This window comes from Danio rerio, chromosome 5 (assembly GCF_052040795.2).
Source record: "Danio rerio strain M-AB ecotype USA chromosome 5, GRCz13ab, whole genome shotgun sequence".
In the NCBI taxonomy this organism is placed as follows: Eukaryota; Metazoa; Chordata; class Actinopteri; order Cypriniformes; family Danionidae; genus Danio; species Danio rerio.
In genome coordinates, this window is record NC_141025.1 from 47,870,816 (window position 1) to 48,357,500 (window position 486,685).

A 486,685-nucleotide genomic window follows, 5' to 3' on the forward strand; every position below is an offset into this window, starting at 1 on the left:
TAATTTCATTTTATTTATTTATTTATTTATTTATTTATTTATTTATTTATTTATTTATTTGCATGTTTTTAGCTTTTACAATCAGTGCCAAACTCAGTCCTCTAAACAACACAGATCAACACTGTTTTGAGTGCTTTGTAGGAAAAATCAATTCAAAAGATTAGATAGATTAGATAGCACTATTGATTTGGCTTCCAGCTAACCAAAGTGGCTTAATGCTGTCTCAGTCTCGGCAAAGCTATGCAGTTTCTTGAAGGCGTTATTTATAAATGAGATTACAAATGTTCATTGCTGTACTGTCCTTCACCTAAGCCTGTCTTCATTTACAAAGTCTTTTTATTATTATTATTATCACTTTAGTGTTAACACTGTCGAAAACGAAGCGTGTATGCTTTTGAACAAGACATACTGTAAGTGTATATATCTGTGTATGTGTGCTTATCTGTGTATATTTTGATTTGTACAAGGGGTGAACAACTTACAAGTTGAAATCTGTGTGTACACATTTGTTAAAGTCTGCGATGAATGAAGCTTCAGTGTGTGTACATTGCTAAAACTGTTTACTGGTCATCTGTCATTGCAATATTGTTCCTAAAAGCCAGCCGTCCTGAAACATCACTCAACAAAACTGCATGTATTAAACTTTTTTAGGTCTGTGTGCTCAGCTCTCCAGAGAATGTCGCACTGTTGTGTGTTTTATGGCAGAAAAATACAGAAGAATAGCTGTCATCTTTTGTGAAGGTAATAAAGATGTGTTCAAAAGTGTCTGTGTGTCTGATATTCTGTGTCTTTTTTTAAATATGAAAATATACAGTATACTAGCTGGATTAATAGGTTTTGTTGTGTAATATAGTAAATTCACATCAATAGACCATAAGAAAACTGCGTGCATATATATATATATATATATATATATATATATATATATATATATATATATATATATATATATATATATATATATATATATATATATATATATATATATATATATATATATATATATATATATATATATATAACATTTTTGAATTTTTATTTAATTTTATATTTTTTCACAAGTGATGTTTAACAAACCAAGAAATTTTTCACAGTATGTTAATGTTTTTTCTTCTGGAGAAAGTCTTATTTGTTTAATTTCAGCTAGAATAAGAGTAGTTTTTAATTTTTTAATAATCATTTTAAGGTCAAAATTATTAGCCCCTTTAAGCTAATTTTTTCAATAGTCTATAGAACAAACCGATATACAATAACTAACGATATATAATAAGCCCAATTATCCTAGCCTGCCTAGTTGACCTAATTAACCTAGTTAAGCCTTTAAATGTTTGATAAATCAATACCATTGATAAAAAAGAACTATTTTTTCCTAGCGTTCTAGTTGGGGTGTTAACCAACTTTATGCGTTTCTGTCTTTAACACGCTTGCTTCTGTAATTTTGACATTGCGTTCCTCTCCGGCTTTTTAAACGTTGTACAGCACTGACATCTGCTGGAGACGCTTGTAAAATGGAACCGGACACAATTCTTAATGTATTTTTTAGTTGGAGTTACTCGAAACGTTTTTGGTCCCAAGTTTCCTTATTACTTTTTGAACTGTACAATAAATTTATCAGTATAACTAATAAGTTGTATTAATGGATTGCAACTCTTGATTATTGGAAATGGAAAGAATAACAAAAAATCTTTTTTTTTTAATTAAAAAATAAGACATTTGCCGTAGGGGAGTCAAATGTCTCAGCGGGGTTTGTTGTATGGTGTTGGTGTATTTATTACATCTAAACTTTTATAGCAATAACTTCTGCATTTAAAAAAAAAACGGTTAGTTAAACTTTAAATATGTCTCCTTTTGGTAAGCGGAATTTAGTTACCGGTCAACGTTTTCACGATGGTCAGTCCAAATGGCACTAAATGAATTTGTTTTGGATGTGAAAGAGTCTTTAATTCTGCCAGTATTTATAAAAATACACACACAAAGAGAAAGTTTACAAAGACTAGTTGTTTTTGGTTTAAAATAGAAAAGAAAAAAAAAACTATTGCTTGTGCGTGCGTGTGATAATTCAGCATTAACAAAAGAAAATTAATTTTAATATTATTGTATAATACAGAATAATATTTTTATTAAATTACATCGAACAGTATAGATTAAAGATTAGATAAAAATACAGAGTACAAATACTGTATAAAGGGTGTTATTATTTAATAACTTGACTAATTATCCTTACCATAGGCTACTGATGGTATGATAACTGCCATAACCATACTGCAACTGTAACCCCGGGGAGTGACACACACAACTGAGGTAAGATCCACAATGCAGGTTTATTCGTCGTCAGGCAAGCAATGGTCAATACAGGTACAAACGGGTATGTGAAGGCAGTCAAGAATCACAATAACAGGTGAAAGGTCAAAAGGCAGGCGGCAGATAAAAGATGCTAACAAGGCTAAGGTCGGTACACAGGATAACAAGACTGGGAAGCGAGTTGTAGTGTTACTTATAGTGAACAAGACTCGGCAAACTGAATGGGTGAGTGTGTGGCTTAAATAGTGTGTGCAATCAGTCTCTGACATTCCTCAGGTGGTGTGAATGTAATCAGTTTAGATGAGGAATGTGTGTCTGGGCGAAGTGCATGTATGAATATGTAGTCCATAAATGGCAGATTTGTAGTCCATGGTTATAGTTAGTGCAAAACAGCGTTCTTATGGGATATGATCGCTGGTAATCGTGACAGCAAGAACATAAATAGTTGAAGTCAGAATTATTAGCCCCCCATTTTTATCCCCCCCCCATTTCTGTTTATCGAAGGGAAGATTGTTTCAGCACATTTCTAAGCATAATAGTTTTAAAAACTTATTTCCATTAACTAATTTATTTTATCTTTGCCATGACGACAGTAAATATTTTACTTGATATTTTTTAAGACACTTCTATACAGCTTAAAGTGACATTAAAAGGCTTCACTAGGTTAATAAGGTGAACTAGGCAGGTTAGGGTAATTAGGCAAGTTATTGTATAACGATGGTTTGTTCTGAAGATTATCGGAAAAAAACAATTAGCTTAATGGGGCTAATAATTTTGTCCCAAAAATGGGTTTTAAAAAATTAAAAACTGCTTTTATTCTTGTCGAAATAAAACAAATAAGACTTTCTCCTGAAGAAAAAATATTATTAGACATACTGTGAACATTTCATTGCTCTGTTAAAAATCATTTGGGAAATAGAAAAAAAAATCAAAAGGGGGCTAATAATTCTGACTTCAACTGTATATATATATATATATATATATATATATATATATATATATATATATATATATATATATATATTAATTGCAGCACATGATTATTGCATGAGCGTGAGTTGAGATGGCATATTATAACTACCCCATTTTATTATTAAATACTGAACACTGACTTCATTTTTTAATTGACTACTTTTGACCCATTTGTTAACTGTTGTTCTGATCATTCATTGTGGTGTTATTATTTTACACTGTAGGAGTTTGCTAGTTAACTGTCTGAGTGTTATCCCAAAGTGGTAATTCAACAGTTTTATCATGTTTCCCCATATAAGCTCTCAGGGATAGTGTTTATTTTAACACTAGGTAGTTAAATCTTTACTGGTGTAGTATTTCAAAAGGTTCATATTTGTACCTGAAGGGTCCATAAAGATACTTTTTAGGTACATTTTGGTATTAATATGTACCTTTTAGGTACCATGTGGACTCTTTGGGCACAAATATGTATTGTTTAAAAAGGTACTGCCCCAGTGACAGCTCCCCGTACCTTTATTTCTAAGAGTGTGTCTAAAGACGATATTTTCAAGAAAGCTAAAAACCTGTAAACATTATCTTCCACAGAAGACAGAACAAATATGGTTTCTAGCTTACTTTAAAAGATCCTCTTTTGTGTTCAACAGAAGAACGATACTCAGATTTGGAGCAAGTGAATGGGTGAGGGAATTGTGACAGAATTTTTAAACTATTACTTTAACACACATGTGTAGACAAGAGTCTATTTTACTGGAGGAAAAGGTACAACTGAATAAATATTATTCAAACATTATTGAATAATTATTTCAAAGAGACTTTAAAGTTTAAGAATCGGCATATTCACATTGGTGCTAATCTTTAACATTGCTGCATCTCATCCTATCAGATGAACATTTTATGGTCCTTAGCTTTCAAAAGTAATTTTTAAAGCTATTTTCTAATAAAAACCAGAGATTACCATCTATCAGTATATTAAACTGGGTCCTGAATACTGATATTTATTTAAAACAGAAGCCATTAAAATGTCAACACTGCATTAAAATAGGCTGGATATCAAGCATTTCTTGCATATATAACATTACAGCACAAAAGGTACAAACAAATGCAAAATGTATTAAAATAATAATGTTATCATAATTCTAAAACATGATTACAAAGAACAACTTTGTCCAGACTTTATAATATCAATAGATATAATCAATAAATAGATAATATCAATAAAAATAAATGTAAAACATGAATAAATAAAAATATATTCATTAACCAAATATAATATGGCAATGAAAAAACAAAAACAAAATACATTATAATGGTTAAAATAATAATAATAATAATAATAATAATAATAATAATAATAATAATAATAATAATAATAATAATAATAATAATAATAATGATCATCATCATCACAACAATAATAATAATAATAATAATAATAATAATAATAATAATAATAATAATAATTATTATTATTATTATTATTATTATTATTATTATTATTATAGCAATAATAGTAACAATAGGCTAATAATAATAATAATAATAATAATAATAATAAATAATAATAATAATAATGATGATGATGATGATGATGATGATGATGATGATGATGATGATGATGATAAAAAAACAATGAATCGCTGACTAAAAAAGTAAGAATAGGCTATGTTTTCAAAATATAAATACAAAAATTGGATATGTTCCATAGTAGGTCTATTAAAAAAACTAAAAACCACTGAACACGAGTTTAAACAAACAACCGACCGACCAACCAAACAAACAAAGAAACAAGCAAACAGTTTTGTTTTGTAACAACACAGTTGTTTTGTAAACTGGTGAAAACGAAGCGAAAACAAATCTCTCAGGACTCGTAAATGTCCCTCAGCTGCTCTTCCGCAGGTCAGGTCCCTCATTGGGTTGAATTGAGGAGATTTGTCCCGCGCCAGCAGGTGGAGCCGCGTCCGAGTCATTTAGTGTCAGTTTCAGCTCGAGCTCACAGGGGGTTTCACCAGGTTTGACAGACGAATGAAGACACGCAGTTACCGACAGCGCTTCATTGTAAATGGGTTCGGCGCTTTACTGGGGGGCCAGTGCTATGACAGAAAGATCAACTTCTGATTTACTCTTTTGAGAAAGAATCTTGCAGCGAGAGTCAAAAAGTCCGCGCGCAGTTTATGGTGAAGCCTCAGCAGAGTTTCAGAGGAAGCAGGATGTACCATGAAGACGGAGCAAACTCTCTCAGACCGCGATATGGATGTAAGTACAGCTACTTCGCTTCATGGCAGATATTAAACGCCTATTATACTCACACATTTCGAAGCTGAATGAGGATTGATTCTGAATGAGAAGTAGTGGAATGACAGTCGAACAGAAAGAGAATGGCAAGAGTGTGCTAATCTAACGTAACTATGATCAATGAAGTGGGTACCCAAATATTTAATTCATAAACAAAAGGTGCAGTTGTTGTCTTAGGATCTCTTTTTGTCTAATCTGTTGTTTAAACGATGTGTCTAATCTGATGTTTATGTGTGTCTGTGTGTATAGTAACAGTTTTTCAAGGCTCTGCAAATTAAATATTTATTCAAGCTAATCACTGATAGGCAGATACATGATTATCATGTGCTAAGTTGAGTCATTTTTATAAACCATACATTAAAAGTGAGAAATAACTGAGGACATTGAATGATAAGAAAATAATGGACACCCAAAGTGGTGGTAGAGTACACCTCAGTGTGCATTATTTTGCATTAATTCATTGACTGTAGTCAGTTATTCCACTTAAATAGGCTACCATACAGTTACAAAATGTTGTGTCAAAGACATCAGTTTTTTGCTCAGCTCCTGTGTGTATATATATGTTTTTGACTGTTGGAACTGTCAAATATCTGAAATCATTCAGTGTATGGAGCTGAAATGTGGTCAAGACCTGCCTTAGAAGGTTCATCAGCCAATCAGAATCAGACATTCTTCTGACCCTGTTAGTAGTGTTACTGAAAGACTGAACTAATAGAGAAGTGTAAAAACTGAGGACAAAAAAAAAATGTGTATATGATTGTCAGTTTATCTCTATTTTAAACTCAGTTGCTTGTTATATTTCTTTCAAGCCAACTTCCCATTTTGCAAACTTCACATGCAAACTTCTGTGAAATTCTTAAATGACTTACAAACATGCTTAGCTATTTTCTTCTGTCATCAACCTGATCCTCAGTGTTTCTCTGACGCAGCCTGATATTTTGTTGCCTCAGAAAGGTGTTTGTGTATCCCTGGCATTAGATCTCATGCTGTGGCCTGAGCAAAGAGAAGCTCCATGTGAGTTTCTCCAGTTAAACATTACCTCTGGCCTTTGTAAAATCACCTGACAGTACAGTTTAGATATGTGAGGAATTCTGATTCAGGAGTTTATCTTTGTACGTTTTTCTAAACGCACACATTTCGCCACGCTTGTGAGACACCGTGTCTTATTGTGCACATCTAGAACAATAAAGAATGTTTAGGATGCTGTTTGCATAACACACATTTGATCTGTACTGCTAGTTGGTTGTGTGTCAGAACCTGGTAGTTTTAGATTAACTCCACCATATCAAATCTAGACTAAGATACCTTTCGGTTGACTCTTTAAACGAAGTTTGCTTAACTCATGTCAACACTCACTGGCACCAAGATCACATTCCTACTGCTGACAAGGCTGCTGGTTTCATTCTGCTGATTTAAATAGAATGTTTAGGGGTGTTGCGATACACCAATGCCTGGTAAAGCCTGATTGATACCGCTGTGTCAAGTCAACGCGGTACCACATTATGCATACTGCACCTTGCAAGTAGCCCACAGCATTGCAAGCATTTATATTTCTGCAATTTGTCTGGGCTGCTCTGGCAATAACACTTCTGAAATGGTAGTAGTCAGTTGGATTTATATGGTCAACTGACTTCAATTTGTTTGCTGTTGTTTTGCGCTTTTTAGAAATATTTGCTCCAGATAATACGTGGGATGCTAGTGTATAAGTAGCTCTTTAACAAACTAATTCATGGAAGAAAGAGACAGGAACCAACAAACGTCTTGTCCAACAACTTTAATCATAAAATAAACACAAACAAAATTATCCATATGGGGGTCCTCTGTGGGACTCAACACCCTCAGCTATATCTACTATTGGCCTCATTGTTTGAGAAAAATTATTTGAGAGATGCTTTTTTTGTGTCAGGCTATGGCAAAGGCTATGCTGGATCATCCTCATGCACTCATCGCATAAGTATGGATTGGCTTTTATGGTTTGATTTGTTTTCTGAGAAAGCAGGGCTTTTTTGCAACACCAAACATGTTTAAGAACATACACTGGATAATATGCAATCCAGGTTTATTCTGAAAACGTAGTCCTGTGAAAGTTTCTGGAGACTGCGAAATACGTCCAGGGAGTTACGTATTTTTTGCTGTTTTTGTTTTTCGCAAATCTGCGAAAGGCCACTGTGTGTGCTTTTTCGTATCTCAAATGTGTGTTCTTGCATAAACCCACCAGAAATTGCTGTCGACTGACTAAATGATTGACTGGGCGACCGGCCAATCAAATCACCCACCCTCCTTTTTCCCTAAACCCAAACAATTTTACCGATTGACCCGCCTGCCCACTTACTTCCCCTAAACCCAACTGATGGTTTACAAATGCCATCCATAAAAAGAAAAGCCCTCGCCTGATTTTTTCCATATTTTCAGATTTTACCACATTCTCACCCTGTTGTTCACTCGTTCATTTTATTTTTTGGATTCTGTTTTTGTCTTACCTGATTTCTGAAACCGCTCTTCCCCGAACTCGAACTCGATCGTCGTCATTATCTATCTGCATATTAAGTCCACCTACGTATAGGACGAGCTAACTGGACATACTAGTTGGGGCAGGAAAGCCCTCCTAACGGAGGTATGCGGTTAGCCAGTAAGCAGCAAAAGGAACGGCATCATACCGCCCCGTAGCGTTCGTTTAAAAAAATGAAATGCAGCCAGCCATACGTACCTCTGGCTACATAATTTGCAGTCTCCAGAAATGTCCATGGGTCTATGTTTTCAGAATGAGCCTGTGTTGGTAATATAAGTGTTGAACGCAAGGGCGTAGAATTGACATGGACGGAAGGGACGTGTCCTCACCAATATCCACCACTTGCTGAAATGTCCCTACCAATAATTTAATCAACTTCAAAATAAAATAATGCTCTATCAACCCTTAGTAATCTATTTGTGCACAAAGGGTTAAAGTCAAGTTTGCTATAGTACTATTAACCAAGTCTGTGCAATTAATGGAAATTCAGTTTCGATTTTGGTCTCCATGATTCTAAAAAAACAACAATCAGGATAAAACAGTTCAACTGTGTCACACAAATTTCTCTACATTCATACCTCCTCAAAGCCAGGTTGCAGTAAAATCATGTAAATTGACTTTTGCAGCATAGCACTTGATTCATCAATTGTTATTTGTATGTTTAAGTGTTTAATTTATATTAATAAGTACTTTATTCATGTTTTAAAGGCGCAAAACAATTTGTGCGATACATGTCCTATAGGGATTTATGTCCCCACCAATGTCAAGAGCGAATCTATGCTCTTGGTTGAACGTGTCACCATTTTTCTCGGAAAATATGTTTCCAAAAGTGCTGTTGAATTGAAATTCCCCCAGATGTTGGTAACAACTAATCTATAAATACAATTTACAATGTAAACTACGCTAGTTAGAAATTAAGATATGTGTAATAAAATGAACTATTGAACACATGAAGAAAGGGAGTTGTAAAAAGGCATGGAAAGCCCATACAGCAGCTAAAATCTCTCAGTATGTTAGAAAGCAACCCTGCCTCTCGTCATTGTAAACGAATATGTGACCCTGGATCACAAAACATGTCATATGCGTGTTAAATTGGCTATTGACTATCCTCAAAAATTTACGTGTGCAACATAAGATTTTTTTCACGATATAGAGTAATATTACATGACCTGAATTCAATAGTAAATAAAAATGAAAGAGCAGAGATCTTAAATCTGTCATCACCAAAAATAAAAAAGCCTTTTGTACAATTTATTAAATACATTTTCAGTAATTCAGTACTTTCTGCTTGTGTCATTCCTTTGTTATTACACATTGCACACATTATTATTATACATAACACATTTTTCAAATTTATTTTCATTCATTCATTTTTCTCCAGCTTAATCACTTTATTCATCAGGGGGTTGGCACAGCGAAAAACCCAGTACTGGGAAACACCCGTACACTTTCATTCACATTCACACACAGTGTTGGGAGTAATGTGTTACAAAAGTAATCTATTACAGTACATCTTGCTTTTTCCTGTATTGCAGTAGTGTAAGGCATTACTAATACATTTTCAGTAATATTTTAGTCAGTAACGCGTGCGTTAGAACACGTTTTTCGCCCACAACACATTAACAAATAAAAAATACAGAAGTTCTATTTCCTGTTCGTGGTTTGTAAAGATACGCGCGTGTTGTCATTAATCTCCCTCTGGCTATTGGACCTTTTAACTTTGAACGCGGAATGATTTCAGCCTCTGAGCTCGAGGTCCGAGGCTATTGGCTCAGCCCGATTCGCAGTAACGTTAAGCCCTAATACGCAGAGAAAAAAGCAGCAAATAGATGAAATTGGCAGAAGACAGTACATTCGTGAGATGGACGTACGTGCATATGGCGTTATTTCACTGACAAATGCCGTAAGCACAGTATTATAAGTTGAGAGCACATTCATGTAATACGAGCGAGCGAACACGCCAATTTCTTCTGTTTGTGGACAAAACTCCTTCCATGCACTCAAAACACTCCAAGTAAACACATGTGCGAATGATCTGCTCTCGCTTCGTCAGATGATGTAGACTTACAATTTGTGCCTTGTGTTTCCTCCTCTTTTCGTGCTTTTGCTCTCCAGAGATCCTTCTGTTCAATTGTTATCCCAGGAATGTTAATATTGTTATATTGCTACACTATTTACCTACAGGTTAAGGTAAATTCTCTTATAAATTCTAATTGTTTTGAGTGTTAGGTATACTGCCTATTTTTTAGGCTAGTATTATTTACAAGTTGTTAATGAATGCTTCAGCAAACTGTAGTATTAAGAATAGTGAACTGATAAAATGAAATAAAAAGTGTAGTTTTACTTCACTAAAGTGTGGTGAATTGTATGAATAATTAATAACAACCCTATATTGTAAAAAAAAAAAAAAAAAAAACTACAGCACTGAGTAATTAGTTTAAATTAAAACTATTGTATTTTCACAAAAGATTAATTGAAGTACTTTACTATGGTACTGTTCAAAACACTGTACATGCCAATATAAGTGTTCAGGAGCCCTTTGGAACAGCTTTTCCTCAAAATGAAGAGGATGACAGGGAAAATGTCCTCCAAAATCTCATCAACAATGTGGAAGACAACAGACACTAGTTCACATTATTGTAGTTGCCATGATAAAATGAGATTGATCGTGAGATTTATTTGAAGAGTGAATAGTACAGTAGGCTCTAATACTTTATCAAGTTTTTCTTTGTCTTTAGACTGTGGGGAAAACCGGAGCACCAGGAGGAAACCCACAGCTTTCTTTTTTTTGCTGCTCTGTTGGGTATAAGCAGTCCTATGCTGCATTTAAGTACTGTATTTACAGAATAAAAAATATAGGAAAATCTATTGACTGACATACTCATCTCTTATCCTAATCCGTGGCTCTCCTCTTATGCTCACACACTCGCTCAGCCTGGGAAGACGTGCACCACACCGAAGCTGTGTTTACTTTACTGCTTTTTTGTTTTACAACACATAATTTTGCTGCAGTTATTCGTGGCATCCAAATTACCCTGGACGATTCAACACTCGAAAACAAAGACTTATGAAAATATAGCAGAGCCTGTTATAGTTTGTAAACTCTGTGTTTATGACTTTAGAAAACGAGGGAATTTCTGCACACGTCCACACCCTGATTGGGTTTTTTGGGTCTGTGTAACCTTGACCAAGCCCCTCTCGTAAGAACATTACCAAATTTTTCTTTCAGTTTTGTCAAAAGACCAGCTACGTCCCACATGTAGATGTTGAGATGGTAAATGAGTAAGGCTGCGCAATGTATCCTGTCAGCATCGATATCACAATGTGCGAATCCGCAAGTTGATATTATAGTTGACCAGACATTAGTTAGAACATTGTGTAGTTATTACCAATTTTAACCTTTGAATGAAAGTTTATTTTGTGCATTTGTTTTGCAAATTTAAGCTATTTGAGCACACTAAATTAAATGTTTGAATTGTGGCTTAAAGATTTTTTATATATGATTATTAGTGATACTCCAATCGATCTTCCGATCGAGAACAGTATCGGCCGATAATCACATTTAATGATTGGTACTCGCTGATCTGGCAGATCTCATGAACCGATTGCAAATGTTTATGCATTTACAAGCAAGTTTTGACAATATTCTTCCAAATCCTGGTTGGAATTATTATTATTATTATTTTTATTTTTTATTATTATTATTTTTTGGGGGGTTTTCACCTTTATTTTTGATAGGACAGTATAGAGAATTGACAGGAAAGCATGGGGAGCAGAGAGAGGGGAAGGATCAGCATATGACCGTGAGGCGGAATCAAACCCGCAGGTCGCCACGAGCACCAGAGTGCATGTGTCGACAAACTAACCACTACACCACTGGCGCCGACACCTGGTTGGAATTATTAAATGAATTATTAAAAATTATATTTAACATAATATTTAATATTAAAACTTCTTGTAATTTACTTGTTGTATTAAACAGTAGTTTATAAGCCTATTTTCTTTTAAGAAGTAAGTTAAGGATTTATAGGTGTGCATTTTAACTTCTTATGCATCAAATATGCACTCGAAACTTTGTCTTCACTGAGACGCTGAATTCTTCTCTCATCATTTGCAGTGTTTCCATAATGCATTGTTAGTAATTGTTATTACTATTTACTTTTTATCTGTGTTATCTATTATGTCAAGCCCTGACCATGACATGTTCACACCTAAATGGTTAAAAGAGATTTATATGCAGCACCCTTTATTCATTCTCTTAGGTAAGGAGAGATGTCCACTTAGGTATCATACTTAGAAGGAAAATGTGCTGTATGCATTATAAAGCTTGAAGGATCCGAACCGGTACTTGGTATTGGCCGATCACCATGACAAGGTATCGGTACTTGGTATCGGCTGCAAAAATCCTGATCGGACCATCCCTAATAATTATTTACAAAATGAAAAGAATGTTAATTTACATTAGATTATTCAATGTATGTACCTTAATATGGTTAAACTCTGCAGAAAACCATAAAGCATTGTGTAATAAGGTTGGATGCCCCCCTAGCAATCGGAAAGGAGGCAGAGCACAGCGAAAAAGTATTTAATTATAAAATAAAACATAAGACACTGAATGCTGTTACTCCTCCTCGTACCTTCACAGAACTCTTATGCCACGGTCACACTAGAGTTTGAGCATGCTAAATTATGTTGTATGGTGCTGCGAAAAGGGGCAGGATTAAACAAGATGTTTAGACATTACAAAAAGCGAGCGATTGCTCCATATTTTAAATTTCTGTACTGAGAGGTCATGTTTTAATCTTCAGTTGGTCTCTTGCACATTATCACATGACACATCACATTATGCGATTTCAAAGGTTAGAGTTCACCAAGCTTGAACTTTCCAATGCAGCAAACTGCGTAACTTGTCGCACAAGCTTACGTTTCCAGTCTGTCACATTCAAATGCATATGAATGGAAGTCTATGGGGCAAAAAGTGCAGTGTGAACGCGGCTTCATGCTAAACTAGAGCAGATCTTTAGATATATGACTGTTCTGATGCTTATGAAACTGCATTAAAGTTCAAAAGCTACTACTGTAGACAATGTTGTTGATAAAAAAACAAATTCATTTTTCATATTGTTAACACCAAATTCTGACTCTATCGTCTGAATGTCACAGCAGAAAACAACATGCATTTAATGCAGGCAACTTCTTAATAGTGTTCCGTTGTCCTATTTTAGTGAGTCTGTGTGAACTGTAAATTTATTTTTCTTGTTTTTAGCTGTCAGGAGTCTCTCTGGTGTGCTGTTCTGCTGCTGTAGCTCATCTGCTTCAAGGTTTGACATGTTGTGACTCATAGATGCTGTCCTGCAGACCTCGGTTTTAGCTTATTTGAGTTATTCTTATCTTTTAAAACAGCTCAAAACATTCTGGTCATTCTCCTTTGACCTCTGACACCAACAAGCCGCTTTTATCTTCCCTTTTGTGCATCATTCTCTCTAAAATCTAAAGATGGTTGGGTTCCAGAACCACAGATAATTGGACCAAAACGATTGAGGGTTTCAATGCATTCATTTTATGGAATGAGTTTTAATAGTGATGCATAATATGATGTGCTTAAATTGCCCTCATTATCATATGAAGTAGCTGTGACCCATATTGATGCAAGAGATTGGGTGGCTGCAGTTTACTAACAGACTTCCCCTCACAACCACTATAAGTGTGCTGTGGTTTTTTGGCACAGCTTATACCAGCATTCAAAAGATCGAGTTGTTAAGATTGTTAAAAGTTTTTGGTCTAAATTCAGGTCTAATGAAAATGAAAACGAATAACTAACAGAGTCTGGAGTTTATTTTTATTTTGATATCAATTAAAAACAAATTCTCATGGTTACATAATTTCTTTGGTCTTCAGTGTTACACGATGCTTCAGAAATCACTGTAACATGTAAATTTGCTAGATTTCTTATTGTTATTAATGTTGAAAACCTTTCTATTTTTAAATATGTTTTGGGAAATAATAATGCATTGTTTCCCCAGGGATTATTAGTTGAATTAAAAAAAATCAGTTCATAGAAATTATTTGTAGCCTAATGTCCAAATGCTGTCCAAATGCTCGTTAATGCAAATTTGTAATCAGCCAATCACATGGCAGCAACTCAGTTCATTTAGGCATGTAGACATGGTCAAGACGATCTGCTGCAGTTCAACCTGAGCATCAGAATGGAAAATAAAGGTGACTTAAGTGACTTTGAATGTAGTATGGTTGTTGGTGCCAGATGGGCTGGTCTTAGTTTTTAGAAACTGCTAATCTACTGGGATTTTCAAGCACAACCATCTCTAAGGTTTACAGAGAATGGTCTGAAAAAGAGAAAATATCCAGTTCTGTGGTCACAAATTCCTTGTTGATGCCAGAGGTCAGAGGAGAATGGCTAGACTGGTTCAAGCTGATAGAAAGGCAACAGTAACCCAAATAACACAGAGACATGCAGAAGAGCATCTCTGAATGCACAACATGTCTAACCTTGAGGCAGATGGGCTACAGCAGCAGAAGATCAGACTGGGTACCACTCCTATCAGCTAAGTACAGGAAACTGAGGCTACAGTTCGCACAGGATAACGCACATGTCATAAAGCATGTTGAACATGACATTAAGTTCACTCTACTCATATGGCCTCCACAGTCACCGGATCTCAATCCAATAGAGCACCTTTGGGATGTGGTGGAATGGGAGATTTGCATCATGGATGTGCAGCCGACAAATCTGCAGCAACTATGTGATGCTATCATGTCCAAATGGACCAAAATCACCGGAATATTTCCAGTACCTTGTTGAATCTATGCCACAAAGAATTAAGCCAGTTCTGAAGGCGAAATGGGGTCCTAGTACCCGATACTAGTAAGGTGTGCCTAATAAAGTGGCCAGTGAGTGTATCTGTTACTATAATCTTGCAACATCAGATCTTACCTGTGATGTTTCCTCAAGTGTATTTTCACCTTTTAAATTGTTGTGTATATTGTCTTGTTTAAACATTTTAAACGCACAGCCTCTTTAATGAGAGAAAATATACAGCGTCTATTGTCAGTAGGACAGATTGAGATGATAAGGCTGACCTACGTAATGAAACCCCACAGAGGTTAACTGGCAAGCCCGAGCCTGTGCGTCAGGGTGAGAAATCTGCAGTGCTGTTTGCCATTACAGAATTGAATTGAACAAAGGCCAGCTTGGGATTGTGTGTCAGCAGGCTTAATTATTACTAGATGAGTGAGGGTTGTGAAAACACTTGGATGTTGGACGGTCTTGTGCTCTGTCTGATTTAATCGCATGCGAAAATGGGCTTCTCATTGCATTTCAGTTCATCAAAAGTTTTAGGTTTTTGCCTTCACTTGGTTTCTCTTCGCAGAATCTTACTGGTTAGTTTTAGTTGGATCAAACTTGAATACAGCTTTGCACTTTGCATACAACACTTTGACTTTTGTGATAGTTGTGATAGCTATTCGTAATTGGATTTTTCAAATAATCCTTCTCTTAAGTGCTTTTTGAAGATTTAATTTAATGTCTTCTTAAGTAAGACCAATTAGGTCAAAGAGAACTTTATTGCCAATTGGACCATGAAACAATAGCTAAAAAGAAAACTAAAATTGCATTTTTCCAATCACCGAATGGGAAAATCTAAATTTAACACACAACATGTAACAAATAGTGTGCACGGATCAACAACAAGCAAGTAAAACACAACATACATTTAACAGAAAAATGAAGACTATTTATAATAATCAATGTATAGTGCCGTGGTGGTCACCTCACAGCAAGAAGGTTACTGGCTCGAGCCTCGGCTGGATCAGTTGGCATTTCTGGAGTTTGCATGTTTTCTCCGCATTTGTGTGGGTTTCCTCCGGGTGCTCCAGTTTCCCCAACTAGTCCAAAGACATGTGGTACAGGTGAATTGGGTAAGCTAAAATTGTCCGTAGTGTGAGTGTGTGAATGAGAGTGTATGGGTGCTTTACAGTAATGGGTTGCAGCTGGAAGGGCATCCGCTGCGTAAGAAATTGCTGGATAAGTTGGCAGTTCAGCGACCCCAGATTAATAAAGGGACTAAGCTGAAAATAAAACGAATGAATGAATCGTGCCGTGGTAATGAAAATGCACAATACTGATATCTTGTGCACTTTAAATCAGTGATTTATTCAGTGATTCCTTTAGACTGCTTTTGAGGAATGTTCAGATTATTTTGTTAGAGGGTTTCTTTCATCACAGCACCAAATGATTCAAACTTGAACATTTTCACATGTTACTCTGGCCTTCTATCTTCTGAATTACCAAGTGAAAATAAGCATGGGATGATAACCGGTTTCTAAGTTTACCATGCTTTGGAGAAGTCAAGGTTTTAAAACCGCTTAAATTTTCAGTTTTACCAATTCTATAGTATATGTAATTTTTCTATTATATATTTGTATTTTATTTAGTTTTTTAGTGCAACATTATCTCTAGCAGAAAAAAAAACCCACATAAAAAGCTACTGATCAGCCCACGACTCAGCAAAAATCTGAAGAACAAACCACTTACTGTATAAACCAACAGTAACTTGTGTAAATCTGTGTTTTTAAAACTGATGAATAGAGCAAAAGTCAATGATTTATTTGCATTAATTTGCCTGACATGTTTATTATTCCAAAATATTTTAAATATAATATAATATAATATAATATAATATAAAATAATATAATATAATATAATATAATATAATATGATATAATATAATATAATATAATATAATATAATATAATATAATATAATATAATATAATATAATATAAAATAATATAATATAATATAATATAATATAATATAATATAATATAATATAAAATAATATAATATAATATAATAAGGCGACGCAATGGCACAGTAGGTAGTGGTGTCGCCTCACAGCAAGAAGGTCGCTGGTTCGAGCCTCAGCTGGGTCAATTGGCGTTTCTGTGTGGAGTTTGCATGTTCTCCCTGCGTTTGCATGGGTTTCCTCTGGGTGCTCCGGTTTCCCCCACAGTCCAAAGACATGTGGCACAGGTGAATTTGGTAGGCTAAATTGTCCGTATTGTATGAGGATGAATGAGTGTGTGTGGATGTTTCCCAGAGATGGGTTGCGGCTGGAAGGGCATCCGCTGCTTAAAAACGTGCTGGATAAGTTGGCGGTTCATTCCGTTGTGACGACCCTGGATTAATAAAGGGACTAAGCCGACAAGAAAATGAATGAATATTGTGTTTAATGAGGTACAAAAAGTTGTTACCCAGACATTTAAAAAACACATTTTAGAGCAGTAATCTTAATACCATGAAACCGTGATATTTTTATCTAAGGTTATCATACCGTCAGAATCTTATACGAGCAAATGTCTAATTGAAAATGTTATATAATATCATATTTTTATAGGCTTGTTGTTCGTTATCACTTCACAGTAAGACTCCATCTGTTAAAATCAGTTAATTTAACTAAATATTAAACTTTATTAATTTTGTGATGTTAAATTCTTAGTTAATGTCCAATGATGTATTAAAATCAAAAGTCATAATCACTGTTGATTTTATTCCATCAAGTAACATTTACTAAGAAGGCATTATTGTAAAGTGTTACATATTGTACTTTATAATTAATTCATAATAATTAAATGAGTTTGAATTATTTATTCACTTTGAACATGTATACACAATAAAGCAAAGTAACCTTTTTTGCAACTCAATATCAATATTGTCAATACCATAACAATACCGTACACTGTGAGAAAAGCTTCAGCAGTTAATCGCAAAACAAAAGTCTAATACAGTCATAAGCCTAATTAAAACAGATATTTTATTCATTTTTTTTACAGTGTAGGTGCCTTACAGCAAAAAATGCTGGCTTCCACACAATAAATTTGTGTTGTGAAAACATGATGAAATTAAATTAGATTATTAATCTTTACAAATTTAAGTGGATTGAAATTAAAACAATTAAGTTGTCACAAAAAACCCTCAAGAATTGTGTTGTTTCAGCTCATTTTAAATAAGTAGTTTGAACAAAGAGCAAATGTCATTTTTTTGAGTGCATATGCTTGCCTTTCTCTTTTGTTTGTGTCATAGTAAATCATAATAAGTGTCATATTTTACTATTTTATTGATGTTACAACTGGGCTGTGGAGGTACATTTGAGTCAAGGGATGGGCGATTGTATAACCAAATAACTTATTAAACCAAGTGAGGTGAGTGGCACTACATCTGCTAGTGGCCTTTCCTGTGAGTTTTGTGGTAAACAGCAGATTGTGAAAGAAATTGAGATGTGGTTGACAGTTGATCTGTGTGTTATGTTTATGTGTTAGGTTGAATGAGGGCACCGGCTCTTCTCACACAACAACACCTTTGCACAGTTTTCTTCACACTACATTTTTAGCAGTGTGTGTTGTAAATAGAATCAGTTTTTAAAATCCGGTCCTGATTTTACTTACTTGAACACAAGTGTCGGTTGCACCATGTGACTAGTGAATGAGTGTAAGAGCACTCCAAAAAGGGGAAAGTGCATAAGGCCTAGGCAATTCAGATGCCCTGCGACAGCAAGAGGAGGTGGCCGCACCACTACAACCCCCTCTACCCGCTATTCACTTTTGCCGATCAATATATATATATATATATATATATATATATATATATATATATATATATATATATATATATATATATATATATATATATATATATATTGCATCACCAGAAATGATTGAGGTCACTTGTGTTAAGTCGATAAGCCGATCTATTGATTATTGTGACAGACCTATTGTATGTAACCTTTGACTTTAATAGTAGGAACAATACGGAAGTCAATGGTTGCAGGTTTCCAGCTTCCTTCAAAATTTGTTCTACTGTGTTCAACAGAAGAAAGAAACTCAAAAATGTTTAAAATGACACAGAGGAGAGTAAATAGTGATTTATTTTTGCTTTTTGGATGAACTGTCCCTTTAAACATCCAGTTATGTTTTGGGATCACACGAGTTTGAAAAAAAGGTTCTTAAGATTTTTTGTTTTTGCTGATTACACTGAATAAGGACTGATTAGTCTCTATGTTTACTCTACTGAATCATGTTTACTGTAAATAGAGTGATGTCATCTCCACTTTACTAGAGATAAAGTGATTGCATTAAACTTGTTGTGAAGATGAAAGCGGTGGAGAAGGAATGTAGTAGCAATCATGTAAAGGAAAGCCACGGATGGTTTCATAATATTACAGTATTGACAGCCGGTAGACATGATGGTGTTACTCCTTGACACTTTTACTCACCGCATGCAGCGATGAAAGAGATGCTGATTATGTCTGCACACATGTGGATTGTGAACAATTACTCAAGCATTCATGCTTATTCAGTGTTTTGTCTGGCTGATCTTAAAGGGATTTAAGTGTGGTGTGTTTCTGATTTACTTCATTCCTTCATTTCAAATACTGTAGCTTGAGGACCTTTTCCTGTTTATTCTTCCACTGTGACTTTAAATCAGCAAATTGTCTGAAACACACAAAGCCTGAAATACATGTTGAATGTAGCTTGGCTAAGTGCCACTGTATTCATTCAATTCCTTTTGTCATAGTTTGTGACTGTATAGTAGTTGTTGTGTTGGCTGTGATACAGTTACCCTCAATGTTATTTCACAGTCAGAGGATGGGAAATAAACTCTACTCTGATGCCCGGCTTTGCATTGAGTTCTCCACTAACTGGTACTTTCCTTTGTTTATCCTACAGCCATTGTGGATGATGAGAGGCTATCGGCCGAAGAAATGGATGAGAGGAGGAGGCAGAATATTGCATATGAATACCTTTGTCATCTTGAGGAAGCCAAACAGTGAGTAGAAGTTTGTCTCTTTGCCATTCGCCAAGGAGTTGAAGGGTTTTTAACTAATGGCCCAAAATGCTACAAGGGGTTTGATTATAGTATGAGAGAATATTAGTGGAGCTTTGCGGAAAAAAGAAAAATATCTGACAAATAAAAGTAGAGTATTTGAACAAAACTTTAAAACCACATTTTAAAAAGCTAAGCTAAATATTCCCTTCTAAATTAAAATATAACTCACTTATGTGAGAGGCAAAGCTTGTGGGCAAGAATTGTAACATAAGGTTAGATTGCAATCTGAGTTCAAGTACCATTTTAAAGTTCTTTCCTGGTCAAATTTATCCCCTTACCCATTACTTTGCCCACGTCTTCCTTCCAATTATCCATAATAGATAGAGAGATAGATGGATGAATGGATTGATGGATGGATGGATGGATGGTTAGTTAGTTAGTTTTCCAAATGATGTTTAACAGATTCAGGAATTTTTCATGTACTTCCTATAAAAAATTTTCTCGTGGAGAAAGTCTGATTTGTTTTTATTTTGGATAGAATAAAAGCAGGTTTAAATATTTTGAAACCTATTTTAAGGTCAATATTATTAGCCCCCTTAAGCAATAAATATTTGATTGTCTGCAGAAGAAACTTTCCATTAAAAAGAAAAGGTCGCTAGTAATTCAGGAGGGTTAATAATTCTGACTTCAGCTGCATATATACAGTTATTTTCCTTCCTGCAATGGAAAATACAATAGAATAAAAATATGAAACAAACTGTGCTTTAAGCATCTTCACAGTAAGAAAAACACTTCAGCTACAAAAGTCCTTCAGTCAAGTGCAGTGAGGCTTTTTGTCCTTTTGTTGTTTGATTAATAATAAAAACAGTCACTGCAGGAATATTGCGCGCTGTCACTTTAATGGTTTCACAAATGAGGGTTAATATGAATAATCACTATGAATAATAATCACAAGCCATACGTACCTCCGGCTACAAAATTCGCAGTCTCCAGAAACGTCCATGGAACTATGTTTTCAGAATGAGCCTGGGTTAAATAGATAACACAACACAGCCACCACAAAACCACTGCCCTTATTTTTTACCACCCTTGTTTCCAGAATTAGTCACTGATTGTTGATTTTGAAAACAACATGTAGTCTGCAAATTGACAAATAAATTACGTAATCTGTCTAGTATCTATTATAAGAGAAAAAATAAGTGTAATCTGAACCCAGCAGTATGCTTTTAGCACTCCATATATTTGTTTTAAAACACTAAAGCAGATCTATATAATTACAATTTCTGTAATAACAACTGTTTTTTATTTTGTTATGGGTTATTTTATAATGTCAATTTTCCAACCCAGGTTCATTCTGAAAACCTACCCCTATGTACATTTTTGGAGAGTAAATACGTTCCAGGAGCTACGTTTTTTGCAGTTTTTGTTTTTTGCGAATACACCACAGGCTACTGTGTTTTTCAGATCTCAAATTTTGCCATTTATGTCTGTTGTTTCCAATGTAAATCCACCAGAGGCTGCTGTTAACTGACTGAATGACTGACCGAACGACTGACCCACCCTCCTCCTTCCCTAAACTCAACCAATAGTGTTTTCAGAAGCACCAATTGACCCAACCACCCACTTCCCTAAAAGAAAAAGAAAAAAAAGCAATCCAGAAAATTAAAAGCCCTCGCCTGATTTTTACCACGTTTTCAGTTTTTGCCTAACGTGCTTTCTGGAAATGTTCTTTGCCAGACTTGAACCTCTCTGTGTCTCAAGTCTGCTGATGTACATAGCGAGATAACTGGACAAACTGCTAACAGCGGGAAAGCCGTCCAAACAAGTGGTCAGCTTGTAAGCACGAAAAGGAACAGCATCATACCGCCCCGTAGCATTTGTTTTAAAGACAAAATTCAGTCATACATAGCTCTGGGTAAATAATTCACTATCAGAAATGTATATACTGCAAGGCTACGTATTTAGAATGAACCTACGTTGAAATGTTCAGTGTCACATTGTACAAACTGGTTTCATTGACAACCAGAAAGCTAAAAAAAACAAAGAAATAATCTGAAACATTTACTGTCACCTTTGCTACATTTACTGTTTCTTTGTTAAATACAGTGTTTATTTATATCCTATACTGACCCCCCCCCAGGCTTTTTGAACGGCAGTGTTTGATCAGGTTATATTGTGTGTATCTTTATAGACAGTTTTAAGGGCTGGGACTAATTTTGCTTTTAAGACGCAGAGAGCAGTTAAATGCATCAGCAGTCATTTGTATCACTGGGAACTTGACCCACATCTGATGAAAGCATGGAAGAATGTGAGGGAGTATTGCACTGTGCATTGTTCTGAGATGAGGACATTTCACTTTTCAACACAATAGCTCCAAAATCTGTGCAGTTCTTGTGATGACAGAATCATGAAATTGCAAAATCGAAGTAAAGTGCGGAAGTGAATGAATTAATGAATCGGTCTTCCACACATTTTGACTTTCCTGGCAGTGCGGTCTTAGCTCTATGACTTGATTGTAAAGCTTCTGTTCTGAGAATCCTGCCTTGTTGGATCAGGATTATAAGGCTGGTCACTAATCTGCTTGTTAGTGAGGGACTTGCTTGTCATCCCTCTGTTCCACTGAGACGTCAGGAGTGTACTAATTATCTCATGCCTGCTACACATGATCAATCATAAGTCAATTAGTGTTTTTGTAAGATGGGGTTATTTTGCAGGTTATATTAAAATCCGGTAAAAAGTCTTTTTAGCTAAATATCTTTATACACTTAATAAAGTGCAATTAGTGTCAGACTTCATTAAACCAGACAAGCTTTAAGTGTGCTTCTTCTTTTTTTAATAGCCATGTTTTATTTATCCATTTTATTTTCAGCTTAGTCCCTTTATTAATCAGGGGTCGCCACAGCGGAATGAACCGCCAACTTATATCCAGCATATGTTTTACGCAGCTGATGCCCTTCAAGCTGCAACCCATCCCTGGGAAACACATACACAAACATTCACAAACATACACTGCGGACAATTTAGTTTATTCAATCAATCTATACCGCTTGTCTTTGGACTCTGGGGGAAACCGGAGCACCCGGAGGAAACCCACATGAACATGGGAAAGAACATGCAAACTCCACACAGAAATGGTAACTTTTCCAGCCGAGGGGTGAACCAGTGACCTTCTTGATGTGAGGCGACAGTGGTACGCACTTTGCCACCACGCCCCCAACCATGTTTTATTTTGTGCATTCATTTTGGTGTAATAAACTGTAATAATCACATCTAAGTCATTTCTAATTCATTGGTGCTGAATATTTTATAATTTTATTTATTTAAATTTAATTCTACTAAAACTGAAAATATTGTTTTGTTAATGTTTTATTATTATTATTGTACATATAAATGTGTTTTATTTAAATATTCTCATTTTAAATATTGTTAAAAAAATAAATACAGATATGCAAAACTAATGTTACGTGATATTTTACATGAAACAAATTAAAAAAATTATATTAAAAATTGTATTTAAAAAAATAACCACAATAATAATAATAATAATAATAATAATAATAATAATAGTAATAAAAATAATAAAAAACAATAATAATGTAAATTTTAAAAAAAAATAAAAAAACAATAATAATATTAAAATAATACAAAAATTATAAGTAATAATAATAATATGAAAAGTTATGTTAAAATTATAAATAACAATAATAATATTATTAAAAATAATAAAAAAATATTTATAATATTTACAAAATATGTAAAAATTCTAAATAACAATAATAGTAATAATATTAAAAATCATATAAAATATAAATATCTACAACAATAATAATAAAAATATTATAAAAGTATAATAAATTCAGCCATTCATTTAATTTTCTTTTTGGCATAGTCCTTTTAGTAATCAGAGGTCGCCACAGCAGAATGAACCGCCAACTTATCCAGCATATGTTTTATGCAGCAGATGCCGTTCCAGCTGCTACCCAACACTGGGAAACACCTATACACTCTTACATTCTCACACTTACACTATGGCCAATGTTGTTTATTCAATTCACCTATAGCACATGTCTTTGGGTTGTTGTAGAGCACCCCGAGGAAACCCACGGCGACACAGGGAAAACATGCAAACTCCAGAACACAGAAATGCCAACTGACCCAGCCGGGGCTCGACCCAGCGACCTTCTTGCTGTGAGGCATATGTGCTGTCCATACTAAAAGTAATATTTTAAATAATATTAAAAATATAAATAATACAAAAAAAAAAAAAAAAAAAGAAACAATAATATATTTTTTATGAGCAGGAAATCAGAAAAATCTAAATAGACACCAGTTCTTTTCCATTTCATTAAATAACTGTGTTAATGTTCAAATAGATTACATGTACATGCGACCACTAAATAAGTGAAACCTAAAAAAAAAAAAACACAGGAGATCTTAAAAACATTAAGAATTATACTGTCCTACAACAATTCAGAGAAAAAAAGTATATTTTTACATCAGATTTTTTGTTGTTGTTTGTTTTGGTCTTGGACCAAACCGAAATCTTCTGCTATATTTTGTATAAATCTGTAAATTGTTATGCATGTTTTTTATTTGATTGTACTGTGTATTAAATGTGGATCTCTTGGCCTGTTGTTGAAGCTGGCAAACTAACCTTCTTACACAATCCCGCCCCCCTCTTTCTAGTGTGACTGGGAAACTTTGTACCCGCTGACTAAAGCAAACAGAGCATGTGTTACTTTAGATAGGAGGACCTGGTTGTGAAAGCTTTTCCATTTCTAATTTTGTCAGATTGTGTGATGCTCTAAACCTCATTAGTCACAGGAGTTTTGTGTGAGTAACACGTCTGCCATACATACAGTATAAGACTATTTGGGTTTAGATGTTAATTAGGCTTCCTGTAGTTTAGGCTTCATATACTGTAGCATTTTTAAAAGCAGCCTATATTTCTCATTCCCGGAGTCAAGATAAGAGATTTTTAAACTTACTTTTGTAAAAAAAAAAAAAAAAAAAAAAAAAATCCATTTACGTCTTTCCAGGTAGCACTGTCGCTACTTGTCTACTTCGTCTGCCAAGTCTGGAAAAAAGGAAACCATACATCTTTATATAAAACAAAGCAGATTAACTGTTAATGTTTTCATTTTATTCACAAGTCATTTTCTATTTGGAGTTGTTTAAATTCACTATATATGAAGTTACTGTACAGGATGTCCGTCCACTTAGCAGTGGTATTTATGCCTCCAGGCAGCTTTTTCCTGTGTTGCTAAAAGGCAAAATAACTAAATATATCTTATTAACATTAATGGAGAGAGAAGGAAAACTGTAAAACTTGTTTATCAAGGTTATAGTTCAATAATATAAACATATGATTAAAATGTTTTGGGTCCGATTTGAAAGCAAAGAACTTCAGCTAAGTCATCTCAATTGATCAAAAGTGCCAGTAAATAACTTTGTATCCTTCAGAGAATAAAAAAAAATGTTGCTTTACCAAATCAGAATATCTGAATTATTTTAAGAAAATGAAATTTCAGCTTTTCAGTGGAATGAATAAATAAATGATTAAAAAAATTATATACTGCTACTCTATAATGAAATAAGTGCTTCTTTTATCCTCACTTGTGAGTTGTTTAAGATAAAAGTGCTTGCTAAATTAATAAATGTTAATAATGTAGATGTAAATGGGGCCCTGGACCACAAAAGCAGTCGTTTGCTGCACGGATATATTTTTTGTGAAGTCAAAATTTTGTGATTTTACATTTATTCCAAAAGTCATTAGGCTGCTAAGTAAAGATTATGCTCTATGAAGACATTTTGAAAATAAAATACATCAAAACTGCATTTGGACAACTTTAAAGCCAAATTTCTGAGTTATGCTTTTTTTTTTAACCCTCAGATTTTCAAGTAGTTGTATCTCAACCAAATGTTGTTCTATCCTACCAAATAAAATAATATTGGGAATCTTGTTTATTCAGATTTAGGTGTTATAAAAATGTAAATAATAAAAAAGTGCAAAATCAAGGCTGTATTTAGTCCATGGTGACAAATTTCTTCTTTAAAGTATTATAGAAAATTCAGTGTGTACAATACATTCACCGGCCACTTTATAAGGTACACTAATAAACTGACTATGAATATAGCATTGTTGTTGGTGCCAGAAAGGCTGGTCTGAGTATTTCAGAAACTGCTGATCTACTGGGATTTTCAAACACATCTCTAGGGTTTACAGAGAATTCTCTGAAAAAAGAAAATATCTAGTGAGCGGCAGTTCTGTGGGCACAAATTCCTTGTTGATGTCAGAGGTCAGAGGAGAGAGGCCAGACTGGTTCCAGCTGATCGAAAGGCAGCAGTAACTCAAATAACCACTCGTTACAACTGAGGTATGCAGAAGAGCATCTCTGAACGCACTACACAATCAGCCTTGAGGCGGATGGGCTACAGCAGCAGAAGACCACACCGGGTGCCATTCCTGTCAGCTAAGAACAGGAAACTGATACTACAATTTGTACAGGCTCACAAACATTGAGGATGGGAAAAACGTTGCCTGGTTTGATGAGTCTCAATTTCTGCTGTGACATTTGGATGGGAGGGGCAGATTTTGGCATTAACTACATGAAAGCATGGATCTATCTTGCATTGTGTCAACAGTTCAGGCTGCTGGTGATGGTATTATGGTAAGAGAGATATTTTCTTGGCACACTTTGCACCCATTAGTACCAATCAAGCATTGTGTCAATGCCACAGCCTACCTGAGTATTGTTGCTGACCATGTCCAACCCCCTTATGACCACAGTGTACTCATCTTCTGATGGCTACTTTCAGCAGAAAACACGGCATGTCATAAAGCGTGAATTATCTCAGGCTGGTTTCCTAAACATGACAATAAGTTCACAGTACTCAAATAGCCTCCACAGTCAGCAGAGCTCAATCCAATTGAGCACCTTTGGGATGTGGTGGAACGGAACATTTGCATCACGATCAATAATCTATGCCACAAAGAATTAAGGCTATTTTGAAGACAAAGGGGGGTCCAACCTGGTACTAATAAGGTGTACCTAATAAAGTGGACGGTAAATGTATATATACAAACAGTGTCTGTAGAAAATCATCATACCCTGTGCAAATCTACACTTTTACCTAAGCACGCTCTGCAGGTTAGGAAAAGGCTGCAAAAACAATTTAAGGCTGGAAAAGTTATTTGGAATGTGATTTGATTTCAGGCTTAATGACAAATAATGTAATTATTTCAAAGGCGTATTTATATCATTTTATTATTCTTTTTTTTGTTGTTTACTGATGAGTATAGTGGGCGAAGCAGTGGCACAGTAGGTAGTGCTGTTGCCTCACAGCAAGAAGGTCGCTGGTTCGAATCTCGGCTCAGTTGGCGTTTCTGTGTGGAGTTTGCATGTTTTCCCTGCGTTCGCGACAGTTTCCCCCACAGTCCAAAGACCTGCGGTACAGATGATTTGGGTAGGCTAAATTGTTCGTAGTGTATGAGTGTGTGTGTGTGTGTGTGTGGATGTTTCCCAGAGATTGGTTGTGGCTGGAAGGGCATCCGCTGCTTAAAAACTTGCTGGATAAGTTGGCGGTTCATTCCGCTGTGGCAACCTCAGATTATTAAAGGGACTAAGCCCTTTAATAAGCCGACTAAGCCGACAAGAAAATGAATGAATGAATGAACTGATGAGACCCTAAACCTTTTATTGGCCTTGTATGTCAAATTTTTAACATAAAAAAAATGAGATGATTTAGCTGCTCAGTTGTTATATCCTGTAGCAGTGAATGCACATGCTGCAACTTTCAAGCATTTCATGGATTCATAATGAATATATTTTTAAAGTTAACACATACTGTACACACTGGTAATTCTAGGAAGTTATGTACACATTTAAAAATATGTAATTACTCTTCTTAATTATTGTTGTGTGTTCGGAACATCACTGTTGAAACCACTATAACTGACAGACGCCTTGTGTGTTTGGCCAGTTATTATTTTTTGACCAGTTTTACAATATCAAAACCTCATAAGACAGTGTTTGAAAAGCTGCTTCACAGAGAGCACTGCTTCTGTGTTCACATGTCTACTTATAAGCATCTTTGGGCTGGTGTAGCCTTGGTCTTTTTTTAGTTGTCAGATGCATTTTCTATGGATTTTTTTTATGGTGTTTTTTTTGTAGTTTAAGGTCTTGTTCTTTTTCGCTGGTTTTTGTAGTAAGATCTGGCAACATGAAAGAGTCGAAGCTTGTACTGTGATTCCTTTACTTAGTGCAGTTGGTTATAATTGAACACATGCAAATACGAGACACAACTCGACATTAAACAACTAACTGTGCAGTCAAAATCCATGCGCACTGTAGGGTTTGTGGTTATCTATAGGTTTCAGAGTTTCTGCAGTATCACACCACCAAAGATACCAATATTTTTGCAGTTTCTCTCATTCATATTTCAGAGAATGGCCTGATTTAATCACAGTCTCATAGTGGTTTGTAACTTTATTTTTTTTACTTTCTGAAAAATTTATATTTATCTCAATTGCACAATTGCAATTTAATTTGTAGATTTGTATACAGCTTACTCCCCATTGAAAGTTTATGAATGGACCCTCATGCTTTCTTAGCTTACTTTGTTTGATTAAATAGTATGTATTCATACAAAGTTGGTGACAAATAGCGTAAAATAGAAGAACGGCGTAAAGTAGTTTTGTATGGTAACAAATTTGTAATTTTGCACTAGGTCTGGGCGATATTGCAAAACAATGACCACAATATCTTGTTTTATATCATTGGATATAGAAAATTATTGAACATTTTTAACACATTTAGGAATAATAGGATTTTTAAAATGCACCTAACCATTATTAATATTTTTTTTTAATTGACCAACATTACTAAAGCAAATAACTTTAATAGTCAAAACTGAGCAATGGAAAGGCAGATCAACATCTGTAGGGTGTGAATCATAATGATACAGTAAAACCTCAAACTCTGTTAACAAAACAAATTATTATAATCAAATATGAGCTTCCAAGTAAAGGAATTAAGCATCATTATTCAAATACATATTGCAACATTACAAATTGTGAAATTGAATGACTATATTAACCCCTATGCTAAAACATAGCCCATTACCCAAAAATTACATTACCCCCTAGCTAGTGGCTAGGATGCACAAGAAAAGAAACAAAAAAGCCACTCTGGCGACATCTGTACATTCTTTTTTATTTACAATCTCCTTACTGCTGCTATATGGCACTCATTTTCATGTGTGTTGTTATTCTGACCTGAAGTGACAAGAGAGAGAGAGCGCATGGTTTCCTTCACCATTTCTCATATCTCTCATAACTAAGTGACCATGAACCATTTTCTTAGAGGATGACAAACAGATAACCCATTGCTGCAGCTCCAGTGCAAGTTCATGGAGAAAAGTAAAAGCATTGCAGTGTTTGTTTGTGCTGTGTTTGTCTGAGGTTATTAGTCTGCTGTTATTACTGAAATGTATGTTCCATACAATGTGTGAAGTAAATTGGTAAGTTCTACTTACATGAATCATGGTGCGCTAAGGGCCTTTTGAAAAGTTTAGATGATTTTCAACTAGGTATGCCTGGAAAACGCGACAACATGCGCGTTCCCAAGTTGTGGGCCTCCATTGCAAATGACAAGCTTATTGGCATTCCTTCCAAGGCGCATGCTCAGGTGCCATATTTGAGTAAAACTATTGACCTTGTTCTTCAGTGCGGAAGTGTGCCTGTAATTTGGGATTGTTTTAGAACTTTCAATTCAGTTGCTTATGGAGGAAATGACTAGAAATATTAAACGCCAGACGACTTGCTCTACCAAAAATGTTTGCATGACTATACAGACAAAGTAGAATAATATAATAAGAAAATATCAGTTTGCAACATCAAGCAGCGTAATGAGCTGTTTTTAAAGCCTAAAAATGAATGGAAGTGAATGAGAACGGAAGTCTTAAGCCAAAAAGATTCAAATGGCTTCACCTTCTCATACGCAAAGAATAAGGTGAATAGCCTTCATATCAAACTTTATACTGAACTTTTTTTATCGTTATTGAAAATCGTGTTCGGTCAATAAATATTTATACTGATTTAATCGCCAGCTCTATATTGTACATTTTAGGGAATTGGAAGTAAATTAATTTGAAGCACGTACATTTGTGCTATCATATTTGTATGTTTTGATACATACAGTGTTTGTGTCAAATCAGATTATATAAATTTCCACAAAATAGACACATTTTAAACTAGTTACTTTTTTGTGAGATCAAGTTGGTCTGTTTTCTTCATTTTATAACATATCTGACTTAAAAAAAAAAAAAAAAAAAAAAAAAAACATATGCCTTTAGGTGCCCTGTCTCCCCCTCAGTAGGCAGCACACAGACCCTGTTTACTACAGGTAATGGTTTCAAATTCTGTAGCTCGTCAGACAGATATAGTCCGTTAAATGGGTGAAAAGTCAGGAAAGAAAATATTAACCCCAGTGCCTCAGCCCTATTCATCGGAGAGTAAACGCCAGACCAAATAGATATTTTTGGTCCATTGCTTTGTTCCCTTCCCAGCTGAAGCAATAATATCCCACAGAGTTTTCTCAGTGCTGTTTCACTTGCAGAATCACTCAACTCCAGATCAGTAATGCGTTTTTTATGCACCGTATGAGAAACTGTTCAAGCCACTTATTAGTCAAAGCTGTTTATTCTGAGTCATGGTCAGTCAGGAGCAGAGCTTTCTTTCAGTTTGAGCCCTTGAAGCCCAACAATCACAGGAAAACGTGGCCATAGGGCTGTAAACAGTCAGCTTCATCCCAGACAGTGTAACAGACGGCTGTATTGTTGGAAGAGAGCAGCAGGGGCAGGGTGCACAGGATGCTACTCTCCTGATCAGGGCTGCCATATATCCTGATAAAGCAGCACTTGCTTTTATTATTAAAGGTGCACTGCTTATTTTTTATAAATAGCACAGTCCAATCCAAAAGTGCCTTTCCTTTGTTGGTATCCAAGTAGTTTTGTTTTCCACTGACATCCTTTATATCAGTGTTTCTCAACCTGCCGAACATGCAGAGGCTCGAACCAGAAACCTTCTTGCTGTGAGGAGACCTACTGTGCCACCACGCCGGCCGTCTTTAGTTAAGTTGAACAAAAGTCTTACCAGTTTGGAACCACATGAACCACACCTTATGCACATTTGGAAATAAGACTTTTATTGTAGCAAAAACTATTTGCTCACTTTTGATATGCTGTGTATTAGTCATTAAATTGAATGAATAAATGTTTCTAAGGGTGGCGTGGTGGAAGAGTGGGTAGCAATGTTGCCTCACAGCAGAAAGGTTTATAGTTTGAGTCATGGCTGGGTCAGTTGGCATTTCTGTGAGGACTTTGCATGTTCTCCCTGTGTTTGCGTGGGTTTTCTCCAGGTGTTCTAGTTTCCTGCAGTCATGGGTGGGTTTTATGGATTAGTTTATTCTGATGTGCAGCACTATCCAGGAGAAAAATCCAGTTAACTCCAGGCCAAAGACATTCGCTATAGGTGAATTGGGTAAGTTAAATTGTCCATAGTGTATTTGTGGGAATGAGTGTGTATGGGTGGTTCCCAGTGTTGAGATGCAGCTGGAAGGGCATCTGCAGTGTAAAACATATGCTGGATTAGTTGGCGGTTCATTCCGTGATAAATAAAGGGACAATGAATGAATGAATAAATGGTTCTGTTAAATTATAAGACTGTTAATTCTTTTTACATCCCATTAATCTTTTTGTTATAGTAGTAAAATACTTTCCTCTGGTTAAGGAGGAAGAATGCATGAATTTTGAGAGTCATCCTGTCATGCTGGTGACAGTGTACCACAGTTGGGGCTTGCATTATTAACATTAGCGATTAAGTGATTTTTAAATGAAATATTAATCATCGATCATGGGAATTTGTAGAAATGGATATCTTCTGTTTCACGATAGATCTGATGCTACTAAGCCAGGGTGTCCAAACTCGGTCCTGGAGGGCCGGTGTCCTGCGTAGTTTAGCTCCAACTTCCTTCAACACACTTCCCTGGAAGTTTCTAATATATACCTAGAAAGAGCTTTATAAGCTGGTTTTGGTGTGTTTATTGGGGTTGGAACTAAAATATGCAGGACATCGGCCCTCCAGAACTGATTTTTGACACCCCTGTATTAAGGGTTCATGATTTGGCTGGTTAGCATGGATCAGTTAAACTCTTCATGTAATATAAATGAACACATTCATGTTTCTGAATTTACCTTCATTAATGGCCATTTTGTCAGAAATATCCTCATTGTAGTTATTATTATCCAGTTTATATAGGGTCCCAACTGGAAAATAAGAATAATAAAATACCATATGAAACATTATTAGTCATTTTGGACATAAATATTGCTTACAGTATTGAGTCTCTTGATGAACTAAACCATTGGAGAAGTGCACTATGGCTGCTGTGCAGTAGATGTTTTACCGTTACCAGAAGGACTAAAGGTGTTTTAATAGCTTGAAATACACTAATATTTTTTTTCCTTATCAGCTGTCTTTTGCATTATAGCCCAATAATGAGCACATTAATCATGGGAGACAAAGTGAGCCTCATGCAGAGCATTTGTGCAATTATTTTGTTTTTCTTCTTTTGCATGATCCCTCATTAGTGATAATTATATAAAGTTAAAGACCTCTGTCGTATCAACAGTGAAATATAAACCTTATTTAGTTTAGTTAGTAATTTGTTTTCTGCTTTAAAAAGCACAATTTATAACAGCAATTTTCCTCCTTTATAGCAATGTGATCATGATGTTTTAGATGTATTCTTTCTGTTATTCTCTTGAGGGAGTCCTGATATATTGAAACTGAATGTTTTATATCAGTGATTGGATCTAATGTACTAGCTTGATGTAATTTGGAGGCAGATGGGCTGTGTTGAAACAGAGCAGGTTTTGTAGGAGGCTGGGGAATTGCTGACACATGTCTGGGCAGAATGTTTTCTTTGCCATTGTCATTTTATCTATGTTGTCTTTAATTAAATCAACCTAAAGAGCTGGATGGACATGCAAGGAATGCCATCTTTTGACCTATCTGAACAAAACCATCAGTTGACAAAAAGCTTTCTTTGATCAGGGATTTGATTTAATGCAAAATGCTCGAATCAAAACCTCCAGCATTCTGTGATTCAGCAGTTAAAGGACACCTATGGTAAAAAATCTACTTTTTAAGCTGTTTGGACAGACGTGTGTAGGTATAGTGTATATACTGTCCTATTAGGGTGATATGAACACACCCAGTCCTATTTTTTCAAGTAACAACATAAAAAAACGGGGGACCAATTGGAACAGTTTTGAGCCCGACCGCAACTTGACCTAGGAGTGTGGTCCCTCCGCCCACCGAATTGATTGACAGCTGCATATTGACATGGCTCCATAGTAACCCGTATAATCATATCAACAAGACAGGACATGCGCAAAGCAACTGAGAATAAAAGTTCCCCTTCGGGGGGAACTTCAGCACTATAAGTGGATTTGATTTGTAAAATCCACGCATTGGGAGGATTCGGATCAGAAGCCGCTTGTCTGGAGAGTATTGAACGGGCCAATGAATGAAATTAATTGGCAGCGTAAGCTTGCGCATGTGTGCGACATCTGCAATTATCTCAGCATATAAGCACACCTGAAGCCAGCAGACGCCATCCTTTTCGCTTCAGATCCTTTCTGAGTGAGTCGATGAGGGTTCCTCTTGCTGATCAGCACTTCAGAGCGAACGAGTGTGTCTCCCGGTCCAGAGTGGGTCTTCGCGGTGGCAGACGGTCGAGCTGGGTTACTCCCTTGCCTGCGGTTCTTTGGGTCCGGTCCTCCAGAGCGGTGCGTATAGTTGCAACTTTCCTAAAAGAGCAACACAGTCGTGCAGCACGTCCTTTTCAGGATGGCGCTCCGACTGTGCGTTTCTGGATGCGGGGGTTTCCTGGCTCCGGATGATGGACACGATCACTGCATTGCATGTTTGGGGGTCCAGCATGTTAATGCGGTGCTCGCGGGCGGTTCATGTCGTCATTGCGATGCCATGACCGTTGCACAGCTAAGATCGCGGCTAACTTTCGCAAGAGAGCGAGCCACTCCAGTTGCCTCCTGTTCTAAAAAAGCAGCGGGCGCTCGGGCAGATCTGAGGGTTTCAGCGGGAGATAATCCGCCGCCCACGGGCTCGCGGACCTCTCGCTCCTCACGGCGCTCCATCCAAGCTTCGGGTGGTGAGAGTGATCCGTCTAACCAGATGGTAGCTCTCACACTCGCTGACACCGGAGATCAGATGTCCTCCGCGGCATCGGAGGGTGGGCTTTCACTGTCCGACGAAGATCCGGACCCGCTCGCCCCCTCCGGGCAGGTGAGCGCTGTCAAATCGGATCCTGAAGCGGACATGTTAGCCGTGCTTTCCCGGGCTGCTTCGGCCGTGGGGTTGGAGATGGTTTATCCCCCAGCTCCACGGCCGGACCGACTAGATGGGTGCTACGTAGAGGACCAGAAGGCGAAGCCTTCGAAGCCTCTCGTCCCCTTCTTCCCGGAAGTGCACAGTAGCAGTCACGCAGTCTTGGAGGGCACCTTTCTCTGCCCGTGCTGCGTGTGCCTCCGCCCTCACCGCCCTTGACGGCGGAGCTGCCAGGGGGTATGAGGCGATCCCGTCAGTGGAGCGCGCTATCGCGGTCAATCTTTGTCCGCGCGGCGCCTCTACGTGGCGGGGTTTGCCCCGCCTCCCGTCCAAAGCCTGTAGGTTGTCTGCCTCCCTCGGAGCCAGAGCTTATAAGGCTGCGGGCCAGGCTGCTTCTGCTTTGCACGCGATGGCCACCTACCAGCGCTACCAAGCGCAGGCGCTGGCCGAGCTGCACGAGGGCGGGTCCAACCCAAGCTTATTACAGGAGCTGCGCACCGCGACCGACTATGCTCTTCGGACTACTAAGTCCGCCGCGTGTGCGCTGGGGAGGACGATGTCCACACTTGTGGTTCAGGAACGCCACCTCTGGCTAAACCTGGCCGATATGCGCGACGTTGACAAAGTTCGCTTTCTTGACTCGCCCATATCCCAGGCTGGCCTGTTCGGCGACACCGTCGGTGAATTCACCCAGGAATTCAAGGCGGTGAAAGAGCAGTCGGATGCGATGGGCAATGTCATCTATCGGCGTGGCCGTAAGCCCGCTCCGCCCGCCGAGCCATCCACCTCCGCTGTTCCTCGCCGAGGGCGCCCGCCAACGAGTGCTGCCCCGCCCCCGCCTGCGCCTCCGGCCAAGCGGGCGCGGCGTTCACCTCGAAAGCAGGCAGCCCCTCCTGCCCAGGGCGCCGTTAAGTCCGGTAAACGGACCGCGAAGCGTCCCTGAGACAGGCCATCCGGAGAAGAGGAAACTTGCTCTTTCCCCGCTGGAGGGCGGGGCCCCGATAACAACGGTACTTTTCAGTGCCACCAAAACATCAGTAAAAGAGCACTTTTTCCCTTCCCCGGATGTGACTGCACGAGTTCTGCCAGTCCGGGACGCGCTGCCTTCCGGCTCGCAGACTCTACGTGCTTCGCCAGTGGCTCACGAGCGCTGGGGGGACGGTCTCCCTTCCCTCAGCCCTCCAGCCCCCTCTCCGGAGTCAGGGTGCGGAGCCAGAGCGAATCGCTCTCCTCCAGCTCTTCCGCGGGACCCTCGTGCTTCCCGGATCAGCACACCCACTCCGCGCTGCCCCACCGCTGGTACGTCAGCGATTGTAGCGATGACTCCATTAGCGAGGGCTCTGCCTGCCTGGTTAGCGCGGGCCAGCCCCTCGCGGTGGCTCATACGCACAATCAGACTCGGTTACGCGATTCAGTTCGCGAAACGGCCCCCCAAGTTTACGGGCGTGTATTTCTCCAGGGTCAACCCCCTGTCCGCCCCTGTCTTGCGAGAGGAGATTGCTGCCCTCCTGGCGAAGGGTGCAATCGAGCCGGTTCCTCCAGCCGAGATGGAGAGTGGGTTTTACAGCCCATACTTCATCGTACCCAAAAAGAGCGGTGGGTCACGGCCAATCCTAGATCTGCGCGTTTTGAACCGCTGTCTGCACAGGCTGCCGTTCAGAATGCTCACGCAGAGGCGCATTCTCCAATGCGTTCGTCCTCGGGATTGGTTTGCAGCCATAGACCTGAAGGACGCGTATTTCCATGTCTCCATTCTTCCACGCCACCGCCAATTTCTGCGGTTTGCGTTCGAGGGTCGAGCGTGGCAGTACAAGGTCCTCCCCTTCGGGCTCTCTCTGTCTCCGCGGGTCTTCACCAAACTCGCGGAGGGTGCCCTAGCGCCCCTTCGGCTCGCGGGCATTCGCATACTCAATTATCTCGACGACTGGCTGATTTTAGCCCACTCGCGGGAGCAATTGATTATGCACAGGGACAAGGTGCTTCGGCATCTCCGCCTACTGGGGCTTCAGGTCAACCGAGAAAAGAGCAAACTCGCCCCCGTGCAGAGGATTTCTTTTCTCGGGATGGAGCTGGACTCGATCACCATGGTAGCGCACCTCTCCGAGGAACGCGCTCGCCTGTTGCTGAACTGTCTGAGGGAGCTCGACAGCAAACTAGTGGTCCCACTGAAGTTCTTTCAGAGGCTCCTGGGGCATATGGCATCCGCAGCCGCCGTCACGCCGCTCGGGTTGCTCCATATGAGACCACTTCAGCACTGGCTTCACGATCGGGTCCCCAGACGCGCATGGCACGCGGGCACACTCCGGGTCTCGGTTACTGCGTTGTGTCGCCGCGCCCTCAGCCCTTGGAACGACCCCTCGTTCCTACAGGCCGGTGTGCCTCTAGGACAGGCGTCCAGCCATGTTGTTGTTTCAACAGACGCTTCCAACACGGGTTGGGGGGCCGTGTGTCGCGGGCATACGGCTGCGGGCCTCTGGAAGGGTGCCCAGCTGCATTGGCATATCAATCGCCTAGAGCTGTTGGCAGTGTTCCTCGCTCTCCACCGCTTTTTACCAGTGCTGGAGCGGCAACACGTGCTGGTCAGGACGGACAGTATGGCGGCGGCGGCGTATATCAACCGCATGGGGGGTATGCGCTCTCGCCGCATGTCTCAGCTCGCCCGCCGTCTGCTCCTCTGGAGTCACCCGCGGCTGAAATCGCTGCGCGCCATTCACGTCCCAGGCACGCTCAATCGTGCAGCCGATGCGCTCTCACGACAGCTGTTACGTCCTGGAGAATGGAGACTCCACCCCGAGTCTGTTCAGCTGATATGGGCGCGATTCGGGGAGGCCCAGATCGATCTGTTTGCTTCCCCCGAGAACGCTCACTGCCAGTTGTTTTTTTCCCTGACCGAGGGCTCTCTCGGCACGGATGCACTGGCCCACAGCTGGCCTCGGGGCATGCGCAAGTATGCGTTTCCCCCAGTGAGCCTGCTCGCGCAGTTTCTGTGCAAGGTCAGGGAGGACGAGGAACAGGTTCTGCTAGTTGCGCCCCTTTGGCCCAACCGGACCTGGATATCAGAGCTCTCACTCCTCGCGACGGCCCTCCCCTGGCGGATCCCTTTGAGAGAGGACCTACTCTCTCAGGGACAGGGCACCATCTGGCACCCTCGCCCCGATCTTTGGAACCTCCACGTGTGGTTAAGACTTAGGTAACCTACCGACTGCGGTGGTTAATACCATCACTCAGGCTAGAGTCCCCTCCACGAGGCGCGCCTACGCCCTGAAGTGGAGTCTATTCACTGAATGGTGCGTCTCTCGCAGAGAAGACCCCCGAAATTGCCAGATTAGTGTTGTGCTCTCTTTCCTTCAAGAGAAGTTGGACAGCAGGCTGTCGCCCTCCACTCTCAAGGTTTACGTGGCCGCCATCTCCGCTTATCATAGCGCGGTAGCTGGCGGCACCGTGGGAAAGCATAACCTGGTCATCCAGTTCCTTAGGGGTGCTAGGCGAATTAATCCATCTCGCCCCCCTCTCATGCCCTCTTGGGATCTCGCCCTCGTTCTCACGAGTCTGCGATCCGATCCCTTTGAGCCACTCGAATCAGTATCTCTAAGATTTCTGTCCCTGAAGACAGCTCTGCTGGTTGCGTTGGCCTCCATCAAGAGGGTCGGGGACCTGGAGGCATTTTCGGTCAGTGACTCGTGCCTGGAATTCGGGCCGGATTACTCTCACGTCATCCTGAGACCCCGCCCCGGTTATGTGCCCAAGGTTCCTACCACCCCCTTTAGAGATCAGGTAGTGAGCCTGCAAGCGCTGCCCCCGGAGGAGGCAGACCCAGCCCTTTCTTTACTTTGTCCAGTTCGCGCTCTGCGCATTTATGTGGACCGTACTCAGAATTTTAGATCATCTGAGCAGCTCTTTGTCTGTTATGGCGGTCGGCAGCAGGGAAGTGCCGTATCAAAACAAAGATTATCCCACTGGATTGTGGATGCCATTTCACTCGCTTATTCGAGTCGAGGTCAGCCGTGTCCCCCGGGAGTTCGTGCACACTCCACTCGGAGCGTTGCATCCTCTTGGGCGCGTGCACGCGGCGCCTCTCTAACAGACATCTGTAGAGCTGCGGGCTGGGCGACACCCAACACATTTGCAAGGTTTTACAATCTGCGAGTGGAGCCGGTTTCCTCAAGGGTATTAGGTAACCCTTTGGTGATTGAGGAGACAACTCGGTAGGGTGTTGAAACACGCTTGCTGCGCCATTCTCCCTAACACGGAGGTATGTGCGCCTTTTTTATCTGTCAGTAAAGTTCCCCGTCAGGTGAGCCCTGCAGATTCCTCCGTGGCCCCCAGCACTGACTCAGCGGAGGAGTCACTTGCTGGCCCACTACGTTGTAGGTCAGCCCGCTGGTCAGCCCGCGTTTTGGGTATAGGTGCCTGCTATGCGTGATCCCCACTAGGCGATCCCATATGCTTATTCCGCCACGGTTAAGTCCCCCCCCTGGGCGGACCCGTGTCTTCCCTCTCCGCTAACCACTCTTTTGCTATGCGTACTCCCCCTTTTTAGGGCTAGTCCATATGTAAATTCTGCCATCTATCCCCCCCTTGGGTAACGGATGGCCTCCGCAGCGTCCTCCCTATCGGGATTGCACGCTTCCCAACGTACTGTCGTATTTCCTAGAATTATCTAGATGCTCACGACTTCCCAAAAAATATATCTAAATCCGTAAAACTTCTGTTGAAGTAGGATAAATTAGGGCCAGGGACACGTTGGAGGACCGCGCCCCCCATGATGTGGGTGCGTCACGCTTGCTTGACTATCTCCTCATCGGGGGTGTTGGTAAGGTGCAGTCATTATGGCGCTTTCAATGGGCTCCCAATGCGTGGATTTTACAAATCAAATCCACTTATAGTGCTGAAGTTCCCCCCGAAGGGGAACGTTCGAGGTTACTAAAGTAACCCTTCGTTCCCCGAGGAGGGGAACGGAAGCACTATACTCCGTCACCATAATGACTGTCCCTTAGCTGTTTGAAAGTCTCTTCAGCTTAAAAGGATGGCGTCTGCTGGCTTCAGGTGTGCTTATATGCTGAGATAATTGCAGATGTCGCACACCTGCGCAAGCTTACGCTGCCAATTAATTTCATGCATTGGCCCGTTCAATACTCTCCAGACAAGCGGCTTCTGATCCGAATCCTCCCAATGCGTGGATTTTACAAATCAAATCCACTTATAGTGCTTCCGTTCCCCTCCTCGGGGAACGAAGGGTTACTGTAGTAACCTCGAACGATCTGTTCAGTTTGCTAGGATCATCAATCATCATCAAATGTGATCAAGAATGAGTTTTACAAAGTTTTAAATGTTTTAAAACAGCTTATGTTTGTAATAAATTACAGTGATTTACTTTAGATTTACTTGGGTGGGCGGGGAGGACTAGCCTTAAAGGCTCAGTACTCAAAAACAGTAAGCTGTTTGGAGCTATAAAACACAAACTACTGAAAGCTATAATAAATAATCGGATGGGTGTTTTGAGCTGAAACTTTACAGACACATTCTGGGGACACATATTAAATCTGGAAAAAGGGGTAACAATCTTTAAATAATTTCATGCAAAATCAAGGGGATGCTGCAAAATTTAGAGAAGCCTACTTTTTTTTTTTTTAATCGGTGCAGATTTGTTGCCAAAAAGTTATATTTTGGCATAATTTACTCATCATCCACTTGTTTCAAATCATTTTAAGTTGCCTTTGTCTGTTGAATTTGTTTTTAAGAAAATTAGAAACTGGGAGCCATTGACTTCAGTAGTGTTTTTTCTTACCAGTTTACAGCATTTTCCAGTCTTCATTTTTGGCCAACAGATGAAGGAAATTCAATTTGCAATTTGGTCCACTTATATACTCATTTTATAACCACAAATGTACATACTTTTTAAAAGATTTAATATAAATGTATAAAAATAAACTAAATAAAAAATTTGGCCTTTAACAAAAAAATTTAATTCCCACAAAATCCCAACATAGGCTCATTCTGAAATAGCCCTATATACATTTCTGGAGATAGCAAATTATGTAGGCAGAGGTATGTCTGCATTTTATCTTTAAAATGAACGCTATGGGGTTGTATAACACCGTTCTGCCGTTTTTCGCTTACCTGCATGTGGATGGCTTTTCCGCTGTTACGTTTGTCCAGTAGCTCGATACGTAGGTTGGTGGACTTGAGATGCAGAGAGGAGTTGACTGCGATGATGATGGTGTTTGAGTCCGGTGAAGAATGGCTCCAGAAAGTGGATAAGACAAAAAAAAAGCTAAAAAATAAATTCAACAAGTAAATAACAGTGTGAGAATGTGGTAAAACTTGTCAATTGGTGCTTTTTAAAATACTACTGGTTGAGTTTAGGGAAGGCTGGGGGTATTGGTCGGGTGGTCTGTCAGTCAGTCAGTCGACATCGGCTTCTGGTGAATTTACATGAGAACAGCAGATACGGTAGGCAATCGCGAGATAAATTTGATGTACACAGCAGCCTCTGACGAATTCGCGAAAACGAAAGTAAAAAAAAAAAAAGCATAGTTCCTGGGACATATTTTGCTCTTTTCAGAAATGCATACAGGGGTACGTAGTCAGAATGAGCCGTAATCAGAAAATCCTGGAGGGACTGATAGATCATTTTTTTCCTGGATAGTGCTGCACCTCAGAATAAACTAATCCATAAAACCCACCCATGACCAAACTGATTAACGACTATGCTTTAATTTTTCTAAGAATGAAATAAGTTGAGCCACCCAACTTAGGAGAAGCTTAACAAATGATTAACCAAAGTTTTGCAAGAGCGACATAGTATTGACTGATACACCGAGCAGGTGATCTCGGCATTCTGTGATGTTTTTACAGTAAATGGAGCTGTTTGTCAGGTGAAGGCTGGACGTTAAGCTGTCATTTGGTTGGGCAGCTCTGCAGGACCAGCTCCAGTTTCTCTCTCTGGCACATGAAAAGATATGCTGGTGTAGTTGCCGTGAGCATGGCAAAGGTCAGTTTTGTCAGATGGTCAGTGACTAGCAACCACTTAGGAATGTGGTTTGTTTGTCCTGATGATCCAGGTGAATTTCTGTTACTCAGTGATCTGGAAAACTGGGTAAAAGTAACCACATGCCTTTTAAGACTGAAGGCCAGTGACCAAAGCTGACCAACTCAAAGTCAGAGAATTATGTACAGTACATAATGTGTAATTTGTCACATTACAACCATTTTTTCATTTTTTATTACATAAAAATAGTACTTAAAAAGTTACAGCAAACTGTTAATTGGATATTTTTGTAAAGTGCACACCTTTGCAGTATTTTGATGTAAAAAAAGTGTCAAAAATATTTAGAATTTACTATTAATTGAAAAGATCCCAAACATATTGCAAAACATATTGCAATATCTTACTCTGATATTAGCTGTTTATGCAAGACAAATCATTTGATTTAAATCCTCTGATGTCTATCATAATCAAAGATCATTTATATTTCACTTGACTGTATGAAGAAAGCACAAGATTTGCCTTTAGGTCAGAATTAGACTAGTTTGTATTGTCTAGTTCAGAGGTGGCCAAAGTTGGCCCATGGAAACCTTTGCTTTGGCCCACCATCACATCTGAAAAGAGAGGGTGAACGATGGGCAGTTGTTTGGGGTGAATGCCTTTCACAGAGATTGTCATTTCAAATTTAACGTTGCCTTTAGTTTTTTGTTTAATTGAGGAGCTACAAAATATGAATGTTTCAATTAAATGTTGTTAATGAATCAGACTTTTAAATGTAAATACTGTCACTTGACAGATAGAGGACAATGCACAAGACATCGGTGAGCAAATCAAGGCAAAGGCAGGAGCAGCTCGACTAGCGTATTCAGTATCCATCTCCATTGTGTTATAAATAGGATTGTTTATATTTTTATTATAATAAGCTCATTATTAAACTTTAAAAAATTATACTGCATTATTAATTAATATGTTTTAAAGCAACTTTTAATGTTCTTCAGTTATTTTGAAATATTAGAAAATAAATTTACCCATGGCAAATTGAATGTAATATGTTTTGGCATATTTAACATCAATTCACAGCCCTCAATTAAGTTTGCTTTTTGGGCCTTTATAAGAAAACGTTTGGACACCCCGGGTCTAGTTAGTGCCTGCTGGTAGTCACATGGAATTTGGAGCTCAGTTTATTGACCAAAAAAGTTCTTTGCAAACCTAAAATTGACTCCAGCACATTTGACATTGAGATTGAGGGCAGATCTTTGTTGGGTTTTGCAAATTATTCACACAAACAAGGTTTTCATCTGAAGTGATTATTTGTAAGAAAAGAAATTGCATTGTCAGAATCTGAAAAGCAGGGATAGTTTAAACTGTTAGGGAGGAAGATTTGTTCGATCTCAATCAGTCAAATCTGCATGAACTGGTAAACTGCAGTATGGTATTCATTTTTCATAAGCATGTCCCGGATATTTGCCTCATTGACGAGTTTAAAAATAACTTTAAGTTTTATGATGCTGAGCGAGACAGAATTTTTGATAATGGTGCTTTTAAACTATTTCGTACATGCTGAAAATAGTTTATTAATTGATTCTATGCCCAACTTTCATTTTATTAAGCTCTTCCTTGTCTATAATTCATTTAAAGGATAGGTAATATTACCCAAGCAACTGTTTCACTGACAAATACGCAAATCCAGAGTAGAACATTTGTACAGTGTCGTGCTTTTTTCATAAGCATGTCCTGCTTTTTTACTTCATGAATAAGTTTAAAATACTATTAACTAAAGTTTTATGATAACATTTATAAGCCTATAGGCAAAATGGTATTATCTGAAAAGAGTACATTAATTAAAAGCTAAATGTTCATTTTAACTTGCTCTTCTGTCTGTAATTGAAAGGTTTTAAATGCCATATGAGCTCACAAGCTTATAGTCACTTACAAAATAGATGTATGTTATCTCACAGAATACACCATTTCAGACCTGCACTAAAGAAATCAAAGTTTAGATATTACTTTCACAGTATTTTACATCACACATTGAACTAGGGTAAGTCCAATCAAAGCTACAGCATGTGCACTGAAAGAAGATGAGCCTTTTAGTAAGCTGTAGTGTTGTGTCACCATGATGTGGAAATGCTGTGTGTTGAGAGGTACAAAATAAAGCTTACCACTGTGAACTATGAAGTTGTACATGCAAATTTGGTTCCTTTCAGTCTGCTTGATGAGCGCTGTCAGAAACTGATTTGGGCTTTTGAGTATATTTTATTATTATTAACATTTATTGTTTACAATTGCTTAAAAACCTTGGAAACTGAAAGTCTTGATTATGTAATGGAATGTAATATCATGGAGGGGGTATTACACTTTTAAGTTTTCAGGCGGTCACATTGTACTTCATCAGCTGACCAATCTGGAAAATTCAGTTAGACTGGAAGTGCTAAAGGTTTTTAGAGTTTTGTTCCAATCCCCTGAGACGTTCATTCATCTTTGGAACACAAATTAAGATATTTTACATGAAACTCGAGAGTTGAGATATACTACCATGGAAAACACTGTCAAAACTATAATCATATTTTTTTGTAATCATCCAAGATCACTTTTGTTCAACCAAAAATAATGGAAAGACTTGGTTTGCCTATATCTTCTTTCCCCCATCATTTTGACCCCAGCAGGCACATGACGTCAACATGATATCAGATTGACGTTGTACCCCAATGTCGTGAGAGGTTGCATTTTGTTTGGAAGTGAAAATCGAGTTGACGTCAAAACCCAACGTCAATGTCCAATGTTGGACAGATGTTGGGTTTAGGTCACTTTCCAACACAACCTAAAAACAACAAAATATCAACGTCTAATGATGTTGCAGCTGGATGTTGTATGGACGTTAACCAATATGACGTCTATCAGACGTTAGATTTTAGTTGCCATACATGACGAATTAACATCATTATTGAAGGTCAATATATGACGTTGGTTTAAGAAATTGGCTTAATGTTGGGTTTTGGACACTTTCCAACACAACTTAAAATCAGCAAAATATCAACATCATTTGACGTCATTATTGAAATTCACAATAACATTGTCCTTAGACGCTGGCAACCTAAATCTAACCTAATATTAATGCCATATGACGTTGTGTGCCTGCTGGGAAATGGTGAGCATGAGCATTTACTACAAGCAGTACAACATATTGGCATTAATTAGCATCATATTGGCCATAGCAAATGCACAGCCTGATCACATATGGGAGACATTGTTGACATAAGTTGTGTTTAGAGTATTTTGGTGCTCAAAAGGTGTTCTTGGAGCTTTGTAGGATTACAGTTAAAGCACTGAAGTTACACTGAATATTTTACAATATTTTTGGTTCCTTGACTTTGAACCTTTCCGATTTAATCTAAAATATATACTTTTTGTTCTGAAGGTCTTAGGAGATTGAAACAACTAAGAGTGAGTTTTATTAACAGAATTATGTATTTTTTGAGTGAACTAACCCTTTAAAGCATGTTTCTATCAAGTTTTGATGTTATAAACTTGTGAAAAGTTGTAAAACCCAGAGTTTACTGTCAGAGTTTTACTGTAAGTTGTGCTTATGGTATTCGCTGAGACATTACCTCTTTTATTTCAGATGGATGGAGGCCTGTCTGGAGGAGCAGCTGCCTCCTACCACTGAACTGGAGAATGGCTTGAGGAATGGCGTCTACCTTGGCAAACTGGCCAAGTTCTTTGCCCCCCAGCTGGTGTCAGAGAAGAAGATATATGACAGGGAACAATCTCGGTATAAGGTACTGATTTACTGATGTTTTACTCTATATTTTTGGGCTGTCAAATAATTAACTGTGATTAATCACATCCAAATATATGCTGTTTTGTGTGTAATTACTGTATATACATTTGAAGCCAGAATTATTAGTATGGGAGATTCGGTTCAGAAGCTATTCGTCTGAAAGAGTATTGAACGGGCCAATTAAGAATGAATGGGCAGCGCAAGCCTGCGCAGGTGTGCGGCATATGCAATCAACTGAGTATATAAGCACACTTGGCGCCAGCAGACGCTATCCTTTTCGCTTCAGAGACTTTTCTGATCGAGCTTCATGAGGGATCCTCCTGCTGATCTACAGCCACTTCGAGCGAACGATTGCATCCCGGTCCAGAGCGAGTCCACGCAGCGGCAGATGGTCGAGCTGGGTATCTCCCTTGCCTGGCGTCCCTTTGGGTCCGGTCCTCCAAGAGCGGTGTGTATTGGTGCTAAGCATCCTAAAAGAGCAACACAGTCGTGCAGCACGTCCTTTTCAGGATGGCGCTCCGACTGTGCGTTTCTGGTTGCGGGGGTTTCCTGGCTCCGGATTATAGACACGATCACTGCATTACATGTTTGGGGGTCCAGCATGTTAATGTGGTGCTCGGGGGCGGTTCATGTCGTCACTGCGATGCCATGACCGTTGCGCAGTTGAGATTGCGGTTAGCTTTCGTAAGAGAGGGAGCCACCCCAGTCGCCTCCTGCTCTACAGCGGGCGCTCGGGCAGATCTGAGGGCTTCAGCGAGAGACAATCCGCCGCCCAAGGGCTCGCGGACCTCTCGCTCCTCCAAGCGCTCCATCCAAGCTTCGGGTACTGGGAGTGATCCGTCTAATCAGATGGTAGCTCTCACGCTCGCTGACACCGGAAATCAGATGTCCTCCGCGGCATCGGAGGGTGGGCTTTCATTGTCCGACGATGATCCGGACCCGCTCGCCCCCTCTGGACAAGCGAGCGCCGGCAAAACGGATCCTGAAGCAGACATGTTGGCCGTGCTTTCTCGGGCTGCTTCGGCCGTCGGGTTGGAGATGGTTCATCCCCCAGCCCCGCGGCCGGACCGACTAGATGGGTGTTACGTAGAGGATCAGAAGGCGAAGCCTTCGAAGCCTCTCGTCCCTTTCTTCCGGGAAGTGCACAGTAGGCTCACGCAGTCCTAGAGGGCACCTTTCTCTGCCCGCGCTGCGTCCGCCTCCGCCCTCACCACCCTGGATGGTGGAGCTGCCAGGGGGTATGAGGCGATCCCGCAGGTGGAGCGCACCATTGCGGTCAATCTTTGTCCGCGTGGCGCCCCCCCTTTGCGTGGTCCGCCCCGTCTCCTGTCCAAAGCCTGTAAGTTTTCTGCCTCCCTCAGAGCTAGAGCTTACAAGGCTGCGGGCCAGGCAGCTTCTGCCTTGCATGCGATGGCCACCTACCAGCGCTACCAAGCGCAGGCGCTGGCCGAGCTGCACGAGGGTGGGTCTAACCCAGGCTTGTTACACGAGCTGCGTACGGCGACCGACTATGCTCTACGGACCACTAAGTCCGCCGACTGCGCACTGGGGAGGACAATGTCCACACTTGTGGTCCAGGAACGCCACCTCTGGCTAAACCTGGCAGATATGCGCGATGTCGACAAAGGTCGCTTTCTTGACGCGCCCATATCCCAGGCTGGCCTGTTCGGCGACACCGTCAGTGAATTCACCCAGGAGTTCAAGGCGGTGAAGGAGCAGTCGGATGCGATGGGCAAAGTCATCTATCGGCGGGGCCGTAAGCCCGCTCCATCCTCGGCCGAGCCATCCACCTCCGCTGCTCCTCGCCGAGGGCGCCCGCCAACAGCCGAACGAGCACGCCGAAAGCCGGTAGCCCCTCCTGCCCAGGGCGCCGCTAAGTCCGGTAAACGGACCGCGAAGCGTCCGTGAGATAGGCCATCCGGAGAAGAGGAGACTTGCTCTTTCCCCGCTGGAGGACGGGGCCCAAATTCCAACGGTACTTTTCAGTGCCACCAAAGTTTCGATCAAAGAGCATTTTCTCCCTTCCCCGGATGTGACAGCTCAAGCCCCGCCAGTCTGGGACGCGCTGCCTCTCAGCTCGCAGGGTTTGCATGCTCCGCCAGCGGCTCTCGGGCGCTGGGGGGACGGTCTCCCTTCTCCCAGCCCCCAAGCCCCCTCTCAGGAGTCAGGGTGCGGAGCCAGAGCGAATCGCTCTCTTCCAGCTCTTCTGTGGGACCCTCGCGCTCCCCGGATCAGCACACCCGCTCCTCGCTGCCCCTCCGCGGGTACGTCAACGATTGCTGCGATGATGTCATTAGCGAGGGCTCTGCCTGCCTGGTTAGCGCGGGCCAGTCCCTCGCGGTGGCTCATACGCACGATCAGACTCGGCTACGAACTACAGTTCTCCAAACGGCCTCCCAGGTTCACGGGCGTGTATTTCACCAGGGTCAATCCCCTGTCCGCCCCTGTCTTGCGAGAGGAGATTGCTGCCCTCCTGGCGAAGGGTGCAATCGAGCCGGTACCTCCAGCCGAGATGGAGAGCGGGTTTTACAGCCCGTACTTCATCGTGGGCTGATTTTAGCCCACTCTCGGGAGCAATTGACTGCGCACAGAGACGAGGTGCTCCGGCATCTCCGCCTACTGGGGTTGCAGGTCAACTGGGAAAAGAGCAAACTCGCCCCGGTGCAGAGGATCTCTTTTTTCGGGATGGAGCTGGACTCGGTCACCATGGTAGCGCGCCTCTCCGGAGAGCGCGCTCGCCTGCTGCTGAACTGTATAAGGGAGCTCGACAGCAAATTAGTGGTCCCACTGAAATATTTTCAGAGGCTCCTGGGGCATATGGCTTCCGCTGCGGCTGTCACGCCGCTCGGATTGCTCCATATGAGACCACTTCAGCATTGGCTTCAAGATCGAGTTCCGAGACGTGCATGGCATGCGGGCACACACCGAGTCTCTGTTACTGCGCTGTGTCACCGCACCCTCAGCCCCTGGAACGACTGCTCGTTCCTGCAGGCCGGTGTGCCTCTGGGACAGGCGTCCAGTCATGTTGTTGTTTCGACAGATGCTTCCAGCACAGGCTGGGGAGCCGTGTGTCGCGGGCATGCAGCTGCGGGCCTGTGGGTAGGTGCCCAGCTGCATTGGCATATCAATCGCCTAGAGCTGTTGGCAGTGTTTCTTGCTCTCCGCCGTTTTTCTCCGAGCAAGTATGCGTTTCCCCCAGTGAGCCTGATCGCGCAGTTAATGTGCAAGGTCAGGGAGGACGAGGAACAGGTTCTGTTAGTTGCGCCCCTCTGGCCCAATCGGACCTGGATATTAGAGCTCTCCCTCCTCGCGACGGCCCTCCCTTGGCAGATCCCTTTGAGAGAGGACCTACTTTCTCAGGGACAAAGCACCGTCTGGCACCCTCGTCCCGATCTCTGGAACCTCCACGTGTGGTCCATAGACGAGAGGAAGACTTAGGTAACCTGCCGCCCGCGGTGGTTGATACCATCACTCAGGCTAGAGCCCCCTCTACGAGGCGCGCCTACGCCCTGAAGTGGAGTCTATTCACTGAGTGGTGTGTCTCTCGCAGAGAAGACCCCCGATCTTGCCAGATCAGTGTTGTGCTCTCTTTACTTCAAGAGAGGCTGGACAGTAGGCTGTCGCCCTCCACTCTCAAGGTTTACGTTGCTGCCATCTCCGCTCACCATGACGCGGTGGCTGGCGGCACCGTGGGAAAGCATAACCTCATCATCCGGTTCCTCAGAGGCGCTAGGCGAATTAATCCAACTCGCCCCCCTCTCATGCCCTCTTGGGATCTCGCCCTCGTTCTCACGAGCCTGCGATTTGATCCCTTCGAGCCACTCGATACAGTATCTTTAAGATTTCTGTCCCTGAAGACAGCTCTGCTGGTCGCGTTGGCCTCCATTAAGAGGGTCGGGGACCTGGAGGCATTTTCGGTCAGTGACTCGTGCCTGGAATTCGGGGCGGGAGTTTCTCACGTTATCCTGAGACCCCGCGGTTATGTGCCCAAAGTTCCTACCACTCCCTTTAGAGATCAGGTAGTAACCCTGCAAGCGCTGCCCCCGGAGGAGGCAGACCCAGCCCTGTCCTTACTTTGTCCAGTTCGCGCTCTGCGCATTTATGTGGACCGTACTCAGAACTTTAGATCTTCTGAGCAGCTCTTTGTCTGTTATGGCGGACGGCAGCAGGGAAGTGCCGTGTCTAAACAACGTTTATCCCACTGGATTGTGGAGGCCATTTCATGTGCTTATTTAAGCAGAGGTCAGCCGCGCCCCCCGGGAGTGCATGCGCACTCCACTCGGAGCGTTGCATCCTCTTGGGCGTGTGCGCGCGGCGCTTCTTTAACAGACATTTGTAGAGCTGCGGGCTGGGCGACACCCAACACATTTGCAAGATTTTATAATCTGCGAGTGGAGCCGGTTTCCTCAAGGGTGTTAGGTACCTTTGGTGATTGAGGAAACAACTCTGTAGGTGTTGTACACGCTTGCGGTGCCTTTTTTTCCTAACACGGAGAGATGTGCACCCTCCTGTCTATCAGTAAGTTCCCCATTCGGTGAGCCCTGCAGATTCCTCCGAGGCCCCCAGCACTGACTCAGCGGAGGAGTCACTTGCCGGCCCATTACGTTGTAGGTCTGCCCGCTGGTCAGCCCGCGTTTTGGGTATAGGTGCCTGCTATGGCCGATCCCCGGCGGACCCGTGCTTTCCCTATCTGCTAACCACCTTTTTATGCGCACTCCCTCTTTCAGGGTTAGTCCATATGTAATTCCATTTGTTTCCCCCTATTGGGTGCAGATGGTCTCCGCAGCGTCCTCCCTACTGGTCGTATATTCCTAGAATTATCTAGACGCTAGCGTCTCCCAAAAAATATACCTATTCCGTAAGACTTCTTTTGAAGTGGGATAAGTTAGGGCCAAGGGCACGTTGGAGGACCGCGCCTCTCATGATCTGGGTGCGTCACGCTTGCCTGACCGCTCTCTCATGGTGGGTGTTGGTAAGGTGCAGTCATTATGGCGCTTTCAATGGGCTCCCATACGTGGATTTAGAACATCAAATCCACTTATAGTGCTGGAGTTCCCCCCGAAGGGGAACGTTCGAGGTTACTAAAGTAAACCTTCGTTCCCCGAGGAGGGGAACGGAAGCACTATACTCCGTCGCCATAATGACTGTCCCTTAGCTGTTAAAAGTCTCTTCAGCTTAAAAAGGATAGCGTCTGCTGGCGCCAGGTGTGCTTATATACTCAGTTGATTGCATATGCCGCACACCTGCGCAGGCTTGCGCTGCCAATTCATTCTTAATTGGCCCGTTCAATACTCTTTCAGACGAGTAGCTTCTGAACCGAATCTCCCATACGTGGATTTAGAACATCAAATCCACTTATAGTGCTTCCGTTCCCCTCCTCGGGGAACGAAGGGTTACTTTAGTAACCTCGAACGTTATTCATTTTTTAAAAAAACATTTTAAGCTCAATATTATTAGCCCCTTTAAGCTATATATTTTTTGTCTACAGAACAAACCATCGTTATACAATAAGTTGCCTAATTACCCTAACCTGCCTAGTTATTGCTAGTTACTAATTAACCTAGTTAAGCCTTAAAATGTCACTTTAAGCTGTATAGAAGTGTCTTAAAAATATCTGGTAAAATATTATCTACTGTTATCATGGCAAAGATAAAATAAATCAGTTATCAGAAACGAGTTATTAAAACTATTATGTTTAGAAATGTGTTGAAAAAAATCTTCTCTCCGTTAAACAGAAAAGGGAAAAATAAACAGAGAGGCTAACAATTCAGGGGGGGCTAATAATTCTGACTTCAACTATATATATATATATATATATATATATATATATATATATATATATATATATATATATATATATATATATATATATATATATATATATATATATATATATATATATACAATCAGAATAAAATCATCTTTTTCCTATCAGAAATTAAGAAAAATGATTTGATCTTGGCAGGTTTTAAAATTTAAAAAAATAAATAAATAAATAAATAAAGTCTTTAGATAAACAACAAGATATAAAATTAAAAACAATGAGTCAGTTCTGCCAATCATATACCTTAATTAAACATCAGCAATAGTTTTAGCATTTGCTTTTTTTTTTTAACACAACACCTAATCGACAGCTTATGTTTAGCCAAAATTGTGTCATGCAACAAGACAATGATCCCAAGCACTTCAGCAAATCTACAACACAATTGAATCTAAACATGAAAAATTAAAAATAAATAAAGATGTTGCAATAGTTCAGTCAAAGTCTAGAGCTCATCCTGAGAAAAAATCCCTCCAGAACTGCTTTAAAATGATCTAAAGGTTGATAAAGTCATATAGAATTATAATTACTTTAAATAATCACTGCTAAAAATAGATTTACAGGCATCTGAATCATTTTGAGTTTGTCAAATTGCCTTTATTTTTGTTAAATAAATATTGTGAGAAAACTATGTGAGATGTCAAGTAATGTGATCATTTGAGGTTTTAATATTGTAAATGTAAAACTTAAGACCTGCCAAGGACTATATAGTTTTTATTGTGTCGCACGGAAAACCATGAAATTAAATCGGATGTCCTAACTTTTTTAACATGACTGTATATTTAAATACATACTTACTTCCAGGGCTGTTTATATGGAAGTTGATATTTTAGCCAATTCACCTATAGCGCATGTCTTTGGACTGTGGGGGAAACCGGAGCACCCGGAGGAAAGCCACTCTAACACGGGGTGAACGTGCAAACTCCACACAGAAAAGGCCGAACTAGCGACCTTCTTGCTTAGAGGCAACAGTGCTACCCACTGCACCACCATGCCACGCTTGGATACATATACGCCTGTATATATTTAAGAATATATTAATGTATATTTATATGCAAAATATTGGTAGATAATACAAATTCTACATCAATGTACTACACATATATGTAAATATTTTGAAAATATGTAGTTTTATGTGTGTGTATTTACTGTATACATAATAGTCCACAGTCATGCAGTTTATATTATGTAAATACCACCTTTTATTTTGGATGGGATTAATTGTGATCAATCATTTGTCAGAGCTAATTTTTAGTGGGTTTAAGCAACTCTTCAGCTCAGCAAACATCTTACCTTTATTCCTAAAAAGTACACACCTGTTTAGTAAATAACAGAAGTCAGTCTGAAAACACTGACTGTGAGTGTGCTAATGTTGCCACTGTGTCACAGCTCTCTGTGAGGATGTGTCTTTTACTTAATGCAACGCAGACATCCTCACATCCTGAGTGTCTCATTCCCATAGGAGGAAAGCAAGGGTTAAGACTGAATTGTGCCACACTGATAGTGCTGTTTATTTACACATGCTATCTGCATTGTTTCAGTGCCCGATTCATTAAATGGTTTTGCAAATCAGGCAACTATGCAAACATTTTGTGCTAAGCAATTTGCACAGCACAGCATAATAAAAAGTTTTAGTTGTTGTTATTGTTCAGAAGTACTGCTTTTACTCGATTTGTGCTTGAATAACTATTTTACGTTTCTGAAGTTTGGTGCAGGTTAGATTTTGTACACATCTCTTATGATCATCACTGTTGCATTTTTTTAAATTCAGAAATGCAGTAAAACATTGAAAGATTGAAAAAGATTGTGCAATAACATAAAATAAAATAAAGTAAAATAACAGTTTTCTATTGTAATATATTTTTAAAAAGTAATTTATTTATATGATGGCTAAGCTGGATTTACTTCAGTATCATGTGATCCTTCTGAAATCTTTTAAAAATGAAACATTCTCAAGAAAACATTTCTTATTAATATCATCAATGCTGAAAACAGTAATGCTCCTTAATATTTAATTCAAATACAAATGTTTTATAACAGTTTTGATATACTTCTATTTTACATAGCAACTTTTTTCTAACATTGATAATATCAATAAAAAAGTTTTAATTCTTTACTAATAACAAACTCCTTGCAAACAAAATCGGCATATTTTTGGGTTGTTCAGGCCAATGCGCATGCGCACTCAAAAGGTAACAGATCACGACACCAACCTCATTTGTGGCCATTCTACACATTATAATCCTCTGGATAATGATTGTCTGATCGAGTATTCAAGTATTCGCTGAGATTCCAGTGTGTTTGTAAACCACATAAACTGTCCTAAAAAACACACGTCTGGTTTGAGTTTCTCCTCTGGAGAATCATCAGTCAAAGGAAATCGATGATTGTCTCCTGTACTAGAAGGCGGGCTTTATTCGCCATATTGACCATTACAATGTTCCCCATTCAACACTATACGAGTATCATGTCTTGTGTGTTCTATAGTCATTCGTTCATTCGTTTTCTTGTCGGCATAATCCCTTTATTAATCCAGGGTTGCCACAGCTGAATGAAGCACCAACATATCCAGCACGTTTTTACGCAGCGAATGCCCTTCCAGCCGCAACCCATCTCCGGGAAAGTGTTCTATAGTGTTTGCTAATAATAAAAAGAAGGAAAAAAATTAAATACTGAAATACCTCAAAATAAATAATAAAAAAATACTTTAAATAGTATTGTGCTTTTCTAATTCCTTCCAATTGCTTATTTACCTCGCATATTTCTGTTGCATACATAACAGACTAAACACAGAGCATTTTCATAGCAGCTTTACATATAATTCTGTTTTAATTAAAATTGTGCAGTCATGTTTTATTTATTCGTATTTATTTGTTTTGTTTTTCACTTTCTCCAGCTCTCAGGACTTCATTTCAGACACACTGATAACACCGTGCAGTGGCTCAGAGCCATGGAGTCCATTGGTTTGCCCAAGGTGAGGCCCACACATACACACACACAGACACACACACCTCTTTGAAGATAATACTATGTTTATTGCACTTACACTCAAAGAAATCAAACCGTGGTTCAGAATTATGTCCTGTTTGCTTTATGTGCCCATTTGTTGGTTTGGAAAGGAGTGTGAATAATTAATTTACAACTGTCATAAGAAGAATGCATAAGCCTATTACTGAACATTTACTCTTGGTATAAGTTATCAATCATTTGGTTTACGTTTCTTACCCTTTCGCTCAAGAGCAGAAAAAACAAAGAAAGGCATCCTCCAGGTATACAGCGGAAACCTAGTGCTGCGTACAGCGCATTACACAAAGCCACAGAATCAAAATGTCGCTATGTTTACATATATGGTAAAATTTGGCAAAACTTAATATGACACCAAATTATACACTGCCTGACAAAAGTCTTGTTGTCAATCTCAGTTTTAAGAGAAGAAAATAAGAACTTGACTTCTATTTGATCATTTGGAAAAGTGTCAGAAGATAGATTTTTCAGATGAATCATCCGTCAAACTGCATTCCAGTCATCATGAAGACTACAGAAGACCTATTGGAACCCGCATGGACCCAAAATTCTCAAAGAAATCAGTCAAGTTTGGTCAAGGAAAAATCATAGTTTGAGGTTACATTCAGTATGGGGATGCACAAGAGTTCTGCAGAGGGGAAGGCAACATCAACAGCCTAAGGCACAGGTGTCAATCTCAGTTCCAAAAGGGCCGCAGCTCTGCACAGTTTAGTTCCAACCCTAATTAAACACACCTGATCAAACTAATTGAGTCCTTCAGGCTTGTTTGAAACCTACAGGTAAGTGTGTTGGAGCAGGGTTGGAACTAAACTGTGCAGGGCTTCGGCCCTCCAGGAATTGAGTTCGACACCCCTGGCCTAAGGGAACAAGACATTTGTGCTGCCCATTACATTACAAACTACAGAAGAGGGCAAATTCTTCAGCAGGATAGCGCTCCTTATACTTCAGCCTACACATCAATGTTCCTGAAAGCAAAGAAGGTCAAGGTGCTTCAGGATTGGCCAGCCCAGTCACCAGACATGAACATTATTAAACATGTCAGGGGTAAGATTAGGGAGGAGGCACTGAAGCTAAAGAATCTTGATGAACTCTGGGAGTCCTGCAGAAATGCTTTTTTTGCCATTCCAGATGACTTCTATAATAAGGGATTTGAGCCATTGCAGAGATGTACGGATGCAGTCCTCCGAGCTCATGGGAGTCATACACAATATTAACTTTTTTTTTTCACTGCACTATGACAGTATATTCTATACTGTACGTTATTTCTGTCAAGTGACAAGACTTTTGACTAAGCAAAGTCAGACCTTACTGTCGTAACTAAATAATTAAAAATCAAGGCATGATTATATTTTATTCTGGTCAAATAAGCATAATCTAGAGGCCTTTGCATTTCATATAAGCCACTTCTGATAATGATCAACTAGAAGTTAAGTTATTATTTGTTGTTCCTAATACTTGGATAGGCAACAAGACTTTTGTCAGATAGTGTATGCTTGTTGAATGTAAAATCTTAAAATAATAAGAGGCTGCAATAAAACCAATCTTGCAAAGTACTGAACATGCTATTATGATATGACTATCAGTGACAGCGAGGTCATTAACATCCCAAAGGTGTTCTGTGGATTCAGGTCTAGATATTCCACAGGTCACACTCTGATGTATGTTTGCTGTTTTGCATAGAAGCACTAACATGTTGAGACAAAAAAGGCCCTTCCCAAACTGTTGCTGTAAAGTTGGCAGTTTTTTAGCATGTCATTGTTTTTGTGTGCTGTAGCATTACAGTTTGTCTTCATTGGAAGAAAGAAACAGTTAACCAAAAAGAGCTAACATTCTGTCATCATTTACTCTCCCTCATGGTGATCCAAACCTGCATGACTTCAAACATGTCCCACAGAAGAAAGTCAAAAATACAGGTTTGGAATAACATGAGGGTGAGTGAAGGATGATAGAATTTTCATTTTAATATATCACAGAGTCGCGTCTGAAGAAATGCATTTTACTCAAATCATGGAATGATATGGTTTACAATGCTTGTATCTAGGGTTGTAACAATATACCGGTATGACGGTTTACCACGATTTGAACGTGCACGATTATCATACCATGAACAATTGCATATCAACGGTTTTAACCCTTAAAGACCGAGACAGCCGCCCGCGGCTAAAAATAAGTATTGCTCTTAAATGTTTAATAACTTTTGATCCGCTGATCCGATTCATACAATTCAAAGATTGGCATAAAGAAGAGAGTCTCAGCTTTCCAGTGCTGTATCACAAAACATTCGCGGACTTTCAGAGGCTCCGGAATCAGTGCGGTTACGTCATCAACATTTGACAACGCTGATTTGACAAAGAAACGCTCGTCACTGTGTCTCCGGACAAATCAGACATGATACATTGATGCATTGTCCCTCCTCCATGCCCAGATTGGTTCAAACTCGCTATATCACAACCAATAAGCATAGGTTTCACTTTTGTTTGTGGACCAAGCTTTTTGAACAACACGGAATGAGAGAAAGGCATACGTTTATGCGCGGCTAAATAAAACGCAAAAAAAAAAGTTTTGCATGAAATAATTCTCATACTAAGTACTTTTGCATGCACAGCAGCACAGAAACATGCCAAAACAGTGACACAGCAAAGACGAACTGCAGCTCTTGCTGTTTTCAAAAGACGCAAATGAAGATGCAGCTGTTTGTCTGCATTGCATACAACCACATCCAAATCCATGCTGGCACATAGAACCTAAGGATGTTCCATATTGAATCTAGTTTCGTTATGTAACTATTTATAGTATAGTAAATATTTATATCTATTTTTTACTGAGGATTTGCACCATGTTTATTTGGACTTTATTTGGACTTTGACACATTATTTATTATTTTCTTATTTTTATTTGTTCATTGTAAGTGGTGTTGTTTATAGTAACTAAAAATATATTATATGGAAAAAGTCAAATTTGCTTCACTGTTCTATTATTTTGTAACATTTGTAACATACCGTATACCGCGAAACCGTCAAACCGTGGTATTGTTTTAGACGATTATCATACCGTGAAAAATTCATACCGTTACAACCCTACTTGTATCACAATACTATTTTCTTGATTTTTTTTTAGAAAAAATGCTGGATATTACTTAGTGACACAAAGAACTTCTTACATGTAAACTGTATTTCTTAAACTCTGGTTTGCTGGAGTTTTCTCCAAACCTAACCAAATCCAACTAATCAAGGAGTTCAAAACTACTATAGACTATTAAGCAGGTGTGAGTTGATGGTGTTTGGAGCTAAACTATGCAGAGCTGTGGCCCTCCATGAATTGAGTTTGGGACCATTGATGTAAAATAACTTTAAAAACAAATCTCAATTAAAATAAACAAGTAAAAGTCTTCACATTTCCAAAATAAGGCTTTGTCTGTGCTCTTTCAGACCGATTTTTAAGAAATATCAACCTTTCCACATTTTCCAGCAGGAGTCCCTCTGCAGTAGATGTTCAGCAGTGAGACTGGAAATATGCTTAAATTTTTAATTCTGCTTTGCTTTATACAGAACAAGTTTGATTTTACTGATAGTGTGAAGGAGAAATGAATGACAAAACCATGATCTGATTGGCTTCAGATAGACATTGGCTTCAGATAGACTATTACTAAATGCAGTAAAGAGATCATGTGTGAACAGGCCCTTTAAAAAAAAAAACGGAAAAATTAGTTCCTGACAATTTAAAGGTTTAGAATGTGATGATGTAATGTCTACTTTGAGCCAATCAGGACATTCTGATGCAGAGGATGTATTTACTATGTGCTGTTCACAGAAATAAAAGCCTTTGAGTCCAACATTTAGTTGATGCTTGTTATTCAGGCAATCCTTCTACATTCTTTAGTGCCAACTGTGGAAAAACCATCAGTTTTTTCAAAAAAATGTTTACGATAAACTGCTGTGAGTGCGATTCACCAAGCAGGGAGTTCGATTTCGGTAAATCACTGAAATATCGGTAAATCTCTGCAGTACTACAAACCTTCTCAAACTTCCTCATTCTGTTCTTTCATCCTTTCATAAAAAGTTTTTTTTTTCTAGGTAATGGTCAAATAATTTACTGGTATTCTTATGATTTTAATAGCAATTTTACAATATTACTGTGTGAAAGGGGCTATTGACATATATAATTGCATAAAAAGTGCACTCAGAACAGCCTATACACAGAGTGTACATGACTGTGACATATATAAACAATAGCACAAGTAAAATATGAGGAAACAGGAAAACATACTGCAGTAGGACAAACTGAGCATGGTGTACATATTATTTGCTATGTGCTATGGTGTATATGAGCCTAAGCAGGTAATCTGAATTATCATCATAATCATAGATCTGTATTGCTGGAAATAAGATGCTGAAAGTTTATCTTTGCATATATATTTTTAAAAATGTTATAATCGAAAATATTTAAGATTCAGCTGAAAAAGTTTTTAACAACTTGAATAAATATTTAGTACATTTTCTTTTTAGGGTGAACTATCCCTTTAAGGTTAACATATTTACAATAACAGATAAAAAGAGGTACATGATTTCATGTAGACTTTTTTGTGATTATACCAGCCTGATCTCACGAGAAAACGTAAGTATTTTACGTTTTGCCAGTTTAGTGGCTAATTTGTACGAATTCGTATTGAGTTCAGTTGTACAAAATTGTATGATTTTAGAAAAGAGGCGTGGCACCTAACTCCACCCCTAAATCCAACCGTCACTGGGGGATGAGCAAATCGTAGTAAATTATATGAATTAGATTGTATGAATTCATACAATTTAGCCACTAAATCAAAAAGTTATGAATTGCTGTGAGATTTTGTTGGATTATACAGTGGTCAGAGAATACATTTCAGCACCTTCTGCTGTTTAAAATGTGTATGGTGATTAGTTTAGCATCTTTAACTGTTGCATATTTTCATTGATTTTTATGATGTATATCTAATGAGGACAGATTGAAGTAATGTAAAATGACAACAGGCTCATTTACTATCTCGCCAGATTTATTTATCAAATAAACACTTTTATGTTGAGGTGAAATTTGATTTACGGTTTTTACAGTTGTCTACAATGGTAATAAATTCCAAATGTTGCAAATAAATTCTATTCCTCTTACAGATATTCTACCCTGAGACCACCGATGTGTATGATCGCAAGAATATGCCCAAGGTGATCTACTGCATTCATGCACTGAGGTATTGCTTAAATCTTCTTAATCTTCTCCAGTCTTCATCCTGTTCTTTCAACCTTTCACATTCAACACTTTTTTTAAAAATATGCTCATTTAACATGTTACCTAGAGTTAAACAGTTGAATTTTACCATTGGCGGCATGGTGGCTCAGTGGTTAGCATTGTCGCCTCACAGCAACAAGGTCGCTGGGTCGAATCCTGTCTGGGCCAGTTGGCATTGGTTTCCCCCATAGTCCAAAGACATGCACTGTAAGTGAATTGGGTGAACTAAATTAGCCGTAGTGTATGAGTGTGTGTGTAAATTCTAGAATGGGTGGGTGTTTCCCTGTACTTGGTTGCAGCTGGAAAGGCATCCACTACATAAAATATTTGCAGGAAATGAATGAATACATTTTAGCAGTTTTGCATTTATTTAGATTTTGGTCTGGCAGTTCTGATCTATCTTAGCTTAGCATAAATCATTGAATCGAATTAGACTATTAGCATCTTGCTTAAAAATGATTTTTTAAATTAATTTAAAGCTTGACTCTTCTGCAATGCAATGATATTATGCTGCGCTGTTACTTAGTTACCTAGGTGGGGTCTATTTTTAGTGGCTGTGTAATATCATTATGCCAGCTGCAACCATAGTACAGCAGTAACTACAGTGTACTTCCTAGCCAGAACCTTGAAAATAGCAGATTTACATGTTCCGTCAGTCTTAGTACATGATGTAGATGCAGAAGAGTCAAGCTGTAAATAGGAATATTATCAAAACTGCATAACTGCAAAACTTTATTTTTTTGAGCAAGATGCGAATGGCCTAATCTGATCCAATGATTTGTGCTAAGCTTCGCTAAACATGCTCTCACCAGATCTGAAAAATTGGCTGAATGGATTCACAAATGGTAAAACTCAACTGTATTACTCTATAGGTGACCTGTAACATTTTTTTTAAAGCTAAGTGTTCCTTTAATTGTGTCCGTGAACTGCAGACTGACACAGTTTGCTGCTTCATCAGGTTTCATTACCTGAAATGATAAAAATGGCGGTTTCTTTGTGGTCATGGTTTGGTGATTTCTCAGTTATGACAGCAGGTTTGTAGAGCGTGAACATTCGTGACTACTGCTTCCTCCTGGCTGCCATTTTAATGGCAATCACACCACCGAGAAAAGCAGACGTTTTTTGGGGGTTGACAATGTGACTGTGGGGAGCACATGGCGGATTTAACCATCAGTCCTGCTGGTCGACTTCCTGCCTGTCTTAGGTCATTTCCTGTCAATGTTTCCTGACAATCCTGTCACTATTTTCCAATGACAAAAAACCTGCAGAGCATATTGGACTTCCTGAATAAACACGTGCGTCTGGTTGATGTTTGATGTTTTTATTTGCTTCATGGATGATCTCCATTCAGCTTTTATGATCGAACGATGCTCTGAATGATGAACTCTGAGGTGTGAACCTGAACTGCTCTAATATCAGACTGCAGGAAGTGACTATTCAGAGATTAGCAGAGGTTTCTGTTTCCTGTCGTAGTTTGATGCCAGTGGAAACCTGCTGCGTACAGTCTGAAAAAAGCATTGTGTCTGCCCTGCTGTTAATGTGTGCCTTTGTAATGTTGCAATACTGATCGTTAATTCACACTTCAGGGCATGTTATGGGGATTTTATAAAACAAACACAAAAAACCTTGTCAGGCCATTTGTTCCACACTGTTTGTGCTGTATGTGTTATTGTTGAGGAGAAGTGTGCTTTCACTTTCACCTTTTCAACGTTTGTGGACAGTGTGTGTGTGTGTGTGTGTTTGAATAAGTTAATTGTTTATTTTATTCATCAGGAAATTACTGTCAATAACTGTAATAATAGGGCGATATGATGGCTCAGTGGTTAGCACTGTCACCTCACAGCAAGAAGGTCGCTGGTTCGAGTCCCAGCTGGGTCAGATGGCATTTCTGTGTAGAGTTTGCATGTTCTCCCTGTGTTCGTGTGGGTTTCCTCCAGGTGCTCTGGTTTCCCCCACCGATCAAAGATATGCGGTACAGGTGAATTGAATAGGCTAAATTAGCCGTATGTGTGTGAATGGGTTGCAGCTGGAAGGGCGTTTGCTGTTTTAAACATATGCTTTATAAATTGGCGGTTTGTTCTGCTGTGGTGATCCCTGATTAATAAAGGGACTAAGCCAAAAAGACAATGAATGAATGAATGAATGAATTAACCATAATAATTAATAGTATAATTATAATATAATACTTCAAATAACAATAATGTATTTTGTTAATATAAATAAAAAAAAACATTATACACCATAATTTAAACGTTTAGCTTTTCTAGTAATGAACATATATATTGAAAATAATATTTTATTCATCAAGAGTGTATTTAACTGATCATAAATAACAGTAAAGATTTTATTTCACATTGTTACAAAGGTTTTAGTTTTAAATAACTGCTGTTTCTGAACTTTTTTAAATCAAATTTTCATTTAAAAAATTGTATTTTGTTTTAATAAGGTTTTTAAAAATATTATGTACCTGTTTTCAGCTTTGAAAAGACTAGAAAATGTTTTTGATCGACAAACAACATCACTTTAGAATGATGTGTGAACTTTGTAACAACATTGTGTGTGACCCATTGTCGCAGAAAGGCTTGAATTAACTCCACAACAAATACATCAAATAATCATTTGGAAAGTTCTTACTATAGTATTTCTCACAAACGTTACGTGAGATCTGCTTCGTTTATGTCTGTCACTGTGCTGTTTATCTGACTTAGCTGGAGATTGAGGCACTCTGACAGTAGGCATGGGCTGGTATAAGATTCTGATGGTATGATTACCTTGGGCGAATATATCACGGTTTCACTGTATTGTTATTACTGCTCTAAAATGTGTTCTTTTTTAATGTTTGCGAAAAAAAACATTTTTTCTCTGTGAATTTTTTGTTTTGTTTTACACCCTGAAAAATAGTTCACAAAGTTAATTTTTCCACATTGAACTCTATATATATTTTTAAAGAAACATTTAAAATGTCTCTAACATGTGACGCTGAATAGTTAAATAAATCATTGTTGACTTCTGCTTTCTTCATTAGATTCTGCTGTCTTCATTCGTTTTCTTCTGGAGATGATTTTTCCCTAATAAACTAAATTATATAGTCTTAACACGCATAAAAATCAAATTTACATATATCGTAGGAACAATTTAACAGAACATTTTTGCAGTTTTAAAACCTTTACTTTTCTAAACCACTGTAAAACTTGAAACCGGTTATCGCCCCATCTGACAGGCACGTGGGAACGGTGGGCGGAAAGAACTAGCTCATTTGCATTAAAGGCACAGGCAACAAAAACAGCTACATTGTGTTCAAAGCAGTAGATTTCAATGTTCTGAAAGGTATGATAAATAATCTAATAGGTGTTTGGAACTGAAAATTTACAGACACATTCTGAAGACACAAAAGACTTATCTTAAATCTTGAAAAAGGGGTCAAATAGGTGCCCTTTAAATAATATAAATGACATTTGAAATTATTATTATATTTTGAACTGTACTATACTAATATCATCAAAGTATTTTAGTTTTCACTGTCTTTTGATCAATAAATATACTAATTATAAAAAAATAAATCATACTTGCTCAAACTGTGACAACTTATTGCACATTGACATTCAAGCTGTACATTATATTAACAATATATCACAGAGATTTAAGGATGAGCTCTTCTGACAAACCACAACTCAGAGCCTGGTAACCACAAAGCAATACCCTGATGAACCAGTGAGACGCTGAGCACAGATAAGTGTTCATGAGTCAGTTTTAAATAGAAAACCAGGTAATCATTGGTACCTTAATGTATGCAAATTGTAACATTTAGTCACTGGCAGTAGGTCTGCAGCAGAGAATGTGTCTAATGAATGACCATGTGAAGGCTTCTTTTACGGTAAATCATTTATAGTGCTTTCCTGCTTTCTCTCTCTTGTCGAGCGTGTGTGTGTGTGTGTGTGTGTGTGTGTGTGTGTGTGTGTGTGTGTGTGTGTGTGTGTGTGGGTTGCTTGGCTTCCTCCCTCTGCCTTGCACATGCTCTTCCTTCCTGACCCTGCAGTTCACCCACTCAATAAGACTAGACAACACCAACACTGTGCTCAGAGAAAATCCTGTATCACTCAAACACCATTAAATCACCAACAGCATATGCTCTGTGTTAGCTTTTACCTGTATATGATGCAATAGATTTTTTAAATATGATTATATTAAGTAATATTTATGTTTCAAACCAATAAGATTTTTACTCATTTAGATTTTTATTAAAAAAAAAAAATTTGCCAATGAGATTTTATTATATTTTTTATAATTCATGTATTAATTTAGTCATTTATTTATTTACTCATTTATATATTTATTTGTTTTTTTAGTCATTCATTCATTTATTTATATATTTTCATTAAGTAAGTAACTAATTCATTCATTCATTTATTTGTATGTATTATATATTCATATATACATTTTATTCATTCATTTATTAATTTATTTACTCATTTATTTATTTATTTACTCATTCATTTATTATCATTTATTTATTTATTTATTAATTTATTCGTTCACTCATGTTGTATTTACTTTGTATAAACATCTCACTCTTGTATTTTTATTTATTTATTTATTTATTTATTTTGTTTTGTTACTTTTTTGTGATGGATTTGGCTGTGCTCATGAATACTCATAAATTTGCATTGTATTTCTATTGAAAAGGTACAATTTTGCCTTCATTTCTTTTCATAAATTTTTTTTTCCACTGGGTGCAAAAAAGTTATACTCAGGACAAAAAATCCCATATTTCATCCCCGTGTCAATGGGGTAAAAGTTATACACTATTTGTTATAAGGTTTCAATATTGTTGGGAAGGCTTTCAAATTTTAATTATTAAAATAAAGAGTAAAAAGTGTCATATTTTGGATTTATTTTTCAGGTTTGACCTTTATAACAAATAAACTATTTCTACTTATGAGCCGAGCACCACAGCCTAAATGAATTAAAATTATGTTTTATAATTATGGGGTTTGGCTGGTTTGAATATCTGCGTTTGTTTTGTATGAAACTGAACAATTAAATATAAGATGGTTGTATGTTTTTCTGTGGGCTTTTTTTTTCAATAGATCCATAAGGGAAGGGTTAAAGAAATGATTATCAGTTTGGCTCTGAACAATGTAATCAAGCCTGTAGCTGATGAGGAATAGTGACCCACATCTCTTACAACAGTTAATCCACTTAACCTTTGGCCCTACAGGCACTACAAAGGATACGTTCACAACAGACTGTGTCTTTTTCTCTAGCTAGTGATGTTAAGGTCAAAGGTAAAAGAAGCCTTGTTTAGTTTAGCTGTCGCGTATAAACATTCACACTAAACTCTTCAATAATTAATTACTCCTTCATTTGTCCTCAATCAGTGGACAAATAAAAGTTTAATGCAGTTTCCAGCATGTGTCACACAGTAACTGCAGGCTATTTTCCTGCTTTACAACTACAATAAGGCTAATCCTAAATTGCATACTGCCATCTAGTGGAAGCGCATTATAACTACATGAAATATTTACTGTGTTCAGTATTGTTAAGAAACCGAGAAAAACAGAATGCTTCTCAGCTGGTTCTTTGGCTTCACAGTATCAAACTGAAAATACATTTTAAAAATAAGATTTCATCCAGGATAAAAGAGCTTCTGATGATCTTTACAATATTAAGAAGGAGATGGTGTGTTTGTGTTTGCAAGATCTTAAATGGCTTCACAAAAATTTACACCAAGGGGCTGTAAAAAGGTTTTATCTCATTATCCTATAACCAAATAGTTGAATGGAAACATACATTTATGCATATGATTTGATTAACCCTACATTGTTTGAGTCAATTAGCTTAAATGTATAATCTAGATGTCGCCAATGTCAAATATTACATAAAATTGAAATGGCCAGGTGATTAAATATACCCATGGACATTATTTCAATGATATTTTTTGGTATTGAGCTGAACAGGACATTGAATCCTATATAGAGGTTTGGTATGGTATCAGGAAAACAGCCCAAAATACAGCTAGCTTAATTAGTAAAGACTTTCAACGTTCAGTTTGTTTAACAATTTTTTTGAATTAAATGTTATGGCTGAAACAGTGCAGTCCTCAATTTCCCTGAAATTGTGTTGTATTTTATATTTCATATTAGTAACTACTCATTATTTTATTTTACCATAATTGTTTTTATTATTATTACTGTGTAAGAATTTTATTTTTGGGTTTTATATTACATTTATTTTAGTTAATAGATTTTAGATATTAATAGATTTTATATTAGATTTCTTATATTAAAACTATTAATGAAAAAAAAACAAATATAGGTTTGCTTTGCATATATGTGTTTATTTATAAAAATTAATTAATACTTTTTCTTTTTTAGGTGCATGTATATTTATTGATTGTGTGGGATTTAGTTACATGCCCTTGCATTCTCTTGAATTAAACATTGAAATGTGCTAAAAGGTTATGCTTGAAGAAATTGTATTTTCATTATGCTAAATATTTTTTTAATTCACTTATAAAAACTTTTTTTAATTCTTTCATTCATTGTCCTTTAGCGTAGTCCCTGATTTATCAGGGGTTAACTGATCATTACTTTTTGTCATTAACTTTTTTATTAGCAAAATAAATCTTCTCTGATGATCTCTCATTTACTATGATATTGTGCATTGATTTATATTGTTTATGTTTCTGTTTGCAGCTTATACCTCTACAAATTGGGAATTGCCCCTCAGATCCAGGACCTGTTGGGGAAAGTAGATTTCACAGGTACGTCATGTTCGTTCTCAAAATCAATGCTGTTTTACAGTATGCCAGAAAATATCAATGAAGCTTTGTTTACATTTGGAATTCTGTTTCAAAATACCATATATTTAAACATATTTTGACAGGATTGTGCACCCTCAAAAAAAATATTTAATTACCATTTTTTCACACTCAAGTGATTATAACACACATTTTTGATATTATTTGAACACAAAACCAGATTTTGTGAAGAATATTTGAAAAAAAGCCATTGACATCCATAGTACACTACCTGACAAAAGTCTTGCTGTCTTGTCCCAGTTGTATAAGCAACAAATAATAACTTGACTTCTGATTGATCGTTTGTCAGAAGGTAGATTTGTCTGATGATGTTCTGTTGAACTGCATTACAAATACTGCAGAAGACCTATTGAAACCCGCACGGACCCTTTTCTCATAGAAATCAGTCAAGTTTGGTGAAGGAATAATCATGGTTTGGGGTTACATTCAGTATGGGGATGCACAAGAGATCTGCAGAGTGGATGGCAACAGCAACAGCCTGAGGTACCAAGACCTTTGTGCTAACCATTGCATTGCAAACCACAGTTGAGGGCAAATCATTTCGGATCCCTCATACTTCAGCCTCCACATCTAAGTTCCTGAAAGCAAAAAAGGTCAAGGTGCTCTAGAATTGGCCTGACCAGCCACCAGAGATGAACATTATTGAGCATGTCAGAGGTAATATGAAGGAGGAAGCATTGAAGACGAATCCACAGAATCTTAATGAACTCTGTGAGTCCTGCAAAAACGCTTTCTTTGCCATTCCAGATGACTTTATTAAGAAGTGATTTGAGTCATTGCAAAGGTGAATGGATGCAGTCCTCCAAGCTCATGGGAGTCATACACAATATTAACTTTTTTTCTCTGCACCATAACTTCATATTCTAGACTGTAAATTATTTATTTGACAAAAATTTAGTCTAAGCAAAGTCAAAGTTTACTGTCCTATTTAAAAAAAATCAAAATCAAGGCATGATCATGTTTTATTTTGGTCAAATAAGCGTAATCTAGAGGCCTTTGCCTTTCATATAAATCACTTCTGATACCAGACGATCAACTAGAAGTCAAGTTATTATTTGTTGTTCCTAATACTTGGAGAGGCGACAAGACTATTGTCAGGCAAGTGTTGAACAATTAGTTTTAATTTTGAGGTAAAGAATCTTTTCAAGCAGATATAGCTTTTCAGGGGCTAATCCGTAATGTATTTCGTTAATAGCAAATATCTGCAATCTTTCATTTGAGATGTGAAACAAATATAGTGCAAATTTAAAAGCCCAGCAGCATTATTATTCCTCTAACTGAAGTGTAGATCCAGCTCTGTCACCTCAATTTATAAGAGAAAGCAGAAAAAGAGGCTCTGGTTTGAATGGTATTGGAAGCTGTGGAGAAAGCTGGCTGTGTTGATTAATGACGGCAGTGTAATGACTGGTAATTACTGCTTTAACTCATTCTCATCAGGGAAATTGAATTCAAGTCATGACGATGCAGTTCATAATGAATAAATGATAGAGGTGAAAATATTTAAGATTATAGCAAACTGATTATGCAGGAATGAATTGCTGTACTGGTTTGATGTTGACATATTGTAAAGGAGTGCTGTGGGATAATTTGAAGCAATATGGTGTTTGATTTGTTTGACATGATTTTCTGAATATTATTTTGCTCACTGGCTATTACAGTATTGAAGGATTGAATTTGTTGTTGTTGAATGAGCAACTGGTCTTTTGATCAGCATTTACATTGTTACCATATATCAGTTATTCATAGTAAACACTAAAAGATATATGCAAAATGGATTTTGTGATTTTGCTATCATAGTATTGAACGCAAAATTAAGTGAATTCCGCAAAATTTGTTAAATTTAGAGAAAGAATGCAGTGATACAATATGTTAAATTGTTCTCTGATATCTAAATAGAAAGTACACTCACCGGCCACTTTATTAGGTACACCTCACCTCACCATTATTAGGTTGAACCCCCCTTTTCCTTCAGAACTGCTTTAATCCTTCATGCCATAGATTTAATAAGGGACTTAAAATATTCCTCAGAGATTTTGGTCGAGGTTGACATGATAGCATCACACAGTTGCTGCAGATTTGTCGGCTGCACATCCATGATGTGAATCTCCCGTTCCACCACACCCCAAAGGTGCTCTATTGGATTGAGATCTGGTAACTGTGGAGGCCATTTGAGTACAATGAACTCATTGTCATGTTCAAGAAACCAGTCTGAGATGATTCATACTTTATGACATGTTATCCTGCTGGAAGTAGCCTTCAGAAGATGGGTACACCGTGGTCATGAAGGGATGGACATGATTAGCAACAGTACTCAGGTAGGCTGTGGCATGACACGATGCTCAATTGGCACTAATGGGCCAAGAAAATATGCCCCACACCAATACACCACCACTACCAGCCTGAACTGTTGCTTTCATGTTGTTGATGCCAAATTCTGACCCTACCATCCAAATGTCGCAGCAAAATGGAGACTCATCAGACCAGGCAACTTTTTTCCAGTTGTCTATTGTCCAATTTTGCTGAGCCTGTGCGAATTGTAGCTTCAGTTTCCTGTCTTTAGTTGACAGGACTGGCACCCGGTGTGGTCTTCTGCTGCTGTGTAGCCCATCCGCCTCAAGGTTGGACATGTTGTGCATGCTAAGATGCTCTTCTGCATACCTCAGTTGTAACAAATGATTATTTGAGTTTGTTGCCTTTCTATCAGCTCAAACCAGTCTGGCCATTCTCTTCTGACCTCTGGCATCAACAAGGCATTTGTACCCACAGAACTGCTGCTTACTGGATATTTTCTCTTTTTTGGACAATTCTCTTTAAACCCTAGAGATGGTTGTGCATGAAACTCCCAGTAGATCAGCAGTTTCTAAAATACTCAGACCAGACTGCTGGCATCAGCAACCATGCCACGTTTAAAGTCACTTAATTCACCTTTCTTACTCATTCTGATGCTCGGTTTGAACTGCAGCAGATCGTCTTGACCATGTCTATATGCCTAAAGCATTGAGTTTCTGCCATTTGATTGGCTGATTAGAAATTTGCGTTAACAAGCAGTTGGACACTTGTACCTGATAAAGTAGCCGCTGAGTGTATGTGGCATAGATTATCAAACAAATTATTCAGGAATGGTTTTACAGTTCGATTTTTAAGCACATGAATTGGCCCTAATACATGGTTGGTTTTGAACAAATTTGGATAAGTTGTGAATATTAATGAGCTCTACTCACAAACTCTAATGCACATGTTCAGAATAATCATAAATCAGTTGTCAAAAACTTACTTTTACAAATTAAGAAGATTCCTTGTTAAATTAAGACGGAGGTGGTAGATGATTATTTTCGCTACAAGGAGTAAGTGAGATATTTTTATGCCACCAGAGGAGGCTCCTGTTTTGTGTTATAGTTGAAATATTAGCTAAATTATAATTATAATCAACAAAAGGGAATGACAGAAATGTATTTAGAGTTGTGTTTTGTGTTTTAATGTATATGAAAACACATGTAGGAATTCATATGAACAACTGCACACACAGATGAGTTTTATAAAGTGCATTGGCAACATTCCACTCTAGATAAAACACATAAGAGCTGAGTGAAATGACACGATGCATAAATGTGTATCAAACTCTTATATTCAGCAGTTTACATGTGTCTCATTACAACATACACATGTCTATTGCTTCATTACAAACATGTGTGCCAAATATTCCAATATGCATGTTAAACTCACAAGATATACTCTTAAACAAGCCTTGTGCCTTTTCAGGGTGGCATTGAAAAAATATATAATCTATATATCCTGTATTTTGCATTCTAATACAGTGTGAACAGATACGATCATGCATGGCTGCCTGCTTCACCGAACTGCACCTATAGTCCTCCTTAAAGCCTGCCCTTTTTTCAAAATAAAAGTCCCACATACATATTAAGTATAATATAAGCCTAGATAAACTTTAAACTATAGAGAAAAATATCATTGTCGTAACCTCACTACAAAATATTGTGTCCAATTAAACATGCCAGAGGGTGTGCATATTAATAATCCCATGTGCAGTGTAACAGTCTGTGTTTTGCACTGGAATTAATCTAGGGTCGCCACAGCGGAAAGAACCACCAACTTATCCAGCATATGTTTTAGGCAGCGGATGCCCTTCCAGCTGCAACCCATCACTGGGAAACACATACACACTCATTCACACACACACACACACTCATACACTACGGTCAATTTTAGCATACCCAATTCACCTGTACCACATGTCTTTGGACTTGTGGGGGATACCGGAGAAACCAGGGGAAACCCACACAAACACGGTGAGAACATGCAAACTCCACACAGAAATGCCAACTGAACCAGCCGTGGCTCGAACCAGCAACTTTTTTGCTGTGGGGCAAACAAGCTATCCACTGCACCAGGACGTTGCCAATTAGTATTTCCTTTATATAAACTACAGAGTTCAATTCTAGATACAAAAAAAATAATAATAATAATAAGTTTGAGAAAAGCTGCCCAAAATCATAGGCTGCAAAAGTGTTTTAATTATGTTAGGTTGAGAAAGTGAGTAAAAATCCTGAAAAGACAGAAATGTGATCAAAATGATGATACTTCTTTTTAAATTTCATGTTTTCCACAGAGGAAGAGATCAGCAACATGAGGAAAGAGCTGGAGAAGTATGGAATCCAGATGCCCGCTTTCAGCAAAATTGGAGGCATCCTGGCCAATGAGCTTTCAGTAGATGAAGCCGCATGTAAGGTTTATATTTACATGTAGGAGTTCAATTGTATTAATTTTACCCTCTCATCATCACATTTGGTGTATTTTTTGGTTCATATTCACAGTACATGCTGCTGTCTTTGCCATTAATGAGGCCATAGACAAAGGTCATGCAGAAAACACAATGACAGCTCTAAGGAACCCTAACGCTTTACTGAGAAACACAGAGAAAGCACTGGCTCAGGTCTACCAGGACACACTGAGCAAAGCCAAGAGGAAGAAGGAGGATCAGGCCTCAGGACGGGTAAGCTTGATCTTTAGTTTAAACTTTTAGTTGAATTACAAATGTTTGTGGTTTATAATATTTGTCCATTTTAGTGGTGGGCGTTATCGGCGTTAACGTGCTGCTCTTTTCGGGCGATAAAAAAAAAAATATTGCCTATAATCTATTCTCAAAGTTGGGTTAGCACTGTCACCTCACAGCAGGAGTCAGTTGGCATTTCTGTGTGGAGTTTGCATGTTCTCCCTTGCATGTCTCCAAAGACATGTGGTATAGGTAAATTTAGTAAACTAAATTGGCCTATGATGATTGGTGTGTGTGTCTGTGTGTGTGTGTGTGTATGGATGAGTGTGTATGGGTGTTTTCCAGTTGTGGGTTGCAGCTAGAAAGGCATCCACTGTGTAAAACGTATTCTGGATAAGTTAGCAGTTTATTCCACTGTGGTGACACCTTGGTAATAATGGGACTAAGCCGAAGGAAAATGAATGAATGTTGCATGCAAAGCAATTTTGTTTATGGTTTATTTTAAAAACCTCCTTTCAAACAGGCTCCAGCATTCCTCTACTTGTGAAATCAGCAGGAATTTGATTAAAAACTAACAGGGAATGAGTCTGGCCTGTTAAAGGCTGACGTCCTTTAACACTCCTTTCACAGTCTGCTGACTCCAGTATCACCTGATCCGCTCATGTTGACTCAAGTGGATAGTCATTTAGTTGTGTGTGTACTCATCTAAAGCTGTGTGAACACTGCTCAGCAATTCAGTTGTTAAGTTAAAAAGCAGCCCACTACTTATTTTGGTTAAAAATTATCCAAAATCCATTTTTGAGTACATAATCAGCCAAAATATCACCATACCAAAGCATTTAATAATTATGTTTTCTAATTATAGTGAAATCAGTACATTTTAATTGCAAATAAAAACTTGCTGCCATTCATCTTTGTGTCATTCAGCCAGTTATATCCACCCCAGTGTAATTTAATCTTTTTAAAGATTGCAAAAAAAAAAAAAAAAATCCATTAAGTTTCCATCACAATTTTAGAGAGGCTGAGCTGTAGGATTGGTAACCTAATAACCAACAGTAATGAGTTTACTCTGCAATAGTAATAATAATGATAGCAAAAATAAGTAGAATACCAATTGTAACAATAATAAGTTTTTTTGCACAAGTTAAGTGAACCTAAAAACATTTTTAGCTTTTTATTTGTCAAAATTTTGCATTTCCATCATTCATTTCTCATGTGATACATAAAAAAAACATGTCTGTGCATCATGAATATTTTGCATTGTGTCTGGATATATACAGGTGGACAACTTGTTGAGGTTGTTGTGCTCTAGGAAACGGGACACAGGAGCTTTTAAGCACTGACTAGTTTAATGTGAGTGAGCGAGGATTGCCTGTGTCTCACCGTGCGCCTGATCATCCTTCTCTCATTTAGTATTCGCCTTCTTTCTTTTGCTGGCACGAACAGTTATCAATCGTGCTGCTTCTTGATTCTAAGATCATATTTACACGCATATTGACAAACGGACTTAAACCAAAATTCTAATCTTTAGTTTAAAAGCAGCACTGGCAATTTAAAAATTATCTTCAAACAGCCAAAGTGGCTTGTGGTGGGTTCTGTCTAACCTGCCACAGCTGAAATCTACCCACATTTGGCAGGTTGGATGATGTTAATTTCAAGCCCCGATTGATGCTAAATGAAATATACAATTGTTTGATTTAGTCCCAATAGAATAAAAGATGTATTACAATGACTCATTGGTTTCAGTTGGTCACAACAAAAATGGCAGACATGTTGATTTCTTGTTCAGCTTACATTTTCCAGTGAGTAGTTATTTGCGTCAAAATTCCAAGTGACTGTTAAATACTTATGTTATGCCTTGTGCAGGAATTATATCAATCATTGACATATTTTTCTTTGTTTGTTTGTGTTTAAATTAACCCTGGTTGTGATATGGTAAATGTTTTTAGCGGTCATCTGTTGCAACTGAGGAGAGAGATGTGTATGAAGAACTACTGACCCAGCAGGAGATTCAGAGCAATGTTGACCTCGTCAACAGTAAGTGTGAGACATTCATCTGTGCACTGAGATGGTTGGGCTGAGACCACTTATAAAACTATGTTTTCAATCAATCAATCAATCAATCAATCAATCAATCAATCAATCAATCAATCAATCAATCAATCAATCAATCAATCAATCAATCAATCAATCAATCAATCAATATTTGTTCTCATTTTATTTAATGGAAAAAAGTTTTATGATTTGCCCTGCAATGCGATCTTATAAAATGCCATGCAATTATGGCGTAGTAGGCTGTAGTTATTTTAGATTTACTTCGAATTAATAATCGTTTAAATTAATAATCATGTATTTCTCTTTAGCATCATCTGCTGTTCAGCGGCTCCACCAGGCTCTGGATGCTGAGGATCAGAAGGCTCTGCTGGCCAGTCTTAAGTTGCCTGCTCTCGGTCTTGTGGGAGTCACTGATGAAAACGCCTGCTTCTACCTGGAGCACTTCACATCCTACAGGCAGCACAAAGTAAATGCTTTCCATTCCAGCTGAAGCATCTGTGCAGTGTTGGTCAAATAAGTGTTATGAGCATGTTTATGTTGTGTGCATGTAGGATGCAGGATCGGGCGCTCAGCTGGGGAAAGACGAGATCCAGAGGGTCATCACCTCCTGTAATGAGTTTGCAGAGGCTGAGAAACGAAGTATGTCAAATCTATGCATTTAACCTCAACCTGGTTCATAATGTGTTCATGTCTTCTGTGGATAATGATGATATATCTGTCCCCATGGCCATTTTAGATGTTTATTTATCCAGACTAAGAAATTCAATGAAAAGTATTATTTTCTTATTAGATGTCTATGTATCTGCAATTCTGTCATTTTGAGTACATATTGTTATGATTATTATAGTTATAATTATAATAATAATTATTATTATTATTTTAATAATAATAATTATTATTATTATTATTATTATTTATTTATTTTTTGTTCTGTGTGTAACCACTAATAAAATTATTATAATTTTTAAAATTATGTTTAAAAAGCCTGAATGCCCTTAAAATGTAGCCTAGTTGACAGCAAGCATCAGTAATTATTGAGATTAAAATAAGATTTTTTTTTTTTTTAATTGCAGATCAAACGATTTTCATTATTGGCAACAAAAGTCACTTAGTCAGATTTTGCAATTTTGTCTTGATAAAATCTTGACTTATCTGACTTGTACAAGTTGCTTCTTGATCAGTCTTCCCGTGACGTCTACAACGAGTTTCTGTTGCCAAGAGGCTCCAGCAATTCAACTGCACCAACAGGCTACATTATTTCACCAAAGCAGTCACAAGTGTTGCCATAACAGTATTTCTTATCTCAATTGCAATGAAAATATTATTTTAACCTCAATAAACATGCTTGCTGTCAACTAGGCATTTCAAGAGTTCACACTTAGCTGATGATTTATAAAAGCTTGTTTGGCATGCTGTCCCGGGAGAGAGCCCCGAGCTCAAGGGCTCCTCGAGCCCGGGGCTTCCTCTCGTTGGCAGAGCAAGAGGGGAGCCTGAGCTCGGTGGATCCCAGAACTCCCCTCCTGCGGTAGCTAAGGGAACACAAGGGATTAGACAAAGCTTGGTTGTTTTGTATGTTGAATGTCTTTGGATGATGGGAGGAAACCGGAGAACCCGGGGAAAACCCACGTGGACACGGGGAGAACATACAAACTCCTCACAGAAACACCCACCGGTCCTGTGGAACCAGGGCTGGCAGTGTTCTTGCTGTGGGGCTCACAGTGCTAACCACTGGGCCGCCGTGCCGCCCAATCAGAGGTAAAGGAGGAGAATAGGGGAGGAGGGGGGTATCTTCCAAACGAAGTTAAAGTGAACTGAAAATTGTGGCTATTTATAGTAGCTTAGGGCTCATATGATTGGAAGATAGTTATTAGCAAACGCGAGACCGGCCGTGATAAATCATAAGCACGTGATCCTCTCGAAATTAATTTATGAATAAACTTCACTTGTTACAAGATGGATAGGATTTGTTGTGAAAGTTATGTTTTTTAATTAAGATTATAGGTTGGCATAGATTCATTTTTTGATCTAGATAAATCTCACTGTAATCTTGGAATTAAGATTAATCTAGATTGTTCTAGATTAATATTTTCTGACAAGATCCATATTTCCTGACAAGAACCACACACGTGGGTTACAGTAAAGGACCGCACAGACACAAACACACACACACGTGTGCACAAAATGCAGACGTTTTTTCTTTCCATTTGGCATCCGTTATTAAATTCCATAACACTCTCACCAGTCCTTACTCCTTATTTGTGGCTAATAACCCCGTTTGTCACGGGAGCATGAATGAAATGTTCATGAGTTAAAGTGAAACTGCCAAACTGCTGTCAAAGTAATCAAAATGACAGAAAACTCTTACATGAAAGCACTTCCCGTAAACACCTTAATTATATTATTGTATATTAAGGCAAATAACTAGATTACAGATGTCCATGTAAGCATAGTCAGTAGTGTCTTCGAAGTTAGGGAAAGATCCAGAATGGCATCCTGCTAATTTGATTTAGAAGGGCACTTTTTTGTCAAGCGGCTAAAATATCAAGATAAAAGTCACCCTAGCTTGCGTAGAATAGACCTAGTTCCCAATGCAACTTTGAGAATAGATTAACGCCGATATTTTTTTATAGTGCGATAAGAGTCTCGCGTTAATGTGTCATGTTAACGCCGATAACACCCCACCACTAATTAAGATATATATATATATTTTAAATCTAAACGTATATTTTCCAGCCATGGGTTGCTTATTTAACACTCCCTCGCCTGAACTTGCCGCAATTAAGATGGAGAAAATAAAGCACATAAAGACAGAGGATAAATCAGAATCTCAAGACATAATCTTTAATATAATTAATTACATATCAAAAATGTAGCAAATATATGACAGAGGTTTACAGTTAACATTAGTTAAATCTTTATTTCCACAGAGCGAAACAAATCATCTATCCACACAGTTGTTTGGATGGGCACAAACAAAAATACCATTCATATGTTTTTCTTGGAAAATTATGTTTTTGAAACAAATTTCGTTTGGTATAATTTGTATCTCAATTTTAATGTATTTTTGCTGGTCACTTATCTACTAGATAAACAAGAATAACAAATAACATCTGTGGTGAAGTGCTTCGAAACAAGTCCACTATGCTTCAGTGGCAAAACACGAACTGGTTTGTTAAATAAAAGAATAATCTAGCCTAAATAAATAAAATGAAAGTGAAATATTTTCACTTTTAATGACAAAATCATCCATTGCTGGTAACTTTCAATTTAATTATAAGCAGGACAGGGTTCACAATTTGTTTGCAGCTCTGAACGTGTTCCCAGAACAAATATTTCTCTAATATTTTAGAGAAAGTAGTTGAAGTTGGAATAACCAATGATCTTATCCACCCGTGACCCACTCATAAGTAAATATGAAGCCTGTTTTTTGATTACCTGCCCCACGGGTTAACAGCATCTGGATATAACTGATGAATTATGTGCTCCTATTGCCCAGTGTCACCAACATGACAGAACTCGTCGTGAAGAACAGAAAAAAACTAAACATGCTAGACATTCTGCAAGGGTGTCATGAGACATTGCAGACATGGTATTAGTTGTCATGAACTATGACACATTTCATGAAGAGAAATGATGTAATCTTGTGTCACAACACCCATTAGTCGTTAAGAAAATTTTACCAAAATCGTGACAAAATCGTATAATCGGACTGAAGCTTAACATAATCTTACTGATAAAAAATAAATATGATCATTGAGCATGCACAATTTAATATACCATATCGTTGAATGAATGCAGTGTCCAATGATACTGATGAAATAATAAAAATAAACAGTTGTAACCAGTATACATTTAGTTTTTTCTTCAGCATAAATATTTATGACTTTTTCCTGACACTGATAGCTATTGTGCTCTTGATGTCCACAGAGCAGGAGGCAGTTGTTGCGATCAATTCTGCTATTCGGCGAGGGGTCCCAGAAGAGACAGTGGAGGAGCTGCTGAATCCAGAGGCCCAGATGCCTATCGTCTACCACACTGCTGCCAGTCTGTACCAGGCAGAGCTTTTTAGCCTGCAGCTCGGCTCTAAGGTCAGCTGAGGAACCCTCAAATTTCATGTTTCACTTCTTCATATCTTGACTTACAAATTCAAATTTAAATTTTCATCCCGTCTCAGAACAAGGCCGGTCTTTCACATGAGGAGCTGTGTGTGGCTGTGGAGATGCTGTCTGCTGTATCGGTGTTAAATGAGGTGCTGGACACTAAAGACTCAGTGGCCGTAATCGAGCAGCTCAGTGACTCTCCGCTGGGATTCAGTGGTATGGATGCCGACAACTTACAGAGGTACTGAGAAACTACTGGACACTTAACACAACTTAGGCACTCTTTAACCCAATGAAAATTCAAAACCCCCTCGAAAGGAATTAAAAGTAGCCCAGTTTTGTTTCCTTGTTCCTTGTCTTTGTTATTTTGTGATACACATACTAGTAGATAGACTATAAGGGCCCTATCATACACCTGGCTCAATAAGGTGCAAGACTTGTTTAGCATATGTTTACATTTATTATAAAATAAACACTGCTTCCATGCCTTCTTCATGTCGGGGGGCTTTTTTCAGTTTATTTATAACAATTTTCATTTTTATTATAATATTATTAGCAGTATTATTTATTCTATGCATATTTATATTTGTTTTAATAAAAAGTTTAGATTTGTCCACCTGTCGGGTTTTGGAGACTTATGGATTACCATATGGGGCATAAGAATGGGACGTGTGTTTGGATATAACTTTTGAGCACATTTCACTATTATTGATCATTTATTCATTTGCTGGAGATTAGAACTGAATTTAGTAATAGTTTTGAAACAAATCTTTGCGCTTAACAAACTAAATTAAATCTGTAGGCTAATGGTTGTCTTCAGTGGAGTGTGTACAACACTGTTTCCTTGTCCAGGAAAATAAAAGAGTAAAGTAAAGAGTAAAAGTAAAGTAAAGAGAAAGTAAAGAGGCCGAATTGAGTTGGCTCATTCTTTATCCTCGGACTGCAGATGATCTGTTAAACTGTTTTTCTCACTTGTGAAGCGTGCAGTTTTTCCACTTACAAAGTCCGCCATGTAACTAGCAAATGTGCCATGGCAACACACAACTGACTTTTAAGGAGGAATGTGAGATGAGACTTTTTGGTTTAATGCATGTTTTGCACTTTGCACCTAGATCATTAAAATAGAGCCATGAGTGTTTAGGTACTAACTGGCTTTTTACTAGGGATGTAACGATACACCAAAGGCACGGTTAGGTTCACAGTTTTGGAGCAACAGTTCGGTTCGGTTCGGTTCAGTTTCTGTTTGCTGTGCGGTTAGGTTTGATGTCATCTTAACAGGAATGCTAAGGAACAATAGATTCACTTAATAACAAGAACATCTAAACTTTTTCTTTATTAACTTTGACATCAAATTTTTAGTACAGTCAGAATACCTGAGTAAACAACAACAATTAAATAAATACCTCCAATATAGACTAGACAGAAAAAAAACTATTCTCTTTAGTGCAGCCATCTTAACTAAGTAAACTAAAATTAAATAAATAACTGCAGTGTAGACTAGTGAAAGATCTTCAAAAACACCGTAATGTCCACATTCTCAGGTGAGAGGCTTGATCTCTGCGCAGACACAGACATAGTGATGCTCATTTTTGAATATCTAGGTTTCATTTTGATAGATAGGTTTCTGTTTAAATTAATGAAAAAATATACATATAATGTGTTTGTAAAGTGTTTTTACGTGACATATTCACCAGTAAAATACTTTGCAGTTTTGTCTGAAGCTAATGTTATGGTTATAGCCAGCTGTATTTTTGCCTCCCGTTCTCGCTCTCTTCCGCTCCCTCCATGCCGTTCACTTCTGTATGTCCGCCTTCACAACAGCTGATTGTTCAGGATACTGATCTATCATCATTTGGCGACGTAGCGCAGGGTTATAAACAGCATGTCAGAAGAGCGGGAAAGAGCGCTTTTTCCTTTGATCTGGTTTTTGGTGTATTTTGCTGACATGATTATGATTTTCGTTGTTTTTGTTTAACTTACGTTTGGGCAAAATTATTTTGCATCACTTTTGCCCACTTTGATAATTTTTTTGAGTTTTGTAAATGTTTATTTCAATTGATTTGTTAGTTATTTTTTGGCTCCGCTCCTTCCCGACAATATTGAGCTTTACCTCCTCAAGTTCTTTCTTTACTCAGAGTATGGTGGAAGATGCCGTACAACTTCCATTTTGCAAACACGTAGTAAATGTATTGTTAAATACATCAGGTAAGAGGTGAACATCATCTTTGTATTTATTTTATTCTACAGTTCAGTATAGGGAAGAATGCGGCGCACTGCGCTGAAGACCTTTTTTCTCTTCATCAGTTTCTAGCGACGTAAGAGGGGTTATTTATGAGATAGAATTGTTTTGTTATATTTCTTTCTTTTGGTTGGCTTCACTATCGTCCCCTTACTCTTAAGTTGAAATAATTTTTGTTTGATACTTTGTTTGAATTTGCTACTTTATTATATTTTTATAATTGTAAATATTTTTGTATATATTTGGGCATTATTCTGGTTCCACTCTTGTACATTAAATCACCTTTTGGTAGTTTTTCAGTTCTGTTGTCAGTGTCGTTTGCTTACACCTTCACATTGTGAAATTACCACACTTTTTGAATGTTATAAGTAAGTTTCGTGAAACAGTTACGACAGATAGGCGTGTACTTTGTCAAGACGCGAATTCCATTCCTGTACTCCACTGGAAAACCAAAATGTTCCCACACAGGCAACTTAAATGTGTCTGGAGACCTGCAATCTCAAATATATGTGAAGCAGCCATCCTGCGTACAGTAGTAACGAGTGTAGTAGTAGCGAGTGTGATCGCTTGCTCAAGTCACATAACATGACATGCACTTGGAAAATACTAACTTTAGAATATAATATTTAGAACATATACATCATTACTAATACAATTTAACCAAATGTGATAAAATAAAGATGTATAAATTGGTTTAATTAGTTAGAGACAAGTGACGTCAACCTCAACAATGGGCAGCAGGGGGCGTGAGAGTACCGCCGTACGCCACGAGAGTTTCGCGATACGCATCGTGGTTGGTGTATCGTGATATTTCGGTTCGGTTTGTAGTATCGTTACACCCCTACTTTTTACATATCAAACAACACTTCTAAGTACCTTTCTATTTGTTGGTTTTTCTTGCTCACTTTCTGCGGTCTTTGGGTTACCAGCAGGGCTTAACATTAACTTTTTTTACCACCAGCCACTGTAGCTAGTAGTTTTCCAACATTACTAGCCACTCGCCATTTTCTATAGCCACAATTTTATTGTTGGGAAAATATATTTTATACACATACATATGACTTTGACATGCTAAAATGACTTGATTTAGAGTTTGCATTATCTCTACATGCCTCATTCATTTCATTTTTTGTGTGTCGTGTATGAGCTTGCTCAATAATCATGAGCATCTGGGTCAGGGTTTCATTTATTACAATTAGTTTTCATAATATTCAGAGCCCAAAATGAAGGATTTACCCAATTTATATCTGACCACACCATAAATAAACAGTTAATTATTTCTTAGCCACACATTTTAAATGTGTGAATACATGCTAAAAATAGCTGAATACTATACTTTTTATTTAACAAAACATATGCACAGTCATATGTCCTGGCTAAAGGTCCCAGATCACCAGTTAACTACACATAAATGGGGAGTTATTATCCCATTAAAGTAATGTTATTGTAAAAAAAAGCATAATTAAACCATATCAATGCAAAAGAAAGCAGGTAAAAAACATACTGTGTGATAATGAAAGTATTATCACACACGCATGGTTAATGATAGACCCATAAATTATCTTTTCAAAGTATGGTAAACCGAAAGCAACTGGCGATGCTTACTATAAGTCAACTCTGGAACTCTTGAAGGCTCTGGAACTCTGGAACTCTTGAAGGCAGCAAGACTGTAGGTGCATGTTCCTCCCTTTTTGTTCAGTCTATTTGAAAGAGAATCGATCGCATCAGTTGTGTTTCTAGACACAGTTGCTTCACAAAAGGAAACGGGAGCGCACACGCGTTATAAACAGTCACGCGCATCACCTCAGCTGTTATCGCAAGTGATTATCCTCTCATTCGGAATTCACCTGCTTTGCTCGTGCGAAGTTGCGAACGCAATTATTTTTGTCAGTCGTGTTGCTTCTCGATCGCCTGTGCATGCATATTGGACCATCCTTATTGTCGAACCCTGCTTTTAAGAATTATTATCTGGGAAAATTATTTTCAACCAGCCTAAGTGGCTAGTGGGAGTGTCTGTATTACTGCCGAAATCTACCCGCATTTGGCGGGTTGGCGGGTGTTAATGTAAAGCCCTGGTTGCCAGGTACATAATTCTGGGATTAATGTCTTAAGAAACAATTAAGTTTTCATTTTGTGTTCACAATAAAAGAAACCATTTGGTTAACTAAGAATGTTTTAATAGCTAACAAAAATAAATGTAACCCACACTTCATATTTTTTCACACAACTGCATTTTCAAAAGTTGTGTTTGGTAGAAAAGTGTGACCCTGGTAACACTGGATGCACTGATGTTGTTTTTTCATGGCCAAACTTCTAACTTACTCTGCCTGAAGGAGGTGCTTATAAAATAGCACAAATAATGGTGTTTTCTTGGTTAGTGCTGCATGATATGTACATCATATGGAGATGATCTATAAAAAACCTAAAAACAACTTTTAAAAAAATTGATTGCTCTTTTAGATTTTTTATTAAACCCTCCATCCCCAATTGAGCATTTTCTTGTAATATTTCTAGCTTAAGGAAAAATTAACTTCCACCGGTGAACTTTTCAAATACAACCATAATCTACATACAATAAAATCAACAGATGCGCAAGTTTATTAAATTAAACCCAATAATAAATAAGAGCATTAGAGATTCCCATGGATGAAATAAACATATATTAAAAAGTTTTTTTTTTCCTACTTAAAGATTAAAAACTCTAAAGCGACTTCCAAAACATAAGCTATACTGAAAACTCTCTAAGAGAATATTTATTATGTTTTCCCATGGGTGCCGCTCACCTATTCCTCTGTGGTGCCTGTTTTGCCAGTCAAGCACAGTATGGCTGTTGATACATTTGATCTCCATCTCTGTTAAAAATTTGTCTACACATGTTATAGTGTAAAATCAAAACAGTGCTGTTAGTATGCAGGTCAAGAACAGAAATTAGCCGAATCAAAAACAAACAAAGGAAAGATTCGGATTTCTTGTCGGTTGATTGCTGCATCTCTGCAGGTCACACAGACATTGCTGAAGAACTGACTTTATTATGTGGTTGTTTATCTTTGTTAGATATACAGACACACTGATTCATCTCAGAGAAGAGTCCCTCGCTCGTGGTCAAGAGTTCCTCACATGGAATGATGTTCAGAAGTGCATTGACACTGTCAATGTCCAGGTGCACGAGGAACATGAGAGTAAGCAAACTTTGAAAATATTCTAAAAAAAGAGGTTGTTGTTTATGTTTTGGTCAGTATGATTTTTGGTTTGGAGGTATCATTTGTTAATATTAATGAGCAACATAAGATTACAATACATATACTTCCAAAGTATGTGTGTTTATTTATATATATATATATATATATATATATTATATATTTATATATTATATATTTATATTTTTTTAAATATTTCCCAAAATATGTTTAACAGAGCAAGGACTTTTTCACACTATTTCCTATAATATTTTTTCTTCTTCTGAATGTCTTTTTTTTGTTTTGTTTTTTTACTAGAATAAAAGCAGTTTTAATTTTTTTTTAAATTAATTTTAAGGTCAATATTATTAGCCCCTTTAAGCAATATGTTTTTTTTTTTTTTTGATCGTCTACAGAACAAACCATCATTATACAAAGACTTGCCTAATTACCTTAACTTAAGCTAATTAACCTAGTCAAGCCTTAATGTCTAAATGCATTATATGTGACTAATGGCCCATTTCCAATGAGTGGTACAGTACAGTACAGGTCAGTACGGCTCACCTTTATCATGCTTGCATTTCCACTGCCAAAAGGGTACCAATGGAAAGTTTTAGTCGATGTCATTCTCGCTGGAGGTAATGTCAAAGTAAAGCTGCATGGGTCGCTCATATATCATATGAGAAGCACTTCCAACAAAACAGAGGCTTTGTACAGACAAATACTTGTGTATAAATGCTCAAGACTAACCTTTCTATCAACATAATTTGATTATAACTGTAGATCAATGATAAAAATAGTCTACTGTAACGTCTGAAATTAATCACATCTATATTTTTAATCTTCACCAGCACATGTAACCTCATGTTAGAAAGTAATTCCATCATTCCAGGTTCATAATAGTCCAAAAGGCAATGATAATAATTGAACATGGCAGTTTGCTCATGTTTTAGGTTACTGAAAAAATTATTTGCTCCGGCTTCTCATTTGTTTTTTTTCACTCTTTACTCCCGCGTTTATCGGCTTCAGAAAGGATCAGATGTCAGAAGCACTTTAATAATCAAACACACATTATTGTCATCAGCTCAAGAAGTTTGTTATTTCAAATATAGACACGTGGCGGCCGCATGTGAGCTCTCTGGAGAAAGTGAATCCGATTGTTCTTCTTGGCTTTGTGGCTGTTCAAGACGACCAATAGGTTTGTTTGAACTCGGGTCGATCATGGCTTGTTATTATATGTATACAGTGATACGATGTAATGTCTCGGCTGTGTTTTAAAAAATGGCAGTTTCTTTGTTTTTGTTTTCCTGCTTGTGTGTGCTCGTGACGTATTTCTGTAAACCAATAGCATTCAGCTGCACGTCTAGCTCCGCCTTTTAATACCCTTTTGTTGTGCTAGATACCCTTTCAAAAGGGATATCAAAAAGTAGTACGGTACGGTATGGTTCGCTTTTTGGTACCTTTTGACAGTGGAAACGGCCATAAAAGCCTACCCAACCGAACCGTAAAGTACCATATCATACCCCTCAGTGGAAACAGGCCATAATATCTTAAAATGTTTATCAGAGTACCCGCAGGGTCATAAAAGCATTGAAAAAGTCCTAAATTTGATAATCTCAAATTAAGGCCTTAATGGCCTTGAAATTGGTATACAAAGTCTTGAATTTGGTTACAAAGGTCTTAATTTTATTTATTTATTTTTTGCTTTTCCTAGGATTAAGTTCATACCATAACAAAATTAACTGTTTCTAATGTAAGTTAATTAAAAATTCATGCAGCGGAACGTTGAGCGCATCACACGCTCCACGCCATAGCAGAAAGTGTGAAAGCGTGCGCACCCGTTACTATGGTTACTTGAGGTTAGGTAAAGAGCAAGATAGTCGCTAGCCTAGTTTGTCGGCTAAAATGGGAAAGTGTCACTGTGGCCAAGGAATCCGAATTGCGTTTGGGTCAAGCCTGTGCCAGGAAATGACCGCGACGCATACTGCTATTGATGCCGGAAAGCATTCTTAAAACAATCTCTGAGCACCACTCTTTCACATCGATTGAGAACATTACAGAGGTTTTTAAAACCATGTTTCCTGACTCTGAGGTAGCAGTTACATTCTTGTGTGGAAGCAACAAAACTGCATATATTACTTAATTCAGATCCTTTTATAACTAAAGAATTGACTGACCAGGTCAATAAGACCAACGGGTTTGTGGTCATGTTTAACCTTCAGTTGGACCTTCATATACACTACTGCGTAGATGACCACACTGTTGCATATGTATTAAATATAACTGAAAATTGAAATAAAATGCTTTATTTAATTTAAGTAGCCCACTTGTACATAATTATTTTCTAGGGTTCAAACTTTATACAGATTTGACATTTTTCCCTCATACTTCTGACGGAATGGGTACGAAGTTGGCATTAAATTTCATTTGAAATAATATTGAAAAGGTCTTTAAAAGCCTTGAACTTTATTTGGAGGATCCTGGGGGTAGCCTGATTTATATATATTTATATATATTTATATATTAATTGTGGAGCCGAACCCGAATACGGTATTCGGAAAGGCACGAATAGCGTGTTTTTACGAATACTTGATTCGAACAAATACTTGAAAAATTATTTGTATTCGGGAGCAAGAAAAACACTATATCAAAAAGCAGCGTTTCCTCATGAGACCACAGTGCATGCCCGCGTGAGAGAGAGAGTGAGTGAGAGAGAGAGAGAGAGAGAGAGAGAGGCAAAACGCGCCAAAGCCCGAAACTGAAAGCGAGACGTGACTTTTAAGGGGTTGTTTCATATGGATTTATTAATCATTCTTACTGTTCAGTGATCGCAAACTGCCGTAATTTATTAAAGACGCAAACTCCTCACTGCATGACAGCTGCGCGCCTTCAGCAGACCTCCTCATTCCTGCAGCACGAGAGCTTTATGATTGTTTATGCGCGCCAAAAGTAGCGGATCTGTCCGGTAAAATATCTGACTGCGTGTCACTGCATCCCTAAGGACTGTTTGGCGAAATATTTGACTGCATGTCAATGCATAACAAACGACTAAAAGGATATAACTAGAGAACTCTCCACTGTGCTACTGGATGAGAGCGTATGGCAAGCCGTTTTAGCATTTAAACCTTGTTCAGACTATCCATAAATATATTTAGAGATATCTCTAATTATATTTTGACTTGTCATAATTATAATTCGACTAGTCAGATTGGAAATATCTGCAAATATATTATGATAGACTAGTCATATTCCTCCATTGACTTCCATTGAAAAATATTTGCAGATATCTCTAAATAAGTTGACTAGTCACAATTGTAATTAGAGATATCTCCAAATGAATTTTGACTAGTCAAAAATCCAATTTAAGATATCTACAACTGTAATTAGACTTTTAGTAAATTAATTAGAGATATCTTCAAATATATTTGTAAATATCTCTAAATATGATGAATTAAAGATATCTCCAAATGTATTATGACTAGTAAAAACTCAGAGATATCAATTACAATTGTTACTAGTCAAAATTCATCTGATTTCGTACTAGTACAATTGTAATTGCAGATATGTCTAATTGTCATTCTGAGTAGTGGAATTATAATTATGACTAGTCAAAATGTAATTAGAGATATCTCTAATATATTTATGGAGCCAGAACAAAGATTTAAATGCTAAAAAGGCTTGCCATAGAGAGCGCTTCTCACTGAACAGAGCCGCAGCGCAACCTTCTATGTAATGTATTATCACATGCACTAAAAGCATCCTAAAAGCATCAACACAGCCACATTCTGCCCCAGCAAGTCAGTTTCAAACATAAAAATAACAAACAAACAAACTTTGTGACTTTTTTTGTGGCTGGCAGATGATAATAGCAGGGCTGTATCTTTTAGTATTATATAGAATACTTTTGTTCTGCCAGATCTCCCAGGCAGGGTTTTATTTAGATTTATTTAGTTAATATTAGTTTTTGGAATTCTGTCCATTGGAAAGAAGTTCTTTCAGAAGAAGAACAGTTTTTTGAAGTATTATTTGTTTTTATTCTGTCTATTCAGTGTCCTTCGACAAGAACGGTGGTGGTGGGGTTCATAATATTCACAATGGTATTTTATTAGTTGTTGGTTTAACCATAGATGAGATAATGGCTTCTATGTTATTTTCTTTTTAATGACATTTCTTATTATATGTTCAAAAACAACAGCCAATATTGCATATCTATAATTTATATAATGGGTATAATTAAACAATACTTTCACTATAACGTAACTTAGAAGTGTAATAGAAAAAATATATATTTTTGCGCCATTTTGAATTTTACTCGAATACAAATACAAATACAAATACTTTTCCCCCCTCAACAAATACAAATACAAATACCGGCTGCTCCGCACATCCCTAATATATATATATATATATATATATATATATATATATATATATATATATATATATATATATATATATATATATATAGTTTACAGAAACCTAATGTGTGTGTGTGTGTGTGTGTGTGTGTGTGTGTATGTATGAATTAAACATCATTGCATTGATCCATTCTGTAGTAAAGTTTTATTGAGCATTTATTAAACTCTCTGCATAATCATTCCAACAGCCCTAATCATTATATGAAATATAAGAATATCAATTATATATAAATATTTACAACATTAAATCAAACTATCTATTGTATAAACAACAACATAAACAGCATTTCCAAACATATTTTTCATACATTTCAATGACAGCATTGCATTCTAGCATAAATAAATTGTAGCATAAATTGCTGCATTATAAATGGAGTACATCATATGCCCATGTTTAGGAGTAATTGCTATCGCTGAGATCAACGAAGCCTTACACTCCGGGGACCCAGAAAAGACACTCGCCGCCCTCCTGCTCTCTACAGCTAAACTACAGGGAGTCAAAGCAGCCAATGCCAAACACTATCACGATTTACTGCTGACCACCAAAGACCACATCTGCAAGGTGAGACCCAAAGTCAGCACTTAACCAGTCTTTTGTTTATGAATTACATCTTATTCAGCTCTTTATTCCTCTGCTCCATATTCAGCTTGACTTGAGTGTACACTTCTTCTACTATTTTCAAAGTGGGCCATCCAACCCACAATACATCCTCTTCCTATTCTAGATAAGAAAGCCCCCCTCTTAGAGTTCGCTAGAAAAACATCCTGCTATTTAGAAGGAGTCAAATTGTGGACAAAGCCTTCAAAGGTATAGAGCTGAACGATCTAAACTTGACTTGGGAAGTGGAAGTCTTTGTGAGTAGATAAGAGAGAAAAGGGTCCAGACAGCTGTGGAAAGAACACAGACATACAGCCACTCGATAGTAAGCATACAATTCGTACTGTCGCTGAGTGTACAGCTTTACATAGTGCGCGAAAAGAAGCAAATTGCATGGAGCAAAACACACCAGAAAGATCACAAACACCAGTGTGCTGGCCTTAATGTAGTGTTTCCAGTCTTGGCTGGAGCGATTGAGATGGTAAATGATAGATCCGTAAATAAATGCGATGACCAGGGAGGGAAAAACAAAGCCTATGCAGATCAGACTCAATCTGTATGGAATCAAAGCTTGATATGATGCTTCTTCGTAAGGTTGGATATCATGGCATGTCACTAACTCTTGGCCAGAAACATGGAAGCTTTGCTGAACCACAAATTCAGGTGCCATTGCAATCGAGAAAATGACCCAAATGGTTAAACTCATCCAGATGGCGCAGAATCTCTTCCGCATTGTCCTGTAGAGGAATGGGTGAACCACTGCAAAATAGCGCATCACGCTAATACACATATGGGCATGAATGGAGCAGTAGATGTTTCCATAAAAGCAGGCCGTCACCAGCTTGCAAGCTAGTTCACCAAAAATCCAGTCGCTGTTATTGAGATGATAATGGACTCTGAAGGTGAGGGAAAACAGCAGGAGAAGGTCTGAAAGGGCTAAGCTAAAATATAGGATACCACTTGACAGAACCTTTTTTCCGCTGAGGCAAGCCAGTACAAAGACATTTGAGGGAATCCCGATGAGGATGGCTAGGATGTACGCAAAGGGAATGATCCTGGTGCTGATTATTCCAGCGGTGTGATTGATGACATTTGCACTGACGTTTATCACGGGCTGTGTTTGGGATGAGTTGGACAGCTGTGAAGCATTGGACTCTATTGTTCCAGTAAAAGTTTTTGGATTAAGTGGATAGTTTGATGTATTGATTCTGGAATATTTTGATGCTGGAAAAAAAAAAGAGATGTTGGAAAACACAATGTTAAAGTGGGTTCTTACAGAATATTGTTTTGTTTTACACAGCTTAATTTTGAAGTGTATAATAACCTGTATATATACCAGAAATTGAAAAAATACTCAGTTTTGTTTGTTTTACCAGGTTTAGAGTGTTTGAATAAAATTTAAAAAGGTCTGATCTTATTTTTTTTATTATTGCAATTTAGAGCATTTTAGCAATTTAAAGCTTAAATTGAGAGTTGTTCAAAATGCTTTCATTTTTGTTTAGGTAAAAAAAAAAAAGGTTTTTACACCTAATATTGCTTTTTAAATTAAAAATTGAATCACATTGAAATATACTTGTGTTGTTTGCTGGATTGAAACACACCATTTACCCAAATCACTTAAATAGTTAACTACGAGTATATGCGACAAATAAAACACATTTTGAATAATATTTGTATTTATTATACACTGTTATACACTGTTTCTTTCCAATAGGTTAAAGTAAAAAAAAAAAAGACATCCACAATTTGGCCCAATCCCAATTCTATTTTTGTACCCTTAGCCCTATCCCCTTCCCCTTGGCCCTTACAAACCGAGGTTTAAAATATAACCCCTAAGAATTGGGACAGCACTAGAGCATCTGCACACGTCATCTTATGCCATCATGAGCTCTTGCTTCATATGAGATCAGACGATGGTGACTGCTGTAGTTAAACCAGTTATACCTGTTATTTTTTGTTTTTTTATCTTTAGGAAATCACTGAAGGCATATATTAGGTTATCATAATGATCTTGTGTGGCGATAAGATTGTAACTGTACTGTGCATTTCCAGAGTGGCCTTAATTATCAATGTAAACACACCAAAAACAACTTTAACATTATAGCAGACACTGTAAAAAGATCATTCCCAGCCACTAGACTCTTCTGGCAGGGTATTCCATTGTCATCGGTTGTCAGAATGTTGTGGGACTGCTATACATGAGTTATGATTAGGGATTTTAGATCGCGAAATTTAGCAGTTTTTATTTTGGTGTTTTTTTCTTTAAAGCATGACGGTAAAACACTAACATGGTTATGAATATATTAAAACATGTGTTTGTTTGTTGTAAAAATAATGACAAAAAACTAATTTGTGGATCTCCTTACTTCCGGGTGCAGCTGTGGCTGGTGTGTTCTGGGAAATTTTCTTACTCCTTGGTTTCGAGTGTGGTCCTAAAAAAATTTTCATTTGAAGGGTTGTATACCCCTTGCCCTTTATTATTAGTTATTTATTATTTATGTCGCTCTCGCTAGCAGTCAGCTGCAAAGCCAAGCAAAAGTAAGCTTAAATAAAAACGTAATGCAAAAACGCATACAAGCTTTATAAAGTTTAAACAAAAGTTAATTCCCGGACATTTTCAGTGGGTCTGCAAAGCACTTAAGGCTGCCTGTGGCAGTGTTGAGAGGTCTTGTGCACACACAACAAAATGGTTAAAGGATTTTCCACTACTTAATCTCTCGCGCATGTTTGTTTATATTGGACCAATACGAAAAAGTGTAAAAGGATGATAGTAATAGTTAAAAAAAGTGTCACCAAATATACTTGGGCGATTGATAATATACCTAAAGTCTATGTGTGGGAAGCACTGATATATATATATATATATATATATATATATATATATATATATATATATATATATATATATATATATATATATATATATATATATATATCATATATATCATATATATATATATATATATATATATATATATATATTATATCATATATATATATATAGGTGGGCCGTTGTCAGATTTAACGTGATGCGCTAATGCGAGACTCTAATCAGGTGACAAAAAAATATCACTGTTAATCTACTCTCAAAGTTGGGAGCTGGGTCTATTCTTCGCAAGCTATGATGATGTTCACCTATTTTCGTGCAGGTATAAACCTGGCCGATATGCACTGAATCTGTGTGTATTCCTTCTGTGAAACTACCACATCAAACGTGAGTTCAGTTCAAATCAGTTTACTAGAGTGAATCTGATCAATGTTAGCTCCACATCTAACTATCAGGCACCTGCAGATTTTATGTGTTCAAGTAAAACATACAAATAAAATGCACCTGGTGCTTTTTAAAATGATTGACGGTGAATGAAAGTTAAACCGCCTGACAAAAATGTGCCCTTCTGAATCAAATCAGCAGGATGCCGTTCTGGATCTTTCACTTCCTTCGAAGACACTAAAGACTAGGTTTACATGGACATCTGTAGTGTAGTTATTTGCCTTAATAGACAGTAATAAAATTTAAGGGTTTACATGAAGTGCTTTCATGTAAGAGTTATCTGTCATTTTGGGTGACTTTAACTGCAGTTCGGCAGTTTCATCTTCACTCACGAGCATTTTATTCATACCCCTGTGAAAAACTGGGGTTTTAGATGCAAATAAGGAGTAAGGACTGGTGAGAGTGTTATGGAATTTAATAACGCTCGCCAAATGGAAAGAAAAAAAATTCAGCATTTCACCATGTGTGTGTGTGTGTGTGTGTGTGTGTGCAGTCCTTTACTGACAGCCGTGTGTGTGGATCTTGTTGGAAAATTTGGTGAAAAGTCCTACATGACAGTAATAGCTCTTTTGCTGTGTTTACTTCAATAATGCCACTAATATCTGCATACTCTACGTCTTAATTCCATTTTTGTTTAGTTCAGTTATGACTTTAGTCGGTTTAAGGTACTCAAAAATCACAGTTTTGAGTTTATTTAGGCCTACGGTTAAAAAGTTTTAACTGAATAAACAGTCAGTAAACACACGTACATCTTACTGAACATTATTTATTTTTATCACCAATTATCATAGTAGTACAGATTAAAAAAAAATCTATGCCCACTTATAATATATATATATATATATATATATATATATATATATATATATATATATATATATATATATATATATATATATATAAGGAATATATATATATAGAAGGAATATCAAATATCATCAGAAATCATCATTAATATCATCATTGTTCAGTTTGCTGAACAAAACAAAATTTACTTTTTACTCAAAACTAAAATTGAAATCCAAAAAAAAAATTCAAGTAGATATTAGCTGGAAAAATGTATAAACTTGTGGAAATCATACACGACTAAGAATTTTAAAAGTTTTTTTTTTTAATGGGTAGATGAATGGAAACTTCTCTCATTTAAAAGACAAATGAAATTAAACATGGGATCTACTCTGACTGAGACTGATGTGGTTTTCTTTCAGTTTCAATATTATAGGCACAGATAGTTTAGATAATCACATATGGCAAACATTAACAATAAGATTTTTTTTTTTTATAAAATCATAACAAAAAAAGTTTAATAATAAATAAAACTAACTTAAATGTGATTAAACTGATTCATTATTAAAATATGATGTATTGTATTTGTATTTGTTTCAGTTTGTTTTAATTTGTTGTGTTTATTGTGCTCTATATCTGACTCTTTTACACGTTCTGTTTGTAGTGTACAACCTAGTTATTATACAAGAATATTATATTATAAAAAACATTATATACCATTATTATACACCATTATTGTTATGTATTTGTTTAAATTGTGTTTGGCAAATAATTAGTTTTAGATGATTGAAAAATCACTAGATCTACTAACCTATTCACTGTCATTAAAGGCAACTACAGTAACTAAAACTAAATAGTCAAGTCATTCTGACCGTCAAAGTAAACTTTTCCCCCCACAAGATATTCAGTCTATGTCCACATTTGAACTGTATAACAATACATTTTTAATCTTGAACTTATTTTAATTATTAAAGAGGAAAAGAGAAAAGTGTTCTTACCTGGATCTTGAAGTGAGTCCTCAAAGAATAACATTAATAGCAGCGGCACAAATACTCTCCGCATGTTTGAAAGATTTTGTCCAGCTAATTTTTAGCTGTATCACTCAGTGAATATGAACTTCAAGAGCGTCCTCTGAGGATCAATCATACATCTAGACTAATAACTGTCTAGTAAGGAGTTATCGTTGTAGGGCGTGACGAGTGGCTGGTTTCCTGTCAGGGGCTCAGGGAGTCTGGATTCAGAACTACTCAATGCTCATGTTTCAGGCATGTCAGGAAACTCTACGTGACGTGAAACTTCCTCCCAAAGCTTCCAAATTTACAGCGCAAACTATTTACAAACGTGTGTCTGCCAGTGGCTCCTAACTACCACACAGGAATGTTTTGATGGTGTTCAGGAACTGCCCACTTTTTAACTCCAGTCTGACACATTATGTTATTGGAAACAGCTTTCTTTTTTTTCTTTCTTTCTTTCTTTCTTTCTTTCTTTCTTTCTTTCTTTCTTCAGACCTTGTCCCTTGATGTTTACAAAAAGGTATTTATTTTTGTCTGTCAGGATATCAGAGTAAATGATGTTGTAGGTTCTAGTTAGAAGTTATTTTTTCATAGGGTTTTGTAGAGCTTGTAATCTGACTGATTTATTGGATTACACTTGGACTCTAATTTCATGTTCATCTTCCAGAATGTTTTTATTTCCGCGGTACAATGGGATTTTTTTTGAAGCAGTAAAACAAAATAGACTTTATTAATACTTTTTACTTTTACCTTAAACACTACTGTATTTACAGTATTACAGTGATTCAGTATTTCTTGGCTAATTCTTAAATTGACGATATGCATGCCAGTGGTCATATTTCATGGGTTATTATTCAATGCTTTTTTATTTTTATTTTTTTTTTAAACATTTTCTTAACATTCTGAATGGTGTTCAGAAAGCTGTGAAAATAACTGCTGGTGCTGCTTCGTACGGATCACACAGATCTGTGGATTAATAAATTTTTTTACTGATAGATTAAACCTAAATTTGTAATGATCACAGAGAGATCACCTCTTACGTCATTCAAATCACAAATATGAAAGCATTTAGGCTTTCCTGTAAAATATAATGATGACGGACGAAGTTGTGGTGGGTTATTCGGGATGTGATGGGTTTCTTAGGCTATTAAAGATATTTTCTGTCACTACTTTTTATACTTGGTGTTTTCTGTCACTACATTTTATTTTTGATAAAATTACAGGTTCTATTTTCTGTTTGTTGAAACCAAAAGTTTCTTGCTGTACTGCTTGTGTAATAACTGGAAAGCATATAACATTTATCTCCACTCCTTTTTGGCTGATCTGAAAAATAAAAAAATCTGATCTCTGACTAAAAAACAATATTGTTGTAACGACGGGGTGGAGTGACAGATACAACTGGAGGTAAGATCCAATATGCAGGTTTATTCAGCGTCAAGCAAGCAATGGTCAAATCAGGTGTTAACAGGTATATGTAGGCAAATCCAGAGTCGTAATCAATATTCAGGCAATAGGTCATAAGGCAGGCGGCTAAACTAGAGAACAGGGAATACAGGGCTAAGGTCTAACACGGAGAAAACAAGACAGGGAAACGCGTTGTAATGTCACAATAAAGCAAACAAGACTCGGCAAACTGGATGGGTGCAAGAGTGGCTTATGAATGGTGTGTATTCAGTTTCTGACAGGGTTCAGCTGGTGAGTGTAATCAGGCTAGATGAATGAACAGGCGTGCATGTCTGGAAGAAGTGCATTTATGAAAATGTAGTCCTGGGATATGCGGAAGTGTAGTCCTGGTATAGTGGAAACCAGCGATGTCCAGAGAACTGTCCGCTGGTTCTCGTAACAATTGTAATCAAAATCATGAGATTTGCGATCCGTTACACCACTTCTTACTGCTGTTTAAAATAGGACATCTCCAAAAGTGCTACTTCCTGATTGACTTGTTGGAGTAGATAGTTGTTTTTGCTGTGTAACGGTGTGTTTGTACTGAGTGTGTTTTGACGTTACCAGAGCTCTGGAGATGAATCTGCTGTGCTGTGGCTGGACCAGATCCAGGAAGCCATTCACACTGCTAACCAGAACCAGGAGGATGCGCTCAGATGTAAGTGTCAAACCAAATATAAGCTATATATTTCTTGTACATTTCCCTATAAAAGGCTGTATTAAAGTGTCAATTCACTGATATGTAGAAATTATTATTAAAAAACTTGGTAACAGTTTAGTTAGGTCAAAATTCATGCTATTAACTACAGACTTATTACCTGCCTATTATTAAGATATTAACTATTCATTAGTAGTTATAAGGTATGATCTTATTCTGCATTCCTAATCCTTCTCAAAACATAAACCCCACTTCTATCTTACTAACTATTGATAAACAGCTAATTAATAGTTTATTAAGCTAGTAGATAACATCTACAGCATTACATAATGATGTATTGATACTGTAAATAGTGACCTAATCTAAAGTGTTACCAAAATATGAATTATATTTTAGCATTTGCAAAAAAAAATATTCTGAAGAATCTTGGGATTTTTTTTTGGTGAACTATTTTTTTTATACAGATAATCAAACATATGATCTTGAGTTTGACATTTAAACTATTTTACAATACCTACAGACTACAGTAAATCACAGAAAACTGTGTAACTGTATATTATATACTGGGAGTGTGACAAGATCTTGGGCTAAGAGACTAGATCGCCATGAGATTTCTTGTGGATGTGAAAAGTTGTCTCGTGATTTGTAATGTTGTGATGGAGCATGAGGGTGAATTAAGCACTAAGGATTGGAGGCAGGATTGGATTTGAACTGCAAATCAAGTGCTTTGTACACACCTGGCAACCTGAGCTGCCTCTGTGTTGCGCATCACTCGTTTGCTTAGGCGGGTGTGACGTAACCATTTTTTAAAATAAAGTTTAAAGGTTTCCTTGTCCAAAAGCAAAAGCTACTACAACTGCCACCATAAAATTAACCATGCGATGGATTATGCTTAAAGTCATAATCGCCGTAAAGACAGTTCATATTAAGACGTGAAATATTCCTATTTTAGTCACATTGTTAAAGTGCAGTACAGTAAACTCATCAAACTATTACCGTCATGTAGGACTTTTAGATGCATTTTGTGACAGGATAAGCCATACACAAGACTGACACTATTCTCTGCACCTACCGAGTCAGTAAAAGCACCACAGACACACACATCTCCTCCGAGTGTGCGCACACACAGTAAACTCTTGAAGACACACACACCCGTCATCATCGTCATAATTTATGCCATCCATAAAAAAGAAGTTTTCTTTTTATTCGGCGTGAGGTATCTATTTCCATTAAAACAACTCTCTTCTATCAGTTCATACTCGCATCCAGTAGCTCACAGTTTGCCCTATCAGTAAAGTTTATAGCAAAATATTTTGCAGTGTTTGCATGTCCTTTATGGCATTCATTAAAATAGAAGTAAAGTAACATGCATTACAAGTTTTTTTTTATTATTCTTTTGCATTTTGTGATTTTTTTTTTTTTTGTTCAGTTGAATAAAAATCTATTTTACATTTAAATATTAGCAAATCATTTTATGTGTTTGCATGCCCTTTACAGCATAAAATTCAATCATTCATTCGTTCATTCATTCATTTTCTTGTCAGCTTAGTTTGTTTATTAATCCGGGGTCACCACAGCGAATGAACCGCCAACTTATCCAGCACATTTTTACTCAGCGGATGCCCTTCCAGCCGAAACCCATCTCTGGGAAACTTCCACACACACATTCACACACACACTCATACAATAAGGACAATTTAGCCTACCCAATTCACCTGTACCGCATGTCTTTGGACTGTGGGGGAAACCAAAGCACTCGGAGGAAACCCACGCAAATGCAGGGAGAACATGCAAACTCCATACAGAAATGCCAACTGAGCTGAGGATCAAACCAGCGACCTTCTTGCTGTGAGGCGACAGCACTACCTACTGCGCCACTGCGTCGCCGAATTCAATCAAATAGAAGTAAAATAACATTCATTGAATTTGATTTCAAAAAAAGCACCTAAAAAGTTTAGAAGTATTTTTTTCAGGTAAGTAAAAGACTATTATCCATTCATATATCTCACCGTTAAGGATTCCAATAAATAATTTAAAAATCTCATCTCTTTCTCGTGAACCCAATCTGTCTTGAGGAGTCTCGTGGAGTCTTCTCACACCCTATTATATACATGTCAATCCTGATTATATCAAAGTCCGTATAATATTGTGACTAATGAAATATAATTTATACTTTTACTGCATGAAGAACTTGGAAATATGAAAAAATACTCTGGAAAAAATAACTTTGTAACCGTTGGAACAGTTTATTAAAATTTTAGACAAAATAACAAAATGTGTACATGTGTATTTCATTGAAATACAATGATACTTAAGTGTTAACCAAACAAACCTTTCTTTATTGTCTGATGTATCATATATGATATGATATGATGTATAACAACAATAAAAAAACAACTCAAAAAACAAAGATGAACTATGACCTGAAGCATGTCATATTTCATCTAAAAAACAAGGCGACAACAAAGGTTTGTAGCCATTTGTATACAACAGGCTTTTTAGTAATGTTTTTATAATAATGATTATTTAGCGTATTAAGACATGATGAACATGATTCAATGGGGTTTTCATAGTTAAATGATTGTTCTGTTTGATGTTCATGTTGTTTCAGTGGCAGCGGCAGTGGCAGACATTAACAGGGCAGTATGTGAAGAAGATGCGAAAGCCACAATGTCTGCTCTACAGTGTCCTGATGCTGGCCTTCGAGCAGTAATGCCTGAATGTGCTCAAATCTACCAGAGCCAACTCCACCAGTTACAGAGCACTCAGACACAACAAGGTAACTCTGTCAGCCATCTGCAAGGTCTGGCATTCATCGCTTTACCTTTGTTTTGTTTTTCATTATTCATGAAATAAGTATTTAAATATAGTTTATTATATAATTAGCAGCATACAAAAAAAGCAGGGTTCCACACAATTCATTCATGTTGTCCTAACACAAATTGGTTAAGTTAACTTAACACATAATACAAATCTATGTGGATTAAACATAAAAAAAACATTTTTCATTTAGTCCCAATGAAATCTGAAGAATTGTGTTGTTTCAGCTTATTTTAAATAAGTAGTTTGAACAAGCAAAAAAAAAAAATTATATTATTATTATATTAATATATTATTATATTAAATTATTATTATATATTATATATATATAAATTCTGCATTTACACACATTGAGTATTGAAAAGTACCATTGCAAAAGACAAAGATATTTTATAGTCATTTTATAAGGTCAGATTAGTTTTTTAAATAAACAATAGAAAAAATAGATAGGATTGTTAGTGTTAGAAGTAATTTTCAGCATCATTTCAAGCAATTTTTAACAATTATATTTAAGATGAACAAAATTAAAAATAGATAAGAGTGTGATAAATGTGACGACAAAAACAAATGTAAAAAATGCTCAAATCTCAGACAATAGAAATCCACTCAAAATCAATAAAAGAGCAACAATATACGGACAGTGAGTGACAGAGATGTGACTAGACCCAATTAGTCATTACAAGGGTTTTACAGTAAGTGTCTGTCAGTTAAGTGTTGATGATTTAAAAGAAAAATAAAGGTTCTTGAAAATGGCTAAAGGCTAAGCCAAAGAGTTTAGAATTACCAAGAGGTGACACTCTATATAGAACATTCCATTGCAACAGCAGAGCCCAGATATTCCGCCATTCTGGAGTGAAAGTGATCAGCCCTCCATTGGATCTCATTGCTGTCGCAATGGCAAGCAGCTCCTTTGTTTTTTATTTAAGCTGAAATACAACCTAAAAGACGATGATAAAACACTTACAATCATGGACTGGTGATTATTAGCACTTTTAATAGTTTATTTTACAGACGTTGGGCTCTATTTTGACGGCCCATGCGCAGAGCGCAAAACGCAGGGCGTGTCAGAACGCATTTTTGCTAATTTAAGGATGGGAAAATCCGCTTTGCGCCGTGGCGCATGGTCTAAAAGGGTTGAGTTTATTTTCTTAATAAGTTATAGGTGTATTTTGAGAATAAACCAATTAGAGCCTCTACTCCCATTCTCTTTAAGAGCCAGCTGCGTTGCGCCATAAGTGCATTCACTATTTACAGGACGCAAAGTAAGTCCAAGTGGAAAACTGAGCATTTCACAAGCAAACAGTTCACAGTTTTTTAACAGAAAACTGTTAAACAGAGCATCTACTGCGTGAGAATGAGAGATAATGGAACTACTTTCACTGTCTCTCTTGGATAGGGAAACCTTTACGCAAAGACATCAATTAGTCTATAAATAAATAATTTTGTTTGTTAAGCACAAATATTCATTTCAAAACTATTTCTAAATTCAGTTCTAAATTCCAGCAAACGAATAAATGAACAATAATAACAAAATGTGCTCAAAAACCTGAGTTATATCCTAAAACACATGCTGTGTCCCATATGGTCTAAAACCTGACAGGTGGGCAAATCTAAGCTTGTTTTTAATAAAACAAATATAAATATGGATATAATAAATACTAGTACTAATAATAATAACATTATACAAAAGCAAATTGTTATGAATGAACTGAAAAAGCCTCCCGAGATGAAGAAGACATAAAAGCAGTGTTTTTTCATATTTATGTAGGCTAGAAAATAATATTTTTTGTAATATTTTAATCCTTTGTATTTATGTCCTATATCTATTCTTATTATATCCTATATATATCCTTAATATTTACATTTTTTCATATGTAAAGATATTTGCCTATTGCTCTCTTGTGCGTATTAAGCAGTGCGTAAGCGAGGTGCAACTCTGCGCCGGAGTTTAGACCAGGTTAGTTTTGGTCTAATGAAAAATCTATTATAGTTTCTCAAAATAGCAACACGCCAGCGGTCTGCCTCAGAACGCCTTCCTTTTTAGAGCAGAACGCCTATGGGCGCACAAATGAGCGCTAATGCATTTGCTATTCAAACAGCGCAACGCCTAAAAACGACTCTTGCGCCAAGCTGAAACTAGCAAAAGACTATTGCGCCTCGCCTTGCGCCACATTGCGCCGGGTGTATAATAGGGCGCTTAATGTTTAATATATTAACCATACTTGTTTTTTTTTAAACTGTCACTTTTAGCTAAAATTACTTTAATTTAATAGTTTACACACTGGCATAATACATATTAATACTGACATGTTGAATTAAATTAACATGACATTCAAAATGGGATGTTAATTACAGATTAACAGTACTTTTTGTTAAAGTATTATATTATAATAGTACATAGTATTTTTTCCAGTGTTGTCTATTAAAAAAAGACTAATAACGTTTTTATTTTAAAAAAAGCAACTTTCTGCAAATTTATTCATTTTTTCTTTATAGTTTTATTGAGGATTTTGAATGTTGTCTTTAAAAAATCATGGAGGCCATACAAACTACCAGATAATGTAGTTTTTGTTGTGTATACTCATTTTTGCTTCCCCCTAATTTGAGTTAAAAAATAAAATAATAATTAAGTTATTTTGTTAACCTTATGTTATATGTGAAAGAGATATTTTAGATATCAGATGTATTAAACTTAGTCTTGTCAACATTTTGGAAATTGTCTGTTTTTATTGGGATATTGTTTTAAAATGTTTTATAATGTAGGATGTACTCATTTTAACTCAAATTTAACTCAATATTTTAATTCATTCTGTTGTTCTATTGGAATTTTCATTCCAAAATGGTCACCGCGTGACACTAGCGGCATCTAGCGGCTGTTTTCCAAATAGCAACAGAGTGTCGCCTCTTGGTGATTCTATGCTCTTTAGCTAAGCTGATCAGGTCATATCAGAAGGCCCATTCATATTAGTCATTATCACATGCACGTGCACACATAGGGCTCAACCTGTGCAATGCACATGCCCTTTTTAGTCTTGGATATAAAGTGCCCTTCCAAAATGATCAAAAGTGCCCCCGCGACGCGACACACCCTCCGTCCCGCCCTTCAGTAGGCGCGCGACAACACCGCTCTTGAGTGCACACCCTTTGGACGGTCTCTGCACGGGCCTGCATTATCATATTAGTTGAAAATAATCCTTTCAAACTTCATCTAAAACCTTTACTGATCATTTTATTTTAGACTGAACCAAATGTTTATATTTTCATACTTATATTATGCTTCTGTTTTCCGTAGGCACCAGTGGCAGTTCATGGGTGCAACACAAGATCAAGGATAAATATGATTACTTCTACAACATTGAAAGCAAAGAAGGCACGTGGGTTGAGCCTGAACATTTTGTCCATGACAGTTCACAGCTCAGCAGAGAGGATATCCAGGTATGACTTTAGCACAGACATTGTGTTGAGTTGTGTTGACTTGAATGAAATGAGCTGTATTTCAGTTGATGCTTTTTTTTTATAAATAGAATGTTTTGAGCAGTGTAACAGCGGAGTATAATAGAGAGCAGCTGTGGTTGGCCAATGAGCCGTTTATCATCCAGCTGCAGGCTCTGATTCGTGGATACCTGGTAAGGCAGGCACATCAGGACAGACTGGAGTACCTGCGAAAACAAGAGCCAAGTGTCATCAAACTACAGGTGCTTAAATGTTTTATATTAGAGTTGATTCATAGCCTTTTGATTTACCTTGTGATTTGTTTACATTTTACTGTTTACATTTTTATGTTATTACCAATTACACAACAAAAATTACAATAATTTGTCATTGTAAATTATTCAGAACGTTTTCTAAGAGCGCAAAATTACCCTTTATGCTTTGCGTGTATGCATTAGAAAGATGGTTCCAGCTTCCGCTTTATGCATATAAAGATTCACATTTGGACAGATTTGAAAAAAAATCTGTTTTAATGTATTTTACCTGAGGGGTCTGGATGCAGACCTAGTGCAGCAGATGCAATCTAAGCTGCATGCAATGCTTTTGAATGGGCTCACCTAACCCCACCCCTAACCCTACCCATTTTAGTGACTTCACTAGCTTCATTGAGTGCATTGTGTCTGACTTTGCATCTCTGAGCAATGCAATTTCATGCTTGCATCATAAAGGCTGCATCCAGATACTATTGATTTTACTCACGTTTAAGATCTTTGAATTCATACTGCTGTTGATCAGCGCCAACTCCTGGACTGATGATTTTAAAAATGCGATCTAATGGGAATGGAAACAAGCGTCACTTTACCCTTATCATCAGATGGCATCTATTTGGCCATTTAAATAGATCCTCGTCTTCACTGAAGTCAACATTTTCTCAAATATAACCAATCCAAACAAATGTAATTCACCATATTGTTTTACATACATATGGTCCCACTATTACTGTACATTGATTGAATGAGTGGCACATAGTGAAAATAAAATGGCATTTTGAAATGACAGAAAACACATACCATGGTAAATACTACACAATACAAACTAACTGAATGAAACATAAACTGCTCCCGATTAGACTCAACATGCAAATCAGCCAGCAAAGTATCCAATAATGTACTTTTATTGGTCATTTTTAGAAATTGCACGGCTTACATACCTGTTAAGTGTCATGCCAGTAATATGGTTTGCTCTTTAATGCAGTGATGTATGGCATGTGAAGTGTGTGTGCATTTAAGAGCCCGCTGAGTACAGTATAACAGCTGACAGATCGTGAACACTAACACACATCTTTTAAAATGGAGTTGTGCATCTATCTATCTATCTATCTATCTATCTATCTATCTATCTATCTATCTATCTATCTATCTATCTATCTATCTATCTATCTATCTATCTATCTATCTATCTATCTATATCCATCCAATTATAAATGATTATATGAAAATGCATCGAGTGATTATGTCTAGTAATATCGACTACTTGCTGTCAATATTCTGTACTACCAGTGTACTATGAATACTGTAGTATGACACTTCTAACTTTTGCTATTATACTTCTAAAATAAAGTAAACATAGAATCTATTACCAGTATACTACTAATACAAAACCAATAAACTTGTAACTCCTGCAAATTAAAATCTGTTTTATATTACTATGCTACCAGTACATTTCTGAGGCTGACTTATATCACCACAGCCATATCACCCTGCAACCCAAGACAGGTTTCTCACTAAAGTTAAACAGGGCTGAGCCTGGTCAGTACCTGGATGGGCGATCATATAAAAACACATTGGAAGTGTTGTTAATCCTAATGCCCCAGTAATGTGAAGGGGACACTATACTTTCAGTGAGCACCATCTTTCGGACATTAAACAGAGGTCTTGACTATCTGTGGTCATTAGATATCCCATGGCACTTCTCATAAATGTAACCACAGTGTCCGGGCTAAATTACCTTTATTGGCCCTTACCCATCATGGCCTTCCAATCATTCTCATCCACTGAATTAGATGCATCACTGTCTCTCCACTCCCCCTATAGCTGATGTGTAGAGAGCACACTGGTGCTGTTGTCCTGTCAACTTATATATACTACCAATAAAGCCTATATTCTAACAAAATACTCTCTAGGGTTAAATATCTGATCTGTTGTTTGTCACATTGGGTTTATTTCATAATTATAGGCATCCTGGAAGGGCTACAAACAGAGAAGCGTCTATAAGGAAAGACTAAGGACCTTCCAGGACAGCGCGAGCACTGTGGTTAAGGTATTGGAATACATGTAACATCTTTTTTCTTGCTGTTTTGAGATAATATTTAATTAGGCTCAGTATGAGAACATGTTTCCTCTACAACCTAGTTGCAGTCACTGGTGAAGATGTGGAGAGCTAAACGAAGCTACACAAAGAGACTGCAGTATTTTAGAGATCATGTAAGTCAGCACACAAACACAGGTGAACGAGCAATATCTTTATCATTCGCACTCGAACCGTTAAAATTTTGTGTGTGTGTGTGTGTGTGTGTGTGTGTTTTGTGTTCAGGAGAAAGAAATAGTGAAGATTCAAGCTTTCCTCAAGGCTAACAAAGCAAGAGTTGACTACACAACATTAAGTAAGTAAACCACGTCATTGTAATCAATGGATTTATGAATTTGCCTGTACAAAATGAGTTTATTTTACTGTTTGTTTGATTTCTTTTCCAAACAGCCGGTTCTCAGCATCCTCCTCTCTCGGTTGTGCGCAAATTTGTACATTTGCTGGAACAAAGTAGCCTCGATTTACAGGAGGAACAGGATGTGACGCGGCTCAGAGAGGAAGTGGTCACCAAGATTCGTGCTAATCAGCAAATGGAAAAAGATCTGAATTTGATGGACATTAAGATCGGCCTGTTAGTGAAGAACAGGATCACACTACAGGTAATGTTAAAGCTGAGCTCATACTGTGAGATACAATTTTAGCTTGTCAGACTTTATAAACTTGGGCTTCACCATTCATTCATTCATTCATTCATTCATTCATTCATTTTTTATTAATCTCGGGTCGCCACAGCGGAATGAACTGCCAACTTATTCAGCGTATGTTTTATGCAGCAGATGCCCTTCCAGCTGCAACCCATCACTGGGAAACATCCTTACACACTCATTCACTATGGACAATTTAGCTTACCCAATTCACATAAACTATACCGCATGTCTTTGGACTTGTGAGGGAAACTGGAGCAACCGGAGGAAACTCACGCAAACATGCAAACTCCACACCGAAACACCAACTGACCCATCCGGAGCTCAAATCAGTGACCTACTTGTTGTGCGGTGTGCTACCCACTGCGCCACCATAATAGTATATGCAATATAATTATCAAAGACGTGTGAAAAATTACATTTATTTTACACATTGTTTTTTTTTTACTAAATTTGACCAATCAGAGGTGGCCTTACTATCCTTATCCCCACTTATCCTGTAGTTGCTGCTCTGCTATTGGCTGGAGCGGCCCAAAAGTGAACCTAGAGCTGAAAATACTAATGGCAGGAGTCAGTACAAGAGAGGAAACTGGTAACAGTCAGTCAAAGTCAAAATATTTGCTGAGGTTTCACACCTTATAGTGTTTTAAAGAATAAATGTTTGCTCCTTGACATACTATTAGAATGAATTAGATCTATAAAATATCCTTTACCTGTTTAATTTAATATCATTACATAAATAACTGATTTAAAAACATACATAAAAAACAAGTATTGTTTCTAGGGAAATGGTATAGCGAAAGAAATATAGTTATTACAATATTCAATAACATTGCATATTGCATGCTTTGCCAATATCGTGCACCCTGCAAGATCGCAATGTCACATTGTAAGATCTACAGTAAAGGTTATTGCACACTAAATCAAAAAATTTTGTTCGTAATTTTCGCACGCCAAAAAATTTATTTGACGTCACATGAATGTGAATCGTATTTACACACTGAAGCTTTCGTCTGTCATGAAAAAATTTGAACCGGGTTTTTCACATCTGGAAAATCGCTTTGAGAGGTGTTTTGACAGTTCAGAGCCACCGTACAAGCGAACGGCAAAATACATAATGTTGTCACTTGAGCTAAAGATAACTTTCACAAACACAGTGCATAATATAAGGCAGAATGTGGCGGACAGTTGATTCAAACCCATGATGGATTCTGTGACTGCCACACCTCTCCCGTTCTGCTGTTTGGAGTGTGTTTGTGTTTGTGTGTGTGTGTGTGTGTGTGTGTGTGTGTCCATACATTTGACTGTGAGTTGTCATAATATCAGACTGAATGACAAGCATTAATGTATTCAAACATTCATCTATTCAGTAATTGGTGTACTGAAATGATACCTCACAGCAAACAAAAAACAATCTGTAACATTACATTTACACATAACATGCCATGATAATAATAATAACATTACATGTCTTATTAATAATAATAATTTCATCACAACAACTGTCAGAGAACATGTCAAACCAATGATCAAAGACCACATATTTTAGCCTAGGATTATAGGACTCTTTAGGAAATGCCAAAGTTGGTCTCAGACTTTCAAATTGTAACCACAAACACACATCATTGAGAGAATTTATAAAAATAGTGGTAACATTATCCACTTTAAAAATTCAGCATGTTTTTTCACATGTCAGCAGTGGAAAGGGAGCGAGAACTCTTTTTGGCTAACAAACATCCTGACAGTGTTTGTCTAACCATGTCTAGCATTCTGGGCCAAGAATGGTTTGTAAAAGAATGTGCCATTTCAGATTCGCATGGAAACACAGCTAAAACTGTACCTGACTATTTTAGAATGGTTCGGCACAAAAAGTGGCCACTGAATTGCTACCCATCCTGATTTTGTAGTCTGTTTTTCAATGTTGTCTCTTTTGGCAGGATGTGGTGTCACACAGCAAAAAGATGAAGAGCAAAAAGAACAAAATGAGTAAAGAAGATCTGGCCATGGGGGAAAAGCAGGGCATCAAAGGCCTGAGCAAGGAGAAAAGGAAAAAACTGGAAGCCTATCAGCATCTCTTCTATCTTTTACAAGTGAGATTATGACATTTAAATGCTTTCTTAAATATATTTAAAAATACAGCTAAGGAAAATGTTAAGAAGCCACTTGAAAAGTCTGTTTCATTGGAATTATGGAATTTACTAGGTGTGGATCTGAATAAAATGTTAATATTTATTTTAATCTAGGAAGCATTATGATAGCATTTTTGCAAATTTTAATATTGTAATTTAGGGAGGCCGATGATTAAACTATCTATTTTTCTTTTGTTGTGATTAAAAAAAGTACTCTTATGGAGTTTGTATCCCAATATTGATTTTGTACCCCAACGCACCCCAACGTCGTGGGGACGTTGGATTTTGTTTGGAAATGAAAATCAAGTTGACGTCAGAACTCAGCGTTAGGCTGACGTCAATATCCAACATCCAACCTGAAATCGACCAAATGTCAACGTCTAATTATGTTTTACCTTGATGTTGTGAGGATGTTACAGCTATGACATCTATCAGACTTTAGATTTTGGTCACTTTCCAGCTTAACCTGAAATCAACCAAATATCAACGTAATTGGACATCGTTATCAAAATAACAATGTCCTTAGACACTGGCTAGACATTGAACTTTGATCACCTGACGTCAGACCTAAATCTAACCTAATATTTACATCCTATGATGTTGTGTGCCTGTTGGGATTGGTATTGTTGTCTGAAAACATCGTTTATGCAAAAAAATGACAATTTCCCCACTGAAAAAAACAGGTTAAACCAGCCTAGGCTGGTTGGCTGGTTTTAGCTGGTTGACCAGGCTGGTTTTAGAGGGGTTTTGGCCAGGATGGTTTCCAGCTATTTCCAGCCTGGTCTTAGCTGGTTAGGCTGGGAGCCCAGCCAAAACCAGCTATGTCCAGCTTAAACCAGGCTGGATAAGCTGGTTTTAGCTGGATTTAGCTGGTCATTTTCCAGCCTAACCAGCTAAGACCAGGCTGGAAATGGCTGGAAACCAGCCTGGAAATGGCTAAAACCCCTCTAAAACCAGCCTAAACGACCAGCTAAAACCAGCCAATCAGCCTAGGCTGGTTTAAACTGGATTTTTCAGCAGGGTTTAATTGAATTTTGGGAGAAAAAAAAAACATAATCAATAGTTTTACATAACTGAACAAAAAATAAACAAGTAAATAAACCATTTAGAGCAGGGATGACCAACCCTGTTCCTGGAGATCTACCTTCCTGCAGATTTCAGTTGAAACCCATATCAAACACACCTGCCTGTAATTATCAAGTGCTCTTCAGATGCTAATTAATTGCTTCAGGTGTGTTTGAACAGGATTGAAGCTGAACTCTACAGAAGGTAGATCTCCAGGAACAGGGTTGAGTACCCCTGATTTAAACTAAAAATTTTCAAGTACTCTCTTATTTTTTTCAGTATAACTGTGGTTTGAAGTTACACATCACTACTACACATTTTAATTAACATGTTTTTTTTTTTTTTTTTTAACAGACCAATCCTTCATACCTGGCCAAGCTAATCTTCCAGATGCCCCAGAACAAATCTACCAAGTTCATGGACACTGTGATCTTCACGTTATATAACTATGCATCTAACCAGAGAGAAGAGTACTTGCTGCTCAAGCTTTTTGAGTCAGCTCTGCGAGAAGAGATCAAGTAAGAGAAAGAAACTATTACAGCAGGGGTCACCAATCTCGGTCCTGGAGGGCTCGTGTCCCTGCTGGGTTTAGCTCCAACTTGCCTTAACACACCTGCCTGGATGTTTTAAGTATACCTAGTAAGACCTTGATTAGCTTTTTCAGGTGTTTTTGATTAGGGTTGGGGGTAAAATCTGCAGGACACCGGCCCTCCAGGAACAAGTTTTATTGATCCCTGTATTACAGAGATATTGAGTATCAAATGTGTCCATATCAGTTTATATGTACAGTACTGAAAAGTAGTTGTGCTTTATAACATGGAGCATGGCAAATAACATGGTAACGCTGCTATCATCTCTGGCAGATCTAAGGTGGATCATATCCAGGAGATAGTGACAGGGAACCCTACTGTCATCAAGATGGTTTTGAGTTTTTATCGTGGTGCTCGAGGACAGAACGCTCTCAGGCAGCTGCTGGGACCAGTGGTTAAAGAGATCATTGAGGACAAAAACCTGGGCATCAACACTAATCCTGTAGACATCTACAAGGCCTGGGTCAATCAGCTAGAGACCGCTACAGGAGAAGCCAGGTGCATAAATATTACTCTTTCACACACACATGTACAGTTGAAATCAGAATTATTAGCCCTGTTAAATTATTAGCCCCCATGTATAATTTTCCCCAATTTCTGTTTAACGGAAAGTTTTTTTTAAGACATTTCTAAATATAATAGTTTTAAAAACGCATCTCTAATAACTGATTTATTTTATCTTTGCCATGATGACAGTAAATAATTTAACTAGATATTTTTTCAGACACTTCTATACAGCTTAAAGTGACATTCAAAGGCTTAACTAGGTTAATTAGGTTAACTAGGTTAACTAGGCAGGTTAGAATAATTAGGCAAGTTATTGTATTATGATGCTTTGTTCTGTAGACTATCGAAAAAAAATGCTTAAGGGGTGAATAATATTGACCTTAATGTAGTAAAAACAACTGATTTATTGTAGCCAAAATAAAACAAATAAGACTTTCTCCAGAAGAAAAAAAATATTAAAGCAAATACTGTGAAAAAAAAATCTTGCTCTGTTAAACATTTTTTGGGAAATATTTAAAAAAGGAAAAATAGTACAGTTTACATTTTGCTATATTCATTTCCCTTAAATTTTGTTGGCTTATTTAGATCACATAGCCCATAGTAACTGTTTAAAAGTTGAAGACAAAATGATTAGCCCTAGTGTAAAATTTTACTGGCATATTTTCCCAAATACTGTTTTACTTGGAGAAGATATTCGACAAAATAGTTTATGAATTATTTTTTTTAAACTTTTTTTTTTTTGTGTTTGCCATAATGTCAGGACACAATTTGACTATATATTTTGCAAGACACTTGCATTCAGCTTAAAGTGCAATTCATCATTAGTTATTAGACAGTAGTGGTTCGTTCTGTAGCCAATCAGAAAAATAATAATTTTTAAGGGGTCTAATAATAACAAACTTAGTGGTTTTTACGTTTTTTAAATGTACATTTTTTATTCTAGCCAGGCTAAAAGAAATACTGCTTTCTCCAGGAAAAAAGAACATACTGTTGAAGTCAGAATTATTAAACCTCCTGATTTATTAGCCCCCTTTTATTGTTTTTCCCATTTTCTGTTTAACTGAGAGCAGATTTTTTTCAATACATTTCTGAACATAATAGTTTTAATAATTAATTTCTTAAAACTGATTTATTTTATCTTTGCCATGATAACAGCACATAATATTAGACTAGATATTTTTCAAGAAACTGTGACATTTCAAGGCTTAACTACGTTAATTAGGTTAATTAGGCTAATTAGGCAGGTTAGGGTAATTAGGCAAGTTATTGTGTAATGGGGGTTTGTTCTATAGACTATCGAAAAAATATATAGCCTAAAGGGGCTAATAATTTAGTCCTTAAAATGGTGTTTAAAAATAATAACTGATTTTATTCTAGCTGAAAAAGATCAAATAAAACTTTTTCCAGAAGAAAAAACATGATCAGACATACTGTGAAAATTTCCTTGCTCTGTTAAGCAAGAAAAAAAAGGGGGGTGGGGGCTGGGGGGGATTGGAATAATAATTCTGACTACAACTGTATATATAATATGAAATACTGCAGAAAATGTTCCTGTGCTCTCTTAAAAATTACTCGGGAAAGGAGGGCTAATAGTTTTTTTTCAACTGTGCTATGGAAACACAAATAAAAACCACTTGATATTTCTCATTTTTTCTGTATTTATAGGTTTATAGTTGTGTTTTAGTAAAATGTAATTTTTGTTTTATTTTGCAAACTACCTTTTGTTAATCTGACCATCTGTCATATTCTGAAGGAAAAAAGGCTCTGAATTGGCTCTAAATTAAAAATTTTATTTGAGATTTTAATTGTATAGCTAATAACTCATATAAGTCAAATTGTCAAGTGGTCCAAAATTGTGTATATTTTTATATTTTTATTTCCCCCCAATTTTATTTATTTATTTTTTACTATTTATTCTGATTATCATGTAACACTGAATTTAGCTGTGCCAGTTATTATCACATATATAAAATAGCGTTGTAAGGTTTTTTTTCCTTTCATTCAAAATGCAGTATATTTTTATTTTCACAATATTTATGTTTTATATTTGCGTGTGAGCTTGGTAAGCATCAGAGACTTGTGTCATCTTATACATACCATATTTTTGTGTCATTCATTTTTTACTTACCTTCAGTTTTAACTACTCTGTCTTCATTTCATAGTAAGCTGCCATATGAGGTCACACCTGAGCAGGCTCTTTCGCACGAGGAAGTCAGGGCTAAACTGGAATCCTCCAATCAGGTGCTCCGTTCCGTGACTGACAAAGTGCTCGGCTCTATCATGTCATCACTGGACAACATCCCGTAAGCACCAGCACATACCTCCTCACACAGATTTTCCCCTCTGCTGTGTTATAAAGGATTCCATTATATTGTATAACTAGATAGTGTTATTGTGCACCAGGGGGCAGCACAGAATTGATGGACTCAGTTCAACACAAGATATATTTTCACTACATGGTTCTGTGTAGAGTTTTGTTCATCTGATATTAACGTCTCATTAACTGTGATTTTCGCACCCCCTGTTTTCTTTTGCATGAAGTTACGGCATGAGATATATTGCTAAAGTTCTAAAGGATGCGCTACATGAGAAATTCCCCGACGCCACAGAGGATGAACTATTGAAGGTCAGATGCTGAACATTTTAGTGGTACCCATGCATACAAATATTTCTTTTGAAATTAGTATTTTAGTATTATTTCGACCAAAATGGTGTGAGTTATATTAAAGACTTTTGAGAGCTAAAGTGGCAGTGTGCCGATTTTCTTTTGATGTTCGCTATACAATGTTTATTTTTGACCGAGCACCTACCTTCGAGATTTTTTAGATGTGCGCATATTTCTGTTTTTTGCTAATTTATATCTCCCCATAGAGTCAGACAGTTGATTTTTATCATTTTGTATTCTATTAAGCCCATCACTGAGTCTGACAGAAGCACTTTCAGTTTAGCTTAGCATAGATCATTGACTTGGATTAGCCGATCTTGCTCACAAAATTAAAAGAATGTTAGATCATTTTTCTATTTAAAGGGCACCTATTTTACTCATTTTATAAGATGTAAGATAAGCCTTTGGTGTCTGTTAAGACTAAACTCAAAATAACTATCAGATTAGTTAGAGCCTCCAGAATCTGCCCATGTTGCTGTCTTGAGTTCATTGTTGCTGTTTTTGTAGCCGTTCTCCTCGCCCACTGTTCCCACTTGTGTGTTTGCTTCTCCTGCGTTACATCAGATAAACAGCAGTCAGTGATCGAGACAGACAATGATTAAGCTGAAATACAGCTCATTAGTCAAAAATACCAAGTATGTTTATTTGATGTATTTGTGGGGGAGTTTATTCAAGCCTTTCTGAAATGATGAGTCTCACACAAATGCCACTTGTAGTACACACACACACATATAATAGTGTTTACTGGCTCCATGCGGCTGTGGTGTTTATAGCGGTTAAGTATTACATAGCGATTTACTGTCTTTATTACAGTGAAAGCTTATTAAAATCACAGAGAGTTGTAACAGATATTTTAATCCCTGTTTACTTGCAAAAAAAATATTCTGTGCGCATGTGTATACATGTTATTATAGAAACATGGTGCCTGTCGATCAATTCGGTGATTGGATCCTATTTTAATGTCAGGAAATTTTTTAAAAGAGAATTGTTGGGTTTATATTATTCCAGTATGACTGTGGACACATATTATATACAGACAGTTCTGTCGAAACAGTTTACGAAAGTTGATTTTCATCATAGGTGTCCTTTAAAGCTTGACTCTGTAGTTTCAATGTTTACTAAGACTAGTGGAACATAAAAAGTTATTATGCCAGAATGTCATATTAGCCTAGAAAATATCATTTTTTTTATTTTCTGTCAGTCTTAGTGCAATAAATACTGAATCAAAATTATTTTTTTGAATTCATTTTGAGCGAGATGCTAATGGTTGGTGCTAATTGGATTCAATGATTTATGCTAAGCTAAAAGTGCTCCTGCTAGAAAAAGAGATCAGCTGAATGGATCTAAAATGGTTAAAATTCATCTGTTTAATTGTAATTAAGTTGTAAAATGGGCACATTTTTCAAAAAAGTGTTAGTAAAGTTTAAATGTAGATGTCATTTCTTGACACATCAAACCAAGACAGAATAAAGACCAAATCACCTTTTGACTCAACATTTCAAAAACCAAGATATAATAAGAATAATATACTTATTGCTGTCTTCTTCCCTCAGATTGTAGGGACTCTTCTGTATTACCGCTACATGAATCCTGCCATTGTGGCTCCAGACGGCTTTGACATCATTGACATGACAGCGGGAGGGCAGGTTCATTCGGAGCAGAGGAGGAATTTGGCGTCCGTGGCTAAGATGCTTCAGCATGCAGCTGCAAACAAACTATTTGAGGACGAGAGCGACCACCTTACTCCCATGAACAGCTATATCTCCCAGACCTACCAGAAATTCAGGTGAGGAGAACAGAGCTTCTCATCAGTATCCGTCTTTACATCAAATGTAGAGAATTTTCTTTATGTGCAAATAAAGCATCGTTTCTATTCCAAGTGTTTAACAGAATAAAAGGGTCAGGCGGGGAATCCATGTTAGCCCTTTTTTCTTCCACAGGAATTTTTTTTATAGGTATACAGTTTATTCCTATTTCGAGGCTTTGTTTTTATGCAATAAAACATGGTATAGGAATAGGTTAATGGAAGGTAGGAGGGCATATTCCTGGATCAAGATCTATGTTGATCCTGGAACAACATTACACTCAGCCAATCAGGTTTAATTAAACAGTTTATGCTAATTTTAGGTTTACAATTAGGGTTATGTACTACCATCATTGTTATCTAACTATTATTCCCCTCTGATTTTGAGAATTTTTTTTTTTTTTTTTTTTTGAAATTCAGTAATAAGTTGGACTTGGAAAATGCCAGTGGAAAGAATTTGTATAATTTGTGTGTCAGATGTTTTCATAAGAATGCCTTAGATAGAAAAAAATACACCTTGGAGGAATGTTTTTAAATTGGATTGGACAAACAATGATTGATTAAAAATGTTGGTGACCTATAGTGGAGAATTTTACATGGCATTTATGCTTTATTTCTGTACTGAATCTAGATGTAGATGAGCAATGTCCTTTCTGTTCTAATAGAGATTTTCATGCACTATTTCAGATAGATTTCATTTGATTTGATGTTTTAAAGAATTATATTGGTTAATTTGTTGATTTTTATCCTAAAATTTTTATTCTTGGTGTTAAATACTCAAAGACATCAGGAAGCTTTATTTTTCTGAACTGTATTATTTGGAAGATCAGAAAAAGTTAGGACAGTGTGAAAATAAATAAGAAAGTTCTAAATTTACTTTGACTCTTATTTGATTGCAGACAATCCAACAAACATTATTTAATGTGTCCTCATGATTTTTATAATATTTTTTATTATTTAAAAAAGTTTCAATTCGCAACTTTGTAATGTTGACATTTCTTTTCACAACACTTAAAAGACGCTTAGGGATTGAAGACACTAAGTGATGAAGTGTTTCAGGTGTAGTTTTGTCCCATTCTTCCTACAAAAAGTCTTAAGGTGCACTTCAAAATGTGACGCAGCATATTGTGCTCTAAAATCTCTATGTACTTTTCAGTATTAATGGTGCCATCACAGCAGTGCAAGTTACATTGCCAAAGGCACTGACACAAAACCCCATACCATGACAGACCCTGGCTTTTGGACTTGCTTGTAACAGTCTGGATGATCTTTTTCTTCTTTGTGGCAGAGCACTTGACATCCATTTCTCCCAAAAATACCTGAAATACTGATTCATCTGACCACAGCAGAGGTTTTCACTGTGTGGTGGTTCATCCCAGATTCCTCCGAGCCCAGAGAAGTCAACTGTGCTTCTGGACACTGTTAGCATAGGGCTTCCTTTTGGCACAGTACAGTTTTAACTGGCATTTGTGGATGTAACTACGCATTGTGGTAATTGACAAAGGTTTGCCTAAGTTGACCTAAGCCCATGTGGTGATATAGCTTATAGATGAATGAGGATTCTTGATGGAGTGCCGCCTCAGGGATAGGAGATCACAGTTGTTCAACTTCGGCTTGCACCCTTGTCCTTTAAACACTGAAATTCCTCCACATAATTAAAATCTTATAATTATGTTATTCACTGTTGAAGGTGAAATATCCAATGGTCTTCCTATCTTTCTTTGAGGAACATGGTTTTTAAACATTTTAGTAATATTCTCAAGTATTTGTTGGCAAAAGGGTGATCATCTGCCCCTCTTTGCTCCTAAAGGACGAGATCTTTTTTGGATGCTGTTTTTGAACTAAATCAAAATTACAATCGCCTTTTGACATCACCTGTTTCAAATCACATTGTTATTTAACCAATTTACCTGATTACTAGCCCTAAACTGCTCCTGTCCCAACCTCTTTTGGAATGTGTTGCAGGTCTGAGGAAATAGATGAAAGGATATAAACAAATGAAATGAAGTTGACCAGACAAAACATAAAATAGTTTGTGTTCATATTGTCCACAATGAAATACAAGTCAAAATAAATTTAGACAGCAGTGCTTTCTTTCTTTTTTTCCAACTGTCCCAGCCTTTTCTGATTTTGTACGTGACTAGAAAAGAGAAAATTGAACAGAATAGAGATTTAATTATTGTCTCTTTTTTGCTTTAGTTAATTTTTTATAAAGGTTTTTAAAAAGTACATGTTGTTTAGAAATTTTTGCGAATACTTGTACTGAAGTTGTTTTATGTTCTGTCATCAATGACGAAATTCACGCATTTTAATTTGATTTTTTATTGATTTCTTAAGTTGCGTTTTTGTAATTTAAGTAATGAAGAGTTTTACAAATAAATAAATAAATCTCTCTTCTGACATGAGGTCAACTTCAGCAAGAACTCAGCATCAATGTTATCATTAGAGTACAATACATTAGTAGCTTATGTAAATAGTAATGTTAACCTAAATCAGATTGTAGATTTGAATTATTAATAGTATTGTGCATTTTTGTGTTATTTTTCAATATTTAAGTACTAGCCAGGTGTACCTAATGAGGTTTATTTGTGTTAATAGAAATATTGTGTGTAGAATCTGATGAGTAAAACAAAAGCTTTTAGAGAGTCACGCTGATTTGAGGGTCAGGGCAGGCTATGGATATATGGCAATGGAGGTGAAAGGTAAGGAAATGTTTTTGTATAAAACTAAGGCATCAGCAGTGAAGGGGACGTGTGTCACCACCTCAGACACATTGGTGTGTGTGTGTGTGTGTGTGTGTGTGTGTGTGTGTGTGTGTGTGTGTGTGTGTGTGTGTGTGTGTGTGTGTGTGTGTGTGTGTGTGTGTGTGTGTGTGTGTGTGTGTGTGTGTGTGTTGTGTGTGTGTGTGTGAAATGACCTTTTGCCCAAAGCCCCTCATTTTTATGCTAGTGAGTCATGCTTACAGGAAACTCCCTCCTGCTTTCTTTTCCTTTCGGATTCTCAGGAGCTCTGCCTGATAACACATTTGTGATAGACTTGATTCAGTCAAACATACTTTACATTATACCACAATTATTTAATGCATTTGATTGCTTAGTTTTGCTAATATTTTGCATTGTTTTGATTGCTAAACAGAAAGATCTGCAGAAATGTAATCGTAAATTAAACAGTCATCAAATTCCTCACTTTCAAATCACCTCTGTGTATACAGTGTTTAAGTTGATTTAATGGTGTTTTGAGCTACAAGAAAAGAAGAAAAAACACTTTACCATGTTTATGTCAATTCTAAGTAACTAAAAATATTAGTCTGGTTGTAATTTCTTTGTGGTTTTCAGGGGTTTCTTCCAGGCCGCGTGTGATGTTCCAGCTCCAGAAGAGAAGTTTAACGTGGACGAATACTCTGACATGGTGACTCTCAGCAAACCTGTCATCTACATCTCCATTGAGGAGATCATCAACACACACTCTGTAAGCAGAAGTAGATCATCTTTTCTTCTTTATTTAGGATGTACAGCCCAGTATAATTAATTATCAAGAAATATTGTGTTTTGAGATTTGAGAAAGTGGAGGCTAATGAGCGTGAGCTTGCAGTTGCAGGCTTAAAGGGATAGTTCACCCAAAAAAAATTTATTTACTAGCAAATTACTATCCCTCAACTGGTTCCAAATATCTATAATTTTCTTTATTCTGTTGAACACTGAAGAAGATATATTGAAGAAATCTGAAAACCTGTAACTATTTACTTCCGTAGTATGAAAAAACAAATACTATAGAAGTAAAGGTTTCCAGCATTCTTCAAAATATACTCTTTCTTAAAGGTTTGGAACCATTTGAGGGAATGTAAATGGTTAGCAATTGTAACTTTTTGGTGAACTACTGTATAAGTCATGCATTCATCACCAGAAATAAGTACAGTTGAAGTCAGAAATATTAGCCCCCCTCAATTATATTTTCCCCCCAATTTCTATTTAACAGAGAGATTTTTTTCAACACATTTCTAAACGTAATTATTTTAATAACTCATTTCTAATAACTGATTATATTTATCTTTGCCATGATGACAGTACATAATATTTGACTAGATATGTTTCAAGACACTTCTATACAGCTTAAAGTGACATTTAAAGGCTCAATTAAAATAATTAGTTTACCTAGGCAGGTTAGGGTAATTAGGAAAGTTGTTGTATAACGATGGTTTGTTCTGTAGACTATCGAAAAAATTCGCTCAAAGGAGCTAATAATTTTGACCTTAAAATGGTTTATAAAAAATTAAGTTTAGCCGAAATAAAACAAATAAGACTTTCTCTAGAAGATAAAATATTATCAGACATACTGTAAAAATTTCCTTGCTCTTAAAATATTTCCTTAACATTATTTGGGAAATATTAAAAAAATAATAAAACATTTAAGAGAGGGGGGGGGGGGGGGGGGGGGGCTAATAATTCTGACTTTAACTGTATGTCATTAAATGCATGCATACATTGTTCACAATGACATGCTTTAAGAAAGTAGATCTGTCATATCACTGTCATGATAGCTGGTTTTACATCTCAGATCTATTATTCATTCAAAGAGGTTAAATGTGTTCCTTATTTCTAGGGTGAACAAGAAAATAAGGGTCCAGTTTATACAGGTTTTGTTAGAACATGCACCTTCACCATTCATTGTGTGTGTGTGATCTGGAGTGTGTCAAGTCAAATGCTTTTTTTTAGATCAGCAACTCATTGGGATTAAGATTCAATATGAGTCAAGCTATGACTCACAAAAGGAGTCGGCTGTGCGGAGCGACTTAACTTGATCCATATGTGTGAGGAAGTGACATCATGACCCGTGCAGACATAATAAATTGAGCTACGACGCTGTTCCCAACTCAGCCCAGGGCAGGCCAGCATTCTTTCTGTTCAAAGACTGACATTTCTGTATGTTTCTCACTGAGCGACAGCTATGATGTCCTTTGTAATGTACAACATTACTCAATTGTTTTCTCTGCCAAATTTAAGGAGAAATTTGATACTTACTGGAACGTATACTTCATTGTATTATATCTACAATTTTAAAAGTAACTTCATGGAAGCTAATCTACACATTTCCAACATCAAATGAGGGTTTGCATGAATGAATGACTGGAACACTTTAAACTGTAACTAAACGAAACTGTAAACGATCAGTAAAAGGTTTGCTTATCATTTATAAACAACGTATTATGCACTTTCAAAAACTTGAGTAAGTTCAACTATCTGCAATTTAAAAAGAAATGGAAAAGCATTAAGACAAATTAGTACAACAGACCATGTATAAGTGCAAAATAACGGATGCATTACTTACTTTAAATGTTTTTCTTTCTTTGATTGTCTGGAAATCAATCCCATGAGCTTGGTGTTGCTAGTACCATGCTTTACTGAATGAGCTTCTTTAAAATGTGATATTATGACAGATCAACTTAACATGTCTTCTGGTTCTCAGAGCATGATACTATTTTCGATTTCAAAGATTTCACAATAATATGAGTTTAACCTGATTCCAGACTGAGTAGTTTATAAAGCTTGTATAAGTATATATATATATATATATATATATATATATATATATATATATATATATATATATATATATATATATATATTATATATATATATATATTGTATAATAACCCTCCTTTGAATTTTTTTCTCTTTTTAATATTCCCCAAATGATGTTTAACAGATCAAGAAATTGTTCACAGTATGTCTGATAATATTTTTGTTTTCTGGCAAAAATCTAATTTGTTTTGTTTCAACTAGAATAAAAGCAGTTTTTAATTTTTTTAAATACCATTTTAAGGACAAAATTATTAGCCCCTTTAAGCTATATATTTTTTAAATAGTCTACAGAACAAACCATCATTATACAATAATTTGCCTAATTACACTAACCTTATTAACCCAGTTAAGCCTTTAAATGTAACTTAAGCTGTATAGAAGTGTCTGGAAAAATATCTAGTCAAATATTATTTACTGTCATCATGACAAAGATAAAATTAATCAGTTATTAGAAATATGTTATTAAAACTATTATGTTTAGAAATGTGTTGAATAAATCTTCTCTCCGTTAAACAGAAATTGGGGTAAAAATAAACAGGGGGCTAATAATTTAGGGGGGCTAATATATCTGACTTCAACTGTATATATGTTACTATGCTTAATATACATGCGAACATGGAGATTGTTCAGGCTTAATAGACTTCCAACTGAAACAGAATCATCATTCCCTCATAGCAAACTAAGGGTAAGATGGGTGTGGTTAAGATTATTGTGACTGAAGCTGTCATAATGACATCAATTGAGAAAGACTGGTACTCCAAACGCGGAAACAAATGGTCAGACTTTGATTGCACTTTTTTTTGTTCGGTGCATTAACTTGCACAAATTAGTTGTTCAGCTAAAGAATAAGAAGGTACTCTATAAAATGAACATTGTAAATTTAGATTTCACATGGACACACTGATTTCACACTGACTTTAAACTGACTTTGTGTTTTCTTCTAGTTGGTTTTGGAACACAAGGAAGCTATTGCTCCAGATCAGAGTGATCTACTGCACGAACTCTTGAAAGACCTGGGGGTAGTTCCTGACATCGAGTCTCTACTTGGTAAAAGCACAACAAACACAAACACATAATTTCAATCATTCACTGGGAACCATTTTAACATCACCAGAGTAAACCAAACAGATAATTAATCTAACCTGGAAAAAGTGAATAGTTGCTTAAATCGAGTAAACCATTTGCCTTAAAGAGCACCTATGATGAAAATTATCTTTTGGAAGCTGTTTGGACAGAACTGTGTGTAGGTATAGTGTGTCCACAGTCATGTTGGAGTGATAGAAACACGATAAGTCTCTTTTTCTTTAATTTTCTGATGTTAAAATAGGGTCCAAATCCCTCCCATTTCGAGGCCCACCGCAATGTGACATTGAAGCGTGGTTTTCCCACCCACCGAATGGATTGACAGCCGCGTATTAACGTGTCTCTATAGTAACAGTTATAATCATATTCACAAGTTTAAAACATTTCTAAAACAGTGCATGTTTGTTATAAAAACTGTAAAATTGATTTTCTTCACCACAGCCGCATGTCAGTACAATTATAAAAGAAAACACTTCAATCCCAGTTCATGGACCTGAATCAGGTTTATTTTTACATTAACAAAAGGGATATCCATACAGCTGTGTATATTAACGTGTATCCTGTCATGTATATCCTGTCAAAAACGGTGCAAAGATAAACGCGTGCTTGCAAACATTATAACGACATGGTGTGTGACTCATCATTGCAGAAAGGCTTGAATTACCTCCACAACAAATACATCAAATAATCGTTGGGAAAGTTCTTACTGTAGTAAGGGTGATCTGCTTCATTCTTGTCTGTCACTGTGCTGCTTATGGATGAGACACAGCTGGAGAAACTACACCCATTATAGCAAATGTGAGCGATCTCTTTGGCTCTGACACGCACATGGAAATGGTGGGTAGCAAGAACTAGCTCGTTTGCATTTAGGGCACAGGCACCAGAACAGCTACAAAGTTAAAACAGCTCAAATTTCCAATATACACAAACGTATAATAAATAATCTGATGGCTATTTTGAGCTGGAACTTTAAGGACACATTCTGGAGACACAAAAGACGTATCTTAAATCTTAAAAAGGGGGTAAAATAGGTGCCCTTTAAAAGCAACAAGTTGACTTATTTTTTTATTAAAAAAAATATGTAATTTTACTCTTTCCTAGAGATGGGTTGCGGATGGAAGGGCATCCGCTGCGCAAAAACGTGCTGGATAAGTTGGCGGTTCATTCCGCTGTGGCGACCCCAGATTAATAAAGGGACTAAGCCGACAAGAAAATGAATGAATGAATGAATTATCATTTTACTCCATTTTTTTTTAAATAAAGTCAACTAATTGCTTTTTACAGTGTATTTAATCTTGATTAATACTGAAAACAATGGTCCAGACAGCACAAGAATGAATGTGTAATGTACCCAGGTGAAGGAACTGTGGACACAAATGACCTCGGCAAAGAGAATTCATTGAGTCAGCATGGCAAAACAGAGATCTCCTTAACCCTGACCAACAAGTTTGAGCTGCTAGATGGAGATGACAAAGACACGAAGGGACTGATGACGAAGTAAGTTTGCAAGCTATCATCACTTCTTAAACTGCCTCAATACGTGATGTCCTGGAATATAAATATCTCTCTGCCTACATTTTTTTACTGTCCTACTGTAATTTCCTGTCTTCATATCTCTTCTGACCCATGGCAGGAAGTGGTTTGCTGGACAGTTTTATCTTTGCACTTCTATACAGCTTTTGACCGGCTTTGTTGAGTAAAAGCCTGTTCTCTCCATGAAAAGACAAATACTGGGTGCAAAATTCAATGTGATAAACATTTTGTTTAAAAGGCTAATGTGCCTTTTCAGAATCAGACTAATATAATCATTACCATACCATCTGTGGAAAACTGAACAGACCTTAATGTTCTTAAAATGTTTACTAGTTCTCAAAGGAAAAATTTATCAAGTCTAATTTGTTGGACCTTCAGCTTTTGTAAGCCTTCTAGTCTTGTTCTCTTTCTGTACGGTCCAGTATTTCTTTAGGGAGAAGGCAGGAACAGTGATGTCACAGCTCATTGTCTGTATGTTTACACTCGGCTCTATTTCCGCTCGGAGCATCTGGAAGTCCCCTTGAACCAAATGTGAATTATATGTTTTATGCAGGCCATAAAATTATGAATTATTGTTTCCAGACAGCTTGTGTATGTAGTGTGACAAATAACATATGAGTCTGTATATTACCTACCTTTTGGTATACTTGGACAATAAGACAAAACTTTAGACAAAATTAAAAATGAAAATTAATGTTCTTTGAGAAAACAACAACACATCACATGTTTCATTCTGTCATCAGCTTAATGTTATCCCAAACTTTTTGTATGTTTGTTGAAGGAACATATTTTGACAAATTTTGCACAGAACTGTATAAAAAAGTCATTCAAAACAACCCAGTTGTCTTCCATTATATAATTGACCCAAAAACAGTATTCCATACGTCAGCAATATGTCACGACTTAGCAGAAAACGGATAGCAGCTGTTAGAAGAGTTCCCTTGAGTGACCAGCAAACTGCAGTCTTTATCACATCTCCATTGTGTGCTTGTTCTGCACTGTCTCATCTGCTAAGATACAGGTTGACATTATCCAGTAGATATTGGGACACATGTTGACAAGCACACCCTCTTTCTTTGCAGAACAAAGAAGCTGATAGTGGATGTTGTGAGAATCCAACCTGGCGAGACCCTCACCGATATCCTGGAAACTCCTGCCTCTGCGACACAGGTACCAAAGGCTCCTGACTTTTCCAGAAGAAGCGGATGAAGCTCAGTCAGTTGACCTTATCTCTTGTCTCTGGTGCTTCAGGAGGCAGAACACGCTAAGCTGGTGGAGCGTCAGGTGGTGCAAGATTCTCAAACTCCAGAGGGCTTGAAGAGCAGCCAGGCCATGCTGGAGGACCGGCAGCTGCCTCTGGAGCAGAAGAAGAGGAAGATTCTTAGGAACCTCCGAACTCTGGAGCAGGCTGGACTAGTCAACTCCAAACACAAATACCAGGAAGTCATCAATGACATCTCCAAGGTCAGGCTACAATTAATTTGATAATTTTCCAGTCAAGAATTAAATGACTAATTCAAAATAAAACAAAACTATCATCTGTGGCCTTCTGTTGCTTGTGCATTTGGGCTTGTATATCAGATGGTTTTTAGCCCATCACATTTGCACTCTAACAAGTATTTATTAACATTTGGGAAAACTATAATTTTACATTTGTGCTTTTAACAACGAGATGCATTTAAACATGTCCAGTTTTGTTTAGAATGTATCCTAGACCAGGGGTTCTCAACTGGTTTGGCCAAGGGACCCACATTTTGACATGGTCATCAAGCTGCGACCCTAATTTTTAGGAACTATAATAGAATTTTAGGAATTATAATTAATTTGTATTTATTTGTTAACATACACTAGTAGTGAAAGATAAATCATAAGAAAATCACCAAGACTTACAAATAAACCATATTTATTGCTGTCATTTAACAAAATGTATCAAATTATAGAAATATTACAAAGTAAAAACAACAAACACTGTAAACAATGGTTAGGGTAAGGATAGGTTCAGTTACCATGAACTAAACTGTTAATAAAACATGTTGTTTGATTTCTAAATGTCGGTCTCTTCTGAGAGCACCTCACTACTTATGACACACTGAGGCTTTAAGTCTTTTTTGCCATCAATATATGTAAATCCATACTTTACATATTCGGGGTCGTACTTGCACTTTGACATATTTGTTGCTATAATTAAATGAAATTTCACATGTCAAACGGAAGGGTTGTCATGCACGCATTTCAAAATAAAAGTCAAAATAAGTTTAAAATTAAACTTTTGTTGTTTTTTTGACCACACACTTCACGACCCACTGAAAATATTCCCGCGACCCACCCACCAGATGAGAAACGCTGTCCTAGACCATCCTAGATCATGGTTAGGACTAATACTTCTTCTTTTAGGACTGCAGGCTACCATACACACATTCAGCCAGGTTTCAGCTGTTTGGTCATGTCTTTGTGTGTGTATGTGTGTGTGTGTGTGGTAGGATATTCGATATCAGCGGCGGTACAGGCAGAGGAGGAAAGCAGAGTTGGTGAAGTTGCAGCAGACTTTAACTGCACTTAACTCCAAGACAGATTTCTATCAGGAACAGATCAACTACTACGACACCTACATCAAAACCTGTCTAGACAACCTCAACAGAAAGTGAGTGGAGACACACATGAATGTTTTTTCACATGTTGTACAACCATTATCATATTTTCTGGGTAAATTTGTGCCTCTCCATAATAATAAATAAAATTGATAAACAATGCAATGGCTCAGCGGTTAGCACTGTTACCTCACAGCAAGAAGGTCACTGGTTCCAGTCCTGGCTGGGAGCATTCCTGTGCAGAATTTAGAGGCATTCTAGTTTCCCCCACAGTCCAGAGATGTAATGTAGGGGAATTGAATAAACCAAATCAGTCATAGTGTATGAGTGTGTGAACGAGAGAGTGTATCGGTGTTTGTGGACTGCATTGCAGCAGAAAGGGCATCTGCCAGTAAAACATATGCCAGAGTAATTGGTGGTTCATTCCACAGTGGAAACCTCTGATAAAGCAAATAATAAACCAAAAGAAAAAGGATGTACACTAGTAGATAAACTAAAAAAAGTTAATAGTGATAGCTAATATTATAGACTTCTGTGATTGTTACATTTCCATTCATTTTTTACATTGCTAAATTACATTTATAATACAAAAAAATGTTGCTCCCTCCGAAGTACAGCAATACTCTAAGCTAATTTGTTATGCTCATGACCAAGTTTGTGTTTGTCCTTATGTTCATTTGACGATTTTTCTCATTTCATTTCACTTGTTTCATTTTTTTTATATAGACAATATATCTCTATTAGGATTATTAAGAGGCACAATTGTGTCTTTATACATAATATTACACAATAACTTTAAAACCGGGACATGTATAATGTCTTTTCCTTTATGGCCCATGTTTCAGCAATGGTTATTTCTTCATTAGGAATTCACGGAGGTCAATCAAACTGGACAGAAAAGATGAGGAGAAGGGCAGCAAGAAGTCCAAGGCCTCGTCACTGAAATACACAGCTGCCAAACTACACGAGAAAGGAGTCATTCTGGAGATTGAAGGCGTCCAGATTAATCAGTACATTATTCCGCTTTTTCAATCTATTGCTAATACATTTGTATCTTGAGGAACTTCACACTGTTCCAAAATCAAGCGCATGGTAACTGAACTGACCCCAGATAAGTGGACATATTGCACAAAATGTCTTTTCAAAGAATGTCAGCAGTTTGTTGTTGTAGTGAGTTCTCAATTTTCTCTTCCTCGTGCAGTCCAAACGGGAGTTTAACAAATGTCAAGCCAACTATTTTTCCTATCTCAGATCCCAGAAGGCAGATCAAAGAGAAATTATTTTTGTGTTAAGTGATTTAGTCCTTTAATTTGGTGTCAAAGAACATGTTTTATTTGCAAGGTTATTTGATGTATTAAGCTCCACCTATTCCAGTATTTCAGTCGGTGTTTTGTACATTTCAGGTTTAAAAATGTTATGTTCGACATTTGCCCTTGTGAGGAAGTGGGTGACTTTGAGATAAAGGCCAAGTTTATGGGAGTTGAGATGGAGAAGGTGCAACTGCATTTCCAGGTCAGTTCCCAAGTTCCCAGCAGAGCCTGGCACACTCATTTTCTTCTCCCATACAGGACATTACTTTTATTATCTGGAATTGCATGTATGGATGAATAACAACAGAAACTTTTTTTTTAATATATCTTGTTATTTTTTTATTATTATTATTATCAGGACCTGTTGCAGCTTCAGTATGAGGGAGTAGCTGTCATGAAAATGTTTGACAAGGCCAAAGTCAACGTCAACCTCCTGATCTTTCTTTTGAACAAAAAGTTCTATGGAAAATAATCATCTTTCAGAGCTCATTCAGTGCAAATGTGTTTGGAAATATTAACTAGCTATCAAACTCCTGTTTTAGATATGTTAGTTTACATGGATTGCACAGAAAAGAATGGAATGTGCCTTTGTTTTAGATGTTTTTATTAATGAAATGACTCTGCCTGTGCAGGGGAATTTGTGCAACTGTTTTTTTTTTTTTTTTTGTATTTAATTTACTTTAAAAGGAAATCTTACCACTCTAAGAATATGATACATGCCATGCTGTACATATGAAAAATACTTCTGACTTGACTTTTAGTGAAATGAAATGTGTTCGAACCACAATCAAAGTGTTCACAACATGTTTAATGACTGGAATTCCTTCTCTTTTAGTTTTTTGGAAAATTCTGTATGAATTATATTTTTAAATACGAGCATAATTGACAAATGTTATGACAAGTAATGTGTTGCAAGCTGTAATGTTTTAATATGTTAAAAATGAATAACATGATTTCAGTAATGCACTACTGCCATGTGGCTGATTAATATGATAAACTGGAGGAGCCGTCACAGGCCTGTCATTAACTAGTGCCTTAACTTTCTATGTGCTCAACTGTGCATATTTTAAATGATATTTTAAAAGTAGTGTTTTTTTATATATATATAAATGTTCTGTTATGAGATGAAGTAATATTATTGATTTTAATAAATATAATTATCATACATCTAGAAAATGGTGTGTTTATTTTTCTTTATTAGTGATATTTATTAATAATATTTTATTTATTTTTAATTTTGCGCCCCAAGGGACCAACTATGTGTTTTTATATTTTTGTAAGTCAAACAATAAACAATTATTCATGCAATAACCAAATTCATCTTGCTCAAAATTGATGTAGGATCAAGCAAAAAAAAACAAACAAAAAAATGACTGACATATGAAATCACCTTAGTTTGGCAATCCCAAGTTGCATTACAATCAATAATAGACTCTACACCTCTTACCTACACTCAGGGAGGGGCAGTATTTATGAAACAAGTATTATAAATCCAAAATAGTGTTTTTTAATTTGTGTTCGATAGGTTTTAACAAATTGGGTTCATATTTTCTGTCAAAATACCAAAGGGTCTTGTATTTTTGTATTTTTTAAAAAACTGTAAAATACTTTGCAAGAAGTCTACATGATGATCATAATAATGCAGTGTCAGGCTGATGCTTTCTCAGTTATTTGCCTGAGCTTGAGGTCAGAACAGAAAATTGATCACAGGGGGGTCAACGCTTGTAGTATGGATGGAAATCATGCATCTTTGTTTAAGAAATGAGATGGAATAAAATGTCAGTCCTTAAGAACAGGATGGGGAACCTTCAGCACAAAATCCTTCTCAGTCTCTCATTCTCAGGTGGAAATTCAGACAAACTAGAATAATAAAACACCTAAAGATGCAGTAGGCAGTTCATTTTGCTGTGGCAACCCCAGAGTAGTAAAGGGACTTGCCCGAAAATAAAACGAATGAATAAAATATGCTTTATTGGTGTTCACTAAGGGGGTTAACTGAGACTTTTCCAGGTAAATAAGAACTAAAAAAATTTGGGAGAATGAGTAAACTGCACATATAATAGTACATTTGGATGAATTGCTTTTGTAGATGCTAAAAAAATACGACAAACAGCATAAAAATAAGTCCTTCAGTGACTGACTTAAACTTGCTCAGAAAAATGTTATTGTTAACAAACAGTGACCACATTTACATGGACATAAGTAATCTAATTATTTGCATTAATTCAATTGACAATAATTTGATTAAGGTGTTTATAAGAGTTACTTTTTGAATGTTCCTTCCATGATACCGTTTTACATGTTATAGCAAATATTTGATTGTCATTGCTTTACTACATTATCCGCGTTTCCTCAGCTGTTTTAGTGTAATTTTGGACATTTTATTTAAAATTTTTTGACTGGCTACAGTTTCACTTTCGTTCAGGAAGATTTCATTCTTGTCCCCGCTGCCCGGCATGATAAACTGAGGTATTGGATTCACAGACTGGTGGAAGAGTGTTGTTTTAATAGAATTTGATACCGCATGCCGATTGAAAAGGAAAAATCTCTGCATTTCGCGTTGCAGGTGTCAGTGGTCCTTCACTGACTCAGTAGGTGCAGTGTCAAACAGTCTGGAATATCCTGTGGCAAAACGCTGTGAAAAGTCCAACATGATGGTAATAGTTTGATTGCGGTGTTTACATGTCTGTGCTGCACTTCAATAATGCCACTAAAATCGGCATACTTCACATGTCTCAATTCGAGTTCTGTTTAGTTTGATTATGACCTTAATCAGATTAATCAAAAATCTGTTTACATGGTTGACTCTTAATCAGAGTATTGTCTTTATCGTATTAAAATCGGATTATTGTTGTCCATGTAAACATACTCACTGTTTACTTCATTATGTAAGTTTAATGGTCAAAGGATTGATCGAATATGCCTATTGATAGCACGTTTGCAAGGAACTGTTTTACTCCCATGTGAAAGTATTTTGTAGTAGGAAGAATTTCAAAATACAGTATTTTATTTTGATATTTGTTGTAGCCGCTGTATTTTGTAGTTTATTTTGATACATGTGAAATTAAGCAATTTGGTATTTTAATTTAAAATACATTTCAATGTATTTTTGTCCATACACTCACTTTCTTCCGATAATACAATTTGCAAGCATGCAAACTCCATACTGAACAAACGCTTTGGCTTTGAGAGATGAGTGAATTTAATTTGCCTCAGATTTGCATTCAGGGAATTAACAGATGAATAAAAGTCTACACTGTTAAACAATAATAATAAACAAAATAAATCATTGGTGCTCCTAAAGGGCAAATACTAAAAACTCTGTTTCACCAAACATAGTTACTTCATAAGAATAACTTTATGACACCTTTGGGTTTTCTGTTTTTTACAAACAATATCTTCAATAAACATGTTTGTACCCTGTTAAATAGTACTAGTAGTATAACTTCTATTTACCAAACAAAAATTTTATAAATGCTAAAAAGCAAAAAGGCTAATAAATGTGTTAAAATAATAACAATAATAGTAATAGTACTAAAATATTTCTAAGGTGCAAATAAAAATAAACTTATCATTGTGGAATTCAAGTAAAATCTAGTAAGAAAAAAATATTAGACACTTTTTATATTGATTAAAACACAGTATACAGTGAAAACCCCCACCATTAAAACTATAAATGTTCTTCTGATGTCAAGCATGAACTAGTCCCTGCTGTGTTGCTGGGTTTCACATGTGTGTTGCTCGAGTAGGCGTCAACATTTGCGCCACAGAAAAACAGAATTCTCCACCTCTAGTAGTTCTTGGTGTCTGCTGTTGAGCGCGGGTTCAAGATCATTCTGGAAAGGAGTTTCTGTTCTCACCCTCTCTTCATCAATTTGCGCTGCGGTGTTTGAGTCGTGATGTTGCGGGTTCTGTTGGTGACGGGTCTGCTGGCTCTGAACGGCTCTGCGTCTGCGCTGCCGAACAACGGTAAGACGCTTACAGACTTTCTTTTATCAGAATAAAATATGTGAGCTCAGTTCATTAAAATAGGCCTGTAGAACACAGTGGCATGTAGCATACACGATGAATCGCATAAAACGTAACGCAATAATAACGAAATCCCTTTAAGTTTAACTTGAAAAGTGAAGTAGCCTATTTTGGTATGAAATATTGGTATTAGATATAGGCTACGTTTAAAAAGATAAATGAATAGCAATGCTTGTACTACTATATTAACAATATAATAATTACATATATAAAAACAATATAATAAAAACAAAATAATAATTGTTTTAATGAATAGCCAAAACGCTGCTAATTGTAAATTCTAAACATGGAAATAAATAGGCTATGGAATTCTGCAAATTAATTTTTTTTTTCTCTGCAACAGGAATTCTAGCTAACATGACAAAGATTTAATAAAACATGAACAGAAAGAAAATAGCCTAACAAAAAGTATAAAATTATTTGATGCATTAATTAAGTTAAAATAACTTTTAATGTTACAATGATTAAATGCTGCAAAAAAAATGAATGTAAACACGTTTTTTCTTTTTTTTCAGAAACATTTATTCGCTCATTTTCGGGATTTTTCCTCACCGTCACTGATGAGCCGTTTGATTATCTGGACGTGCAGGAGGGGGGAAGCGGCTTTAGTTCGGGTCAAGAACCAACACTCAGGAAAGAGCACCTCCACCCCCCGGCTAAAAAGACTTATCACATCTCTCAAGAGGCCTCGAGCTTCCTCACAGGCCGCGTGGCGACCGCTGTCATCCCGACTATATACATAATAGTGTTCATCATCAGCGCGCCTCTCAACCTGCTGGCGCTGGTCATGTTCGCGCGCAAAGTCAGACCCAAGAAACCGGCGGCGATTTACATGATGAATCTAGCCTGCGCAGACCTTCTGTTTGTTCTGCTGCTTCCGTTTAGGATAGCCTACAACTACAACGGAAACAACTGGATATACGGAGCCGGGATGTGCCGTGTTGTCACTGCTGCTTTTTACTGCAACATGTACTGTTCTGTGCTGCTGATTATGTGCATTAGTGTGGATCGCTTTCTGGCTGTCGTCTACCCGATGGACTCACTCACTTGGCGAAGTCCCCAAACCGCGACTGTCACCTGCGCCGCCATGTGGCTTCTGTCTGTTGGCGGAGTGACACCTTTGCTCATTTCCAATCAGACCATTCACCTACCTGACCTGGGCATAACCACCTGCCACGACGTCCTCGACATCCAGCATCTCCGCGAGTATTACCTGTACTTCTTTCCAATCTTCTGTTCGCTTTTCTTCTTCATCCCGCTCATTTTTAGCACCGTCTGCTACCTGCGCATCATCCAAGCCTTGTGCGCGGCAAACGTGGAAAACCGCGCGAAGAAAACGCGGGCTGTTATTATGGCCGTAACAGTTTTTGCAGTTTTTGTCATATGCTTTACACCAACAAACATCATCTTATTGTCACATTATGTGAGGTTTGCTTACAAGCACAATGACGCGTCCTATGCCGCTTACCTGGTCTCCATGTGTATGGGGAGCATCAGCTGCTGTCTGGACCCCCTCATCTATTATTTTGGTTCTTCTCAGTGCCAAAAACAAGTTCTTGCTTTTCTCAAATGTCAGGGGGTCCCTGGTATTGAAAGGAGCGCACAGTTCACCTCCAGCACAAGGTCAAGTAATCTGGAGACTTTGAAAAGCAGTGTGAACAGCCAGTACATAAAGCTGATGGCATGAACAGTCTAAACCTTGACTATATGGCTGGTTGGATATGTCTGGATTTTTGGAAGGGTTTTGAAAACTTTTAAGCTGGCCAGGATGAGAGATCTTGTCAAGCCATGATGCAACAGATTTCCAAGAACATTCTGTCTGTAACAGGGTTTTTCTTTCATTTTATTTAGGATAACTCGATGGGTGGAGTTGCCTGCACTTATTCAAAGGAATCTTATATAGAGTTGCATGATAACATCAGAACCTGCAAGAACAATTCAACACGACTTTTCTTTTGATTTTACCAATTAACTGAAAGAGTAAAACAAGATTTCTGGCAAACACAACTTTACAATCTTTTATGTTTTGTTGTACAAACAGTCTCATGGGAATGGGGTACAGTACATGCACACAGACTTTTCATTTCAGTCAGCCACCCCTAGAGCTTCTGGTTAATTGTCATCCCAAACAAAATTGCAGTGTTTACGTTATCTGATTTCTTAAAAAAAAAAATAACAGCGATCTTAACTGCCTGGCTAAGATACGATATAAAGTCAGTGGGTGTCAGATCAAACAAGAAGCACTGCAATAAATTAAAATGAATATTACCTCAGTATTTTCAATGGAATTTCTGCGCTAACCTGCGGCGCCAGCGTTTAAACATTTTTATGCTTTAATAATCAAATGAATGCTTTGGTCGATTTAACTAGTTATATTTGAATTACATTACAATATCAATGCTATAAAAAGAACCGTAAAAACTTTAAAATAGTCACATTAAGCTTTCCCCTCAAGTTCATCAATGACTGAAAAAACACTAGCTGTGCTTATAGTCCATTTGTAACTTTTAATTTCTAAGATTCCATTCGTTCATTTTAGTATGATTTGCTCATCCCACAATTAGGGTTAGGGGAAATCAGCCGCTCTTCATTTCTTTGTACGATCTTGGTGTCAAGTAAACAGCCATTCTGTAAAAAGAATTAAAGAGGAATAGAAAAAAGAAATAGAAAAAAAAGTTATTATTACCATAAGTTCTAATGGTTTTGTCAGTTTTATTATGGAATAAATGATGATTGGCCATTGTTCTGTCAATTATAGTCATATTAAATGCTGGTTACTACACTTAGAGATGTTGTTCAGATCTAATTTTAGATATTTGTCAGGTTTTTTTTCTCTTAAACAAGTCCTGTGTGGGGGGACTAGTTTATTTTACATATTGTCCACAAGCTTTGTCGTGCTTTGATTACATTTTCTGGTCCCATTTTATGTAGACCCTTCTCACATTTCCGGGTTTCTCAGCGCAAGTCGTCATAGTTGGGTAAACTTAGAGCACAGATAGTGAATGGGAGAGTCCAACAAATATATATATATATATATATATATATATATATATATATATATATATATATATATATATATATATATATATATATATATATATATATATAGTATATTTTTATATTATATATATAATATTAAAAAAATAATTGCGTGAGACTGACGACGGCAGCCAGGGAAGAGCATACCGTCAAATTTACCTTTAGCCCCATAGATGCTGCATTACAAACACCTTGCATAAGCAGTAATTCATGTTTTGTAATTTGTTACAAAGATGATATAATACATTCATAAATGCATATAAATGTTGATGTTTAAAAAAAAATCTAAATCTTAAAAACTTTAAAGAATTTAAGACTATGATGATTGTAAATGCATCCTAACAGTCTTGTGAAAAGGGTTAATTAAATGACTTTAACTACTGTATGTACTTACATGTAAATAAATACAGTGCATTTCTGTTTACTGTGTTCATAATGTATTACAGAACACTTCTGGTGCGCTTGAGGCGGGATATGAGTACGGTTGGAGACAGGTTTGGTGGTATGGGTAGGTTTAAGAGTGGGTTAAGGTGTAACTGTGCGGCAACACCAAAGGCGGCAAGAGCATCAAAGTTCACTCTGGCCGCCCTGGCAACAACACTGTCTGCCTTTACTGATCCGCTGGTGACAGGGTCGTAATTCTCTACATTGATCTCAAATTTAAAGGGGCCATTGCAGCAAATCTTTTACATTCCCACATAAAAACATGTTGTTAGCATGAAAATGTTGTTGATCAAATTCATTTAACTATGGGAGATCAGGTTGTTGTGTGTGGTGTGGCTTTGCTTCACTTATTTATTATGGGTCAATGTCTGAAATATTCTGAAGGAGCAATACTGTTTTGTATTATTGTGATGGTTAGCATGAGATTCCCGCTATTTTATGGAAAAAAAACATTAATGCACATCAGTAACTCAGTAACTTTTTTTTTAATGTATGTCCCTGTAACAAAACATTGTAAAATAATTGGAAATCCTGTGAGTGCAATAATCAAACTCTTGGAAACAACTGTGGTTGGAACCAAAGTTCACAGGACTATGTTTTCTAGACTCCTCTCAAGTGGTGGGCGTCTGCATTTTCGACTGGTTGCCGCTGAACCCCGTCATAGCTCATTACCATAAAGTTGATTTGATTTCAACTCTCCTCGACACTCATACCAGCGAACATGCGTCGCACCATGCCACTGCTCGACGGTTATCAACGCCGGCTCCCATTGAAAATGAATGACTTCTGGCTACTTTGATACATTTGCCGCTTTTGGTGTGAACTCACAGTAAAGGATGGTCCACAGTGTGATTACAAATGTAATTACATGCAGACATTTAATCAAGCATAAGTACAATGTATAAACATGTATTAACTCAAACATTGTAACATTATTAATTACAGTGTAAGTACATATTAGTTAAAGCCACAATATAAAGTGGGATAGTTTTTCTGACTGTAAATGAAATCATTTGGCTATTATAGAGCTATAATGTGGTAAAGACACGCCACAATATTAGCTGTGCATTTATCTCGAAATATCAGCACAAACTAGAATGTTCATCTGCTAATCAGAATCATCCATTCATGCAACAGCCCCACAGGTTATGGAAATCATATTGGTTTAATAGAAACTATAATGGTCTTCTATTAGTTTCATGTTAAAACAAATAAATCCTAATAGATTATATTCCCAAAACAAACTATACACTATACAAAAACTGATTTTAATGAATGTTATTTTTAGGAGGAATTATTAGAATCATCTGTGATGGTTTCTGTTTTGTTTTGTTTTTTTTTTCAGCAGGATATGCACAGAACCACACCACACTACAAAATACACATTACAACCTAAGAATTGACATTTTCACGATGAGTCTAATTTACTCAATGTTAAAGTGATGATTTATTAACTCTACCACTGACTTTATTTCATTTATGAATAGAAATCATCATTATAAAAAGCCCATATAGGATGACCTTGGGAAAGAAATGATCCTTCCAGGTTCTGATGTTTTTTATGCTCTGGTCTATTACTCATAACTTTCTCTTTTTTTTGTGTTCAAAAGACTTATGTAGTTTGCACTTAAACAATTAATATGCTTTTATAGTGTCTTATGTATAGGTTATTGTTTTATTTTTGTATTTGTGACTGAAAAGAACTATATTCTTCTTAATAAAATGTACATATCAAGATAATGCTTTAAAACACAATTAAAATGTTACTTAAAATTAATAGTAGTTAGTCCTGCATCCTGGGGGGAGGGGGTGGGTTCATAATATTGATACCAGTTTACTGTGTTTTTCTTTTCTTTGTTTTGTTTTCATTTGATATCTAGGTTTGTTTCACTGCTGATTAGCGTGCAGAAAAGCTTTACTTCGCTGGGATGCATTACATGGATTTTTAATAATGTTACAAAAGATTTTTTATCATCTATTTCATGCAAGAACTCTGGAGAAAAAAAAAATCTGTATATTAGAGGATATTATAAGGACCATATCAGAATATTAAAACATACTGCAGTAAACACTGCTGATTAATATCAGCTTTAAAGCCTTCATGGGAATACATTATATTTTAAAATCTAAAATAATAATAATAATAATAATTGCTTAACAACATTCTAATATGCAGATTTGCTGAGCATAAAACACCTTTTCCAAACACTTCCAATCTAAAGTCAAATGTTACAAGTGTAGTGGTAAATACTTTCTTAAATGTTTTGTTGACCTGTACACTGTAAATGACCAGCATATCTTGATGTGTTGGTTTGTCTTCACCAATATGTCACTGATTCTCTAAGCTGTTAAATTTTATAATGCTGTTTTTGTTTTCTAATGTATCCAGCAAGAACATAATAGTTACCATCTAGATAAAGGGTCAAAAACTAAATATAATTGAAAGTCGTGGGCCGAAGATAAATATACAAAACTAGTTTAAAGTTGGCATTGGTAATTTCCTAATTAATGTCCTAATATTTAAAAATTAATAAAAAAAAACATCACTTTGAATCATATTAACTAATGCAGTATAACTTTTTAAATGATAACTTAATGCAATAAAAACATAAGCAATCGCATCAATAACACAGTGGAGATCAATGCTGAATACACTGGTCTAGCAGAATCTGCCCTTGCCTTGATTTGCTCACCAAAATTTCTGCATTGTCTTCTATCCCCCCGGGTGACAGGATGTACATTTTAAACTAAAGTATTAGCATTTCAATTGAAACATTTAATTAGCTTTTTTTTGAAGCTTAACAATTAAACAAACAACAGGTTACATTAAATTTGCAACGACAATCTCTAAACCAGAGATGACCAAAGTAGGGCCTGCTGGCCCATTGCAGCCTTTGACTTGGCCCTCCATCCCATCTGAAAAGAGGGAGAAGGATGGAGAGGGTTGGGGTGAATGCCTTTAAAAGAGATCATCATTTCTAATTTGTCATAAACTTTTTTTGTTTGTTTGTTTTAATGCTGAACAAAAATAAAAAAGAGCAAACCGAAATGAAATGTTTAATTAAATGTTTTCACAAATGTAAATACGGTCACTCAATGGATAGAGGACTACACAGAAGACTTCAGCGAGCAAATCACGGTGTAACAGAGGCCAGGTAGTAGGAGCAACCGACTCCCATGCGGAAGGTCGCCAGTTCGATACCAGCTCGGAGCAGGTTGGGTGGCGTAGGACTGGCGGGGTTACAACGGCAAAATAATGTAATTCCATTTTGTCATAGATGAGATTGTTTTTGTTTTTACTGTAATAAGTTCATTATAAAATATAAGAAAATATTCTGTATTAGTTAATATAAAGAAATATTTTCTATTTATTTTTAAATATTATTAAATAAATTAAATATGGCTACTATAGTAGCCTTCAGCGCACAACCCTCAATCAAGTTTGGTTTTTGCCCTTTCATTAGAAAAAGTTTGGACACCCCTGCTCTTAACCATCTCTATCATTCTCCCTCTCTTCTCAGATTGGATGGTAGGCCAAATCAAATGTTTCCATTGGCCAACTTTGGCCCGCGGCTCCTAGTTTGGGCATCTCTGATTTAGACCATCTAGTCAGCAAGAATATAATCCATGTTCTAATAACCCATCACAGTAAACCAGCATGTTTTAGAAAGCTCACAAACACATACTATAATTGGTGAAAATGATTTTTATATCAGCATATTCAAATTCTTCACAGATAGCTGTATTTACAAGAACAATTTCAATATGACACGAAATCTTGAAGTGAGTCCTAAAATCGTAAGTTCAGTCTTTTGCGTTTAGAGATAAGCTGTACATTTGCCTAATTCTGCAGCTCAACTAAAACAAAGCCAACCTTTGGTTTGCTAAAACATTATGTTTGATATATAGTGAGATTGGTTGTCTGGTCAAATCCAGTGAATTTGAGGCTAAGCACATTTAAATTTAAAGTGAATTCAAATACAATGTATGTAGGGTGTATTCACACTTACAGTTCCATTGCCTTTGGTCCAGACAAAAAAAAAAAAAAAAAAAAAAAGCAAACAATTAATACAATTTGTCCTGGTAGCATTCATGCTGTTATTTTAAGATTGAAAAAAAAAAAACAGGGCAACAATACCACTATGAAAAGAAAAACAGGTATGCTTGAGAAATCTGTCCTTTTATGGTCACAATTTGTGACACCATGTACTGTATTTGGTTCATTTACATGTCTTTGGTCCATGTTGCATTAATATTTCAGTCAAACCGTACTAGTTTAGTTGGAAGCTGACCAAGACCATCTTTTCAGGGATCTGTCCACTTGTTAAGTGCGTAACCAAAGGGTTCAGAAAACAACGTTAATTATGCAGTCGCACAAGAATTAATTTTAATTGGACCAACCTAGAAAAAATTAACTTTTTTTTCTGTTGTTTAACTAACCATGCAAATGTGGAAATTATGGTATATCCAAGATTAGAGGTTATGTTTGGGATTCTAAGGGCTTGATGGAAATCAGCCATGCTGCATAGTACAACAATGTTAAATATAAAAAGACAAACATGAAAAAAAAACCTTAAGCCTAGTTCACACTACAGGATTTACAACATTGGCAGATCGCTGTGCTGTTCACAGTATGCGACAGTATGTAAATGATCCACAAGAGGGGGGGTCACACACTACATGATCTGACAACAACTTGTTCGCCAACAGCTCAGTCAAGCTACCAAACCACAGCCAATAAAATTTTCCAAGGGAGTTGTCATCAGAAAAAGCTGAACACCATTTGCTTCTTGTTTGCTGATTACATCACTGACAGTGTTTCAATCTTTCGAGGGAGCGTTTAAAAACATTGTCAGTCAGCTGATGCATCAGTCACTCTTCTGCAAGGTTCAAGTGAATAGATACAGAGTTTTTAATTTTTGTAATTTATTAACTCTTTGAAATAAAACTAACTTATCTACAACCCTGGCTTTTCCTAAATATCTGTGTACTTCTTTCTAACATTGCTATTTTTAAAAATATAAACAGTAAAGAACTGAGCATTTCTACCTTTAATTATCATATTGGTCAAAATGACTGCATGCATGTCTGCTACTTTTCGCAGTGACTTTAAATATGCATGCATTTTATTTTTTGCCTAGCAACTTCCTGCTAACATAAAAAATAACTTTCTAATAGCAAAAACATAAATTTACTTCAGATATATCTTTCAAAGCAGCATATTCTGTGCAGTGAAATAGCTCCTGTTTGAAAGTGAAAATGAAAGCCAGGCCCAGACATATGCGTGTTCTAGTATCTTAACTACATATTTACAGGCTGGATTACCAAAAAGATCATATTTTTAAGGTAACGTTGTCATTAAATATGATGACAGATATTCAAAGCTTAATTTTAATATCTCAATAAAAGTTTTGAATGTAAATATGATGTGACAATATGACGTTTTATATGAGAATGGTCAGAATGACCAGTATGGTATTCTAATAGCCTAGTAGCCTACTCTCGTGTCCGTGTTAACGCAGAGTGAAGCAAGTGCATCTATGCCCATTCTGGCCAATCAAAGACGTTTCTGTTCAGTTCCTTAGCAAACGGCCATTCAACTTATGCTGATATGCTCTCTTATTGGATGCAGCTTGTCACTACATCTGACCGCACGTGGGGTCAAGTCGGCTCTGGAATATTCAGTATGCTAGATATTGGATTTCTGTCTACGAGGTCTCAGCGACGCATCAGCAAGCCTCTTTGATGCAATGTTTAGTAGTTCACACATAAAGACTGCAGAGCACAAAGCACCCGCAGATTTTTCCCCAATAGCAGCCCGATCTGACGGCAAGCACGTTAACTTCCAAATTGGGCTTAAAATCCTGTGGTGTGAACTAGGCTTTAATCTTCAGGTCCCAAGTCTTAACCTCCAAGCCTTGTCTTAACCTTCAAGTCTTTTCTTAAGCTTCAAGTCTTGATTCTTAACCTTTAAGTCTTAAGTCTTAACCTTCAAGTCTCGAGTCTTAACCTTAAAGTCTCTATAGTCTTAACCTTCAAGTCTCAAGTCTTAACATTCAAGTCTTGAGTCTTAATCTTCAAGTCTTGAGACCTAACCTTCAAGTCTCAAGTGTTAACCTTCAAGTCTCGTGTCTTAACCTTCAAGTCTCGAGTCTTAACCTTCAAGTCTCAAGTCTTAACATTCAAGTCTTGAGTCTTAATCTTCAAGTCTTGAGACCTAACCTTCAAGTCTCAAGTGTTAACCTTCAAGTCTCGTGTCTTAACCTTCAAGTCTCGTGTCTTAACCTTCAAGTCTCAAGTGTTAACCTTCAAGTCTTGTTTGTTAACCTTCAAGTCTTGAGTCTTATCCTTAAAGTTTACAGTCTTGTCCTTCAGGTCTTGAGTCTTAACCTTCAGGTCTTGAGTTTAACCTTCAAGCCTCGTGTCTTAATCTTTAGGTCTTGAGTTATAACCTTCAAGTCTTGTCTTAAGCTTCAAGTCTCAAGTCTAAACCTTTAAATCTTGAGTTTTAAACTTCAAGTCTTGAGTCTTTACCTTCAAGTCTTGAGTAAGTCAAGTCAATATTTGTGATACTCAAGCAATCCAAGTCAAGTCCCTGCTTACTTCAAGCCGAGATGAAACCAAGTCATTGTTTTGCAAGTAAAAGTTAAGACTCAAATCTTTTATTTCTAGTCTCCAGTCAAGTCACGAATTGAGTCATACAAGTCCAAGTTGAGTCCCAAATACTTTACCCCACACCTTTGCTGAGTTTGTTTAAACAGAACACAGGACATTAACCATGAAATGACAAAACACATGTATGAAAAAAATGTGTAGATGTCTTCTGGATCCTTTCAAAGCTTATTTCAGTTTGGTCAGATTTGGTGTAGAAGGACGTCACTCCAATTCACAAAAGTCCACCACAGACAATATGAGTAGAAAAGCAGGTTGAATGTGTGTTTTTGCTGAACACTGTGAAATCTTGAAATTTTGCTCCTGTGCTGTCCTCTCACACACTCATTGTCATGTTAGGAGAATACTGTAAGACAGAAGATAGCATTGAATGATATCTGCAGCTGTATTTAACACAAATGATCCTTCGGAAACAGGCTTTCAGCATACATACACTTTCACTCTGAAACGGGTTGAGGAAGTTGCCGCTCATTTCTCCATCATCTCTTGGTGTGCCAGGCTGATTATTCATGCTGAGATTTCCTGGTGAGCTCTGATGAGTGAAAGAAAGGACTTTTGAGGATGCCGTGCACGAATGAATTTCAGTGAAATGTTGGTCACTGTTTAAATGTCTTTCAAAACTTTACGGAAATATCTCATACCTTTGGGAGGCTTTCAATGTCACCAGATCCTGTTGAATTGATGGAAGGAAAGGGCTTTAAAGTATTCAATGCCAAATAGCAAAAGCAAGAATGTGCAAATGGATGGAAAATACATATATGTTTGGCATTGTGCTTTATTAGTTAAATCTGTCCTACCTAATGAACCATTCATATGATGTGGTTCCATGCCTGCCATGCTCCCTATTGGACCATCTGAACCTAATGGAAACTGAAAGGAGATTTCTTATAACAAAGTTCTATATACAGTTAGGTCCATAAGTATTGGGACATCGACACAATTACAACATTATTGGCTCTATACACCAACACAATGGATTTCAAATGAAATGATGACGTGCTTTAACTGTAGATGGTCAGCTTTAATTTGAGATATTTTGCATCCAAATCAGGTGAATGGTGTAGGAATTACAACAGTTTGCAAATATGCCTCCCACTTGTTAAGGGACCAAAACTAATGAGACAGAAGAATAATCATAAATTAAAATTTCACTTTTCAATACTTGGTAGCAAATCCTTTGCAGTCAATTACAGCCTGAAGTCTGGAATGCAAAGACATCACCAGACACTGGGTTTCATCCCTGGTGGTACTCTGCCAGGCCTCTACTGCAACTGTCTTCAGTTCTTGCTTGTTCTTTTCAGATTCAGATCAGTTGATTGACTTGGCCATTGCGTAACATTCTACTTCTTTCCCTTTAAAAACTCTTTGGCTGCTTTTGCACTATGCTTTGGTTCATTGTCCATCTGCGCTGTGAAGTGCCGTCCAATGAGTTCTAAAACATGATTTGTCTGAATATGAGCAGAAAGTGTTGCCTGAAACACTTCAGAATTCATCCCACTGCGTTCATCAGCAATCACATCATCAATAAATACAAGAGAATCAGTTCTATTGACAGCCATACATGCCCATACCATGTCACTACCATCACCATGCTTCTCTGCTTAGGATCATGAGCAGTTCCTTTCCTTCTCCATACTCTTCTCTTCCCATCACTCTGGTACAAGTTGAACTTGCTCTCATCTGTCCATAGGATGTTGTTCCAACACTGTGAAGGCTTTTTCAAAACTCTAATCTGGCCTTCCTGTTTTTGAGGCTCACCAATGGTTTACATCTTTTGGTGAACCCTGTCACTTTGCTATTTCTATGATGGGTTGGTTTTGTTTTTTCAGTCTAATGATGACTTGCTTCACTGACAGTGACACCTCTTTGGATCTCATCTTGGGAGTTGACAGTAACATATTCAAAATGCAAATAGCACACTTGAAATGAACCTTTAATGGCCTTTTATCTATTCAATGTAATTGGGATAATGAGGGAATAACACACACCTGGCCATGGAACTGCTTAGAAGCAAATTGTCCAATTACTTTTGGTCCCTTAACAAGTGTAAGGCACATATGCAAACTGTTGTAATTCCTACAGCGTTCACCTGATTCGGATGTAAATAACCTCAAATTAAAGCGGACAGTCTGCAGTTAAAGCACATCTAGTTTGCATCATTTTAAAAAATCATTTAGATTGTTTTGGTGTATAAAGCCAAAAAAAAAAAAAAAAAAAAATATATATATATATATATATATATATATATATATATATATATATATATATATATATATATATATATATATATATATATATATATATATATAAATTTGGGTTGATGTCCCAATATTTATGGACCCAACTGTATATAAAAAAAATTTTATATTTAGGCCAAATACTGCAAGACTCCTCACATTTGGTCTGGTCCCATTTGGTTGGACTGAGCTGATCATGTACAGGTTGTCACTCGAGTTGTTTGACTCTAAAAATAAATGCACATCACATATTAGATTTTGCAATTGAAGACAAATGACTTTGTATTGGGTAAAGAAATGACTTTGTATTGGGTAAAGAATGCAGTGTGATTCATGCTGTCTACATTAGTTGCTAATAACTTCTATGCTAATGCAAACTGCAAACTTTACCTCAAAAACAACAAAAAAAATACACATACTGTAACACCATTGTAGCATCTTACAAGAAAGGCACAATTAATGTTCAATTTCAGAATGTTTTCACTAATGTTGGTAAGCAAATTTTAGGCTAAAATACACTAAATCTAAAATCAGTACTAAATTGATGCCAGGTGGAAACATAATGTGTTCCGACTGACCACCATTAAACAGATCACTGACATTTTTTATATGTATAGTTCACCCAAAAAAGGAAAATTTATTTATCATTTAGACAAAAAAGTTATGTTTTTGAAGAATGTTGATAACAGGTAGCCATTCTAGATCATGGTATGAAAAAAACCATTGAATGCAATATGCAATGACCAAGAGTGTCACCAATTTATTGAAAATACCTTATTTTGTGTTCAACATTTGAAAGATAGGTTTGGAAAAAAGTGAAGGGTGAGTTTTTTTGGGTGAACTATCTCTTTAATACCAAGTGATGTGAAAACATGGCTTGCAGTGTTGGGGGTAGAGCATTATAAGTAACCTGAGTTACGTAATAATATAACTTTTTTAGGTAATTAGTAAAGTAACTAATTACTTCATAAAATTAAGGAATAATATTTGATTTACTTTAAAAAAGATCAACTAAGTAAAATTTTTAAATTTATATAAATAGTTTGCTGAATTTAAATGAGTGTACTCATGTTGAATCACACTCAATGAGAGAACGAACTCCCCACGGGAACAGACAGAAAACATGATGGCAGAGCTTTAAATTTCTGTGATGGAAGTATTCTCATTATTTTGAACACATGGAAGACAATATAGTCTCAATGAACAGTGGTTTTACTGAACTAATAAGACAAAAATACAAAAGTAGCAAACACATCCCTTTCAATATTTATTAATCTGTATTTACGGCATGTAAAGCGTCAGGAAGTTCTCAGAAGGTGACTAGTTTACTAGTTTTTTTTAAAGGTAAATGAAGGTGTAGATTATACACTGTTTCAGTAAATACAGAGCTTCTCTGATTAAAAAAAAGAAAAATACCCCGCAGGTTCTGAAAAAGATCAAGTCTCAGGCAGGTATGAAAAAAGTAACTCAAAAGTGACATTAATTTCCATAAAAAAGTTAACGCAACTAGTTACTTTTCTGTGAAGTAACTAAATATTGTAGTAGATCAATTATTTCGAAAGCAACTTTCCCCAACACTGACGGCTTGTCACTATGGTGCATCTGAAGTAGTTGTCGTTTTTGCAGATAATAATTACCTGCAGGACTGGGCATGATTGGTGTGCCCGGAGGGCCGCCTCCTGCTGGGGGACCCTGCAAACACACTAATTCTGCTTATTCAAATGACCAGAGGGTCAGCCAAAGCTACCTTAAAGAAGGTACCAAAGAGACCTTAGACAGCATTTCATTACCTACCGAATAACTGCCTGGAGATGCGGATGAATAAGGGATCTGCTGGGGCAAAGAGAAAGACCGATACTTATATTGTTCAACATACAGCAGTTTTGGTCAGTTTTTACATGTCATGTAGTGAGAACTAACCGAGTTGTTATTTGGAGGATTTGGCCATGGTCTTCCTCCTGCAGGACCCCTTTACATATAGTACACAGATATATTATTTTATACAGAAGTAGCAATAGAGATTCAGACTTTCACCCAAACATGAAAATTTACTGTTAATTTATTCGTCCTCAAAACATGCAAAATGTAGACTTTTTACTTCAGCAGAACATAAAAAAAAACGTTTAAATGAATTAGGTGGTCCTTGCTCCAAATCATACATGCCAATGGCTACCAACAGCACTACCCTCCCAGGCTCAAATTAAGTTTTAGAAACAGGAAAAATCTGATTTTTGGGGAAAATTATCATATAGGGTAGTACAATAGAATCCTGACTTTTTTTTTAGAGAGACCTTCACATGCAAGGCGTTCTGGGATGTTGCAGATTTGCAACATTGGCCCAGTGTGGTAATTAGACACTTACGACTGAATATGATATGAAAAATAACTTTTTATATACAACTTTTCAAACAATGTAACAAATTGCTTTTCTGTGGCAGAACAACAACAAAAACAATATGGGATCTAAATCCAATATCTCAAATCCTCATTGGGTAGGTCATGTTTCCAAGTCACTTTGTCATGTGGTTCTCCAAGAAACAGTTTTTGTCTTTTGTGTCATCTGGGGAAACTGTTTGTTGCTAATGGACAACCAAGTCCTGCAGTGGTACTTCTAAGTAAAAACAAAACTCATAAAATATGTATCTTGCTAAACAGTTTCTCGAGAGGCTGGAGGATCATTTGCTCAAGCTGTGGGTAAAAGACAGTATTTTCGCAAATACTTTCAGATTCTTGCACAGACCAAACATTCACTCCGTAAGACTCAATGTACTGTAAGAAACTGCAGTTTATTTTGTTTAGCCAGTATTTATTTGTGACTTCAGACCACATTTTATGCTAAAAATCCTGTTTAATGTTCGACTGAAGATGAAAACGAAATCGCCTGCATTTTTGGATGAACTGAGGATGAGTAAATTTCAATTTTTTGAGAAAATCTTTTTTAATAAATTCAATCTCTAGTCTAGTGAATATTAGAGTATTTACGCAATGATAATGAGTTATATGAAGACAATTACATGTTAATCCCTGGCATTCCTGGTCCCACTAGGGCATTTAAGGGAGGCCTCATTCCACCACCATAGTTCTGGAATATCAATTCAATAATTTAAGACATTACAATACACTTAATTGAATGCAGTATCACAAACTTACCTAATTACCCATTGATAACTCACCTGCGGTCCAATAGGAACCATTCCTCGAGGGGTCATCCGCTGCATGGGCCCACTCAAGCTGGGATGGCCTTACAAAAGGATAAAGGAAGCAAACAGGTTTCATATTCCACAGTGGATTATAACGTAGCTAAAGGAATCTACATAATTTAGTTACATTTTATTTTGATGTTCCCCTTTAGACATACTTATAGTTAGTTAGGGTTTGAAGAATAAGTTGATGTCATTTCAAACAGGGTTTCTGCAGGTTTCAAATTTAAGACTTGTTAAGTCCTTTTTAAGACCATGAAGAATAAAATTTTAGACTCATATAGAGCTAAACTCTTTTTAATGGTCAAGCAGAAAAAAAATTGTACTTGCCCCATCAAAACTAAAAAAAAAATTCTTATTTCTTAGCAACATATTTTAAATAATGTGTCAAAACAAGTAGACTCTAGTTCACACAACAGACTGTTATAATAGATATGTTTAGAGTTTAGCTGAACATTTTATTGAATTGTATTGTTGATGATTAGAAGTGTGTTGATCGATTGGATAGCTTTAGATAAACAAAGGAAAGAAAGGAAGGACCATAATGACCAGACATAATGTCTGTGAATTTAAGACTTTTTAATGCCTAAAGCTTTGTTTTTGAAATTTAAGACATTTTAAGATATTTAAGAATGCGGACACACTGTTCAATGTTTCTTATAGTCTGTAGAATGTCTGCTGGGAGGCCATCAAATCAAGTCTTGCATTAATCAGTTACTAATTCGTCACCTTAGAAGTAAAATGTCTATCTGACATTTTTTTCAAAATTGAGTTATTGACATATTCTTATTAAATGACAACTTATTTACATTATGGGATGTTTTTTATAAGTTGTTTACATTTTAAGACTTTTTATTTAAAAAAAACAAATGTTACACACATATTGTTTGCTATGGAATGTAAAAACTATAAAGCCCAATATCTTAAAATCAATCAAAACACAGCTAGAAGCTTCTCATTTGACGAATTAGTGACGAATTAGTCTACTTATACTCTTGAGACAGCTAGACAGATGACAAATAGCATCAAACGTTACTTACTATAAAGTGTTAAAGGCACACCAAGGTAAACTATTAATTTAAAATCTATTTTATTTTATTTTTTGTTCACACTTTTCTTTTTGCATTACCTCCTGGTAACCAGAAGGTGTCCTCAGTGTGCTATGTGCGTCAGAGCACTGAATCCTGCTAATAAAATCTATTGATTAATACATCGAATTAGCAACCACAGTCAGTGTAGTGGATTAAAAACAACACAAATGATTTTCCCCAACATTTTCAAGGCCACATAAAGACACTAAAACTAGCACTTAATATATGAGGTACTTTTATACTTCAAGTTTGCTGGCCTGGCTTGCATACTTTAACTGTTATGTTATTAAAAAATTAATTAAAATAGTTTTTCCATGGTAATGTTTTACCCAACTATTTTTAATAATGCTTTGTTGTGAAAAGTGGGTTGAAATAGTTAGTTCACCCAAAAATGTAAATTCTACAAATGAATTACTCACCCTTGTGTCATTTTAAACCTCTGAAACCTTTGTTTGTATTCAAAACACAAATTAGGATATTTTATATTAAGTCCAAGATCTCCCTCAAACTCAACAGAAAGGCTTGTCAATAGGGTTCAAACATGGTGGGACAAAATAGAGATGTTGGCATATTAGATAAATATTCAGTGGAGGAAAGAATTGTACAGTTATTTTGGGCTACTCCAATGACTAAATAAGCAGCTTTGTTAGCCATTGTTTGCTTAAGCTCTTTCCAGAAGACAGTCGCTGATTACATCACACAATGACATCACACAATGTTAAAGATGACAAGTGTTGCCCGGTTGAACACTTGAGAAGAATTTAGCAGTCTAAATAGCAATGAGCAGTAAACTGTATACAAAAAACATTGCACTTTTACAATTTCCAGTTTTGAAAGAAAGTCTACGAATTTTGTGAAATAGATTTAAAAGGTTCAAGATAAAATAGTGGAATTATTTCATATTTGATTAGTTCAGATGGTTAAAGAAGTATATGTGTGGGCTTGATCATAAATATAATGCTATGTTTACAGTTGGGCGAGGCAGTGGCGCAGTAGGTAGTGCTGTCGCCTCACAGCAAGAAGGTCGCTGGGTTGCAGGTTCGAACCACAGCTCAGTTGGCGTTTCTGTGTGGAGTTTGCATGTTCTCCCTGCCTACGCGTGGGTTTCCTCCGGGTGCTCCGGTTTCCCCCACAGTCCAAAGACATGCGGTACAGGTGAATTGGGTAGGCTAAATTGTCCGTAGTGTATGAGTGTGTGAATGTTTCCCAGAGATGGGTTGCGGCTGGAAGGGCATCTGCTGTGTAAAAACTTGCTGGATAAGTTGGCGGTTCATTCCGCTGTGGCGACCCCGGATTAATAAAGGGACTAAGCTGACAAGAAAATGAATAAATGAATGAATGAATGTTTACAGTGCTGTTAGCATTTTTAATGTTTTAATACCTGGCTGTCTTGTAGGGTCCATCCCACTAGGTAGAAGTGGCTGGTTTCCAGGCCCCAAAGCCTGTTCAGATTTAAGCATTAGTCAATGTCAGGTACTTACAAAATAATAATTATAATAATGAATGAAATAAATAAAAAATCCCCAAAGCAGATTATATGAGAGAAAGACCTGATTGGGTATTCGGAGAGAACCTCTGGGTCCACCAGGGTATCGAGGAGACATAAACTGCTGAGAAGATACAAGGACAGAGAACAGCTGATCAGTTCAGTCTACAGTATATCATGTCAATTTTTAGGAACAGAGGACAACCTCTTCTCGATTTATACAGCAGGCAAAACAGAATTTTATACATCACACCACCAGATGGCAACACTGCAAGTCTATTTTAAATCCTATAATCAGTGTTTTTGGTCAAGTTATGGTGTGTTCATATTTATATTTTCCAGTTGGCAAGTCATATTTACACATGCAAATCACATTGAATGAACAACATAAAACAGCAATGCAACCTTTCAACGAATGGACTTTAACCCTTGTATCTTTAAAATGACAAATAAAAAAAATGTGCATCAGTGTGTGTTTTTGTTTGTGTTTATAAAGGTGCTGCTATCATATTTTACAGATGCAACAATGCTGAAGTCAAACGGTCTGAGTTAAGTTTAAGTTCATCAACAACATGGCTTCAACTCATTCCTCAAGGTAAACCAAGAAAATTTTATTTAAAGGAAATTTTTTAGATGTCAATATTAAAGTCTCGGTGAATTCAAAATAAAAGTTTTTCAGATGTTAGTATTTCAGTCTTAAGGATATCTATAAGCTAGAGTTCTCCAAAACAGTGATAAAATTCAGATTTAGAAAATAACATCCAAAGCTTGTAGTTTGTCACATCCACCAAAATGAATCAAAAAATTTTGACCACATGTCCATGAAACATTTTAATAGCAAATAAGCAGGGATTAAATATCTGTTACAATTCTTAATTTTAATTTTAATAAGTTTTAAAAGTTTAAAAGGTTTTAAAACAAAGCATGTTTGTATTAAAGACAGTAAAACCACTGTAATTTTTAACTGCTATTATCACCACAGCCACATGGTGTCAGTAAATGTACACATTCTGTGTGTGTGTGTGTTTGTGTGTACTCCAAACGGCATTTGTGTGAGACTCATCATTTCAGAAAGGCTTAAATAAACACCACCACAAATACATCAAATAAATTTACTTGGTATTTTTGACTAATGAGCTGTATTTCAGCTTCATCCGAGTTTGTCTGTCACTGACTGCTGTTTATCTGATGTAACGCATGACGAGAAGCAGGCACGCATGTAGGAACGGTGGGTGGGGAGAAGCAGCTAATTTGCATTTAAAGCCACAGGCTACAAAAACAGCTACACTGTACTTAGACACCAAAATGGGCAGATTCTGGAGGCTATAATAAATTATCAAATAGGTATTTTGAGCTGAAACTTTACAGACACATTCTGGAGACATCAAACGCTTATCTTACATCTTGTAAAAGGGATAAAATAGGTGCCCTTTAAACAAAATTTTAAAAATCACTTGATTCCTGGTAGATTTTTTTTTAACAGTTTTACCCATAAACAGAACTCAAAAGATATCAGTGGCTTGCAGCGGACATGGACTTCAATACATAAAAGCAAGTGCAATTACAACAGAAGTATAGTGAAGCATGCTGTATTTGTTAAGTTCAAACAACATATCTCAGCAGACCGGTTAAAGTAAATCTGGATCAAACTAAGTGCATTGGAAAGGAAAACTAGAGAAAGGATTGTTAGAGCTGACGGCTGGATTCTTCTGGAGTCTGAGCTTAAGACTATCAATGAGCGATTGTCAATAGACATCAGGCAGGCCAGCAGCTCTCAGACTTCCTGCTGACAGGAAATCAATGCATGTTCTGGTGCATTATTACTGATGTACAGCCCAGTGTTTATGCACTCCAAATCCTCCTTCAAAAAAACAAAACAAAAAAAAAAACAACAACAACAGACAATTAAGCGGATAATTGAAAAAAAAACATATCTGTTATTTCAATTTGACAAGTGAAAGTATGGAAATCCTTACATAAGCCGCTCTTATAGACTTTCATATATAGCTTTCTTGGCCTGAATAAATATTTAATTGACCATTCATTCATAATTTCTCCTGACTCAGCGCTGTCTCTGCCGGTTCAGCTGTCAATCACAGAGGAAGAAAAGGACTTTACTATTCATAAAGTATTTCAGTCAGTTATTATCTGAATACTTTCTCCAATGCCACTGTTTTGTTGGAGTAGAATACGTCTCGAAATTCCCTTATCAATAGGACAAAAATAAATTAGTTACATGTTTAAAGAGTCACATGTAAGAAATAGTTCACTTTTTGTTTTCATCGCCAATGTGTGAACTGCTTGTAATAAAACAAGAACTCTTCTGACTTCCTAGTTTGATGATAAAAGCCTGGAGACTAATTTTTACTAAATGTACTGAAAAAAAAATGTCTTGTCTTGTGGCTAGTCCACTCATATCTAAAGATTCTTTAATCAAGCAGAATTTTCTAGAAAAGCAAAACATATTGTATTGTTTTCATAAATATTATGCCAAATTAAGTGATTTTTTCCTTAAAACAAGCAAAATAATCTGCCGATGGGATAAACAAAATGATCTTATGTCAAAAGGAAAAACAAGATTATTTTGCTTACCCTGATGGCAGATTATTTTGCTTGTTTTATGGAAAAACTCACTTAATTTTGGCATATTATTTCTGAAAACAAGACAATGTGTTTTGCTTGTCAAGAAAATGCTTCTTGATATAAGCACTTTTAGATATTTAGACTAGAAAAAAAGACAAAAAAATTAAATAAAATCCAAGTAAGAAAATCATTATTTGCAGTGCATGGAACACCTTTGTAGGAAAGCTCCAAAGGATCAGAGCTAGGGCAATACATCTGTATTACTATGATCAGATAGTTCACCCTAAAATGAAAATTAGCTAAACATTTATCCACCTTGTAATGGTTCAAAGCTTTTCCAATTTTCATTTACTAATTTATTTATTTTATTTGGATCACAAAAAAGATTTTTTTTTTATTAATTGCTTTTCAACAAAGCTAAAGTACATAGAGCAGGTTTAACAAAAAACATAAAAAAAACAAAAGAAAGTACGAAACAAAAACACAAACTGAGATTAAATATATATGTATCGAATTAATAAGAATATTAATATTAATAAGATATTTGATGCATTTTGGAAAACAGTAGTTACTGAGATTCATAATTGTATAGCAAAATAATAATAATAATACAATGGAAGTCAAAGGCTACCAATTTAACTGGTTTACTCCAAGCATGCGTGCAAAAACATTCTGGATTCATTGCTTCCTTAAAATAGTGACTTGTGAAGGTACAATAGCATTAATTATTAAGGTTCAACATAGTACCATTGATGCATGGCAATGTTTTTTCAATTATTTATTCATTTTATACTGCTTTTTGGGGGCCGGGTTGTGGGGGCAGCAGAGAGAACCCCAGATTTCCCTCACCCCAGACACTTCTTCCAGGTCCTCCAGGGGGACCCGAGGCGTTCCCAGGCCAGCCGAGAGACATAGTCCCTTCAGCGTGTCCTGGGTCTTTCCCGAGCCCCCCCCCCCCCCCCCCCCCCCCCGAGACCTCCCCATCCCCCCCCTCCCCCCTGGTAGGACATGCCTGGAACACCTCCCTAGGTAGGCGCCCAGGAGGCATCCGAAAGAGATCCCCAAGCCAGCTCAGCTGACTTCTCTCGATGTGGAGGAACAGCTGCTTCACTCTGAGCTCCTCCCGGCTGACAGAGATTGCTTGTATTGAGATCTTGTCCTTTCGGTCATGACCCAAAACTCATGACTCATAGGTAAGAGTAGGAATGACAGGTACGCCTTTCGGCTCAGCTCCTTCTTTACCACAACGGACTGGTACTGTACATTGACCACATACCTGCTGCTGCTGCACAAATCCACCTGTCAATAGCCCCTTTCACACAGTGATACCGGTAAATATCCGGAAAATTTCCGGAACGACTTTACCGGTATATTCAAAAAAGCGCTGTTCACACAGGCGAGGACGTTACGGAAATTTTCCGGAAAAGAGCATTCACACATCCATTCCAAAATACCGGTAAATTCTGACATCATTCACCACAAATGAGCTTTAAACGGCTGCGCTTGTATTTGTAAACATTTGACTAAATTACAAACTCTGTGGATGATCAATATTGTAAACAACTTTCACTGGATCATATTCGCATGTCGAGATGTTCATAATATGTGCGTGTGCTGACGCTCACAGGCTGTTTCACAGGCACACGCAAAGCTTGAAGGTAAACAAACAACGGCTTATCATAAGCATCTTATCGATGATTATTTGCACAGTTGGCATTAAGAAGAACATATAAACGTTATCTGACTAACTTCTAGCAGCTAAATGTGTCTGGAAAAATATTCAAAGGCTTTTATTCTCACAAACCGCGCGGACGTAAATGCGTCTGACTGTTGTGATTGGCTAAAGCAGACGTCTCACGTCAGCACGTTCTAGACGTGCACGAGCTTATTCCGGAAATCTTCCTTCTGCGTTCACACAGCGCAGCATTCCGGCAAATTGCCGGTAATGTTACAACTTCTCTTTCCGGAAAATAGCCAGAACGAATTTACCGGTATTTTCAAAAAGGACCTGTTCACACATACAGACCTTTCCGGAAAATTGCCGGTAATTTTCCGGAAAGGTCTGTATGTGTGAAAGGGGCTAATGTCACGTTCCATCTTTCCCTCAACTGTGAACAAACTGCAAGCTTTGGATGTTTATATTAGTTTTATATTTGCTAAACATAAATTTTATCCTTAAAACTAACACAACAAAACAAAAACAAAAATCTAATTTTTAAATTTTTAACTTTACTGGACCATTAACTATTATAGTTTTGATCAACACTGTTTAACTAAGGTTAATATCACATATGGAAAAAAAAATATATATATATATATGTGTGTGTGTGTGCGTGTGTGTGTGAGTGTGTGTGTGCGTGTGTGTGTGTGTGTGTGTGTTTGTGCTTTATTCATGGAAAATGTGTCATTTACCTGGAAAAATCCAGGAGGTAAAGGCATACCGTCTCCAGGTGGACTCCCAATCACTGGACTTTGTGTTGCTGCTGCACTCTAAAAGACACACAATCCCAGTAACACACACACACACACACACACACACACACACACACACACACACACACACACACACACACACACACACACACACACACAATAATCAAAGAAAGCAGCATAAAGGACTTCAAATTACATATCACAACTCCATACTGTATATTATAAATTTTCTGAAATTAACAGACCATTTGACAGCCAGAGCAAAACAACAAGCAGCAAAAGGATATATTCAAATTCCCATCCCGTACAATAAATGTCTGATATTTTCTTATAGCCAGACAAGTTACCATACAATGAGCACACTATGACAGCATTAAAGATCACAAATTATTTCTGTATAATACTTATACTTGTGAAGGTGACTGTACAGAGATGGAGATCATTAAACAGCCATCAGCATTTAGATTCAGCACAGGAACTTCACCCGAAAATTGCAAAATCTGTCCTCATTTAACAGTGTCATCTCAAGCCTGTTTCATTGTATAGAATTTTTTTTTACATGTTAGGCTATATCAAGCAGATTAAGTTCTCATTGACTGTAATGGTACAAGCAAAATTACAACTTAGGCTCATTCTGAAAACGTACCACTATATACATTTCTGAAGAGCGGGATATATTTCTTAAGAGCTAGATTTTTTTCAGTTTTTGTTTTTGTGAATCCACCAGAGGTGCTGTGTACGATTTCTAAGATCTCAAATTTCTCTCACGAGTGCCATTCACACCTGCTGTTCTCACATAAATCCACCAGAGGCCGCTGTCAACTGACTGAATGACTGACCAATCTACTGACTACAATCTACACCCTCCTCCTTCGCTAAACTTAATCGAGTTCTGAAAGCAATCCAGAAAAAGAAAAGCCCTCACCTGAATTTTTTTTACAATATTTTCAGATTTTACCACATTCATACCTTGTTATTTACCTGTTTGTTTTATTTTTTGGATTCTGTTTTTGCATTACCTGCTTTCTGAAACTGTTCTTCACCAGACTTGAACCCCATCATCGTGGTCAACTCCTCTCTGCATCTCAAGTCTGCCGACTTACATGTCAAACTACGGGACAAACTAGTAACAGCGGTAAAGCTGTTTTTAACGATGAAATGCAGGCATACATACTTCTAGCTACATAATTCTCGAGCTCCAGAAACGTATATTAGGGCTACGTTTTCAGAATGAGCCTAGGTTGCAAAATTATGAGTAAAGGAAAGAGCTTTGATTTTTGTGTGAACTTCCTCATTAAAGGCACAGTATGTCATTTTCTCCTCTAGAGGATGCATATTCACTACAAACAAAAGTGTAGTTTTGATATATCGTGACTGAGTGTGGAATCATGGGAGTTGTCATCTTCATTACATCCTACAGAAGTCCTGAAGAAATCTTGTTCATGGATGAGGTAAAGATTCAAACTGAAAGAGAAATGAGACTGCTGAAGCAGTTGCTGATGAGAGAAGAGCGTAATGTGACACGAAAGCAGTGGATCGCTGTTTTATTTTACTAAATACCTTTTAGGGATCTGTTATGTTGTCTAATAAAATACAGAAAATTGTGTTACACAATACAGAAAATTGTGATCCTCGAGCCCAGGGCTCCCTCCCGTTCGCAGAGCGAGAGGGGAGCTGGAGCTCAGGTGGATCTCAAAAACTCCCCGGCTGCAGTAGCTAAGTGAATACTTGAGGAGGAAGGGAGCTAGACAAGTGCCTCATTCGCTAAATTTGTTATGCATTATGTATATCTTTGGATGATGGGAGACAACCAGAAAACCAGAGGGAAACCCACGTGGACACAAGGAGAATATACAAATTCCTCAACGAAACACCCACCGGCCTGGCGGTGCCCATGGCCAGCAGTGTTCTTGCTGTGGGGCTAACAGTGCTAACCACTGGGCCACTGGGCCACCAGATCTATGAAAAAGGAGGAGAATGGGGAGGAAGGGGGGGGGGGGGGGGGGGTAGGGGGTTCTTCCAGACAAAGATAAATGTGGACTGAAGACTGTGGTTATTCATAGTAACTTAGGAAATATATGATTAGAAGATCATGATTAGCTAATGCAAGACCGGCTGTGGAAAATCATAAGCACGTGATCCTCTCGAAATTAGTTTATGAATAAACCTCACTTAAATGAAAAATGACACATTGTGCCTTTACAATGTAGTTTTAAAACCTTTCTCTCTCACACACACACACACGCACGCACGCACGCACGCACGCACGCACGCACACACCTAAAGGCTGAACAATGAAAGGAAATATGAAACAGAAGAAAGACATTGACACTGAGAAGTTGCACCTCCTGGAAAACACATTTTGTCCACTGAATAATTAACAGCACCAGTGTTGATATACTACAGCTTCACTGCTGGTTTAGGCTTTCTGATCACAGGAAATAGAACAGAAACAGCTGCTTTCCCTTGTTTGCCCCCACAGACACTTGCCTGAAAACAACAGCCCCAGTGCCATGACCTCTGGTGCCCTCCATTTTCTTTCTACCTTGCCCTCCAGAAACTAAAGTGAAAATCTTGAATGCGAGTCTGGGACAATTTTTGCTTAAAAACGGGTGCTTGCAATGAGATGAGCTACACAGCAGACATCAACTCAACAGTCATTATATCACAAAAGAGTGAAAAACAGAGTAATGTGTGATTTTGAACAGAGTCATTATAAAGTTTTGTAGCGATCAGCGGTAAAATCAGGAACTTAAATTTTCAATATAAACAAATGTTGTGTACTTTTGTTGATGTTGTTTTGTTTAGTAAGATAAAAGTGTCAATAAAGACAGTGAAGAACCAAGTTAAGAGGCCAAAACTTGCAAAACAGTTCTTGCAAAACAGTTCTTGACCTAATCAATATTTTGAGGTGGTGGACAATAGAACCACCACCTCCAGAAATCCCCAGCCTGCGTGTTTCAGAATCTCCAGTTTTCTTCTTTCCAAAGCTTAAAGTTCAAGAGACCCATGTCTGCTTGTTCCATGCATCATGATCTGCAGGAAGATCCAGTTTTCTAAACCACATCAACAACAGAAGCGTAAATATATCACTTTCCAAACCTTTAACAAAGACCTTGGCATAGTGTGTTTCAGTATAAGATATTCTAATTATGTATATATTTATAACTGATAGTCATTAATAATTAAAAACTTCCTGTTGTTTGATATTTTAGAATAAGGTTTACCTTATCACAATCTAGCCCGTTTTTAGAAAAGATAACAGAGTAATTATCACAAATCCTCAACTTAACTACCTTTATAATTCATGCCTATGCACTTCATTTGTAGTACATTTAGTGATTCTAGTTACTCTTGTTTATTCTTTTGTTAATAAATACTCATTTATAAATTTGCGTTTTCCTTGTGTTGCAGTAAAAGGCTCTACAAGTCAGACGATTTCATTATCCTTCAGATTTGACCAAATTGTGAACACCTTTACATTTGTATCATTCAATGAACAATATTTGATTAATTATTGTGACAGCAGGAGCTGTCGCTGGTGCCCCGTTTAAAATGAGTTATTTATCTGTTATTCACACATACTTTAAGAGTTATATTAATAGTAATAGTATGAGTGTGTGTGTGTGAATGTGTGTGTGGATGTTTCCCAGAGATGGGTTGCGGTTGGAAGGGCATCCGCTGCATAAAAACTTGCTTGATAAGTTGGCGGTTCATTCCGCTGTGGCGACCCCGGATTAATAAAGGCACTAAGCTGACAAGAAAATGAATGAATGAATTAATAGTAATATTAATATTAACACTAACATTGATTTTAATATTCGAGTCAAAACAAAGAAATGATAAGTGCATTATTTGGTGTCTGGCGACACGGTGGTGCATTGGGTAGCACAATCACCTCACAGCAAGAAGGTCACTGGTTCAAACCTTGACTGGGTCAGTTGGCATTTCTGTGCGGAGTTTGCATGTTCTCCCTATGTTTGCGTGGGTTTCCTCCGGGTGCTCCGGTTTCCCCCACAAGTTCAAAAACATGCAGTATTCACATTATTCTCCGTGTACGAGTGAGCACAGCCATTTGAATCAGTTTGGTTCGAGACTTCCGGTCTCATTCACTTCCAATCATGTTAAAAACAGCTCGTTACGCTGCTTGATGTTGCAAACCGATATTTTCTCATTATATTATTCTACTTTGTCTGTATAGTCGTGAACACACTTGTTTGTATAGCGAGTAGATTGACTGTTCTCTGCCATTTATTATTCCTAGTCGTTTCTCTTATAGGCAACTTAAGTTCAATCACAAAAACGAGCTTACTCCTGCATTAAAGAATAAGGTCAATAGGTGAATTGGGTTTGCAAAAAAATTATCATAGTGTATGAGTGTGTATGTTGTGTACCTAGTGATGGGTTGCAGCTGGAACGGCATCCGCTGTGTAAAACATATGCTGCATAAATTGGTGGTTCATTTTGCTGAGGCAACCCCAGATTAATAAAGGGACTAAGCCGAAAAGAAAATGAATGAATGAATTATTTGGTACTTTATGTGAGGCTTAAAATGTAAACGACTTATAAAAAACATTGCATAATGTAAATAAGTTGTCAATTAATAAGAATATGTCAATAACTCAATTTTGACAAAACCTTATAATTCTAAGGTGACGAAGTTCTTGCTTGGCACTGTTGTGAATATGCTTAAGTTTGCTGAGAATGTGGATTAAAGGTAATAATGTTGTTAATAATGTTCAGTTTCTAGCACAGACTGATTGTTTTGTTTTATACATCTTTATTGTATCATCAGGAGCCACATGTACACTACCTGACAAAAGTCTTGTCGCCTATCCAAGTTTTAGGAACAACAAATAATAACTTGAAATCTGGTTGATCGTTTGGTATCAGAAGTGGTTTATATGAAAGGCAAAGGCCTCTAGATTATGCTTATTTTATCAGAATAAATATAGCATGCTGCAGTGGAAAGAATGAATATTGTGTATGACTCCCATGAGCTTGGAGGACTGCATCCATTCATCTCTGCAATGACTCAAATAACTTCTTAATAAAGTCATCTGGAATAACAAAGAAAGTGTTCTTGCAGGACTCCAATAGTTCATCAAGACTCTTTGGATTCATCTTCAATGCCTCCTTCATCTTACCGCTGACATGCTCAATAATGTTCATGTCTGATGACTGGGCTGGCCAATCCTGGAGCACCTTGAACTTCTTTGCTTTCAGGAACTTTGATGTGGAGGCTGATTTAAAAGAAGGAGCGCTATCCAGCTGAAGAATTTGCCCTCTCCTGTGCTTTGTAATATAATGGGCAGCACAAATGCCTTGATACAGTACTTCAGTACTGATGTCACCATCCACTCTGCAGATCTCTCGCACGCCCCACTACAGAATGTAACCCCAAACCATGATTTTTCCTTCCCCAAACTTGACTGATTTCAGTGAGAATCTTGGGTCCATGCGGGTCTTCTGGTATTTGTGATGATTGGGATGCAGTTCAACAGATGATTCATCAGAAAAATCTACCTTCTGCCACTTTTACAAATGATCAACTAGAAGTCAAGTTACTATTTGGTGCTCTTACAACTGGGATAAGACTGTTGTAAGGTAGCATTTTACTTTTATATTGCCTAAATATGTTATTTTGCCTGTCACAGTTAAGCTAGCCGTTGATATATATTTTAAAAATCTACCAAAAGAAAAAAAGCCACCTACTGTATATCTTGGGTAGTCTGAGCAATAGAACAGAATAGAATAGAAAAGAGGCTACAAATATGACACCAAAATTGCTGTATATTCCACTGGAAATTTTTATTTATCCATATTCGAATTTAAATGTACATGTATTGCACCAGAAAGGTGTATATTTTGTACTTTACCTATATTGCATATAGTGCACAAGATCTGCAGAGCATAATTCTCCCAGAGAATTTCTCTGTGTATTTAATGCTCGTACTGTTTTGGGGGGAAAACTGCTCATCAGTCTGTTTGTTCTGGTTTTGATTGTTCTGTAACTTAGGGTGAACAGAGTGGGACAGATCCGTAATGATGCTACATTGGCTTTATTAAAGCAGCGATAACTGTACAATTAACAGCATTTTTTTTTCAAACGGATTTCCTTTGAGAAAGTTTAATTGCTATGTAATTGAAATCGAAATGTATATTTTGTTTGCACTGACTTTATTTGAATGTTTCTTTTCTTGCTTCTGACTTCGCAGCTGTACCATATACACGGCCAATGTGTTCCATATTTTTAAGGTTTAAGCCTGCAGCAGCTCTCTCCGTCTCTAGGTTCATACATTTCCATATTTATTAGATTTGCTCCTTCTGTCTGCAATAAGGAGACAGTGTGTGTATGTGTGTGTGAGCATGTGTTTGATTGTGTGTGTCTGTGTGAGAGAGAGTGAGATTCCTCCAGTGGCTGGCTGGGTAGAGAGACTCATTTCTCTACTCATTAGAGAGACGTGGGTAGAATGGCAAGTCCCTTCGTCTAGACTTTCTCATCAGCTGCATCAGGACAACATCCCTGTTTCTCACATTCACTGAGACTGAAATAAATCGACTTTAAAACTGAAACAGAAAACACATGATTCAAGTTGTAAAAACTCTTAGATGGCCAAATGGTTCAGTGAAACACTGTGAAACACAAAACAAAGAGTGCCATACTTTAACCGAATAAAGTTATCTTGATGGATTAATATATTATGAGACCAAAAAACCAAAACATCCAATTTACACACCGAAATTGATCCAAAAATACAAGAAGCCTTTACATTTAGGGAAATTAACTTTGGTTACACAATGCCTGTTCGGTGTTCTCTCTAAACTCTTTTGCTCTCACTCTTACATGTGACTTTATCATTGGTCTAACAAATTACAAATACTCCCTCAAATGACTGTAGTTAAGTATTTTTTTCCCAAAAATTGTACAATATAATTATATATAGATTGTAGATTCAAAAATGTGTACTTTTACTTTCACGGTAGTACATTTTTAGTGCTGTACCTGTAATTTTACAGCAACAATTTTCCTTCAGTCACTACTTTATTTTTTTTGTCTATGGTAATTGGCAAAGTACAATAACCACTCTTGTGATTTCCATCCATTCAAATCTTTTTAAAAACAAACATGTACTTTGTGGAAGCATTAAAAGTGTACAAAAAGATGCCAGAAAAATGACAGAGAGATTGTTTCGACTGCATGATCGGCGGATGAAAGATGGCAATACTTTATGATGACTGAAATTTACCCCAAATGTGCTTAAGGAACAAATAAAATACACTACAGAATGTTACGTTTTCAAACACATACTCAAACTGTATGTATTCTATCAGTACTCATTATAGCCTGGTTTGTGGTGCCAACTTTTTAACATTCGTAGCTTATTAGTCAGGCTTAACTGTATAACCTAAGCATTTAACCTTAGGTTACACAGATTTCACTAAGCATGTAAACACATAAAACTGCTTTCTATCGGCATATTATACTAATGTAATGTGTTCTCGCATTGAATTCATCTCACTCACTAAATTGGTAGTCAATGAATGGTAAACAATTTAACTGTTTAAACTATATTTTTTATTTGTAGGGTATATAGTGGAATAATTCATTCATTCATTTTCCTTCAGCTTAGTCTATTTCAGAGGATACCACAGCGGAATGAACCGCCAACTATTCCAGCATATGTTTTACACAGTGGATGCCCTTCCAGCAGCAACCCAAGTACTGGGCAACACTCATACACACACATTCACTACAGCCAATTTAGTTTATTCAATTCACTTATAACCGGAGCCCACGCGAACATGGTACACTGAAAAAAAATCATTCAGAAATGATTCCTTGGATTTACTCAATTTTTTTATGTTAAGTGGCAGTAAAAAAATTTATTTGGACAGAATTTAAACAAACAAATTAATTAGAATTTTATCAAATTAAATTTATTTGTTTAAATTTAACACAAATAGATTGTTTGCAACAGTTTTGCAGACACCAGTTTTTTCAGTGTAAGAACAAGCAAACTCCGTACAGAAATGCAACCTTCTTGCTGTTAGGCGACAGTGCTAACCACTAAGCCACCGTGCCACCTGGTGGAATAACTTTCACAGCAAAATTTTTATTTCTCACTACTGGAGTACTTTTTGAAGGGCTACTTTTTACTCATAATTTGAGTAGTATTAAGAACATATACTTTTACTTGGACTTCATTTTTTCCGCAGTTAATGGCACTTTTACTTGACATTGATATTCTCAGCTGGACTTAAGATTATATTATTAATACTACATAAAAAAGTAACTTTTCCCAAAACTGGTGAAAACACAGAGAGAACAATATACTATAACAATGGGAACAGACCAATGGTACAAGAAAGAAAACTCCTCCTCTATTAATCTTTCTATTAATTCCTACAATTTTGGTGAAACCTATAAGAGGGAATGCAAGCATGGTTCACTCCAAAACAAAAAAAGTAAGCGATTTATTGATAAACGATAAAAAATGCTGCCAAATAGAAGGTCTAAATGTATTTATTTTTTTACATCAATGTAATAGAACAACCTTTTTTAATTCCCTAAAATACTGTTTCAAATGTGTGGAACATGAATTTTCGATTACTCACAGCTGTGATAACATAAACATACAAAAGTCGCACATGCATTTTTTTTTAACCAAACTTATATTATAGCAATGAATTAACCAATTAATAAACCATTTTAAACAAAACATTAATTGAGGTGACAGTCAATCTTGCAGTGTTGTCAAGGTATCATATCATAAGCATTTAGGCATGACTTATTAAAGTGGGCAGATGTCACTATTTGGAGATTATTTTCAATCAAGCTTTTTATTTAAATTTATTTTTTGGGATTTTAATTGGTTGTTTTTTTTTTCCAGAAAAATCTCACAACAGCAAAAAGTCAAGATGCACCTCTTTCCCAATGATATTCCTGCACTGCACATAGCCTACAGGAGAGTGATACATCATTGATACACATCTAGCTGTTCAGGTTGTAAATGTGGTTTTCACTATACCTGAACATAAATTCAGTTGCAGAATGCAGCTTCACTGAATTGTGCATGTAGACAACAGCATTAAGCAGTTGAACTGACAGCCAAATTTAGCTGCTGGGTGGATGTTGGCACTGAGACATTTATTCAGCTATTTAATTCAGAAATGCATACAGTTAATTCATTCAATAACTTAATAGGTTAGTGAGCCAATCAATAAATATTTCCCTCAACACTAGCTTTGTTTCCATCTTCTTAAATTTATGCATATAAAAATATCCAATATGAATTAAATATAATTATATTAAATACCTGCTTCTTTCGATAAATAAAAAGAACGTAAACTTTGATGGAAACACATTTACCAATTGAATTTCAGCAAGCACATTCGAAAAGTCATGTGATTTTGTTACAGATCATGTGAAGGCTTCTCCTACCGCATTGTAAACCATATTTGCTGCCAGTTTATCAGGAACTGAATGTTTGGCTTTCTTTGACTCATTAAAAGAAAACAGTGCTTTTTTTGCACATTTTTTATGCAATATTTTGTTTTGCTCACAAGTCTAATTAAAAAAAATAGCTACTGATTAATTTAATCAAAAACATTTTCAAGATGAATGTATCCATTCAGTATAAGAGTCAAAAAATATAAAAAAAAAATATGTCAGGAATCTTTTGTGATTAACTAGTCACACCATTCGGTAAATAGTAAATTGATATATTGTTTCCATGCAGTCAAGATTGTTTATGCCTTTATCAGAAGCAGGGTGGACAATGATAATGGTATCCTTCCCAAAAAGAGCATTATACAGTTTATCCAGAACACTGCTGCCAGGATTCTGACCAGAACCAGGAAATCAGATCAAATTACACCAGTCAGATTCACACTCCCTTCCGGTAACATTTAGATGCATTTTGAAGCACTATTATTTGTTATAAATGACTCTGGAGTCTAGGTCCTTAATAATTCATTGCAGATCACCATGCTAGATGGACATTTTTTACCCCTGCACTAGCATTTCATCTTTTTGCCATTTTATAAACAAATAAACAGAACATTTAAGTGAATGCCACAACATTCAAAGGTGATCCAACTACTTGCAGTGATCTTCTGGCCCTGTTGATCACTCTCTGCAGTGCTCTCCTGTCTGCTAAAGTACACCCAGTGTACCACACTGTGATGCCATATGCCAAGATGCTTGGTAGAAGGACACCAACAACATTTGATCCAAGTTGTTTTGCCTGAGCACTTTTAAGAATTGGAGTGGCTGCTGGGCTTTCTCACTTAGTTACATTTGACTGGCTATTTCGAACGACGTGATTGTCAGAAAAAATTTCAGAATGGTGACAAGTTTGTTTCCCTGCACCAATAAATGAATGACCATAAAAATTGCACTCACTGTTAAAAGTACAACAGAACCATCCTATGGATGCAGATATTTAGGAAACATGTTAAGCGAACATTCTTGTTTATCTGAAAAACAAGATTTATTTAACTTTGAAAATGTGCATTTCATGCCGGAATGTCTTTCTTAGTGTGTACTCGCACTAGGTACAGATGCCTTGAACCATGCCAAATAGTAATTGTTCCCCCTCCCCTCTCCCACGATGGCCTGCACTCATATTGCATTGTGCCTTCTGAGCCTGAGTACGCTTACGTCATCGATGATGAGACTGTTCAGTTTAACAGAAGAAGAAGAATGAAGAAGTAGAGAAAAACATGATAGTGCAATCTGTCGGACGCAGCACAGTGCTCATTCAGTAAAGGCACAGCTAAACAGATGTGTTTTTAGTCTTGATTTGAATGTGCCTAATGTTGGAGCACATCTGATCATTTCTGGAAGCTGATTCCAGCAGCGAGGGGCATAGTGGCTAAAAGCCAATTCACCCTGCTTTGACTGAACTCTTGGAACTTCTAGTTTAAATGATCCTAAAGATCTGAGTGATCTGTTAGGTTTGTATTCAGTGAGCATATCTGTGATGTATTTAGGTCCTAGGCCATTTAGTAGTAATAATAATAATAATGAATCCATTATTAATAAATATAAATCCATATGAAAGAGTCCTTTCAAAGTCACATTGCATCTTCAGTTTCAGGCTCAGACGCGCTTTGCATTCACACTACAAGCGTACTGCACCAAAGCCCAACTGAACCGCGCTCTGGCACACCTCTTCCAACTGGGGCCGAGCTAGCAAATGAACCACATTGGGCCCATTTCGAAGCACTCACACTTGTCAAACGAACCAGGAAATGTGCCGGTTCAGATAGCCTAGTGTGAGTGCACCCTTAGCCTTGGTCTATGTAACTCAGCCCACTGCCAGTTTACCTAATAATATTTTGACATCTAGCATTGCCTTGGTGAAAAACAGCGTATTTCATTTCAGTTATGAAGGCTGCCTCAATATATGTCGCAGCTTCTAAAATTAGTTGCAGATTCAAAGTTCCAAGTTCATTCAAAATCCACATGAGGTGGTTTTTAATTAGCAAATAATACACATATTACCAATGGAAAAACATTAGTTGAGCAGCTTACAATGCAAGCTCGATCACCAGGCAAGCTCGCTGTTTATGTCATCAATCTGGCAACCTTCATTTGCATAGTCACTATTTGGGGGGTCAGGTGAAATATATTTCTCCTCTCCAATATTTTTAAACTTACAATCCAACATACTGAACCGTTAACTTTCATGTGCACACATGAGCATCTATTTAAATATACACTTTATCTAATAAAGTCTTATTTGACTATTTTTTGCCTGTATGTAGATACAATCACTTTTTTTACATGAAAATAGTATAATTTGAACACTTATCTATCATTTAGTTAGTCCTGCCATGCAGTTTTAAACTAGAAGCTGAATAATTTCCCACATCCCTGCTGAGGGCAATGACGAATTGGTAAATAATGAGGGGGTTCGACACAATGCTTTCATGTTGTCCCAACACAAATTGATTAAGTTGACTTAGTTGATTAAATATAGAACAATTAAGTTGTCCTTTCTGAGTGATGGTATTAACCATTATAGGGTCAAATACATATTTATATTAACTTATTGTTATTATTAAGGTACAGAACAGAGCAAACTATTTTGCAGTACCTAAGAATTCTTAAATCAAAAAGAATTTTCTAGACAAGCAAAACATATTGTCTTGTTTTCAGAAATATGCCAAAATTAAAGGAGTTTTTCCTTAAAACATAATAATCACAATAATCTGCCAATAGGGTGAGCAAAATAATCTTATGTCAAAAAGAAAAACAAGATTATTTTTTATCTTATCCCATTGGCAGATTATTTTGCTTGTTTTAAAGAAAAACTCACTAAAATTTGCCTAGAAAATGCTTCTTGATATAATAATTTGTAGATATTTGGACTAGAAAGTAAGAAGTAAACTTTAGTTAACTTTAGAAGTAAAAAAAGCATTTTGTTTTGGCAGTGTATAATTCACACCCTGCTTCTTTGGTAGATTAAAAATGTTGTATAAGTCGATGACTACTGTCTGTCTGGTTACCAACATTGTTAAAAATGTCTTATTTTTTCAACAGAAGAAAGCATTTCAGGTTTGGGAACATAAAAAATGATAGTAAATTATGATAATATGTTGATTTGTGGGTGAACTGCCCCTTTAAACATTGAGTCGTAGGCCTCCTAGGCAATGATGCAGTCCTGCAAGCAGCAGACAACCTTTCCCATAATATCTGCAGTCTAATCTAATGCAGTGATGAGGTCATCCTCACCACATCTCCTCTCCTGCTGTTTCTCTCCGCTGGAAACATTCTCTGCTTTACAGATGGCTGACTTTAACCAACCAACATGTGCTTGCTTTTGTGTGTGTGTGATGGGGTTACATCAGGACATTTTCTTTTTTTTTTTTTTTTTTGGTTAACCCGCAGTGAACAGCCTGCCTAGCTGCTAACTCGTTCCACCCTGAGTCCACCTCTCGGCCCCCTGGATCGCTGCCAGCCAGACACTACATGAACCACTGAGGGTATCTATGTGCACACCAATTCAATTGTGTGTAAAAGTACTCTGGCTTAATTTGTGGATCTGACCATATTGAGATTTAACACAGAGACAGGATTCTTCCCATCATGCCAATAAGCTTTATACCAGTGCAGACAAAACAGGCAAACCAGTAATCAACAATAAGTCAATATAGTATATTTTTTATGCCAATAAGCACTAATATAAAAAATCAATATACAATGTTTTTTTTCTTTGCATAATGTGATATAGTGTTGTGCAATCTTAAAGAAATTTGTGTAAATATTATCTGATTATTTGATTTCATAATTTGAAAAATGTATGCAATGTTGTCACAATTTTTAATTGTGTTTTAGCACCCAGAGAAAACCCACATGAACACAGGGAGAACACGCAAATCCTACATAAAAAAAAAAACCTACTGACCCAGCCGAGGCTCGAACCAGCGACCTCGTTGCTGAAAGCAACACCGTATTTTATTTTACTTTATTTTATTTAATTTACCATCATTCTAACAATCAACACATATGGCTGTCACAACTTGTTCATAAAAATGTTACAAACCTTTTAGGTTTTATGGACTAAATTTACAACACAAACATTCAACTGATAACAATGTAAAGCGATACATTTTCTAAACTAATAGAATACAAAAAACCCCATTTCAACACTCAAGCGGTCATGAACTGTATTTTTATATTGTATATCACATTCTCCAAGGCTCACTAATAATGTTAGCAAGAGTATTACGTAAAAAAAAATCATAATTCAGAAGTAATATTCTATTTTCTACACTGCTTTTGACCTTGTCTTGGAAAAACAGATATGATGCATTAAAGACATAAATAAATGTTATGACTGGGTAAATTTTGCATATTAAAATAATATAAATGATACTAAGATAAATAAGATGTAACAGCAAAGTAGCAGTGACACATGGTGAAAAAACATTTGTGTGTTTTAACATTAGTGACAGATCACATATATTTGATCATATTACCCTAATTTTATCCTTCTTACACAGGCTGCCTGTTAAGTTTCGCATTGATTATAAAATATTGGTTCTTACCTATGAAGCTTTAAATCAGGGGTCACCAATCTCGGTCCTGGAGGGCCGGTGTCCCTGCAGGGTTTAGCTCCAACTTGCTTCAACACACCTGCCAGGATGTTTCAATATACCTAGTAAGAGCTTGATTAGCTTGTTCAGGTGTGTTTGATTAGGGTTGGAGCTAAAATCTGCAGGACACTGGCCCTCCAGGAACAAGTTTGGTGACCCCTGCTTTAAATAATCTAGCTTCTGTTTATCTAACCAACCTTCTGTCTCACTACAATCCAACTCGCTCTTTAAGATCTCAAAACCCAGGGCTTCTGGTAGTACCTAGAATAGCAAAGTCTAATAAAGGAGGTCAAGCCTTCTCATTTATGGCTCCTTACCTGTGGAATAGCCTTCCTGATAATGTCCGAGGCTTAGACACACTCTCTCAGTTCAAAACTAGATTAAAGACCTATCTGTTTAGTAAAGGTTACACACAATGCATCACAAAACGGTGTGATGCACAAGTGTTTTCCATGCATGCGAGTAAGCTTGACAACCACCAGTAGGACACACTCCTCCTGTCTTAATGCACCAAACATTTTGTCAGAAATACTCACATGCTTTACATGTTTGTTTTATATAACTACTATTTTCATTTATAAGACTTCATTTTTGCATTGCTTGTTTAAATACACTATGAACAGCAGCTATCCTAAGTATTTTCTTTATTTTCTATTTAAACTCTGGCATACTCATCCTGAGGTCCCTAGAGACTATGCAGCGCCATTGATGCAATCCAAGACCTGTGAAGAGATGATGCCAAGATATCCATAATCCTGGACTAGGCCGTATCCCGAGCTGATGCTGTGGTTGTCATGGAGGAATGAAGTCAATGAGACCTCAGTGACAGACGAGTCTCTGCATTGATCGTTTAGGCCAGCCTGGGCCCCCACCGATGACATACTCACAACTGCAGCTTCTCCACAATGGACGCCCAGCTTCTTCAGCCACCGGCACCTAGACTGCATCTCCACACAAGACGTTTGGCCAGAAGAACAACGGTCATGCCCAAGAAACCCTAGTTCCTCTCAAGGTTTTTTTACCCTTCACTTTGTCAATTCGTGAAGTTTTTTTCCTTGCCATTGTCACCACCGGCTTGCTCAGATCAGGACTTGTGAAGCTGCGCTTCGGTGGATTTGCTCTTCAGTGTTTGAACTTTCAGCAGTAAAACTTAAACCACACTGAACTAAACTAAAGTAAACTTCATCTCTGATGTCTGGACTTTACTAGAACTATGTTAAGCTGCTTTGACACAATCTACATCGTGAAAAGCGCTATATAAATAAACATGAATTGAATTGAATATTTGCTGAATATTGTATTATCAATGTCATTGAACTGCGACATTTAAAAAAATAATAATCAAAATCTGGAGCACCCAGCAAGAGATGAACATTTAAGATAAACAAAGATCATCTTAAAAAAAAAAAAAAGCACAAGTACACCACACTATTCAATGCAGCAATAATAATCCAAGATCCGATTGTGGCCCTCTCTCCATTCAGGGGTGAAAATCTTCATTAACATGCTTGAATAGGCTGCATAATATTATAAGCTATTTCATGCTGCCGTGCTTCCTCTCTTCCTCTCATGTTTAATTTGCTGCTGTTTGTGTTCAACTCTTAGCGAACACAAAGAAAATGAAAGCACAGATGAGTCTAGCACTAAGCCAGACATCAATAGGCAACATGATGAATGTGCATGTAAAGACAGCGTGTTAAAGACTTATCAGCACTTGGCACACAATATGATCTGATATATTATCCAGTGCTGATTTATTAACACATGTAGCCAGTTCTCTACATTTTAGCTAAAAAGTACATTATTCCTGTAGTTCAACTAAAAATGAACAAGTCAACATTATTGTATAATTGGTTATATTTTGTTTCCATGTAAAAGCTACACAAAAAGAAAACAAATAAAAACACTGTACTGTATGTTTATTTCGAACAAAAGTAGTACTTATTCATTACATAATAGGAGAACTATTGCAAATGTTAGTTGAGGATTTCTACTAAAAACTCCTATCTACTAAAATGGTTTAGTTGTTTATGATGACTATTTAAAAGCTAAAGAGTGGAACACTTGAACTCTAGAATTAAAAACAAAATAATAATAATAATGAAAAAAAAAAAAGGTGACGCAGTGGCGCAGAAGGTAGTCCTCGGCTCAGTTGGCGTTTCTGTGTGGAGTTTGCATGTTCTCCCTGCGTTCACGTGGGTTTCCTCCTGGTGCTCCGGTTTCCCCCACAGTCCAAAGACATGCGGTACAGGTGAATTTGGTAAGACAAATTGTCCGTAGTGTATGAGTGTATGCGTGAATGTATGCGTGAATGTGTGTGTGGAGGTTTCCCAGAGATGGATTGCGGCTAGAAGAGCATCCGCTGCGTAAAAATGTGCTGGATAAGTTGGCAGTTCATTCCGCTGTGGCGACCCTGGATTAATAAAGGGACTAAGTCGACAAGAAAATGAATGAATGAATGAAAAAAAAAAAATATATATATATATAGGTAGCGCTGTCGCCTCACAACAAGAAGGTCGCTGGTTCGGGCTTCAACTGGGTCAGTAACATTCCTATGTGGAGTTTGTATGGTCTTCCCATGTTTGCTTGGGTTTCCTCCGGGTGCTCCAGTTTCCCCCACAAGTCCAAAGACATGTGGGTATAGGTGAATTGGGTAAGCTAAAATTGTCTGTATGGCCATTGTTGTCTAGATACCCAGAGAAACAGAGGTTTTCTGACAAGACCTGGCGTCTGGAGCTAGGTGTTGTTTATCTGGCATGGAGAGTGTGTTCTAACAGCCCTGACAAAACACTGCAAAACCTTTTTTAAATGTAAATGCTGGTGCGTTGAACACCCTACTGATAACTGTGGCAGCTCAGAAGTTCATTCTTTTCATTTTGAAGAATCTTGAGAGCCTTATAGAATCAGTATAAATATGTGTTTAATACTGCAAAATACTCTCAATTTTACAGCTCTTGCTGTCCAAAATGAATAAATAAATGGTCACACTTTAATTTGATGGTCTATTTGTTGAGTTTAAGTTACATTGCATCTTCTTGCCAACTAATTCTCATTAGATTATAAGTAGACTTACTGGGGTTAGGGTTTGTGTAAGTTGACATGTACTTGCAAAGTTTTTTATAGTCAGTTAATTGTCTGTTGAAGAGCAGTATCAACAGATATTAAGCAGACAGTGTACTAATACTCAAATGGACCATCAAAATAAAGTGTTACTAAATAAAACCTACTTTAACCCATAGTGTGAGCTGGCTCTTCAATACTTCATGGTTTATCTAATGTATGTATACATTTTATATACTTCTGATGCATCCACCATCTCGAGGCCTGTTGCACATCATTTCCAGTCAAAGGCACAATCACACTGCACTTTTTCTCATATAGACTTTTGTTTATACACATGTGAATGCAACAGACCTGAAACACAAGCTTATGTGACAAGTTTTGCATATCAATGTATCCGAAAGTTCAGGCTTGGTGAACTCTAAGCAATAAGTCATCAAAATATGACCTCTCTGAACAGAAATTTAAATCATTTTATCATTGTCTAATCACCTTGTTTTATCCTGCCCCATTTCGCATTGCCATGCAACATAATTTTGCATGCTCAAACTGTAGTTTGAATGCAGCTTAACATGTCATTCAACCTGGAAACCGTAGCAAAACGTTGTGCACCAGTTTTAGCTTGAATGATCACCAGGCACCAGTACCACATACCAGTATGTTCATCATCCAGGATTTTGACCTGTGGGCATGACAAAAATAGGTGTAGCTGTCTTGCACTGGAGGTGGTAATATGCAAGTGACTGGTGATAGGTGACATCACTTTGCCCCATTAGTTCAAGAGCAAGCCTTTTTTTATTTTGATCAAATAAATGCTTTATTACAAGACGTCTTTAGGTAGGGAATTTGCTGAATGATATAATGATACAAAGACATACCAAAAGATCAAGGTAAATTTGTTTTTTTCATGCCATTACCCTTTAAGGACAAAATAAATACGTACAATAGACTGTAACTTCAACTTCATATTTCACAATGTGTAATGTATTAACAAACATGAGTGTCATTTATTCCAAATCCTCAGATGGTATCACTACTATATTTACTGGAACTGTTTAAAATATGAACAACTGAAACTAAATGAAAACAGCAATGAAAACTGTAGAAAACAACAAATCAAACTGTGACTGAAGCTTCATTCTATTCATTTTAAATGGCAAAACGCAACAGAGTACTAGTCATTGTCTGCTGGCTTTCTCTTTGGGAACACAATGAGGCAGAGTGGGTAAAAATAGAGAGTGTTTACGATCGTCGGAGAAATGGAATGTGCTCATTTAGGCAGGAGAGAATCATTTGAAGAGCACTTACAGCAAAGCAGACAACATTTCCACACTACAAATGGCTAAAAATGTGAGCTGCTGCATCATTCGTCAAGATTTAGTTACTTCACATTGCGGACATGCATCTTAAGTGAGGATGTTTTGTGTAATCTTTACATGCTGAGTATGTAATAATGTAGAGGGTAATAATAAGTAGAAATTCTATAATAAAATATAATAAAACTCCAACAGCACATAATTAAATGGGTTGTAAACATGTAATAGAAGTAAAATAAGTAAGTATCACTCTCATTTTAAAAGTAGGGGGGCATCAAGTAATACTCCTGTTTTATGTCACCAAACACCAAACCTTTTCCTTATGATTATATACCATAGGTCTCAAACTTGATTCCTTGAGGGCAGCAGCTCTACAGTTTTGCTTCAACTCTAATTAAACACAGCTAATCCAAATAATCAAGGTGTTCAAGACTATATAGACTATTGAGCAGGCGTGAGTTGGAGGTGGTTGAAGCAAAACTATGCAGAGCTGCGGTTTGAGAACATTGTTATATACAGAAGATTATATACAGAAGATAGAACAACTGAAGGGCACATGGTGTACTTTATTTTCCACACTGCAAGTGACAAGCTAAAATAATTAAAGCTATTATTTCATTCATTCATTTATTTTCTTTTCTGCTTACTCCCTTTATTAATCTGGGGTCGCCACAGCGGAAATGAACCGCAACCTATGCAGCATAAGTTTTTTACACAGCGGATGCCCTTCCAGCTGCAACCCATCACTGGGAAACACTCATACACTCTAATTTCACACACATACACCATGGACAATTTTAGCCTACCCAATTCACCTGTACCGCATGTCTTTGAACCCTGAGGAAACCCTTGTGAATGAGGGGAGAACATGCAAACTCTACACAAAAATGCCAAGTCATGAGTCATGAGCCAGGTCTGTTCTCTTTATATTCTATCACTCTGTATTGCCTTTTTGCCTCGCAGCTGCAGGTCTTTCCAATTAACTATCATTGCATTAGTACCTGCCGCCACTTGTTGCCTATTAACATCCCTATTTAATCCTCTGTGCTCTCTGTTTCTGTGTCAGATTATTATATCCTTCTAGGAGTATGTAACGCTGTCATTGGATAACTCTCTTACACTCAGCTCTCTGTTGTTCGTCCTGTCTTAGTGAGTCCCGTCTTTCGTGCTATAGTGTTTGTTCTCAGCCCTCACCTGCATTCTACTTTGTCCGGTGGTGACAAGCTCTTCTCCTCAACCTTCTCACCAACCGGCTCTGCGGGCTCCTGTCACCACCAGGACTCTCGTAAGCCATACCAGGTCTGTGCACAGCCTAGGCTCAACGTGTGGCAGCCTGCCTGTGTTCTACTCTGTACCCAATAAACTGTCCTTATTTTGCACGCGCCTCTGGTGTATTATCTGATCCGTTACAAACTTACCCAGCCGAGGCTCAAACCATCGCCCTTCTTGCTGTGAGGCGACAGCACTAACTACTGCTCCACTGCGTCAACCTGTCTTTAACATTTCATGCATGAATAAGAATTTACATGGCACTACACATGATTGAAGCATGAACTAACAGCGGAGACTTTTACTGTAATGAGCTGCGGCTGCTCAGCAGTTAATCTTGGTGGTTCTGGTCAATATCATTTATGGCAGATAAACAGGTGCCTGAATTGTAGGTGGAGTCGCTATGGGTTTTAATCAGTGTATTAGAAGAACAATGAGTCTAGTATGCTATTTTGATCAAATCCAAATGTGTCATTAATTCTTTCAGACAAGCCTTTAAACTAATCACGCTCCATATGCTTCTCTATTGCCATTTCTCTCTTTCAAACTCTGAACAGAGGGCAAGGTGTCCTCTTCCTCTCTAGCCAAGATGACCACAAATGTATGACATCACTGCTTATGCCTTCAGCACGAACCACCGATTCATCATCCTTCCCGCTTTCCAATCCCCTCCTGCTCACCTCAGCTCTCCTTCAATGAGCTTCGCACTCACTCACAATTATCCTGCAAGACCAACTGCAACCCTGCGCTGTTCTCTAGGTCAGTGCTTTCCTACTGATTTTGTTTACAAGACAAAAGCCTGCAATGCATTCACTGGTTTATCAGTGGTCACCTTGATTTTACAGACGCGCCGAACAGGCTGTAAAACCACAGTTGCAGCACAAAATCATGTTTATCCTCATTGAAAGTGAACATGTATTCATACTCACATAATCATGGAAAGCTTTGGCTTCACTCGAGTGCTCGCATGTTTCTCTCCTCTCAGGAGCAGCACAGTAGAGGTCCCAGAAAACACTGCCATAAAAGATGTACAACGTAATATAAAAAAACGGCTGATTCTGCAGTCTGAGAATGAATGACTGTCCTCGCTTAATTAAAACCCTGTTTGGACGGGAAAAGATTCCCCTGAGGAATTGTTTGTTGCACAGATGTACTTTGAGATTATTATTATTCTGCTAGAATAAGACATTTTTGAGGAGTTTTACATGCAAAACCTTGATGTAAATTAAAAAGCACCTTATGTTCAACCGACTAAGAAAATTAATGTCATCCAAATCCAAATGTCTGTGATTTGCACTGTTATATATATATATATATATATATATATATATATATATATATATATATATATATATATATATATATATATATATATATATATATATATATAAATTGCTTATAGGGGCTAATAATTTTGATCTTAAAATAAGTTTTAAAAAATTAAAACTGCTTTTATTCAAGCCAAAATAAAACAAACACAACTTTCTCTAGAAGAAAAAATATTTTCAGACATACTGTGTACATCATTAAATGTTTAAGGGGGGGGTGGGGGTATAATTTTGACTTCAACTGTGACCCTGTACCATAAAAACTAGTCAAAAAATTTTAAGCAGTACTTCATCCAACTAAAATGTATCTTTTATTTTAGTTTAATATTATTTGTTTTATTTTTCAAGTAATATATTTTAAGTTCAAAACATAGATAATAATAAATTATTTTGATTAAGAGCTCAACTAAGAAATATGTGTTTTGAACAATCAAAAATTTTAAGGTTACTCACACAGGCCAGTGCATGTGTATTAAACAAACTTAATATGTGTTGTACTTTCATAAACCTTCATGGACCTAAAAAATATTGTTTAAGGCAAATTATGTATTTTTCATTCGCTCAAATGATTAAAATTAGAATTAAATTGGATGAATGAACTTTGTGGCAATTGTTATTTTGATTAAAGCTATATATTCTTATTTGGACCAAAACGAGAATTTAAACTAATTGACTTTCTTTAACATTAACAAATATGCTTTGTACCAAGTTCATGGTACAAAATGTATGGTGGTTTGTACCAAGAACAATATGACATTGTTCTCATGAAGATAGAAAATATTGTTTAAGACAAATTATTTATTTTTATTTGGCACAAGTGATAAAATTTAGAACCATTACCCTATACATATATATTTTTAATTGGATGAATTAAAAAAAATAATAATTCAGCTTATATTTCTGCCAAAAAACTTATGGGTCAATGTCAAAATTAATTAGACCATTAAACAAGGATCATGTTCCATTAAGATATTTTGCAAATGTCCTTCCATAAATATATATATATATATATATATATATATATATATATATATAAATATGTGGATGTGGATATATATAAATAGGGATGTAACGGTATCAGAATTTCACGCTACGGTAATACCTCGGTATGAATGTCACGGTACAGTATTTATTGAATCATTTACAGGAAAAAACAAAACTTATGAAAATTCTCCAAAAAAGTGCCAAAAGTGTCAATGACATACAAATTAGCCATCTATCTGTAAGCTTTGAAACAGGAACTTCAATTTTAATAACAAAAAATTATTAAACCATGTAAAAAAATAAAGTTTTAATTTAGTATTGTTGAAAACTCATCACATTCAACATTTAATCACACTCAGCCCATCTACCCAGATCAGAGCTCTGCTAGTCGACTTCTCATCAAGCATCTCCCGCTGGATCTAATCTCACTATTTATTAAACGGGATATTTCATTTATCTTGTTGTCTTTATCTAACGACATATTCGCTGACTTTGGTCATTGGAATCTATTACTTGTTCTCAGGTAACGTGTTTTGGCTGAGCGCAAAGATAAGTTAATGATTAATGTAACCACGTACATTCTGTATATTGACTGATCGCTTGCCTTTATTTCCTATAATGTATAAACTTATTGTATGTTATACTTTTAAAATGGCCATTATCGATTCTTAAAACTGATATTCAGCAAAAGAGAGGGTGTGTTTCGTATTTTCACTTAAATTGAAAGGAGGCAGTTGTTATCGGCTCCGTTTTGTTATAAATATCCACACAGTGAAGATGACGCTCATCTTATGCAGCACGACGCCTCAACATGTCTGCTGTCTAAGTTGCTAATATTAAAATGAAAATAGGCAGTTCCTTAAATCATTATTACATTTTATTGTTGAGAAAGTGAAACAACGAAGCCAGGGTGATGTGAATGAAGTTATAAAGTACACTGTTCCCTTTGAAGATTTACCCGTGTCCTCAGTATAGTCTGCTTTTCCATATCAAACTGAGAAGAAGAGATGCAGCCTTGATCAAACTTGCGAAGTCTGAACTTACACGGAGAGAATGCAGGACTGAACTGTGCGTGTTAGGCTACTTAATATTCAGGAAAAGCCCCAATCAGAGAGGCAAACGTCTGCAATCCCGCCTCCGTTTTCAGATGTCTCCGTTTTCCATCATCCACAATGAGACGGAGCAGCAGCGTTTCAAGAATGAAAACGGCCTCTCCAGCGTTTTCGAAACGCTCCGTTTTCAGCACTCGAGAACTCCGGCGTAGTGTGGACGGTTGGCGTAACCGTAGCAAAACTTATGCGTTTTCAAACTAAAACGCATTAGTGTTAACGGGGCCTTAGAGTTTTCCAGCTCTTTTCATCCCCGCTTCTAGCAGCACACTCCATTTCCGCATTACTGGATCTGTAGCGACAACAGACCGCAAGGGCTGATGGTCAAGCATGGGCTGATGGCAATTGTAGTTTTCGCTACCTCCCGTTCGCTTCATTCGCCTGAGCAAATTTTCTCAGAAGACCTATAGTTTTACCGAGTCATGCGACTTCGGTAATATCGAAAAAAATTAATATTGCGGTATGACGGTATTTACAATACCGTTACATCCCTAATATATATATATATATATATATATATATATATATATATATATATATATATATATATATATATATATATATATATATATATATATATATATATAGTAATATGCATTGCTGAGGACATAATTTGGACAACTTTACAGGCATTTTTTTTTTCTAGAACCCTCAGATTGTCCTAAAAAATGTCCTCTCCTAACAAACCAAACACATCAGTGAAAGCATATGTATTTCATTTTCATTTAATACATTTCAACTGGTTTTATGGTCCAGGGTAATGAATTATATATTTATATTACAGGTTATAACAGGTTTCCAATACATATAAAACATTTCTATAAATTTTTATGGTTTTATGTGCTTCACACACAGACAACTTAACCTGTAGACACTACATCAAGAATACTGTATACTAGGGTTAAATAATATATCGTATGAGCATCAATATTGCAATGTGTGAATTTGCAATAGTCACATCGTGGGATTAGATCATTTATTTAAGATTAAAACATAAATATATTATTATTTATTCATTATTTTATACAATGATGATCATTTGTTTTTGTATTGCATTTGCTTTTGCTTGTAATTTATTATAATTTATGCAGATGCACTGCATAGAAAAATACTTGATCATCACAGTCGATCTAAATAAATGAAATCTTTATAAATTGAGCTATTCAAATCATCTGGTGAATGATGTTCATATTGCGGGATATATTGCAACAAAACAAGATATCGCAATGTAAGATCGTTCCAATATTATGCAGTCCTATTGTATAAACACTCATGTCTTAAAATTAACTAGAGGTGCCACGCAACTACATATTATAATCGTATCTAAATCAACTCAAATACATTAAAAATATTCATTTTGAAACTTCTGCATACTCTTACCACCACCAGGAGTGCAAGAACCCGGGTGGCTCTCCTAATGTAATGTTTTTCTCCCATCGGATCTGCCAAGCAAAAGAGAGAACAAAGAAAGAGTTATAGAGATTCACTGACAAGTCGACCTGCGCTCCCTTTGTGAGTTAAACATAATTAAGGGCACATTCTGCCATGGAGAGTTGAACTTTGAGTCAAACATGGTGCTCAGAATAAATCTGAGAGATAAAACTGTAACCTGGCATCTGTTTGAAGCACTGTCAGTGTGAACATGTCACAGGAGGAACTGGACAATTTAAAGAAGTGGCTTTACATCAAATAATGCTTTTATATTAACAGATAAATTCTGGAAAAGTGCTGAACACCATCCAAGTACACAGGGCTTCTACTAAGAGCCATTCTGAAAAAGTGGAAAAATGTATTTGCGTTAGTCACGATTGATCAGTAACAGGCATCTGAATATGAAGATCAAAGTATTGGACCTGACGGCACATACAGCTCAGCATATACATAAGTACACCCCTCACAAATCTATCTTTTAAATCATATTTTTAGTAGGAAGCTATACAATATTATATTTGTGCATATACATTAGATTAGTCAGTACTGAAGACAAATCTGGAGCTTATCAAATTAAACAACTTAGTACACCCAAATGTATATGTTATAGAAAAATATTAAATACAAATTTTAAAAAAAGAATACAAATCAAGAGAATCAAGAAATGGAAACATTTTGTAGAAATTTTGTGGGTTGTAAATGTTTTTTTTGAAATATTTTGTTAAATTTAATTGTATTATCCTTCAATTTCTAAATGTTTGGTGACTAAAATATAATTTTAATAAATATAACTGTTTAACGTACTGTACGACATACGTAATTGTAGGCCAAAAATGTCATAATGCTATGTCTGTAAATAAAGGCATATCAGGGTGAATTGATACTTTATTCTATGAAATTACATGAGTCAGTTGTATAAAGTAGCTACTGACAGCTTTTATGTGGCACACCTCAACAAATCAAAGTCTTCCAGAAAGAAAGACAGAATATATGACCTTTTATGCAATATAATTCCTATTTTCCTACTGTAGGTAGGTAAGGAAGGAAGGAAGGAAGGAAGGAAAGAAGTAAGTAATAGTAATAAATAAATAAAACATATTTGAAGAAATTAGTTGGAAAAAAAAATTAAAATGTATGTGTGTACATTTTCAAATAGAGTATACTTAGTACACCTATGTATTGAGAAATCGAAGAACAAACTAGGATGAGATCATTTTCAAGAACATCAGGCCAAAGAAAAGTTTGTTTTAGAAGTTTGAAACTAGCTTGCCAACACAAGCTTTTTGTAAATCCTATTTCTGGCCACCTTTGAGCACCTTTGAGCTCTGCCTTCTTGGACTTAGAAATTTCCTCTGTTCAGTCAATTAAATTCCAAAACTGGGAGAAATACAGAAATCTTTATTTATTTATTTATTTTTTTTGTAGAAATTTAAGTTTGTAATCCTACTTGAAAACACAGTTTTACAGTCTCATGCTACTGTAAAATTATTGGTAATTATTGAGATTCAAACTGTAGGATCACAACCTAATGATACAACCTGCTGTTCAGAAGTTATATACAAAAAACAAGTTTAAAGCCTCTTGTATACTTTAAACAAAGTCAAAGAATGAACTGAATCATGTCATATCAAATAAAATTTGGCAAAAAGGAAATTTTCTTTCGGCTTAGTCCCTTATTTATCAGGGGTTGCCACAGCGGAATGAACTGCCAACTGATCCAGCATATGTTTTACGCAGCACATACCCTTCCAGCCTCAACCCAGTACTGGGAAACACCCATACACACTCCCATTCACACATGCACTCATACTCTTTGGCCAATTTTGTTTAACCAAATCACCTATACTTCATTGGGCAGCTCAATTATAGGAAAGATCATAATTACAATTATTTTAATAATAATTGTAATCAAGATTATGCAAAACAATTAAAAGTCTAAGTCAAAATTATTCACCCTCCTGTGAATTTTTAAAAATAAATATGTCCTAAATGATGTTAAACAGAGCAGGGAGTTTTACAGTATTCTTCTGGAGAAAGTCTTATTTGTTTTATTTCGGCTAGAATAAAAGATGGTATAATATTTTGAAGCCTATTTTTAGGTCATTATTATTTTTATTATTACAATATATTAGCCCCCTTAAGCAATACTTATTTTTGATTGTCTGCAGAACATTGTCTACTGTTGCAGAATTACCCTAATTAAGTCTTTAAATCGCACTTTAATCTAAATACTTGAAAAGTATGTGGTAAAATATTATGTGCTGTCATCAAAGCAAAGATAAAATAAATGTTATTAGAAATGAGTTATTAAAACTACTATGTTTGGAAATGGGTTGAAAAAAATGTTCTCTCTATAAAACAGAAATTGGGTGGGAAAGGGTCGCTAATAATTCAGCAGGGCTATTATTTCTGACTTCAACAGTATATATACAATTTTTTTTCCCTCCCTGTAAATTCAGAAAGAGAAATGCATACAACAGAATAAAAATAAATAAATACAATCGAATAAAAATATTAAACAAACTGTGCTTTAAGCATCTTCACTGTAAGAAAAAAACTTAATATACAAAATTCCTTCAGTCAAGAGCAGTGAGTGATTTTCTTCTTTTGTTGTTTGATTAATGATAAAACAGTCGGCATCAGGAATATTCTGTGCAGTCATTTTAAGAATAGTGTGGTTCTGGTTTATGGTTTCACTTTCACATGTCTTTTGATTCTCAATTCTTTTGTTTATTACACAAATGCGAGTTAATATGAATAATCACTAAAAACAGCGTTTTGACACAAATTTGCATGTATTTGACCATTAAAGTGCTCACATTAAGATGACTTTAGGTGTGTGTCTCTGAGGCTGAGTGCATTCACACAACAGCATGCGATCTCTTTTAAAAACATGAATAATTTGAATCCACATCAATGAATGATGCGGATCGCATGCTGCAAAAGTTACATTACAGTACATGCTTTTTGGTCATTTTCACGTGAAACCGAGCTTTGCAGAGCAACAAATGTGTACATCTGAAAAGGGGGCGGTATATGATGCAATAATCATTTGATCTTGATTAATGTTTTTTCATAATCTTTAGAAGCCAAAATCGAAACCGAATTTTGCACAACCCTAATATCGCATGTGTGTCTTTGGACTGTGGGGAAAATCGGAGTACCTGGAGGAAATTCACACCAACACAGGGGGAAGCTCATTTTTGGGGGACATCATTTTGGCTTCTAAACATCTTTGAGCTACCATTGGGTCTATGATGATGATGATGATAATTTGTGCTACAAAGTATTCCTGAGTGATTTAACAAAATAATTACTAATTTTGAAAGTATGTATTTTGTAATCTGCAGTAAAATACATTTTAAAAATAATATATTTATTTTAATCTAAACACTACACTCAACACAGCAGCCATAACAACATCAGATTGTCCACTAACACTTTTCCCTCTATAAAAGTATGTCTAACTGTTTTTGCTCCTAATCAAAAAACAAACATACAAAAAATACATGAGTATATTGCAGCCTTAAACCGGACTTATTATAACCATTTTTTACATAATGTACAATAAGTCGCTGGTGTCCCCACAGTGTGTATGTGAAGTTTCAGCTCAAAATACAGCACAAATAATTTTTTTATATGAATACACCCACAAGTGTCAACTACTGGCCAACTCAGGCCAAATGTGTCAGAGAAGCTACGTTTTTTTGCTGTTTTTTTTGCAGTTTCACACCCAGCCGACAGTGTTTTAAAAATCAATCCAGAAAAAGAAAAGCCCTCATCTGATTTTTACCATGTTTTAAGATTTTACCACATTCTCGCCCCGTAGAGTTTATTTTAAGGATAAAAAGCAGCCATGCATACTTCTGGCTACATAATTTGCGATCTCCAGAAATATATATAGGGCTACATTTTCAGAATGAGCCTATGTTGGTATGGTGAAACATCTGAATGGGTTTAAATGAAGTGGCGCAAACCCCTGAGCAAGGGTATGTTCATGTACACTCTAGTTAACTTGATAAAGTGGAACACACTTTAAAATGGCAGTAGGGATTCTCCTGAGATGCCAAAAGTGAAGAGAGGTTTGCAAGTGGGTGTCTAAAAGTAAACTGGAAAACAGCCATAACTTACACAGTTTAATCTAATGGTGGACAAATGCTTCTCACTCAGGGCTGTTTATGCTAATGAGGGAGAGATCGTCAGTAATGGGTGGGACTTTCCCCCTCTGATGACATGTACAAAAAAAGAACTTTAATCAAAGTGTTTCTGCAGACTGTTTTTATCAGAAGGGAACATAAAATAAATATAATTAATACAATTTTACCATTAGGCCGGCTATATTCACACACTGCTGCCACACAACTGTTTAAATTGTTATTTTTGCACAATAGGTCTCCTTTAAGTGGTGGTGTCTGAACTGAAGTAGCCTGTACTTTGGCCAAAAACCTTCCACACTTTTAACTCTTCCTCAAAAGACTAAACAGGAAAAGAAAAACACCATCCATCTTGATGAGATCATCAGTTTTCGTCAGTGGCCACGTGAGATGAGTTTACAGACATTAAAGTGCTGACGACAGCCGCCATAAACAACACGGGTGTGCCCAACATTATCTCAATCCACTGCTGCGAGAGCCACGGCTATTTTTGGGTTCGAGTCCAGTGTGAACTGGTTACATGAGCAGGGTGGCAAAAGACAGGAGTCACAGAGGAAACTGGCCACAATGGACGGGGCGGGCGGCTTAGTCACAGACGCTGGTCAGAGTCACGACAGCACTGTCTGGATTGTTGTTTTTTTCAGCTGTTGTGTTTTTTCCTCTGTGATTGTGCCAGTCTCTTTCTCCCTCTCTCTGTGTTCTCTTCCAGTATTTATCTGATCTTATTCCTCTGACATTCACAAATATTTACTTGAGTCTAAGCTACAGCACTCATCTGCATCTGCATTTACTTTTACTGTTGAGTTGTATCTTGTCAGCGATCCTGTTTGTCAGTAAGCGAGCTGTCGCGGACACTGATATAAACATCTCTTTCCCAAACACAGCGCGAGAGAACGACAAGCTATTAACAAAGGGTGCTCGGTTACAAGCCCTTCAGAAGAGAGGTAAAACATATTGCTTGCTGATGGATGAATTGTGTTTGCAATGCAAACGGGTCTGGAAATGTCCGATCTTTGTATTAGGTCATCCAAAGGCCTTTCACAACCAGCTATCATCAACAAAGACTTCATGAATGTGGAAAAACACATTGATTTACAGAGTGAACACGAAGTACTATTATAATCTGTGTAAATGATCATACTCCCTGCTGCATCTGCATGCTGTTTAACAAATGGTTTGCCTAGTTTTTATGCCAAGATGATTTTGTTTCCATTGTAATTAAATTAAGCTGTGATCAGAGAACAATCAGGATTTAATTGGAAAAGTGTTAAAAGAATTAAAATTATATATTCTGTTTCACCTTAAAAGAACATTCCACCTTTTTAGAAAATAGGCTCATTTTATAACTCCCTCATTTTGCATGTTCACGTGAAGGAGCAGGGGTGTTCAAATTCTTATTTGTCCTATTTCCACTGAGTGGTACAGTACTGTTTGGTATGCTTTTATGGTCGTTTCCACTGTCAAAAGGCACCTAACAGCAAACCTTACCGTACAACTTTTTGGGTACCCTTTACAAAGGGTACTTAGCACAACAAAAGGCGGAGCTAGACGCGCAGCTGAACAATATTGGTTTACAGAGATATAACACTCGCTCTTGCAACAAGCCAAAATGAAAACAAAGGAACCACCATGTTTTAAATACACAGCCGATATATTAGACCAAAATAATATATACATATAATAACGAGGCATGGTCAAACAAATGTTGTCATCTTGATGAACAGCCACAAAGCTAAGAAGAAGAGCAGAATCTGCTCTGTGCCCTGTAGTTGTTTACAAGGTGGTCTGAAGCGCAAGCAGTTTCGCTTCCTGGCTTGTGCTATATTTGAAGTAACAAACTTTTTGTTGGACAATGGACAAACGAGAGACTGATGTGCAAAAAAAACAAAGGGGAAGCCGGAAAAAACAAAGGAGCAAATGATTCTCTCAGCAACCTAAAAGATTAACAAATTGCCATGTTTAACTACTATCATCACCTTTTGCACTATTATGAACTCAGAATAACGGATTTACTCGGTTATGATTGTCTGTTCTTGTATGAGCACTGTCCTGGTTGCGCTCAGACCATGCGCAACCAGGTCCGGACATGGTCTGGATGCGCGTTCTGGTCCTGGTGTCTGTGTTTGTTTTGTCTGCGGCGTGATGTTCATTCTCAGCGTCTCAATCTAATTGGTGTTAGATTGCGCTGAGAGGGAACATTTACATTGCATATGTGAGCGCACGGTAAGTATCTTTTTTTTTATTGTGTGCTTGTGTCTTGCGTTCTGTTGTGTTTGTGTTTAGTAGCACATGGTTTCATGTTTACATTCTAACCACATGCTTTAGTGTCCTGTGTCATGTGAGCACGCTGTCAGTGAGCTCTCTCATTGGCTGCGTGTTCTAGTCCTGTTTGTATGTGAGCACATGGTTTGCGTTTGTGTTTTTGTACCATGTGTTCTTTTGTCTAGCATCTTGTCCCACCCACCTTGTTAAGCTGCGGTCACATTAGAGTTTGAGCATGCAATATTAAACAAGTTTATTAGACATTTAAAAGAGCGAGCGATTGCTCCATGTTTTAAATTTCTGTTCAGAGAGGTCATGTTTTGATCCTCGATTGGTCTTACGCAGTCAAGTGATGCGATTTCGCAGGTCAGAGTTCACCAAGCTTGAACTTAGCACTGCAGCAACCTGCGAAACTTGAAGCATGAACTCGCTTGCGTATGAATGGAAGTCTATGGGAGGAAAAGCCCAGTGTGACCGCAGCTTTATCCTGTTTGTAATTATTATTTTCACCTGTCCACCTGTCTGTTCATTGGTTTGTCTTCCCTATTTATTCTCCTTGTGTATTCTGTACTGTGCTGGTCTGTAATTGGTAACATATCGGAGACTCTAAGGGGTTGTATGTGTTCATTTACAATTGAAGTCAGAATTATTAGTTCTTTTAGCTTAGCATACACCATCAACTTGGATTTGACCATTAGCTTATCACTTAAAAATAACCAAAGAGTTTTACTAATTTTCCTAAAAAATGCTTGACTCTTTTGTAGGTATAGTAAGTACTTAGTCTGATGAAAAATGAAAGGTTGCTATAAGGAATATTATGGCCGTTTACTGCCTGTAGCAGGTGCAATGATATTACGCAGCACCTGAAAATAGTTCTAAATCATCTTTCTCTTCATGGCTGCAATCTTTCTAGTCACTGTGTAATATTATTGCTCCTGCTTCAGCCATGGTACAGCCTCAATATTCCTTGTTTAAGATGCTTTTCATTAAGTGTTTTTTTAAACACTGCCTGAACTGATTACATCCTAAAGAGGTTTAAAAAGTATTTTTCTGTGTGTATATTAGCATACACAAAGTCAAATGCACAATCGGTACAGTTTATAGCATGCGCAAACAAACATCTGACACAAGCACTGTCAATGTGTTTTATCTCTAAAAGTTATGAGCAACAACAATGTTTTTGCACTCATTTGAAACAGAGTTAAACTTCTCACTTAATGATCTCATATTTGTCAACAGTTTTTTTGTAATAAGGGTAACACTTTAGTTTACTTACTAATTCTACTATGAACTACTGGCTTATTTCCTGCTTATTAATACACTTTTTTTATATTAGTACTTAAATACTATGCTCTTATTCTACATCCCTAATCTTACCTAATCCCTAAACCCAACTACTAATGGTTTTGGGGATAAGGGAATAAGGACTTGTACCTTAAAATAAAGTGTGTCCAGTCTAATTAGCTCCAAAACAAGATTGTTTGCACAGTCAAAGTTGCATACTGTTCTGATGACAAAATTCACATAATGGATACTGTACACCAGGACTGCACGATATTGGAAAAATCTGATATTGTAATATTTGGTGTTTCTGCAATACAGTTTCACAAGATAGTTTGAATAGCACTGTTTGATGGTTTTTCTGGGGAGTCTAACAGTATTCAGGTACAGAAATTGAAAAATCACAATGCAAATAGATGCTTTTCCTACTCTGCTTTGTCTTGTTTCTAGTCCAAATATAAAAAAATGACAAGTAAAAAAATATTGTTTTGCTTTTTAGCTTCAGAAGAAATACGTCGAAATTAAGCGTTTTTCGTGAAAACAAGTAAAATTATCCACCTGTGGGGTAAGTAAAATGTATTGTTTTTTTCCTTAAAATGTTGATATTTGGACAAAAAGATAAAAGAAAAATATCTAAGTAAAAGCATTTTTTTTTTTGCATAAATTCTATACATTTTATATAAATACAACAATTAAATGCAATTCTGTCGCTCCAGGTCAACTATAAATTAGACCCAACATTGCATACCTTGCAATGTGACTTTTGCAAATGTGCACATTGCAACAATGATGTTGAAATGATATATTGTGCAGCCTTACTGTACAACCTTGACCATCACATACACATACAAACTTATGCTTATTGAAAATGCAGTTCACCCACCTCTGACAAAAATGTCTGTGCTGATTTTTGAGCTCCCACATGCAGCAGATATTCATAGACATACAGAGCTAACCTGCAGAGACAGAAAGATTAGAAACATGAGAGAGTGAACTTTTTTATCATCATTTAATTTACAGTTTTTTTGTTTCTCTTCATTGTGCCTAATGTTTTTAATTATTAGTGTTGCAGACAATCTCATACTAAAAAACAATGTCTGAAATTTTGTTCCATCCAGTTTATAACCTCGTGGCTATATGCATCACTTGACATAATTTTCAAAACCGCTGCAACCAGCGAGAATCACATTGAGCTGAGTTTTAAGGAATATTTATGTATTGCAATGCAAAAATTGTGTGAACATGCAACATACCATAACATACACTACATGACAAAAGTCTTGTTGCCTATTCAAGTTTTAGGAACAACAAATAATAACTTAACCTCTGGTTGATCATTTGATATCAGAAGTGGCTTATATGAAAGGCAAAGGCCTCTAGATTACACTTATTTTACCAAAATAAAATCTGATCATGCCTTGATTTGTTATTATTTAATTAGGACAGCAAGGTCTGACTTTGCTTTGACAAAAGTCTTATCACCTAACATAAATAATGTACAGCAGAAAATATGAAGTCATGCTGCAGTGGAAAAAGAATTAATATTGTGTATGAGCTTGGAGGACTGCATCCATACCTCTCTGCAATGACTCAAATAACTTATTAATAAATTCATCTGGAATGTCAAATAAAGTGTTCTTGCAGGACTCCTGATGTTCATCAATATTCTCTATATCAATCTTTAACGACTTCTCCATCTTCCCCCAGACATGCTCAATAATGTTCATGTCTGGTGACTGGGCTGGCCAATCCTGGAGCACCTTGACCTTCTTTGCTTTCAGGAACTATGATGTGGAGCCTTAATCAGAGGAGCAGCATTATCCTGCTGAAGAATTAGCCCTGTCCTGCGGTTTGTAATGCAATGGGCAACACAAATGTCTTGATACCTCAGGCTATTGATGTTGTGAAGATCTCTCGCACGCCCCAATACTGACTATAATGCCAAACCATGATTTTTCCTTCACCAAACTTGACTGATTTCAGTGAGAATCCTTGGTCCATGCGGGTTCCAAAAGGCCTTCTGCAGTATTCGTGATGATTGCGATGCATTTCCAGATGATTCATCGAAAAAATCTAACTTCTGCCATTTTTCCAAATAATCAACAAGAAGTCAAGTTATTATTTGTTGCTCTTACAATTGGCATTGACGACAAGACTTTTGTCAGGTAGTGTATAATTAGTATAATATAATGTATACTATAAAGATACGAAAATAAAATACAAGTCTTGTTAGTGTATCAATGAGTGCTTATGGTTTCACTTATTTTGAAGAACACTGTACTAACTAAAAGCGCATGAAATGAAACAGATTTTACAAGTCATTCCCATGGCATCACCTAAATCTGACCTTCAAGTTTAACTGAGCACTATTAAACTCAGATATCCCCACCTCTATCTTGGATGAAACTGGAATAAAATTGCAATATTGTGCATATTGTGATACACTTCACCTTCTGAAGATAATTTCACTCTTATCTCATGACTTTGACAGCTTATTTTAAATGCCCAGTTGAAATGTGTGTGTGTGCACAATGTGAAAAGCATTTTAATAGGTTTCTATTTAAACAAGTTTAACAGCATTGAGCACACTAGCACTGAACACAATGAGCACAGAACACATTCATCAGGTTCAATGGTGAATCAATTTATTACAAAACACTGGACACCTGAACATGATGTAAACTAGATATTTACTATATTAACAGATTCAGCATCATACAGAGTGTTTTTCAAAAGTGATAAGTGAGCCACTCAGTTGGTGAAATCATGCTGACAGCTTTAGTTATTATAAAAGCACACTTTATTTTCTTTTGGTTTATAATTCAACACAATTTTAATGTTGTATTTGTTATGGCACTACACTACCTGACAGAAGTCTTGTCACCTGTCTAAGTTTTAGGATCAACAAATAAAAACTTGACTTCTAGTTGATCATTTGGTATTAGAAGTGGCTTATATTAAAGGCAAAGGCCTCTAGATTACGCTTATTTTAATTAGTTTATCATTTTTCCAAATGATCAACAAGAAGTCATGTTATTATTTGTTGCTCTTACAATTGGGATCGATGACAAGACTTTTGTCAGGTAGTGTAGATCCACAGTGTGGGATGCTGCCGTTATGATGCAAAGTTGCAAACTCAGAGATGCAATGTCGGACACAATGCACTCAATGGAGCTAGTGATGTCACTGTGAGAAGTAGGGTTAGGGGTGGAGTTAGGTTGGGTGAGTCTATTAAAAAGCATTGCATGCAGCTCAGATTGCACTGCACCAAGTCTGCAACCAGGCCCCTCTCCAATAGATACACTCTGCAAAGTTTCTGGATTAGCAATCATAATAATTTAACGCATGAAATAATAAAATAAACTTAGTAACTGAAAGATATAAGCATGACAACAGACAGTACAAAAAAGGTAGTGCAATATACAGTGTATCCAGCTGGAAATGTAAATATTTGACGTTTTTTCAATTTAGTGGCTCAGTAATATGAAAGTCAGTTGTTTGAAAATGTAAGGTTTTTAAAAGGAGGCGTGGCATCAAAGCTGTCAACATTGGGATGTGAAAATAAGGGATTTGCCCACCATAATAAGGAACCCCACCAAACCTCCACCCCCTCTTCCTCCTCTAAAAATCCCCAAATTACTAAATATGTTAATTTGGAGCTGTTTTATTGTGAGTAAACAGTTAAATGGTCAGTGATATGTTTTATTATTATTATTTACAAAAGAAAAAAATAAACATATACATTAGCAGCAAATACATTACCAAAGAGTTCCGCTTATTAAAATTAATAGCTGTTATAATGAAATAGAATCAAGCTATCAAATCTCATTAGCCGTTTCTTCACTCAATAACTTACAAATTCTGATTAAAGAGCAACAAATGAATCTCTTATTTATTTAGATTTTTTCGTTTGATTAAGTGTCAATTTAAAAATGCACACATTTAACCTTATAATGAAGGCATTCGACTGCTTTCCTAACTTTTTATGCTCTTTTAAGACGAAATTGGATGTGTTTTAAAAAAAAAAAAACTCAGTAAGATCAACACCTTTAGATATTATTATTCATTATGTGTATATGTCTGTTCAGACACACACCCAGACTTTAGCTCCGCTTCAAATGTCGTGTACAGAATCTGTTTGGGAAACAGCATCTATTTATCGCTATGTAGCGCGTCAGCTGACAGTCATGCACCATTATATGACTGTTTTGAGGATTGCATAGGAGGGGTGATGGCACCTGTCATGAAAAGGAAGGGTAATCGTGCCATTTTTGTATTTATTTCAAAGTGTTTTCGTCCCTAAACAAAGCGAAAGCACAGAACAGAATCACAGACCACTGGTGGTTTGGCGGAATGGGTTGCGTATAGGGAAGCTCGGCTCTTTAATGTTTCTTGCCACTCTTCAGACAAAGACTAAAAATACGGGAGAAATACGGGAAAAATACCTTTACGGGATGATAGCGGGATAGAACTATAAAATACGGGAGAATGCCAGGAAAAACGGGTGGGTTGACAGGTATGCCCCTAAACCCAACTGTCATTGGGGGATGAGCAAATCCTATTAAATTGTACGAATGAGATGGTACAAATTCATACAAATTATCCACTAAATCAAAAAGTTACGAATTGCAGTGAGATAGATCTGTGAATAAGAGTTTAAATTAAAACGTAAAAATCTGTCACTCTTTTGTTTATCCTAGAACTTGCACAGTTGCACAGTCTTTTGTTATTGGTCTACAGTGCAGTGCAGTGTGTTTCTGAAACGAAATGCCGACCACCATTACTGGAACACAGCTCAAATGTAGAAACAAGCAGCCATTTTATGTATGTGAGTCCAGTGCAGGGATAAATAAAGCACTACTATTTGTACACCAGAGTATTCCATCATTCTTTCTCATAAAATAATATTTTTCTTTGAATCAATTACAATAACAAACATTTAGTATTAATCAAAACATTTCTGTGGCACAAATTTACAAATATTTTGAACTTTGACGGTGGCTTGTGCAAACTCTGAGGTGTGCTCTGCTATCTAAGCTGCTTTTAGTCAGTGAAAGCCCCTATTATGCATTATGCAAAGTCATATTTTGGTTTTGGGTGCCTCCAACAACAGGCTGATATGCATGCAAGGTGAAAAAAAAAAAAAAACTTCTTGCATTGTCTTGTAATCTGAATTTATTTTAACCTAATTATCCCAACGACTCCCATGATTCGTTCAATTCTTCCCAAACCCCTCCTTTGCATGAGGCTAATCTGCACTGATTGGTCCGATGACCCAGTCTGTTGTGATTGACCGAGTTCAGCACACGACAGAGAGAAACACCCAACACAGCTATGAAGTAGCATAGAGTATGTGAGAGCCAAATGCGAGATGCAATAAAGCAGTATAGTTATACACCAGCATATTACATACTACAATAACACATATTCAGTATTAATCCACACAGTGGCAAAAGTAGAACTATTTTCAAAATTGAGTGCATTGCACATTTGAGGAACAGCTGATGGTGGTCATAGCTGTCACGGTTGCAGGTTTGTGCGCTCTTACGGAGTGTCTGTTTGATCATGTTGGTTTGTTTTTGTTCTTCACGTGTATCTGTTTTGATCACGTTTGATGACGGCACTCAGCTGGCTTGATTAGCCTGCCAGCTGAGGCTCATATTCGGGTCTATATATGGGCCATGTTTTCTGTGTGTCTTTGTCAGTTCGTTACGTGTGCTCATGTGTGTGTTTCTGTCTGTGCTCAGGACCGTGAGGAGTTTCTGCTAGAGCCTGATTTCCTGCCTGATCCCTGTCCTCTTCCTCTAGCCCTAGCTCCGCACTTATTTGTTGCACCTGTTTGTTGAGTTTGACTGTGTGAAATAAATTTCCTTTTGTTCACTCACAATTGGATCTATCTGAACATTTATTTGAGTGTGACAATAGCAAAGACAAACGGCAGAGGATCTCGAGTACAGAAGCGCATTAGAATCGCTAAAGGAAGAAGCACACATCTTGTTTTCAACGTGGTTTGGACACAATATATGAATAGCCTCATGAAGGTTTAATCTGAGAGATGCATTACAAGCACAGATCTTTAATAGATAAGTGATTACAAGCCTCGCAAAGCGATTACAAGTTACAACTCACTATTAAACACATATTTTGCAAGTTAGAGAAAACACTTACATGTTCTGATACAGGGGATGAAAAAAACTGGTCCATATGAACTGTAAAAGTTACTGACAAAGTCCCTGTCAAAGTCTGACAAGCTCCCATACATAACAGTATCTGCTGCTCCATTCTCTAATAGCTATTAATAGCCAATGCTATTGTATCAAAAAATCAAAAATCAGTAAAATGACAAGAACAAACAGCACTAGTTTGGCTATACTGTGGCATTGTTGTGAAAATAAACTTTAACCTTTTATTCCCCACAGCTGAATCTTCATCTGTTAGTGATCATCATCTTCGTGTCATGATTAGTCCAGTGATCCCCCGCACCCTGTTAGTGTCTGAAGCACGTTCATGTTTTACCATATCCGATACTACATATTTGGTGATGTACCGTATTGACTTCAGTGCATTCTGGCAAAAGATCTGAACCCAACATGATTAATTTATTTGTCTTTGACTCGACTATTTTGGTGAGAAAATCAACAGCTTTAAACACTGTGCACTTTCAGATTTAAACCTTAGCTGGATTTTTTTTCATTCACTTAGAGCTGTGTAACACAGAAAGTCATTTTCAAAAACCCATAACAGGGGCTCTTTAAACAGAAACCTATACACTGTGAAGAGAGAACTTAGGCAACAGGTAGTGATTCGAAGAAGGAAGCCTATCCAAATAAACTGGCTACTGACAAAGTCCTTGCCAAAGTCTGACAAAGTCCAATGTACATCTACGGTCCTTGCTACTTATCCCAGCTTAAACAACAAATGGTCAGCAAATCATAGCAATCATCATTAAAATGACAGGAACACAGCACAAGGTTGGGGTTTTACTGTGGTATTGTTGTGAAAATAAACTTTAACAATTGATTCCTCTTAGCCTCATGTTTTCCCTCACAGTGCAGAGAACAGCATCTTTTGGATGTGATGCAAGTTTTTACAGGTCTGTGTGTGTAAGTGAGTGGGCAATGTTTTATTTATTCATTCATTCATTTATTTTCTTGTCGGCTTAGTCCCTTTATTAATCGTGGGTTGCCACCGCGGAATGAACCGCCAATTTATCCAGCAATTTTTTTACGCAGCGGATGCCCTTCCAGCCGCAACCCATCTCTGGGAAAGGCAATGTTTTACTCAGACGCTAAATTGGTTAAAGATCCATTTGAAGGATGACATGTATGAATGACTAAGTCAAGTCTTTCTTTTGAGAGTCAATAACTTCATACAAGGTTCACTTTCAGATTTAAAACTCAGCTGGATGTTTTAAATTCACTGAGATCTGTGTTACAAACTTCCTGAAAGGCAATATTTAAACATTTATAATATGGGCACTTTAATGTGTATCATGTGTTAAGTGCATGATACACAGTAAAATGTTCCTATTATGGATTTTTAAATATGATAAACGACTTTCACTCTCTATCTTTGAGTGTGATTTTGAATATGAATATGTGAAAGAACCCGAGTTAGCACAGTCCAGCAGCATCCTATTAAATTTGATCATTTCAGGCACAGTCAAATCTAATTATATTTCACACGCAGATGAACAATTCACTCTCCAGCTAGTTTCAGCAGACACAACACACAGTGCACTGAATGACCTCCAAATGTTCAGAGAAGGAACAAATACTCACACAAATCAAATTAAATAATAATAAAAATCTATATACATGAAAAACGTTCACAATACAGAAGTGTTTGCAGAAAGAAAGAAGAGCTGAAGTGGAATAATGACAGCAGACACGGGAACATTGGAAAACCAAGATCAAACACTAGTGAGTTTGAGGGAGGAGATTTGGAGGTTGGAGGAATGACGGGGGTCCTGAGCCCCTGAGAATCAATCCTTCTGAGACTGTCAGCAAACTCTCATATTCTAATGACAGTAAAAGAAGAGAGACAGGGAGACAGCAGGGAACTTTCTAGCTGTGTGGGGCTTTTTCTTTCTACAAATGAGCTAAATCCAAAATCTATCAACTGGAATGGAAAAGAAGCCAAGTTTTATAAATCTGACGATACAAGATATTTTGTACAGTCCTAGTTCACTGTTTTTAAGATGAACTAGATGTTACAGTATTCAACCCTAGTGTACGGTGTTTCCGATTAATGTCAGGTACTGAAGTGGCTCACTGATATATCATAATGGCTGATTTTTTTTCTTTTTTTTATTATTAGAAGTATTATTTTTATTATGCATTAACCGATATGTCTTTCTGTGGGGCCTAAATGCTGCATTTCTTTTTCCTCTTTAAGATACAGTAAGTCACTGAAACATGAATCCAGTACCGGACAGATAAAATGACCAATCATTATACACTTTATAACATGATAAAACTATGTTGTGTTACAAATGGCACTCTGGCGAAAGTCTTTTTGGAACAGTTCTATTGGACATCAGAGCTGCAGCCCAGCAAACCAGCTTGTTTGAATTCATTCAAACAAACACCCCAAAACGGCGTTTACCGCACAAACATTCAAAAGTTCTTCTATACTTGCTCTGTTAAACATCATTTGGGAAATATCAAAAAAAAAAAAAAAAAATTCAAAGGGGGGCTAATAATTCTGGCATCAACTTTATATGCTTCTAACTAACATGTACTTAAATGCCATCAGGTTTTTAATATTTATTTTCATTGCACTATTCCATATATCTATTGGCCTACCCCATAAAACAACATGTAGCTCTGTAAACTATATATGTATATTACATATAATATATGGATTTACACACTGTTTTTGACATTCAGTTATAAATATAGATTTGTTCATTAATTGTGAATGCAGCAGGAATGAATTATGTGACTGAAACATCCAATAATATAACGTAACAGATTTAAATAAAATATAAATAATTTTTATAAACAGTTTTAATACATATCTAAATAGTTTTAGTATTAAATATGTATTTATGTCTAATGCATGTTTATTTAGCTTCATCACTTTTTGTATGTCTCTCATTTCCTGCACATTAATTATATTGGCCTCATATCAGCCAGATTGATTTCTCAATATCAGCATTTACCTTTAAAAATCGCATATTGGTCAATCAAGCTGTAAATGTTAGCTCAGGGTATTGCTTGATGTTTGTTATAGTATTCCTGGAAGGGGAAAATACTTTAAAAAGATAAACAAGCTAATTAAAAAAGTCAGAGGCTCTGTGCAAAAACAACTGACTGGATGTTCCTTGTCCAGTTTATTACATGAATATTTGCAGCGAATCCACAATTAGACACAAAATATTGATCTGGGCTGTTATAATTTACTAACTCTTAAATTAAAAGTAAAGCTTGCACAAAGTAAAATTGTTCTTATCAAGTGGCTGATGCATCCTACACTCTTTCTTATTATGTTGGCTTGAGAAAGCAAATGTACTGCTATACTATTGAAACTTATTATTATTATTATTATTATTATTATTATTATTATTATTACTATTATTTTATATAAGACTTATTAGACTTACAGTTTTATTATAAATAATTTTTAAGCATTATATTTTCAACAAAATATGGCTCCATTTTTCCAGTGCAAGTCCGAGTGCATGTGGATAGTAGGAGCACTAAACTAATTTAACACTTCTAGCAAACTGTATATTAGCGGTAAAGAAAATATGACAGTGTTACAGATAAAAACTGACCTGCAGATAATAGACAAGACATTTTGCTGCTGCTTTTTGAAGTGCTTTCTTTTTACATGCTCTTTCACTTTTCCCTCCACCTGGTTGCTTTCTCTACATCCTCAAATGTTTAATCGCTTTGGCAAAAGGGCATAGAAGACGTAAATAAAATGCAACATCGTCGGTGGCACAGTGACTTCTGCTACTGCTCTGCTTCCTGTCAACTGCATTTGACTCTCAGCACTGTCAAGCTGGTTTTCTCAAGCCAACATCAAAGTTCGTCAACAAGCTTTAGCTTCTTGTTATTATTATTTAGTAGTCACAAGATAGTACAATCAAGATCAGCTGTTTGTTCACCAACAACAATTTGTACTTCTGCTTTTGTACATTGATCACTCAAGTGAAGAATACCTAGTAGACGTGTAACTTGGGCCTAAAGGCCAATTTCTACATCTGCATTGAGCACAGATGGTAGTTCCAACACAGCCTTCGCACAGTCCCTTCACCATACCATGACGTGGTCCCTGATGTGCACCACTCCAAAAATGGAACTACACATCAGGATGACACAGAGCTCAAGATCTGTGATTGGTCAGCTTGGTAGAGGTGACAAGTGTGCGTGATGATAAGAGCCATGATAGTGGAGAGAGTGTTTACCAAATGTTGAGACCAGAGGTGGAGCTCCAGATGGCTACTTTTTTTGTGTTTACTTTATAATTAAACTCATTAAACATTTGGTGGCTCTCACCTCTTTCTTTTATGAATGAGTGCGAGTTTGAGCTACTTCTTCAGTAGCATTACCCACAATAAATCACGCTTTAAAGTTCAAGATGATTGGTAAGATAAGCCCATGGCTGTAGTTTTGTTATTGGAAATGTAATATAACACTAACTCTCTTTCCTTCGGCATATTCCCTGCTTTATCAGGAGCCACCACAGCAGAATGAACTGCCAATTACTCTGAAAACACCAACACACTCTGCCATTCAAACACTATGGACAATTTAGTAGATCCAATAACCTTTATCACATGTGGACACCCCGAAAACCAAGTGAACATGAGGAGGACATGCAAACTCAATACAGCCAGGACAGCAAATCGGAGCACCCGGAGGAAACCCACGTGAACATAATGGGAAATTTTATAAATAATATAAATAACTCTCGTGGTTAATCAGCTATACTAATAAAGAAGACTCCAGATCTATTTTTACATTACTGTGATGGTTGGGTTTAGTAAGGGTAGACGTTAATTCATTCATTCATTCATTCATTTTTTTTCGGCTTAGTTCCTTTATTATTCTGGGGTAGCCACAGTGGAATGAACCGCCAACTTATCCAGCATATGTTTTATGTAGCGAATGCCCTTCCAGCTGCAACCCATTTCTGCAAAACACCCATAAACACTTATTCACACTCATACACTAAGGACAATTTATGCAAACTCCACACAGAAACGCCAACTGAGCCAGCTGAGGTTCGAACCAGCGACCTTGCTGTAAGGTGACTGCACTACCTACTGCGCCACCGCATTGCCTGATTCGATATAATATTAATAATTCTTGTTAACTTCCAGGCACAGCCGCATGTGATCTATAGCTGATTAAACATGTGGATGGAAGATAACAGCCTTCTAAGTCTACTAGTAGGTGCAGATGTCCCCTACTGGCCCATATCTATCAGCTGATAACCACTGATAATTCTCATTTAATCGAGTGATAACATTCGAATCGGCTGATCCTTCTTGATGTGATTCAACTGTGCTAGCCACTGTGTCACCTTGTGAAACATCAAATCACTGTATTGTCTATGTTTAAGCTACAAACTTTAGAATTGTATCTGAATGCTTTAAACTCACAGGCTTTAAAAACACATGCAAAGAATAAACTTACACTCTATTAGGGTTAAACTTTGCAATGACTCTTCAAAGCACATGTGGTTAACCCTTCATTCCCCCAGCCGAATCTCCATATTTCAGTGATCATCATCTTCATGTCATGATCAGTCCCATGATCCTCCGCGCTTCGCTAGTGTCTGAATGGAAAGGCACGTTCATGTTTTACCGTATCCGGCACTGCATATTTGGTGATGTACCTCATTGAGGTTGACGCAATCAGGCAAAAGATCCAAACCCAACACGATTTATTAATTCGACTTTGAGTCGACTATTTCATTAAAGAATCAATAGTTTTACATGCGGTGCACATTCAGAATTAAACTTCAGCTGGATATTTTCGTTCACTGGAAGCTCATTTTCAAAAACCCATAATAGGGGCTCTTTAAGCCATTTTAAAAGACAATTATGGACTTTTATTCATAAACCATTCAATTAACTTACAAATAACCTGAATAAATAACATCTGCAATGACTAAACATAATAATAATAACATGGTTAACACATCTTAAGAAATGTATGCAGCTAATTTAAAAAGATAATAATAACAGAACAAAACACACAGCCTCAGAGTGTGTTATTACAGTAAAATCATTCTGCGTCCTCATCCCATAAACACATCCTTCTTTCCTGTTCTGCAGTTGAACTGACTATATTCTCAGAGCTCGCCATACACTCGCTAGATGTTGTTTCTCAAGAGACATTAGAGAGCGCAGAGCAATGGAGTTCGAGGGTGATCCTGTCTGTGTATTTGTATTTTTGGTACAAATCTGTCTGGGTGTGTTTGGAAGAGAACAGAAGATGAACAGAGAAAGACAAATATAGAGATGGGTAGAATAGGAGAGACAGGAAAGCAGGAACTCATAAATGATTAATAATGAGAGCTGAACAGGAGGAAAGAGAGTGACATGAGGACAACAGGAATAAATATTGCAACTATGGTTGGAAAATAGCTGACAGATTAAAACAGTTGCTTTTGTTTAACAAAACGGTGCGCATAAACCTAACGTCAGTGTCTGACATTAACAATCACTCCTTTGAAAATGTATACTCTTATGGTTATGAACTTTTTCTTTGTGACTAGTTGACATTGGAGGAATAGATGAATGCAGTGCATTTTATTTTATTTTATTTTGGAAATGTAATTTTTATTTAATCATTTTATTTAACTTTATTTTGGAAATATACTTTTTATTTAATTGTTTTATTTTATTTTGGAAATGTAATTGTTTTATTGATTTATTTTATATTTTTTTGGGAAATGTAATTGTATTTAATTTCTTTTAATTTAGTTTTATTTTATTTCAGAAATGTAATTATTTAATTATTTTTTATTGTACTTTGTTTTATTTTGGAAAAATCTATTTTTTATTATTTTATTTTACTTTGGAAATAGAATTTTTCTATTTAATTTTTTTATTTCTTTTAATTTTTTGCTGTATTTTTATATTTTATTTTATTTTATTTTGTTTTATTTTGGAAACTTATTATTTTTATTTTATTTTATTTTGAAAAATGTAATTTTGTATTCTTTTATTTTAATTTATTTTGCTAATTGAATTTTTAAATGTAATTTAATGTAATTTAATTTAATGTAATTTAATGTAATTTAATTTAATGTAATTTAATGTTATTTTATTTTATTTTATTTTATTTTATTTTATTTTATTTTATTTTATTTTATTTTATATAACCAAGACCAGTTTCCATTCTAATGAATAATCAAATAGTATTTATTGCTTTGATGGCATAGTTGATTTTTTAACATTATTACTCGAGTTTTAAGGGTCACATGATACTTCAGAAACCATTCTGGCATGCTAATTTGCTGGTCAAGAAACCTTTCTGATGACTGAAAACAAGTGTGCTGTAATATTTGTTGAAATGTGCATACATTTTAACCAGGATGATATAAAGCAGGATAATATATCTTACACATATTTTGTCACTTTAATATTGTATCATTCTTTTTTTGATGTGAAAACATTTTGCACTGGAATTTGTGAAGAATGCCTTTGATTTGATTCAGTCAATAATTTTGATAACTACATTTGGATGGGTAAGACAGACCAGTCCAAAACTTTTAAATCTTAATACACAGTGCTGAAAACAACAAAGAGAGCACGGCAACAGAGCAGTGCAAAACATTTCAAGTACTGGTGAAGGGAGAATAAGTCCATTTTTAATTAATAGAGGGAAACATATCTTTGCAGGTGGCACTGAACAGCTATGGAGCTCACATTTCTGAACTCACTTCTGAACACATTTTCAAATAGGCACAATATTTATAAATAAACCATATAGTTGAAGTTTTCTCACCCAAAAAAAATATGTTCTGCTGAGAACAGCCAAACCTTAGCCACTTGAATGAGCTTGTTTTGGGTATATGACCTAGGGCTGGGCCGATAAACAATATCATATCAAATCGCAATAAAATTTGTCAATAACAATGAAAAGTTCTGTACTTTTTTACTCTATATTGATCTAAAAGCCAATTACACAGAAAAGAAATGTGCAACAATGGTAATCTAAAAGGGTGTTGATATTGATGTACCGAATTTTTTAGCCAACAAAAATCTATCGGCTGAAAATATGTTATGCCATTTAATGGACCCTCTAATTTTGGCGGCTTCAGTCATTGTTGAGGTACTATTTTAAATCTGGAAGCAATAACAAGTTATATCTTTAGTCTCATAAATGCTGTTTACATACCTCATATCTCATACAATCTCATATTTTACGTGCACAAATGCAGTCTGTATGAAAACATTTAATCTGTCTGAATCATTGAATGCACATACAAAAAAGTATACTGAAAGCACTGCTTCTGCTTGAATCAAAACAGGTGAAATAGAGCCATGAAAGTACAACAAAACTATTTCAGAGGGGAAAAGGCCATCTAAGTCTAAAGAATGAAACTCATATCCTGTGTGGACTGGACAATGCTGCATTCCTCAGCCTATACTGGGTTAATTAAGCCATGACCCAGGTTCTTCGGCTCTACCTGGCTATCACGAATGAATGTGGTTTGCTTTCTTATTTATCAGCTAACTACAATCACAGGCCACTTTATTAGGTACTTCTATTCGATTGTTAACGCACATTTCTAATCAGCCAATCACATGGCTGAAACCCAATGCATTTAGGCATGTAGACATGGTCAAGACAGCATCAGAATGGGGAAAAAAAGCTGATTTAAGTGAAGTGGCATGGTTGTTGGTGCCAGACGAGCTGGTCTGAGAGTTTCAGAAACTGCTGATCTATTGGCATTTTCAAGCACAACGATCACAAGGGTTTACAGAGGACAGTCTGAAAAAGAGAAAATATCCAGTGAGTGGTAGTTCTGTGGGCACAAATGCCTTGTTGATGCCAGAGATCAGAGTAGAATGGCCAGACTGGTACCAGCTGATAGAAAGGCAACAGTAACTCGTATGTTGAACAGCCTCTCTGAATGCACAAATCACACCTTGAAGCAGATGAGCTACAGCAGCAGAAGACCACAACGAGTGCCACTCCTTTCAGGTAAGAGCAGGGAACTGATGTTAAAATTTGCACAGGCTCATCAACATTGGACAACAGTAGATTGGAAAAATGTTGCCTGGGGTCTGTTCTTCGTACGTGGATTACTCAATTAGCTGGATTTGGATATTGACGATTTGACATGATCCAGGATCGTTTCGTTCTTCAAAGCTGATCCGAGAGTTGTTGTCATAGCAACAGTTCTGCTTGGTCAAACCTAATCGGGAGCAGATTCAATTCATATAAACAGGATTAGATCGGCTCAGTTCAAGCAAAGATAATACAGAAAGTATGTTCTGAATTCTAATATTTTCTTACAGTAGTAGTTATATACACTTGGGAAAATGGTACATATATTTTAACTATATATATAAATATATATATATATATATATATAAATATATATATAAATATATATATATATATATATATAGATATATATATATATATATATATATATATATATATATATATATATATATATATATATATATATATAAAGTTATAGTCATTAATAAAATAAATAAAGTTATACATATTAATAAAACTTATGTAATCTGCACCCTCAAAATGAAAGTACAAAGACTGCCACCTTATGGTGCAAAGAGAACTTATTGATATGAACGTTTTAGATCGCTTTAGTACAAATTGTGTATGATAGAAATGCAGAATATGTGACTTTTTTTTAAAGCAATAATACATTTATGCATACATAAACATGTTTTGACAGTTAATATGTCAGTGATTTGATGCTTCACAAAAGTTGCAGACGCCTTTACCAATATGAAAATGCTTTTGTAAACAACCAGTTATTCTTTACACCGATTAAAAAACGGCTACTATAATAAAGAAAATCTTTTCTAAATGTAGAACTAAATACACTGATTTGCATTTAAATACATGATGAATACTCTTGACACAAGAAAGTGTAAAGCCTGCAGCTCACAACAAATGTGGAAGGTTATTGCGTGTCATATTTAACAAACGGTTTACTGCTAATTTGATGTAATTTTGCTCCCATGGATAATTGAATATTAATCAGATGATGTCATTACGCTGCTGTGCCGTCAACCAATCGCTGCATAGCTGATCATGATTTCGAGGATCGATAGATGTGTCCTTCACAACACACGCAGCGATCTCAGATCAGTTCATCCAGACATTCTAATCTGATTCGCGAACTTGTTTGAAGAACCAAATTAGCGAGAGATCAGTTATCGAGATGAAAAGATCCAGGATCTGCCAAATCATCTTAGATCATTTAAGCGAGGTACGAAGAACGGACCCCTGGTCTGATGAGTTGGTGGTGTAATGGTGTGTGAGATATTTTTTGGCACACTCTGGGCCCATTAGAACCAATTGAGCATTGTGTCAACGCTACAGCCTACTTGAGTATTGTTGCTGACCCTGTTCATCCCTTTATGACCACAGTGTACCAATCTACTGAAGGTTACTTCTAGCAGAATAACATGCCATGTCATAAAGCGTGAATCGTCTTAGACTGGTTTCTTGAACATGACAATGAGTTCACTGTACTCAAATGACCTCCACAGTCATCAGAACTCAATCCAATAGAGCACCTCTGGGGATGTGGTGGAACAGGAGATTTGGATGTGCAGCCGACAAATCTGCAGCATCTCTGTGATGATATCATGTTGATGTGGACTAAACTCCCCTAGGAATATTTCCAGTACCTTGTGGAATCTATACCACGAAGGATTAAGGCAGTTCAGAAGGCAAAAGAGGGTCTAACCAGTTTTAAAGTGTACCTAATAAAGTGGCTGGTGAGTGTAAATAAACTCTCTAAAAATTTAATAATAACAATAATAATAAAACAGGCAAATATACAAAAGCTCATGAGTGCAAAGATTTTAAACATGTCAACAAATAATTTTGGACTAAAGAAAGCACAGTAAAGAAAATGTGAACACTCAGAATGAAAAGCAGAATCATGCCGCACAACACCTCAAGAAACAATGCCTTTCTCCACAGCAACAGGAAATGCCAGATTATATTGCAGATGAAAGCAGAGGGATAAAATGTGCAGCTCTGGAAAAAAACTCACAACACACAAACTCACCAGAAGCTTCTGGTTAGGTTTACAACATTATGAGGCATAGACTGAAGTTACAGTAACAGGGAAACTCCTTAAGTTTGTTGGGTTTCAAACATGTCACATTGGAAAGCTGAAAGACTATGCAGACGCTGAGTGTGATATGTGAACGAAGAAGGAAGGCTGCATAACACACACTAAAAACAGAAAGACTCCTAGCTGGTTTCTAAGCCATGCCGTCACGCTTGCTTAACCTTGCAGTAGGGCCGCTGTGATGCTGCTTGCATATCAATGATGGAGAGAAATATCAGAGGCCAACCACTCTGCAGGAAAACTGTCCCAGCAGCGGGAACCACAACACCAGTCATTCTCTTACATACTGAACACAACTGCAGAACAGAGGAATGACAGCTCTCTACGTTATAGAGAATACAAAGAGAATGTTTATTTGAAAAGCACCAGGAACCTTATAGAAGAAAGTAGTGAAACTAAATATTTATTATGCGTGTTTGAATGCAGAATTGCCTTATGGCCACACCAGCAGTGGTCAGTGAGTTCAGATTACTTTATTGATCATAAATGTTTATTACCAGCTTTAAAAGTGTCATTTGTTTTTCTTGTGCTTTAGCAACATGGCATGTTGCCTGCAATGCTGCAAAAATCTGTTAATTAGCAGTTTTACAAATTTTGTGATTTATGTTTTTTGTTTTTTCCGCCATTTACTTACAGTATGCTTTGAATCGCATTATGGGACCTTGATCTTTTTTCCTGCAACTTTTAACCATGAAAAGTTAAAAAAAGTGACTTTTACTAACATTTTTAATAATTCACCCGACTGAACGGACGTTATCAGTGGTTATCAGCTGATAGATATGGGCCAGTAGGACTATACTAGTAGGCTCAGAAGGCTTTTATCATTCATCCACATGGTTAATCAGCTATACTACTAGAGAAGACTCCAGATCCAAATCTGTTTAAACATTACTGTGACGGTTGGGTTTAGGGTTGGGGTAGACGCTAATAAAATACAAATAATGGGAAATTTATCTAATTGCATTAACAATTATCATTCATTTCCGGCCGCAACTGGATGTGATTTATAGCTGATTAACTATGTGGATGGATGATAACAGCCTTCTGAGCCTACTAAGCACAGATGCCCCCTTCTAACCCAGCTGATAACCACTGATAACGCCCATTCAATCGAGTGATAACATTTGAATTGGCTGGTATATAGTACAAAAATAAATAAATAAATAAAGTGCCAGTACGTTTTCTGTTAATTTACAGACTTATTTCTCTATATATTATTTATTATACAGTACATTATCATATAACAAACTACTTAAAATGTCAATAAAGTAGAATTTTCAATATCAAAAGCTGACATGGCAGAGATTATGGTCTTTTAATACACAACTATAAAAAAAACACACAAAATACAGAAACTGTTAATTAACAGATATACATTCCAAGGCATAAACAATTGACTGCTCGTAAAATCAGAGAGGTGGACATAATTATTGGTCATAATTGAGTTTTACCACATTCCCCTGTTTAGATAAGACACTTCTCAGATCTCTGGTCATTATAGGTCATCTGGTCATCACTTTAAAACCTAATAAGTTAAAGTAACGCAAACTATTTGAGGAAACCAATTGCAACAAACCATTTACGTTCAAAAACTTATCCTAAAAAACTGTGAACTTAATCCAATTTCAGTACAGTAAAACCTGATAACTGAAGAGAACTCAAACCAACTGAGTACTGTAAAACCCAATGAAATTGAGTTAAAAAAAATAATCTATATGAGTACTTACTTTAAGTTGCAGTAATGAGGTATTTAGTTCAAAACTCTTTTCAAATGAGTAGAATTAACTTTCAGAAAATTTTCAGTAAACCACACTCATTTGATAAAGTTGCCTGTTGGGTTTTGCAGTGGGGTTATGTCACTTTGGAAAGCTAAAGGACTTTGAGTTCTGGTTCTGAGCTTCTGGACTACATGCATTTACCATTGAAAGCAGAAGTTTACTTACACTATATAAAAAAGCACATAATCATTTTAAAAAAGTCAGATGTTGATGTGACTAAATTTGTTCTCTTTTAGGTAAGTTAGGATCATCACATTTTTTTCTGTTATGCTTAACAGCAGAATAATGAGAGATATTTCTTTGAAAAATTGTTACAACTTTGGTCAAGTTTACATACAATAAGAATATAATGCCTCTGAAATAACTCAGATGATTGTGTCAAGGTTTTGGAAGTTTCTGATTGGCAAACCCACAACATTAGAAAAGTATTTAAGAAAAACCTCAAACACACCGCTTCCTTGTGTGACAACATGGGAAAATCAACAAGCCAAAATCAACAAATCAACAAAAAATCCAGATTACAATTTGTTAAATTACACTGGAAAATTTTTGGAGACATGTCCTGTGGTCTGATGGAACTAAGATTGAACTTTGTGGCCATGATGACCAGTGTTACATTTGGAGGACAAAGGGGAAAGCTTAGAAGCTTAGGAACACCATCCCAACTGTGAAGTATAGGGGCGGCAACATCATGTTGTGTGGCTGTTTTGCTGCAGAAGGAACTGGTCTATTTCACAGCATAGATAGCATCCTATGTATTAATACTGTAGCAACATCTCAAGACATCAGCCAGGAAATTAAAACTTGACCACAAATGGGTCTTCCAAACAGGAAGATCCAAACTTGTGGAAAGATAACCAAAACATTTGATCAAAGTTATACAGTTTAAAAGCAAATCTAAAAAAATACCAAGGAAATGGATGCAAACTTTTGACTGTCTAGAAATTAACAAAAGATTCTCAAAAAAATTCTCTCATTATTCTGGGATTTAGCAAATGTTAATCAATTAGGTAATCCTATAGGACCTAAAATATTAAATGTTTAGTATTTCTTTTTTTAGAGTATATGTAAACTTCTGGTTTCAACTGTTTCCTTTACAGTCAATCGGTTTAACTCAATTTAATTCAATTTAAGTCAATTTAAGTCAATTCATCTTTATTTCTATAGCCCTTTTACAATGTAGATTGTGTCAAAACAGCTTAACATAGAAGATCTGGTAAATTGAAAATGCTTCATTCCAGTTTTCAGAGTTGAAGTTCTGTCTACTTCAGTGTAATGTAATAATGACTGCTGAAAACCCAAACAATGAAGAGCAAATCCAACAATGTGCAGCTCCATAAGTCCCAAACCAAGCATGCCAATGGTGAGAAACAAACTTCAACATGCATCTCACACTTTCATTTTCACATGAAAGCATCTCCTACTTTAGTGCTCACTAGGGGTTGCACCGACTAGCTTGCTAATCGACTAATCGATTTTAATGCTCTGCCGTGATGCTTTTTTTATTGATGCTTTTTAATCGCAGATCACATGTTTTTTGACCTGAACTACATGGCAGCTTTACACACAAAGGTAGTTCATTGAATGAAACTGCCCTCAGATTCATTCATTCATTTTATTTTGTCCTTTATTAATCAGGGGTCACCACAGCGGAATGAACCTATAACTTGTCCAGCACACCTTTTACGCAGCGGATGCCCTTCCAGCTGCAACCCATCACTGGGAAACACCTATACACTCTCATTCACACACATATGGACAATTTAGCTTATCCAATTCACCTGTACCGCATGTCTTTGGACTGTGGGGGAAACCGGAGCACCCGGAGGAAATCCTGAACATGCAAACTTCACACAGAAATGCCAACTGACCCAGCCGAGGCTCGAACCAACGACCTTCATGCTGTGAGGTGACAGCGCTACCCACTGCTCCACCACGCCATCTGTCCTCTGATTATTTAAAATAATTTGTAAAATGTTATTTTTCCTATGTCAGCGTCAAGAATTCACGTGAACTTTGAGTGAACTTTAAATGGTCAAACAGATGCCATCATGCCAGTCAGATCGCTCCATGCAAACACCCTAGAGAGCATATGCTAGCCAATCATGTTTACGCAACCCTGGAAAAGTAATGTTATTGCTATAAGCCTTTGTCTTTCGTGCCTCATGTTATAAATAACTTCACATGAATCTGTGTGCTGAGGATTGAGTATTGTTACATTCTTACTAGCAAGTGCAGTGATTAATGTCTTTAAAAACTGCATTTATTTAGCAGATAAATTAGCCCAGACGCTAATGTTGAAATATTAATGAAATTAAAGTGTTGACAATGCATTTATTCAGCAGTAAAATCAGTAATGTTGTAATGTTGCAATGTTTTTGCAACGTGTTATAAGCTGACAAACAGCATGTGTATATAGTTCCTACAAATAAATTGCAGATTGTGGCATGTTGCAAAACATTTGGATCTTGTGTTTTATTGATAACGTCACTAGCGACTAGTCGACATCGACTCGATATAAAAGTCGACTTCCAAAAATCTAAAGTTGTTCAACCCCTAGTGCTCACTGATGGGACATTTACTCATGGGTAGCCATGTTTCTGAGCATGGACATGCAAGATGCACAGAGCCAATTAAAGAGTAATTTAATTAATGAGGGAAAAGCAAAATGCTGTAAAATAATGTCTAATCATCATTGCAAAGTTGATTATGACATTTAATTATAAATATGATAAAATTATCAAGTAAATGTAGGCTATCTAGTTCAGTGTTTCCCAACCCTGTTCCTGAAGGCACACTAACAGTATACATTTTCAACCTCTTCCACCTTAAACACGGTCACACTTTGCTTTTATGGTTTGCTTTTTATGCTATTATTACATTGCATCTGCATGGCAACTAATTCTCCTTAGATTATAAGTAGACTGTTAGGTTGGGGTTAGGGTTGAAATTAAGGTTAGTGTAAGTTGACATATACTTGCAAAATTTCTTATAGTCAGTTAAATGTCTGTTGAAGGAGCAGTATAAGCAGATATCAAGCAAACAGTCTACTAATACTCAAATGGACCATCAAAATAAAGTGTTACCTTAACTCATCAGAACATTAAAAGAGATTCCAAAACCTTAACTGGTCAGATAAGGGGGATATCCGAAATATGTACTGTTAGTGTGCCTCCAGAAATAGGTTTGGGAAACATTTATCTAGATGATAAATTTGCCTTAAGATTTTTGACAAATACGGCAAGACGGCTGTATTTCAGAAATGCACTGCTACCTAAATGTATTTAATATAGCCCTATAAATACAATAAAAAGATTTATAGAAGTAAAGGTAAATATATTGACTATTTAAGAAATGAAATGACAAACATGAAAGAAGAGATAATATGCCAAAAAGAAACAACATGTAAATGTATATAAGATTTAACAAATTAATTATAGCTGAAGGTCATTCAGATACCTTTTATAATCAATTTTTAATGCACATATAAAAAAGCATCTTACGTATCTAAAGCATTTCCCGAATCAAATCTGGATTTATTCTGCCCCGTTAGCCAGCTAAAAAGTAAAAATGTATTTATGTTGAACCTAAACTTTCTTAAACTTTAGCACATCACAAAACAATGCAGGTTTCTTGACAGGAAAACAAACACACTTCTCCTAAGTTAAAGCATTACTGTGAAGCTTTACAAACCCTTTCTGAAGGACTGCTTGCATGCAGGCAAACAAAAGAATTTTCTGCTTACAACGGAAATTCACCATTTTACCTCCATCAGAATACAGCACCAGCACATACGAGAGAATTAATCATTAGTTAGTCAAGACGGTAAGATAAAGAATGATTTAATGCAGTATTATTATTGTTCTTATTTTTAAAAATCATTCAGTTACATAAACAAGTCATCACCATTGTAATTTGAAGTTAACTTTGCTGATGGATGTTGATACACTGGAAGTCTTCAAAATTAAAATTATCCAAAAACATTTTCAAATAGGCTAATAGGCACTATTTTTTTTATTAACTACATATTTGCAATCTAAACAACTACATCCTTATCTAAAAAGTCTCAAAAGTACATTATGTAGTCCAACAACAGCAGTATTTGTGAAACTCTAATAAGTTTAGTGTTCTGCTCCACACTTGTTGAAAGTAGAGTGATACATATGGGTGAGGAGGATGAAACAGTGCTGATACCAGTAGAATATTGCACAGCTATCAGCCAATCAGAATCAAGAGTCAGACAGAACTGTTGCATGAATACATATTTACATACTTTCTTTTTCTTATTTTTTTATTGCGTATGTGCATTCGACAGAATAAATAATCATCCTTCTATTTTTCCCATCTTGGTCACTTGGTTGGATACAAATTTCACATGTGTTCACGTATGGAGTTCAGGCCAAGAAAAGAACCCTCAGGCAGGCAACCTAGATAAACATCCCAAGCTACATTTTCCACTGAGTGAAAAGCTGACACATTGTGACATTTTTTTCTTAAGTAGACAGTTTGTATGCCTTTGATTTTAATGTATCAGATCACTTACATGTATCAGATTTAAACCATGTATTACGTTGCTGTTCCTAACACAGTTACAGGCTATAGCTGGCCTTCTGTTTACTTGCCAGAGCCAATTTTTCTCACTTTTGTCAAATGCTTATTGTTATTTCAGGAGGCTGCAAAATCTTATAATACAAAATTATAAAGAATGGTAAAACTACACAAGTCTAACTTTATTGACTGTATTATTTAAATTGGTATGTTAAGGGTAGTTTTAATCACTTTCATGACACTGATAAAGAAATGTTACACCAAGACACATCAGCAAACTATTGACTCCAGGGTAAGCTTATTGATGTTTTAAAAGCAAGTTTGAGGTTAAGAGGTTGCTTTTTATTGTATAAGACAACCGGGTAACTTTCATTACAATTAATTAATAAATTATTAGCGAAAGAGTCATTGAAAAATGTTAGAAAGATCTGTTTGCTGTGCATCCCACTATAAGACTAAAGTTTAGCAGGAGGAAACTACTGTTAAAACACCTAAACACAATTTCCTATATTCATACTCATTTAAGCATCGAACCATGATGATACAAGTATAAAAGTATGAGATTGTCAACTAGCCTACTGTTAAACAATTTAGCATCTTTGTTACCAAGCTTAACATATCTGCCACAGCACCTTACAAGGACAACAAAACCATGCTTGCGTTCATTTAAAATGTCTAAAACCAGGGGGGAAACAGCCAACAGACATTCAGATGGACAGCTGGAAAGGTCACTCGTAATTTCATTAAACACCGAGTTACAATGGAAAACGCAGTATCTAAGTTAGTCTACGTGTCGTTAAAGATAATCAGCCCTAATAAATAAATAAATAAATAAATAATAATAAAGCAACATAACATACAATTAGCATTTGACTGCTGTAAGATGAAGGGAGCAATATTATTCTCAGTTACCATCCAGGCTACTAATCCACACGATTCCCCGAGTTAAAGCCTAGAACAAAATTGTGATAATGCAGAAATCACCTAACTTGTGTGGCGAAGCATAACGTTAGCTGTTACAGCAGCAGCCCAGTACAGGCAGCTGCTGTGTCTTATGTCTCCTCTTTTCAAATGCGTGTGCGCGGCTGCAGATGCGATCTCCTCCATCTACTGATCAATAACTTACTTTTCTCGGGCTTGACTGTCCGACGGCACGCTGCTCTTGCCTTTGGCGTACATGCTGGCACAGAAGCGACTGTCCCGCACCTGTCAACCCATCACAACCTCCGGCGAAACAATCTCGTCACCATAGCGACTCATATAGCTCCTCACTATTGGACGGACCGCGGTGAAAACAGTACTCTCTCTCTCTCTCTCTCTCTCTCTCTCTCTCTCTCTCTCTCTCCGTTATCTGACTGAGCAAAGAAACATAGGTGACCACGCCCACTCAACACCTTTCAATACAAGTATGTATCTGCAGCCACGCCCTCTACAATTCAGTGGGTTCAGAAGAATGGTCCTGATCAAAATAAAGGAAAAAAAAATCAACAATTAAAAATTTGGTTTTATTCGGTTTTAGTGGAACTGTAATAGTCATATGAACCTCTAATTGTATATGTGGCATGCTAAAACCATGACAAAACAGATTAAAGACCCTTAAAATGCACGTGGGTTCTGATGTTAAAAATGTTTTGGTTTGTAATGATTTCTAATGATATTTGTAGTGTAAACTGTTACCATTTCTGTTGTTAAAATATCTATGGTTTAAGCAGGGGTGAAGAAGATATAACGTAACATTTTAGCCTCACAAACACTTAAATATCTTTAATAAAAAATAAAATAAAAAGGTAAAAGGTAAAGGAACTTAATGTTTGCTGAAAAAAATAAATTAATTAAATAAAATAAATTAAAAAATTAATGTTTGCTGAGCAGTGGTCCCCCTGCCCGCAGGATTGGGTCTGGTTTAAATTAATCGGGCTGCCATCTAGTGGACAACATCAATTCCAAAAAAAAAAAAAAAATATATATATATATATATATATATATATATATATATATATATATATATATATATATATATATATATATATATATATATATATATAGTTTTTTTTTTCACGTAGTGGACTTTATCCGTGGTTTGAACAAGGAATAACAAATAAAAGTAAATGGACAAACTATTTGTGCCACACACCAGTACATTTATGATAAAAGATTAAAAGTGATACAGTACAGTAAAATACAGTAATAGACACGTTTGCAATATCAAGCATAACAAGCTCTTTTATACAGTTAAAGAAAAATCAAGACGTGAACGAGACTGGACGTTTTGGAAGTTAAACCAAAAACAAAACAGAAAAACAAATCAAAAAACTTAAAAAAAAACAGAAAAAAAATTATTTATTACGTAGAAAATATGCCAGAGTATACAGATAAAGAAGAATAAATAAAAAAATATATATCATAAAAAAAGTCTTATTTGCTCTTTTTTAAACAATGTTCTCCAAACTGTTTTAGTAGCTTTTAAGTAATTGAATTAAATATTTTCTTGGATCTTTTCTTATTAATGTGAAATTTGTCTAAAATAGATAAAATGTACAAACAATGCAAAATGAGTAGCTCATAATGAAATAATGCATAATACAATTTCCAGTGTATAAATATAGTCACCTTGGAATTATAATGGTCTATCTGCATTCTGAGTGATTTTGAGATAATAAATGAGCTTCAAAGTTTTTGCATTCCACAACTAACAGTATGTGTGTAACATTTGTTTTTTAAATAAAAGTCTTAAAATGAAAACAACTAAAAAAAAAAATCCCATAAATGTAAATAAGATGTCTTTTAATAAGAATGTCAATAACTCAATTTTGACAAAAAAGTCATATAGAACCTTATAACTGGTGACGATATTTTCTAAATATGATTTTAAGCTTTTACATGTAGCCATATCACCTGTTATAATATTTTTTATATATTTATTTCCTCAATGATTTCCAAGTGTCTTTAAAAAAGCTACCTTTAACGTATATTTTCTCTGAAGAATTACTTCTATATGCTCTATAGGTTAGATATGGCAAGAACAAATACAGTATTGGATACAGTTGTCATACTCCTTTGGAGTAATTGAAAAAGTAAAAACTAATTTATCTAAAAAATTTAACTGTAAATAAGTTATTTAATTATAGAAGTTTTACAACCAACACAATATAATTTTCATTCAAACTTTTGAAGAAGAGAGATTTGTTCTTATATACCTATTATTCCAAATAACTACACATTTTATTACAAAGTCTGTGAAGCATCTCTTTTGTAACATTACAGCACATCTGTCCACGCACCTTTGCTGCGCTGAGGGGTTATGACTTCATTAACCCAGACGTATTATTTTTGTAGTCTCCAAACTTCGTTTGCTGTAGGCTTTGCCTAGCTAACTTTGTAAAAGCCAATGTCTCCCTTTGCATTAAACTTTGAGGGTCTTACATTCAGAGATGTTGTTTATGTTATGTTCACACATCTACATTACACATCAACTTAAGTTTTAAATATGATATCGCAGTGGACCACCCCTTTGAACGGAGTGTGCTTTGTGTTGCCTACTGCAGGTAGGTAGTGCTGTCGCCTCGCAGCAAGAAAGTCGCTGGTTCGAGCCTCGGCTGGGTCAGTTGGAATATTCTGTGTGGAGTTTGCATGTTCTCCCCATGTTTGCATGGGTTTCCTCCGGGTGCTCCAGTTTCCCCTACAAGTCCAAAGACATGTGGCACAGGTGAATTGGGTAGGCTAAATTGTCCTTAGTGTGTGTGTATGTGTGTGTGTGTGTGAATGAGAGTGTATGGGTGTTTCCCAGTGATGGGTTACAGCTGGAAGGGCATCCGCTGTGTAAAACATGTACTGGATAAATTGGCGGTTCATTTGGCTGTGGCGACCCCAGATTAATAATGGGACTAAGTTGAAAAGTAAATGAATGAATGACTGAATGCTTACTGCAGATGAAGTTGGTGAGTACTTCATTTGTCAAATTATTATTTTTGTTATTTTTTGTGTCCTGAAGAATAATTAAATAAAACGTTGGCTGTTTTTTCTGTGGTTGTTTAAAGTGGGCAGCTAATTCACTAAGCGATTCATATTATTCACATTTTATTGCTCAGTTCTCTGCCATTTTTTCTAAATAGGTATTTCATTTGTGGACATAAAACATCCGTGTCAATTTATTATTAATTTTAAATTAAATAAAACAACAATGTTTCATGTGAATGATCAAACAAAATTATTATAAAAATTTATAATTGCACAAATATTACCAATAAGGCAGCATTTAAATTTAGTATTAGATTATGATATTATTTCTAACATTATTAATTAAAAGGTAATTAAATCCACCCAGTAGGTGGCAGTAGGACACGGTCTTAATCAATGACTGGTCTTAATTTATTCAAATGGGGGAATTCAATAAAACAAATAGATCAGTAAATAATAAATGTCGAAACTCATTGCATTTATTGACGACATACTGACCAGGTATATGTAAAGATTTAATAAAGATTTTCACTCATGCTGGAACATGTAACAACTGATAATATCAAGTTATGTTCAAAGCAGCAAAGTAAAAATAAATATATTATTGAATAAATGAAATAAAAGTTAATTAAATAAACCTAAATGATAAGTGAAAAGGTTGCAAACATATACTTTCCTTGATAAACAAACAGCTTATTCCTATTCTTAAAAACTTAAACAATATATATATATATATATATATATATAAATATATATATATATATATATATATATATATATATATATATATATATATATATATATTTTTTTTTTTTTTTTTTAACTCAGAAAGCACTTCAGTATTGCAAAAGAAACATTTGGACACATGCCCAATACTGTAATGGTCTTAAAGCACAACCTGCAATGTTTTCAGTTGTAAATTTTACAGACTGACAGTGACAGTGTAGCCTACTACGCCACACCCACAGCTGGAAGTGCTTTACTTGCGGACTGTTTCCTGTGCATCGCTACAAAGCATTCTATTCACTTTAGATAGACGACAGAAACTGGCATAAGGAGGCACGATGTCGCTCACTGTGAAAAACATTTCTGTCATTTACAATCCTATCAATCAGAACAATACTTTCACCAGCGGGGATTATATATCTGGAAAAGTCATTCTGGATGTGGTAAAAGACACTCAGATGCAGTCGCTGAGTGTGAAAATTAAAGGCAAAGCAAATGTTTGCTGGTCAGAGCGACACGGTAAAACCACTGTTCTTTATTCGGATAAAGAGAAGTTTTATTCGGTGGAGAGGTTTTTCGTTCAGACCGACACAAAACATGGTAGGTGTCTGCTCGACTACTTTAGTTTTTGCAACATGAAGCCGAGTCGATTTATGTAACCAGCTTTACCCTGTGCTTGTAACTTGATCTTTTTAGCAAATGACCATGAAATGCTGAAAGATCCATCCGGGCAGCCTTGTAAGTCTTTTTTCCCTTCTTTTTCAAATGAATATTGCAGATAAATAATTAAAAAATAAACTTTGAAAAAATAAATATGTAATAATATATAACTTTTTTTACTTTGTTTTTGATTTGTTAGACTCTTCGGTGGTGGCACCAGGGCGTCATGTTTACCCTTTCACCTTTCAGTTGCCCTTACAGTAAGTCTTTTAAGAAGACTAAATACATAATTAAATTTACAGATTAATAAAAAATCTGTGTTTGTATTCCTGTTGTGTTCAGATTTGCAGAGATTGAAATGAGTAAAATAAATACATAAATAAATTAATTAATTAAATTATTAATTTAGAAGTGCTGAGTAAGGATATTTCTTTCACATTGAACTTGGGTAAACCTTCTTAACTAAACCATCTGTCATATTTATTCATACTATTATAGCTAATATTTATTATTTTATATTTCTAAGCTGTATTTTTAAAGAATTCTAACAAGTGAGACTTTCATGCTGTTCAATCTACAGACACTTTCCTTCAACCTACAAGGGTTCAGTTGGAAAAGTTCTCTACACTTTGGAGACAAAACTATCCAGATCAATGCGTGTGTCTAGCAAAGCCAAAGCAGAGTTTAACTATGTTCCCTGTCCTGTTGTTACCAATCCTGAACTAATGGTAAGACTACGACTAAAATGCCATGTGGTGTCTGACTTTCTAATCTACAGTATACCATACATTCCCCTCTGTCTAGCTGAGCATCAGTTGCCTAAGAAGTATTATGTTTATACCTGTTTAGGCTCCTCAGTATGGAACCAAAGATAAACAAATGTCGTTCTTCACCTCTGGGAGTGTCTCCATGAACATAAGCACTGAGAAAATGGCATACCATCTTGGTAAAATTATATCTTAATGTTTGTTTTAGTTTGTGTTTGTTGTCAGTCAGTTCAAAGTAGATATGGACACTTTTCACATAGCTATTCAAGCGTTTTAAATTTTTTCTAATTTTACCCATATTTGAAAGAAGATAAAACTGATGTTTGAAATGCATGTAAAACTGTAGACATGAAACTTATTCAAGTTTGAGCTTCATGCTTTGTCAGCAGTCTTGTGTGGAAAGGATTAAGATGTTGAATGTGATCTTTTCAGGGAGTGTGCTTCTGTTTAAGCTACACATTTCACGTTTGAAGTCAACCAGAAAGCCCCCTCCTACCACCACCCCACTAACAACTTGCACAACTGGTTTATAGTTCTTGTTTAAACTTCTCGGTTTAAGTAATCCACCAAAGACTTGTGGCAAAATGTATTTACAGAGATTAAATTACATGAATGCATATCAACACCGTTTTATTTCACCAATTAGGACATATTTCTGGTCCTGAAGCAACATTCCAATCAGATTTAAGGCACTAGTTTGTAATTTATGTCAAGTTTAGGCTTAAAGTTAGGGTTATTTTTCTATAAATTTTTAATCCATTTATTACCCTGTAGGAAGGGGTTTTAACCAAAGTTATCAGTATGATAGTAAAAATCTGTACATTTCTAGTCTAACCAATATTTTGCAATCTTATACCAAAAACGGAAATAAGGGAAGTATTAATAGCTTAAAATGTGGGAGAGCGTTGATATTATGCGATTGTATTGTATTGCAATATGGAACAATTATATGTTGATGTTAAATCAAAAATAATTCACAAATACTTGAAAATGAGATGATTTTATGACAATAATTCTCTATGGTTACAACTGAATTAATTACAAATAACTGTATGAAATGAAAAACATATGATATAAACTGTACCCAGCTTAAATGTTAAATTTCAAGTTACCAGAGGTCGAAGAAGAGATACAGGGGGAGGGAGGGAGAGAGAGAGAGACAAAGAGAGCAGGCCCAGAAGTTAGCCTGATTACAGTAGAGTCAAAGAAGATAGCCTCCAGAGGAGGAGAGGAGCAAGGCAGGAAATCGCAGAGACAGAAAAAAAAAGGCCAGGAAAAAATACGGAGCAGAGTTGTACACATATTTTGTATCTTTTATATATTTTGAATGGCCCAAATGTTGAGCCATTCAAACTGACTAATCAACATGTGACCACATCGTAAAACCCCCTAAGTCCACATACCAGGCCCTGATCTTATCAGTATCTGCCTTTGGAGTCAGTATGGACCTTCTCGAGTCAGAAAGGCATGTTTTTTCATACAAACAAATGCATATGATAATTAAGCCTCTTACAACCCCCTCTGGTTTTAGAAATAGTTTACAGTTGGGGTTAAGTTTAGGTGGAGGGAATAAGTGTGTATAACATTTGCTCACAGAATTGATGTTCCATTAACACTAGCTAATCAAGGATCGCATCCACCAAAAACAGTTCACAGAACAGTCTTGATTTTTATAGCTTACTGTACTTAATTCTGAATAACTGAATGACAATTTTGTCAAAATGTCAGGCAGAAACAGTTTCCAGTAATATTTTATGTATTTATCATAAGTAATGATCTAATGACCTAATTGTTGTGTCTTTCTGCAGGAGAGGGCTTAAAAGTTTTGGCTGAAGTTCAAAACAATTCCTCTCGTGCAGTCAAGCCAAAGTACTGCCTGTATGAAAAACACAGTTTTTTTGCCAGAGGAAAGAGAAAACTTCACACGCACGACATTTTTAAAGAAGTGGGGGAACCCATTGAGCCAAGCTCAAAGAAAACCATCACCACGGTGCTGACCATTCCTCCCAGCCTTACAGTCTCAATCCTAAACTGTAGGATCCTCAAGGTTGAGTACAGACTGAGGGTGAGTTACAGCATCTAAAGTAGTGGTGCCCAAACTTGGTCCTGGAGGGCCGGTGTCCTGCAAAGTTTAGTCCCAACTCCAATCAGACACCTGGGCTAGCTAATCAAGCCCTTACTAAGCATTCTAGAAAGATCTGTGCAGGTGTGTTGAGGCAAGTTGGAGCTAAAATCTGCAAGACACCAGCTCTCCAGGAATGAGATTGGACACCCCTGATCTAAAGCAAATGGTGCATTCTACTTTATGCAATGGTACGCAGACCAATTAAAATATTACTTGAAGTGGTTTATGCCAGTTAAAAATTTTGCCCTTTTTGAGAAGGTGCTGACGCCACACTACTGTCATGAGTGGCATCAAAGTACGAAGAGATCAAAGAGATACTTAACGATTGGCTATACTCTCTACATAACAATGATCATGTGTTACAGGTTTATTTGACAACCTCAGTCTCACAGTTTCGTCAAAGAAAAAAAAAGGGGAGGGGGGATATTTGTTGTCAACAAACTTGACGGTATTCAGTCATGTTACTAGCAGAGAGGACCTATGAATTTATGCACTTCTGATTCACTCATTTAATGAATGAACCACATTATTGCTGACAACAAAGATGAGACTATAATGTTGTCAAAAATATAACTAACCAACATTAATATATGTATATATAATCTGCTTAATTGAGCTGGTAATTCATTAAACAAGTGGATCGGAGTGTGCAGATTTATTAACGTTAATGGCACAGCAGACCTGTCGAGTTTCTGTTTATCAAGACTTTTTTTTACATTAATACTCCTACTAATGGGCTAAATGCACACAGACTTTTTTTGAACTGTCTTTCCATAACAAAATTGTCATGTTTAAGATCTGATTTCTTTCAAAATCAGCAATCTTCATTGCATGTTAGATATATGATATAAAGTGAGTCTCAGTTTTTACAAAAAGCAGTGCATTAAATTCTATTTTCCTCGCCATGTCTTTAAAATGACAGTTTATTTTACCCCTGTATTTTCAATGGAATTTCTGCGCTAGACTGTTGCAACTGACGGCACTAGTGGTTACAATGGTCTTTCATCACCTTTTACTCTTGAACAACTAAATGAATGCTTAAGTCTAATTAAATAAATGCTTTGTAATTACATTACAATACAACATGGATACTGTATAAAAAGCCTTGGGAAATTGAAAATAGTTTTAATTTTAAGCTTTGTAAGTTTATCATTGGCTTTAAAACACCAGCTGTGCATAGAGCCCATTCTCATATACAGTCTTTCAATACAACACAATGAACTTTTTCATGCCATCTCCATCCCGTGAAGCATATTCATCAAGATATTACATATATTTTTTTCTTCATTACTTTAAGTTAAGCTAAATTAGTTGTGTGCATATTGTTTTTTTTTTTTTTTTTTTTAAGATGCTTTACTGTGTTCAGCTTCATTACTGTTACAACCCCTGGACAGTCTAGGGGAGTGGGAATTTGGTTAAAACAAACACTCAATGAAAATTATACTCAAAGTAATAAACACAAACAATCAAAACCAGAACTATCTTATTAATATCAAATCCCCTCTAATTTAGTCTGATTAACACAAATGTGAAAAATAAATCCAACGTCCAAAGATGTCTCACCTAAACTATATTAACTATACACTTAACCAAAAATACAAGGATTGGCACTCAGCACCTTCCCTAGTGTATTTCTAAACAGTTGAAACTCCTACGTGTTAGAATGTTAAAAAGTGTGTCACATGACCTACTCGCTTACCAGTCTTTCTACCAAACCTCTGTGGAGAAACAGGAAACGGAATGAATAGTTACACACTGGTAAAAACAGATAGTGACTACATCAAAATGACAACACGATGTAAATAGTTTTGAAGACTAACAATATATAGCTTAACAAAATGGAGATATAACCACTAATAGAATAAGCAATTGAAGAGCACAGAAATTATCATACTAAGCCATAAAATGCTGACGACTTTTGGCAGACAAGGCTCATAAAGAAAGCTAGAGTGAGGCGACACTGGAAACGTTTTGCAGCTTAGGAACTAATCAGCGGTGCGTTTCCCAAACAACAACATAACTCGCAGCTGAACGAACATAGTACGATGCATCGTTTGGGAATAGATGTAGTGATGAGTGTTTCCCAAAAGCCTTAGATTCTCTGTCGCAGATCCATCATTTGAACCACGTTAGTTATAACATATAACGCCCATGTTGATGCTCTAAAGGGGTGGAGTAACAACTTCTTGAGAGAAGAACCCCATAATTTCTTTGTGGAAATAATATTGTTTTACAAGCACACGCATTTAAGATAAAATCCAATATTAGTTTTGGTAAAAAACTGCACTTAATTTTTATATTAATTGAAATATATTTATAACACATACAGTATAGGGCCTATGTTTCCAAATATTATTGAGAACATTACATATTCTATTCTAAAACATAAAATCACTTACAAAGGCTAGCATGTATTCTAATATCATATATACATGATATAAATTAATAATGAAGCTATTTATTATGAAATGAAGTTTAATATTTATTATTTATTAGGAAATGAAAAAAAAAATCACACTTTAAAAATAATATTATTAATAATAATGATCATGATGATTATTATGAATATTATTATTATTATTTTTAAGTAGGATAGTTTTTTTTTTTTCTTAAAGTCTACTTTTACAAATTTACATGCAAACCGCTGCAGAAATTTTCTAACCAACAGATCCATGTCATATACAGTACAGATACTTAATAAAATACTTAATAAATAACCCACTTTAAATTAAAAGCATTAACATATGCTATATATTTTGTTTTCACAAGCTTTGAAGACATAACGTAGATTCCGCTTTTAAATAATAGGTCACCTATAGCTTTCGTCATGAGCCATGGCTGGGTTAAAAAAGACATCAATGTTTTTTAAAGTGCACTACGAAGGGAGCGCAATTGTAAACATGAAGTTGAACTTGAAAGTTGAAGTTGAAAACTGAACTGTAAAAATACTTTGAAAGGAAATGACACCTAAGAGTGATGACTTTAATGCTTTTCTTTAAAAATCGTTCCAAGTTTAAATGTTAGAATGTTTTAAATGAATAGGGCATGGAGGGATAATTGGGAATAGAACACAGGCAGGAACTATATTTCTAACCACAGCTCTAGAGGTGTAGTTGCAAGCATAGAAGTTTGAGACGCAGTTTGCGAATGTTCGTTGGAGCGATGGATTTGGAAGACGCCAAATCAACAAACTATGTTTGTAATGACAGAACTTGCAACTTTAGTTGGCTAAGGATGGTTTTGGGAAACGTACCCCAGGATGAGCCGGATGCACAATTGGTTAAAGCAAGCTTTATTTAACCAACCAATTAGTGACAGAGGTAGACAAAACAAGAAAGTTAACTTGGGTGGTAAAAAGAAAAACCGAATGAGATGCATAATAAAAACATAAATAAGCAATACCTGCTGGCACTTATCAAATACTTTTTTGGATAATTATTTTCAATGAATAACTTGTATCAGTTTACTAAATATTTAATATATAATGTGATCATTATTGGTTGTTGATCACACAATGTGATCTGTCATGACTGCAGAATATTTCGAGAGCCCAAAGTGTCCGACTTGTCGGCTCTGTTTTTACCTCCGCCCCTTGACTGTACTCAGCTCATATTATTGACAGCAGTCTGCAGCCATGGTTGAAATAGAGCGCACCTAAAAACAGCTGCTTGTTGTAATGATGTGAACTGTGTGATCAATTTGTATTTAAACCTGGATCTTGATGTGTTTACAGTCTTAAAACAAGACTCAAATAGAGATGAGTTTCAGTTGTCATTGTCCAGTCTCAATAATTGGTTTGTCATTTGTGTCTAGGTTTACTTGGATGTGAAATATGCATCAGATCCAGAGATCAAATTCCCAATAGTGATTCTTCCTGTTCAGCCTGTATCAGGTGCAAATGGTGCTAGAAATAATGACTTTGGAATTTGGAATCAGCCACTGCCAGGCATTGCAGGTCCCAACCCACCTCCTACAGCTCCATCAGCCCAACCACACAATATGGCTGGACCACCTGGTCAGTTTAGTGCTCCTGGTAATTACGGACCTCCTGTTGGTCAATTTCCATCTCCTGGTTACCCTGGACCTCCTTTGGGTCAGGGTGGTCCTCCTAGTTACACTGGACCTCCTCTGGGTCAGTTTGGGGCTCCTACTTTTCCTGGACCTCCAGGTCAGTCCGCTCCCTCTTATTACAGTGGAGCTCCGAGCCAGTTTGGTTCTTCAGTTCCACTTCAGTCAAGCACATCAGCTCCACCTCCATATCAGGAATACAAGTTTTATCCACAGCTGCCAGATCAGCCAGAAAAATCTTGACAAAATCTTTTTGGAATAACTTTCTAGGTTCCTTTTATTGTTGTGTTGTTTAAAAAGCTGCAGTTTGGGAATCATTTCTCACTTTTAATGAACCATTAACTATGACTGGCGTGTTTGCTGAACATCTGATTTGGTGTTATAATTTGTTATAATTTTATAATTTGGTTGTTAATAAATTTAGTCATGGGGTAGAATGACAGGATGTCAAATGTGGTCATGCAGAATAAGGCATCGGTAAACAGTCATTGTGCTAGTAATATGCATTCTAATAAACAACAAAAGTGAGAGTTGGTCCCTGAAAAAAAAAAAAAAAACATTACTGTATCATATCTACAATGACCGATATTATTTTTGTAAGTTAGTAGTTCACTTTTAATATTTAAATAAATTAACATAGATCTATCATAGTATTATTTTTGTATGCTAATCCATCTGTGTGGTGCTACATTCTGCATCACAAACAGTATGATAATACTGCTATATTTGTACTGAAGTGAAAGCAGTTCTATTCTTTAGTAGTGTTCTTTTCCATATACATTTTGCAGTGAAAGTAGGCTAACCATTAGTGTGAAGGTTTACTTGAATTGTGCGCTTAAAGGGATAGTTCAACCAAAAATGAAATTATTATTATTATTATTATTATTATTATTATTATTATTTACTCTTCCTTCACTTGTTCACCCAAACCTGTTTTACTTTATTTCTTCTGTTGAACACAAAAGAAGGTATTTTCAAGAAAGCTGGAAACTTGTATTCTAGTGTTTTAAACCACTTGAAGGTGAGTAAAAGTTTGTTTTTGTGTGAACTATCCCTTTAACACACAAACATGTATTGTATTGAATTCTGTGATGCTATACTGCATGTTGACAGAATAATGTATTCTGTGTTGTCATTTAGAAGTAAAATGAAATCTGTTTTATTTACAAATATTATAAGCCTTGTGAAAAAAATGGAAAACTTAAAGTTTGTGTAGATAAATACACAAACTTGTGAAATAAGTAGACGCAGGTGTTTGTGTCAAAGTAGCCTTTTAATAGGCTATTCTTTAAAGATGCACATTATAATGTAACCTCATGTTCTTTAGCAGTTAAAATCTTAAAAATTATAGTCTTGAAGAGGACCACTGCCTTGGTTGCTTTTGATTGTGCTTTGAGTTCCTTGGTGTGTGGATGAATGTGCTTTGTGAAACTAGTACAATCTATATAAATATGTCTTCTATTTTATGCTTTTATAATATGTAAACATTGAAAACACTAATTCCTTTTCAAATAAATAAATCAAAAGTTTAACCAATATGTTTTATGTGTAAAATAACTTTCAACTTGTACTACTCCCACAGTACACACTTAACAGGGGTGTGTTTCCCAAACAACGACATAACTCGCGGCTGAACTATCATAGTACGATGCATCGTTTGGGAAAAGAATGATGTAGTGACGAGTGCTTCCCAAAACCTGTAGTTTCTCTGTCGCGGATCTATCGCTTGAACCATGTTAGCTATAACGTAAAATGCCCATAATGATGCTTTAAAGGGGTGGAGTAACAACTTTTTTAGGGAAGAACCCCATCATGTCTTTGTGCAAATTATATTGTTTTATACACACAATCCAAAATTGTTTTTGGTAAAAACATGCACTCGCTTTCCATATTAACTTAAATATATGAATGGCACATATAGCATTTGTTTGCTTTACTAGTATTATTGCAAAGTTTACATTACATTCTCTATTCTAAAACATAAAATCACTTATAAAAGCTAACACTATTTTAATATAATTTTAAATTTATCATTTATTAGCCTAGGAAATTTAAAAAATCCTACTTTAATAATAATAATAACATTCATGATGATGATGATGATTATGATTAAGTAGAATATTATTTCTTTTTTATTTTATTTTTTTAAAGGTCTACTTTTACAATTAGACAGATGCAAACCAACAAAAAAAAAAAGTTCTAACCAACAGACCTATGTCATATACTGTACAGATACTTCATAAATAATCTACTTTAAGTTAAAAGAATTAATGTTTGCTATATATTTTGTTTTCACAAGTTTTGAAGATGTAACATAAATTCCGCTTTTAAATAATAGGTCTCCTATAGCTTTCATAAGAAGGATGTGTTCAAAATGACATCAATGTTTTCAAAGTGCACTACGAAGAAAGTGCAATTGTAAACATGAAGATCACTAAAACTGAACTGTAAAAATACTTTGAAAGCAAATTACACCTGAGAGTTGACCTTAATACTTTTTATTTTCAATAATTCCAACTTTGAATGTTAGAGTGTTTCAAATGAATAGGGCATAGGGGGGATAAGTGGGAATAAAACACAGCCAGGAACTATGTTTCTAACTACAGCTCCAGAGGTGTAGTTTCAAGTTTGCGAATGCTCTTTGTAGCGATGGATTTGGAAAACGCCAAATCATCGAACTATGCTTGTAAGGACGGAACTTGCGACCCTAGTTGGCTAACCATGGTATTGGGAAACGCACCCCAGAATAGTTGTGGCTACGTGTATACGAAATATGTTGATGTATTTAACTTTTTCTTCAGTAGAACAGTAAGATTTTTTTTTTTTTATTGAAACTGTGGTTCTTGTCAATTTAGAAAATGCAAGTCAACAAAATGAAGGCACTCGATTATTCATTGTACTCCTGAAAATACAGTCTTTCTGTGCAAGATACTGGACATCATTAATGAATTAAATTATTTGTTAATTTAAACCTTTTATGACAAGTTACAGCATTCATTGTAAGCACGCAGATATGAACAATACAACATAATCTTCCTCTGTGTAAACAAACAGCATAAGCTAGTGTAAGGTAGCAACAAGACACTCACCTCTCATGTAGTTTCCTTCAGGGGTTTGCTACAGTGGAATAGACTGCCATGTTCAGTTTCTTGCATATGTTGTTTTGCAATAAAAGATGTCAATGTATCATCAGTAGCCACAGGTATACATTTTATATATAAATGGTGTCTCGAAGCATAAAAAAAAGTTTTCTGAGCACAATTAAGTTAATTTGAAACTGCACAACAACAATATCAGACATTTAAGTGCACACAATAAAACTAAAGCATTTGATTCATAGGTAGTTCAATTCTTAGCCAAAGTATAATCACACACTTGGCTAAAGACCGAATACCAAATATATTTCTTATGTTTTGTTTTTTTCTTCTTTTTTCAAAAAGTGTAAAAAAAAAAAACTAGCTCAAGTTTTGTTTGTGTACACAACAACCCTCCAAAATGATCCAACAGAAACAAATCAGTATTTGCTTTGTCATCTGCTTGATCACTACATTCACTTGAAGTCAGAATTATTAACCCCCCTGAATTATTAGCCCTCCTGTTTATTTTTTCCCCAATTTTTGTTTAACGGAGAGCAGATTTTTTCAGCACATTTCTAAACATAATAGTTTTAATAACTCATTTCTAATAACTGATTTCTTTTATCTTTGCCATGATGGCAGTAAGTAATATTTGACTTGATATTTTTCAAGACACTTCTATAGTGACATTTAAAGCCTTAACTAGGTTAATTAGGTTAACTAGGCAGGTTAGAGTAATTAAGTTATTGTATAATGATGGCTTCTTCTATAGACTATGCAATAAAAATATTGCTCAAAGGGGCTAATAATTTTGTCCTTAAAATGTTTTTTTTAAAAATGTTAAATGATATAGCCAAAATAAAACAAATAAGACTTTCTCTAGAAAAAAAAAAAAAAAAAGTTTCCTTTCTCTGTTAAAAATCATTTGGGAAATATTTAAAACAGAAAAAAAAAATTAAAGGGGGGCTAATAATTCTGACAAAAAAAATCACTACTCCTATCCCAATTTTACCTTTTTAAAAAAACAAATTCAGTCATTTCACTAATAGCCTGGCTTGATTGTCAATACATTAATAAATCTGCATAAAATGATTCCTTCATCATTTTACTCCTAATGTCTTCAGTTGATGATGCTCCACTTCTCTTTATATTCTATATTTTTATTCCTTCCACTGTTCATGCCAAATATTTAATGCCCTTTTTTCTGATCACATTTGTAATCTTCAAAGTTTTGTTTCATGTGCTCCAGTCCCAGAACAGCTGCTCAGCTAGTGCATGACCCACTGCTATACATTTAAGCAGAAACCATTGGATTCAAAGTCATTCAAGCGGTGAGACTATTAATATTGTGTTACTTTAGGTTTTATTGCCTAATTTTGAAACTTTAGAACAGTAAAGTGCGTGGGTGGACAATAAAACGATCATTAACAGAAGTAAAGAGATCATAAAGAATTTAGAAAATGTATGGTTACACCATGCTAACAAAAGTCATTTCATTTTCATGACTTCCCAGCAACCTTCAACACTTTGAAGGCAAAAGTTTTCTGATCAATTTTTATGTCTTGCAAAGCCAGTGCAGAGTTTTACCATGTTAATAGAAACACTAAAACTAAAATCCATTGTACAGTGCCTGTATTAAATATTTATCTACAATGTTTTGACATTCAGTCATCTCTCTTTTGTCTTGCTTTGGCGCCTCAGTATGGAGCCAAAGATAAAGAGGTGAAATTATTCACCTAATCAAGAACACTGACAAAATGGGAAAAAACCAGCATCGTTAACACTGCATGTATTATTATTGTTATAACACATTAGCATTGCTGATGTTCCTTCATCATTCTTGTACTGTTGTGTCAAAAAAGGCAAAGCTTGTCCATTTCAGAAAAACTCATCAGTGAAAAAAGACAACACAGGATCAAATTTCAAGTCACAACAATAAACAAACACAGTAGTGCTGAACTGCGTGCATGTAATTACATAATATTTTATCTTTAGTGAACTCACTTTGTTACACCTGATTGGTGGCCTGTTTCTGTTTGTTTTCTCAATGTTTTCTTTTTGTTTTCATGTCCTGTTCTTGTCTCTTCCTGGTTGCCCTGCCTGGACGTGCCACCAGCTTGTGCTGCGATAGATACCGGACGAGCCCCCAATTTTTGTTATGGCCCAGATGCCTGAGGCTGGTTTTGGAACATAACAAAAAGTAAATATATGAATAAACAGCTAAAAATTAGGAGTTAATTGACCTTCAGGTTGACCTTCAGGTTATTGAAAGAAAAAAAAAATCAAGATTAACTCTTTTGTGTAAAAGAAAACAAAGAATAACATGAATAGCTTCAGGACTTAGCAAGGCCAAAATACTAAACAATATATGGCAAATTCCACTCCAAAATAACAGAATCAGAAACAGAACCAAAGAAAAAAAATACAAAAACTTTATCTGATTAGACTTCTATCAATTTGAAAACTCTTTATTCTTTTTCTCAAATGCCTAATATAAGTGAAATGTGTGTTTTTGTATTTGTATTATATCTATTTTGTCTGTTAACTTTAAAACCGTTTGATGGTTGATTATTGGTCAAATGTTTAGTCATGTTTAATCTGGTATCAGCAGGCGAGGTCACAGTCGCACAGTCTTCTCTATAAAATCAGTGATTGGTACTTGATAGCTTGTGAGTTATGCAATATTTGACGTTTGAAACATTTTTTCAAACTGCAAAAGCTGAAGTTTAGTTTAAGGTTCAACACATTAAGTCTTGAGATTAGATTTAACTGAAAATGACCTTTGTAGTAGAAATATCTTCTTTTTTTATTGATCTATCTATAAAACCATACAAAAAAAAAAAAAAAAAAACTCTTAAAATTATAAAACATTTTGTTGTTCCTTTAAAGGTGAGTCCCCATACATAGTTTTGGCGAATTCCATGTTAATCTTAAGTACCTATAGAGTACTACTGCATTCTTCATATCACCAAATAGTCTTTAGTTTTATTGGATCTATATAAAAAAAAAAATACAGCTTTACGATTATTTCAGGTAATGCAGAGCTAATGAAGGTAAGTACAGGTAATATAAGCTAACTAACATTCTGTGTTGGGTAAAAATATTTTATTTTACTCGGTGTATATTGTATAAGCTTATTCAAAAACAAACTTCCAAAAGTAGCCTACCTAATGACAAATTTAACATGGGGAAGGGATTAGGCATGCGTACAGATGAAATGGTGTCTTTTTGTATTGACAGTATGGTGTGTGAATTATAAAATCAAGTAAAACACTGCAAATTTCTGTCACTGCTGAATCGTAAGCTATGACATCAGCAAGAACTGCCGTCACACAGGAGAAACATCCAGCTGTTACTAGTGTGATATTTGTAATGGAGGCCAGTGACTGCTTTGCGAGTGCTGTGCTGGAACAGCTGCTCTGTCTGACATGCGCTCATAGCAGGCAGGTGATGTCAAACCCAAGTGGTTTCAACAGATAGTGGCTTTTTCTTTAAACTCATGAAAAACTAATGTTACTTTAAAGATATAGGAGTACTCGTTTGCTGTTAGTCTCTCAACAACAGATAAACTGAGCTCGTGAGCAGCTATGAAAACAGATTACTTGGAAACAGTCATGCATTTTTTTTACCTTATCTATATTTAGGATTAAATTGTAGCATGTGTTTAAAAAGAAGAAAAAATAAATTCTTTCTTTTTACAGTACGATGATAAGTTGTAAAAATATAATAATTTGGTAGTTGGGCTTAGAAGTTACTAGCAGTGTTATGTTTGATACAGCAGACAAAAAAGTCAAATAGCTTCTTTTCGAGATGTACTAGATGTACGTTTAATTTTGAGTTGGACAGCAGTGGTTTCATGTTTTTTTTTTTTTTTTTAAACAATCTTGGTGAGCACCCACATATACCTTTCAGACAGCTTCCTCTTGTGTCCACAGTTACTCCTGTTGAATGTGGTTTATGCTTTGCTGACAGTACCCTGGATAATTTGCCTTTTGGTACATCACAAAGACTTGCTGTCCTGGTCACAGATGTGCCAGCAAAGAAGTGTAACAACAATTTGTCCCCTTTTGTGCACTTGAATTCAGAAGGACGGTGCTTAACTCTGCATGAAGTAAAACAATAGAAACGATCATAGATTTCGTTATGATTTTATTGGTTATAAATGGATATTGCATTGGTTGAAATGGTCATATTGACCTCTAATGATAATTATTTGGCATTAAAGTAATGGTTTTATTTGTTTTAAATGGAAATTATTGCATTTTCTTTCTTGAAAACTGTAATGATCATATGAACATCTAATCGTTATTATTTGACAAACTACGTATATTGAAGTCACAATTATAAGCCCTCCTGGGATTTTTTTTTCTCTTTCAAATATTTGAAGAAATTATGTTAAACACAGCAAGGAATTTTTCAAAGTATATACTAAATATTTATTCTTCTTAAGTCTTTATTATTATTATTATTAATATTATTAGTATTATTTAGGCTAGAATAAAAGCCGTTTAAACAAAAATTAAGGTCAACATTAATAGCCTTCTTATGATTTTTTTTTAATTGTCTACAGAACAAACTGCAGTTTCTGTGATGGTTCTTCTTTCAGCAGGGTTTTATTTTTTTAGGCTGTGACTTTTCACACTCACAAACATTTAAATGTCTGTAATAATTCAAAGTTAGAAATGACAAATTGTCACTTGCCTATGTCATAAAAAAGGTAAAAGTTCAATTCAGCTCAGGAAGATTGACAAGACAGTGGTCTTCCTGAGCAAAACTGGATATGGTTTACATGTAGCATGTGCTGCTCTCTAGTGGACAATTTCAATTTCTTTTTTTTTTAACAGTCTAAATTTAATAATTTTTTTTCTTTTTCGTTTTTTTTTTATTAACAACAGTTAACAATTGACATTTAAAGGCTTAACTCGTTAATAAGGCAATTTAGGGTTCTTTAACGTAAATATATATTTAATTCTTTAACTTTAAAATATATTTTTCTAACTTACAATTTCTCTGAAGAATCAGTTCGGCTCTTATAAAATAGTGTTCTATAGGTATGGCAAATACAAATACGATAGCCAAGTCCTATGGAGTAATTGGGAAACCAACTTTATCTTAAAGTCACTGTAAAATAAAGTTCAGAGTTTTTTTAAACAAACACAATATAATTTTATACCAACTTTTGAAGAAGATACAAGTCTTTTTTTAAGCCTTAAGTCTAAATATATTTATCTGTATATACACCTATTATTTCAAAAACCCCACACCTTTAATTTACAATGGCTGCGTCTGCTCTTACATAAAAAAATATAATAACTACGCCACACCCACATCTGAAAGTAATTTGCATACGGATTGTTTCCTGATGTGTGTGCGCACGTGAGCACTATAAAGTATTCCATTCAGGTCAGGTAGACGCCAGAAACTGATAATCTGGCTTCCGGAGGCACGATGTCGCTCACTGTGAAAAACATTTCTGTCATTTACAATCCTATCAATCAGAACAATACTTTCACCAGCGGGGATTATATATCGGGACAAGTCATTCTGGATGTGGTGAAAGACACTCAGATGCAGTCGCTGAGTGTGAAAATTAAAGGGAAAGCAAATGTTTGCTGGTCAGAGCATTACGGTAAAACCACTGTTAGTTATTCGGATAAAGAGAAGTTCTATTCGGTGGAGAGGTTTTTTGTTCAGACTGACACAAAACAAGGTAGGTGTCTGCTCGACTCTTTTAGTTTTTTACATTGAAGCCTAGTCGATTTAATCAGCATTTTGCATGTGATGTAACTTGACCTATTAGGCACTGACCATGAGATGTTGAAGGATCCATCGGGACAGCCTTGTAAGTGTTTTGATTGTTATTATTGAAAAAAAAAAAATAAACAGAAAATTATGCTTATTTTCTTTATTTACTTTTTTGATTTGTTAGACTCTTCGGTGGTGGCCCCAGGTCGTCATCTTTACCCTTTCACCTTTCAGTTGCCCGTACAGTAAGTATTTTAAAAAGAAAAGTGGCTAAACTTTACAATAACAGTGCATAAATAATGGTATACTAATATGTAAACTAAACGTTTTATTATTATTATGAAATAGTGATGAGTTAAGGAATGCACTAATCTTTAACCTACTTAAATACATCATCACATGAGTCACATGATTTCATGTGTGAATAGTAATTAGGCTACCTGTTAGAACAAGTTTGGACTATTTGAAGTCACTATTTATAGTATTAGCAAACCACTAATAACACTACTAGCTTAATAAACTACTAATTAGCTGTTTATTAATAGTTAGTAAGATATATTGGGTTTATGTTTGGGTGGAACTGGGGATGCAGAAAAAGATAATATTTTATAACTATTAATCAACAGTTATTATCTTAGTAATAGGCTGGTAATAAGCCAGTAGTTAATGGTATGGATTGTGACCTAAAATGCTACTCAGGTTTGTTAATTAATGTGTTAATAATCACTAATCTATTATCACTCATTATCTTTTAATGTAACTTTATGTCATTACTTTACTTGGAGCGGCACAATGTCATCAACTCATTCTTAACTTTACAAATTCCTGTGTTTAAACATTACAGTTCTGCACGTCTGTCTAGTTTCTGTATACAGTGAAAAACAATAGAAATACATTTTGTCTACATCAAAATGAACAGTTTAAACACAGGAGTTCATGAGTAGTTAAGATTGTGTTAATGATAATGTGCCCCTCCAAGTAAAGTGATGACATAATACATTAACATTTCATGTTGGTTACATTTATCTTGTGTTGTGTAGGTTTAATACATTAATGTGATAATCAATACATTAACAAATATGTTGTAGTTAAGTTAGTTCTTGATTAGCACATGCCTTAACTCATATAAATAACATATGAATAATTCATCATTCATTTACTGTTACTGTAATGTATTGCTGCACAATACTGTACATTATTTCAGCATCAATATCAGAATGTGCGAATCTGCAATAGTCACATCGCAGGATCTGCAGTATTGAGTTGGGATTGAAATTATCTAGAAAACACAGATTTTTTTAGGCCTGCATTTGATACGTCTACGCAAGATTTCAAGCAAATTTAAACCATTTGGGCGCTTGAAATGATAAAATGTGTAGCTTTAACAAAGAAGTGGATCATAGAATCTTTTCAAATTTGTCCTGAGACAAGAATGGATGTTGTTGAATAGTTTTATGAAGGTTTTAGAGTTATTTCACAATTGATCTTTTAATTTCTGTGCCTTAATACTGTTAAGACTTTCCAGAAAACTGTAAAGCACTGTTTATTTAATTTGTATCTTTGTTTTTTTTTATATATATATATATATTTATTTATTAGCACAGAAAAGCTAAATATCGCAATGTCAGTTTTTCCAATATTGTGCAGCCCTACTGTAAAAATGTTACCGGCAAAAGAAGTAAACAAGTTTAGTAGCTTATAACTTGCTTAGTAGTGAAAAGTGTTAATTCTTTGCACATTGAAGACATATAGTTGAACACAACTTCATAGTTAAACAGGCTTTTTTATTTATTGTTATTATATTAGCCTGTATTTATTTATATTTATTGTTTTGTAATTATATAGGCCTATTAGATCTTTAAGAATTTCAATCAATGAGACTTTCATGCTGTTCAATTTACAGGCACTTCCCATCATCCCTCAAAGGTTCAGTTGGAAAAGTTCTCTACACTTTGGAGACAAAACTATGCCGATCATTGCGTGTGTCTAGCAAAGCCAAAGCAGAGTTTAACTATGTTCCCAGTGCTGACATTTCCAATCCTGAGCTAATGGTAAGACTTAGACTAAATGCCATGTGGTGTTTTTCTAATCTACAGTATACCCAATGTTCCTCTCTGTCTTTTTGAGCATCAGTTGCCTAAGTATTATGTTTGTACTTGTTTAGGCTCCTCAGTATGGAACCATAGATAAACAAATGAAGTTCTTCAACTCTGGGAATGTCTCCATGAACATAAGCACTGAGAAAATGGCATACTATCTTGGTAAAACTTTTTATTAAAACACCTCTATAATGTTTATGTTCTTTGTCAATAAGTGCAAAGTAGATACGCACACTTTTCACCCAGACATTTCAAGGCAGCCTGTTTCTGTATGTTTTAAACAAGATGAAACTGCATGTGAAACTAGACATAAAACAAATTTGAGCTTCATGCTAACTCTGTCAGTAGTCTTGTATAGAAAAGATTAAGATGTTGAATGTGGTCTTTTCAGATATTGTGCTTCTACCATTTTAATAATTGACAAGGAAGCTACACATTTCAAGCTTGAAATCAGCCAGTAGCCCCCTCTCGCAACCAGCCCACACACCACTTGCACAACTGGTTATACCTGTTTATACTTCTCTGTTTAAATAGTCCAGCATAAACTCATGGATACACATAAACATCATTTAAAGAGATTGAATTACATGTATTCATATCCATGGGGTTAGTTTGATATCACCAAGTAGGACATTTATGTTGATCCTGGACTTGGATGTTGAACATTCCAATTAGATTTAAGGTATAAGTTTGTAATTTATGTCAAGTTTAGGCTTACTGTTAGGGTTATGTACTTGTATTTCATTTTTATCCAACTATTAATACACTCTGGTTTTAGGAATACAGTGCATCTGATTTACAGCTGTATTATTCACAGCAACAAGCAGACACTACAGATCTAAAGTGTCGTTAGAATCTTTAAAAGATGCTTGCTCAGCTGTTTAACTGTCAGCTTATGATTTGAATCCAACGCGGAAGAAAGTAATTCCTCATACAAAAGGGTTTTTGAGACTCCATGTTTGATTTTGTTTTTATATACATAATTATGCCGTCAAACTTTTGTATAAACGCAGTATTACACGCGTAGTAGTGTGATATGGCTGTATATTGGAACTGGTGGGGGCACTAAGGCACTCGGCCAAAACACTTACACGCCTCCCACCAGTGCCCATATACTGCCATATAACACTGCTACTTGTGTGATATTGCTCATATATATATATATATATATATATATATATATATATATATATATATATATTATTTATTTATTTTTTTTGATTATTGCAAATTTATTACAAATAGATAACCGAAAAAAAAAAAAAAACATATGTACATAAGTGTTCACAGCCTTTGCTTAATCCTTTGTTGATGCACCTTTGACAGCAATTACAGCCTCAAGTCTTTTTGAATTTGATGCCACAAGCTTGGCATACCTGTCTTTGGGAATGTTTGGCCATTGCTCTTTGCAGTACCCCTTTTAAGCTCTATCAGGTTGGATGGGAAGCAATGATGTACAGCCACTTTCAGATCTCTCCAGAGAGGTTCAATAGGATTTAGGTCTGGGCACTGGATGGGCCCCTCATGGACATTCACTGAGTTGATGTGAAGCCAGTCCATTGATATTTTGGCAGTGTGCTTTGTGTCAATAGCCCCTTTCACACATACAGACCTTTCCGGAAAATTACCGGCAATTTTCCGGAAAGGTTGTATGTGTGAACAGGTCCTTTTTGAAAATACCGGTAAATTCGTTCTGGCTATTTTCCGGAAAGAAAAGTTGTAACATTACCGGTAATTTGCCGGAATGCTGCGCTGTGTGAATGCAGAAGGAAGATTGCCGGAAAGAGCGCGTGCACGTCTAGAAAGTGCTGACGTGAGACGTCTGCTTTAGCCAATCAGAACACTTAGACGCATTCACGTCCGCGCAGTTTGTGAGATTAAAAGCCTTTAAATATTTTCCCAGACGCGTTTAGCTGCTAGAAGTTAGTCAGATAACGTTTTTATGTTCTTCTTAATTCCAACTGTGTAAATAATCATCGATAAGATGCTTATGATAAGCCGCTGTTTGTTTACCTTCAAGCTTCGCGTGTGCCTGTGAAATTTGTAAACATTTGACTACATTACAAACTCTGTGGATGATCAGTATTGTGAACAACTTCGATGAAAACATATGGAGGATCACTTTCGCATGTCGAGATGTTCATAATATGTGCATGTGCTGGCGCTCACAGGCTGTTTCACAGGCACACGCGAAGCTTGAAGGTAAACAAACAGCGGCTTATCATAAGCATCTTATCGATGATTATTTACACAGTTGGAATTAAGAAGAACATAAAAACGTTATCTGACTAACTTCTAGCAGCTAAACGCGTCTGGGAAAATATTTAAAGGCTTTTAATCTCACAAACTGCGCGGACGTGAATGCGTCTAAGTGTTCTGATTGGCTAAAGCAGACGTCTCACGTCAGCACTTTCTAGACGTGCACGCGCTCTTTCCGGCAATCTTCCTTCTGCGTGTGCCGTTTAAAGCTCATTTGTGGTGAATGATGTCAGAATTTACCAGTATTTTGGAATGGATGTGTGAACGGTCTTTTCTGGGAAAATTCCGTAACGTCCTCGCCTGTGTGAACAGCACTTTTTTGAAAATACCGGTAAAAGTCGTTTCGGAAATTTTGCAGATATTTACCGGTATCACTGTGTGAAAGGGGCTATTGTCCTGCTGGAAGATGAACCGCCGCCCTAGTCTGAGGTCAAGAGCACTATAGAGCAGGTTTCATTCAGGATGTCTCATTCTTTCCCTCTATCCTGACTAGTCTTCCAGTCCCTGCTACTGAAAAACATCCCCACAGCATGATTCTGCCACCACCATGCTTTACTGTAGGGATGGTATTAACCTGGTGATGAGCAGTGTCTGGTTTTCTCCAAATTTAACACCTGGCATTCACTTCAAAGAGTTAAATTTTAGTCTCATCAGACCAGAGAATTTAGTTTCTTATGGTCGGAGAGTCCTTCAGATGCCTTTTGGCAAATTCCAGGTGGGGAGTGGCTTCCTTCTGGCCGCTCTACTATACACGATTGGTGGATTGCGGCACAAATGGTTGTTTTTCTGACTAAGGCCCATCTCCCCCGATCACTCAGCTTAGATAGCTGGCCAGCTCTAGGAAGAACCCTGGTGGTTCCAAACATCTTTCACTTACAGATAATGGAGGCCACTGTGCTCATTGGAACTTTCAGAGCAGCAGAAAGTTTTCTGTAATCTTCCCCAGCCTTGTGCCACGAGACAATCCTGTCTCTGAGGTCTACAGACAATTCCTTTGTCTTCATGCTTGGTTTGTGCTTTGACATGCACTGTCAACCCATAGACAGGTGTATGCTTTTTTTAAATCACGTCCAATCAACTGAGTTTACCACAGGTGAACTCCAATTAAGCTGCTGAAACATCTCATGAATGATCAGAGGAAGAATGTACCTGAGCTTAATTTAGAGCTTCACAGCAAAGGCTGTGAATACTTATGTACATGTGATTTTTCAGGTTTTGTATTTTTAATAAATTTGCAACAATGTCAAAAAATCTTTTTTTCCACATTGTCATTATGTGGTATTGTGTGTATAATTTTGAGGAAATAAATGAATTAAATCCATTTTGGATTAAGGCTGTAACAAAAAATGTGGGGGAAAAGTGAAGAGCTATGAATACTTTCCGGATGCACTGTATATTATAGTTGGGGTTAGGTTTAGGTGTAGGGAATAAGTGTGTATTACGTTTTCTCACAGGACTGATGTTCCATTTACAGCTAATCAAGCATCACATCCACCACATACAGTTCACAGAACAGTCTTGAATTGTTTATCACACATTACATAATTCTGAATAACTGAATGACAGTTTTGTAAAAATGTCAGACAGAAACATAGTTTTCCATGTTAACATTTTATGTAATTGTAGATAAGTAATGATCTAATGACCCAATTGTTGTGTCTTTCTGCAGGAGAGGGCTTAAAAGTTTTGGCCGAAATTCACAATGGCTCTTCCCGAATAATCAAGCCAAAGTACTGCCTGTATGAAAAATACAGTTTCTTTGCCAAAGGAAGGAGAAAAATTCACACACATGACCTTCTTAAAGAGGTGGGGGAATCTGTTGAGCCAAACTCAAAGAAAACCATCACGACGGTGCTGACCATTCCTCCCAGCCTTACAGCCTCAATCCTAAACTGTAGGATCCTCAAGGTTGAGTACAGACTGAGGGTGAGTTACAGCTTTCTGTCAAAAATAAAAACTCACTAAATCAAATAGTTAAGCGGTTCAGTAAGCTGACCGGGTGTCACTAGCCAATCTAGAGGCTGTGTACACTAGGCAGCTAATGAAAATCACAAATTCAAGTTTAAGTGACACTGCTCATCCCCTACACTCAGAGTTTCAGCTCCTTCCTTCCGGTCGCAGGTTTCTAGTATTAAGCTGCAGAACGAAAAGATACAAAAATAGTTTCATACCAGCAGCCATTAGACATTCAAATAAGGCATAGACTAAAGCAGAGATGTTTTGGTGACTTGTATATTTTAGATCATTTTAAACATTTACTTGGGTGAGGGGGGGGGGGGGGGGGGTGGGTGGACACTTAAAGTAACTATTTATTTATTCTTTATGTTTACGTTTTATGTCTTAATGTGCATTTGTTGTTGTTACTGTGTGAGTTCTTTTGTGTGGCACTGTTGTGAGATGAGGACTCTTGACTGCAAACCAAATCTACCTTCAGGTATAAAAAAAAAAGTAACTTGCCTACCTACCCATCTAAAGCAAAAGGTGCATTCAAATACATGCATGCATGCATACATGCATAAATACATGCATGGTGGCTCAGTGGTTAGCACTGTCACCTTACAGCAAAAAGGTATCTTGTTCATTTGTGTTTACATGGGTTTCCTCTGGGTGCTGTTGCTCCTATAGTCCAAAGACATGTGGTATAGGTGAATTTTGTAAACAAAATTGGCTGTAGTGTATGTGTGTGTGCGTGAATAAGAGAGTTTATAGGTGTTTCCCAGCACTGAAGTTAGTATACCTTTAGTTCTGCATAAAACATATGCCAGAGATGCCAAAGCAACACAGTAAAATCTTCAGAGTAAAATTTACTTAGTTCAGAGAACATTTGGTCCCTCTCTAAATTGAGCAAAATTTACTCAGCAACAGAATTAAAGTTAATGAGTCAATGATGGGGTTATTTAAGTGATGATTGAGCACTGATGATGAACACCTGCTGTTAATAAGCAGAAACGGAGAAGAGAAACACAAAACTACATCTACCTTCAGTCACAGCCGTAGATTAAATAAACTGAAATAAAACACATTAAATCTCTCAAAGTCTCAGCAAAGGATCATTAAGTAACTCCACAAACAGCAGCTTTACTTATTAATAACCTGTTTGGCCTTATTTCTGCCACACTCTATAAAATTACATATAGTGATAATATAAAGAATTAACTTTTTTTTTTTTTACAACATTACAACTTTTGTGTTTAAGCTGTCACCATTGAGGAGAACAGTAGCTGCTTTACTTGGACTCTGACTCGATTTCTGCTGTTAGTTTTTCTTTGTTTGCCAAATAGTGTATTGTGGCAAATATTGTATAAAGAGAGCAGGGGCCTGTTTCAGTAAGGAGGTTCAAACAACTCAGAGTTTAAACTTGAACTCTGAGTTGATTTACTGAGAGATTAAAAACTCAGAGTTTTCGGTTTCAGAACAGCTGATCTGAGTTGGGTCAATCAACTTCGAGTAGACCAACTCAGAGTTAAGCGCGCACACCGTGACTTTAAAAAGGCATTATCAATGGAGCGCAGACATTACGAGTGACTATGGCAACATCTTATAAAAGAGATCCCCATTTCTTTCTCCAGCTGAACTTGATGTTCTCATGCAAAGTTATAGCAAATATGAGTGTGTATATATTTGAAAAGAAGCAACCATCAGTGAAGAAGAGACAGTTAGCGTGGGAAAACAGCTGCTCAAGTTAATGCCTAATTTTACTTTTTAAGTATTTAAATATTTAAGTATAATAAAATAAGTAATGTAATTTGTGACGTTTATATATTTTTTTCTAAATTTTTTTATACATTTATTAGTTTTAAATGATTTAACAGTGCACTTGTGTGTCTGCCTTTTTTATTGATCAAGTGATAGAGGTTAATATAACATTTAGAAGGTAAGCAGTACTAAAAATATTTTTTAGAATAATCCCATTAATCTAGTTACATGCATGTCGAAGGTGAATTTAATTTAATTATTTATTAAAAAAGGATAAGCCATTCTCGTACAGTTCTTCTGTGTGTGACTAAAATGTAGGCAATAGCTATGTTTCCATCCAAATATATTACATAAATTTATGTGCAAAACAGGAATATTGCATAAAAGATGCGAATAAAATTCCATCCAACGAGTCATAGAGAAAAAAATCTTCACTTCCTGATTAAACTGGCACCAAATATCAACAGTAAAAACAGAATTTACTGTGGTAGAAGAAGCTGCGTCAATATATTCTTTATTTAGCCTAATTAATGTACTTGCGCCTCGATGTCAGAAGACAATGCTGAAACACAATGAACACGTGGGGGCGTCTGAAGCCATGAGACACGGAAACGCTTGACACGCACCAGACGTTCGGAGGTAATTAATAATATACACTAATACTGAAACAGTTAAGGTATTTTAGAATGACTAAAACAATATTTAAGACATGTTACAGTGTGCTCAGCCTGCTGGTTTGTCCGTTTACACACATTTTCATTATCATATGATCATGATCTTTTTTTTAATGTACATACTGTAATTTGTTCAGTAAAAGTGTTTCCATCGTAGTTTATGTGCACATTTTCTATCGAATAAAAGTTTATCCTACTCAGTTATGCAAGTTTTTTAATCATATTTTAAAAAGTTATGTGCATCATGACGTTTCTATCAATCGTTTTTATGCACGTATCCAAAATGAGCATTAAAATAGGTGGGTGGAAACGTAAGGCTAAGGCGAGAAATGCCGCTTCATCTTTAAAAAAGGGGAGGAGACCGACAGAAACTCTGAGTTTAGAGAATAAAACCTGCTTCTGACCAGGTTAGATTCACAGAGTAAGTTACCACAGTAACTGACTCTGAGTTAAAGTTACCTTTCTTTCAGAAACAGGCTTGACTTACCCTGCTTTCTCGAGTTTTACAAACCTGCCATTTTGAAAACCCAGAGTTTCTCTCATTTCAGGGTTAAAATACTCAGTTTTCAGTTTTCAGTTAACCTCCTTTCTGAAACAGGCCCCAGGTGTTCTCTGGATAATTGACTCTGTGATGGGTTAGTCATTGGTCAAATCAGTAAAATTGGTTTTGACTTATTAAGTTTGAATAATGTATCACAAAAGGAGCACTGTATTAAGAAAATGGAGCTCACCAATACCTTTATCAGATCACATTGAACATCTGAAAGACTTAAAACCCACAGACATAAAGAATCAGCGTTTGCTTCTCAACTATGGTGAGTTTTATTTTCCTACAGTGCATGCTGGGAACTATGGATGAATGTCGTATTATTGTCTTAACATGCACAGCAGCCAAAAAAAATCTCTAACCACTGTTGAGATAGATACACTGATTATTGATGTCTGTGTCTCTAAAGTGATTTAGATGCTCAATGTATTTTAATATAATACCACAGTTGAGATCCATTCTCTTGAATAACACTGAACTTTGTTTCTTATATGATAATCCATCATTTAATCATAATTTCTTGTACAGTTACTGTTATCAAGAGTAAGAATTCACACAGGATCAATCTACTTGATCACATGTGCACTTTTTATACTTGTTATTGCAAGTAAAGAAAATTAACATTAGAAATTGAGTCCAAGTAAATCAACCACTTTTCTCCATGATGGTGACATCAGGCGAAAAAAAAAAAAAACTTTTTTTTTTTTTTTTTGTAAAATGTAAATAACTAAAACGGTTAATTCTCAATAAATCTCATATGGACTTTTGTGAACATCTGACAGAAATAAAGTCAATCAGGTAACCAATGAGCGAAGCTGCTGCTGCTTCTCTTCTGTTTCTGCTTATTAACAGCAGGTGTCTTCATCAGTGCTCAATCATCATGTAATTAACCCAATCATTGTCTCATTAACTTTAACTCTGCTGCTGAGTAAATTTTGCTCAATTTAGAGAGGGACCAAATGTTATCTGAACTGAGTAAATTTTACTCTGAAGATTTTACTGTGAAGACAAGGTAAGTTTGTTTAAATGGCACAATTCATACACAATGGTAATTCAAAGTGCTTCATAAAAACAGTAATACAAGAAAGAACAAAGAATAAAATGATTAAAAACAGATAATAACAGATTAAAATGTATTAAAACAATACTAGAGTAATTGGTGTAGTTCATTCTGCTGTGGCGACCCTGATAAATCAACAACAAAGCCGAAAGTGAGTGAGTGACATTATGCAATGCCTCAGACCAATCAAAAGTGGTTTATGCCAGTTTGGAGTAGGTGCTGATGCCACTGTCATAAGTGGCATCAAAGTATCATTAAATCCTTGACTCCAGAGATATTTCACCATGTCAATGATCATGTGTGTTTTAGGTTTATTTTACTTCATCTCTTTTTGTTAATGTTTATTGCTCATTTGTTGTTTATTTTGTACATTTTCACACAGATGTATTCAGCTGCATGACTTATTTGCATCTACAGTATCTGTCATATGACATTTTTTAAATATTGAATAACTCAAATACCAGTCTATTTATTATATAATGTGATCATCATCGTTCGTTGACGTGGTCTGTCATGACTGCAGCAAAGTTAAGAGCACCCAAAGTGTCTGACTTGTAGGCTCTGTTTTCATCTCCACTACCCGAGTGTACTTGGCTCGTCTCATTGCCGTCTGCAGCCATGGTTCAAATCAAACACACTTAATGACACCTAAAGTAATGTGGACTGTGTGATCAAAGCTGGATCTTGATGTGTTTACAGTCTTTTAAAACAAGGCTCAAACAGAGATGACTGTATGTCTGTGCAGTCTCTATCAAATAATTGGTTTGTCATGTGTCTAGGTTTACCTGGATGTGAAATATGCATCAGATCCAGAGATCAAACTCCCAATAGTGGTTCTTCCTCTTCAGCCTGTATCAGGTGCAAATGGCGCTACAAAAAGTGACTTTGGAATTTGGAATCAGCCACAGCCAGGCAGTGCAGGCCCCATCCCGCCTCATACAGCTCCATCAGCCCAATCACAAAATATGGCTGGACCACCTGGTCAGCTTGGTGCTCCTGATTACCCTGGACCTCCCGTTGGTCAGTTTTCACCTCCAAGTTACCCTGGACCTCCCCTGGGTCAGTTTGGGGCTCCTGCTTTTCCTGGACCTCCAGGTCAGTCCGCTCCCTCTTATTACAGTGGAGCTCCGGGCCAGTTTGGTTCTTCAGTTACACTTCAGTCAAGCACATCAGCTCCACCTCCATATCAGGAGTTTAAGCTTTATCCACAGCTGCCAGATCAGCCAGAAAAATCTTGACAAAATCATTTTAGAATCACCTCATAGGCTCCTTTTATTGTTGTGTTGTTTAATAAAGCTTTAGTCGCACTGTAGTTTGGGGGACCATTTCTCCCTTTTAATGAACCAGTAACTATGACTGGCGTATTTGCTGAACGTCTGATTTGATGCTTATTTATAATTTGGTTGGTAATAAATTTAGGCACAGGGTAGAATTACAGGATCTCAAATGTGGTCATGCAGAATAATAAGGCATCAATAAAGTGCTAACAAACAGCCAATGTGCTAGTAATATGCATTGGTCCCTGAATGAATACAAGCCTTACTGCATCATATCAACAATGATCTATATTATTTTTTGCAAGTTACTAATTGACGCTTAATGAATAAATAAATCAGGCAATACGAATGTTATCACTCGATTGAATGGGCGTTTTCAGTGGTTATCAGTTGATCGATATGGGCCAGTAGAAGCCATCTGCGCCTACTAGTAGGCTTAGAAGGCTATTACTATCCATCCACTTGGTTAATCAGCTATAGATCACATTCAGCTGTGACCGGAAGTTAACGATTGAATTAAATTTCCCATTAATTGTATTTTGTTAACATCTACCCCTACACAACCCCAACTATCACAGTAATGTAAAAACTGGAGTCTCCAGGAGATCTGGAATCTTCTTTATTAGTGTAGCTGTTTAACCATGTGGATGGATGATAAAAGCCTTCTGACCCTACCAGTTGGCGCAGAATGCCCCTACTGGCCCATATCTATCAGCTGATAACCACTGACAGTGTCCATTTGTTTTGAAGTGAATTCAGTACTGTTCCTCAGTAGTGTTCTTTGCTGTATATATTTAAAGGGAAAATTATGTGTACCCTGTGTACCCAAATTGTTATAAAATGTAAGTGTTCTTAAAGGGATAGTACACCCCAAAATGAAAATGTTATTATATACTCACCCTTCTCTTTTTCCAAACCTGTTGAACACAAAATATATATTTAATATAGCTGTAACCATTGACTTTCAATAGTGTTAGTTTTTCCTACAATGGGAATCACGATACAGTTTTCCGGCTTGCTTGAAAATGTCATCTTTTGTGTTCAACAGAAGAAAGAAAAATTTAAAACCCCTTGTCGTGAGTAAATAGTAAATTTTCAGTTTTGGTTGAACAATCCCTTTAACAGGCAGACAAGCTTTTTATTGAATACTGTGACTCTATACTGCATGTTGACCAAGTAATGTATTTATGTATTCATGTATAAGTAAAATGAAATTGATTTTACTCACAAATGTTATAGGATCAGTCTTGTGAAAAAGGACAATTGAGGATTGTGTAGCTTATCATTGGATAAGTTCACACAGGTGTTGGCTACTCTTTAAAGCTACATATTACGATGTAACCTTAGGCCTTTTAGCAGTTAAAAAACAAACCAACGTAAAGTCTTGAAGAGGACCATTGCTTTAGTTGTGCTTGCCCTCTGTTCCTCAGCGTAAATGAATGTGTTTTGTGAAACCAGTAAAAACTATATAAACATTTCTTCCATTTTGTATGCCCTTATAAACATAATATAATATAAACATATTGAAAATACTATAATCCTTTTCAAATAAATATATCAAATTTTAACCGATATAATCATTATCTAACTTTCAACTTCTGCTACTCTCACACTATACATTGCGCACTCACCAGAATAGTTGGGGCTAGCTTTTTTAGTTTACAGATGATGTGACATGCAAAGGCTAATGACGTTTGCTGTTTTTCACAAGTCTGCCATTTTATTTTACAATATGAATCATTAAGCTTGTTTGAGATGAGAAAATCTATACAGAACTGTTGAACAGTGTTCTCTGCAAGTTCATGCTCATTGAGTCTGTGTGGTCTGCCTTGCTTGTTGCATGCTGGTATATGTGCTACATGTATATGAAATATGTTGATGTGTTTAACCTTTTCCTCAGTAAAACTGTAAAGAAGACTTTTAGTTGACACTGTGGTTCTTGTCGATTCAGAAAATGCAGTTCAGCAAAATTAATACAAGGCACTCGAGTATTTATTGTACTCCTGAAAATATTTTTGTGTAAGAAACTGGACATATTTTATGAATTATTTAATTTGTTAAATTACAACTTTTATAATAGGTTAGCACAATGAACAATACAACACACATTCTTTCTCTGTGTAAACAAACAGCATAAGCTAACGTGTACAGTTGTGTCTGCATATACGGCATTATGCAATAAGACATTCTTGCTCCAGACAGATGTGAAAGCATTCAGGACTATTTCATGGATAAATAAATGCTCAGTTTTTCATTCACTTTGTTCCTTCTGGCAATTTACATCGTTTCACTTTAGAAGACATCAATGTATCATCAGGAGCCACAGGTATAAATTTTTTTCTTATATATATATATATATATATATATATATATATATATATATATATATATATATATATATATATAGATTTATTAATCTGGGGTCCCCACAGTGGAATGAACCGCAAATTTATCCAGCATATGTTTTATGCAGCAGATGCCCTTCCAGCTGCTACCCATCACAGGGAAACAGCCATACACTCCCATTCACACACATACGCTATGGACAATTTTAGCGTACGCAATTCACCTATAGTGCATGTTTTTGGACTGTGGGGGAAACCGGAGCACCTGGAGGAAATCCACTAGATATGGATTATTATACACACAGAAAGATCTACAGACTTTAGTTTTCAGTTTGTCTATTATATTAATAATTAAACATGCTAGCATGAAAATTAAATTAGAGAGGGAGGGGAAAACAAACATTTAAGAGCTGAGTTTGGGAAATGGTGTCTCAAAGCACCCAAAGTGGTTCCTGAGCATTCTTAATAAGAGGGTTCCCCCTCTTATTGAACCATTAAACTCCCTCAGAGTCCTCTGAAAATACGCCTTAAGGTTTACCTTAAGGAACCTTTAATTTTTTACAGAGCTCATTAAATTTTAAATATAATTGAAAATAAAATTGATTAACTTTACAACATTAAAATTCAATCTATTTTATTAGCAAAAAAGCACATTAATCCCATAATATCACACAATATCCTCTGATCTTGTAGTTGGTGGATGTCAGAGGCAAGTGGGAAACACAAATACTACACACAACACTGATAAAACAACCTTGAAACAAACAAAAGTGGCAAATTGATTGCACATTCATTGGCTCTAAATGTATTAGAAGTTATTTCATTTAATGTAGCATTTTTAAACTGCATATTATTAATAGCAGGCAGTTAAGTGCACACAATAAAAAACTGAAGCATAACATTGAATTATAGGGATGCATTGAAATGCTAATACTTGGCTAATTCACAATCAAGCAGAAGACTGAAGACAATACCAAATACACTTATTCTGCTTTTATTATTATTTTTTATTTTTAGAAAAGTCATGGCACGCTATGCCCCGTAATACCATACAATTTGGCCCTTCTTTTACGAAAGCTGCAGAAGTACGTGCTGATATTTTATCCAGAAAAAAGAATGATATGTACATTTTCTGAAGAATATAAATAAATATGTCTGTTTATTAGTTGAGTGCATAGTGTTGTTTCAACAATGTGTGTTTATATAATGTAAAAAATAGATATTCGTTTAGTGTACACTACAACCCCGCCAAAATGATCCAACAGACACAAAGCAGTATTTCCTGTCATCTGTTCCAACATTTTTACTTGGAAAAAGGTAATTTTTCCTTTATTAGGTACACATCCTGACAAAGTATCAACAACAAACAATAACTTGGCTTCTAGTTGATCATTTGGTATCAGAAGTGGTTTATATAAAAGGTAAAGGCCTCTAGATTACGCTTATTTTACCAAATAAAACATGATCATGCCTTGATTTATAATTATTTAATTAGGACAGTAAGGTCTGACCTTGCTTAGACTAAAAGTCTTGTCACTTAACAGAAATAATATAGAATATAAAGTCATGAAGCAGTGGAAAAAGAATGAATATTGTGTATGACTCCCATGAGCTTGGACAACTGCATCCATACATCTGTGCAATGACTCAGATAACTTATTAATAAAGTCACATGTAATGGCAAAGAAAGCGTTCTTGCAGGACTCCCAAAGCTCATCAAGATTATTTAGATTCATCTTTAATGCCTCCTCCATCTTACCCCAGACATGCTCAATAATGTTCATGTCTGATGACTGGGCTGGCCAATCCTGGAGCACCTTGACCTTCTTTGCTTTCATGAACTTTGATGTGGAGGCTGAAGTATAAAGGAGCGCTATCCTGGTGAAGAATTTGCCCTCTACTGTGGTTTGTAATGTAATGGGCAGCACAGATGTCTTGATACCTCAGGCTGTTGATGTTGCCATTCACTCTGCAGATCTCTAGCACACCCCCATACTGAATGTAACCCCAAACCATGATTTTTCTATGACCAAACTTGACTGATTTTGTATGAATCTTGGGTCCATGCGGGTTCCAGTTGGTCTTCTGTTTTATTTGTTATGATTGTGATGCAGTTCAACTAATGATTCATCTGAAAAATACACCTTCTGCTACTTTTCCAATTGATCAACTAGAAGTCAAGTTATTATTTGTTGCTCTTACAAGTGGGATCAATGACAAGTCTTTTGTCAGGTAGTGTATACAGTACATTCCTCCATGGGGATGTTGTTTTTCTCAATCAATGGATTTTTAAACTGAGTCAAGCATTACTCAGACCTGCAGCTACTCTCCACGGTGGATGTTGATTGTTTTTAAGCCTCCAGTGCCTAGACTGTAGACATTTGGCCAAAGGAAAAATGGTTGTGCACAGCTGAGCTTGGTTTATGTCAAGAATATATTTCCTTTCACTTCCGTCAATTGGTGAAGTTTGTGCCGCACTACTGTAACCACTGGCTTGCTTGGCTTTGGACTAGTTGAGCTTTCTATTCTGTATTTCTATGCCCTCGACTATGCCAAACATTCAAGATCACTTTTTCAGATCACTTTTGTTATCTAGACGGTTTAGTTTCATGCATGCTCTGGTGCCTGCTGCTTCTTGAACCTTCCACCGCCGCCAAAACAGTCAGTGAGCTTGTAACTTTTCAATTGTTTTATACATTGCAGTCACATTAAAAAAAGTTACCACTAGGATATTAGTGAAATACTGATGCTAGCAAATATTTATTCTATGTATTTATATTTTATTTCCCAAATGGAAACGTACTGGTTCACTGAACAATGCACTCAAAAACAAATCTATTAAATCCCCAAACTCTTTTAAACTTCTCCCAAACACAAGAAAAAAAAAAAAAAAAAACATGATGTCTTAGCTGTTTGATGATGGTCCTTTCTTCTGAACAAAGAAAAACATTGAGTGCGTTGAAAGTCACTGATCCACTTCTTCAAACTCACAGGTAATGTTTGAATGAAACTGCATGATGGCCTCCAAGAAAAATCGTCCAAGATTAATCAGACATCATACCCTTACAACATTATGGAAAGGCTTAGATTGAGCTTAAAACTCTAGGTTTCTCAACTAATACTTCAAAAAATTACTATTAGTTTGAAGTAGCCTCAAAGAACCATGTGTTCCATAAAAAAACTGACCCCTTTCCTCTTCTTCTTCTTCTTCTTCTTCTGGTGTTTTATGGCGGTTTGGCAAACCAACAAAAAATAGGTGCATTACCGCCACCTAATGATCTGGAGTGTGGATTTGACATAATTGGGGTAGAAAGAAAACACTTATATATACATTAAATGACTATATTAAATTATAATAAAAAAAAACTAAATTCTATGCATTATTCCTATATTTCCCAAATATTTAATTAATATCTCATGAATTTTTGATTGTCTAAGCCCGTTTCCTAGCAAGACTTTCAAAGAAATTACCTTATCTTCCAGCTGTCCTAATTCTTGTATTAAATCAAACCTCTCTCTTTCATAAGCTGGGCATTCTAAAATTATATGATTGACTGTTTCCAACTCTCCACAATTATCACACTTCCCTGATTCATGCTTTCCTATTTTATACAAGCTGTAATTTAATGACGTATGGCCTATCCTTAAGCTGCGTCCCAAATGGCACACTATACACTATGCACTCATGCACTATGTACTTATGCACTTACACACTCAACAGGATAGTATATGTATGAAGTGGTGTCCCAAATGGCACACTAATGTTTTTTTTACTAAGCGGAAATTCAAACCGTTTCCCTAATGACGTTTGACGGTTGCCAAATCAGTGAAATAAACGACGGAATTATCAAATAATACCTGCCATGAGTATTTCCGCATTCACCATCGGGAGGCGCTATCATCACTCTCGTTGGAGAAATTTGCTTTCACCATCCAAAATAAATAAAGTTATCCAACATGTGCGTCCGATAGCTCCGCCCTTTCCGCTACGTAAGCAAACCTGCGGTCGTTGAGTGCGTGAAGTGTCCATCATTACACACTTCATTTTAGCGGCTGAATGAGGGCATCATCCGGGTAATTAAAGTGCACTTATGATTTTTAGAGTTTTCAGTGTGAACACACTACTTACACTGTTTATACTACAAAATGGCGTAGAATAGTGCATAAGTATGCGATTTGGGACGCAGCTTTTAGCTGCGTCCCAAATGGCACACTATACACTATGCACTCATGCACTATGTACTTATGCACTTACACACTCAACAGGATAGTACATGTATGTAGTGTTGTCCCAAATGGCACACTAAGGTTTTTTTTACTAAACGGAAATTCAAACCGTTTCCCTGATGACGTTTGACAGTTGCCAAATTAGTGAAATAAACGACCGAATTATCAAATAATACCTATCGTGAGTATTGCCGCATTCACCATCGGGAGGCGATATAATCACTCTCGTAGGAGAATTTTGCTTTCTCCATCCAAAATAAATAAAGTTATCCAACATGTGCGACCGATAGCTCCGCCCCTTCCGCTACGTAAGCAAACCTGCGGTCGTTGAGTGTGTGAAGTGTCCATCATTACACACTTCATTTTAGCGGCTGAATGAGTGCATCATCCGGGTAATTAAAGTGCACTTATTATTTTAAGAGTTTTCAGTGTGAACACACTACTTACACTATTTATACTACAAAATGGCGTAGAATAGTGTATAAGTATGCGATTTGGGACGCAGCTTTAGTCTTGTTATGATGACCCCTTTCCTCTTCTTTTTCTCATCGTTTTATACCCTTTATGTATCTCACCAGCGCCCTCTAGTGCCCTGTAGTTTACATTTGAAAAGTCGTTTCCTTTCATTATTCCATAGATAAAAATAAATAAATAAATAAAAAACAAGTGACAGACATTTCATTCTGTTACAAGCTTAAACTCTCAAACCACTGGACCAGCTGGTAGTCTGCACTGCAGATCCATTCCTGCAGCCCGTGTATGCCTGGCTGCTATACATTTTAAGCACTAGATAATTGGATTCAAAATCATTAAATCATTCTGGAAGTCGACAAGGACACACAAATGCAGCCTGATTGTTAAAGTAAAAGGAATTAATAATAATAATAATTTCACAAAGTCTACCTACTGTAAACTGAACAGAGTAAATGTTATGTATATTTGTTTTCAGAAGGGACACCACAATACATAAAAAGTGTGTGTTAACTATTTCAGCCATATTTCTGACTGTTTTAATAATGATTAAAAAACTTTCATTCCATATTTTTTCATGCATTGTTCCTTTATTATTCTATTCTTTATTTTTTTCCCTTTATTTTAATTACGATATTGTATTCATTATTATGTATTTTTGTTAGACTATTAATTTGTATTGCTTTTGTTTTTATTTGAAACTTCAGAACTGTAAAGTGTGTTGGTGGATTAGGGGTGAAATAAGGGCAATAAAACAATCATAAACATAAGTAAACTGAGATCATTAAAAGTGTTTTGAAAATGTATGGTTACATCATACTAACAAAAGTGTTTCTTAAGTTACTGTAATAAATGTCATAAATAATGACCATTTAACATATGTAATATATTACTGTAATAGGCCAGAAGATCCTCCCCATATAATTTTTTTTTCTGTAATCATACACATTAAACATGGCATTTAAATTTCATATGACTTCCTAGAAATCTTCAACACAATTTTTCTGATCAATTTTTATTACTTGCAAATCCAATGCAGAGTTTCACCATGTTCCCAGACATGACGTGCCCAATCCTGAACTAATGGCAACGCTAAAATAAAAAATCCAATGTACAGTGCCTGTATTAAATATTTATCTACAATGTTTTGACATTCAGTCATCTCTCTTTTGTCTTGCTTTGGCGCCACAGTATGGAACCAAACATAAAGAGGTGAACTTATTCACCTAATCAAAAACACTGACAAAATGGGATACTACATTGCTAACACTGTATTTATTATTATTAAAACACATTAACATTGCTGATGTTCCCTCATCATTCAATATTCTTTTACTGATGTTCCCTCATCATTCAATATTCTTGTACTGTTGGCCCTTCCAGACACAACTATCAGTAAAAATGACAGGATCAAATTTAAAGTCACAACAATAAACAAGCTGAGTTAAAGTTCCGACAGTACAGTACATTTTAACTTTAGTGAACACACTTTGTTATGCCTGTATTGGTGGCCTTTATGTTTTCTTTTCTCAATGTTTTCTTTTTGTTTTCATGTCCTGTTCTTGTCTCTTCCTGATTGCCCTGCCTTAGGACGTGCCACCAGTGTGTGCTGTAATAGATCCTGGACAAGCCCCCAATTTATATTAGGGCTCAGATGCTTAGGGCTGGTGTCGGAACATAATGAAAAGTAAATACATGAACAAACAGCTAAACAAACTGAAGTTCATTGATTTTCAGGTTCTTTTATTGTGAGACATGAAGGATTTTTTTTTTATTGTATAAAAGAAAACAAAGAATAATAGCACATGAATACCTTCAGGGCTGAGCAATTTCTCTTACTCAACTCCACTCCACTTCACAAAAAAAAAAAAAAAAACAACGAAAAAAAAAATACAAACACTTCCTTTTCTCTTTGATTGGACTTCTAAACGGAAAACTCAATAAAACTTAATAAATATCTTTTCTAAGTAAAATGTTTGTATTTCTTTATTATTTTGCCTGCTGACTTCAAAATATACTAATTCCTAATTTATTATTTAATTCAACCTAAACCTATTTAATTGTAGCTTCACTTAAACCACACCACAATTGTGACATAAATTATGGGGTACAGTGAACTCTAAAAAATGCTATTTTGACCTTAATAGTGCACGTGTTGCCAGCAACATATTCACATTTCAGTGTAAGTTACAGCATCGATTGAAATGATTTTAGATACTGAAATATGCATTTCAAAAATAGATATAATGTTGAATATAAAAGTTCTTAATTATTGTTCTACATTATTTTAGAGAAATACTTTTTTAAACGTATCTAATGCTATAGAGATTAATTAAATTATACTGCCATGGCTCCCCCTGCAGGACAAGAATATAAACACAACAACATGGTGCCAACCTAAATGCACTACAAGCGTGGTTCAGTTACTTTTTCCTGCAAATTGCAATAATTATTGACTGTACTGTTCAAAACAGTGACTTTCATACACTCAGAATAATGGTGTGCTAGACAAACTAAATCATCAAAGATGGATTCATCCAAGACAGAAACCCATCGAAGATGGCAGCATGTGTTATTTGAGGCCTTTTTTGAAAAGACTAGATTTGAAACTCAAAGACATACATTTCTTGGTTATGACAACTTTGATCAATGGATATGTAGTGCCGTTCAACTCCATGCTGAATCATTCTTCCAGGTAAGTCCTGCTTTTTCTTCCTCCCATATGATTGTTTTGTCTTCATTTGACACTTGTTTTGGGCCTTAATGACCCCAACATCATTAAAATTAAGATTCTTTATTGGCTTTGTTGGTTCTGTGAAGAACCGTTTGAATTCTACATAAATACTCTAGTAAATGTTTAAATCAGTAAAATGTTCTTTACAACACGCAAACTTTCAAGATCTCTGCAAAGTTCTTAGGGAAACCAAATATGTATCTTTTACTTTACACATAAAATTATATTTTTTGTTTCTCAGTACTGGGCTGCAGCTGGAAGTGCATCAGCTGTGTAAAACATATGCTGGATAAGTTGGTGGTTCATTCCACTGTGGTGAGCCCTGAAAGGGACTAAGCTGAAGGAATGAACCCTATGCTTTACTTGGCTCTTAATAAGGAATATGAGTAAATGTATGCATGTATGTATGCAAGTAAATATAGATAAATAAATATACAGTTGAAGTCAGAATTATTAGATCCTTTAAAATTTTTTTTTCTCTTTTAAATATTTCCCAAATGATGTTTAACAGAGAGAGGAAATTTTCATAGTATGTCTGTTAATGTTATTTCTTCTGGATAAAGTCTTATTTGTTTTATTTTGGCTAGAATAAAAGCAGTTTTTTATTTTTTAATAACCCTTTTTAAGGTCAAAATTATTAGCCCCTTTAAGCTATATTTTTTTCAATAGTCTACAGAACAAAGCATCATTATACAACAACTTTCATAATTCCCCTAACCTGCCTAGTTAACCTAATTAACCTAGTTAAGCCTTCAAATGTCACTTTAAGCTGTATAGAAGTGTCTTGAAAAATATCTAGTAAAATATTATTTATATAATATCTATGAATATAAAGTTCTACAATCAAAATATAAAAAAACGGTAAAAAGCACACACATATAACATTTTTTCTTAATATTTAGTGATTCTAAAATACAGTACTATTTTCTTATTTACTCCATGCCTTTCCCTTTGATGATTTACACTACTTTGCTTCTTTTATTCATTGGTATGCAATTAATATTTGTAGGGATATTTTCAGCAATCTGTTTTTATATTTTGACTATGCAGTTTGTAAGTGGTGTCAGGACATTGTGCTCGCGGCTTTTCCTTTAAACTGTATGGAACAGGCCACAGCTCTTGCCCATCACTGTGAGATTAATTCGATTAACTTTATCCTTTAGTTCAAACTATAGTGATTTTATTTTGCTATTTCATGCTGCCTGCAGCTATTTCTGGCATATTCCCGCACTCATTTTGCATCATGTTCCTACAGAGTCTGTGGTTTTGTTCAGATTAGAGTACAGTAGATATAAGATTTGGAGCTAATTGAGGAGCTGTTTTACTTGGGGTTTAAAAACTCCATTTATGATTCCTCATCAAAACTTTATATTGTGAAAATAAACAGATGATATAGTAGGTGTGATGATATCGCATAATCAGCATGTGCAGTCTTTTTTCTCCCTCAGGATGACATTATGTCTGCCGTACACCTGACACCTGTTTTTTTTTCTTTCTTCTTTCACGTCTGTTTACTGTAAAGCTTAGTTATGTTTACTATCGCTTGTGTCAGTGTTTGCTCAAGCTCATATGAACTCTTTTATGATATATTAATATGGAACTGCTTTATGTTAATATTCATCTACAGCTTTATTACCTAGTCCACTTCTGTTCTGGCAGAATGAATACTGATAAATAGTATATGGAAATATAGAAGCTAAAATCAAGCACAATTTTTAACATTAAATGCAATTAGTAACATTTTTATTTAATGGCTAATTTGTATTAATTTGTACAAATCTCATTCATACATTATGATTTTATCATTTCCCAGTGAGGGGTAGGATTATGGATAAGCGGTATGGGGTCATGCTTTCATACAAATTAAATTGTATAATTTTGTACATATTACTTGCTGAATTTTTTATTTATTTATTTATTTTTTTAAGATTTATTTTTGGCCTTTTTGCCTTTATTAGATAGGACAGTGTTGAGACAGGAAGTGAAGTGGGAGAGAGAGGGGGAAGGGTAGGGAAATGTCCTCGAGCCGGGATTCGAACTCGCGACGCCCTGACATAATATTGCACCATATGTCGGCGCGCTAACCACTAGGCTACTGTACCGACGTACTTGCTGATTTTAAGTAAAATTAAGTAAAATTTTAAGTAAAGCTTGTGAAGATAGAACAGACTGCTAGTTTGCTAAATTTCTCTCACTGTTTTAAAGGGTTACTTTTTTGGTGGAATCTTGGTCAACTTATTCTTACTCCCTAGCTTTGCATTTATCTATAACTTTATCCAATTCACATGTACTGCATGTCTTTGAACTGTACAATAAACTGAAGTATCCAAACAAAGTCCTATGTGAACACAGGGAGAACATGCAGTTTTCACAAAGCAAGGCATCCTAGTGTAGCAGAGGCCAGCTAGTGAAGTGCTATGCAGTTAAGCCTCACTCCTCTGACCTCTAAGGTGCTCTAGCGACAAACACTAAAGTCTTTAGCCTCCTTGGTAGAGGAACCGGCTCCCATGTGGAAAGTTGCCAGTTCGATCCTAGCCTAGAGCGGGTTGGGTGGTGTAGGACTGGCAGGGTTACATTGGTGCTGGGACCTGGATGAGAGTGAGGTTTAGGGGGGTGAGTGCAGCAGATGACAACTAGAGAAGTGCTCTGCAGGTAAACCTCACTCCGCTGACGTCTAACTGTGCATTCACATGGGGCTTCAGCATCACCACTTGACCAAGAGTGTGTCTGAAGTTGGGGCTGACGCGATCACCATAGCAGCGTCAGCCAATGAAATTAGTCCGCAATTGGCTACTGTTTGAGATGAGGTATTTGCATAAAGCAATCAGATTGACTGATGTTTTCATTGGCGCTTAAAAAGTTGAGAATTTCCTGACTTCTGCAGCAAGCAAAGCCACAGAAGCGGCGCTGACATATCCACAATGCAGTTTGGCAACGCCTGACGTCACCCATTAAAATTGAATGGGAAGCGTTGGCGCTGACACCCCATGTGAATGTGGCATAAAGGTGCTCTAGCAACAAACACTAGAGACCATGGTCTTTAGCCTCCTTGTTAGAGCAACCAACTACCATGCAGTGGGTCGATGGTTCAATCCCAGCTGGGAGCAGGTTGGGTGGTGTAGGAGCGGCAGGGATACACAAACTCAACCAGAGACTTGAACCAAAAACCTTTTTGTCCTGAGGAAACTGTGCCAAACACTGTGCTGTCCTGGTGTAAAACTTCTGGTGGAAAAGTTTTAAGTTGATGCAAGAATATGGCTCAGTTCAGTTATTATGCCCACTGGCATTGTTGGAAAAAACCATTTATGGTATATATAATAACTTATAGAGACATCACTTCAGTTTGTTTGTGTGCTTTTTCTTCAGCTTTCAGAAACTGAGAAATGTTTTACTCAGAACACTTGAAGGATTTTAAACATGGAATGTAAGTTAAAGCTGTAGATCCTAAATTAGATTAAATTAAAGTGTTTGCTTTGCTTGTAAATAATAGGATAATTCACCCTAAAATGAATATTTACTCACTGTTTACTCACCCTCAACTGGTTCCAATGAAAACTTTATGAGTTTCATTTTTTGTTTAAAAGAAGAAATAAACTCAATCAGGTTTGTGACAAGTGAAAGGTGAGTAAATGATGACAGAAGTTTCAGTTTTGCTTGACCTATCCCTTTAACATCCACTAGTAAATCCTTGTCTAAGTACTGGCATGTATTCTTAGTAGTGTTATAATCATATTCATACATATTCAGCACTCATATTGTTCACCATGATTAACAGATTTGCATCCTTTCATCAAGCATAATAATGACTAATGAAATATGGAATTTCACGCAGGCTTTGCCAAACACAATTTGGCGGCCAAGTTTGTTTCAATTATATACACAAATATTGGCAAAAGTTCTGTGTATACTACATGTTGCTTTCAAATATTTAAAGGACCACAAACTGACTATGTCCACATAACCAAATACTGATACCACAATGATAAAAATGGATGTAAAGAGTGCACAACCCTTAAATATTTAAGGTAACTAATGATATAAGAAATGTGGTTCTTGTAATTGTATTGCTTATGGTCATGCAAAAACTATTTTACCTCTCTCTCCATAGACATTTTAAATAAAGTGTTAAAATAGAGGTTCTATTGCTCCCATGATTTTTATGGCAGTAATAAGATATCCTAGATTTCAGCTGTACTCAGCTGTGTATTAATTGCCGTCCAGAGGTCTACTCCAAATCTAATCATATTCTCTAGTACAGCTTGGTAAAAGAACCTCAAAACATTACAGAGACCATGAAATCTGAGCCATAAAAAATACAGTCTTTGTTGTAACCTGGTACGTACTCAGAGGCATAGCGCAAAATGCGGAGGCCCCCCTGCAGGGATCGCTGACGGGGCCCCCTGATGAAGTTTGGGGGGGGGGGATGGATGCGTCATACTTCAATTTGCATATCACTGACGTCATCACGTTCTACCGTTTCTGTTTGTTTAACAGCCTATGGTTAATAAAGAGGTATTTATAATTGCACTACACTTTATAAAAGCATGTTTACTTAACTAAATGTATTGCTGTTTGAATACAGTATGTCATTATAGATGTGTAGTGAATGTGCAGTAATCTCTCATATGTAATAAACTCAGACAAGTTCAGAAACTGTCACTAAAATATCTGTGATTGTGAACAAGAAAAGAATAAACGGTCCAATTAATTTGTTAAAATAAAGGAGAAGATCGGTTTGACTGTACAAGGGAAATACCTTCACACTGCCTGTGCTAAATCATTTGTCGTCGGTACGCAGAGGGGTGATCTGCTCTCGGGCTGCAGGTGGGAGAGGCTGCTGTAGAGGACTGACTGGGCCGCCTGTCAGTGCTGTGAGGCGGGGGAGGGGGCGGCGGCATCACACGCAGCTCGTTAAGAAGAGTAGGGACGGTACAGTATGGACAAATGACAGTCTACAAAAAAAAAATCTCCAATAACACACAAAAAAGTCGCTAGATTTGTCGCTAGGGGGGTCTGAAAAATCGCTAAATCTAATGACAAAGTCGCTAAGTTGGCAACATTGGCGGCAAGCAATCAGAATGAAGTAGTCCACCGCTTGAGAGGTGTTCAGAGAACACAGACCTGTTAACTTTGGTTCCAACCACATTTGTTCCCAAAAGTTTGATTATTGCGGTTGCCGGATTATCAATTATTGAAAATCGCGACGACGCGGGGCCCCCTAATCACGCGGGGCCCCCCTGCGGTGCGTGCCCTGTGGGCCCGTCCGCTACGCCACTGTACATACTGTAAGTCAGGGGTCACCAAACCCTGTTCCTGGATAGCTACCTTCCTGCAGAATTCAGTCCCAACCCTGATCAAACACACCTGATCCAATTAAAAGTAGCTAAAGCAGCACTTGATAATTACAAACAGGTGTGTTTGGTCAGGGTTGCAACTGAAATGTGCAGGAAGGTAGCTCTCCAGGACCAGGGTTGGTGACCCCTGCTGTAAGTAGTCAACATGAGCATTCCAGGCACAATCAAGGTATTTATATGATGACTCTTGTGCGATTGGAATACTATGAATATAACTAAACTGGCTGTCAAAAATACATTTGATTATGGCACATCTGCTGTGGCATCATTTCAATATGCGTCTGCAGTGTGCAACCCGCCATCTTTCCCCACCTCTGTCTTTCTCCTCCATGCTGTTCCATGATAACAACCATGTATACGCATTTTTAGGCATTAAATAAATTCTGTGGAGTTTGCATATTCTCCTGTGTTGGCGTGGGTTTCCTCCAGGCGCTCTGGTTTCCCCCATAGTCCAAAGATTTTTGGTACAGTACAGGTAAATTGAATAAGCTAAATTGACCATACGTGTGTGAATGCAGAAGTGTATGGGTGTTTCCCAGTGTTGGGTTGCAGCTGGAAGGGCATCTACTGCATAACACATATGCAAAATAAGTTGCCGATTAATTCCGCTGTGGCGACCCCTGATTAATAAAGGGACTAAGCTAAAAAGAAATTGGATGAATGAATGAATTTAATCATCGTCTCCTATATAAGTGCATTGTTTTTTCTAATGTTATATTGGTTTTGAAACTGATACTATTGCTATTTTTAGATCTCGCTGTATACCAGATTACCATATTATCGCCCAAGCCTAACTACACACAATATGGTGCGATGATGCATCATGAGATAGTTTCCACGTTAAAAAGAGTTTTTGTCCTAACCATCCCCCATAGCAAAACATTTATATTTTAGAAATGTTTTCTATTTCTGCAACGTCATGGCAGAACAACAGCATAAACTTCTATGACACTAATCACCTCAGGTACAGATTATGTGCTTTAAATGCTACCAATGTGAGCTTCAAGACCATTTTACATTAAATTTATACATTTATTTATCTTGTCAATAAAATAATTAGCAAACAGTTTTACAATGAAAGTCAGAACCTTGAAAGTGCAAACCAAGAATATCAGTCACACAGTAGCAAAGTACTTTTAATAATGTTAAAAGGGTTTAATATGTATTATTAAGATTATAACCCTTACGATTTTATTGGGAGTGCAGTGGCTGACATTTAGATAAGTGGCTGGTATTTAAATGTTTCTGTTGTGTCATGTTTTGTATGGACAGCCAAATTGCTTGTCACTGGAATTGTTGCTCACCTGTTTTTTTTTTTTTTACTAACAGACTTTGGCATTGTGGACCCCACTGTACACATGCTGTACTGATATTATCAAGCCAATTAGAAATGCTAATTATCTGTCTAATTATTTATTCTAACAGGGAAATTCCCCTAAAGCAGGGTTTTTCAGTCTTTGGGATACCATGAATTTCAAATGTGAACTGAACTTGTTACCTAAAAAGAATCTATAAAGGTTCCTGTGTAAATTATACTGTTAAAAAAAAACAGAAAAAATGGCCTACATGTTAGCTGGAAAATAATTAGTTTTTATTACATTATATTATATGTTTCCACTAAATATGCTACAGTGTAAACTCCACTGTTGTCATTACTAAAGATATAAAGTTAATATGACTTGACATTACTTTTAACATTAAAACTTAAAAAGGTGTCTGTTTAACTTTTCACCATGTGTCTGTTTAAAAATGATTGCTTGTGCTTAGAATTTTGCCTTGACAAGCACGCTGATTGGTCGATATATATTATATGGGTCACACTTTACAATAAGGTTCATTAGTTAATGTTAATTAATGCATTTACTAACATTAATAAATAATGAACAATACATTTACTACTGTATTTGTTCATGCTAGTTAATGTTAGTACAGTTGTTCATTGTTAGTTCATGTTAACTCATCGTGTATTAACTAATGTTAACAAGCACGGACTTGGATGTTAATAATGCATTAGTAAATGTTCAATTATGATTAATAAATGCTGTACATGTGTTGTTAATGATTAGTTTATGTTAGTAAATGCATTAACTAATGAACCTTATTGTAAAGTGTTACCATTATATGACACAAGGTGGTCATTTTGATTGTGATCTTGAATTTTGCGCAGCAGGACAGAGGCACTACCTGAACTCATCTGACGAAAGAGAAAAGTTAAATTAGTAAATAGAGATTTAAATGCTTGTATACATTTTTCTTAAATGATATACGTGGCACAGTGGGTAGTGCTATAGTCTCACAGTAAGAAAGTTGCTGGTTCAAGTCCCGGCTGGATCAGTTGGCATTTTTGTGTAGAGTTTACATTCTCTCCCCGTGTTCGTGTGAGTTTTCTCCGGGTGCTTAATTTTCCCTCACAGTCCAAACACATGCGCTATAGGTGAATATATAAACGCCCCTGGCAGTAATTAGGTAAAGAATATAAAAGCTGAAAAATGTGGAAATTTAGTTTATTAGCCATTTTAAGTTATCTGTAGTTGAACATTTAAGTTAAATCAATGAAGAGACCACATTTGGTCAACTCAATTAAGTTGTCGATTTCCCATTCACTCAAACAAACTGAGGGAATCACTTTCCTCAAATCAATTAAGTAGTCTCAACTTATTAGCATTTATACTGTATTTGTTTATATATATTTTTACTTTTTTGTTATTAATTTAAATATAATTTGCATTTAGTTTTTTTTATCTTTTTGTTCAGTTTAATAAATTGTACTATATTTAATACTTTATCTTTATGATATTTTTCATTTAAATATTTTTATACTAATTATTTAATTAGTCATTTTTAAAATACTTTTTGTCCAAACATTTCCACTGTACCTTAGCACATCTTTGTAGCCTCTTGACCACTTGTAACCAGATGCACACAAGCTACAATATTACCAGAAATTGCAGAATTGGCAGTTTGTATGTTTACCTCTCAATGTTCATGCGCACCCTGCCATCTGCTGGCACTTTATAATCCACAAATGGCTCTTTAAAGTGAAGAATGGGCTCTTTTTTATGATTAAGATCTATGAAAAAAAGGTTCTTTAGGGAACCAAATTTTTTCATCTGCATTACTGTGAAAATTCACAGTGAAAACCCATTTCTGGCTCTTCTTTAATCTTTTTTGTTTAAGAACACAATTCGCTGTAATATGAGAGAGAGCGTGTTTTACAAAGTCTCCTTTCAGCATGCATATTTAATGCAGCTGTAAGTTCCACATACCTATTCCTACTAGCTGCCTTTTGCCTTGAAAACCATGTGAACACACGCACAGAACCCTCTTTCAGCCAAACAAACGCTCCGCCGCTCTTCTCCATATCTGAGCGCAGGCTGTTTTGGAGCAGAGCTCGAGAGGTGTGGTTTATCTCCCAACTCACAGCCGGCAAGTACCCATGACAACTATTTGAGCCTGCTGGCAACTCACTGTCTTCACATGTTGGGGTTGCCATAGCAACTCCCCGCGGGACTCCCCCTAGATCGACAGGAGGGGCGTCCAGTTGACTAACCCACTCTCCGTCAGAGAGCTGGAGGGAAGAGCACTGTTGTGGATCTGAGAAACCAAAACCTCAAGAGGACCGTGCTTACAGGCCTAACACTGACTCACCAAAAAACAAGCCCAGGGAACAGCCAAACAATGGCACTCCAATGGTGAATTAGCTTGCCTATGTTTGCGCCATGTGTTAGGAAAAAAACTACTATTATGTAATTTTAAAATGCTAAATCAATGAGTTATTAATCATTTTAAATATGCCATTGCTAAAGTGTAGATATAACAAACTCTTTAGGTTAGGTCAAATGTAGGACCAGACAAAATCAGCCTATATTTTTTGCTATTTCTGCACAGAATTTTGAAAAAAATCTGTGGATTTATGCAGAATGATTTTGGGAGTATCGTAACTAAAAACTTAATAAGTAGAATAAATAAAAAAACTATCTTTTAAACTTTTATTGAATGTTGACAATGCAAATTTAATTGGATCCACTTAACCGGTAAACAAAGCAAGTCTCTTATATAATATATACTAAAAAGACAGAAAATATTACTTTACAAACTGTATTGTAAATAAATCATCTGAAAACTTTCATATTAGATAATAATATTACTGAAATTGATTTCAAAACGGAATAAATATATATTTTACACACGTTTGCACTTGTAAATCTGTGAAAAACTGCATATTTCCGCGTGTGCAGAATCCGTGTGGGCCTAGTCATATGTGACCCTGGATCACAAAATCCTGTCTTACTGTATGTTGCATAGATATATGTTAAAATGAAATACATTATAAAGGACAAAACAATTAAGATTACTGTTTACTACAAACTTAAAATGTATCGAAAATCAATTCGTGTTTAGTAAGATGCATTGCTATTGAGATTTTGTCAATGTTTAGATTTTTAAAAACTTAATTTTTTTTTACAGATTTTAAAAAGCTCAGCTAAATAATGCTCATTACAACAAACCAAACATGAGTGGAAACCCTCAATAAAATCTCAGTAAAAAAGGACACTTATGACTGGGTTTGTGGTCAAGGGTCATGTATGCATGTGTTTAACTTAAAGATACAAGTATACTTTAATACAGGGATGTCCAAACTCGATTCTGGAGGGCTGGTGTCCTGATATGTTTAGCTCCAACTTGCTTCAAACCACCTGCCAGGATGTTTCTAGTATATCTAAGAGCTTGATTAGCTGGTTCAGGTGTGTTTGATTAAAGTTGGAGCTAAAGTCTCCAGGACACCGGCCCTCCAGGACCGGGTTTAGACACCCCTGCTCAAATAGAACAAGTATACTCTTACACAAAACAACCCCCCCTCTCCAAAAGAAAAACAACAACCCAAAAACATACAACAAAAAGCCAATATCAAATACTGACCGACTGTTCTCATATCTGCAGCTGACATTGCTATCACGCCTCTTTCGCATCTGTAAGTGTAAGTATAGAATTAGAGTTTTTCACATTGACTAAAGGTCAAAACTAAATCGTGTTGCACTTTGATTAAGGCTGAGAATCAGTGTCTTTGTTGTCTTGAATGTTTAGAAGAACAGCTGCTATATTTGCTATATTTTCCGAGCTTTTCTGACATATCAATATGGATTAATCATTAGTAACACTTTGATAATACGGATTCACTTGTTAATAGGAGTTTATAATAATATGAAAAAATACAGCGTTTATTAGTCTTAAAGCTAATTTACTAAATGTCTGCTTATACCTCTTAATAACTAAGATAAACAAGCAATGATTAGTTTTATTTGAGGAATTAACATTGACAAATGGTTAAAATATTTTGTTCATAATTCATGTTAAACGATGTACTTTTCAGATAGTTCCAAATCTTTAAAAGCACAAAAAGAGATTTTTTTTTTTTAAAGAAAGCTTAACATTCTGTAACCATTGACTTAAATACAGTAAAAGTTTATGGTTTCATTCATTCATTTTCTATTAGGCTTAGTCCCTTTATTAATCACGTGTCACGACAGCAGAATGAACTGCCGACTTATCCAGCATATGTTTTACACTGCAGAAACACCAACCCAAACACCAGCAACCAGGTTTCCAACATTTTTCTAAACATCTTCTTTTGTATTTTACAGAAGAAAACTCATAAAGGATTGAAAAAGTAAAGGGTGAGTAAATGATGATAGAATTAATTTATTTTTGGGTGAACTATCACTTTAACTAATGCAAACAAACAAGACCTCACTTGTAAAGTGTTGATCTATCTAAAACAAGGAGCGTATAAAAGTCCTTCTAGAAAAGAAAACCTCAAGCACACAGTAAAAATGAGCAGTATCTGCATGCTTGGCCCTTGTTTGGTTTTGTAGAAAAATGCACAAACCCATTTGAAATTAAAGGCTCTTTTAAAGTATTTATTTTGAAAAAAGCATAAGAACTTCTCACAGAAAACACATGTCGTTTTAGGTGCCAATGTATGTGTTGAAAAGTTTCATTTATCCATAAAATGCTTTTTTTATTGTAATATAAAAGTGGCAAGGCCTTTCGTTGGCAATATGAAAGTCAATTGGATAAAACAATCTATGCTAATGCAAATGTATAACTTCAGTTTGCTTTACTTGCAAATCGTGCATTAATACAACAACTATTACTAGTGTACGATTACTAATCAAATCAGACTATGATTGGTACAGCACTTGCAGTGGTTGCCTTTGGAAAAGAGATCCACTGTTTTAAACATTTTCCTTGATAATCAAACAAACAGAAAGTGGAAATTCTTGCTTTAAAAAAAAAAAGCTCATTTATGGAATTCACTGAAGCACCCTCCTCGACACAGGTGCACGTTGCAGATCTTACAGCCGAACACACTTTCATGTCTCAGGCCTTTGTTTGTGCAGTTCCGACAGCGCCTCGAGCGTTCAGACATGCGCTCCAGGCGGTGCCCGTACTCCAAGGGCGAGTCCGCGTGGCGTTTCCGGGCAGCCCTCTCCATGCCCCTTGCTCCCTGGTAATCGCCAATCAACTGTTGCGCCAGGCGAATACGGAAATGACGCTGTGTAAACTGTTTGCCATTGAAGCCTGCGGGTGGTGACCCTCCGCGGCTCTCACGAAAAACCACATAGGCATTGACGATGCAGAGGTTTACGTAGAACCACAAGAAATACCGCCACCACTTTTTGCATGGCCTCCCGACCTGGTAGCATTCCCTTAGCTGGTCGCACAAGTCCACACCCCTCATGTTCTCCTGGTATAAAAGCAGAGGAAGTGGCCGTGGTAACCCAAGCCCCACTAGTCCACAGTCTCCATCACTAGCATCTACGTCCCGTTTACCCGGGCTAATGCCAACAATGCCTGGTGCAGAGTTTGAGGATAGGCAGCTAACAATTTTAGCATCTCTTGTGACAGTGGCCACAAGGTTGCCATGCTGACACTGATAGAACTCACCTGGTGCCAACTTCCCTACGTTGCGAGGTTTAAGGGCATCGGGGTAACCTTGACGAGATGGGTTTGTGGGGCCACAAGCGTAAAACCCTTGATGTAGTAGATGTTGCAGAAGTGGCACCGACGTGAAGAAACTGTCTATGAAAATGTGATGATGTCTGCCCTCGAGGCCCCTGACCAGAGACGACACCACCTTATGACCCAACGCAGCAGTCGCCAGATCATCACTCGGCTTGCCCACATAAATACGAGTGCGGTGGCAGTAGCCCGAGCGAGAATCACACATCATCCACACCTTCAGCCCCTTCCGAAAAGGCTTCGACGGCATGTACTGCGTTGGTGAAAAGCGTCCCTTTGAGGCGACAGAGCACTCATCGATGGTCAAACAGCGATTAGGCAGGTAGGCGTCCCACATGGTATTCCCAACCATATCCAGCAGAGGGCGTATTTTGTAAAGTCCATCATAGCCCAGCTCCCCCTTGGACGGCTCCGACTCTCGGTCGCACAGATGCAGGTGTTGGTTGAGTTTTTCAAAACGGCGGGCAGTCATTGTTTTCTTAAAGCCAGCATTCCCTATGAAAATGTCACTGGCCCAGTACATGCCATAATCTGGCAGCTGGTTGATGCCCATGAGGATGTTAAGGCCGACGTACGCCCTCATTTCTCTAATGTCAGTGGGGTGCCAGTGGGCGTCTGATCTACCGCTTCTCCTTTGCCGGTAGAGGGCGTAGTTGTTTGTTTGTTCTACCATGTGTTTAAACAATGAATCTGGGAAGAGCAACCGGAAATAGTCTAAAGTGTCAGCATCATCCCCTAGCGAGTGCTGAGGGCCACTGTCAGCGGTGAAAGGCTCAATTGATATTACCTGGTCAGGCTCTCCCCAGAAATCCGGAGAAGTGCACTCGTCGTCCAAAACATCATACGTGCTGAATAAAGGGTGTTCCTCCTCCTCTAGGTCGGAAAAATCGATGTCCGAGTCGGTAGAAGAGGTTTCAGAGCAGTTATTGGAAGTGGCATAATAGGAGTCCTCCTCGTAGTCCTCGTGCTTGATCCCATTTCCAGTGACTAAAATGATATTGCAGCCGCCTCCCGCGATGTAGCTGGCGGAGTCCGCAGTCTCCTCTCCCTCTGACGCCGCCGCTGCCGCCGCCGCCGCCGCTATGCTCTCCAGCTCAGACTCCCCCTTGTTCTCCTGCAGATCCTCGTCCTCTTCTTCTTCCTCGTCCGACTCGGACTTTCGGAAAGGGATCTCGAACCACTTCACGTCGACGGGGAGATTTACCGGGCAGTCCTCGCCGTCGGAGAGCGCGTTCGTTTCTGTGTCAGTGCTAGTTTCCAAAATAGTAAAAAGCTCTCCTCTTTTTCTTGCCGCCATGTCGGGGTATTGAACTGCCCCTGCATGAGTCCTTTATTTATTTTAGCGGGGTAAATATTCGTCAAAACTAGTCACAAATGCAAAAGCAGCCGAAGCGGTCTCGCGTGTGCGCCCGGGAAACTCATGGCTGTCTAAATCGGGCTGTTTTGAAGGATAGTTTCTCATGGTTTCCGCTCTTGCTTTGGTACGCTTTGTAGCGCAGTGTGGCCGCAGACGTCAGAAGCTGCTCGCATGTCCTGCTTTGTAAGGGCGTTTTGCGACTGCAGCTGGTGGGGTTGCTGCTAGTTCGCTGGGCTGCCAGATGGCCGCTTGCTGTTGTAATGCCCGTTGGCACTTGCCACTGCCTAAGAGCACCGTAGAGACAAGATGAAAAGTTCAGGACAATAAACGCACTTACAAAAAGTGGCAAAAGTACCACAGTGATGCGATGTCTGTGTTTTTGGACGTGTGCCATAGTGGTATCACGTCTTCTTGCAAACATATCAGGCTTTTGGCTATGATATGTTGTACAATTCATTTGATACCATGGTATTCTTCAAACTGGTTGTTTGCATAATCAGAAATGTATAGCATCAGTTAGGTTGTATACTAACTGTCAATATTAAATGCAGCTGTGATCAGATATGATCAGCATTATTGCAAAATGTAAATTAAATAAGTCTAATTATGTTAGTCATTATGGCTTGTTGCCTTTGCAAGCGGTGTAAGCTGAAAAACAATAATGCATGTCCAAATGAAGATCTGAATAATCTGTGGAGGCATCGTAAGCATATTCTTTACTGCTTATGATTTTTTTCATTAACAAGTGTTATACCATACAGTTTAATAATTTTCAGAAACATTTGAGAGAACAAATCAATAAATAATAATAATAATAAAAAACATTCTTCATGACTAGCTTTCCTTTGATAAAGCACTATAGTCATTACATGTTTATTTCAATATGACTAGAGATATCGTTGTTCTGGATCATTAAATATAATGTGATGATGCCTGGACGTCAGTCTGAACCCAATATCTTTAGAAAGTGTCTTCATACACAAACCACAGCCCTGAGATTGGATGTGCTTTAAGCAGCAAGGCTTAGTTTACAGATACGGCATGTAATACGTATCTTCATGACTGTCTTCATTGATCTCACCCTCTGTCTTAAGGTCAACATTTGTTTTTCATTAAAGCTTGGAATAAAAAAAAATGAATAAATAAATGAGTAACAATAGAGTGTGTATGAATGTTTCCCAGTGATGGGTTGCAGCTGGAAGGGCATTCGTTTCGTAAAACATGCTGTATTAGTTGGCGGTTCATTCCGCTGTGGCGACCCCAGATTAATAAAGGTACTAAGCTGAAAAGAAAATGAATAAATGAATAAATAAGAATATGTTATTTACTTACTGGATAAAATTAAAACTCTAGTTACTTATGGGTAAAAACTATGAACTTGAAATGACATCAGTTCTTCAGAAATCACTGACTGTAATAAGCTGATATAATAATATCAGTTTTGAAAATTATAGATATGCATTTCATGGTGAATGTGAAACTGCATGATGTCTTAATTATACTGAACGCCATCCTTCTCTTAAGGTTTGTAATTATCTCTGTGCTTTTCTGTAAGGGTCAGAAACAACGGTAATCAAACCTGAGCAGAAATAGAAGAACACCGATTAAAAAAAAAAAAAAAAAACCCTCCTCGTTCCAGTGTTGCAAAGCCCCTGGGTTATGGGTCTCTGACAGCTCTTAAAACTTATTTCTGTGCAAAAATGCATATTTATGATCCGTTGGTTGGATAGAAAGACTGTGACCAATAGAATGGGCGTGGCAGATTGAGAGGGTGTTCTTTTTAGGACAGTTAAATTATATGTGGAACTGTAACCTCTCACAAACCTATTCATTTTATCACCTGTGTTGTTGCCATAAATTATCTGCTACACTGAAAGGGATGGTGGTGGTTTTTGCTTTGAAACAAAAAAGTTTTCAATTGTTAGTAAATATCAGAGATTTGTAAGCATGGGCCGGTATAAGATTCTGATGGTATGATAACCTTGGATAACAATATTTCAGTTTGACGGTATTGTTATTCTTGCTGTAAAATATATATTTTTTTAAATGTCTGGGTAAAACAACAGAACCCATTTTTTCCGCTTTGAACACAATGTATTTTATTTTAAGAAACATTTTAAATATTTTGGAGCAGTAAACATGTCAGGCAAAATAATTCAAATGAATTATTGACTTCGGCTGTCTTCATTAGTTTCAAAAACTCAGATTTCTTTACAATTTTAAATGGCATCTTTTGGGATCTTTTCTGCTGAAGATGTTGTCCTAAAAAACTTAAAACAAAATGCAAAAAAACAAAAAAAACAAAACAAAAAAAAAACATATATTATAGGAATAGCAGAAAATTTTGGCTGTTTTAAAACCTTGACTTTTCCAAACGGTATACTCTTAAACCGACTATTGTCCCTTGCCCCAAGACATTGTTACTTTATCACACATTGTATTACAACAACAAAAAATGCAAGTGTTCTCTCTCTCTCTCTCTCTCTCTCTGTCTTTCTCTCTCTCTCTCTCTCTCTCTCTCTCATTTTCACATTTTACATTTTAGGTGCTTTATTGGCATGACAAATAACTGTACATTTGTATTGCCAAAGCAGTGCAGCGTCGCTGCATACAAACAAGACAGTGCAAATAGGGCAGTAGTGCATACAAATATGAATATAAAATATAATACAGAAATAAAAAAAATAGAATAAAAAATGAAAATAGATTAATAAAATAAAAATAGGTTATTAAAAATAAAAAGATTAATAATAAAAATAGATTATTGGTAATATATAAAACAGGATAAAGGTGATGACAATAATATCAGAAGTAAGTCCACAAATAAAGAGTTACAGGATTTGTGTGTTGGAGACAGTGGAGCGGGTCATTGTGGGTTCCTCAGACGGTGGCAAGAGCACAAACTAAGCTGCTAACACACAGCAGCACACACATTCCCCCTGTAAGATCTCTCTCTCTCTCACACACACTTGGGCAGACAAATGCACACAACGTAGCTTTATTTTTTTATTTGGTCACACCTTATTCAAAGTTATCATTGTTAGAGTGTAACTAAGAACTGATGAATATTATTTACATATTTAAACTAAATGTATTTAATATATTTTTAAGGTTTGGATGATGTTTAGAGTTAGTCACGTTATTTTGCATATTATTCTGTTTTTAATATAAGTATGGTAACATGCACACTGCACATATAAATGTTATTTATTTACTTAGTGTTAGGCATCCTTTTCATTCTTTTTCTCTTGAGGATGATTGTCATCCATCCTTTTCTAAATAATTAAATCCATTTTCTTTAACAATGACAGATATAGGTTTAGTTTTTTTTTTTTTTACATTTCTACATAATTCTAATATATATATATATATATATATTTTTTTTTTTAATTATTAAAATTATTATTTTATTAATATTATTATTGTTATTATTATCTATTAGTCTTGAATTATTTTGTACAGTGTTGCTGGTATGTAATATTAATCTTTTCCTATGCCCATAAAGGTAAACAAGAATTCAACAATTAAAATACGTTTTCAGCAAACTTTTAATTATCTTTTTTTTTTGTATTCAGAATTTTTAATTCAAAATATTAAAATTGTGTTTTCTTGTAAAACATAGTTATTGATTAATTGCTATAAAATAATATAAATATTACTTAAATAATTACAGTGTTGTATCCATTCATCCATATGCATCCATTAATAGTTTTGTTCTTGTGAAGCGTCTAAATTCCAAAATCCATAAGCATTTTTCAAAGGACAAATGAAGGTTTGGTTATTTCATAATACCCTGTCCTGGTGACCCTTCATAACTCAGACTGTGCCAACAGATGATCCATCCTGGCAGTGACCTTCACATGGCACCTTTACAATAGCAGCAGATGCATCCTGGTCCTGTAATCTGCGGAGGCCTGTGCTCCGCCTGGGCATAAAACGTGCTGAGACCACGTTCTCTCCACCAGGCAAATGCCCCTTATGTGCAGACACAAACATGCCAGGGAGCATTGGATGGCACAATCTGTGTCCTTCTTATAACTCACTTGTCCGTGAGTTACATATCTCTCCCGATGAGAAATGTGGTGCCTGCAGTTTAACCATATGGGGGCAAATGTAGATAAAGTAAAGCAAATGTTTAGAGATTAATCTTCTAATCCACTTGTGAAGATATAGTAAATGACCCACTGAGATTTGGTGTCTTTTTAGATTCATAGCCATTCTCAAGAGAAATGGCTGCTGGCCCTAAAATAGGAATAAACACCCATGAGATAGAGACAGGCTTTGCCAGAGGATCTCTTTACACTTAATTACATCACAGTTCCTTCATTATCTGTTTCATGTTCCAGCTGAGGTCTCTATTCAGCTGAGGACTTCAGCAAACAAGACTAGATTACCAAACCCAGCTGGACAGGTCTGCATTAAATCTTTATTTTACATTTGTTAAGGTGATTGAGAAACTCTGAGGCGAGTTTATAATTTGAACAACATTGCTTACAAGGTATTTCTGAGTCTCTTTGTCTTACATTTATGCCGCATACAACTCAAGGCAGTCTTGAAAAGTTGTAGTTGCCGAAGATGACCACTAGATAGGGCTACAGCGCAAACGAACACTATCCCAAAGAGCTGTCGTCTGTCTACCGGACATTAAGAGAATCTCCTCCTCATTTGTATTTTACATTCTTAACAGTACATTTCATACAACTTGCCAGGTCATACAGTAGGTAGGCAGTAGGTAGGTTGAGAGTGGTATATAGTGAGGTTAGAAACTTAAGAAAAACACAATCTTTCTTTCTGCTCCTAACTCCTATAGGGTAAGGAAAATGGGTTGAGCAGATTGTTTAAGTATTTTGTTTATGTACTTTTGTTGTAAATACATTTTTTGTACCATGTGGTAAAAAGTAGAGCAAGTAGGTCACTGGTTTAAGCCCCGACTGAATCAGTTGTCATTTCTGTGTGGAGTTTACATCTCCCCGTGTTGGCGTGGGTTTCCTTCAGGTGCTCTGATTTCCCCCACAGTCCAAAGATGTGCGCTATAGGTGAATTAAATAAACTAAATTGGCCATAGAGTTTGTCTGAAAATGAGAGTGTATGGGTATTTCCCAGAACTGGGTTGCCACTGGAAGGGCATTTGCTGTGTAAAACGTGCTGGAATAGTTGGTGGTTCATTCCGCTGTGGTGGCCCCTGATAAATAATAGGGGCTAAGCCTGATGAAAATAAATGAATTAATAAATGAATGGTATAACGTTATTCGGCACAGGCTACTAATAACATTTGTATAACTTTATACAGGCTAGATTTTTTTCCCCTCAATCCTTTTCCTCAAGTCACTATTGAATTAAACTGCTGTTTTCTATAACATAGTTAAATTTTTTTTGAAAATTAAATATCATTTTATCATTTATTTAACAACAAAACAAACAAAAAAGAAGGACCTGAATAGTTTTGCCAAAAATACTAAGACTGGTCTCCTAGAGTTCGCAGCATATTGAAATTAAGGTTACTGGGATTCCGTTTTAAAACTATTCATATATATTTTTTTTAATTTGCTGTAAATTTCAGTTAAGGTTTATATTGTTTCCTTAATGGTTTTGTTAGTTTTGGTTTACTTTGTATTTTGCGAAGACTTCTATTTAGTTTTAATTTAATTGATTTAGTTATTAGTCAGTTTAGTTTGTCAGAGTTAACAGACCTCCTGTCTAGTTTTGCAGTAAAGTTTTTTTATAAGCTTTTGCAAAGCTTATATTAGCTTTTGTGCAAACCTTTTAGTAATAAAAATAAAATAATTGTGTGCACAATCACTAAATCCAAAACAATACAAATGCAACCTAAATTAATTTATTAATGTGGAAAAATTAAAGAAAAAATTTCCTCATGTTAAACATTATATACTGTACAGCTAAACATGCTTTTTGGCACATGAAGAAATGCTAGAACAAATATGTTATGTTTTTATATAAAATATGTTTTGTATATAACCATGCTCTTTGCTTATTATAATAATGATCATAATAACCAATAATTCCTTACATTTATATAGCGCTTTTTACTGGACACTCAAAGTGCTTTACACATTTTGGGGGAATCTCCTCATGCACCACCAGTGTGCAGTATCCACCTGGATGACGCAGCGGCAGCAATATTGTGCCAGACCGCACACCACACACCAGCTGATTGGTGGAGAGGAGATCAATGTAGCCAATTATTATATGGGGATGGTTAGAAGGCCATGATGAACAGTGGCCATTGGCCAGTGGGCAAATTTGGCCAGGTTGCTGGGGTTAATCCCCTACTCTTTTTCTTTTTCGACATCCTGGGATTTTTTTAATGACCACAGAGAGTCAGGACCTCGGTTTAACGTCTTATCCGAAAGATGGCACTCAATGAAAAGCATAGACTCCCCTTCATTATATTGGGGCGTTTGGACCCAAAGAGACCGCAGGTTGAGCGACCCCTGCTGGCTTCACTAACACCACTTCCAGCGGCAACCTAGCTTTCCCATGTGGTCTTCAATCCACATACTGACTGGACACCCTGCTTAGCTTCAGTGGATGACCATGTGAGAGTTGCAGAGAGCTAGCTGCTGGCATGTGTTTGTCTGGTAAATGAATTCAAAATATTCTTATGAATTCTGAAAACGATTACATTTTTTGGTATTTATTATTTTATTTCAGTTTTTGTGATGTAGACTAGTGTTCTTTAATTTTAGCTTTTAGATTATTGTGAACATTTCTTTTTATTTTAATTAAAAAAATTAACTTGAAGAATAGTTTTCATTTTTGTTTACTAACTCCAGAACTGGAATCAGCCGAGTTAGCACATTGTCTACTCAAAGAAAAAAATTATTTATTGTTTATTGTTTTATTTTCATTTTTTTGTGATCAAAATGAAATGTATAGAGAGGTGGATTTGATTAACACAGACTGTTTTTAATCTCTGTTCACACTAATTCTGATTCACTCTGCGTCATCATGGAAAACTCAGCAGACGTGTGTGAATAAGTCAACCTCAGTCTTATCTTGTCACTATCAGCTGTAGGAGCCTTTTGATTGAATCCAGATTTCATCATGATTAATTCACACTATTATGCATCTTAGACTGCAGACAGTGAGTAAGAAGGGTAGACTGGCTACGTTTTATGGGAAATTAGCTCTTATTGTTGTTCTTGTTGATTGAAGTGCAAAGTGATGTCAAATTCTGTGTTTCATGGAGTGCTGCAAATCAGACGTCACAAGTCTTTAATTTTCAATTTAACGGCAAAGCTGGAACCGGGCAGCAATAAACACAATCAATCCTGTGTCTGTCTAATTCATGTCAAACATTCGTCATTTTAAAGGGCTTGAGAAATCTTGACAAGTCGTGTCAATATATGAGAGAAAGGCTTTATGGTGTTTTGAAACAACTACACCACAGATGTTCTAGGTTTATTTTCACTATATGAGACTTTTATTCCTTGTATTACCACAGTTTGCGTATGAAATGCATTACCGTAATTAAAACTGCTTGTTTGTTTATGACTTTGCTCAAACTAATTTAAAGCCATGTTGTCTTTTAATATATTATGTCTGTTATGATTGATGAAATGTCATGGGCAATTCTCTGACACAACAGACTCGTTGTTGTAATTACTAGAAATACTCTCCTGGTGCTTAAGAAGAAATGGTCATAAATACTTCTAAATAAAAAAATGAATACAGTTTATGAGTGAAACAGAAGCAGAGTGGTATACCATACGGCACATCAGTTTAACAAAGCAATGCATTTGCTCATGTCTAAGTCTAAATGTATGGAAATAACAGTATGCTAGGGCCTTGTGGCTTTTGCCGAATTATTTAACAATAATAACCTTGTGGTACCATCGCAGAGAGGCTAAGTCACTTTGCAAAATTCATTTTATTCAGTGTTTCTCGCTGGTGGAATGATCTTTCAATTCCCACTCAGACTGGGGGTAAGCTGTCCTTCAAATGACAACTAAAAACATGTCTTGCAAGAACACCTGAACCCTGGTGAATAATAGCAAATTCACCTATAGGGGAGAGCGGGGCACAAAGTAACGCTTTTTGGTTTTGGCCACATAATGAACAAAGTAATGGGGTTAGACAAACCATATCTTTTTACCATCATCACACAAGCCTCTACTACAAATCATCACTGAAAGTATGATCGCCGGACTTATGATTTCTGTGTAGTATTGCTAAAAGTGCCAGTAGTAAAAATGTTACAATTTACCCCACCTGTGGGGCAAGTTGTAACAGACAGAGGGTTTGTTGTAATGTGCTTATAAAGTCAGATTTTACACAATTATTATTATTTTTTTATATACATTTGCAATCAGAATGATTAAACTCTCTGAATTATTAGCCTCCTTTTTACCCCCCCCCCCATGTTTTTTCAACACATAACTCATTTCTTATAACTGATTATTTTATCTTTGTCATGATGACAGTAAATAATATTTTACTACTTATTTTTCAAGACACTTCTATACAGCTTAAAGTGACATTTAAAGACTTAACTGGGTTAATAAGGTGAACTAGGCAGGTTAGGGTCATTAGGCAAGTTATTGTATAATGATGGTTTGTACTGTAGACTATCGAAAAAAAAAATAGCTTAAAGGGGCTAATAATTTTGTCCCAAAAAATTAATAACTGCTCTCATTGTAGCCGAAATAAAATAAATAAGACCTTCTTCCAGAATAAAAAAATATTATCAGACATACAGTGAAAATTTCCTTGCTCTGTTAAAAATCATTTGGGAAATATTTAAAAGAGAAAAAAATCAAAAGGGGGCTAATAATTCTGACTTCAACTGTATATATATATATATATATATATATATATATATATATATATATATATATATATATATATATATATAGAGAGAGAGAGAGAGAGAGAGAGAGAGAGAGAGAGAGTGACTGTGTGGTTTTATATCTAACCTAGTACATGGTAATCACAACAATATAAGATTTTACGTACAAACCTTCACAGATTGTTTTAAAATAAGAAAATATAGAGCATATAATAAAAATACTTTTATGCTGCAAAAATGGTTTCTCCTGTGTTTTTCATGCAAAGTTTTAGTAAACTTTTTCAATAATTGTCAGAAAGATGTCTGGAGAAAATTTAAAAGCAAGCTATGTTTAACCCCGAGCAAATGCATTAAAACTCTGTGTTACATTTTACCCTATGTTAAGTTAAAATGCAGTTTAGTAATTGCTTATCAACACAAATTTGTTTGTTTAATACAGAATAAATTTATCAGAGATCAGCAGGTTTTTAAAGAACCTTTTTTTTTTTGAGCACTAATATTTGTTTGGACGTGCCACTTTTCTTTCCATAGTGTTTTATGCAATACAGATGGTATCATTTTAATGATGTTTATTAGGAAGCCATTGCAGTGTTGACAGAACAAGGTTTTTCTTTTTTGATTATATACACTTCTGTTAGTAATGTTCGCATTCAATGTCAAATGGTATTTTATGGTGGAATAATTAAATTTATTGGTTTTGCTTCAAAAAATGTAATGAGTACTTTTGGATTTAATATTTGCTTTATATTTATACAAATCTAAATTATTAAATTTAATAAATAGTATTTTATGTTGAGTTCATGAAAGCAAATCAGTTTTACAGAAAATCTCCATTGGCCCTTACAGTCAGGGACTGTTCCCATCTTTTTTAAAATTTATTTATTTATTTATTATTTTTTTTACACATTTTAGGATAGGACATACAATACTGGATAAATCAACAAACAAACAAACAAACAAACAAACAAACAAACAAACAAACAAACAAACAAACAAACAAACAAACAAACAAACAAACAAACAAACAAACAAACAAACAAACAAACAAACAAAAACAAAAAACAAAAAATAAATAAATAGATAAATAGATAAATAGATAAACAGATGATTAAATAAATGGATGGATGGATGGATGGATGGATGGATGGACAGACAGACAGACAGACAGACAGATAGATAGATAGATAGATTTTTTCATTCCATATAGAAAACAGTATGTGTGTAACATTTGTTTTTTTAAATAAAAAGTCTTAAAATGTAAACAACATAAAAAAACATTCCATAATATAAATAAGTTGTCATTTAATAAGAATATGTCAATAATTCAATTTTGAAAAAATGTCAGATAGAACCTTATAATTTTAAAATGACGAATTTTTTTTTTCACTCAATTCAGTTGGATTTTTTTTTCTAATAAATAATAAATAAATTCCTTGATGTGCTTAAATGTGTGTATCCTTAATGTGCGCATTAGTCATGTAATCATTTACTCATCCTCAAGTGGTTCTACAATTATATTTCATAAGACATTAGGAGTAAAAATACTTTGGTCAATGGCCGTTTTTTCCCAACATTCTTCAGTGTACTTTCCTTTTGTGTTCAACAGAATAAAGATACTCAAACTGGTTTGGAACAAGTGGAGAATAAGTAAATGTAAAAAAAAAGAAAGAATTTTTGTGGGGTGAATTATCCCTTTAAGCAGGACAAATAGCTGCTTCCTCTGCATGTAGTTTACATTTATTGTCAATGTTATTATTATCAGTTTGCTTTTTACAGTTTTTTTACAATCATTTTGCCAAAAATTTCAGAACCCTGATGTCAATTTTCAAAACACTAAACACAAAACTCTTTCAGTGTTCAAAACTCTGCATGTTGTGTTTATTTCTTTAGATAATCTTTGCATTTGGGATCACTGGTTCACATAATCATTTTTATTGTACAAATACTACAGGAACACAACTTTAGATCACACACACACACACACGCACGCACACACGCACGCACGCACACACACACACGCACACACAAAATACACAATATACGAGGGCTAATAATTCAGAGGGGGCTAATAATTCTGGGGGGTTAAAAATTCTGGCTTCAACTGTAAATATAAATATAGAGTTTGTTTCCATCAGTCAGATTCTCCTCTACATGACAGTGGTGTTTTCATTCTTAGAGCAGGGGTTCCCGAACTTTTCAGTTCGCGACCCTCAAAATGACAATGCCAGTGACTCGTGACCCCCAATATTCTCTGAGGTGGTGGTTATAAATACAGAAACCTTGTATGCAATGATGCACACACACACACACACACACCTATAGACCTAAGTCTATTCTTTGTTTTTTTTTTATGTATGTCAGTGCTGTAAATGGGCTAGAAAGTTTAACCTGATGTTACAAAATCAATTTGCTGCATCTGATAGTATTGCTGTGTCTTTAGTATAATGTAATTACCAGAGAAGTCGCAATCCAATAGAACTATTAACTATAAGCTACTAGAGTAACTATATAGTTTATAGTAACTAAACGACTATTTTTTTCTCTTCAGTAGGTTATTGATAAAATACAGTAAGTCTTAAGGTTTAATAAATATTAATTGATTTTTTAAAATCACCAGGCGACCCCCCTTCATTGTCCCGCGACCCCTCGGGGGGTCCCGAACCCCACTTTGAGAACCTCTGTCTTAGAGAATCATGGAAAGAACCCTCAGTTAATGCGAATCCAGGTCTGACATTGGTCTGATTTGACTTTCTTGCATACAGTAATGTCAAATATGAAAACATTGTCTGTAAAAGGGGTACATGGAACAAATGAACCACATACATGAAATAAGGATGAAATCTATAGATAATGTATTGCAGTCAGGTCATCTTCTGTGGGTAACTGATGTAATTTTACCTATCCTGAAACTTCAGAATAGGTAAATAGGTAGATTCATCATCTAGTTATCTAATATTGTACAGCAGTTTTCATGCATTAAGAGTATAGCAACAGATCATTTTGATTTTAAGCGCTTGTTTCAGTTGATAGTTACATGATGTTAATTAAATGAATACTCAAGTTATTTCAAATGTATTGAGCAGCATTTTGAATTGGGATCAATTTGATGTTCAATATTATTTAGACCTTTTTCTTCTTCATGGAGGGTGCCATAGCTACCAGCGTCTTCCGACAGAATGCTAAGAACTTCCGTTTACAGCAGTCACAACTGGTAATTTGCGCTACAAAAATGGGTTTCAATAGCGTTTTGAGTGGATTACAGAGAGTTTTTGTGAAACACAACTTTGAAAAGTGTGTGTTAAAGCCGTTAATCTGTCGGATTTGGTTCACGTGGAAGAGTAAAACGTTCTTCTAGTTCGTGTCCGCCACCAGAACTACAGTGTGTGTATTCCCGACCTGTCAGCTGTTAGTTCAGCGGCTCTTCAACACACGCACACACACACACAATACTTTACTGCATTATAGTGCAAACCAGATTACTGGCATGAAACTTAACAGGTATGTAAGTCATGCAATTTACAAAAATGACCAATAAAAGTCTGTTACTAATACTCTGCTGACTGATTTGCTGTTGATTCTAATCGCGAAGCGTTTATGTTTAATTTAGTTTGTCATATTTACCACGGTTTGTGTTTTTCTGTCATTTCAAAATGTCACTTTATTTTCACTTTGCCAGTTATTAAATCAGTGTGTCAGTGGGACAGTACAGTAGCCTGTGTGTGTGTTTGTGTGTGTGTGTGTCAAACATTTTGGTGAATTACATGTGTTTGGGCAGGTTATGTATTTGAAAGAAAGTGAAACTGTTGACTTTAACAACGACGAGGCTTCATTTAAACTGCACAAGATGCCGTCTGACAATGAGGAGAAAATGCCTCACAGCAGCTGTTTTCCATCCTATTAGATCACATTATTTTAAATGATCAGTCCAAGAGGTGGTGCTGATGGACAACATTATTAGTTCAAAGATGATAAAAGCATGTAAAATAGATTAAAACTATAATTTCAAAGCTGTCCAAATGTGACTGTTTACACGCATTAGCTGCCGACCGGTAGTTTTTAGCACTTTCCTTGCGCATACACGCAAAGCATAATGGGTAATTTTGCGTTCTAAGAAAAAAGGTCTATTGAAAAGGTGATTTTAGTTCAATGAACAAAATATCTTTGACTTGTGTGTATTATATCTAAGCATTTGAAAAAAAAAAAGAGTTAAGAGTTTTGCAAAAATGTGCAATTTTGGCAAAGGTTGTGAATTTTGTGTCACCACAAATTGAAACCAGGCTTCTGAAATTTGTGGCACAACTATTGTAAAAACTGTATTATCAAAATGTCCCTCTAGTTTCCCAGGAAGTGATTGTTAATTTTTTTGAATGCAATGGAATGTAAACAGTACTTTATGCATAATTGTTTTATTTGATATTCCAATTCTGAGCATAAAGCTAGTGCACAAAGCACTCATGTGAACTAATTTGAGAGCTAAAGTTTCTCAAAGAGAAACATTAACATTAGGCAAACCACAAACTGGTGATGTGTAATTATGAAGCTTGTTTGTCTTTGTCTCGGCTTTCTTTTAAATGCAATATGTTTCTGATTATGCAGCATTAGCAACAAAAGTTGCATAATAAACCTTTTCCAATTAAATATCAGTATCAAAGTTAAAAAGGTTTCGAAATCAAAGGCTTGCTGTGTTTGATAATCTTTGCACGACTCAGTTGTTACACATAAATATGCTTCAGCGTACGCACTTATGCCTTTAGAGTTGATACAAATATTTGGGAGTAAAAACCGCTTTGTTTGTTTCTGCTGTACGCAATTACCCACTAAAAAGACTGAGAGGGTGTGGGTCAGTAAGTGCAATCATCAATACACTAACATTATTCTGCCATACAAAGGCAAAGTGCAGTAACTACACATTTGGTCAAAATTGAGATTAAACCTAAAATAAGCTTTGTGACATCTGTTCTCCTGGTTTAATTTTGTCCTGTTTTAGAAAAAGAAAGTAGTGAAAATTGAACTTTAAAGCACTATTGTACATTTTTTAAAGACATTTTGTTGAGTTTCAGTGCTTGGATAGATTCTGCACTTTGCCTTTGTAGGGCAGTATTGCACAATGCAGATGTTTAGAAGCTGCAATGTCTGTTGACTGGGCTTGTCTTCTATCATTTTGACTTTTCTCATCTTCTGCTTAGTCTTTTCCCACAAGGAAAGTGCACAACAAATCTGCCGTCTGTTGAGTAATTACCCCCCTCTGGTTCAGAAGGAAATGAGGAAACTCAAACATGTGTCTTTGGTTACAAAATGAGTTTTGTGAAAATGACTTTTTGTGTAAAAGTCTATAGTCTTGATTGCAATTCATAAATTCACAGGTTAAAATTCAATTGACTGTCTTCATATTTCACAACTCACTGTTTTTATTATTATTTGAAATTCTGAGAAAAAAAAACTTCCAACAGCAACCTAGTATGTGGTCTCCAATCCAGGTACTGACCAGGCTCAGCCCTGCTTAGCTTCAGTGAGTATCCACTTTGGCTATGGCAAAAAATATTATATGTGTTAAAATGATCAATTTTTCATTCATACCAAAATCATTAGAATATTTATAAAGATAAACTTCAATAAAGATATTTTGTACATTTTGAAGTAATATGCTTTGCTAAGAACTTTTGGAAATTTTGGAAACATTTGAATTTTCTCAGGGCGGTGCTGTAGTGCAGTAGGTAGTGCTATCGCCTCACAGCAAGAAGGTTGCTGGTTTGAGCCTTGGCTGGGTCAGTTATTGTTTCTGTGTGAAGTTTGCATGTTCTCCATGCGTTCGTGTGGGTTTCCTCCAGGTGCTCTGGTTTCCCCCACAGTCCAAAGACAAGCAGTACAGGTGTGTAACGAAGGGTCTGACACAGAGGGATCCATTTGCAGTATATTTATTAAACACAGTTTAATAAAGAGCACACAGATGGCACTAGTGTGCAAACTCACATAAAACACAGTTGTATAGGGCCGATAGGCTGGCGGCAGGCAAACACAGGGTGATATAGCAAGCATGGGTCAGAGGCAGGTAGCTAGGATCAATGTCGGTATTCTGGCTGGGTTCAAGACAGGCGGCAGGCAAGGCAAGGTTGATATACAGTCCGGGTTAGCAACGGGGAAAGCAGGCAAGGAGTAGAAATGCTCAGTAGTGTTTGCAGAGGCAGAACAAGACTTTGCACTGAGGTGTGTGTTTGGGCTGCTTATATGTGTGCGTGTGGTGATCAAGGTATACATGCGTATACATGTTATTATAGAAACATGGCGTCTGTCAATCAATTCGGTGGGCAGGGAAAACCAAACTCCTACGTCACGTTGCAGTGGGTCTCAAAATCACTGGGGTTTGAATCTTATTTTAACATCAGGAAATTTTAAAAAGAGATTTGTTGGGTTAATATCACTCCAATATGACAGTGAACACACTGCACATATACAGTTCTGTCCAAACAGCTTACAAAAGTTGATTCATTCCAATTTATACAATTAATTTGTTCCAACACAAATTAAGTTAACAATTTGAAGAGGATTAAACATAAAAAAATCTCAAGAATTGTGTTTTTTAGTTCATTTTAAATAAGTAGTTTGACATTTTTAGTGTATTTAAGAATTACTAATTTTACTTTATTTTATATGTAGACATTTGTTTTATTTATGTTTAATGAATAAAACCCAGTGCTTGAGTTTATAAATCCACAATCAGTTATGTTCTTCCTTGGAGCTGATTTAACATTTTATTAAAGTAGAAAAAAAAAAAAAAGAATCACAATGAAATGATTCACAATGAAAAAATCTTTTAGCTTGTTGTATTATTGCTCCAAGCAGACCAGATTTCTCTATCATGATGAGAGCCAAGGTTTACAAACATTTTACAACCCAAAGTTGTGAATTAGTGTTTCTACTACTGGCTTCCTGCAAAATAAACAAGTCCGCTTTGTTTGTTGACTTTAATGCAGACTGCCAGTTGGAGTTGTTTTCAAAGTCAGAGAGTCGGAATCAAATGAAATTCCTTTGATTTCACACCTTGCTTTATTAGTTTATAAGGCTTTATTAATTGCATAAATGTCACTAAATTTAGATAAATGTGTTGTTGCAAATGTTTTGTTCTGGATAGTGTTAGATCCAATTCAAAGTTAAAGAAAAATCTTAAAACATAAATAAGTCAGCTTTGTTTGGTTATACTTTATTTTTATGATCCCGTTTAGACATTCTGTTGACTCAAAGTAATTTAGAACATGTCAAATAGCAGTCATTAGTGTAATAGTATACTGTTAGTGTTAGCAGAATGAATGTATGTAAACATTAGCAGAATGTATGATTGGGGATGGTCAAAATAAGTGTTAACTATTATTCCCATTAAACTATTCATTCTATAAATGATCTAGAAAGTTAAATGGTGTAGAAAAAGGCTCTCTTACTTGTGATTTCAGGCTGGTTTTAGCTCAAATTTAGCTCAATTTAGGAAAAGCATACATCAGTTGGTTATGCAGACTTTTCGCCATATTTTCCGACAAGATTAGAAGACAAGAGTAAAGCGCTTTGAGTGCCTAGAAAAGCGCTATATAAATGTATGGAATTATTATTATTAATTATTATCAGTAAAGGACTGTTCGCACACGCACACACACACACACACACACACATATGCGGTAAAATGTGGAAGTTTTTTTCTTTTCATTTGGTGAGTGTTTTTAAATTCCATAACAGTCTCACCAGTCCTTACTCCTTATTTACGTCTAATAACCCAGTTTGTCACGGGAGCATAAATGAAATGTTCATGAGTTAAAGTGAAACTGCCGAACTGCAGTTAAAGTCACCCAAAATGACAGGAAACTCTTACATAAAAGCACTTCCCGTAAACACCTTAATTATATTATTGTCTACTAAGGCAAATAACTAGATTACAGATGTCCATGTAAATGTAGTCAGTCGTGTCTTCGAAGTAAGTGAAAGGTGCAGAAGGACATCCTGCTGATTTGATTGGGCACTTTTTTGTCAGACGGCTCACCAGCCAGGGATACATCCACGCTAAAATATTAAGGTGAAAGTCATCATAGTGTGCGTAGAATAGACCCAGCTCCCAACTCAACTTTGAGAATGGATTAACGCCGAAATTTTTTAGCGCACGATAAGAGTCTCTCGTTAAAACAGTGTGTTAACACCGATAACCTTCCACCACTAAACTAAATACTTGTAAACTACATATTTATTAGGTGAGAATTTGCTGAGAATAGTTTTTTTTTACACTTTTTTTTAAAAACATTTAATTCTCGCTATGAATTTTATCATGATATGACGTAAAGTCATATTTTGCTGCTTATTAATATATTTTTAAAGTAGTAGTTCTTTTTATATATTATTATGATTGTAGAATGCAGAATATGTACTTTATAAGTACAAATAATCAGCCAATATCTTCATAGTCTGGTAATAAGCTACTAGTTTATAGTGATAATTGCTACTTAAATTTAAGTGTTAGATTTTTTATTTTTTAACCTTTAGAAAACTGTGATAAAAAGATGTTATAATCTTGTAAGGGAACATACAATACCTTGGGTAACACTTTATTTTAAGTCACAATCTACATTATGAGCAAACTAATACAATTAGCTCAATAAACTACCAATTAAATGCTAATTAATAGTAAAGTAGAAGATTGGGTAACATTAGGGTTGTAGAATAAAATCATACTTTGGTGTAACTGGCTTATTACCTGCATATAACTGTTTATAAGCAAATAATAGTTTGTGTTGTCTAAAAATGTATTTCAGTTGAGGTAACACTTTATTTTAAGAGGTCCAGTAATTACAAATATTTATTCATATACAACATATACAATTATATGCCATAACGTTAAACCTAACCCAAATTCTTGCCTTAACTATGTAGTTAACTGATATTATTTAAATGTTACACTGTAACAAGGGTGCCTTAAAACAAAGTATAACCAGAATTAGCCTTGTTTTAGAGCTGATGTCAGATCAAATTACAGTGAGTAATGTGGAATGAGATAAAAAAAAAAAAAAAAAACACGATCAGAGGATGATGCAAACCATTTTTGGTTCCAAAAAGAACCTTTTTATTATTGGTTCATTTATTTGTGTAAAGAACAATTGGGCCTGTCACAATAATAAACGTGTATAGATATTGACTTATCGCATGAAACATGGACATGGCCTTAATACATTTTGACAAATTATTCTGTATAAAATTTTTTTTGCAAAAAACAAAACAAAACAAAAAAACTCTTGTTGTGGTGTAAGTGAGCTCGGGGAACTCTTTTAGAAACAATTCACTTGGACAGCTGTACATTTTTAAATTTTCCTGAAAACTACTGACAATTTGGAAAATCATTTTCAAAAAAGCTCTGTTAAAAGTATAACGTTAGTTTTAAAGGGGCCTATTATGTCACTTTTTACAAGATGTAAAATAAGTCTCTGATGTCCGTAGAGTTTGTATAAGAAGTTTCAGATCAAAATACCTCAAAAATATTGTTTTATAACTCATTAAAACTGTCCCTTTGAAGCTTGAATCCAAGTTGTCTCATTTTGGTGACTCTCACTTTAAATTTGAATGAGACTGCTCTTTCAAAAGAGGGTGGAGCTATTAATGCCTATGTGCCAGCATAGCTGCAGATTCAAAACTCTAACGGTGGATGGCTGCTTCTCATTTTGGGCTGTCTATAATTGAGGCAGAGATTGTCAATAATGGCCGGGGCTTTCTCCTCTTATGACATGTGAAAAAGGGAGAAAATCAATCAAAGTGTTTCTACAGATTGTTTAAGTAGGTTTGCCAACAACATTTATGTGTGTGGCATGACCTCAGACGCTGACCTCTGAACCTTGCTCTCATAGGATATTAGAGCAGAATGTTTACATATGTCTAGCAGGGCTCACTTTCCGCTGGGATGGCAGAAGACACATGTGAAGACCACACTATTGATTTGATAGAGATGAGCTGGGTCATAGTGGGCTTGTCCTTGGTTTGTTATGCTTGTCATGATCTTGGTGACCATTGGATGCCAAGGCAAGTGTGCCATATGTGTGCTTTATGATGTGGCATATTTGTGACTCTTGACTAAAAAAACATTCATGATACACAAGTTTGCCAATCTTGTCAATCTTTCATGAAAAAAATCAATCATTTGAGTATTAAATAAAGATCATGTTCCATAAAGATATTTAAATGTATCAAAATTAAATATTTGATTGGCATCAACACTCAAAAAAATGATATGTTGGCGTTAATTAACTTTTTTTTGTCCACTGGTTCCACGTAACCGAGTTAAGTTACCTTTAAGAAAGAATATTAATTTTAGTGAACTTAAGTTAGTTACATAAAGGTAATGTAATGTTGTTTAGTTCAATCAACGTAACATTTATAATTTAGCTTTAATCAATGTAATTATTTAAGTTCAATTATAATAAAATTGATATTGTTATGTTTAACCAAATAAAAAAACAGTTTCCGTTTCATTGAGTTTATTCAATAGCATTTTTACAGTTTTACACATTTTCCAGCAATAAAATGATTATCAAAATCCAAATACTGTCTTTATCTGTATCGTCACTTATTACAATAAGTTAAAATATTAATACTATTAAAATAATAGTAATACAAGTATGAAATAAATTGAAAACAATAAATGATTTTAAAAATATGCTTACAAAAACATCATAAAATACACTTTTCAAAATAATACTTTTCATATATTACAAAAAACATTCAAAACTAATATTCTGCCTTCAAATGATATATCAAAAATATACTTAGAAAAATTAAGTCTTATTTTGTAAACTACTGTACCTTCTTTAAACTGAAAAAGCAGATAACACTTCAGTTGTTCAAAGAAAGATTAACATTTTAAAGCAAAGTAACACGATCAGCACTACACCATAAATTAGACCAACCATCACAGATCATGCAATAGCTACACACATTCATCTCTCTGACACTTGCACCATTTATGCACATTTGCACCAGACACTTTCTTACAACCACTCCCTATATCTAAAAAACAAAACATTGTGCATGAAGTCTGCTTCACACAGGTCTGTGGGCTTGACAAACCATATGTAGAAGCATTCTTAATTCTTAAAATCTTTTGTATAATTAGCACATCTTGGGTGTATCGCCTCTTCCTGTTGATTTGCTGAATGTCTCCTCAATTGTAAGTCACTTTAGACAAAAAAGTCTGCTAAATGTTAATGTAACCACTGTAGATTCATAAGGTGGTGTTCAAGGTTTGCGCTTCATCATGCCCAGCATCCTAAAAAAAGTCAGGTAAAAATATAAAACATTTACCAACAGATCAAAGGTGAAAGGAGGAATTGGTTTAAAAGGAAAATACAAAATGTTAAAAAAAATAAATAAAATAGCTTACCATGTACTCCCTCACTTAGGGGCTTTGAGGATGCATTTTTCCACTGGTGATGTTCTAAATGACATGAAATGACAATTAGTAATTTACTAAATAATTATTAGTTAAAATTACTAGTAATTTTTACTGTACATCATTTTAATGTGTGTATAGGCATCTAAAGGCATAGTACCTGGATGATCCACAGTCTCCTCAGCCAGATATGGGACTTTAGAGGTTGAGCTGTAAACCTGTGAGGGAGAAAATAGATGTGAGTGAGTAAAGATTTAAAATAATAAAATATAATAATATAAATAGCAAACTACTAAACTTAAAAATTTAAACGTGTTAGATGACCAAACAAATAAGCTTACTTTAAATATGTCATCATGCTAGATGTCATGCTATTTAAGTGTCACATATGCTTGTCAAGATTTTTTTTTTAAGTTAACAGGCTTGAATACAATTAGATAATAAATAACAATGTGCCAACACCACATTTTAATTAATATTATGTAAGTTATCAAAACTGGCATTCAAACTTGACAAACCGCTTGACACTCATTTAAAATAAAGACTATCAAATCAAATAAAAAATCAAAACACTTTTATTGTCACATTATCAGCAGCACGTGTGCTATGATGAGTGAAAAGCTTAGACTATTCTAACATGACTATTCCTTACTACCAACGTTTGCAACTTTATTTTGGGGGAGTTAATATATACCAAGTATAAAATTTCACAGGAATGCAAAACAAACTATACATTTATCTGTCTATAATGAAAAGACTCAGGGAACATGGCAATTTCATAGCAATACTATACACAAACACAACATAGTATTACAAGAGAGTACATTTATGATTTAAATGTTGTCACAGCCTCAGTATAAATACATAAAAAGTAAAAAAAAATCTCACCTGTGTGTCCACATTGGGGAAAGCTTTGTGCACGTTCTCAATTTGTACTGTAATCTTCATCTTTTGATTCCCATAATATGGCACCGAGCTGAGAGTGATCGTTGTGGTTTGAATCTTGTTACTTCCTGTGTTGTTTTGAAACTGCGCATGTGCAGATATTACTCCACCTATTGACCAAAATGCAGTACTGCAGAAGCAACACAACTCCCTTGCATTCATGTTACATAAGCGAGCTGTTTAAATGTGAAAACTTACTTTTTCTCATTTTTTCCAACACAACACTTTTATTTTTAATACACAAACATGAGCGAATTGTTTAATTTAAACATAGTTACATTCTTTGGACCAACTAAAGCCATAATTCATTTTTTTGAGTGAAGTTTCAAAAGTATCGCTTCACTAAGGCACACTGGAAAAATCAATGACTTTTTGAGTTGGTAAGATATAATACATTTACTGTCATACTATTTTAATTCTAATATTAAGTGTCAAGTATAACTAGAATTTCCTAAGCATTTATTTTTTACACATTTACTTCATGTAAGTTATGAACTGAGTGGAAAGAATGGCATATTAATATTAATTTGCTTGTAATATTGAAATGCAATAAATCTAGTAAAATTAAGTAAATGTTAATTTTGAAAATATTGACAAAAACTATTATATAAAATTGCATAAAAACTATTAACTTCACTGTGAAAAAATGCAGAGCTCCACACAATTCCTTAATGTTGTCCCAACACATCGTGATTAAGTTAAGTGTATTGAACATTAAGTTGTCCCAAAAACAGTTAAGAATTGTATTGTTTAAACTCATTTGAGTGTTGGTCAGCATATGCATACATATTAAAAATTGATAAAAGAAATTAAAAATTTCAGTAACACAAAACAAAAACATTTTAACTTATAACATTTACTTGATGAATGTATATTATATTTTTAAACTCTTTTTAAAAAAAATGTTTTTAAAGATATTTAATTTAAATAAATCTAGACTCAACATTCTCAAAGGATTATCTTTTACTTAATTTATTTAGTGTTAGGTTAAACATTAAGTAAATTATACATGACATTGCAACACAATCTCACGGAAATTCGTACTTGTTTGAATTAGCGGCTATTTTGTATGAATTTGTATGTTCTCATTTGTACAATTTAGTACGATTTGCTCATCCCCCAATGATGGTTGGGTTTAGGGGTGAGCTTGGTTGTCACGCCTCCCTTGTAAAATCTCACATTTTCGGATGACTGCCTGCAAACTGACAAAATGTAAAATAGTTTCCTTGTGAGGTCAGGCTCGATATTGACAAGATCAAAAGATTCAATAAAAATACTCCTTGTTCAAATTACTTTTAAATGAGAATAAGCAATTTAAAATGAGCTGAAACAACTCAATTCTTGAGAGATTTTTTTGGGGACAACATTATTGTTTTTTGTTCAATAGATTTAATCATTAAATGTTAACCTTTTATCAATTTGTGTTAGGACAACATGCATGAATTGTGTGGAACCCTGCATTTTTACAGTTTTGTACCTGATGTAAGATTATCAAAATATACTTGAATTTTACTTGTGCAATTTATTACAGATTTTTAAAAAAAGTAAATCTTAGTGCATTTTTTTCAGTGACTTTTTGAATCCTCATATTCAAAGGTTTTTTTTACCCAAGTACTGTCCTATCTTAACAAAGTATACAGTACAACAATAAAAATATATATTTTTTTAGCTCTTAAGTTATGCATGAATGCCAATTGTCAAAGAAAAATTACACATAAGTATTCTGATTCAGGGTCACATTTTATACTGTTTCATTCATTCATTTTCCTTCGGCTTAGTCCCTTTAATTATTAGGGGTTGCCACAGTGTAATGAACCACCAATTTATCCAGCATATGTTTTACACAGCGGATGCCCTTTTAGATACAACCCAGTACTGGGAAACAATTATACACTCAGACACTCACATACACTGGCCAATTTAGTTTACCTAATTCACCCATACTTCATGTGAGGAAACCGGAGTTGACTTTCTTGCTGTGAGGCGAATGTGCTACCCACTGAACCACCATGTCACCTTTATACTCTTTATTAGACTGTTTTAGGCTGCAATGCTTTATTTCCTCTTAATGTGGAGTATCTTTTAAATATGCACCAAATGGAAGTAACAAAGCTTTCATTGCATATATTAATCACCCTTTCCTAGTTTATGGTTTTCCTTCCTACTGCGTCACACAATGAGAACCTGGGTGCTCGAGGCTGTTGAAGTTCTGCTGTGCAAGCAGGATCCTGTCCTTGTGCTTGAGCTTCAATGAGTTTTTTGTGTGTTTATGTGTCTATTGCGGTCTATTTAAATATACGCACCAAGTAGTATAACCTTTTTTGTTGAGGAGGTTTTGCGCGATTGTAAAAATGCTTCACCTCAGCTGAACTACAATACAGTACTAAAGTATAAGTTTATCTTTACAGTATGAGTCTATCTATATAGTATACATATTTCCTTATAATGGGTATGGTTTACCATGGGGATGATAAATAAATAAATAAATAAATAAATAAATAAATAAATAAATAAATAAATAAATAAACAAATTAGAGCTGCTTGGGTGAAAATTATTTGTGATTAATCGCCTTAATCGCCGAAGTCTACTTTTGACATAACTAAAGTGTGTGTACGGAGTATATTTATTATGTATATATAAATACACACAGACATGCATTAATTTGAGAAAATGTTTGTGTTGAGATACAAAATATATGTGCATTTACTGTACATAGAAAATATATGTGTATATAGGCATGGGCAAAAATACACTGAAATGTATTTAAAATTAAAAAAGTATCAGTTTTAAACGTATCATTATTTCAAAATACAGCAGCCACAAATGTATCGAAATGAAATACTGTATTTTATTTTTTGAAAATACTACAAAATACTTTTACAAAGGAGCATGACATTTCTTTACAAATCTTACATCAATAGACCTATTGGATCAATCCCTTCACCATTAACTGACTTTGTGAAGTAAACAGTGTTTAACAGCTACAACGTTTCTCTGAGCAAGTTTTAGTCAGCTTCTCTACCACCTCTTTCCCCTATTATCTTGTACATGAGGAGGTATTCATAAACCTTTGTTTCCTATTTATTTTAGCATACATTTTGTACAAATTTCATGCAGAATGTACTGCCTTGAAGAGGATCTCTTAAATGACTATAAACCATGTAATTCAGATAATGGGCTCTATTTTAACGGTCTAGGCTCAAAGTCTAAAGTGCAGGGCGCAAAAGCATTAAGGTTATGTCCGAATTTACTTTTGCTATTTTAAGGACTGAAAAATATGCACTGCGCTGTGGCACTTGGTCTAACAGGGTTGAGCTTATTCTTTCTTAATGAGTTATAGGTGTGTTTTGAGAATAAAAATTTAGAGTCTCATCTCCTATTCCCTTTAAGTGTCAGTTGCCTCTCTCCATGGCGCATTTGCTATTTACATGGCGAACTTTGTAAGTGGAAAAACTGGACACTTCAAAACAGTTAAGAAAAGAGTTAAACAGAGCATCTGCAATGCAAGGAGACAGAATGAGGCTCTTCCGTTCGGCCTTTACTCTCACTTTCTCTCTTTCGTAGGTAAGGTAATGGTGTTGAACCCTCTCCACTGAAGACATCCATTAGCTTACATAATTAATGAAAAAAGTGCAAAGATTTGTTTCAAAACTGTTTCTAAATTCAGTTTACAGCAAAATAATAAATAAACAATAATAATGTAGTGTTGTCAAAAAGCTGAGTTATATCCAAACACACGTCCTATGCCCCATATGGTCTAAAACCTAACAGGTGGACAAAACTAAGCTTGATTTTTTTTTATAAAACAAATGCAAATATTAATTTATTCATTTTCTTTTCGGCTTAGTTCATTTATTAATCTGGGGTCGCCACAGCGGAATGAACCGCCAACTTATCTAGCACGTTTTTACGCAGTGGATGCCCTCCCAGCAGCAACCCATCTCTGGGAAACATCCACACACTCATACACTACGATACATAAGAATTAATAAGAATATATCAATAACTCAATTTTGAAAAAAAAAAAAATCAAAATAATAATAAATAATTATATATACTGTGTATATATATATATATATATATATATATATATATATATATATATATATATATATATATATATATATATACATACAGTATATATAAATTTCAGTATATAAAAATTTATGTTTTTATTAAAGCCATTAATTTTTGCCCAACACTACTACTACTACTGCTAATAATAATAATAATAATAATAATAATAATAATAATAATAATAAATTAAATAAACGTCACCATCACTTTGCTCCTCTTTGCTATATATTTTTATAAACCTAAAAAATTCAGGTAAACAAAACCAGAGAATGAGTGTAGTTACTTCTCTGCATTTTTGCTCATTTTTAACATGACTTGCTTACTTTTGTAGTAAATCACTCTATTATCGCAAATCCTTGTAATACTTATATCACAATATGCACGTTTCAATACTTTTGCCCTATTATACCGCTGTAAATTTTGTGTACAAATAAAAAAAAGGCAATATTGCTTTTATAAATTGGGGAGAAATGGTAAATTGACATTGCGCTTCCAGAAAAGTGCCTGTCCTTCTGCTATCAGTTACTGTCTCTGTTTATAAATGCTGCATTGTATATTTACCAGTATCAGTTGTCTGGCGAGGAGGGAAACGGAACTATCAAACTATCACTGAATCAAGCGCTTGTGTTTACTATTTTGTGAGCTTTGGAGGTCTCTGCTTTTATTCCTCCTCCATGAGCAGATCTGGCCATGGCTGACTCAGGGTTTATCAGTGTGAGTGGGCTTTTCTAGGCTGTGTGGGAAAAGGCTTGTTAGCTGAAGCTTTAGCCTGGAGCTCTTGCCGCAGTCAGAGCGAATGTTCAGGCTTCAAAGGGAACATGCGCCTTCCTCTGCAGGCAATGGGCCAATGACCCTGAAGACTTGCTCGTAGATTTAATGTCAGTAAGTACATGTGTTAACATGATGGCTTACAATTGTCCTTAGGTGTAGTCTAAATTACTTCGGACTCAACTAGCAGAGTACTTATTCTTTGATGGGACAATAATTTGCTGTCAACTAAAATAATATTGATGTGTTTATCTTCAGTTTTTCAGCAGTAATGTGGAAAGATTATATTTTTTTCTCTGGTTAATTTATTTGTAAATTATTTATCAGATTGTGAAACAGCGTATTTTATATGGGTTACAGTAAGATTAATTATGTTTTTTTTTATATATGTAGATAATAAACTACAGCAATATGATTCCTTTTAGTGGTCAATTCAGGTATTAGGTAAAGTTAACCTATTCAGTTTTAAAACTATAGTACTGAAAGAATTGATGAAAAAAAAAAAAAACTGTTGAAAACTTTTTATATTAGCGACATGGTGGCTCAGTGAGCACCTCGCAGCATTATGGTCGCTGGTTCGAGTCTCGGCTGGGTTAGCTGCCATTTCTGTGTGGAGTTTGCATGTTCTCCCTTTGTTTGCGTGGGTTTCCTCGTACTCCAATTTCCCCCACAGTCAAAACACATGCACAATAGGTGAATTGAATGAACTAAATTGGCTGTAGTGTATGTGTGTGAATGAGTGTGTATGGGTGTTTCCCAGTACTGGGTTGCAGCTGGAAGAGCGTTCGTTGCATAAAACAAATGCTGCATAAGCTGGCAATTCATTCCACTGTGGCGACCCCATAAATAAAGGGACTAAGCCGAAGGAAAATGAATGAATAAATGAACTTTTATTTTAATGTTTATATTTTTAAATACAATAATACATTTACAAACTTTATAAACAACACAGTAAAAATAGTTGTGATTAAGTCACCAGAACTGAGCAATCTGCCTGAAAATGTGCCTTGTGGAGGATCATGTTCCTGTACATAGAGATGAGGTGTTTTGATGTAGACCCTGTGCCATGTGACAGATGTTTAGATTATTATTCTCACACTTGTTATTATAAGACTCATTTTGCAATTTGTTCAGCTTTGATTCTGCTTAGCAAATGACATCTGCCTCTCATAAAGCTCTTTATGGAGGTGAGGTGGGATTTAGTGGTGCTGTGCAACACAGAGCACTCTTCGTGGTCTTTTTTATACAGATAAAACACTGCAGAATGTTTCACAGTTGAGCTACAAGAGGAGGAAAAGCTGACATTCCCTGGACATTGAAGTCAGTTCATCTTGTCTGTGTTGTGTTCTGCACGATAGCTGAAGTGACATCTTTGCTCCATGAGGATAGTGTCTTGTCTACAAATATACTGTAAGACCTGATGAAGTGTGTATAGCGGTCAGTGGCTAGTTCTGGATCAGGTTGGTCTGACAGGTGCAGCTGCAGACAGGACAGTGGCTCCTCATCTGTCCTGTCATGTGTACTGACTGTCAACACAGGAGGGTCTCCACTGTATTTGAGGATGCAGAGGTTATCAGACACGTGCTCTGCATTCTCATGATAACATTCACAGTGTCATGGGTTTGTTTTTGCCACTTGAAGATTTGCTTGGTGAGTCTTCTAGTGAGAAGAGAAACAGAACAGGAAATACATGAGTAATTATAACACTACAATATATATATATATATATATATATATATATATATATATATATATATATATATATATATATATATATATATATATATATATATATAGATTGTTTCAGCACATTTCTAATCATAATAGTTTTAATAACTCTTTTCTAATAACTGATTTATTTTATCTTTGCCATTATGACAGTAAATAATATTTTCCTTATTTTTTCCAAGACACTTTTATACAGCTTAAAGTGACATTTAAAGGCTTAACTAGGTTTTTAGGGTGAACTAGGCAGGTTAGGGTAATTAGGCAAGTTATTGTATAACGATGATTTGTTCTGTAGACTATTAAAAAAAAATTAGCTTAAAGGGGCTAATAATTTTGTCCCAAAAATGGTTTTTAAAAAATTAATAAATGCTTTTATTCTAGTTTAAATAAAACAAATAAGAATTTGTCCAGAAGAAAAAATATTATCAGACATAATGTGTAAATTTCCCTGCTCCGTTAAACATCATTTAATAAATCTGACTTTCACTGTATATCTTCCACGTTTTTGCAATTTGAATTAAAACATGAAAAAAAGTGCAGTAAAATTTTTCTTGATTAAAAGTTTATTTTATGAAAAAAAAAAACTGTATTAATGCATAAGTTACAGTATATTTTTTCAAATATATGGATATGTTTATAAACTAAATAATTTTGTGGACTATTTTAATAATTTTAAATAACTTTTAAAAATAAATGTTTTAAAATAAATGTTTGGCAAAGCAGATTTTTGTTAACTAAAATCTTTTTAGAAATGTTTCTAAAATGTATTTTTGGTGCTGAAAAAAAACAACACTTTTTGAGATGTCATATATTTCATATAACAAAAAAATAATCCAGTATCACATTTTCTGTGCAAAAAAAAAATCATTAATTATTTTTTGTTTTCTTTTCTAAAAGTGAATATTTTTTAGGAATTCTTGACTGTTTTATAAAATTAACACTATGTAAACACATTGTAAATATTGCTTCATAAACCACTGGAGATTCTGAAACACTGCTCTTTTTGTTTTTAATTTTATATCTTGATGTGTCCAAGTGATTCTTTAATTCATTCAACCCATCTCTGGGAAACATCCATACACTATGGACAATTTATCCTACCCAATTCACCTGTACCACTTGTCTTTGGACTGTGGGGTAAACCAGAGCATCCGGTAAAAACCCACGCTAACGCAGGGAGAACATGTAAACTCCACACAGAAACACCAACTGACTCAGCCGAGGCTCAAACCAGCGACCTTCTTGCTGTGAGATGACAGCACTACATACTGTGCCACCGCATCGCCCCAAGTGATTCAATGCAAGTGATTTTCATCTCATTTTGGTAAATCAGAATTTACCTAAAGAAATAGTAGAACTTCTCACCAAAAAGCTGCACAATTTAAGGTGTAATTAATGTGTGTATTATTAATGTTCGCAGCACATACAGAGATGGAAGAAGTAAGTGTGAAAGTGTAATTATTGGGTTGTAGAGTCTGCGATTGGTCTGGAAGTTGCTCAGGAAGTGATAGTGCTTTATCTGATGTTCTGGAAACCTCTATCAGACCTCTGTCCACAGTGGCTCTTTAGCAGCTCTCCTTCTATTTTTACTGCATTTGAGTGCTTCATCTTTAGAAGCTCATCAGTGGCCACCACAGGATAGTTTGTCCAAAATAAAAGACAACTTGTTTGTTTTCTATTGCCTTTTTTTGTATAAATGAACTGAAATGCTGGACTAAATTATTGGAGGAAGTTTAATTTGATGCCTATATTCCACAGACCTCTTTGTCAGACGGTGAGTCAGCACTTCCCATCCAAATGAAGTAAACCACAGAATTGGTTTTCCCATTGATTTCCTGGAATGTGTGATTGCACTCATAAATGCCCACACACAGTCAGACAGTTATCTGCTGTTATCGTTCCAACTGTGTTGTCCTGAAAAGCTCAAACATAGTTGAGCTGAGTGTCAGTCCAAAATATATAAATAATAAAATATGTTAAGTGTGTGTTTGTGTATGTGCACAGCCTACTAAAAGCTGAAAGATATTAATAGTGATAATAATAATTATAATAATAGTAATAATAATAATAATAATAATAACTCTTAGGTGTTAAACACACGCATAGTAGAAATATTCACTGTGATTTTTACTTCTGCGTCGAGTGATCGGCGTGACCCACGGTGCCTGCCTTGCACTTAGTCGTGTATTTATACTTCTGGTGCTGCTCTGCTATAACACTTCCGAAATGCTAGATGGTGTCATGTTTCTTAACGGGTGTTTAGTTATTTCTGAACACTACAAGCAGTGTTGCCAACTTAGTGACTTTTCAGACTCCCTTAGTGACAAATTTTCATAAAAGTGACTATCGACAAATCTAGCGACTTTTTTGTGTGTTACTAGAAATTTTGTATAGACTCTTATGTGCCCATACTGTACCGTCCCTAATCTTCTCAACGAGCTGCGGGTGATGCCGTCGACCCCTCCCTGCCTCAAAGCACTTACAGGCAGCCCAGTCAGTCCTCGTACAGTAGTCTCTCCCACCTGAAGCCCGAGAGCATATCACTCCTCTGCGTACCGAAGGCAAATGATGTAGCACCACTACATTGTACAGTCAAACCGATCTGCTTCTCTTTTATTTTAACAATTTAATTTGACCGTTTAATCATTTCTTGTTCACAATCACAGATATTTTAGAGACTGTTTCGGAACTTGTCTGAGCTTATTACATCTGAGAGATCACTGCAAATTCACTACACATCTACTGATATACTGTATTCAAACAGCAATACATTTAGTTAAGTTGACATGCATATATAAATCGTAGTGCTAATATATATAGCCCTTTATTAATTACAGGCTGTTGACAAACAGAACAAACATAAACAGCATAATGTGATGACGTAAGTAATATGCAAATAGACGTATGCCGTAATCTAGTGACATTTAGCGAATTTTCAGGCAGAGCTAAGTGCCTTTTCATTGAAAATAGTTGGCAACAATGACTACTAGTAGCTAAAACTCACTTCAGATGCGGGATCAGGTGGACGTGCAACAATTTCCCACATAGCAAAATATCTCTGGTCTAGCTCTGGCCCACACAACCATCTGTTGCTTGGCCCACATGCCGCAGTGAATTACGGTACATGACTGGAACAAGTCTGGCTTCCAGACAAGGGCCAAACATGGACCATATCTGGGCCAAGTCTTTGCCAATTTAATAACCCATATATGGGCCTGAACTGGGTCAGATATGTTGGTGTGTCACGACTGCAATGAAATTGAGAAACCCATGAAGCATTGCCTTTTAGGTGTGCTGTGGGTATGCTTTTTCTCAAAATAAACTGATTGGTAGATTTTTTTTTTCCTTTATTCAAAAATAATAACAATGTATTTTAAATGTGGGTCAAAATAGGCCCACATATACATTATTAGCATCTGGGCCAAATACTACATTTGATATCTGGCCCAAGTATTGTGTGCTGCCTTAAAGACGGTGTCACCTCTGCCAAACCCGGGTCATGTTTGGCCCACATGCTGTATGCCAGCGTCGGATGAATGCCTGCTGTGCCAGATTAATGCCAAATCTGGGCCAGAGTTCTTTGCTACCTGAGTTTAATCATAAAGTAAACACAAAACAAAAGTCTCCATCTGGAGCTCCTTCACAGGACTTGATACTTAAACAATCACTTCATTTGGCTCGCGACTCTCAGAACTGCCCATGCTTGTCAGCACTTCCAAGCTGACCAATAACAGAGCTTGCGCTACACCTCAAGAAAGACTGAAAATTCACAGTCTGTAATTTGTTCTTTAAAAAAAAATTAAGAGTAAAAATATAATAATTAAAACTGTAGAGGGTATATTTTAATAATTTTGTCATATGTCTTCCTTTTATTTTTGTACCTCTGCAATAGCATATGTGTAACAAACAAAAAAGAAAGCAAACATGTATATTGGGTTCGTGAAATTGAATGAAATGAATGATAGATGAATGAAATAATGACAACAACATATTTTCTAACACATTGAGAATCAGAAACACAAATAAAAATGCTTTCTTCAAATGCACTTGTTTGTAGTTATTTTTTGTTATACATATGCGTATGTAACACAAAACATATGGTGGATAAGTTGGTGGTTCATTCTGCTGTGGCAACCCCTGATTAATAAGAGGACTACGCTGAAAAAATAAATGAATGAATAAATGAATGAATGAATGAATGACATTCATGCTAAAAAAGGAAATGTATGAAATTGAAAATAGTCACATTAACCTTTAACCAGAAGTTTATCTATGGCTGAAAAACACGGGCTCTGTATATAGTCCATTAGAAGGTTTTGCCTTGTGTAAAGGGCCAATTAAAAAAATAAAAATAAAATTATCCCTACCCCTTCCCCTTGCCTCTTAAAACAGTGTGAAGGAAAGGGGCTCCAAGATTTATCCTTAAGAAGTGGGACATCGCAAAAAGACCTACACATGTCATCGCAATCTCTTACTTCATATGGGATCGATGATGGAGACTGCTGTAGTTATAGTTAAGAGCCTAGGGGAAGGGGTAGAGATAATTTTTTTTAATTTTTTTTTTATAATTATACTACTATTAATAATACTACTTTAAACAGCATGACTAAAAAGCATGAACACTGTTATGAATGTATTAAAACATATGCTTGTTTATTGTAAAAATTCTTAAGAATGGCAAAAAAAATAAATAAATAAATACAAAATTGTGCATCTCATGACTCAAATATGCAGCCATGTTGCCGTTGTAGATGGTGTAGTCTTGGAAATTTTCAAACCCTGTGGTTTTTAGTGTGGTGAAAATCTCTATTTCAAGGGCTATGTAGCCCTTCCCCTACGAAAGAGAAGGGTAGAAGAAAGGGTTAAGGGGTAAAATTGGGATCGACCTAATTAGGCCTAATGGCGTACTCAAACACTGTACAATTGACTTGAACTGTGCCGAAGTGATCACACTTGTCAAACAAACCGGGTAACACACCTAGGCACTGTTCCGATAGCATGTGAGTGCACCCTAAATCTCTTCTCTTTTCTTACCTGCATGCACTGTGAAAAATTTGTCAAATTATATTTTTATAATAACATTAACAGTTACCAATATGAAAATTCCTTTGACTACATTGCTATGCTACAGAAAATGAAAAAAGAAGCATCTTGTTTATATTTCTGCATTTATGCACATCTTAATGATCTAAACCTCACCCACAGTTCCGTCATTTGGGTTCATTTCTCTCAGCTTTTCATCCCTGGATAATTTCTTTCAGTTTTCCCAATGGCGAACCACCTTGTAAATCATCTAGATTCAGCATTTTTCATGGATGCTGACAGACCAGATTGCAAGTTACATGTCATTATCTCTTGGAATTGCGAAACTGATGCTTGACTTGCTGCCAGATCAGAATAATTTCTTCCCTCAGTGCCACTGATGTCATGCTGTAACATATGTGAAACATGTTGAGGTCACTGACAGTCACAGGGAAGGACTCAAGGTATTATACTACATCCACAATTCTGCAGAACTCCAGTTTTAGTTTATTGTGAAGCCTGCAGATCAGCAACGTTGGAGAAAATTACTCCATTATCAAAGTCATTATCACAAAATCTTTATAACTTTTAACTTCATTCAGCGCATTCAACACAGACTCATTGTGAATATGTGCTTCAGCCTACATTTTTTTTGGGAAACTACAAAAATGTTATGAAACATATGTTTGACTGTAGTTTCACATTAATAATATTTACAGGAACATATTATCAATGATTGGTTTTGCTCAAAACCAAACCAATAGTTCAAAACAACTTAACAGTGACTATTGTTTGTAATGAAATAAGTTATTCTGACATACTATTTCTACTTCCATATGGGCTACTTTTCAAGCCTGATCAGTTTGTATTTTAGCTCACTTTGCTCAGTGTTTAACTTGTGACTTGAAACACAGAGTCCGTTGAAGCACGCTTTAACAAAAGAGATAAGCAATGTAAAATCAAGGTGCCAATTACATGCTGTGGATAAGCTTTCCCACATGCTTGCCATTAAACAACTATTAGTTTGGTTTAGGGAAGAGTTTAGGACAGTGTTTCGGATGGTGATGGATTGCATGACAAGCACTGCCTTATCATTGGACATGCACAAGAAGCACATTTATCTGAAATGTACAATAAAACATACCCTATGTAACATATTTCAAATTTGCAACAATGTAGATAGCAGCCTCTGGTGGATTTGGTATCTGAAATGTGCAATGAAACATGTAGACTGAGGCATATACAGTAGGTGACACTTTAAAATGAGCATTACTGCTGCGACTTGTAATGTTCTAAAGGAGTCAGTGCGTGTTTTTTAGGTATGACCGCAGTTTGTGAGCCGCCAGGGGGCACAAAGGGACGGGATGTGAATGGACAGAAATGGCCTAAACAGTAGCTGTTAATACTCTGCTTCTTGTAAATGAAGACAAAAAATGAAACAAAGATTTAGATCAACTTGTTAACAAGCTTTATTATCATTGTAAACTTATGTGCAATAAAGATTCATTTTGGAAAGTAGAATTAGGGAAATAAAAGACAACTATAATGAAAGTACAACATAAATACAAATAAGTAGGCCTAAATAAATAAATTGGAAACATTCTGAAGTGGTGACATCTGTACACTTACTGGCCACTTTATTAGGTACAGCTTCCTAGTACTGGGTTGGACCTCCTTTTGCCTTAAGAACTGCTTTAATTTTTGTGGCATAGATTCAACAAGGTACTAGAAATATTCCTCAGAGATTTTGGTCCATATGGACATGATAGCATCACACAGCTGCTGCAGATTTGTCAGCTGCTCATCCATGATGCGAATCTCCTGTTCCACCACATCCCAAAGGTGTTTTATAAACTGATTTCACGCGGCCGCCATTTTTAAAAGCGAAATCGAGGCTGCAGTGGGAAGAAACCCGGAAGTATTGTTGGGAGTTACAAAGGAACGTTGTGTACCTGGCTGTATATTTTATCAGCGAAGAGAAAGTGACACAAATTTATAATTTCACCCCCTTCCGAGTGACCCGAAGGTCGTTCTGAATAAATAGGGAAAATAAAAAGGGATATCAGAGTTCATTTTCTGCTAAGTTAAGGGAAATGGCACTAGTAAGCAAACGTTTTCTTTCCCAAACATACATTTTAGATGCCATTTATCAAACTCAGGTTAATGAACAGATTCTTTCACTTTATTAGACGACTTGTCACGATACTGAATTAAAAGAAAAACTGCAATTTCCCGCAAACATTCAAGGCACTGTTGATGGCTTTCACACACAGACGAGCAATCTTCTTGATGACTCGACTGATCTTCATGGCTGCTTAGCACTCTAGTGTCCGTGTATCTGTGTTTGCACTGGGTGAAGAGTGGTAAACTGATGAGCACTGGTGAATACTATGGTAAATCATCGCTGTTTATGAACACGCTCAGCGGCTCTTGAATGAACGTTTTTAAAACTTCAGCACAGAGACAGCACTATTACAGACAACACGAGGGTAAGCTACAGAGGACTGCGGTGTTTTATCGCTCACCAGGTTACATGGGCTGAAGCAGGAAAGCCCTCCCACTGTGTTTAACTGGTGCCATGAACTGAAGCCTAGTGTAACGAGGAGACTAACACGGAGGGATCCATTATGCAGTATTTATTTATCAAGCTCTCACTCAAACACACAATATGCACCAATGTGCAAACACACGTCAACAAACGTCTTAAAGGTATCAAGACTGGTGGTAAACAGACACAGAGGGATTTACCAGACATGGGTCAAAGGCAGGCTGCGCGAATCAGAGTCCATGTATCAGGCTTGGGTCGTGGGCAGGTAGCGAGTATCAGAAGCCGCTTTTCCACTATCGTGCTGAATCGTTCTTTAAACAGAACTGTTCCATTCCGTGCCAAACCGGGCCATACAGCACGGATACGGTTTCATTTTCCACTGTCGTGCTGCGACAAAGCTCTTTAAAACATTACACAAAACGCATCAGTAGTTGCCTTGGTAACGCAATGTAAACGGCTCCTTTTGTTCAATTAAAGTTAAATAAGAGCCGAAACTATTTATTTATTTATTTTTCATAAAAGCAAAAGCATGTGACTAAACACTGTTATGCCGCTCTATCAAATAGGGGTGCTAAATGTGCACCCTTATTTATTTATATGTTGCGCAGCTCTGGCTAAATTTTATTTGGAGGGAAAATTACCAAAATGTAACGTGATGATTAAAAATAATTGGAGGGGAAATAAATAATATTTAAAATCTCTGAACATAACAGAAAAAAAACAAAGATAATACAACAATAATAGTGCATTTGCATTATAGTGGCAAAAATATCAATTTGGACAGGCCTTGTCAAAGGTGAGCGGGCACTTTCACTAATAAAAACACAGCACATAAATTATTTCATTTTTAACAATTAATTAAATTACACTGCGTATTTATATCAAAAGTTGATAATGATATAAAATATACTACATTTTGATAGTAAAATGAAACCATTTAAGCGATGGCTGTTATTTGTTTTACTATTCAAACATTAAATAACGAATGCAGCAAGTGAAAAAAACGAATATGAAACAACACATATATTGCAGGATTTAAAGCATATAAAGCCCTAAAATGCTGCTTTATTATCTTTTTATTTTGATCATTTTATTTTTATTTTTATAATTATTTTTGTGTTCATTATTAACTAACAAGCTGTAGGCGAAATATTGCTAGACGTTTTAGAAAATATTTGCGTAGCTATGTTAAAGATCACCACAAAAAAAAAAAAAAAAACACAGAAACATGTTACATGCCTCATAAATGTCATATAACTTATGTATAACTGAATCATATAATTGCCTATAGCTGAAATGATGAAAATTGCTCATTTTGTTTTTATAAAACATTTGTCAAAACGTATTGATATTTTTTGAGTAAAAGCAATACTGACATTTAAGAATCCATATTTATTTAATTCATTCATTCTTTTGACTTGTTTATTAGTGCATATGCTATAATATAAATCATACAACAGTACCTTGGACAGTTACAGTGCCGCTCCGTAAAGCTTTCAAGCAATGTCTTTTGAACGGCCGACATTACAACACGAACACGCCGTCCTTCAGGTGGTCTCGCCGGTATTAACAAGCTGTCCTGGCTTTGAATTAAAAAGTGCAATTATTTCCTCGTTGTTAAAAGAGTCTGCAAGTTCGTGTTCCATGGATATAGTGATGTTGTTGTGGAATTTGGACATCGACGATGCAAAGCGTGATTTTATTCGCTTTATTCGATGCGCAGCAGGAAAAAAAAGTCAGCAGCGCAAGTCGTTGGCATGTCTCTCCCGAATCAGAGCGAGTTTTGTGCTGTGAAATACAGCGCTGTGTGCAATAAACTCACATTCAGCAGGCGAAGTAGGTCTGTATTCAAGTCAATAAAATAATAACTTTAATGAATAAAATATCTTCGTTAGAATGTGATGAGTTATTCACTTCTCTGCCAGGGATGCTCTATGGTTTTAAAACCCTTTTCAAACTGTATCGTTTAGACCTGGATCATTATTTTATATTAAATGCACTGTAGTTTATTGAGGATGTCTGATGACTAGCGCGCTTCTGCTGAGCCAGCTGTGGTAGCTTAGCAACCGAGTCGCGACGTCAACACACAGAATCTGTCAGCACAGTTCAGCACGGTTGTCTAACCGTGCCGAGAATTCCGGGCCGAGAACGGTTTGTAATCGTGCCGCGCCGTTCCAGGCTCAAGTGGAGAAACAACCGTAACCGTACCGAAGTGTTCTTAGAACGGTTTGGCACGATAGTGGAAAAGCAGCTAGAGTCTGTGTATCAGGCTTGGGTCGTGGGCAGGCAGCGAGTATCAGAGTCCGTGTATCAGGCTTGGGTCGTGGGCAGGCAGAAGGCGAAGCAGAGTCAGAAACAGGCTGGAGTTGTACACGAGAGATCAGGCAGGAAATAACGCTCAGTAATGCTGGCCGGGGCTAAACAAGACTTCGCACTGACTGAGCGTTTGTGTGCGGCTTATAAAGGGTACGTGGGTTGTTAACAAGATTCAGGACAGGTGTGAGCACAATCAGCGTAATGGAAGATGTAATGCTAGAAGTCCAGAGATGGCGGCCTCTGCTGGCCAGCGAGGGGAGTGACTGGGATGGAGTCGGTGACACCTAGGAGGACACTTGAGCATACTCTTAAAGAGATTGTGATGTTATTTGATGCTAAATTGCTTTTAATTGTTTAAATTAAACTTATATTAAAGTGATGTTTACACCATTTCTGCATTTTGAAATCTCGGCAACAGCTGGAGGTTTGTAGTCCACTGCACGTTACTGCAATGTTTACAGTGATGGTCCTATACTTCCAGGTCTCTTCCCAACGCAGCCTCACTTTGGTTCTTTAAAATGGTGGCCGCGTGAAATAAGTGTATTGGATTGAGTTCTAGTGACTGTGGAAGCCATTTAAGTACAGTGAGCTCATTGTCATGTTCATGAAACCAGTCTGAGATGATTCCTGCTTTAAGACATGCTGGAAGTAGCCATCAGAAGATGGGTACACTGTCGTCATAAAGGATTGGGTCAGCAATGATACTCAGGGAGGCTTTGACAGTGACAGGATGCTTAATTGGTTCTAATTGGCCCAAAGTCTGCCAAGAAAATATTACCCACATATCCCCCACACCACCACCACCAGCCTGAACCCTTGATGCAAGGCAGGATGGATCCATAATTTCATGTTGTTGATGCCAAATTCTGACTCTACCATCCGGAAATGGAGACTCATCAGACCAGGCGACGTTTTCCAATCGTCTATTGTCCAATTTTGGTGATCCTATCATATATGACATTTGTTTTATATAAAGGTTATATATAACTTATATGTCATGTAATTTGCATATCTTTCCATGTATCAGATTTCTTTATGGGAGGAAAGTCTCTGAATGTCTTTCTCTTATGCTCTATATTTGTTGAACCACAGCTTTACTTGAGTGGAACATGTAGAGAATGTGAGTTAATTATACAGATGAGTGGCTGCTCATGAGTGCTAACTTTGCTCTGTATCATTAAGCGGCTACTCATCAAAGAAACACCTTGAGTTAGTGACTGACGTGATGTTTAACCTGACCAGTGTGTTCTCAACTTCATAAATCACTCTCAGTGAGTAAGCCCTTAAGATCCTCTTACTCTGGAGTGGGCATCTGGTAGAGCTTTAACTTAGAATCATCACACTTTATTGACTGTTTTATTCGGCTATGCATGGTAGTCTCTCATTTCTTGGGGTTATTGAAACCTTTCCATGACGTGTTTTTTTTTTTTTTTCAAAGCAGTGCAGGAATCTAAATAGCTTCTGCTGCATTGTATGCTGTATGGAGGGAATGCAGCAATTATTTGCTCATTTTATTACATTTCAGAGCTATTGCTATACAAGGGGTATTGTCTGAGTTCAGTGCTGTATTCAATTTTCTCTTACTGTAGCTCTTGTTCCACTACCACTTTCTGAGAGTGACCCATGTTCTTCTCTTATCTATTGGGTTTATCTTAAAGGGAACAGTTCTCTTGAATGTAAATTCAGTCACCATGTTCTCACTCTCACATAAGGGCAAACATGTATGAGATTTGAACTCACAACTGGAAAATATTAGGACCTAAACAACTCTGGACCTGCATGAAAACCTTGAAAATTCTGTGTTTTCCCGGATTCATGCTTAATAGTTATGTGTTTGAGTAAAATAAAGCCTACTGATGACATTTTTTTTTTCAAATTTAAAGTAATTTTTTCTTACATAGTCAATTTTTGCATAAAATAACAAAAAAAAAAGAGCCATATTTCAAACTTGTTGTTCATTCGTTTGTTCGTTCGTTCATTCATTCATTTTTCTTCGGCTTAGGTGAAGTTTAATTTTAAACTAATTTCAAGAGGAGCACGTGCTCATGATTGACCCAGCTGGCCCACATTAGCTAATCATGATCCTCCAATGAAAGGATCCCAAGTCACTGTATATATCCTCATTTTCTTTCTACAACTATCTTTGTCTGGAAGAAACCCCCCTCCTCTCCCTCTTCCACCTAAATCCAGAATGGGCGGCACGATGGCCCAGTGACTAGCACTGTTGCCTCACAGCAAGAATACCAATGGCGTTGGGTCCTCGCTGGGCCATCTGGTATTTCTATGTAGAGTTTGCATGTTTCCTCCCAGTGTCCACGTGGGTTTCCCCTGGGTTCCCCAGTTTTCTCCAACCGTCCAAATATGCTCTTTATTATAGACAAAATAAGCCTAAATTTTTTTTCTAATGTCTTACTCTCAGGTATTTCAGCTTGGCCTCAGCAGCGGGGAAGTTTGAGATCTCTATTTAAGAAGTCTAAATAAAGAAGAGATGTCTAAATTTGAACTACAGTATCCTGGTAAAATAAAGTGTAAACAAAAAATAAATAAATGAAAAATGAATGAAAAAATACACTCACCCTTGATTTGTTCCAAACCAGTGTATTTATTTATTTTTTTCGTTGAACACAAAAGTATTTGCAATGGGTACAGAAACCCCCTTAAATCTTTCATTCCTTGTTATAATGCAGCCATTTGCTAAAATTATTAGTTCTTTTTTTCTTATTAATGTACTCACAGGACCCCATATTGACCAACCCAGTCTCATTCTGGAAATGTAGCCCCACGGGTGTTTCTGGAGACCGCAAAATACATCCCGGGAGGTACGTATTTGTGCAGTTTTTGTTTTCGCGAGTCCGTGAGAGGCCACTGAGCACGTTTTTTTGCATCTCGAATGCCTACAGCGTCCGCGCTGTTCTCGCAAAAAAAACCGCCAGAGGCCGCTGTTAAACGACCGTCTGATTGAATGAATGGCTGAATGGTGGACTGGGCAGCCGGCCAATTGGCCGACCCAGCCCCCCTCCTCCTCCTCCTTCTTCCCTAAACCCAAGCGCAGATTTACAAAAGCCGCTCAGAAAAAAAACCCTACTTTCTCGCCCCGTTATGAACTCGTTCGCTTTATTTTTTGGCATCTGTTTTTTGTCTTACCTGATATATGGAACTGCTCTTCCCCGGACAAGAACCCAGTCATACGCCGCGGCCAGCTCCTTCTCCTCCGGGCCTCCGCTTCGTGGACGTAACACGATGAGCTAAACGGACAAACTGGTTGCAGCGGGAAAGCCCTCCACACGGAGGTGAGCCGTCAGCCCAGCCGGCGAGTGTAGCGTTCGCTTGAAAAAACGAAATGCGGCCATACGTACCTCCGGCCACGTAAATCGCGGTCTCCAGAAATGTCCGTGGGGCTACATTTTTAGAATGAGCTTGGGTTGATATTGACAGAAAAACACATAATTGCTTGGGTCGTGGGCAGGCAGAAGGCGAAGCAGAGTCAGAAACAGGCGTTAAAAAGTTATTAAGTTATTAAAAAAGAAAAACTGAAATATCACATGGGACTAAGTATTCAGACCTTTTGCGGTGACACTCATACAGTATATATTACTGACATGCTGTCCATTTCTTCTGATCATCCTTGGGATGGTTTTACTCCTTCATTTTAGCCAGCTAATTCTGCAGATTGGATTTGATTAGGAAAGCCTCACACCTGTCTATATAAGACCTTACAGCTCACAATGCATGTCAGAGCAAATTAGAATCATGAGGTCAAAGGAACAGCCTAAAGACCTCAGAGACAGAATTGTGGCAAGGCTCATATCTGGCCAAGGTTACAAAAAATTCTGCTACACCTAAGGTTCCTAAGAGCACAGTGGCCTCCACAATCCTTAAATGTAAGACGTGTGGGACGACCATAAACCCTTCCTGGTTGTCCTGCCAAACTGAGCTATCGGGGAAGAAGAGCCTTGGTGAGAGAGGTAAAGAAGAACCCAAAGATCACTGTGGCTGAGCTTCAGAGATGCAGTCGGGAGATAGGAGAAAGTTGTAGAAAGTCAATCATTACTGCAGCCCTCCACCAGTCAGGGCTTTATGGCAGAGTGGCCCGAAAAATGAAAGCCTGCATAGAGTTTGCTAAAAAAACACCTGAAAGACTCCAAGATGGTAAGAAATAAGTTTCTCTGTTTAAATAAGACCAAGTTATAACTTTGTGGCCTTAATTCTAAGTGGTATGTGTGGCGAAGACACAGAATACAGTCCCAAAAATGACGCGACTTCAATGATTTAAGCAAATGGCTTTAATATAACATTTAAGGGGGTCTGAATACTTTCCGTACCCACTGCATATTAAAGAATGCAAAAAAATAAATAAAAATTAATTGGCCTCCATAGTATTTGTTTTCTTTCTATAGGTGTCAATGGTTAGAGGTTTCTAACATAGTAACAGCGTAACTGATTGGTTGTAAAATGTCATCAGTATTAGATGGGAAAAAAATCAACAAACTAAATGTGTGTAAACTGTCCTTTTAAAAACTGCTCTTAAACTTTTACTGAGGGCTGTCAAGTCTATAATGGAATTCTCAACAAGAATGAGGCATGGGTAATTTTAGAATAAATGTACGTGCTGCAAGTTTTCTCCTGTGACACTGGCCTGGGAACAAAGTCCATTTCTCTTTTAGTGCCCTTAACGTAAGTGGCCATTTGTCCAAAATCATATACTTTGGTTTAAAACGGGCTGTAAGCAAAAGTGGGAGGAAACATCCCATTAGTGAAAACTTCACTCACACAGGCTTGGAAGAAACACACCAAGAGGGCTGTGCTGATTCTGAAGCAGTGTACCTTATAAATGTTTGTAAAGATGCTAAACAATACAAACAATGAACTAAATAGGATCTTATTATTGGCATTTACAGAAGCTTGACCTTTACATCAGTGGAACATTTCACACAAGGTTCTTTATAAAGAAGTAATGCTCTTTATATCATGGGTTTTAGTCTTTTAGATGCCACAAAACCACCAAATATGATGCTCCTCATGCAAAATCCATCTGTATGAAGACTCAGTTACTGTAAAAAAGTAAAGTATTTGAATGGCTATTTAAGTAATATAAATGGGTAAACATTGTTTTTTGTTTCATCTATTAATTTGTTCATTCATTTGTTTCGTTTACTTGTTTGCTTATTTTTATGTGTTTAGTATTTTTTTGTGTTTATGTTGGAAGTTTAAATTTGGAAAATGAATTATAATCATATTTTGAGTAATTTGTTTTTATTATTCATCACTGAAAGAATATTTGGTCCTGATTGTTTGGTTTTGCTTTTTTGTTTGATTGATTGATTGTTTGTTTGTTTGTCTGTTTTTTAGTTTTTTCTATGATTTATGTGAAATGTTTTTGTTCCTCCTAAGTTTTTTTCTGCTTGTTTACATGACACTGGCATTTTGGTAAAGTAAATCAACGGCTTTTGTCTTTTTTTTTAAAGAGCGAAATGTATGTTTTGGAATAAATAAATAATATATAAAATATACATAGACAATCAAGTGTTTGCGATAACTGGCAATAAATCTATTACAGCATTGTGGATGCCTTTTCACCCACTTTTCTTTACAAAATTGTTATTATTCAGCAACATTGGAAGGTTTTTAAGTATGAGCCATCTTTTTAAGGACATGCCACAGCATTTCAATAGGATTCAGCTCAGGACTTTGATTAGGCCAATCCAAAATCTTCATTTTGTTTTTCTTCATCCATTCAAAATTAGATTTGCTGGTGTGCTTTGTATCATTAGCCCCTTTCACACATACAGACCTTTCCGGAAAATTACGGGCAATTTTCTGGAAAGGTTGTGTGTGTGAACAGGCCCTTTTTGAAAATACCGGTAAATTCGTTCTGGCTATTTTCCGGAAAGAGAAGTTGTAACATTACCGGTAATTTGCCGGAGTGCTGCGCTGTGTGAATGCAGAAGGAAGATTGCCAGAAAGAGCGTGTCCACGTCTAGAACGTGCTGACGTGAAACACCTGCTTTAGCAAATCAGAACTGTCAGACGCATTCACGTGCGCGCGGTTTATGAGAATAAAAGCCTTTGAGTATTTTTCCAGACACCTTTAGCTGCTAGATGTTAGTCAGATAATGTTTCTATATTACTTCTTAATGCTAACTGTGTAAACAATTATTGATAAAATGTTTATGATAATCCGTTGTTTATTTACTTTCAAGCTTTGCGTGTGCCCGTGAGCGCCCATAGCGCCAGCACACACACATATCATGAACATCTCGACATGCGAAAGTGTTTCTCTATGCTTTCATTGGAGTTGTACTCAATACTGATCCATCCGAAGAGTTTGTAATGTAGTCAAATGTTTACAAACACAAAGCCCTTTAGAGGTCATTTCTGGTTAATGATGTCAGAATTTACTGGCATTTTGCGATGGATGTGTGAATGCTCTTTTCCGGAAAAACTCCGTAATCGCCTGTGTGAACAGCGCTTTTTTGAATACACCGGTTAAGTCGTTCCGTAAATTTTCCGTATATTTACCGGTATCACTGTGTGAAAGGGGCTATTGTCCTGCTGGAGTAGTAGTAGATCTTTTAGTCTACTTTACTACGTCAGCCAGGTTCTATTTAAGTGATTTCATGATTTTTGTTGTGTAATGTAACCTTAACATCTTGTTAATGGCATTGTCTTTGATCAAATTCAGTTTTCAGAATTGGCCATTTAACAATTGCCTTAGAAAAGCAAAAGCTATCACTTTATTTTGACAGTCTCATTTAGACATTTTGCTGCACTACATGTCGACTTAATAAATATTTAAAATGTCTGCTTAATATCTGCTAACACTCCAACCACTATACATTTTAGTTCAACAATATACATTATATTTTTATTATACATTTATACATACATATTTTTATTAAGTAACTGGTACAACCACATACCAGATTATTCTGATAATCCCAACCTTGACCTTTATGGGCTCTATATATGAACACTGTAACGAGAATAATGGTGAAGTGAGCCTTGTAGTATTAACTTTTACTAAACTAGTTGCATCTAAGGGACTTTATCTAATTGCTAGAAATAACTGAGATTTCTGTTATTCTAACTGTGGAGCATATTTAGATGATTTCTAGCCAAATTGAGCCATAATATTGTCTGAGATGTTCTTTTTAAGAACCACTCCAGTCCATCATTCCACAGTGGCAGCACATTATTTCTTTAATTTGGCTGCGCGTCTGTCATTATGAAGAGGTCATTTCACCTGGTGCAGATGTTGCTGTTACTAATGAGTAGGCAGGTTCATTTTATGAGGTTAAAGATGAGAATTTGGGGTCAGGCTTAATCTAGTGAAGGGGGAAATCATCTGTTCCAATGTCACCTTGTCTTGTAGTGCAGGAGAAAGGTGGCTGTCTGGACAGGGAGTAATTCACTGCTCTAACTTTAAAAGAAGCATTAGCCAGCATTTAGGAGCAAAAGTGCCAGCTGTCTGTAGCTGTGCTTCCATCCACGTTCCATTTTAGAATATCACATAAAAAAAGTGCTTAATGGAAACACCAAGATGAGCATACATTTTGTAAAAGTGCATGAGAAAACGTTATGTGCATAGCTGAAGACGATACATTTTTTTATCTGATAAGAAAAAAAGCACATAAACTATGATAGAAACACATTTACTGAATAAATTCCACCATTTGCATCAAAAAAGTCATGTGATTTAGTTTTATCAGATCATGTGATGATAAATATGGGCAAGATTAAAACACATTGTAAAACATGGAATCCAAAGTCTTTTATCAAAGTATTAATGCATCCCAGAACTTTTGAGCATCTCACTCTTCCAAAAGCCGACTTGTGTTCATGACGTTTCAGCGTCATCATCTGAGGCATAAGTAATTTATTATACAGTATAAAAAAAAAAGTCCCACATTGGCTTCTCTCACCAGAGCAAATTCCATGTAATTGTTTCGAGATCTGCTGCCAGTTTATAAAGGAGCAGATATCTGGTATTTATGGTAAAGTGACGATTTTGTTCTCTTTGACTGTATGGAAACTGTGCTTTATTGACAAATGTTTTATAAGATATTCAAATTTTGCACATGAGTTTAATTTGCATATTTGGAAATGTTTCTGTTCCTGACTCTTTGAACACCTTTACATGCAGCTCTACATTTACTTCTTCATATGTGAACTGTCACAAGACCTTCTGTGGTCTATATAGTTTGATCACTTAATCTTAGGATTTCCTAGTTTTATACAGACAAATTTAAATGTATTAAATATACATAAGCAACACTTTAAAATAAGTTGCCATTAAGTACTGTTAATTAATGTCTTTATTTGCTAATATAAACAATAATAAGCAATACATTTAGTACAGTATTAAATCATCTTAATTCATTCAACTCAAAGTGCATTAGATATTATTAAAAGGCACAAGTTTAGATTGCATTAATAAATGCTGAACTATGATTTAATAACAAAGCTCCTTGTTAAATATATTTGTTTATAAAACAATATTTGTTCATTTTATTTTATGTTAGTAAATACATTAACATTAACTAATAGAATAAGTGGCTTAATATATATGGGAGGTTTGCGTTGGCAATGAGGCCACCAAGGTTATAATAGTTTTGGATTTTTCATTAGTTTTAGTTTCTATTTTCGTTTTGGTTAACTAGTTCAACCGGTTCACTTAGAAGATCCGGTTAAAAAGATTAGTTCGCGATCGTGATACAGAAATAAAACCCATTATTGGGCACAAATGTGTTAAAGTAATAGTTTTAAGTCTCTGTATTTAATGCTGTCACCATGCTGCTGTCATGTCCACTTGTTGTTTTTGTCTCGGGAGCAACAGCGAGGATGACTAGTGCCGGCTCGATCTGGCCAGTGGCAGCAGGAAACTCTGAGATGCGAAAAACACAAACCCCTTTGCGGGGATTATATTACTTCTAAAAGGCTTACAGTAAGATTATGCATTACATACAGTTGCAAATATGAAAACTAAGGAGGTTTTAGCTATAATTTTAAATTAGGTTAAAAAAAAAACTCGTTTGTATTTTTATTTTAGTTAACGACAATTTTACATTTTAGTTTTTATTTTTTCGTTCGTTTTCGTTAACTATAATAACCTTGGAGGCCACAGGCCGATATACAGCTATATTGCACTGCTACTCATATGATATTGCTTTTGATGGCATAATCGTGTATATAAAAAAGAAAATCAGCATTTCTCTGTTGCAATCATGTGATCACAATAACCCAGAAAAAGCCAAAGCAAAGCAATCACTAGCAGTTTACTGTTGTGACAGGCTAATGTTCTCTCAGAAATTATAAATATTTAAAATAGCAGCCTGATCTCATGAGAAAACGTAAGTATTTTACGTTTTGCCAGTTTAGTGGCTAATTCGTACGAATTCGTACGAGTTCAGTCGTACGAATTGGTACGATTTTAAAAAGGAGGCATGGCACCTGACCCCACCCCTAACCCCTAACCCCAACCGTCATTGGGGGATAAGCAAATCGTACTAAATTGTACAAATTAGATCGTACGAATTCATACAAATTAGCCACTAAATGAAAAAGTTACGAATTGCCGTGAGATTGTGTTAAAAATAGGCACTATCCTTATAAATAAACAGCATAGATGCAATTTATGCAATCTATTACTATGATACAATCTAAACAACAACATTCCCCTCTAAAAAGCCTCAAAAGTATATTTATGTTGTCCAGCAGCAGCAATATTTGTCAAACTGCAGTGAGTTTATTGATATCTGGCTGGAGTAATAGAGACGGGTGTGGAGGCTGTATGAGGGCTGATATTGCAGAATGCAAAGGCTATGTCAGTTATTAGTTATTATTATAAAAATATAATGTACTTTTTTTATGCAGTGCCCTAATTTGTGTTTTAGGGTTCACAGAAATGTCCAGTAACAAAGGGATAATGTGCAGACAGATAATCACCATTACATATTTATGTTTCTGTCATTTGTATTTTGGCTTCATTTATATAGTCAGAAGTTTAGAGCCCAGTTAGGGATGCATTAATTCCTTATGATTTATATGTGAGAAAAACATTCAATGCTAAAATACTGACATATGTCAGACTGCATGGAGATGCTGCCTAAATGTGACTCATGAACAGCTGTTAGCCATTTCTTTATGATGGTTGTAACTGGGAAGTAAAGATGCGGGTTGTGACTGCTTTGGCATAGAGATGATGGTGGCAGTCTTGATGCATAAGAGAAATGTGGCTGAGTTCAAATGAAATGCTTAAGTTGATGAAAAGATCTCTTAACTAGAACAAACATGGCCAACTGTTTTACCCTCAGCAAAGCTCTCACTTCAGCCAGACCACAGCTGACTGTCCATTAGTAATGTGAATAAATCGATCTGGATTTACCCTTTTTTTGTTTGTTTGTTTTTTGCAGATTTTGGAAGATTTGTCTTGAACTGAGCAAGATTTCAGTAACAAGGAGGTATTTTATATTCTGCTTTAGACAATCTGTTAACTAAAGGTAACTTATAGATTAAGTAAATGTAGCTGTAGCCTATCAATAATCAATCATTAGATACATTAGTAGATGTCTGCTTAATGTCACTTTATTTTGGTGGTCACCCAGCAAGCATTCTACTGACTGATTAGTAACTTAATTCAACTAACCGGAACACAAAGTCTGTACCATGCTAAATCCTAATCAAAATAAATTAACATGTTGAAATGCTACTTTTGTAGTGAAAATAATGTCTCAGGGGACCATAAAAATAATGCCTAAGCAGGTTGTTCTTCCTCAAATTGTATTGCTGCTCTGCACTTTTCAGAATATGCAACACAAACTCATAAAGCTTCAGCATCACAATTGCTGCAACAAAGGGTCGTTGGAAGTTGGCAAAAATGCCATCAGTGCTCAATTGTGGATTTGTCATCTGAAATGTTCAATGAAACGTACCTGGAGCAAAGTATTTTACATTATGGAAAATGTAGACTGAGGTACTTATTTCCAATGAGCCTGGGTATTACATTAGTATCTGCATGTAGCCTTTATGATGCAAGCTGAGATTGCATCACTCAGCGATGCAATGTCAGACACAATAAACTCAATGGAATGAGTGACGTCACTGTGACGGGTAGGGTTAGGGGTGGGGTTAGATGAGCACATTAAAAAGCATTGGATGCAGGTCAGATTGCACTGCACCAGGTCTGCATCCAGACCCCTCTCGGGCATTACTGGAATTAGGGAATCTTTCTATCTAACTATTTTTTGTAAGGGTTTTGAGTTTGCTTTCTGCAACCTACCATTTCGATTCTTATAAATTGCTTAACTGAGCACAAGTTACAGCATCTGTTGTAGTGTAAACCTCCTAGTGTAGGACCCCATGCAGAGAGGGGTTTGGCTGATTTCCAAAGACTTTGTTCTTTGTGAGATGTTTGATTTTCTCTACTGGTGTTTACTGGTCATTAGTAATAATAGTGAGCCTCCTACTTGGCTTCAGCACACTGTTTTTAATTGCAAAACATGCAACCTCACACACAGATTCTAACACAAACACATTAACACTTTGGATCAACAGTTCCTGTTCATTTGGAGTTGCTTAAATTGAAGCATTTCTACAAATAGCCCCATATGGAAATCTAATATGTGGCAATATATGAAAATATCTATTAAATGATTGTTGAACATATATGTTCATATTTGAAAATACTGATGACTTGATGGTTAATATATGTACATTTTTGTAATTCTGATTTTTATAGTCAGTAAATAAAATAATGTCATAGTTAATATATGCACATTCATGTACGCATTTGTAATTATGTAGTAATTAAGTTGCAGTAATTATGCTAGTGTTGTCCAATTGCAATGAACATTTAATAAAATAACACATTGAAATGATACCCTTATTCTGTGATTTTTTGCAAAGTTAATTTAACAATTTTTGTTCAAATATTTGACACATATAGTTAACTTTTGTATGTAGGAATATTAAAACAAGGATTTTACAATGTACAAACATTTATTGACATATCGTCACCTTGGAATTATAAGGGTCTATCTGCGTTCTAAATAATTTTGAGATATTGAGCTTCAAAGTTTTTGCATTCCATAGCAAACAGTGTGTGTGTGTGTGTATATATGTATATATATATATATATATATATATATATATATATATATATATATATATATATACATACATACATATATATTAGTGGTGGTCTGTTATTGGCGTTAACGTGAGACTCTTATCGCACAAAAAAAAAATGTCGCTGTTAATCTATTCTCAAAGTTGGGTTGGAAGTTGGGTCTGTTCTATGAAAGCTTTGATGACTTCCACCTTGAAATTTTAGCGCGGATGTATACCTGACCGGTGAGCCGCCTGACAAAAAACAAAAACGCCCTTCTCATTCAAATCAATCTGTTCGACAGTTTCACTTTAACTTCATTTCATTCATGCCCCTGTGACAAACTGGGGTATTAGACGCAAATAAGGAATAAGGACTGGTGAGAGTGTTATGGAATTTAATAACGCATGGCAAATGGAAAGAAAAAAAACGTACGCATTCCGCGATGTGTGTGTGTATGTGGTGCTTCGTGTGTGGATCTTGTGGCGAAAAGTGGATCGAATATGGCGAAAAGTCCTACATGACTGTAATAGTATATGTATGTATGTATATATATATATATATATATATATATATATATATATATATATATATATATATATATATATATATATATATATATATATATATGATGTTAAAATGTCAAAATGTTTAATGCATGGTTTGCAAATATTGCCATATATCTATTGGATTATGTCGTTTTATGTTTAAAGACAGAGAAGAAGAGAGAAAAAATGAATAAGGAACAAAGAACCTCACAGCTGGCTCTGGAATGGACACCTGGGCTCTCTGTAGCTCTGCTCTGATTGGCCAGATGACAGATTGCCCAGGTCTGGTGACAGATCTGCCCACGTGCAGATGTTGTAGATCTTGTACTGCACTGTGAGAGGTAATTACGACTTTTCTACTGCAGCTTTGTGAACAGCTGGGAGTCGAGCCTGATGTCCACCTCAGCAACTTTCATCAGCTTACATTCAGTGTGCTTCATCATGACTGAGGAGCTGGATTATGCAAGTAGACCTCAAGGCTGCATTTGTGCTCTTAAAACTAACATTATAAACATTAAACTGTTAATTATTGTTCTTAAATCTGTTGCTGGGTTATGATTTAAAGCCAAGTCACCGTTGATGATACAGAAATTGTGCACATGCATACTTTTAAGTTGGTTTGTATGACAATTTCATGTAGGTCAACTGAGTACTCTTTCAGAATCTGCTGCACATACTCATAAGCAATCGAAGTAAATCTGTAGCTAAATTTGATCAACTTTTTGTGTAAATATAACTTACAGTTTGCTGGCAGAAATTGAAATAAAGAATAGGCTCAGATTTAATTCTTCAGAGTGAGAGTGAAAAACGGGGGAGCTAAATGAATGAATCATAGAGAATGTGGCCAGTAATAATGTTGGATGTGGTTAACTTTGTGCTATTGAATCCTTGAGTTGATACTTTTTTTGAAGATTTAAATCTTATTTTTGAAGCTGGAGTTTAGTCATCTTTTTTGATATATGCATGAAAAAAACACATTATTGAAGGTGCAGTTTGCTAAACAATGACATTTTTTCACCTTTGACCCTGTTGTGATTTATTTCACCTTTAAAATGTCTAGTTATCAAATATCTAATACAAATGTTAATGTTTAAACCTGTAATTATGATGCATTTAGATAAACCTAATCAAAGGGCTATGAGGGTCAAACACGTTTGCACCTGCCTATTGCTGGCTCTTTTATCTTTTGATCATTTTTCCTGATTTCTTTTGGAGAAAGTCAAATCACAAAGAAACATGTGCACACTTTCAAATGCCGAAAAGCAGTTTACTGATGTAAAAAAGGCAAACTTCAAGTGTTAAAGTGTTAGCCATTGTCATTGCCAAACAAACAATGTTAAAGGAAATGGGAGTCATCATAATATGATCACATGGTCAGAATAGACCAAGCAGAGATGTGGGGCAGTAATTGAGAGAGAGAAAAAAAAACATAAATTATGTCCTTATGTCACATGATAATAGGGACAACACTGTGGCTCAGTGGTCAGCACTGTTGCCTCACAGCAAGAAGGTTGCTGGTTCAAGTCCTAGCTGGTCAGTTGGCATTTCTGTGTAGAGTTTGCATGTTCTCCCCGTGTTCGTGTGGGTTAACTCCACAGTCCAAAGACATGCCTATTGGTTATCGAAATTGGCCATTGTGAATAAGTGTGTATGGGTGTTTACCATCACTGGGTTGCAGCTGGAAGAGCATCCGCTGTGTAAAACATATGTTGGATAAGTTGACGGTTAATTCCACCGTGGCTGATGAATAAACAGACAAAGCTGAAGGATGGAGGAAGGATGAATGTCACATAATAATGTCAGTTGTGGCACATGATAATGTCAGTTAATAACATTTATTAATTAGGTAATGTAATTAAATAAAATAAATGATTAAACATCATGGTGATCACAAATATATATTAATACAAGTAAATACATAAGTGAAAACTAATAAATGAAAATGTATAATAATAATAATAATGGTTGGTTTGGTTGTTTAGGATATATTCTACACTGTAAAACTTTAAAAGAGCTGAATTTTGTTAGTACGATAATAATTAAAGATGAAAATTAATAACTAATAAGATAATCTGATTATTTATGTTCCTAATTTCTCTCATGAAAAATTGCTTTATTACTTAATTTTAATTACAGTTTTTTAATTGGCCCAAACATGTCTCCAACTTTTATATATTTGGCAGAAGAAAAATACATGCATGGATAAAATTATTACTTTTTTGTGTATGTCAAAAAGCTGACTGATTTTGTGGTTCAGGGGTACATATTGGGTTCAGACAAGTCCCATTAAAAACAAAAGAAAAAGGCAACAGCATAACAGATGGTCATCTTATCCTCTTATTTTATGCATATGACCTTTGAAACAGTAATTGTATGTTAATGTGCAGTTCCCATCTTTCCCACAGGTGTTTTAAACAAGTCCTCCACGCTTGAAAGAACCCCCCAAAAGGCCTCTTTACTTGAGAAGCATTAGTAATTGTCCAAATATGATGATATACCCAGTTGACCACTCTGAGTTTCATCAGTTTTGACATAATATCCTCTTTGTGTTGCGTGGCATCTAATTCCGGGCTCACGCTGGTATGTGTGCGTTTGTTCGTGTGGGCTTGTGTTTATCTTAACTAATCTCACACAAGCACACAGTACTGGTTATGACCTCTAAGGGGCTGTTTATACTTGGTCAATTTTTTCTGATTGGAAAGATGTTCGATTGTGAAATGGGCAGATGTAAATGCCCTCCAAAAGGGAGGCATTTGACAAATAAATTAAATCACTCAAATCACTTCAGGAAATGGTCTAGGAAGCATTCCAGACTAAACATGTAAATTTCACTCCTTCCAAAATTCATATATTCATTTTCATCCACTTTTCCGGGGCCAAGTCATTGGGGCAGCAATCTCAAGAGATAACTTTAGACTTCCCTCTTTCCTTCTTCCAGCTCCTTCAGGGGGATCCTGAGGCATTCCCAGGCCAGCCGAGAGACATAGTCCCTCCAGCGTGTCCTGGATCTTCCCCAAGGCCTCCTCTTGGTGGGACATGCCTGGAACACCTCCCTAGGTAGGTGTCCAGGAGGCATCCGAAACAGATGCCCGAGCCATCTCAGTTGACCTCTCTTGATGTAGAGGGGCAGCGACTCTGCTCTGAGCTTCTCCCCGGTGACAGAGCTCCTCACCCTATCTATGAGGGTGCGCCTTGCCACCCTGTGAAGGAAACTCATTTTGACTGCTTGTATCTGAGATCTTGTCCTTTCAGTCATGACCCAAAGCTCATAACCATAAATGAGAGTAGGAACGTAGATTGACTGGTAAATCGAGAGATTTGCCTTTTGCCTGCATTACTGCTGCTGCTGCACCACTTCGCCTGTCAATCTCACGTTCCATGCTTCTCTCACTCGTGAACAAAACCCCAAGATACTTGAACTCCTCCACCTTGGGTAAGGACTTTCCTCCAACCTGGAGATGGCAAGCCACCTTTTTCCGGTGGAGCACCATGGCCTCAGACTTGGAGGTGCTGATTCTCATCCCAGCTGCGTCACATTCGGCAGTATACCCCATACTTCCAGAGCTCCTTGCACAGAATGCCGTTAGGGACACAGTCGAATGCCTTCTCCATGTTCCACAAAACATATGTGGACTGGTTGGGCAAACTTTTATCAACCCTTGAGCATCCTGGTTAGGGTTTAGAGCTGATCCTACAGGGGGAGCCATAAGGGTGGGTGGATTGTGGAATAGGTGAAAGTCAAAGGTTAGCACCACGACAAACCAGATCATGGGACACAGTAACTGGCTCTTCCAAAATGTAAAAAGTGTTCGCATTTAGATATTGCTTGTTGCTATAAGCAGGTATTTGTGCTGTGCAAAGAAATGGAACCCTGAGCTCTGAGATATCTGCCATCTGGTCAATAAGCATATAAGGAGAGCTGAGATCAGGTAGGTTTCGAGATCTCCCCCTGTTAGAGTGAGGAAAAGGAGGAAATGGGGTGGAAGGGGGGATTCTTCCAAAATGAAAATAAGGCTGTAGAGCGAAATCTGTCTATTTATTGTAGGCTTGAATCAATCTGATTGGATTATTAATGATTACAGATGAGCGACCAGCCGTGATCAATCATATCACGTGCTCCTCTTAAAATTAGTTTGTAAAACTTTACATTAGCTACATTTCCATCCACCTATTTTTATTTTTATTTGGATATGCACATGAAAAAGTGTTGATGGAAATGCTAAGATGTGCATAAATTAAAAAAAAATTTAAATCCAAAAAAAAAAAAAATGTGCATAACAGAGTAGGATAAACTTTTAATTTGATAAGAAAACATGGCATAAACTACAATGGAAATACTTTTACTGAACAAATTCCAGTATGCGCATTAAAAAAGGTCATGTGATTTTGTTATAAACGAACAAATTTCATGTAATGATAAAAATGTGTGTGAATGGACAAACCAGCAGGCTGAGCCCACTGTAAAACATCTGAAATGTTGTTTTGTCATACAAAAACTCCTTAACCATTTCAGTATTAGTGTTGTATTACTAATTACCCCTCCACATAACCTCCGCATCTCACACCTTCAAACACAACCGCATGTTTATTGCTATCACGAGGCATGAGTGTTTGGAGGCACAAGTCATTTATTAAATAAGGAAGAGATTCACTCAGCTTCTCTTACCACAGCAAATTCCATTTTTACTGTTGATATTTGCCACCAGTTAATCAGAAAGTGTCGATTTTGTTCTCTTTTACAAGTTGAATGTAAGCGCTGCTTTATTCATGTGTGTTTTATGCAATACTCCAGTTTTGCTCATAAATATCATTCGCATTTTGGATGAAAACACAGCTAGTGAGAGTGCACGTGTCATGGGCTATATAGCTGTCAGTTAAAACAAAGCGAATTCAATAAGCATAGGAAATACCACAGATGTTTGTTTAATTTAATATTATATCATTTACTTTGATGCAACAATAAATAAAAATAATTAATTAATATCAAAGGGAAACATTAACAACAGATAGGCAGCAGCCACCTGTAGTAGTCTTTGTGAAAAAGGGAGGAAAAATATTAGAAAAAAGCTTTTCATTTGTTTATAAATGCACAGTGTTTTGTTTTTGGGAAAGTAGGTTAAGCACAAGTTATTGTAAACCGTATACATTCTTGAATGATGTCTTTCGTTTATCTGTATGACAAAAATAAATGTTTCCTTTAGCCTGTTACAACAACCAAAGAGCCTGCCTTGTGCATGTGCGATGATGCTTTGCTGGAACAAAATTATTTACAATACATATTTATACATTCCGTAAACAATATTAATAGTTATTAGGCTGATCAAAATGCAGTGTATCTGACGTGTTAGTCGACATAACCTACAGTTGTTAAATTTGCATATGATGCAGGTTTGGAAGATTGGATTTATATCCGTTTAGAGGAGATGCATTTACAGTAAACCCCTAACAAATCTGTCTTTTTAATTCATATTTTAATAGGAAGCTATACAATATTATATGTGTGCATATACATTAGATTAGTCAGTCATAAAGCCAAATCTGGAGCTTATCTAACAAAATTGCTTACGATAATGGTCAAAAAACTAGTACACCCAAATTTATGCTATAGAAAAATATTAAATACAAATGTAAAAAAGAGGAACAATCAAGAGAAGCAAAAAAATGAAACATTTAAGTAGGTTGTATTTTTTTTAATAGTTCATTTAATTGTATTATCTTTCAATTACTAAATAATTCGGGGACTAAAATACTCTTTTTATAAATATATGGGTTTAATAAATCTGTTTTATTTAAACGCACCAACATACATCACTGAGAAATTGATAAAAATATTCATTTTCAAAATGGGGTGTACTTAATTATGCTGAGCACTGTATGTATATTTACCCATGCATATTATCCATTGTTATATATACAAATATAAATGAAAATGTTTTCAATAAACCGGGTAGCTCTGCAGTTTGAGAAAACGCATGAAGCGACCAGGTGTAAACAGGCCCTAATGTCTCTCGCGATATCAACAGTGCTTGATCTGTGTGTGGATTCACCAGGTGTTGCCAATGAAAGAGAGAAAGATGAAGAAATCTGTCCACAGACTCTCAAGCACCTGTGTTGGACTTGGATCTTTCATTGAAAGGTGAATGGCTTGATTTATACAGCTGATAACTGGTGCACTACATCACAGTCGAGGGATCTGTTAACCTTTAAACTCACGAGTCCCTGTATATAGTCCTTTCTTAGTTGAATGTCCACCTGGTTGACGGCAGTTGTAACAATGATACAGAGAAGAGTCCTTTCCTTAGACAAGGTTTGTTATCTGTTAAGGGAAGCAATTTAAACAATGACCTGTTGCTGTACTACTGCTTGACAAAGGCTGACATAAAAATAGCCTGCTTTTACGCATGTCACTGATGGGGTTACGTGTTGTTTTAGAGAGAGTGTGTGAGTTACTGTGTTAAAACAAAAAGAAAAATCTTTAAATTTATTGTAAGATTTGCTTTTATCAGACATGTTTCAAGTGAAATGTTCATTTGATTACAAGCTGTCGATTACAACTGGAAAATGCTGGAGGCTCCAGGAAAAGGGAGGCAGCTTAAGTGACAAAAAGAAAATAGCTTTATTAAAGGTTTTTGAATATGCTTGGAACTGATTTATGATGGTTTTTAATAAAGAAAATTTATGATGAATTGATGATACACTTGATGAGATAATCGAAGCAGAGTTTGGTGTAATTAGGTACAAAGTAGCTAGATTTAGATTACTTTTCTGCATTTTATACTTGCATTATACTGTAAATAAATTCAGCAGTTAAAAAATAGTAACAAAATACAAATTATATTTTGCAGAATAAATCAAACCAATTTCACCAAAACGATGTTACCTTTATCAAGATGATTGAACATGCTTAAAAAAAAAATTGAGTCATACATTTATGACAGAATATGGCACGCATGACACAATGTAATTGCTTTGAAATGTTTCTTTACATATTTTTATATACAGTATATAGACAATTTAGCTTACCCAATTCACTTATATTCACCTATATCTCATGTCTTTGGAGGAAACTGGAGCACCCGGAGGAAACTCACACCAGCATGGGGAGAACATGCAAACATACAGAAATGCTAACTGACCCAGCCGAGGCTCGAACCAGTGACCTTCTTGCTGTGAGGCGATTGTGCCGACACTGTGCCACCGTGCTGCCCCCAAACTACATTTCAACAAATTTGTATATATTTTTTATTTCTCTCGATTTTTGATCTTTTTGAAAATTTGTATTTAATATTTAAATACAAACACATAAATTTGGGCTACTAATTTTTGAACCATTGTAAGTTATGTACTTAGTTAAGCTCCAGATTTGGCTTCAGTTCTGACCAAATGTATATGCACAAATAACAAATTGTAAAGCATCCTATAGAAACTATTCATTTAAATAAGATTTTTTGGGGGGTGTCCTCATATATGCTGAACACTGTATATACCTTTGTGTATAAGTAGGTGTATGTTTTTTCTTATTGTTTTTTTTGTAATCTGTTGACCACTGCATTTGAATATATGCATTTATACTGTAATTTAGTTTTTATCTAGTTATGTTTTTGTTCTTAAGAGTTAAAATAATTTAATTTATGATAATTCAGAGCATTTACATGCATAAAAAGTCAATAGGTCAGGATAAAATAGATACTATTTATTAAATAAATAATCAGAAAAAACATATACATGAAGAGTTCGGATAAAAAAGTGCTGTCTGGAAATTTCTTCTAAAAGGAGCGTTTTTCTAAGCCTGCTATGTTTATTTCAAAATTTCACTGGTGCCTGGAAAAACACAAATTAATAATTATATATATTTTTTATTAGAATGCACTCAGAGGCTATTGCATCTGAATTCTCCACATATGCCAGCCTGATCTCACAAGACAACCTACAGTAAGTAATTTACGTTATGTCAGTTTAGTGTCTAATTCGTAAAAATTCGAGTTTAGTCATATGAAAATGTGTGATTTTAAAAGGAGGCGTAGCACCCACCCCAACGACTAAACCCAACCATTACTGGGGAATAAGCAAATCATACTAAATTGTACAAATGAGATCATGTGAATTCATAAATTATCCACTAAATCAAAAAGTTACGAATTGCTGTGACAGTTGAAGTCAGAATTTTTCAGGAAATTCAGGAATTTGATTCAGGAAATTTTCACAGTATGTCTGTTCATATTTTTTTTCCTGTGTAGAAAGTCTTATTTGTTGTATTTCGGGTAGAATAAAAGGATTTTTTAATTTCTTAAACACCATTTTAAGGACAAAATTGTTATTATTTTTTTCCGATAGTCTACAGAACAAACCATAATTATAATAACTTGTCTAATTACCCTGGTTAACCTAAATAACCTAGTTAAGCCTTTAAAAGTCACTTTAAGCTTTATAGAAGTGTCTTGAAAAATATCTAGTCAAATATTACTTACTGTCATCATGGCAAAGATTAAATAAATCAGTTATTAGAAATGAGTTATTATCATTATTAACAACTATTGTGTGTAGAAATGTGTTGAAAAAAATCTGCTCTCTGTTAAACAGAAACTGGGGGAAAAAAACAGAGGGGCTAATAATTCTGACTTTAACTGTACATATGCAAATCTGCAAACCCTAAATATGCTATAATGCAGATGTACTACACTTTGACAAAAAAGCAGCTTTTTTACTCATGCTACTGATATAGGGTTATTTTTAAGTGTGTGTGTGGTACATAGAGAGTGTGACTGGGTGATTGAATGGCGACTGCCCTGACAGGGCCACCCATTTAGTCTCAGCAAGTGGCCCACCTGAGGAGGGGCAAGAAAACACAACCTCCATGTGCACCTCTGCCTTTTGCGATCTGTCCTTATACAACCCCAATCATGAAATTACACTACACAGTCTAATTATTGCTCTGTTACACTGACCCAGTTCCCAGACTCCGAGAAGGCAGCAGGTCTTGTATCAGATATCAAGTTGTGCAGCAATTGTGTGTCAATTGAGTAAAATTAAACATTTATATGCAGGCCTTTTGTACACATGGACTAGCAATATTAGGAATTTGAGTTATTAATTTTAAGTTGTCAGTAGGTTGAATGTTGTAACCAGTGTTGGGGGAAATGCGCTCTAAGTAACGCTCCTTACATAATTTACAATTTAACGAGTAATACAACGCATTATATATATATATATATATATATATATATATATATATATATATATATATATTTTTTTTTTTTTTTTTACAAAATATAGGTCGGGAATTTACATATTTGCAATTTTGTCATTTTGAACTTATTGAAGAAAAGAAGCGGATTGTTGTTAATTGTAGAAAAGAAAAATTCTTGACAACTGCAAGAAACACAACATCAAAAAAAAAAAAAAATAAATAAAAAAAATAATAAACTAGATGCGAAGCACCACACCCGCACCCCACCTCCAACTATGATTGCTTTACGGTCTCCAGGTAAGACAATTAATTTGTATAAACTTAAGAAATGGTTATTGCTTTTATTGTTGAGGAGGTTAAAATCAGTTTTTTTTTTCCTTAGTATAAATTATTTCATGTTGGTACTCAGACTTTATTGCAATCTTTATTTCAATGGACAGTGAATTTACTTAACTAATAACACAAAACATACAAAAGTAGCAAACACATTACTTTACATGCTTTCATTAATCTGTATATACAGCATGTATATCTCTGGGCTCAGAAAGAACTCCAAATTCAATTGTATACTACATTTTTTTAAAGAAAAATGAAGGTGTAGGTTATTTAGGTGGCTGTTAAATGCAGAGCTTCTCTATAAAAAGGTGAAATAACACCTGCAAGTCCTGAAAGAGATCAAACCTCAGCCAGGTAAGAAAAAGTAACTCAAAAGTAATATAACGCATTACTTTCCATTAAAAGTAACTAAGTAACACAATTAGTGGGGGAGTAACTCAATATTGTAATGTACTATTTTCAAAAGTAACATTCCTCAACACTGGTTTTAACACATTGAACACATTCATAAACATATGACAAAATAGTTTGTTAGAAAAAAATAAAAATAAAAACACCAGTGCTCGTAGAAAGCATGAGAGCTAACTCAATCAATGAAAGAAGAAAAATCCAAAGCATGGATGGAAGATGGAGATGGAAAATTGGGGATTTTAGGGCAAATATTAATGATCATACTTTTACCCAATACATTTTTTTTCTTTCATGCTCTGAAGAATGCTCTTGGAACATTTTTTAAAACTAATAATTTTAAAACTTTAATGATTTTTTTCTATTTCAACTGAGCCTTGAGGGCCACTTTCTTATGCCACACTCACTAGAGTTTGAGCATGTGAAATTCTGTTGTACAGTGCTGGGAAAAGAGGTTGGATTAATTTTTTTCCAATTTCTGTCTATATAGAAAGATCATTTTTTGATCTTCGATTGGTCTCACGCAGTCACGTAATATAGCTTTGCAGGTCAGAGTTCACCAAGCTTGAACTTTGCAATGCAGCGAACTGCGAAACTTGTTGCACAAGCTTAAGTATCCGGTCTGACGCATTTGAGTGCGTATAAATAAAAGTATCTGGGGCAAAAATCCAGTGTGACCGAGGCTTTACTCTGAGGCATAATGTATGAGTATAATGTGAAGTCCAGATTCACAATAGATATTTTGCCAGTACAAGTTGTAGGTGAACAATGGTGGTCATTTTTTGTTGATGTCAGTTAGACAGAATCAGCTACTATTCTTAACCCTGCCACTCTTAACATTAGTTGGCTATGAGGGAACGAAGCGCAAAAAGAAGGCCATGCCCCCTTCTCAATATTTAGCTTCATTTGGAAGTATCAACATACAGAAATAAAAGTCTCAACGACTTTATTTACACTCCGTTTCACAAAACAGTGGCTTACTGTTATAATTTCACAGTTGTTCACTAAAAGAACCATCTCTGCCATTTGTTTAGAAATCAGGGTACTCTAATTGTGCTTCAGCCTATGTTTTGTTCCCTAACAAGAAATGACTCCATAGGCAATTAGAATGCACTGGTCTGGTTGTATTTGTTTATGACTCGTTACAATTAATTAATTTGTTCATTGTTTCATTAACCTTGTTACTTTGGTGCTGTATATTCTGTTGTGGTTGTGCAGTTGAAGAAGCTATTATCATGTTGTCACAATTAAAATGGCACAGTTCTAAAGAAGTAATAACATCTAAAGCTTTCCTAAAAACAAAGCTGCAGATCAAGTGATGACAGTGAGAAAGACCACCCTCAGTGTCACACCACCAATTTGAGAGGGTGTGAGAGAAAGGTGGAGAGATGGAAATAGAAAACAATGAAGTCTGAGAGAAAATGACATGCTGTTAGCCCTCTTTTGATCCATTTTGTTTAGGAATGTTGTATTATTCCCTTAAAATGTAAATAATAATGAATTAATACTTATACCGTATTTATTTGCTGCCTAAACATTTTGGGCTGAATAAATACTTTTAAGTGACCAAGTCCTGTATTTTTTCACTTTTAACTTACAATTGAGTCTCAACTTTTTCACATGCTATAAGATGAAGAGTTCAGATGCTAACGCCACTAAGTTCTAACTGAAAATGTATTCTAAAATGTTAATATTGAGTTATTTCACTTTAAAAGCAATGTAGAGAACGTATTAACTGCCCTAAATGTGCAATTACTGAACCTACAATCTCTTCACATATTAATCTGTGAAAATAATCTGAAAAAAAAAAACACTTTAAAAAGATGTTTTTCTTACATCAGAAATTGCTTCTTAATTTACAAAGTAAACATGAAGTTGTCATGTAAGCAAGAACTTCAGGAAATCCTGATTTAAGAGCTGTACTGTATCTCCTACTGTTGTTGTGTAGGGTGAGTAAACAGCCAATCATGTGGTCAGTGACATGAGCCTCCACTGAGTCAACAACCGTACTGTGAGCAGCAGCTGATAGAGGTCTGCACAAACGCTGACCCACTGCTCCTTCTCACCTGTCCCACAGGCAGACCCTGACTGAGACTGGCTGGAGGTCAATGTTGCGGTGAGATTCATCCATGTACTCTGAGGCACTCTCAGAAAAAAAGGTACAAGATATGCATGACAATCACTCTCTCACTCACTTTCCTTCGGCTTAGCTGCTGATTTATCGGAGTTTTTCACAGTGGAATGAACCGATAATTACTCTGGCATATGTATTATGTGCCGGATGCCCTTCACAATCACAGCTTGGCTTAATTGCGATTTTGCCTTTTAATCTTGAACAACTGACCTGCCGTACTTTACTATACAATTTAGATTCCAACCGCAGCATTTTAACCTATATTTCTGACAGTGAGCACAAGACAATGCTGAATCATACAAGTTGTTGAATAATGTGTTCTGAAGTGAAACAATAGATGTGTCTAATAAAATATGTAATACTTCTTAACACTGGAACTACGAGATATTAAACTGGAACTACTACAAAGCCCTAAAAGCAAGTAAACAAACAAAAAGCTTAAACCAGCCTAAACTGGTTGGCTGGTTTTAGAGGGGTTTTAGCCTAGATTGATTGAGCAGGTAAAACCAGCTCGACCTGCCAAACTGGTTAGCGGGTCTTAGCTTACTTAAGCTGGACATAGCTGCTTTTGGCTGGTTTCCCAGCCTGTTAAGACTGGTCAAGATTTTAGATGGTCATTCTGGCTCGTCTAAGCCAAGAACCGCCTGGAAATGGCCAAAACCAAAACTTTCTTTTTTTAAATTTAAGTTAGTTTTTTCCTGTTTCATGCACTGAATATGTGATTATAAGATTTCTTTCTTACTTTCTTGGACACCTGTCCAACTGCTTGTTAACGCAAACGTTTCTAATCAGCCAATTGCATGGCAGCAATACAATGCATTTCGGCATGTAGACTTGCTCAAGACAATCTGCTGCAGATGTAATTGAGCATCAGAATGGGAAAGTAAGGGGATTTAAGTGCCTTTGAACGTGGCATGATGCCAGACGGGCTGGTCTGAGTATTTCAGAAACTGCTGATCTATTGGGATTTTTAAACACAACCATCTCTAGGGTTTACAGAGAGGTCAGAGGAGAATGGCCAGACTGTTTCGAGCTGATAGAAAGGTACTATAACAGTGACACAAATAACCACTCATTACAACCGAGGTATGCAGAAGAGCATCTCTGAACTTACAACACAGACAACCTTGAGGTGGATGGGCTACAGCGGCAGAAGACCACACTGGGTGCTACTCCTGTCAGCTAAGAACAGGGAACTGAGGCTACAATTTGCACAGGCTCACCAAAATTGGACAATATAAGATTGAAAAAATGTTGCCCTGTCTGATGAGTCTCGATTTATGCTGCAACATTTGGATGGTAGGGTCAGAATTTTGCATCAACAACATGAAAGCATTGATCCATCCTGCCTTATATCAATGGTACAGGCTAGAGGTGGTGGTGTAATGGTGTGGGGTATATTTTCTTGGCATACTCTGGGCCAATTAGTACCAACTGAGCATTGCGTCAATGTCACAACCTACCTGAGAATTGTTGCTGACCATGTCCATCCCTTTCTGATGGCTACTTCCAGAAGGATAAGCAACCAGCATCATGTCATCAAGCGTGAATAGCCTCAGACTGGTTTCTTGAACATAACAATGAGTTCACTGTACTCAAATGGCCTCCACAGTCACTAGATCCTAATCCAATAGAGCAGCTTTGGTATGTGATGGAACGGGAGATTCGCATAATGGATGTGCAGCTGACAAATCTGCAGCAACTGTATGATGCAATTATGTCAATATAGACCAAAATCTGAGAAATATTTCCAGTACCTTGTTGAATTCATGCCATGAAGCATTACGGGTGGTTCTGTGGGCCAAAGGGGATATAGTAAGGTATACCTAATAAAGTGGCGAGTGAGTGTATATTGCATGCCATACCATGTGCATAAGAATAGAGGATTCACATAATATTGAAAAAGGTAAATTAAGGCACCCATGAATAGTCACTGAGAGACACATATTCATTTGGCAGACACTTTTATCCATATTGAGTTAAGCTGAATTTAAGCATTTTCTCAGTTCTTGCTTTCCATTGAATTGAACCAGCAACCTGACATTAGCTAATGTACTTTACAGAGATACAATTCTCTTTCAAAAAGTTTGAGTGTCAAGCAAAACCAAAGCAGGATGCCATCAGGATCAAACATTTGGGGAAATGCAGCCCTTAACATTGACCATACATGAAGCACACGACCATACACAAGTGGGTGTACTTGTGTATATCTTTTTCTTCCCAGACCTTATTGGTCCCGGAAGTCATGAGATGCTATACTGAGAGATAGTGTTCTCTTGGCCGATCGGGGCATTTTCCAGTCTTTATCAGCCTGACGCCTCTGTAAGGTGGGTTCCCAGACTGAGGGGGCACACTTTCCGGTTGATACTCTTCTTCTAGTAAAAAACAAGACCCCCACCTTCCCATCCACCCACTCCACACTTACATTAAAACTGCCTGTTTATCTCGAAGAGATATCGCTCTATTTTCAGAACGGGAAACAAGCTCTGTACTCCCTTTGTAGATATAAGACATCAATTTTTTACGCACTTTGAGAAGTTGCGTCATATTGGTTGACAATGTTTGTCTTACACTGTGTAAACATTAGACATTTCCCATTGTGAGATTTACTTGATATTGGCTATTTAGTGATTAGGTAATTCATATCTCTGCCAAAAAGACCAGTGACCCACTGCAGTCTCCCATTTATGGAGGAGAGTGGGTTTTTCAATATCTGAATCAATGATATAATGACGCATTGTTCTCTCTGCCTGCAAAAGGACATTTTGACAGATGTAAACTGTTGATGAAGAATGCCGTTTTCACCCACAGTGTGTTATGGTAACATTGTTCCTGTGCTGGACTTCTTTTCTTTCACACCTACAGACTCAAAGTCCTTTTTCAGCGGGTCTAAAGGCCACGGTCTGGCCCAGATTTATGCCACTGTTTGAATGGAAGCAGTGTGGGCAAACATCCGGGGATGTAGAGACTTCTTCTTCACTCTGTTATTAATAGACTATGCTTCAGAATGGCAAACTGTAGTTTCACTGCTCATTGAAGATTCAAATAACAAAAATAATAATATTATTTTCTTTAGCAAGAATGGACTAAATTGATCAAAAGTTTAAGTTATGTTACAAAAGACTTAAATCTAAATATTGAATATAAATTTCCTGTAAAACCTTTTTTTTTTCTAGTTTCAAAATCAGTTTTTTAGAGTGATTTCTGAAGGATTATGTGACATGCTAAAATGCTTTCAGCTCTGTTCAGCTCTGTCATAGCAGAAATAAACAACATTTTAAAGCAGCTATTTTAGCTTGTAATAATGTTTTACAGTATTAGTGTTTTTATAGTTTTTTTTTAATTAAATATTTGTATAAATATCTCCAAACATTATAATATAAATATCTTCAAACATTTGATCTAGAAAGAGTTCAGAATTAGGAGTAAATTATATTTTGAGTTTTTTTCCTGCTATTTCTGAGACGAAATGAAACAATTCTTCTTTTTTTCCCTGTAAATCAGTATGACATTAAGTCATGACATAAAAACAAACAAAAAAAACTTTTAGAATTAAAACTTTATAACTTGATTTTTCCCCCATTATAGAAACATTACATATTGTACCAATTCCAAAAATGTAACAAAAATCTAAACTTTTTCGATATCATCTGAGACTCTTGAGATGTACAGTGTGACTAATATGCATTGCAAAATATATGAATTTACCTTCAGTGACAACATATTTTCCCTCAGTTTTATTTTTTTGTTAATGAACAACATCAGTTTGTTATCATTTTTTGTGATGTGATGACAATCTTTTTCTTACATTCTCAGGAAAAAAATGTACAATGCTGTACCAAAGAAGGTACAAACCCTTGTCACTGGGGCAGTACCTTTTTATAGAACAGATTTGTAACTTAAGTCAAAGACACATTTTACCATTGTGGTGTGTACCTTTTAAAGAGATGATTTGTACGGTGGCAAACCAAAATGTACCTTTGGCTTTTAAAACCTGCAAATACCATATTGTACCTATATCCAAAATACATCAATTTATTTTCAGTAAATATAAAACATTAAATACATTTATAAACAATGTTTTTAAAAAAGTTCCGTTTGTGTAAATGCACTTTTTCCATTCATTCATTCATTTTCTTGTTGGCTTAGTCCCTTTATCAATCCGGGGTCGCCATGACGGAATGAACCGCCAACTTATCCAGCAAGTTTTTACGCAGCGGATGCCCTTCCAGCCGCAACCCATCTCTGGGAAACATCCACACACATTCACACACACACTCATACACTACGGACAATTTAGCCTACCCAATTCACCTGTACCACATGTCTTTGGACGGTGGGGGAAACCGGAGCACCCGGAGGAAACCCACGCGAAGGCAGGGAGAACATGCAAACTCCACACAGAAACGCCAACTGAGCTGAGGTTCGAACCAGCGACCTTCTTGCTGTGAGGCGACAGCACTACCTACTTCGCCACTGCCTCGCCCCTTTTCCATTTACAATAAAGAATAAAAGATACTTGAACATAAGTCAAAAGATGTATTGTTAGGTAATCATTTCACAACACTTTTCACCAAAATGTTACAGAAATACATTCTCATATCTACAATATAAAACATTTTTTTTCTCCAATTTTCACACAAAACCTTTGTAATCGGTTAAAATTTCATTTAATTTACTTAATTTTAAAATAGAAATAGAATTATGCAGAAGTAATGTAAAGAGATATGGACAATGTTTGATGAGTTTTACAATACTAAAATGCCTGCGTATGCAAATACACTTTGCATATACAGGACTTTTGCCAGCTCACATGCGTAGTGAAAAGCAAATGCCAAAAGGTGCAGATATCAATAATGAAAATATATTTATCTAAAAATGCTTACCAGATGTTTATTAAAAAAGCCTTAAATGTTTTGTTTATAACACCTACTGTTTAGTTTTTTTTTATTGTTTTGTATTATAGAACGTGATAATAAATGTTTATGAGTTTCTTTAAATATGCTTTTAAATGCTAATTCATGTTTTAATATAACCATTATTCATAAAATCACTTTGCCTTTCCAGTAATATTTATTTTTATAAATATTATAATAAAGGAGTTGTCCAACAGGTATGTACCTTTTTATGAGAACAACCTTCATTTCAATTGTACCATTAAAGTACAGAATAGTAGCATAAGAGGTCTTTTCTGTATCAAGTACAACTTATACAAAAGTACAAAACTGTTCCTTAAGGAACATTATTTGTACCACCATGCATCTTTTTTTCTGAGAGAATAACCCATTAAATATTCATTCTAGCTTCAATAAAGACAACATTTCATCACCTTTGGAATGATAAGGTTTTATCTGCGTTCTGAATGATTTTGAAATATTGAGCTTCAAAGTTTTTGCATTCCATAGCAAACAGTTTGTGGGTAACTTTAAAAAAAAATATATTTTAACTCTTAAAATATAAACAACTTAAAAAAAAAAGACAAAAAAAAACATCCCTTAATGTAAATAAGTTGTCATTTAATAACTCAATTTTGACAAAAATTTCAGATAGAACCTCTTCTAAGGTGGCGGTTTCTCAAAGGGATGTCAAGATCCGATCACGTGATCAGGCAGTTTCAGACTCGATCAGAATGGGACATTACTGCCCGATCAGGACTCTAATATATATGTGTATTGTCATTATTTTTCAACACATCTATAGTTATGCTGTGGCACAGAGTTAGACCACTTTCTTGACTTCACACAGAAACCGCAACGAATGCGTCATGACATCACTTTGTTGCTGAGACGCTATTGGTTAAATGCCAGCAAAGTAGAACACGGAACCAGCTTAAGGCAGAAAGCGCGATTATGGCTGCAGTCTGAAGGTATTATAAAGTTGATGACGACAACATTTTAAATTTGTAATATGTAAACTTGGGATTGCAAGAGGTGGAAAGATTAAGGCTACATTTAGCACAACAAACAAACTGAGTTGTTGAATGTTAAAATAAGGTGAATTAAATAAAAAATAAGGAGCATCCTGAATCGTTTTTTCCGCTCTTCTTTATTCTTTTTTATGCATTGTAGAAGCATCGGATTGGGTTTCGGTATTGGTACGTACTTAAAATCAAATGAGTCGAGGGCAAAAAACCTGATCGCTACATAGTTTCTCATATAAAGCATGCTGTATGCCAGCAGTAGCTTGGTGTAATTCATAGCAGTCCTTGCTGCAAATTACACAGTTCATTTACAAAAGCTAAAAACTACATTGTCACAACATGTACTAAACAGCCTGAGCTCATGGGTTTGGGAGTTCCCTCACCCTCAAACAGCTTGCAGAATGAATTGTCTATGGCCGATCCAGATTTCTGCCCACAACCAGCTGGCCCAGCAGAAATCTTTGTTATGACCTTTAGCGGATGGGTGTTGCAGCTTGAAATACAGGAGGTTAAGCATGGTATTAAAGCTATACCTTTATTTTTGAGGTTTGAGGAGAGTGCAAGGCATCAATGAACTACTTCAACATTAGAGATCTATTAAACCGAATTATCTACTATGCATGTGTACTGGATTAGAGACACTGAAACAATAGGCATGATAGCAGAAACAGAGAAACACACCCTTATGACTGATTTAAGCTGCTGGAAAACAATAACATATTTATGCCTTTGGCCATTGTAGCAATTGGCCCCTTGACCAGGATGCAAAAGGTTTTTTCTTCTGCTGTATATAATCAATAATATAGGTAATAATAAGCATAACATATGACAAATACTGCACATAAATTTTTTTTTTCAAACTAACAAATCTTGCTGAGACTTTTTAATTCATATCATTTTCATTCATTCATTTTCCTTCAGCTTTCTTTATTGCAGAGGTTGCCACAAAGGAATGAACCACCAACTATTCTAACCAAGGTTTTATGCAACGGATGCCCTTCCATCTACAATCCAGTATTGGGAAACAACCATACACCCTTATTCACACACACTCATACACTACGGACAATTTAGTTCATTCAATTCACCAGCACATGTCTGTGGACTGTGGGGGAAATCAGAGCACCCGGAGGAAACCCATGTGAACATGGGGAGAACATGCAAACACACAGAAATGCTAAGTGGCCCAGCTGAGACTTAAACCAGTGACCTTTTTGCTGTGAGATGAGAGTGCTTACCACTGAGCCATGGTGTCCCCTACTGAGACACCAATTACATTTAATATAATATAAGTTGATAAAAAGCCTGTTGCTGGCCTTTGGTCTTTAAATCAATGAGACTCTGTTGTCTCTATTGTCTATGAGGGGCTTGAAAGCACATCCTTCTTGCTTGCTTTTTTTTTTTTACAAAGCTACAATGTTTTGTTTTCAAAGTGAGTATTCCTTTTACAGAATCGAAAGATTTCTTACCCCTATCTGTATGACAGAGAAGCTGGGTTTTAGCTGTTATAAGGACATATTTTGTGTTCATGTCAGAGCCTGTTAAATATACAAAATATGTAATTTATTGCATCGTTAACTTGACATTGCAGCTTTTTCACCATGTAAAATGCAGTTTAACACACGTACAGTCTGTTTAACTGCATTTTACATAGTGAAAAGGCTGCAGTGTCAGGAAAGTTCTGGGAAACAAAAATTGTTGGATCTGTAGATGCATACATACAGTTAAAGTCAGAATTATTAGCCCCCCTGTTTATTTTTTTCCCCCAATTTCTTTTTTTTTTAATGGAGAGCAGATTTTTTTAAACACATTTCTAAGCATAATAGTTTTAATAACTCATTTCTAATAACTGATTTATTTTATCTTCGCCATGATGATAGTAAATAATATTTGACTAGATATTTCTCAAGACATTTCTATACAGCTTAAAGTGACATTTGAAGGCTTAACTAGGTTAATTAGGTTGACTAGGCAGGTTAGGGTAATTAGGCAAGTTACTGTATAATGGTGGTTTGTTCTGTAGACTATCGAAAAAAAAAAAAGCTTAAAGGGGCTAATCATTTTGACCTTAAAATGAATTTTCAAAAATTAAAAACTGCTTTTATTCTAGCCGAAATAAAACAAATAAGACTTTCTCCAGAACAAAAAAGTATTATCAGACATACTGTGAACATTTCCTTGCTCTGTTAAACATAATTTGGGAAATAATGAAAAAAAAAGAAAAAAAAATCTTAATCTGTACATACATACATACATACAAAAAGTTATACTTAGCCTAAATATTACAGTCTGTGCCGGTTATGGACATGGAAATATTGTATTAAATCTAATTTTCCTTTGACTTAGTCCCTTTATTCATCAGGGGTTGCCACAGCAGAATGAACCGCCAACTTATCCTTTTATACAGTAAATGCCCTTCCAGCTGCAACCCAGTACTGGGAAACATCCATACACACTCATTCACACACATACAACCCATTTAGTTTATTCAATTCACCTATACCATATGTGTTTGGACTGTGGGGAAAACTGGAGCACCTGCAAGAAACCCACGCCAACTTCGAGAGAACATGCAAACTCCACACAGAAATGCTAACTGACCCAGTCGGGACTCGAGCTAGCGACCTTCTTGCTGTGAGACTACTGTGCTATCCACTGAGCCACCGTTTCGCCCACATAGAAAAATTTATAAATCAATTAGCAATCAAATTACCTTGCAAAAATAAAAGCTATAGTGTTGGTTGCTATTTTTTCTTGTTTTGTTGATGCACAGTAATGTGTAAAAAATTAACTGATTGTTAGATTAACTGATTAGATTAAGCATTAATTTAATTAATATAATTTTTGCAGGTTGAATATAGAATGGACATTAAATGGCTGAAATACCTGTGCATTCGGTAAGAAATAAATAATAATGGGCCATTTAATTATTATAAGTTAATGCAAAACAAGCAAAAATATAAAACTAAACTAAACAAAAGGCTTTGGATGAAGCGCATAAAAATAGGTTACTACTTGAAAAAACTACTCTTGAAACACAACATATGAACAAATAAGTGGAATAATTGACTCCAGTTTGCTGAATTATTATAAAATAATGCATACCTGCTTCACTTTGTGACTGAAGAATATGCTAAGCTGTGCAATTATTTTCAGATAACCGTATGACAAAATTAATTAAAGATAAACTCAAACTATTACTTTTGTTGCTTGTTCAAAGGACTTCTTAAAAAAAGAGTTGAAACAACCCGATTCTAAAGATTTTTTTAGGCACACCTTAATTGTATTATGTTCAATTTGCTTAAATTAGGAAAAATGATTAAGTTAAACTAATTAATTTGTTTTGGGTCAACATGAAGGAATTGTGTGGTAAACATCATTTTTTACAGTGTCGGTCTTGACTGCTGTCTACTACAACAGTCAAAATTTATTTAAAAATGAAACAAGAAGCATTGGATGCGCATTATTTTATAGTAATTGAATGGCACATCGTAAATTATTTCTCACTTAAGGCAAAATGCAGACGTGCTGTTTTTGCAGACGTGCTGTTAGGTGAACATCTGCTGTCCAGTTTTTATTACCTTTCAGTCTAGATTATTTAAGACTGCACTGGCTCCCCATAAAAATCATCAAATAATCAGCAGTGTCATTTATCTAGGAGGGTGCTGTAGTTTTACGTCAATGTGTTGAGTAATGGTCACACACGATTCTAGTTTATCACTGGTGATCAAGGCAAACTTTAAAGGGCTGCATCTGTTTTGAATAAGTCAGTTCAACAGATTTTGTGTGCATGGGAGAGAGGGCATATGGTCTAATTCAACATTGATAACAAAATCAATGCGAGGCTGTATCAGTTATGAGAAAGCATACTGGTTTGCACAACCAGTTTTGTGTTAGGAAGTATGTTTATTGGCTCGGAGTTTCAACGAGGGCTTGATGGAGACCCTCGGGACGCAAGGGAAGGGTTCAGCATTAAACAGAGAACTCTGATTCTGCCAGCCCTGCTTCCAAACACATTGGTCTTGATTGTGGTTTTGTTATGCCCTGAGTTCTTGCGAATTGCTTGACATTATTGTTAGCACAGTCTTAGCATTTCTTCTTCAAGTGTTGACAGTTTTATTCATAGTATGGTGTTAGACTTGTAGCTCCATTATATCCAGTGTGGTTTGAGCATATGATGTGTGTGCAGATGTTTACTGTGCATGCACTTTAAGGCACTTTGAACATCATGAAAACACTTGGTCTCGACTATGATGTATTTTGAATCTACATACTGTAAGTGAATTTGTGCATGCGTGTGTTAGCACTAGTTATTCTCTTGAGAAGCAATGTTGGGTCAGTGCATCCTCCCAGGCTGGCCTTGTTTGAGAAGAGTAGGCAGGGAGTCATAAACACTTCTTACTCTGTTTAAACAAGATGACTTAGAGTCTCCTATTACTCAGATGAGTGCGCTCACTCGCTTGCTCCCTCTCTCCTTCTCGCTCCCTTCTCTCTCTCTTTCTCCAAGGATGTTTTGTAAATTTTACATTGGACTAGCGAACATTTAGATATATATTAGTAGAAGACAGAATATTTTGTTTAAGATTAATTATCAAGTTGGATTGATTTTTAATGGGCTTATAAAAGCAAGAATAAGACTTGATTTTACATTTTATTTATCGATGAATCAGAATCAGAAAGAGCTTTATTGCTTTATTTGTTTTCGTGACTGAGCTTCTAAAGTGCAACAGATTTACAGAGACTAGCCAAAAATAAATAATAAATATATTTTAAATATATAAGTAAGTAGTGAATGCAAATCAACACCTTGGAATTATAAGGTTCTATCTGCGTTCTGAATGATTTTGACATATTGAGCTTTAAAGTTTTTTTCATTCCATAGCGAACGGTATTTGTGTAACATTTGTTTTTTTAAATAAAAAGTATTGAAATGTAAACAACTTATTTATAAAAATCCCATAGTGTAAATAAGTTGTCATTTGATAAGAATATGACAATAACTCAATTTTGACATAAATGTCAGATAGAGTCTTATAATTTTAAGGTGACAAAATGTACAACTATACAAACAAACAAATTGACAAGTGTCAAGGATATAGGCAAGTTTGAAGACATTTGAAGCATACAAAAATGTTTTGTTGAGTTGAAAATTATGTGTCTTTTGTAATATGTTTTGTTTTTGTGCAGAAGTTTGTGCAGAAATCTATAAAAGCTATAAACAAAACTTTGTCATACACTCTCAGAAATAGAGGTACACAAGCTGTCACAGAGGTGATACCTTTTGAAAAGGTACAAATTTGTACCTAAAAGGTCCATATTAATACCTCAAGGGTATATATTAGTATCTACAAAGTACAAAAGTGTTCCTCTTAAAATTTGAAGGTATAAATATATACTTTTGAGGTACAAATATGAACCCTTCAAGTAAAAATGCGTACCTTTTCAAAAGGTACCACCTCAGTGACAGCATGTGCATCTTTATTTCTGTGTGTAGGGTAAAATTTATATCACAATTTAGATTTTTTTTCTTGCATTTCTGAGAATAAATTATACAATTCTTATGTTTTCTGTACAAATCAGTTGTAAAAGTTTAATATCTGATTATTTTTTTGAATTACAGCTTTATAACTTTTTTCCTAAAAACAGAAACGTTAGGGGCGGCACATTGGCTTAGTGGTTGGAAGAAGGCAGAATATGTTTTATGCTACTAATTATAAAGTTGAATTGATTTTTAATCAGCTTATAAAAGCAAGAATAAGACATGATTTTACATTTTATTTATCGATAAAGGATGTACACAATTTGTGTTGAGTTGAAAATTATGTGTTGTGTTTTTGCTATTTCTCAATTAAATATATTTTGTTTTTAAAAGTTTGAATTAAATGAAGGAGCATTACATTTCTCAACACCCTGTCTCTCTTTTGCTGTTCTTCTTACTCTCATTCAATTTTGTCTGTTGATAGAACAAAGAAGAAAAACATGAATAAAGTAAGAGCATCTTTTAAACTACTCACGAAAATAAAGATATTTAGAGTCGTTTTAACCCGATTCGTGGTCAAATATGGACAACCCTAAATGACATTTAAACCTTTAATAAAGAGAAGAATTCAATGAAAATTGGTTCAAATCAACATAGCATTTTAAAGTGTAGAACTTTAGCACTTAAAAAAAAAAAGAAATGAGCCAAAGTGCTGTACCGAATATATACAACAAAATAAGCATAATAGTCTATAAAATACAAGATAAAAGATAGCTAAACTACCTAAAAAGGCATATTAAAATTAAATAACTAGGTATTGAGATCAGGTGTCAATTGCCAATGAAAACAAATGAGTTTTAAACTTGGACTTAAATGAGAACACAGAAGAGGCCTGTCTGTCAGGTGGCAGCAAATCAATCCAAAATCTAGAACCCGCCACAGCACGATCCCCTCTAAGCTTACGCTTCATTTTTGGCACAATCAGGAGAAGCTGATGAGCTGAAATGAGAGAACGAGTGGGCTTGTGTATTAGCTTAGACAAATAAGGTGGGGCAAAACCATTTAGTGATTTAAAAACAAGTAAAAGAATCATAAACTGTATTCTACAATGAATGGCACCCATTGAAGCAAAGCTAACACGAGGGAAATGTGGTCATATTTGCAAGTACCAGTTAACAGGCATGCTGCAGCATTTTCCACCATTTGTAAACAGCCAATAGGTGACCTGCTACTCCCTACAGTGCATTACAGTAATCTAACCAAGTGGTCATAAAAGCATGGATCACTGTCTCAAACTGTGGTATTGGTATGTATCACTTTATTTTTGCTAATTGTTTTAATTGAAAAAGGCTAGATTTAACAACAGCTGTAATCTAATTGTCAAATTTCAAATCAGAGTCAAATTTTACCCCTACATTTTTGACTGACAGCTTAATATGCTGAGCTAACAAACCCGTTATTTTTTATTTTAGACTTATACTGCATTAGGTAACACAATTTAAAGTAATGTTTTCTATTTATTTGAGAGGGGTCTGGATGCAGACCTAGTGCAGTGCAATCTGAGCTGCATCCAATGCTTTTTAATGGGCTCACCTAAGCCCACACCTAACGCTACCCCTAACGCTACCCCTCACAGTGACCTCACACGCTCCATTTGAGTGCATTGAGTGTCTGACATTGCATCGCTGAGTGATGCAATCTCAGCTTGCATCATAAAGTCTGAATCCAGATACTACTGATTTGTTTAGGAAATTACATATACTGTAGCAACTTTAATGTAATATAGTTTGGTATATTTACCTGCGGCCCACGGCTCTCAGTGATAGTTGGTTTTTGACCCTTCATACGAAAAAAAGTTTGGGTTCCGCTGTTCTAGAGGATATGAGGTTTCCTGTAGGAAATGTTCCCTATAAAAGAGCAGTAGTTCCTCTAATGTTCTGTAGTGGATCAACAGAGTCCTGGACTAAAGTGACATTATTTATGTAGCTGGGTGGTCTCTCCTTCCAGGGGGAACATTGTTAAAAGAGTGGTTTATCACGTCTTGATGTATTTGTAATGAGCACACTGTAATGCTTATGTTTTTCTTCTCTTGTCTACAAGTAGTGGGTGTCACTCGCAAACTCCATTGTCTAATGTGTCTGGGATAAAGGCTTTGTTTACTTCTCTGATTCTGTTTATTGGGAGGATTTTAGCATGATTTCCAGTTGCTTATACAGTTTATAAAGAGATAGAGTTGGTAAGAGGATAACGTGTTTTATTATTTAACCTGTGTTACATCCCTTGGATGTATTTTTTTATCATAATTGTTTATTCGTGTGTTTATTGCCCATTGGGTTATGGTTATGTTGTGTTTCTCTTTTGCTCTTTCATTGTGTTTCTCTGCCTGCTCACTAGGTAGAGCTGATTGGGCCCAGGTGATGCTCACCATTGGAGCATGCTGCAGTAATGCGCTGCTACAAAAGAGCAGTGTGCCTCAACCCTCAACTCCCCTGCTCCAGACTTGTGGTTGTTGTGGTCATAGGTTGTGGGTATTGATCTTGTTGATTATAGAAAGAAGTTTATTGGGTTCAATTTAACTTCTGTCTTTTGAGAAACTTGGTTTTTCTTTTGGATTGTGGAATTTTACAAGCCGTGTGTCTGTTTTCTAAGTTGTGTGATTTAAATATACTCTTTTGTGGTATTTAAAAGGTAATTGTATTGTTTCTTTGTCTTCTTGACATTTTGATTTACAAATTGAAGCTGTAGGGAGAGGGTGCCATTTTTATTTTTGTACTTTTTTGACAGTTTATTCATAGTAAGGGAGTTGAGGAAAGCCTTTGTTGTTTCATTTCTTTTCTTTTACCTGGAACTAGGTTATTTAGTACTCCCCCTAGCTAGATTTGTTTTGTTTGTTGTTTTGGTTAATCCTTCTCCTGAAGATTTATGCTTCATTTATTGTTTATTGATTTAGAACCAAGTAATAAAATATTTAAGTTTACTCTTGTGGTTGTTTCACATTTCTGAGGCAGGATTAAAGTGTTCCCTCAATTTTTGTTTATTTAATTTATACACAATTCATTAATTCGGTCTTTTTCTCAAATTCTAAATAAAAATTTTCTTTGTTATTTTCCTTCCCCAACCCTAGACAAAAAGGGAAAGGGATGTAACAACCTGTCACACTCTTGTAAAGTATTATTAGGTAAATGTGAAACACCCAATTTTTGTTTTGGCATAAAATTATGTCAGATTACATTTCCAATGTGATTTTATTTGAATTTGGACACATTAAAGGACACCTATTTTACCCCTATTTCAAGAATTAAGATATGTCTTTTGTGTTTTGAGATTATTTATTAAACCTTTGTGCATATTGGAAATTTGAGCTGTTTTGAATTTGTAGCTGTTTTTTGTTGCCTGTTCCTTGAATGCAAAAAAGTATGTTCTCCCCACCCACCATTCCCACGTGCATGTCAGAGCCAGAGAGATTGCTTACTATTTCTATGTTTGGTGTAGCTTTTCCTGTTATGTCTCATGCATAAGCAGCACAGTGAAAGACACGAATGAAGCAGATCTCCTATACTACAATAAGAACTTTCAGTTATTTGATGTATTGTTGTGGCGTTAATTCAAGCCTTTCTGCTACGATGAGCCACACACAATGATGTTATAAAGTTTCTATGCGTCAAAATGGGAGAAATTTAGACCCCGTTTTAAAATCTGGAAATTTTAAAAAGGAGGCTTATTGTGTTTCTGTCACCCCAATATGTGGACTGTGGACACACTACACACAGTTCTGTCCAAACAGCTTCCAAAAGAATATTTCAATTATAGGTGCCCTTTAATATTATGATTTTAAATGTGTTGAAAAAAGTATCTTCTATTTATTAGGGCTGCATTTTTTTTGTGATCAAATATATAAAATAAAAAGTGAAATGTTTTGAAAAGTTGTTTTTATTTAGCATAATTGCTGTCTGATTATAATAAAAAAAAATCATAATTATAATTCAAAGCTGAATTTTCATAAAATATTTATTTTGTAGTTAGGGTCAAACGAAAAGTCAATCCTAAAGAAACCTAATTTGGTTTGTTTCTTAATAAGTATTTTGTATTTATCCCATTTAATAAATGGCTTCTTGCCGCAAAACTAAACAATTAAACAGAACATTAATCAGAGCTAAAATAATTTATTAGGTCTTTAATTAAGCATAAAGTTTATCAAAGGAAATTTTGTATATAAAGGAATATATTCAATAATGGCTAAAGATTATTTATATTACCAGATGAGCCCATGTTAATAGTTATTTGGTTGTTATTGAGGAATAACATACCTTACAATGCGGTATATGCAAAGCTAGTGTTTCTTCCCATAGCGATAAACTTCTGGTGAACAGTTAATGGGACTTTTTTCAATTTTATATGGTTCCTTTTACAGCACTGCTGTTGTGATGCAGTTAAAATAAAATCAGTTAAACAGACCTCAGCAATAATTTATGTTTATAGTTTATTTTATAATTAATGTTCAACTATAAAACAACATGAAAAGTTGCTTACATGCTTAATAGTTATAGGAGCAGCAGGCTAGTGCAGGAAATCCTTTAAAAATACTGGGATAAAATAAATGTTCATGTTTTAAAGACATGGCAGGGAAAATGGAATTTAATGCAGTGCTTTAATCTGAGACCCACTTTATAACGTATATCAATCAGGCAGTGAAGGTTGTTGATTTTTAAAGAAAACAGTCCTTAAACGCACCGATTTTGTAACTGGATACAGTTCACCCGAAACGTTTGACCCAGGTTACTGGAAAATTCAAAGTTCTTCTGCATATACAAGTATTTCAGAGGATCAAATTAAATCATTAAATGTCTTTAAAACAACCTTTTCCAAACTTCACAATGTTCTTATGCAAATGTTACACACCTGACTGCTGCTATACTGTAGTTAGCTTATCGGGCTTATGTCAGAATATGAACATCTCAGAGCTGTAGATGAGAGGAGAGTGAAACAAGGGCTAAGATAAGGCTACTTCAGCTGTAAAGTCTGTTAGGCCAGTGAAAGTGGGCTAAACATGAGAACTATTTAATGATGTTTTGAAGTGTTGAAGTGTTTATTATAATCATAATAGACCTGCTGTACCCTGAAGACTTAAGAACATACATACATATTTTTTGTACATACAGACATTAAAACAAGACCCAAACCCCAGTGATTTTGAGGCCCATGGCAACATGACATGGGATTGCGATTTTCTCGCCCTCCAAATTAATTGACAGATGCCATGTTTCCATAATAACATGCATATTTTTTTGGCAAATAAACTGGGATTTAAATATCTGTTACAACTCTCTGTGATTTTTATAAGATTAAAATGTTTTTAAAACAGCATGTTTTTAATAAAGATATATGTAATTCTTAACTGATATTCACAGCCATATGTTGTTAGTAAACGTGCACATGTGTGTGTGTGTGTGTGCGTGTATACTGCAAATAGCATTTGTGTGTGACTCATCGTTTCAGAAAGGCTTGAATAAACTCCACCACAAAAACATCAAATAAACTTACTTGGTATTTTTGACTATTGAGCTGTATTTCAGCTTCATCCGCATCTGTCTGTCACTGTGCTGTTTATCTGGTTTAACGCATGATGAAAAGCTGACATGCAAGTAGGAACGGTGGGGGGAGAAAAGCAACTCATTTGCATTTAAAGCCACAGGCTACAAAAACAGCTACAATGTACTCAGACAACAAAATAATAAATATAATATATAATAATTAATTATCTGATGGGTATGTTGAGCTGAAACTTCACCTATACATTCTGGAGACACCACACGCTTATCTTAGATCTCGTAAAAGGGGTAAAATAGGTGCCCTTTAAAGAAACAATAATCAGTTGCCATGTATCTTCATCATTGCCCTACCGCTTAATAGATATAGAAAACTAATGTATTTCTTTTTAAAATGTAGTGACTTGTTGTTTCATTTTGTATTTTTGTCAACCTATTTAAACATAATTCTTTTCACTCATATTTTTATATACTAGATTATATGGTGTATTTTGTTATTTTCATTTGTTTGCGCAACTTTAGTATTAACTATTTGTATAGTATTATCCATCTATGACAGCTTTTGGTAAAGAGACGCTAAAAAAATCTCTTCTGTGTGTGCTGAAAGAACACAGTGAAGTGACTAAAATGTCTCCCACCCTGTGCTTACAAGCTGACTTCATTTCCCTATAAGCAGCTTCAGACCATGAGGTATTTTTGAGAGGCCCTCATTCCCTTGCGTAATGTCACTTGCCCAGGGCTTATGACATGAAAGAAACAGTCATATCAGGTGGTGACCACCAACTCACTAGAAATATATGATTTTTAGTTTGTCAACCTAAACTACACCAATCGTACTGAACCTCCTAAAAATCTATGCATGTTGTTTGTGTATGTGTCTGACACTGCATGGGGTTTTCTGTTTACATGGCACGGGAATGGAAATATGTTTCTAAGCTGTCAAAATTTAAAGGACGGGATTACATGGACAAGTGAGAGAGGCAAACAAACAGAAAAAAATAAGCTTGATTTAATGGAGTCAATCATCTCAGAACAAGGTTCATTTGTCACTTGTGGGTGTTTGAGGGAGGGAGGAATAAGACATGATACTATCTTATTTTCCCCACAGCATTTTTTGTTGCTGCATCATGATGCCAGACTTTGTAAATGTCTTAATTTTATGGAAACGTCTGAGTTTCTAAACAGAAAGATTTTATTTGCAGCTGAGCTGGTAGCTGAGACCACAGACTCGTACATACATAGATACATAGATACATACATACATTTATTCATTCATTGGAAACTAAAATGTTGTACATGTTTCCCAATACCTGATTCAGTTGTTGCACGTATTAGAGTAATGATTCCTTTTGTTTTACTAGGCTCCACTCTGGCACACTGTATACACACCTGATATTAGGATGCATTTTGGTCGTTAAAAAGCATTTAGAATTTTTGTGTTTTGGGAAAAGGATTAGTGACATTAGGACTGGTTACAGATTATTGTGCCTAAACTTAAATCCAACCTTAAATCAGTGTGTTTATCTCAAATTTGATTTTCTCTGTATATATAAAGGGATCCAACAAGGTTCCATTTTGGGACCTATTTTTATTTACATAAATTATTTGGGGAATATCATGCCTCTGGAAATGGAGGAAAGTGGACAAGCTCAAACTGTTCCAGAGCCCAGAATTCATCATTGTACTCTTTTGATCGTATTAGCAAATGTGTCAATGACATGTGCAAACAGGACATCAGAGATTAATCTGAATAAAATGCTATGTTGTATTTGCAACTATTGGATTTTTCTAAGTAAGAAAGTGTCATAAGCTTGCACAAACATGGTTGAAAGGAGAGTGATTGATGTAGTGAATTGTTTTTTTTAATTATATATATATATATATATATATATATATATATATATATATATATATATATATATATATATATATTTATTTATTTATGTATAAATATGAATAGGGTATATGTAAAAGGACTTTTAATTTGTCAGTAACCTAGGTCAAAGGCTTTCAGTGAACTGTATGCAGTTACAAAATCGGCATGTTTAAGTTTTGTTTTCTTTTAAAATCAAAATATCTACACTTCCTGATTGATATACGATATAAAGTGGGCCTCAGAATGTGCAAGAAGCACTGCAATAAATTCCATTTCCCCCTCCCATTTCTTTAAAATATGAACATTTATTTTACCCCAGTATTTTCAACTTGAGTTTCTGCGCTCTCCTGCTAATCCTGGCGGGCGTGTGCGTGTAAACAGCTTTTCATCTCGTTTTACGCTTGAACAACTAAATGAATGCAAAAGTCTATTTAACAGATTGTATTTTAATTACATTACAACATCAATGCTGTAAAAGTAACAACGTATAAAATAAAAAAATAAAAAAGTCACATTAACCGTTCATCTGAAGTGTATCGGTATGGGAAGAAACACTAGCTGTGCATATACCCCATTTGATGCATACTGTGTGTTTTATATACAGCACAACTGGCATTTTTGACCAAAATCCAAAATGTTAAAGGTAGTGAACGTTTGCCATTCCAACTGTCTCATGGCAGTTTATAACTTTTTGATTGAATGGCTAATTTGAATTCATTTTTTACAAACTCATTCATAGCGTTGTGTATGATTTCCTCCAATAAAAAGTTTGGTTAGGGGTGGGGTTTGAGTGCAGGTCTCCATTAAAAAGCATTACATTATATTTTTGAATGAAGTGTGGTTTATTTATAAACTAATTTCGAGAGGATCACGTGCTTATGATCAACACGGCTGGCTCCTCATTCGCTCCGTAATCTGCCTTATTAGATTATTACAGAAGCGTTATAAATAACCAGAGTTTTTCTCTCCAGTTATCTTCGTCTTGAAGCTTCCCCTCCTTCCACCTCTACTTCCACCTTTTTTCCAATAGAGCGACAAGGTGGCCCAGTTGCTAGCATCATTGCCTTACAGCAAGAACACCACTGGCCCATTCTTCTATCGGGCTGGTTGGTGTTTCTATGCAGAGTTTATGCGTTCTTTCCATGTTTGCGTGAGTTTTCCCCGGGTTCCACGGTGTTCTCCCACCGTTCAAAAACTTAAACCATAGCTGATCAACTAAACCAAATTATCACCCAAGACAAGCTTAGTTTACATTTCTCGCGCGGCGACAAACAGGGGAGTTCCCGAGACCTACCTGAGCTCGAACTCCCCTCTCGCCCTCCTAACAGGAGGGAGCCCTGGGCTCAAGGATATCACAAGCTCAGGGCTCTCTCCCGGGACAGCATGACAAATACACTTTATTGATTATCAGCTAGGTGTGAACTCTCGCAATTTAATGAATTCCTATGAATTAGCCTTTTCTGAGATGTGACAAAGTTAACTCCTCCTGAGATTGGTCTGGTGATTACTAATTACTTATATAAAGAAAGCACTTGATTGCTGACAAAATTATAATTTGCTACATCAGAAGAGAGAAGCAGAACTTTTTTTCATAGCACTCGAAGGCAGAATAAGATCAGTTTAATCTGGTGACTAATATCTCTAGAGTGTGTTTATATCAACAAAGGGCCTCATAAGTAAAAGGTCATTAAAACTGTTTGACTGTTAATCGGACAAGAGCCTTTCACTGAAAAGCCTCTCTGATGAGTAGACGAACACAATGTTTTTATGGTAGGGCTGAAGACGACCCCTCCTAGTGCTCCTGCTGATGACTTCTTGGAAATAACGCAGTATATGGTCCATTGAGTCTTCAATAAATCAGGAATGAGAGCGAATGACTTACACAAGGCAACATACAAACATCTTTTATTTTGGGCGGGGTGCTGTTGAATGATCATTGACTGATTTTAATTGTTTTTTTTATGCGCAGTGTTGGTTGCTTAAATACCAAACGGGCTTCCCCTAAAGTTTCTACGTCATTTGTGGATGTGGGATGTCAGTGTTCTTTAATCGTTGTTGAAGCCTGGCCTCTTTTTGTGGTTATTAGACGAGCTCGCAAGATATAAACTAAACTTTCCAACTAAAATTCAGTAACCAAAGAATAATTGTTGGCAACACTTGCAATTTAATAACTCCTATGTACAGACAGCTTGGAAATAAACAAAGCAAGTAATGGAAGTGAACAATTTCATCTGATTCTTAACTTGGTTATTAATATGCATATAGATATATACTATTATTACATTTAAGGCATTTATATCACAGTAATATATGTTTTTTGTCCTTCACAAAGCCATGGAGTAGGAGAGACTACATAAGAGAACATGTTTGGTATTTGTCATATTTTTTCAGGGAATGTGAAGCCATTTCTGAGTCATTTCAGGAACCAGGGAGGAACGTGATGTTTCTGTGCTGTATTTCAGTACCCTGGAAATTAGCTCCATGAGCTCAGTAAAACATCTTCATGTGAAATACTTGATGTAATGCTCAAAGTACATACACATAGCCCTGACAAAATACAACAACTGGACCTTTGTGAAGGTTATGAAAAGGAAATTTGTTTACCATGTTGTCACATCTTCAAAATCATTCATGCACACTGAAATCACTGATACTCTCAATTTTTCCAAATGATTGTAGGAGCAGATGACTTTGAGCACATCTATAAGGCTCAATCTAAATGGTGTGTTTCCCATAGAATCCCATTGACGCTAGCGCACAATGGCTCCAAAACCACTGAGTAATCGTTTCTCTCAGCCAAATTGAAGTGGATGTAATTGGTTGTCACCCTTGCGTTTGTGGAATGTTAGATCTACTGCTGCTCTGGAAGGGTGTCAAAGCCTGAATTGGAGGTCACAGAAACAGGCAGAATGGTGTTGGTGGAGCCACTAGGGTTATCTTAGGTCAATCTCTCCTAAATCACAAAACGATTTCCCTTTGCGCTACAGGCTGCTGTAATTTATCCTTGGACACTAGTTTGGCTAACCTTTGCTTCACCCTGAAGTGCATAAAGGAGATACTCCTTTAAAGTTTTAGTCAAAAGTATTACTTAAGTCTTCTGTCCAGAAGATTGCTCTGTGTGAGAAAGTGGAGAGGTTGAACACGACTCATTCACTCATTCACTCACTTATGCCGAGTTCAGACTGCACGATTTTTTTAAAGTAGTCATATCACATGTTTTCACACTGCATGACTATCTGACTATCTTTACACTGCAAGATGGATCTGTGACAGGAAGTTTCACAGTGCATGACTTTACACTATAGGAGAATCGCTGACAACTTTGTCTCGGTCCGCAAACTGCGTTTAACAACCAAACTCAAGTGAGAAGTGACATTGAAGCAACGGAAGGTCACGTATCAGCGTATATCTCTTGTTATTAATACAAAAAATATGATCAAATTTCTGAATCGTTTCATCTTCTCAAGATCTCTTTTAATCAGGCTCATTATCAGATTTACTTGTGGTTTTAAAATAATAATACATGCCTAACTGCCTCTGGCATTTTTAAAATACAAATATTATTCAGGTAGGGCACTATGCCATTATTTATTTTCACTGCTCACTGCGCGTGAAACAACAATCACTGATCAATGAGAGTGATTGTAAATATAAGAAAGCTGATTGGTCGAAAGTGACTACATTTATGTTTGTGCGCGCACACACAATGCACACAGCTTTGCTCGCTGGTTTTCACTTGGACTCACATTCTCTTTCTCTCTCACTGTCACAATCACCAGCGATCTAAAACACCATAGATCACTGGAAAACACTCACAAACGTTAATGGACTACAAATCCACCATTTCAAGGACTACAACTCCATACATGCACTCCGTTCACACACACGTTTCAGATCCTGACTGATTGCAAACACACAGCTGATGCTGCTCAAGTACTGATTACACACACATATATACAGCTCACTTTGAGACACTCATTGCTGAGTCTTGTTTTCTGTTTAGTGACACTATAACACATTTTCCTTTGTCTTGTTTTTCCGTGTTTTTGATCCTCGTCTTGTTTATTTGTTTAATCCTATTTTCTGCCTGCCTTGTTACCATCTGCTTGTTATTTTGACTACGACTCTGGATTGCCCTTATACATCTGTTTGCCCCTGTATTGACCACTGCTTGCCAGACCATTTTATCAAATCTGCATGTGCATAAAAAGAACATATTCTTTGCCTTTAAATGTTGAAATTTACCCTACACACACAAACGGAGGAAAATAATCAATTTAAAAAGAAATGTCAGTTGCACTTAGAGGTTTGCCCATTATCGACTACTGCAACATGTCAGAAGTAATATCACACAGTCATATTTCAGGATGACAATACAAAGATTAATGAGGCTGAAACTGTAAATGAAAGTTTAGTTTTTACACATCAATTGACCATCAGATGACTGTAGAATCAGAAATTTGTGATAACGTGTGTGCTTTAAATGAAATCAATTCTATATAGTCATATATAAATCTTTTTTAGTCATCAAATTATTTGATTCATATTTTTAATTCACTTATGGTTATCATTTATTATATTAATAATTTATTGATTTTATTTCTTTGATATATATATATATATATATATATATATATATATATATATATATATATATATATATATATATATATATATATATATATATATATATATATATATATATATATTAAATGACATATTATCCCCATTTATTTTTTTCCCCAAATATCTATTTAACGGAGAGAAGATTCTTTCAGCACATTTCTAAATATAATAGTTTTTATAACTAATTTCTAATAACTGATTTATTTTATATTTTTCATGATGACAGTAAATAATATTTTACAAGATATTTTTCAAGACACTTCTATACAGCTTAAAGTGACGTTTAAAGGCTTAACTACATATATATGTTTTTTTTTACTTGTTCTGCCTTTAGTGCTTTTTCCATTGTTTAGTCTTATAGTGATGATGTTCCATGACTGATCCTCTACACTAATAGGAGATATGGGGGTATGTCTTTAATTCAAGGCCTTGTGGCCTGATGTATAACAACATTTGTTATATTTTTACTGTTCAGACGAAGTAGGAGAGTGTACTAAAACTACGATTTTTCAATAAGCTGTGCTCTTTTATTATTATCACTTTGTCTTCTGCTTCTGTTCTTCTCTGGCTTTCTTCTACAGTCAACTCCTATATTGAATGTAGACTGTTAATTCAGTTGAATACTGGTTAACAGGTTTTGGTATTGGAAACTCTGCTGACTTGTTGTCCAGATACCTATAGAAACTGACATTTCCTGTCAAGATCTGGCATCTGGGGCTGGATCTTATTTATCTGGCGTGGAGACTGTGAGCTAACATGACCTTAACCCAATGAACATCTTTGGTGAACGTCTGAAAATACTTCACAGAGTTATTTTCCTCTGGGTCTGATAGTGACAATGCTTAGGATAACATTTATTTTTATTATGACATTCATTTGTCTTCAAGTTTGTCTTCACAAAGCTTATTTCCATCAAATGTTGCTGTCATTGTTGGCTGTGATCTGGTACTGATAATGGAGCACCTCCACGATCTGACTCTGAGGGAAACCCCTATCTGCTCCAGCTCATTTCAAAGCCTTTCAATAGGGTTCAGGTCACTTGATGGCCAACTCCAAGTGTGAAAATGAAGCCATGCGCTCTGCAGTAAGGGCTACCAAACACATGAGAAGACAGAAACATAATAATCACTACAAAAATCATAGATAGACTATTAGGTATTTGCTAACTTTACAGAGTCATTTTTCTCAGGGCTATATTTTGACCATGTTTAGGATAATTTTGTATATGTCATGCAGTTTCACCAAGCTAATTTCCCACAAAAAAGTCATGACTTTCTGAGACCTGATGCAGATAGTGGAGTATCTCCACCATCTGACCCTAAGGGAAATCACTACCTGCTTCAGCACATATCAAAGACTTTCTGTCGGGTTCAGGTCAATTGATGGTCAACTCATGCGTGAAAATGAAGCTACACACTCTGCCAGTTAGGGATACCAAGCATATAACAGCCAGAAACACATTAATCACTGCCATGAAGATCAAACCACTCTTAGGTAATTGCTCACATAATTACAAACAAACAAACAATTTACACATGCATATACTGCAATGCTGAGGTCAATATGTTTAGCCCTCACAGGAAATTATTAAAGTATTATTACTATTCTTTTAATATATATATATTTTTTTGTTGTTGGCTACAGAACAAAGCACTGTTATGCAACGACTATACTAATTAACCTATTCAGCCTTATTAATTTTTAAAGCTTTTTAAAGCTTTTAAATTGCACAGTAAGCTGAGTTCTACACTACCTAACAAAAGTCTTGTTGTCTATCTTTTTCCACTGCAACATGACTTTATACTGTACATTATTTCTGTTAGGTGGCAAGACTTTTGTCGAAGCTAGGTCAGAAGTCAAGTTATTATTTGTTGTTACTAAAACTTGGATAGGCGACAAGACTTCAGTCAGGTAGTGTAGCATCTTGCCAAACTGTAATTTTTTATTACTGTCAACATGGCAAAAACAAAAGAAATTAGTTATTTACAATAGATTATCAGATTGTATTAAAGTTACTCCATATTAGTTATTAGAACTATTGTTTAAAATGTGATGAAAAATAAACAGTTTTGCAAGAGGGATAATAATTGTGTCTTCAACAGTATATAGAAAATAGTTCAGTGTTTTTAATGTGAAATTAAAACTACATTTATTTGACTAGTGTGTACATAGAGTTTAGTTAACTTCAAACCAAACATGATTACAGTTTTGTGTTATTTATTTAACCTACATATTTATTATATGCTGTAAATGTAATATTTACTTTGGACTCAAATATAGGTTTAGGTCTCACCAATAGGTTTAATCCTCACTGTAGCTCTAGGCGTTATTCCCCCAAGTCCGCACATAAGCGACCCTCTTAATTACCCTTTAATTGCTTTACAGCCACACTGACTGAAGCAAAGGGGACATTCCTGCAAGTGTGAGCAGCATGACAGATGCAAGCGGACAGAGACAATGAGCACAGCTTCGCAAGTACTTGTCAATGTAAGGACAGAGTTAATGTAAAGAAACACTGAATGTAGACTTCATTTGTGATGGTAACCGATAAAAAAAGACAAATGCATTGAATTTGCATTTGTCAGCATTCCAATGATCAAATTTGTAAATAAAAGGCAACAGAAAAACACAATCAAAGGGTAGACAAGAAAGATTTGTTGTTTGTAGATAGATCTGTGTACTTGCGGTGATCTCAATATGTAATAGAAAGGACGATAAAATCTTATTTTTGCAGTGAAAACCCACTCACTTGGTTACTTGTATTTTTTCGTACCCACGTTTTATCCATATTTGAGGTTAAACAATAAAGCTTTTTAAAGTGTAACGCTAAAATGTAGCTTAATTTATGTAGCTAAATTAATCTTTGACATTGTGTCCCATTTTATAAATTGTATTAGATATTCACTGTATTATGTTCAAGTTTTAGCTAATGTAGCTTGTATTTGCACATCTATAATTTTCCTTGATTTCCCCTTTCTTTTTAGTAGTGTAACACTTTATGACCACTTTTTTATGTCCTACAAGCAAAAGCTATATTCTTATATAAATGCTATAAGCTTTCTTTATTGTGAGTCAAGCTAAATATTTCTTTGGAGTTGATCAAAAATACTGTATATAATTAACGCATTGTACTTTTGACATTTGTGAGTGCATGTATTAAACAATAAATAAAAACCACATGTCAATTGGATTTGCATATAACCACGTCATTTGGACCTGCATGTAATTTTTTTTTTTTTAAATAAGGCTGAATTATTTACTCTTTTCAATATGTTCAATCTTTGTTTAGGAACTTTCATGTAGAGCTTCTGGTAACTGCAAAAAATATATACAAATATAATAATACAAAATCATTTTCTAAAGTTTTTGTAATGTTTCTAGTCAAAACATCAAGATATATCCAAATAATTTAAAATCAAGCAGCATTTTCAAGTAATAATAAATAAATATTTAAAATAATAAATATTGTCTTCTTTTCAGAATTAATAGGCTCTATTTTAATGATTTAGGCACAAAATCTAAAGCACATGGTGCAAAAGCATTAACCAGTTAAACTCTGCTGTTTTTTTTTTTTGGGATTTCCGCCTGGATTTTGCCTACCCAAATTCAAAAATTCTTCCTAAATCCACATGCAGAGAAACCCTTTGAATTTTCATAAAACACTATTAAAAGTGTTTAAAATAACTGTATATGTTTTCTGTGTTATCATAAACACCTAAAAAAAGAAGCGCTTGTATTTTTTTTTTTTTATAAACTCAAATTTGAAAGTGTACATTTTAGGTTCTGTGTGCTCTAGCTTGCTGTAATTAATTTTGGTGGTTCCTGCACATGTCTGTAATCATAGGAAAAAAGAAAAAATCTTTCTACCATAATCTATGCAAAATGTATTGTATTCCAACTGATGAGAGGTGCTATACAAGACAGGGATTGATCATTGTTTTCATATTTTACTATTCTTTTGTTTGATCAAACATAATTCACTGTGTTTGGACCACATCAGACATATAAAAGGATTGCTTATGCACATCACCTCAAAAAGGGAGAATGGCCCTGAAGCGCACAGCATAAGTTAAGAGATGACAGCTGTCTGTGCTATCTGGGGCTGCTTAGTGATCATAAATGTATTGTTTTCACTTCTGCATGGAAACACCGCGATTCATTTGGCAACTGTTTGATATGTGAATATAAGTGAGTAAAAAGAATGCTAGAACCGTATGAGCACCGGCAAGAGCTTTCATTTGAGCTATGACTTGTACATGTGTCATATGAAAAATATGAAAATGAACCAATGTAAAATAGCTTGGGTATTCAAAATACTGTGTATTTAAGTGTAAATAACATTTGTACAGTAGAATAAAGACCAAAGTGATGCATATGTGCAAAAAATATAGATTCTATAGAAAACCATTTTTGGGGGTCTGGTGCAATGCTAGCCATTTAAATCTTAAAGCGAAAGTTGATGACTGTTTAACTGGTTAAACAACGTAGTGCAAAAAGTGAAGATTAGGGTTGTGCTGGTTTGAAAAGAGCAACAAATTGCACCATACACATATTGCGCCTTATTGTGCCAGGTGTAATAGGACCCAATATGTCAAAATAAGTATCTTTTTTTTTTCGATAAAACAAGCTAAATAATCTGCTAATGGAGTAACCAAAATAATCTTGCTTTTACTTTTAAATAAGATTATTTTGCTTATTGTAAGGAAAAACTCTCTTCATTTTGACATATTATTTCTGAAAACAAGACTTGCTCATCTAGAAAATGCTTCTTGATTTAGGAATTTTAAGATATTGAAACTAGAATACATAGAATTATTAGAACTAGAAATAGAAGACATTTTTGCTGAATTTTTTCCCCACCATAATATCTATAAGCATTTCGATAATATCAGAATCTATACTATAACTGTAACAATTGTAAGAATTAGTTTCAGAATTATTTTTGTAATGAACCAAAATACATCAGATTTCAGCTCTTATGTAATATTTAATTGTTTTATATGTTCTATCATAAAAGTTTTCATGTATTCATTCTTTAGCTTCACTCCTACACAAATTTTGGTTGCCTTAAATTTGTAAGTTGAATCAAATTACCATAAGAGTCATTTTAAATTAAATTATTTTTTGGATTTGTTTCACCCTTCCAACACCTTTAACACTGATAATTTTCTACTTTATTTTATTTGATCTGCTTCAGTGATTTACAGCTGTTTCAGAAGCATACGCTCATTGTGATGTAGTTTCTGCTTTCCACAGACATGACAGTGCAAATTAACCCCAGAGCATTCTCCGTCTGCCAGCTTTATACTACCTTTAATGTGTTTAGGAAATTGTAAATGGAGCTAACAGAGCATTACTGATAGACCTGTCCAGAAACGACTGCCACACTGTATGAACCTTGAGGAGAGTGTATTAACACAGTCATAGTTTGTAATTATAGGAGTAGCATTATTGTGTTTGTATTTATGCTTTGTTTATCCAACAAAAGTCCTGTGATTATCCAGCATGTCTGGACAGAAACAGTGAGGGTTGGTGGGGAAAGTGACAACACACACGCATCTTGTACTTTTCTTATGCTGGTAATTGTTCTACATAATTACAAATGTAACAGACATTGGTGGTCACAAAAGATCCTTAAAACAGCTCTTGAACAAAATGACGGTTTCAATATGGAGTTCTTGATTTATCATCTGGTTTGAGCTAACATTTTGTGTCTTTAGGAAGCATTGGTTGAGTCACTGACTGAGAATTATTGGTTTGTCTGTGTGAAATGACCTAAAGAGTGTATTATCCTTTGTGTTTTGGAAATAAAGGGAGCAAACTAGAACTTGCTAGTGTATAATCTAAAAGTCACCCTACCGTTTAAATTTGACATGCACCATCATCATTTCTGTACTATTTGAGTCCAGTATTGCACTTCTTGTTCACTATTTGTTACACTTTTTATTCCAATCTGGTCCGGATAAGTAACTTTGCAACTCCACGCCAAGTCTCATTTGAGTTTTAGTTAGGTTTAGTCGAACAAATTGATATGCTGTTGCCAAGTATATGATCCCTAGAATGTCTAAGTGAACTGTAACCCATTTAGTTTGATCTGTCAGAGAGACATTTTAGAGATTTGGTGTAAATGGAGGCTAATAATGGTTAAAGCACTGACCCATGTGAGTGAGCTTTTTCAGTTGATTGTTAGATCTGTTATCTTGGAGGGAAGTAAGCCAGAAAAGCACTGACCTGGAAGTGCACATCCTTGACAGTTTAGAGATTAACTAATTAAATGTTGTCTGTAAAATCTGAATTACATGATCAATTGGTCATGACAACACATGTTTTAGTTCATTGAAATTTATTAAAACTGATCATGTAGTAACGTAATTGTACAAGTTTTGCAAGCTGTTTTGAGTCAGTTTAACATAATATAAGTTCAATGGACTCTTGAGGTTAATTTGATTCAGCTTAAAAATTCAAGGCAAACAGGATTTTTTACAGTGTATTTGTCCAAATAAAACGGCAATATTTCAAATGCTGTCCATTGAACTGGAATTGTGTGTAAAGAACACAGTGCAATATACGAGAGGTTAGTTTTCACACAGCTAGATTGTGACAATGTTTATATGCAAATGTATTTTCTTTTATAGTTGTTTCTTATTGGTTTTAAGCACTTTTTTTAAAAATGCAAAACGATCGTAATTACACACACAAACAAAAATGTTGGTACCATTTACGAGGACTCTGCATTGGCATAATGTGTTTTGCACAGTATTACATGTCCTTACATTAATTGATAACCTTTAATTATTTCAATTAATATTTAAATACCATTATTTAAAAAAATAAAAATAAAACAAAAAACCTATATAGTTGAAGTCAGAATTATTAGCTCTCCTTTGAATTGTTTTCTTTTTTAAATATTTGCCAAATGATGTTTAACAGAGCAAGGACATTTTCACAGTATGTCTGATAATATTTTTTCATCTGTAGAAAGTCTTATTTGTTTTATTTTGGCTAGAATAAAAGCAGTTAAAAAACAAACAAATTTAAGGTCAAAATTATTAGCTCCTTTAAGCTATATATATATATATATATATATATATATATATATATATATTGTTTTCTAACAGTCTACAAAACAAACCATCATTACACAATAACTTGCCTAATAACCCTAACCTGCCTAGTTAACATAATTAACCTAGTTAAGCCTTTTAAGCTGTGTAGAAATGTCTTGAATAATATCTAGTCAAATATTATTTACTGTCATCATGGCAAAGATAACAATAAATCAGTTATTAGAGATAAGTTATTAAAACCATTGTGTTTAGAAATGTGTTGAAAAAAAAAATAGTCTCAAATTGGGCTCAAATTGGGGATGTCAACAATTTGAATCTGAAAAATTGCTTAGCCATGCCATGCTTTGCAGATACTATCTTGATAAATGAGGGCAATTACAGTTACCAATATGTCAGACAATAACTTGTAAAGACATGTAATATTGCTAATGATAACACTGACGTGGAGGTCTAAATTACAAAAAGTGAATGAGGAGAGTAGAGGCTGTCTCTGATTACCAAGACCTGAGGTAGGCTACACATGTTTATTCATTCATTTAGTTATTTATGTATTTATTTAATTTATATACTTCAATATTGTCAAAAAAATAACCGAACAAACAAACAAAATAGAATACAAAAACCTCAAAATTTTCCTCTAAAATGAGCTTTTTTTTTTTTATTAGGCTCCTATGTGTATGTTTGGTAATATCAGTTTTTTATGGCAAAGAATAATGCTTTTCCTGGTCTTTAAAAGTGAAATATCTCAACGTAAACAAAGGAGGCTGAGGAAATCTTTCATTTTCGATGGAAATTTCAGATGACACTTTAGAGGTTTTTGCATCCTAACTCTTCAATTATAGGATTGTTTTTATTATTATTATTATTATTATTATTATTATTATTATTATTATTATTATTATTATTATTATTATTATTATTATTTTGTAATGGATTGTTGTCTCAATGTTCTGTTTGACCTTATAAACTTTTTGAGAATCTAGGTGCTCTTTCTTATCACCCAGTGCAGTCTCTCCCCCGTGCGGAGGCGCAACTCTGCGCAGCACAAATAGCGCAATCTAGGATTATATTTCATAATAAGGGAATTCCATATCCATGACTATAAATATAATGCACTTCCTGTAGAATTTTTTTTATTTTATTTTATGATTGAGTAATTCTTGATATCCTATTCAGAAAATTTAATTTAAGTTGATAAATCTAACGGGAACTATTTGTTTGTTTATTTATTTATTTATTTATTCATTTGCTTGTTTATTAAGCCTATTCATTTATTAGAAAATGATATAGATATATGGCGCTTATTTAAACAGTCTTTTTTTGTCACAACAGTTTAGCCTATAGCCAATCAAGGTAATGTTCACCTAATGTTCTATAGTAGGGCGTAATAAGGGCAAAGTGACGCTCTATTGTTAAATTGTGAATGTTCTGTTCTTGCATTTATAAGTGTTTTTGCAGTCAAGTTGGGTCACCTACGTGTGTCCCAGTCACTTTCCCCGCACCTCCCTTATTTAGGCTGGTGTCTACTCACTTTTCGGGTGGCCACTGAGCCCCTCCTCTAAATCCTTGACGAGGTTATTTAGGGAGGAAAATGGATTTGAATGTAGTGTTAACGTTTTGCATTTAGTGTCCGGATCATCACAAGCAACGAAGAAAAATCTACAAGTGGAAATTTGTCCAAGAAGATTCAACAAGTGAAGGAAAAGCACTTTTATAACTGATAAAAGGACGCGCATGATGGTTTCATGTGGACTCACTGTGAACTGGGATTAAGGAACGTTTATTTGCGTTTGGAATTATAACTTTCAAAGAAAGGTAAATATTTGCATTCATCTATTTTAATCATGTTCTATAGGCTATGTAATGGCATGTCGGACTTAAAGTGATTGTGATAAATTACAAAATGTTTGTCGTTTTAAAAAACACATCACGACATATTACATTGCAGTAAATCAGAAAAATAATGTATAGATGTGATTGTTACCAGTACCTTACAACATTCTAATGTCTAATTATTGTTGTTACAATTAGTATTGCAATTAGGAATATTTTATTGCAGTATTTCGACCAAATAGTAATCATTTGTTTCTGTAATATTGAAACCTAGACCTGTCTCATTGAAGTGTACATATAAGTATAAAATCTAAGTTGTGTCAAAAGACGCTTCTCATCTTTGATGCTGCATGCATACATCATTGGGCGTGACTAGCCAGATCCCCAGCGCAGTTTAATACAGAATAGGGCATCACTTCTGAATTTCTATTCATTCACAACTCTAACTGATTAATATCATAACTTTTTGCAACTGGCAAATTAGGCTACTGATTAAAAGCGCTGCGCCAGAGGCGAATGCGAGAGCGCGTGCACATTTGAAAAGCGCGCGGATGAAAAGTTGAGAGTATTTCTCAAGACAGGATGCTTATAAGAATTGTAAAGAATAAACAATGAGTCAGATTATTTGGAAAATATTACACAGCTAGGTGTATTTCACTACGCGTTAATTATTGTCTTTCTTTTTTTCAATAATTGTTATTAATTCGTAGCGGGCACAAGAAGTGTTGTACTCAATGATTTCATAAATGTAGTTTTATGGAAAACGAAAAAAAAAAGATAATTTCTACTGGTAAAGATTTATTTTAATACTGTTATTGTAAGCAGTATAAATTTCTATAGCCTACAAGTCATCTATTGACTTTCACAATAAAAGACGTCGCTTTCTCACTCATCTGGTCAGTGGGTAGTCGTGAGCCCCGCTTTTGTAGTTGTGCGGTGGCAAAAGTTTGAGTCTCACCCCCCGCAGGGGATTAGAGCAACTGAATACTCATTCGCCACCCACCCTCTGAGAGGAAACACTCTGTATGACCACCACATCGTCTCAGTCAGATGAGTAAAGCCTTTCAGCATACTACGTGAGTGTTAATAGATAGCAAATGTCTCAGTCATTCAGCTCGGTTTTCAGCAGAGGATTTGTCAAATCAATGATTCAGTAATTCTTCTCTTCACCTTGTAGACTGCAAGATGTTGCTAAATATAAAACACATATTGTGGTTGTTCTGCATATACCACTCAACAACTGGACCAGGTAAGCTTTTTACACTTTTTTAAACATCTGTATGCGTGTTACATTTCACTGATTGATACCTTCCTGCATGTTCTGCAATGAGTTTCTGACTGTATTTTGATTAGCATGTTACATAGCTTCAAATGTGTGTCAATGCGTGCTTTTTTGTTTCATAAATCTTTTCATGCATGTCCTGAACGGGTCGAACTTTTCCCACAAAGTATTGTCCCCCAGATGCCTCTAATGGTTTACTTCCAGGCACCTATACCTTTTAATTAGGATCTTCTTGTGGTGCAAACAGATGGCTTGACTTCTTCACTCTTTGGGGCCATGCTCACACATGGTGATGTTACCCTCAGGGGTAATCCCACCTGTCTATTCTAAGCATTTCTCACATTATTTGGGTTAGCTTTCTGACAGTTATGATTCCTGCATCATCACCATTTCAAGCATCTTACTGAGGGAAAATAGTTTCTGGTATGCTCACCCGTAGGTATCACAGAGGCAGTAAAACAATTCCAAGCTCAATTATCATAAACACAGTGAGGCATGATTTCCTGTGCTTTGCGGTAGATGCAGCTGTGTGTACGTATGTCTCATGCCTTTCATTCTCTCAGTCTCTAGCACATTATTGGAGATGCGTCCTGTCAGTGGCTTGTTGTCTGGGAAAGTGACTCTTCCGTGTTACTTCTCCATCATGCCTACTATTGGACCAAGAAACAAAGACGCGTCAGGATACGATTACCTGCGCATTAAGTGGACCAGAATTGATGGGGGTGTGGAGTCTACTGTTCTTGTCACCCAAAATGGTGTCATTAAGATTGGTTCGGGCTACAGGAGCCGTGTATCTGTGCAGAGTCACCCGGAGGACATTGGTGATGCTTCTCTTACTATGGTGAAACTTCGGGCCAGTGATGCCGGAACATACCGATGTGAAGTGATGTTTGGGATCGAGGACACACAAGACACAGTCAATTTAAATGTTGATGGTAAGAATCTTTGAACACATTTGCTTCTCTAGTCACAGAGAATCTGGACAATTCTTAATGTTGATTATGTGTTTGATTATGGTTCTTTTAAACTTCCAGTGATTTTCTGGAATGTGTGCATACATAAAAATCCCATAAAGACACATGACATCTGGTTTGTAATGGGGTCGTTCAGCAATATGAATATGAACTTAAAACTAGTTACTCCATTTTTTTGAGCCCTGATAACCAATATATAGGTTTATAAAATCAAAAATTGATATTATTTGGTCACACTGTATTTTCATGGTCCATTTGTTGAATTTAAGTTACATTGTATCTACATGCCAACTAATTCTCATTAGATTATAAGTAGACTGTTAGGTTGGGGTTAGGGTTAGTGTAAGTTAACATGTACTTGCAAAGTTTCTTGTATTGAGTTAAATGTCTGTTGAAGGAGCAGTATCAGCCGATATCAAGCAGACAGTCTACTAAGACTCAAATGGACCATCAAAATAAAGTGTTACCTTTTTTTTCTGAGCTTTTAAAAATGCAAACAAATGCAATGGACAACTTATTTTATTGTAGAATAATTACTGCAGAAAAAATGTCAAGGCAACAATCAAACAATTATCGCTAACAGCAGTCATCTGAAAGGCACCAAAAATATTATTTATCTGCCAAAAATGACTTCTAACCTGGCTAACAATGACAATGGCAAGAAAAAGAAAAGTCTGAAACTGACATGGGCACCAATATATTGTGCATGATAAATTTTTGTTGTGCATTAATATCAGTGGTGTAAAGCAGGGGTTCCCAAACTTTTCAGCCCGCGACCCCCAAATTAACAATGTCAGTGACTCGCGACCCCCATTTTTCAATGTGATTATACTGTAAATATATAAACCTTGTAGACACAACTATAGGCATGTATAAACATAAGCACATTGACAACACATAAATGCAACAGTCTATTTACCATATATATTTTTTATATTTATTTATTAATTTATAATATAAAAAGTAAAGGCTGATGACTGATTTTTATTTGTTTATAATAGATAATATTAATATAATAATAATAATTTGTTTGGTCCCACTTTATATTAAGTTGCCTTAACTAATATGTACTTACACAGGTATTAATAGTTTGTTACAATGCACTTATTGTGTAAAAACGTGTATTTACTGTGTACTTATGCTTGATTAAATACATGTATGTAATTACATCTGTAATTAACTTTTGTAATTACATTTGTAAATACACTGTTGACCATCCCTTACTTCTTAACCTACCCTTAAACCTACCCATGCCACCAAACCTGTCCATAACCCAACCTCTATCCCAACTCAAAAGCATCACAAGTGTTCTCAAATACATTATAAACACAGTAAGTACATTGTATTTATTTTGTGATGTCAGTACATAGTAGTCAAGGACACTTAATATAAAGTGGGACCTATGGTCATTCAAATAGTTTAATAAAACTTATTTGAGTTTTGGAAATCACCAAGCGACCCCTTGTCATTGTTACGCGACCCCCTAGGGTGTACTGGTGTAAAGTAACAGATTACAAATTGTCAAACTGTAAAATTAGTTTTTATAAAAAGTTTTTAAGTTACTTAGTTTTAATAATGTGTACTTTCACTTTTTCTTAAGTGCATTTTTAGTGTTGTATCGGTACATTTGCTTCACTTTCTCAACTTTCCTTTAACTTGTCTATGAGGATTAGAAAACGTCCAACCTAAAATCAACCAAATATGAAAGTCTCATGATGTTACAGCTTGATGTTGTGTGGATGTTACTACTATGATGTCTATCAAATTTTGGATTTTGGTTGCCATACCTGTCGAATAAATGTCAGTCTTTGGTGTCAATAGAATGTTGGTTTAAGAAGTTGGCTCAACCTTGGGTTTTGGTCACTTTCTAACACAAGTTAAAATCAACCAAATATTAAGGTCATTTGACGTCATTATTGGACATCAAAATAACATTGTCTTAGATGCTGGCTAGACATTGAATTTTGGTCACCTGATATCACGACCTAAATCTAACATAGTATTAACATCTTATGATATTGTGCGCTTGCTGAGCAATAACTAAGCATTACAGAATGTTAAGGTTAAACTCATTCACAAAATACATGTTAATGCATCAGCTTTTTACAGCGTAATACTCACTACTCACTACTCTTGAGTACTTTTGAAAGGTCTACTTTTTGCTCTACTTGCACTACATTTTTAGACAAGTAATGGTACTTTTACTTAAGTATGATTTTTTCAGTACTCTTTCCACCACTTATTTCTATAATCATACACAATTGCATTGCAGACATTTTTGATGAATATTCATATAGTGTTAGTTCACCCAAAATTAAAAGTATGTTATTATTTGCTTATGCTCATGTTGTTCCAATCCCCTAAGATATAAATTTATCTTTGAAACATAAAAATGCTTATATTTTAGATTAAATCCATTGTCAAAACATTCCATGTGACAGTAGTAGTTTGACTGTTATCAAACACAGCTCCAAGAACACTTTTGTGTGCCAAAAAATATATATTTATATACATTTTTGCTAATCAAATTTGCAATTAGGTTCCCATCATTGAGGTCACTCCCAGGATATTTAAGGTAGCTCACAAATAAGCATTTGCATGTAAAAAACACACAGTTGTTTGAAGAAATTTAGTTTTTTTTTATATATATAAATAATATAATATAATATGTGGAGTTTGCATGTTGTCCCTATGTTTGTGTGTGTTTCCTCCGGCTGCCCCTGTTTCCCCCACAGTTCAAAGACATGCGGTATCGGTAAATTGGGTAAGCTAAATTGTATGTAGTGTATGAGTGTGAATGATTGTGTAGGGATGTTTCCCAAAGATGGGTTGCAGCTGGATGGACATCCACTACGTAAAACGTATGCTACATAAGTTGGCGGTTCATTCCTCTGTCGCAACCACGGATTAATAAAGGGACTAAGCCGAAAAAGAAAATGAGTGAATGATTAACTAAATCAGTTATTAACTAAATCAATTATTTCACTGTTTCACTGTTTTTTTTTTTTTTTTTACTGAACTGTACCTTAAAAATGTGGGATGTGAGATAGCAAAAACCACTATACAAGAATGTACAATTTAATAATATACAATATTATTAATATTATTTATCTTCATTGTTGGACACTAATCTTTAAAAAGTTCTGTTTATTCATTCGTTAATTTTCCTTCGACTTAGTCCCTTATTTATCAGGGTTTACCACAGCGGAATGAACCACCAACTATTCTAGCATATTTTTTACGCAGTGGATGCTCTTCTAGTCGCAACCCGGTACTGGGAAAAAGTGCTATTTATTTTCAATTAAATTATGAATTATATATTTTGTTGGACTTTTCTGATTTGTTGGATATTTTAGGTCAACAAATCCTAACAATTTTTTAGTAGTTCCAAAAAAGAATAGAATACACCAAAATAGTGTCACAACAGGAGAACATGCATAGTTATTTAGTGAAAAAATGTATAAAATTAATTTTTTAGAAATGTACTAATGAAAAGCATTACTACTAAAATAGCCACTTAAAGGTGCAGTAGGTCATTGTCTTCAGAAACATTTATTCTGTTGTGCCGGTTGAAAGTCTCTTAACATTCCAATAGTAATGATTAAAGTAAATGATACATAAATAAATCATTTTATTTTCTGAGTAAGGCATAAGACAAAAAAATTATAAAATTTGTCCCATATTTAGGACCAAATTGTCTGTCTGCAAATGTATATTTTGTACATCTGCGCACCCGTTCATACAGACAGATTCGTCGTTTGTGCGTGCACATCAATAATGCAGATTTTTATTTAGTTTAAAAACTAAACTTAAGTCAATAGCATTATTCCGCCTAGCCAGCTTTACTGAGGTGAAGTTGGTTTTATTTTCTGATTGGTTCATTTTTGAACAATGATAACCTGTGATGCGCTTACTATATTGTTTACCATGCTACTTTGAATATTCAGCCTGAAATAGCATGTAAGTTTGACTTCGAAATAAGTTTTATTCCTTCACCCCACCGGCTAAATACTAAGCATACAGTAGCCACTTTAGGACAAAGAGCGTGAGAGAGTGAGACCTGCAATCCTTGCATGCATGAAATATTTCACATTATGACAAGATTTGATTGCTACACAACTAAAAACGTGCTAGATACAATACAGTTTTCAAACTGGTTAATGACATGATCTAGTGGGTTGTCTGCTGTCATGTTCCAGGAGGTGTGGCTTTGGACAGCAGGGAGAGGCCTGTGTTTTATAAGATTTTATGCTAACAGTTATCATTTTGGCAGATCACCTACTGCACCTTTAATGTTTTTTTTTTAATGAATGATTTTTAAAATGATTTATTTCTATTTTTGTAAGAGCTGTATTTATTCAACTTTGTGCTTGAGACAGTCAAACAGTTGCATAGTTTTAAGAATTGCCACAGCAGTTTTATAACGAGATGTCTAGTATCAGAATCAGAAAGAGCTTTATTGCCAGGTATGTTTGCACATACGAGGAATTTGTTTTTGTGACAGAGCTTCTACAGTGCAACAGATTTACAGAGACAGGACAATAAACAGATAATAAATATAGAAAAAAGCAGTAAGAAGTGAATGCAAAATATACAAATAGACAAGTGTATGTAGAGCTATATTACTATATACAATGTTATATGTGCAGCTGTTATGTGCAAATTGGCATGTAAAGTGTGTTGTTAAATAAGTGTATATGTGTAAAAGTGTATGGAAAGTACTGATGTTTGTTCCACAATTATTATTATCAAGTGTTCATGAGATGGATTGCCTGAGGGAAGAAACTGTTTCTGTGTCGGGCTGTTCTGGTGCGCAGTGCTCTGTAGCGTCGACCAGAAGGCAACAGTTCAAAGAGGCAGTCTATAGGTCAAATACATGTTTACCTATTTACTGCAATTTAAATGATGACAATACTAATTATATTAGTTTTTGTTGTGCGTGACAGTAAAAATGCAACATTCCGTCAACAAGCTATTTGCATTCTCAGTCCCTCTAGTGTTTGATGCCAATTTCCTGGGACTAGCGTTTTGCGTGACAGGGTTTTTGGGTCTCAGTTGATCTCAAATTTCTTCTGTTTATAGATGCCATTGTTGTATATGCTGCCAATATGGGAAATTCCTTCAAGCTAATTGATCAGTGACAGTTGTAACCAAAGTAAATTACAGATAAATGAAAATTCAGTGTGTTAAGTGGAACTGTTAATGGGAGAAAACCCGCAAGCACAGATTATCTAAATTGTTGAGGGATTTGAAGGTTGTTTTGGACCCTCCCAGATTACAGTTACAGTGTAAAAAGTCAAATGCACTCCAATAAACTTGGCTTATCCTAATGTCTTCCCTCTGCCTGCATACGCTGTGATGCCGGGACACATGTTGTATGGGCTGATTTATGCACAGGCCATGTGAAAGGATGGGATGGGTCAACCCTGAACTGCTTTGGCTCTAGAATCACAGCACCACCCTGCTCTCAGCAGAGATGCACTGCCATTTTAATTAGATCCATTACTCATTTAATTTGAGTTCGTTTCAAAGCGACAATTATGGGGGTGGATGGAATGTCCCCTCATTCAAATGAATGTCCCAACACTGCTCATTTTATTAATTTGTTTATAAGCAATTCGCAGACATCTCCGGGACTGAAGTAGATTGTATTAAGTTTCATATTTGTCTCCGACAACAATGACAGCTATGCAGAATGCCCCCATTTTAAACTCTGTTCTCTGTTCGGACACGTTCATTTTTATTTGTTTTTTTGTGTTTTTTGAACAGGCGTGGTGTTTCACTACAGGTCGAAGGTCAGCAGATATATTCTGAACTATGCACAAGCTGTGCAGGCCTGCAGCGATGTTGGAGCGACCATTGCTACATCAGAACAGCTGAGAGCTGCTTATGAAGATGGATTTGACCAGTGTGATGCTGGCTGGATAGCAGATCAAACAGTGAGGTTAGAGGCTGTACTTCTATATGGTCTTCTGGCAGCAGTCTCATTCATAAATTCAACATCTATACATATTCTTATATAAAGGCCAGTTTCAAAAGCAAAATACATTATAATGTTACCTTATTTATTAGTGATGAACATTCCTGTTTCTGTCTGTGTGGCTTGTTTCTATCTGCAGATACCCAATCACGAGACCCAGGCCTGGCTGTTTTGGAAACCTGCCTGGAAAACCTGGTGTTAGGTCGTATGGCAAACGGAAACCCACAGAAACTTATGATGTGTTCTGTTATGTGGATAAACTTGAGGGTATTTTTTTTTCTTACCAATCATTTATATGACTATTTTAGATAAACCCCTTGTTGACAAGGCCAACAGTTCTGCGGTAATGCGACAGAGCAGTAGTTTATCTATTATATTTGCTTTATGCTGACATATTTAATGTGGTTTCAAACTGCGGTTATGACCAAAAATGAATATCAACCATTTTGGCGATGCACATCTGTGGTATTACGCACTGAAGTGGAAGCTTTCAATATTTTTGTTGCCACAGAAAAGGAGTTTAAGCTCTTTTTTAATAGTTTTATTTGAATTCCAAAGTTTCATCTGACCTTTAAAAACTTGTTTTGCTGTGTATCAGTATGTTCATATTTTGTTTTTAATCACATGCATATTTCAAGCTATTATTGGTTACTAATAATGAAGAAAAAAGAGGTTGTAGTGAATTTTTTCAATTTACAAAATGAATAATTTACCTCAAAATATCAAACACTCTTAAAATAAATAAAAAAAATATATATCATGCTTTGTCAAGAGACTTGATAATCCTTATATGCAGTATGTCCAGCTCAATGCTCTAACAACGGGATGAAAACCAGTAAATGGATTTGTTAAATGAACACCCTGTTGTAGGGTTTAATATGTCTTATTCCCTCATAAGAAATAAGATTTGGGTATGTCTTTACTGTTCTGCTATAAATTACTTAGACGTCATAAAAACCTCAGTACGAGCTTTTGACAGCAACACCCAAAGCTGTGCGAAAACAACTCTCCCTCATTTTTTTATTCGATTCACCACAACATTTGCAGATGGAAAATACATATTTCTTTTTTGAAAGCTGTTTAATGAATTAGCATTTGTCATTAATTGGGCTATTCCCTGATCAGCCTTGATCCAAAATCTGGGTTTTGATTCATTGACTGAGACTTTGAAGCCTACCTTTCAGCAGGATTATTATAACACTTTTAGCAGGTTTTATAACCCAAAATGCAGATAATTTCATGTATAATAAATGTAAATGTTCTTTTGCCTTAGGTAATGTTTTTTTTGCACCCACACTGCAAAAGATGACCTTTGATGAAGCCAAAGCAGTGTGTGAAAGCAATAATGCAGAGCTGGCCTCACCTGGTCAACTTCACGCTGCCTGGAGACAGGGCCTGGACCGCTGCGATTATGGCTGGCTTTCTGATGGCAGTGCACGCCATCCTGTCTCCGTACCCAGAAGTCAGTGTGGTGGTGGTCTGCTGGGAGTACGGACCATGTACCGCTACCGAAACCAAACAGGCTTCCCAGATCCCAGTATGAGGCTTGGCGCATACTGTTTCCAAGGTAAAAAACTCTTTACTGAGCTTATGAACTGTTTATGATGTAATAAACGAACACCTGAGTGGTTGTGAGACTTTACCAGCTGTAGTGACGTCATTTCTCTTAGCATGCTTATTAAGAAGCCCTCACCCCATTCTATGCATAAGCACGAGCTCTAAGCTTACTCTGAACGCAGTAAATCAGAGCAAAATATTAATTTGAGTCCGCCACGTTTTGTTAATTGAGGTTCTTTTAAGTTGAGACGCCTGGTATGGAAAAGTTTACATGAGAGTTGCTCATTCTCCAGTGATTCACTGACCTAACTCTGCTGCATTCTGGGTTGCCGCCCATTTCTAAGGAAACCAAACTGGGCTAGGTTAACAAGAGGGTTTAAACATTCAGAGGTTCGATGTGCCACTGTAGTGCTTCATGGCTAAAATGGCAAATGCCTGTCAGACTTTGCCTTGTGGTGTTGTACTGTAGGTACTCAGAATTCAGAAAGACTTGATTTTCACATCAGCTTAGATGACCTCATAAAAACAATATTATGCAGCAACGAAGATCTGTCTCAACGGATAAACAGCTTTGAGATATGTCAAAGTCTTTTTATGGCAAGTTAATCTTTGGCCATCTTGGTAAATTCTGTGAACAGTTATTTATGCACTAACAATAAATACATTAGTATAAATTCACATTGCTTGATATTACAGTTTGTTGTTTACAAACCATGATAATGTGATATATGAATACTTTTTTTTGATACTTTCAAGTTAAATTTGTTTTTCAGTTTTTGTTACTAAAAGGGTTACTTACAACATAGTATAATTCACAGGGAAAAATAAGTGTTAAACATGTCAACGTTTCTTGGAAAACATATTTCTAAAAATGCTGTAGACTTGAAATATATATATATATATATATATATATATATATATATATATATATATATATATATATATATATATATATATATATATATATATATATATATATATATATATATATATATATATATGCCTATAATGTATATGAATATCCCCAATCTGATTGACTGATAGCTGTGACATCCATCAGCCTGTATTTATACCACAGTAATTGTAGTGTATTGAGTGTGAAATGGGACTCACTTAAGGAATGTATGTATTTTGTGTCGGCCACTCTTTATATAACCCCAAGGTACATTTCGCTTGGCTATCTGTTTGTTTCTAATGGGTCTCCTGTTTTCATTACTGCAGACTAGTTCAGTAAGCAGCAAGAAAGAAGAAATGCCCGCATGTGTTTAGCATTTTTCTTTATGGCAAACACAACAGTTATCTGGTAGTGAATGCATTGCTTTGGCTTTTTCTGGGTTAATTATTGTGATCTCCTGATCGCAACAGAGAAATACTGGGAAATGTCTCTAGACTGATGACATTTATGCTTTTTAGTTTTATAATATTAAAATGTTTCAAAATTACCTGTTTTGTCAACACATTAGATATTACGCTAGAGAATCATTGAAATACCAGCTCTTAAGTTACGTTGGTGAAGTAGCAAGAATTTCTGCTGTTCTGATGTCAGCTGCAGATGAATGGCAGAAGAAAGTAGTTCCTCATACAAAAGGGTGTTTAGACGTGTTTGATATTCTTCTTGTACTGTATATACACAATTATGCATTTGAACTGTTGTATAAATGCAGTATCAGATGAGTAGCAGTGCGATATGGCTGTATATCGTCACTGGTGGGACACTAACGGCTGATTTATACTTCATAGTATGCTACGGCGTTGACGCATAGCCCTACGCCGTGGCCGTCGGCGTCGCTGAAGTGCACCTCTCAAAAAATTTAACTACACATTGCAATGATGCGTAGCGCAAGCTCTGTGATTGGTCGCTTGGTAGCGCTGACGAGTCTGGGCGGGACAGAGAGCTGCGCGAATGGCGCGACCCAGACCCACATTGTTTACAAGTGTGGAGTCTGGTGAAGGAGCTCCGGATAGAAATTTTTGTTTTGTGTTTACCTCATAGTTAAAGTTGTTCCACGTCCGCCGGTTCCTGCCTCAAAACAAGAGAGTTTGAGCCACTTGTACATTCAGGAAGTGTTCAGGAAAACAAAAAAAACAGCGAAGAAACTCAACACAGAGGAACATTTACACCTTACTGCCAACTAGCGTTTCGGAAGTGTTAATGCAGACCAACAGAGACAACGCGCAATAGTATAAATGCACATCTACGCGCGTTGCATGCGCAGTGGGTTACGCCGGTCACTCGACGCAGAAGTATAAACCAGGCATAAGGCACTCAGCCTGCGGCCTCTCACCAAAGCCAATATACAGCTATATCATATTGCTTGTGTGTGTGTGTGTGTGCGTGTGCGTGTGTGCGTGTGTGTGTGTGTGTGTGTGTGTGTGTGTGTGTTGTGTGTTGACACATCAAATCTCATCAGGCTCAGAATAAAACTTGCTTTTATCACTAAAGTGACCAGTTCCCAGTCCATAGTCTTAATCTAGCCTTTTGAATATTTCTGCTGATGAAAGATTTGGTCACTGCAGTGAAGCTTTTACTGGTTTTACTGGCAGTCAAGCAGCTGGAATTGCTCAAGAGCTCAGCACTGAACAGGGTCAGGATATGTCTCAGCTTAAAGTCTCTCAGAATCCAAGAGAATTTGGGTAAAGGACAGTATTTTAGGAATCACATTTGTAGAATGAGCAACATTTCTTCCTGTATATATTCAGATCCCCTTTTCTAAAGTCAGTGAAATAATATAAAATTATATCTTATTATATTATCAACATACAAATACTCCATTAGAGGCATCACGGTGTCAAAGTGGGTATAGCACAATTGCCTCACAACAAGAAGGTCACTGGTTCAAGCTTCAGCTGTGTCAGTTGGCATTTCTGTGGGGAGTTTGCATGTTCTCCCTGTGTTCACGTGGGTTTCTTCCGGGGTTTCCCCCACTGTCCAAAGACATGCGGTATAGGTGGATTGAGTAAGCTAAATTGTTCATAGTGTATGTGTATGAATGAGTGTGTGGATGTTTCAAAGTGATGAGTTGCAACTGGAAGGGTATCTTCTATGTGAAACATATACTGGATAATAAAGATGAATAAAGGGACTCAGCTGAAAAGAAAGTGAATGAATGAATGAAATACTCAATTACCCTGTCATCTAGTGCTCACAAACAAAGAATATCTTAATATTATTAATTCATTTTCCTCATAAAGATAACATGCAAACTCCACACAGAAATGCCAACTGACCCAGCTGGGCTCTTGCTCTGAGGTGACAGTGCTTACCACTGAGCCATCGTGCCACCATCATAATATTAACTGATTTAAATAATTATTTATATTAAAGCCGTATTTTCACTTGGTATTGGCATTTGTACAAATGTGTCTCATGTGACCACTTGTCTTTTTCACTGTCCTTTTGTTTGACCACACTCAACGTCACTTTTCAGGGAGCACTAAGTGCAATAGATTTCCTGTGACTCAGATGCACAGTTCAGGCCCACAGCCATGAACAAGGATGAAAAAGTGCTTAGGTGTTACCTGCTTCTTTTCTTTTTCTGCCTCTTTCCGCTGTCAGACTCTCTGTCTTTCCTGTCATTTGCACCAGTGCTTATCTGAACAGACGTGTGGATAAAGAAGAGCGTTACTACCAGAGCTCTAAAATCAGTGGGTCTCGCTAACCTCTGACCCGGGGGGGTTATCTTTTCAACTGAGGCTAATTTAGACAACCTACCCCCTGCCGGCAGGGCACTCACCCAGAATGACAGCCACTGACTGCTGTGATAAGTAATGGTCCTGGGGTTCACCCAAAATCTCCACACTGTGACCTCTGTGTTTGTTTGGTCTGTTTCAGCTCTGATCCGCATAGCATTGAGTGTGTTCAAGTGTCTTCTTTTACATAGTGGGTTTGGTTCACGAGTCATGAGTCTGTTTGATACAATGACAAATCTGCATAAAATCACATGAGCTAATCGGACTGGATTAGAATGACAAATGTTGTGTTTTTGCCCCTCACCACACCTTGCCACGTTATAACATCCCACAAACCATCAGACAAGGCATCACATTGATGACAGGCATTTTTCTTATGGGAAAAAGTACCTCATTGCTGACATCAGAGTGTGTGGAGAGAGCCCGTAAATAATGGAGAACAGCTGGAGCCTTGGCTGCCGGCCTACATTTGAAGATGGTGCTTTTTTGTTGTACATGGGGTGATTAAAAAGAGCTAAACAGCCATTAAGAGCATGTAAGCTGTTTGTGCGAATCAAATTAAGTTTGCATAATAATTGTTTGGTTGTTGGATCTTCGGCCACTATTCAGAAGTAAAAGAATCCCACTGAATAGTTTAAAGCCACGCTAATCTGTGTTAATCTGATGTGCCATTCACATCAACCTTTATATATTTAAACGCAAGCACTGATTACAATGAAATTTTCAAAGAGCCATTTGTACCTAGAAAGCTGAGTAAAATGACCAAGCCCTTCTTTTTCTTTTCTTTTTAATTGAGAGGAAGTGAAAATCAGAAAAAAAATGGAAAATATAGGTCTCTCTGGGACTCTTGCATAATCAAATCATTGGCTTCTTCAGCCATGCTGAGATGTTGTTTCACAATAATTTCATTATGATAATCACACAATAAAGCATAATTTCCCAAGAGATGGACTGACAGTGGAAGCTGCTGTGAAAATTCCCATAGTAGAGATTTACAGTGTATAAAGATCTTGTTTAAACTGTTTTGTGTACAGTGACCCCAAAAAAAGTGTTTGTGACCTTTGAGATACTTGTTATGTTATTCACAATGTAAGTGCATGATTTGTTAATCTTACTTAAAAATAAACAATAATGTATTTATAATAACCTTTATTTATTTATAAAAAAGCACATAGAGAGACACTGAAAGCAGCCGCATAGAGAGGCACTGCACGCGCTGCTGAAGATTGTAGGTGCTTTAAGGGTTTTAAGCTAAACTTTTAGTGGTGCCAAACAGCATTTTCTGTTGTTTACATCCTTGCTTGCGTCCTCACTAAAGCATATCATTAATGCTATAAACCGTGCATATAATAGATCAATTTTAACAAACAAAAATACTGAGAGGTTGTGGCTCACATCCACAGCTATGTCAGTTGGAGGAGTTTTTAGCAGAATCCAGCGCTGAACTGGAAGAGATTCTGAAAGCTTTCCATTGTCAAATGATAGCTATATATATTTCTTTTAATTCTCTGGAACATAATTCAAATTAAACTGTTAGCACTTCTCTCTTTGTGTCATGTCCTTTGGAAGCCCAAATACAGATACAGAGGAAGCTCAGTAGAAATAGCAGTGTTTGGATGGCATTTTAGCTTTCTCTGCTATAACATTACTGTACCTCTAGACATGCCCCATTGCTGCGTAGGGTGTATGCGCATGGTGAATGCTCGTAACCTGAAGCGTTTGTCATCTCACTAGCCTGGATGTATTTTTTGTAGTCCTCAAACTTTGTTCGCTGTAGGCTTTGCTAAGCTAACTCTGTAAAAGCCAATGTCTCCCTTTACATTGAACTTTGAGCGTCTTACATTTAGAGATTTTGTTTATGTTCACACAGCTACATTACACATCAACTCAAGTTTAAAATATAATATTGTAGTGGACCACCCCTTTTATTTTCACAAATTTATGATTAAAAACTTTTTTTTTTCTTGTTCAGGCACTAAGATTATATTCAACCAGTCATCTTGGATAGATGTCACAATCAAGAGCAGTACCACAATAAAGCCCACCACCCAATTCTTCTCCACAAAGACCACCACAGGCCAGACTCTCATCCCTGATGCCAGTTCCTCTAATGCTATTACTGAAGACAACCTGTCTCCAACTGATGCCCCTTCAATGTTTTCTACAAGCATGGCGCCACCAAAGACAAGCCGCGTCCCCGACAGACTAGAATCTGTCTACACATCATACTCAGCAGCAGTCAGTGTGAAATCAGAGGAAAGCTTCTCCACAACAAAACTTTCAGATTTTGATATTGAAGATTTTGCCACTGAGAAGGCTGATGATGATGCAAAAGTGCGTGGAGATGTGGTCCGTGGTGAACTTACTACTGTAGCTCCTAAAGTTACAGAGGAACCGATGGAGGAACCAGAGGACAAGATCATCATTGAAGTGAAAACGGTTCTACCTGATGTTTTACTCTCAGCCCCTCCCAGCACAAAACCGATGTTTGCAATTGGGAGGACAGAGGAATCTATTGTGGTTGGGGTTACAACAGACAGAGATTTGGGGACAGATGTCACTGTGCTAAACACTGAAGAATCTGAACATAAAACTGAACCATCCTCACAGACGGCAAGTGAGAGCAGTTCTGGTAAAGATGAAGATGTATCTCGTGCTTCCACACGGTCAACAGAAGCCACTTTCCTTGAGAGTGCCAATACTGTAATTCCTGAGTATGAAGATGAGACTGCTGATGGTGTTGTTATGGCAGGTCCTCCACCTTTGTCTACACAGAGATCCACCAGCCCTCATCCCGAATCTTCAGAGAACTCCAGTGGACTTAATATCACAGATTCAGCAGTTACACCAACCGTTTTTATGCAAAGCACAACTCAACGACCAACTATAGAAAGCTCAGTAACCTCACAAAAAGGGTCTCAGACATTCTCCAACTTTACAGAAAAAGAAAGTACTGAATTGACTGACCATGTTACAAGGTCAGCAGTTTTGATTACACCTAGTTCAGGCACAGTTGCTGCAGGGGCAGTGATAACAACACCTTCAGTTGCTGACCACGAAACAACACAAGAGGAAACTGCTTCAGGACCTTCAGATGCACCAAAGGAGACACTAACAGAGGCCACACACACCACCGCTGCTTCAGATCACGCCTCAGGTACCATTTCTTTTCTTCTTTGCTGTGGTTTGAAATTAAAAAAACACGCAAGAAGTAGATTATGTTCTCATCCTCAGTGCTTTTCTTTCATTATCAGTATTCAGTAACAGATTTTGTATTTCAAAATTATTCGATTTTGTTTTGCAATATTTAAGAATTACATTTAGACAATGGCTGTATCCAAATCACCCCTATACCTTTAAAACAATAGACTACCCAAATATTTGCTCACTGTTTACTCACCCTCGAATTGTTACAAAGCTTTATGAGATTCTTTCTTCTGTTGAAAACAAATGAATATATTTTGAAGAAAGCTTGATACTTGTAACCATTGACTTTCACATATGAACAAAAAATACGGCAGAAGTCAATGGTTAAATGTTTCCAGATTTCTTCACAATACCTTCTTTTGTGTTTACAGAAGAAAGAAACTCAAACAGATTTGTGACAATTGAAGGGTGAGGAAACAATGACAGTATTTTCATCATTGGGTGAACTACCCTTTTAACGATTGCATAGTTTAAGGGAGTAGCCATTTGTAGTGGTGTCCAAATCTGGAAACATTCTCAAGTGCACTCAATCAGTTCCATAATGCATAGCAATAACTTGTGTACAATCAGATAAATTTCTGCATTTGACCACAAGATGGCATCCACAGCAGAATCAAATGAAGTTTCTGAAAAAATTATATACTAAATTATATAAATTGTTATATAATTTTTCCAATCTAGTCACGACAGTTTGCTTTTGTATAATGTTATTATTATTAGCACCATTATTTATTATATTGTATATGTTTATATATGTGTATATATTTATTATATATTATATGTTTATATATTTTTTAATAAAGACAAGTTTAGAGTTGTCCACCTGTTGGGTTTTGGACCATATGGGCATAAGAAATGTGTTCGAATATAACTAGTTATAGTTATTATTGTTCATTGATTCATTTGCTGGAAATTAGAACTGAATTTAGAAATAGTTAAGTTTCCCTTGACAAACTAAATTAAATATGTAGACTAATGGATGTCTTCAGCGGAGTGCGTACAACACTGTGTTTTATCCATGAAAGTAAAGGAGTAAAGCAAAGAGTAAAAGTAATGTAAACAGAAAGTAAAGAGGCTGAATGGAGGAGGTTCGATCTTTATCCTTGTGCTGCAGATGGTTGTTATACAGTTTTCTCGCTAGTAATGCGTTCAGTTTTTCCTCTTACAAAGTCTGGCATGTAAATAGCAAATGAGCGATGCAACTGACTCTTAAAGGGAATGGGAGATGAGACTCTGATTGATTTAATGCACGTTATGCTCAAAACACACGCATAACTCATTAAAGGAAGAAGCACAAGCCTGCTAGACCATGCGCCAGGGTGCAGAGCATATTTTTCGGTCCTTAAAATAGCAAAAGTGAAATCATAGATTGTTAAAATAGAGCCTTTAATCAGGACCATTAAAGGTAAAAGATGATTATAGTTTTTTACTATACAATAATTACATTTCAATATGATACTAGTATGCTAAAGGACTCTTCATATTAAGAACAATAATGACAATGACAACCTTTATTTTTTTGGTTCCCTTGAGACATTCTATTGCTAGTATATTTTCAACTATGGCTCAGTTTACACTAATACGTTTTAGTTTTAAATGAATAATACGTTTTGTGTTTTAGAATGAAAACGATCTGCGTCCACTCTGGCGTTTCACCTAGCGTTTTCTGAACAACTCTCCATCCACATTACACCACTGAAAAACGCACATCATGTGACCACACACACACACACACTGGCATGCGATGCAGGGATAAGTATTTTCAATGAAAATGAAAGGAGGTAGTTATGTTATAGGATCCGTTTTGTTATAAATGCATACAGTGAAGATAACGGTCACATATGTAGCTACACGATGCCTCAACATTTTTGGTGTCTGTTAAGTTGTTAATATCAAAATAAAAATAGGCAGTTCCTAATATCATGCTTTCATTTTTATGCTAAGAAAAACAATGTAGCTTGGGTGATGTGATGGAGTAAACTGTAAACTGTTCCCTTTGAAGATTTACTCAATGTGTCCTCGGGAGTTTGTTTTCCCTATCAAACTTACAAAGTCTGAACTTAAAAGGGGAGGATGCAAGACTGTACTTTGTGTAATAATATTGAGGAAAAAGCCCCAATTAGATAGGTGAACGTCTGCAGCCCTGCCTCCGTTTTCAGATGTCTTCGTTTTCTCTCATCCACACTAAGGCGGAGAAGCAGTGCTATAAAATCAAAACGGCCTCTCCTGCGTTTTCAAAAAGCTCCGTTTTCTGCGCTCAAAAACTCTGGCGTAGTATGGACGGATGGTGTAACTGTAGCAAAACTTATGCGTTTTAAAACTAATACATATTAGTGTAAACGGGCCTATGTCAACTACCAGTCACTTGTATTATTTATAGACTGTCTAATTAATGTCTTCTAAACTCTTTATTTGATGCACTCCCAACAGACATTTTACAGCATATAAGTATTGTAACATTGCAACTACGTGTAAACTAGCAGTCATTAGATTAGTAGCAAGTACGTCTTCTTATTCTACCAACTCCACTTTAATCTAACACTATAGTCACACTCCATTAACCAAGCTTGAAATATAAGATCCTTATAGCAACCAGTCTGATGTGACAAGCTCATCCATTCAATTATAATTTTCAGTGGTCTACACAAAAGAAGATACTTTGAAGAAACCTGAAAATCTGTAACCCTCAACTTTCATAGTTAGAAAAACAACTTCTATAAAAGACAATAGTTACCATTTTTTTAATCAAAATATCTTGTTTTTTGTTTATAAGAGGAGATAAACTGGGTTTGGAACAAGTGGAGGATAAGTAAAAGATGATAGAATTTTCATGTTTGGGTGAACTATCCCTTTGAAAGCTCAGGCTTTATAAAATAGTGTGATTTGCTTGTTTATTTATGTATGCCATATGGAAGTGATTCCACTGTGTCATTATCTTCATACTGTGGTTATGCTCCGGAGTTTCATTTTCACATAGATTTAATGATTTTTGAGCTTTTGCAGATATTTAAAGTTTTTGTTGTTATACTTATCATTCAGGATGTAAACAACACATAACAGTGCTGTCCAGGGTCCTGAAGAAAAGCTCCATCTATTGAAAATATGTATAGAGAAGTAAATGTGCACCTTGGCACTCAAAAACATGTGCTCTAAATATGTATAATATGTGCTTTTAATTCCTCAAAAATAATACTGTCAAATGAACATGCAGAACTTGGAATGAGACAGGTAGATGTTTTATAAGATTATGGATGGCAGAGATTTAGCCCCGTATTCATTATATTGCTTTCATGAGTATTTCTCAGTGGTACAATTAGAGATGTAACGATTCACTTGACTCACGATTCAATACGATTCACGCGATTTAGTCTCTTTTTTACAAAATTATTACAAACAATTTTATAGTGAAGAGCCTTTTAATTTTTTTCTTAAATGCTGTAAAATAACATATTTTATGCCATAACTAAATTGCTATTAAAAATAATAGTAATAATAATAATAATAATAATAAATAATAATACAAACTAAAGAAGACCCATTATTATAAACAAACCAAAACTGTGACTGTGCTGGGATTTGACATTTTTAAAATAAATATCAGCATATCTATGTTTTCTGGCATAAGCTGAGGTCTTTGCACATTTACAATGTCCCCTGGGGACTGAGATGGATGGTGTGGAGAGGAAAGCCTTTCCTAAACCAGAGAATAGTGTGCACACGGTAGGTCAATAGACCCTCTGATCCAGAGGACTGGCCACTGGCATAAAAATCTGATTAGTAAATGACTAATTATTTAGTAGGATAGAGGCACAGGATGGACATGATTATGATGGTGAATAATTAATATTACATGTATAATTAATTAGTATAAGTATCAGTGATACACTTAAGAAGAGATGATCTTGTACAATTTTAAATATTCAACAATAATAAGCAAATTATTAAAATATGCTAATTTGAAAAGGAGAGGGTAAAAATGGTTTAATACCCGGTTCTGTGCCAGAAAAACTTTATCTTTCAGTCTGAAAAACATCACATGCTTTGAAAACACTGCTGCACCATGTAATCTCTGTAGCACTTATCGGAGGAGTAAGCAGAGCTGCAAACCATTCGGTCCGCATGGTTTGGCTTATTAATTTTTATATATTTTTTTATGTAAAGACATCTGTGACAGTAGTTTTTCACCGTGCTGACAGTTTATGTGCATCATATTAAAAGTTTCTATTTGCAATCTGAATGACTTTGAAATATCGAGCTTTAAAGTTTTTGCATTCCATATAGATAACTGTATGTGTGTAACATTTGTTTTTAAAGTCTTAAGTTGTAAACAACTTAATAAAAAAATCCCATCATGTAAATAAGTTGTCATTTAATAAGAATGTGTCAATAACTCAACTTTGACAAAAATGTCAGATAGAACCTTATAATTATAAGGTGATGATTTGTTGTTCTGTTAGTGTAAGTAAACGTCTTTTTGTAGTATTTGCACACAGTGTGTTTTGTCTGAAGCACTTCACCTCTGTCATTTTACTCTACCGCCCCACCTCTTGCTCACCGTTAATGTGCAGGTAAAGCAAGTTTGCACCTGTAAACACAGCGTCCCCTCTGTTCAAAAACATCTATTGTGATTCATTTAACATTTCTACCAATTTGAATCGTCACATATTTGAATCGATTTTCAACCGGCTCACAGTGAATCGTTACATCCCTAGTGACTAAAGTGGTTTCTTGACACTGTGAAAATCATAGATTCTAATTGGTTCACATTGTGTTCAATAAGACTTAACGCACAAATACACACAGATACACTACACCACAGGTGCAGCATTAGCTGGCACTGGTAGGTCTGGTCTGTTAATAAGAGACTGTTTGACTCCATCTGGCAGAGAAGGTTGCAGTACAGATGATGTGGATCCATTTAGTGTAGAGAGCTGTTTATTAGGGAATGCCCTAACAAATCTGTTCTCCCAGTTATTTCTGTTAGTGACTGCAGGCTTGGCAGAGCAAGTCTTTGGACTCTTACCAGCGTAAATATAGAGGTCTGTTAGTGCACTGATGTCTGGACGCTACAACATGGCTGATGTCATCTCTGCAGTCTCCTCTGTATAAGGACGGCTGAGAAAACTGGTAGTGAAGGGAATGTAAGCTTCGCATTCTTCTATTGGCCTATTTGTTTGGTTCTAAGAGTAAGACCAAAGGAAAGCAAGGATGTAATAATGAATTATTACACATTTTATGTCAAAATATTATGAGACAAAGATTAAACTAATGAGTTCAGGACATTACCCAGAATGCTTAGGCAATTGAGGTAATGATTTAGGGACAAAAGAGCATTTGTGACTGCCTTTAGCCCTGTGCACTGGTTTTTAAGCATGTTCCAGCTTGTTTTTAACAGATGCATGAAACGAAGCTGGGAACTTTGGGTTTGGTCATTTCCCTATGTCTGAATGTTGAGCTGTCGGGAAACACATGAGAAGAACAGTTTTCTTTCTTTGTTCCTTCTCCTCTTGGCCTAACCAGGTGTTTGCAGATGTTAACCTCTATTCCTGCAGGTGTTGCCAACATCAGCTACTAATCTGGACAACTTCATCTTGTGGGAAATATTGTTTGTTTCGCGACCTTGAGTTGTGTGGGTTGTTTAACTAATATGACCAGTGTTGCTGTAAGATGAGATGATAAGCCTGGTAGATATTTACAACTTTATTTTCTGGAAGCTGATCAAGTTTACTGAGTCAAGAAGGAACCGGATATCTGTCTTTGCTCTTGACTCTGATGAAACAGTCCTAACAAAGATATTTTGTGTACAAGACCTGTTGTGAGGTCTGTGTAGTGTGTATGCAACAAAAGACAAGTTTTGATTGGTTGAAAAGTACTTCTAAAGGTAGTTTGTTTAACATCTGCTAATGTAATTTTTGTTGACTTTATGCATGGTAAAAATATATATGTTAAATTGATGTTAAATTGGAACTTTGTACTGTATGTATGAAAAATGGTTAAGTCTAAATATATGGAACATCATGATCGAACTTCTATCTGGTCACTGTGAGGTGTTAATACCAAAATTCATGGTTGTGTAGGCATGGGCCGGTATAAGATTCTGACGGTATGATAACCTTGGACAAAAGTATCATGGTTTCATGGTTTTGCGATATTGTGAATACTGATCTTAAACATATTCTATGAAAAAAACTGAAACCAAAAAAGTTGTAATAATTCTTTATAATTTTATTACATACAATAAATGCAATTTTCTCATATCTGCTCATATCTTCTCAGGTACTCTGATTTTCTATAATATAATAATTATTTGAAAAAAAAAATAATAATAAAAAAAAAAAAAAAAAAAAATATATATATATATATATATATATATATATATATATATATATATATATATATATATATATATATATAGGTCATATATATGGCGATGCAGTGGCACATTAGGTAGTGCTGTCGCCCTCACAGCAACAGGGTAGCTGAGTCGCTGGTTCGAACCTCGGCTGAGTTGGCGTTTCTGTGTGGAGTTTGCATGTTCTCCCTGCATTCGCATGGGTTTCCTCCAGGTGCTCCTGTTTCCCCCACAGTCCAAAGACATGTGGTACAGGTGAATTGCCAGTAGTGTGTGTGTGTGTGTGTGTGTGTGTGTGTGTGTGTGTGTGTGTGTGTGTGTGTGTGTGTGTGTGTATGTATGTCTGTGTGTGTGTGTGTGTATGTTTCCCAGAGATGGGTTGCGGCTGGAAGTGCATCCGCTGCGTAAAAACATGCTGGATAAGTTTGCAGTTCATTCTGCTGTGGCGACCCTGGATTAATGATAATGGGACTTGCCCTACTTTGATTTTTTTTTCTTTTTATTTCTGAAATGATGTTTAACACAGCAAGGTAATTTTTACATTATGTCTGATAATTTTTTTCCTCCTGGGGAAAATCTTTTTTTGTTTTATTTCAGCTAGAATACAAGCAGTTTTAATTAAAAAAAAAAAAAAAAAACATTTAAAGGGACAATATAATTAGCCCCTTTAAGCTAACTTTTTTTTTTCCGACTGTCTACAAAACAAATCACTGTTATACAATAACTTGCCTAATTACCCTAACCTGCCTAGTTAATCTAATTATCCTAGTTAAGTCGTTAAATGTCACTTTAAGCTGTATAGAAGTGTCTTGAAAAATATCTAGTCTAATATTATTTACTGTCATCATGGCAAAGATAAAATAAATCAATTATTAGAAATGATTTATTAAAATTTTTAAAATGTGTTGAAAAAAATCTTCTTTCCGTTAAACAGAATTTGGGGAAAAAATTAAATAGGGGGTCTATTAATTCAGGGGGGGCTAATAATTCTGACCTCAACTTTACAGTAAACAAAAATATACTTTTCTGTGTGTTTATTTAAATACAGAATTATTTTTTAAAAAAATAATTAAAATAAACAATTGTTTCCCCCAAGCTACAACAACACTAGCAAAATATACGTTTGTACTAACTTTTTTGATTCTAATTGTATAGATTTAAATTAAAGATTGTATATGCTTATGAAATATTTTATAATGATTTTTGTACTTTTATTTCAAAGATACTTATTTTCTGATATTATAATCTTGTTCTGCTAAAGTACGCTCTGCTTGGCTACACTGAGTGAAACAATAAAAAATCTGTTTTCAGATCATATTTTCAGCCAGTGGTGTCTTTAATCCCAAAACTGAAAATGTAATTTCCTTTCATACATTTTGGCGGCCAATATTTTTTTGCAGTCTTGTTTCTTAGTCCTGAATTTTGCACAACTTTGCTTCAAATGTATCTGGACAAAAAATACCCTGTTATCCAATGCTTCTTTGTTCTTTTATTTACAGTTAATGAACGTCTGATGCCCTTTGAAGAACCACATTCTCACATTGCCCAGATGGTAGTCATTCCTGAGTTACCTGATGATGTTCTTACTAGTGATGGGGTGACTGTAATGGAAAGTGTTGATTTCTTGTCCTCTGCAACTGTAACCCCAACAGACAGTTACATAAATGGCAATCTTGAGGTAACACTTCAGCCTAAAGTTGTGACAAAAGAACCTAGAGGAGATACATTTGGAAGTGATTCTCTTGGAGTAACTGACAAAATTGAAACTTTTGAACTAGATAGTTCATTAGTGGAACCTGGCAGAACATCACATGAATCATTGGTATCAGGCTCCACAATAGTGTCCCCTTTATTTTCCACAACCCTTGATGCCAATATTGAATTTGGCCAAATAGATTTAGTAGTAGAATCCACTCTTCCATCAGCTTCTATAGAAATTACTAAAGAGGAGATGCTCATATCTGAAGGAACAAACATTCCAACCTCTGCCAATGAAAAACAATCTTCTGCGAAGCCTGTACATGCAGTAACTCCTTTGGATCATGATGACACTACCGAGTCACACATTTCCCCTCAAGTGCATAGTGTTAGCTCAATAACAGGGGACAAAGCCAAAGATACAGCTGCTACGACAAAGGTCATTGCAAAGACAGCACAGAAAGATGAATTTACTACAACCTCACCACCCACAGAGTTTACTTCTGCATCTTTGGACCATTTGGATACAGATAAAGTGAGCTTAGGGGTTCATACACCTGAAGTTTTCACTTTGATTCCACCAATTCAAGTACATACAACAAGTGAACTCGATACAACAAATACACAAAGAGAGTCATTGAGTGAGACTGCTGAAATGCATACAGAAAAACCTTCAGAATCCATAATGGAAAGTACAAAGAAAGCAGATATGACAACAGCAAAGGTTGAGCTTTCAACATTACATTTTTCTTCAGTTGCACCACATTCAATGTCTGAAGCTTCAGGAGTTGAGACGTCTGATATGCTTAGAAGCACAACATTAAGTAATGCATTGTACACCACAACCAAATCAGATCATGAATTCATGGAAACCACCGAAAAAATTCCACTGTCCAGTTCAACAAAAGATGAACTCTCAAATGTTGAGACAACCGAGGGACATATTACGGAATCAGTTTCTTCTCTCGACTTTACTGAAATATTCATATCAAGCACTGTGAAACCGACAGAACAAACAATTATAGATCAAGTCAGTACATCACAATCAGCAACAATCTCAGCTACTGTGATAGAGGATGATCTGTCATCAAAACCACCTGAATCCACAATTACCGATGTTTTAGAAACATTATCCAATGAAGCATTATCTAAAATTTCTCTCACAAACACAATGACCTCAGAGAAGACAACAGCCAAAGATGTGCCATCACCGTCAAGTTTGTTTTCTAGGTTGCCATCAACAGAATCTGAAAGTTCAGAAAGTGGATTCCCTAGCAAACAGTTCACATCAACTGGTTTTTCATTAATCTCAACAACTCATTCAGACCAAGTATTTATCAAAACTTCATCTGAAAGAGAAAAATCAACACCAGTTTCAGGCTCAACACATGCTAAAGCTACAAGTGATCAAACAAGTGAAGCACATAGTAGAGAACCTGTTTCTTTATATGGCACAGTACACACATTTGCATCGAGTACTTGGGGCTCAACTGGACAAACAGTCAAAAGTCAAGACATTACATCATATGCAGCAACATCTCCAGTGACTGTGACGGAGGACAGATTCCTGTCTGCAAAACCATCTGAATCAACCAAAACTGATCTACCAGAGTCTCTATTCTCTACTCCTTGGACTGATAATTTAGACAAAACTTTATCTAAAATCACTGTCACTATGACCTCAGAGAACATAGTTGGCCAAGATACCGTGTCAGCCAGTTTTTCTTCAAGCTTTCCATCAACAGAGTCAGCAAGTTCAAAACATGGGACCTCTGACATGTATAGCAAAGAGTTTAAAACAACTAGTTCTTCATTGTTCTCCACAATCAAATCAGATAAAGAACCTATCAAAACAACATCTGAGAGAGAGGAAACCGACCAAACACATGCTGAAGCTACAAGAGGTCAAACAAGTGAACCACAAAGCAGAGAACATGTATCTACTCTTGATTCTACTTTATCCAATACAGTTCATACATTTACATTTAGTACTGAGAGCTCAACAGGACAATCAGTCCCAAGTCAATATATGACATCAAATACACCAACAACCACAATGACTGTGATGGACAGATATCTGTCAACAAAACCATCTGAATCTACTGTAACTTATGTATCAGAGACACTGTCCTCCTCTGCTCAGACAAGATATTTAGACAAGCCATTATCTGAAAGCACTGACACAGAAACCTCAAAAAAGACAACCTCTACGGATGTGCTTTCACCATCAAGTTTGCCATCAACAGGGTCTGAAGCACTCTCAATATCTAGCTCAACTGAGACCAAAAGAGATCAGAGAACTGAGACATACAGCACTGAACCTATTTCCTCTGTTGACTTGACTGAATCTAACACAGGGTATGCATTAACATCACTGAAAACTGGGGACTCAACAGGACAAACAGTCACAAGTGAAGATATTACATCACATACAGCAACACCCACAGCAACTGTGATGGAGGATAAAGAGCTGTCAGCACACACATCACATTCCGCAATCATTGATGACTCGGGCACTTGGTTTTCTTCAATAAAAGCAGGAGATTTAGATGAAACAACACATGGAAGCACATTAACATTAAAGACAACTGCCAGAGATATTCTTACACAGTCAAGTTTTCCATCAACAGTGTCCAAGGTTTCTGGAGATGAAACCTCTGAGATATTTAGCAAAGATTATACAAGTTACACACTTCAAACAGCAACCATATTAGATCAGGAACGCAGCAAACCACAGTCTAACACAACAGAAACCACCGAACTTTCAAGCTTAACACATGCTGAAGATGATCAGGCAACTGAGACACAAAGTAAAGATACTGCTTATACGCTTGACTCTGCAACTAGTACAGTTTATACATTTAGATCATCAGGCACCGAGTACTCAACAGGACAAGCAGTAACAAGGCAAAGTATTACATCACATGCAGCTACAACTACAGAAACTGTGATAGAGGACAAAGAGCTGTCTGTAAAACCATCTGAAACAACTGTTGTTGATGTTTCAGGAACTCTTTTCTCTTCTCAGACTGATCATTTAGACAAAACATCTGAAAGCCCTGTTACAATAGAGTTAGAGAGTACAACTGCAAAAGATATACTTTCACCATCAAGTTTATTTTCAAGCTTGCCATCAACACAGACTGAACACTCAGTAGATGAGACCTCTGATGTGTTCATGACAACAACAATCTCAATGTCTAGCTCATCGGATATCACAAAGGATCAGACAACATATAGTACAGAACCTGCCTTTTCTCTTCTGAATATATCTACCGAATTTAGCGAAGTGTATACATTAACACCATTGAATACTGGGTACTCAACAGACAAAAGTGAAGATGTTACATCACACATAGCAAGTAACACAGCGACAGTGATGGAGGACAAATACTTGTCAGCTAAATCATCTGAGCCCACAGTCTTTTATGAAACTCTCTTATCTTCTGCTCAGACTGGACATATAGATAATACATCTGATGCTGTTTCATCAACCAGTTTGTCTTCAATCCTGCCGTCAAAAGAGACCGAAACCTCAGGGGATCTGACATCTGAAATGTTTAGCAAAGTGTTCACAACAAGTTCTTCTCTACATACGACTACTGCATCTGTAATGGATGATCAGACCACTGAGATACACAGTAGAGAACCTGCTTTCACTCCTGACTCCACTTCATTCAGTACAATGCTTATATTTACACCATCAAACACTGAGTACTCAACAGGACGAACAGTCACAAGTCAGTATATTACATCACTTACAGAAACTGCAATTAAGGATACAAGTCTGTCATCAAAACCATCAGATTCTCAAGGTTTACATACATTATCTCCATTGGGAACTTCAGAATTCACAGGCAGCATAGTCACACTTGAAGATAATACTTCGGACACAGAAAAAGGCACAAATGTGATAGAGCAAAGAGGGACATTTGGAATGCCGACTGTGTCAACTATCATTGATATGTCAGAGAGTTTGTCTTCGTCAGCAAATACTGAATATTTATTTGAAAAGTCATCTGAAGGCACAATATCTTCACACGACACAACCTCTAAAGATATTGGTTTATTGTCAAGATTGCCATCAATAGATTCTGAAGGTTCAGGAGAGCAGATATCTGAAACACCAACAACCACAGGGAGTTTATTGCAAGAAAAAGGGCTGTCAACAAAATCATCTGAATCCACAGTTACTGATTTTTCAGAGAAAATTTTCTCCTCTGCTCAAACTGGACATTTAGATAAGATATTATCTGAAAGCACTGTCACTACCACAATGACGCTAAAAAAGACAACTGCACAAAATGAGCCTTCACCATCAAGTTTTTTTTCAACAATTCGAGTAGATCAAGAACATACAAAAACCTCATCGGACATAGGAGAAACACAAGATAAGACAACAAGATATCAGACAACTTGGACACACGGTAGAGAACCTGTTTCCACTGCTGAAACTAGTGCAGAGCATGCAATTACAGCATCAATAACTGAGTACACAACAGGACACACAGTCCCAGAGCAAGGAATTACATCATATACAGCAACCACAGCGGCAACTGGGATAGAGGACAAAGAGCTTTCAGCTCATTCATCTAAATCAACCATTAGTGAAGCTTCAGAGACTTTCTTCTCCTCAGCTCAGACAGACCATTTAGAACAAACATCTAAAAGCACTGTCACAATTGCTTCAGAAAACACAACTGCTAAAGATGTAATATCACTAATCTTATCACAGACAGTTAAAAGTCAGGATACTGCATCAACAGTCATAATTCAAGGTAGTACACCTTTCACAGCAACAACCGCAGCAACTGTTATGAAGTATGAAGAAGTGTCAACAAAACCTTCTGAATCCACAATCATTGATGTTTCAGAGACTCAGTTCTCGTCTGCTCAAACTGGGCATTTAGATGAAATTTCATCTGAAAGCACTGTCACAAGCAAAATGACCTCAGACAAGACAACTCCCAAAGATGTTCTTTCATCAAGTCTTTCTTCAAGCTTTCCATCAACTGAGTCTAAAGCATCAGGAGATGGGACCTCTGAAATGTTTATCAAACAGTTCACAACAAGTTCTCCACTTCATACTACAACTATATCAGATCGAGAACTTACAAAAACACCAACTGACAGAGAAGAAACTATTTCTGTTTCAATCTCAACACATGCTGAAACTGTGAGAGATCAGACAATTGTGGCACAGAGTAGACAACCTGATCCTATGCTTGATTCTACTGAAACAAGTACTTTGCATACATTTACATTATCAACCACTGAAAATTCAACAGAACACTCAACTACAAGTCAAGATATACCATCAGCAAAGCCATCTGTATTAACCAGTACTGATGTTTCAGAGACTTCCTTCTTTTCTTTTCAGACCGATCATTTAGACAAAACATCTGAAATCAATGTTACAGTGACCTCTGACAAGACAATTGCCAAAGATTTTGTGTCACCAACCTCCTTACTGCACACCGCAAGCAGATCAGATGAAGATCTTACCAAACCTACAGAAACAATAACAGTATCCAGCTCAACAGATGCTGCTGTCACAAGCACAAAATCATCAGAGAAGACAACAGCCAGGGATTTGTTTTCAACTTCAAGACTAGCATTAATTTTGTCATCTTCAGAGTCTGAGAGTTCAGGAGATGGAACAGTAGATGTCACAAGCTCAGAGTTCACAACTAGCAGGTCTTCACTGTACACTACTCCAAAACCATACACAGACCTTAGAAAAACAACATTTCATACAACAGAAGCAGTATCAGTGTCCAGCTCAACACATGTTGAAGATCAGAAAACTGAGACAGACAGCACTGGACCTGCTTCATCTTTTATGTCTACTGCATCTATTACAAAACATTCATTTACATCATTGAGCACTGGGGAATCAACAGGACAGACCATTACAAGCCAAGATACTGCATTAACAGAAAGAACAGTCACAAATCAAAATAGTACACCTTTCACAGAAACAACTGCAGCAAATGTTATGAAGGATGAAGAAGTGTCAACAAAACCTTCTGAATCCACAATCATTGATGACTTAGAGACGCAGTTCTCCTCTACTCAAACTGGAGATTTAGATAATATTTCATCTGAAAGCACTGTTACAAGCAAAATGACCTCAGACAAGACAACTCCCAAAGATGGTCTTTCATGGAGTCTTTCTTCAAGCTTTCCATCAACTGTGTCTGAAGATTCAGTAGATGAGACCTCAGAGAAGACAATTGCCAAAGATTTATTGTCGCCAATCTCTTTACTGCACACCACAAGCAGATTAGACAAAGATCTTACCACACCTACAGAAACAATCTCAGTGTCCAGCTCAACAGATGCTGCTGTCACAAGCACAAAATCATCAGAGAAGACAACAGCCAGAGATTTTTTTGCAACTTCAACAATAGCATCAATTTTGTCATCTTCAAAGTCTGAGAGTTCAGGAGATGGGACAATAGATGTCACAAGCTCAGAGTTCACAACTAGCAGGCCTTCACTGTACTCTACTCCAAAACCAGACAAAGATCTCAGCAAAACAACATTTCTTACAACAGAAGCAGTATCAGTGTCCAGCTCAACACATGTTGAAGATCAGAAAACTGAGACAGAAAGCACTGGACCTGCTTCATCTCTTTTATCTACTGCATCTATGACAAAACATACATTTACATCATTGAGCACTGGGGAATCAACAGGACAGACCGTTGCAAGCCAAGATACTGCATCAACAGTAAGAACAGTCACAATTCAAAGTAATACACCTGTCACAGCAACAAGTGTGATGCAGGATACAAAAGTGACAACAAAACCTTCTGAATCTACAATCATTGATGTTTCAGAAATGGAGTTCTCCACTGCTCAAACTAAAAATTTAGATGAAATTTCATCTGACATCACCGTCACAAGCACAATGACTTCAGACAAGACAACCCCAAAAGATGTTCTTACATCGAGTCTTTCTTCAAGCTTTCTATCAACTAAGTCTGAAGCTTCAGGAGATGACACCACTGAAAAGTTTATCAAAGAGTTCACAACAAGTTCTCCACATTTTACTACAACTTTATCAGATCAAGAACTTACAAGAACACCATCTGACACAGAAACAACGATTCTAGTTTCAAGCTCAGCACATACTGAAACTGTAAGCAATCAGACAATTGAGGCACAGAGTAGAGAACCTGTTTCTATGCTTGATTCTACTGAAACAAGGACAATGCATACATTTACATCATTAAACATTGAGTACTCAACAGCACAGACAGTTGCAAGCCAAGATACTGCATCAATGGTAAGGACAGTCACAAATCAAGGTAGTACACCTTTCACAACAATAACTGCAGCAAATGTGATAAAGGATGAAGAGGTGTCAACAAAGCCTTCTAAATTCACAATCACTGATGTTTCAGAGACACAGTTCCCCTCTACTCAAACTGGGCATTTATATGAAAAAATATCTGAAAGCACTTTCACAAGCGCAATGACCTCAGACAAGACAACTCCTAAAGATGTTCTTTCATCTTTAAGTCTTTCTTCAAGCTTTCCATCAACTGAGTCTAAAGCTTCAGTAGATGAAACCTTAGAGAAGACAACTGCCAAAGATTTACTGTCACCAACCTCTTTACTGCACACCACAAGCAGATCAGACAAAGATTTTACCAAACCTACAGAAACAATCTCAGTGTCCAGCTCAACAGATGCTGCTGTCACAAGCACACAATCATCAGAGAAGACAACAGCCAGAGATTTTTTTTCAACTTCAACAATAGCATCAATTTTGTCTTTTTCAGAGTCTGAGAGTTCAGGAGATGGAACAGTAGATGTCACAGTCTCAGAGTTCACAACAAGCAGGCCTTCACTGTACACTACTCCAAAACCTGACAAAGACCTCACCAAAACAACATTTCATACAACAGAAGCAGTATCAGTGTCCAGCTCAACACATGTTGAAGATCAGAAAACTGAGACAGACAGCACTGGACCTGCTTCATCTTTTATGTCTACTGCATATATTACAAAACATTCATTTACGTCATTGAGCACTGGGGAATCAACAGGACAGACCGTTACAAGCCAAGATACTGCATCAACAGTAAGAACAGTCACAAATCAAGGTAGTACACCTTTCACAGCAACAACTGCAGCAACTGTTATAAGGGATGAAGAAGTGTCAACAAAACCTTCTGAATCCACAATCATTGATGACTCAGAGACACAGTTCTCTACTCAAACTGGACATTTGGATGAAATTTCATCTGAAAGCACTGTTACAAGCACAATGCCCTCTGACAAGACAACTCCTAAAAATGTTCTTTCATCGAGTCTTTCTTCAAGCTTTTCATCAACTGAGTCTGAAGCTTCTGTAGATGAGACCTCAGAGAAGACAACTGCCAAAGATTTAGTGTCACCAATCTCTTTACTGCACACCACAAGCAGATCAGACAAAGATCTTACCAAACTAACAGAAACAATATCAGTGTCCAGCTTAACAGATGCTGCTGTCACTAGCACAAAATCATCAGAGAAGACAACAGCCAGAGATTTTTTTGCAACTTCAAGAATAGCATCAATTTTGTCATCTTCAGAGTCTGAGAGTTCAGGAGATGGAACAGGAAATGTCACAAGCTCAGAGTTCCCAACTAGCAGGCCTTCACTGTACACTACTCAAAAACCAGACAAAGACCTCAGCAAAACAACATTTCATACAACAGAAACAGTATCAGTGACCAGCTCAACACATGTTGAAGATGAGAAAACTGAGACAGATAGCATTAAACCTGCTTCATCTCTTATGTCTACTGCATCTATTACAAAAGTTACATTTACATCATTGAGCACTGGGGAATCAACAGGGCAGACTGTTACAAGCAAAGATACTGCATCAACAATAAGAACATTCACAAATCAAGGTAGTACACCTTTCACAGCAACAACTGCAGCAACTGTCATGAAGGATGAAGAAGTGTCAACAAAACCTTCTGAATCCACAATCATTGATGACTTAGAGACACAGTTCTCAACTACTCAAACTGGAGATTTAGATAATATTTCATCTGAAAGCACTGTTACAAGCACAATGACCTCAGACAAGACAACTCCCAAAGATGTTCTTACATTGAGTTTTTCTTCAAGCTTTCCATCAACTGAGTCTGAAACTTCAGGAGATGAGACCTCAGAGAAGACAACTGCCAAAGATTTAGTGTCGCCAATCTCTTTACTGTACACTACAAGCAGATCAGACAAAGATCTTACCAAACTTACAGAAACAATCTCAGTGTCCAGCTCAACAGATGCTGCTGTCACTAGCACAAAATCATCAGAGAAGACAACGGCCAGAGATTTTTTTGCAACTTCAACAATAGCATCAATTTTGTCATCTTCAGAGTCTGAGATTTCAGGAGATGGAACAGAGGATGTCACAAGCTCGGAGTTCACAACTAGCAGGCCTTCACTGTACTCTACTCCAAAACCAGACAAAGACCTCAGCAAAACAACATTTCATACAACAGAAGCAGTATCAGTGTCCAGCTCAACACATGTTGAAGATCAGAAAACTGAGACAGATAGCATTAAACCTGCTTTATCTTTTATGTCTACTGCATCTATTACAAAACATACATTTACATTGAGCACTGGGGAATCAACAGGACAGACTGTTACAAGCCAAGATACTGCATCAACAGTAGAAACAGTCACCATTCAAAGTAGTACACCTTTTACAGCAACAACCGCAACAAGTGTGATGCAGGATACAAAAGTGACAACAAAACCTTTTGAATCTACAATCATAGATGTTTCAGAGATGCAGTTCTCCACTGCTCAAACTAAACATTTAGATGAAATTTCATCTGAAATCACCATCACAAGCAAAATGACCTCAGACAAGACAACCCCAAAAGATGTTCTTTCATCATCGAGTCTTTCTTCAAGATTTCTATACACTGAGTCTGAAGCTTCAGGAAATGAGTCATCTGAAATGTTTATCAAAGAGTTCACAACAAGTTTTCCACTCCATACTATAACTATATCAGATCAAGAACTTACAAGAACACCATCTGACACAGAAACAATGATTCCAGTTTCAAGGTCAGCACATACTGAAACTGTAAGCAATCAGACAATTGAGGCACAGAGTAGAGAACCTGTTTCTATGCTTGATTCTATTGAAACAAGGACAATGCATACATTTACATCATCAAACACTGAGTACTCAACAGCACAGACACTTGCAAGCCAAGATACTGCATCAACAGTAGAAAAAGTCACTAATCAAGGTAGTACAACTTTCACAACAACCACAGCAAATGTGATTAAGGATAAAGAAGTGTCAACAAAACCTTCTGAATTCACAATCATTGATGTTTCAGAGACTCAGTTCTTGTCTGCTCAAACTGGGCATTTAGATGAAATTTCATCTGAAAGTACTGTCACAAGCAAAATGACCCCAGACAAGACAACTCCCAAAGATGTTCTTTCATCAAGTCTTTCTTCAAGCTTTCCATCAACTGAGTCTAAAGCTTCAGGAGATGGGACCTCTGAAATGTTTATCAAACAGTTCACAACAAGTTCTCCACTTCATACGACAACTATATCAGACCGAGAACTTACAAAAACACCAACTGACAGAGAAGAAACTATTTCTGTTTCAATCTCAACACATGCTGAAACTGTGAGAGATCAGACAATTGTGGCACAGAGTAGACAACCTGATCCTTTGCTTGATTCTACTGAAACAAGTACTTTGCATACATTTACATTATCAACCACTGAAAATTCAACAGAACACTCAACTACAAGTCAAGATATACCATCAGCAAAGCCATCTGTATTAACCAGTACTGATGTTTCAGAGACTTCCTTCTCTTCTTTTCAGACCGATCATTTAGACAAAACATCTGAAATCAATGTTACAGTGACCTCTGACAAGACAATTGCCAAAGATTTTGTGTCACCAACCTCCTTACTGCACACCGCAAGCAGATCAGATGAAGATCTTACCAAACCTACAGAAACAATAACAGTATCCAGCTCAACAGATGCTGCTGTCACAAGCACAAAATCATCAGAGAAGACAACAGCCAGGGATTTGTTTTCAACTTCAAGACTAGCATTAATTTTGTCATCTTCAGAGTCTGAGAGTTCAGGAGATGGAACAGTAGATGTCACAATCCCAGAGTTCACAACTAGCAGGCTTTCACTGTACACTACTCCAAAACCAGACAAAGACCTCAGCAAAACAACATTCCATACAACAGAAGCAGTATCAGTGTCCAGCTCAACACATGTTGAAGATGAGAAAACTGAGACAGATAGCATTAAACCTGCTTTATCTTTTATGTCTACTGCATCTATTACAAAACATTCATTTACATCATTGAGCACTGGGGAATCAACAGGACAGACCGTTACAAGCCAAGATACTCCATTAACAGAAAGAACAGTCACAAATCAAAATAGTACACCTTTCACAGAAACAACTGCAGCAACTGTTATGAAGGATGAAGAAGTGTCAACAAAACCTTCTGAATCCACAATCATTGATGACTTAGAGACACAGTTCTCCTCTACTCAAACTGGAGATTTAGATAATATTTCATCTAAAAGCACTGTTACAAGCAAAATGACCTCAGACAAGACAACTCCCAAAGATGTTCTTTCATGGAGTCTTTCTTCAATTTTTTCATCAACTGTTTCTGAAGATTCAGTAGATGAGACCTCAAAGAAGACAATTGCCAAAGATTTGGTGTCGCCAATCTCTTTACTGTACACCACAAGCAGATCAGACAAAGATCTTACCACACCTACAGAAACAATCTCAGTGTCCAGCTCAACAGATGCTGCTGTCACAAGCACAAAATCATCAGAGAAGACAACAGCCAGAGATTTTTTTTCAACTTCAACAATAGCATCAATTTTGTCATCTTCAGAGTCTGAGAGTTCAGGAGATGGAACAGTGGATGTCACAAGCTCAGAGTTCACAACTAGCAGGCCTTCACTGTACTCTACTCAAAAACCAGACAAAGACCTCAGCAAAACAACATTTCATACAACACAAGCAGAATCAGTGACCAGCTCAACACATGTTGAAGATCAGAAAACTGAGACAGATAGCATTAAACCTGCTTTATCTTTTATGTCTACTGCATCTATTACAAAACATACATTTACACTGAGCACTGGGGAATCAACAGGGCAGACTGTTTCAAGCCAAGATACTGCATCAACAGTAGAAACAGTCACAATTCAAAGTAGTACACCTTTCACATCAACAACCGCAACAAGTGGGATGCAGGATACAAAAGTGACAACAAAACCTTCTGAATCTACAATCACTGATGTTTCAGGGATGCAGTTCTCCACAGCTCAAACTAAACATTTAGATGAAATTTTATCTGAAATCACCATCACAAGCACAATGACCTCAGACAAGACAACCCCAAAAGATGTTCTTTCATCATCGAGTCTTTCTTCAAGCTTTCCATCAAGTGAGTCTGAAGCTTCAGGAGATTATACCTCTGAAATGTTTATCAAAGGGTTCACAACAAGTTCTCCACTTTTTACTACAACTATATCAGATCAAGAACTTACAAGAACACCATCTGACACAGACACAACGATTCCAGTTTCAAGCTCAGCACATACTGAAACTGTAAGCAATCAGACAATTGAGGCACAGAGTAGAGAACCTGTTTCTATACTCGATTCTACTGTAACAAGGACAATGCATACATTTACATCATCAAACACTGAGTACTCAACAGCACAGACAGTTGCAAGCCAGGATACTGCATCAACAGTAAGAAAAGTCACAAATCAAGGTAGTACACCTTTCACAACAACCGCAGCAAATTCGATGCAAAATGAAGAAGTGTCAACAAAACCCTCTGAATCCACAATCAATAATGTTTCAGAGATGCAGTTCTCCACTGCTCAAACTGGACATTTAAGTGAAATTTCATCTGAAAGCACTGTCATAAGCACTATGACCTCAGACAAGACAACTCCCAAAGATGTTCTTTCATTGAGTCTTTCTTCAAGCTTTTCATCAACTGAGTCTGAAGCTTCTGTAGATGAGACCTCAGAGAAGACAATTGCAAAAGATTTAGTGTCACCAACTTCTTTACTACACACCACAAGCATATCAGACAAAGATTTTACCACACCTAAAGAAACAACCTCAATGTCCAGCTCAACAGATGTTGCTGTCACAAGCATAAAACCATCAGAGAAGACAACAGGCAGAGATATTTTTTCAACTTCAAGAATAGCATCAATTTTGCCATCTTTGGAGTCTGAGAGTTCAGGAGATGGAACAGTGGATGTCACAATCTCAGAGTTCACAACTAGCAGGTCTTCACTGTATACTACTCCAAAACCAGACAAAGACCTCAGCAAAACAACATTACATACAACAGAAGCAGTATCAGTGACCAGCTCAACACATGTTGAAGATCAGAAAACTGAGACAGATAGCATTGAACCTGCTTCATCACTTATGTCTACTGCATATGTCACAAAACATACATTTACGTCATTGAGCACTGGGGAATCAACAGGACAGACAGTTGCAAGCCAGGATACTGCATCAACAGTAAGAACAGCCACAAATCGAGGTAGTACACCTTTCACAGGAACAACTTCGCCAACTGTGATGCAGGATGAAAAAATGTCAACAAAACCTTCTGAATCCACAATCCCTTATGTTTCAGAGATGCAGTTCCCCTCTGCTCAAACTGGACATTTAAATGAAATTTCATCTGAAAGTACTGTCACAAGCACAGTGCCCTCAGACAAGACAGCTCCCAAAGATGTTCTTTCACCATCAAGTCTTTATTCAAGCTTTCCATCAACTGAGTCTGAAGCTTCAGGAGATAATACCTCTGAAATATTTATCAAAGAGTTCACAACAAGTTCTCCACTTTATACTGCTACTATATCAGATCAAGAACTTACAAGAACACCATCTGACAAAGAAGAAAGGATTTCATTTTCAAGCTCAACACATGGTGAAACTGAAACCGAACAGACAATTGAGGCACAGAGTAGAGAACCTGTTTCCATGCTTGATTTTACTGAAACAAGTACCGTGCATACATTTACATCATCAAACACTGAGTATTTAACAGAATACACAATGTCAAGTCAGGATATAAAATCACATACAACTACAACTACAGCCATTTTGTTGAAGGACAAAGAGCTGTCAGCAAACCCATCTGTATTAATCAGTACTGATGTTTCAGAGACAATGTCCAGCTCAACAGATCCTGATGTCACAAGCACAACATCACCAGAGAAGACAACAGTCAGAGATTTTTCTTCAACTTCAAGAATAGCATTTATGATTTTGTCATCTTCAGAGTCTAAGAGTTCAGGAGATGAAACAGTAGATGTCACAAGCTCAGAGTTTAAAACCACAAGTTTAAAACCACCACATCCTTCATCTCACACTACTTCAAAACCAGAGCAAGACCTTAGCAAAGCAACATTTACTACAACAGAAGCAGTATCAGTGACCATCTCAACACATGCTGAAAATCAGAGTACGGAGACAGAGAGCATTAAACCTGCTTCCTCTATTGTTTCCACCGCATTCAGCACATTAAATACATTTACATCATTGACAGCTGGTGAATCAACAAAACAGACAGTTTCAAGTCAAGATAATACATCAGCAGCACAGACAGGTTCAATTCAAGATAGTACACCTTTCACCGCAACAACCCCAGCAATTGCGATGTTAAATGAAGAAGTGTCAACAAAAACTTCTGAATTCACTGTCATTGATGTTTCAGAGACTTTGTTCTCCTCTGCTCAAACTAGAAATTTAGATGAGATATCATCCAAGAGCACTGTCACAAGCAAAATGACATCAGAGAAGATGACTTCTAATATACTCTCTTCATCAAGTTTTTCTTCAAGCTTTCCACCAACTAAGACTGAAGTATCAGAAGATGACACATCTGACATCTTTAGCAAAGAGCTCATAACAAGTTCTTATTTTCAAACTACATACCAACCAGACCAAGAACTTACAAAAACCTTATCTGACGGAGAAGAAACAATATCAGTTTCAAGCTCAGCACATGCTGACACTACAAGAGATCAGAAAATTAATGCACATAGTAGAGAACCTGTTTCTGTGCTCGACTCTTTTGAAAGTAGTACAGTGCATACATTTACATCATCAAGCACTGAGTATTCAACAGAACATGCAGTCACAAGTCAAGGTATTACATCAAATGTAGCTACAATCATAGCAACTGTGGTTGAGGATAAGGAGCTGACAGCAAAAACATCTGAATCAAGCTTTATTGATGTTTCGGATACTTTCCTTTCTTCTACCCAGATCAATCATTTAGACAACACTACTCAGACTGAAAACAGTGGCATATTGACCTCAGAGAAGACAACTACCAAAGATGCAGGATCACCAATCTCTTTACTGCTTACCACAAGCAGATCAGACAAAGAACTCATCAAACCTACAGAAATAATCTCAGTGTCCAGCTCAACAGATGCTGCTGGCACAAAATCATCAGAGAAGACAACAGCCAGATATTTTTTTTCAACTTCAACATTAGCATCAATTTTGTCATCTTCAGAGTCTGAGATTTCAGGAGATGGACCAGTAGATGTCACAAGCTCAGAGTTAACAACTAGTAGGTCTTCACTATACACCACTCCAAAACCAGAACAAGCCCTTAGCAAAGCAACATTTCAAACACCAGAACCAATTTCAGTGACCAGCTCAACACATGCTGAAGAACAGAGAACTGATAATTCAGGAGATAGCACCTCTGAGAACATCTCACATCACTCAACTAAGGCGCATAGTAGTGAACCGGTTTCTACTCTTGGTTCTACTGTAACTAGCACAGTACATACATTTACATCATTGATCACTGGCGAATCAACAGCACAAACAGTCACAAGTCAAGATATCACATCAGACACAGCAACAACCACAGCAACTGTGATGCAAGACAAAGAGCTGTCAGTAAAACCATCTGAGTCCACCATCAATTATAAGTCAGAGACTGTGTTTACTTCTGATCAGACTAATGACAAAACATCTCAAAGCACTGTCACAATGATCTCAGAGAAAACAACTCTGTCATCATCATATTTTCCTTCTAGATTGCCATCAACAGAATCCGACTTTTCTGGGGATTACAGCTCTGAAATGCTAAGCAAAGAGTTTACAACAAGTCCTTTGCCGTACACTACAACAAAATCCGGCCTAGAATTCAGTAAAACCCCAAACACAATCTTAGTTTCCAGTGATGAAGATAGAATTACGCCAACAGCTAAATCCCATGATCAGTATAATGTAGACACTGATGAGACAGAAGTTCAAGAAAGTGACCACACATTAGAACCAGTGAGGCCTGACAGTTTATCCACAACTGAGTTGTTTTCAGGGAAAGTCCAAAAAGTAATTACAGAATCATCTATTGAACAAGGCAGTGGAGAACTAAGTGAAAGCTCTGGTGAAATATCCTCTTCTGCTGTAGAATCAATTCCTCCCCAAGTTACTCCGTCTGAGGTCAAGACAACTGCTGTTGGATCTAAGTCAATTGCTGATTCTAGAGAGCAGTCATCAGACAATATAACAACTACAATATATGTTAGAACAACTGTAAATGGATATGCAGAATTAAGCTCAGTTACTTTTGAAGAGGTAGAAAGCTCTGATCATCAGACAACAGAAATGTTTACCACAGCTCCCTTGGAGCTTTTGACTACAAGCCTCCCAGGGTCTGCTATTGCCACTCACACTGCCTCAGTACCTTCTAGACCATATCATACTATTACTGATGCACAGTCAGCAAGACACACCACAGAATCAATGATTAGCCATGCTGCAGTCAAAACAAGTAAGCCAAGCCACATCACATCTTCAACTGTCCAAACAACACCTGCTTCTTTAAGCCACAGCCAACCATTAATTGACAATACTAGTTACAAAGTGACTTCAGCTACAGCCAGGACAAGACCAATCACATTATCTTCTAGTGAAAACCATAGCAAGCACACTACACTTTCATCTGTAGATGCAGAGGGTGACGCAGGAAATGAAGAAAAGTCAGGCATGTCCACTCCCATGGGTGTTTCAGCAGCAGCCATCAAAACTCAAACTAGGACAGTTCATATAACTAGCACAGAACCTGACAGCCGCATCACTATAACACAAAGTTCCAACACTATCACCTCTGTACTTTCAGACAGTGAGGGTTCTGGTGTTGTAGAAGATGACCGGGAAACTGCACAGTTAGACGGGTCTGGTGAGGAGGAAAGTGTGAGCACAACAGCTGAACTATATGATAATTATACTGTGGCCACAGATGAGGCAGAAATTAGTGACAATGTTTACACCTCAAAGCCAGTAAGTATTGAGAGTTTCTCCCATTCTGTGTCTTCCACAACTGAATCAACGTTACTGTCTAGCACAGTACAAACAGTAATCTCGGCTACTGAAGTTACAGCTGAAAGTGAATTGGAAGATGACAGCTCTGGTAGCGAATTTTCACCAGAAGCTCTTGAAACAGTTCCTGGAGATATGTCATCTATTGGCAAAACACAGGGAACTGAAGATGCATTACTTGATAAAGTAGTATCAAGTACATCTGAGACTTTATCAGTTTCAGGCACACAAAATAGTACCTTACAGACAAGAACTATAAATACAGACCTAAGTAGTCAAACCAAAGAAGATGGCAAGGAATTAACCTTACCAGACGATTCTACAGGTTATGTATTCAGAACACCAACAACTAAGTCATATGATGATCTAACTGTAAGAACAGATGAGGCAGAAGTGGATGAAACTGAGAAGACAAGTTTCTCAAGTGCTGCATCTGTCATTGGCAGTACAGATGTCGTACATCAGTCAACTTCATCCCCATCCCCCTCAGTCCTGATCTCCACGCAGCCAGCTGTAACATTTACGATTTCAAATTTGGAGGATGATAGTGGGGACGACTCAACAGAGACAGATGGAGCAGAAGATGGATCAGGTGATGATACAACTTATGTGACATCATCACCTTTGCTCTCAAGCTCAGAGATGACAGAAGCATCCATTAGCATAACACCAGTTAGCTCAGTCAGCAGTGGAGAAGATATTACAGCCACAGTAGTTTTACACAGCACCATAACACCTGAAATGCAAACTGTGTCCTCGAGCACAGATGCAGAAAGTTACTCTCTGTTCTCAGAGACCGAGCAGGAACCAACTGGTGGTTCTGTTTTAGACTCAACAGCCACTAGCTTTACTGTTCTTGTCACATCTTCTGATATGGCAACCAGCCATATTGCATCGCCTTCAGCAGTGACATCTCAAGCTTCTGTGTCCACCCCTACTTCATCTGTTTCCTTGAAGGACACTGTTGATCAAGTCACTTCAACAAGCTCTGTCTTAATATTCACAGAGGAAGAGGAAGATGAAGATAAGCTGTTTTTGACTGCAACGGCGAGTATGAGACATACTCTCAATCCAGAAGTTACCACTAAGGACGACATGATCATTGATGTAGATACTATGTCTGTTTTAGAGCAGTCTTCACCTTTTGCCCTTACAATTGTTACAGAGGAAGCAGCTGGGGTAACCCCAGTTGTCATTACAGCACATCCCTCAAACCTAATGACAGAGGAACCAGTGGGTTCTGGAATGGATAGTACTGAGTTACCTGAGTTCTATGCAAAATCCGAAACCATAGCAGATGAATCAATACACAGACATCAACAGGCAACATCAACCCCAGATATTCTTCAAAGCAGTCCAACATATGTAGATAGAGAACCACAAGCAACACAAACTGAGCAATCTGAAAATACAAATAATGATTTACCTGAACAATATAGTCATATCTTCACAGAACCCACTCTTACAGTGGAGACACTGACTAATAACTCTGCATCCTCCGCATCTACTGAAAGTTATATAAAAACATCCACTTTATCCCCCCAATCAGTTCTAATCATTCAGGCTGGATCATCACAAGCATCTTTAACCAAAAGTCAAACAATGTCATCAACAGCTGTAGAAGGACAGACAACACCTCTACCCTTACATAAAATGACTTCTGAGGCAGAAGCTTCAAGTCAGTTAACAAACCAATATGAACCAACTCAAACAACAACTAGTATTCTATCAGTGAACACAGAGGAAATACTAGAAATGACAAGTGCTAAGGATATTGAACAAAGTACTCCCTCTTCTGATATGGTAAGTCAGGAGAGCGAATCAACAAACGCAGATGTATCGTCTGATATTTCTGAGAAAACCACAAGTGCATTGTCAACAGATGATGACTCAGGTGACCAAATAATTGATTCATTTACAGAGCTGCCTGAATTAACAGAATCATTTTTAACAGATGAATCAGTGACATTTTCTATGGAGACTGATATTGAGATTCACTTTGCAACAACCCTCTCACCCCAAGCAAATACAGTAACTGATGGAGAACTACACCAGGAAGCTTTGTCTGAGATGACAGTGACACATAAGGACAACACAGAATTCAGGACTGATGAAGACCAACCATTGTCATTAACAACAATGCCCACTCCCCTTACATCTGAATCAAATTTTAATACAACAATAAACATAGTAACATTAGTGGGATCTCTTTCCTCTACCTCCATTCCTGGACAGAGTAAAAAAACAGGAACCACACTTCCCTCTGAGGAATTAACTGATGATTCCATAGATTATGACACAAAAACAGAACCTTACAATGTTGAGTCCATTCCAGATTTTTACAGCTCAGAAAATGTGACAAACACTAATGATGCAACCCAAACTGGAAATGAGAAGAGCTTCACCACCTCACAGCCTGATATTGAGACTGGTTTTGATACCACCTCACAATATGAAATTGAGACTGGTTTTGATACCACCTTACAGCCTAATGTTGCAACTGGTTTTGAGACCAGCTCACATTCTGATACTGATAATACCTTTGAAGACATCTCAGAATCTACAGCTGACCCAGACATTGAGGCTTCCCCAAAGCCCAGTGAGAATAGTGCAAGCACTGATGGAAATAAAGTGAACCAGACAGACTTTGAGAGTGCAGCTCCCTTTGATGTTAGCTCAGAAGCTGTGACAAGCTTCAATGACATAACCCAACCTGACAGTGTGAGAATCTTCACCATGTCAAAACCTGAGATTGAGACTGGCTTTGAGGCCACCTCACAGCCTGATATTGGGACTAGTTTCGAGACCAGCTCATATTCTTATACTCAGACTACCTTTGATGTCATATCAGAATCAACAGCTGGCCCAGAGATTGAGGGTTCCTCAAAACCCAGTGAGGATAGTGCAAGCACTGATGGAGACCAAGTGAACCAAACAGCAGCTCTCTTAGGTGTTAGCTCAGAACATGTGACAAGTACCAGTGACATTACCCAACCTGAAAATATGGGAAGCATCACCAGGTCACAGCCTGACATTGGGACTGATTTTGAGACCACCACACAGTCTGACATTGAGAGTACATTTGAGAACATCTCAGAATCAACAGCTCACCCAGAAGTTGGGATGTCCTCAGAACCTGATGAGGATAATGGAACAAGCATTGATGGAAACACAGAAAATGATGCTTCTGTGACCAGCCCACCATTCTCTAGAACAAGTGGTTTAGGGCGAAGCACATCTGGAGAGGTAACAAATACGTCATCTGAAAAGCATACAACCTCAACAACACCTTCTGAAGTCACAGATGAACCAAATTCTGCTGCCATAAATGAGGAAAAGTACCAGGAAGAAGGTGGACGTGAGGATACAACCCTAGCTGAACAAACAGACATAAGATTTAGGAGCACAGCACAACCTCAATTTGACAACTCTTTTACTTCAAGCATTGTGAAGAGCAGCTCAGAGGAGGGTTCAATTATCAACTCATCATCTGGTGAGGTTCAAGCTGTTATTCTGTCCACTACAACAGGCTCACCTTTACTTCTAACACCTGAGAATGATGTAAAGATTGTCAGTAAAGAAACTTCCTCAGAAAAACAAGAGGCAGCTGGTCAGATCGAAGAAGCTGTAACTCTAAAAACTGAGATTCCAATTCAAGAAATGGATCTGATGACTTCATCAGTGCCTACAACTCAGAGTGAGACTGCAACAACATTAGCTTCTCCTGAAGATGTTTTAGAGGCTGCTTTAGTTGAAAGTTCACCTACAAGTGCACAGAATGAAACCACAACACGTGGTGCAAAAGATGTTGCGTACCCAATGATTGCACAGACCGTTGAAATTCCAGGTATGATACAGAAATTATTAAAAAGACAAATTTGACAGAATGCTTCACCTGTATAATTATATACCTAAATCCACTCTGTCTTCTGCAGGTGTCCACTCCTGTTCTGATGCTGTTTGCTTGAATGGTGGTACATGTATAAAAACAGGCGGTGCTCAAATCTGCATATGTCAACCTGGATACAGTGGTGAACAATGTGAAATAGGTAAGCTAAGTCTGATTTTCAATCATTTATTAAAGGTGCACAGCAGAAATGTTTTAAATTTTAGAAGGGATATATCTGCAGATACTTAAGATACTTGATTAATATAGCAATGTTTGTGATTCTCTACAACAACAGTTGTTATTTTTTGTTACTTTGAGCGGTAGGTTTAGGGTAGGGGTAGAGGGTAGATTTTAATAAACCTGATATAATGGGCAGTTTAATAAATAATATACATAATCATTGTTAACTTCCTGTTGGAGATGTATACCAGCTGTGGTTGAAACTCAAAATTACAAGAACTTTTTAATTTTGATTAGTTATTTCTGTGAGCATATATTTGATTTGATTATTTTAGCAGATAAATAGAAAACATGTCATTGTAGTGCTGAGCCTTTTTTAGTTAAATGTAAACAAACAATTATAAATAAAAATTGTTTAACACTACAACCGCCTGGGGTCAATTTTACCCATCACTGTTATTCAAATGTATATAACAGACCTTCAATAAAACATTCAAGCCTCCCAGTCACTGACTTTTACTAAAATTGAAGTATTTAAAATTCCCAGATATTAAAAATTGTTTAGGTAAAAAGATTAAAAAGTGGTACATTTATATCTATAAGCGCCAGCCTGGGTCAAATTTACCCACTATACAAAATGCTTGTATTTTTGCACTGCTCATATTACTCACCAATGAATTAATTTTTTTTTTTCATGTGGTTGTAATAAATGAATAAAGTCACAGTGACTAACAGAAAGCAGGTTGGCAAAATAAGCTATGCATCAGAGTATGATGGCTCAAATTTAGATATTTTAACCTACTCATAATCTTTACCTAAAATAATCGTGTTATCCTGAAATAATAATTACATGAGTCAAGACACTTTTTGTTAACAGTGGTGAAAATAGTGAAATAGTGAAATAGTATGTTTGTTTTTTGGCAATTCCTAAACTAAATTTGTGCTGGGTAAAATTTACCCGCACAAGCAATTTTAGGAATACAGTGACCTCCGGTAGTTCTAGTGTTAAATGTGTAGCAAAGCTTACAAAACAATATTAATATAATGATATTTTAAAACCAATACCCCAACCTCACTTCTCCTGATTTTTCCACTATCACGACCAAACAAGGTTGTTTTTTGGGACTAAGTCTGATACAGTGGTCAAAATAATATTAAAACACTTAGTGCACCATTAAATGAGTGAATCAGGGAAAATACATTTTTCATAGTGTATTGTTTCAAATACATAAATATTTTGTGTGTTATTTTTTACGTTTTACATTATTTACTAGCATTATTATTTTGATCTGTTTTTTAGACATTGATGAATGTCACACAAACCCTTGTCGTAATGGAGGAACATGCATTGATGGCCTAAACTCATTCACCTGTCTATGTCTTCCAAGTTATGCAGGAGCACTATGTGAACAAGGTAAGGCTATATTTATCTTATAAGCTCTTTACATTTTTACACATACATTTGAAGCTGTCTAGAGAAGGCAATCACTGAAGTCACAGCACTGGATTTTTCCACTTTCAAATATGGTGTGAAGCCACACGGCCGGCTATGGAGATCTACCTTGTGAACATCTAAGCTTTTATATGCAACCATCGTTAATAAAAAATCTCAGACATACTTTACAGATATGAGTTTGGAAAATCTAACTCACTCTTTGGTAGATCCTGACAGATTACATGTTTTCACGTGATGTAACTGTGTTGTATGCTGGCAGACAGGCATAATGACGCTGTACTTTCCACTATTTAAGATGATACCTTTTCTCACAGCTCATTTGAACAACAAGGTTAATATTATCACTCTTTCCTTTATTCCTCTGTGCATGAATGAGATAACTTACTTGAAAGCTTTATCATTTTATACAAATAAAAATGCTTCAAAATATAAATGACTTATTCTAATATCTGAAATCTGTCATACATATTGGATTTGTCAGGATTAAAACAAATGAAGAACTGACGTCATGACTGTACAGTATTAACTTCTTAAGCATACTACTTAAATACATAATGCTATTTATCTTACACTTCAGACAGAATCAATTTTACAGACACAGTGTCATCTCCACAGAAACTGCCTCCTGTTACTGATTCGGCTGTGACTCAGAGGGTTTTTGTAAGTGGTTCAGTTTCAAAGTTTAAGGAGTCAGATACAGCTGCTGATAGAGAAATATGCTTGTTTAATGCAAACCATGTAATAAATTCATAAACGTCACAAACCAGTGTTGATTCATGTATTGCCACAAAAATATTTGTACCAATTTATTTCACATCATTTAATAAGCAATGATTTATTCATGACTTGATAAATTGCATTGAGTAATACTTTAATATACAGTTGAATTCAGAATTATTAGCCCCCCTTAATTTTTTTATGTTACCCAAATGATTTTAAACACAGAGCAGGGAAATTTTCACAGTATGTCTGATAATATTGTTTTCTTCTGGAGAAAGTCTTATTTGTTTTATTTCGGCTAGACTAAAAGCAGTAAAACAAATTTAACCATTTTAAGGTCAAAATTATTAGCCCCATTTAAGCTATATATATTTTTGATAGTCTACAGAACAAACCATTATTATACAATAACTTGCCCAATTACCGTAAAAATGAAATGGTTAATTTTATTTTCAAGATCTGAGGTGAACTATTTGCTGCTGCTTTCAGTAGTATGGCAATAATTGTCATGGAAAATGGCATTCAAACTCACATTGTTAGCATTTAACACTGTATAAAGTACATGAGGGGTAAACCAACGCATATCAATGATTCGGCATCTACAATTAAGAATGTTAAAGAGGTTTAATATGTATTAATTAAATTATAAACCTTACCATTTCATGAGTGAGTGCATATTCTGTGCTTCTGAGTTGCTGTATTTAAATTTCTATCGTGTTTTGTCTGTTGCAAACTGCCAAATTGCTTGTCACTGTGTATCTCTTCGCATAGCCTGTTGTTGGGACATTGGGGTTACAATGTAACTTGCTCACCTAATGTTTACGTTCCTAATACTTATATGAATTACTAATTAATAACCTCATGTGGAACTCTGAATCTGTGTCTCATTTCAGAGTCTTGTGGCATTTCGGTCACAGACGCATGCTTTGAGAGCCATTCTGAATTAATGAATGTAATACGCAGTTTACCATCAAGGCAACCCGGGTTACTGAATTATAATTGGCTAAACTGGCATTGGGCGATTAAAAGAACCAAAACAAAGACAGCCGTTCCGGCACGTAACACATTTTAAAAGCAGAATATCTGACTTCAGCATTGTTTTTCAGATAAACAAGAATATTCACTTAACATGTTTCTGAATTATTTGCAGACATGTAATGGTATTTTATGCTTTAGAACAGTCAAAAGCATACATACAGCACCTTTAACTACTAGCTTATTACCTGTCTATTATTAAAATATTGACTGTTTTTAGTACTTTTTTAGCATCTTATTCTACACCCCTAATCCTACACAATATCTACATTAAACCCAACTACTGTCTTCTCTTAAACTATTGACATTAACAGCATATTAACCGTTTATGGAGCTAAATATTCTTAATAGCGGTAATTGTACCCTAAAATGAAGTGTGACCTTCTATTTTTGACTTATTCTTTGTTGTACGTAGTAGGCACACCCAGGACCTGGCATTCTCTTTCTCATATGTTAATTTGTAGAAGGTTTAGCGATTTCCCCTCAGCAGTGGTTCTGTCAGGGCAAGTCTGCTTTAATCACAGTGATTTCAAACAAGCAATCAAAGCTATCAGCTTGATGTAGAGCAGCTCAGAGCTGGTCCACAAACATTCAGTAAGTGCATTTACATCCACTTTAAAAGTTTGCTTTCAGTTGGACTAAAACAATCATTTGTCTTTTTATAATACCATGTGGACAGTTTAGTCTGACTGAAGTTGTACCAATAGAAACTCCAGTTCAAAAAACAGTGCATGTAAACACATTTACTGTGATGGATAGGACACAATTTATTTGCAAATGCAATACAATCATCATTTCAAATGCTGATCTAGGTACTTCAAAATCATGTCAATAAGACTTATGTTGTCCTGGATTGATAACATGCTTACTTTAAAACTCCTTAAGCGATAGCTAACGATTATAGCAGTGTGAGTGGCTGTTTGTTTTACAAGCTTGCTTTGCTCTAGTACTTTTTTAAACAATGCCTTTGAGCAAAAGCTCCTAATCTTTTTTCCAAGTCACTCTAGTCATTCTTATGCAGAAATGAATTGTCTTCCTGATATGATAGACACATGGGTGTAGCTCCTGCTGTAAGTGATCTCATTTAACTGGCATGTCATTTAAAATGAGGATGAAAGGGAGTTATAACATATTCCCTCAGGTTCTGTGTGAGTGGGAAATCATTCTCACTTGAAAAGACTGCCACTGAACATAAAAAAGGGAGTTGATTTATTGTATTGATAAGAACACCATTACAGTGCAAGCCCAAAGGGAAAGGACTAATAAAAAGAAACTGACAGCAGCTAATATGAAGCACCTTTTTACCCCCACTTCCATCAACAGGATTATCTCAGTTTCACTGTCTACATGCCAGGTTGATTTGTAATAAATCAAGTGTAATGTACACATTCTTTTTTGTAGATACTGAAACATGCAGCTATGGCTGGCATAAGTTCCAGGGTCATTGCTACAAATACTTTCCCCATCGACGTAACTGGGACACAGCAGAGCGTGAATGTCGTCTCCAGGGGGCACATCTTGCTAGTGTCCTGTCCCATGATGAGCAGCAATACATCAACCGTGAGTATTTATGGGTATTTTTTCTTTGCCTGTAGTTGTATTCCCATGCAAACTAACAGTGCTTAATGGTGAAGAAGCTACTTTGCTAATATTAGATACACTGAAAAAAAAATATTGGATGTATTGGATGTAACCTTAATTTTATAAAGGTTAAAGGTTAAGCTAACAAATTACATTTAAATTAAATTAAAATTGTTTGTTTAAATTTATCCTATATACATTTTTTGCAACAACTCCAAAAATATGTGTATCATTGTACAGTAGTGGCTAAAACTTATCCCTGAAGAACACATTTGCACAATGTTTGCTTTAATGGCCGTTAATTAAACATTATGATAACCTTTAACTAAACTTTAATCTAACATTTAGTTTAACATTGAAAATATGAAGAACATTTTTTTTTTTACTGTGAGGAGGAAAATGCTAAAGCCGTTTAAGGTATTCATTTTATCAATGAATATACATTTAATTTTACCATGAAAAATGCACATAGAACAAAAACCCTAGCAAGTGAATTATACATTTACTGCAATATAACCAGTTAATATTTCATTAGATCACTCAAAATACTTTTGCTGTCAGATTTTTTCGAGAAAACTTAATCAGGTTATGTTCAATCCAGTTAAATTTGTAAACACTTAAATAGATTTTATTTTATTTATTTATTTTTTTTTAGCATTTTTTACAGTGTTCAACAAATACATCAGGAATTAAGTTACCTCACATCATCACCAATGAAACTAGATGAGTTTATGTAGATATTAACAACAGCATAATAATACAATATGTATATGAAAAGTTCAGATGCAAAACCCTCTAAGTGCCATTTGAAATTTCAACTGAAATTTAGCATTTTCTCAGTCTCCTTTGTTTATGTTGACTTATTTCACTTTGAAGACCAGGAAAAGGAATTATTCCGTGCCATAAAAAAGGTTTTGCTGAACCTACACACAAGAACTTTCTAAAACTGCTCATTTTAGAGAACAATTTCAAACGACATTTAGAGATTTTTGCATCTAAACTCTTTATGTGTGATGGAATAAAACATGAATGAATGAATGAACAAACGAACGAATGAACAAACAAATGAACGAATGAACAATGAACAACAAAATGAATGGATGAATGAATGAATGTGTCAGTTTACCTATAAAACATCACACATCATTTTTGGCCACTATTGTGTGTGTGAAAAAACACTTTTTTGTTTGTATTTTTTATCTAAAAGTACCAATGGGAATATTTATGTGATATTTGGTTATGCAATATTGTTAAGTAATTAAGTTAGTTATTAATAAAGAGACAAACTCTTTTTACGAGTATTAGAAAGCGGGAGTGATCAGTGGAAAAACAAAAATGCTTTTTTTTTTTTAACAACTGACAACTAGCTCCTATAGCCTGTGAATTGAAGTTTTTGATCTTATCCTGTAGGTCTTGGCCATGACTACCAGTGGATCGGTCTAAATGATAAGATGTTTGAGAATGATTTCCGGTGGACAGATGGTAAAGTTGTGGTAAGAATATTTTTCAACAATAATTTACTATTTTTCTTTAAGTGGTTTTGTGCAGTTTTATAATCAATTGCTGGTTTTCAAAACTCTTAAAACTTATATCACAAAAGATCACCAAAAGTACACTTTTTTTTTCAAATATTTCAGTATATTTTTATATATATATTTTTGACATACTGTATATATCTATCTATCTATCTATATATATATATATATATATATATATATATATATATATATATATATATATATATATATATATATATATATATATATATATTAGCAAATAATCTGTGATTTTATTTTACCATGAAAACTGCACAGAAAACTAAAAAAATCTCAGCAGGTGAATTAGATCTACTGCAATATAACCAGTTAATATTTCATTATTTCTATTGATACCACAGAAATTAAGTTTCCTCGTATCATCACAAACGAAACTATATAAGTTTATAATTATATGTAGATATTAGCCATTGAAGTTAATATATACAACAATACAATACAGTAAGTTTATGTTATTAAATAACATATATAAAATATATATCTTTTTTAAGTATTGCTTTAATTTTGTCTGAACATAAGTGTGACATTTAATGGCTGTGCATACAGTTTTACATTACAGTAACATTAATTTAGCACAGATCGTTAGCTAATGAATTAACAGATTGTTAAATCAGTCAAAAAAGTTTTTAAAAAGTTTAAAAAGTAAAAAAAAAAGAATACTGTTGTGTTTATGATTATACTAAATGTTCTCAACAATGATCTCGTTTACTGAAATAGTTGTATTGAATAGATTTAGGACAACTTTGATGAAAGAGTTTGATTGTTTGATTCATTTAAAATGTTAACTACTTTATAATAAAACAACATTTTCTAAAAACAAATAAAAATTATTAGTGAACAATCTGTATTTAGATACCATCTTCATGATTTCTTTTAAAAAAAGAAGGTATGGAAAATTTAAGCAAGATTTTTCAGATTTGAAAATAGGAGCCATATGCAACCATCTCCCTGGTCTAGAGGTGTTCCTCCATTCAACAGGAAAGTGGTTAATTACAGTTGTTTAGGCTCTCACTTCAAAGATAACGTCAGTGTTTTGTGGGGAAGGGCCAAAAAAGCCCTGGAGGGCAGGAGATAGAGGTTTTCATCTGTGGAAGTCTGATCAGACTGCATGATCAAACTGAAGTGAGTGGAGAGGAAGCTTACAGGTGTGGACAGGTAATGGAGGTGTGAAGGATGCGCAGCACCTGGAATGGGCTGCAGTACATCAAGAGCTAAGTGATAGTTCAATCCCGCTGTTAAAGAGCATATATACATACCAACTTGAGATTGTGAGCACTCTTTTGTGCTCTATGTACAGAAGAGTTTTGCTGTTAAGAGTTTGCCACTTCATCCATACAGTATAATTTTGTGTCATCTGAGTTATACAGAAATTGAATATTACATCAATTCCCAAGCAGGAAGTGTGCATGCTATTTGTAAGAGGATAATAACAGGGTATGATTTTTGTTTTTAAAAGGTCATCTTTACAGGGCTGCTAAAAAACTACAACCTTTCTCATGTATGCAAAAATTATATGCATGTTTAAACTTTACAGTTTTAGTTTTTTTTTTGGGGTGAAAAGATACCTTTGTAAAATAAGTGTCAATATACATTGAAATATATGCTACACACATCACAGTGTATCACAGTATATATGTAATAGTTCACAAAATCTTTTAAGTCCATTTAAATATATCAGCTCAAGCCCATTTCAGTGTTTAGCTTTGTGGCCTTTTTTAGTTTTTTTCTTCAGGCAGCTAATTTTCAGTGATTTTATTCTTGTGTTATATGGCAAATGAGTAGTTGTGTTGTTTGTTGTATTTTGTGAGGTGCTTTATTTGCATAACACCTCTTTCTGTCTGCAGTGCTTTATTGCAATTTAGTGGCGACGTATGTATGTAGTGACCTCTAGTGGAGTTGTTCTTAGCGTCCTCTAGTGGATCATGTTTATATGATAATTACATTATCTTTCTGTGTTCTGTATTGTAAATGCACACTCCTTAAAAGTTTTTGATTGATTTTATAAACTGTAAAAAATGATTCAAAGATGATTTTTGAAAAAATTTACAATTTTTTTTTTTTAAGTTAAGTGGTTGTAAACAATTTATTTGGGTTGAATTTAAACAAATTAAGTTCAACATTACTAAATTTAATTTGTTTAAAATCAACACATTTAAAAAAAATAAATAAAAATTGCAACAAGTTTAAAGACATAATTTTTTCAGTGAACTTTATACCGCTAAAAAACAGAACAGAATTTTAGTTTTATTGTCTTTTTCCAGTTTATTATACATTTGTTTTATTTATTTTCATTATAGGACCATGACCACTGTTCTGATAACATTGAACGTTTAAAGTGAGATTTATTGACATTAAGGAGGATATGTTGTCTAGGTTGATCAAGTAAACTATGGTAATGAGCCAGGTGATTAGCTACCAGTACTTTTTTTCTGTTATTTTACATTACATTTTACATTATTTTACATTTATATTCATGCATATACAGTTAAAGTCAGTGTGATTTTTTTCCCCAAACATTTCCCAAGTGCTGTTTAATGGAAATACCTTTTTAAACACATTTTAAACAATCTTTTAATAGTTATTTTCTAAAAATGAAATAATTAATTTCTTTCGACTTTGCCATGTCATGTCTTTTGTCTGTAAAATGCAATAAGATCATTAGCATTAAGCAGACCAGCCTGCTGAATTGTATTGAACACTTTGTAAAGCAAAAACTATTCTTGGACACCAAACTCATCCATTTTTTATGAATTTAAAATGCCTCCTAAAATGGAAAGCAATGGCTATAGATGTTCTTTTATTCTCACAGTTATAAGACTTTTAAATCTGTGAGGTTTTAGAATGTTGTGTGTATTGTTACTGGTTTCCTCTGTCTTGTGTGATGTTTATAGATTCTATGCTGCACCAATTGGGCCTATTGAGCTTATGATAATAATCTTGACTTGATTTGGCTAGGTTAGGTTAACTAGGCACGGAAGGTTAATTAGGCAAGTCATTGTAAAACAGTTGTTTGTTTTTGAAATAAATATATATATTATTAATTAATTAATTAATTAATTAATTAATTAATTAATTAATTAATTAATTAATTAATTAATTCATTCATTCATTCATTCATTCATTCATTCATTCATTCATTCATTCGTATGTACATTTGTTCGTTCATTCCAGCCAAACTAAAATAAATACTTTCTCCAGAAAAAAAGTGTAATAGGAAATACTGTGAAAAACCACTGACTATGTTGGCTTAACATGTATTTTTTTTTTAAACCAGGGTCAAAATCACTCTTTAGAGCAACAACCATACAGGCATAGTTATAATGAAATAATATAATAATAATATATAATATAATATAATAAAATATAATATAATAATATAATAAAATAATATAATAAAAATAATAATAATAATAATAATAATAATAATAATAAAAAGCACAAGATATGTATTTAACAATTTCCTGTAGTATTTACACTAGCAGCAGTTTGTCAGTCCCTTTCTATAAATCAGTCACAGCATAAATACTGTATTTAAAGCACCATTTATCTTGCTGTATATGCATTTACAGTATTGTATATATTTTAAATATCCAGTCATTTTCATAATGCACCTTTAAAATACAGTAACATACTGCATAGCTGCCTTATGTCACAGCCATTTCAAATAACAAGACTTGTTACTGATCAAGAGACAAAATCTTCCAAAAAGATTTTATTCTTTGCAAAGAATAGGTCCGACAGTCATACAGGAACACAGGTTGCTGCAGAGTGTGACCCACAGGCTAACCAGACACCAGGTTTTATCTTCTTTCCCCTGCTTCAAGGCCCACTTCATCAGAGTTGACACCCAGTTTTCTTTAGAGCGTTAGATTTTAGAGCCAGGGCTTACACTTATTGAATGCATATGTTTAAAAGGAGATGACCACCTACTGAATGACCCTTCTTGTAGTATTTGCTTTTGTATCATCTTAATTAACGCGTGTTTATATGATGTTTGTAGTTAGAAAGAGTAGTATTATATAAATCAATGTTTTAGTAATAGTAAAAATGGATTTTCCACCACACCTACAGTAACATTCAGTTTGTATCAAAGTTAAATTTTGTTTAATTTACAAAAATTGTTAACAGTGTAAACTGGCTTTATATTTATCTGACACATATTTCTACAGGGTCACAATCCTTACCTCTATCTGTGTTCTTCCTCTACAGCAATATGAAAACTGGAGACCGAACCAGCCGGACAGTTTCTTCTCCTCCGGGGAGGATTGTGTGGTGATGATCTGGCATGAGGACGGCCAGTGGAATGACGTTCCCTGTAACTACCACCTCACTTTCACCTGCAAGAAAGGCACAGGTGAGCTTGCAGCACCTGGAGAAGGGACACTTACAGTAAAGCAAAATATAACTGCATGCATTGTTGAACATTTATTTTCTGTCTAAAATGCATCAATGACATTTGAACAAACGTTTATTTATAATCACATAACAATAGAGATTCTGTGAAGCTTTTAAAAAAATGCTAAGCCTCATAGGTATATCTGTTGTTGTTAATAGACAGTTTCTAAAATGAGCGTAGATGTTTTAGGCGTGTGTGTAAGCAGAGAAAATTGAAAAAGAAAATGTCAGATTACTAACTGTGTTCTGTGTCATTTTTCAATAGTATCCTGCAGTCAGCCTCCTATTGTTCATAATGCCCGCACGTTTGGCCAGCCACGTCCACGCTATGAGATAAACTCCCTGATCAGGTACCAATGTATGGACGGCTTCATCCAGAGACACGTTCCCACCATTCGCTGCAGAGGCGACGGCTTATGGGACTCTCCCAGGATTTCCTGCATGAGCCGTAAGTATTCTGTGAATATCTAACACAAGAGTTTAGTGATGAAATCACACCAACAGAACTTGATTGGTCATTCTGTATAATTATATAAAGCGGCAGGGACACACTTTACAATAAGGTTTCATTAGTGTTAATTTATTTACTAACATGAACTAATAATGAACACATTTACAGCATTTATTTATTTTTTTTTATTATTACAATTTTTTTATTATTATTGTTAACAAGGTGACACAGTGGCGTTGTAGGTAGTGTTGTCACCTCACAGCAAGAAGGTCGCTGGTTCGAGGCTCGGCTGGGTCAGTTGAAGTTTCTGTGTGGAGTTTGCATGTTCTCTCACGTTCACGTGGGTTTCCTCCGGTTGCTCCGGTTTCCCCCACAATCCAAAAACATGCGATACAGGTGAATTGGGTAGGCTAAATTGTGCGTAGTGCATGAGTGTGAATGAGTGTATATGGATGTTTCCCAGAGATGGGTTGCAGCTGGAAGGACATCCGCTGCGTAAAACATGTGCTGGATAAGTTGGCGGTTCATTCCGCTGTGGCGACCCCAGATTAATAAAGGGACTAAGCCGAAAAGAAAATGAATGAATGAATTATTGTTAACAAATCATGCAAGCTGAAAAAACAATATAATGAAATATATGAATTCAACTACCCCAACCCTCGTCCTCCTGTGGTCTCTTTAGACGGATGTATCCAGTGAATAGAAGTTAACAGAAAAACAAAAACAAAGTACAGTCTTAAGTATCAATTATACAAAACATCCTGATTATTGTTTTGTGCAGCTGAAGTCCAGATCTTTAATGTACTCAATTGTACCAAGTTCACTCGAGCTGTGGATAATTCCAACATTATAATGTCTTGAAGTTGTACCAACCACTTGTACATGTCAAAAGTATGTGGAGGCAGCCAGTGTTGGGCTAGTATTTTTATTTTTATTTTTTATTTTTTATGCAGAAGTCATATCAGCCAGCCAAACAGCTTTTTGTAGCTTGGAAAAATTCAATGTAAAAGCATTGCTCAGTAATAGAATGGAAGGATTCACCGGTACAGGATATTCAATAATTTTAGATAAGATAACACACACCTCAATCCAAAGTTTTTGTACTTTCCCACATGATATGAAAAAAGACCCAAGTTCCTGGTCCGAGTTTACAGCATTTATTAATCATAATTCAGCATTTACTAATGCATTATTAAAATCCAAATTCATGCTTGTTACATTAGTTAATGCACTGTTAAATGAACTAGCAATGAACAACTGTTTTCCATTACCTAACAATAACAAATATGATTATATAATGTAATAAATGTTTTGTGTCTTGATTGTTCATGTTAGCAAATACATTAACTAATACAAACTTATTGTACAGTGTTACCAACTTTTGTAAATGATTATGATTTACAGTATAAATCTATTAAACCACATGTGTTTATTAAACCACATTTACATGAATTACTTTAGCAGATACTTTTATCCAAAGCAATCTACAAATAACTGTTACTCACAAAACACGCATAAAACCACAGCGATACATTCAAATCTGCATTTGAGAGAGCCAGATTATTCATCATTTACATTTGTTTTTATTTTTAACTAGTGTTATTATTTCTGTGTTAACATTCAAATTGTCACATAAGTACTGGAGCAATTTATTGTTGAGACAAACAACTATATAAATGATCAAAATCACCTTTTTTTAAAGCAACTTGATGCTTTTAATGAAGATTGTTGCAATTGCATTATTACACCAATAGTTGATGAGAGCGACCATTGAAAATGTATAATGTAAGTATTTATAACTCTTCATCAAACATGTAAAATGATGTGCCTTTTGTGCACAAAAGACAAAAAAAAAACATCTGATACTGAAATAGCTGGCTAATATAAAGGGCTGGTTTCATGCTGCATGCCAAACTTGCATTTTGTTTTAAAGTTTAGTTTTATCACTAATGTATCAATAAATGCAGGGGAAACTGGACAACAGTGTTTTTTTTTTCTGTTATATAAATATTTTACAGATTGTAAATACTCAATGTAACAACTGCATACAATGTAAAAACTAAACATCATGTAATAAGTACTAAATTATAATTGTATGTAATAATTTTCTCATAATTCTAACAAAATCTTGAGCTCAAAATGTGAAAATATATGTTTAATGTTTAATGTAATAACATTTTTTCCCATAATTTAATGTTAATGGTAAAAAAAAACAAAAAACTAAGTGCACAAATCTAAATAACTATTAATAAAAGAGGACAAAATCTTGAGAACTATTAAATTAAATTTATTTATTTATTTATTTATTTATTTATTTATTTATTTATTTATTTATTTGACAGAGGCTTATTTGAATTTAAATAAGATGAATTACCTTTCTGTTACTAAAGATGTTAGTGACTTATTTTAATGAATATAAATCGTCACCTTGGAATTATAAGGTTTTATCTGCATTCTGAATGATTTTGAGATATTGAGCATCAAAGTTTTTGCATTTTATAGCAAACAGTAGGTGCGTAACATTTTTTTTTTTTTTAAATAAAAAGTCTTAAAGTGGAAACCACTTATAGAAAAACATCCCATTGTGTAAATAAGTTGTCATTTAATAAGAATATGTCAATAACTAAACAAAATAAAATTTTGACAAAAATGTCAGATAGAACATTTAAATTGTAATGTGACGAACTGTTTAAACTTTACAATTTAAGTGGCTTTGTATAAATGCATATATTTTGAATTCTTTATTCTTTTTTAATATTTCCCAAATTATGTTTAACAGAGCAAGGGAATTTGCACAGTATGTCTGATAATTCTGATAATAAAGTCTTATTTGTTTTATTTCAGCTAGAAATAAATCAGTTTTTTATTTTTATTAAAGCTATATATTTTTTCAGCGTTTACAGAACAAACCATCATAGTAAAGCACCCTATCCTGCCTAGTTAACCTAATTAACCTAGTTAAGCCTTTAAATGTCACTTTAAACTGCATAAGTGTTTTGAAAAATATCTAGTAAAATATTATTTACTGTCATTATGATAATGTTAAAATAAACCAGTTAATAGAAATGAGTAATTGAAACTGTTATGTTTAGAAATGTGTTATAAAAATCAGGTGGGCTAATAATTCATGGAGGCTAATAATTCTGACTTTAACTGTATATATATATATATATATATATATATATATATATATATATATATATATATATATATATATATATATATATATATATATATATATATATATATATATATATATACATACATACAGCACACACATACACCACACACACACAGTATAATAACACCAGGAAATGCAAACACAGTTCTTTACCAAGTTCTTTACAGTGCTTACCAAAATTGCATTTTAATCAAAAATACAGAGAAAAATTCAGTTTAAAATAATAATTTTGCATTTTCGTGGATTTTTTTGTCATACAAATAGCACAAGTTGCTGGTTCTATACATATACGTATAGCTATGTATGCATGTATATGATTATATAATGCATTTTAACAGATTTAAAAAGGCATCATTCTAATTGAATTATTTTATATTTCCATTCCAGCATCCAACTACCAAAGGTCGTATACAAGAAGACTTCAGAGATACAGCGTTTACCGCAATAATCGAAAGAGATCAGCAGAACATTCAGTGGATGTACACAGACGAAGAAACCACCACCACCACCACCACCATGGTGGTAAACACATTCGGACAAAACAATAGTTGCCTTGATAAAACAACCCAAATGCAAGGACCCATTTAATGTATATTGATAGTGGCCTGCATATGACGGACCTGCCTCCTGGCCAAAAAAAAAAAAGATTACTAAAGAAAAAAATATATGAAAAGGACCATAACAAGGTTACAGCAAAATATCACTGGAATTTCTTTCAGTGTTTGAATCTTTTACCAGAGATGTCTTTTAGAAACTACAGTACATCAAAAGACACACATTCAGCTGGCCTCTGAAAAGAAAACACACAAACAAAATTATTTAACCTGTCTTCCATCAGCCCCGGGTTTACTTGGAAATACACAGTGCCTTCATGAATTTAAAGAACAGCATACCGTTCATAGCATTTTAGCTTATAAACATAATAATACATTTTGATGCACACTTGATGTATGATTCCTTTGTCTTTTTTTTTTTTTTAAGTTTACTAGAATCACAGGTGTTTGCAGATATCCTGCTGCTTACTGAACAATTGAGAAATCATACATATGAATGTGAAAGAATATATATATTTATATAGACAGAGTGAGCAATGGCTCATGTGAGTCATGTGATTGTCGCAAAAAACAAAAAGGCATAGATATCATTAAAAAACTGTATTCAATACAGTGAATGTTTTGATATCCTAAAGTTATCACACTACATTTTAATACTCTGACTTTAAAGTATTAAAAAGCCATGTAGATTTTAGATTATTTATATTCCTCAGTTTGATGTCTCTTTCAAATGTTTACAGTGCAAATTCTATTTCACATGCATTAATTCCTTTACATCTGTAAACCAAGAAACTTACTGTATGTACTCTACATCATTTCTTTTTGACAATTTAAAATATCTTTAAAGAGAATGTACTTCGTGAGATGCTGAAAAGACTTGAACGAATGTCTTTGTAACAAGATGCCTATAATTTATTTCTTGAGCTGCTCCTTGTTTTCTTAATGTTGTAGTAAAATATAACATACCGATGATTTAACTTGGCCAAATTGCGCATTGACAGAATTCAATACATTAAATGACATGGTCAATAGCTGGCATTAATGTGACTAATATTTGCAACTCACAGAATTTCAATGCATTTTGACATTTGGGGTGTATCAATGGACCAAAAAAAAGGATTCATAACAGCTTTGACAGCAGTGTGTTGTTGGTCATCCATTTGTTTATTCCCAAGCATTTGTTTTTCTTTGAGATCTTTTCTTTTGTGTTTACTTTTTGTTTGTTTTGAAAATGCACATATCTTTTTTATATTTATATTACTTGTCAAAAGATTGTCTGGAATGTTTTATGCCTTTTATGTAAACAAAGTTTATTATATTCTACCTGAATTCTTGGTGTTTTTTTGTTCTGATATTCATGCATTCATTTTCCTTCGGCTTAGTCCCTTTATTCATCAGGGGTCGCCACAGCGGAATGAACCATCAACTTATCCAGCATATGTTTTACACAGCGGATGCCCTTCCAGCTACCACCCAGTACTAGGAAACATACACTTATTCACACACATACAGTACATTACACCCAATTTAGTTCATTCAATTTACCTATAGCACATGTCTTTGGACACCAATGCGAACACAAGGAGAACATGCAAAGTCCACACAAAAATGCCAACTGGCCCAGCCAGAACTCAAACCAGCAACTTTTTGCTATGAGGCAACAGTGATAACCACTGTCACCGTGTCACCTTTCTTCTTATGTTTAGCTTAAAGGTATAGTTCACCCAAAATGAAAATGTTCTTCCTATTTAATCACCCTCAAGTTTTTATGAATCTTTATGAGTATTGTGTTGTATACAAATAAAGATATTTAGAAAAAAAAAAAAAAAAAAAAAACTATAACCATTGACATCCATAGGGAAAAATACCATGGAAGTCAGTGGTTACAGGCTTCCATCTTTCTTAAATAGTAAAGTAATCATGACAGAATATACATTTGTTTGGGTGAACAATTCCAGAATTGTCATGGTTAATATAAATTTTGCCTAATAAATGTTATTTATGACATGTTAATTTTTTTTTAAATGGACAAATTTCATATATAAAATCAAACTACACCGTTATGTAATACAATACACTGGGACGAGTGAAGACCACTTCTTTTTTTAGCATAGCCTGGTGTTGTTCATCAGCAGTGTCACTTGTTGACCACCAGATGGTGTCAGTTGAGTTCACTAACACGGGGATATTTAAACGCTGGTTAAAACTACTTGAATAAAAGCTGAATTTTAACGAAACTGTAATACCGAGCCAAAAGAGAGAAAAAAAAATAGGGCGTCTAATATCCCGCAAAATGCCAGAAAACATGTTTTCTTTGTAATAGAAAAGCAAAGAGACAGAATCAAACCAGAGGGAGTCTTGAGGTTTGTTCTCTGCTGTTTTCATGGTTTCATTGGTCAAAATAACTTTTGTGGTCCTATGACAGTAACCTCGGATGTGTTACGATTTGCATATCTGTGAAAATAGACATTTGCTGTAAAAGACAGATACACATATTTAGTATTTTTTTCATTTAGTAATAAAAATGTACAATGCTAAAATACATTGGTTAAATGTACTTGGTTAGCTAGTCAGTGTAAATGTTTGCCTGTACTTCTGTTATTTTGCTTCTTAAAGTCAGAGTTTAAGCTGTAATCTATAACAGTTCAAAAACCACAATTTTAAAAAGCCAGGGGACAATAACAATCAAGGAAAAGAACAACAACATTTAAATGTTTGCATGCATTAATATAATTAACAGCTTTCTTATTTATCTGATTATTGATTACAGCTTAAACTCTGATTTCAAAATAATAAATAATGGCTTGCAATCACTGTACTTGCTTTTGTGTTTGCTGAATTTTGCAAACAAAAGTAATAAATTGGTCAAAAAGTAGCAAATAAAAAAAATAAAAAAACAAAGAAGAAAACTAGGCATAAAGTTTATTCTAATAAAAGAGCAGAAGTCAAACCAAAAAGTATCTACAAATGGGCAACTCAACTCCAAAATAAATGCTAATATGTTTCTTTATGTAGACCAAAATACAGCATGTACTGTATCAATTTCACAATTAAACCTGCTAACAAGAAAATAATTACTAGGATACTATTTCTAAAAAAGTTTGAAAGAAATTTCTTTTACTTTATTTGTCATTAAGTATTTATGAGGTAGTTTTTGGGCCATAGCAAATTATTAACAGCTATTCCGGAAAGTCATAACATGAGGGCCTTTTTAAAGTAATAGTTCAGCCCCAAAATCAAAAATTATGTCATCATTTACTCACAGTTCAGTTGTCACCATCCTGTACAAAATAAAAGATATTGTGAAGAAAGCTAAAATATAATAATAATAATAATAATAATAATAATAATAATAATAATAATATGGCGGCACTGTGGCACAGTAGGTAGTGCTGTCACCTCACAGCAAGAAGGTTGCTGGTTTGAGCCTCGGCTGGGTCAGTTGGCGTTTCCGTGTGGTGTTTGCATGTTCTCTCTCTGTTTCCTCCGGGTGCTCCGGTTTCCCCCACAGTCCAAAGACATGCGGTACAGGTGAATTGGGAAGGCTAAATTGTCCGTAGTGAATGAGAGTGTGTAAATGTTTTCACAAAGAAGGGTTGCAGCTGGAAGGGCATCTGCTGCGTAAAACATATGCTGGATAAGTTGGCGGTTCATTATGCTGTGTTGACCCCTGTTTAATAAAGGGACTAAGCCAAAAAAAAAATAATGAATGAACAGATGAATAATAATATTAATAATGTTATCATTGACTTGCATTGTATTTGTTTTTCCTTCAAGTCAATGGTCCGTTTTCAGCAGCGAAAAGAAAAAAAGATATTCACAGGTTTGGAATCACCTGAGAGTGAGTATAATTTCTTTCATTCTGTTTATGCTTTCATGCTTTCACAAAATGACCCCAAGATTGGTTGCAAAACAATCTAAAAAAAAAAAAAAAAAGTGGGGGGGGGGGGGGGGATTTTTTTTTTTTCTGAGCAAAATAAACATTCAATTCAATTTTGGCAGATGCATTTTGTTTTGAAGGTTTGTTCTCTGTTAATGGCATTTTGCTAAATGTACAACAGGGGATCTCTTACATAAATTAGATTGTTTTGTGTGTAACAATGTTGTAGGAAGCAGTCAGACTTTTGTGTTTCCCATTGCTATATTTTAATTTTGTAATGCATTTCCCAGCTGGTCACTGACTGTCATAGTTTTTTTTTTTCATATGTATGAGCTGGAAAACACTGCCCCCCTCTAACTACATTGGTCTTTTATTTATTTATTTTAAACAGTTGGAATTAATTTGCATGTTTAAAAAGGAATTAGTCACAGAATATTGTATAATCATTGCAAGATGTCTCTGCAAATGCTTTCCAGACCTCTAGGTTTCTCTTCAATCTAATGTTGAGATATAACAGCTTTGAATGTAGTGAATTAGAATATGACTTTTACTGCTTTTGCTCTTTCTCGTGGAAACTTTACATGAATATGAATAATGCACAGAGAGATATAGAGTAGAAAGTATCAGCAAGAACTTCTTGCTTGAACATGGCAAGAACTTTTTTCGTTTCCCAAAGCAGAGTGGAGTATCACACTGTGATTAACTTCTCTAAATTATTGAAATGGTTTGTGTAGGGACCCTGAAGCCAACTGGCATTCATACTGCAACAAACATTGTGTATTCAGCATCTGGACTTTCAAAATACACATTTACTGGCACTGCACAATTACATCCACAGTTTGGTGGAGAATGAAGAATAGAAAACATTTCACTTTTTATGGGTTTTTATTTTTTCATTTAAAATCTGATTTCATTCCTTAACCAACACTGCATTCAGATAAAAAAAAAAAGAATGATATTTTGTGCATTTAAAAAAAGACAAAATCAAGCGAAAAAATGTCACATATGTGCACGGTGGCTTCTGCAGGTCAAAGCTGAATTACAGGAAGAGAATATTTTACCCTCCCATAAACAAACAACATATATCAATACAAAGTGGCAAGTAATAGATGGTATATGTTCATCAGTAAACACAGATCTCATTATCTGAAATTGTCCACACTGTGCCTGTCATGAATCCAACTAAGGCATGACGTTGTACAAGGCTTTTAATGCTGCTCACTCTTTTTCTCACTGGCATGACAATATCATTCAATTCAGACTTATTCCTCTCTACATTTAAGCATCTATAAGGCTCAAGCTGCTCTTGAAATGTTGTGAATATACAATTGGATGCTAAAAGATTTGCTTGGTGTACATTTAGTTTTCTGGCATATAACAAATAACAGCGGTCGGTCAAATTCTGTTAAGGTCTGTAATGGAATACTTGTTATTCTATGCTGAATCAAACACAAATGAAGGGGTTCTTCATTTAAGGACAAGAAACAGATTCAGTAAAAGCATGTAACAGTTGAGAAAATACATCATAATAATGTAAAGAGTAGCCACGGGAAATGAACACTGAAATGAAATTAGATATGCATATTGCTAATATAATAAAGTCCAAAAAACATTCATTTGATTTCTCAAACAGATAAAAAGTCACAGTTTAGAGCATTAGATAATACAACATTATAAAATATTTTAAAGGAGATTTAAAGTAAGAAAAAAAAGGATATTAGCATTTCACAAAGGTGTTAAAGAAAGATGTCAGGTCCATTTTTTGCTTTTCTGTTTGGGCAAGTTTCAAAAACTTTCTGTCAAGTTTATACCATTAGGATTACTTAAATACTTTATTTCAATGCAACAATTACGATTTTTCACAAACTCACATTTAAATGTACTACAAGGAATTGCAATCAAAATGGTGAGATTTCAGATACTCTTCCAGCTGAATATCTTTTCGGGAAAATGTTGTGTTTTTCTGCTGTTGCTTTGCTTTTTTTATACATGAGGTGTACAAACCTATATAACATGTAAATGATATAAAATAACTGTTGACATTAATATTACGAATGGTGTGGTATGGTGTTTACAAGGGGTGCCCGTGCCTTTCCTGGAGGGTCAATGTCCTGCAATATTTAGCTCCATCTATTATTAAAACAAGATCTTCAGACTCACAATAGGCTTAATCTCAAACTGAACCCAGAACTATCATGGTCTTCCTCTAAGTGCAGTTTTGCGGCATAATATCACTTTGAATGTCAGGTAGAGGCTTACCACAGGCTTGAAGCTCACCAAAGTGTGTTCTCGGCATAACTATGCATAGAGACTGCAAAGTGGGAGCTAGTCGATTATCTTCCTGAATGCTAAACTTATGAATGTGACAACCTACACCAAAGGAGGGCAAGTTCATACCTGGAGAGCCACAGTTGTGCAGTGCTTTTAACCAACCTGGATAAATACTCACCAGCCTGTAGCTTTCAAGTAGCCCTTAAATCATAGATGGGGAACTTCAGTCTTAGAGGGCCACTGTGCTGCAGAGTTTAGCTCCAAAATCTAATCAAACACACATGCCTGTAGCTTTTAATGATATTGGAGTATGTGTATTCGCTTGTTCGGGTGTGTTTGATTAGTGTTGAAGCAAAACTCTGCAGTACAGTGGGTCTTTAGGACCAAAACTGCCCATCCCTGCCTAAAACCTTGATTAGCTTGTTCTGGTGATGGACCAGCCTAATATCACGAGGAAATGTAAGTAGTTTACGTTTTGTCAATTTAGTGGCTGATTCAGTCGTACAGAAATGCACGATTATAAAAAGGAGATGTGGCACCCAACCCCACCCCTGAACTCAACCATCATTAGGGGATAAGAAAATCGCACAAAACTGTACAAATGAGATCTTACAAGTACATGCAAATTTTCCACTAAATCAAAAAGTTACAAATTGCCATGAAATTGTGTTGGCAGGATTGTAGTGATGGGAGAATTTTTCAAAGCTTCAAAACAATTAAACCCCATAGCAAAATTTCTCTGGTCTAGATCTGGCCCACAGTATTAGCATTTGCTTGGCCCACATGCCACAGTGAATTATAGCACATGAATGGACCAAGCCTGGCTTCCATACAAGAGGCAAACTTGGACCATATCTGGGCCAAGTCTCAGCCAAGTTCATAACTCATAACTAGGCCTGAGCTGGGATATGTATGTGTGTCACGACTGCAATGTTTTTTTATAAACCCTTGAGGCAGTTCGCTTTTTGGGTGTGGTTTTTCGACCTGATTGATTGATTTTTTTTTTGTACTCAAAAATAAATTAAATGTATTTTAAAAGTGGGTCAAGATAGGCCAAACTTATGTGGCCCACACATACATTTTTAACATCTGGGCCAAATACTACATTTGATATCTGGCCCAAGTCTTGAGTGCCGCCTGTAAGACAGTGCCACCTCAGCCAAACCTGGGCCATGTTTGGCCCAAATGCTGCATGCCAGTGCCAGACGAATGCCTGCTGTGCCAGCTTTAGGCCATATCTGGGCCAGAATTCTTTGCTACCTAGGAACCAATTGCTCCATTAAATGATTCACTCTTCCTAAGTGTTCAAAACATCACATGCTAAGGAAATCTGGTAGTCAAATATGTGAGAAGTCAAAATATGCATTAGAATTTCCTTTTTTAAACATATTCCGAACTTTAAATTGAATGTGTAACCTATAAATGGACATAGCTTATCATGTAGTATCATTAAATATTAATGGGCTCAAGACAAGAGGACAAAAGACAATTAACTTTTCTCATTAAAACATCAACAAACTTGTAAAACTGATCCAAGATCAGGTATAAACTATGAAACCTGTTCAGCGTTTCACCACTGGGGGGCTATCTGAATGAAGCTGCATCATTCATGTGGATTATAGGATATTACACAGATCGCTGCCAAGCGGAGAACCATTGCATTTTCAAAACATAACGTTATGACATAATGAGGCCTCATTTACTGAAATCATATGACCTTGCTTCGTACCGTCGCAAGCTTAACTGGTGCTCTAGGCAAACGACAATCATGCCACCCTCATGGTGTTAATGCCGCCCTTTCGCAGATGAAAGTAAAGAGCAGGAGGATGGGGGTGGGTGTTTTGTTGTGTTGCCCATATTGCTCATGCCTAAATCCGCTGCAGACCTTGCCCATTTGAAATGCACTCTGAAACATTGATGAATCTTTTGTTTCGAATCAGTGATTCAAAGCTTCATGAAGCAGTGATTGGAAAGCATCACTACAGCACTGTGGATTATCAGGACTGAACTTTTCCATGCCAGTACTACACTCTCATGCACTTAACAGACATGTGCACCAGACAGGCATTGTATATCCGCAAGTGCACAAGTGTATCATTTGATATTAGGCCCTATAAACTTCTAGACAAGTTGGTAAGAGCTAAAACCTGTAGGACGTTGGCACTCTGGAAGCAGGACTGGACACCCCTGTTCTGTACAGTATCCTTACTATAATGGTTGTCACAGTTAGGCTAGTTCATGCAAAAAGTCCTTCATAAGTTTGGAGTGGCGACTGCTGTATTGCTTCTCTTTGGTTGTTGATGTGATGTGAATTGATTTACTGCTGGGGTTTGAAGCAATAGACACCGTACAGCTTCTGCTTTTTGTCAGGGAAGCCAACAAAGCGAACAGCAGCCTCCGTGGGACTGCAGTTCTTCCTGGGCCTGGAGATCGGGTAACGTACGCTACCATCAGCAAGCCAACCGGCATCACATCGGTCATATCCCTGCAGTTTCCAGGCAGCAAACATATGGCCGACCTTTGCGATCTCAGCTCCATCTCCCTTGCATGCATCGACGGCCTCATCAAAGTTCAGCTTCTTGGGCTGGATCATGTAGTAGAAGCGCCCTGTAGTGTAAATAAAGTGGTTTTAGGTTTGTGGACACAAACAGTGCTACTTTAATTACTAAGAGTGAATTGTTCAACTTACCTTTAAGACCAGCAGTGAAGCAGAACACATCATAGCGGCTGTTGGACTTGTCCCGTTGGCCATAATTTCTCAGTCCAGCTGTAGCCCTTGCACCTCCGCAGGGCTCTCTGGGTTTGGTGATGGGATACTGCACAGTTCCGTCATTAAGCCAGCCGGCATTGCACCAATCCAGCCCACTTTTCCATTCCCCATAAAGCTGCTCGAAGGAGGCGACCACTGCATCCTGCTCCTGACATGCGGCCACGGCATTTTGGAAGTTGAGGTTGTACCGCCCCAAACGAGGGGAGTATGGGAAAACAACCCCTGTGAAAGAAAGTGAATCTTTCCCTAAGGAAAAGTTTGGCTGATTTTAACATCAGGTTGATTTTATTACCACCCCTATGAACAAATTAGAGCATAATAGAGCTTTTAGAAAGCTTCCATGCTCAGTATAGATTAAAGTTTTTTATGGTACAGTGTTTGAAAACAATTGTATTTTAAAAAGAGAAAATTACTTGCAGGGCTTTAATCTTTTAAGCCATTTTTCCAGTTAATAATGGTTAAATAGTTTTGCCAGCTTAGTTAATTATGTTTATCTCACGTTTCAGTGTAAAGATCCCCACTGATTCTTCGGACGATCTGCAATGGTGGTTGCATAAGAAAGCATCAATGCATTTCAAGTTCTAATGTCAGTTGAGATCTCAAATACAACAAAGGGATCGTTTGCCCTTTACTCACCCTTCATTTGATACAAACTTGCTTGGGTTCCTTTTTTCTAATGACCATAAATAAGATAACTTAAAGAATGCTGGAAACAAGTAACCTTTGACTTCCATAGTATTTTTTTCTTAAAATGGAAGCCAATGGTTACAGATTTTCAGCTTTCTTAAAAATATCTCATAAAATAAAACTCTAATTAGTTTGAATTCACTTGATGGTGAGTAAATAATGAGCACATTTTCATTTTTGGGTCAACAATCCCTTACAGCAAAATCATCTGTGTAAAAATTACTCAGTTTAGATAGTATTTGGTCCCTCTCTAAATTGAGTTAAAGTTACTTAAGTTAATGAAATAATGAAAGCGTAAATTAGGTGATGATTGAGCATTGATGATGAACATCTTCTGGTAATAAACAGAAACACAGAAGAGAAACACAAAACTACAACTGACTTCAGTCACAGCCTCAGATTAAATCAGATAAAATATAATACATTGAATCTCTCAAAATCTTAGCAGAGGATCATTAAGCAACTCGACAAACTTCGGCTTTACCATAACCAACCTGTTTGCCCTTATTTAACGAGGGACCAAATACTCTCTAAAATGAGTAAATTTTACTCTGAGGATATTGTAAATGCTTTATAAACATGTAGAAACTTAAAGTTGTAGTGGAGAGAAAGAAACCTCTCAAATTTAATAAAAGAAAAATTCAATTGTGTTCCATAGATATAAAATCTTATAGGTTTTGAATGTGATGGGTGGTAATAAATGACATAATTTTTATTTTAGCATGAATTTACCCTTTAACAACTGCAATTAATTCAATTCTTGCCTTTCACAAGCTCAAAGTTTCTGTGCAATGTTGTACTGTTTTTAATATATAGTCAGTTCAAACATGCCATTAAACACATATGAGATGTGGCAAAGGTCTACTATTATATGATCATTCATTTGAATGTAGAAGACCCATTACATGTAAGTGCTACAGTTAAAAAAATACTTATATGACATCATAAAATAATAATTAAAAAAATTACCTTGCACTTCAAGATCCACCTCAAGAGTCATGTCATTCATCCCATCGATGAACTCACACCGGTATGTGCCATAGTCGTTCACATCTAGGTCTGTAATAACCAGTGTTGCATCACTGTCATCCACCTCCAACAGGTAAGCGCGGTCTTGATAACTTCCGTAGGCCTTCTTGTGGAAACCCATGGAGATGAGCACGTCAGTTTCTGTTGAGTCATCTTCAATTTTGGTCCACTTGATTCTGTTCCCGAATAAAGTAGATTGACCATCCAGTCTGCAGGGCAGAGTTATATTGTCACCTCTGTTGGCGTAGACCTTGACCCTTGATTCACTATCTGAAATCAAACAATTAGACAGTTCTTTCAAAGTGTATTGAATCCTCATTGTAGGTGTAGATTATTTACTGAATGTTGACAATGACAGAAAACAAGAGTTTGATGATTTCTTTGGTTAGATTTTATGGCTGTCCATAAAATTTATCTTAAGGTTTGAATAAGCCTGCAATCATTACTCAACTGAAAGGAAATAGTAAGTGCTAATCAATAAATAATCCAATTATGATTTACTGGAATCAGATGGTACACACACACACACACACTGAGGAACCACAGCCATCATTCTGCCATTTTGTGTCAATGAAGGCAAATGTTCTCCCTGTAATGCTCAACTTCGCAGATGCAGGGTCTACAGTATATGTCTGGTAGTAGTTGATACAGTCTGCTTGTTGTTAGGGGTATAATGTCTTGTATTGCTCCTCAAGATGTTTCCTGATCTCTGCTCGAGTCTTGGAGGCTCCAATCCATCACAGCTCTTTGATGTAACGTTTGACGGATATCAAGAAAACTAAAACAGACCCAAGAGTTATCCTAGCTGGCTGTACTCAACTTTCAAAGTGTCAATTACATAGAAGACTTTTTAGATTAGATTTAGCTTAAGGCACCATTCTGTCTCTCTTGGGTTATAATGTCTACAATGCAAACCAGTCAACCTACTGTATGTTGACTGACCTGAAAATCTATGGCCCTACAATAAGAAGCATGTCATATGACCAAATATTTAGAGTGGCATTTAATATGAATTGAAAACCAACTGTATAACCTGAAAATATGGGGGGGGGCATTCGCTGTGTAAAACATTTGCAGGATAAGTTGGTGGTTCATTCTGCTGTGACGAACCCTGATGAATAAGGGAATTAGCTGAAGAAAAAATAATAAATGAATGAATAATCTTAAGGGAATGATTCAGCCGAAATCGATCCCACATTATGCCATATAAAAGTATCCCTCTGTGTATATGACTTTCTCCTTTCAGTCAAACACAGATGGAGTAGTTTTAAATTAATTTCTCTCTCTTCAATACTTTAAAATGGTGTTGGGTAGTGGAACAATGTGGCATTGGAAGAGTATTATTCTGTATAACAGCAAAATTTCTAGACATAGGTGAGCACGGTGGTCAATGAGAATATTTTTGTAACAAAAACATATCTATCTATTTCATAAAACCATACGCCATAAGAGGGTTTATGCATGTCTTGTTTTACAGAAGCTTAAAGTAGAAGTGAAGCACTCAGTCAAGTTTAAATTATTTTGTAAATGATTTCCATTTTATTAAACAAGCTCAATTAATGTAACCATTTTGGAGAATACGGCATGTTTTACTAAAGCTTTTAGAGCTACAGCACCGCCATCTTGGAATGTCTCTGTGTTTGACATCACAGGGTGGGTTTCGTTCCCTCAGCTGAACCAATAAGATGGAAGTTATGAAGCTGAATGGCTGAACACGGAGACTAGACTGCCTTATTTAACAAAATGTGTGAAGTTGTGGGTTTGGAGCTGGTGCAAATACAAGCATCAGATTTGTGTCTAGTATAAACATATATTCTATTTTTCTTTTTCCCCATTTTAATTACCGAATGTTTGATGTGCTTTAGTTCACTCACTGTATTACGCTGCCTGACTGGGTTTCATCCATGGTTTCAACAAGGTCCAGTGGTGACATAATTGGGTGGGTATTTCACTTTTTACTACTACAGCTGCTCTTTTCTTGTTCAAACCAAACTAAGATCGGTGCAGTTTTTCCATGTGGCAGGTTTTCACATCCTTCATACATGTTGAGAGATTGAGTTGATCGACATGAAAGGGAATATGTCATGTGCTTTAATCATTGCATTATTCTGAAAATAAATCCCCTTATTAGGCAGTGCTGCACCAGCATGAGAGAGTGGACCAAAGTGCATCAAACAAACAGTATTAAAAAACGAAAAATAGAAAACATAAAAATTGTTTTTGTGCACAGTACAGTGAAATCAGAATTATTAACCCCCCTTTGAATTATTATTTTTTTCTTTTTTTATATTTCCCAACCTATGTTTAACAGAGCAAGGAAATGTTCACAGTATGTCTGATAATATTTTTCTTTTGGAGAAAGTCTTATTAGTTTTATTTCGATAGAATAAAACCATATTTAAATTTTTTAAAACCCATTTTAAGGTCAAAATTTTTAGCCCCTTTGAGCTATATATTTTTTTGATACCATCATCACACAATAGCTTGCCTAATTACTTTAACCTGCCTAGTTAACCTAATTAACCCAGTTAAGTCTTTAAATGTCACTTTAAGCTGTATAGAAGTGTCTTGAAAAAAATCTAGTAAAATAATATTTACTGTCATCATAGCAAAGATAAAATAAATCAGTTATTAGAAATGAGTTAAATTTAAAATTAAAACTATTATGTTTAAAAATGTGTTGAAAAAAACATCTCCGTTAAACAGAAATGGGAGAAAAAAAAAGAAACGGGGCTAATAATTCAGGGGGTTTAATAATTCTGACTTCAACTGTATATTAAACACAACTTTGATGTTATATGGTTTGAGTTGCCTTAACTTATTGGGTTTTACAGTACTCAGTTGGTTTGAATTTTCTTCATTTATTGGGTTTTCCTGTGCTCAAATTACTTCATTTACTCAACTGGATTAAGTTCACAGTACTCATTAGGATTAGTTTTTGAACTTAAATAGTTTGTTGCAATCGGTTTTAACTTTTTGGGTTTTACAGTGCATTTCTTTAGCTCCCTTCTGTTATATAGTTAATCAAATGCTGTATTTGTTTATGATGGAATGACTTAACAAAGATTAATATATGATTTAGAATTATTTTAACATGTCAAGTAATGTAAATCAGCTACTTCAAATTGTAATAAAATCTCACAATATAAACATTTTACTGTATTTTCTTTATGTAAAAAACTGCCTTAGTGAATATAAAAGAAAGAAAGCCTTTGATTGTTTGATAATTTTTGGCTTGACTTCCCCAGAGAATTTCTTAATGGCAGCTCCAGGCATTGTGCTTCTGACCAGCATGTTTTACAACTAACCTTTAAACTCAGATGCAGTGTATCCAGGAAAACCTTTCCCACATGCTTGAAACAAATATGGGACTCATTAGCAGGCACTCAAGACTTTCTGCCTTCTGCTTCAAACCACTTACTTTACCTTAGCCTACTATTATAGCTCTCACCCAACTGAGCTGGAGCCTTCCAAACTATTGTAACATGTGCCCAACCGGTGCTCAAAATGAATGCACATGTGCTGAACATCTGAGCACTTCACTGATCAGAAGCCTGTACTGTACTGTTTCCCCCCTTTAATTATACAGCACATCGTTTACATTATGACCAACTGATGAGAGATCTTCCTCTTTCTAGAACTTATTGAAACTGATCCCTACAGTCTTTACACTCATTAACGCCACACTTCTGATCCTTTTTTTCACTTCATTGCGAGTCATGCACTCTCTCTAACACTTTCCTACTAATAAACTATCACTTAGAAGACAGTGTGCCAAAGTTACAAGCTGGAAGGATCAGATGATTAATCTCTCATTAAATGATTAAGCACAACCTTCAATACAGCAGCTACTAATTTAGAAAAGTCATCCTTTATATTAAAGCTTTTTGGATTTTGACTTTCACATGTACAAGCTTTGTTGCATTTGATTAGATTAGATTAGATTCAACTTTATTGTCCTTACACATGTATAGTAGTGTACAAAGCAATGAAATGCAGTTTAGGTCCAACCAGGAGTGCAATTAGTACAGGATATACAGTTGAAATCAGAATTATTAAACCCTCTTTGAATTTTTTTTTTCTTGATAAATATTTCTTAAATGATGTTTAACAGAGCAAGGAAATTTTCACAGTATGTCTGATAATATTTTTTATTCTGGAGAAAGTCTTCTTTGTTTTATTTTGGCTAAGATAAAAGCAGTTTTTATTTTTTAAAAACCATTTTAAGGTCAAAATTATTAGCCCCTTTCCAGTCTGGCGTTTGTCATTTGTCGTGTGCAGTACTTGTGTAAATGTGTTTAAATTTAAATTTATTCAGTTTTTTAATTAATTTCAGTAAAATTATTTACCAATATGAAAGTGTTCATTTAAGTTACGTACAATACAATTTGTAAAGTAATATTTTCTGTCTTTTAGTAGATATATTATATGATAGACTTGCTTTGTTTTCCAAATAAGTGGATCTAGATGGATTTGCATTGTAAACATTAAATAATAGTCAAAACAAAACAAAACAAAAAAATTATTCATTTACGATACTCCTAAAATTATTCTGCATAAATCCACAGATTTTTTTTTACAATATTCTCTGCAGAAATACCAAAAGATTGTCTGCAAGTTCTGCCTGGTCCTAGTTATGAGGAGAGTGTGGGGATTGTGATTGCATACAAGCCACCAAATATCATTTCAATTCCACTAAGCCATGATATTCTTTGTGTACCCAACTCCCACCAGTCCCTTTATGACATCCCATCCCCCATCTCCAGCCATTCTTTATTCCTGCTCTTATAAGCAAACAGAAAGAAAAGTGTTTACTCTTGAACGGCGGTGTGGAAGTGCTGTGGTGGCTAAAATATTTAAAACAGCCTCTTTCCCACCCACCAAGACATTTGGCAGAAGAAAGATAATGAAACATAAATGCTTTCAGGGAAAACAAAACAAAAGCTGCATTTAGAGCATACCATGACTACTGGAGTCAGGATAATTTAGTAAGAATATAGATTATAATACTTTTTAAATGAAGTAATAAAAATAGCTAAAATAAATACCAAGTCATGATCTGGTAGTAATGATTCTTTGGGATCATGTAACAGTGAAGTAATTTTGACAACAATTAAAAGGAATAAATTATCAATAAATAATCCACAATGTTAATGTTTTTTTCTTAAATGCAGTGTCAGCAAAAATAAAAAAAAAGCTTTTCCAAAAACATAAAAAGTCTTACTTTCTCCAATGGATATTATTATAACCAGTGTTGTGCAATAGCACGTTACTAGTAAGCATTACTGTAACGCCATTACTTTTGATAGTAACTAATACTGTCACACATTACTTTTTAAACATATCAACTCCTTTATCATTACAATATGACGCGTTTGTCTGGTTCTTGGTAATTTAATTAATTTTGACTGCAGTCTAGCCCACATCTTCCTGATTACAACGCCAAGGAATTGTGGGATTGGTGGATGCCAACCAACCACCATAAAGAAGACTTGTGTGTGCGAGAGAGACCAAGTGCTCAAGAGAGAGACCAGGTGTGTGCAAGAGAGGCCAAGTGTGCGCGCAAGACAGACCGAATGCGCGCAAGGTAGGCCGATTGTGTGCACAAGACCGAGAGACTATTACCGTTACTATTATAAACTACTACTACTAATGCTACTATGTTTGTTGTTTCAAATAAATAAGCACACATTAGTTATCTGTATAACAAAATTGATTAACTTAGTAGACACGGTGACACATTTCTGTTATATTTTAGAACACGTTATTTAGTTTTTCATTGTTTAGAAAAATGCTGTGATTTATTTGTTTATTGTTTTACATACAGTATTGTTATAGATGTTGTACAACAGCAGCTTTTGCGCTTTTAATATACACAGACTTTCCATAAGTTTGTTGAAGTACCACGTTTAATTTGTGGTTAGTTTAATAACGTGACGTTATAAGGGCATCCGCTTGTTGTGTGACGTCATGCGAAGCGGCTTCCGGGTCCAAGCTCTTAATCAACCTGTATAGTGAGACTCATCAAATGGTAATAACAAATGTTTACAAAGTACTGTAAAACTTTTGAAAATCCCTATCATAATATATATATATATATATATATATATATATATATATATATATATATATATATATATATATATATATATATATATATATATATATTCATACCTGATATTCCATGGCCAAATAGTGATTAATTTTTTATAAATTGTTAGAATTTTGGTATTTGTAATGCAGCAAGTCCAGAGACTGATGTGTACACTATGACTTTATTTAAAATTCAAGTTATAAACAAATATTTTCTCAATTCAAATGAGTAGTGGCTTGGACCCGGAAACAGTTTTCGATACGTCACCACAACGTCACGACTTAACAAGCGGTTTAACGGGAGCTTAAAAAAAATTTTCTTTGGAAAAGTACCTGATAGAGTAATTGATAAAGTAATTGGGTTACATTTTGAATGAAGTAACTAATAACTGTAACTAGTTACTATATTTCAGTAACTAGCACAGGGGTGGCCAACCCTGTTTCTGAAGAGCCACTTTCCTGCAGATTTCAGTTGCAACCCATATCAAACACACCTGCCTGTAATTATCACGTGGTGTTCAGGTCCTAATTAATTGGTTCAGGTGTGTTTGATATGGGTTGCAACTGAAATCTGCAGGAAGGTGGCTCTCCAGGAACAGGGTTGGCCACCCCTGAACTAGCACAACACTGATTATAACAATGTGTATGTTTAATTCATGTTAATCAAAATGTTATTAGTAATGTATTACTACACAATATTTATATAATAATAATCGAGCAATATATATAAACCAATAAAATGTTAATTTGATACAAATTCCAAGGCTCTGAATAACCATAAAAAATTATAGAACCAATCCATCAAATACCTTTTGTACACTAAAACATAAAAGTACAAGAAAAATAGCAAAAAGCATTCAACACAGACATTTGATAGAAACGTTTGTTCATCACTGGCATCTTGGACACATTTGCTACATTAACTGTGATACTGGAGCCCAAAATGATGCTTTGTGTGAGGTACACAACACTAAATGGATGAAAACACACTGATTGGGGCTTCACATCTGTGTACACAACTGTCATATGGAATCGCTCCTCCACAGTCAGACAGTCCTGATGGCTAATCTTCCCTTCCTACACTTTGCTGAGCAAGCAGAGGCCAGTACAAGGCATGAATTATTGTACACAGCTGGACGACACTCCTTCTGTCACAACCATGCACTGACATTTACGGTTATCTCTCTGTCTGGCTCTCTTTGCAAGTGTTAAATCAGTTTCATTAGAAAGCCTCCCGCTCACTATCTCCCCTTTTCTTCACACAAAGGCATCCTCTTTCTTTCACACACCTCCCTACTCAGCCATGCCTGACTAATGGCTGCATTATGTCTTGAACTTCTTGAATCAGGCCTGTCTTGAGGACCCTTTCACTCCGTCCTCCAGTCCCCACCTCTTCTCCATCAGCCCCAGCCCAGCCCAATCCATTCAAACCCATGGCTTTGCACTGCATTGCCTCAGATGGAAAAGGGATTGCATTCAGCAAGGGACTCTTTACATGGTTGTGGGCTGTTAATCTTGCTGATGCTCCTGTTAAATACAAGCATTCAGCGACTCAAGTGCAAAATCAAGAGGATTTGGTGAACCCATGATGCTGAATACAGGGAAAATAAAGATCCACTGTGTGGCTCTTTGGCCACCAATGTGCTCCTGACATCATCACAAGCCAATCTAGCATTTTCCCTCAAGAAAGGGCATTAGATTTTCATCAAGATGTAGAGCCGAGTCTTGTGGACAGTTTGGTGATTGCTTACTTCTTACACTAACTGTCAACAACTGTTAAATTACCTGCAGCAGATGGTTTTAAAGTAATAGAAATCTGGTGAGCTGAACCTTTGTGGGTGTGTGTCTAGACAGTAGGAGGAGTTTCTATGTGTTTTAAAGATAAATAATGGAAAATTGCATTTAAAATGGAGTTCATTACATCAGCATTGTGAGTAAAATCCATTGAGGAGAGTATGGTTATACAATACAAATATTATACAAGTCACTTGAATCCTTTTTTTTATTAGCATCTAACTCTGATGATTTAATGTATGCAGTTTTGAAGTATTATATTTATTTATCACACTCTAATATGCACAGACAAATTAATGGATGCATCCTGGACCTTCATTCATTCATTCATTCATTTCTGCACAAATGGATCAAAAGTGATTCTTACCTTGTGCTTCAACATGCAGACTGCTTGCAAACACCATCAATGCCACAGAAAACAGAGCAATCATCTTCACGTTTGTTATGTTCTTTGTCTAAAAAAACTACTCAACAAAATAAATGCAATCAGGTAATAAAATGTAATGTGGAAAAAAAAAATACTTTCTTCCCGTTGTTGTTGAAGAGGTGAAGGTGTTGGTAGTTGTGCCACAAAAAAGATTGGGCTCCTCAGAGGTCCATACAAAAGGCTTATATTGAAACCTTGGCCAATTGTAGCCACTCCCCCTCCCCTTAGAGAGAGACGAAGCCCATCACCCTTCGTTTTTTTTGTGCGTGTGTGTGGACTCCCTCATATATAAGAACAGCTTCCCTTTTTGTTATGCATGGCTATCCATTTAGATTCGAGGGCATGCAAAATGTAATTTAGGCTATATTATGGTTGGGTTTATATAAGGACTATCGTGTAACTGCTTTTAAAATGAGGAAAAAGAAGACACAAAATAGACAAAGGACTATGTGTTAACACATTGGTAGCTAGATTATATCATATGCAGTTATTTATATATTGTATAATAGTGACATTTTGCCAAAAACACTCTTAATTGTGCCAAAAAACACTAATTTTTCCCCCAACATGTAGTCCAAGCACTTCAAAGTAAATCTGTCCAAGACGGAGCATGTCTCACTAGAAACAATAGACTCCCCACTAGGAAGATATTAAACACATTGAAGGCCATTCATAAACTTTCCAAATGCTGGATTACACAGTCTCTCTCCACCTGTTAGTGATGCGTGTTTGACTTTACTGATTGCCTTTTCATTTGCTTGTACCTCCTGTGTTATGTTTTGCATCATAGTCTGCCAGACAGATTAATAATCAGCCAAGAAATCAAACGCAAACCTTCCCATCGGCCTTTCCTTCACCTGCACTCTTTCCACAGTGTGCTGCAACTGATGAACCATAGAAAATTGAGTCATTTTTAGTTATTATTTTATTATTGTTTTCAGCAATGTGCAACATTTAAAAGGTATTTCACTTTAAAGGCAGTAAAAACAACCTACACTGACCCAACAGTTTGTCAAATGAAATGAGAGTAGTTAACTCAAAATTGACTGATGGTTAACTCTACTCATTTGAAAAGAGTTTTGAACTCAGGATTGAAGATAATGAGTTAATTAAATACTTTACTTCAACTTAAATGGAGCAAGTTCACAGTACTCATATAGATTAGTTTTTTTTTACTCAAATAGTTTGAGTTGCCTTAACTTAATAGGTTTTACAGTACTCAGTTGGTTTGAGTTCTCTTCAGTTTTTGGGTTTTACTGTGCTCAAATTGCTTCATTTACTCAAATGGATTAAGTTCACAGAGCACTGAAACAAATAACTTTTTAGTGTATTCAAATCTAATAAATAGACTCATAATTTTTCAATTGTAATATTAAGTGTAAAGGATAACTAGAATTTTCTAAGTACATATTTAATATACACATATTTACTTTATGTAATAAATGAAATGAGTGGAAAGAGTTTAATATTAATATTTGTTTACTTGTAATATTTAAATATTTTATAATAATCGCAAACCTAGTAATATTAAGTTTTAATAATGGATATGTCACTGATTCCCAGCATGCTTTTGCAAGGGATTGAATTAAAAGAGAAGTATTTTGAAAATAAAAACAATCTTAGGTGTTTAAATTTGAGAGAAAGAGTTTTTATACTTTGATCATCATTAGTTTGTAGATTAAGAGCAGTTTTGAGTATGTATTTTAAATTAGTTTTAAAGTTACCAGCTTGCAGAAAAGCAGCACACATGCTTTGGATCTTGGCATTTTTATTATCAGCATTAATGTTTGACGCTTCACTCAGAAAATCATAGCTGTGCTAACACTAGCGCTGACATTAGTAAGCATTTATAAAGTAAAGTTGCTCTTGCTAAATAAATTTATTTAAAATAAAGTGAAATAACACATTTCAAGTGGAAATGTGTGTCTTAATTAAGCCAAATTGCACCAAATGTACTAATTTGTAGCTAATAAGTTTAATTTAAATTGATAAAAGCAATTTTCCCTCTGCTAAAACAAGAAAATGGCATTACTTGGTTCCTTTAAACAAATAAAAAAGTAAAGATGATCAATTAAATGACAACTTGTTTACATTACTGGATATTTTTAATACGTTGTTTACATTTACAGACTTTTTATTTAAAGAACAAAAATTACACACATAATATTTGCTTATTGGCTATATGGAATGCAAAAACTTTGACTCTCAATATCTCAAAATCATTCAGAACGCAAATAGAACCTGTTAATTCCAAGGTGACGATTTGTTTGTGCAAATTGTTACCAGGATTTTTTAAAAGTAAATCTTAGGAGTTTTTTTTTTCTTCTGTGTGCTCATTAGGATTAGTTCTTGAACTTAAATAGTTTGTTGCAATCGGTTTCCTCAAATGGTTTAAGTTACTTTAACTTTTTGGGTTTTGTCTCTCTTTCATCTCTCTCTCTTTCTCTACACAAACACACACACACACACACACCCCAAAAGCTCCTTTAACGCCAATAAGGAACATTTGATTTTAAGAATGCAGCATAAGCCCTTTTCAGATTACCTAATGGTCACTTGTATTGATAAGGCTGAGACACAGTAAAGATATGACCTACTTCACTTAAATAAAAGTGTCTCTGGACTCTAAAAAGGCTTCGTTATCACAGAAGTGATAGGATGAGGATTTGAAGGGAGAATGTGTGGTCCATCAAGGACCATCATGTTTTCTTAGTGGTCTCCATGGAGTGATGGCAACAGGGAGTAACCTGTTTAACGCTATTTCAGCTGTGATTTACGGACTCTAGGTGAGAAAGACACCCTCCGTCCCAACAGGGCTTGGTTGTGTAGACTACAGCTCCATCGAGTCATATGTTCCCCACCCTTGAAAAAAAAAAAAAAGCACACAGAAGACCAAAACCACCACAGTGACTGATTTACACACACAAACACACACAGAAAATCTATGGAAACTGTGGAAAATGAGGAAGGGTCTCTGGATTGCAGCATGACTGACTGGAAATCTCACCTCAGCAAGGATGACTCATTTTCATTTAGGTTACGCACTTATATGACAAATGGTAATAATGTGGGTTTGAAACACTTATTAATGTTTGATTACGCTAGATGATGTCATGAGTTGCTTAATATTTAGTTCCAAGCACTTAAACACAAAAGGACCAGTTTGCTGAATTAATCATGGCAGTTGTGAAAGCTAGTTTGGACAATTTAACAGTTTGCTCTTGAAGCTGTTTTCATTTTGGTTTAAAGTATGTAGTTCTGAGTTATTTATTTAAAAGAAAATCTTTTTTTTTCTACTGACAAAAGCTTATGAATTACTGCCCAAAAGTGAAAGACAGCAACTTTAAAATATCTTCAATAGCTGTGTGAAAATCAGTGAACAAATGAAGTCGGGATTTATATTTAATAAAAGACAAAATGTGAATAGAGTGTGTATCAGAACACTTAAGTCGTACCTTAATCCGTCCGTTCAGTTTCGTTATGAACCCAAAGTCTCATTTGATGCCAAATGCACTGTAGGCTAGGGAGCTGAAACCATGTCTGGTTGTATGTGGCTAAAAGCCATAGTACACATCTGGAACATTTATGGTACTGTGCTTGCCATACAGTTCATTTGGGTTTATTCAGAAAACGCACAGTCTTCACCAAGAACTACTTTTTTTTTTGTCTTTAAATGCCTCTAATTCTGCCTAGTTACTGCAGCACAATAAAAACATGAGCTTTTGCGGCAACACCTACTAAACAAGCTTCCCAGTGTTTAATAGATGACTAACAGGAGCCTCTCACCTCATGCTAAATGAAAGGTTCAGCCACAAATCATTTACTCGCCATCACATGATTCATTTTCTGTCTTAAAAGACAAGTTTATAGTAGAATGTTCAAGATGCTCTTTTATATGGTTACCTACTGATTAGGCACCATGTTTAGGATCTTTTCAAAATCACCACTATTGATACCACTAACTGATTTTTGATAATTACCTTTCATGCAGTTTCTAAGATTTATTTTATTTTATTTTTTTTAATGAATAATAATTTAATAAGATACTTCTACAGAACACACAAAAGCTGTGCGGTGGCATTGTTTTCTGTGCACGTTCAGCAATTTGGTCTCGATTAAACTACATTGCTTTTACAGGCATTGATTTGGTTGTTGCATAGAGAATAACATTTTTATTCTTGTACTATTACTTTTAAATGATATGTGACTGACATATTGTGTAAATTGTAATGCAAAGCTTTTACTGAGACAGAGCCAATTTATTTTTATTTTTTTTAATGGGGCACGTGCCACAGTAAATGAGGTCCAGCAACACCTCTGTGTTGACATCAACCTGAAACCTAAGCAGTGTGCCTGCCCCCTTGTGCAGATACAGGATAGCATTGTGCTGAGAAGACACTGTGCTTTGCACTGAGATGGAAATCCATTTTTATGGCCAGAAATGAGGCTGTGAAGAGTCAATAGTTAAATATTATCTTTACATCAATTCCACAGCAGTGAAGTCACAACCTTGCATTGTGTCCCCATTACATTACTATGCCTGCTACAGTACAGCAACCTAAATAAAAACAATGCAAGTCAGATCCCTCTTTCAAAATGTGCTGCATGCAGTAGACCAATCACAACAGAATGTGTCATTAGACCAAGCATTGCAGATTAGCATGCAAATGTTTCGTTAAGTGACTTGTTTTGAGCATTGAGCAAGTATGACATTTTGATATGCATATTTTAAGACAGGAGACACAGTGGTTCAGTGGTTTGCACTGTCACCTCATAGCAAGAAGGTTGCTGGTTCAAGCCTCAGCTGGGCCAGTAGGCATTTCTGTGTGGAGTATGCATGTTCTCCCCATGAACAGATAGGTTTTGTCCGTAGGTTATAGACATGCATTATATGTGAATTGAATAAACTAAATTGGCTGTAGTTTATTTGTGTGAATGGAAGTGTGTTTGGGTGTTTTCTAGTACTGGGTTACAGCTGGAAAAGCATCCACTGTGTAAAACACATGCTGGATAAGTTGGTGGTATATTCTGCTGTGGTGACCCCTGATGACTAAAGGGACTAAGCCAAAGTAAATGAATGAATAAATCAATACATTTTAAGATTATAAAAGTGTTTTGGCCTTGCATGCACCTTGTTCTTGGGGACTCCAAAATTAAACTATGAAGTTTTCATAATCTAATAATCCATTATCAAGGCACATCAAGCTTTGCTTACTGTATGTATGTATGCATATATAAATTTATAATCTGCTGCGATGTGACTTTAATATAAACTAATTATCCTGGGGATTGCAATAAAGTAAAAAAAAAAAATTAAAGACTGATGGCTTTTTTTAGCATATTGCTGTTGCTGTTTTTTTTATTCTATAGGTTATTTATAAAATATGGTAATTCTAATGGTTTAATAAACTGAATTAGATTTTTTTTGGAAATCACCAAGCATCCCCGCCCCTTACTGTCCCGCAACCCCCACTTTGGGAACCGCTGAGCTAGTGGTAAATGCATGTGTGAAAACAACAATTTGAGCACATGAATACCGGCATTAGCATCCTGGAATATGGTCATGAGTTACAGAAAGATACTGTTTTGCATAATGGTTGTTTTTCTTTAAAAGAATGTAGTCAAACATATAATATTTTGTATAAAAATAAAATTCACATGAACCAAAAGATTCCATCAAATAATTGGAGGTTTTGTCTTTGTTTCTCCCTTGATGTTAACAACCTTCATTGCTTTCTCCTAAATTTGTATACCATTTTCTGTAGACGTTTTGTTGAAAATAAGCCATTTTTACAAGACTTTACAAAACTGTTCGGTCAAAAATTAAATCTGTTTGTTATAGAAAAAATAGCTTTAATATAAAATATACAAAGTAGCTTAATCTTTTTCAAGAAGTCTAAAAATTAAACCGATGGATTAATTTGGATTGATGACTTTCAACGAGGATACAGAAAACATTTCAAATTTCATTAAGGAATTCTGAGAAATTTATATAAAAAAAGACTTGGTGTGAAATCATGGTTAACAACAATTTTTCTAATTTCAAAATTTTAAAGTCAATAACATATGTATATTTTTCTTTTTCTTAACAACTTTGTTATCTCTAAAATAAAATCTTAAATCTATTGAGTTCAGTCTCCCCCTTCACATGTTATTTATTTCAGAAATGATTAATGGATAATAATTACACTCATGGAGCATGTAATTGATCTATTGTTTTAGGCTGATCCATTTTCCCTTAGCAGCATGGCTCTCCATATAGCTTAAGTGCCTCTGTGCACAGATTAATCTTGATAAGCAATGGCAAGAGATCCTGGTTTGGTGTGCTGTGCTGCATGGAGCTGTGCAGTAGGAAGGCTCCCAAAGCAAACATGCCTCTCAAGTGTGTCTGAGCCAACAGTGGATGAAAAGCATGTAATTTTTCAAAGTAACATATAGGGTTCTTATAGCACCAGTGCAGTTATTAAATGACTCAGTTGATTGCGTTTCTGACTCAGCGAGTGAGTATGCATTGTAAACCAAACATATGCGTAGATGCAGTGGCCCTGTGCATAAAAAGCTGTAAGATAAATCTCTTCTGCCCCACCCAGGACCCTTCTTCAAACTTTCACCAGTTCAGAGCCAAGTGTCTGAGGTGCTGAGTACATTAACAGCTGGCCAACAGTTTCCATATCATACAGATGCTCTGTGCTTTCTGCATTTGGCAGGGTGGTACAGTTCCCATCACAGACTTGCTGTTTTCTGGTTGACTGCCATCAAGGCTTTATGAGCTCATCCAAAAGAGCTAAAACATGAACAAACAAGAGACTGCTTATGTAAAACTGTGCAATATCAAGTTTGATAACATTCACTCTGAAAAAAAAGAAACACACACACACACACACACTTGCATAACAAATGCAAATTAAAGGGCTAGTTGATCCAAGAATGAAAATCATGTTATTGATAACTTAGTTTGTCCATCTTTGGAATGCAAATTACCCGAGAGATCCATCATCCTACAAGGTTTTAGACTCCTTAAGTACAGAAAAATACCCCAAAGCGTCATGAAAAAACAAAACAAAATAGCTTAATTTATTCTCCTTCGGCTTAATAATGTAATATGTATTTATATAGCGCTGGTATTGTGTATGCCATACACCCAAAGCGCTTCACAGTAATGAGTGGGGAGTCACTCCACACCACCACCAGTGTGCAGCATCCACTTGGATGATGCAATAGCAGCTACAGGACAAAATCGTCAGTGCAGTCACCACACACCAGCTATAGGGGGAGTGGAGAGGCAGTGATAGAGCCAATTCGGTGCATAGGTATGATTGGGAGGTCATGATGGGTGAGGGCTAATGGAGGGAATTTGGCCAGGACACAGGACTTACACACCTATTCTTTACGAGAAGTGCCAGGGGATTTTTAATGACCACAGATAGTCAGGACCTCGATTTATCATCTCATCTGAAAGACGGCACTCACTGACAGTATAGTGTCCCCTTCACTTCACTGGGGCAATAGGACACATATAGACCGCAGGTTGAGCACCCTCTGATGCACTAACACCACTTCCAACAGCAACCTAATTTTTTACTGTGGTCTCTTATCCAGGCGCTGACCAGGCTCAACCCTGCTTCGCTTCAGTGAATAACCGATCTTGGGCTGCAGGGTGATATGGATGCGGCCATATCTGTCTCTTATTTAGTCCTTTATTTATCAAAAGCCACAACAGTGGAATGAACTGCCAACTATTCAAGCATTTGTTTTAAATAGCGAATGCCCTTCCAGCTGCAACACATTACTGGTAAACACCCATACACTCTCACATTCACACACACACACACACACACACACACACACACACACACACACACACACACACACACACACACACACACACACACACACACGCACACACACACACACACACACACACACACACACACACACACACACACACACACACACACACACACACACGCACGTCAATTTTGTTTACCAAATTCACCTATAATAATAGTTAATTCACGCCAATAATAATCAATAATCAGAATTTCATGTTTTACCTTGTTCGTGCCTCTGACACATTATCTTTTATGTGCCTGTGACCGAGGAAGTCCCACACGGTTATAGGTATAGTACACAGTTCTCATGAATGTGCACAATATACTGACACTGAGAAGAAACTGTTGAATAAAATTGCCATTTTTGTGTTGTTTTATATGTTATGTGCACAAAGGTATTTATGTGATAATATTCTGAAGTCATGTGGTTTGTTTCGAGGATGTTTTTGATGTTTTTCTGAACTTTGAACAAGTCGGGAACCTTGAGTGAGCAATAAATAAAATATTTTTTGGGTGAACCAACCGTTTAATAACAAGGATTGTCTTTAAGATAAAGATATAAGATAATATATTCAGTGAGTTGTGATGCATTTAATAATCGTTCAGGGACCAAGCCTTCATTCTTTTGAATTGAAAAAACTCTCCTTATAGCATATATGACTACCTTTAGTAATCTCACACATGGTGTAAACTACAGTCTCTGGACTTGCCCAATATTTAAATTATTAAAAAATAAAAATAAAAAAATGACCCACTCTATAGGGCTGCACAATAAATCGGCATACAATCATGTTCATGATTTATCAAAAAGCTGTGATTGTCATGCACATCTTATCAGGAAATCACAGTTGTGATCACTAATAAATCTCCTGTAAAGGCCAGAGAGCACCCTTGCTCATGATTCACACAGATCCACCGAAGAAACCCCAAACAAAACCTGGAGATTCCCATAGCAATTGGTAAATAAACTAAATATTTAACTGCATTTATAGATTCAAATTGATTAATAAACAAACAACTGTGACAACATGCACTACATTACAAAAGTCTTGTTGTTGATCCCAGTTGTAAAAGCAACAAATAATAACTTGACTTCTAGTTTATCATTTGGAAAAGTGACAGAAGGTAGATTTTTGAACTGCATCCCAGTCATCATAAATACTGCAGAAGACCTATTGGAACCCACATTACAGTAACTCAATATTCACACATAAATCAGTCAAGTTTCGCGAAGGAAAAAATCATGGTTTGGGGTTATATTCAATATGGGGGCATGCAAGAAATCTGCAGAATGAATGGCAATATCAACAGCCTGAGGTATCAAGATGTGTGCTGCCCACTACATTACAAACAGGAGAGGGCAAATTCTTCAGCAGGAGACCGCTCCATCTCATACTTCAGCCTCCACATCAAAGTTCCTGAAAGCAAAAAAGGTCAAGGTGCTTCGGGATTGGCCAGCCCACCCCCCAGACATAAACATTATTGAGCATGTCTGGGATAAGATGAAGGAGGAGGCATTGAAGAAGAATTCAAAGAATCTTGATGAAGATATTATTTCGACATATATAATCTTGAAGATAATAAAAGAATAAAGATATATAATCTTGAAGATATATGGATGCAGTCCTCCAAGCTCATGGAAGTCATGCACAATATTCATTCTTTTTCCACTGCACCATGACTTTATATTCTATACTGTACATTATTTCTGTTAGGTGAAAAGACTTTTGTGTCAGCAAAGTCAGACTTTACTGTCCTAATTATATAATTAAAAATCAATCATATTTTATTTTGGTCAAATAAACCTAATCTAGAGACCTTTGCCTTTCATATAAGCCACTTCTGATACCAAATGATCAACTAGAAGTTTTATTTGTTGTTCCTAAAAGTTGGATAGGCAACAATACTTTTGTCAGGTAGTGTATGCTTTGAGTTTTTCCTCAAAAAATATGTAATGGAGCTCTGGTTTTGAGATTGCTAGTAAAAAAAAAAAAAAGTGCTTCATTCTGTGTAAGAAGTCATCTCACAGAATGATTTGTTTCAAGCACTCAACTGAAGTTGTAAAGAGAATTTGGAGTAAAAACGTAAAAAAAAATATGTGGTGTTTTCATATGATTTCAGTTGTAGCAGCATTTACTACAAAGAGCTGTAGTTCACTGCGAAGCTACACCAAAATATGTCGTTATCATGATTTCACCTTGCCATGATTATATGACATGCAATGTTTTGCGTAGCTTGTAAGTGAACTATTGCTCTGTGTAGTAAATCCAGCTCCATCTGAACGCATGTGCTGGAGATTTACTGCTGATTACAGAACCGCCTTTTACTGATAAATGTGCATGGTAATTGTCTTCAATTTTGCAGACGTCTTCAAGTCTAATCATCTGGGATTAGGCATGGGCATAATAAACATTACGATCATGACTTTCTATATTATTACAGCACACTGTGAGCATATATTAGTACCATATTTGTTGTTCTCTTTTGGCATCCGACAGAGTGTTTGAACCCAGAAACGTTGACATGTGACGACAGACTTAACAAGCAGAGAGGAGATGTTTTCCTGCACCACTGAATGTCCTTTCAATAGCTACAGAGTTGCGACCGGTGACCCTTGAAAATCATTCGTGTTACCTTTACGTCATGGTTTAAAACAATAATTTGAAACACAGGGCTTGCTCTCATGGGTAAGTCGTGTGACGTGTGCAGACACACCTCAAAGGACTTCACTGGCGCATGGGAGACAAAGAGGCTATTATGACTTCTAATGCTCCAGAAATTCCTATGACTTCAAAACACAAATAATGAGATATCGAGACTTATTGCTGTTAAAATGGTTCTCAATAGTGAATTGAATCATTAGTAAAAGCTCTCTAGAAAAGCAGGAGAGCAGCACAGAAGGTGCTGAATAATTGTGGGAGTGTGGGATGATGCAGTGCTCAAGTCAGCATTTAAAGATCATCGGATCAGGAGAGATGGAGGGAGTATCTCTTGTGATGTCAGTGCACATTCATATGCATTTCATTAGTTGGGCTTTTACAGTACACGTCTGGCTCAACTGTGTGGGTATACCATCTGGTCTCATTGCCAGATATGGCAATGAGACCAGGCATATGAACTGGCCATGGGATCGAGAGCCATCATCAGTTCCAGTTGCTTGTCATTGTGTGAGCCCAAACCTATCATCAGGGTGGCCTAAAAACAGTTTGGCTGGATAATGGAAATGTGATCTATCAGATGTAAATACGCTGGGGCATTTGGGGTTATTAAACAGTTGCATTATGCCACCAAGAACATAATTTTTAGGAGGTACAAGAACCGAAATCAAGAAGAGAAAATCAAGAAGAGAAATCAAAATTTTTTCACATTAACTATTTTTTTCCCCCTTCATGACCTCAATTGTCCTATTTAAACATGCTGGTCTTATCAAAACTGGGATATTAGTGATTTTACAAAACAACAGCTCTTGATGGATAAAAAGACAAAGCATAGAAGCCATGTTACTGTATATAACATTCAAAACTTAGTGTTGAAATTTAAAAGCCCACACTAATTCAAATACTGTAGTGCCATAGTAAAGTATTTTCTGCATACGTCAAGCTTATGTACATAAATGAAGCTTACATTGTAAAACCACGACTATGTTTCATGATACTACGTCATTACTGATGTACAGTCAAATATTAATACTTTACTGGTCATCAAATGCTTATTTCATTAATCGCCCCTATATATAGTGTCACATTAAACATATTTTTTACTAAGAAAACAGGGACATTAGAATTGCATTTTGAAAATGATTTAAGATCTAAATATGTCCTTGCAGTTACTTCTTTTTATGAATTTAAGGCTTTAAAATTAATCAAATTTTAATTGTTTTAGGCTGACAAGAATATTAAGATTTATATTTATTTACATATTTTATATACACAGTCGTTCTTTCTGGTTCTTAAATCTGGTTGTCAAAAATAATCTGCCCACAGTGAGTGCCAAGCAACGGAATAAAGCCATTACAATTTGACAAATATTGCGACTGTTGGACCACAACGTATATTTGAGACATTTTTCAGGCGAGTATGTAGTTGTTTATTTATAAGGACAGTGCCTATTTGAAAAGGTTTCTCAATTATTTCAGAGACCACCAGTGCATCAAAAGCTATTCAGTATCACAGAGGATTTCTCTGGCAGCTATACACATATTTACAGGTGCTGATCATATAATTAGAATGTCTATCATTTATTTTTACTAATTCCATTCAGGAAGTGAAACTTGTATAATGTATACATTAGTTCCACACAGACTGATATATCTCAAGTGTTTATTTTCTTTGTATTTTGATGACAACTAATGAAAACCCCAAATTCAGTATCTCCGAAATCTTGAATATAATTTAAGAATACAAAGAAAGGATTTTTAGAAATAGTGGCCAACTGAAAAAGTATAAACATGAAAAGTATGCTCATGCATAGCACTCAATACTTAGTTGGGGCTCCTTTTTCTCGAATTACGAAGCGTGGCATTGAGTCAATCAGTCTGTGGCACTGCTCAGGTGCTATGAGAGCCTCCAGATCCAAAAAGTATCTTCCTCCAAACTCTGGGACCCTGATTTCCAAAGGAAATGCAAAATGTACTATTATTAGTAGGGATGTAACGGTATTGTAAATACCGTCATACCGCAATAGCAATTTTTTTCGATATAACCGTAGTCGCATGACTCGATAAAACTATAGGTCTTCTGAGAAAATTTGCTCAGCCGAATGAAGCGAACGGGAGGTAGCGGAAACTACAATTCCCATCAGCCCAGGCGTGGCCATCATCCTTTGCGGTCTGTTGTCGCTACAGATCCAGTAATGCGGAAATGGAGTGTGCTGCTTGTAGCGGGGATGAAAAAGAGCTGGAAATGATCGAACCTTAAGCGTGTGTTGTCGCCGCGCGAGTACTGAATAGCGGTGTTGTCGCGCACGTTCTGATCAGCTGTGTTGTCGCACGCGTACTGTAAAGCGGGGAGGGGGGTTGAGCGCGCATATTCAAGAGCGGTGTTGTCGCGCGTCTACTGAAGGGCGGGACGGAGGGTGTGTCGTGTCGCGGGGGCACTTTTGAACATTTTGGAAGGGCATTTTTTATCCAAGACTAAAAAGGGCATGTGCATTGCACAGGTTGAGCACTATGTGTGCACGTGCCTGCAAGTTGGGGAATACGACTAATAACAGTCATGGGGACTGCAGAAACACAGCACACTGTTCAGATTGATGCAGACATTGACTTGTACCGCAAAGAGACCTCTATCTCACTTATGGCTTGTCCTCTCAAGTGGGGGAAAGACAATGCACAACGTTACCCACTGCTGTCAACCTGGGCCAAGTCATATCTCTATCCCAGAAACCTCAGTCCCAAATGAGAGGGTTTTTTCTGTTGCAGGGGACATTGTAAATGCCCAGAGATACCAGCTTTTACCAGATTATATTTATATGATAATTTTCATTAAAACCCATCTCTATCTAAGTGAGTGAGTGAGTGATTAAATGTTGAATGTGATGAGTTTTCAACAATACTAAATTGAAACTTTATTTTTTTACATGGTTTAATAATTTGTTCCTGTTTCAAAGCTTACAGATAGATGGCTAATTTCTATGTCATTGACACTTTTGACACTTTTTTGGAGTATTTTCATAAGTTTTGTTTTTCCTGTAAATGATTCAATAAATACCGTACCGTGACATTCATACCGAGGTATTACCATACCGTGAAATTCTGATACCGTTACATCCCTAATTATTAGAGAATGTAAGTTTGGAGCACTCAGCAGCAGTCCAGTCTTTAGTTAAGGGGAGACTCTTCTGATGCTGTATTTTGTTCAATAGTGGCTTGACACAAAAATGTGACAGCTGAAACCCATGTCTTGCATACATCTGTGTGTGGTGGTTCTTGAAGCACTGACTCCAGCTGCAGTCCACTCTTTTTGAATCTCCCCCACATGTTTGAATGGGTTTATTTCACAATTCTCTCCAGCGTGTGGTTATCCCTGTTGGTTGTACCGCATCTTTTCCTTCCCTTCACCTCTCTATTAATGTGCTTGGACACATTGCAATGAGCTTTTGTGTCTTGCCCACCTTGTGCAAGATGAGACCATTTGAAGACCTTTACAGGTGTTTTGAGTTAATTAGCCGATTAGAGTGTAGCACCAGGTGTCTTCAGTACTGAACCTTTTAACATTATTATAGTTTTCTGAGATACTGAATTTGGGGTTTTCATTAGTTGTCATAAAAATTCAAAATTAGGTTGTAATAACTCTTCAAAAACCCCTTTCCCAATCTTTCTGAATGAAATGCCAACTTTACTACATTCATTCAGGCCACGGGAAAAAAAAACAAGCCACACCCACTTTTTTCTCATTTAAAATTCTGTTTCTCTGGGTCACAATACGAAAAAACAATCACAGCTTTTGTTTCATTGGGACTCTAGGTTTAATGATCAAAGATTATTCGGTTTAATTGTTGGGGACAAAACAATGATATACATTGCTATAATAGCAATACATTAATGATAAAAATGAATTCATTTATTCATTTTCTTTTCGGCTTAGTCCCTTTATTAATCCAAGGTCACCACAACGGAATGAACCGCCAACTTATCCAGCACATGTTCTATGCAGCGGATACCCTTCCAGCTGCAACCTATCTCTGGGAAACATCCATACACACTTATCGACACTTATACACTACGGACAATTTAGCCTACCCAATTCACCTCTACAGCATGTCTTTGAACTGTGGGGGAAACTGGGAGCACCCGGAGGAAACCCACGCGAACGCGGGGAGAACATGCAAACTCCACACAGAAACGGCAACTGACACAGCCGAGGCTCGAACCAGCGGCCTTCTTGCTGTAAGGTGAAAGCACTACCTACTGTGCTAACAATAAAATTACTCAAAGAAGGGATTTTCAACAAATCCTCATAATCTGGAGAAATAAATAAAATATGACAATAAATTATCACAAAATTAACTTAACTTAAAAATAAATTGGCAATCAAATTTTCTAAAACAGTTTAATGACTAGGTGGCAAAGAAGCCTGGCTCTCCATCTTGCCTCTAGGAGCCTGTGTCAGTGTGCAGTCTGACCTTATAACTGTTACAGCCCTGAATATGCAATCATACCTCTTAAAACACTTACTTGTAAATCATGATATCATGTAATGCTAAGAATTTGGCATTCAGCTACTGGCAGCGCCGCCTGCCAGTTCTTACTAAGCGTTTTAAGCCTGCGGTGACAGTGTGAGGATAACACTGACTTTGTCGACCGTTTTTGTTGAAGTTATATAAGTGTTGGTGTGGAGATTGAAGGCTGGCACTCACAATTTGGTGATGAAATCAATGCCAAACTTACATTGTAAAGTGAGGCCAGTGAAATTGAGAGTGTAATTGTGGGGTAACCATCCAGAAACACGGTGTGGCAACTGTCTGTGCTTGCCTGTCACTGTCACTAACATTCTTTGTGGTTTTGGTGCAACCGCCACATAAAAACTAGGTGAAATCAATACAACCTCTGGCTGAATGAGAAACAGATGGGTTGAGCAAAAAGTTGGAAGAAGCATTGTAGTAACACTCAACTATTATGAAAGACTAACACTTTCATAACAGCTGGACAGCTTGACAATTTAAACAACAGCACATCTAGTTCAAGGCTTCGGGTACAGGAAATTAAACTTAAAATGCAAGCCTTTAAACCCTATTATTTAAGAAATAACCCATGCGGGAAGTACTTACTGGCATTCAGAATGTGTGAACGAATTATTGAAGATTTTCCATACAAATAGTCTCTGGGTATAAGTAACTGAATAAATAAAATAAAATAAAATTTAATAAAACTAAATAAAATAATAATGATACAAACACAGTAGTCAACATTTGAAATGGACCAAAAATATATATTTTTTTCAAAACTGAGTCAAGAATGGGTGTTGTTTAATAGTTTTAGGACAACTTTGGTGTAAAGTCATTGATCTATTTCAAATGTTGACTATCGTAGTGCATATACAGTATTAATGCTCTTATATTTTGTTTTGTGTTCTGTTTTATCTTGTTGTGTTGTGTTTGCCAGGAAACTGTATGTGAATTATTTATTAAATAAGTTAAAAAGCACAAGCATAAAAGTTTTAATAATAATAATAATAACAATACTATTTTTAATGTGCATAAATATTTTATCATTGTATTAATATTTTATAATAATAACTAGTAATATTAGTTCTACTGACATTAGTAACACCAATACTAGTAATAACCTCAACAACTTATTTTCATCATCATCATTATTGATAAATACAGTTTGTTTATCAAGTCATACCACATTAAAAATATGTTACATGCATTGAGAAATGGATTGTTGATGCTTGTTATAAAAGATGGTGCAAACTGATTTAATCGGGATGAGCTCTGAAGAGTATTCCTGGGCGACGCGGTGGCGCAGTAGGTAGTGCTGTTGCCTCACAGGTTGCTGGTTCAAGACTCGGCTGGGTCAGTTGGTGTTTCTGTGTAGAGTTTGCATGTTCTCCCTACATTCGCATGGGTTTCCTCCGGGTGCTCCAGTTTCCCCCACAGTCCAAAGACATGCGGTACAGGTGAATTGGGTAAGCTGAATTGTTTGTAGTGTATGAGTGTGAATGAGAGTGTATGGATGTTTCCTAGAGATTGGTTGCAGCTGAAAGGGCATCTGCTGTTTAAAACATGTGCTGGATAAGTTGGCGGATCATTCCACTGTGGCAACCCCAGATTAATAAAAAGGACTAAGCCAAAAAGAAAATGAATGAATGAATGAATGAATGAATGAATGAATGAATGAATGAAGAGTATTCCAGAATGAGGGAACGGCATTACTAAAAGCTTGCTTCTCTATTTCAGTTCGAACCCGGGGAACAGACAAATGATAAATTTCAATTTAACATAGTGCATAGTAGCTTTTTACCTATAAAAAAGAGAACATATAAAGATTGTTTATGAATTGTATAATGGCGCCAGATCCAGAAGAGCCTTGTAAACCAGAGTCATCCATTGGATGTACCTTCTTACAATGGCATACAGTTCTCATTAAGAGTTAGTCTACAACAGCCTGTAACAAACCTCAGAGCGCTATAATAAACAGAGTTTAAAGCCTGAAGACATTTGGTTGATGCATTCTTACATATAAAATATCACCAGTGGTGCAGTGGATAGCACAATCGCCTCACAGCAAGAAGGTCACTGGTTCGAGCCCCGGCTGGGTCAGTTGGCATTTCTGTGTGGAGTTTGCATGTTCTATGTTTGCGTGGGTTTCCTCCGGATGCTTTGGTTTCCCCCACAGTCTAAATACATGCAGTATAGGTAAATTGAATAAGCTAAATTGGCCGTAGTGTATGTGTGTGAATGTAGGAGTGTATGGGTGTTTCCCAGTGATGGGTTGCGGCTGGAAGGGCATCTGCTGCGTAATACATATGCTGGATAAGTTGGCCGTTCATTCTTGCTCTAAGAAAAAAGCAAGGTCCATTTCGAAAGTAAAACCCAAGCTTAACTCTCAATTTGTGAGCCAAAATTGATATATGTTGAAGGAACGAAACCTCATGATCAAGTAAAAAACTCGAACACTTAAACCTGTTGCTGGACATGTTTCTATTTGTTCACCTTGGGCAGTGGAAATTAATGGTTGGTTCTGCAAAGGGGTGGATTGATTTGTAAAAGTCATTAATTTAGATTTATTTACATTTAAAACCAATTTTACATTCTCAATATGAGACTGAACAATATTAAAAACAGACTGTAAAGATGGTATGGGCCGAACAAGGAAATGAGAGAAGCAATAAATCACTGTATCATCAGCATACAAATAATAAAAAGTCATTTGGAAGGCTGTCACACGAGTTATCAATATAAATAGAGACTAATAAATGTCCTAATACTGATCCCTGCTGCACTCCTTTGGGCACCTTTAAAGATTTGGACAGACTGTGTTCTGTTGGACAAATAATTAGCAAACCAAGTGGTAGCTTGGTTTGACATACCAATCTGTGTTAAAGAATTGAAACTTGTACCAGATTCAATAGAAAATGAATCGTATAATGAATATAAATGACAGTAGATAAAAATAAAAAATAATAATAAAAATTGTTCTAATTAGGTTTGCAACCTGTATGGTAGCAACTTGAAAGTGTCACTGTGTATAAGCTGAATTGTATTTTGACGCACTAAGTTGCAATGTATAGTAAACCATATAGCAAACTGATATTCCAGCATGCAGCTTGTGGCATTTCGACATGCATGCGATTACTGTAGTTGTAATTAGTGAAAAACACCAATGTCCGCAACCTCTGTTACTCTGTCAGAAGTCTCAAACTTCTATGTTTGTGACCTTTCCAAAGATTAGCAGTTCTAGTGATGCAATTAGACCCACTCTCTTTTTTGTTCACCTTTTTTTCCATTTTTGTATGAAATGTGTTCTTCATGATCCGTTTCATTTTCTGATCCATTCTAAAACAGTATACACACAAGGGCACAGATACTGTTATACATTAGATGTGCCTGGATTGACTTAAAAGGATGAAAAATGGTCATTCAAGCCATGAGAAAAGCAACCGCCAGTGTGGTGCCAGGAGCTTACAAAACAGAAGTTTGATGATGACTAACCGACAACAGACTCGGGTTTCTTCATAAAAGAAGGAACAAAGAACTTGATGAACAAGACAATGCTCACAAAGGTGCCAAGGAGAATATGAATAAAAGGTAGAAATTGAAATAAAATTATGGCTTGTTGCATTTGTTTGAGGGATACAGTAAATTATGATATGTGGTGTCAGGTTTAGGAGTGTCCACTTTAGTTAAGTTATTAGCAAGGTTGGTTAGTTTGGACACAGAGCAAAGGCATTGGGAGAGTTGCTTTTCTGCTTGACTAATGATACGTTGAGTTAAGAGGAATAGACAGTGGATGAATGGGAAATTGGGTGGACCTAATGAATGATCGAGACCCCTGAGCTTTAGCCACATTTACAGTCACACATGTTTTAGGCATATTTCAAACAATATGTTTATCTGCTGAGCCCATTGCTAGTGTCTGCCAAAGACATGGGCGGTGGTTTGCACCACCACCTGCTTTCTTCAGCTAAACATCCAAAACTTATAAATGACATCCAGACTGTCCATTGTTCTCCTTTTTGTCCCATATTGCTGTTATGTCATTTCATTAAAAACTGAGTTTGAATTGAAAGCAGTGGACAAATGTAAAACATCTGACCAAAAAATAATAAGAAATAAAAATCTGATTGTGTAAAAAGTAAAGCATATGTGCTCTTATTTGCAGTCTGCAATGATAGATGAAACTTGACAAGTGTGGACAACCATGGTGCAAAAAACTGGGACATAATGTTCTTTGTACATGTAGCCTATTAGAATCAGAGCCTTCATCCTCCAATGTATTATTCTCTAAGGAGCAGCATATTGTACTGAATGCTAAACCATTAAAAGAATTGTTCTTTCAGACAGCTATAATCAGCTTTGGGATCAATGTGATTAACCTCAATATTTTAAAATGCTGGAATATGTCCATATACATAAGTGCCTATCTATTAAATCTCACCACACACATTATTAGGTACACCTGTTTGCTTAGAAACATAAATATAATCAGCCAATGACATGCAAGCAAATGCATTAAGACATGGTCAAGATGATCTGGTCAAGTTCACACAGAGCATCAGAATTGGAAAGAAAAACATTTTAAGCCGCATGGTTGTTGGTGCCAGATGGGTTGGTTGGAGTATTATTATGCTTATTAAAGCTGGACAAGAACAGATTAGTAAAACAAGGTTGCCTTGTCTGATGAGTCTTGATTTCTGCTGCAACTTTTGGATTTTAAGGTCAGAATATGTTGAGTTTCTTCCTCAAAAAAAAAAAAAAAATAGGTTATTTGCAACACAGGCTTATCGAAAATACATTATTAAGCCTACATTTTTGTCAAACCACAAAAAAAAAACACTTGAGTTAGATGTGGGCTTGAAAAGCACAGTCAGTTGTGTGAACAGGCCCTTTTTGAAAATATCTGTAAATTCGTTCTGGCAATATTCCAGAAAGAAAAGTTGAATATTAGGGTAATATGCCGGAATGCTGCTCTGTATGAATGCAGAAGGAAAACTGCCAGAAAGAGCGCGTTTAGAACATGGTGACGTGATCGCGTTTAGTCATGCTGACTACTCCAGTCAATCAGAACATTCAGACACATACACATCCGCTCTGATTATGAAAATAAAAGCCTTTTCTATTTTTACAGACACATTTAGCTGCTAGATGTTATTCAGAAAACATTTATATGTTTCTTCTTAATGCCAACTGTGTAAAACATTATCGATAAATTGCTTATAATAAACCGCTGCTTGTTTACCTCCAAGCTCTGCTTCAGTTGCATGATGTGTAATGTATTCAAATGTGTCCCGCTTCTGCCTTTGGATATCTCTGGGACAAAGCAGCTGCATGAATGCCAAAACTTTAAATAAAAGTGAAACCATCAACAAAATCCAGAGCCCTTCTATGTTTAGAAATGCAAGCAGAGCTATTTAGAGGCCAGTTCTCGTTAATAATGTCAGAATTTAGCAGTATTTTGAAATGGATGTGTGAACGTTTTTTTTCTGGAACAAGTTGTTCCGGAAATTTTCTAAATATTTACGGGCATGACTGTGTGAAGGGCTACAGACAGGTTGCAAAAAACATGAAAGCGATAAACTTCTACCTTGTAAAGTGTCCAGGCTGCTTGTGGTGTAAATTAAGCCAGAGATGTTTTTTTTTGACACAATTAAATGGCAAAGTTCCTATTTAATCACAATGTAACAATTTTATGCAGTCCACTTCAAGCATGTTCTCAATACACAAATCTCTAACTGGGTTTTTGAATATAATTCACCACAATCAAATGGCCTCCAAGGTCAGGATACTGTATCTAAATCCAATGTACTTGAATGGGATATTCACATCATGGATCATGGAGCAGCAGCTTTGTGATGGTGTATATCAAAATCTGAGAAATTTTTAAAATGTATTATTAAATACTTACTACAAATATTTTTGAGGCCAATGGGGTAACCAATGAATGTATGTTTATTTGTATTCCCTTTAAAAACTAAATTAGTTTTAAAATTCAAGAAACAAATCAATTAAAAATAAAACCCAAACACAAATCCGTAAATCACAAAGAACAACATTAAATTGTATTTAAAACATCCATGGCCCAGTAGTTTATCAGTTATTGGCATCTGTCATTAAGCTGGAAAAATAAGCACAATGAAAGAGCACAGTTTAATTTAAATCCCTTAGCGTTATCACTGACTTCTGCAATATCTCTACACCAGATGTCCTCTATTTGAACATCAGCTTTGTTGTCCCCTGGCGAGAAACTCAAATGAAGCAGAACAGATTGGGAAATGGATACCATTAATGCATATTGTCCCCGTATGAGAAAAGAAGAATTGCAGGCCTCAAAGCAGAATTAAAACATGAATAGAGATACCATCCATGACAAATAGGGTAGACATTATTTAGGCTGTGAAAGAACCTTCAAAGAAGCAGTATCAATTGAAACCAAATATCGTATTAAAAACCTAAGGAGATAAGAGTTATATGTAAGCTATTATTAAAGAAAGTGCATTTGAAAATGGACAAAATAATGCATCCTACTTCATTTTAAACCAATTATCTACAGGAACATCAAGTCTTCAAAATATTCTTTGTGAATCCTTTTCCTAAATAAATGCCTTTTTGAAGTCAAGTCGCCCTAGGTTGTGTTTCATTGCAAACTCAATCAGCCTTTCTAAATCAGTGGCCAGATAATTACACACAGACTTCAAAAGTAAGATGTGGCCTAGTATAACAGGAAACCTTTAGGCAAAACAGGGGCTCAGTGAACATCATCCAACTCCTTATCAAATTTAAAAACCACACAGTCACCCATGCATAAACATAAACCAGTTTCCATGAAAAGTACAAATAAATAAATAAACAAATGCGATGTAAAACTAATAATAACTGAATAAAAAAAGTTGGAGTTTGACAAAGACTTTGAATGGATTAAAACCATTCCCATTATGGCAGTTCTATGCTCAACACAGCTCGTTACAAGTTTATAGCCATACTGGACCTTTTCCTGGCAACTGAAGGGTATCCATTAGACCTTTTCCTGGCAACTCAGTGGCATCTGCATAAGAACTGAGGACCTTCATGAGTTGGATGGGTTAACAGGAGAGTTCACCCAAAAATTTAAACCTGAAAATCATTCACTCACCCTTTACTTGTTTCAGCTGTTTGGATTTCGGTCTTTTACTGAACACAAACAAAGATATTCAGAATAAAGTTGAAAAACTGTAACCATCGACTTATATAGTATTCTTTCCCTCTATCGAAGTCAGTGGTTACATCTAGGGATGCTTGAATCGATTGGCCAAAGATAAGTATCAGTCGATAATCATGTCATGACTCGATCGATACTCGCCAATCTGGCTAACCTCATGAACCGATCACAGGAGTTTGTTTATGAGTTTACAAGCAGAGGAAGCCACATACGCACTGCCGTATATTATAATCTACAGCAAACCCAACACATAAAGAGGTAAATGATGTGTGGGGGTGTGAGAGATTAATGCTCTCGAGTCATAACAGCTAAAATTTTTACAGATGCGGTGCAACCTGTTTACGCAGTCTATTGATTCGACTTGCGTGAGTGATGCTTTATTTGTAGCAAAGTGCAGCCATTGTTTTTCCAGTGTTTTGAGCTGCTGGGACACGAGTGGAGCGATCACTCTTATCTAGTGTCTCATCCAACCTTATGACCTCTCCCGGAAGCTCTGTGATCCCAAAAAAAAAAAAAAAACTTTTGTAAGCATTGCATTTTGTAGCTTAAATGAATAGAGCAGTAAGGATATCGGGAGTGCAAATTTCTCCCTCTCTTTCACTGAGAGATTTGCTGTCAGTAGTTGGAGACGAGCAAAATATTTGAAAGGTCTTGCATGTATTTAGGCCTTTTTACATATAACAACTGTAAGTTCTGTGTTTTTGACAATATTGCAAGTTCACTAAAAGTTGGCTGGAATTATTAAACAAATAAAATGTAAAAATAGTTAACATAAATATTTAATAGTAAAACTTGTAATCAACATTGCAATAAGCCATAGTTTATAAGCCTCTTTATTTTAAGTAAAGCTGTATTAGATTTATAGGTGTTTATTTTAACTTCATTTGTAATGTTTCCAAATTGTTTGTAATTTCTCTTACTAAATCCTTCACTGTTTCGGTCCCTGAACATTAAGGGACTAAGCCAAAGTAAAATGAATGGATTAGATATTTTCTGCAAAGCTGCTTCTGGCTATGACATGTTCACACCTTATTGATTATAAGAGATGTGATTAAGGTATTATATGCAGCATCCTTAATTTATTCTCTTAGGTAGGGTGAGATCTTCTCTTAAGGTTTATACTTAAAGGGAAATTCTGCTTTAAGCATTATATAGATTGAAGCATTAGAATCGGTACTCGGTATTGGCCAATTACCACGACAAGGAATCGGTACCAGCTGCAAAAATCCTGATCGGAGCATCCCTAGTTACAGCTCTCTTTAAAATATATTCAATTCAGCTTTATTTGTATAGCGCTTTTACAATGTAGATTGTGTCAAAGCAGCTTCACATAAATGGTCATAGTAACTGGAACAGTGTGGTTCAGGTTTTAGTGTTTAAGTTCAGTTTAGTTCAGTTCAGCTCAGTTCAGTGTGATTTAATCATTACTGAGAGTTCAAACACTGAAGAGCAAATTCATCGATGCGTAGCTCTACCAATCCTGAACCATGCGAGGCAGTGGCGACAGCGGAGAGGGAAAAAAAACTTCACCTGATGGGAGTGAAGAAAAAAAACCTTGAGAGAACCAGACTCAGTTGGGCACAACCATTTTAATTTCTCCGCTGGCCAAAAGTCTTGTGCAGAGCTTCAGTCACCGTGGTGGAGGCTGGAAGATGGCCTCAGCGTAGACTCGTCTGTCCCTGGAGCGTCGCTGGAATCAGACTCATGTTCTCCACTCCCCATGACCATCAAATATATATATAAATATATATATTTTTTGTGTGTGCTCAACAGATTAAAGAAACTCATAAAGGTCTATAACCACTTGAGAGGGAGTAAAAAGTAAATACAACTCTTTAATTATGATGAACCACTAAAAAACCACTATTGTTTTAGAGGGTCAATATTGCAGGTTTCCACTGAGTGGTACAGTACAGTACGGTACTGTTTAGTATGCTTTTATGGCCATTTTCACTGTCAAAGGGTACCATAAAGCAAACCATATTGATCACTTTTTTGAATACCCCTTGCAAAGGATACCCTAGCACGACAAAATGTACCAAAAGGCGGAGCTAGATGCACAGCTAAACGCTATTGGTTTAAAGAGATGTCACTTGCTCGTGGACAAGCAGGAGAATGAAAACAAAGAAACCACCATTTTTAAAAACACAGCAGAGACATTACACTATTATAATAGCAAGCAATGACGACCAGAGCTCAAACAAAACTTGTCGTTGTCTAGATAAATAGTCACAAAGCCAAGAAGAATAAAATCTGTTGTGACCTGCTGTTGTTTTACGAAGCCTAAAAGTGCAAGCGGTTTAGTTTTCTCACGTGTGAGAACTGCGCATCTTTATATGAAATAAAGAACTTCTTGAGCTGCTGATAATAACATGCGATTGATTGATTATTAAAGTACTTCTGACATCTAATCTGAAGCCCGACAAAACAAAGGAGCAAATGATTCTTTCAGCAACCTAAAACATGAACAAACTGCCATGTTTAACTACAGTATTATCATCACCTTTTGGACTATTATGAACTCAGGAATGATGGAATTACTTTCTAACAAGAAGTAACATGTGCTGGTGAAGATTAAAAATATGGATGGGAGGATGAAAGATGGAAGGTTTGCACTAACTGTAGGCTATATGTTGCATGTTGTTTCTGAACATAAATAAGGACTAAATGTATTTGTGTGTAGTTTTTTTGCAATTGGTAACATATCAGAGACTGAAATGGTCTGCATGTGTTTATATATGTTGCATTTATTTATTATTTATTTTATATAAATCACACACATTACAGTAGATTCCGTTGATCTGCGGTTAAAATCAAATTCTGTTCATAGAAAGGTTAGTAATGAACATTTATACACAAATATTTATGTGTATAAAGCATCTGTTTTGTGTGAAATGCTTCTCATACGAAATGTGAATGGCCTGTACCACTTTACTTTGACATTAGCTTGATCAAGAATGCCGTTGTCTGAAACTTTCTTGTACATCACCATTGGTGCCCTTTTGGCAGTAGAAACGCAAGCCTGATAAAGGTGAGCCGACCCGTACCATACTGTTCTGTACCACTCAGTGGAAACGGCCCACAGCATATCTGCCAATTAATGGAACTGCTTGTTATTTTATACTGATGCCATATCTTTTGAAAAAAACCTTGAAAACAAAAGATATTATACACAATTCTGACAACAAATAGTTAAACCGCTTTTATGGTACCCTAAAACCTGCTGGTGCAACAAAACATTGACAACCTCTAAACAAAGAAGTTCAGTTTACACAACAAACTATTAGACTACTCAGTCTTTCGTCATCCTAGCTTGGCCTCACAGAGCTCCTCAAAGGAAATGAAGTTAAACACAGCAGGGGCATGACTGAGACCACCCTAAAATCTTAAAGAGACTCAGAAGATAAACTCAGGGGTATAGACCACCCTACAACTCCTTTAGGCCCAGGGATGGGTGTTGTGGGACGCACCACAGCTGTCAAATCCCGCCTGGACACATTCAAAGACACCACTGCCAAGTCAAGAGCTGAGAGTACATTTGTTTTTAATTACAAAGTACGATGACGTGGAGAGTAGTCGTTTTTGAAGTGGGACTCTAAGAAACTATAAAATTTGACTCATAATTACTGCATCGGCTCTTAAAACAATATGCCAATTGTCTGCCTGAATGAAACATTTTATTGACACTTGCGCATTAACACATGGCTTTCTGTAAAGGCTCGGACTGTGCAAGATACATTAGCATCCCAGAAAAACGTGCATTGTTTGATGCTAATAATTTATGTTTTGACCTTTAATGTCACCGTCAGCAAAGCAATGAAAGCCAGTGAGGTCTCAATTTTAATTTACGACGTGCTAAGCTTCCTTCCGCTAATCGTACATAGCAGCCATCAATACTGACTGTCTCTTCTGCTCTTTGCTGCTCTTTGTAAAGCAGCTGAATGATGAACGCGTGTTCTGAGGAAGCTGGTTTAAATCAGCTCTGGCCTGACTGCCTGATTGTGCTGCCATTACAACAGCCCACAGCTGCCTCCCCTCTCCATGTCCTGTTCCCATCTAACCAGGAGTCCTGGATGACTACGTGCAAATAATTTCCACATGTACAGTGTGGAGGGAGGGCAGTGGGAAACAAGGAGAGGCCGTCAGGGGGTCGTCTTTGGAGCCTGGGTGCCTTTATATGAAAGCCTTTTCATCAGTCTTGTATAATGAGCCAGCTGCTCCAGTCGGCTGTCGGGGAGGGGGCTTGCGAGCTCAGTGACGGGTTTACTTCATGGAACCTATTACTTGTATGTCCCACATACGCAAAGCGCTCTGACCATGTCATGTGAGGCGAACCAACGTAAGCGGCTCGTGCATACTGAAATACTTAATTTCCACTTTGCCAAACCTGGCTGGCCCGTAGAGTCTGTTTTACCCCTCCCAGGATGCTAATAAATCTCATTGGCTACTGGTGAGTCAAGCCTAGTCACTAATCCATTGTCTTTGTTTTCCCACCAGCAGGCCACAAAGAGGTTACTTAAGTAAAAGTTTTGAATTAAAAACATACAGCGGTTAAACATTAAAGAGTTACTGATAAAATACTGCCAGGAAGAAAAAAGGAAAAATAGAGGGACATTTAATAGCGTTAAGAGAGAGAGGAAGGGAAATCCAGCAAAGCCCCCTTTGTGTATCAGCATGCTGTGGGCCTCTTTCAGTGAGACAAAATAAAAGCTTCAACATGTTTTACAGCTCTCTACATGTCTACGGGGAGAATTTATAATGCAATTCGACATTATATCTAGTTTGCATTGACAGAGACCTACAGAGCATAATGTGGTTAGGAAATGGCTTTGGCGAATCTCAAATTATCTTAAAAACGAAAATTTAGATATGGTGGCTTTAAGATTTAACTTCTGCCATTAATTTACATTTTGCATTCTGTTTTATGATACATTTTTAATCAGGACCTCATTATCTATCAGTGCATCAATGTGCAGCATGTCATTTTAACACTTTGTGCTGCAACATATATGGCCTCTGTGTTTCCCATGATCATTACCTTTTTCACATTTCCGGGTTATTAGTAGCGGAAGTCGTCATAGTTTGAAAACTTAGAGCGCAGTGAATGGCAGCAAATATACAGCAAATATATTTTTTACAATCTTATTAATAATAAAATAAATAATTTTAAAAAAATTCCACGTTGTCATTTATTGTCCTGTACGTATACGTTTTTTGTAATTTACAGCAAAGATGATATACTACATACATTAATACATATAAATATACATACATTTAAAAAAATATAAATATTAAAAACTTTCAAGGATTTAAGATGCTAATGACTGCTAAACACATCATAACGGGCTTGTGAAAAGGAGTACTCTATCTCTCTCTCTTTCTTTTTTCCCCGGACTCCTTTTCCCACAACCCATTGTGTTGATTACTGTGCCACCAGTTCCATATTATTTGGACTACGTAAACCTAATTCTCTCACACACACATTGTGATGGCTCGTTTTAGTCGACTGACATTACCAAGCATTTAAAGAAATAGATTAATATATATATATATATATATATATATATATATATATATATATATATATATATATATATATATATATATATATATATATATATATATATATATATATATATATTTAGACAAAAGTGCACATAACTTTTTTGGTCTGGTTCTCAAAGAACCAGAAGATGTTGTTTGGTCCTCACTGTTCATGACACAGTGATCCTGTCATATTCATAAATAATTACATGTTTATATAATTATATAGGGGTGAATGACATGACAGGCATTTTTAGCTGTCCATGATGTCATCTACTAATAAAAATGTGTTTTTGTTAAAACGATTATTGTAAAGATTTATAGTAAAGTCACCATAAGTGTATACATTTTTTATTTGATATAAAGTGAAAATGGTGTCACACCATATGAGAATTTTACACCCAGATGCAGCAAATTGGTATATGACGCTACCTTAGTGGGCAATAGAAGGTCCGCTATGAAGTTGACGATCGCCTACACCTCCCTTTACCCTAAACCCAACCGTCACAGTAGCATGAGCGTTACCTTAGTGGCCGGTACAAGGTCCACTAAGTAGTTGACAACCACCTACACCTCTCTCTACCCTAAACCCAACCCTCAAAGTAGCATGGGCGCTACCTTAGTGGCCAGTACAAGATCCACTAAGTAGTTGACAAACACCTACACCTCTCTCTACCCTAAACCCAACTTTCACAGTAGCATGGGCGCTACCTTAGTGGGTGGTACAAGGTCCGCTACATAATTGACAATCACCTACATCATCAAGCTGCAGGGCTGCAGCGAGGACATCTTGCCGCCATCACCGTGCTCCACTAGGGTGAAGTTTGGGGGTGTGACTGATACTCTGTCTGTACACAAGTTTATTTTACATTCTTTCTCCAAGCTTCTAGCAGGGCACAGTTGGATGAGTTTTGCACACGAGATGTCATGGTACACACAGGCTTTGTGATATTGGTGGGCTTGCACTAACTTTGGATTCATTCATTCATTCATTTTTTTGTCGGCTTAGTCCCTTTTTTAATCCGGGGTCACCACAGCAGAATGAACGTCCAACTTATCCAGCACATTTTTACGCAGCAGATGCTTTCCTGCCGCAACCCATCTCTGGAAAGCATCCACACACATATTCACACACACACCATTACACTATGGACAATTTAGCTTACTTAATTCACCTGTATAGCATGTCTTTGGACTAGGGATGCTCATTTCGGTTAATTTTGCTAACCGACAACCGCCGCTCATTAATCGGTTATTAACGGTTAACTGGTCAGATTCCTATTAATTTTATATTAAACAAATTGACGTGTCTATTTTGTGTCTGACACATTAAATATTGCATAAAATACTGATTTATTTTTATATGCTAGCATATTAATAATAGAACAATACAACAGAGCATTTTCACGCACCTGCAGTGTTTAGCACAGAAGAACAGAATAAACTAAATAAAATGAATAAAAACTAAATAAAATGAATAAAATTTATCTATAAATAAAGTATAACTATAGAAACTGTGCTCATCTTAACTGAAAGTTTCTGCGTGTTTGCTGACCCTCACGCATTGCGCACCTGTCACTCAGTCAGTCAGTCAGTCAGCACGTAACCCCAAAGGATTAAACAATAGCGCACAGCACTATACGTTACAAAAAAAGTTTGCGCTGTTATAATCCACTTACCTTTTAATACATTTTGATGCGATTATAATCCGCTTTTAAAAACAACAACAACAATAACTGAATGTTTTGAATGGGTATTTAGCCGTGGCGGGATGCATTTTGTTCCCCGCCATGGAAGAATGAATGTAGCGGAAAAAAAGTTCTTTAAAAGTTCTCTGTAGTTGTCTTGACAACACAAACTGCTGCTCTGGGATGAGCCGCGTGCAAAAGATACCCCTCTTAACGCAAAGGCGCATTCAATCGGCCCCTTATGCAGCCAAAGCAAAAATATATAAAATAATAATTTTAATCGTTTAACTGATAGCATTAATCGGTCACAAACGCACCCTTTCGGTTAACGGTTAATCGATTATTTTGAGCATCCCTACTTTGGACTGTGGGGGAAACGCAGGGAGAACATGTAAACTATACACAAAAACGCCAACTGAGCCTAGGATCGAACCAGCGACCCTCTTGCTGTGAGGCGACAGCGCTACCTACTGTGCCACTGCGTCACCCCTACTTTGCATTCAGCAACACTTAAAATAAAATTTCAAGTTTCACTTCGTCAATCAGCTCTGTTCACAAGCTGTGGGGGTTTACTGCATTTTGTCACTATGGAGGACAACCCTCAGTTAAATAGCTCAACACGCACACTGCCCACGGCTCTACCACTGCCCCCTATTGACAAACATTCACAACTGCAGCTGTCACTCAAAAGTAATGATACTAAAGAAATGCAAAATCGTATCGTTTTGAGAGCCAGAGTATTGCAATACTTTTTTTTTTTAGCATCGGTATATGAAGCAACACTAATTCACACAAAAAAAAAATCATTCATTTTCACAAATCAATTTATTCCAAACCACACAGCATAAGTTGTCTAACAAAAAATGCAATTAAAGAAATAAAATGTATGTGTTGGTGAACTATCCTTTAAATTCAAACTTAAAAACCAGAATTTTGGCCAATTTTAAAATTTGCTCCATTCTCCAGCAAGGCAGAAGTGCACTGTCTAGACACCCCTTTTCCTCTCTTATGACCCAAACAAAGAAACCTCAGTACAGCTAGCAAGAAAACCATACCATGAGCTCAGATCTCCAAAACATTTGAACACCAGCCATTCTTTAACCTCAGCTAGTTTATTTATTTTTCTTCTTTTCCCAAGTTACTTCCTGTTAAGTATGCTAAGAGAGTCTGGTATCCTGAATCTGCCTAATACTTTGACATGTGCAGTTCGTCTTATTCCCGGTCCCCCACTGATCGCATTGGATGCATTTCTCTCCCACTTTGAGAGTTTACAATTACATATTTCTGATTCTGAAAAAAAGTATTTAGGGTCTCCTGGGTACATGTGTTTTCACATCCAAACCTTCTGTTGCAGAAACAGAAATTTCAGCTGTGAAACTTAAGATGACTTGCAGGCTTTTCATTTGAATAAGAAGAAAAAAAGGCTAACGATTTCTCAATTTCATAAACTTTAAGCTGAAAAGAGCATTGTCAGAAAGGGGGAATAAGAGACCAGGCTTATATTATCACCCTGCATTACAAACAGACTCAGAACAACCACAAGAAATAATCATCTGGACTGAAACAGATTGGAAAAGTAGAGAGAATTATCACAACTGCATAATGTGTGGATAAAGTGTAGGTGGTAAATGTCAACTTCTTTGAACACAGGAGCACAGCTGTGTGGATTCTCTTACACCCTACAACTCTTTCATGAGGCTGAGCACAAACAAATTATGTTCTCCATATGTATAAAATTTGAAAGGGTGTTAAATGGCAAAAAATGCCCAAAGGAGCCCAAAGTGTGCCAAGAAAATACCCCTACATCATTAAAGAATGGATCCCACCTACATAAACCTACATTTCCATTTAAAGATGAAAGAAACAGACTAATGTAACAATTGAATATCTCTCCACAAGCACAAACATCAGGTCAGTCAACAGCAACTTTAGCCTTGTTCCAGTTTCTCTTTACATTGCCAACGTTTTTTTCAAATCTGTTCATTTTGTTTTAAGGCTTTTTTTTTTTTATCTGTCAGACATGTCAGCTGTAATGAAGTCCAAAGAACAGAAAGCAAATGTTTAACAGCTAATCTGATAACTCAATGTGGAAATGCCCCAAATTACGATGCTACCTCCTATAGAGGATTTTTTTTTTTTTTTTTTTTTTTTTTGAGAACGACAAGCAAGAATCATTCTTAGATGATGCTGGGGAGGAATTTGATAAAAAGTTTGTCACATATAGGCTACCTTTTTTTGTTTCTAGATGTAGTTTACACAATTGGCTCTCAATTAGGGATGTAACGTATCAGAATTTCACGGTATGATAATACCTTGGTATGAATGTCACGGTACGGTATTTATTGAATCATTTACAGGAAAAAACAAAACTTATGAAAATACTCCAAAAAAGTGCCAACAGTGTCAATGACATACAAATTACCCATCTATCTGTAAGCTTTGAAACAGGAACAAATTATTAAACCATGTAAAAAAATAAAGTTTCAATTTAGTATTGTTGAAAACTCATCACATTCAACATTTAATCACTCACTCACTCACTTAGATAGAGATGGGTTTTAATGAAAATTATCATATAAATATAATCTGGTAAAAGCTGGTATCTCTGGGCATTTACAATGTCCCCTGCAACAGAAAAAAACCTCTCATTTGGGACTGAGGTTTCTGGGATAGAGAGATATGACTTGGCCCAGGTTGACAGCAGTGGGTAACGTTGTGCATTGTCTTTCCCCCACTTGAGAGGACAAGCCATGAGTGAGATAGAGGTCTCATGTCTGCATCAGTCTGAACAGTGTGCTGTGTTTCTGCAGTCCCCATGACTGTTATTAGTCCTATTCCCCAACTTGCAGGCACGTGCACACATAGGGCTCAACCTGTGCAGTGCACATGCCCTTTTTAGTCTTGGATAGAAAGTGCCCTTCCAAAATGATCAAAAGTGCCCCCGCGACGCGACACACCCTCCGTCCCGCCCTTCAGTAGGCGCGCGACAACACCGCTCTTGAGTATGCGCGCAACAACACAGCTGATCAGAACGCGCGCGACAACACCGCTATTTAGTACGCGCGCGACAACACCAGATTTATGTTCGATTATTTCCAGCTCTTTTTTTATCCCCGCTTCTAGCAGCACACTCTATTTCCGCATTACTGGATCTGTAGTGACAACAGACCGCAAGGGATGATGGCCAAGCCTGGGCTGATGGGAATTGTAGTTTCTGCTACCTCCCGTTCGCTTCATTGTACATCCCTACTCTCAATGTAATGCTAACAGATGAAAAAATACTATAGTAATTGATATTTTAAATATTTCCCTATATTACATCCATTCATTCATTCATTCATTCATTCATTCATTCATTCATTCATTCCTTTTCTTTTCGGCTTTGTCCCTGTATTAATCAGGGGTTGACAACAACGGAATCAAATGCCAACTTATCCAGCATATGTTTTACGCAGTGGATGCCCTTTCTGCTGCACACACATACACTTAGGCCAATTTAGTTTGTTCAATTTACCTGTACCACATGTCTTTGGACTGTGAGGAAAACCGGAGCACCCAGAGGAAACCCACGCGAACACAGGGAGAACATGCTAACTCCACAAAGAAATGTGAAATATGTTATTATATTATATTATATAAATTATATTATATAAATTATATTTTATTATATTTTCATTTTCTACTGACTATTTTATTTTTTGATTTAACAAAAAACTGAAAAATGCTGCTATACCACAGCTTAATTGCTTTGATTTATGAGTATTTCATTACTTATAATACTTAAAGGTGCAGTAGGTGATTGTCTTCAGAAACATTTTTTGTTGTGCTGGTTGAAAGTCTCTTCACATTCCAATAGTATGGATTAAAGTAAACGATTTAATTGCATTTTTATGTATTTTTATTTTCTAGATAAGGCATAAGACTAAAACATGTTTGTCCAATTAAAAAGTCGGTCCGATAATTCCCATAATTCTGATACGGAGCTCAAACAGTCTGTCAGCAAATGCAATTTTGAGCTACTGCGCACCTGTTTGTACACAGCTATGCCGTGCTGCGTGTTCATGAGAGTGATAGAGAGCAAGAGCGAGCGGTAAAAACATGATGAAGCAAAACTTTTTTTAAATCCTGAATCAATATTGGAGTTACTTTTGCACACTGGAGGAAGGACGACACCATGGCTGAAGTATTTTTATTAGACAAGTAATGTTCTGTTTTGAAACTATTGTTATCAAGCAGAGTTGATGTAGACTGGGCTGTTATGAATGGGTTATAGGCACTGATGTGTTGTTTAGAAACTGAAATCTTCAGATGAAAGATTGATGTGACTGTTTTCTGTTTCACAAGAAACCTTTTACAGCATCGATAATGTAGATTTTTTTTTAGTTTAACAACAAAACATCAGAAAATAGCACTATTCCGCCTGGCCTACTTTACTGAGCTTAAGATTGTTTTATATTCATATTGGATCATTTTTGAACACTGACAACCTGTAACGTGCTCCCTATGGTGTTTACCACTACTCTGAATATTCATTCAGAAATAGCAGGTAGGTATGGCTTAGAAATGAGTGTAATAATGAGTGTAATTCCTGCACGACGACAGCCAAGCTTTAGCTCATCACATGAGATAGGGTTTTGCTGTCATACGGTTTGTGCACTTGTGTTTTCAGGAGGCTTGGCTTTGGACGGCAGGGGATGGACGGTGTTTCAGAGATTTATGCTAAAAGGGTAGCATTGTGGCAGATCACCTACATTACTACACCTTTAACCGTTGTGTAGAGCCACTACAATTAAATATGCAGATGTAAATTGCATTTTACATTATAAATCAGCATATTGCCTATTACTTTTTTTTTAACTCTCTTAATTGTCTCTGTGCATGTTTGAATGTATGAATGTTTATATGATCCAGTCAGAGAGTTATAAAGTTAGGGACGCTGAATGTTTTGGATTAGGAGTGCAGAAGTTCTCAGTAAAATAACAATAATAATAATTACTATTATTATAAAAAATTTAAGCATACCATTCTCCACCCATATTTTACCACATTCTTGCCCCATGGTTCATATCAAATTAGATGACTATTATTATACATTTTAATTAAATGACAATACAGTATGTTAACTTAATGTTTCATTCAACTGATATACATTCTAACTATCAAGTACTTTATGCGTCATACTGCATGTTGGCTTGTTGTACCTGTAAAATGATAGAAATTGTGAGCAATCTGTACTGTTGCACCTTTAATGTATATACTTGAGTCATGTAATTGACTAAGAAATGTTGTCATGTGGGCTCCCAGATGGTCTGTATAAAATAATTGAAAACAAAATCCGAACAAAAGCATCATTTCACCAGCTTTGATGCTTTCATAATCATTCCCATTCTTGACTGTAGCCAGTTATGGGGCATTAGAGACCTACACTGTCGAGCATCGAACATCTCAGGTCAGCCCTGTAGATGTTCTGTTGTACTTTTGTAGTGCTAATGAACAGAATATATACGAATAACTTTGAAAAAAAAAAAACTTCAAAGCATTTATGACGACTGGTCAGTCTGTCGGATGCCTGCACACTATGTCAGTGTTGCAGGCATATCAGGCTAACCTAATTAAAAAGTGCCTAGATGGTGGGGGAGCGACACCCGAACAGCTTCGAGAAGGTTTTTTTTTGGTCAAAATTTGATTCCAAGTCAAGAAACCAAACCAAATTTCTAGTTTGGGGGGAATACAACTCTCAAAAGAAAAAAAAAAAAAAAAAAAAACAGTGCCTCATTGTTTGTCAGAGAAACATTTGGAATCACTTAAGTACTTCACTGTGTGCACGCGTGTGTGTGTCAGAAACAGTCATTTGCTGCATCTGTGGTAATCATTTCAAATAGATGGTTCTATGAACGTGTTTGTTTTGAATTCACAAACATAAAACAAAATTAACATGTCTGAATAAAAATGTCAAAATGCTTAAACTTCTCAGACATTCTTTCAGAGCAACAAAAGCATACAATGAAAGAAAGAATGAATAGTTTTTTTAAATAGGGCTATAAATTTTAATCAAATGAAATCCTTGACCGCCACAAACAATCTAAAATATAAATTCTCCTCATTTCAAATTATTTCAAACTATTTCCATGATTTGCTTGTATCTTTAAAGAAGATGTCACATTCATGTCAGTCCAATTTATGAGCACCCTATTTTCATAAATATTTCCCTCAAATCTATTACAACTCCATTGCAGTCTCACATTTTCCAACTGCATCTCTTTGAGCCCTGGAATATGGAGATGGATTTACTCGATTAAACGGTAAGCCCTGTGTATCCGATAAACCCAACAAACAGCAGAGGGAAGGAAAGAGTCATTCTGTACTGCACTCTCAATGGCATTGTTCCATATGCACATTTGACCATGTACAGCAGATCTCTTTAGGGAGCTCGCTTGGTTTTGAGACGCGTCCAAAATCTTCACATCCCTTCACACATTGTTAGTGAATCCTATCCAGCTGTACTTTATGCCGTAGGCCATTTATCAGTTGGCCACACCATCCAGTCAATGCGTCACTAAGCCCTCACACCCTGGTTATTTTTTTCCCACAGCAAAAAGAGATCCATTAGTGTGGAGTTAACAGTTGGGAAAAGACGTCATCATCCCTCAGCAGATTTATCTAGTCATAAACATACACATGAGGAGCACTCAGTGCAACCTGCTGTTGCTCTTCTCTTTAAAATTACAAACAACATGTCATTTTTGCTTTTGAAAATACCTTTGTGACTTGTGACAAAAAAAGGCCTTAAGTATAAGCCAACAGTCATAATTCATAAATCTGGTCCAAGTCTTTCAGAAACGGCTGATCTACTGGTATTTTCATGCACAACCATCTCTAAAAATATTTGGAAAATATCCAGTGAGTGGCAGTTCTGTCGGCACAAATTCCTTGTTGATTGCCAGAGGTCAGAGAAGAATGGCCAGACTGGTTCGTGCTCATAAAAAGACAACAGTACATCAAATAACCACTTGTTACAACCAAGGTCTGCAGGAGAGCATTTCTAAATGCACATGCCGAACCTTGAGGCAGATAGGCTACAGTAGCAGAAGACCACACCGGGTGCCACTCCTGTCAGCTAAGGACAGGCTCACAAAAATGGACAAAATAAGATTTGAAAAATGTTGCCTGGTCTGATGAGTCTCGATTTCTGGGATGGTAGGGTCAGTATTTGCCATTAACAACATTAAAGCATGGATCCATCCTGGCTTGTATCAACAGTTCAGGCTGGTGGTCATGGTGTAATGGTGTTGGGGATATTTTCTTGGGACACTTAGGGCTCTTTAGTACCAATTTAGCATTGTGTCAACACCACAGCCTACCCGAGTATGGTTGCTGACAATGTCCGTCCCTTTACGACCATAGTGTACCCATCTTCTGATGGCTACTTGCAGCAGGATTGCAAGTCATGTCATGGATGGCTAATCATCTGGTTTCTTGAACATGACAATGACTTAATTGTACTCAAATGGCCTCCACAGTCACCAGATCTCAGTCCAAAAGAGCACCTTTAGGATGTGGTGGAATGGGAGATTCAAGCATATGGTACAAACTGTAAAAGTTAAGGTGTAATGTAAAATACTTAAAGAATTTATCAACCAAATTAATGTTTTATCAACCAAACACATCTTTTATGTGACAAAAACATTGTAAAAACTTTTACAGAACCAGTTAAAGATTATTTTGAGAAATGTACAAATCACTGTTGTAGGCAGTCCTCTTACAAATCCAGCTTAGCATTGCAAAAGGGTGGCAATAGAAAAACCAATAACAGAATCCAAAACCATTCCAATGCAGTCCCAAATAACCTCAGGAAATTAATTTGGACTTATCTTTGTCAAATTCAAGTAATGCCAATAAATACAAAACATCAAACCAATCTATTAATAAAACAATACCCAATATCCCATTATTTTTTATTTTTCTTCTATCATTGTGCATTAAGTACTCTTACTGATATTGTAATATTTAAGAGGAATGAAAATATATTCTTGACTGAGTTTATTTTTGTCCTGTTTGTAGTGCTGACATCAAGGATTTGGTCATTGAGATGATTGGGGCAGGACACAAGAAATGTAAATGCATACATACAAATGTAAATACAGTATACTTCTGTAAATTCATTAATTCTTGAAATTATACAGGGTCAATACTACTCCTGTATGTCTGTGGAAATTCCTAAATATTTTTCTTTCCCCTAAAGAAAACTACAGTTGTCAACAACTAACCAATGACTGTTGACCTATAGTGTGAAGTTCTCCCAAGGGAAGTGCATGTGCCCTTTTAAGCCATAATTTACTTAAATTTTCCTAGTGTACTAAAACAAGTTTGAGGGTCACATTGAGTTCAGCACTGACAGGTTCTGTACATTCATGCTGCCTTAATCCAAAACTCCAACTATTCAAAGTTGATTCATGAAAATTTTCTCCATTATAATTGGATTGATTATTCCACAAACCAATACTACACATAGTATTAATGCTCAAGACATTAATACTGTGTAGTTCTATTGATTTGCTAAATAACTAGTCTAGTTAATGAAGCCAATATCTGCATTGATTTGTTTATTTCTTTATTGTAAAAAATCTGGTTGATGAACATTTTTTTTTTTATTATTATACAGCCTACCTAAAATCTACTTTGTAAAGAATACTTATGGGAAATGTAAAAGACTGGAGCATTTCTAAGAATAGCCTCACCCTGAAAGTCCTCAATTGAGTTTTCTGATAACTATCCTACCTAAAGGGATGGGCTTGGATTCACTGAAGCACGAGGGTTTATTCTCAGAAACGAAATTGATTGATCACTTGCTAATAATAGCAGAACTTCATCTAAATGTTTAAAGTGATGAGTCATGACCAGCCACAAAGACCTCCAGCACTCTCAAAGCAGTCGTGTCTTATCAGCCTAAGATGTTCCCATAACAGTTTGAAACCCATTCTTTGAAGAGCACAGTCCACTGTACCTATACATGGACTGCGGGAAGAGTGGGAAAGAATGTTAAGTGAAACACATCAGACCTTTCCTCTCTGATCCTGATGTGTAGATCTTTCTCCAGGCTCTTGACATTTTTAGAGTGGACTACTGCAATATTTGCAGCCTTCTAGCAGTTAAGAGACCAGCACTAGAAACTGACATTGAGTTTCTGTTTGATAGATGTGACTGTAAGCTCTCTTGAGGGCAGAAAGAGTGGTGTCCATTTTTTACATTAACTAGCAGAAATGCATTGAAATGGATTATAAAACTATAACTGATCTACTCTTAACCAGAGTTCACATGTTTCCCACTCCTCGGCTGGATTGTTCACATTAAACTACTATACAGTTAAATCATCAAACAATTCGTTTATTTAATCAGTACAATAAATGCAAACAAAAACGGACAGAAATAAAGATCTGAGGTGTTTTGGTAAAGAAAGCATTACTAGGGCATGATGACTGGGTCAGGGATGTCTGAAACTGCACGACTTGTGGTTTGCTCACAGTCAGTAGTGGTGAGAATTTACTAATTGTGGTCCAGGATCAGACAAACCACAAACCAAGTGTTGAACACTCAAGGTTCACTGGTGCTCGAGAAAATTAAAGACTCTCCAGTCTGGTCCTAGCCGACAGAAGACCTACTGTGACATACAAATAAATAAATGAAATAAATTAAGAAATTAAAAAAAAAAAGATTAAATGTGTAAGGAATGCATCTTGACTCTTAAAATGTCTCCAGAGCAGGCTAACAACCAGGCTAATATTAAACGTATTGATTTATCTGGTAGTTTCATTGTCAGTTTCACTAGTATTTCTTGTGCTTTACAATCACTCCATATGCTTGGTCATTGACATATATTTTCCAACCATTAGAATAAAAATTATGTATAATAAATTATGTTAGCAATAATTTTATTTATATTCATATGGGCATGTCAGATAAAACAAAAAATGTAATATATAAATATATATAAAGGGATGCACCGATACCATTTTTTTTGGAACCGTTCCTATCCCGATACAAAAATTCTGAGTATCGACCAATACAGATCCGATCCTGATGCTGTGCTTTTTTGAAAATTATTTTAGAATTTTTTGGTTTTTGTTTCTATAGTTCTGGTGATAAGCTCAAAATATATCTTCTTTAGTAAAAATAACAGACCTATAGGCTTACTGTATATGACAGATGGCACAATCTAACTAAAAACAGGATGCTAGGCTATATTATTTGAGCATTTATTATGACATTGATCTGTTGTATTAAGCTTAGTTTCCGTTTTTTAAGTACGATGAAATCTGTAGGCTACCACTATTGACCCTAATCAAAACACAAACAGGTCTGTTAAATAAAATATTAATAAAAACAAAACGACAGTGAAATGTTCACAGTTTCAGAATAGCCTATATTAGGCTAAATAGTTTTCTTTTAATAAACATCCATTTTGTGCCCATCAGTTTCACTTTTAACTACTTTGACCACAACGAGCCAGGTTTTACAAACTATTCGCAGCACTGAAAGTATTCCACTTAGATGAATACACTCAGTCGGAAGGATGAAAGAACAGAAACTTTTAGTATTAGCCTACAGAATTACTTCAAGGAATGGCGCACGTTTATTCTGCGCAGCCGGTGCATGAATGACATGCATGATGCAACAATGAGATGCAGCACAAAGCCCTTTGGTATCTGAAGACACTTTCAAAACTTAGAAGCACAAAGAGAAGAAATCAGTGCGTTGAGGATGTCCAACGTGTTATTGAACCTTTTATGATTTAAAATTTCTGATAGACCTGAAGCGCTGAAATGAACATGAATTTAACCTCTTGAATTTTCATCTGTGAATAGCTTCAGAACATTGGGAAAAAGTAGGCATACATGACAACTTTACAGGTTCTTATAATAGGCTACCTTCATGGCTTTTGTTGTCTTATAAATGACACAGAATGAAACGTGCAAGATCAGATTTGGATTTGTACCAGTTGGCTGATACTCGATCCAGCAAAATTATGCAGTATTGAATTGATAACCTATACAAGTATCAGAATCGGTGCATACCTAATATATATATATATATATATATATATATATATATATATATATATATATATATATATATATATATATATATATATATATATATATATAGTTGAAGTCAAAATTAGTATGCCCCCCGTTGATTTTTCTTCTTTTATATTATGTTTAACAGAGTAAGGATTTTTTTTTCCCACAGTATTTTTGATAACGTTTTTTTCTAATATAAAAATACATACATATAATAAAACAATATGTACTATCATCATGGCAAAGATAAAATAAATCAGTTATTAGAAAAGTATTATGTGTTTTTATGTGTAAAGTAAAATGTGTTTTACTTTAAAAAGTATTATGTGAAATTATTCTCTTTGTTAAACAGAAACTGGGGAAATACAGTAGAGGGGGGCTAATGATTCAGGAGGCCTAATAATTCTCACTTTTACTGTATTTAGGTCAAGCTGCACTTTTTCTGAAATCCTTTTTTCAATTCTACTTTTGTGCAATATCCCTCTGGGCCTTAAAGTGGATGTAAATTTCACATGATACTCATCTTAAGGTTGCTGCTGAGCAAGTACTGTACACACCTTGATTATAATGGTGTTTCTTGGTGGAATTAATCACCATGAAAAGCAAATAAAATGAAAAGCAAAATGCTTTAAATTCCCCAGACCTCAGTCCAGTTAAGAAATATGGAAAGTTTTAGACCTATATGACCTGAATACTGTGTTCTGAAGCTAAAGTCTTGGCAGATACCACCAGATACCTTCAGAGGTACAGTATTGTAGATTTCATGTTGATGCAGAATTGTCCTGTTTTGGCAGCATATGAACCATTAACAGCATATTTGGCAGAAAGGCATAATGTTTTGGCTTTTAATCCTATATAAAAATCAACACAAATGTGGTCCAAATTGGAGTCAAATTATCCTAGAGCAGTGGTTGTCAAATCATTGATTGTGATCATCTGGTACAGTAGATCTTTATCACTCTCAGAGTAGCTCCCCAAAATAACAGTAAAAAAAGTACAAGAAATAGGGCGACATCATCATAAGTCTTGTATCTTTACTTTAATTCAATTGCTGTTTATTTTCATTAACGAGACCATAAAAATCTGTAAATTAACTGTCACAATTTCACAAATGTTGATATACAACACTCCATAGTTATAACAGTCAGTGGGCCCATAAGCATAATATCAACAGAGTTCAGATTGAGGCTCCATGATAGAGGGCAACAACACACCAGTTCCCCAGATTAGGAGAAGGAATTTACTTTAACCCTGACAGAAGACAGACATCTTTGTGTGATATGTCATAAAAAAAAAAAAAAAAAAAAAACAGCACAACGTATAAGAATAAATCTTGAGGGGCATCGCAACACCCCTCACCAGAAATATAAAGTCAGTTACCCGTGAAAGTGTGTGATCTGTACAAGGAACATCAATAAGCTGGTCTATCTTAATAAATTATACAAGTAAACATATTTAATCTAAATAGTACTTACTGAACTACTTTAGATAATCATATCAATCATAATCCTTAATAAATAAATTACAATTTATTCTGCCATATACCTTCATTTTTAGAAAGGCTTACACAATTGTGTTATTGTTATGTTTTATAATTGCGAGCCCCGTAATTTGTGTTGAAGGCTCAACAGTCACTTTGTACCAAAAGCTGCTACTAAAGCACAATTTATTGTGATTTATTTTTTAGCTGAAACAAAAACCTTTTACTGATAGAAAATTATTTATACATTGAAAGCAAGAGTCACTACAACAGAGACTATTTTCAAGGATTTCAAAAACAAAGATGAGATAAAAAAAAAAATGCATTACACAATGTTCTGATCAGTCCTGCATCAGCGACAAGGACAGTCGCTGTCTGAGGACACGCACCAAAAAGCTTTAAAGGTTATGTCAATCTTTTAATATTTTTCACTTCGGTTTGACAAATGAGTGGATGTAATGGACACAGCTCAACTTGTTTTTGTCAGAATGACTTTACAGGATGCTACACCGAAGGAAGACTTTCTATTTTTTTTTGCATTTAAAGGAGAAAACGAGACAATATTTACATTGAATTACAAACAATGTCACTTAAAATAAAATCCTCTTAATCACTACAGACGGACCACCAGAGTTTTGCCCATTTTTAACTGCTGCTGGATTACTATATTGACCAATTTGGCATCGTACTATGTTTAATATAAAACATTGCGATGGACGATGGTATCGTTGTCGTAGGTGGCAGTGAAATAATTATTTATGAATAATTAATTAATTCATAACAAATTTATTATTTGTAGCCTACCATTTTAACTACCTGACCCGCATGGTCTTTGGTTTACCCATAACCAAATCATAAATAAATAAAGGTAATTTAAACGCAAATTACCACCTGTCAATCACTTTTTCTGCAGGACTCTGGCATGAATAGGCAGAGTGATCAGTGTTGTTATAATAACATCAACAAATTAGTTGGTAAAAAAGGTGCACAACCAACAGCAACCAACCAACAGTATCTGAGGTTGTCACTAAAATGACAAAGTACAAGCGTGAAAGCGAAAGATTGAAGCAGTGTACTGACGCTGTGACAGGTTACCTGATAGATTCAAAAGACTAAAGGGTTGTTAGATAGAGACAAGATTAATTAAATGTCACATTCAACAAATATAGTAAGACGCCATCCAGCAGTACATCCTTGATAAACTGTCCGACGTGCACTGCTCTCTGGGGTTTTGTGCCCAAAGCACCCACTGACTACTGGAGCTCAGATGTGCACACATGCAGCACTTGACTGAGTGTGTGGTCACGGTATGTGCGTTTTCAGCGGTATAGTGTTGAAGGAGGGCTTTTCAAAAATGCTAGATGAAACGCCAGTGAGGATGTGGATCATTTTCTTTCTAAAATGCCATAGACGTATTAGTGTAAACCGGGCTTAAGTGTTAATTTTAAGGATTTTAAGGATTGCGATGCCATCTCAGCATAGTCATATCTATCGGCCATCAGCGATGGACAACGGCATCGTCTATCAACCCAACCCTACCTATTAGGTTTAGTGTTAGGTGTTGGGAAGGGGTTAGAATTAGAGTTCAGGTTTTAGATTAGGCAATCAGGTAGCGACTTCAATGGGGAAAGTGGTAATAATTTAGCAAGGGTGGCAAAAAAGGCAACAGCAATGCTTGATATGTGCTTTGGTTTTACCACACTGTGGCACAATGATTCCCTGAGTTTATGCACTATCACTGTGCGATTTTTCAGCACACCTTGTGACGCATGGTTGTCAAATAGAAAAACTCAATACAAGCAAAAGTGCTTCAGCATTGCTTATTCAAGGCATTAGCAAGATGCTCTATACAAAAATCTACTACTCACGCTGATGTCCATGGTTGAGTCCAACAAAGCGTGTCAACAAACCATTGTAACATCTTTCTGGATCAAATTTTTTCTTAGTGCAAGGAACAAGGAGCAAAACAAACTGATAGATGATGCAAGGCTGCTGAATTTTAGGCCACAACGCTGAATGCACTCAATAATGAACATGAGTAAAAAGACTGGCACTTCAATTCAAGTTCAAGCTCGATATACAGTATATGGATCCAATTTACAAATTGCTTAACTGAAAAAATAAAAAAATAAATGTCACATCTAATTTAAAAACAAGGATGTTTTCCACCTTGAAAATTACTGTGCTCATCTTGAAAAAAGGCATATATTGCCGTTCAGCAAGGCTATAGTCAGGAAGACCAAAGACAGTTTAAAAAGGTTTGTGACATTCCCTACAGCAACTTGAGAACAGTGGCGATAAAGCCATTATTGTATATCATTCAAAGATGCAAATTACTTTATGCGCAAAAGTGGAATATAGCATAAAAGACATGCGAATAATGCAGCACTTCCATCCAATGAGTCTAAGAGAACAAAATCGTATCCTGCTTCCTGAATAAGGCACCAAATGGCAAACGTAAAATGGAATTTACTGAGGTAGGAGAAGTTGTGTGAATCTTTTCCCTATGTAATAAATGACTTGAGCCTCAGAAGACAATGCCAACAAGCAATAAATGTGTGGTGGAGTTTGAAGGCGTGAGAAGCAGAGCACAGACGCTCATACCACAGAGCAATAGCACCTAGTATTTAAACAATTATCCAAATGTGCCTATACAAATATGCCTAAAAATGAGCAGAAAACATTTGCCTTTTATTAATTTAACATGTTTGGCCGGCTTTATAACCAAACTTCTACACAGTAGAGCAGGGTCCTGCATAGTTTAGCTACAACTTCCTTCAATACAACCCTCTGGAAGTTTCTAGTATACCTAGAAAGAGCTTGATTAGCTGTTTCAGGTGTGTTTAATTGTGGTTGGAACTAAAATATGCAGGATACCGGCCCTCCAGAACCTAGTTTGGACACCCCTGCAGTAGAGCAATTATCTTCAAGACCTTTTGGCTTTTTAATAGCTTAACAACTTATTGATTAATATATGTGCAGTAACTCACTCAACCACTTGAAATGTATTGCATAATAAAAGGATCTCAATGCTGTATATAAATTGACATAAATCCTCTCTGGATGACATGCTTAATGTGATATGGCGATGGTGGGAATTTAGATGTTTGTTGTTGAACCACAAAACTGGATGTTTAACACACATCCACTCAATCACACCCACAACTATAAACCCAAGAGGTTAAAGCTGTTTTGTTCCTACTACACCAGCTGTTTAAAACAACAGTACACTGTAAGCTAAGCGTTTGGCAATGAAATGTTAAAACTGTGCAATCAAATTGTGTACTTCGGATGTTTAAGCAGCAATTAAACATGTATGGAAAAACACACAAACCATTAGTCACCATTTATTAGTACTTGGACATTTGGGCAAAATATAAACACAAATAATAATAGCAACAAATAAAACCACACAAACATTTCTAATGATTTTTGAATAGCCTTGCATGACTTTTTGGTTTCGAATTTATCTATGTACATTACTATTAAGATTCTGAACGCAATAGGCAATCAGATGTTTAAATTTACCTCTGAAAATGTTGAGCTCTGCTGACCAAATCCGATACTGAATATAGTGCTTTCACTAATTCTCTTATCAAATAACAAGGTGGACATGTTGTGTACTGCGAGCGAGAAATTAATTTCACAGATTTAATGATTATGACAGGAGAATAAGTTCTCAATTAATTTAATAATGCTGCCTGAATTAATGTTGACAACAAGAAACAACAAACAATGGTTGAGGGATTAGTAGATGTTGTTCTTGGGTAGCCAGTAATTAGGAACAGAACTGTGCAATTTTATTTTTTACAGATCTACGACAGTTACTGTGAATGTGAAATTGCTGATGTTTCAGCAGTTCAGATTCAGAATTATACAATTTTATTGTCAGGCACTTTAATCTTAAAAAAAAAAAAAAAAAAAAAAAAAAACTTTGTAGATAATTTTATATTAACAAACAGCTACTTTGTATAATTAGTTGCATGAAAGCCAACAAAGTCAGCAAATTTTAGGGCTTTGTAGAATTCTAGATATGGTAGTACATAAATAACTAGTTCACTTAAAATAAAAACAATCACATAACCTATTTACTTCTAAGGCAGCCTAGGTATTTGCCTTTCTTTTGTCAGACTGGCATTAAATTAAAGGGATATTTCACCCAAAACTGAAAAAAATTTCATCATTTACTCACCTTCACTTTTCAAAACCAACTTCACTCTCATTTTTTGTTGAACACAAATGAGAATATGTTGAGGAAAAACGTAAACACTGACTACCACAATATTTTTGTTCCAATACCTTGCAAGTCTAGAGTTACAGAATTTTAGCGTTCTTCAGCAGAACAAAGAAAGTCATAAACTACCTGACAAAAGTCTTTTTGCCTATTCAAGTCTTAGGAACAACAAATAATAACTTGACTTCTAGTATTGTAGATCATTTGGTATCAGAAGTGGCTTATATGAAAGACAAAGGCCTCTAGATTACACAAATTTTACTAAATTATGATCATTCCTTGATTTTAAATGATTTAATTAGGACAGTAGGCCTGACTTTGCATAGACAAAAGTCTTTTCAGTTAACATAAACAATGAACTGTATAGATTATAAAGTCATGGTGCAGTGGAAAAGTTTTAATATTGTGTTTGACTCCCATGAGCTCGGAGGACTGCATCCACCTCTCTGCAATGACTCAAATAAATTATTAATAAAGTCATCTGGAATGACAAAGAAAGCGTTCTTGTAGGACTCCTAGAGTTCATCAAGATTCTTTAGATTCATCTTCAATGCTTTCATCTTACTCCAGACATGTTCTATAATGTTCATGTCTGGTGACTGGGCTGGCCAATCCTGGAGCACCACAACCTGATTGATGTGGAGGTTGAAGTACGAGAAGGAGCCCAATTCTGCTGAAGAATTTGCCCTTTCTTATGGTTTTTAATGTAATGGGCAGCACAAATGTCTTAATACCTCAGGCTGTTGATGTTGCCATCCACTCTGCAGATCTCTCGCATGCCCCCATACTGAATGTAACCTTAAACCATGATTATTCCTTCACCAAACTTGACTGATTTGTGATGATAGGAATATAGTTCAACAAATGATTCATCTGAAAAATCTATCTTCTGGAACTTTTCCAAATGATCAACTAAAAGTCAAGTTATTATTTGTTGCTCTGACAACTGGGATCGACGACAAGACTTTTGTCAGGTTTGGAACCACTTGGATAAGTAAATAGTGTGTACATTTTTATTTTGGGTTGAACTATCCCATTAAATTACCCCCTTTTGAGCTTTGTAATGGTAAAGAATGCATTCATCTTTGCATTACTCTCCTCTCTAATGAATGTATGTCAGTTGCTGAAAGCCAATCATAATCGTTTATACAATTCTACTGTTTCATTGCTTTAGAAGTCATTTATTAACCCACTGGAGTCATGTTAGTTTTATGATGCCTGGATGTATGGTGCCTGTTAGAGCTTCAAAGAAATAGAGCAAGGCTATTATTTAATGTAATTGATTGTGCTTTTCTGAAAAAAGACAAGTAAATAATGGGATAATTTCCCTACTGGATGCACTATGCCTT

The 486,685-nt window shown here is 36.0% G+C and overlaps 8 protein-coding genes and 2 long non-coding RNA genes across 26 annotated transcripts; 5 read left to right on the forward strand and 5 right to left on the reverse strand.

The window, feature by feature from the left end:
* Positions 1-5,242: 5,242 nt before the first annotated feature.
* iqgap2 (IQ motif containing GTPase activating protein 2) lies at positions 5,243-463,042 on the forward strand. 3 transcript variants are annotated; one of them, XM_087252369.1, is made up of 38 exons: positions 5,243-5,526; positions 19,818-19,917; positions 44,941-45,097; positions 53,817-53,894; positions 59,086-59,162; positions 65,896-65,963; positions 70,648-70,761; positions 70,853-71,031; positions 72,981-73,068; positions 73,395-73,552; positions 73,638-73,725; positions 77,014-77,174; positions 77,261-77,427; positions 82,480-82,604; positions 87,418-87,581; positions 94,698-94,788; positions 97,400-97,567; positions 100,901-101,043; positions 101,133-101,303; positions 103,276-103,359; positions 103,452-103,523; positions 103,633-103,702; positions 103,798-104,006; positions 105,989-106,141; positions 107,600-107,763; positions 108,109-108,333; positions 110,505-110,645; positions 110,884-110,968; positions 112,561-112,793; positions 116,147-116,279; positions 119,335-119,437; positions 120,829-120,970; positions 122,089-122,176; positions 122,258-122,470; positions 123,487-123,647; positions 124,461-124,604; positions 124,998-125,106; positions 125,263-126,080. In XM_087252369.1, the coding sequence occupies exons 1-38, from the start codon at positions 5,445-5,447 to the stop codon at positions 125,374-125,376; spliced, it is 5,022 nt and encodes a 1,673-aa protein (XP_087108495.1). In that variant the 5' UTR covers positions 5,243-5,444; the 3' UTR covers positions 125,377-126,080.
* On the reverse strand, positions 87,150-93,079 carry f2rl2 (coagulation factor II (thrombin) receptor-like 2). The gene is made up of 2 exons (XM_087254107.1): positions 92,673-93,079; positions 87,150-88,841 (listed from the first exon to the last, which is right to left on the reverse strand). Exons 1-2 carry the CDS (start codon positions 92,734-92,736, stop codon positions 87,802-87,804), a joined length of 1,104 nt encoding a protein of 367 aa, XP_087110233.1. The 5' UTR covers positions 92,737-93,079; the 3' UTR covers positions 87,150-87,801.
* f2r (coagulation factor II (thrombin) receptor) lies at positions 128,804-130,620 on the forward strand. The gene is given in 2 exon segments (NM_001114846.1): positions 128,804-128,873; positions 129,449-130,620. Coding segments are annotated over 2 exon segments (1,242 nt in total).
* ssbp2a (single stranded DNA binding protein 2a) lies at positions 136,105-209,362 on the reverse strand. 12 transcript variants are annotated; one of them, XR_015490308.1, is made up of 18 exons: positions 209,193-209,362; positions 185,305-185,377; positions 176,674-176,735; positions 172,802-172,886; positions 152,098-152,175; positions 147,167-147,223; positions 146,998-147,058; positions 144,499-144,566; positions 144,340-144,407; positions 143,246-143,294; positions 143,120-143,155; positions 142,963-143,017; positions 141,485-141,552; positions 139,886-139,958; positions 139,730-139,758; positions 139,522-139,620; positions 138,723-139,434; positions 136,105-138,680 (listed from the first exon to the last, which is right to left on the reverse strand). XR_015490308.1 is itself a non-coding variant. In XM_087252113.1 (17 exons), the coding sequence occupies exons 1-17, from the start codon at positions 209,243-209,245 to the stop codon at positions 139,405-139,407; spliced, it is 1,044 nt and encodes a 347-aa protein (XP_087108239.1). In that variant the 5' UTR covers positions 209,246-209,362; the 3' UTR covers positions 136,105-139,404.
* On the forward strand, positions 213,062-220,833 carry zgc:110626. Its single transcript, NM_001017889.1, is given in 7 exon segments — positions 213,062-213,349; positions 213,446-213,487; positions 213,609-213,669; positions 213,990-214,137; positions 214,259-214,355; positions 215,985-216,241; positions 220,115-220,833. Coding segments are annotated over 7 exon segments (1,365 nt in total). The 5' UTR covers positions 213,062-213,087; the 3' UTR covers positions 220,613-220,833.
* On the forward strand, positions 228,823-243,061 carry si:ch211-130m23.2. 2 transcript variants are annotated; one of them, NM_001114689.1, is given in 7 exon segments: positions 228,823-229,156; positions 229,247-229,288; positions 229,376-229,436; positions 231,095-231,242; positions 231,356-231,452; positions 235,219-235,475; positions 240,306-240,994. In NM_001114689.1, coding segments are annotated over 7 exon segments (1,326 nt in total). In that variant the 5' UTR covers positions 228,823-228,894; the 3' UTR covers positions 240,765-240,994.
* Positions 283,603-285,500, reverse strand: LOC147844353 (uncharacterized). The gene is made up of 4 exons (XR_015491723.1): positions 285,419-285,500; positions 284,691-284,748; positions 284,522-284,575; positions 283,603-284,407 (listed from the first exon to the last, which is right to left on the reverse strand). It is a non-coding gene; the product is annotated as an uncharacterized LOC147844353 (long non-coding RNA).
* Positions 358,774-421,499, forward strand: vcana (versican a). Of its 2 annotated transcripts, XM_087251160.1 has the most exons (15): positions 358,774-358,983; positions 360,179-360,250; positions 360,847-361,218; positions 367,027-367,201; positions 367,377-367,504; positions 368,511-368,804; positions 374,457-375,641; positions 383,543-405,019; positions 405,108-405,221; positions 406,542-406,655; positions 409,854-410,012; positions 411,444-411,526; positions 415,799-415,943; positions 416,250-416,432; positions 420,004-421,499. In XM_087251160.1, the coding sequence occupies exons 2-15, from the start codon at positions 360,187-360,189 to the stop codon at positions 420,162-420,164; spliced, it is 24,654 nt and encodes an 8,217-aa protein (XP_087107286.1). In that variant the 5' UTR covers positions 358,774-358,983; positions 360,179-360,186; the 3' UTR covers positions 420,165-421,499.
* LOC147844354 (uncharacterized) lies at positions 421,348-424,599 on the reverse strand. The gene is made up of 2 exons (XR_015491728.1): positions 422,824-424,599; positions 421,348-422,765 (listed from the first exon to the last, which is right to left on the reverse strand). It is a non-coding gene; the product is annotated as an uncharacterized LOC147844354 (long non-coding RNA).
* Positions 424,917-439,288, reverse strand: hapln1a (hyaluronan and proteoglycan link protein 1a). Of its 2 annotated transcripts, none has more exon segments than NM_001313730.1 (4): positions 424,917-428,928; positions 429,011-429,313; positions 430,748-431,077; positions 439,062-439,288. In NM_001313730.1, coding segments are annotated over 4 exon segments (987 nt in total). In that variant the 5' UTR covers positions 439,126-439,288; the 3' UTR covers positions 424,917-428,638.
* Positions 463,043-486,685: the final 23,643 nt, after the last annotated feature.

Bases quoted from the DNA above. Each gene is read 5' to 3' on its own strand.
- iqgap2 (XM_087252369.1), top strand. From the start codon at position 5,445: ATGGTGAAGCCTCAGCAGAGTTTCAGAGGAAGCAGGATGTACCATGAA. The intron at 103,524-103,632 runs GTAAGTCAGCAC...TTTTGTGTTCAG, and splicing joins TGCAGTATTTTAGAGATCAT to GAGAAAGAAATAGTGAAGAT. The intron at 108,334-110,504 runs GTGCATAAATAT...TTCATTTCATAG, and splicing joins ACCGCTACAGGAGAAGCCAG to TAAGCTGCCATATGAGGTCA.
- f2rl2 (XM_087254107.1), bottom strand. From the start codon at position 92,736: ATGCGGAGAGTATTTGTGCCGCTGCTATTAATGTTATTCTTTGAGGAC. The intron at 88,842-92,672 runs GTAAGAACACTT...TTTTTTTTCCAG, and splicing joins GGACTCACTTCAAGATCCAG to CATCAAAATATTCCAGAATC.
- ssbp2a (XM_087252113.1), bottom strand. From the start codon at position 209,245: ATGTACGCCAAAGGCAAGAGCAGCGTGCCGTCGGACAGTCAAGCCCGA. The intron at 144,567-146,997 runs GTATTAAAACAT...TCCTTTTGTAAG, and splicing joins GGACCCTACAAGACAGCCAG to GCCATCCCAGCTTGAGTGGG. The intron at 139,959-141,484 runs GTGAGGAGTCTT...ATCTCCTTTCAG, and splicing joins CAAATGGGACCAGACCAAAT to TTTCCATTAGGTTCAGATGG.
- vcana (XM_087251160.1), top strand. From the start codon at position 360,187: ATGTTGCTAAATATAAAACACATATTGTGGTTGTTCTGCATATACCAC. The intron at 368,805-374,456 runs GTAAAAAACTCT...TTTCTTGTTCAG, and splicing joins TGGCGCATACTGTTTCCAAG to GCACTAAGATTATATTCAAC. The intron at 410,013-411,443 runs GTGAGTATTTAT...CTTATCCTGTAG, and splicing joins TGAGCAGCAATACATCAACC to GTCTTGGCCATGACTACCAG.